The 455364-nt window shown below is 42.0% G+C and overlaps 7 protein-coding genes and 1 long non-coding RNA gene across 13 annotated transcripts; 4 read left to right on the top strand and 4 right to left on the bottom strand.

The window, feature by feature from the left end:
• Positions 1-16310: 16310 nt before the first annotated feature.
• Positions 16311-67590, top strand: CHM (CHM Rab escort protein). The gene is made up of 16 exons (XM_054289547.1): positions 16311-16381; positions 25831-25897; positions 32428-32500; positions 33662-33786; positions 37464-37609; positions 37775-38028; positions 39089-39205; positions 39907-40027; positions 42245-42470; positions 52060-52137; positions 56983-57087; positions 57659-57722; positions 59579-59675; positions 61891-61983; positions 64418-64584; positions 67372-67590. The coding sequence occupies exons 1-16, from the start codon at positions 16333-16335 to the stop codon at positions 67567-67569; spliced, it is 1980 nt and encodes a 659-aa protein (XP_054145522.1). The 5' UTR covers positions 16311-16332; the 3' UTR covers positions 67570-67590.
• A 38068-nt stretch (positions 67591-105658) lies between these two features.
• POF1B (POF1B actin binding protein) lies at positions 105659-122241 on the top strand. Its single transcript, XM_054289406.1, has 15 exons — positions 105659-105985; positions 110962-111000; positions 111385-111486; positions 113048-113212; positions 114158-114288; positions 115192-115219; positions 116020-116094; positions 118283-118375; positions 119043-119156; positions 119312-119464; positions 119579-119689; positions 120305-120433; positions 120711-120784; positions 120874-120988; positions 122025-122241. The coding sequence occupies exons 1-15, from the start codon at positions 105659-105661 to the stop codon at positions 122028-122030; spliced, it is 1662 nt and encodes a 553-aa protein (XP_054145381.1). The 3' UTR covers positions 122031-122241.
• Positions 122242-123505: 1264 nt separating this feature from the next.
• On the bottom strand, positions 123506-124531 carry LOC128945637 (uncharacterized). The gene is made up of 3 exons (XR_008483887.1): positions 124128-124531; positions 123670-123954; positions 123506-123580 (listed from the first exon to the last, which is right to left on the bottom strand). It is a non-coding gene; the product is annotated as an uncharacterized LOC128945637 (long non-coding RNA).
• Positions 124532-125752: 1221 nt separating this feature from the next.
• On the bottom strand, positions 125753-145879 carry ZNF711 (zinc finger protein 711). 3 transcript variants are annotated; one of them, XM_054289402.1, is made up of 9 exons: positions 145810-145879; positions 141482-141586; positions 140189-140719; positions 132553-132711; positions 131625-131771; positions 130916-131053; positions 129727-129774; positions 129073-129216; positions 125753-128609 (listed from the first exon to the last, which is right to left on the bottom strand). In XM_054289402.1, the coding sequence occupies exons 2-9, from the start codon at positions 141558-141560 to the stop codon at positions 127432-127434; spliced, it is 2424 nt and encodes an 807-aa protein (XP_054145377.1). In that variant the 5' UTR covers positions 141561-141586; positions 145810-145879; the 3' UTR covers positions 125753-127431. The 3 variants fall into 3 exon arrangements, with proteins under 3 accessions (XP_054145377.1, XP_054145379.1, XP_054145380.1); XM_054289404.1 differs by having other exon boundaries at positions 129181-129216; XM_054289405.1 differs by lacking the exons at positions 140189-140719; positions 141482-141586; positions 145810-145879 and adding an exon at positions 136265-136587.
• Positions 145880-157547: 11668 nt separating this feature from the next.
• Positions 157548-171439, bottom strand: APOOL (apolipoprotein O like). The gene is made up of 9 exons (XM_054289850.1): positions 171418-171439; positions 168170-168274; positions 166570-166689; positions 165498-165552; positions 165257-165355; positions 164838-164929; positions 164409-164495; positions 162719-162875; positions 157548-161052 (listed from the first exon to the last, which is right to left on the bottom strand). The coding sequence occupies exons 1-9, from the start codon at positions 171427-171429 to the stop codon at positions 160955-160957; spliced, it is 825 nt and encodes a 274-aa protein (XP_054145825.1). The 5' UTR covers positions 171430-171439; the 3' UTR covers positions 157548-160954.
• A 6610-nt stretch (positions 171440-178049) lies between these two features.
• LOC128945699 (connector enhancer of kinase suppressor of ras 2-like) lies at positions 178050-342851 on the bottom strand. Of its 2 annotated transcripts, XM_054289512.1 has the most exons (24): positions 342657-342723; positions 281421-281584; positions 260415-260617; positions 259055-259142; positions 252709-252750; positions 250199-250318; positions 241319-241378; positions 237013-237081; positions 228266-228412; positions 224257-224390; positions 223498-223703; positions 219734-219819; positions 217573-217827; positions 207774-207808; positions 204617-204665; positions 201415-201463; positions 200182-200357; positions 198739-198812; positions 193300-193371; positions 183404-183474; positions 182567-182670; positions 180747-181254; positions 180259-180458; positions 178050-179596 (listed from the first exon to the last, which is right to left on the bottom strand). In XM_054289512.1, exons 1-24 carry the CDS (start codon positions 342721-342723, stop codon positions 179381-179383), a joined length of 3195 nt encoding a protein of 1064 aa, XP_054145487.1. In that variant the 3' UTR covers positions 178050-179380. The 2 variants fall into 2 exon arrangements, with proteins under 2 accessions (XP_054145487.1, XP_054145488.1); XM_054289513.1 differs by lacking the exons at positions 204617-204665; positions 207774-207808 and adding an exon at position 218365 and having other exon boundaries at positions 182567-182667; positions 200182-200341; positions 201402-201463; ... (1 more) ...; positions 219729-219819; positions 342657-342851.
• Positions 342852-362374: 19523 nt separating this feature from the next.
• On the top strand, positions 362375-398140 carry HDX (highly divergent homeobox). 2 transcript variants are annotated; one of them, XM_054289584.1, is made up of 11 exons: positions 362375-362497; positions 366244-366394; positions 370442-370588; positions 372452-373573; positions 377306-377359; positions 384934-385080; positions 388512-388719; positions 391624-391703; positions 393348-393431; positions 395425-395547; positions 395800-398140. In XM_054289584.1, exons 3-11 carry the CDS (start codon positions 370442-370444, stop codon positions 395923-395925), a joined length of 2091 nt encoding a protein of 696 aa, XP_054145559.1. In that variant the 5' UTR covers positions 362375-362497; positions 366244-366394; the 3' UTR covers positions 395926-398140. The 2 variants fall into 2 exon arrangements, with proteins under 2 accessions (XP_054145559.1, XP_054145558.1); XM_054289583.1 differs by lacking the exon at positions 366244-366394.
• A 20838-nt stretch (positions 398141-418978) lies between these two features.
• RPS6KA6 (ribosomal protein S6 kinase A6) lies at positions 418979-454964 on the top strand. 2 transcript variants are annotated; one of them, XM_054289493.1, is made up of 22 exons: positions 418979-419068; positions 427478-427537; positions 431099-431215; positions 433829-433910; positions 434686-434766; positions 435645-435724; positions 438615-438721; positions 438983-439020; positions 440063-440205; positions 440955-441025; positions 442295-442383; positions 442803-442867; positions 443603-443705; positions 444750-444874; positions 445161-445283; positions 445724-445813; positions 446418-446576; positions 447591-447752; positions 448152-448228; positions 448946-449063; positions 450105-450245; positions 451111-454964. In XM_054289493.1, the coding sequence occupies exons 1-22, from the start codon at positions 418994-418996 to the stop codon at positions 451234-451236; spliced, it is 2232 nt and encodes a 743-aa protein (XP_054145468.1). In that variant the 5' UTR covers positions 418979-418993; the 3' UTR covers positions 451237-454964. The 2 variants fall into 2 exon arrangements, with proteins under 2 accessions (XP_054145468.1, XP_054145467.1); XM_054289492.1 differs by having other exon boundaries at positions 445158-445283.
• The last annotated feature ends 400 nt before the right edge of the window (positions 454965-455364 follow it).

Below are 455364 nucleotides of genomic sequence, written 5' to 3'. Positions count from 1 at the left end.
TTCAGCTATTTCCATGATTCCATTGCCTGTGTGGGCCATCTTCTCTTTCCTTTTGTTAGGCTTGCTTATTTAGGCACCTTCTCTGCAAAGTTTAATGTTTTTTGCATTATGAGTAATCCCATTTTAGATGAGAGAAGATGACTGTATGCTAACTAAATTGCTATATTTGTGAGCATAACTGATCTTAAATTACACTCTGGAGGAACCTCCCCTTCTCCCCATTGATTTCTAAGAAGCCTGGCCACTGGTTTCAGGTCTCTAACCTCACTGCCTGAAACCAAGGCAGAGTTTTTATACAATTTAGTTTAAATTAATACCTTTCAGTAAGAATTCTCATATTTTCTGAACTAGTTCATGCATCTTTTAAGGCTCAAACCTTAGACTGGAAGCTCTGTGGGACAGGGTCTACTTACTTGGGCAAAGTACAATCAAGCCCTGAACTCATCTGAGATATTTATATACTAGAAGTTATAGAAATACTAAATAACTGACTCCCGATAGAAACTTTTGGGTGTTAATTTTCTGAACATGACTGCCATTAAAATATTTGATAAATCAGATTCAAACACTGCCCTTTTAAAGACTTTTTTCCCCCTTTAAGATTAATGCGACAATCAAAATCCACCGTGAGAATTCTTTTTCCTTTTTGACTTTAATGCCTTCCATAAGCTAAACATATTTTTAAATAAGACTGAATCTTCACAAGGCCAGAGGAAGCCTTGCACATCAACACCCAGCGAGCTGGAGTGGCATGAAGCAATATAAAATCATAAAGGCTGTAGTAAAAGCAGTACCCTTGAGAGGTGACTGTCCATGGAGAGAAGAACTGCTCTGAAACTTCCAAAATGCTCAAGGTTTGAGAATTAATGCCAGGCAGCTGTCCAGTTCAACTAAGCATATACAAATCAACTACATCCATGAATATTATTATTTCTCTGTAATTTTGTTAAAGACAAGGCAAAGTTACTAAAGCCTAACAATCATCCAGTAATATCTTGTCAGTTATAAAGTATCCAGATGGTTTATTTGAATGGAGTCCAGCAGTACGTAATCTGAATGTGTACAAACTACTAAGCCTCCCTACAACTGAAATAAGTATTTCAGAATATTCACTTTAAAAGTAAAGTTTTGTTATTTTTCTTCCTTTTTGACTGGTGTGCAAACCACTCTGTTTTCTTACCCTGGCAGCCATAGAAATTCCGGTGTATTGTGTGTTAATCCTATACAAAAATTGGCTGTGTTTGTATGGCAAGATGTCAAGTAAAGGTTCCATTTGTTTGTTTTTGTTTTTGTCATCCTTGCATATGCCCCACTGGAGTGAAATGGGAAAGAGTCTTCCCTAACACAGGAGGAGAGAGGAAAGCCCCAGTCAAGAGCATTCTGGAAATCTCTTTTTGCCAGCTGGCAGGAACACAGCTCCTGCTCTCCATGGGGTCCAGGGAGAAAATGACGGGTGACACACCTGACAAGGGGGGACACTGAGGAAAACCAATGACAGCTATGTGAAGCAGTAGGGTACGAATTAAAAATAGTAATTCTGGTTAGAGAAGACTGGAAAGCTCAATAGTGCTATTTGTGCTTCATCTCAGTTTCCTGTAGCCAAACACGAGGGAGGACAATAAAAATAGGAATTCCATAGATATCACAATGTGATTTTTTTTTTAATATAAAATTTTTTTTCCATGGACTTCATAGAAGTATGTCCAATGTGAGTAGTAGGAAAAAAATGCTTTTTAGTAAAGAACTTGGATTGTCCTTAAAGTGGGAGGGAATAAATGTGATCATAGACTTACAAGGGTCAGAGGTAACTGCGGGTCCAAAATGAAAGATAAAAAATAACCAAAACTTGCATTTGCAATGCACCCTAATCATAACAAAATGAAACACCTCTTTTTCTGAATTCCAACCCAGCTGGAGTACAAGTGACAAAACCTTCTCCTCATCCTTAACAGTGAAATTTCTCAGGGCCCAGTGGAAAGCTGGTAACCTGCCCTAGTGAGCTCTGAGCTTATATCCTGAGCATGCAAAGCCCTGATGGTGCCACTTCTGAGTAACAGCTTGGAAAGGAAGAAAAAAACACTGTTAGCTTTCTGCTGGGTTAGTGTTTAATGCCTTGGATTCCTTGAGAAAGAGTACCCACAATTATATTAACAAATGTAGGCCACTGACGTGAGAGAAAGAAGAGACTGAAATTAGTGTGTCATTCTTTGTGCCCACATTTTTCTAGACTCGTACTTGACACTTGTATTCAATTTAGTTCTGACATTTCAGCTGAGGTTTTTTTGGAATTGTGGATTAAAACTTCCCACCTCAACACCAAGGGTTTTACATAAAACTGATGAATCTAAATGTCTAAGTATCAATAGAAAAATGATCCCTTCTCTTAGGTGATTAAATGTATTGTATTAATGTGTGCATAACGCAGAATCAATAAATAATGAATTACCACTGATTGTAATTGAATGTTTTCATAATTTTATTGTCAGCCATGATAAATAATCAGTACATTTATACTGCATTAAATTAATTAGTGTGTCATTTCTATTACATACATCAGCAGTGAAGTAATGCAGTGACATCTGTTTCTAATGTTTTAAAGATGTGGTATTCCTTATTAAGTAAAAGGAAGAGTTATTAGAGGTATTTCCTGTGATTGGCAGTTATACTGGTACAGTCAAAGGGATCAAATGAAGGAACTTGCACTTTTGGCAAATGCTGCATTTCAACCCTTAATGGCAGCAAGTAACAATGATTGGAGTGAATTTTGCTTCTTTAGGGTTTCACAAAATCCTGCCTGCCTTTCTAGAGAAAGTAAGAGCAGATCCTTTCTTTCTAATACAGCTGGGAAGATTCTAACATGCAAAACAATTAAAGCTCTACAGAAGATCCAGACATCCACATCCATTTCTGTATCCATTTTTCTGCCTCAGTCCTCCATACATACAAAGGAATTCCTGGCTAAGTGCTCATTAAAAAGTCTCAGATTAAGCCTTTTTTGGCTGTGATGTTCTTAAGTGGCAGTGTCTGGACTATTGGTCTGTAATCTTTCCTGGAAGTCACACTAATGTGACATATCTTAGCTTTGTGCTGCTGTTCATTCTGTTACCTGCAACAGAAATAGGAAATTGAGGAGATGTTGCAAACACAGGAATCAAAAAATGAAGGAGTAGAATAGGAGGAACAGAATAAATGGAATATACAGCAAATAAGCACAAAGTAAACTGTGCCAGAAGGAGGACTGGTTTCTAAATGACTCCAGTGTTACAAATGGGGCGACAACTTGGGTGACAGGAGTAAAACCCACTGAGCAACAACAGTTACAGATGACAAAAGAAGTCTGGCGTTCTTCATAAATGCTGTCTTTTCCTAGACATACACATCCTTAACTTTTCTGTACCTCACACCATTTTTAAAAAGTAAATTGGAAAACCTAACATTAGAGCCTACCTGACTAGAGTTCTTCATCTACAAAGCCGTTTCTAATTTTAATCTTGTAATTTTCATACTGACAATGGGCATAATGATATTTAAGCAAAATGAAAACAGTTCAGACTCATTTTATTCTTTCCCGTGCAAGTCTCACACATTGCTTCTGGCTGATCACTGACCACTTTGCACAGATTTGGGTGGGTGGTCTCTGGACCAAGTGTGTGCACCCAGCAGTTTGTCCCCATGGCTGGCCCAGGGAGCTCTGGCTGGTTGGGGAGAGCCCGTGTGGGCAGGACTGGTGGCTGCTCACTGCAGGGTCACACATTTCATACTCTGTGAGCCCCAGCCTCGCTCCAGCCCAGCTGAGACAGCACCTCAGGGCTCTCTCCATGCACTGAGCGTGACTTGGGGGCTCCTCTTGGGCCAGCCCTGCCAGACACAGCCCTTGAGAGATGTCCTGCAGTTCACAGAACCTGCCCTGAGCTCCAGCTCCATGTGAGGCATGAAGGATGTGACCATTCACTGCAGAGCCTGAGATAACTAAAGCACAAACACACTCTCCAACAAGGTCCCATCCACTTTTCCCATGCATCAAAGTGTCACTTGTGTTATCACAGGAGAGATGTGACCTGCCACGTTTGGCACTATCACTTTCTGTCCAACAGATGTGTAAATACCTTTTCTGAAAGCCAGCAGCACATTTGTCATACAAACATGTGAGTGGTACTTTTAAGCTTGTTCCAGTGAAATCCATGAATACAAGTTGCTAATGATCCCCCACATTAATTTGGATTTTGACTGGGGAGAGAGGACAGCAAAAGGACCAGGACCTCGGTGGAACAAGGCTGTTTTACATGAGATACCATCATCCTTAAGGTTCAATATTGTTTGCACCTTTTCTTCTGCGGGAAGAAAACTTAATACTATTAGATGTGCATTGAAGTTAAAAGTCACTTCATAGCAAAGCTCTGTGGGCACAACTCATGTACTTCAATACATTCAGCAAGTCATCAGACCCAGATGCTTGTTACTGTTCCCAGAGGAACAAGATTAACCTCATCTCTCCACATTTGCACGTCAGTTAAAAAAAGCAAAAGTTTTCCTGCTCAGACTGTCTGTCTGAGCATCTCAGCCCTAATCTGAAGGCACCACCATCTAGTGGGATAAGAAGGTATTTAATTTTCTTTACATTCTTTTGGTATTTTTAAACATGGACATTGTACTCTACTTCAAGTAGCAAAAAAAAAGTTTCTGGGATTTTTTTTTTATTTATACATATAAGGCTCATGTGGCCCTTCCATTAATTCTCATTTCTGTTTTAACAGCAAAGCATTTCCCAATAAAAACCTAAGGAGTCGTTTCCTTGAAAATAGGTTTTCATAAACAGAATTCTATCAATGAGAAAACAATTTATGGCTATCCAGACTGAGTGGAAGTGTAATTGATTTATTGACTAAATATTTCCAGTATTCTATTGAATCTACTTTGTGGAAATCCAATTGTCAGAATTATTAATATTGTGAAAGTAATCATCTTGAGCTCATCTTTAAAACCAATATGTATTTTAGGGAGTGGAGATCTGTCCTTGCAGTTTTCCACAGAGCCATTAGCTGTACAGCTTTTGGTTGTAAGCAGAGTCTGACCATTAAGTCCCATCTAAAATAAATCCCCAAGCTGAATGCAAAGCATTCCTTTTACCTCTAAGAGTGACCATTTATTGTACTCTGCCTGTGCTGACTGCTACCTGCTCTCATTTGGTTTTCCTTTCCTGCATTTACAGTTGGGCAGAGCAGTGGCAGGGATTTTCTGTGGGGAGGGAGAACCATCAGGGTGAGCAGGGTGAGTTCCTTTGCTTGGGTTTTGCCACACAATGTGTGCATCTGCAGCTGTTATCCTAAGATGCCTCCTTGTGTTCAGGTCTCATTGATCTTGTTACAGCATTTCACACACACAGGGATAATTGGTTTACATCATTCAGGAGTCCAGATCTTTTATAAGCATAAGAGTAAATATTAAGAAATGACCATATTTTAAAATTCTATCGATACTTTGAATTTTTTCTACTATCTAAACCAGTAATGAAATACTAAAGATTTAAATACTTCATTACACAGATAATATTTTAGTATTCATAATGTGGGCCTGCTTCAGTTTCCATGGAAGTGAGTGGTATTTTTACCTTGGGTACTACTAGACATTTCAGTGTCTTACTATCTTCAAATTATAGAAATCTTATTGAAACAAATGGGGATCAATGGGTATTTTGCATTGAACATCAATTTTATGATATTGTCTTTTCAAACACTACATTTCTTCTGAAATCCATAAAGTGATATCAATCTGTGCTGCCAGTTCCTCTTGAAATCAGTCTGGAGTTCTGAGTAAAATCAATGGAACTGGTCCAAACTGGTTGAGGTAGTAAATGCCATTTTGACCCTGTGATCCCTGAACCATGTGCCTGGGAAGGTTTGAATTTCACTTTAGAAAGCTGTAGAAAGCTGTATATTTCTACATAGGTAGATGTATAGGTAAATACTTTCATTTAGGAGGCTGCTTGCAGCTGATGAAGTTCAGGATGTTCTACCTCACACTCCCTTGGAGGAATAAAAATAAGAGGTCTGGGATGTACAGGGAATTAGGACAGTCTGGAGAGAACAGGAGATGGGTGTAGGGAACTTCAGGCCTGATCTATATAACCTCCTGAGTTCAAAAGCCTCTCCTTCAGAACTCTCATCTATTTTTCAACTCCCCAAGGAGTCAGCCTGGTCCTGAGGCCTTCCTGCCACTCTGCCAACTCTTGGGTCACCCTTTTCACAGCTCTGATGGAGGTTCAAAATATAATGAACCTAATTTTTTTTTTTTTTGCCAATAAAAGTATTTAATGAAATTAGCTCCAGGATAGTCCATAGTTCTTTATAGGAAGTGGAGGGAAAGGCCTCACTGGGGACTCACTCTGCTGTTTTAGCCTGTCACAAAGCCTGAGATGCAGAATCCACAGTAGAACTGAGTCTGTCTGAATCTCAGTCAAAGCAACTCAGAGTGAGATCAGAATTAAATATTTAAAAGCAGCTTTTTTTTTAACTTGACCAATGTCTGTGTCTCAGTATGTTCTCTGAGCTTTTGGATAAAGCCATGTTAAAGAAGTGTCTCTCTTCATCTTCAGGAGACATTATTGACTTTATCTTCCCTTTTTTCCTCTTTCTTTCACATCAAGGCTGATGTGACAAACATTGATAGCACAGAAAAAAAAATGTAATCTTACATAAACCTGGTTTTATATTCTGTAACTGCATTGACTTTCTGATGGAATTACCAGTGACTTGTGGAGGCATAAGGATGATCAGGCCATGAATTGAAAGTACAGGTTGGAACACCTGTGATCATAATTATTTAATGCACAACCATCCTGTAGTTTGAGTTTTTAAAAAATCTCCTAGCACATATTTATAATATTAAAACCTGTCAGCACCCTGGGAAACCATCACTGATATCTTTCATTAGTATTATGAATTTTAGAGTATTTTGCATTGAGGAACAATGTAAACTGAAAGTATTTCTTCAGAATTTTTTCTAAGGGGATGTCTTACAATTTGATTCCATTATTTTAAATATGACAAGATCTTCCCTATTTTTTCCCGCAAGATCTATGAATATAGAATCAAGCAAGGTTTAACAGATACTTTGCAATGTAAATATTTTTTTCCCTAAAATGTAAATGTACAATACAGTTTAAATTGATAAAACTGGACTGAGTGTTCTATTTTAATAGATACTTTGCAATGTAAATATTTTCCCCTAAAATGTAAATGTACAATATAGTTTAAACTTTTAAAATTGATCTATGTTCTATTTTAGATGGTGGTCTATTTTATATGATCAATAGAATCAAAGAAAACTGAACATTTTTTTTTTGCTTAGAGTGATAGGATTTCAGACACCAATTTTCTTTGCTATTTTAATAATGAATGTTGATTGAACACACTGTGGTCACTTCAGTGCATGAAATTAGCCAGGAATCCTGAGTTTGTTGATATTTTCCATTAATTGAAACTTACTTGAATCCAACATCTGTCAGTGCAATCCTTTTCCATACAAAATACACGTTAAAAATTCCAATTCCTGGACATAATGAGGAAACTTTAAGTTCTGTCTTTTGGCCAGAGGCTTTCCAGGCTGTGCTGTAGCTCACCCATTGTCAGGGTGAATTCTGACAATTCCTCTGCCTAAGAGCAGCCACTCAGGAGAATCCTCCCAACAGGCTCTCCTCAGTCCCCCTCTTGGGCAGAGCCAGCTCACCTGTGAGGTTTTACAGCTCCAGGTGTGATTTTAAGGTATCTTTCTGTGTAGTGGCATGAACGTGCTTCTGTTCATTCCAAGAAAATAGGAAAGACACCATAATTTAATGGAACAAAGGCTTCCCATAGAATCCATCCTCCCAATTCCTATTTAGGGAATTCTGGCCGTGCAGGAAGCCATCTGAAAAGAGGCTGTCAGGAAGCTGCCATCTGTGAGGCTGCAGGGAGCAATTGTTCCCGCAAGTCACAATAACCCTGGTCAGAAACAGGATTTTAGCACTTGGCTTGCTGGCCCTGATGGAAGAGCAAAGGAACAAAAGAAAATGAAGTAACATGAAAGGTTAAGTTCTGCAAGATCAAGCCCTGTTTTTCACAGATGCCAGGTATCAGGAATTGCAGCAATCACACCAGCTCTGATGATCCCTCTGTTGCAAAATGCTTTTCATAGTCATTTCAAAGTCATCAGGGAAATTGGAATTATGAAACTTTTATTTTGCTATGCACGGTATACAGCCTTTGTAGTCTTGATTGCTCATCTCTGGTTTGATGTGATATAAACTCAGGAAAAAGGAAACTGCTTTCACCAACAAATATTGTGGATCTGAACTGCTCATAACTGCCAATACTGATAAACCCACACAATATAGATTTACTAGTTGAATACACAGAGTTTGTGTAGCAACATTACCAGGGAACACAGAAATTAAATCCCAGCTGGATCAGTATCCATAGTGCTGAAATACAAACAATTATTAGGAACTTTGGAAATCTTTAGGAGCTCAGTGTCTACACACAGTCCCAGTTCATTAATGGACTTTTTGAATGATATCCTCACCTGGCTGCACTACCACTTCAGTTAGTTCACCTGCTAATTTGTGTGCAACTGTCCCTGTTTAACATCCCTTGTCTGGCTCTACAGGGCAGATTTAGGTAGCTCCTCACTATTTAAAGTCTCTTTCTTAGGAGCAGTTCAAAGTGCCATCCCACAGTATTTATGTACCTGTTTTTCTGTACAATTTGATTATCTTTTTTTATAAAAAGAAGGATGTATGTAGTACTTCTAGATCTGACTTCTTTTGAAACATTTTTCCACCTTTACAGAAAATTACAATAGCTTCCATGAAAAGTTCAGACTGAAAAAAAGCAAATGAAAAACCCCAAGCACTAAAGCACAAAACAGAAAAGAATTGCACTGACATGTGAAATGTGTTAAAAATTCTTCTTTGAATCAGTCATTTAGACATACAAAGATAATGATGATGATTATGATGACAATAATTATAATCAACTAAAATTTAAATTCATCCATTTTCTTCTATGCAAATACCAATTATATTTCTTTTCTTTAAAATGAATGTGACCATTTTAAGTAGTTATTCTTGCAAATCTCCCTAATAATCTGCCTCAACATTGACAACAGCACAGCATTCTTTTGAAGTGGGGGGGAAATTCTGTCTCTTCTGGCTTAATGGAAGGGCCAAAATGAGGGGCTTTATACAGAATTAATATTTCCAGCGTAGGAGCTACGGCCTGTTCTTTATTTACTCCATCAAACAGGGGAGGAAGTGCTGCTCCTTGGGTGCTAATGGGGTACAAAAAGGGGAGGGCAGTGGTGCTCCCAGCAGTTCTGCTCTCTGCAGTAAGGAGAACAGCCCAAAGTCTCCTTGCTCCCTCAGAGGTTCTGTGCTGCAGAGTGCCTGAGAGAGGTGCCTGGAGTTCCAGCAATAACTCTGTGCTCCTGGAGAAGTTACCTTATGGAAGAGCTGTCCTGGGAGTGCTGCAGGGATCTGGGATCTGCTGAGCCAGCATCTTACCCTGAAAATGATGATGCTGAGACTAAAACAAACAAACAACTTTCTAATGAGTACTGTGCATTATGATTTATTACATTCAAACCTAAAATTCTCATTCAGACCACAAGATTTGACCTTTATTATTTTATATATTATCAATCACACGGCCTGGAGAAAACCCTGTTATCAAGGCAATGGGGTTGAAATTCTGGTTGCAGATATTGCCCACTGAAAACAGATTAAAATGCAAATATCTTATAAACACATTAAATACTTCAATATAGCTGGCCCACATCTTGTTTACAGTAGGAGCATTCTTTTCCTAGACATATGGTTTAATTGAAGTTTAATAAGTGCAATGGGGATGTCTTCTTTTCTGCAGAAGAAGAGGCAGCATTTAAATGGAGTTGACTATGTTTGGATTAATGAAAAATGGATGTTAAATCCTGAGTGTCCATCCTGAATTCTCAAAAGCACCACACATACATAGAGTCTGGCACCAGTTCACAGCTTCTGAAAGAAAAACAAGAGCTTTTCTCATTTCTGTGAGCAAGCTGAGTAGAATCTCATTTCAAATGCCTTAAAGATTTCAGTGCACCACTACTGCTGCTCTCTGGCTTTAAAATCCTAAAGAGTGCTTTAAACACAAAACTTGCTTGAACTGTTATGTTGGGAAGGAAATGCTCAATAAGGAGGCCTTTGCTGTATATGAGTGTAGTAAATTCACTTATCAAAGAGGTGATTACACATACTCCTGGTTTATAAGCTGATAACTTTCTTTTTAGCCACAGCCCTTTCACAACTTCAATTTGTCCCCAAATCACCCTGCTGCAGCTGAGACAGTTTCACACATGCCCTTTCAGAGGAAACAGAGGAAGAGGGTCTGGCAGCCCCTCCCTGGCTGTGTGTACCCTCAGATAATGTTAAATTTCCACCACTGCAGCAGCAAAGCCCAAACTAAATCTCTGCTCTCACACAGAGCTGCAAGTGGAGCCCTGACAGACCCAGATTGGAACTGAGGCAAATCAGCCTCCAACTGAGACTTTATCAAAGCAGGAACAGTGTTTGCTTTATCATTTTTAGTCACCTGCTTCTGTAATTTCAAATGTAGTTGTTGCATTAATTTTTAGCAGTGTTATCACCAATAGCCTGATTTACCTGAAAGTCAGTCCCTGGCTGTTTCTCACTCCTCACTCCCAGCTGTCTCCTGGCTACAGTTTGGTGCTGCAGTCCTTGGTGACACGTGTGTCTTCACAAGAATCCCAGCTGGCAAGAATTCATTTCAGCCTAGGCCTTTATAATCTTTTGTTTATGGTTTCTCTGGTGAAGTCTGGGCAAAAATATTGCATATGAGACACATCAATTCCTTTACTTTATGGACTACTTTAAACCCTTTTAATTATATGATAATATTTATGGGGAGATTCCTAAGGGACCTTTATCAGTTTCAAAACTTAAAGTCTTGCTTTGTCCTCTCTTTTCATTTCACCCAGGTGCCAGTTATGATTTTCAGGACTGGAGAATGCTGCTGTTTAAAAATTATTCAATGATCTTGCACTTGTCATTATCCTCAAATAGGAAATGCAAAACTTCCAACCTGTGGCTGGCTGATGTTATTTCATTTTCTGTATCATGCATCTCCCAGACTAATTCCTGGGGGGTTTTTTTCAGTATTTGTATGGGCACATTTTTAAATACATATGTATCAATTAAGTGAAATAAAATAACTACTCCTATCTCCTGTTTAAGGCAATATACAGTTCACCTTCCGGGGTAATTATGGTTTGTTAATCAAACAGAAAGGACCAAGAGGGTGAGGCTGAGCTTTGCATGGTAAAACTCGTGCTGATTGTAATGAAGTAGGAATATGCACTAATGGCTGAAGGATCTGTATTCATCAAGTGGCAACAAGTCAAAAGAGATTAATAAAGAAATGCAATATATAAAAGAACGGGAATATTTCCAGAGAAAAGAGATTAATTTCTTACCTAAGTTACAGTCTCCAGATGTGCTGGAAAAGGTACAGTTTTCCTAAACTCAGAGAACACAAGTCTGAAAACCTCACTGTGCAATAAAACTACTTCAAGTAATATTGAAAATGAAGTAAGGCAGTAACTTAATGTCATTAGACACACTTGTCCATCTTTACTGAATCCTGCTTAAATTGTAATAAACCATAATCCTAAAGAATCTTCATTTACAACTATACAGCAGTCTTATATTTCAAATCTGTTTTATTTCCAATCTTTTTTCTGACTGACAGTTTCTGAAGTATCCTAATTGACCAAGACTTTTAGATGCTGGAATGGACAAATAGTGGAACTGCCAGGACAGAAAGAACTGAACTCTGTTTTGTGGCATCCTGGGCTTTGACCCAGCCTGAATCTTGGGGCTGCTGCAAAGACTTTGTCCTTCTTCCTGCATACCTGTAGTTTTGGGAAACCCATAAAACCTATAGGTAATCCTTAATGTAGCTGTAGTGGAACTTTCTTTCCATACTCTGCCAGTTACACTGGGAGAGCAGCATTATCAGAACTGTGATCCTGGGGTTTTTCTCCTTGGTGTTCATTTTGTACAAGATAATTTTGACTGCCATGACAGACCTACAGAATTTTTGCAGATTGTCATTAAGTAAGGATTGGAAAAGTAAACTCTTTGCCTTGCATGGTTACAGAAGTCAAGTGACATGCAATTCTCTTTCCAGTCTCTGTAAGCAATCCCATAATTTACACACATCTTAGTAATCAAAAGAGCAACTTCAAAATGAGTTTCAATGCTCCTTAGGTAGAGAATGTGGGTTTAATTATTCAGAGTTTTTAAAATATATTCAGGTCACTTATCTACCAAGGCCTGTATCACAAGAATATTCATACCATCCATGGGACCCGAGTGTCTGCATCCCAGTGAGGATTTGCAGCACAGGGTCTAATGGCACTACTGTCACACAACTTACATGGGCATTACTGAGGCTGCAAGCTGTGACAGGAAGAGAAACTCAGATGATGGCAAACAAGAGGAAGTTGGAATCAAGGCTGTCTGAGAGTTTGGAATAAATTTGGAAAGCAATAATTTTTTCCCAAACACGCCTGGCTGTGGCCAGGCTGTTCCTGTGGTTAATGAACAATCAGGGTGTGCACGCCTCAGTGGGTGCCAGTTGTGGAACTGCAAACTGCAGAGGAAAACCACACACAAGTGCAGCCCCAAGCACACCAACACTGCCCTGCTGCCTGAACTAACGAGCCATTTCCCTGGGATAAATCAGATTATTCACTGGATGGCTCAAGCAGCTGATGGGCCCGATCCTGCTGCTGATCCTCACTCAAACTGGTACTCAAGGAGAATTAAATTCTGTATCCTTTGAGGGAAAAATAGAATGAATAATGAGAATTCACACGTGAAATCACTGCAGGATAAGGAGACTACATAAATCAAGAAAATTAAAATTCATCATAGCATTTGCTATTTCTTTTTGGAGGAAGAAGCATTTGATCAAATGGTGGGAGACCAGATCTTGAGATAACTACAAACTCCAACATTCTAATGCTGATTCTTCCTAATTTTCTTTCAGACTTCAGTGTTCCTATCTGGGAAAACAAAAACACTTCCAGACCTTATGAGGTTTTGCTCAGATTACTGGACTTCTGAAAAGCATTTTGACAGAGTTAGGTATTAACTACTCAAACTTTAAAGTAACAAGGGTAGTTCTATGGACATGTGAAAATCCCAAATAAAAGTCAAAAAGTAAAACACCATGTTTTTATGAGAGATGTTTTGGTTGAGATCAAAGTTGGAAAAGTTGCTCACAGAAAAAGTATTTAGAACTGCTAAAAGTGGGATCTTAAAATTCTCTTTGTGCGCCTTTCTGAACTGCTATTGCTAAAAAATCTGTATAAATCCTCTGCAATATGTAGGACTACATATGTGGGAATTATTTCATAAAACATAGGGAAAAATGTATTTAATCCAAATGTTTTTAAAAATTGCATTCAGTTTTTCAGTATGCATTTTGGAATGCATTTTGGCAATCCTAATTGATGAGACCTAGTTTAACAAAATATAGGGAAATTCAGTAATCAGGGCACAGGATGTGCAGTTTAATTACGTTGGTGTGCATTTCTATTTGTTTCTAATGTAGAGGATCTATTGGTAAAATGAATGCCCATTTTGTGGTCTGTTATGCAGAAAATGTTTAATCCAGTGTTTGATTTACTCTGTTAAATCTTCTTTATTGAATGTGCTTATTCATCCATGCAGAATTGGGTATGCTGCTTTCTGTTAATATGACATTGCAATTAAATAGCTAAAGAGAAAAACATGGCAAGACATTTTCTCAAGGTCCATGAAATTCTCATAAAAATTATTCATACTTATATATTTCACTTCTACATTTGCTGATACTAAAACTGCAAACTACAGAGAAATATTTTGGTGTTGTGTGGGACTGACAAACCGTGCAGTTAAAGATCCTGAATAATCATTTTTGTCAAATAAAAAGTACTAAGGAGGATTTCTGGTCCAGTGGATAATGACTGTCATCACGAAATAGGATTGCACTGATTGCATCCTATGAATGAAGCTAACAGGAACTCACAGCACCAAACAACAGCATTCTGTGGTGGGATAAATACTGAAGCACTTGAGAAACAGTGAGACATTGACAGTGGAATAGCTCTGCTCCAGTGCAGTCCTAGAATTATATTGAGCAGCAACAAAAGGGTTTCGTGATGATGTTAGACCTTCCTGAGTGTGCCCTCCCTCAGTAGGAAAAGGGTGTGCAAGGGGAGTTTGTGTTATCTCATCTCACCAATATAGTGATGCTTTGTTCCTCAGCACAAGACATTTAGGTCAGGGATGATCCAGCACTGTGAGAACTCTGCAGCTTTATTTCTTTCACATGTTAAAAAGTAGAAATGACAGCTCTGTCCATGGAATTGCATGGGAGCTGGAAGTTTTAATCAAAATTGAACAATAAAACAATGGAAGTTTCAATCAAAATCTCTCTGGGACAGCTGGAAACATAAATATAAGGAACTTAAAACTTGATCATACTCCTTTTCTACCTGAACTCATAACTCCTCCTTTTCTCTGTCACATATTTATCAGTGCAGTGAGCCAGTGCTGCTGTTTAAATCTCTATTTTTTGTTCCTGCATGGCTGGAAGTTTCCTGTTGGACTGTTTTCTGTGCTGCACTCTGCTCCAGCACGTCTGGCAGTACCACAGGGGTAACGTGGCCTCTGGTTTCCATTAGTCACTTTTACTATTTTCACTATTCTTTTGCTATGTGAACAAGGAGCTTGTAATAAGGTGTTAACAGGCTGCTAGCTGGTTTATTGTTATTATTGATTTAAGGTGCTAAGACTCTAATATAATCATACACAATGAATAATATTAAGAGATTAGTTTAAAGCCATATGAGCCATTAAATGTGGCATAAAAAGAAAAAGTTTCCAGAAGTTTCCAGCATATTCTGGCACAGGTGTTCTGTGCTGGGTTATTTAGCCTACATTGCTGTATCTGGCTTTTTCCAATCTGTGGTTTTAGTCCTGCTGTTCTTACACTCAGAATGGTGTTATGGAAGGGGCAACTCTGAAGCAGGAGAATCTGGATTTTAACCCTGATTCTCCCTTTTTTTCCTTGTAAGGTGAAAGAAGAGACTGAGCAAGACTAAAGCATGGCTTTGGGCTCCAGAGGGAAAGAGTTAATGAATGAGCTGAGAAAAAAAGAAAAGGTTTTGCATGCAGAAAATGTAGTACAGACAAACATCTATCTGTTAATTAACAAGAAAGGACATGAAATTAATGACTGATAAAACTTTCTAGCTAACACTAATAACTTTCTTTTTAAATCTGTGTTTAACGCGTTGGCTAAAGGAAAAAAAAATGTGATTGGGGGTAAGGGAACTTTTTAAAAACAATGATGAAAATATTTTCTTGGATATATTAATAAGGAACAGTGAGCAACAAGATTGAAAAAAACAATATAATTTGTTTTGGAAACAGTGAATATGCAGAGGAAATAATAAAAGTGAGATTTGTTGTTTCTGAGGAAATGGTCATCCAAGAAACTTCAGTGGCGTTCATAAAATAGTTTGGGTTGGAGGGGACCTTAAAGCTCACCCAGTACCACCCCTGCCATGGCAGAGACACCTTGCACTGTCCCTGGGTGCTCCAAGCCCTGTCCAACCTTGGACATGTCGAGGGATCCAGGGGCAGCCACAGCTGCTCTGGGCACCTGTGCCAGGGCCTGCCCACCTTGCCAGGGAACAATTTATAATTTCTTCCTCAAATCGACCCGTAAGTCATACAAAAACACACGTGCTTGCAATGAAACGATTTGGCTCAGTAGGTGGAATGCCGCCATGTGACTGTAGTTAAGAAGCTTACTGATGGATGTAGGCACTCTGTGTATATGCATGTATATATATACACATAGATACATACATATAAATATAAATATAAATAAATAAATATATATAAAAATATAAATAAATAAATATATATATATATATATTCCCTACTACATCCCACAGCATTGCTGTATGGCAGGTCAGGGTTGGTTCAGTGGATGAGCAGGACAGCAGAGCGCTGAGGGATGGCGAAGCCGAAGGGCCGGCAGGTTATAAGGGGACGGACGCAGGACAACCCCTGGGCTTTCCCCGGAGCCGCCGCTCCCTCAGCCACAGCCGCTCTTCTCTCCGCGAGCGCTCCCTCAGGCGGGGCCGCCGCTCCGCTCCCTCCCTCCCGCCGCCGCCGGAACCCCCGCAGCCGCTCCCGCCCTTTCCGCCGGCGGCGCGCGCGTGACGGCGCCTCCCAAGATGGCGGACAACCTGCCCACAGAGTTCGATGTGGTGGTGGTGGGCACCGGTACGGGGCGGGACGGGCACGGGGGCAGCGCCGGCCCTGGCAGGGCCGAAGCTCCAAGGGGCGGCGGGGGGACGCGGATCCCCGGCTGAAGGGCGGCAGCGGCGTCTGGGGAGGGCGGGCAGGGTGTGCGAGTGGCTGCTGAGGTACCCGCGGGGACGCGTCCGTGACAGCGGCCTGGACGTTGTCCCCATGCCCCGGGCATGGCAGCCGGCTGCAGGGCTGCTGCTCACACTGCCATGGACAGGTTTGCTTAGAAATGGAGAAATGGAGGTGTCACGGAGGGCCGTGTGCGGCTGGCCCTGAGGAGGATTTGCTGGGACCCCCGGCCCTGTGACCGGGCACAAACCTCACAAACCACACCTGAGATCGGGGGCTCCTTTGGTGCCTCGGAAAGCTTTGTCTGACTGACTCTGCCTCCCCTGGCTGCCCTTATTCCCGAAATCCCATCCTGCCGCTCAGGTTTGCTTTTGTGCAAGGAAAACAGCTCTGAAGAGCTGAACTTCTGTCTCGTTGCAGTATATGTGCTATAGGCTGATAATCTGTTTTTTATAATATCCTGCAATACAAGTAGTTTTAAGTCTTCAAAGTAGTTTTTCTAATCTCTATGCCTGCTTTAAAAATAACAGAAAACTCTTTTAGTCTTTCTCATTAAAGCACATTTCTCTGTCTGTGAATGATTACACAGCCAGACACTTAATTCTCATCTTTCTGCACTTTCTGTATCCTGTACAACTTCATCCTGTTCATGTGAATAATGATGGACACCTGGAGTGTCTCAATGTAACTACAAGAGAAAATTTTAAATACTCCTTCAGAACTCAGATTCTTGGTGCTTGTGTAGCAAAATAATCTTGAATTATTGGAATAGATTTCTATTGGTAAAACCCAGTGAGAGTGACCTAGTTCAGATTGGTCTTGATAAGCCTTAAATTCAGCATGGAGTTCTAGTCTTAAAGTGCAACACTGTTTAGAGGTCCCAAATTTACAGTCAGATTTGTTTGCCTTTGTAAAGAGCTCAGGGTGTTGTTTGGAGCACAAATGGAAGGGAAATTCTAAATGTTACTGTTTTCCATGTGAAATTAGTAACTCTCGTTTTGGAGCTTGCGGATCTGTGAAATTATGTCCCTGGGAGTTACGATTCCTAGCACTTTGAAATTGAATGAGTGAGTTTCTTAAAGAAACTGCTGATTTCAGTGTTCAGCAGAAAAAAGCAATCCCCATACAATGTATGTACAATTGTTTAAAAGATTTCTGATTTATATCTGGAGTTTTTGAGTAATTATAAAACCATACTGCCCCCATTGTTTTCACCAAAACTGTGCTAAAAATGCAAAATTTAAGTTCTTGAGCAAATTAAGAGGTCCCTTCTGTGTGTTAACCCTGTTCTATGGAGTGGTTTGCAGTAATGAATCTGACATTTTTTATATGTGCTCAGATTTGAGAACATTTTGAGTGTGTGAGAAGGTTGGTTAATAATGAGAAGCTGGATAATCAAACTGTAAGGGTGAAATATTAAACATTGTATAACTCTGTGATTTTTGGGGATGATCCATTCTTTACTGCCATGAGGTAAATATGCCGAAGCTCAGAGGTTTATGGCCATGGTGTTAATGTTAAGCTATTTACCATTCCAGCCATGGAGGGAACAAGGACTGTCTGTGCCAGAGAGAGCAGGTCATGTGCAGCCAGCAAAGCCAATCTTCCTGCTTTGGAGTGAGGGGTGATGTTGGAGCTTTGGTGCTGCAGGAGGGAGGTTCTCAGCTGAATTCTCTGAAATATTGCTGTATTTGGGGGTGTTGATTTGAATTCCAGGATGCCTTTTTGCCCACCTGTAGAGAGTACTGCTCTAACTAATTCAAGGTTCTCAGAGTTCTGCACTTCAGGAGTTGTTTTGTCCTTGCATTCCTTTTTACCAAGAGCATACACAAGTGGTGATTAGCACTGGGGAGTGACTGAGGGTTTTTAATCTGTATTACATTTCTCAGTATGGAAGATTGTTCAGAGTAGAACTCTCATCTGTCTTCTCTTTGGGAAGTGGCTCCTGAGGGAATATTTTATCCCAGTCTTAACTCTTATTTCTATTGCTGTCACCAGTGCTGAGTGTACCTATGAATATGCAATTGTCATACCATGATAATTGCAATGTTTGTGTTTAATGGTATTTTTAATGCATAGTAATAATTGTATTAATTTCTGCATGTGTGGCCTTTTCCTGGTTTTATAACTTGTGCATCTATTAAATTTAGTAATTAGACTGAGTGGGAACATAAGATTTGAATTTGTTTTTATTTCAGGCTCATTTAACTGTTTCCCTGTAGTGAGCTTAGTGCAAATGGAGCCTCAACTAAATTTTAGCCATCAGTGCTTCAGTTAATATCTAGGTTCAATTAATTCATCAATATTGCTATGGGAAAAGGAAGTTTTCTTTAGAAGAAATTCTTTTTCCTTAACTCAGGTATTTTATTGCATGAGCAAGTTAAGAGCAAGGTGGATGTGGGTACAAAAATACTCCTGGTGGGTACAGCAGGTGAAGTTTTGCTAAATCATGGGATTTCTATCCATAGTTCTAAAGAAAACTGGATTGTCTCATGGCATGAAACTGAGGAGCATAGCTTGAGGTTTTTCATGGCCAGCACAGTACGAGAATTAAAGCTGTTATGATGTTTTGCTCTACTTTGTTTTCTGTTGCAGCCTCCAGGTCACTCTCCCCTCCCTCTCTGCCCCAGTCCCTCCTATCCTGTCCCTGCTGTTTGAGCCCAGTGCTGAGCTCTGGGTACCCACCAGCCAGGCTGGGTTTGTGGGATGGCTCCTGGCCAAAGCAGATATTTGTGGCTCCTGACAAAAGCAGATATTTGTGGCTCCTGGCCAAAGCAGACCTTCTCCAGGATCAGCAGTCCTCACAGCAGCTCTGCTCTTTGGGCACGTCTCTTCTCTCTGGTTTTCATTGGTCTAGAAGCAGAACTGGGGGTCAGTGGCAGACCTTTGTTTTGCCTGTGAATTTCCCTATTTGACATTCAGCAGTGCTGAGTTTAGGGCAGAAACCCCTGTGAGCGCCAAGATTTGCAACTTTGTGGCTGTGCGGAGTGGTGTGGATACAGGTGCAAGGTCATGTTTACCTTGGCATTTCCTCAGGGAATTGGATTGTGTTCAGTCTGGCCTTCTTGTCTCTGACACTCCCCCAGACCTGTGTTAACTGCTGGGAAAGTTGTAAAGGACATGGCTCTTTGAAAGGTGTTGTATTCACAAGTTTGTCTGCCAGTAATTCTAGGGTTTTTTTCTAAAAAAGAGTTATTCTTTATAAAAGCAGTCACAGTAAATATTCTAGTTCTATGCAATTTTCTTTCCATTCTGGTTTTCAGTGGTTATAAATAACACATGAAATGACTTTCAAGGTAGAAAGCAGGAATCCATTTTGAAATATTCTATAAAATAAGGAGTGATTTATGGTTTCATATGATTTTGGCTGAAAGCACTCGGGCTTTGCCAGGTCATCAAAGTCCTGTCAGGAGAATCTATTATTTATTGTTGGATGTGCTGGGAGTGGTGTAAGTACTTCATGTTTATCTTAGGTAAGTGTAGTGTGTTAGGGAAAATCACTTCCAGATACTAACACAATTTAAAAAATATACCTTACAACTAAACTAACCCAAATATTACAGATGAGAATTTTAGAGTAAACACTTAAGATTGCTATAAAAAAATAATAATTCCTAACAGTTTCATTGTTGCAGGATATTTTTAGAACGTGACAAAAATATTTTGTAATACATCATTTGGGCTGATATTTTGGTTGCATTATCTTATGTAACTGCACAGTCCTCAGTTTATATCAGCAGCTGTTGAGAGCTGATGAAAGCTCAATGGAAAACCAGCTGAAGATGGATATTTCTGACGTCAGTGGTCACTGTGGACTAACACAGGGGCACTGACTTTCATGTTGGTGTCTGGAAGGAGGAAATATAAATGATTTTATAATCATTTGTAGATAAGTCATTGCCTGTCCATTTAAATGTCAGACAAAATGAACACTGACTCACAGTCCTGTCCCATGTCCTCTCTGTGTGTGTCCCCCTTTCATTTTTCACTATTCTCCCCATGTAAATGTACTTTTTTCTTCTTTACTGATTTTTTTAACCTGACTGAAATGCAGGGTTGTGTTCTGGCCTGGCTCCCAGTGTGGATGTTGGGGTGTAGCAGAGGTGCTGCCTGCGAGGTTCAGGCTCCCTCTGGTACCTCAGGCAGGTTCTTTCCCAGGTGCTGTGCAGTGTCCCTGGCTGCTCCTGTGGGAGAACTCCTTGTTCTCTGATCCCTTTGTTGTCCTTCTCAGCCTGTGTTCTGCAGCTTTTCCAGATGATATTGCTGATCCTACAGAACCAGAGCCTGTAGGACTCTACTGAGAAAAATACAGAGGAGGTCATCTGCATATCAAGGTGAAAAACTCCTTTAGAAAAGGCTTAGTAAGGTACTTGGAAATTCCAGTGTGAATGAGGGGCAGTGGAAAGCCAGGTTTGTGCATCCCAGCAGGAAATGGGTTCTGCTGCCTGGGGAATGGGTCCAGTCCTGCTGCAGGAGCTGCTCTGAGGCTGGGCCTGAGCACCCAGGGAGGGAGGGACAGAGCCCCCGGTGCTCCCCAGGGAGGGAGGGACAGAGCCCCCGGTGCTCCCCAGGGAGGGAGGGACAGAGCCCCCGGTGCTCCCCTGGGAGGGACAGAGCCCCCGGTGCTCCCCAGGGAGGGAGGGACAGAGCCCCCGGTGCTCCCCAGGGAGGGACAGAGCCCCTGGTGCTCCCCAGGGAGCTGCTGCTGCAGGAGGAGGAAAACTTCCTCAGTATCTTTCATGAAATGCTTACAAATGTAAGGAGCAAGGAGAGCAAGCTCTTTGCCCGTGGGGAAGCAGAAAAGAAGTGAAAGCATTAGAAGACTGGAGTGAGAATAAAGCTCAGCATGTGTCTTGCTATACAGATCCTTTAATTCAAGTGCTTTGCTTTGTCTGCTGCTGTTGCTTTAAACCCAAGATTAGGCTCTGAGCTGTAGTTTGTGCTGGGGAGCATTGCTTGGTGTGAGTATAATTTTTAGTAAGAAGTTAAATTTTTATTTCAAGCCTAGGTGCTTGTATTCCTTTCCTAAATGTTCATTTACACCAGCTGTGAGATTGAATGGTTTTCATTGCCAAGCTCCTGTGGTGAGACACAGATAAGTGTGTGCAATTTCACTTTTTACTTGTGGCTTCTTTCTTGACCAGTAACATGTTATCTTAGTGGGTTGGCATTTCTGTGCCATACTCTGTAATGCAGAAATATTTTCTGATACTGCTCTGCAATATGGGCAAATATTAAAATTAATACATTTTAGTCATCTTTATCTTAAAATATTGCATACAAGAACTATTTTAATTTGCAGTTAATTATGACATTCTGCTAAAATTTCACATATACCAAAACCACACCATGAGTATTCTGTAGTGAGCTCCTCAAGAATCAGCTGCTCTTCTCTACTTAGAAGTTCAGATGCAAACAAAATGTATTGCAGCTGGTGAACTCTCTGACTCCAGAAGATTGTTTTGAAATTGTCTGTGTTCCAACATTTTTATATATTTCCCTTCAACGTTTTATATTATGAAAAAGCCACTTGTGATTTATTTAGTAGATGGAGTGAAGCAAATTAAACATTTAAGCCATTTCAAGATGGATCTTGTGTAATTCAGTAAAAACTTATCATCTGCATGACTGCAGAGCAGTTTGCAGCTCAGGACCAGGATGCTCCCAGAGATGTGGAGCTGTTGAGTTTGGAAATTGCTCAGGGCAGTGGCTGAGCCCTTTTCAGGGCACTGCAAGAGGCACTGCAGCACCAGAGCTGCAAGTACAGCTGCTAAGCAGGACACACAATGTGTAAGCCTAAAATTAATTTTTGGTCACACAGAGGTGAATTAAAAGTTTTCATTATTTTGTAAGACTTCAGAAATTAATTGGCTTTTAAAACGGAATTAAATTTTCCACCTTAGTGTTTATCTCAAACTTTAATTTTGTTGTACTGGAACTAAAAATAGAATTGGTTTTTGGATAACTAAATAATGTGTAGCTATTTCTTCTGTTTCTTTTTTACTTCTAAAACACTATTCTAGAAAATGAGAGTATGGCTGATTTTGTTTCATAGGGAATCTCCAAAAATTCATGTAATGGGGATTATCTTGGTCAGAGGTTACTGGAAACAAGCAGATGCAGACTTCAAGGTCAGCTTGCAGAGGCACCTCTGAGATTTATGGGGATGGATCTGCCTGTGGAGTGTCCAGGAGGGCTGGGATGGGGCAGTGGCACTGAGGGTGAGTGCTGGGAGGGGCCTGTGCAGAGAAACCTTTCAGCTCAGCACGGACTGTCCTGAGGCAGAGGCTGTGCCCAGAGCCCTCAGCTTGTGCTGCCTGCCGGGCTCCCTCCTCCTCCTCCTCCTCTTCCTCCTCCTGCCCCTCCTGGGCTCCCTCCTCCTGCCCGCAGCTGCTCCCAGGGCAGCCCTGCAGTCTCTCCCAGCACTTCCCAGGCGTTATACAGAAACATCGGTACAAACCTCAGTTTCCTCTGTGTACTGAAGTGGCCATGCTGCCATGTTTGTTAGTTTAATTAGAGCTAATTAATGTTACAATTCAGTCTGCTTGCCCCTTTGTTTCTTTCCAGTGGGAAGCCAAACGCAGGAGGATGAGTGTGCCTGGTAGTGAGGATCCAAGCACATTTCACAGCCTGAGTATAATCCATTTTAGGGCTTTTGAGCAATCAAAGTTCAGATCAGGAGGCTGTTTCCAAGTAAGAACAGTTTCTAAAACCACATTTCTCTGTTACTGGATTATCTGAAGGGAACCTATTTTGCACAACTCTCTGAGCATCCTGTCAGAGGCAGTTCAGCTTTCCATGCTGTGATTCCATAAATTGCCATTTATGAAATAAATCCATCCATGATTCCATAAATTGCCATTTCTCTAAGCAGGCTTTTCCAAGTTAGGTTTTTTCCTAGCTAGAAAAGGACAATGTATAATTGTATTGTAATTGTCCAGAACCCTCTTTCTTGGAAAAGACTTTTGTTCAGTAACCACCATGCAATACAGGTCACAGATAGAAGTAACTTGCATTTGACAAATCTGCCCTTTTTCCCTGTGCCTTTGTTTCTGTTGGAGAACAGCATTCAGAAACTGGTGCCATGTGACAGTCTTATTTATTTCTTGGATTTCCTGAGGTGTTGTCCCCCAGAGCAAAGGGTGTCCTGTTCCAGCAGGTTGTTGGGATCCTCTCCCAAAGCTGGGATGTGCCAGCCATGCTCCACTCTCACCACTGGCTATGTGGGGGGCCACAGTGTCTTAGATCACAGGCTTGGGTGAAGAAAATTGATGCCAGCTTTCAAGAGAGAGGAAGCTAATTCAGGGAACAATTTCATCCAAGGTTAATGGAAGAACAGACCTCCAGCATAGTATCAATTGGATCAAGCTTCCAGCAATCAGTTATGCCCTGGTAGCTATAACTCGGCCCCGGTCAGCCCGGCAGCACTGGTGATGTTTTACAACACTTTCTCAGTGGCTTTTATCAATAAGGAAGGAGAAACAAGTTTCTCAATTCCATTTCTAGAGTAATACTCTCTGTGCCCCAATGAGGGAAAGAAAAGCTTTTTTGGGAACTCCAAACACAGAGTAGTTGTAGATTCTATTCCAGATAGTTTATAGAGGGAGCAAAATGAACCATATATATAAACCTGGGGGCCAGCTGAGTGTGGAGCTCTCATGTAATGGCTGTGTGCAGCCAGGGTCTCATGGCAGTCCTGAAGTGTGTGCTGCACTTAGATATTTTCTCCTTGGTCACACTGGTCTGTGTTATGAGCTCTTGTTTCCAAAAATTCAACTCTGAAGACTTTTGGCCTTTCTAGGCTGTGAAACAAACATCCCAGGAACTGCTGCAACTGTTCATCCCTCCTGGCCCTGGAGGTTAATTCTGTGATAAACCTTCATTTTCTGTGAAAGGTCAGCAATACAAAACTATTTCCACTTTTTCTGCTTTATCAGTTCAAAACAGGATTTTTTTAAAAAATCCATTGAAAAAGTAATCATTAAGACCAGAAAATTTGCAGGGAAGTTGTAGCTAATTTCCTGGAAAATGTGTCATGCCTGTCTTACACTTCCTTCTTTGTATTGATACAAATATTTATGCTTTTGGACAACACCATGGAACTGCTCTCCAAAAACTGACCATTTACTTGATTTGGAAGGAGGTCAGGAGGGGCAGATGATGAGGGCAGAGGTTGCACCTCTTTATTTTGATGATTCTGTTGGCCTTTGCTGGTTTGAAGAGTTGGTGGAGCTGTGGCCTGTGTACCCAGCTCCCAGGGGATGTTTCCTAAACTGCAAGGTTTATTTGTTGGTGAAGGCACTGTTCTGTGTAAGGAGCAGACAGCACAGGCCTGGAATTCTGCTGGACATTGTTTGTCATGGAGTGAGCCTGAGTGGATTGGGCCCTTCCACAGCTGCTTCTTCCCCTTCCAGTTCTGTCTCTGCAGCTGCTTCTGGTGCTGCTGGAAATCAGATCAGCCAAAAGCTCCTTTCACTTCCTTTCATCTCATCCCTTAATTGAATACATGGCCTAAGTGTCTTTAATACCAGTCCCTGGGATTTTAATTGCTGATCCTGAATTACTTGCTTAAACAGCCAACAGATCATTGCAAAAGAGATTTGAGGGAGGTTAGTGCCACAGAGCTTAGCTGGGGAGCTGTCCTGCTTCTCTGAACCTGCTCCAGAATCCAAGGCATGGAACTGGGCATGTGAAACTGGTGAGTGGGAGCAGACAGTACAGAACAGCCCCATTTATTTGAGTTCCAGTGGGATCCTGTGCCATTCCAAGCATGTATTGCTGGCAGAGCTATCACAGCCTTTTGGTGTGTTTTTTTGCTGCATTTTTTTTCTAAATATAAGGAAAACATACTGATTTGGTAGAGTGTAATTGCCTAATGTGGGAGATTTTGATAGGGATACCACTCTTAAGGACAATCACAGTGCTTTTGTTCACTTTGAAGTGAACAGAAATGCCCTCAGGTAATACCTGTGAGCATTACCAAGGATGTGGGTACAGAGCACCCCACTGAGCTTTGGGTGTTATTGTGCTGGCAATTGCTCAATGTGGTTATGAGAGCAGGGTGTGGAGAGAAGATGCTGGTGCCAAGCTTTAACTTAGTAGTGTTTGCAAGTGGTATGCATGTTCCATACAGTTATTAAAAAAATAAAAATAAAGTTGCATTTAATTCAGAAAAATGTTAAAGAGCACAGAATAGTGTTCATTATTTTAGTAGCGTGAGACTTAAAAATTTCAGTGACTCACATTGTAAAATTTCTTTTGTTTGAGTTGCCTTCTGACCAAGTTGTACCATTATTGCAATTTCTAACACATCCCTGCATGGAGAGTTCTGAAAGCTGCCTGTGTCATTGCAGGTCTGCCTGAGTCCATTATTGCAGCAGCGTGTGCCAGGAGTGGCCAGAGAGTTCTGCACGTGGATTCGTAAGTTCCTCCTGTCACTTCCCTTTCTGGGCTGAACTGACTGCAGGGCTTTCTGTGGCTCTGGCAGTGTGGGCAGCGCTCCTGTCTCTTCCTCTGGCACAAGTAATGTTATGTTTCTGTCTCTGCCTTGTTTTGGGGGTGTTATTTCCATCAATAGAGCAGGCAGTTTTTGGAAGCTGGCTCAGGGATTTGGAGCATGAGTGCTGTGGTGGAGGATGCTGTGATGGCTCCTGCTTTGCTCCAGGCAGGAATGGCTGCAGGTTTAGTGCCTTGGTTCTCCTTCCTGACAGTAATTATCCCATTCTCTTGGTGAGAATGACTTGTGTTATTGCAGTTTTTTGTTTTCATTGGCTGTCAAAGTCTGTAATAGTATTGGCCACTGGAACTCTGATTTCTGTTATCCATGCCTGGTTTTAGCTATGATGAATATTACCTTTTAGCAAAGTAAATTGTTCCCTTCATTAATTACCAGAATTATTAATTAAATTTTTTCTCATAAAGAAATGAGATTTGGGGTTACTGAAATAGCTGTGTTAGATGTGCTACTCTGATTGATTAATCTTTGCAGGGAACAAAGGCCTGAGTAAGTCAGGCACCAGATATTGCTCACATATATGCATAAAGTCTTTGTTTATAGTTTACCTGCTCTCATTACCTTGTGTACCTTGTTTTATTACTTTTAATCTCCAGCCATGTTTGCATTTATCATAATATACTGCATAGGTGATTATGGGAGATAGTTCTGAAGTGGCCTATTATAAAATACTGACTTCTGAGTTTGATTTATAAACACTGTCCAAGCGTTGCCATCAGCAGTAGCTAATCTTATTCAAAATAGTCACTTCACTGCAGTGTTGCCATAAATTGCTGTAGACTGATTTTAAACTGAAGTTAGCTTCTGCCAACTAGTAATTGAAGGAGCTCTATTTCTCTGTGCCAGCTATCTGTCTCAATAAACATAAAATCTGTGCTTCTTCTCAGAGAGCTACATTTGCTGTAGATATTAATGAGCTGTTGACATGTGAAATTTCAAGGATATTTGTTAAATGATTTAGAAAAGTAATTTGCAATTTAAAATGTGGAGATTGGCACTTAGTTTAAATTTGAAGCTGCTGGAGAAAGGTAGATGAAGACTAAAAGTGGATTACTTGAAGTGAATATGCTTCCTGTACTAATTGTGCACATGCAGAAGATTTTCTCCTGACCACTTGCTCAAGTTTCTGCTTTTGATCATTTGTTTATTTGCCTCTTTTAATTCTGTATCTGTAGTTATGCCCCAGTTTGGTTACTGGGGATGGGGCAGTTAGGGGTGAGGCATGTTCAGATACATTTTATATTTGATATTCAGCATCTGGAATACAACATTTGTAGGCTGCAGTTTCCTCACTGGCTTATTTATCTTTCCACACAGAATTTAATTCAAAGGCAAAGGAGGGTCAAGATGCAGAATTTTATTTTCTGGGAGAAGTAGAGCAAACTGGGCATGTTTTGCTTCTTGACACCTGTTACCTTTCCTATTTTTTTGACTACTTAGCCTGTAGAGCGCTTGAGTGTTCCTTATGTCCAAAATTTTCTATTTGAGCATCCAAAACTGTGCTGGGCCTTACTCCTGTACCTCCCCAGTCCAAGATCCCTGTTTGTAGTTTGTTCCACATCCTGCTAGACAATTTATCTCACTTTTTTTTTCAGAACTTGCAAAATATATTCTGTAATAGACCCTGTGTGTTGATACAGCCCTCTTTTGGATCTTTAACTGCTGAGAGGTGAGGGAGCTGTGGGAGTACAGCAGCCAGAGAGCAAAACAGGTGCTGCTCTAAGCAAGTCAATTTCTTGCAAGAAAAACAAAGAAATTATTTAATTTCAATAAGGAAAACTAGGCAAAAATTTTGTTAATTCTGGTATCTTTTGAGCTTTTTTGAACAAGTCTTTTTTCTGTTTATTTTGGTTTAGGATGCAGTCTCACAGCAAAGGTGATAGAGAGTAAAACATGGTCTCAGCTGGGCCATGGTGGTTCCCTTTGGTCATGTCCATATCCCAGGATATAATGTGATGTGGCACAAGTGACTGCCACCATCGCCCACCCTTTTGCTGGGCTGAAGGATCTCAGGAGCTGTGTGGGTTAAACCCCTCTTGGAAGCCAGGCAGCTCCTAAACCCCATCACTGGCCAGCCTGGGGATCTCTAACACGTCTGCCTGAGCACCAATAGGTGGCACAGGAAACTTCATGGGTTTGAAACACAAATCATTTTGTGTTGAGATCCTTAAAATCGATGTGGCAGTAAGTTCCTGAGCAAAGGACAGCTGCTCTGATGGCTCAGGACTTCCTTCTGCAAGATCAGAGGCAGGACAGTCACATTGAGGCAGCTCTGGGGGAAATCCTGAGGCGTCAGCAGCTTCTGTGCAGCAGCAGCAGCTCTGGGTGTCACCCTGGGGGGCACTTCAGATATTTCCTTCATTCAGATTCAGATTGGTGATCAGTCAGAAACAGTTTGTGATTTCAGTGCTCCAGATTGGAATTTGCCAATTATTTCAGTCCTGGTAACTGAAGTAAAAAGTGAAAATGTAACATAGGAGAAGAGACAAGGTATTTGCAGAGGTAAAATTGTACTTTAGTTACATTTCCAAAAGTTTGCAAAACTTTTTCTGCTGTTAGCTCTGAACTGCAGATTAGAGATTTGAAAATTATTAAGGGAAAGGAGCAGTGTTGTAATTCAGGTGAAATCCAGGTAACATGGGAGGACCTGAGCAAATATAATTTAGGAACTAATGTATGGTAGGGAAGGAAAACATCTGTGCTCTAACTTGGTAGAAAAAGTATTTTCCACCTGTGCTGTTGCACCTTCAAAATGATTCCTGTCCTTAGTTAGGGAATAATTGAATTATAGCCCTAAAAAAGGGAGAGAATATCCATCTTTGTAGTGTGCTAATATAGCAAGAGAAGAGGGGAGCTTTGGCCTGGAGATTTTGGGACAATATTTTAGCATTAATTAGGCTTTGATCTTGACCATTACTTAAAGGAACTCCTCAGTTCATCTTCAGGGCAGTTCTAACAGAAATATTTGGTTACAAAGGAGTCCTAATTGTAAAACCATTAGTCAGCTCTTCTCAGAATTCCTCTTCAAGACTTGCTATAAACTTTGCTCATTATGTCAGTAATCATGTCTGCTCTGTCTTCCTTCTCTAGTGTTTTCAGATGAGAAAATTAAGCAATCCTGATTCATCATTTAGTGCAGGGAAACTAATTAAAATTCCAGGATAAAAAAAAATCTGGAAGTTGCTACTTGAGGAGATGAATATGTGAGGTGGCATTGCAGAGCTTGGGAAGGGTGCTCAGACACCAGGCAAGGAGGGGCAGCTCTGGTTCCTTTTCCTTTGGAGAGGATTGTGCCAGCTCCTCAGAATGGATGGAGCTCCACAGCAGGGTCGTGCAGTGCTTTGTTCAACACTTTAGGTTGACTCAACACTGGGTAAAACAAATAATTTCAAAGGAAATCCAAGCTGATAAAGAGGAATGTTCACATGAAAGATGTCTGACAGCTCACAAACAAACTTTTGTAACTTTCTGTGAAAATAATGTTAATTTCTCTTACTGACAGTTTGAACTTTAAATAGTCTAAATATGCATGACTTAATATAGGTGGAGAATCAAGAAACCCACTCCTAATTGTAGGCAGATTTTTTCTGGGATTTCTGTGATCATGGCCTTGCTTGCTCCAGCAGCTGTATATTGTACTCCATATTCAAGAACTTGCAACCAGAGCAGCACATTTCCTTAAAAATAAATCTTCATGGTTTTTGGAAATCCCTGAAATGATAGGTAATACATGGATATTGAATTTTTTATTCTGTAGAATCTGAAGAAACCTGAAAAAATTACCTTGCACCATTGACAGCTTAAACAAAGCTTGAAGTTACCATCACATGGAACTGTCAGTGTCTTTTACAGATTGAAATCTCACAGAATTGGGCATTTCATGGATTTAATCCCCATTGCTTTGGGGTCTGTGTGGTACATACAGGAATAGCTGTGGAACTCACCATGTTAGTCACAGAGTCAGGGTGAGCTCCTGTTGCAGAGGATTGGAGTTCCTGCTTGGGAGCATCTGCAGGAGGAGCTGTGCTGCTCTGGGCATGGATTGAATCCCCATTGCTGTGTTCTGGGTGTTACCCATCTGCAGGAGGAGCTGTACTGCACAGATTGAATCCCCATTGCTGTGTTCTGGATGTTACCCATCTGCAGGAGCAGCTGTGCTGCTCAGGGCATGGATTGAATCCCCATTGCTGTGTTCTGGGTGTTACCCATCTGCAGGAGGAGCTGTGCTGCTCAGGGCATGGATTGAATCCCCATTGCTGTGTTCTGTGTGTTACCCATCTGCAGGAGGAGCTGTGCTGCTCAGTGCACAGATTGAATCCCCATTGCTGTGTTCTGGGTGTTACCCATCTGCAGGAGGAGCTGTGCTGCTCAGGGCATGGATTGAATCCCCATTGCTGTGTTCTGGGTGTTACCCATCTGCAGGAGGAGCTGTGCTGCTCAGGGCATGGATTGAATCCCCATTGCTGTGTTCTGGGTGTTACCCATCTGCAGGAGCAGCTGTGCTGCCCAGTGCACAGATTGAATCCCCATTGCTGTGTTCTGGGTGTTACCCATCTGCAGGAGGAGCTGTGCTGCTCTGGGCATGGATTGAATCCCCATTGCTGTGTTCTGTGTGTTACCCATCTGCAGGAGGAGCTGTGCTGCCCAGTGCTCAGATTTAATCCCCATTGCTTTGAGTTCTGTGTGTTACCCATCTGCAGGAGGAGCTGTGCTGCTCAGGGCATGGATTTAATCCCCATTGCTTTGAGTTCTGTGTGATACCCATCTGCAGGAGGAGCTGTGCTGCTCAGTGCACAGATTGAATCCCCATTGCTGTGTTCTGGGTGTTACCCATCTGCAGGAAGAGCTGTGCTGCACAGATTGAATCCCCATTGCTGTGTTCTGGGTGTTACCCATCTGCAGGAGGAGCTGTGCTGCTCAGTGCACAGATTGAATCCCCATTGCTGTGTTCTGGGTGTTACCCATCTGCAGGAAGAGCTGTGCTGCACAGATTGAATCCCCATTGCTGTGTTCTGGGTGTTACCCATCTGCAGGAGCAGCTGTGCTGCTCAGGGCATGGATTGAATCCCCATTGCTGTGTTCTGGGTGTTACCCATCTGCAGGAGCAGCTGTGCTGCCCAGTGCTGCCCCCTCTGCAGGGCAGGACCTGCCACACCATCCCTTCTTGGAGCCACCTTTATTCATTCAGTGAATGCTGCATTCTGTTGTCTTTGCAGAAGATGTCCTATTTATGTTCTTCACTATTGCCTGGCAGGAGCTGAAAGGCTTTTTTAGGTCAGTTTGTAGTCAGGAGCAATTAGCAGTGCTCAGCAGACATCTGTCCTTCATATGCTAAGTAAGCAGCGAGGTCCGGAGCAGAGCCCTGGTGCTGAGCGGGGCTGACACTCCTGTGAAGGCTCTGTCAGTGCAGATCAGCCCTGTCAAAAGCAGCCCATTGTAAATCTAGGCAGGAGAATCTAACCTGAATTTAGCTTCTCACTGGTATCACACTGATCTCTACAATTTAAAAGTGGAGGAGGTTATGATAAGATTGATTTAACAGCCTTCACATTATTCTTTAAAATGCAAACCCTATCTTCCTCCCTATAGCTATCTGAGGGTATTTTTGGTATCTTTGAGGCTTCTGAAGTGCCACTACACATTGCCAGAAAACAGAGTTAAATCCTGAAATAACTTTAATTTTGCAAGAACTGGTGACTTTTTAAAATGTAATTACTCTTATTATTTTTCTTCTCAGAGTTGTTAAGTATTTAAGATGTGCAATGCCATCTGACAACAAAAGCCAACTAATCCAACAGATGTTTAGAGAAATATTGGTAAAGAAATTTTAAAAAGAGAGAGCAGAGACTTTCTTTGCTTAACAGCAGAACTACTAATTTTCTGTGATTTAAAAGCAGTAAATAATCTTTTTGCAAGCAAGAAGGTGGCAAGTAGAAACTGGGAAGTGCTCAGGGAGGGATGATCACTTGGTACAAATCAGTTCCTTTGGCTCCACCTGCAGTACATGCAGTTCAGTGAGTGTTTTGCCAGAGCAGCTTCACAGTCTGTAATAGGCAAAATCTGTGGTGTAAGCAGTAGATAAACAATAAACTGCACTGTCCTGTATTTGACATCTTGGATAAGAGAGCCAGTCTTGGCCAAAATGCAGTATTATCTCTATTTTCCTTTTCTTCACACTATCCCTTGTGTTGTTCTCAGCATTATCCATTTACCCTGCAAATAATTTGATTTTGGACTGTAGTGTGTTTGGTCACAGATGCATGCAAGGAGGAAAATAGAAAATTTGCAAAATACTAATTTTTATCTATTCTGCATCTGAGAAATCTTGCCATGTAAAATGTTTTGAATGTATCATACTTGGTTGGTTTTTTTTCTTTAAATCTGGGAAAGTTGTTTTACCTGTCCAACAGGTTTTCCTTTTGTTTTTTCTTTACAGGAGAAATTACTATGGTGGAAACTGGGCCAGCTTTAGTTTTTCAGGATTATTATCTTGGATTAAAGAAAATCAGGTAAAAATTTCCCAAATTGTTTCTTTTAGGCCTCCTTACCATTGAATCTCTGTTGTTTGCATGATTTATTTCAAGACAAATCACCTCCCTGCTTTTGCTCTTTGGTGATTTGACAGATCAAAGAGGTTTGTAGTTCCCAGCTTTGCTGCTTGAGCCTCACCCATCTGGCCTGGCAGTGTGGGGCTCTGCTGTGCTGCCTTGTCAGTCTGAATGAGGCCAGCCTGGTGCTCAGCCACACTTCTGCCTTCTTGAGCTTAAAGAGAAGCATCTACACCATTGTTTCAGTTCCTTTAGGATAATCTGGTTTCTCCATTCCCTCTTGGATTATTTTCCTCTCTCTGATGTTTCAGCCCTTCTGTTTGTCTCGTTTGTATTCAGCTGATTCTTCCCTAGAGGCAGAAAAGAGGGTGCTGGATCCTCCCATTGAAATGTCCTGTAACCAGGACCAAAAGATGAATGCTGATAGTGTATTTTCCAATGACCAAAGTTTATCTGATTCATGGCAGTCCCCTAGAAATCTTGCAGGGAGGAGATTTATTCAGGAGATGGAGGAGCAGGGCTGGATTAGCAGGGGCTGCTCTGTTATTTACAGAAATGCTCAGAGCCTGTGGGCTGTAGAAGGTGGAAGTTCCTCAGCTCAGTCTCACCCTGCTCTTTACACTGTGCTGCCTCCTGGCATCATCAGGGCACTTGCTCAGTGCCAGAGCTTCATATTCTGGGAGTTGTGTTGTATGATTTAGGGATTCCTACACAGATCAATACAATCCCCCAGATCACCAGGTTTTTCCATATGGTTTCCATTCAAAGAGTTTTGTCACAGAATCTGGACCTACCCTGGCTGTGACAAACCTGTCTTTTAGGAGATTGCATTCCAAGTTACATTCAGCTCTCTACTGAAGCCTTTATTTCATTTAACTCTGTGTTTCAGATTGAGCCAGTGCTGTAGTGCAAATGTTGGCATGGTGTGATAAAGTAACCAGCTCTAAGTGTTTTCACTCAAAAAACATAAATAGAAAAAAAAACCAAAAACATTAGGACAGTTATCAGGGTTTATTTTTCCCTTATATTATTAGATGGTACATATTATTTGTGTCTAGAGACATTTATAGTTCAAGAACAGCTTGCACAGTACAATATGTAATTTTATACTTGTTCTTTAAGCAAAAGGCAGATCTCAGTGATGAGTGTGAGGACTGGAGAAAACTGATCCTTGAGGAAGAAGAAGCAATTCCTCTCAGCAGCAAGGATAAAACTATTCAACATGTAGAAGATTTCTGTTTTGGAGAGTAAGTAGAAAAGTACAAATTCATGAGCAATTTTGCATGCCCAGAGTAAATGATCATATTGTGCTTTGGTTTGAAGGGTTTCACCATGCAGCCATATTACACATTGTCTCAAAATGCAGCCCTGGCCTCTGAAATGTTCTCATGTCCTTGTGCTTTGGTGAAATCAATTCACTGAAACAGCCTGATCCTAAATGGCCTCTCTGGGTGCCGTGTAATTTGTTGGCCAACTTTGTGAGTTTGTGATTTACTTCTGAGCACAAAACAGAAGTGCTGTGTTTAGGTATTGGTAGTAGTAGGCAGCTGTGCACTGCCATCAATTAAATTTTTCCATTCTTAATTTGCCTAAAAGCTGCTGTTCTCATAGTCAAAAATGAACCCCCCAAATCCATGTAAAATGAACCACATACAAAAGAACAACAACACAAATGGACAACAGTACTGTAACTGTGAAATACTTGTGGTGAAATGATAAAGTCATATTTCCCTTTGTCCTTTTTATGTGCAATGAATTTAACTTAGTGAAGTTAAATCCACTGAGTATAAATATAACTAACTGAACTGTGTATTTATTTATTATTTTTTCTCTTCTGGATTTTGTACTGAACTGAACATTCTCCAGAATTCCTCAAAGGAAATTCTTTGAGATAGTTCTGTAAACTTAACCTTGAATCCCTTAGAAAGTACCATAGGTATAGGTAGCTAAATGAAATGCTGCCACATACTCGTAAAGAAATACAGATGGTGTTTCTGCCTGTAAACACCATAAGTAGGGGAAAAAAGGTGTGAATTACATAAATACAATGTGAAGGTCACAGACTGAGACTCTTCCAAGGTTCAGTGCTGCACAGTAATGGTGCTTGACTGGATTGCAGATAAAATGCAATGCTTATTTTAAAGCAATAGCACTTGGATATTGTAATTGTCATCCTGTTGTCATAATAAATAATGTTCAGAAGCAGGATTAAATCAGATGGAAAGGTTTTGTAGTCTTTTAACTTTGTGTATAATTTCTGAGTGATAGCTGGCTCCCAAATGAATCCCCTGGCACTGAGATTTCACACTTAGAAGTGAGATTATACTTGGGTAAAATTGAGCTTTTAAGCATTCAACTTAGCTCAGTACAGTGCTGTCTGTCCTGGTCATCACCAAAAAAAACCCCATTTCTCCCAAGGAACAAGGATAAATTAATAAACCTGGCAAAGAAAAAGTTCTCCAAAAGAACTTGAAACTTTCTGAGAGTCAATTACTGTGTTTCTGACAATTTACATGTTCTGCCTAGATTCTGTAGTTTTTGCTTAACTTTTGTAACTCCTATGAAGTAACCATGAAACATTTATTTTGAAAGAATAAACAGCTGGGTAGCAGTATAATATACACAGTGCAAATCTGAAATGAATGGCCTTAGAACAAAGTGCATCCATCAAAGGGAAGGAATACTGTGTCTACAACAAGCTGGATTGAAAAAAGGCAAATGGCTGAAAAATAAATAGTGAACACCTGTGCTGAATAAATTAACCAGCTGGTTGGCAATTTTTCATTTGACCTATCTGAAGGGGTTGCTGTTACAAGGCATTAATAAGACACATTCATTTTAAGATATTCCTTTGTTAGTACCATTAATTGATGAATGGTGGAAGATAATATTCTAAATTTACACAACAATTTGTCTGCAGATGTATTATTTTTTTCTGAATTAGGAGAAGAATTGTCTGTACAGAAGTTCAATTTGAGTCATTTTTATAGACAGTTCTTACATTATTCAGGGATATTTGGTCCTATAGGAAGGGTGTCATGAATTTAGATTATATACAGTTTTTGGGCTCTCATTATAAAATCTGTGGAGCTGCAAATCATGGAGATTTACCTATTCTTTAATGGGAAGTGAATAGAGATTTAAAATATGTAAATATTTCTGTTACACTGCTTTTCAGAGTGATATAGAAAAATACAGTGTATGATGATATGAATCCAAGTTTATTTTGATTTTAAAAAGTAATAATCAAGTATGTTTAAAATAAGATTAACTGTTCATTGAGATTGGGAGAAGTTAGAAAGAAAACCTTATTCTGAAATTTTGTGTTACAAAGGTTTAGGATGAGTTAAATAAAAGCTTCATTTTAGTTACTGAATTTCTGGGAAGAGCTTTTGAAGTTTTCACAAACACTGTGTTCCAAAATCCTTAAAAAAAACCCAAAATCCAAATAGAACCCCAAAATTTAATTGACTTTCATTTTTATTTGTAGCAGTGATTGCTTTTTTGAACAACATTTGACAAAGTACTTATCTCTCTTTGATATTTTATAGTTACTTAATGCTGGCAATGTGAAGCAAAAAGACATAATTAATGTACAGAAACAGCCTTCTCTCATTAGTGCTTCCTTAGAGCAGTTCCTGCATTTCCCAGGGCAATATTTTACCCAGTCATGAGCTAAGTGCTTCCTGGTGACTGTGCCCAAGCTGGGGGATCACTTCTAAACTTTTCATGAGTCCATGTGAGCTCCATCAGTTCATAAATGAGGAGCAATTTTTAAAGGATCCCAGGGTTTTGTTTCTTTTTGGACAGAAATCCTGCTCCTGCTTCCATCTGCAGGTGTGTGAGGGAGCATTTTGGTGTTGGTGCTGAGTAATTCCTTGCTGTTCTGGGAATTTTTACCATCCTGTTAAGACTCTGTGTTTGCAGGTCACCTTTAAAATCATAGTTCATTAGTTTTCAGGCAAGATTAAATAGTTTATTCAGTGCATTAATGGCTTGTGGTAGAAAGATAAAAAGATGGTTTGGAATTATTGCTGAACTCCTTTCACTTGCAATGACACTGATTTGATTCATCTCAGTGGTAGTGTAAACTAAACCAAGTTCAAAAGTCCTGCTTTCTCAGGGAGGTGTCACTGAAGTTCAACATAAAACAAGAAGATGAGATTAAAAGTGGAGGGCTGCTTTATGAGGGGAATTTTAAAGAAATGTTGTGGACAGGAAATGAACTGTGCAGAATGAATGTTCTGTGGGAATGTCCCTCCTGTGACTGGCTGCCTTCATGCCCTGTGCATGGATTTGGAGCACTTGCAAAACAGCACTGCTGCTTGAACAGCTCATTAGAATGCAAGGGCAGAGTTAAAACAGGAATTTGAAAGTTTTGCTGAAGCTTTGGGTCCAAGTGGTCTGGTTCTCAATGGCCCTGCTGGGATCATGGCTGCTTGTTGTGTAAAGCTTGTCTGTTTCCTTCAGGACAGTATCTCAGCTTAATAACCTTCATGCATATTTGCTTTTCAATTTCATGGGTTTTAATCCATAAGGAACACCTGATCAAGTTACTGTTTTTATTGCAAAATAGTCCATTTCTGTTGTTTAAGTAACTGTATATTGTTTCACCATGAGGGCCTTGATTTTCTTTTTGAGACCCTTCTATTTTTTAAGTACATGTAAAGTAAAAACTCAAATTTTTGTTGCTGTTTTTACTCCTCAATAAACATAGTCTCTTGAATTATAGCTTTGCAGCCAAAGAACCAGAGTTTGTTAGTGGGTGGAATACCTGAATGGACCAGGATAAAGAAATTCTAATGCTTTTCCTCGAAATGCTTGAGGTTTTTGCTCTGGCACCGACTCAAAACTTCAAACAAGTTTTTAAGACTCTTCAAAAAAACTTTTCCCCCCTCCTTTTCCCCTCTGTGTTTTTAATCAGTCAGGATTCAGCTGAAGGTGTTGAAGAAGCTGGTGCTCTGCCAAAGCTGCGTGTGCTTGGAGCCCTTGCTGCCCAGGGCGAGTCCCCAGGGCCCGAGAAGGAGAGTCCTGCAGCAGAGATGGGGATTCCTCTGGGATCACAGGAGAGTCCTGCAGCAGAGATGGGGATTCCTCTGGGATCACAGGAGAGTCCTGCAGCAGAGATGGGGATTCCTCTGGGATCACAGGAGAGTCCTGCAGCAGAGATGGGGATTCCTCTGGGATCACAGGAGAGTCCTGCAGCGGAGGAGGTTTCCCCGGGGTCTGAGAAAGAGAATGCAGCAGTGGAGAGCCCTGGAGAGGAGCCCCAGAGCTGCTCTGAGGCAGCCAGGGCAGCTGCAGGGGACGGGGCAGGAGCAGCCCCTGGCCCTGGAGCTGCTCCCAGCACGGCCGACGGCGACTCCGCTCCACAACCGGCAAAGGCAGAAGCTGCACCCTCTGAAAATGCTGCCCAAGAACCAAAGAAAATCACCTATTCCCAAATCGTTAGAGAAGGCAGAAGGTTTAATATTGATTTAGTTTCTAAGGTAGGAACTGAATGACTTTATTTTGTGTAAGTACATTTGCTTTGCTTAAAATGCTGACATTTGTTTTAAAGCACCTTTGAGGGAAAATAGCCACTCTTGAGAAGTAAGAATTGTTAGCACTAAAACAAACATGAGTTATTTAATATGTGACCTTAAGTGTTTTATAACCAAAGAGATCCAAAAACACAGCTCAGAAATATTGCCTTGAAATAAATGTCATGAAATATAGCATTTGGGTAGTACCATTAAAATGTCTCATTTTAAATAGTGCCGTTAAAAACTTGTATTTTTAAACAAGAAACAAAATCTGCATTGCTCTATCTTTTTTAAAAGATAAAAAATGTTTTTTACAGCACAGGGAAATTTTTTCAAAGTTGAATGCTTCACTTTACATATTGTGCCTAAAAAGATTTTTCAAATCTTTGGAAACCAAAAAAGAAAGTCTCTTCACTAACTCATTTAACTCTTTGTGAAGACATTGTGAAATCATTATTGCAAATTTCATGTTCCAGATGTGAATCCCACTCCAGCCATCCTTACAATGACATCTTGAACACCAGTCAGTGGGTGGTAGTTAAGCAGATAATGCTGTTTTGTATCCTTTTTTACTCTGTTAAAGGGACATGGTGTTAACTGCAGCAAATCCCAGAAATTCAGCCACAAGAGTGGTCAGCAGGGCAAGGCCAGGAGTTTGTTCTGGGGTTTCCCTGGCAGGGGAACATCAGCTTCCCTGTAGTGTCCTGTTGGTGTCCCAGGAAACCTTTATCCAGAAAGTCTCTGTGTGGTCTTGCAAAGGCTGTTACTCAGGACCATGAGACTTTTCAATACAAACATTTTCAGTTCATAATTACATTTCTGGCCCTTTTGTATTTCATCATATTTGTAGTTTCTAGAAAGATGATTAAATTATATATGACTAAATTTTAGCTTGGGAATTGTGGAATTGACCTGTGGAAAAGGTGCCTCTTGGTTCAGGGGATTTGGGGAGCAGCTGGTGAGGATTTTGTTGGGTGCTTCACTGATCCTCTTCACCCAGTAGTTCCTTTCTGCTCCTGTGCAGTTGCTCTACTCCCGGGGCCTGTTAATTGACCTCCTCATTAAGTCCAACGTGAGCAGATACGCCGAGTTCAAAAACGCCTCGCGGGTTCTCGCCTTCCGCGAGGGGAAAGTGGAGCAGGTACCAGAAAATCATGGGCTGCATGTGTTTCATCTCAGCTCCTGAAAGTCAAGAAGCTTGCAATTGGTTTTTTTGAGTGTTTTTTCCTTAATTATGATTCTAATTTAATTTCTGGAAGAAAATATGTTTGTATGTGTTATCTAGAAATATGAAAATAAAATCAAACCAAACTAAAATAAGGTTGTGCAGTCCAGTGCATTGACATAAATCTTAACCTCAGGCTAAATGTTTAGGCCATGACTGAATGGCAGATAATTCTTGAAGATTCAAATATTTTAGGTTTTAAAGATTTTAAGATTCAAAGATTTAGGTTTTAGTCTGACATAGACTTGATTTGTCTTTGTTACATAGAAGAGAAGTCAGTGTGATAATGGCAACAGGAGATATTGGCACAGTGAATACAAACTCAAGTGATTATCTCTGCAGTTAGAGATGCAATTGAAATTGAAGGGAAATAAAAAAAGATTTTTAAAAATTCTTATTGTGGAAAATTGGTAACTTTATTGTAAGTTTAGAAAAAAATATTGTAACTTTAGTTACAATAGAAATTAGGGGAAATAAATATATAAGAAAATAGCTGTAATTGGAAACAATAATTTGAAATATTTGTTATTTAATCAAACTGTTGTTGCTTGATGCTTTTACATCCAGAGTGTGGAAAGTGTGGAAAGTATCTGAAATTATTAAAAAATACTTTGCAGGTGCCTTGTTCCAGAGCAGATGTCTTCAACAGCAGACAGCTGACCATGGTGGAGAAGAGAATGCTCATGAAATTTCTGACATTTTGTTTGGACTATGAACAGCACCCTGAGGAATACCAAGGTAGTGTCTCATTGAACAAGGCACACTCCCTTCTCAGGATTTCCTTCAGGGAGGACAGTTCTGAGAGCTCTCCTGTGTTTTCACGTGGTTTATTTTTACAGATTCATTTTTAAAGTATGCTTTGACCTTTTTGTGACCTTTTCACTTCAGTGTTAAATTCTTCTACTTAAGCACTTGCTCTTCTAGTTCCCACATCATTTATTATTTACATTTTTCTTTAACAGCAAAATTATATATTACAGCAAGGTTGCAAAATGCTTTTTGTCATTTTTAAGCGTTTTCCTCCCTTCCCCCAGGTATTTTTTAAAAGAACGTGATGTATCTGAATTTTCTGTCTGTTTGTTTGGATTACTAGGTAAACCTTCACAATGCTTTACATCAAATCAGAAATGGAGAAAATGGAATTTTTTAACTATGAAAGTAAATGTAATTTAATGCTCTTTAGTTGTAAAGGGCAAGTTCCAAGTGCTTTTATCAAGTGTTGGCTTATTTAGATGAGAGGAAATCAGAAGAGATTTGAGCTATAATGTGTGAAGAATAACGAGCCGCGGGTCAAAGAGGGAAATCAGCTCAACAGGAGGAAGGGGCTTTGGGTTTGTGCTCCTCAGGGTACAAAGAATGAAGTGGTGTCCTCAGTTCTTGCAGTCTAAAAGTAAATTAAGGCAAAGAGAAAAAAAATCTGTCAAAAAGAAATACCGAGGAAAGAGGAGTACAAACATCAGAGAAAATTATTGAACACATGCAAGAGAAGAACCGTCGGTATCAAGATCTGGTGAGATTAAGAAAAGGAGAGTTTGTAATGAACTCCAGAAAATCCTGAAGGGGAAAAACTCATTAGGCTGAAGTGGTTTATTGATTACAGGTGATCTCAGTTTGCTGCTGCTGGAAGAAATGGAGGTGCTCAGAGTGAGGAGATTGGTGGTATTTAGAAAATTTATTAAGTAAAAAAAAGGAGATGCCATATCAATTTTAAATGAATCCATTGATTCATGTACCTAAATAACATTAGATTTATTTTACTTACAGAGACAGTTAAACAGTTTTTGTTCCTACATTTTAAAATAGCCTGAGAAGTAATTGAGAATATTTTGAGTCAGATTAGGCTAATGTAAAAACTTAAGAAATTTAAAATTGCTCTTGATGAGATCATTGCATTCGTGGGAAGGCAGACTTTTAATAGGATGAGTTCATGAGCGTGAAGAATTTTTTAAAGCTTTTTTTTCTGTAAAATATGGAATTATATAAGAAGTTTGAAGTGAGGAAAACTTGAGAATTGTTTTAGAATGATAAAACAAAAAAAACCCTGTCATTTTATGACTTTGTGCATGGCTGTACAAAGAGCAGTAAGATACATTTGTAATAAAGCTGTGGTTGAATCTTGAACAGAATAGATAGCTTGATAATATTGGGCTCTGAGCTAGTTAGGAATTTATCCAGGACTGAAATAAGAGCAGATCTCTGAATGGTATGGAAGCCTGCTATTGCTTAAATACAATCTTTTCCTGGCAAAAAATCTTTCTGTTATGAAGATGGCTAAAAGTTTTTCAGAGATGTATCAATGCCAACACGCTTTAAACATCTCCCAGAAGACTTGTGTTTCTTTGAATTTCAAAATGTGCCAGCAATAATATTATTTTAAAGGGAAGATGGAGTCCTTGATCCCTTTCTGCTCTCTGTCTCATCCACATTTGTTTGTTGCCAGCAAGTGATCAAATTGAAATAAATACTGCACCTTCTCATCTCTGGATTGTGGCACTGTGTGAGGGGCCTCTCTGAGCACAAATCTCCAGTCTGGCACTGGCGGTGTGGGTGCAGCAGTCCTGTTCTGGAGTGGCTGTAACCTGGGGTGATATTTTGGGTAATTTACAGGAACAGCATCCCATGGCACTTCAGTGGATTTTAGTCCACAGTTTGTCACTTTTCTCTCAGGGCTGGGAAATGGAGTTAGATCAAGTCTAGCAATGAATAGGTGATGCCACTGGAGACCCATAAAGTGAGTTTGTGATATTTTGAAATATTTTAATGGAGTGCTGTTTGTTTTCTGAGAACTCACTTTCTGGGAGTATTTATCTAACTTTCATTGATTGTATGATCCATTTTCAGTAAGGATTTTGTTGAAAAACTCACTTGCTCTTGTTTGCTGAAATCCAAAGCACTTATTTGAGCTGAAGTGCAGATGTTGGAGTGTGCTCAGTGCCTCCTGTGCTTTTCCCTCAGAACACGAGTCCAGGACGTTTGCTGAGTTCCTGCAGACACGGAAGCTGACCCCCAGCCTGCAGCACTTCATCCTTCACTCCATTGCAATGGTGGCACAGACTGAGAGCAGCACCCTGGAAGGGCTTCAGGCCACAAAAAAATTCCTGCAGTGCCTTGGCCGCTACGGCAACACCCCGTTCCTGTTCCCTCTGTACGGGCAGGGAGAGATCCCACAGTGCTTCTGCAGGTGAGCCTCACTCACACAGACACATCCCAGAAAGGAAACCCTGGTCCTGTAAGAGGTGTCACTCACTAGGACACTGCTTTGCAACATTTTTCATTGTTTTACAAATGCAGCTTGTAGTAGCTGCTGGCTGTGGTGGCTGCTGTGAGTAAGTTAATAAGGGCTAGGAAAGGAGAAAGCCATAATTTAACCCATATGTAGCTGCCCCTTTTTGAATCTGACAGAGGAGACTCAGAGGTATCTGTCCAAAAGAGTGACTGTGCATTTGAGTAGGTTAAAAAATTTTGTGTGTGAGTCTACCCTAAAGCTGCAGGAAGATCCATGTTGTCAATTTGTGTTACTAATTAATGCTGAGAATTCATTTACAATTCACAGGTCTATATTTAGTAATGAACTGGATTGTTCTGAAAGAGAAGAATAGTGCCATGTATCCAGTTTACCATTACATTTAAAACAAACCTTTCTACATCACAGACTTTTATACAAGCAGGGCAATTGCTGTGAAATCATGACATTATTTTGTAGCTCTCTCTAGACTGAAGGTTCCAGCTCCTATGAACTGAACAGCAGAGGAGATCCCATGCAGTTCTGTTTCACTGAGCCACTGCTACATTCTGACATGCCAAACAGCAGCCATATGTTCTCCACTCCCTGAGCCTTGGAAAGCAAATAAAACAAAAAAGCCCAGGATTCCAGGATTCCCCAAGATCCCCTTGAGTGGCAGTGGCAGTGCAGTCCCTGCTCCTGAGGTGTCCCTGGCCCGTGGCTCTGGCACAGAGCTGGTTTTTGGGTGCTTTTGGGTGCAGAAGGTGGGTGGTTTTCATTTCAGTTGTTTCCAACAGTTCAACTGCCTTTTAAAAGGCTGAGGGGTTTTTTTCATCTTTGCTTTTGCTGGCAAGCAGCCTTTCCATCTGCTCAATGTGGGTTTAATGTGGTAACCTGGAGGTCTGAAGTAAACATTAGCTCTGTTTAAAAAAAGCAGCTTTGCCTGGTGAGGCCAGTTTGTCTGAGTGATATATTTGTACATCAGTCCCTTAAATAGCAGTGCAGGGTCTTACCTGCTTTGTTTGGTGCTGGACAAGTTCTGCTTTTTACATGTGTGCTACTATGAAATTGTGGTTTACTGCAGGTTGTTGGGTGTTCCTGTTTGTCTCTGTGATGGATTCCATTTCTCTTCTCCAGAACAGTCCCTAAATTACTGCCAGAGGAATGGCCTCAGCAGCTTGATCCTGCTGGGCTGTGTAAAGGATGGATGCAGTTATGTGTTGATAGAAACATTCTGGAATAATTGTGCTCCATTGAATAGAAATGTTACTTGCTGCCATCTTTTGTCAGTACCTTTCATCTGCTCCTTGAGCTGTATTTATATGGAGAGCTAAAGTGCAGACCTGTGTAATTAGGTGATTGGACAGATAATTTGTGAACAAGAATTGGGGTTAGGCAACTACTCTGCATACAGCCATGCAACAGAGCTTGTGTTTCTGGGTTTTATGGATGTCTTTGTGTCTTTATAGGACTTCATGTGAGGCCAGGTATCTGTATGTGACCAGAGATTAATAAATCACAATGTTATCAGAGCCATTGAAGTAGTACAATTTTGGCAGTTCAGCCTTCCTTGGCTTCAAATACCTGGGGGAAAAAAGTAAATTTAATCATTAAAATTAAAATTTGGCTTGCTTTTTTTCCTCTGTAGATTCTTATCCGTGTAATTTTTCTTGCATTCTCAAAATCCCTTTAGCTGAATTATTTTTTATTTAATAACCAGCACATGCAGTTTTCTCATCTGTAACAGCAGTATATTTCAAGTTAGCAGTAGAGGTGTCTAGAAGTATTATAAATATTCTTATCAGAAAATCATTCTGTGATGACAGGAGTTCTTCAGATGGCCTGAACTTTCTATTTCAGATCACTGGTTGCTGCATTTTAGGGTTTTTTTGCTAAAATGTATAACTTTTACAACAAAGAGGGTATTTTACTGGATGGAGCAAATTAATCTGTCAAGCCAAAAAGTAATTCCACTTCTAAAAGGTTTGTATTGCAAACATTCTAATACAAAACTTTTTTTAAATTATCTGTTCTTTTTAAGTGAACAATAGGAGGCAACCATAATATTTTTTGAGATTAATCACAATTTTTAAAGGTGTTCTGCCCTCAGGATTGTGTCTTGCTCAGAGTGAGCCGTATGTGAAGAATGCTGCTGGGGCTGTGGAGTAAAGAGGCAGCAGCAGAGCCTATAGATCACAGGCTGCAGCTTTTATCACCAGCTTATCAGGGGAAGGTGTCACCTGGCCTGTGATTTCTAACCACTGCTCTATATTCTGCTTTAATGTAAACCTCTTAAGCGTTTCTTGCAGCCAGTTACACTGTGTGTTCTCATCAAGGCTACTGTTATAAATGGCACACATGCATATTGATGGGAATGAGTCAAAGACATTTGGAAGTCAGTCCTTGCATCCCAAATGAGTCCTGCATAAACACCACAACCTTTTGGAGCTGCTGACGACACTCCAGCAGGCAGAAGCGCTCTTCCTTCTTTATTGGTTTAAGCAGGGATGGCTTAGGAGAGAAAATTAAACTTTTATATCACTGTAATGTACATCCCAATGTGGTGAGGTACAGATGGGAGGTTTGTCTCCATCAGTTGGAGTTGTGGAACAAGGAAGGTCATTGGGAGCCTCCTGCTCTCCTGAGCTGACAAAAACAAGCAAAACTTCTCAGGCCCTTAACAGCTTCCTTTGCTTCCTTCTTGGTACAAAACTGTCCTGACTCTCCTTTCTAATGATGTAGCAATAGTCTGGTGTTAAGTACAAGTGAATATAATAATATCTCATTCTTGAGGAAAACCCAAATAAGCTTTTACATCTGCTGCTGTTTGCTTTGTGAACACACTGAATTGGGGCAGAACAGGCAGAGTTTCCCTTCAGTTTGGTTTCAGATCCTTTCCTCTGGACTCATGCAAATATGGACATGCAAATGGAATTGACTTTCTGAGAAGCAGTAGTTTTTCCCCATGTGAACTTTCAGAGGGAATTGGTGACTGTCCCCTATGTCATGTCACAAAGGTCCTACAGGGACACAATGTGTCTCTTGTGTCTTTGTTATCCAAAGAATTACCCAAAAGCTGACAGGTGGCAGTAGGTGCTGGAATACCCTCAGCTGCTTGGCCAGAGGAGTTGGTGAGTCCCTGACTCTCATGGGAAGTTGGTTAATAATGTACATTTCCTATAAACAGACCTGCAGCTTTCCCATTGTGTATTTGCTGGGCAGTGTTACCCTTTGTAGGAGTTCCTGCAGATTCTGGCTGAAATTGTAATTTCTGTCTCCGTGACAGTGACAGCAGTAATTTAGTGATGGAGGAAAGATCTGATTAAGACAGTTCCATCTCTTTCAGTGCCCATATTTACAGGGAGATTAAGAGGCCAGGCTGAGATAAGATGGATAGTGTGATTGATTCTGAGGGTTCCTGTATATATTTAAAAATGAATAGTCAGTTTTACCTTTACATGTGCACTGTTACCTGCTAGAGATGTCAGAGCTTCTGGGGTAGTCTCAGGTCCTTTAAAATTCCCAATTATGTCCCTTCCCCAATCTAGGAAGGTTTTAGTGGTCTGAAATCAAGATTGGACTTCAGGAAACCTGACTGCAGTAATTTATTAAAAATTGGGCACACCATGTTTTTCAGCTGAATCTAAGCATGAGTATTATGTCTCTGCATTTTAGCAAGATGCAGAACTTTTCTGTGTGTAAATTGTATGATTTAGCATGTTAATGAGGAATTAATGAGAAATTCAATCAGTCTGAATTCCTGGTGGCAATCAGGTGTGACAGATTTGAGTGTCAGCACATGTGAAACAATCACAGGTGATTTAAAAATCATAGTGAGATATAAGTTCAGTCCTCCATTTCAAAATACCTAATTTTCATATTTATCTATCTCTTATCACTTTTAATTATTCCATTTCTTTGGACCAGAAAATGTAATTGGAATTACTGACAACTCATCACTATTCCTTGAGTTGTACTAAAATGCTGAATAGTACCAGTAGCTGCAGTGCTGCTTTCCTCTTAATTGTTTTCACTTGCATTTCAGGGAAATAATAAAACTTCAAATGTAGTTTGGCCTTTAAAGACAAACTTGATATATTTCTTCTCACTTTGTTGGCAGATGAATGCAAAATGGGCAAGCAGAGTTAGCAGGATTGTTTGTAGGAACAGTTGTTTGTTTTTCCCTCTAAGGAGAAACTCTGTCTTGGGATAAACATGAGGGAAGTGAGATAATCCATCATTCTGAGACCTGTTCACTAGTGATGGATGGATAGATTGGTAAAGTAACTCAATAATCTTCATTTTTTTCAGGTTATTCACAGATCAGTGAGCCTTGTCGTTAATACAGCTGTGGAATGCTTTTGTGTCCTTGCCCACAGTATTTCTCAGAATGACAGGAAAAGACTTTTAATTTGGAAATAACCTTTGTTGTAAAATGCATTAAGTGGATGAAACTAGAGAATACCTTCTCATTTTAGTTTTTATCTTCTGAGTATTTGTCAGTTCTTTGTTTAAAAAATTACTTGCAAACATGAGAGCTGTTCTGCTCCTTGTTCTTTCTGACTAGAAATTGTGTTCTGCAGGAGTTTATACCTGGTGAAGGCCTTCAACCATGAGAATCTATCACATGGGATGCTCTGAATCATGTGGATGCTGTCCCAGTGTATTGATTTCCCACCCCTAACTAGGCAGGGAAAAGTTTTCAGTCAAGAAATTGTATTGAGGGGTCAGACTTAGTGTCCTACTCTCATTCTTGATTGTCTTAGTTCATTTTAAAAATCATATTTGGAACCTAAAAGCACAAAATACAAATGCTGTTGTGAGATGACTTTTTCAGGGTTTAATAATTAGGGTAATGGTGATAATAGGAGGGAAATATATCTTGATATATTATTTGGTATTACCTCTTTCCAGCAAGGAGATTCCTCCCTGGTTGTGTGGGGATGTGCAGGTTGTGCCTTACAGGGTCTCCCTGAGAACTCTGACTCAGACATGTGAATGTTTGCAGCATTATCAGGAGAGCTGTGGAAGTGACAGGATTGTTTATTACTGGAGCAAATCTGAGATGAGGAGGCAAATTGCATTTAGCAGAGTCCTTTTTCATTAAACCAGAAGACAGAGAAAGGTACCTTCCTAATCATGACAGAATTAGTAAAATAGCCCTTGAATTTCATTGAGGGTTAAGAGAACTGGAATTTTTGTGTCTTTTCTGGAGGCAGAGAACACAAAACTGGGTTCTGTAGATGAGCTAATGTTCAGTGACTGCTCCCAGTGCTGGCTTTTGTGCCTTGCCCTGCGGTCCTGCTCTCCCCAGCCTCTCTGGGAGGGCAGAGCTGTTGTGTAACTGCAGCTGGGTGACCTTGGCTGAGGAGCAGCAGCTTCTCCTGGATGGTCCATGGGGTTTGGAGCCAGGTCCTTCCACCTCCCCAGAGAGGAGCCTTGGGAGTGCCTCTGCACCTCCCTGCCCTCACAGCAGCACAGAAACAACTCTTCTATTTCCTTTTTCATTTTTCCCCTTTCCAGCTCTGTGGCAATTTCTTACAGTTGCCACAGTGCTTTAACCATAATTTCTAGGTCACTTAAACACATTGCCTGATGGCTTCTCACCTAACCTTCATAGAAATCATCTGTTCCTTGAGTTTAGAATCCCAGAGAATGACTCTTAACCTTGATTCACTAAGAAGTCATGTTAATTGCAAGATCCTTGAAAAAATTAGGTTGATAATGTGGTTAATTTTAAATAAAAGCACTTTTATATTGTGCCAAGAGTCGTCAGTAACATGGCACTTCTATCAGCAATAAGCTGCCGGTACTGCAGTTGTTTAAATTACTAATTACTAGTTGATATGAAAAGACAGATTAAACATGGTCTTATTTTTGTCAACAGAATTTCCTCAGGTTTAGAAACACCCTAAGAAATCTACACTGGCACAAAGCGAGGCTGAAGTATAGGAACATAAAAATATATTATAAATTAAGATTTTTATTGCATTATCTTCTAACATTTGAGTTTGGGAAATGGAATTGGAATCTTGGGCCTGTAAAAGGCAGCAGTGACTTCCCCAACCCCAAAACTTGTACATCACATAATGGGAACTCAAATGCTAAAACTCCTGAAATAGTTGTACTTGAGTGCAAAGTGATCATTCAGAATCCCTGAACAATAAATATCAACCCTTGCCAGACTCTGATGAAATAGACTGAAATTACCCCAATTTTGTAATTATGGAGCGAGGTGCACAGAGGGTCTGTGTAGGGTCAGGGATAAGTAGCTGGAGCTTTGTGCTCTAACCCAAACCAAGCCCAGCAGGTTTTATCTTGTCTGTTTTACTGGCAGTGTTCACTGCTAGAATGTTTCCCAGGATGTGAATGGATATTTCTGTATATGCAGTCTAAATTCCACACAACCAAAAGGAGCAATTTCTTCGTTTTCAAGTTAAATTCGGTACCCCAGCTCTGCCATTCCAGCTCCTCTTGCTGCAGCATTCCCAGTCCCAGCCTGGTTTTCCAGAAGGAAGGGGAGATCTGGGGAAGGAAATCCTCTTACCTGGGGCTGCAGGCTCCAAGTGCTGTTTGTGAGTGAGCTGGGTGCTGCTGGGGAGCGCAGAACTTTGTGAGTGGTGTACAATTGTCATGTTGCTGATGGATTTAGAGCATAGGCTGCTTCTCTAATCCTACAGGACCTTTTTAAATTTCACAGGAATAATGAACACAGCCTGCAGGAAAAAGTCAAAATATTTGACTCTTCATCTGCTTCCCTAAGCATTTCTGTCACATATTTTCTTTTCCATAGCTCTCCAAATGCCAGGAGAGTTCAGGATGACACTGATTATTTTTTTAATTAGCTTTTTGGTGCTTTTTTGAGGGGGTGGATTTTTGGTGTTACCCAGGTGGATGCACACACCAAGTTTTCACTTTGGTATGGGAACCATGTGTTGGGAAGATAAACCATCATTTTTTGTAGCTGTAGCTATTTTATTTATTTGATTTGTGTTCACTCTACCTGTTAATGTTTTTGGAACATTGGAGGAAAGGCTGATGTTCTAGGGGCCTTTCAGGAAACAGACTTTAACATAAGAACCAGGTCACAGCTTGCTCTGTGTGTAAAAATAAACTGAAAGAGAACAATTCATTATCTCAGCACTTGCCATGTTTTTCTTTGATCTTTCTCCAAAGCTTGCAGTGCTGTGCATGGAGTATTCAGCTTTAAGGAGAGAAACAAGTAGTTCTTACAACAGAAAAAATGCACAGTTAAAAATTAGCCAATTTTTAAATTAATCACAACATGCATTGTAGAAAGCAGAGGACAAATTACATGCTAGAAATAAAAACTAGATTTTGGTGTAAAATTATTTGATACAGTTTTAAAATTCTTTCAGAGTGAACTAAGGCTAAGTCTGTAATGTGTTTTTGTGGTATCTCAGTGCTGGAAATCGAGATGTCAAATGGAGAGACATTCTATTTTTGTTCAATTAATATCACAGAGCATTACATCAAAGCAGTAAACTCCTCTTGTATCAACAGATGCAGCAACCCTGAAGCCTATTTTCTCTCTTGTTACATTAGTGTTTAATTAAAGAAAACAACTAGTTGGAGGCAGTTACTTTCTGTGAAATGTAATGAAGATTTATTTTGTAAGTGACCTTCACTGTATTAGCTGAATCAGTAATCAGTAAAATTAATAGAATAATCAAATTACATACAAACTCATAAATCACTGCGAATATGCTGTCAAAAATGCAGCTTTTAATATGTCCTATTGTTCCACAGCTGTATTAAAAATTGCAACTGCTGATTTCTGCCTTGATGGGGTCTGAAATGGCATTTAAAGGCTGTGTATGATGGAAGGCTACCAGGCCAAAAATTTTCACAACTGTTAATTTAGCTGTAATATGATTTGATGTCAGCAGGGCAGAGTTGAAGCTGAGTACAGTGTTGTTGCTATCTTTCAGCAAAACTTGAATTATTGGTGGAGGCAGTCGCCAGTTAATTAGAGTAATATCAGTTTAAATGTCTGTCATTGAGGGTTAATGCTATCAAAGAGTTGCTTGTACTTCAAGTGCAGTCAAATCATCCTGAATAGCCCATTGTATGAAAGTAATGCCAGCACAAAGATTTTACTTTGTCATAAATTATTGGGGTGCCATTTAGTTGAATATTTCAGTTTCTGTATTTAAATAATTTTGGCAAGTCCTTCCTAGCTGTGTCATTTTTCATGCTAGGCTGTTCTAAGAGGTGTTTGGGCTGTTTGTGACTGTTCAGCAACACAATCAAAATTCCTTTCCATTTTCATTTTAAAAGAGAACTTTTCTGCTGGCCTATGAAAACTGGTCATGCCCTCATCCCCTGGATAGCAGGCGACTCTTGGAAAGAAATAATTCACATTTTTGTGCAGCCAAGCAGCAAAGTTCTTTCAAAGCACGCTGGAAAAATAAAGTGCATATATCAAAACCCCCTGGCTGTGGTTGAAGGAAAACTCTAATTAATGTTTTTAACTAAGGAATCCAGTTGTAGTTAAGTTAATAGTGCTATTCTTAAATGCAAGATATGAAATCAACTCCTCTGACTTGGTTTGAAAGATGCTGATAGCTGCTGTCAGGCAGGAGGCTGTGGATTGCAGGATCAGAGATGATAAACCCATAGCTCTGGGTTCTCTGAGTTCTTCGTGTTTAACCTTTGTGGCATCTTCAACAACCTCCAAACAGCCAAGGCTGGGATTTTTGGGATGAATCTCTGGTTTTCCATGAGGAGCAGGGGTGTTTTTAGGGAGCTGGGTATTCCAGGTGTCCCATGGTTGTGCTGGCAGCTCCTTGGGCTGTCCCTGTCCTGCAGCTCAGAGGGGTTTTGGGACTGGCTGTCTTTGAACTGCTCATCTGGCATTAGAATGACAGAATAATGCCATTTTTGGAAGTCAGGTTTGCAAAGTGAAAGTTTTCAAGTTTGTCATCTGTGAAGATAAAACAAAATGCTTTCACTTCAAAATCACAGAATCAGAGACTGGTTTGGGTTGGAAGAGACCTTAAAGCTCATCCAGTGCCACCCCTGCCATAGGAGGAACATCTTCCACTGTCCCTGGGTGCTCCAAGCCCTGTCCAGCCTGGCCTTGGACACGTCCAGGGATCCAGGGGCAGCCACAGCTGCTCTGGGCACCTGTGCCAGGGCCTGGCCACCCTCACAGGGAGGGATGTTTTCCATATATCCAATCTAAACCTACCCTCCTTCAGTTTAAGGCTGTTCCCTCCCCTTGTCCTGTCCCTCCATCCCTTGTCCCCAGCCCCTCTCCAGCTCTCCTGGAGCCCCTTCAGGCCCTGCCAGGGGCTCTGAGCTCTGCCTGGAGCTTCTCCTCTCCAGGTGAGCACCCCCAGCTCTCCCAGCCTGGCTCCAGCCCTGTGACAGCTCCGTGCCCTCCTCTGCGCTCCAGCAGCTCCACGTCTTGCTTCTGTCAGTAAACCAGTGTTACCAACACCTCAGAGCCTTGCCTTGCTGACCACTCAGGCTGATTGCAATTAGCAGAGCTGCACTAATGACCTGTGTTTCCCTGTTGCAGGCTGTGTGCTGTGTTTGGGGGGATCTACTGCCTCCGTCACGCCGTGCGCTGCCTGGTGCTGGACAGAGCCTCGGGCCGGTAAGGGGCACCAGGAACTTGTGTTTATACACAAAACACAGGTGAAAAATGCCTCAAGTCAGTTGAAAAAAAAATGATTCTTCAGAGATCCTCCTTGGTATTAATAACACATCAACCTTGATTAAAAGTAATTTGTGTATAGGTCCTCCAGAACGAGGAAAGTGGGTCTGGAATATAGAAACTAAATTAATTTCCCTGTGATATTACTACAGCTCCTGATCACCCAAGCTTGGAAGACAAATCATTTCAGCTGCCGGGGGGTTGGTGATGAGTGATGTTAGTTTTCCTTGTGGCCTTACCTACTCTAATTGATTTTCATCAGATGACAACAAAGCCCTCTGTTATTGCATTTTTAAAAATGGAGCTCACCTAAAGACTCATCAGATTAATCTTTGCTGATAATGCATGTCACTCCAAGAGAAAAGACTTTAATGAGTTTTTAGGTAGATTGTTGTCATAAACTATGCTGCCCTCTTATTCCAGAATAAATTCTTTTACAACAATATCAGGCCTGTAGGCAGATTTAAAGTTGAGCTAAGAAAAATCAACTCAGAGTTTTTTCCATAGTGGCATTTTTCACACCTCTGTAAATTGTCATATTTCTGTTATACACATTTTATCAGATATTAGTCTAACTGCAGACTTTGGCTGTCTTAAAGACTCTGTTTGCAGGTTAGTGTTTATAATTGAAAAGTTCAAGATGTTTTGTAGAAAATTTAGAAAATTCATTTAGAAATGGTGTAGTACCAATGTATTAGGAGAATGAGTAGTTAAATGAGGGGGTGTGAGTTTATTTCCCAGCTCCTTTGCAATTCCTGGAGCACAGTCCTTGTAGCTGCATTTGCCATGACATGTTCAAGTAGTAGCTGTTCTCCCTGAAACTGGATAAACTCCAGATTTTACCTTTCTGCCAGTTCCTGAAGATTCTGGAGTTCACTGCACAGTTGTAGACTTTGAGATGTAAATGTGCTTCATCAGGTGTGTTCTTCCAAATGCACAATTCATATGCAAATTAAACTGTGCCCCTTTCAGGAACTGGCATTTATTTTAACACTGATATTTGAACTGTTGCTGTAGGAAGTTTTCTATTCCAATAATGTTTATATTCTTAAATTGCTCTTGCAGAGGGATAAAGCTTTTAGTTGGTAGCAACTTCCAAACCCCACTCTGTGCAGGTCTTAACTGGTCAGTGGCACTGCTTGCCCCAGTTTCCAGCTTCTGCACATCCTGGAGATCTTTGAAATCAATATTTTCTTTATAAGGTTATGTGTGTCCCACAAGAGCTGGAGTGCTGCTTTTCCATTAACCTGACTTTGTTTGGAATACAGTTTTAAAAAAAAGCAGCACAAATGTCTTTTTTTAGGCTGCTTTTGGGGTTCACTTGTGCCATTTTAGAATGATAGATTTTTGAGGAGCAGAATTATTGAAATACTTCTAAAGATTTTACCAGACTTTCTTTATTCCAAAAACACTGAGCTTTTAATAATGCCATTATCTGATAGTGAGTATGAAGGAGCACAACACATCCAAGATATCCATTTCCTTTATCTTCTGTTTTGTTCTTGCTGTTATCTCCTTCCTCACTGTGTATTCCCCCCCTGCACCAGCTTGTATTTCCTCTTGACTTTGGGCTTCAGTGTTTTGCCTAATAAAAATCAGCTATCAAGTTGTTAATGAGGCTATTTATGAGTTACTGAGCTTTTGAGTCAACAGACCATTAATAGTAATTGGTAAGAGGCAAATTCATATCTGGTTGTCAGTGCAGCTGGCTGTGTGCTGCAGAGGCAGCTTCCCCAGGTTACAGATGGCTCACTCAGCACTGCAGAAATGCCTTGTGCAGTGCTCATTACCACTTTATGGCTCCTTTCACAGCTCTCCAGGCTGCATCCATGCCTTAAGACAGGGAGTTTTTCTCTATTTTTAATATTCCTGGTTTAGTACACATAAGGAAAATACATACTTCTAGCTACAGCCTTGATTTTCTTCTAAATTTTTTTGTTAGAGTTTAATTAAAAGTTTCAGAATATCACCAGGCTTTAAAAGGAACTCTAGTTCCTTTTAAACTAGAGTTTAAAGTTTATTCCAGCATTTTTCTCAATGTGGCTAACATTGCTTTTTCACATTTTCCTACCCATGCCTGTATCTACAGAGAACAGTAGATTTCATACCCAGCTCTACAATTATTTTTAACCTTTTTCTGTAGGTCTTTTTATAATTTTTGAAAATAAGATTCAGGCAAGACAGGGTGAAAGAACAGAAATTTTAGACATCCCTATTTTAAGGTTTTAGTAATGCACTTGAAAATATCTAGTTTTTATGCATGGTACCAGATCTGCTGTTTTAATAAGTTTGTAGGACATCCTGAACTGTGATGCTCTGTTGGAAAATAAAAACCACATTGTATTTCTGAGGCTGTGGAACATTGTATTTCTGAGGCTAAGGAAAAAAAACCACATTTAATGTATGATAATGTTGTTTTTCTCTGTGTTTATTGTGTGTCACTTTTTTGGGTACATGTAAAATTTCATCGTAATGCTGGGCATTTTATATTGATCACACTTCACATATGTTTCCAATTGCATAATTCTGTCTCAAAATGGAAGAGATGTGATGAATGGCCATTTATACATCTGTGATAAGAAGACAGAGCAAACAGGCAGTAATTTCCATATCTGCTGAAATACTGCAGCCTGGCTTTGGCAGTGCTGCTGAGTCCATTTCAAGGATGTCGCCCTTAGTCCATTAGTTTGGATAATGAGCCCTATAAAGTACATTTATAACTCGTGGCACTGCAAGGAGATGGATTCTAATTTTCATCCTTTTATCCAGACACATTGAAAGAAGGTCAATGGAGGGTTGGCTGTGATTCATTGTCGCAACACAGATCAGATGACAGAGACCTGATAATGTCAGTGCAGGAGTGTTTGCTGCATGTGGAAGCACTACTTGAAAGAAATTTTCTCAGCATCACCCTTTGAAGTGAAGTGGGACTGAAATGAAAAGCTCTCTCTCTCTCTCTCAGTTTCAAATCTTATCACACATATGACCTGCTGCTATTCCTGAAAAAAGGAGAGGAAACAACACTTAGCAGCAAAATAAAATGTGTCGTTGCTTTTGCTGGCTTTGAGTGATGCAACATGACATTTAATCAACCTTTCCCCTTTCAGAATGGTTGGGGGGTGGTGGGGAAATTGTTTCATAAACAATAAGAAAGGTTATAATTAGAAATGAGCTGCAGCAGCTCGACTTCCTTGTTTATTTGCAGTATTCAAATGAGAGCTCCAGGATGAAATCACTGGGATTAACAGTTAGGAAAAACTTGTTAAAGTTGCAAGTGAAACACACATTGGAAAGGATTTGAAACTGAAGCATGTTGGATGTCAAACAGTGCTTGTACTGCTGTCAGGTGCCTGTTGAATTTAAAACAGGAATATATGTAGGGACCAGATGCCTGGGAGGTCAGCATTAGAAGTCAGTGTTACAAAAACATGTTTAATAGTCATAAACCTCTTACATTTACAGATGAGGACTGTGTGTCACCTTTTTTCAATTCTCATCTCAGGTTATATGAACAGCTGGTTTACCAGAGCTGGTGGAGCTGATTGCTGTTACTTATTTAGATTTGGCTTTGTAGATCATTATAATCACAGAAGCTGACAAATAGCTTGAAGTTACAGAAATGTTGTTCATTCCTAAGGCATAACTTGCAGATATTCCACAGATAAAGTTGCACTATGATAAAAGGGTAAATCTGCACATATCTCTGGCTCAGGCATTGTGTTCCTTTGGGTGTTTCCCTGTGCATGCACACTTGTGTAAGTGTGTGTGAGAAAATTCACTGCTTTAAGTGAATTCAATCACTGTGTGTTAAATTGTTGAAACACTGATAAAGTTATTCAGAAAGCTTAGTTTTAAAAAAGGTGATTTTCATGCCCCAAGAAAAAGTCCAGTAAAGCTAATTTGCTTTATTTATTTATGAACTAAATGTTCTGACAGTGTAGAAGAGAGCACAGATCATGGATATAGAATCAGCAGCAGAGGTGGCTTTACTGAGTATCTGTGTGCAGCCTCCTTTTTCTTTGTCTCATGTATATGATGCAGGTTTGTATGTCATACATAAGTGAAGTTTGTCCTTTCAGAGAGAATTTTCCCCCTTAGAATCTGAAATTTGTATTCTCATTTAAGTTCACTGAATGGGTTCATTTCTGTGGTTTGCATTTCTGTCCTATTTCTATTTCTGTCCTTGTTTTATGGAGAACATTTGTGTTGCTCTCACAGCACCAGGACTCAGTTAATCCCTTTGTGTGTCACTCAGAGATAAAGGGTGTATTTAGTCATAGACAGAGCAACTCACACTTGGAACACACTGATGCACTCATTTGTCAGGGAGCTTTCCCAAATCTCCTGAGTTAATTTGCTATTGAATTTGTCAAATATTATTGTCAAAACAAACTTGGTTTTGGTGAAGGTGTCTTTCTGAGAAAGAAATCCCACTCCAAAATAATTCACAGATTTATTTTTACATATTATGAGGTAAGAAATGTAGAGCTAAATGCCAGTGCTGTAAGCTTACATTTTCTGTAAAAAGTGATCAGTTTATTAAAGTTGGGATGTCATTATCTGTATTGGCACTGCATGTGTAAACTTCATATACACCAGCTAGAATGTGTCAGTCTAAGTTTTGGTGATCAGTTGAATTGGTTTAGGGGTTCACATGTTCAAGAAATACAATGAATTTAATGAAAGATACAAATATTGTGCTGTATAACTCAATTTTAACAACTTATGCATGCTTTTGTTACCTTTAATCAAAATTTCTTACTGTGGTTTGTTTTTTTTAAACAGGTGCAAAGCTATTGTGGATCAGTTTGGACAAAGAATAAGTGCCAACTATTTTATTGTGGAAGACAGTTACCTCTCAGAGAGCACATGCACCAATGTATGTTACAGGTATGTGGCAAAACAAAAAACACAATTTATTTAAATCATGGTGTGTAAAGTACCCTGCAAGTTAAATTGAGGAGCCATTTTTGCAGTTCAATATTGAGCAAAGTATTTCTCTGTTATCTGGAGGATATCCTGTGTGCTTTCTATAGTCAGGGTTTCTTCAGTTGTCATTGAAATCAGATTCCTCCTTTCCATATAACAAATCCAAGAGCTCTAAATGTGTTGGGAATTTCATATTTGCTAAAAAGTGTTTTGTAGATGGAGTTGCTGTCCCTGCTTTAAATTTGCTCAGCTTTAGACAAGTCCTAGAGTTCCTTGATTTCTGTGATTTGCTTGTTGCTGCAGAAGCCCTGGGCAGGTCCTGCCTGTGTCAGAGCAGGGCAGGGGAGGATCAGCAGATCCTCTGCTTCAGCAACAGGCAAAATATCACACTAAGAATCATAGTAATAAAGGTTAGATAGTGACATGGCCCTGGTATTACCAAAACTAAGATTCTAAATTGCCATTTTTACATCTTTGTTTTCATTTTGCAGAATTAAATTAATTATATCATCATTCCTTTATTGAATTGTAGGCAGATCTCCAGGGCAGTCCTCATTACAGATCAGTCTGTATTGAACACGGACTCAGAGCAGCAGGTACACACCAATTCTGTGTCACTTGTCTCATGTGTTAATGTTTAGTTGTTGGTAGGAATTAAGTCATTAATTCAGTTTTGTTTGTCCTTGAATCAAGATCTTTACTCAGCTTTCTGTACTGGTAATTGTTTAATTTGTTTTGTGTCTATGAAACTATTACAAATTTTAGTTCAGTTTACTTCAATGACTGGGATTTTTCCTGCTTGCTTCACACTATAATTAATAGAATTTCTAAGCTGCTATCCTTAATTTAATTTTGCTTGTTTTTTAATAAACTGTTACCCTTACTATTCTGTTAATTATTTATCTTATCTAAACTTTGTTCCAAGTTCCTTTGTTTTTCTTAAACATTTCTTTTTGCTGTTTGAAGTTCTCGTTGTTCACTTTAAAACGCATCTTTAGATCTGCTTTGTCAGTCTTTGCAGTCCTTCATTTTAGAGCATATTAATCAGAGTTGTGTTTGTTCTGTCTTAATAAACTAGAAACTGTGTAGTTCTTTTTGACCTGTAGTGAGGATGCTGCTGCTGTCACACCCCCAGGCCCTGTGCTGTCCCTCAGGCCCTGTTTCTGTCCCAGGTGTCCCTGTGCTGTCCCTCAGGCCCTGTTTCTGTCCCAGGTGTCCCTGTGCTGTCCCTCAGGCCCTGTTTCTGTCCCAGGTGTCCCCGTGCTGTCCCTCAGGCCCTGTTTCTGTCCCAGGTGTCCCCGTGCTGTCCCTCAGGCCCTGTTTCTGTCCCAGGTGTCCCCGTGCTGTCCCTCAGGCTCTGTTTCTGTCCCAGGTGTCCCCGTGCTATCCCTCAGGCCCTGTTTCTGTCCCAGGTGTCCCCGTGCTGTCCCTCAGGCCCTGTTTCTGTCCCAGGTGTCCCCGTGCTGTCCCTCAGGCCCTGTTTCTGTCCCAGGTGTCCCCGTGCTGTCCCTCAGGCCCTGTTTCTGTCCCAGGTGTCCCTGTGCTATCCCTCAGGCTCCTTTTATGTCCCAGGTGTCCCCGTGCTGTCCCTCAGGCCCTGTTTCTGTCCCAGGTGTCCCCGTGCTGTCCCTCAGGCTCTGTTTCTGTCCCAGGTGTCCCCGTGCTATCCCTCAGGCCCTGTTTCTGTCCCAGGTGTCCCCGTGCTGTCCCTCAGGCCCTGTTTCTGTCCCAGGTGTCCCCGTGCTGTCCCTCAGGCCCTGTTTCTGTCCCAGGTGTCCCTGTGCTATCCCTCAGGCTCCTTTTATGTCCCAGGTGTCCCCGTGCTGTCCCTCAGGCCCTGTTTCTGTCCCAGGTGTCCCCGTGCTGTCCCTCAGGCCCTGTTTCTGTCCCAGGTGTCCCTGTGCTATCCCTCAGGCTCCTTTTATGTCCCAGGTGTCCCCGTGCTGTCCCTCAGGCCCTGTTTCTGTCCCAGGTGTCCCCGTGCTGTCCCTCAGGCCCTGTTTCTGTCCCAGGTGTCCCCGTGCTGTCCCTCAGGCCCTGTTTCTGTCCCAGGTGTCCCCGTGCTGTCCCTCAGGCCCTGTTTCTGTCCCAGGTGTCCCCGTGCTGTCCCTCAGGCCCTGTTTCTGTCCCAGGTGTCCCCGTGCTGTCCCTCAGGCCCTGTTTCTGTCCCAGGTGTCCCCGTGCTGTCCCTCAGGCCCTGTTTCTGTCCCAGGTGTCCCCGTGCTGTCCCTCAGGCCCTGTTTCTGTCCCAGGTGTCCCCGTGCTGTCCCTCAGGCCCTGTTTCTGTCCCAGGTGTCCCTGTGCTGTCCCTCAGGCCCTGTTTCTGTCCCAGGTGTCCCCGTGCTGTCCCTCAGGCCCTGTTTCTGTCCCAGGTGTCCCTGTGCTGTCCCTCAGGCCCTGTTTCTGTCCCAGGTGTCCCCGTGCTGTCCCTCAGGCCCTGTTTCTGTCCCAGGTGTCCATCCTGACGGTGCCTCCCCTGGAGCCGGGCAGCGCGGCCGTTCGTGTCATTGAGCTCTGCTCCTCCACCATGACGTGCATGAAGGACACCTGTAAGTAAAGGAGATTTTCCCTCTGGCTCTGGCAGCTCTGGAGCACAACTCAAAACCTCTGGGTGTTCCTCCTCTGCTGCACAGAACACAGGGAGCCATGGCTGCCTGCTATCATGGGGCTTCATGGGCTCATTTTCACTTACACAGGAATAAATCCTCCTTCAGGAGATAAAAATAATAATCCAAAGCACACGGATCTTCCTGGTAATCTGTCATTTGTTTTTTTTGAAAATGGGCTCCCTTAGCTGAACTATTAAATGGAAATGCCTGAACTACAATATATTTGGGAGCCTTTTACCTTCTGAAAGGATTCTGTTGTTGGTGTTTTATGTGAATTTAAAATAATTGAGCAATAAAATGTTTGTTTGGTTTATTTATTAAAATAGTTAGAAGTTACCTTACCGAATTCTTTTTAACAAGAAAGAAGTAACTGTAATAATAACCAATTTATTTTGCTGTTAAGAGGGTTGAACTAAGTTCTTTGCATATGAAAGAAGAGTAAAGGCTTAAGTCATTCAAAGTTATATCTCCTACTAAATAATAGTAAAAAATATAGGCATGTAATTAATTAATACCTTAGTACTATAAAGCATATTGTTAATATTTATCATTTAAATAGCTGATTTCTTTTTATGAAGGGTTCTCAAGATATATACAGCAGGAAGTGAAACTAATGAAAGATTGATGTTCCATAGATCTAAAGTATTCGTTTCAGGAGGATTTTTATGGTGCTGAAATATTAAGGTTTCTGTTATTTACTTTTCTCCATCAATTCCTTTCATTTCAGAAGAGTAGGTACTGCCTTCCTTAATGAAATTTGTCTTCATATATTGAAATAATAAAGTTCTATATTAGGCATAGCTGAGTTCCAGTTATGGGACATATTTCATAATTTTTTAAAAAACTTTTACATCATTATCTGTAAATGGGTTTTAACCTGACTGATTTCTCCTTGGAACAATTATTTAAGATAAGTATACAAATACATCTACTCTTTGATCACAGTGCACAAATGACAGGCACATCATCTGTATTGCCACTTGAGTGGAACCAAACTCCTTCACTTGCCCTAAAAATGGAGACTGTAATGATGAAATCAGGAACTGAGCTCATCGTTCTTCCTGCTGGGAGAATTACTTGAAGACAAATGTTGGCAACCACTGTAACTAATGCAGTTATACCTGAGTAAATCAAATATAATCAAAATATATACTGATGACTGTGACTCATAACCATAACCCTACAGATAATAAAAAAGATTTTATAGAAAGTAAATGATGTGAACTTTAGTGATTTATAGCTGGGTTTTTTGAGGAAAGAATAGGTTTTATATTACAGTGTTTGGGATTGGAAGCATCTAGTTAAGGTTAGGGGGAGACTTTGATTATCACCACCCTTTTCCTTATTTTTCTATATATTCCTTCAGACAGAAGGTTTGGTCTGGGCTGAATAAAAAAATGAATATTAATGTTTGAATAGAATCTATATGTGTGCAGCCTGAAAACAGAGGAGCAGGAAGGGTTAAATCTCTGTTCCTGACAGAACCAGGGTCAAGATCTGAGTGATGTACTGGAAAATAATGACAACAAATACAGCCAGGCTTCAGGGAGAAGAGACAAAAATGTCATCTAGATTTAAAATAATACCAGAGCTGGATCAGAAATTAAATTAATTAAATGGATCAGAAATTTACAATACTGAAGAAAAATCAGTTTAAACTTTGTACAGTGTTAAATTCCTTCAGGATTCTTTGATGGAGACTTCTCTGGTGAAGTTTCCAGGAGCAAATGAGTCCAGCAAGGTGATTTCATGAAAAGCTTTAAGGTGAGGCTTTTAAATGAATGAATGGCTGGAAAATCAGGTGGGGTGAAGCAGCTGGTTCCGGATCTGAGCAGGGAAACAGAACAAATAAAGGAATAGTTCAGCAATAGTTCCTCCCATCTGAGAAGTGGATGAATAAATTGTTGTACAAAGGATTGCACAGTCATAGTGTGCATCATGGGAGTGACTTGGAGAATTCTCAGGTGTTCCCAGAGAACTCCTCTGTGTGCTTTATGTACCCTGTATATCCATGGTACAGCACTTCTCTGGCTTAAAGGAAGAGGTTTTATGAAGAATTATGATTTCCAAAAGCTGCTGTGCCTTTTAAAAGTTGTAAATGTTGTTTATCTCTGTGTGTTGGTGATTGGAATTAGTTTGTGTTCTCTTTTCCCAGATTTGGTCCATCTAACCTGTCCATCAACTAAAACTGCAAGGGAAGATTTAGAGCCTGTTGTACAGAAATTATTCAATCTAAATACAGAAAAAGGTAAAAATAAATAAATGAGGTATTATGATACAATCTTTCATAAATACAATTCACTGTAGTAGCTGTTACTGACTGCTTCAGCTGTGGTTTAACTTCAGTATCCAAGGACATGACCATAAGTGTTTTCACACTTTCTTTTTCACACTTTCTTTTCTCCATGAAACAAATTTGCTGTTCAGCACATCCTTGGAAGGTGCAGTAGTGAAATTTAATATTTTGAAATTGTGGAAGCTTCTTGAGTTGTTCTTGCCTCTTATTCTCAGGCTGTTACTCAGCCTCTTGTCTTCAAGTGTTTCCTTGTTTGCTGCTTGAATTGAAATTTTTCTGGATTCTGCTGTAAGCAGTGGAACCATAAAGTTGTTCTAGATTGTAATCACAAAGATAGATTTCCAATAATGAACTACTTGGCCCTAAATTCAAGGAAACCTTGGCTACTTTTTGAACTTTGGCCTTGAGATGAACAATTCTATATCTGAGAGGAGAGCAGCTGCTGCTGGAGCAGAAGGAAATTGTTCCTGAAATACCTGGGCTAATTCCACAAAAGTTTTTGACATTTAATCCTGAGATCTGACTGGAACCATATTTGTGGTAAATATTCACAGAGTAGGTGATGTGCATGTGGGAGCTGCTGCTGTGCTCTAACCCTGGCAAACACAGTTTAAATCCAGTGTGCCCCTGCTGCAAGGCAATAAATCACATTTCTGAGAGAAAACAGTGCTCAGCTCCCACTGACAGGGGTTTGTTGGTATAAATGCAGGTTACTGAGATGTGGGAGTACTTTATAATGCTCATAATTGGTTTGCTTGTAATATTAGGAAACAACTTAGATTTGTAAATAGAAATCTTTATTAGACTGGAGAGTTGCAAACATGTCTCATTCGTAGATGTGTTAACTTAGAGCCTTCTAATTTCCACCTTTTAATATTTCACTCCCCTCTTCAATTTTCAAGACAGTGCCATGTGTTTCAAAGACCCGGTGAAGAGAAGATCAGCTTAGTGTCTCTAATCATTTGGGGGGGGGGGGTAGCATTAATCTTCATGTTTGAAGTGATCCAGGTTGGAAATGATAGATTGTTTAGAGGCTGACTGAAATTCTTCTGTAGGAACTCTGTGATCATTGGGGTCCTCAGGTGCACTGAGGCACTGAGAAGCCACTTTTCCCTGACACATAGGCCTTTTTATCATCAGGATGAGGTAGTGGTCGTATTTTAATTAAAATGTCAGAACAAATACTGTTGGAGTTATTGAAAATGAATCACCAGATAAAGTGAGCACTGGGCCATGGCAGGTCAAAGAGGCAAAGTCACCTGGAGAAGAGGACTCCATTCATTTTCCTGCCTAAATGAGGAAGAAGTAACTTTTATGAGCAATGTGAACTTTTAAATATATTAAAGAGCATCTTGCCCTGTATTAAGGCTCAGACTTTCACAGGCTGATGAATTTAATTTATATTTCAAACTGTTCAGTATGGGTAGCACCTATTTTTTTTAACTATTTGACAGTTATAAAAAGATGCTGAAGGAATAGCATAGATTTATCTCTTTTTTTGTAATTCAGCTGCTTTAAAATACTGTTTTGAATGCCACAGTTATCAAGAAGTTTTTTCCTTGGAAAGAAGTAAATCTCACAAGGTCTTTTACAAGCTTTATTTACTTTAGAGGAGGTAAAATACAAGAAAGGGGGCAGCAAATATTCCAAACAGATAGTATCTATTAAGCCCAGATTCTATGTTGTGTGTTCCCCCATTGCACTGTGCACTGTTCAAAAGTGACCTTCATATTTCCAGAGGTTTTTCTGCCTCTCTGTGCAGAGGGATCACATCTGTGCAGTGGAAAGTACAGCAGGGAGGGACAGAGCATGAGCAAGGAAATGAGTTTGTGATCATTTTGTATTCTTGATGAGTATTGCAGCACAGCACCAGCCTCAGTAAGTGTAGATAAATACAAATTAGACATTTATTTTCATTCAGCAGCACTGCCACAATTACAGATTCTCTGCAGAAAGATAAAGTATGAACCCATCAGAATATCTGTGCACAGGGAGTGCAGTGCCTGTGAGCTGGCAGAGCCCAGGCAGGACTTGCTGTCTGGCAGTGCTCTGGCAGTCTGTCCCAGTGGAGGAGATCATGTGAGAGGTGTTAAAGTTAAACCAGGCTTAAATTTAAACCAGGTAGGGTGCTGGCAGTGCTAACTGCTGCTGGTGTGGTGGAGGGTGTGCAGAGAGAGTAGAGTCTGCATAGCTGTGCTTGGAAAGGAAAGGGGAAGAATGATGGAGAATCTCAGAAAGTTAAATAATTGGCATTTTGAAGAAAAAAACCTCAAACTTTTATTACAGTAATTCCATGATAAAAATTTGATTTTCGGTGTTCTAGATTACATATTTACCTTATCACAGAACAACACTGATTACTGCAAACACTCCTTTTTCCTTTCAGAGACTGAAAATGAAGAACTGGAGAAACCCAGAGTCCTCTGGGCAGTCTACTTCAACATGAGAGATTCCTCAGGAGTTGAGAGGAGTTCCTATGCTGGCTTACCCTCCAATGTTTATGTCTGCTCTGGGCCAGACTCTGCTTTGGGAAATGACTGTGCTGTCAATCAGGTTGGGCAGAGCAGATTTTGGTTGCAGAACTTTAATTCTAAAGAAATAAGTCCAGTACAGTCTTTTGTATTCTGCTATACAAAAATATACATGGTAACTCTGCCAAAATTATAAAACTAGGTAGATGGAGACATCAGTAAATAGTCACAGTCTTTTAACTGGAAGGTACAGGAGGAGGTACAGTACAAAGCAAAGCCAGAAAATCCTGTCTGCAGTTCTAGTGGGAAGGATCACCAAAGAGGTTCAATACTTGCAGGACACAATCCCAAACCAGAAACTTACTGGGGAAAAACCCAGCACAATTCCTAATGTGGTAGCTCCTGCCTCAGCTTTCCTTCTCTTTGCCTTGGTATCACTGCATTAAAGAATTTTCCTTTCAGAGACCCCCTGGCTAAGGAGGAACAAATTCCTGGGCAGATCTGCCCCAGCAGCCCCTGTGCTGTCAGGGCACTGCCAGACAGGAGAGCCCTTCACAGCTTTGGAGGATTAAGTGCCACCAGGCATTTTTAAAGCTGTGTTTTTAATAGCCATGTTCAGACAATGTGCATGCCATCTTCTAGCCAGTTGCAGGATTTTTTATGACTAAGTCATAAACCTCTTAAAAATAAGGTTTTGAAGTGGAAAGGCTGACATAGCCTGAACTGCAGGGTCAGAACAGTGTCATTAAGGGCTAATAGTATCCTTCATTTTGCTTTACAAGGCAATAATTTGCCTCTCAGAGGGATAAAGACTTGTAAAGACAAAAAATAATGCAAGACAATTATTATGGTAGCAGTTTTAAATTGAAATGAGTTCCTTTCTAAATTTAATTTTTTCAGACTGTTATTTAAAGCAGGGCTTTTTCTGATTTTAACATTTCTAACATTCAGGTTTGTCTTCCCTTAAGAAGCTTTCTTCTTACCAATGAACAATGATGGGATAGATCAGGCCCTGTTTAAGTGTTTTTGGTGCTGTAATTCAGCCTTTATGTTCAATCTGTTGGCCATCAGTGAGGGAGATGCTGAGCAGATCTCTGAGGAGGAACCATGAAGAGCCTAAATCACTTTTTAGCCAAACTAGGGAGAGGCTGCATTTCTTTGAACCTGACTTAAATTTTGTAACAAATGGTCACAAACCAAGTTAAAGTGGAAAATACTTCAGTGTAACCATGTTTATAATTGGAAGTGGTGTGTGAGAGCAAAGTGAAGAGGAGGCTGAAGATGAAGCAGGAGTCACACCATGCAGGACCTTGTAGACAAGTGGAGGAGGGAAGTAGCTCCAAGTGGGTGTGTCTTCCACTCCCAAATCACTCTCACCCTCCCAGGAATGGGATGGCAATCTCCAAACAGGAGATATTTGCAAACTCATGGATTAGAACAGCTTAAAAAACCCCAGTGTGTGTATTAGTCTTAAAGATAGCTTGGGAAATTATATCTGATTTCTCTAATCATTTTGGGATTAGTGTTTTAGTGATACTTGCTGTGATTTATTTTCTTCATTGCCATCAGTATTACTGATTTGTTTGTCATGCTGTGTGATTGCACTGCTGATCCATTGTTGGCAAGGCAGGACCACAGCTCTTACAGACAACTCTCCATCCACACCTCATTTCCAAATCACTGCCCTCTTGTTTTTTTGCAGTTCTGTGTTCAGTTCCTGGAGTGATACTGAATTAATGCTGATGCTTGCATTTACTTGCCCTGAGGACAGGCTAAATGAAATGAAGATGCCATTTATGATCTTTTCAAACTCCCTCTGTGTGGATCTAGTAAAGCATCTGGCTTCCAGTTTTCTGTTTTCACTGCTGCAACCTGACATGAATTATTAGGAGCTAGAGTAATATATTCCCTGACATATTTCAGACTTCTGAGGCATCTTCATGGTCAGGAGAGGATGTACTAAAACTGTCAGGCCAATATTTGTCCTTTAACCTGTTTATTTTCTATATCTGGAAGGATTTCTGAGTTAATCAGGTGTTGGTACTTTGGTCGTGGTCCCTGTAGAAGTTGCTGTGAAAGTCCCCACAGTTTATCCACAAGTTGGGATGCAGAAAAACAGGAACAGAATTGAGTTTTATTCAGCTCCAACTTACTGGAGTTGCTGTGCAAGGGCTTTACATGCCTGTCTTAATGGTGGGTTCAACTGGACACACATTTCTCAGTTGATACTACTAAATATTGAAGAAACTATTGTCTAATACCTTGGAATTATAAACAGGAGTTTTAAATGAACCACAGATGTATGGGGATGTATTTTCAGTGGTAATGTTTCATTGGATAAGAGTAGGTCTGAGCTGGGCAGTGTTTAAGCTGTTCAGAAAAGGGGAAATAGAAATTTTTTGCAGTTTTTTTAATTTAATAAGGAAACCCATCTAGCCATGATATGGATTGTTCATGTGTTCAATTCCTTGGGTTTCCTTTGAAATGGATCCCTCTCTCTGGAAAGAGCCAAGATCTTCCCCATGTTTTGCCTTGGACTGCAGCTAGGGATGGTTTTATAGTGCAAGAGATCAGTTTGCTTCCAGAAAAATCCTCTTTCTTGTTCTCAGTGCAGCACAGAATGACCAGCATTTTTTACAAAGCCCTATGCTGTGACTTCCTAGTAGAACAATGTAAAAAGATAAATTGCTTTTTCTCTTTGGAGGTCTGCAAGAAGGAATGGATTTCCCATGTGTTTACAATACTGTCAAAGCACTAAATCACTATTGATTTGAAAGAACGCAGGTTAATCTTAAATATCTGTAAAATATTGCCTCAGGCTGTAACATTTCAAGGTAAAGTTTATGTTATTCTTCTTTTTCCTGAACAGGCTGAGACTATTTTCCGAGAAATGTTTCCAGCAGAGGAGTTTTGCCCCCCACCACCAAATCCAGAAGATATTATTTATGATGAAGATGAGATTGAGCCAGAAGAGTCTGGATTGAATAATTCACCAGAGACAAAGCCTGAAACCTCAGCTGAGGAGAGCAGTAGTGAAGGTGGTGCTGCTGTTACAAAGGAAGAATGAATGAGTGAATGAATGAATGAATGAATGAATGAATGAATGAATGAATGAATGAAGAACAGTGTTCTCTTAGGAGAAGAGCAGGTAGACCCAAACTACGACATAAGGGAGGAAGGGTAAGAAAAAGAGGTTTAAAACCCCCAGAGATGTGTTATTTGCCATTGCCTTACTTTCCTTAGCTTGGATCATTTTTTAAAGTTGTTTCATTAGTAGCTGAGACATTTCTAAACAGTCACAGGTCCACCAGATCCAGTGGGGTTTGTAGCTAAACAAAAATACAGAATGAAGCATCTGAATTGAAAGTGCTAAAATAAGGATTCATGATTTATTGAGATAATTTGGTTTTGTTTTCCATCTTGGAAAGAATCCTCAGTCTTTTAAAGAGGAAGTCAAAACTAAGCAAAAAGAAAAAAGTGCAAGTTTGTTTGCCAGTTAGAAAGTGATTTCTACTAAAAATCCTTGGATCTCTGCTAATTAAACAGCTGAAGGTGAGGCTCACCATGTCCTTCACAGTGGCCTTATGAATGGAATTTAAAGGCAATAATATTGACAGTTCTGCAGTGGCTTTATTGTATGGTTTTGAAACTGATGCCATAATCAAATAGGAAATATAATCCAGAAGATGGATAGAACTATTTTACATTCAGATTTTTAAGTAAGACCTAACAGATGACACATTTTCTCTAGTGACTTCATTTACTGGAGTCAGGAAAATGGCAGAATTTAAACTTAATGCCAGATTTCCCAACAGAATTCAGTCATAAATGGAGCATTCCTGTTCTCAGTCTCCCTGGATTTGTTGCACAGTTTAGGCCTTTACTAAGCCAATAGTTACTTTTTGAAGTTTAGGATCTGAGAAGTTTAAATGATCATCAGTGAGGGGGTTTGTGGTGGAGAGAAGGTTCAACTGATAATTCCAAAGGTTTGTATTGATCCCAGTTAATAGATTAAAATTAGTGTGATAGCTGTAAACTATGCATTTTGTAATGATAAACCATGAAGCATTTATACAATAAAATTTATTCAACTATTTATAAACCTAGTTTGTGTGAAAAAAACTACAAAATGAGAAAGCTGCTGGAAATGACCATGTTTAACTTGCACTTCTTCTGAACCATGCTTGAAATCAGATCTGAAAAGTATTTCTCATGTACTTAATTATTTACTTTAAAATGCACACCCAGTAGATCAGTAGTATCTCTGAGTTGATGAGTCGGGGTTTAAACTTCTTCAGGAGGGTAGAGCCAGTTCCAGGAGTGCTTAAATACTTAAGTAAATCAAAAATGCCATTGAGTCCTGAACATTGAGCTCTGCCTGGCCATGCCACAGCCAGGCTTCTGTACAGCCCTGTGGTGCCTGTGCCTGCCCTGAGCCTGGCTCCAGGCCAGGAAGGGGAATTTATTTATTTTTTTACAGCATAACTGATACTGTTCTCTTTGTCCTGCATGGTGCCCACTGTCCAGTCTGCATTTCAGGGTTAGTGTTTGCTCCTGTGTTGGACAGGTACTGGTGTGTGTGTGTGTGTGTGCATAATCCAGAGTGCTCAGACAAACACGTGGCTGGAATGGTCCCAGTGTTCAGCAGCTGTAACCTCTGGATGCTTGTGATTGAGCAGTTATTTATATATATAAATATATATATATTAATAAGCAGGCTGCCTCTCCATTTAGCTGTAATTTTTCTGTGTATTGGGAAGCATGGGTGTATGATTTTATTTAACATCTGCAGATCTGTAAAAAGAGCTGACTGGAGGGACCTATCCCTGTCTCACAAAAACAGGGATCATAGTTGAATCTCTCATCTGTGTTTACAAGGAAATCTCTTGATGAAAATTAAAGGTTTGCTTGCAAGTTCGTGGTCCTGTGTTTTCTTTCAACTTTTTTTCAAAGCAAACCAGTTCACTTTTAGCTGGGGTTTCCTGAGGATTCTCTGGGCTGCTTCCAGCACAAGGACATGTAATTGCCAATATGGGTACCTGGTTTTCAGGTTCCTATCAATTCATGTCTGAGTGCTCTTGTCCATGTGAAGCCAGGTTTGGGAGTGGCTCAGGTTTGATCTGGGATCTGATGGAATGATGAACTCGTTGCAGATGTGACTTTCCACTACATTGATTGCTTAAAAACTGTTTTCATGTCTCTTTCATAGGGTGAATGGAAACATTAAATGTTTTTTCCTATGGTACTTGGGTACCCAATAGCTCACTTGCAGGAGCAGTAGATCAGACTGTTGATGCTGGTATTTTACAGAAATCATGCTCTGAACTGCATTTTGTTCTTTCTTTAAATGATGCAAAGTGAGGGTTAGCCTTATTTGAAGTCGTTTTTAAGGCTTGTCATACAGGATGTATTCAAAAGATAACATGACTTTTTAAAAACTGGCAATTTATCTGTAGGATTATTAATAAATCAAGTTAAAGAAAGATAAGGTTAATTGAATTTTTAAACAAGTAGCTGTATTATCCTTCAAGCACCTTGGAGCTCATACAATATTCACACCTTTTTTTTCCTAAGGAGTGCTTTGATATGTTTGAATTCCTTTTTTAATGAGTACTTTCTTTTAAGTTGCTTAATTGGATTAACCCTTCATGTTCAAAGAGTCCATTTGATGCCATTTTCCCTCCTGTGGCACTGCCTGGGCTGTGGGAGTGCAGGTGGTTACTGCTCCTTTGGAGGCATTTCCAGCCTGGAAGCTGCTTCGTCTGCTTTTTCTGCTGATGATGATGCTTAGGGCCATTTGACAGGTAATCATTAGAACTTGGATCCTTGCAGACTATGGGGTCTTTTCTCCCATCATTGCAGGGGGATTTATGTGGGCAACTCCTATTAATGTTAATGGGACTTGCATGTGTAAATCCTCCTTGCATCAATGGGAAAATTGACCCCTGAAACAAAATATCTGCCTGTTAGACTTGCTGATTCAGAAACATGCAGGCACTGCCTCTCCCCTGTGCAAGTGCTGGGCCATGTGCTGCTTCACTGGAATGCTCTGGGGGAGTTTTCAGCATTTTCTCTTTTACATTGTATTTTATGTTTTCCATGGACTGAATCTTGTCAGAGTTGCCCCAGTGATTCTCCTTGTGTAGCTGGGAAATGCAGTTTCCCTTTCCATCCTGAGCAGCTTGCACAGCTCCTTGGATTGGATCTCATTTTATTTCAGCCTCCTCTCTCTCCCCTCTAAATCTTTTTGCTTCAGCAGTGTGAGTTGCAACAGCTTAATTTCAAGAATAATTTGCTAGTGATGTATTGATTAATGACAAGTCAGAAGTATTAATGTACTGTTTTCACACAATAAGAGACTGGGTCACTTACAATCCATGATCTCTTCTGCAGAAAGGATAAAATTAATTTCCTCAACACTCATATATGTGCTTCAATAGCTAGGCAGCACAAATGAGAAAGTAGTTTATCTGTGGATAAGTTTATTCATTCTGTATTGTGTATGGTGTCGTTCACACAGTTATTTATATGGATATTTTATATAATCTCTGCAGTGCATTTTTGGGTTTTACTTATCTGGTGATTTTATATCAGTAGCAAGTCATCCCTGGGATGTAAAAAGTCTGGTGTGGAACTACAACTAAACTAAACTGCCCCTGAGATCTCTCCTGGCTTTTCTGCCTCAGTGAGTGCTCTCTTCAGCCTTTAATTATCAATGGGCTCTGCAGATTCTGGTGGGTTGTTTTCCTGTTCCTTTTGAATTTTTTCTGAGGATATTTTGCCTGCTATTAATGCAGTTGCTGATTTTCCAGCAAGGGCAGCAATTTGCTGAGATCACACCATGACACAGTTGATCTGTGTGTTCTACAATTCCTAACAATTGTTCTCCAATGGGTGTATGTATGAGTATTGTATGGCAAAGTTTATAAATTAATGAAAGTTTATCACTTCAACTTTTGCAGAAACCAACCACTACAGAACATCCAAAAGTTAGAAATGCCTGTGTGCCATAATTGTCAAAAATACGTGGGAGAGTTGTGGTGGCAGAGCAGTTGCCTGCATTCCCTGCGTAAGCAATAATGCCAAGTACTTGTGGTAAGGTGGAGAAGTGCTTGTGACACTGCAAGTTCCAGCCACTGATATAAAACATTCATTTATTGCAACCCAACTTAATAATAAGCTTGCTGCAATGATCAGATGGAAATTTAACTTAGGTGTGTGATTTCAAGAACTTTAATGGGATCAAAAGTTGCCATAGAAGGATTCTTTGAGCTGCAGAGGTGAGTGGTGGGAAATGGTCAGCCACGTGGAATTCATGTTGAAAACAGCTTGTGGTGGAAACAGAGCTTATTAGCAATTCCACCATTATGTTTATTTACAGGCTGCCAGCTCCTGTTTGTAAGAGTGAATGGTTCTTCAGAATCTGGCTGGGGAGCCCAGCAGGAATGCTGTAAATCTCACTGACATCTGAGATTTAGAAAGTTGACAGCCAAGTATCAGGAAGATGCAGTTGTTGACTGCATGGGAGTTCTGATCAGAGGGGACTTTAATAGAAAATACTCTTCCTGTCACAATTCCAACAGACAATTTATTTTACTCTACTTGCATACATTGACAAAAGAGATGGAAAGTATCAACCTGAGTGTATATCAGACCCAGATGGATTTGACTGAACAATTCAGGGAGTCTCAGAACACCCCCAATTTTAGATGGAGATTTTCAGGATCTCATGCTTCCTTCTGCAGTGCCACCCCATAATTCATTGTCTGTTTGGGGTCTGGAGAATGCCTTAGTGCTGTTCCTACATTCTGTAGGGTTCAGACTTCAGGAGGTGGGGCAGGCCAAGCCTGTGGACCCTCCTGAACCAGCACAGGCTCCTCTGCTGGTGTCAAACAAATGCTCCTCTGGCTTTGAGAGTGTGCTCTTGGGCTGCTCCAGCTTCAGGAAACCTCTCTTGAGCTCTCTCACTCTTTTGGGGTGAGCATGAAGCTGCCCTGGGAAATGCTCTGTGGGAGCAGTTGTTGGCTGGATCCTGGAGCTGAGGTCAGTGATGATAACATCTGGGTGATGCTGCTCCAGACTGCAGCTCACCAGCACCTCAAAACCAGGTCACAAACCACAAACCAGTGTGGGTAATTGTACCTGAGCTGGTCATTGTGCCTGAGCTGCATGTCCAGAGTGAGGAACAAGTGTTTAATCGCTGGAAATTTGAGTGTGAGAAAGGACACAAGAGTCTTCTCTGAAAAACCCTAATTTTTATAATCCCACATCCAAACCCTGCAGGGCTGTTCTAGACTCTGTGTGCACAAGAAGCTCAGTCACAGCTGATGTGGGATTCTGCATCTGTTCTGCCTCAAACCCAGCAGATTTTGGAGCTCACCCAAGGGAAAGCCATTGAATCATGAGGAGAGAGCAGCTGCCAGCCCAGTGCAGGCAAACAGCTCCTGCTCTGGGAACCTCTCCCTAGCATGAAAGTCACTGCAAGCCATGGTGGATTCCTTTGTTGTGAATAAATTACCCAGAGAATTCAGCCTTTTTTTCTTGTGCAAAAATCTGTGTAAGCCCCAGCTAAGTACCTTCAGTGAATCATTTTTAGACCATAGATTATCCAGGGAGAATCCACTATGGGATTCTTACAGCAATTTATTAGCTTAAGTCATGGAGTATTTCCCTGCTCTGTGTTTGGATGCTGAAATAATACATAATAATGAATACACCATTTTTAAAATCACATCAGACATTTTTAAGAAAGAAAAAATGGCTTTATGAAAAATATAAAAAAATAATTTTAAGGAAGCTGCTATAAGATTAAAAAAAAAAGCCACCCTCTTATTTTGGTGACGTTTGTATATGATGTATTTTCTTTCCATGGAAGTTTTAAGCCAGGAAACATTTGATTCCTTGCCAGACTCTCAGTCTGATTCCAGAGTGAAAACATGAGCATGGTAAAAGCCAGCACCCTCTCAGTGAGGATATTCCTGTCTGCTTGGGAGCACTTGGCATGCACAGGACTGGAAACAAGTGCACAAGTCATGAGGGGGACAGAGCAGGACTCACATGGGGAATAACACCACCAGTGGATTATGGATCCACCTGGGACTCTAAAAATAATAGATTTTTTTTTGGCTCTGGCACTGCTTTCCTCACTGAATGTGGTTGAGTCATTTCTCTTTAATGCTGTAGTAAAAAGGTGTGAAATAGTGACAGGTATTTCCTGAAGCCTTTTAGGAGGTCAGTGAAATAAAAACGTAAATATATTTGGGAAAGAAAATGAACCGTGGTGATGATAACTGTGGAAATGGATAGATTATTTGAATAGAGGGGCAAATGATCTGAGGAAAAAATCCACGTAACCCCTGTAAGGTGCCTGGGATAGCAGAGGGTTTGTTATTCAAGTCCCTCCTCCCAGCCCTGACATTTCCCATGTTTCTCAAGTGAGGTTTCACCAATCAGCACAAACTCTTTGTTTACTGCTTAATAAAAATAACCAAATTATCCTTATTTTATGAAATCTTTTTCTGATTATGCATATTTTGCTGGCAGATTGTAATGCATATTGCTTCATTGTTTAATTAGGACTTAATGCTAATGTCATTAACATTCTGCTCGATAATTCAGCAGGTTCCCTATTTATAGACATAATGAAAATCGTAGCTTTTTGTAGTGCAGTGCTTCTGACTGTGCTATTAAATTAAAAATAAACTTACTCTAACCTGGCAATAGCTTTCAGTTTCATTGTGCATGGTCCAGTGAGTCTGAAAAATGCTGCTGCATGCAGTAAACATGGGAGCTTTTAATTATTATATTTATTGTTGGTTGAGTCTAAGTCATCCTTTCCTTTGAGGAAAAAAAAAAAAAGAAATAGACTAAATTAAGCAAGAATCTCAGAAAACTGATCTGAAGTTTGAAATATTGTCCTTGAAGACAATTGGGATTTGGAACACTGAATTTAAGTAACTGAAATCTTGTCCAAATTTTATTCACTGCTTCTAAATCAAGTAATTGGACAGCACTTGACCTCTCAGTTTCTTACCACAAATATGGACGTGTGCTTTATTTGGGGTTATAAAGTGCACAATAACTGCTGGGTTTTGTACTCCACATAATCCCTTTAGCAGGGATAATGAATTCTATGCATTTCTTTCTTTATGGAATTTCCCTAAGCATTTGTAAAATATTATTTGCATAAATTATCTTTTCTAGGGAGATGCTCGAATAAAAGCAGTGGGTTGGATCCCTGTCACAAGATTCAGTAAGCACAGCCCTGTTTTGGATATTTCACTGTTGTCCTTAAGCACTTAACTTCTAAATGCATTTTATATTCAGTGACCAGACCATGCACATTCTTATTTTAATTCACCTTTTTACAGCTTGAATTCTGCATATTTGTAAGGCTCATTTTCTAAAATTTGTATCATGTCCCAGTTTAATTAAAAGAATCTTTTTATTGTGTGCTTTGCCCTCTTTAATCTTTGAGTCAAGGAGGTTTCATGGTGCCAGGCCACGAATAATACTGGAGTGACAAGTGGCAAGAAAAGAGAAAGCAAAGAGAAATGTAAGTCCTGCTGGTGCCCCCTCCTTTATGTGCACACAGGGAGTGCTTGGTGAGGGGGAGTCAAATTTGGGAGATGCTGAAACAATTCCTGAATTTGGGAGGTGCTGAAACAATTCCTGAATTTGGGAGATGCTGAAACAATTCCTGAATTTGGGAGGTGCTGAAACAATTCCTGAATTTGGGAGGTGCTGAAATAATTCGTGAATTTGGGAGGTGCTGAAACAATTCCTGCTGGCAGCTTTGCAGTTGTGATGCTTCTCTCTGGGCGCTGCTGGGAAGGGGCTGTTGGCACAGCCCAGCTCTGCCCAGCTCATCCCTCCCTGGGCCAGCTGGAGGCAGCTCTGGATGGATTCACAATTCTGGGCAGCTCAGAGGAACACCAGGTGAGTCTGGAGCTCCTCTGGGCACTCCTGTCCTCCCTTCCTTGGGCATTTTGCAGGGAAGAACAACACCAAAAGGGTGAGGAGGTTTCTGTCTGTCCTTGCTGCTGGGGGCTGTGCTGGCTTCACCCTGCACAGCTTCAACCTCTTCCTCCCGACACCAACACACACTGCACTTAAAAAGCCACTTGGAAAGGTTTTTAAAGGATTTTTGGAATTTTTGGATTACCACAGATGAATTCATTCTTTTTGACAGAATTGAATTACAGCATCTTATCTGTTGCTACTATTAATGAAATGTCTGAGGCCCACCTTAAAGCACAGCTCCTTTATGGAGAGACTAAGCAGGAAGGATTTTTCCAAGCTGCATGTTTTTCTGAGTAATGCTGCATACAGACTGGAGATTGCTTCTTCTATTGAATTGCATAATGAAAAATCAATCAGTTTAATGGTTGACAAACTTTGACATTCAAATAAAAATGTTGCTGGTATTTTCATAAAGACCTGTAGGCATGACTAGATTCAGCAACTTTAATTTATGCAATAGCGAGTGTCTGCCAAAACATTGTACAAATGACTGTATAATGAGGCAATAATAACCATGAGGAAAGGAAGGAAAGCAAGCAGAGGCCAAATCTCTCAGTTTTTACAGATTATATAATTTCACAAAGCCTTTCAATGTAAAATATGTTCCTATGGCTTCCTTTTCAACACCATGTTCTGTTGTGAAAGCAATTGCTCAAAATCATCAAAACAGATTTATCTGAGGCTGTTGTGTGACACCAGATGACAGAGTTTAGTGCAGTGCGGTGGTTCTGATTGCTCAGGGATTTTTATTCTCCTTGATTCAGAGGGGAGAGAAATCCCAGTAAGGGGAGAGAACACCTTCATTCCTCACTGAATTCTGCTGGTTGTGTTTGAGCACAGCACGGGGAGTGCTGAGCTGAGCTGCCTTTAGGCTCTGCCTGCCCTCAGCACCAGCCTGGCCTAAGAAATCCCAGCATCTTTGCCCAGGCCTTGTTTGGGCACAGATTCCCTGTGTCCCTCAGCCCAAGATGGATTTGCTTTCATTTTCTTTCATGGGAAAATCCATGAAAGAAAATGACAAAAATCCATCCATTCATTCTTCACCTGGTTCTTCCCTCGCCCTGTGCCTACATCCTCCTTGGAAACTTCCTCTCTTGTGTGAGGAGGTCTCAAATTGTGACATTCAGGAGAAATAAAAATTGAATTAAGAATTGGTGTCTTGGAGATGCAGCCATTGTCTGGAATTTAACACAACTGGAGCAGAATTCTGTTCACCAAAATTGATTCTTTTCCACCCACAGCCTTGGGTTCCCAAGCATGGCTGGAGAGGAGGGTGCTGAGGTTGGGCTGGATCAGCTTCTCAGGCTCTTTTGTTGTCTGTGTCTCTTTCTGTTTCAGTATTGTCCAATAAATATTATATTAAATAATGTGCCAGGACTTGCGCATTATCCCTCCTTAATCTTGCCTTTTCATGTCATGAGAGAATTCCCCTTTCTTTCCATGGGATTCATGATAATTTTGCTTCTTTGCCACCTTTAACACTCCTCTGATTTTGGCTTGATATGATGACTGATATTTCCTATCTCTGTTTTATAACTGGCAACAACAAATTGAAGAAGTTAATTGATTTCCTTATGGAATAAACAATGGAGTACAGATGAAAGCATTGTTCCCATTTTATCCTTCCAGCTCAAATTAGAGATAAGTTACTCTATACCTTTGATTTTTATAGTCATTTGTGTGGTGAACTGCCAGCATTTCTCTGTCAAGAAGTCTGCAGTATATTTTATTCAAGAACTTTCCATTCCCAGGGATGTGAATGCCTGGATGGAGTCTAGAATGGGAATTCCCAAGTGTAAAAAGGTTTGGATTGGTTTTTTGTTTTGTTTAAATATAACTGCCTGTATCTGTTTGTGGGGACAGGATTTCTTTCCTTGTTCAACATGTGAATGAACTCTTAAATTGTGATTTAGAGAAGAGCCCAGTGTCAAATTCCTGCTTCTGCCTTTGAAAATTACCCCTAAAACTGTTCTGTCAAATGAAGTGATAAACACCAGATAAATTCTGGCCTTTTTAGTGGACTCAGAGCTGCTCAGTTGCAGATGTTCTTCTGCAGAAAATTAGTGAGGAAAGTCTTTTATATCTCATGGTGGATCTCCTAAATGGTTTTTATATCTCATGGTGGTTCTCTTAGATGGTTTTTATACCTCATGGTGGATCTCCTAAACTCTCAGGGAACCAACAGCCACAGAATACAAAAATATCCATCAAAAGTGAATGTGGTGATTTGCATGGTCCTATAGTTTACATTAAATATCAAGCACTGTATAAGGAGCTGAGGTAACTCAGAAATAAGATTGATACTGCTGATCTACAAAATGAATCTGTTCTATGGATGTTTTGTAAAATAGGAGTGAACTGAGGCTGCTGCTGGCTTTAAATTTATAAAATACCCACTGCACCAACAAATCAGCAGTGGGTATTTCAGATATTTCAGATAATGGATGAGTTACTGGTTACTTCTCCTTAGTGCTGGAGTTGTAGGTGAACTCAGTAAGATTTCTGTAAAGTCAGACAGTGATTACTTATGTGAAAAATGAGTTCCAGTGGGTTTTTTGCATATCACCATCTTTTTTTGTTCATTGCTCAAATGTCAACTTAATTTTCATATAAAAAACACATCCTAATTGCATTTTCAGTCTAATGGGCTCCTAGGTGAAGCTTGCCTGTAAAGAATTGCTTGGATTTTACTCCCAAATTACTTTGGCTAAAATTAACATTTTATTTATTGAAAATTCAGAGACCTGTGGGGGAAGGACTCTAGCTTTAAAATTCTGCCAGAAAATATACAGAATTTTTATTTTTTTTCTAAACACAGCATCAATTTTGGCAAGCCAGCCTAGGCTGCCCTGGAGGTAACATTGAAGCTGGAGCTTCATAACTGAAGAACCAAGTAATTAAAAATGAAGCCACAAAACTTCCTCACTTCTCTACTCCCCAGCAGTAGAACTCAAACAGTTTGCTAACATCCAGCACTTGTGGCAGCAGCAAAATTGAAAGTATTTTTTGTCACCTGCACTGCTGTCAGCAGAAAGAAAAAAAAAAAAGAAAGTAGAGGAACATAATTTCAGCACTAACATAAGTATCAGAATGATTTACCTGTCTGTTCTGCTTCACTTTCATCTCAGCTTTCAGGGCTTCATTCATCAATCTTTTATTTACACACTCATATCTCATTTTTACACAATTCTCTCTCCCTGCCCAGATGGCTCTGGGTGCTCATCAAAGGCAGGCTCAGCACACACGGAGCCCTCGTGGCTGCAGGAGCACTGGGGGGCTCTGCTCTGCAATTCTGCAATATTCACATCATGGAAAAGAAAATCCCACGTTTCAGGAAAATACCACAAAATTCTCAGCCTTTAAAATGCATTGCTGACTTTTATCTAGCTGCAAATGTTCTCTGTCAGCCAAGGCAGAGGTTTGGTCCCTCACTCCCAGCCTTTCCAGGGGCAGGAACTTTGCAGGGCTAATATAAAACAGAAATGTGCTCAAAGAAGAAAAGTACATCTTAAATAAAATTAATTATTTTAATTTTTAAACATTTGTTAATATTAATTCAAATATTATAAACAAGTGCTGTAGTAATTCCATTTATAACTCACTTATAGTGCCCATTTTATCTCCATACAATTCTGGTTTTAGCACAAGCTCAGCTTTGTTTCCAATGAGCTTTCCTTGAAATGTGTGCAACTCTTTAGGAACAAGCTTGTTGTAGTCATAAAATGCTTTCAGATCTTCCTCTAACTTTTTACCAAATTCCTCTTGCTCAATTTCACACAGTCTGTCCTGGCTGCAGTATTTCTAACAATATTTATTGCATTCTTAGCTTCTTAAGTGCTATTGCCATAAAAGCTCAGCCTATGGAATTTAGCTTTAGTGGGATCCATTCAGTTTTGCAGCTTGTTCAAAATTTAATAGACACAGAGAAATACATATTAGGAACCATGTTGCCAATTTTTTACGAGCCTGATTGTTGTAAATTAGAATTAGGATTAGGATTTTCCAAGTGTGTGTTTGCTCTTTTTCTACCAGATTCAATTTCTAGTTTTGATTTGATAGTAAGGTTTGTGATAATTACTTGTAGGCTGATTAACTTCAGGAATCCCAAAGAATGGAAAAGGAAAGGTTTGTAGGGAATCCCAGTCCTTTTGCCAGCCAGCATTGTATTATGGATGACAGGGATCATTAGATGAATTTTATCTCATTCTTCAAAATTCATGTTCATTAAGCCATTTGCACAGATGTATATTCTAGGTGCACAACAAATGAGCAGAAGATTAGGAACCGAGTAAAATGTAAAATAAAATGGATCTGAGCCCTCCCACAGCAGCCAACAATGGGAAATACCCTTGGAAAAGCAGCTTTTCTGCCAGGGTGGAAAAGTCTAATGCCTTCAATATTCTTATCAATAATGTAACATAAATATTGCAATACCACTCTGAACATTTGCCAGTGACAAGATGATTATGGCTCAATCAGCATTGACAGGGCCAGGGCCATTATGCTCAGTAATGCAGCTGGAAATGGGAGCTGAGCCATCATAATGAGCTATGTGCTAATGCTGCTGCAGCCCAGGGAAGGAGCTCCCACCACTGCATGGACACTGTCCAGGCAGGGAGGGACCTGGAAAATCACTAAACGGCCCAACAGAACCTCCCAGCAAATGCTGTGCAATGTGGGATAAATTTAATAATAATAATATAAAGATTGGGGTGTGCCCTGCTGAGGCCAGGGAGGTTTAATTTCTGACTGCACAGTGTTTTCTCATTAATTCTGGTGTTCAAATTGTAAACAGTGCTGGAGAACTTAGAGGATGTAGGGAAGAGCTTCAAGTGTAAGTCAGGCTAATGAAACCCCTGTGCATCTAAAAAAGAACTTAATAGCATAAACTGTTTGCCCACAAATAACTTCATTTGCTAAAGCCCCTTTAATGCAAGCCCAGCAAGGAGCAGAACCTCCAGCAATGTCAGCATTGAAAACTGTGAAGAAAGCAACCAGGGAAAGTGATGGCTTTTCTTCCTCAAAAATCCTCAAAATTTGAATTTTGCCCTATAGTGAGTCCAGACAAGGCAGTAACTGCTGCAGTTAAACTGAAATCCTATGACTACAATATAGAATCAGAGTAGTTCATTTAAAGGGATATTTTGCTCTTAAATTTCAAAATGTGTGGTGATTTTTGGATATTAGTGCTGTGATTAGAGACCTGTTTTAATTGGTTAAATTACTACCAAGTAATGAAAGGAACAGAGCCCCCAGAGGGGTCCTGGGAGAAGCTGGAGGAGTGAAGGGAAAATGCCCAAACTGTTTGCTGAGGTGATTTAATCTCTTTCCCAACAACCTATAAACTGGTTTTACTTAGACTGGGAAGAGCTGATGGACATAAAAGAGGGCAAGAAACTGAGCAGCACGGAGAGAGATTTGATGTTAAATGAGAACCAGGAGCCACTGAAGTGAAGCTAAACTGAAACACAGCCCTGTCCTTCCCTGAGCCCACCAAAAAGAGCAAGCTCTGCTGGAACTGGAATGTAAGAGAAATATGCATTTAGATCATTGATTGGATTAAGAGTTTTAGCAGTTTTTTATCTACTGCTGACAATGACTTTTGGCTCTGAGGACTACTTTGTCATTTTATACTATTTAATTTGTGTTTCCAGAGGGAAAAAAATTCAAATGCTGAAATGTTGTCAGACCTGAAGTGGATACATAAAAACTTATGGCCCAAGGCTGAAACTTAGAGAGAAATACAAAGTTCTCTGAATATGAAACAATGGGGGAATAGAGGCTGCAATTGGCCAGTGTCGGGTATGCCAATTTCCTTTTCAAATTCTCTTGATCTTTTTGACAGACAAAATAATGCTGGAGCCACGGGTGCTTAGTTTGGCCTTTCTGAACAAGCCCTTTTAAAGTTCAAAACTGAAAAATCAAAACCAAAAACCACCAAAATCAATAACAACAAAAAAATACCAACTACTGCAGCTCTAGTTGTAGATAATCACAAATTCTGTGACATCTTCACTGCATCTATTTTTTTTGCATTCTTTCCATTGGAGGACTGTTTAAAAATTATTAAAACTAAGAAAAAAAAAAAACCCAAACAAAGCAAACAAAAAAACCCACAAGTTTTTTGTAACCTGTGTTGCAGAAGTTAATTTTTCTTTCCTGCTGCTGCCAGAAGTGGATAGTAGCTGTAATGCACAGGTTTTGGAGTAAAGCTATAAGAATTTGGAACACTTTAAAAGGCTTTTTCTCCCAGCAGAGATGTCAGAGCCCATTGCAGATTCCTCCTGCTCCCTGTCAGCAGGGAACACTGCCATCTGCAGAAAGAAGGGGAGCTGTGTTGCACCTGATGGCAGCGAGCTGCTGAAAATTCCAAATTCCCCAGGTGACAAGGGACACATTTCCCAGGGCCGGTGTAATAGGCTCGGGGACAGCAGGGCATCACTTACAGCAGCAGCAGAGCTGTGATTTCCTTGATGGAGTGGCCCCAGCAGGGCAGCTGGGGCCAGGGATGCTGCATGCTCACAATAACAATCTCTCTGAGGCTCTCAAGTGCCCTGGAAATGAACACGAGCCCTTGCAGCATAGAAATGAGGAACTTCAATTTCTGCTGAATCATTTTTCTATGTCCTGCAGGAGAACAGCTGTGACAGATGCGCTGCAGTGAAAGAGCAGGAGCTCCTGGAGTTCCATGCATATCAACAAGTTCCACAACTGCCAGCCCTCCATCTTTGTTATGATATAAAAGCCATCAACCCCCAAATCTCTCCTCTCCCACCTCCTTCCAGCATTTTGGGGTTTAATTCATGGCCTGGTCCTTGGTTTGATGGGATTTCTGTAATGCTGCTCTTGGCACAGCTGGTGCATCCTTGGAAACCTCACAAACAGGGCTGATGCCCCATTTTGGGGGCAAACAAAACTCCCCCAGGAGGCCCAAAATCCCAAATGAGATTTAGGAGTCTTCCTGGGGATCAGATTTATCACTGCACAGCCCATGGAATGAGGAGCTCTCAAGGCAAAAGCTGTTGGGGTAAAATGTCCCAACAGGACACGAAATGAGCGACACACACTGAAATGTCCAAGGTAAAAAGGGAGCAGTTTATTTCTGAACTCTAATATTTACAGACTTTTAAAAGTGACTATGGTTTGGTGGATGAAATTGCACCTCTCTAGCTACACTGGTCAAACTAATAGTCTATTAATTCTCTCTTTTTCCAGAAAGGAATGGAAAACAATCATTATTTACAGGAAAAGTTAATGAGAGATTCCATTACAAAAATGTAAACCTCAGAAGGCTTAGAAGAACAGGGTGACAGTAAAACTTTATGTGGGAGGGAGAACTGAGGGAATGTTCTGGAAGGTGGCTGCGCCTCAGGTCTGAGCATCGGGGCAGGGATTTCACCCTGCTCTGAAAGCAGAAATCTCCAGAAATATCATATCCAGGATGATATTTCTCTGGTAGGGGAAGACAAAAAGGATTTCAGCTGGAATCCCAAGCCCAGTCAGGGGTGCAAGGCTGCATCTCATTTCTGCAGGCAGTTGCCATGACTGTGGATGTGCATTGGATAATTGCAGCACCAATGGCTGCTGGCATTTGCACACACATTTATCCAATTAGGATGTGCAATCAAAGTAATTTCATGCACAAATTATCTGCACAATTGTGCATGCCTCCTGCACATGTAATTGTTATGCCTAATTGGTCTGAAAGTCTTGTTCACAATGTGCGTCTTGATTTTTATTGTAATATGACATTAAAAACATTTGTAGAAATTCAAATTTTGTATAATGTTAGAATTTAGAAATAACTTCCAGTTCTCTTTATAGATTTTAAAAACTAAACATTTCTCTGTCTCTTACCTGTAGGCAATGTGAGCTCACAAACCAGAAATTAATGACAGTTGAAAATTTAACTTTGTTTTTGGTTTTTGATAATTATAGCCTTAATAAGTCCTATAAATACTCTATCATTTGTGTAGAAATAGGGCCACAAAATTGCGCAGTTTTATTTCTTATCTGCTACAGATAAAGAAAAATAATACTATAGTAGGAATCCTTGCGTGGGCACATTGTTAAAATATTGCCATGGTTTTTTATATTAAAAGAAAATGTATTAAGCAATATATTTAGTTCATATAAACATGAAAACCCTATAGAAAAAAATGTGGAATCAGTGAAGGCATAATTTCATTTGGTGTAATGATCCAACATCTGGTGATGTGCTTGAACTCACTTTGTTAGGAGTTTATTTGGTTTATAACCACATTTACTGAAATCATGGGGTTTTATTCTTGTTTATAACAAGGAAACCAAAAGCTCGAGAAGTGAGCCCTCTTTATCTGCTTTCCCCTGATTTCTTCTGTTCTCCTTCCTCCAGAGGTGAGCTCTGACCAGACCTTTCCCTGTCCCTCCAGGCCCTGTCCAGCCTGGCCTGGTTCACTCCAGGGATGGGGAAATGCCAAACCCTCCTGCCCTGGCTCCTCATTGTGCTCTCTGCCCACAAATGAACCCCAAACCACTGGAAATTCCCATGTCAGGGTCCCTTTGCTTCCTTAAGGATGGTGAGCATCTCTCTGTTCCCTGCACTTAAAGCAAAGAACCAAAGCCTCAGGTGGGGTGGGATTGAGATTTTGGCTCCTCTGGGACCACAGCTAGATTTAAAATGTTCTCACTCTGCAAAGCATTCTTGCAGCACCCAGATAAAGTTTATGTGCTGACCATCTGTTATTCACTTTTTTAAAATGACACAGAGCAGGAACCCTCCCAGCCACCCAGAGGTGGAGTTTTGCTTATTTGGAGCCGAAAATCCCGACAGAGCCGCCTCCATCTCTGCTGGAGTTTCTCCAAATGAATCATCTCCCTCCCTGCAAGGTACAGAGCAAATCCCATTTCTTTTTGCTTCATTTTAAAGTTCTTTGGGGAGTGCCTACGCCAGGAAAACCCAGGCTGCTCACCCTGGTGCAGCTGAGAGCATTTAATTCCTGCATTTGGCCAAATTCTGGTTTTTTGCAGCCCCTGGGCATCAGCAGCGCTGGGGAACTGCGGCTGACCCAGGGGGCAGCTCGGAGCGGGGCTGCCCTGGCCTATCCCGGGTTTATTCCTGCTCCGGGAGGATTTTCCAGGCGAGCACCAGCAGAGAGAGCTCTTATCTCAGTTTCCACAGCGGCCATTCTGACATCCCCCCTGGAAATCGGGATTTGCTCGGGATTTGGTGAATTTCTGACTCCTGCAGAGCCCTGCACGTTTTGTGTCTGAAAACCAGAGCGCTGTAAATGTCCAGGACACTCAGCATTTGCTGCAGGACTCAATTTGAACGCGTCTGCTCAGACATTTGGAGGTTTTATATACATTCAAGGGCAGAAATTCTGCTTCTGTAAATTCAAATAATCCCACCAAGACTGAATTCAAGACATATATTTTAATGAAAGTAATTTTAGCATGTTTTATGGATTTTGCTTATCTTGAGAAATGTGATGCTTGTGATTATTTTAAAATTTACTTTGGAAGGTCAGGTTAACTTTTAAAACATAATTCCAAATTCTGACATCCTTGCAGCTTCTTGGGGCTGGTTTCTGTGTACTCCTACAAATCAGGATGTACTGAGCTGCAGTTTCTTATCCTCTTTATTACTCTCCTGTTCTGCTTCCTTTTTTATTTGCTGTCCCAGCAACCCAGCACATCCTTTCCCTCCACCTGCTCACACTCTCTTCTCTCCAGTCTCCCTGCATTTTTCTGCATGTGCTTTTCCCTTTTGGACCTTCCTTGTGTCAGGGCTCAGTCCCTGCCCTCTGTGCCACTTCCCACCCACCAGGACCCTTGATTTTACATCTTTTATATTTTATATTTTATATTTTATATTTTTTATTTTTATATTTTATATATTTTATGTTTTATATTTTATATTTTACATTTTATCTCCACACCCATACCCAGCTCCTGTTCCTCCCTGCCCTCCCCTGGCCACATTTCCATTCACTTCAGTAAAAATCCAGAGTCAGTCATGCCAAGAGTGGATGTTTACTGCTGTGGAATGAACATTGCACTATTTCATCTTAAATACCAGCAGAAAGCCACCCATGATGCTGGTTGCTGACAGGTGAACAAGAGATATGAAATAGCAGAAGTATATTTTCATGGAATTTTCATGTTCAGTTATTTAATTTAGGATTGTAGTTACTGTGTCTGTTTGTGTCAGGCCATGTAATTCCATTATACAGATCCACGTTCAGACACAATTTTATTTGCATCCAGAAAGAAAATGTCATTAGGGAAAATAATTTCAGATCACCTACTTCTGCATGTCTTGCTGGCACATAAGTGGCATTTGGCTGGTATGGAAAATCTGCTAATGAGCAGAGCAGCATCAAAGTTGGCATTAAAAATCCACCCCCTAGAAGGAGTAGCAAGGATGGAAATGATGGAAACTGAACTGCTGGGGGTTGTCTGGAGTGTAATCAGTGAATTTATTGTTCATTTCTCTGATAGTTCTATGGAATCTAAAAATTGGTTGGTTTCTTAGAGGAAAAGTTATCAAGAACTGAGATTTAACTGTGCCTTTCCCTAGTCCCTGATAAATGGGATTATGTGTGACTTTCAGAGCTCTTCATTTTAGATTTAGTGAGGACCGTGATGTGAAATCATGGAGGAGTGAGCTCATGAACAAATGCTCCCTGCCCAGGGGAGGCTTCTTGATCTCACTGCTTCTTAAGGAGAAAACCATCTGGAATTTGTGTGTAGCACCCTGGAGTGGTCCTGAAGGACACCAGAACCATAAAATCTGCATGAAATGAGCAGCTTGTGGCCAGCTGCTCCTTCTCCATTCCTGTGGCCTGTGCAGTGAATTGCTCCAGGTGGAATTATCCTCAAGTCCTCACTCCAAATTCACAACCTGACCAAGAGTGAGCACGGCACCAAAAAACCCTGCCCAGTTCAAAACAGCAAAGAAAAAAGTGATTACTAAAATCCCCAACATCAGCTGTGTGAGAGCTCTGGAAGGGCCTGGCACAGGTTTGTCCCCACGTCTGTCAGATCTCAGTGTGGCTTTATGATGTCAGCAGAACGTGTCATTGAAGTGTTGATTTTTAGGGAGTAAACATTAGAAACTGAACAGGCTTGCTACTTGCACAGTGTGCTTGAATGACAGCTGCTCTGTTTTCCTAAATTTCAGCAAGCAAAGTAGCTTGAAGTGTTCAGGAGCTAAATCTGTCAGATTTCTGATACAAAGGAAATTTTGTGGGGTCGGAGCACTGACAGAAGTGGGGGTGGAAGCACAGTGACAGAACAGAAATCAGAAATAAATACAGCTTTACTTTGCACTTTAATTTACATTCTTGCCATATTTTAGAGCCCGAAGCAGACACACTTTAGGCCACTGCTGGTGAAAACTGTTTCTGAAGGGCTGTGGGTGTTGGTAATCTCCCTTTCCTGGACATCCAGAGCCAGGGCAGGGCTGGGAACGTGAGCCTGAGCTCAGGGAGACCCAGCCAGACCCTCCCCTGCCCTTTCCATGGCTTTAATACACCTGGCAATAAATGAAAATAATGGCATAACCCCTCACCACTCAAACTCTCAGGATCTGGTGCATGGTTAGAAATTAACAATGCTTTGGGTCAGAAATTAATAATGCTTTGGGTATCGTGCCTTTGTTTCTGCAACTGCCGCTACTGGAAGCTCTCTGTGTGCAGATTTTATTCAAATTCTCCTTTTCTTTTGATGTCTCTGTCAGCATTTGAAGTTGACAGATATTTATCACAGTGCTCAGTGCCTGTCCTGCTTTCCCCAGTGCATACCCCATGGCCCTCTTGCTAAATGCTGAACTGGCAGAGATGCTGGCAAGCCTCAGACACAGAATAATGACTGGGCTGGCTGCTCAGCCTAAAGCTTGGGCCATTTTGGTTGAGGTATTTTTTTTGGTTCTTTGTTTTTTGTTTGGTGGTTGTGTTTTTTTGTTGTTTTTTTGGTTTTTTGGGGTTTTTTTCTTGTGTTTTTTTATTTGGGTTTGGGGTTTATTTGCTTTTTTGTTTTGTTTTTTTAATTTGTTTGTTTTGTTTTGTTTTGTTTTGTTGGTTTTTGGGGTTTTTTTCTGGATTTTTAAAAATTTTCTCTGCAAAAGGTAAGTGGGTGTTACCCCCAAAAAATCCTCTTAGTGTGGAAGCAGCTTCTGAGTTAGCAGAGCTGCGCTGGCAAACTGGGTTTGATGCTTGGTGAGCATTCAGTGATCCATCCTTGAGGCCTTGAGTGAGTCAAAGAAGAAGTTTAATTCATAGTTCTCAGTGTATTTCTCCTGCTGGTGGGTTACTCACTTGAAAAGTGGCCATATTTTACTGTCAGTGCCATTGGAAAAGAAATAGTGCTGGTTTCAGTAGAAATGAGAGAGAAGTGTTACCATAAGACAAATTTTTGACGAGTGTTCTTCTGTTGGTACAGATGGCATCTGTGTATTTTTATCACTATAAATCACTCACAGTTGGAGTCATGCTTAGTCCAATATCTTGCTTTATGTTTATTGACATAATCACAGTTTTAGAGATGATATTAATCACTCAGTTCTTTGGAAACATTTGGATTGGTAGATGAAAAAACATATTTATTTTGAGAAAGCAAATGGTACAATTAATTTTCGCATATTTGTACATTTGCAAATAACAAACAAACTGTATTGCAAAGCAGTGAATTAGTGCATTGAAACATTCATTTGTAAGCCTTGTTTTCCTCCTAAAACCCACTGCAGGTGTGTGATAAATCAGGAATTCTGCACTACCAGGGGATGCACTGGGGAGAGTTACCTACATTTAAATGCAAACTGGATTTTTGCAGTTTTCCCCAAAAGTCCCAGCATGCTGGTAAGATTCCTCAAGAAGCCTTGAATTTGTTTTTTATAATGCTATAATTTTTTTTATTCCTGCTGACCGCAGCAGCATGAGCTGGTAGAGGTGCTCCCAGCTGGAAGGGGAGGGTGGGAGGACACAGCATCAAACCAATATTTCCCTTCCCTTCTTTTGGGGTTTGTGCTGCCTTGTTTGGCTGGGAGCAGACCCAGAGCAGTTCCTGGCCACCCCTGGCAGGGTGGGAGCATCTCCAAAGGGGCACAGGGGGGAGAGCAGAGCCAAGGGCAGCAGGGATTGTGTGGATGGAGCCAGGACATCCCCATGGCAGGGCTGGAATCCCTGACTGGATTCTGGGATGCTGGAAATGTCCCAGCACAGCAGCAAGGATGTGATGGGACATCTCTGGGCTCTGTCCCCTGGCCCTGCAGGAGGATGAGGAGGGAGCAGCTTTAAAGCTCCCTCCAGGCTCTGCAAACAACAGCCTGAAGGAAAGCAAGAACAATGATTTGTTCATTTTCTCAATGAAAACCATTTCATTTGTGCCCTGCTTTGCAGGCTGTGGGAGGGGAGCTGGCCCCATGCTCAGCAGGTGTGGGGTGGTGCCAGCTGGTTGTACAACCCTGGAGCTGATCAAGATAGACAACTTCTCATTCACAGGTTTTTCACAATTAATGCAGCCTTCCTCTTCTGAACCTCAGCAATTACCCAGCTGAATTAACACTGGAAGAATGGTATTCAAACTATGAATTACTTAAATTCAGCTAAGATGTAGCCAGATAATTTTGCACCAGTAACGTTCATTGAAAACTGTAAGAAAATGTGTGTTTCTATAGGCAGACACACCCAACCCAACCAGTTTCAAATTTGTACACACTTGCATTAGCAAATTGAAGCTTGCTTTGCTCAACTGAAGCATGAGTCATAAAGATATCAAAGAAAATAGCATCCAAAATTCCACCTGAAGAGGAACGCATAATTAAAAAATTGGTTGACTCAAAGGAGCAGCCGTGTTCATAAGCAGAATTATCTTCAATGACCTTGTCTCTATCTAAATGTGCCTCCACACAAAGGGGCAGCACTCTGTGCCTGAGAGCCCTCCCAGCACAATTATTGCAAGGAGTCAGGACAGCTCTGGCACTGCTGAGCTGCTGGAATGTGGGAGGTGGGATTGGTCTTTGGTGGGATTTGTCTTTGGTGGGATTTGTCTTTGGTTCTGGTTTTTGTAGCATTTTATCAGCTCTGGTTTAGTGTTGATGACTCTGGGTGGAGCAGGAGGACACAGCATTTGTGATCCTGGTATAAAATCCAATCAGAAACTCTTCCCTGTCTTCACTGGATCTATGAAATTCAGTTGTCTCTGTAAAGGAGAAGGGAAAAATTCTTAATTTCTCTTTTTCTGAGGGGAGTAACTCCATTAATTCCAGGGCATTAACTCTGTATTTCCTGCCCTGTGTCTGAGACCACTCTGTGCTTCCCCAGTCTGGGAACTCTCAGAAAAAAGCTGTGAGAGGATCTTGCTCTGGAGGCTGTAAGGGGAGAAAGGAATATTGCAGAAAATGATTTGCCTAATCCACTCTATAAATCCATATTCACACATCCATACATTTATATTTAGGTATTTACACATCACAGCAAAAGGGACATCAAAAGTTCCCCAGCTGAAGCTGCTGGGATGAGCTGGAGCAGCTTTGCCTGGAGCCCCTGACGTGAGAAGGGATTGTTCTCTGCAAGGACCTGGAATTCTGCACCAGGGCAGGCAGGAGGTGGAGATGGTTCACCTTGGATAACCTAAAATTCACAACAGAAACAGGGAAAAAAAAGCCTGACCCCAAATAAACACATTTTCCTGTCAGCTGAGAATCTTCACATCATGGTTCTGGCAGACCCAGGTAGTGGGGTTTGGTGTAGGAATGTCTAATAATAATTAATATATTGAAATGTTAATAATGTTTAGGAGAAGCCCAGTATTAAAACCATTTTTGTAAACAGAAATTCCTGCCATAATTGGGTGTATTTGTAATTAAGTAACATTCTCTAGTGGAAATGACATGCATTATAGTTCCTACATTGATTTATATGTCATTAATATTATATAAAAGACAAACTTTCTTCCAAGAAACACCAGGCAGCTGCAGAAAACCTTAATTTTATAAAAAACAGTGAGGTCTGCAGTGGAGTTATCTTTCCTGACTAAAACATTGTGTAGCTTTGTGTACCTGCAGGGAGCTGGGGAGGAAGAGCTGGAGCTGTAAGAGCTCAGAACTCAGGTATTTAAGTGCAATTCTTTGGGAATTTCCCTGTGGGAGGTTAAATGTCAGACGTGTCTGTAATGCCCTGACAAACCCAGTGACCTCAGGAAGGTCTTCAGTTCTTTATTTATTTCCTCCTTCCTCTGTGTCAGAGGTACCAGCAGGTGATAAATTCTTATATAATCTTTAATAACATCATGGTGCAATAGAAAACACAAACACAGTGGGAACTCCAAATCAAAATACTGTGGAATTATTTCTTGCTCTTGATTATAAGTATAGAGCAACACTAAACCAACACAATAATATTTCATTCATATGTGAAAAACAACTGCTAGGGTTACAAATTGGGAATTGTCAGATATGAGAGAGCAGAAGTTGCTTCCCCACATGTGCAGGAATGCCCTTGGTGAGTTGATAAGGCAGATTGTGCAATTTTCCTATCAAATTTTGTAAGATTGTTGCTGCAAGATTTCTGCCATCTGCACCTCATTTCAGTGAGACCAGCTGTGCTGGGGATCCTTTGGCCACATCCATTTCATAACTGCAAAATTCATCTTTTAGCCTTGGATTTCACTCGAAATTTGTAAAGGTAGAAAAAAATATAAAATGGCAAAGAGCACCACAAGTCCCTGTCCCTGTGCACTTTGGATGCAATGGTTTCCATGTCATCTTCTCCCTCTGTTAATGGGAATGAAGATCCAAAAACACCAGCAGGACCCCTTCTGTCTGAGTTGTGGGGCTGGACAGAGAGCAACAGGTTAGACAATGGCATTAAGCTAAAGATTAGATAGCATTGAAGCCAGGTTTTATAGATCTGTCTCAGACATCACATATGAAAGAGGTATTTAGTAGATGGGATTAAAAGTATTTATAAGTATTAAGATTATTTAAAAATTCTTCCTGATAACTTGTTGCCTTGATGCAGAATGAATGAGCAGAAATTTACTGGCATGTATTTACAGTTTTTATTGAGAATATACTTGTTTAGATGCTTGGTGTCAGAAGAATGTAAAATATTGGGTATGAAAGGTACTAAGGTCTGTATGTGAAGTACATCAAAGTAATTAAAATAATTAAACCTTGCAGCTCCACTCTTCTGTTTAACTAAAATGTTATTTCTACAAAGATTTTTTTCCCCTTACAGGTACTAAGACTGTCCTAATTATTTATCCTGACACAGTATTTAGATCAAAACCTGTAACAATCTGTTGTTTGCTGGGATTATAAGCAGATTTTACAGTTTATATTTGTGTACACAGGCTCAGCTGCATGAAGCTCTGTTGGCAGCTGAGGACCATGATTGTTCCTACATCTTCTTTGTGGTTTTTGACAAGTATTTTCAAATGCAAATACTGACATGAACTAACCTTGGCCTAATCTGCAGCCTGGTGCCTTGACACCTCTTTTGCTCTGGGGAAAATTTGGTAGTTTTGAATGTCCTTTAACTGGCTTGGAATGTTCTATATTGAAATATTATATATTGGCCGTCTCAAAAATGCAGCCTGTGTTCTTTTAGCTTCCCTGGCATTAGCTGCTGAAGAAAGGGAGTTTATCAGATGGAATAGTTAATCCAGGGACTGGCTCATGTGTTTGATAATGCACTGGCTGTGGACAGGTTGCAGCTTGCCTGTAATTATAGATCATATAAACACATTACAGCAGGAGTTTCTATAGGCACAGTTCCAGGAACAATCTGGGCTTGTTCTAAATAACAAATATAGCACCAGTGCAAAGTGTGGGAATGGGCACGTAACATCCATAAGAATGCTCCTGCTGGTTGGACTCCCAGTTGGCTGCTATGAACATGAGAACACAAGAAAAAAATCAGTTAATTGGGGAGTGTTAGGAAGCAGCTGGATGTAATTGTTTTGCCAAATGAGTAGTCTTGATGGTATGACCAAGTTCACAAGAAAATTCCTTACTGTCACTGTTTGGCACAAATATGTGATATACAGGGAGGTTAATTGGCTGTTCTTTAAAATAATTGAAAAAAACATCTTTTTTTTGTGTGTGTGGAGGCACCTCCTTGCTCCCAGGCAGTGCTCCTGAGGGGACATGGGTGGAATGTTTGCAGAACATGCAGGAGCATTTTTGGGTGGCTCCATGGACCAAGTGGGAGATACCTGTGCTCCTCGTGACTGCATTCCTCCCTTTGTCCCAGAGGGAATTCTCTCCCTGCCAGGGAGGCTCAGGAATCCAGGCCCTGGCTGCCATTGTGTGCCTGCATTCAAAAGTGATGATTCCTCCCCATTCTCCTTCTCCACTCCTGTTTCCATCCTTCTGGAACACAACGGGCGCCGTCCTTTTCCAGGAGCTCAGCCCAGGAAGGTTTTCCCAACCAGCAACAAGAACCTCACCGGTGGCTTTGGTGCCTCTTGGAAGTGGCTCACTCAAAACCAAACAGGCAAAACCTCACAACAGAAGAAATTTGCTGCAAATAACCAACTGAAAGAATTGCCTAAGCTGTAAGAACTGGAATGCACAAGGAAAGGTACAAAACCTGTAGGAAGGGACTCAGGTCCATTGATTCATCCTTTATTTTTCACCCTAAATATTTCAAAATGTGCACTTTTTCTAATTTTTTGGGGTTTTTGGTGGGGTTTTTTTTGGTTGATATTTTTTTTTTTTGTGGGATTTTTGTTTTACATCTTTTGACATTTCTATCATATTTCATTTTTTCCACGTTTTCTCCCAAGGCCTGGGGGATAAAATAAATGGGTTTAAAACACCCATTTATTGAAGGACAGTTCATGTATTCCTGTGCTACAGAAGAAAGGAATGGATAGATCCAATCCAGTTCCATATGTGGGAAAGTGGTGTAAAAATCAGAGAATAAAAGTCAAGAATCTTATTTGGGGTCTGCAGCTGCAATATTATTCATGCCCTGTGATCAATCATTTGCCAACCCTCTACTTGGCCTGCCCCCTATAATATTGTGCAAAATGACAATTTTTCATTAATGTGCCCTGACTAAAAAGAAAATAAAATTATTTCACATCTTTATATGGATAAATAGGTCCAATACAATGGCAGAGGATAGCTGTTGTTTCATTTGGTGAGTAGGAACCGTGGGATTCCTTGCAAAAGTTCTCATTAAAGAATGAAATTTATCAGGATACATTCCAGGAAGGTATTTTGGACAGTACTGACACTCTGGAATGAATTGTCTGTCAGAACTTTTAGAGATACTGGGCATGGGATCTCAGCTTGTTCTCATAATAACTTTGGTGATGATGCTTATCATTCTTATAACTATTATTATTTTTATATAGCTGATTAAATGTCATAACACTTGGCAATAAATGTCCTATTTAATTACAATAGAGGGACAGCTGTGAGGTGTAGTGATGAGTGGCCTTTATTTCACCACCTTTGAAGTTTAACTCCACCCTACAAAGCACCTTATTCCTGAATTTTACCCATCATTCTCTCTCTAAATCCTTGCACAAGACTGAAGATTGTTGCCATCAACTCAAAACAACACGAAGGTAACAAACCCAAATTTTCTGGGTCTGAGCCACTGTGAAGTTGCCTTGTCACTTATCTTTCCCAATGCACTGGGCTCAGATGATTCTGAAATTCATCTCTGCGCTTGTCTAGAAAGAAAAGCTGCACAGCTTGCTCCATTCTGTTGTTCTAGTGTTACCAGACTATAAACATTTGAGTTATTAAGCAAAATTACATTCAAATATTTTATTAAAAGTAGCCATATCACTTATGAGAAATGTTATTTTATTTTGTAAATGTTCTATGCTTTCCCCTATAAATGCCTTTCTGGTAATTTCTGCCTGCTCACTCACTTTCCCTTTGTATTCTGTTCAGTCTTTGGCTCTATGAGGAATGACAAAGCTACTCCAAAGTCAAGATTTCTTTTCAAATGTTTGTTCATATTTTAAGAATCCCAGAACCAGGCAACTTCCAGCAATTATAACACAAAATCAATCTCAGGGGGCAAAGTAAGGTACAGGACATAAATTGTAATTAATTACTGGGAAAATTTAGGGGTAAAGTTGAAGATTCTCAACATTATATTTAAATGTTTGTCTACAAATACCACACAGAGTAAAATCTGCCATCATTGCAATGATGCTGTGGGTTTGAGTTACAATGCAGGATTATTACACACACAGATTTGAGGTAATCAACTCTGCGTCCTGCAAAAAAATCCTGAAATAATTATAAAAGTAATTATGGCAATTAATTTGCAGAGAAGCTGTGGCTGCCCCTGGATCCTGGAAGTGCCCAAGGCCAGGGACAGGGCTGGGAGCACACTGGGACAGTGGAATTGTCCCTGCCATGCAGGGGTGGCACTGGATGGGCTTCAGGGTCCCGGGACCATCCTGGGATTCTGTGAAGGTTTTGGATGCTCAGTCTGAACTGAAATGTCCTGCTCTTACCCATTTTCAGACTCAAGCTGGGTAATTCTCTGTTTTAATGTGCTGAGGCTCCTGCTGGTTCCTGGTTTGACATTCTCTGTGCTCCAGGAAGGGAAGATCCAGGGAACCAGATCACCCTGCCTGCAATCAGCTCCCAAACTCCCTGCCTGGCCTGAGGGCACCTTGTGACTCCTTGGCCAAACCCAAACACCTTCCAGGCTAAGTGAAGAGATTTGGGGATTCTTTGGAGCAGTTTTGCAACCCCTGAGTAATTCTAACTGTGTGTGTTTGGTTTGCCCAGAGAGGGAGAGCCTGCCAAGAGAGCAGATTTCTCCTTCTGTCAGGTATTTCCAGAGAGTCTCTTTTGCTTTGAGGTTTTTTCAGTGGAAATGTCTTTGAGATTATTAAATGTGATATCTTACAGTCTTTAGCCTGTGAAAGGAAATAGCATTTTCCCCTCTGCTCACCACAAGCAGCTCTAGAAATAATGGTCTTGAGAGGCAGCAAGGGAAATTTAAAGATAATCTCAAGGAAACTGATAACAGCAGTTAAGGCAGGGAGTGGATTGCCTACAGAGGTTCTGCTGTTGCCAGAAAGGGACTGACAAACTTGAGCATGCATTTAGGAGCAGCTGATCCCTCAAGATCTTTCCACCTTGCACTGTGAATTAATCAGGAACAGAAATGAAAAGTGCCTTGTTCCTTTTCAGCCTCAGAGGTTCCTTTCCTTGTCAAGGCAGGAGTTATGACCCTGACTTGCTTTTACTCTCTTGGTTTATTGGTTTATTACAGTTCAGTTTGTGTGGCTTGGAAAAGCAGATTTAGCAATTGTGCATGGCAGAGATTGTTGTGGTGTTTGTAGTTCTTTCTCTTTTGCTTTTTCCCAAGACTGACAAAGAATCTTTACAATAAAAATGAAATTATAACAGTCATTCTTACAGGCTTGAGCTGTCACATCCATAAAAATACACCAACAAATATAAGTCCACACAGAAATGTTAAAGGACAAAGAAGACATCAGGATGTTGGTAGAAAAAAAAAAACCCAAACTGTTGTCTCTAATACTGCATTTAAATAACTGTCATAGGCAAATTCAGAGTTTGTCATTTCAACTAAGAAATTCCAATTGGTGAAGCCAGGAGAGTTTTTCCAAGTGGAAAGGTGTTTAATTCCCTGGGATGGGGAATGATGGTTAAGCTCATTTGACAGAGAGCTCTCTCATGTTTCAATCTGAGAATGAAATTCTTCGCATGTGTTTGTGCATTGGGTGAAATCAGAGGTCTTTGTACTGTGTTTACTGAACAGCTTTTATGAGATATAAATACCAGCACATTCTGGTGGGTTTCTAACAAACAGAATGGTCTGCTCAGTCCCAATATGGTCCTGTGTTAGAGCAGATTGGATGGTACCCTTCGATGATGGGAAATGCATTTCAATTCCATCCAATGGCATGTATGGCTTATAAATTTAGAGAGGCTGTGGGTGTAGAGAAGCTGATTGTATAGCATTATTCATTACGAGCCTCAGATCAAGTTTTGGCTCCTATTCTGTTCAATGATTGCACATTAGCATTCTTCTTGATCTTTGGTGCGTGACGCTTCCTGCAGAACTGGTTTGAGCCTGTCCTCCTGCTTGAAGAATATTCTTTCTTCTGCTCCTGTCATTAGAAAAACTTATTATTGATAGTTGATGATTTTCCAGAACTCTTCCCAGTTCCTAAAGCTACAGGCTGGATACTCCCAGCCCAGCCATGTCTGTGGAGCAGCACTGATGGGTGCATGGATGAGGGGTGCTGGATCATTTAGGAAAAGCTCCTGGGGTCACCTTCGACTCTGGCCACAGGTAGAAGGTTCTCCTTTGTCTTTCTGACTGATCACTTGGGTTGGCAGCTGACTTGCAATTAAATTAATGAGGTAATTATTGAGTCCTGGGAGTGATAGTGTAAATTGCACTGACCACAGAATTAGCAGTTTGTGAATTAGTAGCTTGTGAGGAACACAGTTGTCTCTCTTCACTCTCACTGCCTGTAAAGCACAGGCCTCTTTCACACTGAGTTTATTTTAGCCCCATGCTCTGTGGTGTAAAATGCTTTGTGGATAATCTTCCTTAGAGACAGAGAAATTGGGCTGCAGGGAACAGAGGAGCGTCTTTTCTGACACAGTTATATGGTTGTTTATTATTATTATTATTATTATTATTATTATTATTATACTACAAGATTTTTACCAATAGTTTAAGAGCTGATAAGTGAACAAAGGCAGGTATGGCACAGACCATCCCCAAGGGCAGACACAGTGTCTGAAACATGCCACCTCGTATTTATCCTTCTTGTTTAACTTAGAAAAAGAGTTCCAATATTTGTATCTTAAAATAACACATCCTGTTTTTCAGATGGCCTGGAAGCATGGAAGAGCAGTGCCTGCCTTGCACAGGAAGCAAACACATCTCAAGTTGATTATCTACAGCCATGTCTCAAGTAAGGACCATTCTCACTTCCAGTTATTCCCAAATATCTCATGTTGCCTTTCAGATTTTATGCAAACAGGACAGTCCTAAAACAGCCTCCTTTAGCTGCAGGTTTTTAAGCCTTTCTTAATTTGTCTTAAAGCGTGAACCTGTTTATGGCTGAAGATCCTACTTGTTCCCTGGTCCAAGAGCAGCCCAGAGCAGGGAGATTGGTGCTGATGAATATTCTGAGGTGTTTCTGTGGTTTGTGAGGGTCAGGGACTGAAATTACTCCATTCTGGGGCAGACCTTGCTGCAAATTTCAGCTGCTTTCAGCCATGCACAGGCCTGGGGACACCTGCTCACCTTTTCAGCACTGCTCCAAACACCAGCATGGGGAGAACACAGGTCTGACATCTCATGAGAAGCAGCTTAACTCCTAGCTAATAACAAAATAATTTATCTCAAGATAAACTGAGATGGAAAATGTGAATTTCTGAACACCAAGGGTGCTTCAGGCAGAATGGAGCTGATGCTTCACAACAAACTCCAGAAGGTGCTGATGCCTGAGCAGTTTGGAGGAAGGGTTTTTGTTTTTCCATTGCTTCAGGACAAGAGAAACTGAGGGTTAAAACAGATTCTTTAGAACTGAACCAATGCAGCAATAGCACATCAGGCAGAGAGAGGATTCTTTAATGACTTCTGGTAGTGAGCTGCCTTTTTAGCCTGTGTGTACCTGACAAATTATGCAAGTGAAAGCTTTTCTTGATAAATATAATAACTTACAGATAAAATAGTAATAGAGTAGTAAATAGAGTAACAATAGTAAAAGAACAATTATGTGTGAACCAGACAGCAGAAAGCAGAGCAGGAAAGCTGAAGTATTACAGTGTGTGCATGAGGTAATATAGAAAACACAATCTGGTGGCATCTTAGTGAAATGGAAAAAAAGTGTAATAAAAAGCAAATAATGTGATACAAAGATAAAAGCACCAGCTAATGTGGATTGCAACAGCACGTGGAGTGTTGGGATTGTGCACATGTGGACTCACATAGCTGGGTAAATCATCAGCAGTCCCACAACTGGGATCCCCTTCCTAGTGCTGCAGCCAATGCCCAGGGATGACTGAAACCCTCATTTGCTCAGCTCTGTAAATGAGGAAACAGGAGGCAATTAGTGAAAGCCAAGACTCTTTAATCTCTCACTGCTCCCTGGACTTTGTTCTTGCTCTGGAGCTTTATACAGCCGGTGTGAGTGTAAAGACCTACCTGGGAGGAAGGTGCAAAGTATAAATAACCCTGTTCATTATAAACCAGTAACCCTCCATATGCATGGGGTGTTTTAAAACATCATTTACATCCCAACTGCATGTGGCTGTCTGATCCAGGAGAGAATTTACAGCGGCTGAGGAAAGAGTAATCTGATGGAGTGGTTAAAACTAGGAAGTGCTTTGAGACAGTGGCAATAATCTCCAAAATGCTGAGCTGTGTGTTACCCCCCTGTGCACCAAAATTCTTCCTGAGGTGTTAATCAGGGTGAGATACAGAAGGAAAAAAACTTGCTTCCTAAAACTTCTGTGCTTCCTAAAACTGGGTGCATTTTGCTGGCTCCAGGCAGTGACTGGTTTTGCCAGCAGCATTGTAGAGGGTTAGCTTCACTGGGGTACAATTAATTCTTTTATTCTAGTTTGGGGGAACAACAGTTGCTGTGCTGGCAGAGTAAAGCAAGTCAGAGACTAGACAGTGGAGCTGTCAAAATAAAAATTCCTTCCTCAAAAAATCCAGCAGTTGTGGGTTTAAACTGCAACTGTTCTAATTGTGAAATCAAAAACAAAATCAAAACACACATTTGACTGGAATGTTTGGAATTTGACTCTTTTCCAACTTGAAACACAAATAAAGAGGAGTTATAAAATTAAGTGCAACAGCACACGCTGTCCCTATCAGCACAAGGATCTCACTTTTGGAAGCATAAGTTAGAACTTGTCAGGTGGCTTGTGGGCTTGAAAAAAAAATCCAAACCACCAAAAATCATACAACACAATCAGGAAACCAGATATTCATCACTTTACATAAGGCTCCTATCTGAATTCTTTCTTGTGCTAAAAGGTTTTATAAGATAACGAGAACTTTTATGCTCAAATGGGTGATAAAAGCCATAAAGCCTCTCAGAAAATGGAAGTTGTCATAAGCAAAACACCAAGTCCCATTTACAGAACTGTTTCATGTTTACACTGCCAAGTTGCTGATGGTGCATAAAGTTGTTCTCTTAATAATGAGTTGGGTAGAGGAACGCCCAGCATCCCAAAATGTGTTACCTCCTCAGAGATCTGCATTTTAATCAGCTGATGAAACAGATGTGGGAGGATTGTCAGGAGCTCTGGTTCTGAAATCCCAGAAAAGCAGCTATAGATCTTATACATTTTTATAGGAAAACAAAAATCAAGTTAGTTTCTTGCTTTCTACCTGCCTGCTAATAGACAAGTCAGAAATGGAAGCTTTCTCAGAAGTGCGAAGGGGTCAAAATGAATAATTTTTTCAAAGATAAATTCTGCACAATGTTTTACCTCAGAAAAACCAAAAGTCTGCTAAATGCAACCATAACCTGGAAACTTTTCTGTGTTGCATTAAGACAAACAGCATAGACTCTGTGCTCACAGAAAATTGAAATTTTGGGTGTAAATTGCAGGAATTTATCAAAACTTAGGTCACACCAAGAGAGAGAAACTGTGGAAAAACCCCTAAATTTCATGACAGAAAGATATATACTATAACATATACTATATATAGCCAAATAATGTGATGTAGAAGAGAAGCTCTGTAGGTCCCAGCATGGCACAAGGCATTTCAGTCAGCCTCTGGCTGCCACAACAGCAGCAGTGATAATGTGTAAGTAAAATCTAGTTGTTACTAATGGTCTAGAAGTAGAAGCAGGTTAAAATATCCTATTCCAGTTTCTATGCCCAGATTCCTCAGATATTCAGATATTTTGTTCCTGTGATACTCATTGACCAAAGAACTGTTCAGTACAATTGTTATTTAAAATTCCCATCATCCTTCATCCTCAGCCATAGAAATTTCACAGCAGTTGAATAATGGAAATGATGATGCATCAGAAATTAAGTATATCTTAAGGCATTCTTTCATCTTGAGAGGCTTCTGGGTAGAAAAACAGTCTCTAAAATCTATAGCAGATTTTATTTATGGATGTTAAGAACTTCCTCCCTTTTTAATAGTTTTATATTCCAAACACTTTTCTCTCCTACTTGCTTAATGATTTCAGATTTTCTTTAAAGACAGACCAGCTGTTTCTAAAACACATTTTTAGTTATGTACAAGGAACAGCAAAGATAAACCCCCACATGTCTGCATTGTTCTCCCCAAAAACACAAGGTACCAACACTTATTTTAATGTGCCACAAGCACAGCTCCTTTATCTCCTGTAATAAGGAGCACTGCTCCTCAGGCAGTCTGTCCAGGAGAGGGAAATGCAAATTGTTGCTTTGGAATTGCACAGGTTTCCTGCTCTTTGGTCATAATGAATGTCATATCTTTCCTTGGCACGGAGCTGAGCAGTGTTTAACTCCCAGATCAGCTCTCCCTGTGTTCCACATGTCTGCAGGCCCTCTCCTTTATCAGTTCCCTTCCAGCACCCCTGAACTGGAAATTTCAGCTGGCAGCAAACACAGATACCACTGCTGGGGCTCACAGGACTTTTGCAGTGTCAGGATAAAGTTTAGCATCATGTTTTTATTTTCTACTAAGCCTTAAAGTGTTATGTTTATCATGCAATGTTATGTTCTGAAGGGGTTTTTTTGCAGTTGATATTTGGTAAATGATAACTGGCAGTGTTTCATTCAGCTGAGGCATTTACTCCTTAGCATGCTGGGAAAAGATCTCTAATGGGTAGCAGGAAAGGTGTTCAATGAGGGGTTTTTTTGCTTGATCACCAATCTCCTGCATAGCATTAATTATCTGAAACAAAGTAAAGTGACTGTTAAATATCCTCAACAATTCAAATAAATAGGAAAATGGGCACAACAAAGGAGTGACTTCTGCTTCAGGGTAAGTGCAGCACTGAATTGTTTCATTTCATACCATGAAATACAATCTTTTGAGTAGTTGAAAATACTGAGAGCCATCACAAACCCAGTGTTCTTATAAAACAAAGTCATTTATTCTGTTTTGGTACTTTATGTACTGCTGTTATACTCTAATACAAAGATGATTTTTCCTCTCTGGTGGCACAGCAAAATTAGAAGTGTATTTGCATGCTCCTTCACTATTTTAGATTATAAATCATCCTAGCTACTAATCAATAAATGCAATTTTAAAATCTTGATTTTTTTTTTTCATATTCCAAGGATTTCCATTTATTTTTGAAGTGTAAAACTACAATTGATATCATAATTTATTATAAGGAACATGCTAATGGGATAAGAGAGTTTTCCTTCACTCTTTATGGTCTGATCATGAGCTAGTGCCAGCAAGGTAAATGAGTCTTTAAACCATACCCTAAACTCTGTTTGACCCTTTCTGTTCACTGAATTTTCTTGCCACTGAATATAAAAGGAGAATTATAATTCCAAAATCACTCAAGAAGCATTTCAGATCCAACCCTGCTAGTCATGCACAGCAAGGCACCTTGTAAAAATGCATTTCTAAATGCAATATAAAATGATACAGCAGACAAAAAGTCATTGTGGGTGAGCACGCAGAAAAGTTGTAGGGCACAGTGGGAATGATGGGCTCTGAGCAGCCCCTGCAGCTCCACTGCGGGGCTGGAGTGCTGTCCTGAACAACTCAAGGAATTTCCCCTCGTGCGCTTTTTTGTTTTCTTCCTGTGGGAAGCAGAGCCTGTTGTCAGTGCAGACCAACGAACCACAAGGGCAGAGGGTCAGGCAGCCCCAAACCCCAGCTGCCCTCCTTGCTCTCAGCATTCTGTGCCCCAAAATTGCTGTGGGGAGGAGGCAGGTGGGGCTGCAGGAGCTGCAGAGCCAGCACTCCAGCACTCCTTAGGTGCCCCCCAGCCAGACCTTTGCTCAGTGCTCACCTGTTGTTTCCCATCCCCATTCAGCTCCTGCTGCTCCTCTACATCCCCTCAGCCCCAGCCTGGGCCCCAGAGAGCAGAACCTGCTGGTGCCAGGCATGGCCACAAAGCCTGGCCTGCATCAAGCGGGCTCTGACCATCCTGAGTCATTTTTGCTGTAAACACACCCAGAAATGAGCTCAGTTTGCCAGAGATGTACTTGTGATTTGAACAGCCAGTCCTAGACATCTGCTCTCTTCTCTGAAAATGCCTCATCTTCATGGCAATCCCTGGTGCTTTAGCTGCTCCAAAGCAGAGCCCTGCAGCCAGGCTGTGCCAGCCTTTGGAGTGAGGACAAGGATACCTTGCTTTGATTCCCTCTAGCAGATGCTGCCCCACCACCAGCGCAGCCTGAGCCTGAGGGTAACAGGAACAAAGTGGGGGCACGGGGCTGAATGGATTGGGTCATTTGGGATGGAGTGGGGGCACTGGGCTGTGTGGATCAGTCATTTGGGATGCAGTGGGGGCACTGGGCTGTGTGGATGGGGTCGTTTGGGATGGAGTGGGGCACTGGATTGCCTGGATTGGGTCATTTGGGATGGAGTGGGACACTAGGCTGTGGGGATCAGTCATTTGGGATGCAGTGGGGACACTGGACTGAATGGATGGGGTCATTTGGGATGGAGTGGGGCACTGGGCTCTCTGGATGGAGTGAGGGCACTGGGCTGAATGGATCAGTCATTTGGGATGGAGTGGGACACTGGTCTGTGTGGATCAGGTCATTCAGGATGGAGTGGGGGCACTGGGATGTCTGGATGGAGTGTGGGCACTGGGATGTCTGGATCAGGTCATTTGGGATGGAGTGGGGCACTGGGCTCTCTCTGCAGACTGGCATCTTCCACCAAACCTCAGGTGCAGGATGGCTCTGCCTTCAAAGGGAGGATCACACAAACAAAGCCTCTGCTCACCAGCTGGTTCTGACTTCACTTCCAGCTCTAAAGCCTTCCTCCAGCTGAAAGCAGATTTTTATCTGCCTCATCAAGCTGCTTATGGGGTGCTGCTGCCTGCCAGGCTTCGTAACCCTCTGTGCCTCAGTCCTTCAGAGAGCTTCCCAACCCCATAAATAATGTAAGTATAAATGTTGTAAACACTGTTCCTGATCGTGGTGTTCCCAAGGGAGTATTTTTCTATTTTATATCAAAGCAGTTCTGTTCCTTGTAGCCCCAGCTGCCACAGCCAGAATTCCACAGCAGGTAACACCCTGCACAGCACAGTGCAGCACCATCGCAGGGTTGGGATGCACATGGAATTTTGGTCACATTAAAATGCAGAAGCTTTGTTTGAGGCTCTTTTCATTACCTGGTACAGATCACCATGCATGCATTAGGCACTGTTGTTATTTATGACTCCAATAATCCTCACCACATCTGCAGAACCTTCCGGAAGCTGTTCCTATTTCCATTCCAGCAGGATGACTTGGGGCCAGCTTTCTGCTGACCCTGGTAGAAACTCCTTTATTAAGCAGGGCAACGTGCTGCGTGCAGGTAACACTCCTGAGCTGGCAAACCTGCACTGTTTCCACATTTTGTATTACAGCACCTTTTCCCCCAAGGAGTATTGCTGCAGTTTCTGTAGTTTCCGACTGAAGCACAAAAACTTTCTTATGGTCTGTGTAAAACAGAGGTAGTTGTAATCATATTTTACTGCTTTCTAAGAAATGCTCTTTTAAAAATTGTTTGTGAGAAGACACTAACAGCTCTTCCAAGCTCGTGAAGCAAGAATGAGGTTTTATGACAAGATTTTCTTTTCATTTAGTTCCTTTGTAACCTGTGGGATAGAATTTACCTGAAATGCTTTTTATAGACACTCCTATGTAAAACAGGGTGTCTGTTTGGGTTTAATGCCTGGAGGAAAAGAGAAATTTTTATATGTGATGAATGTCTCCAGATGTCACAGTGCCTTAAAATACCAGAGCGTTGTAGGCACTCACCCTAAAATCCTTACCTTTCCAAAAGCCTCTTGAGCAGATTTGGTGAATACTTTTTAATTTTAGAGACAGTTTTCAGTGAGTGGCCAGTGTAGAACAGTCCAGACGGAATTGCTCCATCCCCTCAGAGGTGTTTTGCCCTCACATGGCACTTTAGAAATTAGTTTTTAGTCTTTGTGACTGACTGTATTATATGGCCTTACAGCACAGTAGGCATGTAGGGGAAACGAGCTGACAAAATTAAGAATTTTTGGTTTATCATTAAGAAGAATATTCATTACACAAGATTCTACAATTATGTTATTGCTACATGACCTTGCAGAACAAAGTTATGTTCTCAGTTAGGGCTTGCCTGATGCTGCCAGAGGAATCCAACTCAGAATGTGTTGGATTGAGAAACCAAGTTCACATTCCTCTCTGCAGAGTGAGATTTGAATAAGTAACAAACTCCATCCTTTCTAGGTAAGAGCTGTGAGGTATTCCATACAAAATTATGAGCGCTGGGACAGGACAAGGGGGAATGGCATCCAACTGAGGGTGGGATTAGATGGGATACTGAGGAAAATTCCTCCCTTTGAGGCTGGTGAGGCCCTGGCACAGGTTGCTCAGAGCCACTATGGCTCTTACATCCCTGGAAGTGTCCAAGGCCAGGTTGGACAGGGCTTGGAGCATCCTGGGATAGCGGAAAGTGTCACAGGATGGAACGGGATGGGCCTTAAGGTCCCTTTGAACCCGGACCGCCCAGGGATGCTCAGATCAGCCGGTCACTGAGGCAGCCCCTGCTCTGCGGTGCAGGGATGCAGGCACAGAACCGCTCCTTCCCTGGCGGCTGCTGCTCCAGGCACAGCTCCTGCGAGCCCACCGCGGCTCCTGAAGGTGGGAACGGCTCTGTGCCAACTAAATAACCTCCCGTGAAAAGAATACTTAAGTTCATTTGCGCAGCAGGTAACTATGGCTTCACACTCCCTACACACGTTGCAAAGAGAACAACAGCAAAGAGCTTTAGTGAACAGCGCGGGGTTTGCTTTCCCCAGCGCCGGCTGCTGTTTCGCTGGGTGCCGTACGGGGAGCGGTGGGTGCGGAGCCGTTCCGGGCAGGGCCGGGGCCGATGCCGGGGCGGGGTCGGCCCGGGCTCCCCGCCCGCAGGTGCGGCCCGCCCAAGGCGCGGCCCGCGCAGGTAAAGCCGGAGCGGCCCCGCCGCCGCCGCCGCAGTCCCGCCGCGATGTTCGGGGCGCAGCAGCCGCTGCAGCCGCCCGCGCTGCCCCCGCACCTCCAGCAGCAGCACCAGCACCACTACTACCGGCGGCAGCAGCACTACAGCACCCTGCCCGCCCGCCGGCCCTGCCCCGAGCCGCCGCCCTGCCCCGAGCCCCCGCCGTGCCCGGAGCCGTCGCGGCCGCTGCCCTGCCTGGACCCCGCTCCGCACCCGCAGGACGTGGCCTACGACCGGGTGCGCACCTACGGGCCGGGCTGCCGCCGGCTCAGCACCTCCTGCTCCTCCCGGGCCGCCTCGCCGCTAGACTGCGGCCACGGCTGCGACCCGCCACAGGTACGCGGGCACGGCCCGGCCCGGCTCGGCCCCTCGGGGGCTGCTCCCGGCCCGGATCAGGGGCCGTCGAAGCCGGAGCCCGACCCTGGGAGCTCTGGCGGGGCGGAGGCTCTGAGGGTCGGGACGGGTCCAGCCCCGGCCCCTCCGCGCGTTTCCCCTTGTGGGAAAGCTGTGGGTGCTCCCCGCCGTCCCCAGGCTGTCCCCGGGCAGGGCTGCGGTCCTGGCACCGGCCCCAGGCTGGCCGGGCTGTCCCCGGGCAGGGATGCGGTCCCTGGCACCGGCCCCAGGCGGTGTCACCTTTTCGCACCCTTTAACGCGGCTCTGGCCGGTTGTGGCCCAGCCCAGCCCCGCAGGCGTTGCTCCCTTCCCACGCCGGGATGTCACTGCCTGTCTCTGCTGACTTGGGGCCGCTCATGTAAATAGAACCCGAAACCTGTGTTCTCTCTGAATCGATGGTGCTTAGTAAGGTCCGCCACTGAGGTGTTGGAGTCAGGCTTGGAAAGCCCTGGCAATGCAGTTTAGCAGGTTTGTTGTGTGTGTATCCAAGGCATGGCTTGAAAGTATCGGTGGAATTTAATGTCATTTTAACACGTGCAAAAGGTGTATTAAAACTAGAAACCAATAGCTTTAGAACAGATTTGACTGCAAAACCAGAAAAGAGATAAAAATTTATTCTCAGCCCATTTTTTCCTCATACAGCAGAATGTCATTAACATCTATGGGGTTGCTCTGCTCTACTCAAATAGCAATGTACATTTGTTTCAAGATGAACTCTTACTGAATTTTCTTTCCTGTGTTATATTTACCTGTCAGAAAGAGTCTGGATTAAGACCAATACAAGATCTGCATTCCTTTCAAAGCAGTATTTGCATAGTTTGAAGGCTGCCTTCCTCTCCAAGATGGTTTATGTAAATCTTGGGAAGTGAGCGAGCAGCTGTGATAATAGAAGGACAAGAGGAAACAGCCTCAAGTTGTGCTAGCAGAGGTTCAGGTTGGATATTAGGAAAAAATTCTTCATGGAATAAATGGTTAAGCATGGGAACACACTGCCCAGGGAATTGGTGGATTCACCATCCCTGGAAGTGTTCAAAAGTGTGTGTGGCACTTGAGGACATGGTCGAGTGGTGGCCTTGGCCGTGCTGGGGAATGGTTGGACTCCATGATCTTGGTGAGTTTTTCCTGAACAAATCTGTGATCTAAGGGCTTTGTAGGAGGTGGTAATGGCAGAGCCATTCCCTCTGTATCCAGTTTGTTAATCCTCTTTTGCAAGATGTGGGGCAGGAGTGTAAACACAGGTCTCTCACCTCCCAGATAAGTGATCTGCTCAGCTAGGCTGGATGATAGTCTGAATTGCAGTTAATTAATTAAATATTCATTGGCATAAACACTGCAGTCCCAAGCTTCCTCAGCCTGGATAAGTACGTGAACAAGGATTACAGACTCAAATGCTGTCGCTGCTCTGTGGAGGATGTTTAATTTCCAACATCTGTCGTAGTCACCGAATCCATTATGTCCTGCTGATGAAAACGAATTTCTTGCTGAAGTGTTTTGCTGGACGAGACTTTAAAGCCAAGAGGGTGTAGCTCAGTCAGGCTTTGTGTGGGTTGCAGTTTCAGTGGTGGAGAAGGAAGGCGCCTAATACAGATTATTAGGAAGTTATTAAGGCAGAAAACAGTAACAAACAGGGAAGTCAGCTGGGAGGAGGCAGAAGTGGCACACTTGGTGCTCAATGGGAGTTGCCCCAGAGAAGCCCTGGGAGGGGTGCACGACATTCCCCAGGAGTGGATCAGCTGCCCTTTGAGCCCATTGTGTGGGGTCTCATAAAGTGAATAATGGACTGATAGCAAGCTCCCATCGGTGTTTGGTGTACAGGAGGGTTTGGGGTTGGGGGCAGCCCAGAGCTGCAGTTTCAGCTCTGGGCTGCTGCTAAAGCAAAGGGCTGGCTTTGAGCAATATTTAATTTGCTTCTGCAGAGCTTGTGTGGATTAACAATAACAGACATGTACATCCCTGTTGACACAGTGCTAGTCTTCAGTGATGTGGCTGGGTGTGCTCTTGTGTTTATGTACACTTCTAGTAGGCTGGAGAGAGGGAGAATTTGAAATTGCTGTGGGCACAGAGCACATGTGCTGGTACTTTTTGTGGTTCAGGATTCAGGGGTTTTCTACTTTTGTGGTTTGTTTTATCCGTGGAGAAATTCACAGCAAATTTTGCTTTGCTTGATCTGAATGAGAATTGTTTGGAATAAATTGCCTTCCAGTGTGGCTTATGTGTATGAATCCCTTCTCCATGGTCATGAAAAGATAATTCATAAAGTGGCATGTATGAAATGTTTGTAGAGGGCAAAACCCTGGCAGGTTTTGTAGAGGTTCTCTGTCCATGTAAGATGTTTTGGGAGTCAGGTGTTTGTGTGGCTGGGCTCAGTTCTGTGACGTGCAAAGGGCTCCCATGAAAATGGTGTAATATTAACCAGCTTTAGGGCTGGTCTGTGGTGTAACAGCCTCAAACTCAGCCTGCCATTTCCCCATTTCACCTGCCAGCTGGAACTCATAAATCATGAGCAGATGACTGGATTGCTTGTCATTAGCAAGACAATGTGTTGTGGATAAAGGCCTTTGACATAGATTCAATTCTCACTTTCATCTCTGGGTTGGCTGAAGCCAAGGGTAACCTGTTGAAATTTAAAAAAAAAAGGGACATTTGATTGCTTCTACATAAAATTGGCACACTAAAGATAAATCTATCAAATGCTTATTCTAAAATTAAAAAAATCTTGTTTAGAAGTCTTAAAGACTATCAAAAATATTCATGCAAGTTTTAGTGTTACCTTTTAAAATTCTCCTTATAAGCCCCATGCAGGGGGCTGGAATGGGAAGAACTTTAAAGTCCCTTCCAACCCAAACCAATCTGTGATTCTGTAAAACAGACCCAGACTGACTGCTCAGGCTGTCATGAATTCCAAACCCACACCAGCACTGGGCTTTCCCTTTGGAATCCCACCTTCCCTTCCTTGTCCCAGACAGAAAATGCTGCATCTCCAGACACTGCATCTTCTGACTGCTTGGAGAGAATAACCTGAGCTGTGCCCCTTGGGAATGCTGGAAAACAGGAACAGCCCGAGATCCTTTCCACGTTCCCCCTGCTGGGGACAGCTCCCGAGGTGCTGGAGGTGGCAGCTGCTTGTGCAGAGCCCCGAGCTGTGTGTGGGCAATCCAGGCTGGCACAGACGCAGCGTTTCTGCCTCTTGGTCCCCTCCCAGCCTGTGCCAGTCCAGCCTGCTTGGCTGGAATGGGAGAAAGGGCAGGCAAATCCCTGTTTGTAAAGCAGTTCTTTGAAAATGAAAGAGTTTGGGTATCTCAAAAATAAGCATAATTTTATCCAGGCAAAACATTCTTAGGTTCTGTATAATATTGCATGTACGATGAGAATATTATAAAGGTCTGTTTCAACTTAAAATGCTCGAGACTCCTCTGCTGTGGGTTTATTTCTCTGAGACACCTTGGATGTGTTATCCTCTCTAGACTTTGAGTTAACCCTGGCACATTTGTCCAGCCTTTCAGCAGATTCCAGGGCTGTTGTTCAGTGTCACACAATGGCCATGTGCTGTCCCTGTGCTGTCCCAGTCCCTGCTGTCCCAGGGCTCTCTGGGGTCACAGCTCCGTGTGCTGCTCAGGGACACTGAGCTCAGGCTGTGCAGGCTCTGAGACCTGGCTGAAGAAGAGACCAGTGGCCATTCCTATGCTGAGTATTTCACATTTTGGTTCCAGTTGTGCAGTGCTGGTGGTGCAGGATTGGGCTGCATGTTCCACCTGTCTGTGCTGCGTCCCCAGATTCCTGCTGGCAGCAGCACTGAGCAGCTCCCCAACTTTCTGCAGCAGTTTTAATTTTGAAATTTCTGAATTACTCTCATTGCTGCAAAAACAGTTTCTTTTCTACTTTTGTTTCTCTTTCCTGGTGCTGTTATGATTCACTCTTGGGAGGTTTGGAAAACTGCTCCAGGCTTGCTAAACTTATGCAACAGTTGATAGGAGACCTGACCTACTTCAGAGCTGCCCTCACCTGCCTGAGAATGTGGCTGAGACTGAGCTACAGCAACATAAACTTCCCCCTGGCTTTGGGGAAGAAATGATTCATTATGAAAATTGGAGGTCTGTGCTGTGAGGGAGGATAAACAGCGTGCTGCAAACTGACAAATTGCCCAGTCCTTAGACTGGGTTCAGTGGGAACTCTGCTTGTTTGGGTAAAGACCTGGATGTGAAAGGTTGCAGCAATGTGTGATTTGTTAGAACTGGTGGAGGACTGTGCCTGCCATTGCTTCTAGACAGTGCTGGGGCAAAACCTGAAGAAATCTATTTGAAAACAAAGCTGTTGCCAGGGTCAGATTCTTGTAATTTAAAGAGGCACATCTCATTTTTCATTGCAGATGTGGGCACCATTCCCATAGGTGGCAGCTGTGGAGCTGTGTGCACTGGATGTTACCCAGGGGTTGTTGGGCAGCTCCTCTGCCTATTCATTTCTGAGTTTAAGCAGAATCCAAATTTTCATGCCTTGGTGAAACAAAAAGAGTATGATGCCTCTCCATCTACACCAGCTGAGTTTGATGTGTAACATGAAAAAAAAATAAAAGAGATGGACTGGAACAGGGACATGGGATCCAGGAAGGCTCATCCAGCTTTGATTTGTAGCCTGTTCTGCTGCACTTACAGAAAACATGGACTAATTCCCTCAGACCTGCAAAGAGAGACACCCTGCTCTTAAAATGCAGTGAAGGATTGCTCTATGTGCAGCAAGAGCTGTGCTGCAGATGGACCAGTTCCTTTGGGGTGGGAAGGCCCTGGGTTTAAAACATCTCCAGGTGGTTGTGGCCAGTGGATCCCAAAGTATTCACAGCCAGTGTCCATAATCTGATTCCCCTGGCAGAAGGGGTGTTGGAGGTTGAGCTGCAGTAATCCTGAAGGTTTTCTCCTCCCTTGCAGGGCACCATCCGCAGGATCATTATCGAGAACCCGGACCAGGTAGGGAAACTGGGCTGGGCTTCCCTCAGCTCCTCCACAGGGGATGGGAAACACTCTGAGAGCACACAGCTCACACCTCTGAGGGTGGGAGGTGGAATTGTGAGGGGTTGGAAACACTGCAGAATGGCCACTCAGGCTCCCACCTCTCAGCAGTTCAGTCTTTATTAATATTGATTAATTACTAATTGTTTCTACTGTATTTATTTCACACAGTCCCTATGCAAGCACAGCCACTTTGTTTCCCAGTGGACACACACTCACATGTTCACATCCTAAAGGACATCTCTCATATCTCTAAATTATCTATTTTTACTCAAAATTACACTAATCCTGAGTTTGCTGTTTGACAGGATTTATGGATATTTTTATTTTTGTGTTTTACAGGAGCCGTTATCCCCTTTTCTTAGAGGGGCCAGTTTCTCTCCTGGAAATAATGTCATCTATGAAAAAACAATAAGAAAATATGAGCTATTAAATCCCCTCCAAGTAAGTTGGCTGTTTATATTATCTATTGCAAGAATAAAATTGAGTTGGTAGCAGGAAATTGATGTTTCTGGGTTGGGTTGGTTCTGGGTTTTTTTCTGATTTTTGTTAGGAGTAGCTTGCAACCTGAGAACTGCCTTGTTGTGATCTAGGATACATTCTCAAAGTAAATGAAGCAATATTTAAGGAGAGCAGGAAGTGGAATATTTGCCATATTTTCCCCTAAGAATTTATTATTAATTAACACTAAAAACTGCTGTTGTATCTCTAATATTGTCAGTCTATATCTGAACAGTAGCTGTGAATTAGTTTCTCAGAATAGCTTTATAACAGAACAACCAAGATATTTAGAAAAAAAAATTAAAACCACAATTTTTTATTTTACTAACTCTTGAAAAAATATATGTGGCAAACCTGTCTGAAATTTCATCTCACAATTGGTGTTTTGTCAATTGCAAAAATATTGTTCCATTTTATTGCTCTGAAACATTCCCAACAGGAAAAAAATTTGAAATTTATCATATCTCAGAGTAATTTACCTGAGGTTTTTTTTTTAAATTTTGTTTTTTCCTGCCTCTCTGGATTTTAGACAGCTGAGTTCTGTGATATCCAGGCTCTGAGGTGGGAAAGATAAAAAACTGCAATTACAAATAACAGTTTCTTTCTTTCTGCAGATGATATGCAAAGAAAATAATAAAAAATTGTGGAGTTTAGCACTAGAAATCATAGTTTTATTTCTGGTTTTTGTTACCTGGGCTATGTTTGGATTTAGGTAAAATCAGGAGCATAGTTCTAAAGGAAATTTTCATGTGTAGTGGGACATCCACCTTGGGAAAAGTTTTTTGCCTGTGCTTCTCACTGGCAGCTACTGAAATTGGAAGGAAAATGGGTGAATTACAACCCTGTTAGGTATAAAAGCAATTTAGTTTGGATTATTAAAACATCCGAAGCCACCACCAGCACTGCCAGTCACAGGAACATTTCATTCACTGTTGAGGTTGATGTCCCACTCCATGCAGTGCCCAGCAGTGACAGCTCCTTTCTGCCCCAGCAGGGGCATTTCCATCCATGCAGGGTGCCCAGCATTAACCCTTTCTGCCCCAGCAGGGGCATTTCCATCCATGCAGTGCCCAGCAGTGACAGCTCCTTTCTGCCCCAGCAGGGGCATTTCCATCCATGCAGTGCCCAGCATTAACCCTTTCTGCCCCAACAGGGGCATTTCCATCCATGCAGGGTGCCCAGCATTAACCCTTTCTGCCCCAGCAGAGGCATTTCCCATCCATGCAGGGTGCCCAGCATTAACCCTTTCTGCCCCAGCAGAGGCATTTCCATCCATGCAGGGTGCCCAGCATTAACCCTTTCTGCCCCAGCAGGGGCATTTCCATCCATGCAGGGTGCCCAGCATTAACCCTTTCTGCCCCAGCAGGGGCATTTCCATCCATGCAGTGCCCAGCATTAACCCTTTCTGCCCCAGCAGAGGCATTTCCATCCATGCAGTGCCCAGCATTAACCCCTTCTCCCCCAGCAGAGGCCTTTCCCAGCACTGACAGGTCCTCTCGTGCAGGAGCGGCAGTTCCCGGTGTGCCCGCCGGAGCCGTGCCCGCCGCCCCCGGTGACACAGCAGTGCCAGCAGACACAGACGGACAGTCCCTGCGAGCTGTGCCCGGGCCCGGGCAGTGACGAGTGCCGGGGACACCCCGTGAGGAGGGGCACGGCCGCCCCAGAGCTGGTGAGGGCTCCTGGTTTGCTCTGTGCTCGGTTCGCTCTTAGGCAGGGACAGAAGCCCGGGAGTGAGCGGGTTTGTGGCTCTGCAGCCTCCAGAGCTTTGTGGGGGACTCTCAGCACCATGTCCCTGTCACTGAGCAGGGTCTGTGTGTCTGTCTGGGACCATCCAAGGCTTTCTCACCTGCTGTTGGGGGGAAGGGCTGTTTGAGAGGAGTATTTCTGGTTGTCACAGACCTGTGCTCAGGTGTGCACTGACTGAGGTGAGCCTGTGGTGTTTAGCTGGGCTCAGTCTCATGGGGATGTTTGGTTTTGCTTTTCTTTACCCATCAATTCAGTCAGGGTTCAGTCTGTACACAAAGACTGAGGGATGCACAGCCTCTGCTTTGGGAGGGAACACACATTGCTTTAGAACCTGGGCAAACATCAGCTCAGGGTTCCTTTCCTCCTATGCTGATCAGTCAGGGCTTCAAATGTATTTCAATTTGATGCAAAAGTTGTTGACACAAATTCAGTGGAATCACTGATGCTTCCTGGTGTACCTGCAGCCTGTTGGTGCAGCTGGGGAGGGAGTGCAGCAGGTCCCTCCTGTGCACCCAGTTGGGGTTTGGGTGACAAACACAAACACCCTGGGGACCTTGGTGTCAGACCTGTGCAGAACCTTCCAGAGCTGGACACTCCCATCAACCAGCTCAGGACACTCAGCTTGGGCTGAGGACACTGCTGTGGAAGCAGGACTTTGCTGGGTGTTGTTGTTCTAAAGGAAGTCATTCCTCTCTGTGCAGTTTACTGAAAACCAGCAGACATGGAAGACTCACTACCAAGAAAAGTGTAAATAAATTGAAAATTGCTAAGAGCAGCCAGACCCAAATCCTGCCTGTAGCATTTTCATGTTCAGCTTTATCCAAAGAAGGGATCCATCCTGTCCTGATGCCCTGCCTGTCTCTCCCAGGTGAGCTGCCCCCAGGACAGCCCCGAGCAGCTGGACTGTCGCTTCTTTGGGGAGCTGCTGGCCGAGCTGCACCGCAAGAGCAACGACCTGTACAGCTGCCTGCTGCAGCACGTGGAGAAGATTGGGACAAGGTATTGCCACTGTCATTCCTGTGTCCCAGACATCCAGTTGTTTGTGAATTGGTTGTGCTCTTTGTTTCTTCCTGACAGCTGGAATTGACCTGATGTTTTACACATTCATCTGATTTGCAAGTAACTGAGGGCATAGAAATGCTGTAAGCCAAGGAAATTTATTGAATGTGATGCTTAAGAATTGTGTCTCCCATACATGTTTGTACATTGAGCAAACAAGAACTTACAGCACACCCTGACATACATTTCATGACACAATTCTATTGCTGTGTCCTGAACAACCCAAATTCCCTCAGTCCTGTTGTGATGTTGTGTCATGGATCAAGGCCAGCCACCACCAGACACAAAGCTCAGTCTCTACATCCAAATGAATATAAAACACATTTTCTGCAGAGCCCTGCAGACCATCTGTGGCAAGAAATGAGAGTCACAGCAGGCAGTAGTGCCCTGCACAACCTTCCCCCCTTCCCTCCCCTCCCATCACCCTCATTCTTCCCCCTCACTCCCAATCTTATCTGGTGCCTTCCAAGGTCACTGAATAAGGAAAGTGGTCCTGTAGCAGGGCAAAAAGGGAATTTAACCATCACAGAAACCCTGAGTCAACACCTAGAGCAGGGCAGGGAATTGCAGCAGAGTTGTGGGCAAACCATTACCCAGGCAATTAAGTGAGTAATTGGCTTTACTGCCCATAATTGGGATAACTGCCCAAAGGAGTGGGGATAGTCAGCCTGTGTTTGCTGTGCTGCTGTAGGACTCCGGTCTCCCCAGGAATTCCTCTGCTGAAGGTAATGACTCTTCAGCTGAGAGAGACCCTTCCTTGCTCTGTATTGTTCAGATAATCTTTTAGTGGTGAATGTGGGCCTGAATCCTGGAAGTTCACAAGCAGCTTTTTGTGTTTTACAGGAACCACGACATCGAATTCACGTGCCAGGTAAGGCCCAGGCTGTCCCTGCCACCACTGGGGAGGGCTCAAGCAAACAAAGCCAAAGCAGCTGAAATGAAGGAGCCTGGTCTCTGTTAATGCTTCCTGCTTGGTAAAAACATTCAGAGCCTGAAAACCACTGCCAGGCAGGTATTTGCAAATGTGATAATACTGAAAGGAAATTTCAAGAATTTGCATTATTCCAGTATGAGAGTTAAAATTTGGAAGTCTCTCCTGCTGTTCCAATAATGCTTTCACTGGAAAATGACTTGCACAGGTACCTGCATTTTTACAATGTGTTTTTTGCAAAGGCTCTTTCACTCCCTGGCCAGTGAAGCTGCTGCTGAGCAGCAGGAGCTGCACCTTTGAAGGCATTCAGTGTGAATGGGGCAGAAATACCTGTCCAGGGTTCACTTCCAGTGAATCCAGGCAGCATCTCCTGGTGGTCAGCTGGCGTTTATTGGCAGCCCATTCAGAGGTTTTGGCCCACCATAAACTGCTGGGAGTTGTTGTAGAATCAGCTGTTAATTCCTGAGAGAGGATTGGTTTAAAAACTGCTTTTAAAGGTTGAATTTAAGCATTTGAATACATGCTTGATGTATCACTTTATCTCACTTTGTACATGCCCCACATATAAAAGACTTTGGAAGCTTTCTGGATAGACTTTGATCTATTTTTGTTCTTATTTGCCTTGTACTAAAGATGTTTTTCATAGCAGAGCTGTGTAATTAATGAAGAAACCACATTACTAATCTACCAGGCAAAATTCTTAATCAAGATGTCTCCCCTTTCCTCCCTTCTTTGCTTAGACTGAAGATATTGAAGAATTAATTCCCAAAGGACTGTCTGAGGCAACAAAGCAGCAGATTCGTTATCTCCTGCAGGTATGGCAGCTTGGCAGCCTGTAGGAGCTGGGACTAGGAGCTGGCTCACACTCTGGAGGGACTCTGTACATATCACCCTTCACTCTGCATTCCCTCATCCCATTGTTTCTGGAGTGAGGGGGTGGAATGGTGGCTTTAAAGGAAATGTCACATGGACCCACAGTTCACTTCTGTATTTTAAACTGAGCTCTGCTGGGGCTTTCCTGCAGTTTCACTGAAACTGTCTTGGCTTTTGACCACTGACAGGAGAACAGGGACCTTTCATCTTTGTGTGTTGTGTGTTAAGGCTTTAAAAGCCAAACACAAACAGGAGGTGCTAAAAGCCCAGCAGCAGAGCCTGAATCCCACCTGCTCCCAGCCCAACCCCCTGGCTGGGCACGGAGCAGGCAGGGAGCTGAAGAACCAGCCCAGGAGGACAAAACCCTTTACTCCTGAACCAGAGCAGGAATGGTTCTGTTTGCTGCTGGATGCCAAAAGCACACTCAGCACTCAGAGCTGCCTTTGCCAGGCAGGTGTGTCAGAGCAGGATCCAGGGCAGCCTCAGCAGGAGTGTCCTGATCTGGGCTCCCTCAGGTAGGGGAAGGGTGATCCTACCTGGGAGCTGCTCCTTGGAATCACTTCCTGGTAAAAAAAATCCATTGAAATGAGGTTGAGAAGGATCAGCCTGCTCTGAGTTCACAGCTGCCCTGCCCTGACCTCCCCATCCCTTCCAGCTGGAATTGTTCTGTGCTTCTCTTACAAGGAAGAGGGACATCAACCCCATGGACATCCCAGCCAGCATGAGGACATTCCATGGCCTCACAGGGGCACACTGTCCTGGGAGGCTGGTTCAGCGCCAGGTGAAAAGCTGGAACAGGCATTTCCTGTTGTCTTTATGTCCAGCTGGTTTTACATCCCCACAGCTGTGATTATAAAATGCAGCCAGAATGGCTTTTGGGGAACCAGGTGTTGTCAGGATCCATCCGGGGTGCTCTCAGACCCCTTGGCCACCAGGACAGAGCAGGGAGGAAGGGTTTGCACAGCCCAGGATCCCGAGCTGGGAATGCCCAGAGGCTCCTCTAAGGACACAGAGAACTCCACTGGAGAAGCACAAGGCACCTCTTGGATTTAGGAACTTCCAGCACTAAGCAATTGCTGAGTGGGGTTTTACTTATATTTTTTTAGTTTAAATTTCACCATTTGACTCAATTCCTTCTTTTAAACTTAATCTGTAGTATCTTACACAATAAAACCAACAGAACCATAAGGCAAAAGTGAAATTCCACTTTAATCACAAACAGAAAGGTGAGTTACACTAGGAATGAAGTCTCAGCACCAATGGGGATAAAAAACTGGGCAGGGGCCAATCCCCATATGGACAGAGAGCATGAGAGCTCCAAGTTAAGGGAACACACAGGAGGGTTTCACTTTTGTCTGGACAGGTAAAAACCACAGCTTTTGCACAGAATATTCAGCCCTTCCAGGAGCATTACAGCTTGAGGAGTTGTTTTGTGTGTCCTTTCAAAATCTATTTTTCTTCTTTTAAATAATATACATGTATCATGAAATGCAACAATTTATATTTTCACCTGAATCAATACACAGCTATTAAAGGCATTAAAATTAACATTCCAAAGGAGAAGCGTGTTGGGCTGTGGTCACTTATGGTTTTCTCTTTCATCCAGGTACTCCTTTCATCTTTGGGATCTTTTTCCTTTTAAAGGGAGGAGTTGGCTGTATGAGCTTTTTAATTTAAATTTTTAAAAATGTTAATTAAATTCCTTCATCCTTGAGCCCAAAGCTTTGCCAGATCTCAAATATGACTCATTCCTCTGTGCCTTTTCAGGCAGGGCAGTAATTTTTAAAAATCAGTGTGAGCACAAAGCTTTTAAAGTTCAAATAATAATTGTATAATATTAACACATTTATTTTTCCCTTTATTGGTGTACAAAGGCAGTTCCTTACCCTGTTCCTTCCATTTTAACAACGTTGTCCTGCATTACAAGGCAGAAATTGAACACTGGCATTTGCAGAACAAAGAGCAAGGAAAATGTTTCCTGTAGAAACTGTGGGCACTTCAAAGGATGTGCAATGGTTTCAGAAGCTACTGTCAGCTGTAAAGCAGTTTCTGTTCTACCTCTTGTCAGGCATATTGTAAACAAAGCTACCTAATTAATCTCAATTATCCTTTTCATTTCTCCCCTCCCAGATGAGAGCGACATCGGACAAATCCCTGAGACTTGTGCTTTCCACCTTCAAGAACCTGCGGGAGGAGCTCTGCCATCTGCAGGATGACCTGGGGGTGAGTCCTGCTCCTCATCCTCCTCATCCTCCTCATCCAGCTGGCAGCAGGAGCCCAGGGCTGGCACTGCAGGCTGTGCCTGTGCTGGGGGCAGTGGCTGCTCTGGCAGTGCCTCAGGGGGCTGGATGGACAGGGGTGGCTTTGGCAGCTGCACAGGTTCTCTGGGCTGGATGGACAGGGGTGGCTTTGGCAGCTGCACAGGTTCTCTGGCCTTCAGCCATCCCAGCCCTGTGGCTGTAGGCAGCAGCCAATTCCTGCTGGGGAAGCAGCAATGTTTCCCACACCAGCCCAAGTGCTCAGCACTGCTGGGAATGTCACAGCATTGTCCTGGAAAATGCAAAGTTGAGGGAGAAGAGTTTGAACTTGAACACAGAACAAGGAGTTGGTGCAGTGGGCTTAGTTTTGGGATGGTTTTTGTTTGTTTGGGGTTTTTTGTTTCTGAGGCAGACTGGAAGGGCAGTGTCCTGGATGCCAGTGCTCACCACCCAGCACAAAGCCACAGGCGCTACAGCGTGTGCTATGTACCTAAACCCCAAACTTTCAAGGAAGTTGAGCGTTCTCTCAGTTCTAAAACATCCCTTTGTTAACGACTGTGTTGCACTTTATGGGAAGACTTGACTGAAAAATTGCAGCTTTTGACTGTAAACTTTTGACTTTTGTCCTGCAGAAGCTGGAAACTGACAATATCTTGCTGAAGAAGGATTTGGCTTTTAAGGATTCCCAAGTGAAAGAATATGAAACAATGCTGGCTTCTCTGAGGGAGAACAACCGTCAGCAGCAGGTACATCAAGAAACATTTCCAGTGTCATTCCAGGCAGCCAAAACGGGGGCAATTTGCTGACTTCTGGTTACTCTGAGGAACTGCTGCCTGCTGTGTGTGTGATGCTGTTCCTCCCCTGAGGAATTCCAGGTGCTCATTCCCCCTGTGCTTTGCAGCAAGGGCTCAGGGACAGCACTGCCAAGTGCCGCTCGCTGGAGGAGCAGCTCCTGTCCCTGCGGCTCAGCGAGGGCGACAAGGACTGCCAGCTGAAGGAGCTGGAGTACAGCAAGAGGGCCCTGGAGCAGGAGATCCAGAGCCTCAAGCTGCAGGTGAGGGCTCACCTGGCTGGGTGCAGGAGCTGAGTGCCAGACTCAGAGGGATCAGTGTAGGGAAACTAACAATGAAAGCATTTTTTGTAAAATAAAATTGGGTTCTTTGTGCAGAGCTGCTCCAGCCCGACCCTGCAGACCACGACAGATGAGCTCTCCAGCCGCTACGTGGAGATGATCAACAACCTCAGGGAGGACAAGGACAGGGAGATCCGCAGCCTCAGGGTGAGGGGCTCTGCTGGTGTGTGCAGGGACAGCTGCTCCTGCACTTGGAGCAGCAGAGATCTTCCACAGGCACTTTTTGGGTGTCTTCTGGCTGTGCAGTTACTTTACTCACAGACACTGGTGATGGTTTAGCACCTTTATAGTAGAACATAAAACCGTGATTTCAAAAAAACCCAACTGTTCTTTACATGAAAAAATTACGGATCAACCTGGTTAGTGGGCTGTGCTAGAGAGATATTTTGTGTGTCCTGATAACATAAGAAATTAGTCAAAATATGCTTAATAGGAAACAAAAAATTAATCCCAGTCACTGCTGTATGTAGGAAATCTCTCTCATGGAAATCAATGGTAAAAATCTCCAGCTCTGAATGCCAATTCAACTGGTTCAGTGTTGGTTTAGCTTGAGAATTGTAAAATCATTAATTTAATACTGGGTAGAATTCAGTCCAGTTAGCACTTTCTGAATTTACTGTGTGGCTCAACTTCCTGACCTGAAAATCCCTGGGCCTCACTGTTGGTGGTGTTAATGAAATGCCACCCCCAGAGCCTTGGGTGGGTGCTGAGGGGCCCTGCCCAGAGCCCCCCACACCTGAGAGCTGCTGCCTTGTTCTGCAGTCCCAGCTGTGCCAGGTCCAGCAGGACATAACCAGGAGAGAGGGGAGCAACAGCGACTTGCAAATGAGGCTGCACGAACTGACATCGCTGCTGGAGGACAAAGAGGCTTTTATTAAACAACAGCAAGAGGTAAACTGATACAAGTTATTCCTCTGAGGGTTTTTGTGTTTAAGCCTCCATGTACTGTGTAGGTGGAACCTTACCAGGAAGTCCCTTGTCCTCTCCTGGCTCAGGAAAGGGGGTCAGGATTTGTTCTACCTGAATGCTGTTTTCTCTGCCAGCCTTCTGGAAGGGCAGATTTTCAGACTGTTGAGACAAATTTCTGCAAATATTTTGTTGTGGCTTTAGTGAACTGATACTTCAGAAAACATGACTTGACATCAGTGTTTGCTTTTGGTTTTGTCAGGAGCTCTTCAGACTGAAGCATGACAAGTTTTCGGGCAGTCAGTCCCCTGGGGTGACAGCCATCATCACCAAAAAGTAACGTGTTATTCACCTTTTTTAGAAACACATCCTTTGGGCTTTCCTTTGTTTAGACCCTCTTAAGCAACTTTTTCAACTCTCTGCAGGTACAGGAACCAGTATCCTATTCTGGGTCTCCTGTCTGATGACTACAAGGTCACATCACCTGTCAATAAATCACAAACGATTGTAATTGAGAGGACTGGAGAGATCTGGAAACATGTAAGTTACCTGGAGATGGACTGTTCCCTCTGCAATCCCTAAGTGTTCAATTTAACTTCAAAGCAAATATTCCCCAAACTGAGAGCTCAGCGATGCCCTCGTGGTAATTTAACTGCAAAAAGCAAAGTGACTGCAGCCAGGGAACTGTCCTGGCTCTTGGAGCAGGCAGTAATTGGTGGGTGTGGTACAAATAAAACCTTTTGTTGTTTTCTCTGGCACGTAATTACCGTGAACAAAAGCATCAGCGCTGCTCTAACAGCGGCCCCGGGGTGTTGCTGTACCGGGCAGGTAGGCAGGGGCTGTGTCCTGCTGTGCTCTCGGTGAGCAGGGATCTGGGAGGAATGTGCTCCTCTGCGTTAGGAACATTAATGACTCCAAGCCATTACTAAAACACACAAAGCACCCCATCCCTGAAACTCACCCTGAGCCAGGGCAGTGACAAACCCAGGAATGCAGAAGAGTGGTGACATTTTAAGGAGTGATTCAGAATAAAAATAGAAAACAGGGCTGCAGAAGCTATTTCTGTTCCAGGCAGGGCTCGTGGTGCCAAGTCTGGCTACAAGGTAAAGGCTGGAGAAATGGCAGGGTGGCCAAGCTGGGGTGGTGGTGGCTGCAGGCACAAGGTCACAGCAGCACCTGGACACAACCACGGGGGGGACACAGCCAGGGGACAGCTCTGGGACAGCCTGAGCAGATGCAGGTAACACACCTGGCCTGTCCCTCAAGGGGACCTTGCCTGCAGCAGGATTAAAAAAGCAAAAGGCTCAGGGCACTGGCAAAGAGCAGAGTTTTATTACTGATCCCTAAACCTCACCCAGGTGCATTGCAACCTAGTGAAATGTCAAGCAAGGAAACAGCAACAGAGAAATAAAAAAAGGAAGTGTTTGGTACAGAGGAAAGGCTCACAGGTCCCCTTGGACACTGTACAAGAGAAAACAAGTAGGTAATTAAATGAGATGCTTTATGGGAGATAGTTCTGTTTCATAACAGAAACAGGTTTGTGTATTTCTTCTAACAAGCTGCTTGTTTCTTTTAGGAATGAGAGAAACCTCTGAGCCCTCAGAGCTGCTCCAAGGAGTTCACAAACCACTAAAACTGCTTTACTTTCTGCTCTTCTGCATCCAAGAAAAGGTTCAGTCTGATAGTGAGGAAGGCTGGGAAAACATTAAGGACTCACTTTTTCCTCGGAGGAGTGGGATGCTTGGGATCCCTGTGTGGACTTCAGCTGTTCTTGACTAGCTCCTGTTCTTCAGGCAGCCCTCAGGCAACCTAGGAGACAAAAGGAAGACACCTGAAACCTTTTCCTCTTGGTCCTTGTAGCCATGTTCTGTCTCTTCATGCTGAGAGTGGGAATGACCCCGATGTCAGCCCCACCCCTCCCACAGCTGCTTTCAGTGCAGAGTCACAGGCTGCACGGGAACTTCACAAATACCTCACTGGGAACTGCTCCTCTCCCTACACCTGCCTCTGTCTGGGAAGCTCGGACACAAAGGACAAAACTTCATCAAACCCAGCTTCTGACCTGGCAAATGCCAGCAGGACCCAGTTCAGTGAAGGGCTGGGACAAGGTTTATTTTAGAGAATGCTTCTGCCCTCAGAGGTGATGTATTTTCAGCCCCAAACCAGCTGTATTTATTTGCTGTGCTTCAAATTTTCAAGAACTTGGTATATTTTTATATAGAAGAACTTTGTGTGAGAATAACTCATGGACTAAATTTCCTTATCAGACCAACCTGCCATTTACAATTTCCACTCCTTGAAGGACCACAGAAATTCTTTCATTCTGATTTGGTGTTCATGATTCAGTAGTTGTCTGAGCAACACAGCACAGAGAAAGTTTGCAATGCTGCAATCCAAAGGTGCTTTTTTATTGTGGGGTTCTTGCTTTGCTTTCCTGCTGCAGCCATGTATTTCTGTTCCCAGATACTATAGACCCTAGGCAATGTTTAATGGGGAAAGAATGCTGGAGGCTACCTGTAACCATGAAATAAACCCAAGTCTAACTCTCTGGATCATTGTCTGTCTGTCCTGGAAACATCTTGTGTACAGCTGGAGGGAGGGGGTGTAGGTGGTGTCTTGTTCCTCTCCATGAATCTTTACAAGTGAAGGATTGGGGCTCTCAGGTGCTGCTGGATGTCCAGCTGGCCTTGTGCTCTTTAGGATTGGGCAAAGAGTCACGAGTAAAACCTGTTCCTGCTGCTGCTCTTTGAGTGTGTGCAGGCTGAGATGGGCCTGCAGTTTCACCAGCCTGGCTTTAACTACTTAAATAACCTCATTTGAATGAGGAGTGCCTTGCCTTTGCATTCAGTAATTATTCTAAAAGAGATTCTAAAGCAACCCCCTTTTCTGCAGAGCAGTGAATAAAAGGCACATCTACACTCAGAGCTAACATGCTCCTGCCACGGGCCAGTGGCAGTGCAATAAATCATTTGAGTTACACTGTCACCTTTGGTGATCTGAAACACAAAAAGGACTAAAGCACCCTGTCTGTTCAATGGCTGTTCAATGGCATCAGTTACCTGTGCAGGGCTCTGGGTGCAGCTGCTCCTTGTGCTCCCACCAGGGCTGGGGGTTCTCACAGCTCAGGCCAAGCTACAAAGAGCAGAAATGGGAGTTATTGATGGTTCCTGATGGCTCATCCCAGCCATGGAGTTCCTGAGCAGCCCCTCAGTGACACCAACCTGTGTTTCCTCCATCCATGGCACAGCACAGGAACTCCTTAAGGAGGGACAGGGCTGAGAGCAGGAGCTGCTGGGTGTGGTGACAATTCCATGGCAAAGGCCACCATCAGGCAAATCTCTTTTTAAGTCCAGCTGATCCATCCCAGTGCAAACACCATCCTGGGGCAGCCAGGGAAGCTGCAGCCTGCATAGAAAAAGCCCAGGCTGCTGCTCAGGCCAGCCAGCTCTGTCCTGGGACAAGGACAGCTCCTCAAAGAACCTGAAGGTCACCAGACCCTGTAAATGCTACAGAGAAGAGACTGTAACTACACTTTGTACTCACAGAAAACACAAAGCAATTGTCAAAAAGCTGAATTACACTAGTAGATAAAGCATATGGCCATTTACTTATAGGCTGGTTTTGTTTTCAAACCATATGTATTTAAAAAGCAAATTTAGTATTTTTTACTATGAAGTACCTGTTACTGTGGGCTCAGCTGTCCCCTCTTGGCTGTGGAACTGGAACTGATTTACCTAATGTGGTTTCTGCTGAAGTTTACAGAAAAACATTTTCTTATTTACTCAGCTCTGTAAACCCTGGTTAGAAACATTTTACTTTAGCTCATTTTCCACCTCAATTTCAAGTAGCTTCACCAGGACTTCTACATTCATTTTTTCTAGGAACAAATTAGAAAGAAGTCAGACACTATTTACTTTATAAAATTACAACAATATGCACACTTCCCTGTCTTTATCTGTCAGAAGGCAGAGTCTTGTTTTGCACTGAAAAGGAGAAAACTGTCTTTGTTTTGCCTGACCTTTCTGCAGTATTGAAGTTGCTCTGCCTCAGCTGTAAAATAAAAGCCAGACAGCCCTGGCTGGGAAGTCCACACCCAGTACCTCACCTTTACCTGCAGAGTTTTGCTGCAGCTCTTCCTCATTTTCTCTCTGATTTATTGCCTTTAATTGTGGGCAGTTGAAACCTGAGGAAAGAAAAACATAGCTGATGATCAAGATGTGAATCACTTTTAACTGCATCTGTCAGCCCAATAAAAAGCTGCACCAAACAGATCTGACATTTCAGAGCAAGCCCTGCACACCTTTGGGAGGCTCTGTTTGCTCAAGCACCCCTGACCTGTCACAGCTCTCAAATATTTACTGGGACAGGGCACTGAGAAGGATTTGGGAACTGTCCCTCAAACTGCTGAGGACTCAGGTGCCATTTTATCCTTCCATTTCAGAAGCTTTAAAACACCACTTCCTAGTAAAATCTTATGTCAAGAACAGCAATCTACCTCCTGTTTTGATACAGAACAATTAATTACCTGATTATTTGGTCCGTCTGTAGGGTGGAAAAATGAGCCAGCACAGCCATGGGCAGTCAGGGATCATCTTCAGGTGAAGAAACTCCTTCAGTCCCTGTATTCAACATAACATTCAGGAACAAAGCACTGACATTGTCAGAAATCCACAGCCTTAAATCACTAAGATTTTGATTTTTTCCCTTCTGACTGCTGGGCATGCAAGGAAAAGCAGCAACAAAACCCAAATGAATTAATTCCTGTCTGCTTAATTTCTGCTCTTTGTGCAAAACCTACGAGTTCAGTGGCTCAAAGCCCATTGGAAATCCTCAGTGAAGGGTTCATTTAATAGCACATGTTCTTCTTCAGCTTTTTAATCTCTTACTGATGGTGCAATTCAAGTATTCTAAAAAGAGAGGGAATTTAGGATAGCAGAGTTTTTAGCATTTCATTCTGCAAGCTGTTATTACGTAATTAAAAAGACAAAAACCTACCTGGTTATTCCCAAAATATGTGAGAAGTTTTTTGTTCTCTTGAAGGAAAAAAATTCAAAGGAATGTCAGCATCAGATTTGATAATTATTTTAGAAATAAGCAAAACAAACACAAATACATTACCTGTGAAAGAGTTTAAAACCCAATGTTCTCTCCTTAACAGTCTGATAAATACACCTGCAGTAACCTGTTTACTTGAAATGTGATTACATGTTAATTAGTGAACAATGCAATTAAAAACATCAGGTGAATTTACAGAGAATGGGACTTTCCTAAACACCATAAATGAAAAGGAAACTCCAAAAAATCTGGAGTGCAAGAGATGCGTTTTATTGTATGCCCGTTACGATGAGTAACACATTTAGAAATAATAATCCCACAGAACAGTGACAATCTTATTTTACAGCGTGTACATCATTTTTTACAGCCACATAAAACACTTATTTGTCTAAGAGATTTCCCAAATTTTAACTTTCTGAAGTTTAGAAATATAAAAAAAATTTATTCTCAAGGAACTGATTCTCATCTGGTGCAAAAACAAAATATGAACATTATCTGGAACACAAAGCCACAATATAGCATGAAGTTACAATTTCTCATGTGAACAGCTGTGTGCAAACATGAAGCAACTAAAAAAAGTAAAAAATACACATTATATGCATAACATTTATGACCAGGTTTTTCATTAAATAGCCCTAGACCAGCTCGTTATATAAGCGCCATTGGATTTGCAGCATGCTAACACAAAGCATTTTTAAAGGGATGCATATTTTAAATGTATACACTGTAAACTCAAGATCCACCTCCAAACTCTAGTGGCAGCAGGTTTTTCTGGTTAAATACTGCATATATACTTTCTTACAGATTGAAAATGCATGTTTATAGCATGGTATAGATCTTTTTTTAAAAGAATCGATTAAAAGGTGCAATTTTATGTCTATATGGAAAATTTCATATTAGGAGGTAGGACAGTAACTGTCATACCTGTTAAGAACACTGCCCTAAAGAACCTCTAAGTACTTTGAATTTTTAATTAAAAAACCCCTACAGTTTTCAACTGTTTTTAATATTCTTTTTAGAGAAGACTTTAAAGTAGCAAGGAAAAAAATTAGTGTTGAGTCACAACACTATGAGCTGCATCCATTTTTATCCTTTAAAAAAAAAGTCAAATTCAAAGTTAATTTTGTTATATGTGCCATACTGAACAACATTCAACTGTAGTTTCAGATAAAAAAAGGGAAATTATATACATATACATCTTTAACCCTAGCACCAGAACACCACCTCTGAGACCATAACATAATGCTCTATTTTAAACATCATATCCTGCAATAAAATAGGTTAGCAGCTTTGAAAACCAGTAAAAAAATGCTTCTTGGACCTAAACTAATAAAGGAAACCAAAAAGTTTCCTTATGAAATGTTTAAAAACAAAAACCAAACCAAACCCAACAAGGGACACCCCCCCCCCAGATAATTTTGCCAGTTCTGGAATTCAATTTCTAGGCACAATTGAAAACGTTGTGATGAAGTGTCTGACTAAAACTCCCCGTTCCAAACTGCACAAGAAGTGAAGAGGGGGCTCCTCTGCAAACCCTCTGTAGCTCACCCCACCAGGGATCTGTTTCCATACTGGAGACACACGCTGGGACTGACAGAATGGGCCACACAATCAGCTCTGCCCTGTCCTCTAGACTCAGCAATGGCAAATACTGTTCACTTGGAGACATTCATCCATCTTTCTGCAAATTTAAGACATTCATCCATCCTCTGCATTCTCTAGTGCTCTTTATGTTCTGATCAGCAACAATCATAGGGCTATGAGTTCCCCTGCCAACCCTAATACTTTTTAAGACTTTTAATACAAAGAATGTAAAGTTATGGTTTAATATCAAGCTTTGAAACCAGGAGAAACAGTTCGTGAGATTTATTTTTTTCCCCAATTAGCACATGACAGTTCCTACACGGCTTCCTGCTGGAGCTCACCTATCACAGGATGGCCTCTTTGTGGTGCCTCATGATGTGCTGATTTTTCTCGGAGGGCCTGCGGAAGCCCTTTTTGCAGAACTCACACCTGTGGGGGTAGTCTTTGGTGTGGATGGAGATGACGTGGCGCTTAAAGCCCGACGCGTCCGTGGTGCTGTACTCACAGTACTGGCACTGGTACACCTTCCTGCCACTGTGGGTCTTCATGTGCTTCTTCAGTTCGTTCTGCTGCCTGAAGCCCCTTTTACACCGTTTGCATTTAAAAGGCAGGTCCTTGGTGTGCACGGAGAGGATGTGCCCACTGAGCACAAAGGGGTCGGAGGTTTTGAAGTCACAGTGCCTACACTGGTGGATCTTTTTCCCTTTATGGGTCTCGCTATGCTTTTTGAGCTCCGAGGGCCGGTGGAAGCCTTTCTCACACACCTCACACTTGTGGGGAAAATCCTTGGTGTGCACTGAAATGATGTGTCGCTTCAGGTCGCTGGAGTTGGTGCTCTTGTGGTCACAGTGGGGACACTGGTGAGTCTTATGGCCTTGGAAGAGCTCGGTGTGCTGCTGCAGCTCCTTCTCGTCGGCGAAGGCCTGGGGACAGTGCTCACATTTAAAGGGCAGGTCGGTGCCGTGTTTGGTTTTGATGTGAGTTTTCAGGTTGGACTGGTCAGCGCACCTGAACACGCAGTGCTGACACTGGTATGGCTTTTCCCCTGTGTGGGTCCTCATGTGCTTTTTCAGCTCCGAGGGGTGGCGGAAGCCCTTCCCGCACTCCACGCACACATGAGGGAAGTTCTTGCTATGGACTGCCAGCAGGTGCCTGTTGAGCAGCCCCTGCTCTGCAGTCTCATAGTCACAATATTTGCACTTGTGGAGCTTGGGCTCCTTGTCCCTCAGGATGAGTTTATTGGAACTCAACGGGCTCGCCTCTCTGTATCTTCTCGTGTACTCTGTAAACTCGTGCGTTTTATCAACTTTATTTATAAGTTTATGGCTTTCCAGATGATTGTGGAAACTTACTTTTTTGTTAGTTGTAAAGTCACAGTCTGTACACTGGTATTTCTTCTTGATCATATGATCGGGATGGTTCTTCATATGCCTTTTCAAGAATCCTCTGGATTTAAATTTTTTCCCACAAATATGACAAGGGTAAACTGTTAAGGGCTGTCCATCAGGACCTATTATAACAGCTGTTTTTGAACAAACAAAAACAAGTTATGAAGGAAACACATTTACTGATTAAGAAGTTTTAAATCAGCCAAGTGCTGTTCAGATTCATGCACTTACACTTGCAGCAGAGAGAGAGTGGCTCAGTAGTTTAAAAACAACCAATCCACAGCACCTATAGTTTATATAGTTCTGTTTTAGAAACTGCTCAAACAGATCAGGAATATCACATGTGCACTGAATATAGCCATGGGTACTTTTTAATAGCTTGCAACATTCCAATGAATTGCATCAGCCCTGGGTGTACTGACTCTGAATAGCAAAATATGACATTTTCTAGGCACAGAACTGGAGGGGGGAAGGACACAGGAAATACGCAAATCATCATTTATAGCTTTTAATTCTGCATCAGCTTAAAAAAGAGAAAAGGAATAGGACAGGAGTCAGTGGCACTCCGTGACAATACCGTAACCATCCAGTGTTTACCTGTTTGCCATTGCCTGGCCTCTCCTCTCCTCCTTTTCTTGGTTTTTTGTTTGAGCACTCTATTAGTGCTAATGCTATCACAAATCTGCAGGTACTGTGTTGCATTACCGTTTTTGTTTTCTAATCGTGTATCCAAGTTATTTCCTAGAAACAAAAATTAGACACCATAAAAAACCTTAAACAACTTGTTTCTTTGGGACTGATGACTGGAATTGCACAGCAGCATTATCTACTTAAAAACAAGCACTGCCCATTCCTCTACCACAAGATACATTAAAAAGAAGTGTGCTACTGGGAACCACTATCTATCTTTCCTGGCAAAAGTCAAGGGTATGATTGTTTAAACACTGATTCATTTCTAATTATATTCCCTGATTTTTATTTAACTTGTTTTCACTTCATACAACTGCATTATCTCTCTTCTGTCTGCAAAACTACGTTAAAAACTTGGCAGTGCCTCCCAACTTCCCCACCCCCTCCGAAGGCCTACAGACATCTAGAATTGTTTTCATTCAAAACAACAAAGAAAGACTGTGGAGTCCTTCAGTATCTAATTTATGGCTCATTCTTTGCATCTCTGATTAGGAGCACTGACACAGAAATATCTGTTTTCTCAAAGACAGTTTTAGTTTAAATGCTGTTAAAAGTTCTCACCTGCCGCTTGACCATCTTCGTATCTTCGGGGAAGCCTTCTTTCATCTCCTGCAGAAAATGGTATTTTAGTCATTATAAAATAATATTCTTTTATAGATGCTGCTTTTGAAAGCCTGATAATGAGAGAAAACTAACTTAGCTAATAAGTAACAGGTTAACCATCCAAGTGGGATGTGCAGCTCAATGTGTAATCATGAGCCTCAGGAACCAGAATCCCATCTCTGGGAGGAGTTAATATCCACCCCATCTGTGTGTGCATGCTTACCCTGCTGCCTCTCCTGCTTTCCATTATTAATATTGTTGTTTCTGCAAACTTTTAACCTCATCTATCCCCTCAGATAGCAATGCAGAGGTTATCTGAAATGCACACTTTGCTCCTGAGATGGAAGCACTTTATCTGCCTGGAGTAGGAGGCAGATAAGAGGACTTGGCCCTTATCAGCCTCTCAGCACAATGGAGTTTTGGAGATGCACAAGGGATACCTCAGGAGCACATTCCTCATTTTGCACTGAAGTATTTGCTGCTATGTGCCAAAGCTCTGTGTTTCTGAAGCACTTGAGCAGCCCAGCTGTTGGGTTCTCACCAAGGAATTTTCACCAAATTCCACACCAAGGAATTTTCACTAACTCGCTTAATTAATTGTAACAGAAACTACGGATAACTTGATACCCTCTTAACAAAATTTAACACACCAAAAATCCAAGGAAATTATACAAAACAATAGACAGAACTCACAATATACTAAGACACAGTATTTGAAAACAAATCAGTTTTTGGTTTCTCACCTGGAGGACTAACAGGCTTAAAACATGTCTATAAACTGAAATTATTAGGAACATATTTACATATTTATTCTTACTATTCCCTTTTTACAATCTTTCCCCCTTCCCCCTGCTAATCTAAAATACTTAAGGCTTTTCTTGTTTAAGATCTTCAACATTAAGATCTTCAATTAAGATCTTCACATGCTCTGTACATCTGAGCTGGGATCTGAAACAAAATCAAACTTCTCCTAATAAGCTTTCCTTTCTACTCCATGAAAGCCAACCCACAGCAATCCCTGGATAGCAGAGATCAGGAGCTGCTTCCAAACCCCAAGAACAAGGTGAGGCCATCCCAGAGATGCTGGCAGCTGCATGGGGGAGGAAATAATGGCAGGGATTTTCAGGAAAGAAGCACAGGCTCCTACCGTAAGCAGCAGCCCAAGCAACGGGGACAAACGTTTTATTCACGCCCGAGTCCTCAAGCTGGGTGTCTGGAAGGGATGTGGCTTCTTCTTCCCCTACAATAACTTCCATATAAACTTCATCTGCTATTTCAGCACAGCCTGGATGAAGGGAGGAGAATAAAGCTTTAATTTTATTCTGTCTTTACAAATTTTTCCTTCATTTAATTTGCTCTCGCTCTGATTGATACCCATTATAAATTAATTTTCTTCTGTTGGCATTTAGGGGATCGTTGCTTATTCAGATATTCCTTAAAGAGAGGAAACATTTATCAATAAATACTAATCCAAAACAAATGCCCACAAAATTTCCAATACACAAACTCATGAACTTGCAACTGATGACATTTGCCACTTTTTCAGAAAGCTGCTTAATTCACAGTAGAAAAATAGAAAAATAAGAAGTTTGACTAACCTCATTAACTTCATCCACAGACATGTGAAATTTAATATAAATAATTAAATTACTGCACACAGTATGTACAAAGTGCATTATCCACATCGCTTTAAAATAATTATAGCCTGCTTTTTATTTTTAGGGAAGATGAGCTTAGTTTTCTACTACTTCAGGCTGAAAAATCCTTCAGAAAATAATTTAAAATGTCCTTGAGAATGATGGTTATATGGGTGTACAAACAGTATGAGAAACACAAATATTTATTATTATGCTTACTAATATCTTCATCTTCCTGAGAAGAGTCCTTAACAGCCATGTAAACCATTTTTTCTCGCTGCATTCTCCCAACACCTCCTTGTTCAATGACTCCAGCCACAGAATGGCCATTGTGAAAGTCACTCTCAGTGACAATTTCTGTCCCACCTCAAACAAAAAGAAGTTAACACACATTAAGTCAATGTGAACAAAGCCACTGGTAAGATTAATGTCAGATCCAAGGATTTTGTTGACTGGCTGGGACCCCCTCCCTGAGAGCAGCTCAGAGAACAGCCCTGCTGGGAATTACTCCTCAGCCATCAGAGATTCTGCCTCTCCCTGCTGCTGCATGAGCAGTCTGTCCCTTCTGTCCCTCTGTCCCTGGAGACTGAGAGCCCATCCCCAGAGGAACAAAGTGTATTTGGGAAGGGACCCACACTGATCCAGAGGTTTCAGCTCCAAGAACAGCCAAGAGGGGAATTCTGTGAGTTTTGAGTTGTGCATCCCCTCAGAGCACAGGCATTGATGGTCTGTCCATGGGGAAAGGGAACTGCAGAGATTTCTGAGTCCCTTGGCTCACCTGCAGCCCCAGAATTCCTCCCCTCTCCCTGCAAAGGCCACCAAAGGCTCCCACCCACAAGAGGGATCCACTCCCGAGGCTCCGCTGTGCTGACACACTTGTGCCTTGCAAAGTCAGAGAAAAGCAGCAGCTGAAAAAACAGCTGCAGACACACAACCACTTCTGCATTTGGGCTTTGGCTGCCTGAACATAGCCCAGCTAATCAAAAAAGAACTCGAGCCTGATCCACACCCAGCATTTGTGCATCTGGGCAGCCTCCACAAATGTCATGTTCTACAGAACACTCCAGTCACTGGATTATGTGGAATGAAGAACAAAAACCCTGAAACACTTCACACTACTGAAAGAATAAACAGGATTTCAAGGTACCTATTTCAACATCATCTTCAGCTTCAGCTTTAAATATGTAGACTTTGATAACTTCTGAACCAAAGCCATCATCTTTAGCAACATCATCATTTGCCACCTCGGTACTGATCTTCAAGGGAGTGCTTCCTATATGGTCCAATTTCTCTCCAACATCATCCACTGCAAAGAAAAGAGAATAATAATGAGTTTCAAACACATTTTTAGAAGTCAAAGTAATCAGCAGCATGATTTTCTCCACTATTCTCCCCATGCACAGGAAAGGTCTGTATTCATAAGTGGCCTTTAAAAGCAGCTCATCTCAAGAAACTGAAGAGATTCCAGAAGTTCAGTATTTTATTGCAACTGAGGAAACACAGCAGGAGTTACAGAATAAAGGACACAAGAGGGAGCTTGTCATCAAAGGGAATGAGGTAACTGGTTATGGCTGAAACTATTACACTTAGAAAGCAAAAATTTATCAATAATTAAAATTAAAGATCTAAACAAAAGCATTAAAAATTAACCCAGAATTGCCTGTTAAAGTCTAAGAGTTTTCAGAAGTTTCACTCTGATGCATAGTGACTAAAATTTAGTGGCTCTTGAGGAGTGTGATGAGTGGAGTATATTCCCAGCTAAAGAAGTATACATCTGACTGTATCTTCTTCCTCAAAGAAATGATGATTTTATTCACTTTATCACATGAAAACATACACATTAATGAAGATTAATGCATGATATACAGCTGATTAAAAGATGCAGTGACAATAAATCCAAACACTACTATGAGAGATTGACTTCTCATTCTTTACTCAACTCACTTGCTGATTATTTGCTTTATACATTCAAAATGCTCATTTAATTTCTAAGGAAAAAAAATACATCCAAACTATTAAAAGCAGCCTATTTTGGTAAAAAAGGCATTCACAGAGATGACCACAGATACACCTCACATTGCCAGCCCTGAGGGTACCAAACTCAGCATCTCCCTGACACATGTACTGACACACTTCTCACTGAGGATAAATTTAGCTCCTGTGCAGATGGTCCACACAAACCTGTGCAGTGCTGAACACCCACTGAAGTCCTCTAAATAGAGGAGAATCCCACAAAGTGTAGACAAAATCTGAATGAAACACATTCCAGGGAAACAGCATCTTACTGCACACGTAACATTAAAGTATGAGTGCCCTAAGCAAAGAAAAACTCCTTAAAATGAACACTGAGGTGACAGCAGAGCTTCCTGACTCCATGGGATGCTGAGGCCCTGATCCCTGGGAAAAGCTGGCTTACCTGGGAGGGCTGCAGTGTCCCCAGGCCCCTCCCTGCTGGGGTTTCCTGCTCCCAAGAGCTGCTGTAACCCCTTGAGCACTGGGCTAAACTGGAATCCCAGTCACTGGAGTGGGAAGGAGAAGGTGCCTCTCCTGCAGCAGGGCAGGGGAATCCACCCCAGCACTCCCACACTGAGCTCTTCCCACAGACACCCACCCAGCTCACAGCACTGCAAACCTCATTCCTGCTCACACATCCTGGACTGCACCAGCTGAGTACAGAAGTTACTGAGGACAGAACTGGATAAAATACAGGGAAATACAAGTAAATATCTGGTTTTGGTTTAGAGCCTTTGTGAAGTCTGTACTTTGGTGAAAATTAATGTTCTGAGTTGGAGGGGACCCACAAGGATCATCAAGTCCAACTCTTAAGTGAATGATCCATATGGGGATTGATCCCACAACCTTGCCGTTATCAGCACCACGCTCTATAACCTGAAACATCTCAGGAAAACATTTTTAAAAAGCTGGTTTAGCTGTTTGGTGGGGCTTGGGTTTTGTTCTTTTTTTCAGCAATGGATTAATTCCATTGCTGAAAAGGTATCAAACATGGATCAGGAAAAAAAAAAATTCCTCTGGAAGACAGCTTTTGCTTTTTTAATTACAAAAACTATCTACTGAAATCAATGCCAGGAACATCAACACCTTAATGAGTGAGAGCCTGCCACGTGCTGCCTGATGTTTGTGTGACCTGGCAGGACACTGGGAACCCCCAGAGCACAAACACTGAGAGAGCCACAACAGAGAACCTGAATATTCCTCTGACACTCTACTTTCCCAGCACCAGGTCATTAAACCCTTCTATATCCCCTAGGGGAGTGTTACTGCACCTGCTAATTGAAATTTTTTAAGCTGCCAGAATGGGGTTGTCAGCAGACAGAAAAGTGGACATGCTGAAATTCCCTTATCTTGGAATAAATATTTCCATACATTTACTAAACATAAATTTATTAAAGACTTTTTTTCTGCAAGGCCTTTAAAGTTTATCCAAGTCTCTTATGCATGTTCTGGAAAATGATAAATATAAGTTTAATTAGATACAATGACCATTCCCACTGCATGTGAGTGTTGGAAGGACTGCAGGTAATCCCCAGTACAAAGAGGGATTATATACTCAGCTCTGTGACTGCCAAAAAGAGAATTTCAAAGCTCACAAACCCTGCCAATTTAGAGCCGGGAGGTGGTAATAAAGTTCTTTTCAAACCTGCAGCTCCAGCATCACCATTTTTTTTCTAAATTCATATATTTTATAAGCACAACACATTACCAGTGTAACAGAAATGAAGTTTCTCAACAGCAATTTCCTGCTGAACAGGGGAGTCACTACACATGTGACAGGAAGTTTTATTTATGGAAGAATTTCCAACTATTTAACTAATATTATGTGACAGTGACTGTGCACCACTATGGGGCTGGTGAAATTATTAAGTAATTAAATAAGAAAAAATCCCACAATTTTACATAGTTACCAGAACATCAACTGCAATGCAATAAACATTACATGAAGGAAAAAAATGAGGAATTTTTGAACTTTTGTAAGAATGTTTTCAGCAAAAGAAAACTCCAAAACCTCAATATAGCATGTACACTCACACACTGTGTTTTAATATTGCTTATAAAGCCCCCAAATCTTCAATATCCTTTGAAAATAGAGAGTCTTGTTTTAGAGGGGCAAACTTAGAACAGGATTTTTAACATCTGTGGTTACTTCTACACCATTAACCATCCTGTGTATTCGCCAAAAAATTCAGTCCTTACTTTAAGCTAAAGGAATGGAAATCTATCAGGAAGTTTGTGTATCCAGGGCCTCTGGGATCACTTTTCTAAAACAGCAAATGTGCAATATAGCAAAATTTGGAAAATATCATCTGGGCTGAGAAAATGACATCAATACAGACTGTTATTTGTAAGATGTTGCTTTTTGTTTCAAACACAACAAAACACACTGAGTTGGCAATTTCTTTTGCTTAAAGTCCTGTCTTATCTGAAGTAAATCTCGTGGCCCCCATCTACCTTTTAAACAGATTTAAATAAAACAACACACCAGGACAAGTAAACTTTGTCAGGTTCCAAAATGTTATTGTTTTTTAGAACAGCTCATGAAAATATTCTGTTGTTTAAGTAAGATGCCTTCCATCACTGCCAACCCATCAGTGCTAAATTCTGTGCTGCTTTCCCCAGGGATGGCTCAGGGGAACAGGGACTGCTTGATTCCTTTCTGTCAATGGAATATCAAAGTCTCTTCCAGCTCTGACTCACCCACCAGAAGCACTACATGTTATTATCTGGTCCCTTAAAATAAACTGAAAAAAACACAACAGAGAACCTCCATAAATAGATGCTGAATCCTCCTGAGTGAAAAAGCTTGAAAGGAAAACTCAGCACACTCCCAGTGTTAAACTTACCTGCTGGGCTGTTTTCAGGTGTGTGATGTCCAGATTCACCGTGGATTGCCAGCTCCCAATCCATGTGATGCCTCACATGCACTATGCTGGTGATGCCACAGCCACCAGAGCAGCAACACGAGGGCAAGGTAAGTCCCACAAGGCTTTGACAATCCTCCGGGTTTTTCTAATGCCTGATCTACTTAAGTCCCATAGGTTCAAATAGAGGAGTAGGAATCCTAAAATGTTTAGCAAACGAGGCAACAGCGTAAGACACTACAAAGGAGGTGTTGGTGGCACAGTACCTTAGCCCCGGGCCAGCTCCAGGGTGGGTCAGTGGTGGCTTTGAGGTCACCAGAATAGTGCATGGGGCCGGCACGCGGAGCGGGGGCTGGCAACCCGCTGTGGGTCTGAATATCGCAAACCTGAAAAACAAAAGAGGGGAGGCTTCAGCTGCACTGCCCACTGGCCCTGCAGCACAGCTTGTGCTGCTCACCAGCTCCATCTCACCCTCAGGGCTGGGGTCAGGGGCCCACCACAGCTTTGGGATTCAATTCCCCTGTACTGAGGTGTTCGGATGGCTTAAAGCAAAGAATCGTCAACACCCCGTGGTATTTGTGTTGCGAACGCAGCAAAAATGGATTTTTTAAGTCCTTTGCTTATAAAGCTGGTTTGGAAAAGCAGCACAACAGGCTGGGCCAGGGGAGGTGGAGATTGGATACTGGCACAGCTGCCAGGGCAGTGCTGGAGTCCCCATCCCTGGTGGGATTCAAAAGCCATGTGGATGTGGCCCTTGGGGACATGGGCAGTGGTGGCCCTGCAGTGCTGGGAGAATGATTAAACTCAGAGTAGAGATAATCTTCCAACGAAACTTTCCAACCACAAAATCATACACAGATAGCCACACAGCTATCAAGACAAACTTACTATTGTCCAAACAGTATTTACACAGAAAATGTAATTACCAGAAGTGTATAAAGTATCTACAGGGGAATGTCACCTTAAAAATGGTGAAAAATCACCTTTCAGTAAAGTCCCTTCCAACCCATCCCATTCTATGGTTCTGTCATTTAAGCTGTAATACCCAACAAGCATAAGGGAAATGAGAACTCCACAGTCAATTCCATACCCTAAAATGTCACATTTTGGTAGTTCCCACATGTTCAACAGAACAACTCGTGGTACTCCCTACGGGCATATCTGGCATTTTATGCAGTCTTTCCTTTTTTCGATACTAAATTTCATTAAAAGGCAACTGAGTATTTTGAAATTCTTTAGAAGTATCACTTAGGTGTGATTTATATTATAAAAGCAGTTCAACAGTCCTATATATACACCCCAAATGAAATATTATAAAGTTCGCTTTCTACAATATTGACAGCATTTGACAATTGAATACATATAAGTAAATAAAAAGTTTTGACCTGCTTGATAAATTGAGGCCTTCATCTATTCTCCACAACACATGATCTCCATAAACAAAACAAATTCAAGGGTAATATTTGAGCAATAAAAAAAATTAAAAGCTGTGTAAGAATGGTTCATCACTGCTGACAAAAACACAACAGCAGACACTTTGTGGGGTCAGGCTGGAATCCCCAGCACAGCACAGGCTCAAAACTTAGGAACACAACAGAGCTCAAAGAGCTTTATCAGTGATCCAGAGGAGGGCATCAGCTTTGCAGGTGCCACTGAGCTGGGAAGCAATGCAGGGAATCTGCACAGGCTGGATCCTGGGCTGACAACACTGGTGGGGGCTCACAGGTGTCAGGTCCTGCCCTGGGGTCACAAAAACCCCCTGGAAAGCTCCAGGCTGGGGCAGAGGGGCTGGGAAAGGCCCTGGTGCCAACAGCTGGACATGAGCCCAGGGTGCCCAGGTGGGCAGGAGGCCAGTGGCTCCTGGCTTGGGTCAGGAATGGTGTCCAGGGGATCAGGGCAGTGCTGTCCCCTGTGCTGGCACTGCTGGGGCACCTCCAGTGCTGGGGACAGCTCGGGGACCCTCATGAGCAGAGGGACACTGAGGGGCTGGAGAGAGTCCAGGGGAAGGAACGGAGCTGGGGAGGGAATGGAGCCCAGGAGGGGCTGAGGGAGCTGGGAAGGGGCTGAGCCTGGAGAAAAGGAGGCTCAGGGGGGCCCTTGTGGCTCTGCACAGCTCCTGACAGGAGGGCACAGCCAGGGGGATTGGGCTCTGCTCCCAGGGAATGGGAACAGCCTCAGGCTGGGCCAGGGGAGGTGGAGATTGGATACTGGCACAGCTGCCCAGGGCAGTGCTGGAGTCCCCATCCCTGGAAGGATTCAAAGGCCATGTGGATGTGGCCCTTGGGGACATGGGCAGTGGTGGCCCTGGCAGTGCTGGGAGAACAATTAAACTCAATAATCTTACAGCTCTTTCCCATCCTACACAATTCTATGACTGCCTTAATTTCCATAAATGATTACTTAAAACAAACTCCTAGATGAATAATGTAGCTTCCAACTGTGACTATTCAGGCACATCACGATTATACATATATAAAAATTTAATTTGCTGAAAACTAGGTCTCAAAATGGCTTTGGGACATTGTGAAAGCCAAGCTTGAGAACACCTGACAAAACCACGAATGTGTCAGAAACTCGTGGGGCCATCAGGTAACTGAAAGCTTCAGATGCTCTGGTCTAAGAGCAGGATCATCAGCATCCATCACACTCATCTCTCCCAGAAGGAGTCCCAAAGATGACTGTACTTACAATGACAAGGGAAATAGCCAGTTACAGAATAAACTCCTCCTAAGTACTCTGACAGAAAGGAGGAATTTGTTCAGTGAAACAACTGAGTGTAAAATGGTGCTTCTTTTGTTACAAAAACACACAGGGTTTTCTTTGTAGCAGGTCTAATTTGCTTTATAGACTCATTTTTGAAGTTCCTTTTTCAAAAACTCCTCTTTCTGACTTCTGTTAGCGACACAGTAATGATGGAAAGTTTTAAAAATCATTGCTGTTCATCCTGTACTGAACAAAAACAAATATATTCTGCATAAGGGACATAAATGCTGTAAGAGAGGGAAATCATTATAATCATGAATCAGTGATGTCCTCTGTCATGAGATTTTTAATAAATGCAGCTTGTTGTGAACAGACTGACACTTAGACACGCTTGGCATTGACTTTTTTTTAACATATTGCATCTGACTAAATAAAATCTGTTTTGACCTGCTCACATTTCAATAAGTGATTGAAGAATTAAAAAAATCAATTACTTGGAATATATTTTATCAAATTTGTGTAGCAGCAACACAACAACTGGTACCTTGGGTATAATGTAAGCATTGAAGAAACCCGAAGTACCCAAGGTTCTTTCAGTAGCCAACTTCAGCTACTGTCAATAGGATCATATGGAGCTGGATGCTGTGTGAGAACTGGAATGTGTTAATGAGCCAATCCATTAATGAATCTGACCCCTTATTTCCAAGTTCAGCCCAGAAGAGCACAACAGACAATGAAATATCTATTATAATTTTTAGTACACTAAATAAACCACATTTTGTGGACATATTGAGAAAACTTTGAGTTAGAGATCTTAAGAAACTATTTCTTAGTGGATTCTCCTGATTAAGACAAATATGTTATTTTTACATGAACGTGCATAGCATTGTAATACACCTGTGGTGTTTTTTTAGAAGAAGCTGTATATTCCAAATAAATGGAGTGTTTAACTTTCCAAGGTGTTTTTCTTAAATTTCCTGGAATATCTAGTTTCAGAAACACAAACATACACACCCACTCACTCAGCAGCATCAATGTCCTTCTCTCTCGTTGTATCAGTGATTTTGCACCAAAACCCCCAAATCCAGAGACCAGGAATTAAGTGGGCACCAGCCTATCCCCTGAGCGTTCCGAGAGTCCAGTTCCAGGAACTTCTCCCCACCAGGAGCTCCCTCCTGCTTCCATCTCCCTCTGCGCACTTACAAGAGATCATCAGGTAGTCTTCAGAAGTGCTCTTGCCGTCGTCGTCGTCCTCGGTTTTGATGGTGACAGCGGAGGCAGGGACGGTGCCAGCAGCCTGGATCACAGCCTCCGAGTCCGAGTTGGTCACCAGCACCTCCTCGGACACCATGGTGGGCGAGTCGGCGCCGGGCACGGCGTCCTGCACCACGTGCTCCAGGTGTCCCTCGGGGCCCGTGACGAGGTCTGCCACAAACACCTGGTCGGGAACGCGCACGGTCTCCGTGATCAGGTCCGAGGCCAGGACGTGGTCGCCGGTGTCCAGGGCCTCCTCGATGGCCACGTCGGCCTCCAGCACCGAGTCGGGGACGATGACGCCCTCGGTGACGACGTCCGTCTCCGTGATGATGTCGGGGCCCTGCACCACCTCGGCCGCCAGGCCGTGGTCAAGGGTGATCCCATCGTCCGTGACCACGTCAGAAACCAGGACGGCCTCGGGGACTGACACAACAATGTGGTCTCCATCGATGTGGGCAGTGCCAGCCATTCCAGCCACTAGGGAACAACCAGGAGAAAAATGTTACAATTATTGCACCAGCAATGGGTTTGTCTAAGGAATGGAGTTATCACACAGGCAAGATGGAAAAATCTGTGACTTCTCCACATTTCACCCAATAAACACTGTCCAAAGCAGCCTGTTCTGTACAAGCTAAGAAACAAAACACACCACTTCAAGACATCATGTGGAGTTTGTCCCAAACTTAAGGTCTGTTAAAAACTAAAGGCCAGTTTACCATTCCGTCTCTTTCTCTTTAATTCCCAGTTAGAAAACATCTCATTGCAGCAGCACTGTGAACCTTCACAGAATTCCTGTGTGACACTGAAGTGTGGTAACAAACCATTAACTGCTGTTACAATAAAGGGACTCATCCTTTGGACAGCAAGGGCCTTGTTAAAAATAAACACTCAGTTTTATGCAATATTTACAGCAACATTTCCAACAACTTGCCACATCACAAGGAGTGGCTGGAGGTAGAAATTTGGTTTTCATTACCAGACTAGACTGGCCAGTCGTATTTGCAGACCACTTTTCTAGACATAACACAAAATGCACAGTGAACTATTTTAACACAAAAACAGCAGTTTCAATCTTGAAAACACTCAATAAAATGGTTCTTATCAGAATTTAAAAAAATAATAAACATTATTCCGTGTTGTAATTCAAATGAAAATATCTTGGTATAGACATGGTCCTTCCCAATACCTGAGAAGATCTCCTGTATTTTACTCATTATTTTTAACAGTTAAAATGTTTACCAAAATCTTGCATGATCATAGTGTGAGGCATTTTGGATTCCTGTGTTTGCAATCCAAGACTTCCACCACCTGGATCCATATTCGGCCAAATTCATTCACAAACAACTGCAAAAAAACAAAAATGAGAATTTATGTTTAGCAGTGTTCTTGTGTTGATCAGCTTTACTGAATTGATGTGTTACACTGACAAACACAGAGAAGTATTTACCCAAAAATTCAAGAAAACCTTAAGCAACACTCCACACAATTCATTTTACTGCTTTTTATTTTTTTTACCTTAGCATAATAATAAATATTAGCAATTGTGCACAAAGCAGCCTCTGCTCTGCCTGTCTACAGACTCATTAACTAATTATCAAGGCTGGTGATTCTGCATGTGTGGAACTACAATGAAGAAAGTGGAGAATTGTATTGGGAGTATCAATTTTTCAAATTCTTTCAAATTTGGATATATGAGACACTTCAAAACCAATTTTAATGTGTGAGTTTAACTGGGGATGCTGGATCTCTGTGACAAGGTAGAGCTACACAAAGCCCCTCCCAGAGCAGGAGAAAGCATCTATCATTTGGCAGTGTTCCCATAAAACAGAGAGAGAAGGATAAAATCAGCATCCCAGCATCGCTACCAAACACTGAAGTCTGGGGGTTCTGAATTATTTTGCAATTTGCTGCAACTCCAAGGACTTTACACAAGTTCTCAGTGCAAAGTGACCCAACAGAATCACCCACGGGATCAGAAAGAGCTCAAGGCTTTCACAGGTGAAAAATCTCAAGCGTAAAAAAAAAATCTCTGTTGCACAAGACTAAAATCTGGTATTGTTCTGCCCTCTTGTATCCAAGAATCAGAAGTGACAGAATCCCAGAGCAAATAAGAAGTTTTAGGAGTTGTGGGAGATGAACACAGTCAGAGCTCAGGACTACATGACCTGAATGGGGCAGAGAGGAGGAGCAGGGAGTACAAATCTTTCCAGGTAAGTCTCCAAAGCTTTCCTCTTCTAGCACCAACTTTGAATTCAAGAATATGAAAAAGTCAAATATTATCCATGAGGAAAGTTGGCAAGGATTTTACTATTTCAATTCCATTCCAAAATCAATTTTTTTCAGCATTGTAAGGATCACAGAGCAGCTCCAGAGCCCAATGCAATGCTCCATCACTCCCAAATTACCACCACAGCCACCCAAAATTCTCCCTGTAGCTAATGAATCCTCACTAGTATAAAACAGAATGCAGCTCTAGGTCATAAATTACCCATTAAACTATTTCAGAATTAAGGCAATATCTAACATTTCCTGACCACAGCCTTTTCAGAGAATCCTTTTTTCAGAGTAAGTGGACATGAAAAATTATCTTAGTTTATATCAATCTGAGATTACAGGAAGAATAGGTTAGAATTTTTTCTTTCTAAATAAGCAACTTATTTTTTGATTAAATAACTAGATGCACAACTATATTATGTATTGTGGCACACAGAAAAATTTAATACAAAGTAGGACTATAATTTGAATTTAAATTTCTGCAGGGAAAGCAAATCATTATTATAAGAGTATTTTCCTGGTAGCTAACAGGACTAGAAAAAGAACCAAAGTTATGGGATGGCAGCAGCAATCCCTTAAACTTCCCCTGAAATCAGAGATGGAAGATGACACCCAGGCAACAACCCCATGAAGCTGTACCAACCCTACGAAGAATGTTCCTGTAAACCCTCAGTGCAGACAAAGGACGGACTTGAATCAACCACACAATCACAAATTTATTTTGGATATCAACTTTGGGATCTCAAAGGAATGCAGTGGGAGCAGGAAAAGCCCTTCCTGCTGCTGCTGAAGAATGAGCCCTGGGGAGCCCCAGCCCCGCTGGTTCTGCTCCCAGGCTGCAGCAGTGCAGAGGATGCAGCTCCACATGTCACACATGCAGGCAAATCTTGTTATTGGGAACAGCAAAAAAATGCAGTGCAGTGATTAACTGTGGCTCTCCACAGCTTCCTCCTGTAGTACACGGTGTAACACACCCACAGCACCACAGCCAGATCCAATCAGGGCTTTGGAAAGGCAGAAATCAGGCAGAAAGCCACAATTCCACACCCTGTCACAATCCCAAACTTAGCCCTTCCTCTAACTTGTAACATCTCAATTCTTCCTCTCAATTCCCTTTCTCCTCTGGGTATTTCAAGACAGTGAAAATGTTTTTAGCATCAGCCAATAAAATATTTACTTTACAATATCCCATTAATTTTTTCATTGATTTTTTTTGCTTGGCTTAGGAAAGAACATATTATCATCACATCCCAAAATGAAGTATTTCATGCAACCTACACTGAGACTCCCAGAGCAATGTCTCAAGGCTAAATTTTTAAAATATGTCTGTATTTGGAATGGTTTTGCTTTTCTGAAAAATAGCAGTTCTCTTTCTAATGAGCCTGAGGTTCATTTCAATCTATTTCAGCTCTTTATGCCAAAGCTCTTCCTTAGATGGGGCTCAGCTGAGACAAGCAATGAATGTTAGAGTAGAAGAGATATCTGACCTCTCTGACTACAGCTGTAAATTACCTCTGCACATGGCAACTCTAAAATCAAGGGTAATGGGTGGCAGTTTGGAATGACCTAAGGACAACTTACAGCAACATTCCACTGAAAATCTGGTGGAAGTTCCCAGGATACATTGATCTGTTCTTAGCTTGCCCTTCCTAAAGAAAGTATCACAAAATAGCCAGGGGTATTTTCATTTTAGAGAGAGCTTAAGAAAACACTCCAAATGCAAAGATATTCAGCAAAGCATTTTAAGGAGGAGGGATAACAACCAATGCTTCAGCACTTTTACCCTTCCCAGGAAAAACAGGGTGTCACTGGTGTTCCCAGGGGGACAGGGAAACTCCCAATCCCGGGGCTGGCTTCCAGGCATTGTTGCCATACTTCCAATGTGTATAACATAAACAACATTTCTATAGAACACCAACTGCAACATGCCAATTACAGCTCAAATACATGCTCTTTATTATGGAGCTTTAGGAATGCATTCTGTGGGGCCCTGCAAACCTTAAGCATCTCCCCAGTTTAAACACACCTCTATTCACAGTGGGTTCAGGTGGGGTATTTTCACATGAAGTCTAATTGCATGGTCAGCTCTCAATCTCTCCTTTAAAATAGTGGATTTCTTCTAACTAATTTACATCTTGTTTACATGCTCCAAAGGAAAACACAACATTATGTACTGCTGGTGTTTTGGTTATTCACAAGCTGCATAGGAGATTTGCATTAAACCAAAAGGACCAGGCTCAGACACAGAGCAATGGAACAATAAATAAACTTCTACACCGTTGAAAAATAGGAACCAGATGCTGTGTAACCATTTAATTTCTTAACATTCAAGCTGAAGAACAAATAATCATCCTCGCCTGATAACACGGTTTTCATTTTTTTCTGCCCCTAATTTTAATGCAGCAGCTGACAGAAACGCAATGAGAAACGTCCTGCTTGTGCAGAAATCTTAATTAGAAAACCCCAATTAATAAAATAACGTGCAGGTTAACGCAGACCCCTGGCAGAGAACAGACTGGGTATGAAAAACCAGCATATCCATTTTAAAGTCCTTTATTGCGTCCACCTAGAAAGCACAACGACCACTTACACTCTAAACCCATTTAAATGCCACAGACAAAACCAGCGAACGAGATTTTGTCTCGCTGCCTGAAACGCGCTAAAGCCAAAATAGCAAAAAATAAAATAGAAAAAATAGATTACATCTACGCGCTGCACCAATAAAAGTTCCCGTAGTAAAAACCAGGGGCACAGCGGGCCGGCGGTGCCCGGGGCCGGTGGAGCCCGGGGCTGGCCGTGCCCGCTGCCGCCGGCGGCTCCCGGCGCTTCCCGGCGGCTCCGGCGCTTCCCTCCCTCCCTCCGCGCGTGCCCGGCGCGGGCGCGCCCGCGGTGCCGCCGGGGCGGGGGGAGGCGGCCAAGGGAGCGCGGGGACAAAGGAGCGGCTGTCCCGCGGCGGTGCGGGCCGGCAGGCGCGGACAGCGCCGGGATAACGGCGGCCCGGCGGGAATAACCCGGTCCCGGCCGGGATAACGCCGTCCCGCGGCCCCGAGCCGCGGCCTCCCCGCCCCGCCGGCCCGGCCGACATCTTGTGTTCCGCCATTTTCTGCCCGCCCGCGCGGCCCCTCCACCGCCGGGCCCGCCCGCACCACCCGCCCGGCTCGGTACCGGCGGGCCCGGCCGGGGCTCCCCCGCCCGCCAGCCCAGGGACGGCCGCGGCCCGCAGCGACCGCGGCGGCGGTGCCGGAGCGCGGCCTGCGCGGCTCCACCGTGCCCGTGCCCGTGCCCCGGCTCACCTGTGCAGGCCCGGGGTGCGCCGGGCCCGCGGGACGCGCCGGGGCCGGGCCGGGCCTGGGCCCGCTCCGCCCGCAGCCTGGGCCGGGCGGCGGCCGCGAGCGCGCGCGGCCCCGCTCCGCTCCCCCCGCACGTCACGCGCGCCCCCGCGCGCCGAGCAGGCGCAGCCGCCGCCGCCCCCTCAGACCCCCCCGCGGTCCCCTGACGGTGCCGGGGGCGCGGGGGGACCCCGCTCCTGCCCGGGGCGCCATGAGGGGACCGCGGGGAGACCCCGCTCCTGCCCAGGGGACCGCGGGCGAACCCGGCTCCCGCCCCCGGGGCACCGTGAGGGGACCTCTGGTCCCGCCCGGGGCACCGTCGGGAGACCGTGGAGGCACCCCGCCCCGGCCCCGGGCACCGCGCAGGCAATCCGCTCCCGCCCGGGGCACTGTGAGGGGCAGTGAGGGGAGTTCCCCCACACACCCCGCCCCGTGAGGGCTGTGAATAAAACACTGCACATTTAAATAGCTCGGGCAACAGTTTCAGTTCTGTGGGTCTCTTACCAGCGTGAAAACCCGACTTACCTGATTAAACGTGACAAGTAAATACAGAGTTGAACCAGTTTTTTAATACATAAAACTAGTTATGATTCGGACACGAACCTTCTTATAAGAAGCATAGCAACGTGTCTTTGGAAACTTAGCTCTTTGTGACAAGATTGAGAGGCTGCCGTACAAATCTGAGCAAAGGAGGACGTGGGCAATGCTTGGTGCCTGTTCCATGTCTTCTATTCCTTAGAGGAATCCAGAGCCAGTGCTGTGTTTCCAAGTAAAGTGTAAAGGCAGAAGTGGGTGCCTGGGAAATGTGACCCAAAGCCCTGAGATGCTGAGGGGATTGCTCAGAGCTACCTGAGGAACTGCAGGGTTGCTTCTGTCTGGGTTTAGAGGGCACCTAAACCACCTGGCCTCTGGCAGTTTGGTGACCAAGGTGGGCATCCTGAGCTGGGGCAGCCCCAGGGGACCCTACAGACCACAGCTGGAGTGCTGTGTCCAGTTCTGGGCTCCTCAGGACAAGAGAGACATGGAGCTTCTATAATTCCCAGGAGATTCATCTTCCTTAGCAGAGAACATGGAGACTTACATTTGATCTTCCTCTCCCTTTTTTTTTTTGTTTTAAAAAGTAAAGCCACATAACACAGCACACACCAAAGTAAATTCAGTACAAAGAACATTTCGGTCACTTTGTCTAGCTCTAGCAAGAGACAGACATTCTTACAACAAAACAATTTCAAACTGCCCAATGCAATTAAGGAATGAAGGGGAAAATACCTGGAAAAGGTAATGACAAAACTGAACACTGGGGAAAATGGTGAGGGTGACTCAGTTTAGCCAGCTCTGCTCTTGCCAGCACCATGGATATTGACAGCACTGCCTTATCTGTTCCTCCTACTCCTTTTTGGAGCAGTGCTGGAGTATAAAATTGAACACTCACATTCTGTGGTCGCTCTGAGGTCGGTACAACAGAGCTGGATTGAGGTCAACAACCAGCACAGTTTGTCAGATTGTGGCACCACCGAGGCTGAGAAATGACAGAAAAAAGCAATTCACTGACACAATTCTCTGACACCTTTGGATCTGAATTTTGGAGGTCAGAATGGTTTGAACTGATAGCCTGGGCTCTAAACAGATGTGCCAACCCCATTTCTGTGTGTTTCTGATGATAAGAGAGGGAACCAGAGTCACTTCTTTTATTTCTGACAGAATTTGCAGCAGTCAAAGTAAATCCAGTGAAATTTGCCCACTTTGCATTTTTTTACATTGAGGGAATACCAAGATCAAGAAACCTTTTTAAAATCTTTAAGATTCTGGTTTTGTCATATAGTTTCACATATTACCTCATACTAAGGAAAATGATTTAACAGAAATGGCAATGTAACGTGTTTGACTTTTTGGAAAATGGGAAATAAATCCCAGTCTTCAGTCTCTTTTATTTGGTACTCAGTGGCAAGGTAGTCAATCTTCCGCAGCTTCATTTATTTTCCTCATTTACAAAAAAGTTACAAAGCAAACCAGGACAGTTTTAAAGGGAAACCATTCCAGCTGTTGGGATCAACACAGAAGGAAGACAAAGCACAAAAGACAAGGGACAAGGAAATGGTCTGTGGGTATTTGGCAAATCTTGGGACACAGAGAAGCCAAGTCCTTGGCTGTGTTTGTACCACAGTGCCAGGGCCAGAGCCTTGTGTGCTGCAGTATCAGGGATTCACCAGGTTTCCTTTCACAATTATCCCCCATGCTTTCTCTTTGCAATAACTTAGTGCTCTCTAATAAGGATGGCAATTCCCTGTGTGTCCCACCAGGGTCTCACTGCTCTCTCAGCACCTGTACTGTCCAGTGATCACACAGCATTCCAAGACATTTCTCATACAGGATGCACTTGTTCTTAGTATCTCTGTAAAGAAATTAGAATTAAATCAGTAGCATGATACACACTCCCCAGTATGCTTGCTATTAAAATAATCTGTATCTAATCAAACGACATTTTTATATATTTCTTTTCTTAGTATGTGCTGCTTCTGAGTGCTCACTCACCAAGAGCTTTGGAAGATGCATTTCATGCAAATAACTGAAAGCATTACCACTGTGTGCACACAAACTGAAACAGCTTTGGAAATATTTGAAAACATTTCAGCAGGGTCTGTAACATTCCTGAAGAAAACACCTGCACAGTGAAAGGTGGCTCTAGGCTTTCTGTTAGCTCACATCTTTACTTAGTGACAAACACTAGCAATTTAGTGATGATTTGTATTCAGTACCAGGATGGGTGATATAATTAATATGCAGAGTATGTAATTAATATGCAGAGTATGTAATTAATATGCAGAGGGATGTGAGGGATACATACCCGGTGCTGTCTGGCCTCTGGATAAACTGGATAAGGCAAATCCTTCCTGGGATAGTCAAACTCCTCCCGCTGGGCTCGGGACTGAGGGAAATAATCTGATGCTGGTTCTGCTGTCCTGAGAGGCTGATCATACATGGGACTGTGCAAAAGAGAAAAAGGTTATTAAACCTTATAATATACTGCAAATTGCACAAAGGGATAGTTTAAACTGAAAAATAATAATATACTGCATGCACAGCACTGAGGTAATAACATCTAAGAGGTCTTTTAAGTTCATTTTACTGTCAAACCCTCATCCTGCAAACAGAGAAGACTGAATTTATAGAAGCAGCTTTCTCTTTAAGCTTTTTTTTTTTTTTTTACAACAAACAATGCCGCAGTACCTAATTTTCTATAGTCCTATAATCATTTTCAAAGCATTTTAAATCCACCATAGCTATACCTTCAACATTTATATTGAAAAAAGCCAGCCCTCCTTGAGGGACTGAAACATCAGCCAGCTGCAGGCTGTCTGCTGCAGAGCCCTGCTGTGTGAGGAGACTGGTGTGCTCTCACTGAGCTGCACCCTGGCAGACAAGTTCTCTGCAGAAGTTGCAGTAAGAGCTGCAGCAGTTGGTGCTGAGGGGGATTCAAGTGAGGAAGCACAAGCAGAAAACTGTGATTCTAAACAGGAATGAAATCAATGCCTCTGGGATTAGAGGAAAACCAGAGAAGCCTCTGGATAAAGAAGTATTTTAGGATTTGTATGTGAATAATCCAGTCAAAAGCTTTGCCATTTAGTGGACCTTTGTTGCTTGCTGTGCTACTGGCAAAGCTGCAAAGTCATTGTGAGTCTCCAAAGCAGAGTATAAAGTGAGAATGAGCACAAAAGACAAAAAGTAACAGCATACCTGTAATCCTGCCTTTGATTTGGGATTGAGGCATCATTAAAATCTTCTCTTTTCAGTACAACTTTTGGAATTTGTCCAACCCAGGCATCCTATGTGTAGGGGATCAGGTGGTTACACAGAGAAAAATGAAAACAAATTAGAATAACCATCTCTCCAGGTACAGAATGTTAGAAGATATAAACCAGTTTTTCACTTACAAAATACAATGTCTAGGCTACAACTCACAGTCTGGGGTGTGAGAAAGCCCTAAGTTCTGCAGCTCTGACCCCAAAAGATTCCTTTTACAAAGGGTTTCCTTCCCTACCAAACTGCAGGATTGGGTCTGTTTCACACCTTGGGAGCAACAGCATCAGCAGGACTAAATGTGAATTAGTTAAAAATTGAACAGCACCATCTCCTGGTAAAGGCTCAGACCTGCTGCATTGCCAAGCTATTGATACTCTACAGATGGATTTAGCAGAAAATCATGTAGCAGACTAGATTATTTTCTCCCTTTTCTCAGACAGCCTGCAATGTCTCCTTCTCACACACTGTGTGTTCCTTAAAATGTAAAATAATCCCTTGAAGTATCAAATGAGGAAATGAACACACACACACAAATATTCCCTTTCAGTGATTCTTTGTATTTTATATTGAATTTTAATGGTATTTATCCATCTTTTCTCTTGACACCCACTAGTTCAAGCCATGATCTCTACTACATCTTGCCTAATGGAGAAAACTGGCACAGCAGAGCATGATCTCTTTTTAAAGCTGCTCTTCTAACTGGCCAAAAATGGCAATAGTTGTTTGAATATCCTGTAAAAATAATCCCTAGTTCTTTGTTTTCTCCTATGCAAATAAGTTTCACTTAATCCTTGATGAACAGTTTCACCTTCTCACATGCATTCAGCTGATCTTGGAAATCAGATGCTAGGAGACTTTAAACTCAAATTCCCTTTATTTATTTATTTTTTTTTTTTTGCTATTCCCATTGCATTGAGCTGAATCCCCAAGGGCTGGGGGCTGTGCTGTGCCCCCTGTGCCAGCACTTACCTCAGGTGGCTGATGGTGCCCATGGCCAGGGCTGGCAGCTGTGTCAGTGCTGAATGCAGGGTTCTGCTGCGCTCCACTGGATGGGGCCTTTGGCTGCTTCCTGGGGGAACAATGGCAATTCAGAGATTGGCAATGCTCAGGGTCCTGACAGATGTTTCTGTGCTGCAGATTGGTTCAACAGCCATGTCAGAGCTTTAGATGTCCTGTGGCAATGGCTGTACAAGAGCTGGGTATTATTACAGCTTTTCTATGTCAGAGCAAGTGCCAGTGACACACTTCTGGGGCTCAGTGACAGAACAAAAAACCCACATTGTCTGTGTACTTGGGAGAGGTGTCACTGGGAAAAAGTGATGAAAGCAAAAAGCAGCTCAAATTGCCAATATCTGAGACCCAAGAGTGGGAGGAATTGTATTTAAACACCAAGCCTCTTGTCAAGTTATCAGTCTTACTCCTTTTTTTTTTAAACTTGTGGAAAAAAATCCCTAAGAGCAAATAAATCAGAAACACACATTTGGTGGTGTTGAATTTAAGTAGTAAATGTACTTATCAATCTTTAAAGCTTGCCTGGTGAGCCCTAAAGAAAAGCAATGACTGAGAGTGAGGTGGGAAAATGCTGAGTAAGTGCTGAGTGCTCAGGTAAGATGCTTTGAGTTAGTTTTAAATTGTATAAACAGTATTTTGGCAGTATGGTAACCTTGTGCTTTTAAACATCCAGAGGTTAAAGATTAACCAGCATACCAGACTTCTTTTGCTGAACTTCCATTTTGAGTACAAAACTCCTTGTAAGTGCACCCAGAGTCACTTACCCATCTTTTTTTGTTTTCAAGCAGCAGACAGCAGAAAATATTACAACCACTATGATAACCAGTGCCACTCCAGGAAGAGTGGCCACTAAAATGAAATCCAGAGTGTTCCAAAGGTGGTTACATTTGGGGCCCATGTACCAGTACTCCATCCAGCCTGTTCTGTAGTAATTACATCTGCAAATAACAAATATTCACTTTTAGGAACAGCATTTTAAATCAAAAGTAAGCAATACCAAAAAAGTGCAATATTCTGCTATATAATTATTTATTATTCAACACTGCAGGGGCCAAGAGTTTCACTATTTTTCCTGTTTGTTTAAAGGTGTTTTTTAATCTTAGTTACACCCATCTGTTTCCAGATTTGATGCAAAAGTACTTTGCCAGGCTCTGAGAAACCAAGTCCAAGTTGGCATTTCAGGAGTCCAAGATAAGGAGCTGTGATGGGAACAGGGTGCAGCACCCAAGTCATGGCCTGGCTCAGGTCAAAGATCTCATGGCAGAGCTGCTGAGTGCAAGTGAAACCTCACATTTCTGGCTGTCATTATGATATAGATTTTTTTAAAGGGAAAAAATCCCGACTACATAATGGAGAATAGAACATTAAGATATCTAAAATTTTTTTTTAACTCAAAAGAAAATTTGATCGACCTGAGAAAAAAATGAACTTGCGATTACACAGCTAATTCAGTTCTAAAGTAAAATAGTTGAGAGAACAGTAAAAATTAAGGGCTGCAATGATTACCTACATTAGGAATGACATGGCCCACACATATATTTAAAAAGAAAACACTATGCCCAAATCCCAGATTTGATGCTTTGTACCAGAGCTATAAATTTATCCAGATTGTGAATGAAGATCAACATTTATTTTCATGGATCACTTTGGAGGATCTAAATTTATTTCATAATTTAGAATATGTTTGACATTTACATGGTGCATATTTAAACAAACAAACCAAGCCCACACACTACCTGCAAAAAGGTTCTTCATTTTTACACAGACAAGGAATATTTTCAGGACAGAATTCATCTGTATTACCCAGACAGGCCCCAAAGTCCACAACTCCACTGCAGCTGGCTGTGAATTAAAACAAAGCAAGTATTTAATGCAATTATACAGGAACATACTGTCAGTGGGCTGTGTTGCTAATTAAACCACAAATTTATGCTTCAGATGTACTCTGTAGATGACACTAAATCTTTCTTTCCTGTGACTTGTCCCTGGAAAATTTTGAAGCTATTTGAGAAATGAAAATTTACCAGCTTAAATTACTTTACCCTGAATGTGTACCCATCTTCCAGTTGGCCAGGAAATTGTATGGCTTGTGTTGTTATGGTTTTTATCTCATAATGATAAGTGTGGTTGTGTCTGAATTCCACTATATATCATGTCTGGCTTGTTGACAAGGACTAAAAGTCATGAGACTCATTAGAGAGAGACTCATTAGAGATTCCAACTTTCCATTATAATCCAAATTAGAAGCTTTTTGTGTGTTCTGCAATGGGATTATTCCTTGGCTTAGCCTACAAAAGGATCTGCTTTGCATTAATGTTGGTTCTCCTCTATCTCTTTTGCTGTGTAAACTCTGGGCTGTAAATGATGTTCCAGAATCTGAGTGTTTCCAGTAATTCACAGGTGTTTGGCTGGCTGAACAGAACTCCCTCAGCAGCCTGAACCATCACCAAACACCAGCACGTTTGGCACTCCCACCCCACACCCTCTGTTACCTGTTCTCTCCTGCTCAGCACTCAGACTCAACACCAGGCTCTGCCCTGAACACCCAGAAAAGTCCCCAAACTGCCACCAGAGCCAAATCCAATTGTGCACAACAGTCCCAGGGAGAGGAGCCACGTTTGGAATGAAGCCAGAGTCAGAACTGGCCCAGATCCCTGAGTGACCCCTCTGAGCCCAGCAGGGAACCCCTGGAGCAGCTGGAATGTCACTGTCACTGTCACATGGACTTCCCACCAGAACCAGCTCCTGACTGATGCATTATGAGCCACAGGAACTGTGCTGGCAGCAGCCTGCACTGAAAAGAGATGGAAACCTCCTTCCTTCCCACTGTCCAAGTCCCTCTAATCCAACCCTTGGTGCTTATCAGAGATAAATCTAACTGACTCCAGTGACCAAGGCTTGTCCCACTCCATTTACACACCCTGCATGCTCTCCTCTCAAGAGTCACCAGCACTGGAACATTTTCCAAGAAAACCTAACTACAGGTTGTGTGTTATGGCTGTAAACACAGGACAGTGAAAAATCCCAAGCAGCACTTGGCATGGTTCATCTGGGAGATAAGCAATGTTTTTAGCTACCCCTCTGATCAGTAACACAATTACAATTCTTTTAGCAATAATACAAAAACCACTAAGGCAGCAGAAAATCCCCAGTTGTGATTCTGCTGGGAGAGAGGGAGTGTGTGTCCTTTGCTATTAATGCTGAATATTCCATGTGATAAAGGAACTCACTGCTGAGCCCTTCCAAATTCTGGGGTCTACATAAATGCCAAGTTAGCCTTCAAGAGGTAACTTTCTTTGGCAAATGAAAGTTTAGAGTAGCATTAAAAAATTCCTCAGATCACAAACCAAAACTCTTATTAGAAAAATAATAACTGCAGCTGGTTCACATCACTCTGGGCTTAGAAATACCCAATTACAGGTAACTGGTAGCTACCAGATAAAGAACAGGGATGTTAAAATAAATACATTTATCAGTAAAATATGTGGGAAATCTTCTCATAAAATAATTGCAGGCCAATACTGGTCTAACAGAACCAGAAACAATTTCACTACTTCAGTTCTCACTTAAAATAACTTTTCTAACCAGTGCATTCTGGTTGTCATGCTCTTAATTATTGATGATTTTCTCCCTGTTAGTATCAAAAAAAGTCTAAGAACACTTGCTATTAAAAAGTGTATGACTTTTTTAACCCAGACACCAAGTGTTTTTTTCCCCACTGAAAAAGAACCAAACAATTTAACTCATTTAAAAATACCCTTCTGAAATTCAGAGACTGACTCAAAATGGTCCCAACCCACCAGGGTACTGAGTTGTAATTAATTCATATGGCTGTAACCTCTTCCCTGTGTCACCAAGCACAGGACAGAGCTGTCTCACCAAGGTTCTCACATCTGCACTTTTTTGCTGTTATCTGACATAAAGCCAGCCCAAAGCCTGAGGAGAATTCCAGGCAGCAATCCCCCCCAAGGGACTGCAATGCCCCAGCAGAGGACATGGCCCGTCCCTGCCCTGAGAAGCCACAAAGCAGAACTGCAGCAGCTCTTACGTTGTGGAGTTTCACCCAGCAAGGGGCTGGCCAGGAGCAGGACACACAGCAGCACCTTCACAAAGGACATCCTGGGCCTGTTCTTCCAGACTCTGCCAGCAGCAGAATGAACTTCCCTTGCTGCTGCTGTGGATTGTGGATTTTGAGCTTGTTTTACAGCATCCTTCTCTGTAAAGAATTACTAATTAACTTAAAACTGATACAACTTCCTGATAACTTACCCAGCATATTTTCCTTTATAAAACAAGGTAGTTCCATAAAAATATCTCATTAATCTTGCTGTTTCTGAATTTTTGTAATCAGATGTGAGGTATTCATTTAATGACATAAATTTCAACACACTAAGGTACCTGTCAGGAACCTCTCCTCCCTTTAGGCTGATGTTACCTGTACAGAAAACAAACTTGGACTATTTGCAGACAATTTCCTGGAACTGACACTGTTTTAAAAGACAAAGCCATGGTCCTGAAGCTATCAAAGATGGATGTGATAGGAAAGAGGGAATCCTGTAATTGGATGCATCTACCATTAAGTTTTGTCAATTCATTTTTCCTTTTTCTGAGAAAAGAAAATACCCACGTGGCAAAGATGAGTGATGACACCTTAGCACACCCTCTGTCATCTTTCTTCTTTATTATTTAAAGAGTCCTTAGAAATTCTCAACATTCACTGCACAGGAAGATCCTGACTGTGGTCACCCCAAACACTACCCAGGTTACACCCAAAGTTTGTGGAGTTTCACTGCACTGAAGCTGAAGTTAGAACCAGCCTTGCTCTTAGCACAGGGCTTTCAAAACTAATCCATAACTGATAAAATCCCAGCGTGGAGTTCCTAGTTTGACAGGAGCTGCCTGCTTATGTAAACATGCCAAGCACAGTTACATTAACAGCAAAAGGTAAACTTTAACCTTTGCTTCTCAAAGGATAAATAATGATCTCTAAAAATCAATGCCTAGCAAATTCTTGAAAGAAAACTGCTTTGGCTTAAGCCCAACAGCACTTTATTACAGCAGTAGATAAGAGATTCTCAGTCCTGCCAGAAGATTGCTTTACAACAGACCACAACAAAGAAATTAATATTTACCCCAGTGAAAGAAATTGCACGATCCTTCTTCAGAGGTAAGGCACAAGTGTGAAGAAGCAGCTCCTGCAGATGCTCATCCTCCTGCTGCCAGGGAATTCCCCTCTGGCTCCAGCTGCTCAGTGGAGCAGACACCTTGAACAGACACTGCTGAACAGACACCTTGACCTGGGCTCTCACGTTTGATTCAAGGATGCAGAAATGCAGGGGGCAGTTTTTCCTGGGGTGAGATGTTCTAATGAGGCAGGTTAAAAACCCCAAACTCTTGACTTGGCTACATCACTGGCTTTTATTGCATGCAGAGGTTTGGACCTGGCCTGAGGAAGGGCTGCAGAGGCTGAGGCAGTTTCTGTTTCCAGTGCCCACTTGGGTAACAGCAAATAAACCCAGAGCCAGCAGACCTGAGCAGCTGAGAGCTCTGTACTGCACAGCACACCCATTTCCTCCTCTTATTGTCTGAGTTTCTGGAACTCAGCACAATCAAGTGCCAAGTTATTCCTTCAGTAACAACATCCAGGCTCATTTAATTTCTTCAAAGAGAGGAATAGAAGTAAACCAAAGTTACTGACCAAAATTAATGGTGCAAGATGGAACTGCTCATGATCTTTAATCTTAATTCTGATTTGGTGCAATGTGGCTGCAGCATTGCAGGAGTTCTGAAGTGACACAAACTAGCACAAGCCATGGACTCCCCAAGCACTGGGGTCAGGACTGCTACAAATAGAGGCCAGAAAAGGTTACCAAGGCTTGAATCCATGACAGGCTCAGTTTACACATCTTCCCTGCTCACAGCAGTGGAATTTCCTTCAGCTGTTGCAGCAAAACCCATCTCCTGTGTCTGTAAACAAAAGGACAAAGGAGTAACTGCACCTTGAACGAGGGTGTTTGCCTCTGCCCAGGGTCTCACTGGGTTTGTTCTCTGCCTCTGCTCCACAACGAAGCACAGACAGACACACTGACTTTGGAATGGCTTCAACCACAGCCTTCCTTGGCTGCAGCTTGCCATCAGCACATAGCTGAGCTTGGCTTCTGGGAATCCTGCACTTTAAAATAAAAACCACACACTATCAATCCAATGCCTACTGATTGTCCTTTTAAAAAGCATTGGCTTTGTGGGACCCCACTTTCTTTTGGATTTAAAATGTTTTCAGCTTTTCACTAAAATTCACTACAAGATAACAACATTGCTGCATTCCAATTCCTTTCCAGTACCTCCCAAGCTGTTCAAGAACCACAGGGACAATGTGCCATTAAAACAGCCCCATTACTCACTCACACAGCTCTCCTGTTGAGTAATTCACTCTTTACCTTACACGTGGATTACATAATTTATGACCCTTGCTTGGCAAATTACTTAATCTGGAGGACTGGCACAGTCACACAGAGACAAACACATTTACCACCTGCTTCCTTCCTGAACACTGCCACTCCTCCAGCATGGATAAAACTTTGGTTTTTCCAAGTCCTGAACTACACCATTCTTTAAAAAAACTACCAAGAGAAGGAAATGGAAGCACTTCTCAACATTCAGGCCACTGAGCATTGATCTGTCCTGTTGCTTCAGAGACTTGTTCCAGGAGTGTTTCAATACTGCAGAGGCGAAGTTTTCCCCCCAACATTAATAAACCAAGTGTGACTTAGTCATTAGAAATGAACTCTTAAAAAGTACTTGAAAGGGAAGGAATTGACAATTTTCCTACAAATGAAAACAACAGACAAAAATTAAACTTAGTTTTTAAAAAGTATCTTATCACCCTTTATTGCCAGGTGCCTCACAGTGAAATGACAAAGTATCACAATCAGTTTTATGTAAATAAAAAATTAATATCAACAAGCTCCAAATCTCTCTATATTGAATACAATCAACCATAAATAAAACCCCCATGCATTAAAGCTATTTCTGTATTATAAAATACCATGTGACCCCATTCTTTAAGACATCGATTTTTTCACAAATATATAACTTATATAAAAATTACAATATACATTCTTACTTTTATGTGACTGTATTATTGCATTGTGAAATGAACTTAAGTGACTCTTAAGGATACATTTGAGAGGCATTTCAAAGTGTTTCAGTATAAATTAATAAAACCATGTCTCACAATAAAACTTTTCCCATGTTTTATATTAACTTTTCAGTGTAACAGATTTGTCTATTGGGTCTGAAATCTTCTAGAGCCCAAGTCAGGCACGTGGTTACCCAGGACTCACAAGAGTGGCATCACCCAGATCTGAGTTTGCTTTTTTAAAGCCATTGCATAGCACCTTTACTAGAAATTACTAATACAGATATGTGGCTGCAGCTCCTTGCAGTCAGGAGTAAAGTATTAAATAACCCTGGAGGTTCAGATGTCTGAGCTGAAAGCAGAGAACACACCCAGCCAGAATACAAAACTTTCCATCCTTTTCTCCCACTTTCTTTGGCTGCAGTTTGGGAAGGGTTGTCTTTAGCTGTCCCTGTTTCAAAACCAAAATCTTGTCATTTTAACCCCACTGTGTGGGGACAGTAAACAAATACTGGTGATACAAATGAAACAGACAGAAAATTACCCTGCCTTGAGGAGAAAGAGAAATCTCAGCTGATGAAAAAACTAAATTAGAAAGTGACAATAACATCAGCAGCATCACCACCGACCTTACAGCCCATTTTCTCCCACCCCTGCCCTAGGCAGGGACACCTTCCCTGTCCCAGGCTGCTCCAAGCCTGGCCCTGGGCACTCCCAGGGATGGGGCAGCCACCTGCAAACCTGAGCTGGAACAATCCTGTGCTGCTCCCTCCTCTCACCCATCAAACCATGGCACAGCCCAGGGACTCCATTCTGTGAGCCACAGAACTGCATCCCTGCTGTGCTGCCATCAGAGTGGGCAGAACACTCAGTTTAAGTTATGGTGTTTAACTCTGAGGTTTGGTTCCAGGCCAGTGCTGCCCTAAGGAGCCATCAGAGCCTGCACTGCAGCCCCAGCACAGCTGTGGGCAGCAGGGCCATGCCAGCATGAGCAGCACCAGGGCTGCCATGGAGCTCCTGCCCGCCCAGCCCAAGGGACACCAGAGCCCAGGCAGCCCCACCTGCACCTCAGACATTCCATGAGTGGAGATGCCCTCAGTACCTGGGCAGGGCAGGGCAGTTTCTGGCACCCAAGTTTCTTGGCTGTGTCCCAAGGCTGCTCTCCTGGAAGTGCTGGTTCACAACAGCAACCCTGCAGCTCCTCTCCCTGCTCCCACCAGACCAACCCCTGGGCAGTTTTTCATTATGGCCTGAAAAATCTCACCCCAGTAAACTCCTGCAACATCTGCATCATCTCACCTCTCCTGTTGACTTGCTGTGCTAGCACATCACTCAAAGTTAGAATTTAACAATTTAGGAGCAGAGCAGATGGCTTTTCCTTCATGTTTTTATCCAGAATGTTATCCAAGGGAAACAGATAATACAATTTCTGGCATTCAGTCATGCACTTGAAAATGATAATTTCTTCACAATTTTCACTTATGTCTTCATCTGTTTCCCTGGAAATGGTAGATGAAGCCCAGCCATCTAATTTTTTTACTCCTCTCTCTGTGATGAAACACTAAATGTGTCATGTCCAGGAGCTCTCTGAAGATTGATTTAATATCCTCTGATTGCTGCCTGAATTCTGACAGTTGCCTGGGCCTTTAAGAGATGATTAAAGAAACAAAAGACATTAAATCCTGTCAGCTGTCCCAGGCAATTTCCACTAACAGAATTCTTTTAAACTTCACGTTTTCTGACTTCACCTTGCACTGGACTCTGTGTAAAAAAGACCATCACTTCCTAAAATTTGGATTTTAAAATATCAATTTGTTTCTGACCCATCCTAAAAGCTTTTCTTCTTTTGCTCATTCATCATTTGTGCCTTCTGCACATTCCATCCTCACAACTTTGCTGATCCCACAGGGACACCAGGAATTCTGCCTGTATTTCACTGGTCATTTGATTTGGCATCAGCAGCCTTGGAGAAGGATTCAGGTTGTGAAATTTCTTCTGGAGAGCAGGAGCCAATATCCCATCACATCCCAGTGCTGAGAACAGCAGCACTTCAGGCTTTAGCCTTCCATCCACACTATCTGGTATCTCTTGCTTCCCCCTCAATTTTACAGCAAAGCCCATATTTTCCTTAATTAAAAAGCAACAGAATGGAGAAAAATGGAGGATAAACAGAAGTACAGGGATATGCACCATGATCAAAGCAGTGTTTGAAAGTTTCATCCTAGGAAACTTAATTTCTAATATCATTCATGGAAAAACACGGAATCTCACAGAAATCCTAAAAATCAATGAGATATTGCATACAAACTTGTGGATGAAAAAGTTGGCTGCCTACTATTTCTGCATTTTTACTGTCAGCAGTTTAAACCTTGAAACTACAGATCTCCAACTTCCTAAACACTTCTAATGGATTTTATATAAATTCAGTATCAGTTTCATGGATTAAGCAATTCAAACACAGCTCCTCCAAGGATCAGAAGGTGAAAGCTGATGCTTAGTTTAGAAAGGAAGTTTAGAGATCAGTTGTGTGGTTTTGCCCAACTTCAGAGACATCTGAACACAGCAGAGGTGTGCAGGACAAGGAGTTGTTTCCATTCACCTTTGTGAAAGAGGCAAACAGTACCAAATTATTTTGTGATGAAAAAAGTGACTCTTTTACACAAGCTTTAAAGCCAATGCTGTTCACATGACACAACCACAGAGATTTTAAGGACACTCAGAACAGCAGGAACTTGCACTTCATTCCAGAGCTGAAAGATAAAAGACAAAGAAGCCTCTGCAAACCCCATCCCTCACATTCTTCATTCAGATCAAGGAACATCTGAGCCAAAGCAGAGATACTTTTGCATTTTCAAATATCCTTTGTGAAGTGACATTTATTAGCAAGTTTGGCACAGAGAAGCCCCACTGGGAGAAGACACTGACAAATCTTGTTTTCTCAGTGTCTCACTAATGACACTGAGTGAATTCCCACTGCTTATATGGAGTCAGGAACAAAATAAGCACTAAACAGAATCATGTAAGTCAATAAAACAAATTGGAGATAAGAAAATATCTGATGAAATTATACCTCACAGAGTATGCATTGTAAAGATTATCCCTTCCCTTCTTCCCTCCCCCTTATCTGTAACATTTTGCATTTTGTAAAGCAGACTTGGCTTAGCTCCTGGTGCTGTACATGTCCACATCTTCTGGGCTGGACTGGCCATGGTCTGCAAGTTTTGGATCAGGCTTGAATTTTGATTTCTTCACTGTTCCTGTTAGAGATAGTGAAGAAATATGGTTAAAAAGTATGTTTATACTTGAGTTGTAAGGAAAAAGGCTTAGTGACACATGTTGAGAATTTCTGTACTACCAAACACTTGGAAAAGATCAAAATCTGTCTGCTCCAGTTCAAAGTGTGTTAAGGAGGATGAGGGCAGGTTGGAACACTGAGCACAGCAGGGGATGGAGAGCAGGACCTCTTCTAACTCTCCAACACCCCTTCCTTCCAGCAGAGTGAGAGCAGAAATTGTGATGCTTTGCCCAACACGTGGAAAGGAAGGGAAAGTTTGAGGCATGGAAAAAGCTCCCTGGTGTTTCTTCTTGCCCAGGAGCAGATGCCACAACCAACCCTGCCAGATCTCCCTGCAGCTGCTGCCAGAGGGCAAGAATTCCAAATGCAGACAGGCACTCTCACCTGGTTTCACTTCTGAGCTTCCAAACCCACAAAGTGAGCTCAGTGAACCCCTGCAGCCTCCCACTCACTGAAGGACAGAGCACAGCACATATTTAATGATGCTGCAATTGCAGAGCATCTGGGGGATATGAAGGCAGCTTTTCTGGGGCTGTGGCTCCTGCTCCTGATCTGCTGCTTTTCTAGCTGCATCACTTGATCCAACAAAGGGTGTTACATTCTCCTGAAAGCTTTGCCCCACTTGGACTGAGAAAACAAACATCTCTGGCAACACAGATTCATTTAGGGCAGGGATATTTTTGGCTGTATTAAGGACATGAACTAATTCCACCTATGAAAGCAACGACAGATCTATAAACACAAACCCAATAAAGAGAGTTTGGCCTGGAGCAAGTGTAAAAACAGATCAAAGCATTCCACAAACTAAATCAGAAAAAATTCAAGTGCAAAGCAAAGATGTGAATGCATACAACAGTGAAAATAAAGGAAAAAAAATACTGAAATCCTCATCCAAGTATGTTCTGCTTGCTTTCCAGAAAAAAAAATCTCTGATAACAATTCCTTCCTTCCAAGTGATTTCCTTGCAACAAATAACATTTAGAAATTGCCCTTACAAAATAACATTACTTTAAAACAAATTTAGTTCTCCTTTAATAGGTAATTCCACTGCTTTCTCTTAAAAATTGGACCACCAAATTTCTGTCTGTTGAACAGGCTGTTGGGTGATCCAGGTGATTATCTCAAGCACTTAAGGTGCACCAGGAACCACTGCAGAAAACCCAGCACAATGAATCCCAATGCTTCATTTCTCAACTACACACCCCTCTTTCATTCCACTATGGATCCTCTCTGCACTGGTAGCAGACGCTGAAAGTAATGAAATCCATTTGAGACTTCAATTTTATAATAATAATCCAAATTAAAACCTTTTTGTATGACTTGCATTTGGATTATTCCTTATTTTGGCCATTGAAAGAACCTGGTCTACATCAATATTGGTTCTCTGACATTATTGAGAGAGAACAGCAAATATATAATTCTATTATTATGACAAGGTCCACAGTGAGAAAATTATCACCTCCCTGAGGCTCTGAAATATGTATTAAATGACAGCATGTAAAATATGCTCTCAAGAATAATATGCACTGACAGCCTGCTCCAGTTTAGAGCAGGAGTAAGTGCAAAATTAAGTCAACTAATTGGATTTGCAGGTTGCCCTGAGATTACACTTGAAATGTTTAATTCACCTGATGAAGGCACTGGGTTTTCATTACTCCGACACTTTACTGCGGAAGATTCAGTTCTGTTAAATGATCCTGACTCAAGAGCAGACCCAGGTTTGGCACTAGAAATTCCCTTCTTTTTCTTATCTTCTTGCATAATTGGTTTTGACTCTTGCTGCAGCTGTGAACCAAACATTAATAAAAGAAAGCACATGGGTATATGCTTAATACATTATTGCAAAATAAAGCTTTCAAGTCTGGGAGCTTATCTTATGAAATTATTTTCAGATATGACATCATGCAATGATATTCAACTAGTCAGCTGCATACAAGGGGCACAGCTGGAAAAAATAAAATTCATGAAACCCCACAGATCAGATAGAATAAATTCATGGAGAAGGGAAATTGCCATGAGGACTGAAGCTGTGGTTTTACCTGAGACCCTCCAAGACCTTCACAAGTTCATTTCCAGGTGAGGAGCCTTTAGCCTTGCACAGGACTGAAACAGCCCTGAGTGTTTACAGAACACTTACTAGCCCTAGTTAGCAGGGGATGGAAAGATAAATCATGGGTAACCCTGGTAAAGAGAAATAGTGTCCTGGGCAGAGGCTTCACTCAGGGGAAAAAATGGAAAGTTAAGAGAAGTGTCTGTACCACATCAATTCTTGTTTAATGACAGTTATGTGAATCTCATTTTCAAAATTCAGGATTCCATTTGTGCTTCTCAGAAGAAATAAAGGGTGAGGAATGCATGCCTATGAGTACTGTAAATTTAAAGCAAAATATTCCTACATATAACTGAGAAACTGAAATTTTCTTTGAAAAGAGCAATGAAAAACTACTGGAGCAAAGCTGCAATTTTACTTGGGAAGTGCTATTTTGTCAAGGTTTTATAAATTTCCACTTGAGGAAAAAAAACCTTTTGGGTTGGATAAAACCCACATTTAATTCTGGGATTACCAACCCAAATTCCATATGTAATTTACAGAAGGTTCATATTGCCCTCTACTCTCTGCTGGCAAGGCTTCAGCTGTTTAGTATGTCCTATTTTGACTGCCTCACTTAAAAACCACACACAAAATCCCCTAAAACAGAGAAAGGAGAGAAACTAGAGGAAATTCTGAGGAGACGAAGAATTATGTCAGAGTTAGAAAGTCTGCTCTGTAAGAGAAGGTTATAGTGGGGAAGAGAATCAGGTGAAAACCTTGATAACTTTTCCATGTGTAGCAGGTCACTATAAAGAGGCTACTGACCATTTACTCACTGTGGCTGCCACGAGGACAGGGCAAGGAGAAGGAATAAATCAGCCATGGACAATTCACATCACAGGGTAAATAAAGCAGACTTCCTGCAAGGGCTGCAGAGCAGCAAGCCACTCACACCTACTGTAATCCTGAGTGTCTTTGGTCTAAATTCAGGGGCTGCTTAAGACCAAAGCTTGAATGAAAATGGATCCTTCATGCCAAGATAAAAAAGGAGCTCTAAAGAGAAACTCAACCTTCTCTTGTGCACCCTGCATGGGACTACTATTGAGAGGGGATCTCAATATCCACTGATGTGAAAACAATTAAACACTGAAGGGACAAAAAGATCAGACTGGGGTTTGTGCCTTGCTTAACACCATCAGTAAACCTTGAACAGCATCAGCAGAAGAGACCACAACTTTCTAAGCTCCCTCTCAAGGTGTGAGGTGTAATGATTTCCCAAGTCCTACCTTGGTGGCAGTTTCCTTGTCTGCCCACAGTGACCTCACAGCCTTGTAGGTCTGGTGACTTGCATAATGTAACTTTTTCCCTGTTACCTATTTTTTAGAAAAACATAATTAACAACAATTTTTATACAGACTATTCAAATGAAATTAATCCTGTTTGCATGAGAACATGCTCAACATCCTAAAGCATTGACTTTTCAAGATCTAGTACATATTTCCCTTACACCAAGCAAATTGTAAATAATGCTTAAATTGGTATTAGGAATGCACCGGGAACATTTCCATGCTAAACCCACTGACTCCAAATGAAATCAAACCCTGATCAGCAAACAGTGTGCTGGCAATGTTGGCACAATAGATGGAGCACCAGGTTAAAGGATCCAAACTTGTCCCACTGTGTTGGAAATGAGCCCAGATAAACCAGAACCTTACCTTGGCAATGACCACTGCCTGAGCTGGGTAACAAACAGCATATCCTACAGCAGTGAGTCCCAATGGATAAGCAATTTTCTTAAATCTAGAACCTGTACAAAGCCAAATATTTTGAATAATTAGACAAAAATGAAATGCAAACAAAGTAGTTGTAGCAATTAAATACAAAGACAAATAATCCCAAACTAGGTTTTCCAATATTATGAAGAATGAGAAGAAGAATTCTATCATTAGTCTGTCTAGTCCTGCTCTGTCAGCTCTCAGCCAGCTCCTAACAGCAATCAGTAATGTCCCTTCATTTACCAAGAATTTATTTTAGTCCCACAGGCTTTTGCCAATGTTTGAGAAGAGCATTCTGACCAGTGGAACTGTTCCAGGCCCCACACCCCCAGGGCAGTGATGGAACAAGGCAGCCCCACCTCTCCTTGCCAGCACTGCACCAGCCAGGCCTGACACCGTGATCACAGCAGCTTTGGGAAGGAACTCTGGGGGGGGGTTGTCCAGGTAAACATAAGCATCTAAAAATGGGAAAAAAAAGACAAAAAGAAGCATGGCAATTCAGTATCGGTCATTTTATTTTCCACTTAAGAAATAAAGGTGAAAATTTTGATTTTACTGAGAGTTTATAGATGAAATGAGACTCATATGTGACTTGCCTACCTTTTCCAAACTGAATTGAATCCATTATTCCATTTTTAATGAAGTTATAGACACTCTAAAAGGAAAGAAAAACAAAACCAGAAAGTAAAATCTCTGTAAAAGTAGCTGTTCACACATATCTCAGCACAATGAGACAAAGAAATACTGTGTAACTTTAAAAAACCCAAACGAGTGACCTTCTAGAAAAGCTGTGCAGAGATCTACCCTCTTTGTGACAAACACTTATATTTGTAAAACTTACACTTGCAACTAAAAAATTTTAAAACATCTCTCTAATGTAAGCCCCCTTTCAAAACTGAAACCTCATCAGCTCTAGAATAGGAAAACACCTGGATGCCAACTGCATAGGAAAACTCTATTATAAAATACAATCCTCACTTCCCTAGAGACTTTCCCAGGAAAACTGAAAGAACAACACCGAATTTGTACCACCAGAGGTCACTGCTATTCAGTGGCAGGAACTCACAATGATTAATGGCATTATAAAGTTTGGTACAGATTTATAACAAGAGTGCTTCAGTCATGCTGTCACTGACAACATTTTTACAGACCAATGGAATCACAATTTACAGAAAAAATGAAGATATTTTGAATTTTGTTTTCAACTGTTAGGGTCTACAATTTTTGCAAAAGGAAACCACAAAATTTTCTCTGGCCTGCAGCCAGGGTGAAGCTGCTGTTTCCCAGCAGGTACAAAAGCAGGGACAGGCACCAGTTCCCTCTCCAGATGGAACACGCAGTAACAGAGCTGGAGGAGTTTCTGATGGCTCCTGAGGAACAGCCTGCTGCAACAGACACATGGGATGCATTGTTTGTCTTTTATGTCAGGCACTGCCCTTTGGAAGCAGCTCCTTCTCCACAGACTGCACCTGGAATTCCAGACTCCAAAACACCCTCAAAGTTCTCCCAGCAAGAATTTACCGCTGCTGTTGAAGGAGGGCTCATTTTTCCATCCAAAATTACCTTATGCAACACAAAGACCTGCCAAAAAAACCCTCCAGGGGGAAGTAACCTTTTTTTTCAGTAGTTTAATGCTGAGAGAACTGCAGGAAAGGCTGGGTGCATCCCTTACCTGGCACCAGCCGAAGTAGCGGCCGGTCGTGCTCCGCAGAGCCGTGAGCTGCTGCTGCAGGGGCCCCGGCTGCTCCTCGATGTAGCGCGACGTCCGCGGGGGGGCGCTGTAAATGGGGAGCTGCAAACACAGAGAGCTGGGTAAAAGGGACACAGCCCTGTTCCTGTGAGTGCTGCAAACACAGAGAGCTGAGCTAAAGGGACACAGCTCTGCTCCTGTGAGTGCTGCTAACACAGAGAGCTGAGCTAAAGGGACACAGCCCTGCTGCCCTGAGTGCTGCACACACAGCTGGGCAAAAGGGACACAGCCCTGCTCCTGTGAGTGCTGCAAACACAGAGAGCTGGGTAAAAGGGACACAGCTCTGCTCCTGTGAGTGCTGCAAACACAGAGAGCTGGGTAAAAGGGACACAGCCCTGCTCCTGTGAGTGCTGCAAACACAGAGAGCTGAGCTAAAGGGACACAGCCCTGCTCCTGTGAGTGCTGCAAACACAGAGAGCTGAGCTAAAGGGACACAGCCCTGCTGCCCTGAGTGCTGCACACACAGCTGGGCAAAAGGGACACAGCCCTGGTCCTGTGAGTGCTGCACACACGGCTGAGCTAAAGGGACACAGCTCTGCTGCCCTGAGTGCTGCAAACACAGAGAGCTGAGCAAGAGGTACACAGCTCTGCTGCCCTGAGTGCTGCAAATACAGAGAGCTGGGTAAAAGGGACACAGCTCTGCTGTACCCCTGGACCTCATCGGCGGTGCACTGTAAATGGGGAGCTGCAAACACACACAGCTGAGCAGCAGGGACACAGCTCTGCTCCTGTGAGTGCTGCACACACAGCTGAGCAGCAGGGACACAGCCCTGCTCCTGTGAGTGCTGCACACACAGCTGAGCAGCAGGGACACAGCCCTGCTCCTGTGAGGGCTGCACACACAGAGAGCTGAGCAAGAGGGACACAGCTCTGCTCCTGTGAGTGCTGCACACACAGCTGAGCAGCAGGGACACAGCTCTGCTGCTGTGAGTGCTGCAAGCAAACACAGCTGAGCAAAAAGGACACAGCTCTGCTCCCTGAGTGCTGCAAACAGCTGGGAAGCAGGACACAGCTGTTGAGTGCTGCAGTTAAAGGGGGTTTTCCAAGCCTGCAAACTCTCAGTGTTCCCCTGCAGCACACAAAGCCCCTCTGTGGAATTATGAACTTTCAGAGTTCCAACTGACCCTACTCAAGTGGGACTTCACTCTTTGGAAGTGAGAACTGCAACAATGGTGTGGGTTCTTAGAAGCAGAATTATTCAGTATGAAGCAAAGGCATGTGTGTGTGGATGTGTGTACTACTACAAATTGCACATTAGAGAAGGACTCATCAGCCTCATCAGCCAGTATTCTATTTTCACCTTTTCTGACTTAATTTTTGAAATACCATAATAATGAAAATCAGATAAAACTTCACCAATTTAACATTATAACACTTTGTGGTTTATTTGAGCCACAGTGGTCAGTTATTTATCATCACATATTTGCTATCTATTTTAGTTACTGTAATTCAATGGACAAAGCTGCTCTTCTGCAGTTTTTTCTGTATTATTTTAAAGACCAAAAAAGAGGAAGATTCATACCTTGTCTGGCTTCACCAGCTGACTTTTTGATTCCTGTTCTGTTGCTGCATATACAGTAATACATATCAATGGCAGCCCAGAAGAAACAGCTGCCAGCTTTGCCACCTGGGACAGAGAGATGAAAACAGGGAGTCTTAATGCTGAAATTAAAATTTCCCTTTGGATTGATCCAATATGGGATTAAACAAGTCACTTTTAAAGCCTTTTTTAAGCATTATGCCTTTTAGAAATGTCTTCTGACTTAAACAAAGATTTTCTCAAATGATAATGGTAAAGAAAAAGTTGAAGAGCCCTGAACAGTTTTATGTCTAAAATACCAGGAAAAACCAGCAAAGCCACACTGATGCTTCCATCACCTGTTAGGGTAAATTCAGCTGTAATTTACTCAGGATGCAGGAACTCCATTTCTGAAGAATTATTAAAGAAAAACTATTTTAACCTATCATAATTCAGATTGCTTATTTCCATACAGCATGCTACCAGAACAAGACACTAATTTTCAGTAGACACTAGAAAGAAAACTGAATTTAAAAATGATAGAGCATGAGAAAGTTGCATTGTTCACTTAAAAAAAATAATGTATTTTTAAAAGTCCCAATGGATTCTGTTCTCAATGTAAAGGAGAAAGCTACACAGGGAATGATCAAAGTGGTCCAGCTCCTGACTGACAGTAATTGCTTTACTTTTGGGTGCCTGCAGACAAACACATAAATGTTTAAAGGTCCAAGGAAATAGCTGCACTGGCTAACATTTACACTGGCAGTTATCCCAAGAGGATTTCACTCTTTTCTACTGAAATCACAAAGAACCAGAGTGAAAGAAAAAGCAACATCACCTTGACTCCACTAAAGAGGCTTCACTGCACGGAGCTGTTCCTTATCTAATCACAAGGTGCACTAAAAGACCTCAGTTAGCTAAGTGGTTTTTAGTACTAATTTATTGAAATTATTTTATTAAAAGTTTCTTATGAGGCATTATGCATCAAGCAACAAAAATCAGACATTGTTTAGCTAAAGAAACCAGTAAGTATTTCACCTATGAAAACTTCCACAGAAATTACTGACAATTAAGAAATGGCAGGATCATATTTTTCTATCAAACACTAGGAAAGGAGCCCAGAGGAAAACCCCTGCAACAGGCTGGAGCTGTGGAACAGCCTGGGATTGCATGTTCAGCCACCAGAATGACTCCAGAACATCAGCTGATAACTGACTTACAAATAAATAAAAATCTTCTTTTTGAGGAACCCAGGAAATTGCTGCAGGTACAAAAGCCAGGTGACATTTCTGGAGATGAATTCTGCACACACACAGAGCTGAACACCTCCAGAAGGAAAGGTCAGTGGCCAGTAATAAAACATTTCCTGTAACACCACTGCCAAGGTCCTGACCTGCAGCACTGATAACCTGAAGGTTTTTCCCCAGAAATAAAAAACACACCTAAGACAAACAGACATGGCAATATTTTTGATGAGAAGCCTGAACAGCAATTATTTGCTGAAGAAATGCATGATATGCTCTCCAGCAGAAAATTGTTACAGCTACGCCTCTTCATAGCAGAACTGGAGTAAGACCAATCAAAATATAACAATAAAACTGTCAAATGTACCTGGGTAATTTGGCTTTAATTCTTTGCATTTCAAACAATCTGCTTCAAAGTGTTGGAATCTTATCAATGATCAAAAATACAGATTCTATTTAAAAAAAAAAAAAGTAAAAAAGCTACATCCCCTCAAAGAATTGACTATCTTCCACTCAAAAGATGCAGAATACAAACTAAACCATAATAAAACCACATAGTTAATTTATGCTAATCTCCAAGACATTGTTTCCCACTGAAACTGCAAATTCTGTGTGCTTGCTTCAAGAACTGGAAGAGGAAACTTGCCCTGAAGGCAGGAACTGCCTCAAAACAAAGGGAATCAAAGGGTGGAGTAAATGCAAAAATCTGATGCATGGATTTATATAAAAAAATACAACTTCTGTATCACAAAATGGGAATCTACCAGCCAGGGTAAAATAAGATTAAAATTTAGCAGCTACCTCGTATCATATTTTACATTAAAAATGTTAATTAAAAGTAAAGAGTCACAGGTTTATGACTTTCTCCTACCACTCAGATACCTTGAGATGGATCACAAAACTGTCTCACATCCTTTTGCTTTATTTTCCCCACAAGTTACACGAGACATGATTGTCAGAAGCTTGCAGGCCAAACCCAGTACCCTAATTCAGGCATATCTTTATAAATCTCTGGTGACAACCACCAAAAACTCCCCCACAAATGGAACACATCCTTCCACTTCACCTCAACTCCCTGACACTCCAGGGATTTGGGTTTAATCTTGGTAAGTGACCCACAGAGCGTGAAATCTTAAGAAGAATAAAAGTCTTATTAATAAATATTTCATAGTTAATAGTAAAGAACACAATTAAAATTATGTCACTTCACTAAAGGTACAGAATCATTCAGATTTGTGAACTAAGCCAACCAAATTACTTCAAGATCACCCAGGCGGACAGCAAAGCCAAAGACAGTTTCTTTTGCCTTAACAAACTAAAGCAAAATGGTTTATTTTAATTTCTGTCCTCATTGGTACCATCCTTTCCTTTCCAGACATATACACTTTTAAAATGCTTTAAAAAAGCATATATGAAGACTCATGTGATGAACTTATTCATCAATTTGATTGCCAACACTGGAAAACCTGTCTAAATATTTGTGAGAAAGCTTAGATCTTTACATGCATGTTGTTCTGTTTAAAGACACTGTATTATTCCTACAACTCGCGATATTTTAGATACTTCTAACCCTGTTAGCTCGTAACAGCATGATTTTAACAGCCTTGTTTTGGTGATGTACAGCACCACTAGCACTTTATAGTGTCACTACCAAACTATCATCTTGATATTCCTCGAGCTGAAGGTGTTTCGGGGGCTGCGAGTACACGGAGAAGCACCAGAAGAGAAACCCCGCTTTTATTCCCTGTTGCACAATTTACCCAGCTCTCGAATCAGCTCCTTCCCCGCCAAGTCCCACAGCACCAGAGACCTCTCCCTGCCCCACTCCGCCACCTGACCCCGGCTCCAGCGGCACCGGGGGACGCGCGGGCGGGCCGGGCGCTCCCGAGGGGCCGCACGGAGCCGCCCTGGCTGTCTCGAGGCGGCGGAGGAGCGGGAGCGGAGCCCGAGGGGCAGCGGAGCCGCGGGGCCCGGGCAGCGCCGGCCTGAGGGCGGGCGGACACTCACCTTGGCCGCCATGTTGGACAGCGCCGCGTACGGCGCGCGGGAAGGGCCGCGCCGGGCGGGGCCGAGGGGCCGGGGCGGGACCGCGCTCGGGCCGGGCGGGATCGCCCTCAGCCGGCATTGCCCGGAGGCGGGGAGGGATGGATTGCACTCAGCTGGCATCGCCCCAAAGCGGGCAGGGACGGATTCCCCTCAGCTGGCATCGCCCCAAAGAGGGCAGGGATGGATTTCCCTCAGCCGGCATGGCCACAAAGCGGGCAGGGATAGAATCTACTCAGCCGGCATAGCCCCAAAGCGGGCAGGCACGGATTCCCCTCAGCTGGCATCGCCCCAAAGAGGGCAGGGATGGATTCCACTCAGCCGGCATGGCCACAAAGCGGGCAGGGATAGAATCTCCTCAGCCGGGTCGGGCATCATCCCAAAGCGGGTAGGGATGGATTCCCCTCAGCCGGAGTGGGCATCGTGCCAAAGCGGGCAGGAATGGATTCCCCTCAGCCGGAGCGGGCATCGTGCCAAAGCGGGCAGGGATGATCCCGCTCAGCCGGAGCGGGCACCGCCCTCAGCCGGCATGGCCCCTAAGCAGGCAGGGATGATCCCCCTCAGCCGGCATGGCCCCAAAGCGGGCAGGAATCCCTCTTAACCGCGGCGGGCTCGCCCTAAATCGGGCAGAGATCAGTCTCAGCCGCCATCGCCCTAAGGTGGGCAGGGATCCCCCTCAGCCGGGATCGCGCCCCGATCGGGCGGCATCGCGCTCAGCCGGGATCCCCCTCAGAACACACAAAATCCCCCATAAAGCACAATCTAAGTGCAGATAATTCGTTTATTGAAGTCCAAATTTACAACGGAAGTTTACAACTTTTTTTTTCTTTCCCCAAAACAAAAGCTTTGTTTGAATTTAGGAAGAATAAATGTTTGTTTTTGTTTTTGTTTTTTTTTAATAATGTACAGACTATATCTCTTAAATAAGTTAATATCTTTGAAAAAAGAGCAATATGTTCCTTTTTTTAATGTTGCAGTGCAACTTACGACTTACACGTCTGTGCAATGTACCATGAGGTATATGCCCAGTGAGCAACACACAGTGAAGTTTTCCATTCATAAATTTTCATTGTAGACACACAAAAAGTTAACAAGTTATTAATCTGTGATAGAAAACACAGCCGGTTACAGTAATTCACACAGAACTCATCTGGAAAGAGGGAAAAAAGAAACCTAATGGTCATTGCCTATAGAAACTATTGGATTATCTCTCAACATAGACAAGTATAAAATTAAAAATACTGTTGTGAAACTGAAGAAATACTGTGTTATCCAGGGGTTGAAACCTCGTTTGACCTGTATTCATCTAGAACCATTGGTTTTCTCTCTGTAGCATCCACGAGCTGAGGGATTTACTGTGGTACTGATGGAGCATCTGCTTGTCAAAGCATTAAGCACGATGGGCACTATAGAAAAGTTGCAGAATGCTCAAAAACGTACAACTCCAGCATTTCCCTGGCATGGACAGGTGGTTTTCCATTGCCTCTCAGTTCATCTCCCAGCTGATTAGAAAAACAAGGCTGAAACATGGAAGATTACTCGTATTTGAAGCTTGACACTTCAAACTTCTCAGGATGGCTCTAAAATACTTATTTTTCTTAATGACAGAAAACATATATTTATTTAAGAAAGAATCATCCACAATATAACTTTGTGATAAATAACAGTTCTGCCTCTAATACATATATACATACTGCTTGTAAACAAAAATGCCCACAGGTCATGGAGTCTCCATGATTTTTTTTACAAGGCGCTATAGATTTTTATTTATTTTTTCTTTTTTTGTTATTGAAAACAGTCCTAGTGAAAGTTTGGTTTATAACCTCCTATTGCTACAGAAACAGTAAGAATGTTTATATTTACAAAGAAACAAAGACCATGGAGACCCCATAGCGTTATTTGCCAAAGATTTGAAGTCGGTGGGATTTGCAAAATACACGTTGTCAGCACGTTGGACAGGTTGAACACCAGCAGTACGATACTCCAGTGCTTTGGTATTTCAACCCCTGAATATACAAAGACATTACTACAGCCTACTTCACAGTTCAATGCAAGTAAAGTGCAAGCCATAGTACAAGGGTGTCATACATTTCCATACATGTAAGCGTTATCTAAAAAAGGCTCTGTACAAGGTTTATTAGCTATTAGTAACCTAGATGGAAGTCACCTATGGCCCAGCAATTAATGGTCTTACAAGGATATTGTCTTTGTAATACAGTATGTGTCAAATGTAAAACGTTTATTAATACTAGTGCATTTCTCTTACATCCTAACCTGTTTTCTCATCAGATTTTCAAGCTGAAATCCTTGTTTCTCAGTAAAACAGAAGTCTTAACTGGTTACAGGGTCTTACTGGTGTTTTGGCCAGCAAACACAGTTTGTTAAGACATATTTGTTTTGTGGTTGCTAGTGAAAAAATGCAATAGTTCATATGTATAATGTGACATCCTTAGTTAATCTGCAGCATTCGGACAGACACATTTACTGTTAGTAAAAAGATCTGTATTGATACCCTCACCAATGCCTGAGCATGAACAATATTCTAGAAATGTGAGGACAGAAGCTACAGGGCTTAGCTGGTCAAAAAGCAGGTTGTCGACATATTTGATCATTTTTACAACATTGCTTTCTTTCCAATACTGCTCACACAGGGCATTAATGCTTAAAGTCCCTAACTGTCACTTCTAACACATGTATGTTCTTGATAAAAATAAAGATATATCTGTCTGGCCTACATTAAGAGTGAATATGGTTCTTTTCCTGAAGGCAGTTTCTGTCTGAATTATTTAAATATTTTTATTAAGAGGAGGTCCCAGTAGTATATCACCTGTCTTCAAACCTGATAAAAATTTAAACAATATTATTTATAAACCTCCTCCTGGATGTGCAAGAGTGGTATAACCCGTAAAATATAGAAAATAAGCTTTAAAACATGTTTCTTTTTCTGTTAGTTATATCCAGAGTGAAGTGTTCCCTGCCCACATGTTAGAGAGTGGAACTGATCAGAAACATCACATTTCACTTGTGGGTAATGGGAGCAAAGAAAATAACTATAAACATCAAGTAAGAAAATACAACTTACTAGTTTTGGTTTAAATAGCCATGAAATTTCCATACAACAGCTGATAGGGCTCAGATGTGATTTTCAGAAGGGATTTTCAGATCTGTGCCCACTTAACATCCATCAAGAGCCTCAGCCTTGAGGCTCTGTGAATTCACATTACACAGTGTGAATTCATCTGATGGAGGACCCTTCCCCACAGCACCCTGCCTGGGAAACCTACCCTGAGCCTCAGCTTTGGTGAGGGAAACATTCTGGAACAAAAAGACCTTTTTAATGCTGAATAGAAATGAATAGCTAATATTGCTTCTCCAGTCTATCCTGGTATTACCCATTTTTGGTCCTAGTGGTAAATAAACATCATTTGGCAGCAGGGAAGGTGATGTGCTGTGGCCTAAGGCATGTGGTACATGGAAAAGCTACCATGGAAAACCTGTGCCCTCCTGGCTGCCCTACAGCACCATTCCCTACTGTGGAGAATGTTGCTTCTGAGGAGAGAATAAAAACTGAGGAGAGCATAAAATCCTTTAGGAGACCCAGCCAACTCTTATTTCTCTAACATTAAATGTGGGGAACCCAGGCATGCCCTGAATGAGGTTCAGGCTGGGGCCCAGCAATACAGACAGGCCTGTGCTCTCTTCCTTAAGGAATCTCCCTAGGACTGGCTCTGGAGACAGTCAGAACCTCTGCAGAGACACAAGACTTGCTTTACTGACAAATTGAGTGTTTAAAGTATAATTCAATTGTCTGTTGTCATTCTCTAGTTCAGGGGCAGCTGACAGGCATTGCAGAGGGGGCTGGGTTTGTTGTGCTGCATTGTGCCTTAGCCAAGGGTCCTTTTACACAAACCATCTTTGAAGGAAGGGTTTGTACAACTGTTGATGAATTATCACAAAATAGCTCTGCTGTCTCTCCTCAAGGATCAACAGGCCCCAGCTATATCACCTTGGTCATAAATACTGCTATTTTTGGCAGAAAGAATGCTTTTATCACTTTGGAAGACAGTAAGACCACATGAGGAAAGAATATGGCAAATAAGGTTTGTGATAATCTTGGCCTTTTGCATTTACATTACTGGAGACAAAGAAAAGAATGTTCTTTGTTCTCCTCAGATTTCTGTTGAGTTAAACAATTTTTACCAGATTCTTCATTTTTCTCCCAGAGGTCCTATTAACATTTCAAGTGAAATCTCCTAAAGGTCAGCAGCAGAACTGTACCATTTTCCAGGAGGCTGAGCCCTTCCCAGAGCCACTGTAAAGGGACTCCTTCAAAGGTACCTGTGCTGCCCTTCACAGGACCTTGGAGAAGGAGCTGTAACTGCTGAGAGGAGGGAGAGGAGGCTTAGCTGGCCATGCACAACTCTCTGCAGCACTCATTTCTTTTTCCTTGGAAAAAGCCAGTGGAGCACCACATTCCCAGCTCAAAAGGCAGCAGCCAGAGCTGAATGTCCTGATAACAACCCCCTCCTCCTCCTCCTCTGGTTTTTGTTCGTGTCAATTAGAGCAAGCTCAGGGTAGTTTTCACTTGAAGTAATGAAACCAACAGAAATGTCTTGGTTCTCTCAGGAAGTGATGCCGAGAGAGCTATTAAGACACTTTCAAAGATCTGACATGTCACTGAATACAGAACAGTATTAAAAAAGGAGGGGAATCAGTAGCTCGGGGGGAGCATTAAATCAGTTGTAATGAAAAATAGCCGGAACAAAAAGACTCAGCTTGTGGAGTGTCAGAGAAAGTGTATGGGCTGAGACATTTTACCTGAAGCAATTCTGAATGAAGACACTAACTTTAATAAGATCCAGTTAAATAAAGCACATCCAAACATTTCCATGTTGTTGTATATGCTAAAAACCAAGTTTTACCTGAGAATTCAGGCAGGAAAACTGGTAAATTAATAAATCTATTGTACAGGTGCTATTTATTTCCCTTGATGAACTCAGCAGCCAAGCCTTGTTCTTTTCCTATTTAAAAATATGGCATCAAAACGACCACAACAATTCCAGCTGCTTTGTACTGTGCGTTTGACTACCTGTTGGGCCAGGAGAATTGGATGTACTTTAATACATAAGCAGGACTTGGTGCATGAATTTTTAAATACATTATCTGTATTGCACTTTGCATTCCAGTGAGTTCAAAGGTGGTGAAAATCCAAATAATTGTGCTGTGGTGACTGTGCACATTCTCTCTGCAGTCCATTTAGATTGGAACCGACATCCAGAAGGAAGAAGCCATGGCTGAGAGGGAAGGGCTGCAGGGTGGGGTTCAGGAAATGTGCCAGGAGAATGAGAAGTTCTTGTGAAATGGCTTCCAAATGCCAGCTGACATTTGTGAAAGAATAGAGTCTTTGTATTGCTTAATTTAGCAATTAGATTTTGCTTGCTCTAAGGCACAAGCAATGCCAGACAAAGGGTTCAGACTTTTCTCCCAGTTAATCTTAAGCCCATTAGAGGGAATTTCTCCAGTGTATCTCATCTCATTTCATCTCATGAATCTCCTGGACAATTTATTTGGCCTATTCAGTGGAAATCACATTTGCTGAGAGCTGCTCTGCAAGAGCAGAATGCACACTCACAATTCCAAGAATTTCAGAAAAGATGACCTCATGACACTGAAAGATTTTTAAAGATAAGCTGAGCAAAAGTATGAACTATCTACTATTTATCTCATCTATTCATATTACAGAAATTGTATTTAAACTTAAAACAGAGATGATCTGTTTTCCCTACTATTTGTGTCATTTCTGAGAAATCTGTCTTCCCAATTATGTTTCTCATTTTCAGCTGTATCTCTAAGTAGTATTCTCTGCTTGCTTGTGACTTCACTGAATATGCTCAGTTATGTCTTGAGTGATGAAGCAGTGGCATTTGAAATCCTTTTGGAAAGCTATTTGGAAACAATATAGATATTTTCATTATGAAAGCACAAACCATCTTTTGAGTTTGAAACAACAGGCATATTTACATTTCTTTAGGAATTTAGACAGTTCAATCTATGTAACTATTTCTGTGACCATCCATCACTGCTTGCATGTATAATATGAATTAATTTCTAAATGGATTCTATAATTTATGCTGTTGCTCACTGGAAATGAAGGAATGAAATTAAGACTGGAAAGAAGGGAGGAGGCAAAGGAAAGGTGTTTTTAATTTTGTCTTTGTTTCTCACTATGCAATTGTATTTTAAATTGTTAATAAATGAATTTTCCCCAAGTCAGGTTTGTTTTGCCTACAATAACCACTAGCAGGTGATCTCCCTGTCTTTGTCTCAACCCAGGAGCTTTCCTGTGGCAATTTTCCCCTCCTGTCCAGCCAAGGTCAGCTCCCCTGAGCTGCTCTGTGGAGACAGAACTGAACACCCAGGACACCTTCACCTGGTCTGGCTTTGGAACAATGAAATCTCCTCCTGGATACTAGGACCTCACTGAGATGACATTTTTTCCTCTATTATACTGAACTGCATGAATTTTACAGTCCTTGATGGATGAGAGACAATTAGGTTTATCTTGTGAAAAAATGATCAGTGAACTTGTTTCAGTGAAATCTGTTTCAGTGAAATGACATCAGCTGTATTCACATCCCCTTCATTCTGCCTTTCAGAACTATTCTACAAGCAGAGTCAAAGCAAACTGTGAATGGCTTTGAAATCTATGTTCAGTAGCATTCAGAGCAATCTTTTTCCCCCCCAAGAATACAAGTATTTTCCCCAAAATCTGATTCTTCCAAACCATTCTCACCCAGGCAAGGAAGTGAAATCCACTGCGTGACTTGTGTGTCTTCCCAAACCAATCAATACCGATTGGTTTTTGAACGATGTTTTGAATAACTTCACCCACTTGCACATGTACTGCTAGCAGTTAAAAATTATTGCCAGACATTACATAATTTTGAATTATTAACTCAGCTATAGATGTCAGTGTACCACAGAATGTAATTGATTAGTTCAGGAGGTTTTTTTAGCTTCATTCTCATGCTTTTTTGAATTTTGTGACTCACAGTCATGTGTCACTTCAATTCACAGTGAAGAAACGATGAAAACCTGCAGTATGTACCTTACTCAGTGCAGATTTTTTTTTCTTTCACCATGAAATACTTCAAATCCTATTAAAACCTGTTTAAGTTGCAGCATTAGTGAACAACCAATATTGTTCTACTCGTATCTTACCTCTGTGCCAAACCTGCTTGCTCGTGTTCCTTCATTTAAAGGCAGGCACAGCACGTTACAAACACAGTATTTAAATGGCATGTACAGAGTGCCCATAGGGCCAGACTGGGATCTATTTCTTAGATGTACAGTGTACATTTTAAGGCACACTATAGGGATTGAGTTTACATTTTGATAACTCTGTCCTTTTATTTGCAAAGATGGTCACTACCTGGAAATGTTGCAAAAATAAATGTTCATCTCTAAGAGTGGCCAATGTATTCATGTCTTCATTTTTATATTTTTTCTCAAGAAAAAATGTGTGAAAATGTGAACTTTAGGGAATTTTAAAAGGAAATGTCAACTACCACGTTACATTTTATATACATAGATATGATTTTATATATATCTAAATATATAAAATGATTGCAGGAACTCATACTATAAGCTGAGTTTTAGTACAGTACTTTAAATATACTGGTATTTATTTTCAGTTACACTTCTGCACCGCTTCTTCCTAATGCAGAGCTCGATACGGACATTGGTTGATAACAGCAAACAAAAAAATTCATAAAGAATATTATTGTCTTATCATGCAATGTAGTAGGCATCCTGTGGCACTATTCTCTTACCCAAGTATTTACAGTACTGCTGAGTACCTTAAATTCACCAGGGTTTGTCTGCCTGCCTCTGTCAGGCACCCAGCAGTGGCCAGGCTGAGCTCCTGTCACACGTGAGTCTCGATGAAGGAGTGTGTGTGTGTCAGCATTGGGGCCGAGCTTGCCAGTTCAGAGGCTCCGTTTTGAGACTTCCCAGCAGCACTGTACTCACAAATGTCCAGGAAGAACTCATAGTTCTTTAATTTCCAATCTTTGAACTTCTTGGATGTTAAGTTGGGATCGTCCAGAAGGCTGTTGATAACGGTGAGGTCCCCTTCCTTTGCCTGGCAAATTCCAGAAAAACAGAGGACAGGTCAAAATGAAATTCTGTATTCCAGCACATTATTTCTTCTTTAATGCCAAGTGCCAGGAAAACTACTATGGAAGCTTTAATATTTACCTAAATTCAGGAACTATTACAGCATAAACTGTTTGGCAGCTCAGTCTGTGCCACATGCTACAATTTGCCCACACAGAGTGCCAAATAATCTCCTTTTTTTTTCCTTAAAATGGAACATACTTGCTTTGAAGGATTTTTAGTTTCTTTGAAACTTCATTTTAAAGCTACAAAAAAAGCATTAACAATAGAAACGTAAAGAGATTAAGGACAAGAGGGAACGGCTTCACACTGCCAGAAGGCAGGGTTAGCTGGGATATTGGGAAGAAATTCCTGGCTGTGAGGGTGGGGAGGCCCTGGCACAGGTGCCCAGAGAAGCTGTGGCTGCCCCTGGATCCCTGGATGTGTCCAAGGCCAGGCTGGACAGGGCTTGGAGCAACTTGAGATAGTGAAAGATGTCCCTGCCCATGGCAGGGGATGGAATTGGATGGGCTTTAAGTTCCCTTCAACCCATCAGCATACTCTGATGCACAATTAGACTTTTCCTAGTTTATATTCCTTGCACGCAAATCAGGGATAAAGCCACACAAAATCAGGATAAAGCCTTACTTTTAAAGTGCTCTTGAGGACTCGGATGTGGTGCAGCTTTTCGTTGATCACCGGGTCGTTGCATCGCTTCACGAAGGACTTGCGGAACTCCTGCTTGGTGGAGGGACGCTGCTCTCCGAAAGCTGACAGACTGGCTTCTTCCAGAGTTCTGTAGAGCTCTTGCAGACCATCTGTGATATCTTCAATTTCTTTCACGTTTTCTGAAAGGAAACAAAGAACCCTAACAACAAACCTGATCATTCAGATAAGCCTCTAAAATCAGCGACACTGCAACTTCAGTACTATCATAACCTCTTACTCAGTTCTGCAGTGTTAGTTTTGGTGAGACAAGAACATCATCCCAAAGCTCAGTTTTTAGCGCTACATCCTGGCATTTCAAACTCCTGTGTTTGCCAATATCCAGCAGTTCAACCACAAAATCCTTGCTGAGAACAGTGGCAATACTGCTCTGGATTTTGAAGCGGAGCAGAACATCTCCCAGAGCTTACCTTCTGCACAGAAACTATTGTGCCTTCTAAGAGGAACCTTCTCATCCAGGCTGTCGTCGGTGTCCTCAATGGATTTCACGCGTCCCTTCCCGCGCACGTCTCTGTTCCGGGGTAGGCTTTGGCTGCGCGGTTTCTGGGGCCGCCCGTGGGAGCTGTGTCCCCTGGGACACTCCACCAGAGGGAAAGGCCCATCCTGCTCAAAGTTGTGGCGCCTCTGCACGGGCAGCGTGGCTTGTCTCCGTCTGTCCGGGGACATTCCGGGCCGGCCGCTCGCGTACTCCGCCTCCGGAGGGACGGTCTGGAGGAAATGGAGCCCTGAGCTGGTGAGGGGGGTCTCGATCAGGTCCTGCCACGAGCGCCGTTCTCGGTAGGGAGGCCGGCACCCCGAGGAGTGCGTGCTGCCCGCCGCCTCCGGCCGCGACTCCTCGGCCGAGGAATGGGAGTACGTGGATTCGCTGGAAAAGTGTCGGCCTTGCTTGGCTTCGGGGAATGGGCTTGAGGAGTTCACCTGGAAAGACACAAAAACATCTGCCCATGAGACAGTGTTTTGAACAGAAATGACTGCAGTGTAAAACACTCTGTGATATCTAGTAATCACATGGACTCATGGGTTGGATTGGTCATAGCATGAACCACTGTAAACAGAAGAGAATTAGCAGTGACAACTTTTATACAAGTGCTCTTTGAACCACTCCCTATTCTTGTTTTGCACATTCTCTGCCCACAAGCAACTCCTGATGGAAAGGAAAGTGTAACACTGGAACAGGTTTCCTGAAGACCCATCCAGCTTACATTCAGTGCAGCTGAGGACAGTGGAAGTCTCCAAAAGAAACCATAATCGGATTTCCTTTCTTTTTTTTTTAGGGGCCAAACAGAAAAAAAAAAACCAAAAACCAAACCCAAACAACAAAAACTTCAGCACCCAGAAAGATTTTTGGCTGGGGCACTGTTGAACTTGTGAAACTATTTGAATGAATTCTCTGGGTCTGTGTATAAATTTAATTCAAAACAAAGAGAAAGGCAAAAATGTGGAAAAACAGAAAGGGAGGGGCTTAACCTGTATCCCAGTTGATAAAACAGCATCACATGGGTGAAAATCAGTCTGAGCTTCACCCATGTGATGCTGTTGTCTCAGTCACTCTTTCTTTGGTTCTGGCTGTGTGAGGATCATGTCATTCACGCTGAAGAAAAATCTGAAAGAAAAATAGAGAACAGTCCTATCTGTGCTTGGAATCATAGAATAATTATCATAATTGCCTGTGTTTTGTCTGATAGAAATGTTCTATTTGCAATACTGTCATCACCATGGCATTGTACACAATCTTGTAAAAAAAATCCCTGTCCTAGAAAGATTTGTTCTTCAAAAAAGAACTAAAACATGATTACTGGGTGAATGTGAGCTGATCTTAATCTCTAGCATCCAGTATCCAATATTCATAATTGAAAACCAGTCTCAGTTAATACAAACTATCCCATCCATCACATTCTTTTCACATTCTGCAGTGAAGGTAAAATTTGAATATTCTTTTCCTGTTATGATACGTAGTTTCACCAGTCTTACAAAAAAAGGTCATATTTCCAGTCTGGTGACAGATGTGTGTCAGGAAACATTTACCTCTCCTTCCTTCCTAACTAATTTGCTATGGGAAAAATCCAGGTCTTGGCTCACGAGGAGCAGCAGTAATTTAATTTTAACAACACATCCGGCTTTGTTCCGCCGCCTTTACGGTGTTTAAATATCCCAGGACAAGGGAAGAGCAAGCCAAGCCAAGCCAAGGGCTGTTTTTGGTGGCCCTGGCACATGCAGGGGTGTGACTCACTGAGGGGGTGCGGTGGTAGCTGTCACACAGCGTGGCGGAGCCTTCCTGCTTCAGCGTCAGCGAGCCCTCGACGTCGTCCTGGTCGCTCTCGCTCCAGTAATCTGCTGACAAAGCATTCCAGCTCTCACTCGGGTGCTTTTCCACCACAAAACAGATCCCACATTTCAGCAACATCTTTCCATGACAAGGTAAAATTCCCCAGTCACCTGCAGGGCTTGGTAGCCACTCAGGAAGGGGCTGGTGGGAAGGTCTGGCCCCTCAAACAGGGAAGCTCTGAATGCTTTAGGGAAGGGTTACAGAAGGCAGCTCGGGCACCTGACTCCCACTGCCCATAAAAACCAACTTCTGCTCCCAGACTTTCACACAGAAACCTCGTTCCAGATGCTGAAATAGAGCCAAGCCTCAGCACTGAATTTAATTGGGCATAACAGGTTCCACTGTGGGTAATGGGGAAAGGGCAAGGCTGGCACCTGAGCTCAGGAGGTGCAAACAAATATTGCTGAAGCACACATTGCCCCAAGTCTCTGCCATGTTTTATGGGGGTGAACATCGCTGAGGGCTGGGATTTGGGAGATCACACCTCACCCTGAACCCCACATTTTCTTTATCACTTATTTTAAATATTTCTTAAAATTACTGCTTGGGATTTGATTTTCTTTGGTGGTGGCACCAATAAATGTAGTTCAAGGAAACGTATTCTTATCAAAATTGATATTTAGAAAGATATGGCCATATGTTGCTAAAGAAGTCAGTTATGACCTCTCCAGCTTTAGTGAAATACTGAACAGATTTGTCCTGTCTGCTCTCTTCTCCTAATTATAACCACTGAAGCATTACCTTCATCTGGGTGAATATCCTTGTCATCAGGTGTGTAACCAATTGCTGCGAGACCCAAACGATTCATCCATCTAACAGAACAATAAAAATGAGGAAGAGAGGTGTTTAAAAGGAACTTCTCATGTAAATCTGAAGGCATCCACATCCTTAACATCCGGAAAAGTCAGACACGACACCTAAACAAAAAGGCTGTTAAACCCATGATTCAGATTTGCTGTGTGTTTGGTAAGTGGGAATAAAGGATTTTTCACATTTATTCTGATTGATATTTATTTCAAGAACTTGCTCGAATTGCCAAAATACTATAAAATAAAATAGACTTATGATAATTATTGTCTGGAAACCTGTGTTGGGAAATTAAAGTTGTATTAAACTTGTATCTTCAGAAAGCTAAAACAGCCTATGGCAGTTTGGTTATTTGCTAGTCTGGATTCACAATGCTGGTGATATAAACACTTGGTGTTGTTGAGCTGTGATATCAACATTGTTTTCCCTTACTTTGTTTAATACAGACTTTTGGTAAACTGCAAGTGCTTCAATATTTGCATTTCACATTGGATGTGTGAAATTGGTTTTTTTCTTTGTCCTCAAATTATTTAGTTTGATAGAAAAGAAGATTCTTTACTTCCTTAGGGAAATATTGTAGCTAATCTTGGGGAAAATACCTTTTGAGTTTTCTTTCTGTAAGATTACTGGATGTTTACACAATATATAATTAAAAAACTAGGGGGAAAAGGGAAATTAACACACAGAGGGAAAAGTCACTTCTTAATGTTCAGCAAATGGAAAATCAAGAATTATCTTATTTTCATCAACAAGAAGATATAACTGAAGAAAAAACCCTAATAGTGACATCTATAATGCCTGGAATGTTTTGAACCATTCCCTTCCTTGGTGACTAAATTCTTAATTATCTAATTAATTTCCCAGAAAATTGATGTGAGAGTTTATCTAGAAGCAGCTCTTTTTCCTTTTCGAACATTTGCAACATCAAATTTGTTAATAATTATCTTCTTGGTTAATGAATATTATAATGACAAAACCATCTTTCACAGGCCTCAAGTCGGACATTAGTGAACAGTACATGCAATATCAATATCAAAAGGACGAGTTGTTTTGCAGATCAAAACAAGAAAACTCTTCAGTGTCATTCTTTCCCACTTGTACTACAGGAGAAAAAAAAGCTTTTAAGGACGTGTGTGTGACTGTTATTGTCCAGGAGAGGGGTGTGTGGGAGATAGGAGGCACAGCAGGGAGGCAGAAAATGAAGGAAGAGTGAACTGTGCACTAAAAATAGCTCAGAGTTGGGCACGTATTGATCCCCTGCTCCCAGCAATGATCCTCATCTCTGATACTGGTACAGCCCCGGCTCACAGAGCCTGCCTGGATCTCATGGCTTTCCCAAGTAGCCAGAGGGGACCACAACGTTCACTTCTTACAGGGAATTCTGAGAGGGTTTAATTTACTTGCAAAACTATGAAAATAAAGAAATGTACAACCATATTGCTTTGCCTCTCAGTATTAAGGCAGAAGTCAGCAAATTGGAGATGAAAATGGAAATGATGATTTGTTTTCCCAAATACCAACTGCAGGCTTAGCACTGCTTACAGCCCTTGTTTGCATCAGCACATCAATAACTCATCTTTATCATGAGGGAAGTACATTTAAAATGGATTAACAGATTTGCAGAAGAGCTTTTGCACAGTGCTCTCCAGCATCATTTCCCTCAGCACACGGTGCCTGCATTGCCTGGGGTTTGCTTCCCTTGCAGGGCAGATCCTTCACTGCAGGACTGGCAGTGACATCACTCCTTTATCAGCATTTCTGTTCACCAGTTTTTCATCATTTGTTCCCCAATTTCTGAACTCATTAGCACTGGAGCAAAATAGTTTCAGTCATACTTTGCCATATGCCTTTGGCAATTAAGCAGGATGGCTCAGTGCCTTCAACTGAGGTTCTGCTTAAGCACCAATGATAAATTAGGACTAATTACCATTTTCCAAGTTAAAACAGACACAGCCATTTGTATGGTCAGTGCATGGACCAAATTTATATTGTCTTAAATTTCTTGCTGAATTTCTTTTGTTGCTCATCGTTAATTTGAGGGTGTCAGATGTTGGAAGCAAACACAGACACCAGCTGAAGTGTTAGGATTAACCTGCCAGAGCCAGGGATGCTCTGAGGATACCCAGAGTATCAGCTTTATGCACATGGCCTCAATGGCCAAATCTGGAATTAGCTGAAGTTAATCTTCCTTCTCTAAGGCTGCTCAGGCTTTTCTCTTCCAAAGGCCAAGATCATCCCCACCAGAGTTACAAGGACTTTCTTACCTCATTTACCACAATTCAGAGTCAGCTCCTGGCCAAGCCCACATAAAGGGTTATCTGATGACATTCAGTGGCTTATCGTGGTAAAATCTCTTCTGATAAAAGAACTAGAATTTCCATTTTAGGTTTTGTGTTTTTAAGAAAAGCATGAGTGAATGTTTTTGAGGTTAATCAGGAGATATACAAGTGGTGAGATTACAGCTCATTTTCTTACAGTTAATTTTTTTTCCCCAAGGAAATGCAAACTCAGTTCGAAAGGAACCCTGCATAAACTTGATGAATTTCCTTGATGAGCAAACCACTTTCATTTCTCAGAAAACCGCAGGTTTTTCAAGGTTATAAAAAGCTCTTTGTGGAGAGCCTGGAAAGGCAGGCAGTTGGTTCTGAGCTGTCCCAGGTGCCCTGTGGGCAGAGGTTGGGTTCCAGCTGGCCCTGGGAGCTCCCGGCAGAGCTGAGGGATGGAGGATGCACAGCCCGGGGAGGGGCTGGGTGCTGCAGCTGCCAGCACAGCCCCAGGGCTGCTGTTGGGGCTCTGGAGCTGTGCCCACCTGCTCTGGGACTCCCCTGTGGCCACAAGGAGGTCTGGGCTGCCCTGGGGGCACCTTTGGGATCTCAGGTGCACATCCCATACCTCACCCCCAGGCTGGGCTCCCTCCCCAAATCCTGCCTTTTTACCTGGATAACTGCAACAACTCTTTGCTGTTGATGATTAAACAACTTAACCAGCATGTTTCACTTCGTCTAGGCCACCGAACAGAGCACAGGGTTTGCATTCTGGATGGGAATTGTGATGACAGAACAGCACTGCATGTCCCAGGGATCCTCTGCCACAACATTTTACCTCCAGGATTGTACAAATCCCCATAAGACATAATCACTTACCAAGGCACATTGTAACAACCAAGAAATGGGTTGTTTTTTATTGCCTGTACTCCAGTGAACCAAGGGCAGGGAAAGATGAGCCTCCAGTAAAGTCATCAAAATGCACAAGTAAATTTTGTACTTTGTCTCAATTAAATTCTAACTAAATCAGGCTTGGTTGTAATTAATCCTGTTGGTTACAAACAGGCACTGCTGTCATTGCTTTGGGATAAAATAGAGCTGCCTGGTAGTATTTAAGTTAAATTTACTGAGATAATTCTGGTTATTACCCAGGGCCTCTTCTGAGAGTCTGATTCTGCCCCAGGCCTGGGCTGAGTGAAGGCACCAGGGCAGTGAGGAGCTGTCACAGCCTGAGACTGGAGTGAATCATCCCAAAAAACCCCAAATTGTCAGGAACCAGGAGCACATTCAGCCACTGACAGAAACACTGGGAAATGCTGAAGGGGACCAGGCAGCTGGAAACAATTGCACATTGCTTTGCTCCCCTAACACTGCACTGAAAACCAGAATATGCCACTCCTCAATGTACAAATTAATGAATTTCTGTTTCCTGGCTGCTGTAGTTTACTCTGCTGAGCCAGCCCTAGGTCAGTGGGAGGTTCTGGGAGTGAGGACAATTAAAGTTTCCAATTAAAGTACCACACTCACCCCCTTGCCTGCTCCTTTCTACAAGTCCAGAGTGAAAAAGCACAAATAAAAAAATATAACAGCTTGGACAATCTCAGTAGTCATAAATTGGAGAGAACTATTATTTTTTAGTGTAGGAGAATGAAAACCAAGGGAAGAGGATAACCTTTTTTCTCTTCATGTAAAAAAGGGGTGAAAAGATAGAAATTTTAGGTTATAGTTAGAACTGTTCCACAAACCCATGGAGAAGAGGGGAGAAAGAAGTGAGATTCTGTGGCTCTGAAAAGTTTGATTTGCTAACATCCCCACGTATTGCACATACCAGGTGGCTGGTTTTAGAAAAAGCTATTTAATTCAAATGAACATGTAAAAAATTGTAAGTCCTGAAAAAGTCCAACTACTTTTCCTATTTGTCTCTGAAAAACTTTCCTTTAAAAATGAAGTCTATAAAATCCTGACACATTAACAGAAAGAATAAATAAAATATACTTCCTATCTTCCTTGCATCTTTTCATTATTAATTCTTGCCCTTGTACACCACCTCAGCTTTGTGTCAGAAATGTTTCAGTGCAGAAATATTTTTTCATTTTTGAGATTGCATCTACATTTGAGATTATTTGGTTAAAAGGAAAAACTAGCACTAAGTGGAAGTTAAATTTCACTTAAATCAAGTTATCTTTAAATCTATTAGAGATTCCCTTGAACCATTTATTTCGTACATAGAATTTATTCAGTGCAGTTTACATTTAATTTCTGATCAAAAGCTTTGTATTATGTATTATGTGTTTTACATCACTGGGATAATCAGATTCCAGAATTCACAGTAAAATTCTTTGCAATTCACAATTAGATTTGAAAATTGATTTTGTACTTGTTATGTGGACTTCTCTGCCCAGTCTTTCTTACTGAACACCTGAAAAATCAATGCATTTCCCATTTGCCTTCCTAAGGTACATTATTTTCCCTATTTTCTATGGTTATGCAGGTAATGCATTGATTTAAGAGAATAAAGGCTGCTGTAACAGGGGTGGCTGAGATGATGCCTTGATTTTCCTCCACACAAAAGGAGCCCCAAAGCATCTCCTGGTGAAATGTGGCCCTGAGCAGCTCCTGCTCCGCGAGATCATCTCTGCTGTGCATCAGCCCCAGCAGCTCTGCCTCTGCTGCTGGATTTGTCACACTTGCTGGGATTTGTTAGGCAAAATCATTCATGGGATAAACTCTGAGTGCTCTCTGATTTGATAATTTGACATGACTGTTGATCTTGTTTCATGCATTGTCTTCTTAGATTTGTCAGGCTGGAAAAATAGGAAAAAAGCCTGAGACAGCTTAAGAATTGACAAATGAACCAATCTGTGCCCTCTTTGCATGTGCATCTGCTTCATGCACTTAATGGGATTTTTTTTTCTATTTTTAATTTTTTTAACTTGACTCTGTCAAACAAATGCACAATTATGTCTCTGTACTCAGAAGTCTGGTTTGGTGTGGGTGGTTTGTTTTTGTTTTTTTTGTTTTCCCCAGTGGGTAATAGACAAAAGAAATTCACTGCTTTGTAGCAAATAAATTACCTTTCTGGTACCAGCATTTACTGTACAAATACATTTGTGTTTCACAGAGAGTAAAAGCACACAATAACTGATAGGCTATTTGATCCAGAACCAATAATAAACCCTAAAGAAATCACCAAAACAGTCACAAAACCTCACTCAACTGGAACTTCTCTTTACTCATTCAAACTTTTGCCCCAGCTTTCACCAAATGATTGGCCCAAAGGAAAGCTCTCGAGAAAGAAAGCTTTGTTTACAAGCAAGAAAACTGAGCTTAGCATGACACAAACTATGGGTGGGGTTTTGGGGTTGAGAAGTAAATTTTTTAAAGAAATGGGATGATTTACTTGTGAAATTGTGTAGCTCTGCTTCTACATAGTTTTTAAAACCTCAGCTCAAATAGGCCAAATAACGCTGTTAAATGCATAATTCATTGTGGTGAAATTTCTTATTTCTGTGATTTATTTCAGATTTGGCAGAGTTAACTCTGTATATCCAGCATAAGGTCACAACAGGACTGTGACACCGCCTTCAGCTCAGAGGTGCAGGGATGGAATCACCAAATCTTCTCTATGAAATGCAGCTGAACTGCTTGGCTCCCATAAGAGCCCTATCAATTCCCACTGGCACTATTTGCAGCAGAATTTGATGAAGTTAATTTTGTAATTGAAGCTGGTGCAGAAAGCCAGGGCAGCCCCTGCCTCCTGCAGGAGGGATGAATCCCCCAGCCCAGATTTGGGAGTGCTGGAAAATCACAACTGGGCACTGCAAACGCCATCAGCCACTGGGGCTGGGGGCTGAGTGAGGGGGGAAATAGAACTTCACAAGTCTGGGGTAAATAGTTCATTAATTTTAAAAAGGAGGAGCCAGGTGACTCGCCCAGGAAAGGAGGTTTGGAATGTTCCAGTTGAGTGCTGAGAATTCCTGGTGCAGTATTTTGCCTAGGAAATGATATTTGGAATATTCCAGCTCAGTGCTAGGAATTCCTGGTGCAGTATTTTGCCCTGATAGGGAACAGCAGCTCCACTCTCACCCTGTGCTCTCCCATGAACATCATGGTTTCACCCAGTCCCCGGGGCCTGCAGCTAATTCTGATCAGAAAATTGTTTTACTTGTGCTGCACTTAGGAGCTCTTATGTGAGAACAATAAATTAGAGGGCTGGCGTGGCCTCGGGCACGGATTTGAAACAAGTTTATGGGAACATAAAAGGAAGAAAGGAAAAGCTGCTCTTTATGATTATTTACAGCACCATTGGGAAGCTCCATTCCAGGGATTTCTGTCTGAAAAGCACCTTTCATGTTCTGCAGAATTATCTCCTGGCTTCTCAGCAGGTGAGGAGCTGAGAGTAAGAGCTCTGTAACAAAACTTACTCAGCTCTATTTGATAAAGAGCTGGTGAATCAGGCCAGACAGATCTGACAAACTCCTGCTCACTTGTCCAGTTTAAGGGGGAAAGTGTCTAATAGCTGAAACTTTTAGCTGCCAAGAGCTTTACTTGGGTGCCAGTTTATATAAAGTGAAGACTAAGTGCATTGAAACTGGAAAAGATGTGTTAATGCTGGCTCACCACCTGATTTGGCCAAGATCTGTCAAAGAGACCAACATGCCTGAAATTTAAGGGAGAAAACTGAATTAACTTTAGTAATAAACAAGATGATTTAGGGAAAGTCTTGAGTAACTCACTTGGTTATACTCCATATGTAAAAGTAGATAGGAGTCACCATGAAATTAGCTTAATTCAGAATATTTCAATTCTCAAACAATTCTTTTTTAAGAGGAATATTGTGCTATAATCTTTCAGGTCTTGGAAAATATAGGAGTGATCCCTATAAAAATTAATCATTCTGTTTCAGTAGCAACTATTTATTATATTTCTTGAATGAACGCCAAAGATTTATGGGAGTTATCAAAATTGCAAAGTTAACCCAGTTATTCAAATCAAAAGTGATCAAATTATTCAACCTAAAATAGAAACTTTTAAAAATTTAATATTTGGAGTCCAGGATGAGATTGCAAATGCACTGCCCTGCATTTTAATGGCATGTAAGTTTTAAATAAAGTCGATATTGTAAAACAGCCCAATATTTAATTCAATGCTAATTAAAGCCATAAACAGGTTATGTGTGGTGTGGTAGGAGATGAAGCACTTCTGGGAAATAAGGCCTTTAACAAGCTTGGAGTAGCAAGCTAGAGATGAGCTCATCAAGTTCATTATTAATTCATTTCTGAGAACACGGCTCTGCCCGTGTAAGAGCTGACAAACAGCACGAGCGTGAATCCTGCAAACCTGAGTGACACAGCAGGCAAAACTCAGCCCCAGCTCAGTGCCTGGCTCTGCCACAGAATAATCCAGCCCCACCACGGGGGTCCAGCTCTTCCTTCAGCAGTGTGGGGTTAAAGGCACAGGAAAATATTCCAGAGTGGAAAAAAAATTAATAAATAGTGAATCGGGGGTGAGAAACTCTAAAAAGAGCTGTTAAAATAAAAGTGATTGAGGAAAGGATAAAATTCCCCTCATAGGGAATGAGGAATGTTCTTCTGCATGCCAGAGTCCTTCACTTTTCAGCATGAGGGATCTCCCCTTCCATCAGCAGGGAAAATCCAGTTAAATTCTGCGCTGCAAACAGGAGTGAGAGATACCATGTAAAATATTTGCTCTATTTCCTCACATTATGGGGCTAGCAATTGGCTGGGAAGAGAGAGATTTGTGGAATCAGTATTTTAAGCACATTTTTCATCTATGAATCATGTTCCTCATTTTAAATTTCACCCAGGATCTCTGGGAGAAGGAATTCCAGGAAAGCCTGTAAGAGCTGCAGGGGTGCCCAGGGATGTCACAGAGGTAGCAGAGATATCCATCATTGGGGTGGGGAGTGAATCCCAATTGCTGAAAGGAAAATACTGCACAAAACACTTCAAGTAGAAGCTCACCCTTTGCCTTCTTCCCAGAAAATCAGGGAAAATGTTCTTGTAAATTCCAAAGTCAATGATGTTTAGGATGGTGTGGTATGGAAGGACACGCTGGCACCTTCCCAGCTGCTCCTGTGCTCCAAGGCCTCCTTGCAGCTTCCTGGGCTCCCCATGGAAAAATCAATGGATGTTGTAAAAGCAGCTCATTGAATGTGTGTCAAGACTTCCTGGCTTTCCTTGAGAACATTTTATGTATAATTTATAGATATGATCAATGGCACTTCAACAAACGAGAGCTACCCCAGCAGCTGAAATCAAGAAAGACCAACCAGGCAGACCTAAACCAGCAAAACATCCTCACTTCAACAAACCTGAACCACCCCACAGAACTGAGCAATGGAACATTAACAACCTTGAAAAAATATTTTTCAACAAACTTATACCCTGAAAGTATCCCACAGCTGATAAGTGAGGCTCACCCCCCTCCTCAGAGCAGGATGAACAGTTCTCCACAGTTCCACCCCAGCCAGGCTCACAGCCCAACATACCTGAAGAGCCATGTAAGCCACAGAATATAAATGTTAATTCAACAATGGTTTTCAGGCCTTAAAATTCCAAAGGAAAAACCCCACCCAGATCTGTCTTCCCAAGCTGGCAAACATTAAGAACAACTGTAAGTGAGAACATCTCAAAGTTTCAGTTATCTGTGCCAGGAAAGATTTCAGACTTCCCAGGATGTGACCTTGTCCCAGGTGTCCTTGTGCTTTCCACCTCAGCTGGGAATAAACAAATTTCTGAGGTAACAGGAGGAGGGAGGACATCTGACCCTGCCTTTTGGGATCTAAGGCCCTGTCCCACCTTCACCCCTGAATCACAAAGGAGAAGCCCGGAGCAATTTGGGCTGGAAGAGCTCCCAGGAGGTGCCTGTTCCCACAGCCACCCCCAGCAGGGCCAGCTTTAGTGTTGGATCAGGCTGTCCAGAGCCTTGTCCAGTCAGAAGTTTGGAATGTCCCCCCACCACATCCAAGGACATCTAAAACTCACTGCAACACCAAAAATGGAATTTTGCTTGCCTCTGCTCTGTGTTGGGACAGTGATGTGGTGAATAAAATTAGTTAATGCTGATTTTCTGTGTTGTTGGGGTTTGTTCTTGGCATTACAAGGGGAATATACATATGTATATATACATATATATGTATACACACACACCCCACCACCTGGGTGTTCTCTGTACGAGCTTTGGTGTGGGTGCACTGTTTAATGAACCAGAAACACTGATCCCACTGAGACTTCCAGCCTTCACCCACAAAACTGCACAAGGGTGATGAACCTTAAGCCCATCAACAAAAGAAAATTTCTAATTAACATAGATGACACCATCACAAATAACTTTTCTCTGCAGAACTAAGACATGTCGTGGCAGGAAATGTCGGCAAAGTGAGGCACAGAATGCAATGTATGTACTGAAATTAATGGAAAACTAATCCTGAGAACACCATGAGCCAGCATCCCATCAGGCTCCAGGAAGATATTCCTGTGTCAGATGAAATATTGAAGCAGCAGGATAAAGAACATCCCACAACAAAGGGGACACACAACTCACCTGTTCATCTCTTCAAGGCAGTCGGTTGCGAAGTAGAAGCTCTTTATTTTGGGGTGACATGCTTTGAAGGCACTGTAAAAAAGAGCACAAAGAATAAAAACCACCTTTTCTTTCAAACATCTTGTCTACAAATACACCAGACTGTCCTGCTCTATGATTCTTCAGGTTTCATAGGCATTTGTCATCTTCAGTCTGAATTTTGCTGCCTAAATTTATCAATGGATTCCTCCCAATCTGATTTCATCTACATTTGTGAGCCTCATACTTTGCAAAAATTTCAAAAGCACTTGAATGACTTAAAAATATAAATCCTTTTGATAACCACTGATGTTCTATGTCTAAAATCTCCTTGGGTTAATTTGAAAGTCATATTGAGTATATTCAAGTACATCTTAGTTGTATTCCAAAGATCAACTATAGGAATAAATGTTTGATCCCCCCCACCTCTTCTCATGTATTTGATGACAGTTTTATGTTCTACAAAAAGAAATGCAGAGGGCTGCCAAATTGAGCTAGAAATCACTGGAATTATAGATAATAATCAGATGGCATAGGTGATTATAGTGCACAAAAATGCTTTTTATTAATGCTTTTATGTGGTCCAATCCCTGAGATCTCCCTCAGCTGAGCAGTTGAAAACTGCAAAGAACAACAATCACAGTTTTTATAATTTTTTGTGAGGGTATAATGAAAAGGAGTTTTGCTATCAAGGAAACCAGAAGGTCCCAGCATTAAAGACTATTAATTTGATTAGCTGGCAAATGCTAAAAAAATGCCACACTATCATTCATAACATTTATGTTAAAATACTGACATTTATATGGTAATTACCAGATGTAAGAATTAGATTAGGAATCATTACACGTGGAATTATGAAGAACCTGTGATGCAATGTTTCCACTATTAATAGCTGAAATGCAAATGAGTGTTTTATTAATTACTATGACTTATTGCAGTTTTCAAAGACAAGATGAAAGCTGAAGAAGCTTCACCTAGGCACAGTGATTTTTTAATATATATAATTAATACAAATGCATCCAGCAATAGCTTTCCTAACAAAAGCCCTTCAGCAGAATTCTGTATTTCTGTGCAGTTTCCTTTTTCATGAGATTAGGGATATCAGGGGTGAGGTTATCTTTGCACAGAGAGCTATCATTAAATATTAAATCCCACAAAAGGAGGCTGTGGAGGTATTTAAGTGTTGTTTTGGGATCTGGACAGTGATAATTTCCACTGCAGAGCCTCACTGCCCTGGCTGCTGGTGCTTTGTAAATAAAAGCAGTGAGTGGCTGAAATCCCACACAGCGATCCCTGGTGCCCACTAGATGGCACAGGCTTGTTAATTATCTCTCTTTTGATCATTACATAAATGCACTTTTAAGTATGCTCTGATCCAATTTATGCTTTCTTTTAACTGATTGGTACGATATGGTTTTAGTGTCAAGAATTCTTATCATTCTTAGTCTTCTTTTTAATCCCTCTATTTCAACTGAGTACCAGCAACTCCCACTGGTTCTCTGGAAACAGCTGTGGGTGACAAAGGTGGGACAGTTTTGTGTGTCTGAATTAGAGCAGTACATGGCACATCTTTAATTACACAGAGATGAGCAAATACTGTACTTCCAACAGAAATTCCTTACACTACTACATTTTTGATGCTGAAAATAGAAAATCATGACTGAACAAACACTCCTGCATTGTTCTGCTGTTGGTCTGAACTCTCTGCAGCATCTGCACCTTGTCCTGCTCCCCTTGCCCAACCATCTCCAGTGGGATTGGCTCAGATTGGAGAGGATTAGGTGCTGGATCTAAAGATCTTAATCCCTTTGGCTAATCCTGAGACAATATCACATGATGGAGTTTCTGCTTGTAAATAGGATTATTTTCCTAGACAGGAAATTTAAACACATACAGGCTTTTAAATGCCAGTATTGAGGTTTCAGTGTTAATGGGTGGAAGTTATAGTGTGATAAACAGAGTGTAATTTGGCTCCTCTGTGCTCCTGTAATGTGATGAAATCTATGATTAGTGGATCATTTTCGAGTGGAAGGTGTCCCTGCCCACGGTAGGGATGGAATGGGATGATCTTTAAGATCCCTTCCAACCCACACAAGGCTGTGATCCTGTGATTATTAGAATATTTTACATTCTCACAGGACCCTGCCTCAGTTAAGGCACAGAGAGGTGAAATCAGGAGTGTGCAACAGGTCAGGCACGGTCTGCAGGCTCCTACCTCAGCTGTTACAGAACTTGTGAAGGTGTCATAAAGAGCAGAAAGAGCAGGGATTTTGTCAGGGTAAATCAGGCAAATGCTGCAGGTCTGGCTGCTTTTGCAGAGTTCCCACATGCCAGGTCCCTGCAAACAGCTCCAATTGGTTACTGTGTGAATGTTCCTTGAGATCTTTCTGTCTGATATTGTGATCCTTTCCTGAGACAGTGAACATAAAAGCTGCAATTGTGCATTGCACTGTTGCACATCTGCAGGCTGCAGACAAGAGATCTTTATTGCTATGAAATGGAGATCCCAGCTCTGTGCAAACTTGTGATTTAAATGTGCTGCAGTTCTGTGTCAGGACTGCAAAACACAACAATAAATCCATCTTCATCTCCCAGCAGTGTCACTGAAATTATTATTAGGGAAGTGTTTAGATACATTTCTAGCTTTAGGAACTGCAGTCTCCAGGGGAACAATTTGAGATGTATAAATATGAATAATTTAGAGGAATTGTATCTATATATTTACATTTGGCTTGGTTTGGAGGGCCCAGACTGGCTGCAATAATCAAGATGTGGCACAGTGAGTGCCAGTTTAAAGAATAATCCCTCTCCATCCATTGGCTGCACTCCAGTTCACACAGCCCAGAAATTTCTTCCCACTGGTGGCTCAAGGGGGCTTTGCTGTCTGCAGACTGTCAGATTCTTTTCAGAAATAATAAAATTATGAAACTGCAGCAACATTTAAGCTGTACCTTCCTGTCTGCCTGTACTACAATGACAATTTTAAAGAGCTCTGACTGCACTCTTCCAATATGAAGTGCCAACACTGTGACATATCCTTGATAAATTTAAGACCCAAATTTGCATTAACTAGGCAATGAAAATTTTCACTAGGTGGAAATTTCTGAAGGTTCAGGCAAGGCACCAGTTGATAAGGATTAATTACACCTGTGGCTCAATTAATCTTTATACTTGGGGATCAGCATCATCATGGGGCATTATAATTATCAGTATCTGTGAAAATAACACGATATTCATGTCATACCACAGCACACAAACTCAAATAACTATAATTTCTCCTACTCTGTGATCACTTTTAATCAGGAGGATGCAGGTGTTGCCTGAAAGCAGTGGGAAGGTTTTCAGTGGCAGTGCAGAGAGGCTCCTTTCACAGGGACAAGGTCACTGCATGTCCAGCTATAGCCTGGAGAGCTGGAGCAGCCTGAGATAATGCCAGGGCTCCTGAAATAATCAGGGTACCTTCATTAAATGCATTACTGAGGCACATCATCAAGCCATACCAAATAATACACTCAATTATCTATATTCTTGTGAAAGCTTTCTTGAGGCTATTCCATCACTGTGGGCCGTGGACATCAGGAGCAGAGCTCCCCCTCCAACAGAACAGTGGGAAAGAGAAACCCATTAATTATCCCAGTGAGTCTTCACATCCTTTAGTTTCAAAAGGGTTTGAACATTTCACATCAATAGCTCTGAAAATAGCAGAGATCTGAGGGGAAATGCAAACTGAGGTCCAAAATGTTCTTAGTTCTGCACTGGGGAGAGCTGAAGGAAAACTGACACTGTGGTTTTGGCTTTTCTCTGGAATCAGACAATGGAATGATGCTCACTCCTGGCCTTGCAGGGCAACCCAGAACAGGACAGGTAAGTGTTCTCCAGGTGTGCTCACAGGGGCTGTGGGTTGGCCCCCACTCCCACATGCTGAATATTCTGAATTTCACTGCACTCACTTCCAGGTAAAACAGTGGCTAAGGCAAGGTGCAGTTCTTGTGATGGGGGAAATACATAAATGGTAGTCCATGAAGGAAGAAATCAAACAGAAATTAAGCTCAGGAAAAAAGGGAATATACTATGAACATCTTCATTATACTTTTACCCCTGGACCTGCCCCTTTTTGAGAGGATTCAAAGCCTGGAGGTTCTCAGCTTTCAGTTGTGTGCAAAGTTTCAGTTAATCGGACTTTTCCCTGTGCACACACCCTACAGAAATCCTTCCCTAAGCTGAGTTCTGAGGGATTGTGTTCTCATGCTTTGAGGAAAGCTCTGGAAGCTATTTCTAGCTGTGCACAATGACCTTCTGTTTGATCTTGGTTAATTCACTGAAATCTGTTAAGTGCTTTAGATTCTAACAAAAGGGTATTATTTTTCCTGTATTTTTGTTCAATATCATTATTAATATCTACTCGTGGCTCTGAGGTATTTATAGTGCTCAGCTCATGTTTAATTTCTACAGTGATACCCTCAGCTGAAAGGAGAAATAGAAGTGTAAATTGCACTGTCTTGTACTTCTCTGACACAGTAATAATATTCCCAGACAAGAACAGGCAACTGAAGAGGTTTGATTTTCTGATGAGCAGCCTCTATTGTAATTCATACCTTCAATATTTCTATTGTACTGTGCTCACAGTTGTAGGACTTGTTTCCTCAGACCAAAACTGCAATAAATCATTGGGAAAACAGAGGAAAAACCCAGGATGCTTAGTTAAAAGTAGGAAAGCATACAGAAGACAAATCCAAATAATTCAGGAGATACCAGCAAAATGCTGCTCTCAAAGCATTGGAATTGTTCTGCTAAACCTGTTGATTGCAATCCCAACATTGTTTGGAGCAGTTTCCAATGAGTGTCTCTTATTAAATATTCCTTAATTGTGCAAAGATTATAATGTCTTTTTAGTGGAGTGGAATGTAACAATAGCAATATGCACATAAGCAATAATGCAGAGTTCATTTTGCATATGGAACCTAAATATTTTAGCAGCTGAGAGCAACACAATATTGGGTATGAAAAGCTTCCCCCATAAAAGAGAAAATTAAGATTATATTCACCATTCCCTGCTATGATATTTGTTATGCTATTTCCTATGGGAAAACACTGCCTTACTGAACCTGAAAAAGTTTTATCTCTTTACTAAAGTATTCATTGCTTTTTGATTTACTTATTTAGCTGAAGCTGTAACTGGACTATCTGGCAAGCTGGCTAAAGAATTATTCAATTCATTTTAATCCAGTAAATGGAATTTACATTACATTGCATCTTTTATAATAAAGAGAAATACTAAAGCTTAAGCGGATCTATGATGTTATATTTACAGTTTTCAAGGGTTTTTTTTCTCTGTAACTTCTTTCTTTGGATTTTGCAAGTGTTCAGTATAGCAAACTTCCAAGAACAATCATTTGTGAATATAATTGACACATTACTTACTGTTTTCGTCTGCATTCAATTGCTCTGTCTATCCTGAATTCAGGTAAACTAATGAATCCTTCTGCTTTTTCATCCTATTGAATGAGGAAAAATAAAATGTTGACAATGAATATAGAATTAAAGAAAAGAGAAAAGAGCAGCTGCAGTTTGGGGTTTACACAAAGAATAACTACCCAGTCAAAGAAGTACTGAATGTATTTTGCACAAACTGTTTTTCCTATGGAATGGATTCAATCCATCACACAATGTAAATAACCTCTGTGAGGTAACTAAACTGGCAATTTCTCAGAGGAGGCACAGCCATCCCAAACCCCCTTTTGCTGAAGATCACAGAAAATCTTTCAGCCCCAAACACGGCCCCTAAGCAGAGGAGAGCTCTGATTCTTCCCCATAAATCAGATTTTACAGCTGTTTGGTGGCTGTCTCTCCTGAAAGTCACAGCTGTCACACCCCGGCCCCTGAGGAGCTTCCTTGGTGAGGTCACCTCTGATTAAATGGGGAGGAAATAACCAGGAAATGCATCCTGTCACTTTCTGCTTCTTTTGAAGCAATTCAGGAGGAAAAGCAGAGAGACATTAAATTAGCACCAGGCAGGTTTTGAAAGGTGTCAGCAAGGGCACAGTGAGTTATGGCTTGGTTTGAGGCACAGCCTGAGAGCCAGGGGGACACAGCCAGTGCCAACCCCACAAAACCCCTTCATCACCCACAGCCCGAACCCCTCTTGGGCTACAAAACCCACAAAAACTGAGGGCAATTTTGCTGCTGAACACCTCCTCTGGAAGGGGATGGGAGAGGGGGAGTGAAAGCTCAGTAACCAAAGCAGGCTGCAGAGTTCAGCCCAAGCACTGGGGCTGCTGCTCACAAAGGGAAGAGCATCATTGAACCATTTTGGGCTTCTCCCCTCTCTTATTTCCCTACATTTATGCAGATTGCACCAGCATAGGCCCATTGGTTTTCAGGAAAATTTCACCAAGAACAGCATTTTGCACATGAGAAACTGCAAACTCCAGACTAATTCAGCAAAAAGCAAGAGGAACATCGATATAAAAATAACTTCTAGATAAAGAGATTTACAAATTCAGATTTTCACATCTGCTTCACAGAATGCTTAATTAACACAAATGGTTGCACTTTACACATCCCCCCTCACAAGTGAAACTGGGGAGAGCTGAGTGTGAACACTGTGTTAGTCCAAATAAATCTGTGGAAAAGGATTAACTACAGATATACTTATTTCTTAAAGACTGCTATGAACATCTGCTATTTTATTAAGCTTGAACATGGACCTGGAGACTTTAATAAAGAATTTCAGTTGAAATATTTCCAGCCAGACCTGGCAATTAATGTGGCAGATCACCTGAGCACGCAGTGAAAGTAGACTTTAAAAGAATTATAAAACTTAAGGTTTCATTTTGACTTTGTCCAAGCATGGCCCGTACTTACATTCTGGTTTGTGTACCAGTACAAGGAGGAATCCTTCAGGATGAACCAGTACTTTTTCCATTTCTGGGTGAAATACCCCTTGGCGTCCTTTTTCTTCCAGAGCCAGCCCTCGCAGTCGCCGTGGCCCAGGTCCTTGCAGGAGATTCGCCTGCGGCTCACGCTGGACAGGGACCCCCCTGGGACAGACACAGGGAATGTTCCAGTTCCAATGGAATGAAAATGTTCATTCTTCAGTGAACATATGAGTTCAAACATTCCCCTCCCAGGCTCACAATGAACAATTTCCAAATTCAGCAGTGCCCTGAGATTTTGGTTTCCCCATGACCACAATGAAAACTGCCTGGTTTATGCAATTCTTTATTTAATCTCCAGAGGGTTAATTTCTCTAAGGGCTGCATTTTTTTCTGATTAAGATGGACAGCACCATTCCAGAGTAAAAATGAATTCATTTAGCCTCAGTCAGGAACTCAGAGTGTGACACAATCTGTACACAGATGCAAACATTGGTTTTTTTCCATCTATCTTCCCTTTAGCAGCATAAGCTTTGCCAAATTATGAGAAATTTTAAACCCAATTTTTATAAACAATAAAAAAGAAAGATTGTTCACTTCCATAATAATGCAAACGCTTACATGATTTTTATCCTGAAGTGAACAACAATATGTTAACTTTACAGCATCCTGTTAAAGGCACAGCACCAGGAACAGGGTTGATTTTCTTTTTCTTGGTGTTATTTCAATGAATCCTAATTGAAAGGCTGAGATTGCCTTGTAAATATTAATAAAATTATGTTTTTTAATAATTATGGTATAATTTATTTTCCTGAAAAAAACTCTGTGGGAAATTCCCTTAACATATCAGACTTTTTTTCTGTGAAAAATCAAGTTTATGATGCTACAAGAATTTGTCCTACAGCTGTGAAACAGGCTAGAAATTTAGAGAATATAAAACACCATCCTTTGCTCTGCAGTGTTCCACCGGCAAATTCTCATCAATTTGCTCATAGTTGCTCTTTGCCTTCTTCCTAAGGAAGAGGAAATTTTTCCACCCATCCAAGCTATATTATACCCATAAAACATTTCTTTTGGTTTTTAAATTTGGTATTTTCCTTTATTGCTTACTATCAAATTTAGAAATATTGAATCAAGTTGAACTTTTGTTACAGATCACTTTTTTATTCTCAGAGAAGGAGCCTCATTTTCTGGTTTCAGAATGTTAACTGAAAGAAGTTACCTTTTGACCATTTCCTGCTTTTTACCCTGAGGGAAGCGTAATGGAATGACTGTAAGGAAAAAAATAAATAAATTATGAAACACCAGTGCAAGTAACAGCAGTAACATGTAAGAGCTTTCATTCACTCCCCTCTCCAGGGTTATCACAGCATCAGTGATCACAGGATCTCCCTGCTGTCATTTTCCTCTTACAACTTTCCTCAACATCATGAAGAAAACAACACTCTGCTCAATCTGCATATTAAAACAGCTTTAAAAATATTAATTACAATTGCAATGAAAGCATCAAGGATTCTTTGCATGAAAGCTGTGCAGAGGTTTGAAAACTAAAGATATAAACTCCCACGAAGGAGCTGATGAACTGACTGGTATTTGAAGTTTGCTGCATCAAGGAAATAATTATAAAAATATGCATTCAAAAAGAAATATTCACCACAAACATTATATACAAAATCCTGTGCTTAATGACGTGTCTAAGTCACACTTCCCACCACAGAAAGAAGTTTTTTGGGTTGGTGGTTGACAGAATAAGTCCCAGGAGAAAAAAAATTAAACATTGCTTTAGTTTTGTGGCAATATTAGAAAATTGCTACAGATGCTGGGGGAAAAACCCCTAAAATCAGGTCTTTATTTAAGCCTAAACCCAGGGACAGTACTCAAAAACTGGTAAGGATTTGCCTCCAATTAACAAACACTTAAAACCCCTAGAAAATAATCCGGTGCAAACAAGACTGCAGCTGCAGAGGGACAAAGGTTTATTTTAAATGAAAGCAGCAGAGGGAGGAGTGGGTTTGGACATGCCCAGCCCTGTCTGTAACCCTGATTTAGCACTTCACAAGGGAAGGTTTTGTGGGGACTGCAGGGATCAGCAGCTCCCTGTGCTCCCCTGACCTCAGCCTGCTCTCCCAGCCAGCCCCAGGACAGGAATGTCCCAGAAAATGTGACAATTGTGCCAGGGATGCTCAGTGAGGGATGGGCAGCATCCCCTAACTCAGCACCAGGAATGTCCCAGAAAATGTGACAATTGCGCCAGGGATGCTCAGTGAGGGAGGGCAGCATCCCCTCACTCAGCACATCTCCCTCAATTCACTTCATCTCTGCAAACGTGTCCCTTCATTCCGAGAAGGCAAAGATGAATGCTCTGTGCTGGAGGAAATGTGGCAAAATCCAGAAAATGAAACCAAAATTCTCTGAGAGAAGGTATGAAATGTGCAGAGCAGCTCTGGGGGGTTTGGGGATGGGCTGCAAATCCCAGCAGCAATATTGATCTGCCCTGCTGGGTCAGCTGGAGTTCTGGGGCTGGAACAACCTGCTCAATGTTCCCCTGTACAGGGAAATGCATCGGGGCAAAGCAGTGTGTTCCTGAAAAAGACATCACCAAATTTCCCCCAAATTTAGACTAGAGAAATGTAGGGATGGAATAAAACCCTACAATGAAATGTGGGTGAATTTAAAGAACTGCAAGACAAATGAAATGTATGGAGGGGATACTCACCAGACACTGGTGTTCATCACTTAATATTAAACTTTTAAAAATAATGAAAGAAACAGCCCAACAAATCAAGGGAGAGCTGAAAATACCTTTCTGAAATAAAACATATCTTCCTTCTAAAACACTTAGCTAATTATTCTTCCTGGATGGACAACACCATTCCAAAGTAAAAATGAATTTATTTAACCTCAGTCAGAAACTCAGAGTGTGACACAATCTGTACACAGATGCAAACACTACTTTTTGCCATCTGTCTTCCCTTTAGCAGCAGAAACTCTGTCAAATTATGGGAAATTTTAAACCCAGTGTTTATAAACAATAGAAAAGAAAGATTGTTCACTTCCATAACAGTGCACATGCTTACAGGATGAAATGAAAGAAACAGCACAACAAATCAAGGGAGAGCTCAAAATATCTTTCTGAAATAAAAAATATCTTTCTTCTAAAATGCTCAGCTGATTACTTTTCCTGTTTTGTTTATGCACACATAGAATGTATTCAAACCAAGGAAACTAGAGAAAGTGAAATGTTTGCAATACCTTGGGAATCGGTAGTTAATTAGCACTGCTAAGGTAAAAATTCAAACTCCACACTCTGAGAGATAAAAGAACCACTGTAATATAATTAACTTGGTGGCAAACACGGTAAGGAAACAGAACTCACAACTCCAAATGACTCAGAGTTGCTATGGGAGACAGACAGAGGATGGAGGACTCACTGGGGCTGTCAGTGTTTCAATTCTTATCTCAAAACCACACCACGAGGCCACAGCCTGAGAGTGCCCACCCTGCCATCCAAAGCCAGCCCAGTGCAAAAATGAAATTTTAAAAAGTGCTAGGATTGAATGGATGCTCCTGAAGGTAAATTAAGGAGTTCCCAGTGTAATCAGGGGATAGGAGAAGTGCTGGCACCGAAACACTAAACAAAAAGCAAAACTGGCTGTGTGTAACTCCACTGGCTTCAACCTAAGGAGTTTTTAGGGGAAACTGTTTAGAACTGAGTCATCACAGCCACAGAAAGGTTTGGGAGGGACCTTTGAGCTCATCCCACCCCCTCTGCCATGGCAGGGACACCTTCCCCTGTCCCAGGGTGCTCCGAACTCTGTCCAACCCAATCAGTGTAAAAAGTGCCAAGTCAGAATGAAGAACTGACATTCTACAAATGAAGGTTCTGTTGTTTTTCCTTTCTATGAAATAATTACAAAAGCTAAATAATAAAAAAGGCTTTTTTTACAGCTATTTTCCATTGAAAATGGAGCACCTCAGAGTTGGTACCATAAAAAATACTTGAAAATCTTAATCCCCAATCTCCTTATCATAGTATTGGTACTATTTAAATATTCTAAGAGTTTTAAAAGTTTTCTTTATCTTCAGGGTAAGCCTCCCTCCAGAGGTGCCTTCCAGCCCAATGTGGTGTGCGATTCTCCTCCCCAAACCATCACATATTGGAACACACACCAAGGTTCCCAAACTTAACTGAATTCCTAAGTTCCTAACCTTAACTAAAAGCATTGCAAGCACACTGACCTGCTGTGGTTGCAGCAGCCAGTTTCCTCAACATGGAAATTATTCCTAGATTTTTGTTTTCAGCTCTTCCATTACATGGCAAATGTCAAGGTCTGGGATATCTAAGGTGTCTTTTAAAAATATGGCAATGAATCGAACAGTTGAGGAGTTTTTTGCTTGTTTCAAGCACATTTATAAATCCTCACCTTCCTCATGGATGTGTTTCCTGGATGGTCAATGGCAGAACTTGCATATCTAGGACAAACAGGAGAAAGATGTCAAATAACCACAGGGAAAAAAACCCAAACTGATTACATAGTGATTACAGACACTCTGTGAATCTCTAAATATAACCACAGCATCCTGCAGCACCAAGTTCTGTAAGACTTTGCTACAGGATGCCACAGATACCAAGAATTGACACTTTAAAATGCAATAGTACCATCTCTGATATATGTGATTTCTGTAAAGACTGGAGATAAGGCAGGGCACCAGCACCAGAGGCCTTTCCTTGTCCTGTGCAAACAGAATTGGCCACGATGGAAATAGGACACTGAATCAGGGTCAGATTTGTAATTTTTATCCATTTTCAGAACTTGGACTAATACACACATGCAGCATTTTGGATTTATCTGCCTGGTCACAGGAATGCATTTTTAACCACCTCATCTGGATCCATGATTTACATTTAGGTTACTAGAACTTCCATCTCTTATATAATATATTCCTGCTACAACAAGGAAATTCTCACTGCAGATTAATTATTGAGTATTTTGTAGTGAGGGTTGAAATCCCTGGCTCAGCTCTGTGCTCTGGGCTGTTGATGCTTCGAGCAACTCAGGTGCACCTGTAAATCTCTGCAGCACAGGTGCATCTGAACATGCAATACTGACAGCAAAATGTCAAGACTGAAAGTCATTTTTAAAATGTTTATCTCTTCTTATCTCTCCAGCATTAACCACAACTACAAAAAGTAATTTCCAAAGCACACTGCCATGACCGTGATGAAAATAATCTTTAAGGATTATTTACAAAGACAAAATGTGTTGTGAGAAAGAACTTGAGCAGTGTTTACACATAAAAAATAAAGAAAAATTCAGCAAAATGTTCATCCAAGCAGCAGCTGTGCCTTGTGTGGGTGATGCAGCTTTTCTGCCTCTCTCCCCTTGTGTGGTTCTGTTCACAGGGGAACCTCCCACTGTCCCAGGTTGCTCCCAGCCCTGTCCAGCCTGGCCTTGGGCACTGCCAGGGATCCAGGGGCAGCCACAGCTGCTGTGGGCACCCTGTGCCAGGGTCTACCCTCCATCAGAGGAAGAATTTCTGTATATCCAACCGAAATTTCCCCTCTTTCGCTCATGGAAGATAGTGATATTTCACCCAAATATGTCAATCTATCTACACAGTTTGTCTCCTGGTTGCCAAAGTTTAACTCTAGGGGATAAATATCTGAAAATTGGTTTTTATTTCATTTTAAGCTATTTAAATAACTTTTAAATAAGGTTATTAGGAAGGTGATATAATTCTGCCTCTTGAAATATTTTTCAACATATTGAAAAGACATAATACGGTCATGTTTTGGGCCTGAAATCTGAAATGTGTGGGAGAAGGATTCGTCAACAAAAGAATAGAAAAGCATGGCCTTTTGCTGTGAAAGTTTGCCAAAATTTCATCAAGTCATATGTCCCTGGAAAGTATTTCTTGGCAGGTGCCCTGTCCTGTCCACCAGGGATGTTCCATCTGGATTGAAATGTCCCTGCCAAGCTGGGCCTGTGCAACCTGCTGGGGAAAACCAGGAGCCCTTTGCTATGGGGAAAACAAAATTGCTCAGGAGAAAAACAAACTCCTCTGCACCAAAATGGGGTGTGGAGGAGGAAATGAAATGGTGAGTGAGACACGTGGCTGCTTTGGGGAGAGTGTGGGGTCTGTCTCTGATACACAAAGTCAGGCAGGAAGGAGCCCAGGGAGGGCACAGCCAGGCTGAAAATGAGAGAAACAGGTGGGAGAGAAGAACAGGACAGCAGAACCTTTAAAGAGGATGGGAGGCTAAATAAAAACAGTCAGATTTACAGAAAACAGCAGGTTTTGAACACTCAGGTGTAAGAGGTGAAGGCAAAGTGTGACATGAAGTTTTAATTCAAAAGAGAGCAAGAATAACTCACTCTCCCCCCAGGTAACCCTGCGCAGGAGGGAGGCTGTGAAGTGGAACAAAATATTAATATTAAAATATTAATATGTTTAATCTCCTATAAAGGCAAACCTCCACTCTTAGCTGAGGTGATGAAGTGCTGGCACTGGAGAGGCAGGACTGGCTGTTGTCAGACGAGGTGGAATTTCATCTGTATTTAACTTTAATCTCTGCTCATTGTGTTAATAATGCCATTTTAACCATGCACAGCACACCAGGGAAACAGCAGCCAATGGGCACCACCACAGCTGCCTTTCAACTACATTGTGATAATTAAAACACACATAAAGAGGTAAAAATGCTGTCTGCCCTGAAAATCAAGTGTGAGGTGGTCAGCAGCTGATAGTGTCACACCTCAGATTTTAGCTGTAATTCAGGGATGTTTATAGCACTGAAGGAATCATCAGCAGCTGTAAATCCTTTAGATTGGTCAAAGCACTCTAAATATAATTAATTATTCCGCTTCTTAAATGGGTTTAGGCCATATACAGGATGAAAAAACATAAAAAGAATAATTATCATAGATTACAACGAAACTTAATTAGAATATATGGTGATACAAAATAGCTGCTGCTTCAAACATTCCTTTAACTGTGACTTTTGCATGCAACATGAATATGAAAATACTTGATCAGATACACAGCAAAGAAATGAAAGAAAAAAATCACTGTTTTCTTCATTAGAATAAATTGATTCAAGTCAGACCTAAAGACCAAACTGAAGACCCTATTCTTAATATCTGTGTACCCCAAACCACAAATATAAACAGTGATTTTGTACAGGCTGAATTAGAGGTTGAAAGATGTTCATGGAAACATTCTGCCTGTTGGTTATGAAAATTGTGTTAGACACACATTACATTTTTCATCCTCAGAGTGAGTCTGAAATACTGAATTTCAAAAGTAAAAAAGTAGATTGGGCAACATAACGGTAGAATTTTTCCCCTCTACAAATATTTTATAAACTTTTATCTGAAGAATTTTTTAAACCTTTGTAATTTCTATTTACATTTGATGTTGGCAAATGAACATTTGCTAAATGATATCAGCACTGATATTTCTAAACCCTGAAAATCTATTCTTTAAATACTCCAACAAAGTCTCTAAAAGTAAAGAATGCAGTTTAATCCACAAATATAACTGTGGATTAAATAAATACAGAATAACAGAAGTAATTACCTTTCAGTATCTCCGCTGACTGTATCCCCTGCTCTCTGTAGAAGAAAAATAAAGAGCATTAAGCACAAGGACCAGACTTCCTTGGTGCTCTGAACGCAGTGAAAAAATGACAGAGGTAAACCACAGTCATTCTGCAACTCTAAAGCAAAGGAAATGGAACATTTATTTCAATTTCCAACTAAGAGTTATTTTAAAATGAAGATCATGCTTAAAACAACTTGCATTTGCACTCACAAATGAATTTCAGATGCTCTCTGAGTGTGACCAAAGCTCTTTAAAATAAGAGAGTTAAAATTTGTTTGAATGTTTGCAAAAGTGTTAATATTTGAAGGGGAGTTTGAATGCAAAGAGCAAATATTGCAATGTAAAATACAGAATTTCAGAAGGACAAACTTTCTTTGACATCACTCTTACATAGCTTTAAATAACTTGATTTACCACACTGGTTATTCCTATGAGGTTTGGAAATGAACCTGTCTTTGTGGAATATGCAGCAGCTGATTTGGGGTTAAAAATAAAATTTTCAAACAGTTCAAGTAACTTTAAAACAAGTTTTATGATGGAGGATTTTTGCCTCAGCTAAATATTGAAATTCACAAAAAATGAAATTCACAAAAAACAAAATTACAAAAAACCATCCCCCAGATAGGTTGCAAAATTCACATGTATTTGTTTATAAATACAGAAGTCTACCAAATCTTTGACTTTCTGGATAAGCAAATAGGAAAGTGATCATTTTAGCAAATGCAGAGTTTGTGGTTTGGTGCCACTGCTTGGTGCCTGCAGCAGATGTTTGCTCACAGATAATGCTGAGCCTCAGATGAGCTCAGAGCACAGGAAGTTTGCTGGGTGCATTTTTGCAGCGGGGTTTCTAAGGCAGCTTCAGAAAACACATTCACATTTTGCCACCTCCTCCTGCTCCAAGGAGCCCCCTTGGCCCTGGGAGCCCAGCACAGAACCAGTTATCAGCTTTTAGTGCTTCAGCTGGAATATTCCAGCAAATGGGAGCTGCAAAGATCATCCCACTCAAATAATGGGCCTTATCTGATGAAAAATAATGAAAAGTGCCCTTACACTAAAAGCAGGAGTTCTCTGACACTCCTTGTGGAAACCAGGGAAAGGCAGAGCTCCCCACTGAGTGACTGAGTACAAAAACCCAGCAGCCTTTCCTGAGAGGCAGAAATGCCTCAATTCTCCTCTGAGCACGCTGAAATGTAGCCTGGAGAACTTAAAGATATTGAAAATACCCTGTAGAAATACTCACATTTTCTCAAAGCAGACTGGAAGGATTAACAGCACACAGATAAAGCAAAATAGCTCTTTGAGAGATGTTGTTTTGGTGCTGAAAATGCTCTGCCAAACACAAATGAAGCAGTCTGAGCATCCCTGGAAATACTGGGGACAGCCCAGGAAAATATTGTGTGGCCAAGCGAGCAGAAGAACTTTGACAGCAGCACTCCCCGTGCTGCTGTTACAAAAATAGAATTTATTCCTACCAGAAGGCTCAAAGCTTTCCTCCTCTTATCCCTCTGACTTCCAGGGTTTCTAATTTTAGCAGCTAAAAATGGGACTACTAATTCAGTCAGTGCTTCCCATTCTATTCCTTAATTTCCTTTTTTGAAAATGCTCCCAAATTAAAAGCAAAGTGTTTCCAAACCAGGGTTTATTCCCTGCCCCAAATGGGTCCCATCCCACACTCTGTTCCCCGGCACAGCTGAAATAAGCCTCCCTCACCTGCTCTGGCTGCTCTTCCCATCCCCTGAATTACAACTTCTCACTGCTACAAGAACTCAGATTTTTATTTCCTCCCAAGAAAATGCACAAAATCCACTTCTGTCCCACGTGATCCCCTTGGATTGTGGCTCCAGATTCCGTCTGATCAGATGGATTTCATGAGTGGGATGTGAACTTGCATATATTGGGCTGAAAAAAGACTTACTAGGGAGAAATTTGCTTCTGATAATAAAACATATTTTTCTAGAGGTCAGTCTTTCAACAGCACAAATTTTTCTGCATTACCAAGCATTAATTTCCAAAGATATTGAATAATGTAATCTCATTAACTGAAGCATAGTCTGTAGCAGGGAAATTTAAAAAGACTCTATAACAGTGTGAAAAAGAAAAATATTATTTAACCATTGAACAACTCATAGATTGTAGTAACTGATTATTAGTTGCTGTAATTTAGAAAAGAGCAAAGAAGAATATCTATGTAAATACAAAGGGAGAGAAAATTGTTGATATTAGTACTTGAAACATATAAAACATAATTACACCTTTTAAAGTCTATCAATAATTAATTTATTAGAAGAAAATTCTAAGCTCCTGACCAACTCATCACTAACATAGAGATTATTACCAGTAATTAAGTGTGGACATTTGGGATTACTGAAGACCTTTGCCACATATTTATCATCTTTTATTGATTGATTTTCTCCCCAAAGAAGCTCTCTTGGGAGAACAATCCTGTTGGCAGCTTGAAATGCCAACCTTTATAAAGGATTTCTGGTACTATACATGGAAACACCCACACCCTGGCATTTCTATAAATGTCTACCTATAGCCAAAATTAATTTCCTTGTGTAATTGTAATTACGTGCAGATTCAATGCTGACAATGACAATGTGGAAGGCTCCTACCTGCATTTTCAGTAACCTTATATATAAATTTTTTTGAGTAGTTTCTTCTTACCACTTTGTGACATTTAAAAAAAAAATTGCTTTTTCCTAGTTCCCAAAGTAAAACTTTACTTCATCTTACTACAAGGCCACTTTCATGAGTAGCAGACATGTGGGAGGCTCAGGAGACACCAGTCCTGTCATGCTGTCAGAGACTATAAAGCACAAACTCTGTGAAATTCAGGTCACTGGCACCTATCTGCCTTCTTTAGTCAGCTCCACGTTCCTGGAGCTCCAGGGATCCCCAGGATCTGCTGCTGCCTTGCAGGAGTGCAGATGAAAGGACACCAAAGCCTCTGTGGGGCCACAGGCACATCTGAGGCTCCTCTCCCAGAGGAAATCCTGCAGAAAGTCCCATTTACCTGAAACTTCTATAAATAAATTATAAAAAAAAAATACAAAAATTTCATTTGAATCAGAATTTCTTCTCCTAAGTAAAGAGATCAGACAAACCACTGAGAACAGAACCCTGAGCTGCAGAGATGCTGTGAAAATATTCAATACCCATTATTTACCTGTTTCCTAAACAAGAGACAAGAATAGTTGGTAATGAGATAATGAGATTAGAATAGTTTCATGTGTGTTACTAATCTCAGTGGCCAAATTCAAGATATTTATTCCATCTACACATATCATTTATTCAGATGCAAAGATTCCAAGGCTTCTTTATTGTTCTGTTCTTCCACTCTGCTATACTCAGATACTTAATTATTATTAATAAAAGTAAAAAAAAGAAAAAATTATTTGTTCTTCTGCTTCTTTAACTCATATATTTATTATCCTGAAGATTTCTTTATATCATGTTTGCTCAAAAACAATCAAACTGTGGCCTTGTTACCAGGGGCTTTACTTATCTCTCTACCTGAGAGAGCTGATGCTTTCACCCACTGAATCTGCTTTCAAAATTATCATGCTGAGCTAAAAATAAAAATGGCCTTTGAGGTTTTCATTCCACTCCCCCTTGTTGAGGGGAGAGATAACAGAGACAGGAAATCACCCACTCTAATCTACATTCATGTACGGTTGGGGGTACTCGAAATTGTGAGGAGAAACAGGAGGGCAGCTGAGAAATGGGCTGGGGGCAGAGGGAAGGGATCCCCTGGAGTTTGTGATGAGGGGAGATGATCACACTGCCAGCACACAGGGGAGCAGGGCAGCTCAGGGAAAACAGGCAATTCCTCCTCCCTCCTCTTCCTCACCTGCCCCATTCCCTGCCCAGGGCTGACCTTTGTGCCATGAAATGCACCTGTTCTTCAAACCCAAATCCTGTCTTTCTGCCATGAAACGTTCCTGGTTCAAACCCAAAATCCTGCCTTTCTGCCATGAAATATTCCTGTCCTCCAAAGCCAAAATCCTTCCTTTGTGCCATGAAATGTTCCTGTCCTCCAAATCCTGTCTTTCTGCCATGAAATACTCTTGTCCTGCAAACCCAAATTCCTATCTGTGCCATGAAATATTCCTGTTCTCCAAACCCAAAATCCTGCCTTTCTGCTATGAAATATTCCTGTCCTCCAAACCCAAATCCTGCCTTTCTGCTCCTGTCCTCCAAAACCAAATCCTGGTTCTCCTGCTGGGGAAGGAAGAGGGAAAGGACAGGGAGCAAGGCTGAGCCACTGAGTAGAGAGAAAATTCAGAGGAGTCCCCAAAATGTTTCAACTGGATTTCTGCACATTGATCCTTTCAGCAGCAGGAGATGATATGTGTGATAAGGGAGAGATTTCTATTTGTTGCATCTTCTGCAGGATAAATATTGCAATTATGATAGCAATAATATCAGTTTCAACTAATATTTACTAACAAACAGCTGTTAAATTTGGCCTTAGAATACATATATACAGATTGATAGATCTAGTTAGTTAGACTATATCTAAACCAGGTTTTTTTTGGTAGCCTGGCAAAACAATAAAAATAAGGCATAAATTAATTTGCTAAAATAATACAATAATACAATGCAGTACAACTTAGTTGTGTTGTAGTTCTCTGGAGTCAGAGGACTCCAGAATGTTTTACAAATGGCAATTTACCCATGAAGTCACAGCAGGTTAATGAATGCTTCATTTGCTGACTTGCATTGGTGGTGGTTTGTTTGAAGATGCAGAATATCATCATTTAAATATGCTCTAATAGAGCAGAATTACTTCTGAAAACACTGCATATGTTTGGATAAAGGCAGCCTCGTATTTGCTTTGTGCAAAGTGTCCTGATATAACTGCAAATTAAGGAATTCCAGTCCAGCCAGGCAGCCTGAGCCTTTGGAAGCAGCAGGGATGAGCAGCCTGTCCTGGGGCTGAGTTTGCAGACACATCCATCCCAACCTGGCTGTTCCAAACAGCCCCAGCCCCTCTCCTGAGCTCTGCAAGGGGCTGAAATCAAGGACAGCCTGAGTTCTGGGTTAATACTGGTTTAGTCTTTTTTTTTTCCTCCTTAGATCCAAATCAGTTATTAAGTTCTTGATTACTGAATGTGGAAACCTAAAGACTGATGATATTAAAATATTACTGTTAAAAAGAACCTTTCTTAACATTTTATTTCCCATTATACTGTAAAACACCTTTTTAAAATGCCTTTTCCCCCTTTGAGTTGTTTACAGATTAATGAATAGTGTAGTTTAGAGAGTCAGGTCTGAACAGAACTCTAAATAAACACATTATTGGGCATTGCTACTCAAGGATACTCTTCAAGTATGAGGGAGACTTGTCAACTCAATCCTTCATGTGCACAGTCCCAATGAAAAATAATATTATTTTCCAATCAGTACAACTGGGCAGACTCATTTTGAAGCTACAGAACACAGAAACTACTTATACTGGCTTCTCTGAGCAGCCAGAACGCGCACAACCATCCTCAGAGTGATTTCCCAACATAACTGCAAGGTAGGAAAAGAAGGTTTTCCCATATTACAGATACTTAAATAAAAAGCAAAGATAGAATTTATTCAGCAATTCAGAAAGGAAATAAAGCTCTGAAGAAAGTAACGCTCAGTTTTGTTTCTTTCTGCAAGAGCAGGAAGGAATAAATAAAACATGAGCACATTTCCTGCAAAATTGGCAATAAAAGGCCCCTCCCTCAGTCACTGGAGCTGAATATGTGTGATTCTCCCAGACTACCTTAATTATTCCACTTATCAGAGCAGCACTCAGACTGCCTGTCAGCCCAAAAAAGCATCTGGAACATCTGGCACATCCCAGTGTGCACCCATTACACAACACCCAGCTCTACATTGCTTTTGCACAGGTTTTAATTCCCAGCATGTACCACTAAACTTTACATCGTTTGTCAAGCTGCCTCTGCAGCCCCAGGAACACTGAAAGAGCATTTCCATCACCCTGTGCCACAGGGATGAGTTACCAACGTCCTGGGATCAGCAAGAAGGGAATAAAAAGCAAGTTAAGCAAGTGCTGGGTGACAATGACCAACCCTAAAACACCATCATGCTTCAAATGATCTTTCAAATAAAAAGTGACTCCTGGTCTGGCACTCTCAGTGAATGCCATTATTTCTGTTTGACTGTGAAGGGAACATTGAAATGAAAGAATTGATCTTAAAACTCATTAAAAATTAAGTCTTTTCAACACACTGAATTCTAATTCACACAGACAAAAAAATTAGAAATTCCAATCTATTCTCCAGTTTTTTAATATATGATACTACAAAGGAAAATATCCAATTACTCTGTAGATAATAGGCCCAGAACATTTATCACCAAGTAAAACCAGATGAGAGATCATTATCCAATTGGAGAATTTAATGTGGTAACCAGCAAATTGAATTTCAGAGCTTCAGAAAGTTGTGCAATAAAACCACAGAGTTGAACACTGTGTGGATTTCCAGACTGGATCTGGAAGGAGAACTTCAATATTCTCCTTTTAGATGGAAGCTGGTTGCCACAGAGCAAAATGGAACTGGGCAGCAGGATAGGTACAGTTTTCTGTAACTTTTTGTAAAATCCTGAAGATTTTCCAAGATTTTTTTGTGGTTTGTTTTATGGTCAGAAATGCAAAATGAAAATTTCCCAGGTATATCTGGTCAACTGAGCGAGATTCCTGTGTGTTAAGTTAATTTTCTGCAGAATGAGCTCTGGTAATACAAAATAAAAGCATATTCAGGTTTGAACTCTATCCTTGTAAGCCCATATTTAGGTTCAACCTGGTAAATTATGTCACTTCAGAAGTGAAGCATTAGTAAACATAGAAAGTCATGTTCCAAGAGATACTCTATTAATTAATAATTATTTATAACAGCCTTGCTAATTGTAATTGACTCTTTCTTAGGTTCTGTGACATTGCATATCAATTAAATTAGAGATATAAATATATCCTGGAAGGGGGCAGTGTTTCTTGACAGGAATATTTTGCTGCAACATGGCTTCATGCATCATTTTATATCCTGGGCAAGCTGCCAATATTGCATTACCTAAATATCCATTTTATATAGGAACTCTGCATCCTCCCAGCAACTTATGAAATCAGGCTAATTGTTTAATTTTAGGTTCCAAATCAACATTCCTTCCAAAGCATTAATCTAGTGGTGAATCTCTGCAATTACCAATTCTGCAAAACTTCTTACGTCTGGTAATTTAAACTACTGTTAAGTAAGTGGCTTTTTGGGGTTTTTTGCTACATATTTATGTAACTGCTTAGAAAATTAAGCAATGGCTAAGTGATGCTCAATTCCTCCTTCCATCAAGCCATCTTTGTTTGATTACAAAACATTATCACCTTCCCTTCACTAAAGATGATGAAAATCCTATTAATCCTCTCATTTCCCAAAGCATTTATCTGGCCTGGAATTTTGATCTATATCCAGAAGTTGTACTGGGCATGTGTTAAGAGGAGAGGATTTCATGGAAATGGGATTCCACCAGTTCTGCACTTCTGCCTTCCATTGAAAAACACAGAGCAAAAGTAAGAAGAAAAGCTAAACCAGCTTTGTCAACTTTTTAAATAAAAATGTAGCAAAAGCTGTTTTAAGGTGGTTTGGTCTCATTATCCAGAAAAGTTTGTATATCAAAATGCTTATGGAAATCCTGGTAACACCTTTAGATATTAAGGAAATGAGCTGACCTACTTAAAACTTATAAATTTATATCTAAGAACACAACAACTCTGTTACTTTTCCTTTTTGCTATCAAGCTGCCATGGAATGTTCTTTGATATTTCACATTTTTGCTCTGGGTAGCTCTCTTTCAAGATAAATATGCCCAATTTTTTTTGCTTGGCTTTTCAGAATTCTTTCAGTATTCCAAGTGGAAAGACATTAATGTGAATGATTCTGTGCTGGCAAGAACCCACAAAATCTGTGTCAGCAGCTCTGTGTGTTTGTCGACTCAGTTCCTCTTGTATATTTATAAGGCAGTTGACAAAGTGCCTCAGATATTCTGATTCCTGTGATTATCTCCTGAAGGATGCAAAGGTCTCTTTTAATGCTGCTCCAGGAATTTATGGTGATAAAAGAATTAATCCTGCTCTGTCAGTCCATAAGAATCATTTTACCTGTGTCCTCCCCTGTAATCACTGCACATTTAACTGAGTTTGTGAACACACACTCATGTTGGCTCTTCCTGTTTTCCAGTTTCCTGCTTTTCCTTCAGACCCTTTAGAGTTGACATTTTATGTCATTCAGGTATTTTTCAATATTTACTTTATTATTATCCAATATCACACTGCTAATCTGTCACATCAATTAATTGCATTATGGTGTGGAAATCATGCAAGAAAATATAACTTCAGTCCTGAAATCAAGTGTGGAATTTGCATCTTACCACAAACAATCTATTTTCCCTCTCTTCAGAACTCAGGTGAGCCAACAGATCATCAACAGAATTATAAAAACTGACTGAAACCAGCTGATTCATCTACCAAGTTATGAAATATTGTTGGGGTTTGTTGTAGGGCTGTATAATAATTTTCTCATTCATCCTGATAAATTGCCTGCTGATTTTCTCTCCAGGTTTGAAATCCTTTGCTTTGACTTTATGATGCTGATAATCTCTGTCAGAGAGATTGAAATCCACAATTTAAGTAAATAAATTTAAATAAACAGTAACTCCATTAAACTCATCTGTTTTTACAAGACACAGTAATCAAAGTGAAAATACAAAAGCTTATAAATTAATGTATAATAAATCATTATCAGAGGCTGAGTGCAGGATCCTTATGAACCTTCAGAGATAATACAGTCTAATTAAACTAAACTCAGTGAGATGAGTAATTAAGAGCACGATTTTATTAAAGCATCTGACAGCAAATGATTCTTGCCTTGTGTTTTGCTGTTCTGTCCTGACTTTGATGAGAAAGCTGTCCTGATGCTGACATTGAAAAAGTGACTCTTAGGAGAAATTCATCACGACACCAACACTGAGCAGCCTTTCTCAGACTGTGAAATACAGCATGAAAACATGGAGAAGAGGACTGAGCCTTTATGCCTAGATCAGTCCTACAGGAGAACACCTGAATGTCCGGTTCTATCCTACAGGAGATCCTCTGAATTGCTGCATCCATCCTACAGGGGAACCTGTGAATTCCTGGATCAATTCCACAGGAGAACCCTTGAGTACCTGGATCAATCCTACAGGAGAATATTTGAGTGCCTGGTTCAATCCTAAGAGGACATCTGAGTGCCTGGATCAGTCCTACAAGGGAACACTTGAATGCCTGGTTCAATCCTACAGGAGAACACCTGAATTTCTGGATCCATCCCACAGGAGAACACCTGAATTTCTGGATCCATCCCACAGCAGAACACCTGAGTGCCTGCATTCATCTTAGAGGAGAACACCTGAATTCTGGATCCATCCTAGAGGAGAATGCCTGAATTTCTGGATCCATCCTAGAGGAGAACACCTGAATTTCTGGATCCATCCTACGGGAGAACCTCTGAATGTCTGGATCCATCCTAAAAGGAGAACACCTCAATGCCTGGCTCAATCCTACAGGAGAACATCAGAATGCCTGCATCCATCCCACAGCAGAACACCTGAATGCCTGCATCCATCCTACAGAAGAACACCTGGATTTCTGGACCCCTCCCACAGGAGAGCACCTGGATTTCTGGATCAGCCCCACAGCAGAACCCTTGCAGCTCTGCCCAGGCTCCTCAGGCTCAGCAGGCTGGGCACTCACGTGGTAGAGGGGCACGGTGTTGTTCTCTGCCAGCGAGAAGCCGAGCACGTCCTGCTGCCCCGGCTCCATCCTGATGCTCATGGTGGAGGCCAGCACCGAGGGGCTGATGGGGAAGCCGGGGGTCCCTGGCCCCTTGCCCTTCCTCCTGGACCTCCTGGCCGTGTCCCTCTTGCTGTCCTTCTGCGCCAGGGGCTCCTCCTGGATCACCAGGATCTTGTCATCGCTCAGGTAGCGCAGCAGCGAGTTCTCAGAGTCAGTGGTTGGAGGGGGAGGAAGGGAAAAACAAATATTAGGAAGAGGAAACAAGCAGAGAACCGTTGTAAATGCTGGGAATGCCCCAACAAAGGCAGGAGTGATGCCTTTGTTGACTCTATGTTCTCAGAAGGCTAAGTTATTATTTTATAATTATTATAATAAGAGAATAATATAATAATGTTCATATTAAATATTATATTAATTATAATATACAATAATATAATATATAATAATATATAATTATATCTAATAATTAATATAGTGTAATATGATACCATATAATATAATAGAATCCAATCCAATACAATTTAATATTAATATATTAACTATTTTATATAATAATATATTAATGTTAATAGTTTTATATCAATATTATTAATATTGATGGTATTAATATTATTATTGTTACTATAGTTTCATAATTATTATATAATTAATATTACTTACAATTATGACTTTATTATATTAAAGAATGCTGTACTAAAGAATACAGAAAAGATACTCAATGTTAAAAAGATAATAATGAAAACTCGTGACTCTTTCCAGAGTCCTGACACAGCTTGGCCCTGATTGGCCAAAGAGTGAAAACAACTCACAGCAGAATCCAATGGAACAATCACCTGCGGGTAAACCATCTCCAAACACATTCCACACAGGAGAAGCAAATGAGATGAGAATTGTTTTCCTTTTTTCTCTGAGGCCTCTCAGCTTCCCAGGAGAAAAATCCTGGGTGAAAGGATTTTTCCAGATAATGTGAATGCCACAGAGAATATTTTTGGCTGGGCAGAGACATCCCTGGGTTCTGTTAAACTGGGAAAATCCCGGGAGTGTCCAGGGAATTGTGAGGGCTCTCCCTGCACTCCATCTCACCTTTCACCATGGGTGGTGAAAGGGAGGAGACACAGAAAATATTACTGGCTTGTATCATGCAGGGAGCACCTCTGGGACCATTCCAGACTCCAGGATTGTAATTTCAAGGAATTTGACAAGCTGGAATAACAGTTTTAAGGAGATGTGCAGCAAACTTGGGCACAGTTTCAAAATGGGAGCTGGCCAGGCAACAAGTCTGTTGCTGTCTGCAGCAGTGAAATATGAGCTAAACACACATCAACAGATTTGGGATAAATCAGAAAAGGCTTGTGCCTTAAATGAAATTTATTTTCTCTTGGAATGGAAGCTTACTGAAAAAAAAGTAGTTTAAAATCCTGCATTGATCTTCAAGAATATCATTCATTTTTTGTCACATTTTTAGGAGTCAAGTTGAACTCCTCTCAGCTTCCAGACCATGTCTAAAAGATTCTAAAAAATAGTATTCAAGGATCTTCAAGAGTCAGTGTCACAATAAATATGGTTGTATATTTGAAGAATATTCTTTTGAATTATATGTTTTCTTTTTGCCAGAGGAAAAAAAGGAAAAAAGAAACTGTGCAATCGCTTTTCTTGCAAAGTTCATAATTCCCACTGGGATCAATGGAAGTTTTTGTGATAGAACTGCTGGTCTAAACACTGACAGTACAGTTGCTGATTCCTGTTCCAAATTTTAATTCACACTGATCAAAATGTTCTCAGAGGATGCTACTTTACATCTGCAACATCACTTACTGTTTTTCTAGAGCTGTGCAGATTTGGAACTGATTGCTTTTAACACATATCTGAGCCTTCAAAGTACTTTTCCTCTTGATGTTTATGTTTCTTTAGACTAGAATTAAATTCCTCCTACTAATACAAATTTTTATTTTTCAGAAATAGAAACAGAAAAGCACAGACACTAAACAGGCTGGTTTAGATCTTCTGTGACACTAAAAAAATTAAAAAAGAAAAGAAAAGATTTTTTTTTCCTGTGATGCTCCTTAAGCAACAAAGGAAAAACATCTTGGAGAAGAGGAGAGAAAAGAAAATACTCACCTCTGCTTCCCCTCTTGTACATGTTCTGTTCTTTGGGCTCCCCTATCCAGCTGTACTCAGTAGGCATCGAGACTGGCCTCAAATCTCCTGCAAACAAGGCAAGGAAAACCAATGGAATTTTGGAAGGTTAGGAATGGCAGGCTGTGGGGTCAGTAGTGTAAATTAAATAAATTCCAGGTGTGACACAACCCCTCAGAGCTGTGGCCTTCAGGATCAGTGGAACGTCCCAGAGCCTCCTCTTCATCACTCTGACCTCAAGGGAGGCACCACCAGCTCTGGTGAAATTCCTTGTAAATGTAAAGCAGATTAGAAATTTATTTGAAAACTCTGCTCTGTATGAACTTCCTCACTCATTAAACAGGTGTTGGGAATAAAGACAGAAAAAGTGAAAAATCTGTAGGAAAAGCAGAGAGAGAATTAATACAGATGCAATAACACAGATCTGTCAGGGAAACAGAAACCCCCCTGACCTGGGAAATCCCAGGGTGAGAAATGAGGGATCTCATTCCCAGGAACATTAATTTCCACTGGCTCAGGAGGAAAACCTGGGGCTCAGTTTGGGGACAGCAGCCAGCAAAGAAGATTCAGCCCTGGGGGTTTAATCCCTGGATCTCATGGGCTGGGGCAGTAAGACCCTGATGTGCCCAAAACATTCCCTACCCGAGCAGGGATGGGAGAGCACCAAACCAGGAGCACCCCCAGATATCCTGAAAATCAGAGGGGTGACATTTGGGATACTGAGATTTGCCCAGATTACATTTTTGTGCACACCATGAAATTTAGTGTATAAATAATCCCATGGAAAAATACATTTCATTGCCTGCCTCACACCTGAGACTACTTTCAACTACAAATATGGGATTCAACTCCTAATCCTTAGAAGAACAATATCAATTAAGGAAAAAAACCTCAATTTAAAAAAATCACTAATATAAAAAGATAGAGAAACAAGAGAAAAAACTTTATAAAAAGAAAACAGGCACAAAGCCAGTGAAGATCAACATAACCAAACTGAGCAGTTTTTCTGTAAAGAAAGGAAAGATCTGAAGCTCTGAAATGATTTATACACAAACACAGATACCACAGCACAACAGACATCAGAAATAGAAATTCAGGACAGGAATCACACAAGGCAAATGAACGAGTGATTTTGTAAACTGCTTATTTCACTTCCAACTCCTTTCCCAATGAAAAGTAACCTATAAATTGTTTTGACATTGCAGCTTGGATATTTTTCTGAGGAGCAAAAAATTGTTATGTACAAGGATACCAGAATAAAATGAAAGAAAAAAATATATTTATGATGTTTTTGCCTCTAACACATAAATGGAAGAGATTTGAAATGCATTGCCACAAGAGCTGTTTAGACCAGAGCATTTTAGAGTCAGGAAAATAACAGAGAATAATGTTAAGTAAAGCAAAAAATGCATTGCAACGTTGCTAAAAACAAGCTTAATTTTCATAAATACATTGGGAAAAATGGATTTATTATTTATCTTCTTGTATTTTGCATGTGCTATCAATACCCGTCACCTGGCTGAGTATCCATCCACCTGCACAGGAGACTGATTTCTAATAATGGCTGGAACCCTGCTAGGTCCAAGGCTGGAGTTTTGGAGCAGTAGTTTGTGTCAGCCCAAGCAATAATGAAAGTGGCTGCTTGGCCATGAAAGGCTTCAGAAGTTTTATTTTCATTTCTTTGCTCATGGTTCTGTGGTTCCAGCATCAGTTTGTTGGAGCTGCCATAAATCCTGTCTTTTTACTGAAAGACACATTGTCACTTCGGTGATGGATGTCGCCAGTGGCAGACAGTACAAAACCTTCCACTACAGTAGAACTTCATTTGCATGTCTGGTAATCAACAGATTAATTAAATCTGTAGTTAAAAAAAATCTGGTGCAGCAGTCATATTTGAGAGAAAGGCATATTTCAGAGACTTCAAAACCAAATTCCTTCCGGATTTCAATCAGAATTGTCCATCATAGACAAAAAAAAAATCTTGTGTACTCCTGGGATCAGGCAGGGAACCCAATATTTTAAGTCACCATGCAGGAAGAATTTATGAAAGCAAGGCAAATACACCCATCTGGCTCCAATTTTAATCACAGTTAAGATTTCTCTTTATCTTTCATTCTAATTCTGTTTTAAAATGATGTCACTTCCCAAGGAGATAAAGAGTGAACATTACTGGTCCCAAGATGGAATCCTGTTCCTCAGCATCACAGCTCTTCCAAGCATCAAGCAGATGACTGAAGCAGTTGCTAAAAATACCCTGCCTATAACAAAGATTTATTAAGATTTCCTCCCCTGAAAAGGTTCTGTGTGCATACACACACACACACCATCAAGTCCATTTTACTTGCCACTTTTACCAGAAATCCAGCTGCAATCAGCAAATTACAGCAGCAGGAGGGAAGTTCTGTGTAACTGATAAACACAAGATAAATACTGAGAGCAGGAGGCAGAGAAGCTGCATTTCAGAACATGCCTGGTAGCAAACCCCACACCAGACTCAGCAGCAGCAGAATCAGGGACTGCAGGGCTTTAGGAATTTTCTTTTTTTTCCCCACTGTGCTCCCTTCCAGCTGCTGTTGGATCTTCCACCAGAACCTCTCCTGGGATTCTCTCTCTCCCCTGAACTGCAGCAGGGTTTTAGTGCCTCTGTTCTTCACTGGCACATTTTCCTCCACTGCTCTGAGCTTCTCAGAGGTTTTCCCTTCCCTAAATTTCAAAGGCAAAAACTTAGGGAGTTGTTGGGGCTTTTTAACAAAATGAGAGAAAAAAAGAGATCGCAGAGTAGGGGAATAAAGGACTTATGGATGGCTTGCCAAATATAAATAAATATCCGTATAGATCTCAAAAGATAGCAGCTACCCACAGAGAACACCATGGTCTTTGCTTTCTCCGAGGTACAGAAATAATGCCATTTGCAAAATCAGACATAATTCCAGTTTTCAAAAGAAATCTCCTATCTGAAATTTGTAAGCTTTACAAAATTGTCCTACTGCCTTGAAAATAAAGCAACTGAAAATGCACAGCCCATACACTGCTGTATTTCAGCAGTATTTTCCTCAAATTCATTAAATACCAAGCAGTTCAGTTTAAACAGAGAAGCAAAAAAATGTATCAGTTAATTTTCAACAACACCTTTTATATAGATCCATAAATATAGATCCATACACTTGTACACAAGCACATGTGATTGTACACCTGTCCACTCAATAGGGGTTTGTGTACACACTGGATTTCTATGGAAAACCAGAGTTAATTATTGTTTATTAGCATTTTATATATTTAGGCATCCTCATCCTAAGATTTTGAAATACAGTTCTAGCTCTAATGAGTGCATTGTGGGCTACTCCTCATGCATTTAATGCAGTGCTGAATTTTGGAGGGCCTTCCATCTTACAGACACTTTCCCACCACAAGGCAGTTCCTTCACTGAAGTTTAACAGCCCAGAACATTGCAAGTGGAATAATCTACAGGAGTTTGGGAGGGGAAATTGAGTAAATAAAGATGCTGGCTATTCAAATAATATGGATTTAATTACCATTCAACGTTCGAGAATGAACTGCAAAATAACTGTATAAATAACTTCTGACCAGGAATGTTAGTGTGTGATTTTTCTAATTATCCCTTCATGTGAAATTCTGTTTATTGCTCAGAGCAGCAGGTCACAGTCTGACAAGAATGAGATTTTGGGGGTGTTTCAGAGCTCAGAGCAGAGTTTGTAAAGCAGGAGGAGGGTGACAGGTGCAGCCTACCATGGGTTGGGGTTTTCTCCCTTCTCCTCACGCCTGGGGCTCTGCTCCTCTCGTACTCGGAGCCCCCGGGGTGTCCTTCCCCCTCTATCAGAGTGTAGAATTTCCCACTCTCGTGCTCCAGGAAATAGTTTGGAGACTCTGAGCCCTTCATCCCAGGCTTTCCAAACTTGCTGATGTCGTCACAAGACATGATTCCAATTTCATCCCTAAAGAAAGAAGATGATGGAGAAATGAACAATTTAAGGGAAACTTCCAGCATGCAACTGCCTCTCCCAAATTCTACAAATAAAACAATCTTGCAACTGAAGTCTTCACTTTATAAGTGAGGCAATTCAACAAATGTAGATTAACAAAACCATCATTAGGTGCCACTTTAATTGTGAGATAAACATTCAGGAGTTTTCTGGGATCTGAAGGAGAACATAAGGAATTGTTTCAATATGAGCAGACAAGGGATTCCGTTGCAGAAATGCTCAGAATAAGATAGAAGTAGACACATAAAAGTAAATCAAACCAACTGTTTAAAGACTTCTTTAAATACCTTCTTGATTTAGGAACAAACCCACATTTTCTCAGCTAAGTGAAAATTAAGTTACTCAAAACAATGATATGGTGCTTAATGTATTTTTAGCTCTTAATTTTCTTAATTATTTACCTTGATGATGGGTCTGTTAGTTTTGGTTTTGTTTTATAAATCTAATGAAATCAAAGTGTAAAATTTTATTTTTCAAAACCTCAGATTCCTTAGGACACAAATACCTGGGGCCATAAAGTCCTGACATGGGGGAGAGAATGAAAACATCCTGGAGTGCAGAGTTGTCCATTTTTGAGGGCATGCCCATCGTGCTCGTTGGGGTTGTAGAGCTGCTCGTGGGGCTGGTTGGAATCACAGGCTGCAAAAATCAAAAAGGCACATGAAGAATAAATGAATGTTTTCTGTGCTACAAGAAACAACAAAATCACTGTGCATAATTTTAGGAGTTTTGACCTCTTTTCTTGGATTAGCCATTTTTTAAATTTCTGAGGTTTCTTCCAAAAAAGGTGTCCAGTGAAACTCTAGACTTCAAGAAAGTTATGAAAGAAACTGATAAACGACCATTAAATTAATTTAAAAGCCACCTCAAGGGAAAATCTGAGACTCAATCAAAATATGATCTTTAATCAATGCAGAAAATCAATTATCTGAGGAGAAAGGACACACTGTATTAAATGCCATTAATACAGAAGTTAATTACAGAGCTCTGGAATACTTGCACTGAATGAAATGATTGTGTTGGTTTCAGTGGAAGATTTATTGTTAGCAAGGACAGAACATCTTGATTTTTTAAGACAGCAGAATTCATTGTCCTTTGGCTTTATAGCCATGGTGATACAATACCATGGCTATAAAACTATGGTAAATAGCAAAGAAATAGAAATTAAAGGATATTTATTTATCGTTTAGGTTAAGATTTTTACTTCTTAAACTTTCACATGGCATTGAACACAATTGTTTGATTCAGATGTCACAGAGAAGCTCAAGCCAATGGTCTGCAAGGACTAGAAGGATGATAACCAAATGTGCTGGGCAGGACACCGAGATATAAGCAAAGAATATTTTTCAACCAAGGTTCAGTCTGTGTTGATACTCAAGAAATAGGAAATATTTTTATGTATAAAAGTTTGCTTAAATAGATACAACCAATTTTCTACAGGTGGAAGGAAAAGCCAGTGACTCAAAATTTGGATGAAAGTTATAAACACTAATCTTTTTCTAAATAAAATGTTTTCTATCCTCCAGAGGTAAACACTGAAATATTTTTTTATGTGATTCAAAAAGTAAAAGCAGTCCTAAATACCAAAAATGATGTTTTTATAAGAATGTTAGTCTGCAAAAGGATCTAAATTATATTAGTTCTCTATGCTTATTGTTAAACTAAATAATAAATTGTGTAATTGTTCTGGATCAGTTGTCACAGGAAGAATTATTCCAATTTGAAAAGTTCTCCAAATAAAAATAAAAAATAAAATATATATTATATTTTATTTGAGTGAAGTTGTAGGGTGCAGAGCCCTATTTGTCATTGCCAATTAAAAAAACAAAAGCAAAAACATTTTGTCCTGAGTGGAAAAATAATTAGGGAGTTTAAAATTCAAATAATCTTCCACTATCACATAATGTCAGCCAGAGACAAAAGGGGAAAAAAATGATGTCACAAATCTCACAGAAAGATAATAGAACACAGAACTGACAAATGAAAACTCTGCTGTTGTAATTCAGCATCAAGGAAAACCCTCTAAAGCAAAAGAAGACTACAACAAGGCCAAGTAATAAATTTTATAAGGCCTCAGAGATTCTGTATCATCAATAATTCATAAATTACCTATGTGGTATAATTTTAAACTTAATTATTGCAGAAAAAATATTAATAACCTCTTTAAGTGCCTTAAGCAACAATAGAGAACATGACAACTTTTATTTAAAACTTCCTGCTGTGCACCAACCTGAGGGAACAAATACGATTTCAACTTCTTAAACCCTATTTCCTTTTTGCCTTCCCTAAATAGGTACTGCTTTTGTTTTGGTTGTTTGGGGGTTTTTTAACAGCAGAAAATTGATTTCCAGAAAATGGAATGATTTCCATTCTATTTTAAATCAGAATGGAAAAATTGCTCCATGTGTGGACACAGGAATGGATCTATGGGGTGCACCATGAAAACAGCACGTGCAGAGAAACATGTATGGAACAGGAGCTGGAACATGCCATGAAATACAGCACACCCATGTGTGTTATCCCTCTTTGGTGACAGTCTGACTTTTGCTGAGCTGTTTCTCTCTCAATCGGTTTTCTCTGGGGTGTTTTCCTGCAGTTTGGGGCTGTTTGGCCGTTCCCTGCCCCGCTCTTCCCTCGCTGCGAACCCTCCTGCCTGAGCTGTGTTCTCTGCTATCCCACAGCCTGTTCTGCAGGATCCATTTAACCCATGAGCAGCAGAAACTCCAGAACAACAAACAAACAAACCCTGAGCATTCTCCTACAATTCCACAGCTCTAGAGTCTGAAAAATGCCAAAGTCACGGAAAGGTGAGGGCAGTGCAGCCAACAGGAGAGGGAAGTGAGCTCACTGCTTCCAGCAGCAACAAGCTGTTGTGTCAGCTGTCCAGGAAGCACAGGCTTCAGTGGCATCTTGAAATTTAATCAGGCTGCTTCCAAGTCATTACTGACAATAATAAATAACACCAGATCCAGGTGAGAGCTGCGGGAAGCAGGCAAACCCAAAACCTGCGCCCTGACGCGGATCCAGGTCCTCGCACTCGGGCTTGTCTCTGTGGCAGGAAGAATAAAAGATCTAAAACTGGTTTTCCATGCCTCATAACAGAATCTATTCTTAAGAAGTAACACTGGCAGGGCTGGTTTTGTTTTCCATAGAGGTTTATATTTTTATTTAAATACCTCACCCCACTATTCTCTGATATAGAAGGAATACACCCCAGGAAGGAGATGCTCCAAGCACCCTTTGCTCCTCAGGGGCTCATCAGGAGAGGAGACATCACAAAACCAGAACTGTTGATAATTCCACGAAAGCAGCTTGGTGCACTTTCAATTCTCTGGCTACCACAACAAAAGTTGCATTTTTGATGGCAAATCCATGCATGCAGTGTGTACAGCACACACTGCTCACTGTGCCACAGCCTCACATCCAGAGCTGCCCCTGAATTATGATTCTTTAATGCACAAATAGAAAGAGAGGATCTCTCTGGAAGCCCTGTGCAATTGAAATTTCCATTTTGCTGCCCCTGGAGGCTCCATCTGAAGTTCACAAGTAGATACATGAGCATCTTGCCAGAGCAAAGGATGTTATTCCTGCAGAGTTTTGACAGAAAAATCCCCTCTGGGGGTCCCAGGGCCCCGTTCCTCTCCCCCAGGGCAGGCACAGAGAAGGAAAGGTGGCCCTAAATCCCACTGCCAGCATTCCTGGGCTGCAAGGATTGCACAAACTCCTTGTTTGTGAAGCCACTGTGCAGGATTCAGGAACTCTGAGAAATGAAAGATTCAGAAAATGCCAGGCAGGGAGGAAATCTGCCTGGATAAGCTTGAAGGGGTTTTTTGTTTCATTAATTTAAAAATCATTCAGAAACACATTCATGTGTCCTATGAACCAAAAAAAAACAGCTCTGAGAAGCTTCCACATGATGGAAGGACATCAACTTCTTACAGGATGTTAAATGGCATTAAAGACAACCATCAATAGTTACTGACTTACTGGCAAGCCTTTCCTTTAAAAATGACATTTTGAGTTCAGATTTTCCTGCTGTAGGAAGAAGCAGCTGTGATGTTCACAACTGTCTTTTATTTTTTTGCATCTGCAGGTTTTCAAGGAGTGAGTACACAGAAAATAGCAGAGATCTTGTCATCCCTGCTGCCAAAAATTCCACCTGCACGAGAGGTGTGCAACAGGAGCAGGATTCTCCTGGAATTTAATGGATCTGACACACTTGATCACAAACAAGTAGGTGACAGACTGTGAAATAATGGAAACAGGAGGCACTGCCAGGCAGAGCAGCCACTGAACCTTGCTCTCCATAAAACTTTCTGTAAGTGTTCTTTCCTTTCTGAATTCCTGTGGCTCCCAGAGTCACCAAAACATGGAGAAAACAACCTGAGCATTGCCACATTTGTTTATCTGCTTCAGAGGAGTTTGGGATGGCTCCTGTTCCCTTCACTGGAAGGTAAAATTGCAGTGTTTCCTCTTGAATAAAGGATTTGCCATGACATTGCAGCACCACTTACCTGCAGGGCCAGAGGCTTCCACCTCACATTCTTCAGAAGGGCAGGAGCAGAAACCAGGGTATTCTGAGGACGTTTTTTCAAGGTTAAAATCACTCCATTTGGGTCTTCCCACAGTGCATTTACTAGGTTCTTTAACTGCCAGCCAACCTAAGGAAAAAGTCCATAATTGAATTTTGAAAGCTTTCCATTTAAGTTGAAATGTGACGGAAATGTTCCGTTAACCAGCAAGGTCTATTACAGCCTGCTCCTTGCAAACACAAGCAGTTTTTATAAACCCTGTTGCACTCAAATCATGCTGCTGCAGCTGGATTTTTATCTTTCTTTTCTTTAGCCATGTTCCTGAACAAAATAAGGCAGAAGTGAACACTGTCACCCTCTCGATAACTTGTGAGATCATGGAACATTTTAAATCAGAAGGTGAGGTCTAAAGTCATGAAATCATTTCAGTCTGAGCTCTGAGTTTTAACAGGGAGTGCTGAGGAGGGAGCCAGACTGTGCTGGAACAACAAATGCAGCATGTATGTGAGAGCTGCAAGCCCCTGCCTGGAGATAAATGATCATTTATTGGTTTATCTCTACAGCCCTGGGCACAGCTGAGCCTCCAAGTTACTGTAAATTGCAAACAGAGCCACAAAAAAGGAAATCACTGGTACTGTAAGGATGTGCCACTCAGAAAAAAAAAATACTTAGAGACATTTCTTAATCAATTTGATCATTTAAATAGGAATTTATGAATTATTATATTATTACAAATTATTTATACAAAAAGCCAGAAAATTTATTTTTAGGGCTTTTCTCTTTCCCCTGCCTTTTCTGTCCCACTCAGAGCAGATTTTTAGAGCAGTTCATGGCCATGCTAAAGACTTGCCGTAAATGCTGTGACTGCCACAAATCTGACAGAGCTGCACTGCAGGAATTGGGATGCTGTGTCTGCAATTCCCAGACACAACCCTCCCATGCAGCTGCACCAGCCCTGACATGAACCTGTGAGAATGAAAAGTTCAGTGAATCCCAGAACAGCACCAACACATGCAAGCAGTAAATATTTTTATACTGGCCATGTTTTACCTGTCAGGGTTCATAATAACATTTTAATCATAGTTTCTCTTCTGACCAAAGTGAATTCCCACTGCTATTAAAAAGCAGGACAATAAATTATTTAGGTGCTCAGGCACAGAACATCTGCATTCACCCCCTTGTTATATCAGGTGGAGTTTGTAATGACTTCCTCTTAGTGGGAGATAATATCTGATTACACAAAAAGGTGAAGGGAAAATAGAAAACAACCTCCAAGAGATTGGAACAAAAATGGTTTCTAAGGGCTGGAGAGAATTTGGGATATGACTGTCAGGTTCCAAGCTGCCTCCACAGAGGGCCAAAGCCAGGATCCCACTGTGAGCATCCACCTGGGACAGAACTGCAAGATGTGTTGGAATTCCAAAAGGGATTTTTAAAAGCTTTTAAAAGTTCTGTTCTATTTTTAATGCTGCTGTTCTATTGAAAACTTTCTAAAAATGCACTGGTCACAGGAAACCAGACAACAGCAGGAATTGTAAATAGGGCACATCCAGACAAATGCAAGGATGGCAGCTTGCATCCCAAAAAACTCCTCCAGTGTTTATAAAAGCACAGGGGCCATATTTCTTTTCCTCTTTTACTTAATTATAGAAATCAAGTGGAACTCTCTCTGATTTTTATCGATTGATGTAATTTTCAGATTGCCGAAATCCTTAGAGTTCCATGGGCTCCTTTTAGAAAAGAATTATAAATAATTAAGTGAAGGATAAATTATTCCAATGAGAACCTTAATGACAAAACCATTAAATACCAAGATCTATCAGAGCACCGTCTGCACTCATTACTACTGGGCAATGATAAAATGCTCTCAGGAATTTGGACAACTTATTATAAATTGTATTACTAAAAATAGCTTTGAAAAAAGAGAAGTCATTACAGTGGATTAAAAATCTTGGTTGATCACCAGTCCTTGAGTCAGATTTTGACATTTACTCCTAAAGAATCAGTCTTTAAAGCAATTACTGATTTCTAGCTCTGATAAGATGCATTCTCCACATAGGTGTTTTGCTCCTTTAAGATTTTTAGAACATACAGTCAAAATTGAATTCTACAAAATGGGTTGAGATATTTCAGCAAAGGTAAATGCACATTAGATCGATGAAGAAATAAAAGACCAATGTGATACTTTTCATTTTCCTCCATAAATGAAAATGGATGCTAATTTAGATGCTAAAGATGGCAGAAACACAGAAGAATGCAAAAGAATTAGCTCAAAATGGTCAGAGACAGATATTTGAAATTTTCATAGTTTACGATTAAGATTGCCACAATTATTAATTTTTGTTTTTACATCCTCAATGTTGAAAAACAAAATCAGACAAAAGAAACCTGTGGCCTCCTGTCTGTATTAAAGGATTTGTTAGTTTTATCATAGAAACTATATGGTGGAAAGTTAAGAATATAGCAACTTTTAAAAAATTAGTTCCAAAAATATTAATTGCTAAAGCAATAAATTCCTTTACCAGGAAATTCCACAATGCTGAGGTAATTTTGTAGACCCAAACCTGATAATTTTGTAGCTGGGACTCCTTAACTAATATGTTGAGAAAAACATGAAAGGCATAACCCATTTTCATTAACAGCAAAGCAGTGATTTTTAGTTCTCCAATAACTCCTTTAGACTCTCCTCATAATGACTTTGCTCCTTCTCATTCAGAAGATCTGGATTTGCATGAATGGGATTTGGAAAGCATCCTCCCAGCAGCAGGGATTTCAGCATTGTTGTAAATCCCAGCTCTGCTCATGCTTTTCTAAGAAAGCCTACCTGCCTGGGGATGACTCACTGCAGATCTGTAGGAAAAATTTATTCAAAAACTTCCTAATGCTACAGATGGACACAAAAAATATAAAAAAATCAGTGCATTTTTGGGTGTCTGCAGAGGCATGAAGTGCATGATATATTTGTCTATGAAAGGGAATTGAGAAAACAGCTCAACTGTGGAACAGGGTGGTGTTTATCAGAGGATTCCAGAGGTCTGAGCCCCCAGAGCAGTTATTCACCTCCCTGCCAATTGCTTCCAAACACATTATTATAGTAGGAATTCAAAAATAAAAATTAGCTCAGATGGTGGAGCTGGGCGTGCACAGGGGACAGAGGGATCTGCTCCTTTCCCTGCTTTCCCTGAAACTTCTGGGGACAAGGCAGGAATGGGCTCCTCAGTTCCTTCACTGCCTTACCAAACCCTGTCAGGACTCTGAAAAATGGAAAAGTTTTAATACAGAATAATAAAAGTTTAAATACAGAAATACTGAGTGTCCCTCACAGCAGGCAGGGAGGTTACACCTGAATTTGCCTGGGGGATTTGTGCCTGCTCTGCTCACTGCGTCACCTGGGGTGGGGAGACACAGAGCAATAACTAACAAGAGTTTAAAACTCCCTTTTCAGGCATTTGGTCTGGAAATCAATTGTGCCAAATATTTTCTAAATATTTATATCCTACTATATTGCACAGCACCTGAAAACAAGTAATTCTGCTCTGACTGCACTAACCCCTCACAGGAACCAGGACAGATGTTTCCCCTCATGACTCTTCAAATACATGAGCAAAGCCATCTGGATATTTACTTGAACCCGCAAAGTTTGACCTCTCTTCATATTTGCATTAAAAAAAAACCCCAGCTGGTGTAAACCCAACTTTTTTTAAGGAAGCAGACTACCATCTTTTCATATTTTAAGTAATTCAGTTTGCCTCATTAGGGAATTAATCAAGAGAGCTGGTTTGATTAAGATGGAAATCAGAAATTATTATTAGACAAAAATGTGCTGGAAGATCATAAGACTTTTCTGTCACTGAAGGGGAAGCTCGTCATTAACACCTGTAGCTGATTCACTCTCATTAATATTCGAGCTGCTCCTAACAAGAATTGATGATTTAAAACCAAATGTTCTCCCATTATCTTACAGAGTTATTTTCATTAACCAACGGAGAAACACAGCAAGAATCCAAGAAGGAGCAAGATCTACTGCTGGAAGAGAGGCTTTGCTGAGCCCTTCTGAAAGGCTGGGTCTGGAGAATAAGTGACATGTGGCACTTTGTTTGGAAACAGAAGGACATCTTTTGGGGAAAGAAGTTCAAATTCTCATGACAGCTTTTGTCCTTTTTTTTTTCCCCCCCTGCTCGCATTTCCCAACACAGAGTGTGCTGAAACACAGATGGTGTGACCTGGCTCTGCATTTACAGAATTGCCTCCACCTAAAATGAGCTCTCATTAGGACTCATATTTACAATTCAGCAAACAGACACCGAGGGTATTAATTCAATGACTGTCTTCACACAAATAAATTAGTGCTGAAATGATTTCATTGTGCCAGGCTCTTGACACACTTAATTTCAAGCATGTAATTTGACAGTGAAGAGTATGAAAGGGCATTAGGCTGCTGAGCATGTACTTGGAATCAAAGTATATTTGGGGTTTGAAGGGACATTTTAAGGTCATTTAAAATGAGCCAGGAGCAGGGACATTCTCAAGTGGGTTGCTCAGAGCCCTGTCCAAGCTGGCCTTGGACATTTCCAGGGATGGGGCAGCCACACCTTGTCTGGGCACCCTGTGCCTGTGTTTCACTGCAAAAAAATCCTTCTTTATATCCAAATCTCCCCCTTTCAGTATAAAGTCATTGCCCCTCTACAACAGACCCTACTAAAAATCTGTCCCCATCCTTCTTCTATGCCCTTGAAATCACAGGGTCCATAATTCCAAAGAACAACCTCGAGTGTGAAAATGCAGCTCCTTCAGTTAAAACCTGCAGCTGCTTCAAGAGAATATAAGAAACAAGTAGGACAACAGATTTATTACAGATATTTCTGTGGCCTCTTGCTCTGGCACAGCAGTGTTTTATGCCTTGAGGATTTGTTTCTCTTTCTGGTCTTTATTGCCTCTGTCTGTGGAGAAAGAGGAATTCTGTCTCAGCCCCAGTTGGCTGAGTTAACCAAACTGAAATCCTTAAATAATTCCTCTTCCTGTGAGACAGATGACACGTTTTCCTTTTTACCCATTACATTTTTTTAATGCTCCTATCTAAGTGAACACCTCTGATAGCTGTAAACGACCTGGAGATCACACACTATTTCAGACAAGATCTTACTAATGTCAAGACAATGGTATCCAAACTCAGTTTCTCCTGAAAACCTGTTCCTGATTAATTCCAAGTTCATCTTTGCCATTTTCAGTCACATCAGCTCCATGGTGCTCAGTTGGTTTGGGATTAATTACAACATTCTGACTCCTGGAGCTTTGCCAGGTGCTCCTGAATAACATCAAGCTTTCAACAGGAATTACTAAAAGCCTTCTTATTGCTCTCTGTCCTGTGAAATAACCTTCAAATCCTAACCCTCACCAAAAAATATAAAAATACAAAGAACAGAAGACAGAGAAATTCAGTTTTCCCTTGTTTACAAATCACTTCTCTATCCAGAAAGAGACAAAATATTTTACAGGTGGTCAGGTAAAAGAATCAATATTTATTTGAACTTCAATTTTTTTCATTTGTCTGAAAAACTATCTAAAAAGGAAAATTAACACAATTTAATTTTCATAAGTTTATGCTGAAAAATGATTACAATATAAAATCTACTATTACAACTAAGCAGCAAAAATCTCATAAAAAGTAATTGTTAATTTTGCAAACAAAGAAGTGCTACAGTGGCATCTTTGGTACTTCTGTAGAATTTTATAGGAAAGGAAGTAAAAATCTACAAGGCATTGGCAGAATTGGTGCCTGTTGTTGGATTTTAGCGAAAAATAGAGTTAGGGTGGCAGAAATTTAGAATATATAACTTATTCTTAAAGTTTCTTACACTGTTTTATTAAAAATCTTATAAGCAAGAAAAAGCAGAAAAGCAAATAAGGAAATTGGATGATGATTAAATGATCTTAACAGCCAGTGGTGAATTGCCTCCTTTAATTAATTTCTTGCTTAAAGTACTATTATTTTTTCTTTGATCTTTGTAATTGTATTACAGAGTGTTCCTTGGTTAGACCAGATTCCACGTGGAAAAGCTTTTATTTCTCCCCTTTTCAGTTGTTGAATTACATAATTTGGAAGCAGCTCCCCTTTAATACCTCCTGAACACCCTTTTAACTCTCAACTCCATAGAAAAGCTTTTGGAAAAATGAAGTAAAACTGTGAAAAGTTGTGTCCATTCCCTGGGGAGTCTGTTCAGTGCCCAACCACCCTCTGCAGGGAGAGCAATTCCTGAAATCCACCCTGACCCTGCCCTGGAGCAGCTCCAGGCTCTGCAATCTCATTTTTACTCTTTCAGTTCTGCCCTGCCCACGAGTGAAGCCTTGCCCTGGACAGCTCCATAACTCCTGTGAGAAATGCAGAGTGCTGCAGCTGGAATTCAAACAGGATGCTGAGGAGGGTCATGCGTTAGGATGACAAACTGGAAGTGCTCAAATTATCCACCTTACTAAAAAAAAAAAAGAGTGATGAGCTAATTTGATTGCATCCTGAAAATACCTAAAAGAGAAACCTGCTCTCCAATTTAAGAGATAAAAATACATCAAGATCAAAGGACTGGAAGCTTGTGCCAGACAAATATAGACTACAAATAAAATGACTTTTTTCCCCCCAGCAATGAGAATAATTAACTACCGGAGTAATTTATTACAGGTTGTGGGAACATCAATGAAAGTTTTAAAACTCAGATGATCACATTAAATGAATATGAATTTATCCAGAAAATACACTGGCCTAGTTCAGTCAAAATCAGATTTAATAGTGCTGGTAGCCAGCTATGGGATTGGAATTTGCTAAAGGAGATCCATACTTTCTCTGCCCAGGGAAGTGTTTCCAGCACTTTAAATGACATGACAAATGATAAAATGACATTTTATCATCATCTTCAGGACAGTTTCCTCCAAACACATTGTGTTGAAGGATTTATATTTGATAAATTATAAAATATTGGTACCAAAATGCTACAGAAACATCAACCTTAAACAAATGTCTTGGTTAGGATAACCAAAATAAAATCTTCTCTGGAAAACCTGTAGGAACACCAGAGATCTGCAAGTTCCCTGACCCCCCTCAGCCATTATTTTCAAATGGGTTACACCCCTTTTTATGAGCTGGTCGTGCTAATATTAGAATTTTGATTATGTGGAAATTTAATGAGCTGCTGCCTTTGAATAATTCCAGTCCACTAATGGAAATAATGCTAATTATAAGCAAAATATGGATCATGATAACGTGGTAAGTGGGGGGAAGAAGGAGCACAGCTGAGAGTGGTTTGCAGCAATGAATGCCAGAAGTGACTTAAAGAACACACTTGAAGATCTAAGGGATATTTAAAATATTAAAACTCCTAATCCATGAGGGGTGAGAGTTGGACACACCTCTGAACCATGCAAACACTCACTATTGCTGCCTGATTTTCCAAACTGGACACATAATGAGACTTTCCAAGCCATCTTTAAAGCAAGAATAAGTTTCTAGTGCCCTTTATCTATTTCCTTGGCTTGTTAGACACTTCAGAATGAATAATTAATTTATTATGGGGGGGATTTTTTTAGAAAAAAAAAGTCTTTTGTGGCTCTTGACTCAGCTGTTGGTCCTGTGCCCTCAGGTGGAAAGGGATTACAAGTTTCAACCACCTTGAGCCTACTGTAATAACAGACATGGAAAGAGTTGCTAAAAAAGCCAATTCTTGAGAAGCTGAATGGGGGATTTCACCTATGGGAGTAAAGATTAAATCAGATCTGTCACTTGAAGAGTGTGTTTGATGGAGAAAGCCAGCCTAATGCATATTTCAGCCTGTAACTATGACAACTCTCTAATACAGATAAGAGCTGTGTGTTGCATTAACATTTAAAGTGTAAATGAATAAGTTATACTTCTTTTCAAGAGAAAATATTTGCTCTCTAATCATAAGATTTTAATAGCCAGACTTTCATATTTCCACTTCACACAAGTGACAGACAGAAAGAGATTTCTTAATTTTACATTTGCTGTGTCTGGAGATGGGGTTCACCAGGACAAAGTGAAATAGCTAAATTAGGAGTTCCTTAGGACCATTGTCCATTGTCCTTATCACTAGTTATCCCTAAGAAATAATAAATACCAGTGTTCCTTCCTCCAGCAACACTGGAGCTATTTAAATTATATTTAAATTACATTCTTCAATACTGAGGTTCAGCATCCACCTGCTTATGGTTGTCTTAAAAATAAATCTCCATCCAAGAATGCCCAAACCCCAACCCTGGCAGATTTCTATCAACACTTTCATCATTTTTATATCTTCCCCCCAACAGATTCAGCATACATGGCTGTTACAACACTTCTGCATTATTAATCTGGATCCTGCATTAAACAGAATGCAAAATTCTGTTCAAGAGGAGAAGTTAAACCAGCTGGCAAGTGCATAATGAGAAGTCTAAGAACTTCAAGGAAATATTCTTGGATCTCCTTATATAAGAAGAGTATGATGTTGAAGAGCAGCTGTGCAAAATGTAAATTTGGCCTAATCCTTCTGGGCTGGTTATGGACTCATTTTGGGCCTTTTCTTATTAAGAATAAGCAGTGACTATGATGTTTAAAAAGACATAAATAATAATAATATAGTTGAGCAGAGAAGAATTAGTACTTTTTACCAGCTTTTTTACTTTTCATCAGCTTTTTTACTTTTCTGTGTTGCAAAGCCTGAGCACAGAATTTCCAGAATACTTACCACAGTTTGGTGGTTGACCTGGATCACCTCATCACCAGCATGGATTTTCTTACACTGGTCAGCAGGAGACTGAGGACAAAAGAGAAAAATTCACTTTACAGGGACGATGTGGAGGTGGAAGGAAAGAGCAGGAATTAAAACAATGAATGCTGAAAGAGGCAAGAAAGCTGTACCTAAAGAAGTCTTATTGCTGTCCAATAATGGTAACTGGTCATATTCATAGGGAAAAATATTTTTTCTGGTAACATTTGCTGGAGTAATCAAGAATTCCACCTGCCATTCCAACCTAGAATTCCAGCTGCCCTGTGTGGCCAGTTGAGCTATTCCATTGTGTTTAGCTGAACAGCCACGACCTTGTTGGGAATCCCCTGGGTGAATTCACATCCCATGGGGTTAAATCTGTTACAACATACCCAGGACCAGCCAGGTGTGGGGCAGAAGTCAGGGCTCAGTCCTCTCCAGAGCAGAGTCACTGCTGAGGGGAGCTGAAGATGCTCTGCACACTCAGGTATTTATACCTTCAAATCCAGCTCCAGCACTTCCAAGACAGGGCTAAATGAACCATGTGAACACAGAATGTGGTAATTTATAAATGGGTGCAAGGGACTTGCTCTTCAGGAGATTTTATGTACACACACTATTCACATAATTTCGCAATCCTGGACCTGGAAAACTCCCTTATCCTAAATATAGCTTGCTCTGAGCAGATGAAAATGGATTAAAACCCATTGAGGAACCACTCAAACATGGGCAACTACTATTGTACAAATAATTTTTAGAAGCTTTGGTGAAATCTTAAATCTGTGAGAGAAATCAGGGGCATTCAGGAGATGAGCAGTTCTCAGAGAGCTGAGAACTCAAGCAAATTGTTTGCCCTGTGCCCTGGCTTACAAGAGTGTTCTACTGACACAGACCACACCAGTCTGGCACTCAGGAGGAAAAAACCACAAAGAATTCAAGAGCTGAGACATCACCTTGGAAAATAAACCCAGTGGAAGTTGGCTGGCTGTTCAGTCCGGAGATTTGGACAAGGGGGGAAATTTACTCCTGAGATGCAGGGTCAGAGAGAGGAGAGGAATGAGTGCCCCTTGTCAAACAGTGCTGAAACTTTTAAAGCAAAATAATCTTCCATAAACAGTTCAAGCTCCCTGCCAAGCAAGCAGGCTCCTAAGAAAGGCAGAAAAGGAGCCACTTGCAGCTGGAGGGAGCGGCCTGGCTCTAATCCTGCTGAAGAGCTGCACAGAGAAAAAGCTGTTACCAAAATGTAGCTGAGCTCCTGGGTAGCTCCTGCAGCCAGCCTAAAACATAAATTGTTAAACACAATAAAGGAGGCACGTGTCAAATACAAAGCAAGAAAGGATTTATCTGAACTGAAAGTGATGTTCGTGGAGAAGTTCATGGTCATGACCTCACTGCAGGCAAGAACTCCTCAGCTGCACTGTCCTCAACCCAAAATCTCCCTCATTCCTCTTGTGAATGGAGATTAAAAACATAAAACATAAACAAATAAAAGGAGCAAAGAGAAGAGGAGGCAATACAAGAAAAACCCAAATTGCCACTGACAGGGAAATGACTGCAATTATTTCTGAATCAAATGCCAGAGAGCCAGAGAGACTCATCCCCCCCAGGGGCCAGCCTGTGCTGCCAGAGCCAGGCAGGGCTCTGGGGGCAGGAGATTACCCAATTATTGATTACCCAACAATCAGCCAACAGGGCAATCAGCCAGCCCTGGACAGGGTGATTCCCAGCCTGACTGGGCTGCTCCAAGCACAGCTTTTACCTCCTGCCCACTGCTGGTTCTTCATTCCCAGCCTTTCCCTGATTCTTCATTCCCAGCCTTTCTCTCTCTCTGGTTCTTCATTCCCAGCCTTTCTCTCTCTCTGGCTTTCCACTCCCAGCCTTTTCTCTGGTTCTCCATTCCCAGCCTTTTCTCTCTAGTTCTTCATTCCCAATTTCTCTCTGGTTCTCCATTCCCAGCCTTTTCTCTGGTTCTCCATTCCCATTCTTTTCTCTGGTTTTCCATTCCCATTCTTTTCTCTGGTTCTCCATTCCCATTCTTTTCTCTGGTTTCCCATTCCCAGCCTTTTCTCTGGTTCTCCATTCCCATTCTTTTCTCTGGTTTTCCAATCCCATTCTTTTCTCTGGTTCTCCATTCCCATTCTTTTCTCTGGTTCTCCATTCCCAGCCCCTCACCTGCCTGAGCTCTCAGAGGGTTTTGGTCCCTCTTGGCTCCAGTTCTGAGCTGAGCCCTGGGCAGATCAGACCCCACCTCAGCCCCTGAGCCCTCCTGCCCTACAACAAACAGGATTTTACCCCACACTCAGATGGGGATGTGAAAACCCACCTGACTCCAGAACCATTTTCTCCTTTTCTTGGAAACTTGTGGAATTTTGGCAGACCAGGAGCAAACATGAAACAGAAATATCCCTGGAATTCAAAGTGACTTTAACAAACTCTTTGGCTTTAAGTGGGGCATGGAGGAGAGCAGGAAGCTGCAGGAAACACCTCCATCCATAATGGTTAACTTCAGCTGATCAGCAAAGGCCTGGCTCTTTCTCTTTTTAGCTGCTTTCCTGACTTGGATGAGGCTGAGCTAATTAAACATTGGCTCTGAGGTCAATTATCCCTTCAAAAGGAATGAAAAATCAATTTGCTGAAACACCAGAAGTTAAAGGTCTTTGAAGCTGGTTTATCTGCACATGTGATTACACTTCCAGCAAAACCAAAAAAAGCAATTTCTTCTGGTGGTGTCGTAGCAAAAAGTTTTGACAATCCAAATTAAAAGAACTTATTTCTAGTGGCTGGCAATTTAGTAACTCTTCCTGTGAATTTCAATTGTAAATATATCAATATTTCCCCTACAAACTGCATTATATTTCTGAAATGAATTAGAATTACAGTAAAAAAATGGATTAATTATAGCATGAGTAATTCAATCTATGAACATAATCTCTCCAACATAATCAAGATGGATCAAATCATAATTTTGAGCACCCAAGATACACATGTAGTTATTTTTAGACTTCTAAATGCTGCCAATGGTGACAATATAAACAAACAAATTTCAAGTTTAATTTGCATTAGAATTGTCTTCCCAAATTGTGACATACAAATCATCTGGCTTTCCATGGGTTTGCACTGACAAAGCCCATATAAATACCACTAAATGTATATAAATCAATTAAAATATCCCACATGGAGCTCACCCATATGGGCCAGCAGAGCAGTGGCACTTGCCAGGCAGGATTTACATCTCACAGAGCTCGTGTGATGCTCCTTGGGCATCAGCAATCCATAACTCCAATATCAGCTCGATAAAACCTAAAGCTGTCACTTGCCCAGCTCTGAGCTCTGGACACACCCGAGCCTGAGTGGGAGCAGTGACTGGAAGATGAGAACCAGAAGGGTTTTGTTATAAAGTCTGCCACAGTAATTAGATGGCAGCAGTTGAAGGCAATTTAATTATTCAAATTTATAATTATGAACTGCATGTTAAGGAACGAGGAGGATGTTTAGAGGCTGAGCTGTTGTTCCTGTCACACTCTTTAGTGCTCCCTCAAACCTCACACAGATCTTTGAGCTGCAAAACTCTCTGTGATTTTAGTTCAGGTTTTTCAAATGCCTCTGGGGTTACAATAAAAATTATAATTGATCTCGTCTGTGTATTTACTACAAATGATAGAAAATATAAAATATAATGTACTTAATATAAGTATATATTGTGTATATATGTATTGTATTGTATGTACTGTATATATATTGTACATATATATATTAATATATATGTATATATATGTACTTAATATATATATACAGGTACATATATATATTAAGTACATGATATATATACATGTACGTGTGTGTGTATATATATAAAGTACATTATATATATATATATATAGTACATTATATATATATATATATACACACATATATACACACATATATATATATATATATATAATGTACTTAATATAAGTACAAGGGAACCACTTTTGCCAGAGAGAAAGTGAGTGAATGTTGTTAGAAAGAAATATTTGAGTAATCACTAAGGGCAGAAGTTTGAGAATTTCCTTTATTATAGCATTAATTATTAATAATTTCAACACAGTGGCTTTTCTATGTCTGTGTTCAAGGGCACTAAGTCTTTAAAAAGGTAATATGATACATATATATAAAAAAAGAAAAAATATATTAATAAAAAGTGGCTTGGTTTAAAGCAAGCTTACATATTACAAAGTGCACTGCAGATACAGAGAAAATAATTGTAAGCATGATGAAAGTATTTTAAAATAAAGGATCTTACATTTTCTGTTGTTCCTGTGATTACATGTAGTCCATCATATGTTGATTTGATATACATTCCCTGCAAAATAAAGAGCAAAAAGGGTAATTAATATTTGTAGGAAACATTTGCATGATAATTAAAATAATAGATTTGCTCTAAGGACCATAACATTTGAACAGACTGGAAGGAGCTGTGGTCAATTAACATTTGCAAATCCAAGTTTAACAAATCTATATCAAGACCACTATAAATAGCAGACTTTTCTCACTTAATGCTTTTTTTTTAATTCTAAAGTTTGTGAGCAGAGTTCAGCACAGAGCATCAGCATAAAAACTTGTGCCTGTTCAGTATTTGAAATATTTAACAGGATTTCTTTTTATGAGAAGTGACATAAAAGAAGTATTGAAACTGAAAGCATGAGCAGTAGTAGGTTTTAAACTTAAATGCCCCATTTTCAAAGAGTTCCTGATTCAGTAAAAGTGAAGCCAGAGCCAAACTCAGAAAAGACAGGAGCCAGTGCTCATACTGCTAATTTATGGGGGAAATGAGCTTAGTGAAGTAACAGGAGCTTTGTAATTAGTCCATCAAGAATTCTGCTTCAAGGAGAGGACTGACAAGATGGAAAGGGACGAGCAGAGCAGGGATCTGTGGAGCTGAGCACACTCAGAGCCCAACGTCAGGGATGCTCAGTGGCTCCTGTGCCTCCCTTCAGGAGCCAGGCCAGAGCTTCCCCTCTCTTCCCACAGCACCCTTATCCATCACTTTGGAAATCTAATTAATCTAATTGGTGCATTGTGCTGCTGATTTATTGTTCTTTCAATAGCTCTGCATCACCTTGTGCTGTCACAGCCCCAAAGTTTAGAGTCCCCAGCAGTAACCAAGAGCATTTTGTTCAGAGAAAGCAATTTCCAGATTCCTGAATGGTAGTGGAGATCTTCAGGGTGGGCACACAAACACCACCTCCCAACCCCTCAAGAAACCCCCAAAGCTTGAAAATCCTACAAAGTTTAGGTGATAGTGCTCTCCACAAGCACCTAAACTGGAAGATGGCATGGAGCCAAACTCTTCCTCACAGTGGGAGCATGAAAAGCAAGAGACAAGTTGAAACTTGGGTAAGGAATTTTTTTTCCAGTTTTACCATCAGGAAAATAAAAGCCTGGAACAGGCTGGCAAAGCTGTGGAATCTCTGATTTGGAGATGATCAAATTGTGACTGGATGAGGCCCTGAGCAACCTCCTCTAGCTGGGTGTGACTGGATTTTTCATGGGAAAATGAAACTTCTGCCATAATGTAAACTAATTCCATTTCAGCAAGTTTTTTTAAATGTATTGAAATCTTAAAAATAAAGATTGTCCAAACCTGATTGCTGGCAGGTTGCAATGCTGGGTAGAAAAATCCGCTTTAGATTGCGTTTCCCCATCTCAGTTCTCTTAAATTAGTCTGCTTTACAAACTACTTCATTTATAAAAACCAAAGATCCAAATTAAACCTTGCCAGTCTTGAAATCAGCTTCACAAACTGGGATTAGTTGGAAGAAAGAAGCTGCTGGTGAACATTTCAGAATTTCCTTTTTAGAGCTGTTTAATTTATCAGTGTTTGCTGTTCTGCTGTCTCTGTTGTCCCTCCAGCAGCTAAGGAGAAAGTTCCCTTTGCCAACTCAAGGACACAAAGAGGATCTTGGAAAGCTGAAGGTTCCCATGGACAAGGGGATGGGGAATCTCCATTAAAACCCAATTTTATTTTAGTTTTTTATTTAATTGAGCAGAAGTTTGCCCATCTAGTGAGAGTTATGCTGAATTTCCACAGTGAACTTTTCACAAGAATATTACACAACATTCCTGCTCTTTTAGCACTTGCTCAACCTGAGGAACACATTTCCAGCCACACTTTTATATCAAATTTAATATCCCAGTCCTAAAATCCCACTTGCTTTGACAAGATTCATTCCCGGCTCAAAAAACCCAACAGATTAAAATCTTTAAGGCCACAAGAGGACAGAGTGCTAAACTTTGCACTAAAATTTACCACTTGTTTCTTCCTAGAGTTCTTAGACTCTTGTTAATCTCTGTGTATTTTTGGAAAAATTCAAATTATAATTTTATCTCTTAACAGATGCCATTGGAGAGTCGCAAAACCTGACTAATCACACAGAATTACCCTACATTTTGTTATCTGCTCTTTCATCCTAGTTATTAAAATTTAAGAATATATTTAAAAATAAACAATTTTAGTGAATGACTCATAGCCTTCAAATTACCCTACACAGAGCTTTCATCCTTGTTTTCCCAAAAGAAAAATAATGAGCTTGTTCCTTGTTGACCATTCCAGGAGCAGAGCGTCCCCTTGACATATATTTACCTGGAAAGCTGGAAAGATTATTCTATGTAAAAAAATATGAAATTTTTAATATAAATTTTTTACTTCATGTGGTTCAGCTCAGGCAATGATATCCAGAGAATTGTTGGGTCACCTTGAGTGACCATGGCCAAACCATGCATAGGTTTGGCCAATGTGGGAGACCCTTCTGGAGTGGCACCTACACCTGGCACAGAGGCTTCTCCTGCCTCTTTCCCTCCAGTTTCCACTGCTGCCCTCTGCACCCAGCTCTGTTTGCCTCCCTCCTGCTCTGCAAACTCAGAAATGTCCATTCCCATCCCACCAGGCTTGTCCCACCCTGCCCTTTCCTGTCACAACCTGCCCTGTCCATCCCAGTGACTCAGCTCCCAACTTTCTTTCTGTTCCCTTACCGATCTGTTTTCTGCCCTTAGAAGCAAAATATCACAGAATATATTAATTCTTTTTCAAAATGATTAATCTCTCTTTATTTTTTTTTTCTTTTTTTTCCCCCAAGAATGGGGTTTCAGTCTCTCTGGTTTATTATTGAATGCCAACAATGATCTCAGAGAAAAGAACAACAAGCTGTACCCCTTATCTCGAGATAAGGCAGGAGTCAAGGATTCTCCTCTGTGAAGATGGCTCAGACTGGTGAACATTTAGAAATAAATAGTTGCTCTTTATGCCTGACACCTCAGTTATTAAACTCTGCAGAATGGCACTGACCTATGTTAGAGAACAGGGAAATGTTTCTCAGCCATCAAATCAAGAATCCTGGCTGTTTCTGAGCAACTCTGCCACTGTCCCCTAGTGACAAAGTGAATTAAAGGTTTTTAATTAAAATCTGACCTTTGAAAACATATGGGAAGGCATCAACCATTTAAAACCCCATTTTGAAGAGACTTTTCCCCAGAAAACAGCATATCCAGTTGTCAGGGGAATTCCCTTGAAAATTTTCGTGCACAATCATCTGGCTAATTAAGCAGGATATAATGACAGCAGTGTGTTTTTAAGTGTCAACAATTATTCCTGCACAGGGAAGCAGTGACAGCAAAGATGCAGGTTTGTAATGCCACAGACAACCAGGGAACTCTTACACCCCTTGATCTTTTGCCCCATAAAAAGTGGTTCTTTAATCTTATTTCAACTATCAAAGTTACACAAATGCATTTAAATGAATGCCATGATAGTGCTTTGAGAAGGTGATGGAGCTTTTTGTTTAAATTTTATACCATTAAAAAGTCCCCCTCAATTTTTTTTTCTGCCTTATATGTTGTAGCCCTCTACCCAAATTTAAACACCTCTACTTTCCTTCCTGCAAGACAACTTCCATCTCTCAAAATACTTAAGATAATAACTTCTTTTATTCTTCTGTCTGAGAAAATTTGGCTTTGTTTGGGCTTTTAGGCTATGAGAACCTTTATATGTCAAGCATGATGGAAATTTGTCAAGTTTCTGTAAGCCTTTAAAAATAATTCAAAATAATTAGATGAACACCCTGACAGTTTCAGGCCAGGCATATTCCCATTAAAAATCTGCCTTCATATTCTACTTTTTCTTCCTGCTTACCTTGCACTTCCTTTCTTGTGAAAATGGGAAAGATTGGCTTCCATCACCTTAAATTACAAATGCCACAGAAAGAGAAGCACTATTTGAAAGGGTAACTGGACATTGGATAGATGAATAATATATTTGTGCATATGACAGCTTGGCTGTTTGTTCAGCTTCTTTTGTTTTCCAACATTACAGCTGCTTTCATAAAAAATTTAATTTTATAAATAAAAATCTTTGCTTTTCTTAAATTCTTAAAACAAAACAGGAAAAGTTCCCTCTGCAGAAAAATTAAGAAGGCTCTGGATATTAGCAGCATACATCTTAATTAAAGTGTGTCTGATTACACTGATTCTATCAGCAGGGGGAAGCTCAGACAACAGAGAAAAAAAAGAATAAAAAAATGAAAGGAAGGGGGATAAAAGTCCTCCTTTATTCCAGAAGAAAAGAAGAAAAACATTTCACAGACATCAGAAGATACAAATCCAAACAACAAAACCCCAACTGCCTCCCTGTTCAGAATCTCCTGCTTAAGAGGAATCATTAATCTCATCAAATAAGATTAAAGCTGCATCTTACACAGAAGTATCTCTGGGTACATGAGCTGGACATCAAGTTCAGAAGATTAAAAAAATAAGTTTCATCTGAAATAATACTGGCTGTAATAATCTCTCACTATGGACAATCCCCAATCATCCAAGAGCAGGAGGGGGGGAGAAAAAGCCTCAAACTTCAAAAACCATTCTATGATCCCATTCTGTATCTCTATAAAATCTCCAGTAAAATGCTGCCTGTTTATGTGACAGCAAAACTGCTCCAGAGCTGGCTCTGGGCACAGGAGGAGGTAAATCATGGCAAGGTTCTCCAGCCTTTCATCAACCTCCATCCCCAAGGATTTAGCAGCAAGCTGAGGTGCTGCCAACAGCAACCCAAACTCCTGGCTCGAGGGCTTATTGTGGATCCATCAAGCCAAAAAATTTAAAGTGGGAAGGCAATTTTCTTAAATCACAAAGTTATTTTATTCTATTCGATTTCTTAAAAATTTATGTCTGCATGTTCTGCCAGAGCTAACGGTGATTCTCACAATTTAATACTTTCTTAGTGCAGGAATTTGTTTGAAGTTTGTCAAATTGATTGTTTGAAACAAAGCTTTGCCTTCCAGACATCTTGTTCATGCTGATTATGCTGTGCACTTCAGATATTAATGGTATTACCATACCCAGTACTACAATTCAGGAGAAAAAGTGCTTTACAATCCTTAAAGTTACTTCAAAATGATATAGAAAATACATGGAAAGCATTTCAGTATTCTCCACTGAAAAATCAGTGGTAAATAGGGAAAAGGAGGAACCAATTTGACTGGTGAAGCAGGGGAAGGAATGGAAAAAGCAAGGAAAAAATCCCAATATATTTCTGGAGGCCAACAAATGCCTGAAGAGATCAGGATGCAAACAGAGTCCCCAGGAGCTGGAACAAACCCCAAGTGTTCCCAATGCAAATTCCTTTGTCCAGCAAACTGCCGGGAAAGCACAGCACACAGAGTGCCCTGGGAAGGCTGCAGATAAGGCCAGGCTTTAATAAAGCTGAATGCAAAGAAGGGATTTTAGAGAGGAAAAAACAGAAAAGGGCGACATAAAGCTCATAAAAGCACAGACGGAAAGTTCAAAATGCTACAACTGAAGATGCACATTCCAAAGACTCAGAGTCCCTTTGTGAAAATGCTTTATGGTCCAGAATTTATTTACACAATTAAACACACAGACAGTGCCCTGCAGGAGCTCTGACTCCGTGCAGACTGCGTGGACCTGGACCTGGAAATTAATTCCATTTATGTGGGAGCTTCTGCAGTGTCAATAGGATTCCTGGCTCATAGGGGGAGAAATTAGAAGGCATGTAATAAAAATTTTGCAAAAGGAGTTCTGAAAACTTGGGAAGACTAATAATTCAGTCAGCTGAATATCATTCCAGATAACTGAATTCTTTGGTAAATCTGAGTGATTTACAATACACTCCAATAGCAAATAATTGTGTTTGTTTTCCAGGTGCCAACCCTGGATGAACCCTGTTCTCAGTAGCTCTGAAAATTAGAGCTACATTTAAACCCAAGAGAGCCTGGATTTTAAATTTATGCTATAAAGGTAAAAAATGTCCTGAAATATTGTACATTAAGCTGCTCTTGAAAAACACATTTTTGGTAATTTTGACACCAACTGCTGTGCATTAGCTTCCTACCTCTAAAACTAAAATTACAATATCCTTTTCACAAGTGTGTTGTGAGGATGAATTAATTAGTGTCTGTGAAGCACTCAGGAAGGCCATATAAAAAATAAATAAAACAACTCACGATTAAATTAGTAACTCCAGGGACTGCAGAGCTTAGTTGGAGTGTGGTAAATCAGGCCTCAACCCCTACACTGAATGATAAGGATAAAAATGGAACTCTGAATACTTTCCATTCACTGAATAGTGCTCATTTCTCTCTTGAATGGAGCAGATATCCTGTGGAAAAAAATCCTCTATACAATCATGAGAAAGCCATTTGTAATTCATTACTCTGTTCTATATTTGATTCTGATTAATGTTTTCTTTTCGTTTTCACATGATTTTTCTTTTATTCCCATTTATAGTCCTTTTTTCATATTTTCTTCTAAACAGAACACAGTGTCAGCAAAATTGATTACAAGGAACTTTCCAACCTAACACGTTACAGTGCCTTCACAATTAGGCACAGAAAACTCATTCATTCACTGTGATTTCACTTCATCTAAGGGAAAAAGGGGGAAAAAAGAGGAGAAATTGCCAGGCAGTTTTGATTGCAGTATTTGTCTCATGTCCCCTGTCAGCAGTGCCCACTCCCTGCTCCTTTGTTGGCTCTTAACTCATGGGCACGTTGTGGATGGAGAACCACACAGGGGTTCTTCTGCCCATCCAGGCAGGGCCATTCCAGCACAGATCCTCAAGTTCTAGCAGGGAAAAAGGGAATGTGAACCACAGGAAAGGGCCCCAACATCTCAGGCAACAACTCTCACTTTGGTCACTCCACAGCTTAAATAACATTCCAACACTTTATGGCACTTTATGGTTCCTTCCAAGAGCTCCTGTCAGACACCTGCCTCAGCCTGCACACCAGGAAATCTCAGTTCCCCCCAGGAAATGCTGTTTTTGGGGTAGATTCCACTCCTGTCCTGCTCCAGCCTGATGCAGAGCCATCACTGCATGGGAAGCATCAGCAGCACCAAGCCCTGCTTATGGTGCTCCATCATCTCTGAGGGAAATGCACCTCTGTGTTCACCTCCTCTGCAGCACTGACAATGAACTTTCCCCTAATTAGACCAGCAGAAATCCATCCCATTTCTGCACAGAAGGGAAAGGCGTGCAGAGTGCTGGCCTGCAAGGTGTAGGAATCCTAATGCAAGTCAAAAGCCCTGGGACATTCACAGTGCATCCCCTGCAAATGTACTGACCTGTATTTCCTGGGCACCCTGCACTAACCCAGAAACCAGAGCTAGAGGGGAAACTGGGCCATAAAGGGAACGAGTTTGGCCATAAGGATGCAGCAGCACAGGGAGGGAATTGTAGCTGTGCTCAGGATTACACACTGGGCTGAGCATCTGCGATGCCACGGAATGAAAATTGAATGTGCTTTATGCTGTGGTAATGTTCTTTGTTGACTAAATCAGCCTAAGAATAAAGTAAACTTGTGCAGTCACACAACACCCCCTCATGTTATTAAAATATGTCATTCTCAGATTAATATGCATACCTCAGAGTAATTATGCCCTTGTAACTCTGGCAGGATTTGCATATGACGTTTGTCGCTATTCAATGTCAGAACAAAGAGGAAGATGTTGAAATAATACAAAGTGTCTCAACGAACAGAAATTGAAAATCTGTAAATCACGCTGAATTACAAACAGGAAACGTGTCACAAGGTGTAGAGTGGCACTCAAGTGGGTTTTGATTTGCCAGTTTGGGGTTTTTCTGTGGAGAAGCCTCATAGCTGTCAATTTCACTCCCCACTTCCCCCTCATTTTCCTCCTACGACTGCTCCCTTTAACCCAGAAGCAACATTCCTGAATTACTCTTCTTGTAGGGAGAAAATAAAAATAAAAGGAATTCTGAGAAGGCAGCTGGAGGCAGTTTAGGAGATTGTGCTGGGAAAGGCAGCCTGGCTCTTGAGGAGAGAGTGAGAACAGCCCAGTGCCTGCAGTGCCACCTCCCACTCCAGCTTTTATTGGGGTCTTGGGCTCCCAAGCACAATCCTTCTGTTCCTGCAGCCCACCAATAGCAAATGGCTGCAAAGTAAGGGACTGCAGAGGGGAGGCAGAAATCTTTACCCACCAACCACTAAAATGTCACAAAAATCCATTGTCCCAAAAAACGTATCAGTACATCAATATTTGAGAACTGGAGCCAAATAATTCTGAAACTGTTCCTGCAGAACATTTCACTGCTGTGACCCACCACCAAGGCAGAGCAGCTGGAATGTCCAGAGCCATCCAACTAGGCTGCTCAGTGAGCAACAATTGACAAATAAAAGAAATTTATTTGGTTCCTGGGAGGATACTTCTGAAAGTTATTTGAACTGATCATTAGGGAGTCATGTAACTCCATTTATGCAAGTCCAAGGCACAGACTTGCCACTGATCATTTTGAAAGGACATGAATGACATTAGTTAATTTTATTTGTGTGTGTTTGAATTTGGGGATTATTTCAGTACATTCCAAAAACTGCAATCTGGCAAAGGATCATAGATTTAACATACATACAGTTACATATGAAGCCTGAGGTAAAACAGGTCTTAATTTGAATAGACCCCAAACAATCCCTTTGTTTAGATAAATGCCAACTAAACCACCTTCAGAAATCTGATTCAGCTTACAAAAAAATTAGGACATTGCATGAAAATACATTTTGATTTCTTGATAAATTCCAGAACCAAATCATCCTGAAGAACTGAGGCTTGTGCTGGGCATACTAAGAGTTAAACTTGAAGCTGCTCTGGTACTTACCAGCCCCTCACTGGGCATGATGCTGGTGAGATGAACGACCTCGAGATGAGCAGACTGGGACACCAGAGAGTCAGAGGAGAGGGAAATGATGTGGTCACAGATCCCAGACAGGGTTTTACACTGCAAAGGAAAACAAGTCAATAGAATCCCTCCAATCCAACTGGAACTACAAGGGAAGTTCTTTTTCTAAGAACTCACCAAGAATAAACAGATAATTTTAATTCTTAGTGCTGTAAAAATTAAAGGTGTATCAAAGTCAAGTGGTTAAAGGAACAGAAAATATCCATAAATGTCAAGGAAGTGTACATGTATTTACAGTTCTGCTGGAGAAGAATATCTGTACCTCTAAACTATCTTCTCCACTCCAGCCATATGCACTTTAAAAGTAAAAGAACAAATCCAATGGACTTTATCCTTATGATTATAAATTCAATGGGAGTTGAGTGAAATGTGTCAAAAGAAATGTCTTATGCAACTGAATAACCTATTTTGGCTACCAAATGATGACATCATCCCTACCAACTGTGATAATTAGGTGAATTGTGCTCTTCAACTTGGAAAATTTCCTTTGTTAAAAATTACCCTGGCAGAGAAGTGCCTTGGTTAACCCATTTCCTGCAGTAAAATTCTTATGCATCTTTGAGCACATCCTCTAACTGATATTCTACATCACCACAACTATGCAATGACTTTGTTATCCTGCCTTCCAGCTAAAGATCTCAAAATCTTAATGCAAATCCACAGAAACACCTTCAGAGCAGGAGCTCCATTGCATGGGCAGCAGATTGAACCCATCTGTCAGAGCAAAGTTTGTAGGTCAGAGAGGAGCTGAGCTGGACTCTCAGACAACATTCATTTGGAAAGATTTATTCCCAAATTTCTGTGTGTTGCTTAAAGCACACTCCTTCAAGAAGTCTGTGCCTGAAAGAATTCATTTAACAGAATTTCAGGATGGGATTCTGGTCAAGGCTGTGCTGTGTGCATCTCTTTTGCTTTGGGGACTGTACTCTCATTTTTCCTAATTATAGCAAATTCCAGTGAAATCCCTTCAGGGAAGTTTTGTTTCAGGCATTTGCAAAACCATGAGGCTTTCTAATATCTCATTTGACACTATCCACAGAAGTTAAACAAATAAAGTTGTCACAATGAATAAGTTAACTGCCTGAATGTGTAGGTTGGATTTCCATTCACTGTGCAGTTACTCATCTGGAAATCCAAGGACAGCTCTGGAGCCTGGGCAGTGGCATCTGGGTTTTGTATCAGCTGCAAGATGCAAAGCATCCCACTGAGGTGGCTGCAGCTAAAGGTCACCATTTCCACAAATATTTCAAACAGTTTCAGCTCGGGGCCAGAGCCCCTGAGCAGAGTTTGGGTCTCATCTTCTCCCAGCAGGGATGGAGAAACTCAAAAATCTCAAAAATCTCCAGTGTAGGAATATTCTTATTCTCATTCTTATTCCATAAATTCCAACTGAAAACCCCTCTGTGCCTCAACACTGGAGAGCATTTGCCCAGATTAGATGCAGACTAAACCCCAGGGAGAACAACACTTTCTACTTTCTGCTGTAATGCTTTAACCTTAGAGTTGCCTCATGGAAATACTTTTTTTTATTAAAATAAAGAACAAAGATGTTTTCAATTAAATCAACCTGGTCTGTGGAAGGTGTCCCTGCCACAGTCAGAATTATGGGCTAAAATGTGCAAATATATAAATATAAATATATATATATGTGTTTGTGTGTACACCCCCGAAATCCCAGAAGGTATCAGGTGATTTTAAAAGTTCTATTCATAACCAGCTTTGCTATAGTAAGCTTTTTTTTTCCCCCTCTAAAAGTCACTGCACACTTGCTAAATTTAACAGCACATCAATGTTTTATGACAGATTTTAATCCCTGCTGGAAGCAGAGTATGTGCAAAAGGCTTTAAAAAATAGAAGAAGAAAAAGAGTCAGGCACTTGGGCAGAGCTTGTCAAAAGCTTATCTGAACTTGTAAATCCTATGAGAGTTCCCTCTCACCACAGGCTTTATCTCAGTGTCAGTACAGGTTTCTGTGCTGTTACCAGGAAAATATAAAGTATTTGAGCTTAAAGGCCAATATCTAATCAATAATCTTGAATAAGATTCTTCCACTCCCTTTGTCATCAGAATTTTTTTTGAGTTCTGAAGGCACAAACTGCTCAGTGTGACAATCAGTGATGCAGCGGGTCCATGGATCTGACCAGCCTTTCTGGTAGGAATATTCACTATACAGAAGATTCAATATACAGAATATTGTGCAGCTTCTAAACCTAAACCCATAATTCTGTATTTGTAATTAACTGTAGCTATAACACAGAGCATTACTGCAGGCAACTTTAATTTTTAGCAACTGATATAATTCATCAGAAATTATGCCAAAGAGTAAGGAACTCTTAAGAGTAAGGATTTTCCAATAGCAGCCTTATTTTTGGAAAAAATCATTTCCATGTGTGGGGTGAAAATAGAGAATACCAAAGCAGAATTACTTACCACATGAAGAATTTTATTTTCTGTTTCATACACCGTACAATCCTGTGGTAAAACAGAACAAAACCAATTAAATGAATGTCACATTAAATTTCCTATTAAGAAATGAAAGGAAGTTTTATGCTGTTAATAATCTCTTACAAATTCCTGATGAACCTTAAGACTTGTTACTTTTGGAGTAGTCACTTTTCTATTTGAGCTGCCATTTTAAGAATAATCAATCTTACACTCCATAATTCCAGTGTCACCCTTACCTTGCTTTTTGCTTTAGTGCTATTACAGGGGTTAAAAATATTGTTTTTGTTTCATGAAACAAACCACAGAAATTGCTGAACGGCCTCTATGACTTATTTAATGTTTGAAATTTCCCTCAGTGTGACCCTCTGGAAATTGGGGCAGCCATGGCAAAGGGGTTTGACCCATCCCCTGCAGCTCTGCTCCACTCCAAATCTCGGGTTATAGTCTGCTAAAATAGAAAATAAAAAGGAAAATACAGGAAAATATCTCCTCACAGCAGAGTGAGATTAGAACAGGCTCTCCCCGAGGACAGCCCTGGCCAGGCTCCCTCTCCCCTTCTCTTGTTGGGAAATTGTTAAATCCTTCTCCAAGTGCTCTTCCATGTTGGAAAAGGCTTTCTACACAGCAAGATATGGGATAATTTTAAAAACCTGTCTTCTTTGTTTAGTTTTTTTCCTTAAATAAACTTCCAAGTAAAATTTAAATTACTGATAACGTCTGAAAGGTCCTTTCAAGGAATTTAAGATTTCCTCAGTTGGTCAGAGCTTGGTGATGGCAACACCAAGGCTGAGGGTTTTATCTTAAGAGCTGGACTCGATATGTGGGTCCCTTCCAGCTCAGAATATTCTGTTATATCCCTTCAAACAGCTTGCGATTCCCTGTAGCTCTCAAGGTTTTCTCTTTTTACTGCATCTTAATACATTAGCAATGAGTTAATTGCTCTGGATCTCACACAGAACAATTCCAACCCCTCATTCCCTGTTCCCTGATCACTCATTTGGGCTGGGACATGCCTGGAGGTCTCTGCCCCCCTTTTCCAGCAGCGCAAGCCCTTGGCTGCTCCCATCCAGCTCCCAGACCTTGTTCCTGGGTGTCCCTTTGAGGATTTTTCACTGAGCCCATCTGAGGCAGCTGCTCCAAACCCTCAGCCCAAGGAGCTGCCCCTCCCTCGGCTCTCAAGGTCAATATTTATTTTGGAGGATTGCTGCTCCTGTAGAGAAATTAATTTCTAAGTGGCTACAGTTTATAGAATGTTGCTACAGAACAAGAAAGTCAAAATCAGAAGATTGGGAGTGCCAAGCAACACAGAAGAATTTATATTAGCATTTCATGGTCAAGTATCCCTTTGATGTTTCCTCTGTATTCATACTGTTATTTTCTAGAGCACAAAAAAAAAAATTCAATTAGTCAGTTTGGCTGGCAATGCCCAAGGCAGTTTTCCCTCCAAGTTTTGCACACTTCAAACAGCTCATCCACCATCTCCTTTTAACCCTGCACGTACCAAGAGAACAAAATGATCACAGCAGGACTTCCAGCTTGGCTCCAGAGCTAATGCTCCTGTCTAAATGATTCCTTTAATTTCTGTGCTAGAAATACAATATGAACCTCCCTCGGAACAAACTTAATTACTTCAGGTCAAAGAATAGAAGACTTATGTATAGTAAAACTGAAATTTTACTGTTTTGTAGAGCAGAATTAATGTTAGCTGTACTTATGTTGCACATTCAAGATTACATTAGCATGAAAAATGTTAATGGCTTTGGGATTCCTTCCAAAATAGATGCATATTGACTTCTTTTTAAAATGCATCAGACTAGTTTAACTGAGAGGTTAAAAGCACTTGCAGTGTTACACTGAAATATTAAGATATGTAGGTCACAAAACCTTCTGATTTATTTTTCTCTGATACATAGTAATGCACTAGGGATCTCATTAAAAAAATAATCTTCCAGGACTACCATTTTTAGGATGTTGATGTATTTTTCTTAGAAAATAAATAATAGTTATAGTCACATTCCTTCTATGCTCTACAGTAGAAAGATGACATGATAAAAATATTTGTTCTTGAAGTTTAAAATAACCTTTAAATTAGTAGCTGTGTTCTATTTCCCCTCTGTAAGAGGATAAACCCCAGGAATTACAAAACCAGTCACAGGAGCAGTGTTGCAAGCCAGGGAAGGACTGCACTGTCCTGAATATCCAAAATTGAATATCCAAAGTTGACAAAGCCCACCTTTGTCCCTGACAAAGTGAAACTGCTCCTCTGCATATTCATAAAGAGGAAAGGTCAGTGGGACTTGTGCTCACCCACACTCTACTCAAAATTTCAATTTCTAATTCTGAAAGAAGGAAAAAGTGCAAGTACCACAACATTTTGCAGATACCATAAAGAGTGTTTTATGGCAAGTTCTTGAGGACAGTTAACCAAAACATTAAAAAAAGTGAAATATTGAGTTTATTAACTTTGTTCTATAAAACAGCATGGGTTAAGTCAACTACTGAAAAGAAACAAAAATCCTGTAAAGGAGCATTTCCCACCACAACACCAGAGGGAAGTTCTACAGCAGCCTTTGAGCGGTGGAATGACAAAGAGATATTTCAAAATACATTGCTGGCATGCATAAAATTAAATACTTCTGAAATTCAGACATTCTAAAGAAAGAGATCACTCTGGAATTAGGTAAATATACAATGGCAAGTGCACAGAACTGACTCATTTTCCTTGGTTCAAAGGTAGAGACTTGATCAGAGTGTATTTTTAGAAAAGAGTGAACAGATGTTTGATGAAAGGTTCTTTAGCAAATGCAAGCAAAATAAGATGGAGGGGCTGAAAGCTGAAGTCTGCAAAGTTCAAACTGAAAATAACACCCAGGTTTTGCATGGCAGCTGCTGAATCACAGGATAATTCAGGTGGAGGGGCCTCTGGAGGTTATCTGGTCCAACCACCTTCTCAGGGGAGGCTGATTTAAAATTTACACCAAATACAGAAGTTACTAAGGAACAACAATTCCTTTCAGTTGCAGTGCCAACTAGGTGGCTTTTAAACACCAGAAGAGCCATGCTTCATCCTAAATACAGGATTTGGCTAAAAATAGAGCAAAATCCATTATAAGGTAATTTCAAAAAATCCATTATAAAAAAATAATCCATTATAAGATAAAGCCATCTGAATTTATCTCAGTGAGGCTAATTAGACAGTAATGAAGGGAAGAACAAGCAGAATTTTGTGCTTGGTTTGGTTTTTATTGGAAAAAGGTTGAGTTGTGCTGACATTCTTTGGTAAGACAAAGATTCTTTTTGTTCAAAGTTTGTTCTTCAGCTGTATCAAAAGCATCTACCTCAGATTTAAACATCTTCGACATAATGAGGGAAAATTAGAATCCCAGCTGCCTCTGGGACTGGGGAACTCTTCCTACTCCATGAAAAATTAACCAGTGCCTGCATTTTATGAACAAAAATCCAAATCTATTCTTCCCCAGCTCCTCTGCCTTTCCCTCAGGGCAGCCTTGGTGCTGAACCCCAAATTTGGTTCAGTGATTCTGGTGGATCCCATTTGGAGCAGTGAGTGCACCTTGGAACTGAGATAGAGCTCATGGTGAAGGCAGCAGAGAGCTCAAACATCTCAATATCCTGTTTAGTGTGCTCTTTTGTATATTATTATAAGCACATTTTCATGGGACATTGCACCTCAAAATCAGGATGTCTCTGCAGCTCTGTGCATGACATAATTCTTTTACTGTAGCTTGATCAAAAGGGTCCAGAAAACTGAGCAGAATAAAGCACATTTCCCAACAGAAATGGACAGCTGCAAATCTCCTCTAAAATTAGAGAATGAGCTTTTCTTCTAACCAGCATGAGCAGATGCTGTTTAAAGTTAAATAAGTGGCTATTCATCATAGCATTTGCATGGTATGTAAATAGTAATAATACATTAAAATAAATTTGATCTAAGGCTATGTCACCCAGAGCACACAGGACATTTGAGCATGAGGATTCATAAGCACTTTCTGTATTAAACTAAGGTTACAGGGTAATGTCCCCTGTTAGAAAATTCACCTGGAGTGGCAGCTGCAAGTCGTGCACACAAACTATGTTCAATTTGCACAAAATGTCAAAGACATTTCCCACTTAATGTGCCAGATCTGTACCCTTGACTGCTACTTTCACTCTGGCTGAAGGAGGTATTTAAAATGTATATAATTCATAAAACAAGGAGCATCTGAAAGGATCCGAGACCCACGTTTCTATTAGTTATGCCTTTCAATTCATATTCCAGCCCACAGCTGAGCCTGCAGTTCTGGTCTAGGTGAGACATTTCTGCTTTCACACATTAAGGTCAATTTTTCTCAGATTTAGTGACAGCAAAGTTGTCTCTCTATGACTGATTTGGTTTTATCTGCTCTTTCTGGTGCTAACTTTAATATAACATAAAAAGAACTTAATAGGCAACCATCAAACAAGCCAGATCTGACAATAAGATAAAGAAAAGACAAAACTTGATTTGTAACCTGAAGCATTTTTAAAGCATAACCCGTGCACTAACCAGGCATTTTTCATCTTGGAATGACTTGGAGTTTATGCTAAAAGATTGTTTTTAAGTTGTCAAAAGGAGGACAGCTGTGGGACTGGAGCTGAAGGACTGGAAAAAATAAAGAATCAAACTATTGCTGGCAGAATTTCAGAGAGGAGAACAGAATCTCATCTGCCAAAAGCTGGGACATGAACAACAGAAGTGGAGGCAGCAATTCAAAATTACTCCATTTTCACCTGGACCACAGGGAAAAATCAAACTCACACAAACAAAGTGCAATATCAGCTGAAGGACAGGATCAGAACCTGGACTTTTTATGCTGTAGAGAATTTCATTTTGCTTAGTCTGTAAATCAAAAATAGCCTGGTGCTATAAGCACCTTGTAAGAGAAAGCTTAATAAAGATACATAAATAATTAAATGCCGACACAGGAATTTCTAAACTAAGAAAAGAGAAAAAGGATCTTTGTTTTCTGCTGCAAAAATGCATAAAGGACAGGATTTCCAGGAGGAATAAAGCTGACTTGTATAAATTAAGGATAATAGTGTAAAATACAATGACACATTTGTCAGCCTTAGTTCTTTAGCTCCAAGAACTGAAATAAAATTGAAGTGGAGGAGAAAAAAAAAAGTTTTCAGAACTACTACTCCATCACTGCTCCAGAAAGCATTTGAAATTGAGTTCTGTGGTTGATCTGTTGGGAATCTGTGGCAGCAGAGAACAGAGGCAGGCAGGGAGACAGGCCCAGCCTAGAGCCCCTATAACTGCAGCTTAAGCTAAGCTTTCCTCTTGCTTGCCCTCCTTCAACCCTCTCATCTTTTTCCTTTTCTTCATTCCAAGACAGCCCTGCCTGTTCTCTGACCTCTCCACATATTGCAGTGACACTCTTTTGTCTCATCAATATTTTATCTGCTCACAAGGGGAGCAGCTTATTGTAAATATTTGTAAAATTAATTTGCCCTCGGTCTTTCAGTACCTGTGTGTCACCTCTTGCCTCACTTCAGGGGCAGACATTGCTAGAGACTGTTATTATAATATTCTATTCTATTCTATTTTTATAGGGGTCACAGCTCCAAGCCTGATTCAAGCAGTGTTTGGACAATGCCCTCACACACAGGGTGGGATTTTTGGGGTGCCTGAACTTGCTGATTCTGATGGGTCCCTTCCAACCCAGGATATTCTACAATTCTATATTTTATATAGAACTAAAGACCACATAAATTACTTTTATGTACTTGTGGACTTGTATATTACAATTAACTAATGACTGTCAGTGATGATAACACTGCTGCCATTATCTGTTCTGTAGTTAATTGGTTTAATGTTATGAATATTTTGTGCTCATTCCTAAAAACTTCCATGCTGCTGGCTCTCCTTTCAGTGAAGAAGCCAGTGCAGGTTCTGGATATATTTGCATGCATTTTAAGAACTTGTCCCCAAAACATTTTGGATCACACACATTTTAATCTGGAATAACCTGCTAGCAGTATTTAAGCTGTTTCCCACTGTGGTTTTATTCTTCTAACCCTTGCATGGTGGCAAATCACCTGACATGAAGTTGTCCACTCAAGAGCAAAGTGGATTATTTTTAACTTCACACCATCCTTCAATCAATCCAGGAGGATCCCCAAAGTCCAGAAATCTTCCTGTCCCTCCCCAAAAAAATGAAAGTAGTAAAGAACAGGGAGGTAATGCTGTAAGAACTTTTCTGTTGTTAGAGCTGTATTGTTAGAGTTATTTTTACTATTGCAGTATTTAAGCAGTGATGTGAAAGGCCTCAGAGCAGAGAGCCACTCCTACCTGTTGCACAATGGTTGTTAGTTCCAGGCACAGTTGAACAATGTTGTTTTTCAGCAGTGAATATTCTGTCACGCTGACAAACGGAGACCTGGGGCAGGGCAAGGACAGGTTTGTGCAGAATTAGGGACCACAACTTACACTACAGGCAGATATATCTAATACAGGGGTGAGTCCTACAGCACAGAAATGCCAAATCATCATTCTCATCTCCAGCAGCAAGTTGCACAACTTTTGTAATATACACCTTTGAAACAAAAATAATGCAGGCAGGATGCAAACTGGATTTTGGCCAGAGCACCAGAAGTTCTCACTCTTATGGAGATTAGAAATAGGAGCTTTCAAATAACCATAATCAGCCCAGATTTTCTTTGTAGTGCTTATTAAAAGATGGCATTTCTGGTATGACATCACTCCTCAGCAGCAATCAGCACCTTAATTCAGAGAGCCCAGTGATGCTCACTTACTCACAGCTTCCTGCACACTCAGATTCTCTTCAGGCTTTGCAAATTCTGGCTGAATCTGACCCTGTTTGAAGCTATAAGAGCTGACAAGGTCATAGCCTGAGAGAATATGACTGCTGGCATTAGGTTAGGAAGATGTCACCAGGATTATACGAATCCTGTAAAGGAGGGTGATTCACTCTCACTGTGATTTCTAAGGTGCCATTTAAATGTTCCAGAGCATTCCCGTTCCAAATAAAGCCATTCACTGCTAGAACCACAAAGAAAAACAAGCCAATGTTTGTTTTTTCCAAACAAGAAAAATTCTGGTTTGTGTCTTGGTTTCTGTCTTGCCACAGTCACAGAGATACTTTTAATGAAATTCTCAGTTGATAAATGTAAAACACCAATGCTGGTTGTTGAGCATTAACCATCACATCTTCACCTAACATATTCAGTCTACTCCTGATAAATAAGAGCATTTAATTTTCAGACTAAGCAAGTACTGTAATTTATTTTGAACATTCTTAATTGATTTGCTCAACTCCAGATTTTCTGTGTCATTTTGATGGCTGACAGACAGCTCAAACTCCACAAGCTTTCCTTACTTGCCCTTCATTCTAAAATTTCTGATATTACCAGTTGTAGCAGTGAGAATAGCACAGAAATATTCAATTCACACAAAAATCCAAATGAAAGAATCTCAAAAGGTATCTAGAGCAAATTTTAACACTCTCCTGACAGAGAAAGCTACTAAATTTTGATTCCAATATTTCACAAAATTCTAAAAATTTAGAGCTAGAATTCCAGACCTGCCATTTTAATTTTATAATAAGAGTCTAAGAGGCAGAGAAAGAACAAACACAAAACTCCCCAAAGAATTATTCTCATGCACAAGGGACTGAGGAACAGTTAATTACCTGTCCAGCCAGGCGAGTAAGTTCTTGGCAGCACCAATCAGGTCAACTACAGAGGTAAGGAAATCATTTGGCAGCCGTCTGGAGGCCCTGCCATCGTAGTGGCCGCTCCTCCTCCTACCCGTGATGAAGTTCTGGAGGTTTTTGGCTGAGGCATTCAGCTTGTGAGACAGAGTCCTCAGGTTTTCAGTCTCCAAACCGTAATTCTCGGGGAAAGAAGAAGATGGATAGAGTGCGAGGTCAGATGCATGAACCAAACTGTGAGGAGAAACATCCTGGAGGGAGGATGTTTCTCCCCAACATCCTCCTTGGCTGGGAGGGTGGCTGTGGGTACCTGGGTTGAAATTAAACAGGAATATTTGGGCTGGAACACATTTGGGCTGGGACACACAGATCTCCAAAACCAATCTTTACAACACTAACACCACCCAGTCTGGGTGTGCGGTCAGCGGCATGAACCAAACTGTGAGGAGAAACATGTCTTGGCTGAGAGGATGGCTGTGGGTGCCTGGGTTAAGATTAAGCAGGAATGTTTGGGTTGGGACACACAGATCTCCAAAAAGCAATGATATTAAATCTTTTATATGTTTAATCTAACCATCTTTACAACACTAACAACATCCAGCCAGGACACAGCCTCTGCTGCCAGCAGCACTCATGGTCCAACACAACTGGGTCAGCCATGTCTGTGAGATATCCAGATAACAAGCACAAAGTAGTTCAAATCCATTAAGTAATTCAAATTCACACAGAAAGTCTCAAACACGCTGAATTGAACCCAGATTTTTTTGCAGCCCCCACAGGATGTAGAACATGAAAGAATTTAATGAACATTTAAACAAAATCAACTCTCAGAGCCTGTGATTGCCCACTGTTAATTTATGCTTATATTAGAGGATGATCATGAATATCACACATTAATATTTTTGCCTAAACTTCTTCCTCAAAGCAGAGGATAAAGAATTGAAAAGAATACCCTTCTTGACATATGCCAACATGGGTATTTGTACTAGAAACAATAATTTTCAACTGCAGAAAAGGGAAATAGGCTGACCAATAAGAAGATTATAAACTGGGGTTGTATGGAAAGCAAACAAAGCACAAACAAGCACTTGGTGAAGTGTTTGGACCTCTGACAGCTGGCACTGGGGACAGTGCCTTCCCTGCCAGCCATTCTCCCTGTCTAAGTTCACTCTGAGAAATGATTCAAGGCTTTGCCTCCAGCTTGGAGGGAAATCCAGGAGAAATGAAACACTTTGCTACCTTAGCTGACTGCAGAGAATTAGATTGAAATACCAGGGAGAGAACTAATTTCATTGTTAGGCTGTATCACAGCTAAAACTCCGTGGTAAGGGCCAGATCGTCCAGTTCAAGACGAAATTGCTCCAGATGAGAAAAAAACTCCCAACTTTTTTTTTTTTTTTTTCCCCAAGAGCAAACAGTGTAACCAAAGAAAATAATTCTCCTTTGGAAAAGTTTAAAGAGCAAGCTGTATGTGACAGTAGTGTGTCATCTGTTTAATATCACATCTCATTGCAGCACTGAAGGAATTCCCTCCCCTGCTCTATTTTCCTCTTGACTTGCACTCATGCCAGGCTGATGACTAAGTGGATGCGCTGGGATGCCTTTTCCAGCTCCCAACCAGCTGGGCAGGGCCTGGCTTCCCCCAGAACAGGTTTCATTCTGCACACTCAGCAGCACACTGCAAGGATGATGAACTGGATCCTCCTGGTTGATTATTCCTGTGGAAACAAGCAGGAAAAAAACCTCTCCCAATAATTTGTTATTGCATAAAAGCTCTGGAAACCTGTCACTTTGCTTTTAAGGGGAGTTAAGCAGCAAAGGACACAGTTTGGTCACTGTATCTATAAATACCAGAGGGTATTTTAGATCCCAGCAAGTGTAATCAGCCAGAGAGATCTTCTGCAAAACAGAGGAGGACTGAGCAGGAAATGTGTGTGAGAAATCCACCTCACAAAGAATAAGTGCTTTGCTTTATCTTGGAGTTTATTGCTTACATGCCAATGACAACTTCAATTAGTGTCAATATAAAATTTAAAATACAGCACAACACAGAAAAATGTATCCATAAAGGCAATCAGAAGATGAAAGGAAATTTTTCAGCACAGCAGAAGTGCTGATGCAAGTCAGTGGTTACCTGAGACTGAGTGGGGCACAATAAAGGGGAAAAGATAAAATTATTATGAAAATGACAGTAAATCAATGCTTTTGTAGAAGACAGAGACATTGGGTTGTTCTAGATTTAGGCATGTCTAAATCCAAAATTTTAAATTTTAAATCAAACAACTCTAATCAACCACCAAATGGGAAAATGTGCTTGCAAATAAACCCTGAAAGTTATTAAAGTTATCCCCACATCCTGATGCTGTGCTGCCACCAAACCCCACTGTGGCAAGGGAGAGGACTGAAGGAAGCTGTGGCTTCTTTTGGGCTTCCAGAGTCAGCAGCCAAAGGGATGGGGAAGGGAGGAGATTGCTCCAGAGGGGAAAAGAGCCAGCATATGGGTATCCCCCAAATTTAAACTGCACCAATTCTAATTCAGTGGCCATGTTTGAAAACAAAGAATTACAGTTTGTGGGAATCAACCAGAAAAATTTAATCTGCAACCTGAAAAGAAACTTAGATTAATGTAAAAATACAATACACAGATATTAAACAAATCATAAGCTTATATTTCTATAGTTATAGAAAAGAATATACCTTAAGTGAAAAATTATACCAATGAGATAAAGAGTTTATAATGTAAGAGTGTAGTTGTATAGAATAAACTAAAAGTTTTAAAGTTATAAGAGAAACAAGTATATATGTAAAACAAAAGCCTGTTAGACAAAGGTATCCATAATACAACAAAAATAAGTAAAAGCAATAAGTTTAAAAAAACAAAATAAACCCTTATAACAACTATATATTAAGTTAAATAATTATATATTATGTTATTTAAAATAAAACTTGTAAGTACTCTTAAACGATAACCAACTACTTACTCCTCCAAAACCTCACAACCTCTAGAACTAATTTATCTGAACAATAAATCATTCTTAACTCAACACTAGTCCCATCCCTTCATTTTTTCACAACCATAGTGGTTTATGGCAATGATGAAGCAGGTGAGGAGCCTCGTGGATGGCACTGCCAAAATCCAGATCTCTCTAATTCCTGCAGGCTCCTCATCTCCGTGGAGTCACTGAGAGAGCCCCAGAGCTGCCAGACTGAATCATGATCACAGCTGCCAGGCCAGACCTCAGCTCTCCCAGCCACACACTCTGCTCCTCCTGAGTTAAATATCTGCTGCTCCTGTGAGCCACACCATGGAAATGATGCTCCTGGGCCTGGAAAATTCTGTCTCCTGGCAGGAGATTCAGGTGGTTCCTTTCTGGCATTGTAAATCCCAGATGTAATTTCTGGTTTAAAAAGTAAAACAGAAAAATAAAAGAGAAAACCTCTAAAGGGGGCAAGAGGGTGCCATTAGCATAGGCAGGATTATTTTTCATCCCAAATGCAGGGGAAAATAAACAAGAAAGGGCTGCCCCATTCCCTGTTTTTGTTTCATGATGTTTCAGGTTGTTCCATCATCAATGAGTCAATCAATGGAAATGGATATATGAGTTTAGGGAATGAATCCTGACTGCCAAAACGACCCCAGATGTTGCCTGTCTAGAACCACACAGCCACACAATTTGTCAAATTATCCTGAAATCTGGATCAGGAAACTGCTTAATGAGAAGAGAAAGCTCCCTGAAGTCACTAATGCTCCATTTCAGAAAAAGGGGACCTGGACAGGAACACTGCACAAAGTGCCAAAGTAACAGCACACCCTGAACACAGAAAGAGATGGCTGGAAAATCTGTTAAATATTTAAGTTATTTAATAGAAAAGCACAGCTCAAGCAGTAAGAACTTCTGTATCTGCACTGACAGCATCATTACCTGCACACATTCAAAAGAGCTGCACAGATTATCTGATTTGTTCAGAGACTGATCCCCTGTCCCAGGCTGGAGCTCAGCAGCTCCTGGTGCCCCGTTCCATGACAGGAGCTGCAGAGGAGGATTGCAGGAGGCACAAACGAACCACGAGGCTGAGATGGGGGCCGGACAAGCTCATTAGGGAGGAACATCAGCAGCACAACTCCAGGCTGGAGCTGTGCTTGCAGTGCCACTCCCCAGTGAGGTGTGCAGCTGCTTGGGAGAGGATAACTCTGCTGGCAGCCTGCAGAGCACAGCTCTGAAATTCAGCTGTTTCCCCTGGAATTCTCCATTTCCAGCCTCTCTGTCCTCATTCCCCTCTGCTGCTGTGCTGAGCTGCTGGGCTGGTGGCTGGGGTTATTGCAGGTGCTGAGGGAGCAGATCCCCACAGGGCTTTCACACCTGGTGGGGTTTTCTGAAGAGCAGAAAACAGGTGGCTGTTGTCAGAAACTGTACAACTCAGGTGACAGGAGAAAATGCCAGTTTTTTTCTGAGCAACCTGAAGCAGACTCTTTTTTTTTCTAGCACAAAGAGACAATGTAAGAGAGAAGTTGTTGAATGTTCCCTACAGTCAAAATTGGAATTTTGAAAACTGAAATCTGCCTCCAAAAAGATAACCGTAAAAAAAGAGTCTTACAACTGAAATCTGCCTCCTCCTGTTTTTAATGTCATAAACCCAAAATGCAGAAATAGCCAAACACACATTCACCAAAGAACCTTCCTGCCCTGTGCCACAATTCCAGCTAAAAGCTCTGCCTGTTTTGTACAGTCTGGTTTGAAGTTCCATTTTTAAATAATTGAGCAAATTCTGTATCCATTTGACAATATAAGATCTGAGCTTTTTACATATCCAAAGAATTGGAATGAAAAAAATCTTCAGCTGTGGCTTCAGGTGTTCTCATACCTTACTGCAGGTAAGCAATAACATAAAAAGGATGATTTTATGCTAATACAGCAATCTGGGAGAATTTTAGCTACTAAGATAAAATAGATTAAATTATTGTAGCCAATATCAATATAAAAAATAATGAATATAACAGGGAAAAAAATACCCAAGTGCTAATCAGTTTTTATAAACACCAGCATCCAAAGATCAAAAGTCAAGCACAAAACAACTACAGCATATGAAGAGTTTATTTCTTCTGTAGAAACCCTCCTCCAGCATTTTTTCTTACAGGTAGAGCTATAATGAAATTGTTTTGCTGTAATGTGACATACAGAGATAGAAATAATGTATGCACATTGAAATTTAATAGGCACAGGATGTAATTTTAGCTAAACAGTTTATATTGCATAAGTAATGACTTTAACTTACCTTAAAAACAGATTTCTTTCTAATTATAGTAATTTTTCTTCATGTTGTCATTCGTGTGAGTAGTCAGTGTAATATATATAAATATATATATGTGTATAAATATACAAACACATGGGTGCACGCACAGCTTTTTCTGTAGGTGATACTTTGAGACTGTTACAATTTTCACTGAATATAAAAGAGAAATAAAAGGGCAGAACAAGAGATCTGACTGAGGAGGTGAAAGGAAGCAGCACTGACTGAAATTCAAGCACCTTACGTGGAATTTGCCACATTCAAGGCATTTAAAACGCCACAGCCTAAACATTGAGCTACAGTCCCATTTCTACATTTCATGCAAAAGCTTTAAGGATGCTCTAAATTATTGGGAATTGAAAAGCTCCATCTCCAGGGACTTCCCCAATCCAGCCATTCTCAGATCAGGCATAAATTGATTTATTGTGGGTGTGCAGGAGCTCTGTGGGGATGCTCTGCTCCCTCCCTGGTCCCCAGGGCCTGGAGCCACTCCTGTCCCACCTGGGCTCAGTCACAGCTCTGAGAGCACTGGGAAATTCCCCAGAGGAGCTCTGGGCTCTGGGATTGTCCCCTGGGAACTCAGGGAGTGCCAGGTGGGATCTGCAGCTCCTGCTGCATCAGGGCTCTGGCTGCTGCTCCATGAGAATCAGAATTTTGGGGATAGCATGGAGCCAGTCAGATCTTAACAAACCAGGCAAACACAGCCTGCTTGATTGTAAAAGCAAAAGTCACAGTTAATCATACATTCTGATTTCAGCACAAATACTTCTGGCACATACATAGAATGAAAACTGTCGAAACACATTTTTTTCTTTTAAATTTCCTTTCTGGAGGGATGTTTGTAAAGGTTAAGAGGCTTTGAAACAGTGGAAACCTGATTCTGAAAAAAACTTGTCTCTGTAAGCACTTCTTTGATTTCAGTAAAGTTTTGTGGTGATGTTTTTATGAGACAACTTCACACTGAAGATATTGAAATAGCATAAAGTCCAAGTGTATTTCCACCAGGTGTGCCTGGTTTTCCTCTTAAAGAATTTACAGGCTGCTCATCCTTTGTCTGAATAGCAATTTGAAAAAGGCCAAATAAATTTTAAATTAGGGATCCTATGAACCAGTGCACCACTTCAGGTCAAGAGACTGGAACCTAAAACTTAAAATTTCCTGAATGGTAAAATAGGGATAATTATTATAATCTGATGCAAGTCATGACACCACTTGAAAAAAGTTAAAATAAATCAAAGAAAGTAAAAGTTTTGTTAAGGAGAATGTGTTAGATGTAGTTCATTCAGTTTATAGATACACTGATATATTCAATAATTTATGTATTTTATATGTATATATAAAATCCTAGTGCTGTTGTTTTGAAAACTATAAATGTATTAAGAAAATAATTTCCATTCATGGCTGGGGAATGCAGCTCCAGTAAAATATGGCCCAAATTTGGTTCAGCTTTTTCTTTAAAAGCTTTTCTCCTTCTAAATCAGTAAATTAGCATAATAACATACCATAAATATATAATAAACCCCATCCTTCTGCCTCTCTTTAACAACATTTGCCCATCATTCCAGTTAACTGCAGTATCATAGCAGAGTTTATGTGCACAGAACGTGACATTTCATCAAAATAAAAGTATGGAGTTCATTAATAACTATGCTAATACTATGCAAATATGCAACATCATAATACAAATTAGAGTCTATTATTTGAAACACCTCGATGCTTTTTTATGTGCAGCTTTCCTCCCCCTTGTTCTCCCTTCCATTATAATTATCCCACCTTGCTGGAGCAAATTGTGTCACAATTCTTTGTCTCCTGAGTCTGTAATTTGGAACGTGTCACGGAGCTCCTCAGCACTCCACACACCTTCCTATTATCTTGTAAATAGACACATTAAGCAGATCTAGAAAGAAGATTAAATATTTTAACCTATTTTAAAAATCAAGATCTGCATTATATTTTTTTTTGTCTACAGAAGAAGGTTTAGCATTTACACTGAAATTGAGATATTGAGATAGCTAGGTATACAGATATCTAGATATAGATATGTCATCAAGCATAATTAAGGTGTCCTGGATTTTTTTTTTTTTATTTTTAACAAACATGATTTTTATTTCAGGTAAGAATTAGAACTTTAAAGTCTTTCCTTAAAAATCAGACTCAAAAAGATTGTAAAGCCAGCCATTGAAACAGGTATTTTTTCAGAATAAGGTTTTAAACATAAAGTTAACAATTTATTTCAAGATTTCAGATGTTTATGTTTAAGACTTATGTTTAAACTTTAAGAATCAGGTGATTTGGCTCCTGGTGAGAGCAAGGCAGCAGATGGGGTCAGAGATGGAGATGCAGATTTATTGTTCAAGGATCTCAGGTTATGTAAGGCTCACCCCACTCTAGGCCAGCCTAAAGCTGCACAATGCACCAGTTCCTGCCCTGGACTGATTAAGATGAGCAGGAATTAACAGGATCCCTGATCTCCTGCCTCAACATTTCATAAGGAGCTTTTACCTGGCAGCTCTTCCACAGATCTCTGAGCAAACTGCACAAAGCCTCCTTGCTCTGCTTAATCCTAATGAAGCACCGTGATTTCAGTGGTGGAATAAACAAATACTCCCCTAATTGGGTGAGCTTGAATAAACTGGAACATCTCCCTGGTTTGGGTGTGGAGGGCTGCACAGGGATCTATGGGGAGAGAGAGGAGCCAAGTGCCTAAACCACAAAAAAACTGTGAGGAAAGCAAACTCATTACACACAGAATAGATTTCAAAAATGTCCCACAGAATTAAACCAATCTGATCCACTGAGCAGCCTGACAGAGATCTGTGGGCATATTCTGAAAATGCATTTTGCAGTTCTCTCTCTCTGTCCCACATGAGATCCAGCACATTGTGACACATCACCAATGTCATTTTTGGATAAGGTCTGTAAAAATATGAGATCTACTCTTCAGTTATGCAGACTCCTGACTGCCATAATGGTATGAAGTATAAAAAAGTGCATTTATTTTTAAAGATCCTGCCACTCTTGAGTCTGCTGACCATGCTCAAGGAATGCCTTAATTACAATTTTCCCATGCATATTTTGGCTGTTTTCCTTTTTTCCCCTCCTCCTTGAAGAAATTTTATTTAACATCTGAAACCTCCTTATATTTTTCATAGTTTTAGATTACTCATTCAGAAAGTCCCTCAATTTTAATTTCATTTGGTTTGTAAGTAATCAAAACACCTAAACATCAACCCAGCTATTTGGCTATTTAATGCCCATTCTCACCAAAGCTTTAAGAGGGGAAAACTTTAAGAGAGGAGAGCTCATATCTCATTTCAGTTGTAAAGTATAATAAATTATTATTTACATATCTGAACCACCAATTTGTTATTTCTGCAGAGGTGATGAACCATCAGATTCAGAAACAGGAGAATTGATCCAAACCTGTGATTTAATTTCTCTAGGAGAAGGCTTTTCCTGTACACCTCAACAGCATCCCTTGGAGCTGCTCTCCCACTCTGATTCTAATTCACATTTTCTGCTCAGCTCTGACTTCACCAGGAGTTCAGATCTAAAATCCCTGGAAGCAAACCTGCATTTTTTAAAAATTTCTTTGTTTCTAAATGCATTAAATGCTTTCTCATACTTTTCTTTGAGCAAAACCTTAATATCCCAGCAGCATGAAATAACAAAACATTCTCATGACCAGAACAACCTTATGATGACCACAACAACCTCCTCATGACCACAACAACCTTCTCATGACCCTGCTGACAAAGTGGTGGGTGCATTGCAGCATCCACTCAGCCTTTGGCAGTGCCAAGCTGACATCTGGACATGTTGAACATCTCCAATGTCAACTCCCAGGAAAACACCAGTGGGGAAATAAAGCTGTGGCAGCATTTCCTTTCTGGTGGGCACAAAAGTGAGTCCCAGGAGGATGGTGGGGGTTTGGGTGTTTTGTGGCATTTTCCACATCCCCAGGATTATTGATGCCAATGTTTTATTTCAGTGTTAAGGATGGGCTGATCTGCACATGGCTTCCATTAAAAAAGACATGCAAGCCAGACAGCCAGGGGGGCTTGACCTCTTCCATATGTGTAGGAAAACAAGCTCTGAGCAATCTGCTGACTGGGGATGCTGTGAGAAACAACAGCAAAGGATGGCAGGAGATATTTCCTCCAAAATCATACTGGATCATCTGCTAACTTCTAAAGATGATTGGCAATTCCTGCCTGCATGAGTCATTAGCAGCCTGCTGCTGTTCCCTCGTGTGCACTGGGCTGCTGTGGATATTTTCTGTCTCAGAAATACCTAAATCACACCAAATTCCTCTTTGCATTCCCAGTTACCAATCCAGGGAACTCCAGTGGCAAGAATAAAGCATCTCAAGCATTTGCTGCACAGTTCAGTGCTCTTTTTTCACCTTTCTTTGCAATATCTAAGGGAGCTGTACATGTATAATGCACTGTTTAATAACCACAAACCTTCATTATTCATTACTAAAACCTTGTGATCAATTAACCTTTGCTATTTATTTCCTAACAGCTTTGTGTAAGAACCAACCATCCTACCCTAGAAAGCCTCATTTCCTCATTTTTTTAAAGTATCTCTTAAAATTAATTTTAAGGCAGAAATGTAAGATTACAGAGAAAAAGAGATTCAGTACATAGCACAAAATTAGAATTTGAATCAATGGTGAATTATTCAAAGTTCAGGGGATAAATTATAAGCTGGTTTTGGAAATCTTACATCAACACTGACCATTTCACTTGGGTCAGACATTTAACTTAGGTCCCTGCAGAAGTGGTAGATCCACATAAAAACCACACCAAATCTGGAGAAACGTTCCATATGTTCATAACAATTCAGAGCAGCATATAGAAATTAAATTAGTAACAAGATTCGTTTGAATGGGCATTAATGAGAGTATGAAAAAAGTTCATTTATCTATTTGGATTGTGAATTTGCTGAAGGCTGCTCAAGCAACTCAGTCAACAACAGTGACATGAATATGCATGTGCATGCTCAGATATTTGCATGCAGATGAATTTATCCCTGACAATAACTGATCACAGATAATTACTCAGGAATTCAGGCAGCTCATAGACACTGATAATGTAACACAGTGGCATGAAAAATATCTTACCAGGAATTTATGAAAGAAAACGCTTCTTACAAATTAGAAAAGCAATTATTTGGTAGAGAAAAATGACCTTTTTTTGAACTTTCACTGAGCTACTCCCTCTATTTCCTTGGCACAGAGATGCTACAGGGTATAGTGCTTGCTGCCATGCATTGCAGGGGACAGATTTCCAATCAGATTGATTTGAAAGGGGAAAAAGGGAACTGGTAATTTCTGCAAGGGAAAGTTTTTGCAAATGAAACACACAATGAATAAAGGCAATATAGTCCTTTCCAGTGGAAAGAAAGAGAAAGTCTTAGAAAAAAATATTAAAAGCTAATTTCAAATGTTCATAATATTGTTTGTACCTAAATATCTGAAATACCATTTAAGAAACTGTGCAATTATTTTTCATTAAAAGACTAAGAATTACCAGAGTATTTCATGTGGATTGTTAGAAAGAACAATTTCTTTGATGGTTAAGACTTTCAGCACCTGAATAAACCAAGGAAATATCTGTATGTCACTGAGTTCTCGGGTTATCTAAAAGAAATTTAAATTTTGTTAGTGTAAAAACACTTTTTCCATTTAAAGGGGAGAAGCTTATCTCTTCCTGCACTAGTGTGTACTATTCTTCCTTTTTGTCCTAAAAATAGACTCCTCTATCCTCTATAATCTAATATTCCCCTCCTATTTAACATAATTACCTAGGACTGAATCAATATTCCATTAGCTGGATGCAGTCAATGGGCTGTCCCTCAGTGCCTGCAGCACTCCAAGGGTTCAGGCACAGATCTTCATCCACGCTGCTTTAGGATCCTCTGAAGGACTAAAAAACATTCTGAGGAGCAGTGGTGATGCCTCAGGCTTTGGCTTTATATTTCTCAGATTCTGTGCTGCTTTGGTGTGTGGGTCTGAGCTTCACATCAGGGGATGCTGAGCTCTGTGCACAGAGCAGGGAGACAAAACAATTCCTGCTCCAGCTGGGCACCAAGGACAAATGACCCAAATCTCAGCCCAGGAGCACAAACACCGTGGGCTGGAGAGAGAAAAACAAGCAGGGTGGGACTGCAGGGGCTAAAGCTGGAATGGGACAATGAACTGCAAGATGCAAATGGAGCAGAACTTTTAAAAGTGCCAGACCTCATGATAGGTTGTGCATTTTGGGGCCGTTTTGGTTCACCTTGGGTGCAGCCCTGGCTGGGCTCTTGTGCTGCCCAAGGTGCATCCATTGAGACCTCCTAATAATCCCTATTGTATTCTTTAACTCCATCCAGCCTCTGTTCTAGGTCAGCCCTCACAAGGCAGCAGTTCCACTGAAAAGGATTCATTTCCATGGTCTGCATCCTCTTCCTTCCCACATCTTTCTCCACGTGGCTCCCAGGACACCTGCACAGCCCTCTGAGTGTTCGTGCCCCAGGGCTGGTTCCTCTCCCCAGGGATGAGGAGAATTTTCTCCCAGAATGTCACTCTGGGACCTCGTCAGCACTGGCAGGAATCCTCGTGGACTCAGTTCCATTGAGTTGGGCTGGGATTAAACAAAACTCCCAAAACTGAGAGGTGCTGTGGGGATGGACTGGGCAGCACAGCCTCAGGAAACCTCACCTGCCTTGAGAAGGCCTCCCATGGGGATGGTTCTCCCACCCAAATAAATAAATTCACACAGCTTTGGTAAAGACCTTTCATAAAACTGCCAAGCCAAGATTATCAACCTCAGCTGGCTAATGGATTTAAATTATGTATTTAAATGTTTCATACAGGAGTGTACAATTAAGTGTTGCTACGATGCAATAGACCCAAACCCTCTCCTGGTTTCTGACAGAGCACAAAGCCCTCGGTGCTTCAAGCCACGATTTTAGAAAACCAATATTTTCCTTTCATATGCCCCACTTGAACTCTTATTCCTGTGTTTGCAATAAAAGATCTGAGTGAAAGACTTACCACCCCAGAATTTAGAATTTAAAATTACTCAGCTCAATTTCTCCACGAAATATTGGTGTTTTAGAGGCATTTCTGTGAAACCAAAGCAAACTTTGCAACATCTGGATTTTAATGCTTTACTCAGAAAATTTTTTGTAAGATTTGCATGTATTTGTTTAAAAGAAATGTAGAAATCCAGCAACACATTTTATCACAACTAAGAGATGACACAGGATGAAAATATTACAAACATCCTTCTTTCTAATTCCTTCAGTGTGGAAAGAAAATGATGGAAAAGAAAATGTGAATGGTCTGCTGCACAATTTGTTCATGTGTCACTGCAAGGCTGTTCCATACACTTCACATTGAGATTCTAGAAGAGCAATAATTCATATTAATTAATTAGATATGTCAATTCTAATTGTTTCACAAAGGCTGGTGGGCATCCTTAGGAGACCACAAGGGATCTCCATGTTGCTGCAGAAAAATCAAGTACCCAAATCTTGGCTATTCTGAGGCTGGGGACTCAGGAGAGCTTACACAGAGCAATTTAGGTTAGAATTAAGGTTAAAACATTAAAGTTGGCATTCCTGCTTTCTGCTCTCCACAGGTATTGGCAGAGTGGATTATTGTGCAGGAAAGGATGCCTGTGAAACCCTGAGAAATCAAAGCACAAAAGCAATAGACAGTCCCTTAACAGTGCACCATGCCATGCTGGGGCAGCTGGTGTCAACAGAAACACCATGAACTGGAACAGGGTGTTGCTATAAAGGTTTTTCTTTTATCCCTGTGCAGAGAAAATGTCCATTTCTTTATCCCCAGCAGCGCCTGGGATCAATCAGCCTTGGAGAAACCAGACACCCAGAAGGGCTGAAATCACAAAACAATCCCTGACTTCCAGCTCCAAACCTCAAGAGAAATCAAAATTATGTCAGAAATGAGAGTTCCATTAATATCTCCTAAACCAGGGATAGAAGAACATATGGAAATTATAATATAATGCTATTATATTATCCCAACACCAGCTGAAGTGAATTTTAGCCCTAATGCCTGACCCTTCAGAGTTGCACACACGTGGTTTTTAAGCCCAAATCATTACCTACCTATTCATTTGCATGAATTTCTGCTCCTGCATTGGCCTAATAAGTAGCAACACAATTTAATTGCAATTATTTTGGGGGGCTGCTCTCTGCCAGTGAGTGACAGGAACTCACAGCATGAAAAGGAATGAAAGGTTCAGGATCAGAATACCACAGAGCTTACCCAGACACAGAACCAACATGAAATACAGTAATGGATTATTATAAATGGATTCTTTTATAAATTTCTAAATGGAAATGAGTACATTTCTTTCTCATAAGCATTCACCAGCCAAGCCTGCCATGGATTGGGATCCTCATTCTCACTGCTACTTAAACAGATGCATTTTCAGAGGAAAATAACAAGCTTTGGAACAGGTTTAACACTTGGAATGGAACATGTTTCTCGCTATTTTGTGAAAAAGAATTATTGTGTGACAAGAGGAAACCTCTCAACTATGTCAAAAGACAGGAAAAACAGAAGTTTCTTTCCTCTCATTTGCCTGCTAACACTGTCTTGCTCCAGAGGCAAATGACACGCATAAATTCAAGGAATTAGCAGCAATCAATACAGCACATTTGTATTTTTCCTGGTTTTTAACCTAAACAAAACCATAAGTAGGAAGAATACAGAAGTAGCCTGAAGTAATTTATCAGAAGCTTGATAACCCTTTATCATTGTTTGTGGGCAGGAATTAGATGTGGTCTCCTGGATTTCAGCTACCCTACATTCCCCTTTGGACTGTGTGCAGGAGCTGAAATTTGAATAAAATGCAGCCAGCTTCCTTTCTCCTATTTCCACTTTATGCACCTCATATTATGGCAAGGGATGAAATTCTCCCTGGAACACCTGAACAGGACCATTTTCAGTTTGTCCACAGGATAAACACACATCCCATAACCAGAGGGATCTGGCCCTTCAGCAGGGGTTATGTGGCCATGGCTGCTCTGCAGGAGTGATAAATTCAGAGAGGATAAAACTCTCTAGAGAGTCCAAGACTAAATTTCTAATGTATTTAACACAAAAACACAAATCCAAAAGTCAATTTTGTCCTAAATTCCTTTTGTAACAACCCTGTGATTGGATACCTCTGAAAACTCTGCTTTCTGCACTTTTATACCAGCACTGCTGGGGCTGCTGCAGTACCCAAAATATTGCTGCTGTGTGTTACTGTGGGACAGCTGGGGTGGAATCAGTGGTTCTTGAAGAAAACTCTGAGAAGACATCAAGAAAAATTCTCCTTTACCTTGTTCTTTGCTTAGATCAGCTCCCAGATCTGCCTTTAGCCTGGTGATTTTAGGAAGGATTTCATTTTGGTGGTTACTTGACACAAATAATTTGTAATTACATCCAGACTTCTTCAGCACACCTTAGCAAAACCATGAAATTTTTAAGTAGGACAGAAGAGTCAAGCACACACCTGTAAAATCCCAGGACTTTAGGCTACTCTGAATTATTTGTACAAACTTAATTATCCTCCTTCAATGCCCTCATCCTGAGAGAAACCTGAAAATGCCAAAATTGTCAACAGACTTTTAAAAGGAAAAAAAAACCACCAAAAAACAAACCCATACCCAATCCTTAAAATCAGTTATTTTTCCAAGTTCCATGATTTGAAAGGCTAAGAAAGACTGAAGCTGCTAATTAGACTAATCAAAAGATGATACACATGTTCTAATATGTGCAATAATTAACCCACTCAATTCAACAGTATTAATTCAATGTTTTGGCACAGCACAATAAATAGCACTGGACTGCCAAAAGCTGAACTTCTTTTCCAGTTGAAATTAATAAAACTCTCTGGATGCATACATGTTTGTGGAGACAAAAATAATGTGTGTGCCAGGTTCCTCATTCCACTGAGGAGATGGAATCTCTTCATCTCTCACCAAGAGGGATGGCATTCCACTCCAAAAAAATGAGATTTATTTCCACCTACTCAAGCATCAATATATATATAAAATGAAGATTTTAGTCTAGAATAATTACCTTTGAATAACCCCTGAAATATGAGTGGAAAAGAAGTATTTGATGCATAGAATGACTTGCTAAAAGTGAAACTTGTTCACAAATCAGGTGAAGTAAGAAAAAATACTTCCTAATATACTTGCAAAATTGACAAATAAAGTCAAGTATTAGCAGAATGAAAAATTAACAGGACCTCAAGAGAGATCATTGTAGGTGTGGCCATTAAAATGGTATTAATTTAGGAAAAACTTGAATAATTTTAATTCAGAAGAACAACATTATCAATAGATATAGAGGCAGCCATGAAAGACTTCACCTTCACCATGAGTGCTTCAAAATAAATCACTGCAAAAAATTCCTATTGCTGTTGTAATTTTCCTAGGGAGATGCTTAATAAAGAAATATGTTAGAAAAATTATAGGGGGGGAAAATTTTTTTGGTAGCTGTGTCCCATATACTATTTTTAAAAACCCCAATAAAATATAAAAATAATTTGAATTCCTGCAGTTGTTGTAAACATGTTGACCATGGTGACTTTATTGTGCCTTCTGGTGGAAACCCCACCCTGCCTGGATTGTGGCCTTGCAGAAACTGCAGACCAAGTTTCTAATCTTTATTTCTCCTTGAAATTTCTCCCCTGCACAAGGCCTTATTTCACAAGTTGAATGCCTGTGAATTAACAGTACTTTTAATTACTTGAGATACAATCTCTATTGGAGCATTCTTTTCATTTCCCATTCATTTTTCATCCTTTCATTATCTGTCTTTCTTCCCTGTTTATATTTTAATTCGTTCTGGCTTTAACAATATACTGACTCCAATACTGTCCTAATTAAATTTATTTTCAGATTTGAACAGCAAGCCATGTTGACCTCAAAAATTATTCCTTTTTCTTCCTTCCAGTATACTTTACTCTCTGTCAAAAAGTTCTTTTCCCCAGACCCTGCTACTTCTGCAGATTCAGCCTCTCTGCAACAAAACCTCCAATAGATATCCCAATTAATATTTCAACTTCAACAAAGTTACAGTCCAAATCCAAGTGGCCCACAATTTTTTGTCCCTAAATGTTATTTAGGTCACTTCAAATAAATAATTGCAGAGCAGTTTCTGACCACCCTAGCAAGAAAGGACTTTGATGTTCCAGATTGGACTTTTTCCCCACAGCCATCATTCCCAATTTTCTTCATAATTAAAGCACAACTCAGAAATGTCTTTCCAGAATGGTCAAAGAACTGAAGCTGAAAGTAAAGCTCACCTGTGACTTTGCATTTCATAGCACATGAATTCACCCCTCAGCAAGCCCCAGACAGTGCCTGGACTTTCTTTCCTACAGAGAAAGTTCCTCTCACCTTTTGCACTCTGATCTTACCCTTTCATAAAGGAGATTACTTTAACATTTGAAATTATTTAACTTTCAGGTAAAATACATACACTTCTATATCACCATATTGCATGGGAGTACTGAATACTCTTATTATTCCCTTTTCACATTTCTTGCATTTTTTTTCTTTCCCACTGCAAGTCATGTTTCAGTGTGGAATCTTTTCCAGCCAGGATTCTCATATAAATTTCCTATCTGAACTCAGCTTGCTTTCAAAAGAAAAGTGGATGTAAAAATCATGTCAAGGGCTGATGCACAACATAACAAACCTTCCCTGCCTTTAGTAATTTGCATTTGGAATCTGGCTAATAGGTAGTTTGGGAAAAATAAAAAACAGGAGTTTACTCCTTTAGTTTTAGTTTCTTCCTGAATTAGAACTTTCTTTACAGGTCAGCATTTGGTTCTGGGGGGGTTCTGCAGTGCTTGCATCCCTGGAACTGCAGGTGAGGCACCATTCTTGGTGTAACCCCACCAAAACCTCACCAAATCCCCAGAGCCACAAAAGCCGTGGCCTTGGACCCTCAGGAAAAGCACATTTCAGTGTGCCCCAAGAGCTGGAGCTCCCTCAGTCCCATTTCCCAGGGTTTCCTGGAGCAGCAGAGCTGCTCTGCAGTAACCCTTGCCCAGAGTTAATTCCTGACCACCCTGAGCTTTCCTGGGGGGTGATTTCTCCTGTTCCCACAGCCCACCCTGCAGGGATGGACTGCAGATCCTGCTGAGGCTGCCTGGGAGAAATGGGTCATGAACTTGGGCACTGCCCACTGCCAACCAGAAATCAATCCAGAAATCCATGCAGGGAAAAAAAAATCAATTTTCATTGACACAGCCCAGGCAGGGATGGGGCAGAGACAGGAGCTGAGACCCAGATCCACTGGGAGCACACCAGGATGGACAGAGGGAGGGACAGAGGGACAGAGCAAAGTGCTGATGGTGCCTCCCCTCCACAGTTAGGATTTTAAGACCAGATTGTTGGAATTGGTGCTTCCCTGCTCTTTTTGCCATAAAAAATGTTGGAAATAAAATTCAAGTATTTATATTTATGCATGTACAAACAGAGCTTGTGCTCTGCACCCTGTCCACATTTCCAGCACACATTAATGAGGGCATTCAAGTACTGATTCCTGACTGCCTGGGGCTCTGTTTTACCTGCCTATAAACTGTATAAAATTTGAAATGCAATTCAGTGAATTAGGGGTAAAATTGTGTTCCATAAGACATTCTGATTTCAATAATTTCCTATATGTTAACTCCTGTTTGGTGGCATAAACAAAACAGAGATACTCTTTAGCCCCTTTAAAAATTACATTTCAAATAAGATATTTCCTCAGGTTTTTGGACTAGCTGTTCTAAAAATCCATATCAGTGAGCAATTCTGAGTCACAATTTTTTCTGGTTGCTTGGCCAGCAGTCAGATATTAGTGCAACAATCTATTAATTTTTCAAGAGTTAGCACAGAACAAGAAAACAATAGTGATATTTTAGAAATGTATTTCAGCTCATAAAGGCAGCATCAGCTCTTCTCTCATTCAATTATTGCCATTATTTAAAATAATTAAAATGAGATTCTTAATAATGCTTTTTGATTACATGGATCCAAATCCTAATAAATGAGTACAGATTTAAAATAGATTTTCTACTGAGTCTGGTAAAACTTTTCTGTGATCCTGCAAGAATTGAAGGAGATGATGTGCAGAGAGCCAAGGAGAAATGTCAGAGGCAGGAGAACACCCCCAGGAGCAGAGCTGCAGGCAGCAGAAAAGCACATGGAACAGGCAGGGAGAGAAACATTTAGAAGCAGGGAAAAAAAAAGAAAAAGGCATTTTAGAGCCAGAGTGAGAAAGGAAGAGAAAGGGCAGAAAGGCAGGAGGCAAAATAAATGATACCAGGAGCTGGAAAATCCCCATCCTGCCTCAAAAGGAAAAGTAAGGTCATGAGGCAGCACAGCGAGAGCTGCACCATTGACCAGCAGCAAGAGGAACATTTTCTGTGCTCAAAAAAGGAAAAAATTCACAATAAAAGAGTCAGCAGGGCCCTCCTCGGGGACACACTGGGCTGAAGGGAGAGGTTTTCCCAGAGGGGGCTGCTGTGTCAGGGCACAGAGGGCTCTGCTGGGGTGACACAGAGTGACACAGGGGCTGTGCTGGCTCCTGGCTGTGGGACACCTTGTCCAGGGAAAAGCTCCCCAGGTTTGGGGTCAGGGGTTTCCCAAAAGGCCCTGGCTGCTGGGGTCTGCAGCACACACCTGCCCCTAAAGCATCTCCCTGCCCCTGCAGCACACACCTGCCCCTGCAGCACACACCTGCCCCTACAGCATCTCCCTGCCCCTGCAGCACACACCTGCCCCTAAAGCATCTCCCGGCCCCTGCAGCACACACCTGCCCCTAAAGCATCTCCCTGCCCCTAAAGCACACACCTGCCCCTACAGCATCTCCCTGCCCCTAAAGCACACACCTGCCCCTAAAGCATCTCCCTGCCCCTGCAGCACACACCTGCCCCTAAAGCATCTCCCGGCCCCTGCAGCACACACCTGCCCCTAAAGCATCTCCCTAGTCCTGCAGCACACACCTGCCCCTAAAGCATCTCCCTACTCCTGCAGCACACACCTGCCCCTACAGCATCTCCCGGCCCCTGCAGCACACACCTGCCCCTAAAGCATCTCCCTGCCCCTAAAGCATCTCCCTACTCCTGCAGCACACACCTGCCCCTAAAGCATCTCCCTGCCCCTAAAGCATCTCCCTACTCCTGCAGCACACACCTGCCCCTAAAGCATCTCCCTGCCCCTAAAGCACACACCTGCCCCTACAGCATCTCCCTGCCCCTACAGCACACACCTGCCCCTGCAGCACACACCTGCCCCTACAGCACACACCTGCCCCTACAGCACACACCTGCCCCTGCAGCATCTCCCTGCCCCTAAAGCACACACCTGCCCCTACAGCATCTCCCTGCCCCTGCAGCACACACCTGCCCCTACAGCACACACCTGCCCCTAAAGCACACACCTGCCCCTGCAGCACACACCTGCCCCTACAGCACACACCTGCCCCTAAAGCATCTCCCTGCCCATAAAGCACACACCTGCCCCTAAAGCACACACCTGCCCCTAAAGCATCTCCATGCCCATAAAGCATTTCTCTGCTCCTGCAGCACACACCTGCCCCTAAAGCCTTCCCCTGCTCTGACAAAGCTGTTTCATTTGGAGGGGCAGAACTCAAGGCATACCAAGGGTATTTTGTCATTCAAGGTACAGGAAAGAAGATGAATTAAAGGTACTTAAATATTTTTTTTCCCCCGATCAAGTGCATTTTACCTCACATTTTTTCTATCTTACTTCTAAGTGCCAGTTTCCCTCTTGGAAACAATTTCTCTTTATCAAATTCCCACAGGATAACCCAATTATTCAAAAGCAGAACTGCTGATAAAGAAGTACAATACTATGATTTTCACGTGCCTATATAGTTGTATTGTTTTATGTTTTAATATTTTCAATATTCTTTCATCTGTCCACCTACATGAACAGAAGTTATTTTTTCTTTAGAAGTAAGTTAATACATCACATTTTATTAGCTGGTAGGAATAAAATAGCAGAGGACAAAACAACTTTTTGATATCAAATACTTTGCTAAAAGGTTAACTGAATTAGTAACCTAGTAATTATTAATATGAACAAATAATTTCCTTCCAAGAGCTTACAGGTTGCTGAAAAAACCCAAACCCAACTTTTAGTCAACACACGTGTCTGTAGTTTAGATAAAGTCAATTTTACCACTCCAGTCTCATCTTAAAGCTCATTTTAAAGAATCTTCCAGTCTAATTAGCATTCCCTTCTGGCTGTGTGGTACCATCCCTCTGAACGCTGGCATGGTTAAACCACTCAGGTCTACTTGGTTCAGTGCAGTGTGGCAAATGTCAGTGAAATACGAGGGCATATGGCACATAATTACAGAACCATATGGATGCCAGGAGTGATAGTCAGCAGCATTTGAATGCAGGACCAAGAAAGTCAGAGGAAAAGCAATCAAAGACCATCAGACATAATCATTAAATGGATAAATGTAGTTTCTGTGCAGCTGAGAGAAACCAGGACATGTCTGTCCTTTACTGAAGCAAAGGCTGTTTGAGCGTGTGGCTGTAGAGCAATCTCTACATTATTTTTAGTTTGGTTTGGTTTAGTTTTTCAGTTTTTGGTTTGTAAATTTATAAGCACAGCTGATCAAGGTGAGCAATGCAAGAAGTCTCTTACCAATGCACAGAGCAGATCCACAGCTTCCAGGATCAGCTCCTGGTGGCCAATGCGAGTCACCCCCAGCTCCTCCAGCTCCTGGTGAGTGATGTGCAGCAGCTGCTCCCCGTTGATCTTCTCTCTCTCAAAGTTTTTGATGTATTGTTGGAGGCAATCATCGAGGCCTGGTTAGAAAAGCCAACAGCACAGATTCAGAGAGAGGAGAAAAACCCAATGAAACAGTTCTGAAGCTCAGAAACACAGAAATTTCTTAGGAGTGCAAACATGATTCCTTGTTTGGGGCTGTTATGGAGAGCATGCAATGAAAATTAAAATTTAACTTACATAACTCAGCACATGCTGCTAAAGAGAGAAATTTGTATCACTGATATTATTTTCAACATTTTTGAACATTTTAATAGTAATTCAAAACCTTCATGGAGAAAGGGAAGGACAAAGCAGCACAGAGAGTGACATTATAAAAAACCTTTTTCTCGTGATGTCACAAAGACCTAAATATAAGTTTATCTTATGATTAGGAACAAATTCTTCCTGTAACTCTTCCAGGACTCTTCAAGGTCACAGAGTCTGGCTGTCCCTGACCAGGAAGAGTTTTTCAGGCTCAGTACCCACCCACACTGACTCTGCTACCCCCATTACCAGTTCTCACCCCACATTATCCAGATTTCTGAATCCAAAGAACACACGAATGGTTTTGTTACAATGCCTCCAAGTAAGAATACAATTTACCCATGCACAAGGAATCGTTCCATTTCACCCTGAAACTTGATAGGGAGAGAATAATATTATTTTGTTTCTCAGACTGGAGAAGAAACTGATTAACAACGCCGAAAGATTTTTCTTCTTCCAAATCTGTTTCTGAACCACACAAAGCCTTGAATTTCCAGCCAGAACAATGAGTTGAACACAGGGATCTGCTGCAGAAAGCTACATGAGGTCCCTCAAGGACTGTCAGATTCAACAGAAATCTGATGTGCACATGATTTTCTAGAGACCTGCAAAATGCACCGTCAATAACTCCATCTACCAAGGAAAGTAAAACGCTCATTCTCAGTTATTTGCCCTGAAGTGATGCAGGTAAATCCAAAATCCATAAAATTACAGAGATCCAGAAAGCACAGAAATAACCTACCTGGGCATTTATGACAGAGCTTTGAAATGGAATTTCTGCACACAGCCATCATCAAATAGATTTTGAGTTTGCAGAGCAACTGAGAAAAAGAGTTCTGCCACCTTGAATGGGTGTGCTGGGTGTCCCCAATAAACACAGCTCAGCTGGGACAAAAGGAGTGTGGTGAGAATGGAACAAACCAAAATGTTTGTCCTCACTCAGTAAATACAAGGGGATACATGCAGTTCCATTTAATTAACTCTTCTTTCAACATGATCCAATTATGTGCTCTGCAAACTGATAGTCCTGAGTTATGTTATAGATAAAGCTCATTTACCAAGCCAAGTGCACAGCTTTGTATTCACTTACACCTATGTCCCATACAAAGCTGGTTCAGTGATAAAAATGTCATATTTTATGGTGTAATTCAAAAGCATGAAGCAGTTTGGGAGATTTTTAAAGCTCAAATCAGCAGTCTGTAACTAATACCTAAACCTTTTCTCTATTCTAGAATGGTCTGCAAATAGGAAACAACTTCTTTGCATCCGTTCATTATTTTTAATGATCTCATGAATGATTTTACATAAGTATAGTTCAGTTCAATTGGCTGAGTCACTGCAAATTCTGTTTATTATTTAACACTTTAAACGCCAAGCTGTTGCACATTTCTGTTCCCTCTTGCTCAAGAACAATTCTTAAAATCATTTTAGAGCAAAAACTCCAAACCCCACACCTCCCAGATTTGCTTTTAGTGGATTTTGCCCCCAAACTCAGAAAAAAAGTCACAAAAGTGCTACTAGATATTAAATTATTTTCAACAAAAGCAAATTAATTAAAACATTTAGGTTCAGCTGCCCCAACGAGCATTTGTAGCATTAAGAGAGATTTAGGAAAACCCAAGTGAATGTGCCACGCTGTGAGAAGTGTGCAGTCAGATGTATTAAACCCGCCTTTGTGCCAGGGAGAATGTATGACAGCAGAGCAAAATATCAAATCTGTATTATTTGTGCTGCTCTGTAATAGCTCCCCAGGGCACCTTTACAAGGCATTTACTTACTGGTGCAAACAGTGTGGCAGTTGACAAGAGAATATAGAAATATATCATTAAAGGGCCAGGCTGTCTCACAGAATGACAGCACTTAATAAATACACCAAAAAAGAGAGATTTGCCCATTGCTCTCTGCTTTTCTGTCTCTCTGTGAGCCAAGCACTGAAATGTGAAACATTCCAAAGCAGGAATTCAGCATCGGGAAAATCTTCTTTATTTTCAGGGCTCCAATTGTTTTTACATGAAAATATCCAAGATGAAATTAGAAAGGGTACAGAACGAGCTCATGTTGACTCACCCAAACCAAATGAAATATTTATTTCCTCAAGCCTCTCAGGTCTCATTAGCGCTCTTTATGCATTTTCCTTCAACATCATTTCTGTTTACAGATAACTATTAAGGCAGTTCAGATTCATAACTGAAGAAAGAAATGGTTTTAGCTCTGCTTAGATGTAGGTAAATAAAATTAACCCACTGGCCCCAAGATACACAACATCAGTGCCAGGCAAGAAACACAGAAATTTGCAGCTCTCTTGCTGCACATTCTTATTTTATTTGTGTGCATTTTGTAACTAACCAACACCTCTTTCAGAGTACAATAAAGTGATTGAAGAAAAATTGTTTAAACATGGTTGTTTTACTTTAAATCCCATGATGAGAAAATTACAGCTGGGGGTTGGAAAATTTTTATTTCTCCAACCCAGATGGGCTCAAGGAGTTAATTCACTTTAACAGAAAATCAATGAAGGTTGAAGACATTTACTAATCTCTCAGTGTTATTTGAGAGGACAAGAAAAAAGGAGTTATCCATCAGCCCAAGTGCTGACTGAGTCAGCTCTGGCTGAACATTGCATTAAAAGCTGTATAAACCCTTGTGCTCAGAAAATGAGGGAAATCAGGGAAAGCACCCCATAAACCACATCCACCTGAAAACTCTGACATTTTCCTGCTGTATGGTTGGATGCCATGATCTCAAAGGTCTTTTCCATAGTCTCTCTTTCCATTTTTAAGTTTAAAAAAATCATATTGAATCCACATGGCCTAGGAAAACTTTATCTCCATATTCAAAGAGCAGAGAAAAGGAAGCAATTCTGATATGTTGACTGCAAACTTATTTTGCAAATAGAGCATCTAAAGTCAAACTCAAGGAAACGTGAAGAAAAAGGAGTTAGAAAATTTTAGGGAGAAAGAGCAGGAAAAGAAGAACCAGTCAGCTTGAAAATGTTTATTTTTAGAAATGCATAATTAGGAAAAAAGGAATAATTGAAACAGAAAACAAAGCAAAGCCTTAAAAATATCTCTAAATCTGATTTAGATAGTAACTCAGAGCAAACATTACAGAAGAGATGTCGCATATTGTGGGCAATAAGGTTCACTGAAATTAAAATGAATCTTTCCATCCGTGTCAACAAATGGCAGGTTTGGTTTCCATTAAAAGCACAAACATTGCTGCCATGTTATGTAAACATCTGTCCCTTCCCCTCCACTGTTGGACAGAGATACTGAAAATATTACCATTATTTATAAAAATATTTGTTCCTTCCCCTCTGCACTGGACAAAAACAGTGAAAATATTATCATTATTGAAAAAATGACTATAGAATGAATGAAGGGAAAGCCCAAGGGGTTGCCTTTAGTGCAGGAATGGTGGAGCCAGGACAACTCTCACAGGAGAACTGCAGGAGCAATAACTCTGTCGGGTGTGATCCATCCCAGAAGGAATTCCTAAGTTTAAAATCTGTAATTTCCAATTTTTCATAGCTCTCTCTACCACTTACACTCATTTATTCTCTTCTCCTTTTTTCTCTATTTTAACAGATTTTTGCAACTTACTGGAAACTACTCTGCCTTTTTAATGTCTCCTGAAGAATCCCTGCCCAAAGGATGAGCTTGTTGCTGCTCCATGAGAATTCCCAGGGGAAAATGCAGCAGCTGGCTGGAGCAGCAAAGCCTGGCTGTGAAAGGGGGGTCAGGGCAGGGCAGGGCAGGTGCTGCCAGCTCTGCCTGGCACAGACACAGCAGCTCCCACTGGGGCACTCCCTGGCACAGGAGGGGATGCAAAACAGCCCTTCTAGTAGGAAAGTGCACTGTTGGTTTTGGGTTTTTGGGTGAAAAAGGAGGAAATCAGTTGGTGGGAATGCAATGATCACTCCTGGCTTCAGCACTGCTGCAAGAGGGGTGAGATCCTCTCTCTCTCACTGACAAAGTATTCAATGGTTTTCCTGATCAAAAGCATATCTAGAAATTAAAAGTACACAGCAGCACACTAAACTCCCATTTGCACAAAGGCCTATAAATAAATATAATATAGAATCTGAATATAATATAGAAAAAATATAATAAATAATCTGAGAAGTGTCTGTGAGACCTGGATCCAAAAGACAAAAGCTGAAAGTTGATGAGATGATCTGTTTGCTCAGAAGAATTACACTTTGGCCTGCCAAGACAAATTAATAACCTATTAATGTTCCTCATTTGATTATTAAAAGCTGAAATACAACACTATCTTTACTCTTGCAGAATGGTGACTTGAGAACAATTAGCAGATCAAAGAGAAACAGGGACAAATATCAATTTTCTAATGTTGTTGTGCTGTTGTTTCTGGACTTGCAAGTCTAGAAAATCAGCTCTTCCCTCATAGGAAATATAAAATCTCTCATTACTGTGCTGGAAATTCTCTGATTAATTGGGGAAGGCAGCATGAACTTCTGCTCGTGTCACAATCTTCAGTTTATATATGCAGATCTGTTTAAATACATCCAGCATTTAACAGCATCCAAAGGCTCAGTCCAAGTGTAATTTTTACAGAAAGCAAAAAAAAAGTTGGGTTTGGCGGTTTTTTTTAAAGAACAAGGGATATATTCCATGTAAAGCAATATTCAGCAGCTAGCTCGAAAGATCTGGAAGGAATTGACTGGCTGGCTGAGAGACTGGAGAGAATTCATGCCTTTTCCTAAATGCAATTTTATTGAATACACACATCAATGCAGCCGTGTTCTTGATCAAAACCCCTTTGATTTATTACTCTGGGCTCAGGCACAGTGGAGCCGTTCCAATTCTTACATAACTCGTAACAAGGAAAATCATCAGGTGGGTATTTTTGCCAGTGACGTTCGAAAGCTTTTTAAGAATTATTCATTCCAAATAAAGAAAAGGCATAATCCTCAGGGCCATGTTCACACTAAGCTGACTCTCAAATACCAGATATTTGTTCTTAAGCTCTTCAGGAGGAAAAATCAAAACTATTTAGAGCGTCAAGAGAAAAGTATCTTCATACTACCACAATTCAGAAAGAGACAGATGGGAACATGTTAAAACACTGGAAAACACCAAGCTTGAAATATTTCAGGCCTCAACTCTCCTAAACTTCAGAGTATATTTGAAATCTAAGGATTGCAGTATTTTGCATCTTTAAGCCTACATGTCACAAACCTGATCTAGAGAAATATAGTAGCTAGATGAGAATATTTCACCAAAAAAGTATATTTAAAGTAACAAGATAGCCATTTTAAATGTAGAAGAAATTCACAGCAGAAATTCACCAACCCAGAAAAGGAAAAAAAAATTTCCAATTGTTCTGAAAAGAAGAACGCCTCAATTTCTGGCTTTATGTGACCTTTGAATGCTTGACTGTGCACGTAGAATGTGTTTAAACATTGCTTCCCGGCTGAGTTTCCTCTGCGTCACCGCGATATTCACAGGGATACAGATGGATGTTTTAGATGCAAATACAGGCAGACTTGTGCTGCTTGAATTTACAGATCCTCATCTGCATGAACAGGAACTGGGGCGGGATGAGCACCCTGAATTGATGCTTCCCAGGCACCAACTGACACCAAAAATGTTGGCTGCCATTCCAGGCTGCAGCGTGGGTGGAACTGCACTGGGCATAAACTCCTCCACTGGTGTCAGGCCACTGCTCCAGGCTGGGCAGTCCATGAGGTGCTGCCCTTGCTCCATTCTCTCTCCTGAGAGTGTCAGATCCACAGCAGCACCAGGATCTGCCCTGTCCAAGCCTCCTGCAGACACTCTCAGCTCCAGGATCCAGCTGGGCTCTCGACAGCTGGAGCACTTCTGCATTTCTGGCCCTTCCATTCCTGCTCCTCATCCTCCCCATCCTCATCCTGCAGCTGTTCCTGGCTCAACTGTGCCAGCCACAAGAACCCTCTCCCCTTCTTAGCACAACATTCTGGGGATTCTTCCCCTAAAAAACCCTGTATATCTTCAACTCCCTTCATTCACTGCTATCTCCCATTTCCCCATATCTCAATTGTTCTCCTTCCACACTGCCACTCTCCTTTTATTTTCCACGTGTCAAAACAAGAGCTTGTCAGCTCTGCCTCCTCTGTAGCCAGCAGGGAAGCAGATTTGGGAGAGCACGAGCTGGAAACTTCCAACCTTGCTCCTCTTCTCTCCCCAGACCAGGTCAGGGCTTCACTCACAGATCCCACTCATAAAGGGACAAACTCCTCAGGGAGCAGCAAAACCCACAGCAAGTTCCTGAGTGCCCTTGTCATTCCCCTCCAAAGTTCCTCCTCCAAATCAGGGCAAACATCACTGTCCCCTCACCACAGTGCATGTCTGAAACACAGACCAGCCTCCCAAATTCTACCCCATAAGCAAAACCACTTCACCCCTGTAACTTCATTATTTTATTTTCAGTATGGCTAAAGCAAGAGGTTTTCCCACAACCTCAGTGCCTGTAAGTCCAAGATCTTTCCAGCAGCAATTTTCCAAGATCACTTTCCAAGATAATTTTCCAAGTGTTATCAAGACAAAAGCTGGGCTCGAATGATCAATATTTTAAGAGTTCACAGCAGCTGAGAAGGTTCTGTAAGGGGATGTGTCAAGCAATATTAATAGCAAACGAACAAACTGCTGAACTAATAAAATTTGATTTAATGCTATGCCATCACCCTTAAATTGACATTCATATATATGAAGTAAATGACTTTATATAGCTCTGCCTTCATTACCTATGAATGAATAATAGGAAGTGAAGCCATTCTAACTTTGCCCTCAACACTTGACAGGTGCCATGGAGCTGTGGGATTACCATGGAAGTAATAAACAGCATTTTCAGGAAGCTTGCTTGAACCAGACCTGACCACAAAGAGGTTTCTGGAAGAGAAGTGTCACGCACAGAGAATGGATCACATTTTCAGGCCCAAGTGTGTGCTCCTTGCTGTCACATTTCCCAACAATTTAACCTCGAGATATGTCACTGATGCTGTTACTGAGGAACTTCCCATAAAAGTGACAAAACCCAGAAGCATCTTAATTAGCTCTGTGTGCTAATGAAAATCTACATCTTTCCTTAGCTTCATTAATTTTCTCCTTGATGAAGATATAACCACAGCCCCCAGTCATTCCTGAAGCAGCATGGCTGAGGGATGACCTGGAAGTGCTCAGGAGCCTCCAAAGCCTCCAGGTTCAGATGTCCTGTGTAATTAATGAAATTATTCCACATTTCAGAGTGTCTGAGCTGAGGACATGGGACCCTGAATTTGTTACATTTATTTTAAAAGATAAATGTTTTGGCCCAGTGTAAGGTAAGTGCCTTTATTTGCTGCACTGGACTATGCAAACACAGCTTTATTTTTTTGAGTCAGTGTTTGATGGGAGCCTGACCTGACAGAAGTGCTGGCTCCAGCACAGACATCCTGGAATACACGTCCAAATTTAACAAAACTTTTAGAACCAACTAAAAAGACAATACAGCATATTTTGGATTTGTGAATCTATCTAGAAGAATCTTCATGATTTATTCTCAAACTAATTACCAACTCAGAACCAATGTGCAGAATTAGCACAATTACATTCCTAAACTCTTATCACCTGAATTATTCTGACACAGAGATCTTTTGTGACTCTGCAGTCACAAAAGATCTCTGTGTCAGAATAATTCAGGTGATAACAAACATCTCTGATCTCTGGGATCAGTAAGAACATTGAGGAGAGAGAACATCCACTCTTTAAACACGAGGGATTGCACTGCCTACAAGTGGAGAATTGATGTGCTCAGGGCTCACATTGCTCCTTGTTGCAGCAAGTGCCAAAGGTTGTGTTCTCCTCTGCCTGGGTTGGAGGGCAGGGACAGGGGAGACTTTTCCAGCTCTCTGCTCCCCAGAGTGTTTTTGCAGTAACCATTAACTTGCTGCCAAAGATGGCAGAGGGGAAAAACCTCTCACTGTAACAAAACCAAACAAAAACCCCAAAACCACCAGGAAAAAGGAACAATTCTTAGGCAGAGAGTAAAACAGGGAATCAGTATTTCCTTCACTAGAGCCTGAGCACATTGAGGTGAGTTTATTTCAGACAGTTTCCACTTTAGAAAGGTTAACAAGTCTAATAAGGAAGGAGCAGCATTAACCATGTCTCATCTACAAGCACTGATCTTAAAAGCAAAAGTACAAGAACAAATAAATATAACTGAAAGCTCCTTCCTCCATGCTTCTGAGGATTTATTCACCTTGTACTGTGCACAGGAAAGTCTTAATCACAGATTGACCTTCAAAAAGTGACTTTGGTATCACAGAAAATCAAACAAAACCCTCACGCCAAGGAAGTTCTTGTACAAGTACTACAGGGATATGCCCCATTTGTCCCTGTCTTAAATGTGAAGAAAAAAATTACTGAAGAGTGAGATAACGAGCCTGTCTGAGCTAATCAATAGAGAGGAGGTAACCTGTCAGACAAAATTCATGTAATAGCAAGACAGACATTTAAAGTTCTGTGAAATGAGTCCTTCCCTAAAAGTATCTCTGATCACTTTGCAACAGAGCTGCACATTAAATTCAGTTCATCATCATATCAAACCGCATCCAGGCACAGGGTCACAGATGCCTCAGAACAGACTTCCCAGCCAGAATATGTCTAAAAAACTGAAATTTTCCGAGTCACATCTACAGGTGTTCTACAGAATGTTCTCAATCAATCAAACTCGTGTGGGACGGGCAGAAACCCTGGGTCACATCCTCCCCCCACAAGTGCAAAGGCTTGCAGAGCTGAGGGGGATAAGGAGCTGACAGAGGAGAATCAAACAAAAAGTGCTACAGATGTTTCAGTGCCAAAATACATTAATTCTTGTTTTGACTTCACTGACATATTTTACTAAGAATCCCAGATATCAAAAGAACAGCCAAATCCAGCGTGGGTGTTTGGAGTGAAAAGCCCAAACAAATCAGATTTCTGCTCAACCCAATTTCTTCAGCAGCCACGAGTCCATGACCTAATTCATGAGTCAGAGTTTAGACACCTGCAAGATGCAAATTCCCAAAGTAGAAGGTGGCCTTGGCAACTCACACAGTTCTTTACAGACAAGCCAAAAATCAGATTGCAGCAAGAAGCAAAGGAAAGGGGGAGCATTTGATCTTTTCTCAGGGATATTCAGAAGCTTTGGTGATGGCTTCTGTTGGCACCTACTCAGCAAAGGCTGTGGATCAGTTGATCTGAGGTTTCACCCACATCTCTCCTGCTCCTTTTTCTCCAAGGATGCCACACAAGCACTGCAGCCCTTGTTTATGTCATCCTGTTGACTCTATAAATCTGAATGATCTTAAACGAGGCTCTTTCCTTCAGCAGTTTGCAGGAATTAGCTCTAGCACTCAGTGGGGAGCTCAGTTAAAAGTCAGGTCGTTGGCAGGAATTGTCAATTAAGGCAATTCCCAAACTAGGAATCCATATTTTTATCAATAGGAAATGTACAAAACTAACAAAAGCAGGCAAATGGGAAGAAATCACAGAAGAACTCATCAGCCTGTAAATCCTCCTGAAGAAGCTTTTCCCTTTTCTTACATTTCCCCATTTTTATTCCATGTTTCTGTTCCATGTCTATACCAGACAGATTTATTATGGTTGTTATTGAACAAAATGAGAGCTAGAAATTTTTATTCACTACCACTTTGCATGCAGTGCCAGATTAAGATAGATTAAGTCTCTGGCTTCAACTACATGATGAAAGATATTACTACATCTTAAATCACTATTATTTTGTGGTTTAATTCTGATTTCTAAATGTTTTGCTATTTGATCTGGACATAGTTTATCCAAGATTAAATAGTTCTGTGAGGTAACATGAAACAAGCAAGAATCTTATCATACCTAAAGAACTGTATAGCCTAAAGTCCATGAATAAAATATGATTACAACTCAACATATAAGAAAAATCCATCCAGCAAAGCAATAATTCAGTACAAAAAAAAAAGTAAAAACCAAGTTATAAAACATTTCAAAGCCATAGATTGTCACTCACTCATATGTTTGATATAAGACTTTTTAAAATACTTAAAGATGATTAAATCTTTGACATGGCAGCATGCAAAAAAGGGACATAGGGCAGACCTAGTGCTTGAATTCCAATCTCTCTGACAAAGAAGCACCAGGCTGAAAGAACTGCAGTGTTCCCAACTACCATTCCTGGTTATTTTTATGCTCTGCACAGATAAATAGTTAAAGATTTCTTTCAAGTCATCAGACAAGGAGTAAGAGATACCCAATAGTAACACATCAGTGTGTGTGCTGTCCATAAACCTTCTAAATAGAGCTGCTGGTGAAAAGGTAAATGCAATAACTGTAAAAATACTCTATTGAGCAGGATAAATCAATTCTGTGTCAGCAAAAGCAGCACAATATGAAATAATGTTTCTGGGGACATTCCCCATGGCTTCTTTTGCACTTCCCTCACAGCCATGCCCAGCAAAGCCTCAAAAAAGGAAATTCTCCTCTGGTTTATTTTTCATATGAGCCAGAGAACAGAACATGAAGGACAGGAGAGGTGAGCTGGCTCCTTAAGCTCACTGAGCAAGTGGTTTGCTCTAATAGGATCAAGCAAACTGTAACACACAAACAATGATTTACTGAGAAAGGTGAGTGTACAAACTACAGGTTCCTGTATAAAAGAGCTGTGATGAGAAAAAAGCAGGAAAACCAAGACTGAGATATTCCAGAAAGGTCAGAAGCATGACTTTCATATTTATGAAACATTTTTTCTTGAAATTGTTGCGTGATTAGCTTTTTCTAAGTTGCCATTTTCCTGAACTTTTAGAAATATCACACGAAACAAAGACAACCTCAACCTAAGAAATCAAGATATTATTAATTTCTCCATTAAAATGCATTGTGCCACCTATTGCTGCAATTTCTTCTTCCTGGAACACTACTTGGTAAATTAAAATGTAAATCTGGCCGCTTCAATCACTCTCAGAACATATGGAAACACTTAGTGCATCCAGGATCCATGAGGTTTTCCATCCAACATTTAAATATTAGGAAAAGCAAAAATAAAATTGATTAAAAAACCTTGAAAAGTTCTTCTGTGAGGATTATAATGGCTATCATTTATAAAGGAAGTGTTGCCAATTACAACCAAGGGTTCCATCCCATAGAGTCCTCCCAGGGGCTCTCTGCACTGCCCAGGGCTGGATCCCACCCAAAGAGCAGCAAAGAGCAGATGGAGCTGGGGACTGATCCCACAGACACAGCACAATTCTGGTCCCTCTTGATGCCTTGAGATTTTAGTTTTTACATTTTTCATGTATTTGTAATCCTGCAGTTCTTTAATGAATAACTCTAAACTCCATGTACAGTGTTAGCGACTGTCTCCCCATTTTGGGCAGACACAACAATTCCTCTCCAGGCCTAGGAATCAAGGACACCTCACTGCCTCAGGCCCTGAGAGATGGAAACCAAAGGGAGTTGAGGGGAGCAAACTTGGGGTCAATGACTTCATTACCTGAGGCTGTAATCGGAAGATTAACCCCCAATGTGCAAAGGGCCCAAACTTATAAAAGTGCGCAAACTCGTGACCCATCGTCCATTTTTGGGGGTAGCCCGTGGGGCACTTCATCTGCCCCAAATGTCCCTGAAGGCCCTTCAATAAATACCACTGCTTTTTTTCCCTTAATTTTGCCTGCCCTGTGTTTTTAGGTAGCCCCAAACGGATCCCCAGAGCATTGAGAGGATTTTGGGAGCACCAAGCCATGGCTGGCACTCTGGCCTGGCCAGGGACACCAGGGCTGAGGGGGGGCAGTAGGGCCAGAGGGAACACTGGGACTGAGGAGTGGGACACACTGGGGCTGAGGGGGGATGACAGAGTTGGGGAGACATCAGTGCTGAGGAGGGACACACACTGGGTGGACGACAGACACCGGGCAGACATGAGGCCTGGAGGAGAACAGACACCGGGGCTGACGGGTGGGACAGACACGGGGGCTGAGGGGGGACAGGGCAGGGGGATGTGGCACCTCCAGCCTGGCTCCAGCCCCAGGCAGGGATGGCTTCACAACATAAGAGGATTTCACTCCCAGCTCCCGTTTCTGCTGGAATTGTGTCATTCCCACTGTGGCTCTGGGTGGATCTGAGATCCAAACGCCCCACCCCACAAACGACCCCAAACCCAACCCCAATTCCAGCTCCAGGCATTCCCAGCCTCAGCCCAAAATGCAAAAGCAGCACAGGGAAAGAATTATGGAAATGGATTCACTGCCGTGAAATCATTTCAGGTGGTATTAATCACATTGCACAGTCTTAATTGGTCTCTTTTAAAAATTAAAGGTTAAGTGCATTATTTCCCTGAAGTGAGCACAAGCTATTGATTACCTTCAATCTGAAAATTAATTTATTTCATATATTTTACATATATTAAGATTCCCCCTTTTAAAAGCTTTGAAGAGATCTACTTTAGATAAGACATGTCTGCCACGTATCCCTCCCTAGTTCATGGCCTCTTCAATTAAGAATTTAAAGGACTTCAGAAACAAAAAGTTGTAAATTTTATCTTAAATACAGCAACTGTTTAAGACTGAATTTGGACTTTTCCTTTGCTATCCTTTTATTAACAAGTTACATTCTCCAATGTAGTTTAAGTAACTCGATAATGTAGACAAATTGACAATACTATTCAGTGTTTCTTTTCCCTAAAAATATATCAATGGACCAGAAAAATTCAAATTATGACCTTTAACACACATCTAACCATGTTGTTTGCTCCCTGTGAGCATTTTGCAGATTCCAACTTAAAAGAAAAAAAAATAGGTGCCTGCAAAACTGCTAAAAGTCATTTCCAAAACCTGAATGTCCTTGACTTACTTTAGTCATTTTCACGGACAGAATGAAAAATTAGTATTTCCTCTAGAGGGCTTCAGGATCTGTATTATTTCCCAAGTCAGAGTTAGATTGCACTGAGTGGCTGCACTGGTGAGGGTCACAGAGGCTCCTTGCTGCTCTCATTCCTCCTGCTTTGGGCAAAAATCCTCACAATTAGTGGAGAGCAGAGGTCAGGCCCTGATGGTCCTGCCATGATTTGTGTTCTCACTTCCCAGTGCTGCTGTGAGAATCCAGAACTGATGGTTATGTGGTTATTGTTACCAGAAATGCTGAAGTTAATAAATTTTAACTTTGTTTTCCTGCAATTTTGCTCCTTATGAGAACCAGTACTTTCTTTAAACTTTATCTTAGTGCCATACTAATATGAATTCAAAATTTAACCGGTCTAAAGCAGTGCACATATGAAAACTCATACATCAAATAAATGTTGTTGATGATGATTATATTATTATTATTATTATTAATTTTTCTCTAAGACAGTATTGCGATAATCATGCTAACCAAGTTTCTGATACAGAATTGATATACTAAAATAAAATTTAATTGAAATTCAGGACTTCAGACCTAATCACTTTACTGTCTCCACATTTGCCTTTACTATCTCCATGTCTGCCACCAGAAATCCAAGGCTTGATCAGCCAAGATATTCTTCTCTACATTCTGCCATTTTCCCCTGTTTTCGTGCAAAACTTTGTACTTTCTATGTCTACCTTACTCCTGAGCCACTGTTATTCAGCAGTGCCTAATTTTCAGGTTAAATCCTTGACAGTTACAGGAAATCTTTTTGAAATCCACCTCAAGAAGGGCTTGGACAACACTCTCAGGCACAGGGTGGGATTTTTGGGGATGGTCCTGTGCAGGGCCAGGAGCTGATCCTGGTGGGTCCCTCCCAACTTGACATATTCTGTGATTGTTTAATTTCATAACTGAAACAGCTGCCAGCCTGTACAAGTCTCCCCACAAAGCACATTTTCTTTTAAAATAGAAGTTTAATTAGATTTATCTCCCGTTTGATGTTTGTCAGATAATTGGAATCTGTGGAAGCCATAACTGGAACTAAAATTCCCACCCAAAGATCTCCCCTTCCATGGAAAATAGTACTGGACACAAAGATACCTGAAAAATATTTTCTGTTATGAATTCTGGTTTGACTGTGGAGGCTCCTCTCCATGGTACCAGCCATTATTTAATACAGGAAGCACTGCAGTGATGATTTGTGAGAGCGTGGCCTTGATTCAACCAAGAACTTAAGTGCCTGCCTGACTTCTCTGTAAAATGCTAATCCTGCAATTGATTTCATGGGAATATTCACGATTCAAATCAAACTGAAGTGCTCTGCTGGAGCGTGGCCAGAGCACGCAGAGCAGTGCAGGGCTGAGCCCAGGCTGCCCAAAGCTTTGGAGATGGTCCCATCCAATTTCACAGATCAAAATTCCTGTCTCTGGAAGGACATCCCACAGAAAATTTATACCTCACTTAGAGCCTCCTCCATTTTGAAAAATCCCCTACAGGAATTAATGTCTCCCCTGATACTTCCTGCTATACATGAGTGCCAATTTCCTCAGGAAAAATTATTTTTGGTAATGTATTTACATCTTCCAGAACTGATCAGTGTACCCCTCTCAATGTTTTTCCACTCTAGGAACTTGATGTGCTGTGACTTAACATCTGCTTGTAAAGAAACTACATTCCATGCACTTCTAGTAACATGCTGATTGAAGAAAGATATAAACACTAAAGAAAATTGCATATTATATCTCATAATCTATTAATTGTCTTCCTCTATAATAACCTTTAGAAGTACTTTAAGCAATTTGTTACAAAAGCCTTTAAAATTGTCCATAAATATTAGTTTGCTCAGAAAAATACTGCATAACCTTTTAGGGACTCACAGCTTTTCAGTGGACTGAGAGGAGAAAAAAAAATCACCAGGGGATAAAAATATGAGAACAGTGGTCACATTTCAAAGTGAAGTTACTGACCACAAAGAGATGTTGAGAAAAAAATTGCAGACCATGATTGATGTTTGGGTCAGCTCTGGAGACCTGGAGCCAGTGAGGAGCCAAGAGAGGTGCAGGTGTCCTGCTGGGCACTTTTCAGCCCAGGGACAGCAATGTGAGACAGAGACATGAAAGAAATTCCTATTTCCATTTTTCCTGGACAAGTCTGTCTCAGCAAGGTCAGGTTGGTAAATACACCGAGTCTGAACTGAAATCAAAGAGATTTGGCTCTACATATGGAAAGACAAAAGGTCAAAACAAGTTCCTTCTCCCAGGATTGAAGGAAAAATCCTTGGAGACTTGACTGATAACAGATGGTTCTCAATGGATGTTTTTTTCATCAGTTTTATGATTAAACACCTTCAAAAGGTGCTCAGCTGCCTCCACCTCCCATTTCAGAGTCAGGAGGAGACAATTCTATCAGTTCCACTGGCTCCAAAATGAAGTGATATTTGAACAAGCAACCCAGTGGTAGAGCTCATGAGAGGACAAGTTAAGGCAGCTATAAACGCCCAATCAAACTCCAAATTTAATTTAAATGGTGTTGTAAGGATTCTCTTCATGCAACTCCAGTTCCATTACAAAAATATCTTTTAAAAGAGTGCTAAATAAGCTGAAAACAACCTGTAATGAGTTTATTTTGCATGTTGGGAAAATGTCACGTTTCTTTGTCAAACAGGTTGTTACATCTTGCTACTACAAAGTTGGCAATTGTGCCATATTTTGGATATACTGTGAACACATTTTGATTGGGTTCTGGCAGGCTCCCAGTTAAGCTGAATTACAATGAATGCCAAGAACACATTACAATTTCTCTCAGTAAACACGAGGCACAGTTCTCAGGCAAGCAGCCATATGCCATGTTCTCACACACTACTTTCTCAACCCAAAGAGCTGAATTTAGCTGTTGCTTACGAAAGAAAAAGGGAAAAGACAGTCAAAGGATCTCCTCTTAGAAGTAAAAAAAGCTGAATTTGTCTCAGTGTTCAAATTCACTGACAGAGAATCAGAGGAGATTCTGATCTGTATGGAATGGCTCCTGGAGAAAGGGAATTCCATTTCATGGGGCTGGGGACAGGGGACAGCAGGGATGTGGTGTCCCTGTGCTGGCTGGAGCAGGGGTTTGGCTTCCATGGCCACACAAATATTCCAAAGCTGCTGCAAACATCACCAAATCCTGCTGGAGACACCAGGTCTGCCAGTCTGAGGAGGGGCATCAGATGAAAGCAAAGCTCCTTTGAGAATACAGATATCTATTTTAGAGAGAATTTCAGAATTTTAGTTAAAAATGCGCAAAGAAGAACCAGGCTGGGAAGAGGCAGAGTCAGAATCCAGAGTTCAGCCCTGGGTAAGGATCTCATTTCTCACAATTGAATATGGATGTTGTTAATCTTTCTAAACCTCACTGAAATGACACCTCTCTTCTTTGAAGCCTGTCCAACTGAGAAAGCACAATGGGAGAGACAAAATTCACCTAAAAACAATTAAATAAATAAAGAGGAAATATTTTGGAGACCAGAGTTCCTTCCACAGCTGCAATCACCCTCCTGCTGGAAAGGGTGGTGCTGCTGCTCTCCAGCTCTTGCCTGCACGTTCTGAGGCACTTTCCTTGTTAGCAAAGCTCAGATCTCATTAAAATTCCCTATTTCACAGGTAGGAAAACTGAACCAAAGAGATGTAAAGCAATTTTCATCAAATCACACCAAAGAGCAGCAGGAGAACTAGAAATGGGCCCGGTGTCTGTTCACAGCTTTCATGTATGGGTTTAATTAACTGGGAAAAATTAGAAACTTCTCTAAGCAGAAGTGAAAGGGAGCTCACACACTACCTGATCCTCCACCAAAATATTAATGAGCTCTGAGAGAATAAAGGGAAATTTATGACATGCACTTCACCCTCTGTTTTTGGAAAAGAATCTTTCAATATTTGCAATAAGCACTGTTCAAGTCACATTTTCCTCTAATGCATTTTAGTTTGCAAGTGCTCATAATCAAAATAAATTCCAAGTACCGCAAATGAGACATGGAAAATTACATCCACTTGGTCTACCACATCTTTATCACATTCTTCATGCCAAAAAATTCAAATTACACTGTATTATGTATTCACACATTCTGTCGCTTGCTCTTTAACTCCTCTTGTTTTCCCACACATCTCTTGTTCATTTTGCAAATGTTATCTTGTCTTTTTCAGTTTAATCCTCTGTACTCCCATTTCTTTATCTCAGTACCTCAGTTTGGAGAGAGACCCTTCTGTTTCTGCCATTTGCATCCTGCAACCTCAGCTCCATTCCTCCTTCCTAACCTGCAATTTGTGGTGCCATTTCCACAGAGGCTCAGCTGAGAGGCTGCTGAGAGCCCAGTAATGATGCAGGCATGCTACAATTTGCAGTCCATCCCTCTGTGCAATCCACTCCATCCCCTTCCAAACAATTTTAATTCCACTCCAAGTATGCGCCATTGCCATTTTTCTCTCCTCCCAAACAGCATCAAAATTCATCCCCTCCACAGGCTTTATTGCCAAGTTGATAAACCAAAAATACATTTTACTACATATTTCTCCAAAATTTAGATGTGCACTAGAATAGGATTTTTCCCAGCCCTTGTTTTTCAATAACTTCAGCCCAAAGGGTTCTCGGAACTCTCCCACAAAAGGTAGGACAGGTTCTCAGAACCTTTTCTCAGGTTCCCCAGGGCTCTGTGTCTCCACAGCCTCCAGCTCTGATGGGCCCATGGAAGACTCAATTTCCAACCGCAGTAAGAAACAAATCTGAAACACTTCAGGAAGATGCACAACTACAATATCTCATCAATACATGAAGCATCTCAACGTTGTTTCCATAACTGAAAGCCATTCTAGACTGCACCATGAGGAATTCCAATTTCTGTCTCATTCCACAGGCAAGGTGGGGATGAGGTGCTCCTGCAACTGCAGCAGCTCTGAATCATCCCCCTGGATGGAAAACAGCTCAGATTTTCAGCCCCAGCTCCAGTGCAAACCCTGCCTTTCCAGAAGCACAGACAAGGTGATGTGAAACCCCACTCTGCTGGGTTTTAGAGCTTCGCACCTCAGCTGTGGAGTCCTCATTGCAGGGGCATCCTCCAGAAAACTCCTGTGATTTTACCCTCAACACCAACTGCTAAGGATGTGAGCAAGGCCTGCCTGGAACTTGAAATTGTTTTCTTTGTCTGCTGCTGGATTTGCTGCTATACTTAATCTGATGAAAATTGTCCTCAAATTTAGACTTGTCTCCCAGTTCCATTTTGTGAAGCCTCACACACACACAAATTGCTTTCCTCTTACAGTCTCACTCTCCTTGTCCTTTAATTACTCAGTCCTTTCTCATCTTAAGCAGCCTTTGCTTCCCTCTCTCTTGAAAAACATCAAGTCTCTCTGGGAATCCACCTCCAAACCCTTTATAGCTCCTCCACCACTTCACCTTCCAAGTCTCATGACGTTATTTTCCCTTTCCCCTGCCTTTTAAAAATTGGCTTCTTTCACATTCCACCCAAACTGCTCCCTTTCATTTCCATAGCCATGGCAGGCAGGGTGTGCTCATGAAACACATTAACAAGAAACTTAAAAGGCTGCATCAATAAAAAGGCTGAAATATTGTCTGAGGAGATCTGTGTGACTGAGAACTAGACCAGTAGGAAATGAATGAAATACAGAAATACAACAGGCTGTGCCATCTGGGGACTATTAACAGATTACTGCTACTGTGAGGAGAGTCATCAGTTCAGGGAAAAAAGATAAAGCAAAAAAAGAGGAGTGGGAAAGGGAAGAACCTGAGTACTCCAAGAGGACTCCTGACAGTGCTAAGAGGAGCCGGGAGGAAGGGAAATACAAAGCTCAAGTGAATAGGGAGATAAATTTTTCATATTTTAATTTACTCATACTAAAATTAATTAAAAATCTGTGGTGATTTCCTCCTTTTCTATTATAAATCTGTCAAAGTTTCCTTAATAATCAGTTTTATTGCTGCTAAGCAAAACCATTCTGCTCAGTTTTTGTCATGTATAAATTACTTGAGGCACATCCTACAAGCTGATTGTATTAATTATTTTATATTTTAAAAGTTTGGAATGCCATACTGGATTGTCTTGTAACCCAGACCTACAAGTCCACATGTTTTATCCCTATTCCAGCTCCTCCTCCCCTAAAAACCACTACACCTAAAGTGGCCAAAACAGAGGGAGAGATTCATCTTCCTCTCCCACCCACTGACACAAGAATTAGCTGCAGACTCATCTTGCTTAATTAATTTTTGTAAAAGCATGCAAAATTTCAAATAAGATCTTAAAGGTCACAATCAAATCAGCAGAGCAGCCTTCTCCCAACACCACTCAGAAAAATTAGTTCCCACTTCCAGGTGTTTTATGCAAGGCATCCTGCTCCATCAGCATTTTTCAGCCCCTCATTTCCCAGAAAAAAAAAAATGTAAATCACAAGATTTAGATGATCATATTGAGGGTGCTCTGATTTTCTGCTCAGCTCGCTGCAATTCTGATTTCAAGATTTATCACAAACCAGTTGTTTTACATCAAGGAAACTTCCATGGAAAAAAAGCAAGGAGGAGGAGGAAAAGCAGCAGGGATGGCAGAACCTCGAGTGTGACTGATCAACAGATCTTTCTTTATGACAGACCTATACACAAGGAAAATAATAAAGTGGAATTGTATGGAACAAGTGAGGGATCCCATAGGGACAGTTCTCTTTCCCTGCTACATCTGCTCCTACAAGCTTTCAGAAGAATTATCCTCTGCCTTGTCAGGTTTCGAGTGCCTTAGGAGATATTTAATTCACTGCTACCGAATTTAGCAGATCTGCAGCTATCAGTGTAAGTTGCCAGCATAATTTCTGGGTTAACCAGGCACTTTTTCACATCACATTATATTAATACAGTGTAAAATTGGGTATTGTCACGTTTATCAATTTATCAGATTACCAAAGTTATCACATTTTCCTAGCACGCTTGCAGGGCTTGTTATATAACACAGAATGATTTGCTATTACCTCACACTTTATTCAACTTCTACATAAGTTTTTTCAGGCCTGTGAAACTTTATTCACAACTAGTAAGGCTATAAATACCTCAAATGCACTAACAAAGGTAGAGCTGAAGGAAAAAATTATTTGCACAAATGTGCAGTTTTGGAAGGATAGACACAGCAAGGTCTCTGAGTGTAAAGACCTGGAGTAAGCAATAATTAGAAGGGTTGTGCAAAAAAAGCTTGGAACTATGTAAAAGTTGTTTCAAAATTTGGTGGTTTTTTTTTCCAAAAAATGTATTGATCCTCAGGTCTTACACTCTAGAAAATAAGCAGACCCATGAGGTTGCACATTAAAATTCCAAACACAAAAATACTTCAAGGAGTAAAAGTTGAACATAAATTTTAGTGTAAAACTCTTAGAACTCCTTCAGCTGGAAACAGTAAAAGATGGGAAATACAAAATTAAAATTTCAGATTTCATTTTCAAGGGAAAGGAATTTGCTGTTCAAATGAATGAGGCAGGGGAAAAATAAGCTCCTATTTAGTGAATTCTAACAGCACTCAGATGCAACTAAACTTGCTGTATAAAAATTAAGGGAATCTTACTGAGCTAAGGCAAGAATTGCCTATTACATCATACTGAGGTGTGAAACACCATCAGCTGATCAAGGACTCACAACTCCCACAAAAAACTCTGAATTCGAAGGCAATGAGCCCATTTCTAAAAGCCTTATTGATTCTTCCCAACATATCATATTTTTTCATGTAAATCCTAATTCTTAACAGCAGTTCCTTCCAAACTTGCCCAGCAGGGAAATCAGATTTACTTTTCCACTATACCTTGGTCAGGTGATAATCCCTTCTAAAGATTTCTGTCCCTCTGGTTTTGGGACTGACTTGAACAAACCATGACACGTCTGTTAGCTCACATTTGAGGCTTTGCTGCATATTGTTTGGTTTAGTATTAGAACTTCCAAAATTACTTCAGTACAAAAGCTTGTGCCAAACTCTTATTGTCCCCCAATTTATTACATCAGCTGGCTGCTGCCACTTCCATTGGAGACAGTGATCCAGACATTTCCTGTAAAAGCATCCTCCTGATCTCCTTCTGCAAGGACTTATTTGTTTTACATTATATTTTCAACTCAGCAGACAAGAGACAAATGGTGTTGCGTGCAATATGGTTTAACAAAAGAACACATAATGCTCAAATTAGGCAGTTACTGTAATAAGTTCTGATGAAAATTGTGCTTAAACTCCATCAGGTTCTTTTCCCAATATTTTTCCTCTACTGTGTACAGGCCTCAGCTCCCTAATTGATGCAGATATCCAAGTATAGAAATGAATCATTAGCAGACAAATTAAACTTCTTATCAAAATGGAACTCTATTGTTAACAGATGAAAAATGAGTGGATAAATGGCTGCACAAAGAAAATCCAATAAGGGCTCATCTGCACCCCATCAGCTCCTGCCACAGCACATAATTCACAGTAACTCACTCTCACCAATTATTTCATACCTGCATGGATTTTCCTCCCTCTAAAGTAATTCCAGGGTTCAGCTATGCAACTTAATTTCCAAATTAGTGGTTTCTAAGGATTGTGTCAGCAGAGGAACAGGCTGAGGAAAATGAAGGCAGGGGGAAAGGGAAGCTGGGAACCTTCATGGAAAACAGTAAGAAAAATACTTGGAAAACAGAAAGAACGTGAAGTGATAGGGAAAAAAGAGTCTAAAATGCAGATAGAGTGTTCACACCTGGATGCTGAAGCTGTTCTGTGTTTGCTCCAATGACAGAGGGAACGCACGAGGTCTCCATGTGACCAATCTCAGCTGTTGAAATGTTCCTAAGTTTGCTTTAAATACAAGAGACCTGTGCAGGTCACAGCAATCCCTGGGAGGGGGCAAGTCAATCTGCAGGGAACACAGACAGTAATGACTCTGCTAACAGGGTCCTGCTCTCCAACAGCCTCTTGAAATTTGAGTTTTCCAACAAGCAAGGAGGGAATCCTGCATTTAAGCAGAAATTTTGCCAACCAGAGCGTTGAGCTTTTCTGCCCTCAGAGGTTTTATAGGAAAATGTTTGTAACGTGGAATGTAACAGGACTTGGAAGCTGCAAGGTGAAGGGTGAAGGTGGGACACAACCACTGCAAAGAGGCTTCAGGGCTTTGGGGAGTGAGCCCAGCTAACCTCAGAGAAGGGAAGGTCTGGGAAAAGCCCCAAAACCCTGCAGCTGTGGGAAGCTGCCCTCACTACAGGATTACATCCATTAAACCTCTGTAGAGCTTGTATTTTATTTGTGTGCTCAGCTTTCCTGAGCCAGCTCTGGCAGAGGTTGGATGCTGCCAGCCCAGCTCCAGGTCACAGCGTGGCACAACTGCAGCAGGCGCTCAGCAAGGAGGTAAAACAAATCCTGCTGCCCCAAAACGAGATCCTTTCTTCCTAAAAGTAAACAGGGAGGTGAAACAGTGCAGGAGGCACCACAACAAAGGGGAACTTCTGAGGGAACAGGCTGCTGCTGCTGTGAACCTGGGATAAGCCTTAAAATGTTGGTTTAAAAAGGAAATGCTTTTCTAAAAGGGAGAAAGTACCTCTCACTTCTTGACTGCTGCTGAAATGAATCACAGCACTCTGAAGAAAACACGGATTTGTCGGTTGTAGTCATCACTTCCCTGCTACGTTGTGATGGCTCTAAATGGCTCATCTGGAATATCAGTCATTCTGTAATTCCCAGCCTTGCAACTGGAGCTGCAGGAATGCTACAGCTCCACAGCTTCTTCCTGACTCAGACCTGAACTTCAGTGGAACCCTTCCTTTTCCTGGCAAAACCAAATTAGGAAAGCACCAACCCACGCACAATCCATCCATGTTGCCATAATTTCCTTATTTGAAAATAAATATATATATACAAAAAGAATTTATGATAATTTACTAATAAACATCACTTTGTTGAGCCACAGCTGATCTATAAAAGGAATTAACTGAAAAAATTGAAAGCTAATCACCACACAGTGGAAAATAAAATATACAGGCACCAGTGGGATAATATATCCTCTGATGGCATCTGGGAGAGCCCTATAGCCATCATACCATTATTCAAAGTATTATTAATGTGAGTGAAGTCTTCATAGGAAGATTATCCTTATCTGCCTGTAAAATCCATGGCATTCTGTGAGAAAATCCTCACCAGAGTCTCCCATGCTCAGCTTCTCATCACAATCTCCTATTGAGAACTGCTGCAAGAGAACTCAGCCATCCAGGAGACTGAAAAGGCTTTTGCTTGGGCTCTCTCAGATGGAAAGGAAGGGAATAGCAAAAAAGAAAAAAAAAAAAAGAAGAAAAAAAATCTGTTTCTTCATGCCTGGTTCACTTCAAGCCTGAATTTGCTCATTTTCATGAAAGGCAAAATACATGAGTCAAAAGGCAATGCTTGGCTAGTAGGTGAGGGAATGAACACCCTCATGGTCAGATCTTTAAAAGGCATGTCCTTCACTTTTACAAATATTTCAAACCAATTTCTGCCATCTCCAATATTATAAAGGATTTACAGCTCCACATTTTCACTTCAGTGAATTTATTTCCATATTTTCCCAAAAAGTCTCTCCCAAATCCAGGTCCTGGAGTCACTGTCTCCAAAAACTCTGCTCAGCTGAAAACATGGCAGAGTGTGAAGGCCACCACTTCTTTGTGTATATTATTTTCATAATGTTATTTTAAGCAAAGTATTTCTTAAAATTACATTTCACAGCTTAAAAATTTACCAGCCAGTAATTGCTTTTAGCAGCAGACAGAGAAGCCATTAGGATGATTTCAGTGCTGTAATCAACATACACTCTCAGCCACACAATTCTGTCTGACTCATTCCCTGCACAGACTCTAATTAACTTCCAAAGGAAAGCCAGGGGATTCCTGGTGGAGTAATAATGCTGTGGAGGCATTATGCAAAACTTCACCTCTAGGAAACGATCTGGCCTGGCCATGATTGCATCCCCAAAACCTCCCAGAAAGCTCTGATTGCATCCCTTCCCCACTCAATGCATTTATTAACCAGAGTGAGGGGGGAATTTGTGAGGTTTTTTCTCTTAGATTGAAAGCATGTCTGAAAAAAAAATCACTATTAAGGAAAAAATACAGATAAAGCTGGATCCTAAAGGTTTGGAATCATAAAATATTTTATATGAGGTTCAGTTGTCAAATTTGAGCTCAGTGATTTCACCCTCTGAGGTTCTGAGACTCAGCACTGCCAGCAGATCCTCCATGGGCAGAGGGGAGAGAGCCAGGAAATCCCACATAACTCACACCACAGCCTGGCTGAAAAACACAGCTGGAAAATCCCCCAGCTTCCAGCCCTGGAGAAGTTTGGGGGTTTTCTCAGTGTATTTTAAATTTGTAAAGAAAACTATACCGACTGGACACTGAAAGTGATCTTTAAAAGAGAGAAGCAGCCAAATAGGGCCTAATTTCAGTTATTTGTTCTGGTTTTTTTCTCTCTTAACCACATAAGAGACCTTGTAGTCTCTTCTCCTTTTCCTGTTGGAACTGGGTAGGAAATTTACAGTATTTACACCTTGTCTTCTTCTGCAACTGAGTAAAAATCCTCATTTTCACCTTGCAAGCATCTTTGACCCCATTCAATTATTTTCATGCATTTTCAGTCTTACTAATCTTATTTTTTCCATTGCTTCCCTTCAACCAAGTTTTTCTGTGTTTTCATTATTCCCATCCCTTGGCAGGTGATTCATTTTTTGACATGCAATTACCACAATTTCTTTCTGCCCCTCATTAAAAGTTTCTGCTGGTATTAAACATCAGGCCACTGCAAATAAAATGGACAGATTCCAGCAAGAAATAAGAAAATGAAAATGTAAATAATGAGGGTGCTAGGGGAATTATACCGCACAATCTGGATTATTTGGTGGGTTTGAACTTCTCAAGGAAGTTGATTTTTAAGTGGCCAAACCCATTTTGCACATTCAGGACTGAGGACTGTTGGGCACACTTGGAGAATGGGAAAATCAAATACTCTGGGAAAGACTTTGATGGTCCAGTAAGTTAATCTGAGCCTCAGGATAAAATGCCATGGAGAAAAACTCAACTTGAGCTTGGATAAATATGTAAAACTGCACTGACTGAAACAGGGGAGGGATTTTACCTCTGGATGCACCATGGGTGAAGTTGTGTTTAAATACTGCACCCAGTCTGGGCTCCTGTAGTTTTAGGATGGTAAAATAACAAATCAGAAAAAAATGAATAAAAGTGGTACAGGATTTAGAGGAACATGATAGGTTCATCTCTTCCCTTCATTCAGCTTAAAAAATAAGACTTGAGTGATCCAACTCCAATTTATTTGTACCTGTTCAAAGGAAGAAAATACCAGGAACTGAAGCACTTTCATTTCAGCAGTGAAGGACTGGCTGAAGATTAAAGCCAGACAAAAAGATGGAAATGAGCTGCTTCAGAAAACAAACAAACAGCAGAACACTGCAAACCAGTCAGCAAATGCTCCTAAAGAAGTGGCACCTCAGAGAAGGGATGGAAATTCTGGTACTTAATATTTTCAAATATGAAGGAAAACTCTGCTTCAGTGGAAGAGTTTTTAGGCCCAATGCTTTGTAAATGGTGCCAGAAAAACCTGATCCTCTGAGAATATCCTCACTGGAGTTGTGGTGCCATCAGCTCCACAGTTCATCATGTATTGATCACATCATTTATTACCAATATATAGAAATAAATATTTAAATACTCTGTGTAGTTGCCAGTTTTAGTTCTTGTCACTGCAGACCTGCAAGAAGATCAAGTCAACTCTGCAAGCCTTAGAAAAAACTTCAGAAAACCAGAAGTGGGAAAAACTAAAGAAATATGGAGAATATATCAGACATATAAGAAAAGAGCCAAACAACTGCTGTGCTCCCACCAGTGCTCTGCAGGTTCTGATTTTATTTTTATCAACATCACCCTGCTCTATCAATAATCCTTTTTTTCTTCCCTGCCTGAGATTACTTTTGGTTGATCCTAACCTGCACTTCCAGAAATGCTGCTCCATGTAAATAAAATCTTGCCTTGGGCTGCAAAGCTCTGAACTGTGCAGAACACAGATCTGAGGCATTGGGGTGGACCCTGCAGGACGTGAACATGTGAAAAAGCAGATTTCTGGCCAGGAAAGGGGAACATTAGAGGGGCTGTGTTAGGGAATTATTAATCATTATCTATTCAGACAATTTCCAAACACCAGAATAAGGATCTGGGCTCTCAGCAATATTTCCATACAGGATTTTGGTGTCCATGTGCTCCCTTTTAGCCTCTTTTATAATTACATGGATAAAGAAGCTGAGCAATCTGGCTGCTCTTCAATATCTCTGCGACTTATTTTTGACTAAATGAATGGAGGAGGAGGGGAATGAAAATATAATAAGAGTTGAGACATGATCATAGTGCTGAAGGGTGTGTGTGTGGAGTTCAGATTCTCTCAGAATTACAACAATAATGCTCTCTGCATTGCTTTCCAATATAGTCTGGATTTATTCTAAGACTAGAACATTTTTCTTCTCCTACTTTTAAACAAGAGTAAAATGATGAACAACAGTTTCAGGAATCCAGAACAGTGAAACAGAGATTTTTGGGGTGAAGGAGTTGGCTCTGGGGTTTGTTTACTTTTTTGTTTCTGGGGGTTTATTTGTTGGGGTTTTTTTTTTGTTTTTTTTTTTTTTGTTTTTTTTTTTTGAATGGAGATCACAATAAATCCAATATTTGCTTAGGCTGATGCAGTTTTAGGGCCCTTTTGCTATCACATTAAGGCTGGAGCCTGATTTTTAAAGACAGACTGTGACTTGAATTTTCATTTGCTGACACAGCAGAAAATCTTACAGAATTCAGAGCTCTGAAGAGCATCTTGGCTCTGCTGTAATTAGGGCTGCAGGAGTCCTGCAGAAATCAGGCTGACAAGCAGAACCAGGCAAGGCAAGTCACATCTCTGGCAAAAGAGATTCTGTGCAACTTTTCCCCCTTCGTCAGCAAAACCACTCCAAGAGGTCTCTGCCCTCCTTGCAGGATTCCTGACCCACGTGAGCACGCCTGGATCCCTGCTACAAACAGGATTAATGCCATGATCCTGCTAACAATTGACCCTGCAGGAAGGAGAGCAGGGGACAGAGGCATTTTCAGCAGGGATGTTTTCACAGCCAACCCTGCATATGGCTGTTGCCACCACAGTCAGGGAGATGGGGACCTATTGAATTGGATTAAGCTGAATTTAATTAATCTCACTTCAGTTAGATTTATCTAAGTGTATATTAGGCTGTGTGAGTTCGTCTAATGGGAAAATTATAATCTTTGCTCTTCAGCAGAGATTTTCATGTGTATGCTGAAAATCTGTGTATTACAGTAAGCACTAAATATGACAAAAATGGAATATTGCTGCACTCTGGTCCAACAGCTAAACTTTGAGTTTGAATTATGGAACTAATTATTCAATTGAATTAAATAATACCTATTAAGTTTACTACCATGTGAAAGCAACTAACTCTTTGTAAGTGAGAAAGCCATTTACTACCCAAGCTCCTTAATTAAAGCATCAATAACCATAATCTCCACCTGAAATCTCCTCATCTGTAGAATCACCCCCCTGCCATAACCAAAATGAAGAAAAGTATATAAAAACAAACAATGCTGGCTTTATTCAGGCTATAATAAAATGAAAACCAACCAAACCTAAACTTCATAGGCAGAGATTACTCACAATAAATCAATATTGACTAAAAATGATAAAAAGCTGGAGAGAGTGCTCATTTATTACCTTTTAATGAATACTTAGACCACTCCCAGTTATAATTTCCATCTCAAAGTCTCACTGCTGCAGCTTCTTTGTACTCTAATTTCAAACGCATGGACCTGGTGCTAAAGGCACCAATTTTTCACATTTGCCAGCAAGATAAAAATGCAACAATGAATAGGAAACCCCCAAAACCCCACAGCACACATCTGCAGGCAGTTTTGTTTGGGATTGAATACAGGGTCTGACATCTCTATTTGCTGTGTTTGGCCCCACTGAGTACAGAGGGTAAATTTCCCAACTAAAACAAGCTCAGAAGTAGGTGAGACTGGAGAGTTTTCTCAGGATAACCACACGTAAAGACATAGGTTTGATGAATTAAGAGCAGAGCCAGTGAGCCCAGCTGCAGTCAGATGCCTCAAGACTCAGGAAAAAGTAATTTTGGCCAAAGACATCCAGCACAGGCTGTGGAGGTGCTGGCATTGGGATCCAGACATTCCAAAGGGGTTTTCCCAAATAATGGGTGAGGAAGGAGCTGTGGGGTCCCAGAGAGGCCCCAGCCCAGCCAGGAGGGTGCAGAGGATGATGGAGATGTTCACAGTGACCTTCCAAGAGCCTCATGGAGCTCAGCAATAAATCAGAGCTTTAATCTCCTTCCCTCCTTGCACACAAACCTCAGGATTAATCCAAAATATTACAGCAAAGTTTTACAATAAAAATTCAGTCACAGAAGGTAAAATAACAGTGGCAAATACCTGAAAGGGGTAGTAGCCAAGTATTTCACATATCAACCAAAATTTACCAAGCACTTTCTCACTATTGACTCTGATATGAACCAAAATCTTCCCCAGTGAGTGCCTTAAAGGAAAATAAAACCCAACCCAAACACAGCCCCAACACAAAAGTGGGAGGTGAAAGGGTGTGGTGAAATGAAATCCCTATTTCTCATTAAGGCAACAGTCAGTCTGCTTGGAAACCTGGCATTTTCAAGAAAACTTACATTTCTAGAGTTGTTTTTTAAAATATCTTCTCTGAAACCACCGGGTTTCAGTAGCATCAGAGTTGTCATGGATGATCAAAAGAAGGTAGCTCGCAGCTCCACGCTCAGCAGTGATGAGGGACAGCTCATTAATTAATGTCACACTGGCACTGAAGCACAAACAGCACAGAACTTTCTTTGGACAGAGGACAAAGTTCAGGAGATTTTAGGACTTCAATACTGAATTATTTTCTGTATTGGTAAGGCTTTTTTCTTTCTTGACAATAACACATACACAATTAAAAAACAGCTGCCTAAACCACAGTGACCAGGAGCCTTTACCCATTTCACACCTCAGAAATTATGGCTCAGACTCTTCTGCAGTGGCTTATGCTATGGCAGAAATATGTAAAATAACAGACATTGAAAGGAGTACAAAATAATTGTAAAGAAGAATAAATTATGTGTTGTTTATATGCGTTAAAATGACTCCTCTCCATCCAGACCTTAAAGAGAAACACATCTCGGATGCTCTAGCCAAAACTAATCTGACATTTTCATAGTTTATCCAAAATATTCCTCAGTTACTTTGCCCTACACTTGCTTTGATAGCTGGGAGTATCAAACATAGCTGAAAGCAAATGAAATAGAAAAATCCAGTGAATATTGCATGCAGCACTTGACATAACATACCTGAGAACCAAACTCCTGTTTGGTTTGGAGCCAAGCATCCACAGAAAACAAAATGCATTCCCCAGTGGTCCCAAACTCACTGACACAGTTTTTATGATCATGCACATGCTGTGCTCTACAGGAATGAAACAGGGCTGTTTAAAAAGTATTACTTAAAAAAAAAATATTCTGGAACTGCTTTACAAATATCCTCATCAGCACCAGAAGTAGCTTTGCGCTTAAAAACTAAAATTTCTATAAGTGTTTAGGAGATGGTACTCCAAGCTCATAAAAATTGTGGAGGGGGTGAGCAGCTCCAGCAACAACCAAAAGAAAACCACATTTCACACCTCCCTAACAAGGGGCTGCCTGTATTTATCCTCTCATACAAAGGATATGAGGTAGAGCCACATGACAGAGACAAAAGTCTGCACCTGAGAAAGGCCAAGCCTTCATGTCCCTGCCAGCTGAGGCTCCTCCTGCTGATTTCATCATTAGCACATCATCTCCCATAATTAAATTCAGAAATTATCACCAAACTTTGGGTAGCAGTGGGTTCATCACCCTGAGAATCATTTTCCTGTTCTGGCATTGCCAATCTCATTATTGGCACCTCCTGAATGCATTTCCCTCTTACAGGGACCTAAAACTGCCATCAGCTGAAATCCTTGTAGCCACATCCCTGAAGCTGACCTCAAACCAGGTGTTAAAACACACACAAACCCCCCTGAAAGCCCCCAAATAAATCAATACCAAGCAGGAAAAGGGGAGAATTTCCTGTATTAAAACCCATCCAGGCTCAGCTCCATGGCTGTGCAAGCACAGAAAAGAGCAATAAAACATCTAATGAGGCACTTGCTGAATTACACATCCTGCTCCTTATTTTGGAGGCAAACGTGGCGTAAACATAAACATGGAATTCTCCAAAGTATCATTTCTTTACAGCTTGTGCATTAAAAATAACGTGCAGCAGAATTCTCCAGATCTGGAAGCAATGCCAGCGGGATTTGCCAGCATTGCCTGCAGATGTCTGCTGGCCAGGCACCCCAAAATGCTGAAAATCCTTTCCACAGGAGCCCTCTGCTCTCTGGCTTTGAGGAGATGCCAGAGATCCCTGCACTGCTGCTATTTTCACCCCCAAATCCCTGTTGGCTTTGTAAAAAGCTGTTTCTTCTTCAATATTTTTCATTACATCTGATTCCAGTTCCCCATGTCTGCCTTCATCTGTGTGGATCCCCCAAAAGCTCTGAAATAATCAGAATCTTCTGGTTTTTGCATTCTAACAAATTGTCCATCAATTTAAATATTGACATAAATAAAATAAATATTATATAAAGAAATAAATAAAATATTGACATAATTTAAATATTGACAACAGGATTTTCTCCCTTTCAAAAGGAGAACCTGGAGTCAACCTCAGGATCTTCCTATCCACAAACCCCTTCCAAAGGGGCCCAATAAATTGTCAAATATTCTATCAGTGACTACAAGATGCTGCATTGATGTAGAATTAAATATAAATGCTTCCATCATCTTAGGAATAATATTTTTTTAAAGTGTTCCCCTTTGCAGTTCTTGTGCTTTGGCTGAAACCAAAGGAATGTATGGACTGTGAATGCCCTGCACTGCTCTCTATTAATTCATAATTTAAAAATTGAATTATAATAAATAATTGTGTGAAAACATAGCATTGTATCACTTACACACTCCCAAAAGATGAAAGAAATTTTCCTTAAATTAATCCATTTTCACAAGCATTTTATTCTTCTTGTAGGTCAAAGCAAGTCACACAAAAAATGTAAATATTTGATGTTTCTATTTTCACAGGGTACTCAATAATTTCCATTAACGTGGCCAATCATAAAAATGTGCATAGATAAACTTTACATCCTATAATTTTTATTCTAAAATGAAGAGGTATAGTAGAAAAATATACATGTACCTCAAAAAATGTTATTTCTACAGACTGAGAAGGTTTCTATCCCAACTTATATAAAACTTGCAATGGCTGATAGGTTTCTTTTCCTTTATTCTGATTCCAGATACTAATCAAGAACTCAGATAATAATGAAAATATATGAATCTCTCTTAACTAATAAAATAAGAAAATCTTACTCAGCCAGCAATATTTTCAGCAAGACTGATTTCTGAATTTTAACACTATAAAAACTGCTTATAAACATTATTAATTGCTGTTTGTTTTTCCTTCAACAACTGGCCATGTAATTTGCTTTCCTTAATAAAACAGCAGCGTTCCACAGCTTTGCCAAAAATCGCTGGAATTAAAAAAATATGGAGGAATGGAAATATTCTGTTTGATATTCTGCACATCTTAGCAAAATTTTTAATTCATATTTTATGTTCTGGATAAATCTGCCCTCAGAAAATGCATTGAAATGAGCAAATATCTGCTCATTCCCCTTTGTAGCCTTTCAGGTTGGAGCCAATCTGCAATCATTGGAAATGTGCTTTAAAATTTGCATTTTTTGGTTTGGTTTCAAGCTACTCTAAAGGTAAACTGAAAATTTAGTCAAATAAGCAGCTGAAAGTAGAAAAGATAATAGGGAAAAGTTCTGTTTGTTCTGTTTCATTTAGAATTTCTCTGTAATTATGTCAACAAAAATAGCAACAGGAACAATTGCATAACTCCTCCAAACTCTACCCTTTCCCTTGTTAGTTTAATATATTTAGGGGAGAAAACACCAAAATCCATGAAAATAAAAGTGAAATTTTGAGTTCACTCTGATTATAGCTGTTAAAAAATGAAAAAAAATATATTTACAATGTGTATTTATTCCTGTTTGAGGTCTTGTGACAGAGCTCTGCTCCAAACCCACCTCCATTTGCAGCAGTTTTGTTGTTCCAAACCCCCTTCAGAGAATACTTGTGCTGGCATCAACACAGAGGGAAAAACTGGAGCATGAATAACTCCTGGAATCACAAAGCCATTAAGGCATCACCACCATCTCCTAACTGGGAGCAAGTTTTAGAGATCTTTCAGGAATATATAGGTCAGCATCTGTCACTCACAGCCCCCTTGACAAAGCTCAGTTTGATGGGTTTAATTCCTGCCCTCCTGTGATGCTCCTTATTCACCAGGAGGGAATAAATTGGATGTAAATGTTTATGGTATAAAACTGGAAATTTATAAGTTATAAGGGCTAAACACTGAGTGCCAATCTCTGGGTGAATTAGGTTCTTAATAGTAAGAAAATAAACAAAAGAAAAGTAGGTTTCCAAATCTAGATTTGATTGATTTGCTCAGGATTCACCTAACTTCTTGAGTAATTAAAATACTTTTTGATTGTTAGATATGACTGCAAAAACATAAGAGTCTAAGCAAATAAAGAGAAACTTATTACAATGGTGCTGTCCAAATTAATTTTTCACTCCTCATGAGATACCAAACACCTTCTTTATTCACACCAGCAAGACCTGGAACAACATTGCTGCCAGGCCTCTGATCTGGAAATCAGAAAATCATCCTTTAGGGCTGAGGCAAAAGTTCCCAGTGAGGAGCACAGTGACTTTCTGGTTAAAAAAAAAAGTGGAATTACTCCCCAGAAATCAATCCATAGGAAAGAAGTAAAATTGGTTATGGACAACTGTAAGCTAACTAAAATTCCTCTACCACAGGTGTAGAGAATTTCATTAATAAAGCAATGAAGGGTGAATTTTTAATTTCCCACATCTGTATGTTCATAAAAGGTGTATTTCTGGAAGTGGTTGCTCTGGTGTCTGCAATGGAGCCTTGAAATGAAAGCAAATGGCTGAGCTTAAAACCTGTCTAGAACAAGAGAACCAATCTTCTTATCATGGGTTGATTTACTTTTCCTGCTGTGGATTTATCTGAAAATATTTTGGATTTCAGCGCCCTATTCTGCAGTTTTAGTACAGACACCTCCTTTATTTACATTCAACTGAATCCTTCCTTAATGCTAAAACCAACCCCAGACCACTTTAAAAACAACTTTAAAAATGACAAAAGCAATCCTTAATGCCAAGAGAGGTCTTGGAAAAACAAGATGTCCATGGTCAGAAGTAGATACGGTCAACCACTCTCTAAGTGTTGATTTGGATGTTAGCACTGCAGTTTGTGCAGCATTTCAGTTCATTTGGAGCAGTTATTTCCCTGAGCAGCACAGGCAGAGGTTGAGCTCTGCCCCAGGTTGCAGCTGGAAGATTTTCTGCACAGCAAAACCTGGGGATATTTTTGGAGCAATGTTTAAATCCTGCATGACCCTCACTCAGCCCCATCAGCAGGGAGTGTTTGCAGGCCAGAGCTGACCAGTTTTTTGTTATATACACTTCCTCCCATCACAAATATCCCTCTATAAAATCCTGCCAGGAATTTATAAATTCCTGCTCCCACACAGGAACAGCTTCTCCTACTGGATCCATCTCAGCCCTGAGCATTAATTTACAATTCTGCTGCTCTGAACTCCTGAGCAGGTTCTTTTCTTGTAAGAGTGCTCACACTTCAGTTCCATTTCCCTTTTTCTATAGCAGAATAGCAAAAAAAATTGCATCCAGATAATGTTTCCCCTATAAAAAGGAGTAACTTGTAGCTCTGACCAGGATGTAAACTGGGCAATGTGATGGCTTCCTTTGGCATCCCAAGGCACACAGTGAAATAGCCCTTTTTTTCCCACATGAAAATAACAGCTCACCTCTCAGGTCTCCACCCTGCACATTTGGACCATTACTTGTTTGTTTAGAAGTATAATCTTTTCACTTTCACCAAAAAAATGGGTATAAAATGAATATTTCAAAACTGCTCGAAATGCCCCGGAAGCTCCTATTTAAACACTATATAATCAGGCTCCTGTTTGATCTCATTTCCCTTTTTTTTTCCTTCATCCCAAGACTCCTTTCAAGTGTTAGACAAATCTCCTCCAGCCTAACATCAAAACACACTGACAGGAATAAGACTGCGAGGCTGCTGGCTCCTCTCAAGCAATGCCACCCATTGATCCATGAATAAATGTTCCAGCTTCAAGGCACATCTCTGCTGCAGAGTTATTCTCTTTGGAGATTCAAAGAAGAGCTCCTTGTCTGGTGCCCCAAGATCTGAAAACCTGCTGGAGTAACTGGGGGATTGAGGAGCTTGACATTGTGGTTTGCAGCGTTTGGCAGGATTTACCAGCTGGCTCTCGCAGGAAATAGCAGCAGAATTTCAGAGGAATGCCATACAAGATTTAAACACTCTTTTTTCACATGTATTTGCAGCATTCTGCTGCCAGTTTAATGATTGGTTAAAATAAAACCGAGCTTTTTTCGATCACTATATTTTTATATTAAATGATAAATTATGATAATTAACCTAAGTTAAAAATATCTTTCTTTCCATTTGTTAACAAATATTTTTAGTGACATTGTACCAATATTTTACGAAAAAAAATTCCTTGACCACCATATTGCCTACAAAATATTGGGAGTATTGAAGACGCAACTGAAGCCTTACAGAAATTATGCATTTAGAAAATCTTTGAGAAATTCAAGAAATATTTTCAGGGATGTGGCTTTGGTTTTGCTGCCACGTAATGCACAGAACTGAAAATGTGCAGCTTCAGTCATTTTACCCCAAAAACCTCTGTGCAGCCTGGTGTTTTTAGACCTTGATTTAAACCCCACTCCAGGATTAGCTCCTGGAAACCAAGTCCTTCTAAGAACAGCAATTCAGATAGTTCTGAATCATCTTCTGGCCTTTAAATACAAACTTGTTTTCAATGTCTGTGGCATTCACAGCTTGAAACACTCACTGCCACAGAAATACAATCTGGAGAAAGCTAAACCATGGGCACTTCAAGTGGAGAGATATAGATTATATAGGTAGATAGATATATAGATATAGATTAGATAGATATAGATTAGATAGATATAGATATAGATATAGATATAGATATAAAGATATAGAGATATAGAGATATAGAGATATAGACATAACAAAACATTTGCCTGAAATTTTGTGCCACTATTTTATTTTGGGTCAAGTGCTCCAGTTTGTAAACAAAGCTGAATGGTCTGAAAAAAGATGGGGGGGAAAAGAAAATATCAAATGTAAGTGGACTCCTGACTGAGCCTTATCTGAAGACCTGTGATGAATGCTGGTATAATATATCAAATGCCAGTTAACAATAGTCTGCTGAAAAAGAGCTGGCTTTGGGAGATATTTACTCACGTCATTCTTGGCAAGAACTCAAAGCATGACTCACTCCTGGAACGTTTATACTACTGGTTACAGATAAAAAGACATCCAGGTCTCTCTATTAATACCCAACTCACTTTTTAAAATTGTGTTTTTCTACATGACCCTCTCTTAAATTGGGATGTTTCAAGTATATTTAATTTCTTTTTAAGGAAAAAAAATTACTGTTTTGGAAGCAAGAACCTGTTGGTAAAGCAAAAATGGCATGGAATGCACCTGACTGAAATTTATCTGAGCTAAACACTGGGATTGAAATATTGGTTGAAACTAAGCTGCCAACCTGCAGATGGAATCAAAGGAAATGAGAAGCTTTTACTTTCTGCAGAGCTATTTATCACCAAAGCCTGACTGCAGTGCATATGGATTGTAAAGGACTAGGAGAGAAGTGGAAAATAATGGACTAGTGCTTCCCTCAACAGCTTGAAAGTAATATGGCTTAAACCTGAATATACCTCATCATATTTTAGAAAATTACACATAAAAAAATTGACAACAAGTGAAGAATTCAAAATGTGGTTTGGCATTTTATTCCATCACATTCTCTTAGGACAGTACATAATTACAGTTATTTGTATGTGATATATGAATAAACAGACAAGCATCAAACATCCTGGGGCTGAATATAGGTATATTTTAGCTAATAATACCCAAGGGAGGAATTGCAAGCCCTCCAGTGAGCTGTTCCTTTTGGCAGAAGGCACATAAAACTGTTGGGAAGCACATTAGAGTAGGAAATCAAGGTGTGGATGAGGTCAGAAGTGAGTGTGGGGTTTGTTTTTTGCTTAACAGCCAGTTCTTACTCAATCTGTGCTCAATTTTAGAAACTAAACAGGCGAAGGAGGTGAGTGACAACTCTGCTTTTAGCAGCTCCTTGTCAATATTTGGAAAACAGTAGCAGCAGCATCTCCCTCACAGGTCTGTGCACAAATCTGTTTTTGCATCTGACCTGAGGCCGTGGAGAAGGCTTCCAAAAATGAATGATGGAACTGAGCTTGTGGGTGTGGAGTTTGATTAGAAGTGTGTAGTATCAGGTGGTGGAAAATCTAGAGTTTGAGGTTTTAGAATATAGTAATATATATGTGAAGCAAGATGGAGGTTTTAGAATGGAGGCTAGTTCTTCTTCTTCTTCACCTTTCTCTTCTTGGGTTTGGATGGTGTTTGGTAATTAGACAGAAAAGTCCACATTGTGGGGCACAAGTGATTAGTTATGGGTTAAAAGTAAAAATAATTTAGGTGTCATTTCTTAATTGAATAATTTTTCTGTAAAAGACCTTACAAAGATAGATACAGGGCCATTTTGTAGCTTGTTAGTAAAATGCTGGCCTTGTGAAACTGTAATATTGATAGGAAATAATAAACATCTGAGTCTAAACACAAAATATCATCTTGAGCGCTTTCAGTCCTGACCACAACAGAACAAAGAAGCCAAGAACCAGCACGCACCCACACCTGGGAACATCCCTGGGATGATGGTCCTGAACCGGCTCTGGCAGCTGGAGATGGCCAGCCAGCACCCAGACAGATGGACATGGACACAGACATGGACATGGACATGAACATGGACAGAGATATGGATACAGACATGGACATGGATATGGACATGGATATGGATATGGATACAGACATGGATATGGACATGAACATGGACATGAACATGGACAGAGATATGGATACAGATATGGACATGGATATGGATATGGACATGGATATGGATATGGATACAGACATGGATATGGACATGGACACGGGCATGGACATGGGCAGGGACATGGACAGGGACATGGACACGGATATGGACATCGACATGGACCAAAACATGGACATGAACATGGCATAGACATGGATATGAACATGGAAATGGCATGGACACAGACATGGACATGGATATGGACAAGGACACAAACATGGACATGGACACGAACATGGATATGGACATGGGCATGGGCATGGAACCACCACAGCACAGCCCTGCAAAGGCTCTTGCATTTCCATGGCAGGGTGTGCTCATGGCTCACAGCAGCCGTGCCTCATCCCAGCTCCAGGCTCATATCCCAGCCCCTCCATGCAGCCATGCATGGCTCAGCTCTTCCCACCCATTTTGGGCACAGTTTGGGCCCTCACACTTGGCTGGCATTCCTTCTGCTGAGGTACCAATGTCTACATGGATATATGGATGTGTGTATAACAGCATCCATGTATACCCAGACCTGAATTGCCTGACATTTCCGGCCTTGGCCCTGCACCAAGGATGCTTTGGGGTAGAAGGGACCTTGGAGATCATCTCATCCCACCCCTGCCACGGCAGGGACACCTTCCACTATCCCAGGCTGCTCCAAACCCTGTCCAGCCTTGGGCACTTCCAGGGATCCAGGGGCAGCCACAGCTCCTTTGGGCATCTGTGCCAGGGCCTGCCCACCCTCACAGGGAAGGATTTCTCCCTGATACTTAATCTAAACAGGAACATGAAATTTAGAAGGCAGGAATTGCCTCTGGAGGGATCAGTTTCCAAACAGCATTATGTGTTGGAAGTGTACTTGTATTTTCCATATCCCGCACAGAATGTTTTAGCACAGCAAAATGCACGGAGCTTGTTCACATGATTAGGTTGTTTAGGAATGGAGATCTTGAGGAGAAGCATGCTGAGGCTGTGACAATTCAGATTTATATATTTAAAGCATCTCTACATCATCTTAGTGTTTAAGGAAAATTACGTTTTTAATCCACACAAGCCCACTATCATATACCTCACAGCCATGTAAAAATCAGCAGCAAGTTTTGTTCAAGTGATTTTGTTTATCTTGGAGACCCAGGCAATTAACTAAATGACCAAGTGTGTTATTTAATCAGTGACAAGTGCTGCAGCTCTTGCTAAAAGAGCTGGAGGTGGTAATGAAAAGCCAGAGTTTTTCAGAACCGTTCCCTCACACCTTTCTCTGCGTATTGGAGATCAAAGAGCCTCCAGAGCCTTTTTCCAAGCAGCTTTCTGGAGGCTGCAGGGAGAAATGGATCATAATCTTCAGGCTCTTTTCTGCCCTGAACTGTTTCTGTGTGCTCAGGATATTGGATGTTTAAAGCCTGAATACCTGAGCACATTGATTGTATTTTCTGAGAGCAGCTCAATGTTAGGCTGGGACCCATCATGCAACAAAATCATTAAAATATGGATTATTGGAGCCAAGCAATTTTGGTAGTATATTTAAAATAGTGCTATTTGCACAGGGACATTTCCTTTCTAAAATCTGGGAGAATCAAAAGAAAACTATGTATGAGAAGAAAGCAAATACCAAATAAACAAACGAGCAAAAAATGTGTATAAATTATCCACATATGCATGTGAATTTGCATTTCATAGCACCCACATTATTCTCTTCATCCATTGCCTTAAAAACCAAGAGAAACATGCTTGAAGCCAACAAGGTATGAAAGGAAATAACTGACCCATTTATTTCCAGTGAAGTTAATTGTAAAAAGTCAATTTAAACAACCCGATTGTTGGGTAAATCATGAAGGTCTGGTGGTGTAAATTCATAATAATGGCAGCAGAGCCTGTGGGACACTTTGCAGGGACACAGCCCTGACCAAGGCACTGCTGGGGTGCCACTACCCCACTGTGAGTGGCTGCAGAGCCACTGGAATGTGACAGGGCTGCTGGAAGCAATTTTCCTGTGTAACCCTTGGAGTGGACTGGAATGAGCTGTGAAAGCCACCCAAACATGCACTTTATCTGTCAGCCCCAAGGATCCAGATGGAGCTTGGTAGGTGTGTTGTCACAGATATCTTTTGTGAAAAATCCTTTCTTTAGGATTTTTCCCTCTTCTGGGAAGCTGAGGCCCCAGAAGAAGAATGTAAGCAATGGTTATCTGGTGCTGTGAAACGCAACAGGTGCACCTGTGATTGGCCCATGTTCCATGTGTACCATTAAGGGTCAATCAAAGACAAGCTCTCTCTGGGACAGAATTGGAGAGATCTCCGTTGTTGATTCATTCCTTTTTCTATTCTTAGCTTAGCAGCTTCTGAACTTCTCTCTCTATTCCTATTAGTATAGTCTTAATGTATTATATATCATATATTAATAAATCCAGCCTTCTGATCATGGAGTCAAGATTCTCGTCTCTCTCTTTACCCTTGAGGAACCCTTGCAAGCCCTGCAATAGTGTGTGCTCACAGCATTCCTGCAGAGCTCTCCCATGGAAAAGCCTTGCAGGTCTCATTCTCAGGAGAAGGCAGCACAAGGAGCCCTTGCTCTGCTGAGCTGGACACTGCTCAGAATTCCCTCACTGACTTTTCCTGGGAAGACTTTACAAGGAACATCAGCACAGACCCCTCAGCTCCACCTCCTCCCTTCCTCCTGCTGTGGGTTTCCACTCTTCCCATGGATATTTTATGTGAATATTCCAGCTCTCACTTTGTGCCAGCGTTTCCAGTCATCCCCTGTCCCAGAGGAATGCACCAAAAGCCATTTTATGTCCTGGGGACCATCCTTGTCAGGCCTGAAGCTCCCACCAGCAGCATTGGGTACTCCCAGTGTTAGATGGACGCTGCAAAGCTTGTGAAGAGCTCTCAAGCCTGAAGGTTCAAAGAAGAACAAAACAAATTCTAAGATCATCTAAATGCGTTAGGATCTGAGTTCAGAGCTGGATGTGGAATTCAGGGGGTTTCAGTGGCACATTAAGGGGCACCAACAGGGGGATTGATCATGTTTCCATCAAGTCTCTTTATCCTCTTTCCAAGGTTATTCATCCTTTCTCCACCACATTCTAGGTGGTGGCTGTTCCTTAACTAGACTGTCAAAAACTCCAGGTTAAACCCCTACTATGGCTTTAACCATGAGTTAAACCCATTTAGAGTGACTAAAGTGATCCAGAGAATTTTCAGAATTGACTTTCCACAGGAGCAGATCCTGAAGATATGCAGCTGCCTGTCAAAACTGCAGTCACAGAATCATCGAGGTTGGAAAATGCCTCAGAACCACTGAGTGCTCCTCAGCTGCTGAAAACCGGCGGGATTTACATGGAATGTGGATCCCTGGGACAATAATGTGCTTTTTAACACTCTGCTCCCCATTTGACAGGTTTCATGTCAATCATTGTGCCTGCTGCAAATAGAATATATCCAGATCAGTTTTCCTTGGCGAGTCAGCTTTAGTTCTGTGGTTCATTCCTGAGAGTGGGTTGGGAAAGCTTCACCTGTGAAGCAGTGGACTGAAAGGCTGGAAAGTTGTTTCAGTAAATTCTGTCCTGGTGGAAGTTACCAAAGATGAAGGCAGATATTGGCAGCTCTGTTCTGGTTTTATTAAACACAGTTGTCTCTGACTGCCCTCAGTATCAGGTAAATCATTCTTTCCCCAGTTCAAGGCTGAGCATTTAATGCAGCAGAATAAATTTAGGCTTTCACTGCGCAACCTTCTGTCGGTTCTTTTCCAGTTGCAAACATGATCCTGTGAGAATCCCCCAGGTGCACAGCCAAGATCTCACCCCCATGACCTAATCTTGCTTTTTCTGCACTTCTCGTTCAGTATTTTATTGATTACTGTGTCAATGAGATTCCAACCTTTCACAGTCATTCATTATGCATCTGCTTCTCTTTAATTATCCTAAATAATTATTTAATATTCTCCTTTTTCTGGACAGATGTTTCTGGCTTTGCTACTTTCATTTTTCTGGAAAAATGCCAGATACCTCTCTCCTCTGTAGTGTCTTTTTTTGCCCTGAAAACACAGGGGCTGGATGGTTTGCTTTCTGCAGTGATCTTGATGTGAACTGATTGTCCTTCATTAAGTGCCCTGACTTTTGCTTCCAGCTCCACAGTGGAAGGTGCTCACTTTGTGAGGGGTTCAGGCCAGGGGAACCTGTGCTGAAACTCACATTTGCTGTGTGAGCAAGACCCTGAACCCCACCAAGTTTCAGGGGACTTGTGCATCTAAAAACCATTTACATCTTTTCCTATCTACAGATGGAAGCACCTGTCTGGGTTCTAGGAGTAGAAGTTTTAAGGAAAACTGTTGGAAGGGCTGTGAGATAAACCCTTTTTTGTCCTATAATTCCAATTTGTGCTGTAGCCTGACAGTCCTTCCCACTGTCACTGCCACTCACGTGCAAACCCACGAGCTCCTTCTGTGCAGACACTGAATTCTTTGAATTTTGGTACAATAGCAACCCCTTGGCAGCTGTAGACGCCTGTTATTAGGAGAGATGATTCTCTGAATATTCCTCTATAGAGGGAGAGGCTTTTGAGAGGCTGTGATTTGCATGGCATGTGCTGATGTGCAGTTTGCTGTCCCAGGGAACGGAGCTCCTTTGTGTGTGGGAGAACACAGCTGACAGCAACAGCAAAGCCTGAATGGCTCCCACAGCCATGGCAGGAAAAATCCCCTGCCATTTGGAATGGCTGCTTGGTTTGGTAATCAATTTATGGATTAATCAATTTATGGATGCATTTTCACAAAGCTCCTGCATGTCCCAGGCTGCTCTAGTCACCCATTTTCTGTCAGATGGAAAAATCCCCTGCCATTTGGAATGGCTGGTTGGTTTGGTTTGGGAATCAATTTATGGATTAATCAATTTATGGATGCATTTTCACAAAGCTCCTGCATGCCCCAGTCTGTTCTAGTCACCCATTTTCTGTCACAAGCTCCTCGAGGTGTCTGAGCTCAGGAAACTCCACTCATTATTTGCTTTCATTTTACAAACAGCTGTGACATTAAAAGACATTCCCTTCATGCAGCTCGTTTTCAAAGATTTTCCGTGCCCTCAGAGCTTGGTTTGGGATTCAATATATTTTTAGAGAGCAATACTCTCTAATACTTCGTGCCCACACAAAATGAACCATTGCTTCATGTGCTTCCCGATTTGCTTCCTCTAGAGTAATTTGATGTCCTCCAATGATGGAATATCATCATTTGAGCCAAACTGAGCCTCCTCCCACACACAGACATTCCATAACCATAATGGAAATATTTCTATGAAAAAAATTGAGATTGGTTATTTACTAAAGGAAGAAATATTCCTTCTTTACGGGTGCAATCAGAAGTTTCCAACATTTGATACTCTCAGTGGTCATTTTGCCCATCAGAGGATCTTTCAGGCAAGACTTTAAGGAAATACAGGCATTTTATTTATTCCATTTTACATTTTATTTAATCCAATTCTCATAATTCTTATGATTTCAAAGTTACTCACAGAAACATGGAAATCAAAGGCAACTGGATGAGACAAATGCACTTTATTCTTCTACAGAACACGGCACCTATGGGGATAAACTAAATGTGACCCTGAGAGCTGTCAGGACAAATTAACTGGTCAAAACCCATTTGAACAAATTCAAATTTAAACTGTGTCAAACTAAAAAGAGAGGTCTCTCCACTGTCATACTTAACATTTAGACCTACAATGTTTAAGGAGCCACATGCACCTTTAATTTTTTTTTTCCTAAAGGACAAACTTATTTTAAAAATAAACATTAATATCTGAAGCATTACTGAATTCTTGCCAGCAGCCAGAAAGAGCTTAAAAAGTCAGGGGAAAAAGGACTTCTTTTGAGATGGAAATTAACTCAGTAAAAATGATCAGATCTGCCAAACTGGTAACGTGATGGCTGGGAATTTCAATGGTGAGCAAAACCAGTGTTCATTTTTCAGGCAGATGACCCAAATGTCAAAGGATTGCATGGAATCACAGGTACTCCTTTGGAGTGAAGTCACCCAAATGTCAAAGGATTGCATGAAATCAGAGGTGCTCCTTTGGAGTGAAGTCCTGCTGGTGAGAGAGGCAACTCCTCATGCAAAAAGGCCCAGCCTGTATTCTGAAAATTGGCCAAGTCATCCTTGTGAAGCTCAGTGTGAATTGTGGATGTTCCTAACTGAGCCAAATTAATTCAAGAATTAACACCCCAGTGAAGATGTTGTAGACACTCAGTGGGAGCCCCTGACCACAGCAGTGCACCAGATGTATCTGAGGTAAACAACACACAAAAGCAAACAACTGGATTTTAATTCTGCTGAAGGTTACTTTTAAATCTGGAGTTTTTCCTTCTGGAATTAAAAAAATATGTGGGAGCCTTTGCTATTTAGGAAAAGACATACCTTGAAAACCCATGGACAGAAGCCCATTCTGTCATTTGTGTTTCTGAACTGACCTTCCCTGGACTTGTCATCTGCCAAAAGGGACACCCAAAAGTGTCTGAGGAACCACCTGAGAACCATCCAGAAGCTGCCCTGCTCCTGAGGATTGTTCTGAGGGATTTGAAATCCACTTTTCCAGCACAGAGAATTGTTTTGTGCAGGAGTTGCTCACCTGTGCCTCCCCTCGTGCTCCCCTCGTGCTCCTTTGTGCAGCCTCACCCCTCAGAGCCCCTTTGCTGCTGGCATTGATTTGCGCCTCTCCCCAGGGCTCTGTGCTCCCACTCAGCCCCTCTGCAAAGTGCAGGGACATTTATAATTCATGTTTTGCCTCCCAGAGCAGCCACAGGCTTTTCTGAGGTCCTGTTCTCACTGCAGCTCCGTGCCTTGGTCATGGGAAATCCACTTTGCCTGGCTTTGGGGCGTTGCTGAAGGGTGAACTGGTGATGGCAAAGTTGGTTCAGCTTCAGCTGAACTCTGGATTCAGCTTTAGCTGAACTCAGGATGAGCAAGATGAGCAAGATCAGGCATTTCAGGAAGAGAACATGCCCATCAGCCTGCATTTAGGGAGTATTCTGAGATGCTGCTTCCTGTGTTTGAAGCACTCCCTCTTCTGAGACAAAATGTACTGAGGAACGAGCCCTTGAAACTCTGTGTAAAATAAACAAATATTCTTCTAGAATCAAATTAGTTACCATTTTATTCCTTTTTTTTTTTTTCTTCCCTCTTAATTGCTTACTTCCATTTTCTCCTGATGGAGCACTTAAAATGGAGCTGTTGGTTAGAAATTCAAAAAACTGAAGTGAAAATTGTGTAACTCAGGCTGTGTTTAGTGCTCCACATTCTCACTGTGCCTTTTAATTTTGTAACAACTATTAGTGGAAGGGCTGACAAATGGGAAAAAAGGCTGAAACCTGGGAAAAAAAAGTGTCAGAATAATTCCTTGCTCTTCTCTTTCCTTTCCTCTACAAATGAAGACTGAGATTACATCAGTGGGAAAAAATAGAATCAAGAGGGAGAGATGTGATGGAAATTCCTATAAAATCCATTCTGTGATTAGAGGTATCATGAAGTGAATGAAGAAACACAGGGGATTGCCTGGAGTTTTCTTTGAACTCAGAGGCATCAACGCATGGCAGTGCAGACAGCTGCACTCTCTGTGAAGTGGCAATCTTTCCTGATATATTTATTACAGAAAAAGCAAAAAAATATTTTATGCACTTCTTGAAGTGAAGAAGAGACAGGCTGGGTAGTGTGTTTTGAAGCAAGACACAAAACCAGTGTGTTCTCTAGATTAATGAGCTAATAAAAATCTATAATGCAGGGAGTACCAAGAGAGAAACCAGCAAATTTTACATATTCTGTTAATGTCTATCACTGAGTGGGATTTTGTGTCTCAGAGATCTGTGCAGCGCAGGACTGAAAAGAAACTGAGCATAGCATTTTCACTCTGTTAAATTGCAAAACGAAATATTTCTGTGTCTAGGGCTGGTTATGAAGGGATAATTCTCCCACCCATGGGAAACAGGAGGATGGGACAATTGGTGAAGTTCTTTGCAATATGAAGAAACAGCCCCTGAAATCATTTTGGTTTTGGACATCACCTATGGCTTTAATTAGGGGAGTTCCACAGCTGGAATTAATGCACAAAGAGACCATTATTTGCGTGTCTCAGCGGTGATCAAACGTGTTGTTCGCTGGAAACAGGAAAATCACCTCTCCTGGCCCTGAGAGTGAGGTCTCCTGCTCTGTGTCACCTCCTGCGTCCCTTCCAAAGGGCACAGAGCTCTCCCACTCCCAAATTCTTGTGGCCCAGGAGCTCCAGATGATCTCCAGGTGATACCCAAGCAAGGAGTATCAGAGTTCATCATTAATCACCTGTGCAGGTTTCAGAATTCCTGCTTGGCATTTGTCACAGTGTCAGATTCTCAATGCAGGAAGAGGAGTTTGACTGAGGAGATGCACTGCTCTCCTAGAATAATTTTCTGCCTAAAATTCATTCTTTCCTTCCAAAAAAGCCCATCAAAAAGGAACACTAAAGAGTTTTGACAAAGCAGATGACAGCCAGAACTTTTCCAGGGAGTTTTGTATCAGAAAATTCTTCATTTTGCTGCAATTTCCCTTACATTTATTGGCTCAGCAAGCTCACAAACCTGGCTTTAACTCTTGTTCAAAAAGATCAAAAAGTGCCTTTGCCATTGGGCTCTTCAGTTCCACCAATCATTGCTGATTTGTGGAGTTTGTTTGGTCATGGACACAAAAACACCATGGAATAATTCCATGTTCTGGGAGGGGTCCCAGGATCTGAGTGCCCCATTCAGTGCAGGGGATGCTGATGTCACCCATGGGGGGACAAAGTGATTTGAATTATCCAATAATAAAAATAAATGTGGGTTTTTCTTGACATTTTATGAGACATTTGTTTCTGAATCAGTTTGGTTTTATAAGCAGTTTTTGGGATCACATCCCTGCCCATCATTTTTCCTAAATAAATCCAGAATCCCAGAATGTTTTGGATTGGAAGGGGCCTTAAAGCCCCCCCAGTTCCACCTTTCACTGTCCCAGGTCGCTCCAAACCCCATCCAACCTGGCCTTGGACTTCTAGGGATGGAACATCCCAACAAAAATTCCATTGTAACACTTGGAAAGGAAAATTTTCCAACTTGTTGCATCCCTCAAAATAAAGGAAATGTCAAAGCTGAGCATGAAATGCTGGAAAAAGCAGTCTGAGTAGTAAAATGTTTCATTCTGTTAAACCTTGTTTTGGTACCACATGATACAGGAAATTCATGTTTTTGTTGCATTTATTGAGTTTTTAATCTAGCAGTGTTTCTTCAACATAAGTAAATACACTGAAGTATTTAAATGCTTTTGAATTCCAAGGGATTTGACACTCCCAAGTGTAATTTCAGCCTTTTAAAATTTATAAATATTTTATAAAAATACAGAATATATCACGGTTTAATTACTTAGGATGACTTATCCACTCTCTGAGAAGTTTTCTATAATTATTATTCACTTTTACCACAGAAAAATGTTGTTATATCAAGGAAAATTATCTCTACCTCCACACATTTTATTTTATTTTATTTTATTTTATTTTATTTTATTTGCATCTTCTTGCTTTCCTCACCATCCTTCTCAGCCTCACCCTAATGCAAATCAAGGACCTTATTCGTATGCAATACTTTAATTTCAAGCCCTGTAAGATGACATTGTTAAATATTTGCACTGTGTATTTTTACCAGCACATTCTTCATCAGCCACAGATTTCTGCAGCAGCGAATTTCTGCTGAAGTCAAGGGGCACAGGTTCCTACCTGCCACATAGAATTTCAGTTTTCTTCCTGAATGACCTGCTTAGAATAATTAGCTTTTTTCCTTATGCTGAGCTGACAGCTACCTGGCAAACAGCAGGTGCTCTCAATGTTAATAATGCTGTGCAGCCCAAGGCCCTTTTCCTTAAATTCCTAGCATAAAGAAGATTGCAGCAAAGTCATATTTGTTGAATAAATTGTGAAGATGTTTCAGCTTAACAGAATCAGAGAGGAAATCAAAATACACAAAGCAAGGAAAAGAGAATTAATATTGTATTTTCCCAGGGGCTTTGGTTCACCAAGTGCCTGGTTTGTGGTGCTGAGATCTGTAAATGATTCCTGGTTAATGCTGGGCTGTGAATTAGTGATGGCCCAGCAGAGGCTTGGCTGTGGACAGGAATGTTCTCCATGGCCTGGGGACAGCTCAGCACAGTCTTGGGATGGAGAATCCTCAGGAGATTTCTGTTATGGAGATTTTTGGAAGGAATTTTGGATGAGTTAGACACGGGACCTCTGAATTGTTTTCGATTATGTGATTTATTTCTTTATCTTCTATATGTGCAGGAAGGGTGAGTTCTGCTCACATTGTTACACCATGGCTCAGAAGGTCACAAGCCCTCTAGTTACAAGAACTTTTAAGGATTTATTGACCAATAAAACAGTGCCAGCAAGGATATTTATGCTTTTGACCCACTCCTTAAATATTTTGTCTTATGGACTCATGCTACAGTGTGAGCTTTCTTAGCTAATTGTGTTATGACACACAAATCCTGCATGTATTGACATACAGCACCTAATTCTAAACTCTTTGTTTACCTTTGTAACTATTTTCAGTTTTTCTATACTCTAAACTCTGAAACTCCAAACTTTCTTCCACTTTTGGAGAGCTGTGGGGTGTAACAGGGACAGGAAGGTTCCATTCCAGAGGGAAGCACATGGAGCACTCCTGAAGGCCTGGATTCTGTCATTAAAAAGACTTTTCCTTGTATTTTTGTAACAATCATCTAATGATTTCCAACCCATATGCCTGTACCAGATGTCTGAACCTTCACAGGCCAGATCATATTTATTCCTTCAGACAAACCACTTCATATTACTTAGCAATAATCCTCAGGATCATTATTATCATTCTCATCACTTCAAACCCAAACACAGCAAATATGATGAATAACACACTTCAATTTCCCCCCTTGATTAATGGGCTCTGTGTGTGCACAAAAACTCTTCAGTCTGCAAGATGTGATTTCCCTGGTGAAGCCATTGCTGGCCAGATCTTTCCTGCACTGTGGAACGATTGGAATTCTGAAATGCAAGCACCCAAAATGAAACTTTCCTGTGCTGCAGATGCTAAAGGTATTAATTGCCATTTCTCTGCATTTTCCTGTGCTGTCCTGTCATTATTAATAATTGTTACTCTTAAAATATTTGTGAAATACCTGCAAAAGACTTGTGAAATACCTGCAAAGCTCAGAACCTTTATTTGCATCACTGGTTTGCACTTCAGCCCCTCAGAACTCTCTCTGCCCCTTTAGCAATCCCAAACCAATGAAACCCTGGAGTTTTGCTATATTCCAGGGCCAAAAGAGAGTTAACAGTGCACGGTGCAGATAAGGTTGTCATTACCCTTTGACAGTAAATACTGCTTTGTGCCAGGCTGGCTGATCTGATAAGGAGCAGAACCTCCCAGCAGCAGGATGCTGATGATGATCCCAGCAGCTCTGAGCTCCTGCACACAGGCAGTGCCATCCCCTCCTGAAATGCAGCACGGACACAACGTGGCTGTCCATTAAAGCTGAGTTTTGTGCCCTGCTCGATGGATGATGCAGTGCCACCCTCCCCCGGGGGCTGCAGGAGGGAACCAGGACACAGCTTTTAGCTTTGTTTTTCAGAGCATTCCGACTGCTTCCCGACACCCCAGCCTGCTGGAATCTGTTTGGATCACACTTTGATCAGGGAAAAAGTGGAAACGCCACCATGATGGCTTGGTTTAATAGAGATTTAGAAAAATGATCAGTTTCTGAGCTGTAAATCCCATATTTACCTTTACATCAGCGTGTCCATCTCCGATTGGATGTTCTGCAAACCAGAGTCAGTGCACCTGTACACAAACAGTGCTTTTCACTTCATAGAATCACAGGATCCCAGAATTATTTGGGTTGGAAGGGACCTTAAAGCTCATCCCTTTCACCCCTGTCCTGCAGGGACACCTTCCCCTATCCCAGGTTGCTCCAAGCCCCATCCAACCTGCCCTTGGGCATGTCCAGGGGCAGCCACAGCTGCTCTGGGTACCCTTGCTGGGCTCTGCCCACCCTCACAGCCAGGAATTCCTGCCCAATATCCCATTTAAATCTCCCTTGCTTCAGCTTAAAGCCATTCCCCCTGGCCTGGCACTGAATGTTCTTATTTAATTAAAAATTTCAGTTGCATATTTGCCTCTGTGTCCTTTATCAGAAGTCATTGCAGCATTTGTCCATAGCAGTCCCAGACTGCCATGTCTTTTTTTCCATTCCTAGGATTTCTAGAGAGGTTTTGTTTCAAGTCCTGTTGGTATCCTGCTCATCTATAAGCATTTATTGATTTTTAGAGCCAAACCAACAAGTAAAAATACAGGAGTGAGAAACAGGAATTGCAAAGAGCAAAATGGAAGATGGAGGTTGGAAATGAGGCTGGCTTTAGCAAACCCTGTTTTACTAAGCTCTGCTTTAACAAACCCTGCTTTACAAAACCCTGCTTAACAAACCCTGCTTTACTTAACCCTGCTTTAACAAACCCTGTTTTACTAAACTCTGGTTTAACAAACTGCTGTAACAAACTCTGCTTCCTTGCTTGTTAAAACTGGTTCTATCAAGACAACCCTTGGCAGATCACTATGATTTTTAAAATTAAAAAAAAGAGATTGCACCAGTGCATGACTGCACTGTGATCCAAAGTGTCCCTCAAGAATATTTCCTAATTAAACTGCTTGATCAGTTTTATTACCTTAATCAGTGCAGCCAGCCTGCAGGAGGGACTGACACTTCCATAGCCAGGATCCTGCACTGCAAGAGTGGATTTATTTTCAGAGCTGTCTCTCTCTCACCAGCCTGATTTTTAGGCCAAGTTCACTAAAATAAGCTTAACTTCAGCCAGGTTTAGGAGACATATTGCAGGAAATTTAAAACCAAAAAATGCTTTTCTTGTTGTGTTTTATGGTACAAGGGGTGTTGACAGTCACTGGGATTGAACACAACACAGATCAGAGCAGCCCAACTGTAAATACTATGGAATTCCTGATTCTTCAGGAAAAATCTCAGTTAGTCCCCCATTCCTAAGATTATTACAGGAGATTAAGGAAAACATAAATTGTTTTCAAACACATAATTTCCAGTACTTTTGAGGCATCTTATGAATGTATCTCAGAGCATAACTGATCATCTAGATATGCAAATCAAGATTATTTGCCAAAAACCCTTGACTACAGGAAGTGGTAAAATGTCCTTCAGACCCAAATAATATGAAATAATCTTACCTGCAAACTCCTCTGTTCTTCTTGATATTTTTTGGAAACCTTGATTGTTTTTAACTCTCCAAAGAGTCACAGTTCCTGTTTCAAACTGTATTTTGCCAATATTTTAACATATCCACTACATGGTGCTTTTTTTTTTTTTCTGATAAATTTGTAGGTTTTCTCTGCACCAAATCTTAATTTTGCAAATTCTGTTATCATTTTGGGAATGCTTAGTCATGGAGCTTCATTGCCATGTTTTTGGGGGTGGTAACTGTGGGGCAGAGAAAGACAGTAGCTCCAGAAGAATTAGTGATGGTCTGACAGGCAAATATAAATTATTCTGGGATATTCTGAACTGCTCCAAATGGAAAATAATTGTGTTATCAGGCATGGATGCCTACTAGGGTTAACCATAGGTGCAATTGATATTTTTCTGCTCTTCCACCACTGTTGGTTATTTACTGATGAGGACAAACAGAGACTGTTCCAGGCTTTAGCATTGAGCTACAAGGGTTCATTTTGTCCTTTTATGTGACAGCCTGCCAGTTTGCAGACAAAAACAAAAAAAAAAATTGAAATATTGTCTATCATTTTCCCCTGGAAAGATGGGACATTAATGAGATTTGAAAGGATAATTTGATGAGAATTTCAGCAATTCAAATCAAGTATGACATTGGAGGGTGAAAGGAAAGCAAAGAGCACTGGGGTGAGTCCTGGCAGAGCACAGAACTGGAGAGCTTTGGTTCTCCTGGAATTCCTGCCTGCATGTCCTGACAGGGAACCTGGAGAACTTTCAAACCCATAATGGGATATTCAAACCCCTTTGACAAAATGGCAAAGGTTATGTGGAATTAACTCATTCCAAAAGCCAGGATTCCTCATCTACCTTTTATTCCTAAAGTTGATCATAAAAGAAAATGAAAATATAGAAAATATTTTAAGAAGAAACTCTGCTGGTTTGATACCAGAGGAGACCTTCTTAATGAAGAAACTGCAGATCTACCTTCAGATAAATAAAATGTGGCAAGGGGGGACACACAAAGAGCCATCCACAGAAAATGGGGAATAGAAAACTCCTTTCCACGTGCTGAGTGATATTGATGGCTCTTGGAATGATTCACAGATTGAATTAAAACACTTCCATGGCAGGATCTTTTGAGCAATTTGGTTTCTAGTTAAAGTATTGCCTCGTTGCTGATATGCAGATAATGATTGCTGCTGCTGCCACAAAAGACATTGATAATTTTGTCTGAGAACTTTCAGATAAACAAGAAATCGTTAATAAGATGTCCCAATGTATATTTGTCAGCAGGTGATGGCTTCCTTAGCACATTTCCCAATATTTTTAAGTCCACTTATGAAAGATTTGAGAAGGATCTTCCTCCATTTTTCCAGTACTTTTTTTTAGCTTATACTTTAAGTTTACCTTTCTTTTTCTATCCTAAGTGGAAATTTCCTGGCTATTATTCTAATTTATCTTTTTTGTTACTCAGACAATTATTTGTTACATTATTGATGGATTATTCACTAGCTCTTTTCCTTCTCCAGGGTTTATTTCTGCAAGAACAGCATTGCTGAGCTGCTGCCCTTAGCGGATCCATTTCTTTCGATGTGACATTCAAGTAATGAATATTCTAAACTCTGTTGGTTCTGAACTTCTCTTACATTACTCTACCTGTTCCCTCCAACCACATGATACAAATGCAAATTTTGAAGGTTTTGTCTTTGCTTTCAGTGCCTTTTTCCTCTGTAAACTACAAAGTTGGGGTTTTTAATAACAAAGGGAATTTCTCAGCGTGGCTTGGCAATGAACAATGGAAATCTCTTGACAATGGGCAATTAAAGTCTCTCTCAGTGTTCAGGAATTGAGGGCATTTTCATGATGGTGCTGAGTGATCAGTGACAGATAGAGGCCTCTCCTGGATTTGGGAATGTGCAGCACATTCCAGTGTGGTGTAAACCTATGGAATCCCGGACTGGTTTGGGTGGGAAGGGACCTTAAAGCCCATCCAGAGCCACCCCTACCATGGCAGGGACACCTTTCCTGTCACAAATTGCTCCCAGCCCTGTCCAGCCTGGCCTGGGACATTCCAGGGATGCTTCACCCAAAACTTCTCTGGGCAGACTGTGCAGGATTTCATTATTGGATACCACTGGGCAGGATTTCATTATTGGATACCACTCCCTCACATCTCCCAGAGAACCAGCATTTCATGGTGTGAGAGAGCCCTGCGCAGCATCCAGGCTATTCACAGGAGATTTTAATGAAGAATCAGTGAAACAGCAACATTTGCCTCCTTCCAGCTGCCCCACAGAGCTCCCAGGAGCTGGGCTTGGCTTCTTGAGCCTGGTGGTTTTCACCTCCCCTGGGATTTTGGATGCACTTCACTTCCAGATCACTGCAGTCCTCAAAGCTTAAAAACTTTGATGTTAAATGAAAAAATTCCTTCACAATCTAATGCTTCTTGTCCATGTCATTATGAACAAGGCAAGAAAAATGGAGAGAAATGTGAATCAACAGGAGAGAGGCCAAAAGGGAATGGGGGAAGCTGGTGGGGAGAGAGAGAAGTAAAAATGCTTTAATTCAGGTGCTCATTGGCATGTCTGAGCTGGCACCCCTGTCTGCCTGCTCTCAGAGGGTTTTCCATGTAAAAGAAGCAGATGTGCCAAATGAATCTTTTCTGGAGCTGTAGCAGTTTCAGCACACTTATAAAAACCACAATTTCTGACTTAGGAACTCCTGGAATCCCCACACTTTTTCTAGGCTCTGTTTGGTGCTTAGAATGAAAAAGATGGACATATTTGTAGGGAATAAAGCTGAATGTATTTTGTAAAATTACTGCCTGCTACGTTTTTATTTCAAACATGCCACCTACGTTGGAACTAAAAATGCTCCACAGTCTTTTTATAATTCATCTTTGCTGGAAAGCAGTTGGTGGAGAATTTGAGTAGGAAAACCCAAACATTGCCTTGGCCTTGAATCCTCCTGAGCTCTTCTTTGCAGAGGGTCAGTGAGGATATGTTTTAGGAGCTGTTTGAGTGTTAGTTAATCAGAAATAATTTCATTTTGATTCATCACTAGAGCCCTTCACTAATTCAACCCCATAATTTTTACCTCTCTCTGAATCCTCTGAGAGTAATCCTGAACCTTCCCCTTCCAGCTCCTGCCCTCACTGCAATGGCCTCAGGGAAGAGAAAGTCATATTTACTAAAAAAACCAAAACTGCAAAAGCAGCAACTGAAATTAGTAATGCAAAGCAGCATTTAGAAAATATCTACAAAATCACTCTGGGTGGAGAGGATGAATGCAGATTATTGCTCAGCAATATTTGATACTACTGTGGTTAATTCAGTCAAATGGCTCATTTAATATCAAGAGAGTCACTAATTTCAACAGCAGAGCCACAACCTCCATTTGTGTCAGCATGGCTGATAAACTCTGCCTTTTTTAGCTTTGAAATCTTTGTAGGTGCTAAAACAATTTTGCAAAAGGAAAAATCTCAGTTTACTTTTTGCTTTCCTTTTTTTTCCCCCTCATTGCAAAGAGAAGCACAAGGCATTGAACCCCTCAGAATGAGCCCCAAGGAGATTCCTCAGGCAGGAATATTCCTTTAGCCAAGCACAGGGAGCATTTGGAAGCATTCCTGGAGGACAGGCCCAGGGAACAAGGAGCTGCCTTCCATGGGGTCTGAGACAGGATGGAAGCAGAGATTTGCTCCCCCATCCAGGCAGGGTTTGCCATGCACTGAAATTATATTCATAATGTATTTTTCTGCACAATTCAATGTTTCTCAAACTGCTTTCCAATCCATACAGCCAGGAATTCTGTAGCACTGAGATGTTCTGCTATTTTTCTAGGAAATTCACATTTTACAAGCTGGTGGCAGTGTCACACACAGAGTTCTCAGTGTTATGGCACATGGGCTGATGCCAACCCTGCCAAAGGAAGGAAAAATTTAGAAATTGGAAAGAGTGGGGCAAGAAAGTCTGGGAAGAAACCATGAAAGCATCTCATTGCTGAGCAGGATCCAGTGTCTTTGCAGCTCCCTCACATACAGCACCTCATTTAATGTGGTCTGAAAGTGTCATCCACAGCAGCCAATTTATCCTGAATTTTGCTTCAATAAGGTGAAGCACTGTGAGGTGATGGAGAGCTGGAGAAGGCTGAGCTCTCCTGAACTTGCATTTCCACTCTGCCTTCCCTGGGATGGCCAGGACTGGGAGGGAGTTTGGATTTTGCATAATTTTAACACATGGTAAAGGTTACAGGGCCCAGCAAGGCGTGACACGTTGTCTGACTGCTGGTATTAAGCTGCAAGACAATAAACTAAATTTCTTTACATAATGACCTGAAAGATTAGTTACGCTTGATAAATGTGACTTGAGAGACTTTTCTGGAGCTCAGACTTTGCTCTGGGAGCAGAATTACATTTCTTAAAAAGGTCTGAACTTATCTGCTTCATCGACAGGGAAATTTCAGAATACAGTCCTAAATAACCTGATCATAAATACAGACCATTAAATTGCTAAATGCTGTTGAAATCTTTTATGGAGATAATGTTAATCCAGTTGGTTCTTGGAAGATATATAGACCAGTTTCTAATTGGTCCTCAAAGTGGAGTTAGTGAAAATGAGGTAACAGTGATAGGGATGCAGGAATACATCAGCCAACACAATTTCCATAGAGAATTAGAGATAGACCTGATTCAGGAAGGTCTTTGTACAACATTTAGCTGTGGCCAGCTGGCAATGACCCCAAGCATGGCTGCAGTCACCGGCAGGACACAAACTGGAGCCATGGGCTCAGCCATGGTTTTGTTGTCCCTCCAAGCTGCCAGGGGTGCACAAACTGAATTAAACAAACTGAATTAAAGCTGTAAAAGTCAAAGCCTTGAGGGCACTGGCTCTGGGTAATCCTGCTCTGTTTCATCCCTTAACCCCTGGGGCAGGGAGGAATGGGAATTTTGGGAATGTTGGTGGAAGTGGAGCAGGTCTGGGTTCGCTTCTGGGGCTGCAGCTCTGTCTGATGATCACCAGCTCTGCTGCTCTCCTCGTGGAACACAGCAGGAAAACTTCTGAGCTTTGGGCATCATCCCCCGTGGTTATTCTGGGAAATGCAAACTGTGAAATATCCAGGAGGAAGCCAGGGCTACAATCTCTTGGGGACTTTTCACATTTCAAAGATGAGAGTGATGATTCCCATGCAAGAACCATCCCAAGGTCTTGTCTGAGCTGGTGGAAGCCTTGAGAAGACATTAGGTCACTCTGCTGGGGACAGACTGGGCACAGGAACACTTCCAGAGGGACACTGGAGCTCTTCTCAGTTGTATTCCAAACCTACAAGGGTAATGGCCCAACCTGCCTGGAGAGCTCATTCCAACACTTAACTGTGCTGAATATTGGGAATTTGTGCCTTGGAATCCGACCTTTAGCACTCACACTGCAAAGCTGTCAGCTCTGAGGTGAGCTCTGCTGACCCTTTAAAAGCAAACAGTTTACAGCACTCAGGGGTTGTTCACAAAATTCATTACTGAGAAGCATTAAAGTCCCAAACTTGTGAGAGAAACCGGGGAGGGATTGCAGCCAATTGTGATTCAGTGACTCAGAGACAACTGGAAATGTGGTGCCAGTGGAACACAGGAATCCAAGGGGGAGCCACAAGAGCAAATTGTTTGTTTCAGTTGGACAAGTGGTGAGAGCAGAGGAAAACAGTGAAACCTTTACTTTAGAACAGCTTGGAAATTGAACTCTAATTCTGCATTTGTGGCTCAGGTCTCTCCCAAACCTATTTGTCTTCGGAAAGAGCTGAGAAGATGCTATAAAACCTACATTTTTCTAAATAAGGGATGACCTGGGTTATCTGCTCCAGCTCCAAATTGCCCCTGGTGGAATTGTGCCCCTGCATTATGAGATGCTGAGGCAGGAGGGGGATCAGGGATGCTCAGCATCCCCAGCTCAGCACCCACAGGGTGAGACAGGACCACAGTGGATCCCAACGTGCCCAATGCTATAAAACCCACATTTTTCTAAATAAGGGATGACCTGGGTTATCTGCTCCAGCTCCAAATTGCCCCTGGTGGAATTGTGCCCCTGCATTATGGGGTGCTGAGGGCAGGAGGGGGACCAGGGATGCCAAGCATCTCACCACAGGGTGAGACAGGACCACAGTGGATCCCGATGTGCTTCCAGCACCTTCTGAGATGTGATAAAATATGCTGTCCTGCACAGAGAGGAGGCTCCCTGGCTGCTCCAGCCCAGGTACGGATCCAATGGGCAGCAAAGGAAAGGGAGAGGGGTTTGCCGAGCCCGGAATGTGCCGGGAATGTTAACGAGTCCTCTCACGTCACCATCCTCCCCTCCCTCCCTCCCTGCCTTCCCTTTCATGAGCCAGCCTGAAATCAGGGAATTACATGCTAAGGAAAACCCTTCAGCTAAACATATAATTATTCTGCACAGGATCAGTGCAGCATAGTTAATCAGTTTACCAACTGAATTAATTTTTTTTTTTTTTTTTTTTTTTTATGTCTGCATCTCCTGTTGAGGGTGCAGAAATTCTGGATTTAAAGGGGAAAAAATGGCTCGCAGTTGTGAAATGAGTATCTACAGCAGACCATTTATTAGGAGACAAACCTCCACTGCAGGCTGTCTTGGCAGACAAACCTGTCAGCCCCCAGGACTTTGAATCACAGCCTCTGTGTGGAGTTATTACAGGTACTTAAGGAATAGCTGGTTTCCCATTTTAATTTTCAGCTGTTCAATAACACTGCATTTTCTGAAAGTTACAGCAGTATTTCATTGCATTGTGTTTAATTTCATTTCCTCGGACTGCTCTGAAAAGTGAGTATTTATTTGGACAGAGGTGTCACTTCCCTGTAAATGAGTTCACATTTTAAATGACCTACTTGTAAACTGCTCCCCTCAGGAAGTACAACATCTCCAATGCTCTGGCTTGTAAAAGTACAGAGAATTCCCCTCAGATTTTGCCTCCAATGGAAACACAAACTCTCATTCTTTTATTAATTCAGTAAGACATCCTAGCTCCCCTCTGCACCCCAAACCCCCAGACTCTGTACAGGACTCTCAGTGCAGGTTAAAATGGATGGGTTTGGGTTTGGAGTGTTCATTGATGACCTGCAAAGTGTTCCTGAATTTCACAGGGAGCTCCTGCACCAAAAAGCAACAAAAATCCCCAGGTAAAGCATTCCAGATGCACATCTTGGAGGGCAGCTTGCCATTTACTCCCATTTAATATGTTAAACCTGATCCAGGGAAAAGGGGCCAGTTAGAAACACTCTGAGCCTGAAGGCACTGGGGAGCTTTATGGGCAATGTCTGTTTTCCAATGGGGAAACCTGAGCAAGGCAAAGGTTTTTCCTAAAAAACCCCTTTCTTTTGGGTCCATAGAAAACATCTCCAGGAAAACAGGTAAGTTATGTAAGAAATGGCTGTAACCAGGGAAAACACCTGAAAACCATTTGGAGATGTTTAAAATGTTGGAAAATCTGGGGAGGGAAAATGAATACTGACTAAAAACTGTTGCTAAAAACACCTCCCCAATTAATGTTGTCAGCTCCTTTGAAACCTTCCCGTTTAACCACGGTGCTGCATCTGCTAAACTTAACAAAATATGTTTGTATAGAGACAAAAGTACGCAGAGTTTTAACTTCTAGAATCCCCTGAGAGCCTCAGGAATGAATTTCCCCAGACTTGCATGGCCTTTTCAGGTTGTCCACACCATCAGATGCAGCTCCCTAATTGAATTCCAGTTGAGTGCGCTCCCGAGAAAGGAGCTGGGGATAAATACAAGATGCCAACTTGTCATTACAATGTTCCTTAAAGCCTACCCATTTTTACTTTTTTGGCAAGTAACATTTCCTAAAGGAAAAGAACAGAAGGGTGTCTCCTCTTGGGGGGGCTCAGGCTGCAGCTGCTGCTCTCATGGGATGCTGTAACCAGGACACGTTCTGGGACCTGGGTCTCAAACCATTAACATCATTTTCGTGGCTTCCTTCCATCTTCTCTACAGTTATTTGATGCTTCTGGTACTCACTGCTAGTTAGTTTCAAAGCATGGGCTTTGCTAGCAGATTTTAGGGATAAGTTCTAATGGCTTCAAGGGATATGATAAATGCAAGTTTTAAAAGCACATTGCTATCATTTCCCTGTGAAATGTCATTTACAATCTCCACAAATAAAACTAATTGTCTACATATTTTTAAGCCCCCCAAAGGTATATTACAGAGGCAATATTTGTTCCATTGTTTATTAACATGTTGCTCTCTACAGTCAAGATAATACTCATTCCTAAAGTGGTAATTTTTTGAAAGTGTCTTTAATTTATCTCTTGATGCTGTGAAAGAAGTGACCTTTCAGAATAGAAGAGCTACATAAAATCTACCTTATCACTGGCAATCACTGCCTGTGCAGACCTTCAGCCTCCCTGCACATGGATTCAGCACAGTGACTGTAACAAACAGAGCTGAGCTGCACAACACATGGAAATTACAGGCACACAGTGGCCACAGTTGGGCAATTTTTGCAAAGTAAGGTAGTTACAAGTAGTTTTAAACTGACTCTGCTCTGCCATTTGTGTGGGTTAGGTCTTTCCTTTGGCTGCAGCTGAACAATGCATCTACAAAGGGACAAAAAGGAGGCTTGTAATATTAACATGGGGGAAATGGACAAATGAGCAACTTCCCTGTTTGTGGACGTGCAGCTCATGCCACCAAGGAAAATACCAACGTTGTGAATACTTTAATGTTCACTGCATTGTATTTACTGATGCCTGAACACAGAGCACTGACAGTGCTGCCTACTCCAGATATCCCTGTGGATGGTGCACTGTGCAGGCTGGTATGGAAATCCAGCTGTCAGGCAACTCCAGGCTTGTAAAAACCTGCTGCTGGTGTGACCTTCCTCCACTGCACACCATGGATTACTGCTCCCCAATATGTCATTGTTGGGCATCAGGAAGGATAAAAAAGTAGCAGGAAGTAATTTTAAATTTAGCAACAAGTATTCTACATGCTTTGACACTTAATTTACATTATAATTCAAGTAAGGAGTTAATTAGCAGAGTGATCTGTCCACTTTTTAACTCTTTTATGTACTGGGAATGAAGGTGTGGGTCAGCAAACTCCTCTGCAAATACATTACGATTTGCTATCACCTAATGACATTGGAGCTGGCGAATCAATTCTATATCTAAAGGTTCAGGATCCATCCCAATGACCTGCTTAAACCCTCTCAATTACCCCGAGTTCCTAAACACCTGGGAAACAAAGTACATCCATTCCCCCAGACACCGTTTGCTTCACAAGACTCTGTGCTTGTAGAGGAATAATTAGCTGATAATGGCAACGTGTCTGATGAGCACCAAAACAGCCCAATTTCAGTGAAGTGTGGAAGTGCAGCTCAGCAAAATGAGATCAGACCCATTCCCCTATTAATGAGAATACTTTGAAAGCTTTGAGGGCATTCGAGTGGGCATCCAATTCAACCCTCCCATAGAGTTCGGTCATCACATTACAGGAATCATTTCCACGGGTAACCTACACCCCAAATTTGCACCTCTTCTCCTTATATAACAGAGATCCCCCGTGGCAGGAATTATTTGTCTCAAAGACAGGCGGCTCATCAGAATCACTGTACAACAACACTAATGCATCCCACTGTGGGAATACAGCGGGGGGAAATTCTCCGCAGAAATTTAAACCACTTATCATCAGAACGATCCCTCGCCCTCCCATCCATCCCGCTCTGTTTGCAGCACAGCCGAGCATTGTCAGGCAAAACATGTCACGGCTGACGGCTGTGTTGTGAAGCTGCGAATGAGCAGGGAAATCATCATTCCTGTCAAGTTATCCCGGCGAGTTTCCCCGCTCAGCCCTGCGCCTTCCCTGCCGCGGGCGCGGAGCCTCGCACACCGGCTGGGCAGCCTGCACAGGGCAGGACACGTCCCCGAAGGAGCCTGCACAGGGCAGGACACGTCCCTGCAGGAGCAGGATGCCTCAGTCCAGCCCCCGGCTCCTGGTGCTCCTTGTGGTACCCAAAACTACAGAGCAGCGCTGCACAGCCACTGCATCACATCACCTGATGTGAGCAAACCAGAGCTAAGCAGGGCAAATTTAAAGCAGCCAAACATGCCGGCGTTACCCTGTGCGAGGCATAATGGAGCCGTGAGACACAAACACTTCGTGTCTGCATTGTCCAGCAAATGCAGCTGATCCCTGCTCCGCTGCCGGCAGCAATTCCCAGAGCGCGGCGCAGCTCCAGCAGCCTCTCCTCAGCCCTGTCTCCAACAACTACTGGGCAAAAGCAGCGCAGGGATGCTCGGAACTGAATAAACTCTTCCCAAAACAAAGAATGCGAGAGCACGGATGCAAATTGCCAGGAACCCAAGTACGGACAATACACGGCAATAAACGATCCTACCTTTCATCCAATCCACTACTTGCTTGGGCGTCCACTTGCTAATAGGTTCCATAACGAGAGCCATCATCAGATCACTTTATCATTCACACCAAAATCGGGGGAAAAAGGAGAGAAAAATCGTATCAGAGCATGGCTGGGCTACGAGAGCGGTCGGGTTTTACAGTGCAGTTCAAAGAGAAGATGATGCTTTGTCCCTCCAGGTTCCTCCTGCACTGATTCAGTAATGTATAAAATTACACTGCTTGATCAGCTCTGGCACCTCCCCCACTGCACACAGCCTGCAACACCCGGAGCACCGAGCCAGGAAATGGTGCAGTACAGACTTACTTACCACAGCCCGAGCCCGCCGAGCCCGGCACGGATCAGGCACGGATCGCGCTCGGAGCCAGCGATGCTCGCCCCGCTCCGCTCCAGCCGGCCCCGGGATCCTCATCGGGGAAAATGGCACTGCTGGAACTTGATGGCAGATTGTCTCGGCTTCGTTGTGAATATGCTGACTGTCACCGGGCTTAAAGTGAGGAGAGAAACGTCAGGATATCGCCTGGCATCTGGCAAAATGCTGAGCAGCTCCATCTTTACAATGCGAAATGTTGCTGGAGTCTTGTACTGTGTAATCATGTAATTCAGAATGTCAAACACAGTATGAAAAGTCTTACCCAAGGAAAAAACTGCTGGGAGAAAACTCTTTTTTTTTTTTTTTTTTTTTTTTCTGGCCACATTCAGAGCCAGGATATTTCCTCCTATGAGCTGCTCATTTTGTAGGGGAAGACAGCATTGAGGGGGCAATTTGTACTACTACAGCACTTTAGGATAGACAAGTACAGCAAGTATTTTGACTCCCAGTACTGGGATCATTAGTCAACGTCTCCCTTTTGTTATGAAGGAAAAAAAATGTTTTAATTATTCCTAATCCCGAAGTTTACTACCCTTCTGACAGATGAAGGTGAAACATTTCAATGAGACGTGCCAAACAGCACTTTTTGGACCCATTTGTGACTCTCTGCACCTCATGCAGCACAAATTCTGCAGCCTGTGGCTGAGAAGGTGCTGCAGGCTCCAACCTTTTGCCTGGGATCTGCAGCTCCACTATTTTATATTAAGGGGAGAAACTCAAAGACCAGAAAAAAAGCAGAACAACACAGTCCCACCTTTCCCTTCAGTGATCTTTCCTCTGTGCCTTTTCCTCCTGCACTGTTCCAAGCTTTCCAGCACATCAGGGCAAGAGGATGGTGATATTCTGCTCCCCTGGGGCTGGGCTGAAGTCCCCAGGCTGAGATCTGTCCTCTCTCTCTCTCTCATATAGAGGAATACAAAATATCAATGGAATCTTTATCACAGAGCCTCAGGGTGGTTTGGGTTGAAAGGGACCTTAAAGCCCACCCCATTTCAGCCCCTGCCATGGCCAGGGACACTTTCCACTTGCTCCAAGCCCCGTCCAGCCTGGCCTTGGGCACTTCCAGGGATCCAGGGGCAGCCACAGCTTCTCTGGGCACCCTCAGAGCCTCCCCACCCTCACAGGGAGGAATGCCTCCCTAAAATCCAATATTAACCTACTCCCTGGCAGTTTATTCTACACCCTTTCAAGGCTCTTTTTGATATAGTTAAGGATGCAGACAGGCATCCTTCCCCCCACTAAAGCGTCTCCAAAGAGATGTGCCATTCTCAGCTCAGTGATGCACTCCATCCTTTTTTATTTTTCTTTAGCTTTGGGAAATAGTGTGATTAGTATTCTATGATGTATTTGGAGTGCTCAGAGCACAGATCTTCTTTACAAAAGGATTCACATCAATTCTCCTTCAAGAAGGCTGAACAGCATGTCAGCTCCCTCTCTGAGTTTTGGGAGACCACTTTCAGTAGCTTCAGTTCTGTCTAAATAGCTGTTTACAATGGACATCATAATGACAAAGCTCTCAAAGGCACAATACTTCTCTTTTTAGGCAATAGTGGGCTAGAATTGAGAATAAATATTTCTATTAGCTATTGGAAACTGTGCAAGTGGTTTGGAGGCTATTATTTCTTCAAATTCTTAATTTTTTAAAGTTCAGTACCAGCATGGAAGAATTCGAGATAAGCTATGTTGTGTACAAACTTGATATTTTGACATTTTTGATATTTGAACAACAACAAAAATCTTCATTCATGATTGTTTGGACTATTTCCCTAATTCCTGTCATTTGACAGACATTCTGTCAATGCCCCTTTGTCTCACATTTCCTACCCAGGCTTGACTGGGCACTTTTTTTAATATATTTGGACATATTTTTGAAAGAGGATGAAGCCTGAATTCAAAGCTCATCAATGTCAATGGGAATAATTCCACTCATTTAAATTGTCCTTGGACGACAAAGGAGGCCTCCAACTATTATTTTGGAATCAGGACCTCCATTTCCACAATGAGAACCTTCTAAATCCTTCATGTCCTGTTACTGAGGCTCCTCCCCCCAAAGAAGGTTTGCATTTTCATTTATTCCCAGGGTTATTCATGGTGCTGGCTCAGGCAGGAGCTATAATTTGGCTGGAAGACCCTGCCTGTTAGATTAAATTTCTGTGATTTTCCTCATCATCACCAGTCACAGTTTGCCTGTATTCTGGGATTTTACAACCTTCAGGACAACCATCTACTTTTTTGTTCTACTTCTTGGAATGAAATATTCAAAGCTGTTAAAAAAGCTCAGTTTCTCTCTTTCCTGATGATTTATTCAGGTTCATTCTCTGTTGCAAAGATCAGTGCACATGGCCCTGGTTTGTCACGCATCATTCCAACCCCAGGGAATTGCTCCTTCCACTGCTCCCAGGGGTGTGTTCAGTGTGATGGTTCTACCTGGGGATTTCCTCTGCTTCTTCTTTTGTTGCTTCCAGAAAGATTTATTCCTCACACCCACGGGAATGTCACAGGAACACGGCAAGATCAGGAGAGGAGCCTGTGGCAGGCCAAGGGACTCAGTGATGGATCCAGCTGAGCACCAGAAAGGCCAAATGGATTTCTGGAGCCACGGTTCAAGTCAGCTCAGAGCACTTTTTGACACAGGTTGTCACTCTGCCTGCTGAGGTAATGACTCTGGAACAGGAAATCATGGAATTCACCCCTGCACTGAGCGATCACCTCACCCTGACAGGCTCCATCACCATTCCTGTCATCCATGGGTCACTGCAGTGGGATCAAGTGGGTAAAGTCACTAAACAAGGAAATTTTTTAAAAAATAGGCAAAACTGTGCAATCCATAAAGCTGTGCCATGTGTTTTTCTGCCTGTTTATTGCAGGGCTTCTGCCTAGATCTATCCCCCACCCTACCTAGCACTGCTTGCTAATGCCAACATAAAAGCAACAATGCATTCCCATGACTGTGTTTTTCTTCCAGGCTGAATGTAGCAAATCAAGAGAAAAAAGATCAAGGAACATCTTTCTCACTATTATTCTATCTAGGTCATGTAAATGAGAAATACTTTCTGACTGAAGTCTGCATAAGCATTGGAGCAAAGGGAGGCATTTGAAAGGGAGAAAGGAAGCAGAGCTTTCACTATGAGGCAGCGTTGTTGTCAAAGGCCTATATAAAATAATCTGGTAATTCCAGCCCATAATCATCGCTGCTGCCTTTGACAGCAAGGGCCTAAGGCTGAACAGGCTGGTGGAAAGGCTTGGAGTCCCTCCTCCTTGCCTGCAATAATGCTGAGAGTGCTGTAGCTTTTCAGCACTGCCTGGTATCTCTGGGATTGCTAATTAAACCATCAGTCTCTGTATTTTCATGGTCACTGTGGGAGGCAGTTAAATGTTCTTGTGTATTTCATGGCCAGTGATAACTTTCCAATTAAGGATTATGTTCAAATCTGGTACCACAGCCACTCCAACACTTAGAACAATCATGTATTTCTCGCAGTTTTCATTTGGTAACAATTATTCTCATCTTCTTTGATGAAGAAATAACTTGCATGTTGTGAAATAAGTCCTTTAGGAGAGGGTTAGTTTAATAAAGCCTTGACATGGCATTTGATGTCCATTATGGAAAAACAAGAACATGCAGTTCCAGATTAAATAAGTCATGAATGCCTTGGAAAAGTGGTATGTAATGTTATAACTTAGGACATCTATAATTTATATTATTAATGGAAAAGTAAGCAAAATCTCCAAGGAAATGACTGTTGAACTCTGTTATCACTAAAGCTTTTTATCATGTAACCTTCACATATTATACAGCTGCTTTTTGTGGAAAAGAACATATTCTTAAAAACCAGAATGGAGCTAAACTGTTTGTTTTGGTCAGTTCTGTGCCAGGCCAGGTTCTGCCTGATGTTGCCTCCAACCCTTGAGACACTTGTTGAGAGATGGCAAAGAAAGTGCCTCTGGTGAAGTTGCAAGAGAGCAATAAATGTGCTGGGAGGAACAAAACCCAGCTTAGGTTTGGGATAGGGATTGACAGATTCTCCTATTTAGGGCTAAACCTCGGCCTTACTTAACCCTGGCTTAACAAACTGAGGAGCTGGGCTCTGTTCTCACAGGACAGCCCAGCTCAGCAGAACTGGGGGAGGCTCCTGTGCTCTGGGAATAATTCCACTCATTTAAATTGTTCTTGGATGACAGAAGAGGCCTCCAACTATTATTTTGGAATCAGGACTTCCATTTTCACAATGAGAACCTTCTCACTAGGGGTGGAGGCTGTGAGGAAAGGGTTTGGATCATTCCCAGCTCCCAGAGAGGGTCAGTGGGGAGGTTCCACATGATCCATCAGTGTTTATTTCAGATCACAGGACATCCTGGGCTGGAAGGGACAAGGATCAAGCCCAACCCTTCAGCGAACATCCAGGGATGGAATCACACCCGTGGTGCTCTCAGCACCACGCTCCAACCAGCAGAGCCAATCTCTTGGGTGGGTTTTGGGTGCATTGCTGTGCCCAGAGCAGCTGTGGCTGCCCCCGGATCCCTGGCCAGGCTGGACAGGGCTTGGAGCCCCTGGGACAGTGGGAGGTGTCCCTGCCATGGCAGGGGTGGCTCTGGATGGGCTCTAAGCTCCCTTCCCACCCAAACCACGCCAGGACCCCGTGATTCCCCAGCACCCCCCGCAGCCGAGGCTCCTTTGCCGAGGCTCCCTGTGCCAGGGAGGCACCAGCCTGGCCTGGGGGGGATTCTGGCGGCTGCGGTCCCTGCTGCCCGTGCCCGAGCCCCGGCATGGGCAGGATGCTGTTCCACATTCTGGAGTGCCATCTGCTGGCTCCGCACCCGCCGGCAGCTCCCTTCTAATAAACCCCACTTAATTAATTAATTAATTGCATTTCATTTTCACTGATGTTTTATCAACATAAAGGTTTTTTCTACTTCTACAGGAACTCACTGTAGTCTCTGCTTTTCCATCACAGGTATTAATATCCCAGTTTTTACATGGAGTCTCATTAGAAATTTATATATTTTCACGCTCCATTAGATGATAAAACTGCTTTATTAATGTGTGTTAGTCATAATTTATGATACTTTACTCATTAACTGAGTATTAAAACACCCTTAAAAATTGTCTGGAAATTAGGGCTAACATTACAAAAATGTAAAAAATACTCGGTTTCTCAGGAATGTAGAGAAATAATTTCATTATCACTTGCTAAAAAATGTGATTTGACATGGCTGAGATGGTTTTGTGCACTGCTTTTTTCTCGGTGTATTTTAGTGTTCACAAAAGCTCCTCCTCTGACCTCTCTTGGGACTGAAATCCTCTATTTAGCCACAGAACATGAACATCATGAGCAGAGGCACTGCAAACTTCCTCCTGTCTTGCATCACTTTCATCATAACATCACCTTTTTTTTTTCAGGAGCTGCCCTTTAGCTGTTGCTTCACTTCCTTGCCATCAAGAGTAGCTTTTTTTATAAAACAGGTTCTCTAGATTACACATCTTGTGGAAAAATGATCAATTTTGCAGCCTTATCCAGAGTTTTAAATGCAACTGAAGTGTATTAATGCCAAAGATATAATGTAGAAAAAATTAACCAAAAAAATAATTCTTCTCCAAGAGAAATCCTCTGATTTCAGTGAAGACATTATGAAGTCACAATATGGGTCATTTTTTCTCATAGGAGATGAACTTTGTGTTCTTTGACTCAGACTACAAATGAGCAGAGAACACTGAAATATTTTCATATTGAGGGAAACAGGATCCTCTGTTTTCAGCCTGTTTGTTGATACACCAACATGTTTAGTCTCCCAAAGAGCCCCAAATAAGAAGGAATGTTCCCATCTAGGAATACCCATGACAACCTTCACAGCAGAGATACAAGTGATGCCTTGTGAATGCTGCCCTAGAACAGAGCCTGGACAGAGTTAGAGAATAAAGCAGGGATTTATTCAAAGGATCTCCTCCATGGATGCACCTTGGGCAGCACAAGAGCCCAGCCAGGGCTGCACCCAAGATGAACCTAAATGTCCCCAAAATGCACAAGTGGGCACGGGGTCTGTCACTGGGATCAGTTCTGCTCCATTTGCACCTTGCAGTTCATTGTCCCATTCCAGCTTTAGCCCATCCAGTCCCACCCTGCTTGTTTTTCTCTCTCCAGCCCACGGTGTTTGTGCTCCTGGGCTGAGATTTGGATCATTTGTCCTTGGTGCCCAGCTGGAGCAGGAATTGTTTTGTCTCCCTGCTCTGTGCAGAGCTCACCATCCCCTGATATGAAGCCCAGATCCACACACTAAAGCAGCACAGAATGTGAAAAATATAAAATCTAAAACCTGGGGCATCACAAGAAGAAAGTGCCTTGAAGCAGTGCCAGGGGAACAGGCTTCCACCTTGCCAAGGAAGTCTCCATTTGGGGACTTGTGCCACCACCACGAGTCACAGCTTCCTCCCCACATAAACTTCATGAGGACACAGATATTTGGGTAATGTTAACTTTGAGCTGCTGGGAAACACAGGGCACAGGGGCCTCATCTGCTTCACTGATCTCCTCACTTTGCCATCACCAGTTTGGCAAGCAGGGGAAAACTGCAGACAGATCCTTTGTTATCATTTTCCTGCACAGAACTCCTCCAGGAACAGCTAAAAAGCTCTGCTCAGTTCAGAACTGACTACAGGAACTAAATTAAGGAGAAACAGGGAAATATCTCACAGCAAGTCTCTTTGAGCCTCTCATGCAGCTTCAGAGGGATCCTGTAGCACTGTGCAGGCAATTCCATGCTCAGAATGGATTCACTCTCTTAATTCAGTTTTCCACGACATGGAGCTTACAGCACTGACAGTCACAGGGTCAGCATGAGAATTTCTGAGGGCAAAACTGGGCAATCTCTCCCAAAATAAGTTCCAGCTCAACAGAAATCATCTATGTGATGGCAAATTTATTACACGTGGATCAATGGTCTTTATTTTGTAGATATTGTGGAGATCAGACTAAATATTCAGACCTCTCCTTTTTGACCCTCAAATCATAGGCATTTTAAAATTTGAGTGCTGCTAACTCCAGCCTCTTTTCATTGAGGAAAATAAAATGTCAGAATATTTATTACTACAATATGTTTAATTTCCTGTCAATACATCCATATTCATTTATACACAAATGATTGGTATTTGCCTTTCCCCTTCCTTTAGTAAATAAATGGAAAACATTTATTTGATAAAAATGGAATAAATGCTCAATGTACTTCCTCTGCAAGAATCACATAACAACTTTTAAGCAATAAACCATCTGCTTCTCACTACATTAGGTAAACAATATTACTTTGGGAAAAAAAAGCAGTAATAATGGAAAACTTGACAACAGTAATAAAACTTCCAAACTATTGGTACCAGATTCCCTTGCAATTCATTATCTGCTGGCTGGAAAGTTGGCTTTGAAGCACAAGTGCCTGTTGATTTTCCTAAAGCATTCAAGGAAGCAACTCAGAATATTCAGTGATTCTGTGAAACTTGGGCTGTATATTCTGTGTGACATTTATGGTGCGAAGGAAATACGCAGAAATGTTGGAAATGGATTTGTTTTGCCATTGAGGGACCCTCAGTGTGGGGGGAGAGGAGGGACAAGCTCAGGCTCAAGTGTCCAGGAGAGCCTGGGTGCACTCTGGGCCATTCCACTGAGAAAAAACCATTTTATTATTTTGTGTTCCATCATTATCTCCTTCTCCGCCATCCCACAGCAAAATGTGCCTCACAGAAATGTCTGAGCATGAACTTCAATATTCAAAGAGTCATTTTGCCTTGCAGAGATATCTGATGGGGTGACCCAGGATGTGCTGGCACGGGGACTGTCAGATTCATAAAATTGTGACAATTATTATCATCCCATCTTCATTTTCCCCTGTGATTTTCGGTCCAAGCTTGTCTTTCATGTTGCCAAGTGACTGGTGACAGCAAAAGCTTTTCTTCAAGGCATTCTCAAGATGGCTTTTTCTTTTATCTTTCCATCTCTGCAAAGCCCTGCTATTATTAGGTCTTCCTAATGCCTTGGTTAAAACCTCAGAGATTATGCTCCTGCTGTATACTCCAGTAGCCTCTTCATTCTCCATGTTTAGTTAGACTCAATATTTGCTTGGAGGACTGGCTGTGACTACAGAGATATTCCCAGTGTGTGACTGGAGTCAGGTTTTGCGTTACCTTAATATTGTGAGTAGAAATAGAGATACAAGAATCTGAAAGGTAGAAAAACAAAATTCTTCTGAGCCAGGAATACCTGCCAGACTAACCTGACATGAAAACATCTGCTGCAGCCTTCACCAGGGGCACTTCAGAGAATTTAGTACGTGAAGCTTCCTATCCTGCCTTGATACATCTGTGAACGAGGAAACCTCAGCTCTAAGTGCAGAGCTGGAGATTCTTCATCCTTTCTGCAGCCACAGAGTTAAACACTGATCCGAAAGAAGGATGCAGAATAAAAAGGTCTCTTCCCTTCAGCCTGTCTCTCCAAATTAACTTGATTTGCTGTTTAGAGACTGAGGAGATGATGGTGATGTGTCCTGTCGTGTTTTCCTCTGCATCCCAGCAGCATGCCCTTTGCTCTTAACCAGGAGCTTTGCATCAGCAACCAGCTTTCCTCCTGTAATTAATTTCTCAGGGCTCTTCCCCTGCTCTTTCCATTCCAAACAGCTCTGCTCTCTCTTACATGCAACAGTAGTTTTATTTTGAAAGGGCCTGGCAAGCAAACAACATGATGTTTTCCCTTTGGACAACCTGAAGCCATGTTAGATGGTGACAAGACGTGCTCTGATCAAGCCAAGGAAGGCACAAACTAATTGCCAAGAGCTGGGGAGCTCCGTAGCTGTGCTTCAGAGCCAGCTTTCATTTCTCTCTCACTTTCTTGCTGTCACAAATTGCACCAGCTCAGCTCCAAAATAAAGGCCTGCCATCCAGAAACCTTGTTTATAGGAAGGGCTGTCAGAGCCATCTGCAGCTCCTGCTCCTTCCTTCCTTCCACACCCCGGCAGCTCTCGGTCCTCCTGTCCCCTGGGAGGCAAGGACAGCATGTTCTGCAGCCACCAAACACCAACCACAGCCCTGCCACAAAAATCCAGGGATGGATCCCTTGGTTTAGGGGTTTTCAACAGTTACTGCAACAGCAGTTCTGTAAATATTCTGATTTCTGATATATCCCGATCCACTGTGCATTTGCTCAGGATCTGTGTCCTTCAAGTCCTTCAGGTCTCCATGAGGAGTCTGTCTTCTCTTTTTCAGCCTCTTCACAGTGAGAAAAACCTGCATTTTTATCTCTTCCCTTAGTTGGGCTTGTTTTGCCTGTGAGTATGATTAGAAATGCACATATCAAAACCTCTCACCCTAAACCAAGGAGCCAAGGCTTTTAACGTAGACATAACCATGACCAAGCCTTGCCCTTGGAGCCTCCTGCACATCCACCAGCAATTCCCCAGGCCACTGAGTTTCACCAGCTTTGTTCCTCAAGCTCCTGTTCTTTCCCCAGCTGAATCCAGTCCACAGCTCCAGGAATCAGCTTTTCAAACCTCTCCTGCACTTTGAGCTGCTGTGGGTTTATTTTTCTGTTCAGTGCAATAGCAGCAGCAGCAATTTTGGGCTACACAGCCTCTCTGCAGGTGTTACTGCTGTGAGCCAGGGCTGGGAAAAGGTGAGACAGGTGAGAAACCTGTTAAGGACTTGCCCCTTATTTCCTGGCCCCTGCAGACAAGGCCCTGTGTTCTCTGCCTGGAAGAGCTCAAGGATTTTAGCGACTATTTCAAATTATAATGTTTAAGTAAAAATCAAAGTCATATATTCCAATATTATCTCCCTCTTCCCCATAATTCCTCCAAGGCTCATCTCAGGATAATAACTTTCCATCATGTGAGCTACCCATTTAACATTTTCTTAACTCTTTGGGGAAGGGGTGTAATTGTGCAGCCGTCTTAAATTAATTTGAAAGAGTTAGGGAAAAAATTGGTTCCATTAATCTGTCTAAAACTATCCATATTATCTCCATCTATTATTTATAAATTCATTTTGCATTCTAAACTAAACCCCACACCATCACTTATGTTTAATAATGCTGCCTGCCCATTTTCCTGATGAAGTGCCACATTTGCTGCATTTCTGCATCACATCTTTTTAACAAATGTCTAATTTCTGCAATCATGTATCTTGCTAAGAAAGTTCTTACTCCTTTTGTATAGCTCACCAGTTTTGCTGTATTGCTGCTCTCTCCCAGTACATCATCGTGGAACTTAGCAGGACATTTCTCATGTTAATTGAATGTTCTGCCCATATATACAGATATTTATAATCTCCTGGGGGAAAAACTGTTTTAGTGGCTTTTCACAGCACAATTCATTTTCTTACTTCTACTTATTCACAGAAAATGTTAGGATTAAAAATAACTTAGGCTGAAAATTTTGTTGAAAGCTTTCTCCCCTAAAATTATAAGTGACATGTTTTCACACTTAAACAAAAATACGTATCATTAGCTGTGAAAAAAGTAACATTAAAAGAGATTAATTTTAAAATATATTAATTTATTGTAAAAAACTTTGTACAATGTTTTTTAATAAATCTCTGATTAACTCTTCTGGTAGAACATCACCTTGGTTGGAATTCCAATATTCAGACTAGAATACAAAGGTTAATTATTTTGCTGTTAAATTGCCACCAGAATCAAAATTTTTCAGGAATTATGACTCACATTTTCCTCTCTTTCCAGCTTTGGGTTGCTGCTTGCAGACTGTGACCCTGTAGATGGAAAGAGCATTTTCAAATTCTACTATTTATCACAAATGTATGTCTTGGACACTAAAATCTCCCCCAGGCAAATAAATTTTTTATGCTGAAGATAAGCATTCCCCTTTGTACAATTTTAGCTGTACCAAGTTAATAGCTCTAAAATATGACTTGATTTGAATCTCAATTTCCAAACACTGCTTTGCCAGTGCAGCAGCTAGAAAGTGATACAAAATCAAGGTGAGCTTTCACAGGGATGTGACAAGGAGAGGACTGACATTAGAAAGGAATACAGAATCAAATTCCCATTCCTGGAACTCAGTTCATCACCCTTTGTGGCCCTGTTGGGTCACTCTTGTGATTAAAAGTCAATCATGATTATTTGAATATTCCTTTCCAGTCAGTTGTGTCCCTTCTGTGTCCCAGAAATTTCAGCTGGATCACATTTCTTAGTTGGCTCAGGAAAACAATATCATTCTGTATTAAAAATGATCATAGCAAAGTTACATTTATGCCCATGAAGAAGTGACATTTATGTCCATTTGTTGGCTGGAATAAGAAATCCTTTGGACTCAGAACTTTCCCTTCTCCTACAAACACAAACTGGGGCTGTGGCAATCAGAAAGAATTCATGTATTAAACCACTTAAGCACAGCATAAGGGCCTGCTCTGACTTGGAAAGTGGTTATGTTAATTAGCTTAAATTTGCAAGAATTTGACTAAATAGGAACAACTTGACATTTAGTTTGAAAGGTCTAAATGTTTCTGTAGAGTTCAGACACCACTGCTGCAGGTAAGGTACTCCTTTATTTTTATCCCTTCCCAAATGAAGCCAGGAATACAAAAAGTTCATTTGCAAATGTTTACCTAACATAAAGGACTTACAGGGGGCCTATCAAGGAGGCTGACACAGATCCTGATTAAGTCGAATCCCCGGCAATAGACTCTGCCATGAAGTTGGGCTATTTGCTTTTCTTCAATCCTCCCTGGCTTTAGATGCTCTCAAATCTTCCCTAATCCCCGCTGAAGGGCGCAGCTAATTAACCTGGGAAGGGGCTGCTCTGCCTTTGCAGCCTCCCTGGCACACCTGCACAACATCCAGGTGCCTGCAGATGCTCCAGCAGCAGGGACACATCCAGGGTTGGGGATGGCACAGGGGCACCTTTCTCACCCCTGTCTGAAGCCCTACAAAGGACAGAGATCCTTTTCTGCTGCTTGCTGGGCTGCAGCTCCCATATCCCATTGAGAATGATATATTTATTTCTTCCTTCCCATGTTTCACACTTCCAAAGCACATCCTGGGTGTTCATTGCCCTGTTCCACTGCCCTCTGTTCCCTCAGCAAACCCAGGGATATCTGGCATCTTCTTTGTCCCCAGTTTTCCTGCTGCTGTTGAAATGCTGCTTTGAACCCCGCTCCTCTGAAACTGCGCAAGTGACCACAGCTTCCCCCCCTGTTTTTTTAATTCCCAGAGTCAGAAATTGATTAGTTAATGGAGCTTAAGCTCCGTGGCTTGCAGCACCCTGCACCCTTTCATTAGCTGGGAATCCGAGATAAACACAGTGATTTAGGGCTGCTGAGCAAATCCATCAGCTCCATGGCATGACAGCTCACTGCTGCTTTTGCTCTGGGAGCTTTACTCAAATACACTGCTAACAGCTGGGTTTTTTCCACATATTATATCACAAAGCTTTTTTTTTTATAGGATGTGTTAAGGCACAGGGGAAGCAGCAGCTTCCAGGGAGCCAGGAGTGGGTGCTCCCACAGAGCAGGGTCACAGCCAGGACTGAGGTGGCCCAAGGGGGCTGCAAGGGGGTCCTGGAAGAGACTGTGGGGTTGGGAGAAGAAAGACCCCAGCAGGACAGTCTGGGGGCAAAATGAAACAAAATGTCCATGTGAATGTAAAATATATTATTTTATAATGAAATGTATGAAATACATATTTTTCAAGATCAAAGTCAGTTATTGTTACTGATGAATGCTGAGGAGTAATGTTAATTATGGTTTCATAACTGGAAATTCCCTGGTCAGCAACACTTTGATACTGTCTGGAGACTCAAATCCCACAGCCTGTCCTTGGTGCACTAAAACATGATAAATGCAGCATTTCTATCATCTCAAACACTGCCTGCTGGAATTCCAGCTGTGGAGGTCACTCTGTGTGGGAGTTACTCCTGTGCTCTAACACAAGACACCCACCAAACAGTCAGCCAGGACTAAAAAGGCTTTTGACATGATCCAAGAGATTTGTCCTGAGTTCCTGTGCTCTTACCTTGCATTTAAAAGGAGACAACTCCATTTGTGCCCCAAATGCTGCCCAAAGTGCCTCCCCAGAGCTCTGCCTAGTGGGGACAGCTGGGTGACACCTGCACCTGCACCAGGCTGGGCATTGTGTCCCACCTCAAAGGAGATTAAAGGCATTTCCTGATGGCTGTTCCCAAAGAAGCATCCATCAGGAGCCCCAAAGTACAAACTGCATCACCAGGGATTGGGAAATAACCTTCCCCTCTTCTTACAAAAGCTTCCCTTTAATGTCACACCATTCCATTTTATCTGGGCTGAGATTAAAGAAGATTAAATGGAGAGGAAGTAAAACAGGTTGGAAACAATAATGTAGTGCTACCACAAGTCCCACTAATTTCCTTCATTTAAGGAAATTACTTAAACAAATAGTCATTCATACAAAAGCTGTCTTCTTTCATGAAAGAAATAATTTGCATTTAAACAAATTCCTCTGTAGATAAAAGAAAACAAGGTTACAATAAAGGGAAAAATATTTGGCATCAAACCATCAATACTTCAACTTTATTGTTATCTCAAAGACAAAGATGGAAGATTACTTTGTAAATATATTTAACAGGATAACTCCGTAAGGAATGATAGCAGTTGGTGATAAGACTTAAACTTACAAAGTCTTGTTGTAAAACAAAAGTGGTGCTGTGGGACTGAACAAATATTTGGAAATTTTATCTACAAAAGAGAGTGGTTCCTTCCTGAGGAGGACATCTGACCAGAAGGAATCCTCTGACCAGGATTCTCCTGTGACTTTGCCTTCTCTTGAAACCCCACCTGAAAACTGATGGAGGGATCAGCCAAGCAGGGATGGGAGTTGTCTCATGGGAATTGTCTCAGGGATTTCCCTCCTTGCTGAAATCTGGCACTGCCAAAACTGACATTTTAAGCTGATTTTTAGCTGATCTTGTACTTTTGGCAGGTCCTGTGAGGAACATGTTTTCAGCAGGGCACCCAAGGGTTCCCAGTGGGGTCAATATTGTTTAGTAGTTCTGTGCTTTCCTTTCAGAAGGTGCTTGTGGTTCACCACTGATGAAAGGATTTCCCTGGAATCATTCAGATTCTCACTTTTCCTCTTCAACAGAAATGTGGAGCTGTTGAGGACCATCAGATGCTTTGTACTTCTATTTTATTTGTAAAATTGATTCCAAAGTTTTTGTCTTCATCACTGCTTTTATGGCACTATTTCCTTTAGAACTAAACCTACATTTTATTTTATTTCATAATTTCTTTCCCTTACTTTGGCTTGCTGTGAGTGAGGAGAAAAATGAGTTTGACTAAATCAAGCAAGGATTGAAGCAAGGAGAAACACCTGAAGGAACTGCTGGGTGATGGTTATTTTTATTCCAAAGAATTAGGGACAACCACTACATTAAAGGGGAAAAAAACCCCACTTTTCAGGATCTTTCAGCCCAGTCAGGAGCACAAGAGAAAAAATAAGGACTGGACTTTATTCCATTTCTTTGGTGGAGATGGAATAAAATGTGGACTCACAGGTAGAAGAGAAGGAACAGAGGAATGTTTGATGTTGGGAGACCTGAGCACATGGAAAAACCATCTTAACCTCTGGAGAAATACCAGTCAAAGAAAAGCAAAGTGCTGCCTAAACTAATAAATGCTTTGAAGATTCCAACTCAAAGTTTTCTTGGCTGCTTTTCTAAAAAAATCATGGGAAATAAGAATTGCTTGGGCATCACCTTTAGGTGAATCATCTCACTAATTGAATTGGGCTTGTAGGAGGAAGATAAATGGCAAAAGAAGGGGCTACATAGAATTTTTTTTAATGATGGTTCTATCCCTGGTTCTTTGCTTCCTCATGCCTGGTTTTGTTTGCATTTTTATTTAAAAAATATTTTAACTTTTTCTTTGTACTATAAAATTTTCTATGCTTGGAATACTAATGGGTGAAAAATAAATATACAGAAATTATGTCCCTCTTTGTAAAAATTTTTGGTGTATTGCATTTTAGATGTTCCTCGAGTTCATAATTTCCCCTGCTCAGTGTGTGAAAAATTATCAAAGGCAATAAAAATGCAAGGAAACAGCATCCCTGATTTTCTTAAAAATATCCCAATAAGATAAAAAGTGGAACAAATCCTTAAAATATCTACCCAGCCAGGCTCTTTTCCATTTTTTCCCCATAAGCACCAGCTGTTTTTTCCATACCAGCACAAAGGGCATATTTACAGATTCAGTTTATGGGAGCTTTGTTTATGCACTGGGTGAGGATTAACAAGTAATTTTAATTAATATGGCAAAACCAAGTTCAAAGAAGACAGAAAATTTGTAAATCTTGTAAGACCACTAATTCTGGCTGGGTTTTTAGATGCAAAAAAATGTGCTACATGGAATTTTCCATATTAACATTTTTCCTAAGGTTTACACACTGTAATCCTTTCTCCATCACCATTTCACACAGAACCTCCTGGTTTAGTAGATTTTTCACTACACCCTTGTACTCCTCATATTTAGTGTGTCTTTATAGTATTTCTGTAAAATGAGCATTGCTGTTGTCATTTTGGGTGTTCATTGAGCAGAAAAACTGGGAAAGAGCAGGAACTTAAACCAAGAACTTGATTTTCAGAGCAACTTCTTCCCCTGGAAATTGAATAGCAGCAATAGGAAAAGAAGGACATACATATGTTGGTGAAAAAAAAATTGGATTTTAAAGAATAAATCACTTCAAACTTTCCTTTGTGGCAGAATAAGGAGCCTTGTAGAGACATGAAGCAGTAAATATTACATATCTTGGCTTTAGCAGGGTTTTTGGAATGCTCAGACACATTTTTGGAGGGGACAAAGCCTCAGAACTGCCTGAGGAGCTCCTCAGGGAACTGCTGATACACTTTTCCAACAAAATGAAGCGACCAGTGGGGTTTTCCTGTGGCCACTCTTGAACCTGAAGTTTAATAAATCTCTTACAAGGGTTGAACTTATCGAAGATTCAGGATGAATGATAGCAAGAAGTTCCCAAAAGGAGCTTGGTCAAGCACCAGATCAGCTCCAGGCTTTTCCACACTGGATTCTCCACACATTTTCCCAAGCACAAGTTGGACCCTTTGGGCACAAGGGGACAGATTCAATCCAGGTCCCTTTTTGGCTGATGCAATGCAGCCCCATGATTTCATGCCTTGGAGCAGCACCAGAGCCAATTTACTCAGTGGGATGGAGAATTGCAAATACAAAAATTCCAGGTGAAAATGGGATCTTTTCCACCCTGTTTTCACTCCTTTTTGAAAAGTCTCTGACTTTATAGGTGAGCCCAAGGTCTGGCTTAGAGCTACATCCTTCAAAACATCACCTCAATAATGGCATAATAAGTCTGCATCCCTTAAAACATCCCCTAAATAATGGCACAATAAGTGAGTAAAGCTGTCCTGGGGCAGGGTTCTGTGGAGTGGGGTGGGTTTGCCCTTGTGGCTGCCTCAGTGTTTTCCAGGCTCCATAAAAAAGGCAGAGAAATGGAAATAGCAGCCATTGCTCTAAACTGTGTGACCAAAGCTGTCACACAGCAGCTCCCAAGTCCTTGTCCAGGAATTCTGAGCCATCCCCACAGACTCCTCTCACCTGCCAAAGGTCTGAGAACCCACGAGCTGCTGGAAAAGGGAAAGCTCTGGAACACTGGTGTGATCCTGCAGCTGGGTTCCTGAGGGTGGAATCCAATCCCTGGTGTTGCAGGGAGCCATGCAGATGTTCCCAGCTGTGGCAGGAAATGCCCACACCCAGCCCTGGCCCCAGGGCAGAGCCACACGGGGTCACTAATGGTGAGCTGGGCTCATCAGTTTAATGAGCTCCTGCACAGGAGCAGCAGCACGGTCTCACTTTGATGCTGACTCCCTCATGGAAGGGCTCCTTTCATGTTCCAGGCTGCTGTGTAAACCACCAGACCGATCTGGCAGCCCCTGTTAATTTAAATCTGTCATTAATGAAGGAGGAAACACTTAGATCTGGTAGCAGGAGAGGAATATTTGGTTTATTTCATCCTGAAATAGTTTTTTCCTCAAGGTTTGGCTCCTTAAGAGGCATTACCAGGGAAGGAAATAAATAACATGAGACTCTTTGTGGAGCTTGTCACTCCTGAGTTGCAAACAGCAGCAGCTTTGTTAACCTGTACGTTCAGCCTCCTATATTGTAAAGAACATTACTGGGATCAATAAATCTTTTGGGGCTGCTAGTCTGCAAACTGGTTTCTTTGACAACTTAAATACACATCTCATGTCTCCTTCAGGAACGATTCTATGAGTTTTTTGATGAAAACTATAGAAAAAGCACCTGTAAGCCCATTGTTAGTCAAATTAGAGCCCTTGAAATATTACTTTCTATTATTCACCATTTTAAAGGAGTTTAATAGGCTGCATTTTATCAATCACCACTGTATTTTTCAAGGGATATCAGAGAGACTGTCTCACCATTTTTGTTTCCCAAGCTGCAGATATTATGAGAACAAAACATACCAAGTTTCTCAGGAATAGTTCCATAGCTAATTCCAAACCAATTATTTGCTATAAAAGCAGTGGTGTAGAAGTTTTGTGGTTGCTGTATTTGATTTTTACAGGGCAAGTGTTGATGGCACACAGAGGAAGGGAACATATCCAGGAAACCAAGCAGCACAACAGAAGATTTAAGGTTTAAATGTATGGGCTCTCCCTAAAATCCTGTTATTAAATTCAGGATGTTTACTACACCATAGAATTATAGAATGGTTTCAGATGGAAAGACCTTAAAGATCATCTGTTCTCAAGTCCCCAAGGGGACGCCACCACTAGTTCAGATTCCGTGTTAAAATTTTTAAACAATGTAAACAGCTTCTTGCAATTTTAAAATAAACATAAACACTGTCTGCTTTTCTCCTCCCTGCCTACAGAGAACCAGCAGCAATTCTTTCATTTCAGTCCTGCAGAAATATTTACTGGTACTTCTGATTAAAACATCCTACAAAATTAATTGCCTGTTTAATATTTTAACATCGTGACTTTCAGAGGAAACTATTTGGAGTAGGGATGTGGCCTGTCTGGAGACTTTGGAATCAACACAGGTCTCAAGTCTGCTTCTGACTTCTCAGTGCTCCTACAGCTGAGCCAATAACCAGTGGTTTCACGTGATTTCTACCACAGAATCCATCAGAATGGGCCAGCAGGGTGCTTCCTGCTCCTTTGTTCAGGAGATTTCCATTTGGAAGGGAAATGGAGCCCAAAGGAGGGCTGGCACTGATGCACCTGGCAGTACCTGGACCCTGTAAGGACACAGGAGTGAGGGTGTGAGGTTTGTGCTGTCACCAACTCTGGCCATGGCCCTGAGGAGGTGTCTGGCCCCACCTGCCCTGCACTGCCCACTGGACACACTGGCATTTCCTCCCTTCCCAGACCAAATGTATCCATCCTGGGAAATAAAAGGTTTATTTCTTAAGTGCCATAATATTGATGTAAATCAAGTCCTGGTCGGTCATGGAACTTTTTGGGTTTCACTGGGGAGTCTCCTCATGACTTGCCCTTTGCCATGGGGTCACAGGGATCTCCACCCACAGCATCACTGAATGGATGGGGTGACAGGGATGGGCACCCACAGAATCACTGGATGGATGGGGTCACAGGGATGGGCACCCACAGAATCACTGGATGGAACAGGGTCACAGGGATGGGCACCCACAGAATCACTGGATGGATGGGGTCACAGGGATGGGCACCCACAGAATCACTGGATGGAACAGGGTCACAGGGATGGGCACCCACAGAATCACTGGATGGATGGGGTCACAGGGATGGGCACCCACAAAATCACTGGGTGGATGGGGCTGGAAGGATCTGGAGATCACCCAGTGCAAGGTGGGGTCACCTGGAGCACGTGGCACAAGAAGGTGTCCGGGTGGGTTTGGGATGTCTCCAGAGACTCCACACCCTCCCAGGGCTCTGCCACCCTCATGGAAGGAAGTTTTTCCTGGTGTTGAGGTGGAACTTCTCGCGTTGTAGTTTATGGGCACTGCCCCTTGTGCCGTCGCTGGGCAGAGCCGGCACCACCCTCTGGGGACATGTACACGGATCGCGGGCTCCTTCCCCGTCTCTGCCCCCAGCTCTCAGGGATGGCTGTACAGGAGCACTCGCAGGGTGCTGCGGGCCGGGCCCGCGGCGCGGGGGCGGTGCGGGGTCCGGGGGCGGTGCGGGGCTCCGGGGCCGCAGCGGGGCCGGCCCTGCGGCCGCCCCGTCCCCTCACGGTGCCGGCGCTCCCGTGCGCGCCCCCCCGGCGGGCGGCGGGGGCGGGCGCCGTCCGGGCCGCGCTGATCGCAGCGCGCCATTGGCCGCTGTCTGCGCGCACGTCACGATCATGATGAGAATTAATGATCGGGGCCGCTGATTTCATTGTGTGACGCCGGGACCGACCCAGCCGAGCCCGGCCGAGCCCGGAGCCCCCGCGCCGGCCCCGCGCTACACGGTAAGCGCGGGGGAGCCCTCCCGGGGGGGGAGAGCGCGGCGGGGCCCCGAGCGGAGGGGCGCGGCGGGAGGGGAGGAGGAGGAGGAAGATGATGATGGTGATGATGATGATGGTGATGATGATGCCGGCGATGCCCCCCCCTTCTCCGGGCCCGGCGGTGGGGGTGGGGGGAGGCCCGCGCGGGCTCGCGCGCGCGGACCCGCCCGGCGCGCGCAGGCGCTGCTGCGCCTCCCGCCCCCCCCGGCGCGGCCCCGAGCGGGGGGGGCAGCGCCGGGCACGCGCCGGGAGCCGCCGGAGGAACTGCGCGTGCGCGCGCAGCCGCTCCGCGCGCGCCAGGGGAGCACCCGTGCGCCTGCGCCGGCCGGAGCCGCTCTGCGCATGCGCGCCGGGCCCGGCAGCGGCCCCTCAGCCGCGGGTGCCTCAGGCACAGAAACACCGCGGGCACAGAAACGTGCCAGTGATAGAAACACCGCGGGCACAGGGACACGGCAGGGATAGAAACCCCGCGGGTACAGGGACACGGCAGGGACAGAAACACCGCGGGCACACAGCCTGGGAAACACCCCGGCATCCCCAGCACAGCTTGGCACCGATCACCGCCCCGGGCGCTGAAGCACGGCACTCAGTGCTTTGTTTAAGGCAAGTCCAGCCTTGCCTTAAACACTGCAGGAACGGGGACTCTGCCACCTGCCTGGGCAGACCCTTCCAATGTCCCTGACCATTCTTTGTGTGGAGGAATTGTTCATAATGTTGATCCTAAACCTCCCCTGGCACAACTCCTGCCATTGCTAATTTCCTCATTCCCTGGTGGAATCACAGAATCCCAGAATCACTGAGGTTGGGAAAGAGCTCTGAGATCACCGAGTCCAACCTGTGCCCGATGCCCACCTTGTCACTGAGTGCCACCTCTGTCCTTCCTTGGACACCAGGGACAGGGACTGCAAACCTCCCCGGGCAGCCCCTGCCAATGTCTTCCTGCCTGTTCCATGAAGAATTTCTTCCTAATGTCCAACCTAAACATACCTTGCCAAAACTTAAGACTATGTTCTCTTGTGTCATGGGTGCCTCAGTCCTTAGTGCCCCCTGTCCCCAGTGGCTCAGTGTGCCTATGTTGGCAGGGCTGTGGAAGAAGATGAACTTTAAGGTCCCTTCCAACCCAAACCCTTCTGTGATTCCATGGTGTCAGCCTGCTGTGGTGCCAGGCACAGCCAGTGGTGGTTGGACAGGGAGCCTTGAGCTGCCACACTTTGAGCCCTCAGGTGTTTGAGGATGAGGAAGAGGAGGATGTGTCCTTGGCTGTGCTGTTCTGGAGGTGTCACCCCTGGAAGTGTTTATGTGACATTCACCTGCCTGAGCAGTCCCAGCCCTGTCCCCTGCCCTCTTATCCTGGGAATAACATCACACATGGTGATTCTATGGATAACATCACACATAACTCACCTAAAGTTGTGCTGTGTCCTGCCAACTGCAGTCCTGAAGCAGCTCACATGTTCAGAGTAACACTGCATTGTAATGCTTCTTCTCTTTTTTCTGACATAGGTCTTACAAAACACATACACACTTTATTTAAAACATGTGGCTAATCCAGCTGCAGTCAGGAGTCTCATTTGCATCAATACAGCAGGATGGGATGCATAAACCTGCAGTGTTGTGGTCATGGGTTATTATGTTATTAAGTTACTGAGGGCTGTCTAATTTGTCCCTAATAAAGGGCTGCATTTTATAGGTAGGGCTGTAATACAATCCTGCAAACGCTGTACTTAGAGGAGAGGGAAGCAATTATGCTGCGAGTCACGGATATTTAAAGGCAGTTTTACAAGCTGGTGTGTACATTACACTCACCCAAGCATCAGCCTCATCCCCTGCCCTCAGAGTGAGTGCTTGTAACTGGTTTGGCCTGTGTAGGAAAGAGGCACCAACCTACAAATTCACATTATTAAAGGTTGCTCCTTGATGTGTGTCCAGTATCTCCACATAGTGTGTAAGTTGGGGGGTTGGTTGGTTGATTGTTTTCTTTCCATTTGGGATGTGCAAAAAATGGTGAGTTTTTGGCAAAGGTGGAAAGTGGATGAGATGGTTTCAGTTCAAGTTTTAAAGCTGGAGGAATAGTGTCACTACTGCAGTCTTGTTTTATTTATGTCTATAGTAGTTTTCTTACCATAGTTCCAGTTTTGTCTCACATTTATATTGGCACTAAGACTTGTTATTTTTTGCCACTGGAGATCTGTGGAGGGAACAAAAAAACCCCATAAATTTGGAGTGTGCCAATTTTCTTGTACCTCTTACAGATGGAGGGACTAAAACAGAAATAGTCTTTGTAAGGTGACTTTTTTCGTAGGAAAATGCATTTTTGGAGCTGAAGTTAAAAAAGAAAACTCTCAGAAACTGATTGTTCCCTTTTATCATTCTGTGTTAATCCCTGACAGTTTTAGAATGTGTTATACCATACATATTTTTATACTTAGTTACTTCCTGGTGGCTTGTACTCCTGAGTTAATTGATTTATTTATTATTTATTTGACACCCAAGACTAGTTTCTATTGCTGTTTGAAGTAAGTATAATTATGTGTTTGTTTCCTATTTTTCAAATAATTAGTATTAGCATAAAGACTTACCTTGTAAATGTTTATTTGATTCAGGAATCCAAACATTTAAGGACTTTTGGAGACTAAGACCATACTGCTGTACATTGTAGGCAGAAATTATTTTTCCTTCTTATGCTGGTCCTTTATTTTTTCTTTTTTTCCCCCCAAGATCTCTCAAGTAATTCCAGAACAGCTCAGTAACTCCTGAATTACTTGATCACATTGTTTTTCTCCATTTCCTTATAGTTGTTCTTTCTTTTGTGGCACTCCTTGACATCGAGTTGTTTCCATTAGTTGCTAAAAAGGAATGACCTGCCTTCACCAGGTCTCCCTGGAGAGATTGCTGATTTTGCAATGTTGGATGCAGTAAATGGGTTGGAAGGGCTGGATTGTGCACTGAGTCCCTGTTCCATGAGGCAAAGCACGGCTTCAGGACCAGCTCTGCTGGAGCTCTGTGTGCTCTCTCCTCTCCACTCATTCCCAGAGAAGGGAGGGAAGGGAAATTCTGGGGAGAAGTTTCTCAAGCCACTAAAGAAGCCTGAAAAAGTTCAGCTGTAAGAACAACCCCAATGCCATCTGCTGGGGAGCTGGTGACAGTCACAGGGTGTCCATGGGATTGTCCTTGGGACACACTGAAGGCCATGGAGTTCCCTCTGTGTCCTTTCCAGTCACAGCCTGGCATCTCCCAGTGTCCCCAGTGCCTGACAGCTCCTGGACTCCATTCACACCTCCCAAAGCACGACACAGCAGAGGGATCTTACAATGAGCAGATTTTTAAATTAGCATTCAGTTCAGAAAGGCAGTGAGAAAACATCTTTATATTGTTGAGTTCACAGCAGGCTGAGGGGTGAGCCCATGGGAGTGCAGAGTTACCAGTGATGCTTGGCCTGGGACAGGCATCAGGGCAAGGGGAACTTTGGAAACCCTGCTTGTCCAGCTGTCCTGGGTTCTTCTCTGCACTGCCAGAGACGCCAGCACACTTGGCCAAGGCTGCTTTATTTTATTAGAACAGGCAGATGTTGAATCCTTAAATACAGCTTTGCCACCTCTTTTATTAAAGTGAAAATTCAACTTACACTCATGGAACTTGTTTGCATAATGCTTTACCTGATTTTTATTAAATTTCACAGAGTTCTTTTCGGTAACAAACTCTCTTTTCAGTGCCAATGTGTTGCCAACCAGCTGGACACCTGGCTTCCCAAAAGCTCACAAGCTTAGCTTGTTTGCTGAGCTTGGCAAGTCAAGATCAAAATGAAATTATGATAAAAATCCATGTGGATTTCTAATTTGGAGTCTGAGGTTCAAGACAAAGGTGAGAAATGCTGAAGAGAGTGGAGTGCTCTGTAGGTGCACAGATTGGGAAAAGGAGTTTATTCCCTTGGACTGAGGTTATTTTGGATAATAGTCTGTGATGGAGGTGAATGACCTGCTCATTCCTTTCATTCTAATGCCTCAATGCTCAGTTAATTTAGCACTTTGCAAGTTACTTCCTGTGTTAAAGAAAATGTAAGAGCTCATTTCTTGTTCTAATTATGAAAACTGATGCTGAACATGTAATACTTCCCCAAAAAATAATCAGTGTAATCCTTTGATGAACATATCCTGCATTAATTTGTCTCAGAGACAGTAACATTCTGTTCTCACAGCTGTGTGAATATACTCAGTGTAGGTGAATTCCCAGGTGGCACAGGCACAGGCAGTGAGCAGAACTTGTTGCCTGTGCAGGTGGGATGTGCAGAGACAATCCAGCTCTTCCTGGATTAATGGCATGGCTCTGGACTCTGTGGTTTTCCAGGGGAGCTCCCAAACACCTATCCATTGGTTTATTCAACACAGGGTGCTGCTTTAGATATTCAGAATCAGCACTTAGGAACTGCTGATAGCAAACTGATTTCCATCTGCATTTACAGGTGACATAATATCAGAGAGCTTTGAACCTGCCAGGGACAGAATATTGCCAGAATCTGCCAGGGACAGAATATTGCCAGGTGTCCTTCACACTGGTGTGAAATTGGTGGAAGATGGTACAGAGCTGTCTCTTGACTGAGGGTTTGATATATCCATGACACAAAAGCTTTAATAAATCTCACCTGCTTGTTTGAAGGTTTAGATGTTGTAATGTAAACTGCAGTTATGACTCAGTTCATAAATCTGTGGTTGGAGAATCCTGTAATCTGTTTATTTAAATCAGTTTCTAATGGTCTCTGCAGGAAACCTTTGAGTTCTGCTTTACTGGATTCAAGGCAGAGGCTACCAAGGAACGTTACCAGGACTTTGGTTGGCAGGTGTAGTTCATGAATGATTAAAATGCACTGTAAAAATGAGTTATTAAAGCAGAGCATGACCTCTCCTGCGCTTAGCTGGGCCAAGCCTGTCATGCAATGCTCAAGGGTTTATCTGAAGTTCAAGTGATTTAATCAAAATGCTCCACCCTGTCTTTATCTAAATTACAGATGTCAAAAATAACAATGAAAGCATTTTAACACAGAAGTGACCTTGGATACAGAAATCCACATAATTAAAAAACATGTCAAGGACCTGACAGGGGTCTTCCCTCAGAGGTCATCAGGTCTGGCTTTAAAAATTCATCTTGCCATTGGAGGAGTCTCCAGTGCAGCTGGTGAATTGTTTGGAGAGCATGGTGTGGTGGGCCTGGGTATGGAAATGCTGGAGCTTGGGGGTGACTTCAGCAGGATCTGGACAGATGAAGTTTCAGAACTGTTTCTGATGAGATCATTTGTGGGAACTGAGCTCCACTAAATAAAACAGGAGCGCTGAAACAGGAGTAGACAGGAGTGGAAGCTGGGAGCTGCCAATTGTGCAGGAGGAAAAAGAATCACAAAATTAACTCTTCTGTGTTCTTTCAGAGTGATGTAAATCATTCAGTGGCCTTGTCATTGTGTATCCACATGGGAGATCTGAAGGCAGCTCTCAACATGAGAAAGTAGATTATGATGAATTTTATTGATTTGTTAATGGACTAATAATTGTCTCCTCTGTTGCTTGCTATAAATTTCTTTAAGGAGTAGATTATTCAAGAGTCTCCTTTGGCCAGCTCTGGCTGTGACTGAATAAATGTTGGGGGGAGGCAGAACTTGGGCAAACCTGACTTGTAATGCAGCTGGTGCTGTGTTTAATAATGCACTGGATTGAGAGGGGGAATAAGAGTTGAGAATTGAGGTAAAAAATGTAATTGAAAAATCATCTTCTATTTTATCTGTTATTTCAAAGAAACAGTAATTTTTACAAAATGGTAATTACTGATTTTTCTATTGCCTGTTGACATAGAGAGGAAAGTAAACTCTGAAGTCAAAGCTCTGGCCTAGAAGCATTTTACTCCAAATTCTAGATATCAATCTCTTTCTTTATACAGGCCTGTTGAACTCTTAACATCCATTACCATTACATAGTATAATCATCTTGGAGAATAAAGTGAAAGCAGTTGGATGTCTGCTTATGCTTTTGAGCCCCTAATAATTTTATTTGCTTTATAATAGAAGCAGCTCTTGTGCAAAGATTCAGTAGATCATCCCTCTCCTTTCCATTCAGAATTTTCAAAACTCCTTGGCTACAAAGGGTTCCCTCATCCCCTTTATTTTCCTACTGGATGTTGGCAGGTTTCTTCTCCTTTGGTTCATTCTGTATTCTTGTGATTTATGCACTGCATTAAAATAACTTGGGGCTGGTGACGTTTTTGCTTCCCAAGGCACCATGGTGGATTCAGGCTGTTCCTGGCACTTGCATTGTCTCAGCTGCTGGCCTCCTGTCTGGGACAAAAAAAGGCCCTGCCTTGGAAATCTGTGATGATGAGGCTCTTCTTGTCTGATATCTACCCAGAGGATTGCACTCTTTGCCTGTGTAGATTGTGTAACAAGAGCACCAAGCTCCAGTTTGCTGTCAGAACTCTCTTGTGCCCCTGGTAATATTGATAATATTGCCTTTCCCAAGCCAGGGCATGAATTTTCACACATAACAAAGCAATGTCTGCTTTAATGTGTTCAGCAAAGTGCTGCCCTGTCCAGGCCAGCTCCTGTGTCCTCACAGTGAAGCTCAGGGGGACCCAGTGCTGGGAACTGACCTGAGGAGTTGCTGCTGGCCCGGGAGGAACCCAGGCCTCTTGTCCTGGTTGACTTCTGAGCACTGTTGTGTAGAGGTAAAACCTTATAAAAGAAAGGCCTTGTAAAATCAGCCCTTGCTATTTCAGCTGAATTAACAGCTACCCTGTTAGGTTCCCATGAGAAAGAATCATAAGAATGGGAATCAGTTTGCATAACAGTCTATTCTTGCAAGAAGGCATCTATGAAAAATAAGAAGTCTATCCCATGAGAATGCACAAAGAAAAGATGTAAACACCTGTGTAAAGAGAGAGCCTTAGCTTGTGCACACACAAGCACCAATGAATTGAGTGGCAAGAAAGTTCCCAACCAATTAGAACGTTCCTAACCAATTAGAATTAAACACGATAAATTGGAAAACAGGATAAAAATAGGCGGTAACATTAAAGTGGGGTTTTTGCTGCTGGAACTTTGAATACCCATCGTTATGCACCTCTGCTGTTACAGAACACCACTTTGGACAGAGCCAAGGAGCAGGAACACATCCCAAGGTCCTGAAGCCAGCGTTGGTTATATCCCAGGAAAACAACCCTTACATGTTCTTAAAAATCCAGATTTCCAGCCTTCATGGGGTGTCACAGCAGAGAGCCTTTCTCAGCCAGGGACATGGGTGTCCCTCCTCTGTTAAACTGGGGTGTTTGTTAAACTGGGTGGGCAGCACCAGGGCTGCCCAAAGCCCTTCCTTGGGGTCTTTCCCCCAAATTGGTCTTTGGTCCTTGATCCTTGTGACTTTGCAGCTGGAGGTGCCAGTACTGACACAGCAGGAGGATGGCTCTTGTGGAGTGCAGGAATTGCTGAAGTTGGAGACAGTGGAAACTTTACTCGTGTCCGTCACCTTCATTTTATACCAGATTGTATCTGGTTTTTGTTGTTAGGGGTGGGAAACAGACCTGCCAATATTGGAGCTGCTGATGTTTCTCTGTTTTGCCTAATGCCTTTATTTCATTTACATTTTTAAGGGTGAAACTTTCTCTTTCAAACTAGAGCCTCATGGGCTTAGCAATACCATGTAATATTTATTTATTTGTGCAAAGCAGTCTCTGTTGTTCCAAACATGCAGTTCACTGTTCAGCTTGACACAACTCTGATTGCAAGAGGCTTTCTTGGAAAGTCGGGAAGTGTTGGTAAAAGGTTCTGTAGAGAAAACGTGTCAGTCCTGAGTGTTATCACAGGCACAGATGAGAGCTGTGCCTCCTGCTCAGCTCAGTTCCCACCCAGCTTTCAGTGTCTCCTTTTCCTTTCAGATGAATCTGCGCTCTGTGTTTACTGTAGAACAACAAAGGATATTGCAGCGTTACTATGAAAATGGAATGACAAATCAAAGTAAAAATTGCTTTCAGCTCATATTGCAGTGTGCGCAAGAAACTAAACTGGATTTCAGCGTGGTCAGGGTAAGTACTGAGGCCTTCCAGATTTGTTAAGCATACACATTTATTGCTTTACATAAAATATAGGGAGGTCTGGAGTCTCTAACTTTATCCTTGTCGTAGATCAGACTTCGGTGTGTGTGTGTGACATTTATTTATACCCAGAGAGCCTATTTAGAGTTTGTTTTCACTGAAATATCTTCACGTGACTGTTGAATTTAGCAGGGGCCTGGATTGCACAAGGAGTGATTTTTGTTGGCTTTTTTGAGTTATTATTTTTTAAGTTATTATTTATTATATTATAGGGTGGCTTGCCCTATAGAAACTTTGTATGATGTATTATATCAGAGCAAGGTCATGTTATTAAGAAACTATTTTTTAGCTAAATAAGTTTCCATAAATTAATATATTTGGGGGAAACAATTGTGAAACTATTTCTTTTGATGCACTCTGTCACACTTGTATTCCACATCACAATCATAAATATTGTGATCCTTTGTGGTTATTCACAGTGGGGACATTCTTTTCCTATAAAACAAGAATGTCCCAGTGCTAACAGGAGCTCTTCCAGAGTCTATGAATTCCACAGAAAGGGAAATAATAATCCCTTTGTGAAACACTAGACAACAAAATGGCTGTTGTCCGAGAGGGAGCAGAAATAGAAATCCTGAGGCATTGGATGGAAAAATAACAAAGGGCAGTGGAGCTCCCAGGAGCTGCTGTGACACTGAGGAGGAGCAAGTGGGGCCAGTCTAGGTTGGTTTTTAGTTGGTTTAACAGTGGCACATTGACAATAACAACCCTGCTCCTAAATCCTTACCTGGATTCCCCTCTCTCAGAACTCTGCAAACATTAAAAGTTGCTTTCTCAGCTGGAGGTGGTAGAAGCTGTGAAAGTCAGGCAGGGGTTCAGGCTCCTGGGGCGGGCAGGCAGTTGTAACAGGAATCTGGATGCTGATGGTGCAGCCAGGGCTGCTTTGCTATTTTTGTGCTGATTGAATGTCCTAGAGGAGGCAGCCCAGCTCCCCTCTCCTTGCAGTTCTCTCCATCTTCATGTTTCCCTTCCCTCTCCATTTCCCTTCCTGCAATCAAGGATCATTCCTTGTTTTCTTCCTGAGCCCTGATTTGCAGCATTTCAACTTTTTCTTACTTCAGAATGGAAACAGATCCAGTGTCTGTCCTGCATTTGTCACATTTTAGCATGATCTTACCTTTCTCTTCTTTACACCCATCATTTCTGCTTCTCCTAAATGCCCCCTTTTTCCCTTTTTTTCTTTTTATCCTATAAAACTCTTGGTCAGTGATTAGTTCTTTGCAAAATGATACTTGAGTTGCAGCTGGCACTTGCAGATAGGATTATAATAGGCACCTGAATTCCCTAAGTACAATTGGTCAGGAGAATGGGACTGCAAAGCTGACCAGTAACTGACATTTTACTGCATGTTACAAATTGTGCCTCAAATCAGACATTTTGTAAATTTTACAAAAAATTAGTAGAGTAGAATAGTGTAAGGCAGGGATGTTTTTTTTTTCCTGTATGAAGTTAGTCAGGTGGTGTCAGTTAAATAAATCTTGACACTTCAAGACAGGAGGCATCAGGATTTTTGAAAAGCTGAGGTTTTGGAATTGAGGCTGGGCTTGTCCTGTGTATGAGTTGTGGATCCCAGAGAGGAGAGGCCTGGATCTCTACCCTGTATTGTTCAGGCCGGTGTTTCCACCCTGTCATGTTCACTGCATAATCAGTACATGATTTACATATTTGTAAACTTACATCTCAACTCGAACACTTAACATGTCATCAGACCTGCTTAAAAATGGAATTGCTAATTTCTTTCTGCCTCTTTGACACCCCGTTTTGTGTTTGTTGGCGTTGCTGTCTCGTTTGCAGACGTGGGTTGGCAACAAGCGGCGGAAGATGAGCAGCAAGATCGCCGTGGAATCTGGGGGCACCCCCCCGAGCACTGCCCCCGCCACTCCCTCCGTGCCTCCGGAGGCAGCCGTGAGAAACGTGGTGAATATTGCTCGATCCCAAAGCCAGCAATCCTCTTGGACCTCTTCTAACAATGATGTGATCGTGACCGGGATCTACAGCCCCGCCGGCTCCTCGGGCCGCCCGGGAGCCGCCAAGCACACGAACGCCGCCGTGGCGGAGCTGCACAAAACCTCCATCCCACGGCTCCCGGGCAAGAGCGACGCGGACTTCCAGCAGCAGCACATCCCTCTGGGACGGCAGGTGCCCCACTGTAAAAACGCGTCCCTCTTGGTGGGGGAAAAGACCATTATTCTATCCAGGCAAACGAGCGTGCTCAATTCTGCGAACTCCATCTACAGTCACACGAAGAAAAGCTACGGCAGCTCCTCGGTGCAGACGGCGGAGCTGGTGTTACCTCAGAAACCCATGATCTGCCACCGGCCCTGCAGGGCCGAGCCCTTGGCGTGCCAGCGCTTGCACAAGGCCGAGCCCGCGGCCCTGGCGCCGCACGTTCCCCCGGGGCCCAGGGCTCACCCCCGGGAGCCGGGCTGCGGCACCCAGAACCTGGAGATCCGCGAGGTGTTCTCGCTGGCCGTCACGGACCAGCCGCAGCGCCTGGTGCCGGGCAGCGCCGCGCAGAAAGCGCCCTCGCTGGAGGGCAGCTGCCTGTCCATCGCCATGGAGACCGGCGACGTGGAGGACGAGTACGCCCGCGAGGAGGAGCTGGCCTCCATGGGGGCGCAGATCCAGAGCTACTCCCGCTACTGTGAGGGCAGCGGCTCCGGCCGCAGCGGGGACAACCAAAGCGCGGCCGGGCCGGGCCGCAGCGGGGGCTGCGGGGCACAGCTGGGCCCTGCCCGCGACGGGCCCGACAATCTCCTGTACCACAGCCGAGAGTTCCACCTGCCCGCACGGACCTCATTGCACACCGCGTCCAGCACGATTTATAACCCTGCCAACGCAGCCAGAAGTACCTTTTCTCCTCATTTTACATCTTCAAGTCAACTGAGGCTGTCACAAAACCAAAATAATTACCAGGTAATCCATCAGTTTATCTCTGTCTTCAAACCTCAAAGCTGAGGTTGTAGATAAATGCTGTTTCAGAGTTGGTGGCACCTTTCTGCAGGCTGTGCTCCTGTTATGCCTTCCAGTGGAGATAATTCCTCCTCAAACCCAGTGCAGGCAGCACTGCAGTGTGCTAGCACTTCTGCCTGTCGAAATGAACCCCTGGTAGCCATATGGTGAAGATCAGTGAGGATTGCTTGGATTCCAGGCTAAATTTTGGCTGCAGGAGGGTCATACCCATGAGCTGCTGGTTGTGCTGCCCTGGCTTTCCAGCACGTGCCTTGGCCATTCCCTGGGTGTTGTCCTGCGGCACACATCACACGTGGCACAAGAACACATCACACGTGGCACAGGACGTGGTTTCATGCTGACATTTGTGCCTTTGCTCACCCCATTGATGTCAGCCTGGAATCCTGTACCCCCTGTGCAGGTGGCAGTCTCTCTGTTCTGTCAGGCATTAGGATCCCCTGTGATGGAGTTAACTCAGCTTCCTTTTCCACAGCATCTAATTCAAATAATCAGTTTTACATTCAATCCCTTTATTCCTTTTCCTGTACTAAAATCCCTTTAGTGATACTGAGGGGAAATTAAATGCAGATCATTGAAGAACTAAAGGATGTTTAGGAGAAACTGCAGCACTTGACACATTTTTTTTAGTTTTTGGTATTACAAGGGGAGAGATACTTGTGCAGGAAACATCCAAACTGGTATTTTTCATGGATTTTTACACCATCTGGCATGACATAGCCTGGAGACACTGAGGCAAAAGTCTTTTAAGGCTGACAGAATGTGATTCTGTGTGTGTCACCTGCATGCACTTGCCTGTTATTGCCTTTTTATTTTCTCCTGAAAATAAACCATGTCGACAGCATATCAGCTTTCCCTGTGCTTTGCTCACCAGGGTAGAGAGCAAGACTTTGTGAATCATGTTTTTTTTTAGGGTTTTTTAGTTTTTCTTTTCCTTTTTTCCTGACTTGTTTCTATCTCATGTGACATTTGAAGGAAAACTTTTGAGTCCAAGTCAGTGCCAGTTTTCACCTGAATTATTACTGCTCTGGGTAAAGCAGAGGTTTGATGGACAGAGGGTAAATTCTGGGAAGTAGATTCACATCAAATGTGCCTTTCTCTCCTTTACTCTCACTCAGTCTCTCAGTGTTTGCTGTTACTTTTCTTACTTGGTTATAGAATTCCTGAAATGCTGCTTACTTTTACCATCCCAGTTTCACAGGAGAAGAAAAGCTGTAAATGTGCAGATCAGTCCAGTAAAGGGTTGGTGAAAGTGCTTACAATTGAGTTAAAGGCATTTTATAAAGTTTCAGGAAGGGAAATCCATTACTGATGCCTCCATCAGCTGTGTGCTCATGGTGCTTTATTTCACTCTTGAAAAAGCATCAGAGAGATTGATTTCTTCTATTTTAATTTTTTAATGAAATTAAGAATAACTTTGTTTTGGGGGTTTTATAGGGTAGGAACTGAGTCTTTTTGAAGAGCTGGAACAGTTCATGGTAGGTGATATTTTACCTGCTTGTGTGGTGTTTTATGGATCAGAATAAGATCTCTGGAATTTTGTTTTGGGGTATTTTTTACTTCCCCCTGTTGTAACAACACACCTGGTTTTCTGGTAAGTGAGGAATTCATGTGTACCCCAGCTGACCTCCATGCCTGTCTGACACCCTGCTCTTTGGATTTGGAGCTTCTGTTTCCTGTCATATCCCTTGTCACTCCAGAGTTTAAAACCTTGGGAAAGCTGAGCAGGAAGCTGTTAATTCCCTTATTGCTGTGAGCTCACACCCTGTGAGCCCCTGAGGTGACATTTCTGGGTATTAGAGACTTCCTAAGGTGCTTGAATCCTTTTAGGCTTGTACAGGATGACATTTCATTTTTTGTAGCCAGTTTATGTTAATTTATTGCCCATGTTTAGCTAATTTATCCATCAGCACAAGGATGAAAATCCTTAAACTTGGGGAAATCTTCTTGAGTTTAAAAATAGATGAAACCTGAGCTAAATGATTATTGGAGTAGTTGAACATCCAAGTAGATGCTTCTTCAAAGTCAGGACTGTGTGATTCATGTTTTGATGAAGCAATTACTGTCATATATTGGTGGGGTATCTAATTAGCAATTAGTTATAGCTTCCTTACTGGTTCAATTAATCAAATTCATGTTAGTGTAACTTAAGACTAAATTTAATTAAGTGATCAATTTTAATGCCTGAGCAGTTTCAGTAAACAAATTCTTCAGCCTACTTGCTTGTCTTAGTTTGCCTTTGGGTGTGTTGGAGTGCAGAGGTTCCTGTGCTGTCCTCCAGGCTGAGCTGGGATTTAGTCTTGGTTTCTTCCCCCCACCCTAAGGGACAGGAACACTGTTGAGAATCTGTATTTTGATTTACTCTGTTCCCAAGCCCAGCCCTTGACAAGGGCAGCTCAGAGCAGTGCTGTGCATGTTGTACTCCAGGGAGTTCTCTTGAGATGAACTTGGCTGGTTTTGGCCTCATCCCTGTCAGAACTGAGTGCATTTGTCTTCCCAGCAACCCTTAATGCTCTGCCAGGTAGATGTTGCTTTATTTCCATAGAAAATTACTTTTTTTTTGTAGCCCCCTTTAAATGAGTGAAAAGGAGCTACCTGGGTGATTCCTCAGGGTGCCTTTGCAGTGGATTCTGTGGTGTGAAGCTGTTGTGTGGGATACAGGGGTTACAATAGACAAAGTGTGTGCAGTGCAGAAATTCATATTTTAGGCTCAAACCCTAATGGTCCTTGAGAAGGGAGGGTGCTCCTTTCATCCCCCTCAACCCTCCTTGTGCTGTCATGAGAAAGTGTCTGACTTTGGGTGACCTCCAAGTGCTTCCAGCTAAAAGCTTGAAGAATAAAAGTGTTTTATGTGTTTGTACAGCAGCCACCTGTAGCAGGGCTGCGGTGCTTGTTGTGCTCATGCTGCAGGAGCCTTCAGTGAGGAACTCTGCAAACACAGAAACTCTCAGAGCACTTTGGGTCAGTCAGGAGTGCACAGGTTTTTTCCTCACAGGTGATTGATCTCTCCAGAGCTGTGTTTAGTCTCTCAAGCATTGCTTGTCTGCAGCAGAAGATGAACATGGAATCTTTAATAAGCCTGAAATATTCCAGGCTATGACACCCCTCAATGGTCAGGGAAAACACTCTGAGATTTATTTAATGAAGTCTGACCTCTGGGAATGATGGAGAAGCAGTAGGAATGGAAGCGGCTCTCCTGTGCCTTCACACCCCTTCTCCTTCCTTCTCCATCCTGAGATCCCTGTAATTTCTGCTGGTACTCAGATCTTTAACATGAGACATTGAACAACTCAGTGACAAACACGAGAGCATTTTTTCTGGAAGTTGAAGTGAAGCAACTGAAAAAGATGTGAGGGCAGCTCAGTCCTCAGCCCTTGTCTGACTCCAGTCTGCTCATCCTGCCAGATGGAAAGGGAAGCTGCTGTTGTGAAATCCAAGTTTTGGGGTACCAAAAGTACAGGAACACCCCAGTTGTCACTGTGCTATCTTGCCCTCACCCAAAGAAACAATGTTTTATTCTTGGCAGTAAAGGTGAGTGGGACTTTGGTTTTCAGTCTTAACCTGTTTACAGACGTTGGTGTCAGAATTGAATGCACAGTGCTGAAGGCTCAGTATTGGCTCTCACATCAACCTAAGCTGCTCTTGTTTTCTGTTCTGTTTCCTCCTTCCCCTCTGCAGATTTCAGGAAACCTTACTGTGCCTTGGATTACAGGTTGTTCCAGAAAAAGAGCAGTAAGTACATTTCCATTTAAGTATCTAATGCATCAAGTGAAGCAATGAAAAGTTGATAAAAATGCATTGTGGAAAATGTCAGTTCTATTTACCTTGGGTGGGTTTTTTCCCTTTTTCCTTTGATACAAACATTATCTGCAGGTGCAGTGTTTCAGTTGAGGTGAAGTTGATGTCTAACTTAGAAGCAGGTCAAGGTTGTAATGCAGTGTGAGGTGATGCCCAGGTAGGAATCATGCTCTTAGCTCAAACACAACATCTGAATTGATCAGAACTGAGAGGTTGGAGCTCAGATATGTTTTTTATATTGAAGGTGAAGTGTTTGTTAATTGAAGTAACTGAATGCTTAGGAGAGTAACTCCCTCTGCAGCTTCTCTGCACATGCACAGAATTAGTCAGTGCTGGCTGAAGGAACTTGATCAAGTCTAATTTTATCCACATAAATGTCATTTCACAGTAGCAGAATCAGCCAGTTTGGTGTCCTCAATTCACAGACAACTCCAAACCATAACACAAGGTATGAAACAGCTTTTGTCAGGGAAAAAAACCCAAAACCCTGCCCAACTCTTTAGTTAGTCTTCAGCATTTGCAACTTGTCTTTGAATAGGTGTCAGTTCTACCTCCTCACCAGCAAACCCAGCCTCAGGTGGGATGGTACAGCCAGGGGCTGCTCTGTCACCCCAGCCCTGTCAGAAGCAGCAACTGGGGAAGAGTCTGCCATGGAAACCAAACTCCCCAGTCTGTGGAGCTGGCAGTGCCCTGGCAGTGCCCTGGCAATGTCCTGGCAGTGCCCTGGCAGTGTCCTGGCAGTGCCCTGGCAGTGCCCTGGCAGTGTCCTGGCAGTGTCCTGGCAATGTCCTGGCAGTGCCCTGGCAGTGCCCTGGCAGTGCCCTGGCAATGTCCTGGCAGTGTCCTGGCAATGTCCTGGCAGTGCCCTGGCAGTGCCCTGGCAGTGTCCTGGCAGTGCCCTGGCAGTGCCGTGGCAGTGTCCTGGCAATGCCCTGGCACTGCCCTGGCAATGCCCTGGCAGTGTCCTGGCAATGCCCTGGCAGTGCCCTGGCAGTGCCCTGGCAATGCCCTGGCAATGCCCTGGCAATGTCCTGGCAGTGCCCTGGCAGTGCCCTGGCAGTGCCCTGGCAATGCCCTGGCAATGTCCTGGCAGTGCCCTGGCAGTGCCCTGGCAGTGTCCTGACAGTGTCCTGGCAATGTCCTGGCAGTGTCCTGGCAGTGTCCTGACAGTGCCCTGGCAGTGTCCTGGCAATGTCCTGGCATTGCCCTGGCAGTGTCCTGGCAATGTCCTGGCAGTGCCCTGGCAGTGCCTGCTCTGTTGGACGTGAGATCCAGGCAATGGAAGAGCCTTTCCTTGCTTTCTCCTGCTGTATCAGAACTTTTTCCTTTATTATTTTCAGTTCTTTAGTCTTCCAAAAGTGTGAGTGTGGCAGTGTTTCCTGTAGAAGTAGGAATCTGAGGACCATCAGTTAATGGTGTTTTCTCTCAGACTTTTTCTAGGTCTCAGCTGAAGAACTTCCCATTTCTGCAAGGTTTGGTACAATGACTTCTTTTTGTACAGAGAGCACTTTATAAGAGCATCTCCCAGAGGAACTGGTACTTTGGTACAAATCCTGTTGTGCTCAATCCATCTTCTTTCTTTCCTAAGTGCTAATTCTCTTGAGGAGGCTTTTTAAAATGCAGCTCTTTTGTGGAAGGCTCATTCCCTCTATCACTTAATGACCTTTCAGAGCATCTCACCAAGGAGCTGGGGAGTGTCCTGGGTAGAGTTTCACAGCTAAATGGGGAGGTTTTAGCCAAGACCCAATTGTAAGGTAATCCAGGTGGGGTGTGTGACCTGGCAGGTACAAATTCTGCTGCTGAGGTTATTTTTAGAGTTCAGTGCTGTTCTGGGGTCAGGTGTGTGCCAGAGCCAGCTCAGATTTGGCAGTGGGAGCTCAGGGCTGGGACTGGGGTGATTTTGGTCCCTGCCTGCAGCACTGGGGGGTTGTTGGGCATTGTGGTCATGCTGGATACCTGACCCCAGCAGTAGAAGGCATTTCTGGAGTAAATTTAAACATTCAAGGATGTGGAGGTGCCTGTTCATTAATCATAGAGTCCCTGAGGTTTGAAAATACCTTTAAGATCATTCAGTCAGCCCAACATCACTAAACTGTGTCCCTAAAGGCCACATCCACAGGTTTTATGAATGCTTCCAGGGATGGTGATTCCACTCCTGCCCTGGGCAACCTGTTCCAATGCTTTACAACCTTGTCAGTGATAAAATATTTCCTGATATCCTGGTTTCCAATATTTCCTGATTTCCTGACTCTCCCCTGGCCCAGCCTGAGGCCGTTCCCTCTCCTGTCCCTGTTCCCTGAGCAGAGCCTCCCCTGGCTGTCCCCTCCTGTCAGGAGCTGTGCAGAGCCACAAGGGCCCCCCTGAGCCTCCTTTGCTCCAGGCTCAGCCCCTTCCCAGCCCCCTCAGCCCCTCCTGGGCTCCAGACCCTGCCCAAGCTCCATTCCCTTCCCTGTCTCCAGCCTCTCAATGTCTTCCCTGCAGTGAGAGACCATTAAGGATTGTAATTAGAGAATTTTTTCCTTAGACCTTTACTCATTTGTCTTTTTAATCAATAAAGTGCATAAAACCCTTTGGTCAATCCAATCTGTTTGACAACATCTGTGTCCAGATTTGTGGCTGCACTTTCCCAGCCTGAGTGCAGATTCAGCCTCTTCAGGGGGCAAGTGGAGGACTTGGCACTCTGAAACTGCTGTGTACACACAGGGGTGAGACAAGCAAAGGAGAAAAAGCTCCTACTTCCTAGAAACTTTGATTTCAACTGTGAAATTCTTCTGAATAAAGAGTGTGAGGGAACAGAAATAGAATGGATGGAGTTGTAGAAGTGCCATTATGGCAATTACTGCCATTCAAACAGGAAAAAGGCTAATCTGTATTTTGGTTAAAATGGAGAAGATTGTCTTTTAGATGCTCTGAATTTTTAATCTTCTGCCGTGATGTTTTGTTTCCCTTGCCCTGTCCTTCAACTGTATCAGGAGAGAAATAAAAGCTGTGCAGATCTGCAGAAACTCTTTCTTGTGTGCTCAGCTCTGCTGTAGGATGATGTAATCCTGATTGTTAATGAATATTAGTCTAGAAATATCACCCTGTCAGTAACTCACGAGAGTGTCTCTGGATGCCAGAGTTCTGTGTCCTGGTGCATGTGCAGTGGCCTTTATGAATGCATTGATTTTTGGTTTTTCACAGGGTGGTGGAAGGATAACAAGGATTCAAAAATAGCAGTGAAGGTACCAGTTAAGGAGAATTAAAAGGGAGAAAATATCTTCACTTCTGTTCTTAGGTCTTGAGTGTACTGACTGTGCTTCAGTTCTGTGTCAGCTGAGGTCTGAGCAGGATGGGCTGTGGTTGGGGTAGCTTTAAAGGAGAACATTTGTCACACAGGTGCTGGTTCTGGGTAAGCTGGGCTTTAGTGGTGAAGTTCCATTTTGGGGGACAAAGGGGGAGCTTGCCTGCCCTGAACTTCACTTTGGGGTGTCTGGGCTCAGGCTGTTGTATCTGGGGACAGGAAAATACTGAAATGGGTGGAGAGTGCTAGATTTGGATTTTTGTGTCATTGTTTGCACATTGGCTGTTTGAATAAAACTGTCACAGGAGTGCAGGCACACTTTGGGCAGGTGGAGGGGCTGAGGTGTGACAGCTGCCCCAGCTGTTCTGGGCATGGGAGCACAGCTGCATTTTGTAGGGGGGACACATCTGAACAACCCTAAAGAAAGCTCCTCCTTGGCCTGGGGTGTGCAAGGCTCAGGAGAACCAATGTGAGCTGTGAGCAAACACCTCAGAGCAGCTTCAGAGAGCCCTGGCAGGGATTCATTACAGCTCCTGCAGTCAGGGCACCTCAGGGTGATTTGTGGCACTGTGCTGGGAGCCTGCAGGCAAGGAATGCATCCTGAACTGCAGAACTGTCTGGTCCAGTGTGAGGAATACATTGATAGATAGGGCTCAGAGTGTCATTTCTTTGCTAGACTGTTCTTTGCATTGATATCTCTTTTTGGTTTTTTTTTTAATCTTTTTAGTTGAGTTTGATTTAGAAACAGATATTAACAGAATATCTGTAATTTTGGCTGCATGCTGAAGCAGTTACAGCTTTTCTCACAATGGGGTGCTATGAAATATTTATCACCTCTGCTTCCATCAGAGCAAACTTCATGCTTACCCAGCCAGTGGGGAGAGATGCAGAAAGTCTCTGCTGCAGGAACCTGGCAGTGTGAGAGCAGGAGGAGTGGAAGGGTGTGAGCAGGAGTGGAAGGCTGCCCTCAGACACCTCTGTGCCTGGGTTTGTGCAGCTGTGTGTGAGCAGCAGTGTCCAGCCTGAGCTCAGCATGGCTGTCACTGACAGGGGGCAGCTTTGTGGCACTGGTGAAACCTGAAGCTGAAACCTCAGGATGAAGGAATGTGTAATCTGGAACAGCTTTAATGAGGTTAAATATCTTGGTGTGTTAAGGGAAAATGCAGGCCTTCAGAATTTGTATGTGGGAAATCAAGAAATGATAAACTGAAAAGTAAGAATGATATTAAATGGCGCAGATAGGAAAGGAGAAATGTAGTGGAATGATTCAGAAAACACTGTTAATACATACAAATAAGATCTTGAGGTGGGAATTGATAATCTCTGAAGAAAATGGATATTAATTAGTGTCAGGGTTCAGAGAGCTCCATGCTGGTGTCACTGGGAAAGGTGAATAAGGCAAAATGAGACTGTGCTTGTATAGAAGAATCTGGGATTTGTTCATACCTTGAATACTTTGAGTGCTTCTGATCTTCCCATTCCTCCCAAAATATAAGAGAAGCAGTGACAGGGATCAAAGGCATGGCAAATTTGTTTGTGAGAGGTTTGTTTGCTAAAAATAACCATTACCTCAGCCCAATTCATCAGCAAGTATCAGAACTGAATGTTGATTTAATATGATTTCACTGCAATTGAAATGAACAGCACACACAGTGCTCAGCTGCAGCATAAATGCAAGTTATGTATAAAACCTCAAGTTCTTCCATTTTTTAGCATGTCTTTGATTAATAATCTGAAATTTGTGGGTAGCTTTGTGCACGTGGCCTGAAACATTTTCAAGGGCTGTGTGAGAGCCGCTGTGGAAGCGCAGGCTCTGAGCAGAGGCAGGATGAGGACACTCCACTCTGTGCAATTATTCACCCCAATTACAGACACCGGATTTGCACCACAGAAATTGCTGCTCTGTGGGGGATGAGGGGCTGGCAAGGGGCCAGGAATGTCTCTGATAAACTGGGTCATCTCCTCCAAGGATGGTGTTGTTCCACTTGGGAGGTCGGGGATAAGCCGGGTTTAACCCTGCGCGGCACAGCTGCTGATTCAATTTGCTTTTCCTTGGGAATGCATAGGCTGGGTCCTGCTGGACAAAGCCTCTGCTGCTTCCTAAACTGGCCAACAGAAGTGGGAAATGTGAAGGATTCAGCCAACAGCCAGCACTGTCAAAGCCAAGCCCTGAATTAGCAAGCTGGCTATCTGAAGAGAGGAAATGAGAATTGTATTCAGAGCTTAATGACGTAAAAAACAAGAACTGAATCACTGGCTTGCCTTCACCTATAAGTATTGTCATAAATATGAAGCTTTCCAACATTATCTTCTGATATTTTCTCCTATAATGATGAATATTATGATATTTGTAGGGCTCTGAGGTTTTGCTCTTGGTCCCTCATTTCCCCTGATGATATTAAGCATGGGAAGGTTATTAACTAAATTGATGGAAGCTTAGTTACATGTACAATGTAGAAATTCTATCCTTTATTTTCTGACAAAAGTCATTATGTAATTTTTAAGCAGTTTATAATGCAGGAGTCAAACTTGGGTATGATCCATGTCAAGGGGATGATCCTGTAATTGAAGGTAGTTTGTGATTTCCCTAAGGAAGTGCTGATAAGGCCCATGGCACAGCGTGTTACAGAAGGCAGCTAATCTGGAGCTGAGATTTGGCCATGCTCAAGTGTCATTTACATCTGCTGAGCTTAAGGAGTGACACTGATCCCATGATGCTGGTGCAGCTATTGAGAGCAGGCTGTGTAAATGATGATCCTTCAGCATCTCTGAGATCCCACAGAGCTGCTGCTCACTTGGCAGAGCACTGGGGCTCCTCAGTGCTGGCCTTGGGAGAACAAAATGGCTAAAATGAGACAGAGACTCCAAAGCAGAAAATATAAATTACATTAACATCATTATACAGCAATTATGAGGTGAAAACCATTGAATAGTGATGAGATGGTGGAACTACAGCCAGGAAAAGCTCTGAGTGCCTGGTGGGCACTCCATTAATTCGGGATTCATCAAAGTTGGAAAGGCCTCCAAGGTCAGCAAGTGCAACCAAACCGCATTTGAATTTATCTGGTACATCTCTTTACTGGGATTAGTTTAGGAAGACAAAAGTTTGATGCCTCTATTTTGGGTTCATACATTGAGGAGACTCAAGTGCTTCTAACACTTTGAGAAATAGTAATTTTTTAGAGAGGAAAATTGCAAAAATTACAATATTCTGAAGATTAACAAAGGCTAGAACTGGGAACCGTACAAGATTGTCAAACGATCCCAGTTCTGTAAAATTACTTTTTATTCCACTTAAAATTATTTCTTTCTAACTTTTAACAGTTTTTAAATGAGCAAACACAGAATTCAGCTATTGAAATCATGAACACAATTCAGCTACTGAAATAATGACACGTGTGGCACATGGGCTCAAGTTACCAGTGCAGACTTTGTGGTTGATTTTCTGTCCTCTGAATAGCAGGAAAAGTGAACAACATGGGTTGGTGTAATGAAACTGTAGATTTTAGATAAATTTCTGCATGAAAAGCCTTTGTTAAAGCTTGGAAGCTCTACCAGAGAAATACTTTCTGTGCTCACACCAGTTCAAATAGTGGTAAGATGTTTAGGAATTCTTTTTCAGTGTTACTCCTTTTATCACTGATCCACTATCACATGTTTTGGTAAACGCAGACAAAGAGTTTGGGAAGTCGAAGATAAACAGTGGAACCAATTTAAACTCAAGCTCACCACATAAACATTAAAGTATTCCCTTTAGGAAGTCAGAATCCTTTGAATTATGCATGTGTTGTAGTTTGCAGTAAGATAAAAGAACTTTTAGGGGGGAGGGTGAGAAACTTGAAAAGCCTTTAAGGAGTAATTTGCATAAATTGGGTGGAGAGAGTAAACAGCACAAGGGGGAAAAAAAGTTATTTTCAGTAAGGCCTTATAGAATGAGATAAAACAAATTACCAAAGAAATCAGGTGGAGTTGAAACAAAGCTGAAGTGCCTTAAACTTTGTGTTAATGCTGCCACTGCCTTTACAGCAAATCCCGGGGAACTCTGAAGTGCCCTGGATAAAAAAAAGAAATCAAAAAAACCCCAAATTCTTAAGGGAGACTTAAAAGAGAAGAAGAGCCATGGAGACAGTGGAACGTGTGTGTTGCTGTGTGGGAGACCTGTGGACATGAGTGCTCAGATAAGCAGATTTCTTTTCAATCTAACAGTAATTTTTTTATCTTGCAGTTACAGGACCGCACACAATTTAGTGACCGAGACTTAGCTACCCTAAAGAAATACTGGGACAATGGCATGACCAGCCTGGGCTCAGTCTGCAGAGAGAAAATTGAAGCTGTGGCTGCAGAATTAAATGTTGACTGTGAAATAGTTCGGGTAAGAAATCCAGAGTCTTCCCTTATCTTGTCGCAGGAGCAAAAATAGGACAGATGAAAGGCTTTAAAAATTTCATGGGGAAGCTTGAAATAGATTTCACGTATTACATAATGAATGACCATGTTGGGAAGTTCTCTCCTGCTCTTTCTGCAGTCTATGTTTAGTAAAAGCCCTCAGGTCAGGGTCTTATTGATCAGCAGCAGAAGCAGCACTAGGAGCTGTTTGACATTCTCTTGAGGAAGATTTTAAGTAGAAGTGTTACATTTTTGAGGGAGATCCTAGAAGACTGAAAGGTACTATTTACATTGCTAATAAGATACCAAAAAAGGGCTTTTCTAAAGATACAGGGAAAATACTTCTCATTCATGCTTATAGGGAAAAATGTATGAAAGAAAATGCTCCAAAATAGAAAAAAAAATATGTTACAAGACTGTCTTGAGGGCAGGTTGAGGTGTGATGGAGGAATTCTGGGTCAGCTCAGTTTGATGGCTGCTGTGGGTGGCTGAGGGAGGCAGAGCTGTGCTGGAGATGACCTGGCTCCCAGAACCTGCACATCATCTCCTCCAGAGGCTGGGGTGTGGTGTCACTGTGTCCTGGATGAGCACACACCCAGCAGCACCTCTGGGGTCTCTGCCCATCCCAGCCTCAGGAAATGGCCCCAGTGTTTGCAGTCAGACAAGGACAGGAGCCTTCCTTTCCCTTGTGACAGGTGTGACAATTGGGATTATTCCTTCCAGGCTTCATCCTCTTTTTGCAGCTGTTTCCTGAATCCCTGGCAGTGCTGCAGAAGCAGGGCTGAGCCTGAGACCTCTGCCTTGGTGCATCCACATGGTCCCAAAGCTGCTTTCAGGGCTGAACACCAATCTGGGTATTTCTTTTTGTGGGCACAGGAATTCTAAAAATCCCAATTGTACTTTTGGTAGCTGCAGAGAATCATTATTTTCTCTGCAGAGAACAAAGCTGCTCCTTGTTTTCCAAGGACTTCCCTTTGCTCTCTGAAGGTGAAGCTGTTCCCCCTGGCAGCGCCTCCTGCAGAGCACAGTGACACCCTTGGTGTGTTCCCTTGGGTACATCCCCACTGGCACACAGGGTGTCACTGTGGGGTTCTGTGCAGACCTTTCCTCCTGCTGGAATGTTTCTGTCCCCGGGGCAGGGACCAGGACACCCCAGAAGGCTCAGCCTCGCCTGTACCAGAACAGACCACAAATGATGCCATCCACTCACTGACCTTGCTGGAAGGGTTTAAGGATGTATTTTAGATAAAGGATAAGAATATATTTTAAGGATAGAACTCTCAAGCTGATTTCCCACATGGCAATCCCAGTCTGCTCTTGCCCTCACTGTTTTGCTGTTCCAGAACGTTCTCTGTTCAGCACAGCACACAGGATGTGGAACCTTCTCTTCCCCATTTAATTTGAGACACTATCAAAACATGTTCGTCTTCTCTGACATTCTCAGTATGTTGAATGAAAGATTTTCTGCTTTGAAAAGCCTGTGAAAAGATCTGCCTTTCCCAAGTGCCTTCTTTACTAAAAAAGAGATAGATTGAATTTTAAATTTTGTTAGCACTGTTTGGTAAAATCACAAGATGATTTAAAGAATGGCAATACACTGCTTGGAAAAAAGAGACCCAGATCTCAAAGGGCTACTTGTGTGGGGGGCTTTCTTTAATTTTTTTTCCCCAAACTGTAGGTAATAGAAAAAAATGATCTAGGTAGTTCTCTGCATACCTGTTGTGCATTCTTCAGAGAGGAAAATCAGCAAGCTGGGAAAGCAAATATCAGCCAACAAAAAAGATTTGCTAAAAATAGTGTTCAGCATGTTATCTTTCAGCTTGTTAGAGATGCAGCTTTAAAAGGCTTGTTTTTTTTTTCCAAGGCTGGCACAGCATGAAACTGTGTTTAGTACTTGGGACTGCTGTTAATATTCCTTTACTTTTTCTCTTTGGTAATCAAGGTATTATAAGCAAAAAGTTTTTTATTCAACTTTCTCAGAACCCTAGGAAGAGGAACAGGGCAGGTGTTTCTGAAATAAGGCCAGAGTGATGCTTAGTGTGCCTTTAAAGAAAATCCTGAAATATTTTAATGTCTTGGGTTACTCATTTGGAACAGAGGCCTCATGGAAAGGATGTAAGGATGTTCATTTTGCCATGGCCTGGTCATGTTTCCAAACCCAGGAGCTGCTGCTGTTTCTGGGGCTGTAGGTGGTGGGAAGGGGATGAGAGCCAGCCCAGGAGAGTGGGAGGAACAGTTGGTGAAGAAGTGAATTCCTGGCTCTGGGAAGGATTTTTGGTTACCAGTGGAGGCTGATTTGATGGAATGGAGGGTCTGGGGTACAGGGGCTGTTGAGCAGAGTTGAGATGAGATGAGAAGTTGAAAGCCTGGGTGACACAAGGGACAGGAGAGCCTCAGGAGATGAAGAGTTGCAGACAATTCTTGTTACATCGAGTTAAACTCTGAATCTTTAATAATTTTTTATGTAAATGTTTCTTCATCAGAAAGGGCAAATTAATGACCAGGTGTACAGATCCACTTGGAGAATTTAGAATGTGGGTCTTTTCTTCTTTTTATTTTCTCCTTTGAAATTCAATTTTATTGATGTGAGATGAACTTAAAGCATCCATCTCCATCCACCATGGGAGGGTTTCCAGGTTCCCTGGGCTGCTTTCATCTCCCAGACTGTTCCCAGTGTGCTCCTCTGCACTCACTGCAAACAGCTTTTCCTGAAGCTCTGTTGTACAGCCAAAGGGGATGAAGGATGAGCTGCTCTGAGCTTTGTCCTTCCAGGTTCCTTTCTATCCTCCAAGGGGAGTGCTGTGGATCTGTCACCTTGGCCAGCTCCCTCTGTGCTGTAGGAAATCCTAGAACAGGGGAGGTGTCTGGGTCATCGGATGCTTCAGTCCCCTTGTGGAAGTTGCAGAGTAGGAGAACCTGGACCAGAGATCTTATGTTAAATTTGTTGAATAATTTAGGGAGGCAGAGACCTTACAAAGTCACTTAGTCCTGCTCTTTGTCTGGAGCAGGATTTACTTTGGAATCAAGTCAGGTTTCTCAGGATGTTGTCCATTGAAACGTTGAGTACCTCCAAGGCTGGAGTACCAAGGCTTCTATGGACAAACTGTCCCTCTGAATCACTGTAAAACATTATTTTTTCTTTTATATTCTCAACTCCAGTCAGAACTTCCCTTGCTGCCATTTGTGCCTATTGCTTCTTTTCCTTTGCTGTGCACCTTCCTGATTCCCTTGGAAAGCTGAACCTGGCCCAGGGTTTGGGGAGCAGCCTCAGGAGGGTGAAACACTGGGGAATACTGAGCTCCCTGGGCTGCTGGCTGCACCTGGCTCCTGTAGGCCAGATGTCTGATGTCACTTGGTTGGGGGCCTGTTGCTCTTGTCATAGTTTCTGATATCATTCATGTTTATTTCTCTTACAAGACTTGGATTGGGAATCGAAGACGGAAATATCGTTTAATGGGGATTGAGGTCCCACCCCCTAGAGGAGGTCCTGCTGATTTCTCTGATCAATCTGAATTTGTTTCTAAATCAGCACTTAATCCAGGAGAGGAAACTGCTACTGAAGTGGGGGATGATAATGATAGGAATGATGAAGTGTCAATCTGCTTATCTGAAGGAAGCTCACAAGGTATTTGGAATGCAGTTACTACTGTGCCTATATTTTCAATTTTGTGCAGTGTGCATGCTTTGGATTCTGTTGTACACATTCAAAAACGTCTGACAGAGTCACAAGTGCTCCACCCTGCCTGGGCTGAAGGTACTGTTTGGTCTCTTTCTTCTGCCTCTGTGTCTCTGAGTTTTGTTGGGTTTGTTGTACAAAGATTGGAGAAACCTTTGATCATAAGAGCCCCATTTCTGCCAGATTCACCTGAAACAAAGTCAAGAGTTCACGTTCTGCTGGTGCAAGTGAGAGCCACATTTAGAAAATGCTCTCTGCCAACTGCTCAGTTCTCCCCAGCCAGCTGGAATGGCCATTCCATTTGACACCCATCCCTGGAGGTGCCCAAGGCCAGGTTGGACAGGGCTTGGAGCACCCTGGGACAGTGAAGGTGTCCCTGCCATGGCAGGGGTGGCACTGGACGAGCTTTAAGGTCCCTCCCATCCCAACCCATGATTCCACAGTTCATCCCTGTGATCCTGAGCCACCCCAGGCACTGGTGGGGCTGGAGCTGCTGCTGGGTCTGAGCATTCCCATTTCTGCTGGCAGGGAACCCCTTAGCTCAGCTGGAACACAGAGCTGCCCTGGCCTCCTGCTGCTCTGTGTGACAGGCAAACACAACCAGCAGATCAAAGCAGGAGCAGGGCACAGCCCAGGAGCCCTGGAGCTGCACACACAGGGGGTGTCCTCTGTAAACTGCAGGGTCTGGAGTGGGAAATGCCTCCAGCTGAATTCCCTTTCCCCCCAGGAGCCCATGGGATCGATGTCCCCCTGTCCCTCCTGTCCCTGAGCCCAGCACATCCCCACTCACTGATTGCTGCCAGTGCTTGTGCTTAGAGATCAATGGAGCCTTTGCTCTGCGAGCTGAGAGTCTGACCTTGGGCTGCTGCTGTGCTCTCAGTGTGCCAGGCTGGTCCTGTCATTCCTCAGAACATGAAGGGAAGAGCCAGGGGAACAGGGGCAGCTGGGAATGAGTTTGGGAGCTTTGTCACACTCGAGCGTGGAGGGAATAAGGTGGCAGAGAAATGGGTCAAGTGATTGAAAGCCAAGTGAGATGAGGAATCTCAGTCTTTGATTTGCCTGAGGTGGGGAAGGAGCTGATTTAAGTCAGATCTGCTTGAGAGGAAATGGTGACAGGGAAGAGTCTGAAGTGTCTGCAGATCAAGTGAGGAGTAACTCTGTGTTGGTTGAGCCAGGCTTTCACAGGCAAGGTGAGGCTGAACATTTGGGAGCATTATTGGTGCCAAAGCCTGAGGAAGTGCAAGGAAACAACAGGATTTCCACAGCATCCAGGAATCCCACCTTCATTCCTTTATTCTCCCACTACAATTATTTCTATTCATTTCTCCAGTTCAAAGGAGGAGGTTCCACTGCTGCAGCTCAGCTGGGTTTGAACTTCCTGGGAAAATTTCCCCCAATAGCCATGGGTTATGTTCAGTCCCAGATAGGGAATTGCTCCAATGTTTGAGAACTGTAACTTTTGGTCCTAATTTATTAAAAAAACGAAACCACAACAGCAGAAAACCACTCTGAAAGACAGACAAAAGCGATTTTTGGTCACCTAATTAGAGTGATTAAAGTTGATGGCTTCTGCTTTTAAAATGTAGTGCATAAATATAAAAAAATAAGCTCTGCTCTGATGCAAAATGGATCATTAAAGCTCTCATATTGCCTCACCTTTTTTAATTGTGTGTTAATTGAATCCACAGTGTGTAGGTGGAGGCCATTAGGGCTGTGCTGGTTCTGTGAGCTCAGGATGAATATTCAAGGGGTTGGGAATGCTGTAGGGAGCTGCTTCCTTTGGCTGTGGAATCCAAGGGGTGACTGGCAGGGTCACAGAGTTCCTGTGCCCTGGAATGTCCCTGAGCTGTGTCCTCACCCTGTCACCTCCTCCCTTCCTTGCTCCCTCTGATCCCTGTGCTCCTGGCACAGTCTGTCCTATGGAGCTGGGACTGGTGGCACACTGAGCTCATTTGAAACAATTCCCAAGCAAATTTGCTCAGTGCAGAGATTTTTAACTTCAAAGTTGTTTAAAACCATGAACTGGCTCTCTATGGTCTGGCCTAAACATTTCCCTGGTTTTGATAGTCCCAGGGAAATTCTGTTATCCCAGTGTTTGTGTGGAGGTGACAGACCCTGGAGTCTCCTGAACCTTGCTGCCCCTTCCCTTTTTTCCTCTTGATATTTAATATATATCATAGATTTATGTTTTAATATGCAGAAGTCAAGTAAATATGAGAAACAAACTTCAATTTTCGGTGCAAATAGAACTTAACTTTCTTTGGGGTTTGTGTTCTCCTTGGCCTTTAAGGTCAGTGGAATCATCTCTTGCTTTGTGGTTGAAACACCAGGGTAAAATCTGCTCTGTTTTCAAGTGTTTATACATAAAAAAGCCCTTAGGTTTACTGGGGGTAAGCATTTGCCATAAGCTGATCTGGTTTTGGTTCAAAACCCATCAGTGTCTGCAAGGGGGAAGTGGGATTTAGATATGTACCCCAGAATTTCAGAGAATGCAGGGTTTTTCATGTAGGAATTCATTTTCATTTAAACAAACCCAACTTCTGCACATCTCTGATGTGAAACTCTGCATCACCTTTGAATATTCCAACCTGAACCTAAAAATGGGAAGGTTTTGGTGCAGAGAATAACTGAGAGTTTTGTTGTTGTTTCAGGGGGGAGGTGGTTTGATGTTGGCCTGAAATGCTTGTGACAAGATGTCTTTTTAATAAGGCAGATATTCTGTTTATGATTAGACATTGATACCATGACTTTGCTGTTGGATTTAGCAGCTGTGACATTTGGTGGTAAACACCATTAATGGTCCTTCAGCATAAAATAGGACTGAAACCTGACAAAACAAATTTATTTCTGCAGAAGAGACAAATGAAGCTCTTCAAAATGAAGAAATTTGCCACAAAGATGATGACCAGAATCCAGTTTCCACTGATAATGTGGTATGTGTACCTTTCCTTTTCCACAAATTAATAACTCCTTAATTAACGTTGAGGTTGTTGTCCAGCATTTGTGCTTTTCACTAGGTGACAGCTTCAGTTGTATGTGTTAAAAGTCCTTCCTATTTGAGCTTTAAAGATGTACTAAAAATTCTAAAACACAGCAGGAAAAAACCCTGAAACCTTCAGAGTAGAAGATGGTTTGTAGAGATGTAGAAATGGTTTGGAGAGATGGTGCCCAAGAGACTCAGCTCCCCAACCTGCCTGAATTTTGTCATTTGATACAACAACGGAACAAAACCAAGGAAGAATTTCTGCATACTTTGTTCTGAAACACTGTAACAAAACTTTTTAAAAATGCACTTAAAATTGGACTAAAATGCATTGTATTTGCATAAGAGGTTTTCCTATTTGAAATTCTAATCTGTTCCTTCCCCTCCTATTTTAAAAAGTGTGTCTAAGAAGGGGAATGTGAATGTTTAGCAGTTATTTAGGGACTCTTTTCCTCAAGTTGAGTCTGAAACCAAAAATATTTGAGTCCCAGTGTTCCTGAGGGTCTGAGGGAACAGCAGAACTCGGGGACATCAAAGCTCTGGGCTGGTGTCACTTCAGCTGGGCTGGCAGACACTGAGCACACAGAATGTGCTTTATCCTCCCTGCCCTCAGCACAGGCTTGGGAGCTGGGTGGGTCCTGCCAGGGAGAGCTGGGAATGCCCCTGGAAGGATTTCAGGGATTTCTCCTCAGTGATTTCAGGGAGATTCCTGGTGTGCAGGCAGGAGGGGCCACATGCTGCAGGAAAAACCTGAATTAACACCTCAGGAATGACCCATGCACATGGATTGGGTCTGTGGGGGCCCTTCCATCCTAAAAAACAGGAAAATTGCTGTAACTTATTATGGACAGGTTCATAAATGTTCACAACTGTCAAAACAATTAAAAACAGTAAAAAAACTTGGGATGTATTTCTGAGTCTTAGTGTTAAGCTTGGCCTTAACACTGCGCTTTAGATATCTTTAGAAACCCAGTATAAAAAGCTCTCCAAATTTTTGTGAATTAGGTAAAAATGTCCATATTTATGCATTTGGAAGTGCCCTTTGGATCAGCATCCCTACAGCTGAGGGGATGTGGCCAGGCAGGGTCAGATCAGAACTCCTTGATTTCTTTAGGCAGGAGTAGCTCAGGACTTGCTGGTTTATCCAAAGGTTTATTTCCAAACCCTCCTTTGCAGCAGCAGAGCAGAGCAGGGCTGTGAGGGGATAAATGTGCAACTCAAAGTCAGAAAGCTGGGCCAGGGAGCTCCTCCTCTGTAAACAGCCTGAGTCTCCATGGCAGCAGCTTCCACTGGATTCCTGCTGGCTCTCCTGGCTGAGGTGCATGATTGCCATCTAATGGGGCTGCAAGGCTCAGAACAGCTCAGGAGCCAGCACTGAGCTCTCCTTGCTTCCTCCTTCATCATTTATCCTTCATCCTTCCTCCTTCATCATTTATCCTTCATCCTTCCTCCTTCATCCTTCCTCCATCATTTATCCTTCATCCTTCCTCCTTCATTTATCCTTCATCCTTTCTCCCTCCTGCCCTTTTGGATGTGGGTCCCCATTTTTTTGTCTCCTCTGTGTGTTGGAATGAACTGTTTGTTTCTGTTTCAGAAAATAGAAATTTTAGATGATGAGGAGAGTGATCTGATCAGCAATTCTGAAGTGGATCAGATGAGTTCTCTTCTGGATTACAAGGTGAGTGATTGGGCCATGTCAGGGACAGTGGGATAATCCCCTGGGAGTTCAGGGGGTGGAGCTGTCAGGAATTCAGCAAAAGTCTCTGGGATCCTGAGCTCCTCTGCTGTTTTCCCAGTGTGCACAGCATGCCCTCATCCCACCTCCAGCCACTTTATCCATGTTTCAACCAATGGAGGCAGGAAAACCCCATTTCTACAGAGCTGCAGCTCCCTCCCTGTGTCCCAGCAAAGGCATTTATGGAGCCACCCCATTGGAATTGTTCTTGAAATTCTGCCACACTTTCCCTGCAGTGTGGTGCTGCCAGCTTGGAGCTGGAAGGAATCCTGTGCTGGATTGGGGGATTCTGAGGAGGAGGATTCCTCAGGACATGCTGGAAGTGGTGCCTGTGGGAGGGAGGAGAAGCAGCTGGACCCTGCCAGCTCCAGCCCAAGGCTGAGGTTGTGTCTGTGCTGTTCTCCCAGGAGTCACCACAATTCCACCTGTCCTTGAGCTTTTACCTCCAGTGCTGATTTTTTACCCATGAGAAACCAGATCTGTTCTCCTGATAAAAATCAATTACCAAAATAATGAACAGATCATCTCTTCAGAACAGAAATTCCTCCTTCCAGCAGTGTTTTCCTGGGAAGGGCAGTGCAGAATGAATCAGGAGAGGGAATGACCTTTTCTTAATGTCACCTGTCAGCACAGTGAGAGCCTTGTTGTGACAGTGCCCTGCAGAGCCAGGCTTTGTTTGACAGCACTGATTGCTCCCTGAGTTTTTTGCCTAAATCTGAATTCTTCCTGGGCTGGGCAAAATCCAGAGCTAAATAGGCAACTGCTGAGTATCCATAGGGAGGAACTCAGATGATTTTTTATGGAAACTTCATCTCTCATTCCCAGAGCTGTTATCACCTGGAACAGTGTGGTGAACGGTGCTTTCACTGAAAAAATGAGAATTTTCTGGGAAAAAAACCAACAAAAATACAACCATTTTTAAAGGTTTGTTGCAAACCTTTAGAGCATCATGTAGTCACAGCTTTTCATGTCAACTAAAGCTGAGTTCCAGCCAGTGTGAGAATGAATACCATATTTTTTTCAATATTCTCTCATGAGTTGGTGCTGTTAAGCAGAGCCCTTCTGCAAAAATGAGCAATGCCTTTGATCTTGTAACCTAAATAAACAGTTTGATTTTCATGATCTTGGCAAAAGTGAATAACCAGAGAAAATGAATTTTACCTCTGTAGTAATCAACAGGTTTAGCATTTTGATCCAATAGTTTGAAAGAGAGGAGATACTTAGAATAAATTGAAATAATTAGCAAGTCTGAATTTTTAATTAAGAGATTTGCAAGTATAGATTGGGAAAATGCCTTTTTAACCAAAGCACAAAACTTATTGATATTTCCTCATTTTGTAATATATTACATCCAGTTCCAGCCACATAAACAACTCTGGAGGTTGGAACTGAATGATCTGTAAGGTCCCTTCCAAACTGTTCTGTCACTCTGAGATATTCCTGTTTATTCTGTAACCCGAGGGATGCTGAGGAGCTTGGTGAGCTGACACTTGATCCACATCAAACCCAGCTGCTGGAGGATGTTATCTTTTAATTTGTGGTAGCTTTGAGGAATTTTCAAGTCATTTTCCCTGATTTTTGTGTCAAGCCTTCTGCTGTAATAATTGAATTTATTTGCTGTCTCTCCTCACAGCCCCCTGATCACTTCTAGGAAGAGAATTGGGGTTTGGTTGTCATTGTCACTAAAAATAGTTGAGTTTTAACCCAGGGCTGTGCAGGTGTGGTTATTCCAGTGCTTTGTCCTGTCCCCATCCCTGGAGGGATTTAACAGAGATGAGGATGCGGCACTTGGGGACAAAGCATTGTCCCCAGGTAAGGGGACAGTGGTGGCCTTGGCAGTGCTGGGGGGTGGTGGGGCTCAGCCTTAGGGGGCTTTTCCAGCCCAAAGGATTCCTTGGTTCTGAGATCATCCCCAGACTCTCTGGTTTCCCCACAGAATGAAGAAGTCAGGTTCATCGAGAGTCAGCTGGAGAGCCACAAACAGAAATACTTTGAGCTGCAGACGTTCACCCGCAGTTTGATACTTGCAATTAAAGCAGATGATAAGGAACAGCAGCAGGTAAATCCTGGAGCAGGTTTAATATCTGTCTTTGATATGAGAAGATGTTTGTCCTTTTGTGTTGTGTCCCTCCCTTGGGTTTATTCCAGAGGCTCAAATTATGATCGAAAAACTCAAATAATTTTCTCACAGGCTCAGATTATGATTGAAAAACTCAAACAATTTTCTCACACTTTGTTTAAATCACCGCTAACACAAAACCCACACCTGATAGTGTCTATAGCAGATATTAGAAATGTTTTTCCCTTGTAGGCTCTGCTTTCAGACTTACCTCCTGAGCTGGAAGAGATGGATTTCAACCACACCTCGCCGGAGCCCGACGATACCTCATTCAGCCTCTCGTCGCTGTCGGAGAAGAACGCCTCAGACAGTTTGTGATGCTCTGTCCTGGAGACCAGCACAAACCCCAGGGAGGTGCAGAGCAGAGACAGAGACACAGAGAGGCTTTGCTCTGCAGTGTTCTCAGCCTGGCTCCTCACAGCCTTGCAGTGCCCAGGAGTTGGCAGTGCTGGCTTTGGGAAATGGAAGAGGTGAGGGAAGGGTGCACTGCGAGCAGCTCGGCCTCGGGTAGGATTAACTTTGATCTCCAGAACAGCTCTGGCTCTGTAGCAAAGTCTTTTTTGAGCAGGGATGCAAGAGTGGGAAACACACCCAGTGAATTCTCCAGCTCCACGTGCTCCCTAGGCCTGTTTATTATATTTTTCCCCATTTTTACTCAGGTAGGTGGACTAAAAATTGGGGATCCAAATAGAATAACAGGCTTTCTCTGAGTTGTGCTTGAAAACCTGAAATTAAACTGAAGTGGTTTTTGTTTTCTGATTTGAGATTGTTAAATCTTCCATTTTTCTGACCAAAATAGCTGAAAAAAACCTTGAAAGGCTAACTGAAAAAATTGAATTATCATGAATAAATTATTAATGCAAAGAAGCAGTGATAAGTGTTGGAAGAAATGAGGTGGAAATGGGAACCCTGATAGCTGCAGGATACAACCTCCTAATACAGTAGCAATGGGATTGGATGTTTACACTCTGTAGAGTTTAATGATTGTAGTCACAGTTTTTATTTGTCAAAGCCTGAATGCTAAAGTACTGCTTATTATTTTAATTCTTGGGTATATATTTCTCCACAAACTTTGCTCCAGTTTACCAAGCCAGTCAGAATTCCCCAGCTGTCACTGCACCCTGCAAGGTTTCCCAGTGTTGGAAGTGAGCTCTGCCCATCTGCTTTGAAGCCCTGCCTGGTGCATTTTTTGGCCAATGCCATTTCTAAACTGTGATCTGGATTGCAGGCAGGGGCTGAAGTGAATTTTCTTCTTTCCCAGAGCTGTTGGCACTGAATCCCCTCAGTGCTGTGGTGGGATGGCTGTGCAGGGGTGTCCAGGTGGATTCAGGGGGTGTGCTGGGGTCCAGGGAATGCCTGGCCAAGGCAGGGGTGCTGTGCTTGAGCTGACAGGGTGGGGACCAGTCCAGGCAGGTCAGTCCTGGAGCTCTTCTCCTCCAGGGTGGGTCTGTGGGATGCTGCGGGTGCCTGCCCATGGCATTGGTGCTCCAATTCCAGCCTGGATATCCCTCAGCAAGCATTTTTACACAAATGCTTCAGTCTGGTAAAAAACCTGATCTTCCCATTTTATGCCAAATAATAATTGACTCTGGGGAATCCTTGTTCATGCAGTGAGTAACTCCCTTAATTGCAGTGGGAGGTCCAAGGTGTAGCTCAGAAAATCCAGAGTGTTGGGGAAATAACATCTTTTTTCCTTTAATACTGGGATTAGACTCAGGTTTTAGGGTTTTCTCAGCCTGATCAGTTCCTCCCTAATCACTTGTACAGCTCTTTCTGTTTGTTACCAGTAGTGAGCTCTGTTCTTTCAGGTTTTCAGTCTCTCCTCTCCTTGGGCACGGGGAGCTTTTAGCAATACTGTTAAACACCAGCTGCAGAAAGGGTAGGAATGCTTTTAAAAGGTGTTCTGAGAAACCAAACTCTCACAGTTCTGCCCCCTGTACAGTTCTGTAAGTTCCCAGCAGAGCCACCCTTCCACAGGGAAATCCAGAGTTCCAGGCCCGTGTGTGAGCTGGGGCATTTAAAACTCAGAGTGGGAATGAGTTTGTGAGCAGAGCTCACAGTGCTGTCCTGCACAGATGGGACAGGGCTGAGCTGGAATTCTCTGCAAAACTCATTTATAAAGGGTTTTCTATGCCAGGCTGACAATGGTTTCTATTGCTGTTCTCTTTGGACAGGAAATCTGTGCCACTGACAATGAAACCTCTTGTTTTCTGTAAAATTAACATAAAATAGTGCTGGGAGCTGCCACTGTTTGGACCCTGTTTTTCTGCTTCTTCCACTTGAATTCCCATGACAGAGATCAGGATACTCTTTAACAGGAGTTCTCAATTTCATGGTCAATTAAATCATCTGCCTTCCTGCAGGAAAAACTTCCATTGATGATTCCTACTTTGCTGTCTTGCTGCTGTTTCATACCCAAACAAAGGGAAGGGATGGATTTTGAATGAACTGTTTGCTAGACACAAGCAATGATGTCAGTCCCTGTTCTCCAGGGAGCTGGGATACCCTTGGATTGCAGCTGAGGTGAGCTGCACTCAGGGCCCACCCCATCCCTGGGAGACAAAACACAGCCTGGCACACTTGACAACACCACAGGATAGCCAGGAAAAAAAAAAAAGTATAAATTCTATCCCTGAATAACAGAATTTGGGGAGGAAGAGGCTCCACAGCTCCTTGGCTGGGTTTTTTTCAGTAGCAGTGGGTATTTGGGTATTTCCAGTAGAGATTGAGTAACTGTGGCCATTATTGGTGGTTAAATGTTGGTGCAGAGCATGGGGGTGGCCCTGGGGTGGGTCTGGGTTCAGGGTGTTTCCCTGACTGTGGGATGGTAACAAACACCTGCAGTAAGTGCAGTTCAGCATTCCAGAACCTTCCACAGGAGATGGAGCTCATCCTGTGCTTTTCAGGGTGCCAGAAATCGGCCCCCTGTCTGTCCCAGTGAGTGACTGTAATGTGAATTAGCACTGCAGCAGAAGGGCCTTGTGTGGGTGGTGTTATCACCTTTCTGTGGCCAGGTATCAATGTTTGACCTTCCTGCAGAGTCTCTTTGACCATGAACAGTGACTTCCCTGGCATTCTTCATTGCTAAAGCACCCATGGGAGCATCAGTGATGTCTTTCTGAAGGTGGGAAGGCAGCCCAGACACTTCACCAGAGGCAGCACAGGCTCTCCCTGGGGTTTGGATGCTGGAAGGTTTGCTCATGGTTAAATTCCCATTTCCTGGAGCTCTGCCTGCTTCCCTCTCCCTGCTGCTGATGCCTCAGTCACATCCACAGGTCTGACAGGAGTAACAGTGGCAGGAAATACTCCAGTAAAACAATAAATACTCCAGCAGGTGAATTTGGGGCAGGTTTAAAGGCACCTGAGCAGATGAACTCAAATTTGTACAAAGTTTCTGGAGTGCGCAGCCCTGGAGGCAGCTCTGCACTTTAATCTCTCCAAGTATTTCTTTTCACTAAGGCAATAAAAAGTGTGAAATGAGGAGTTTGGGGCTTTGCAGCCCTGTGAGTGAGGAGAAGAATGTCCTGGTTCTGTCCTCACCTGAGCTGGGCAGCAGCTTTAGAGAGCCTGTTCCCCAGGGGGAGAGGCTGGGGGTGCTGCAGGCTCAGGTGAGTCCTGAACAGACCAGCAGCACCCTGGGCACCCTGCTTGGGATGGGAATTGGCAGTGGGAATTGGCAGTGGGAATTGTGCTGCAGATGGATCTGCCCTGTCCCTGTGTGTCCCTGCACTGAGCACAGAGTCCTGCTCTCACTGACCCCCCGGTGGCCCCAGCCTGTGAGGGGGGACAGGAGTGTGTCCCAAGGGAACAGCACAGGATTCCTGGCACAATTCACACCCAAAGCTTGATGTCCAAGCTCCAGCCCTGCCCAGCTACCCCAGAGCAGGGGCTGCAGGGCTGGAGCCTGGCCAGGTTCTGCCTTTTCTGCCCCAAATCCTCCAGCTTGGCTGGGGTGGTCAGTGAGCAAATCCCACCTGGCTGCAGAGAGCACGGCTGGATTGTGGTGGTTGGTCCCTTTAATCAAGAATGTTTTCACAATGACCAAATGTGAAATCTGTAAAGTTTGGGGGGAAAAAATAGTCAAAGCAGCACTATAAAATGTGTGTTTTCCATGGAAGAACAGGAGTTTAGAGTGTGAGTGTTTATTGCTCTGAGAAACAGCAGCTGCTTTGGTCAGAAGGCAACAGAAACGGGGCAGAGCCTTGGGCTTGTGGGCTCTGTTCCCACAAAGGAGCAAATCCTCCTGGCTGAAGGAGCTGTGCAAGGATGTTCTGGAAGGAAAACAGTTCAGGTCAGTGCTTTGGCTCTGGGACAGTTCCCCATGTCACTGAACTAAGTCATGAACTCTTTTCCAGCTCTGTTTTACATTTTACACAATGCTACCTCTGAAACGTGACACCCCTTAAACCTACACAGAAAATGTGAACTTAGGAAATTTTTTTTAACCTTTTATAGGCAATAAATTATTCCCAACATGCATCCTTCAGTTTGTGTTTGGTTTTTGCTGAGTGTGAGCCATTACTTTGCTTTTATTTTAATGCTATTTTTCTGTATTTGTGCTCATCACAATCTGTGAAGAAGGAAATAATGGAATATTAGGGAGAAAAGCTTAGCATGTGTTAATGGGAGAAAATATTTCTGTTACAGCTGAAGGATGGGGTGGCTATGCTGGTTTTGGTGCAGTTCCTGTGAGAAATGGGTGAAATCCTTAATTCTGGTATTAATGATGGTTGGAACATTGCTCAGTGCATCAGATGAGTTAATCTGAGAGAGCAGTCAGTGATCTCAGCACTGTAAGAAAAAGGTTTTACACTTTCTGAGACACCACAGTTCATGAAAACCTCCACAGATTTTTGTTTCACTTGTTTCCCTTTTTTGCCATAACTTTATAGAGACCTTGTAGAAAGAATTTTGAAGTGTTAAATGAAAATGGGTCAGTAACAAACTGAGGTCAAAAGTAGATTTAGACCATGTTTGTATTCAAGTTTCATCTGAAAAGAGTTCCTTGAATTTCCCCCATCACATTTCTCTCCCTGGAGCTCAGGGAAGGGTGGAGGATGCACGAGGGGGATGGAGGGAATGAGGCACAAGGAGGCAGAAATGAAGGTTCTGGGTTTTAGGAAAATTTCAATGAACTAAAAGGTTTCTGTGCTGTGGAAAACAAAAACTTCTGCTTTATCTGCAGATTTTGTGAAATACAGGTCAAAAAGTCATTGGCAAATCCACTGAGCTGTGCTGGGGGAAAATTGTGTTCTCCAGTAGGAATTTTAATCATTTCTGGGGTTATTTCTGGATTTACTGAGTGTGTGTGAACACACAGATGCAGATTTACAATGTGCACAGATACACTGATCACAGTAGCTCTACAAAGGTATTTTAACTTGAAATGTTAATGGAATTCTTCTCAAATATATTTCATTTGCTCTTATTTTTGTGTCTTGCTGCATATCAATTGCATAGTTCTGAAAATTAGTCAAATACACCCATACAAATATGGTTTATTGGTTATGTCCTTGCAACTGGTAACTTTTAGGCTTGAAATTTATGAAAATGCCCATAATAATGATATTTTTAAGTTATCTTGGCAAATAAACCAACTGCTGTATTTATGAAGAGATAATGATAATTTCTGCTTTATTTTCACTGTAGGAATCCGTTTCATTTAAAAAAAATATTCTGAAAATTTAAATATTATTGTATAACTTGGATGCTTTCCTTTGCCTGCAAAACAGGATAATTTTAAATCTTTTATCATTTCCTTTTGGGGCAATTCCTTAAGCTTTGTAACCTGAGCATATTCCTAAGTTTCTGTGTGAAAATCACTATTTATATTTCATTTTTCTGATTTGTATCAGAACGTGTAGCAAAGAAACTACTACAAACCTTCAACGGAGATACCTCCACTATGGTCCAGGGCTCCTGATCTGGGCATTGCCAGTGCCAGGTGCCCAGAGAAACGGTCCAGATGTTTGTATTGAGTTGCTTTTCTGTGTATATAAAGGGTATTTATAATCTTGTATTAACAGAGTCATCATTGGAAATGCTGATTTCCTGCTTTAGAAGCCTGCTCAGCTATTTTTATATAAAACGTTGGTCTTCGCCTTAATTTTTTTTTTTTTTTGGTGAAAAGTTGTGCCATAGATATTTTAACTTATCCACAGATCCTTTACAGAGTTTGCTTTGACTTCTCTTAACTAATAATTAATTTTTTTTCCTGAAATTGTCCTGATTTGTTTTCTCCTCCAAATGCATCTCAAGGTTGGTTTGCTTTCTTAATTTTTTTTTTTTTTTAATTTTTGGAAGATCCCTTCATCTGCATGCTTTGGTAGCTCAAGTTTTTCCTCTGTAGTTTATTGTTTATAGTTTAGAAGAACCTTTTATTGAAACCCCCTGAAGTAATGCTTGTACAAATGTATTTAGGGTGGCCCAGATGGTCAGAGAAAAGGGCTATTTAGCATTGGTAAATTTGTCTACTGACTCAAGGATATTTTTCTACGTCTGTCAAGTTTGGGACTATGGAGAAATGAAATAAAGGTGAACTAACTCCTTTTCCTATATGAACTTCTCTGTTTCTGTCTTTATTAATGGCTTTATAAGTGCTCAGTTCTGTTCAGAGCAACAAGAAGTAAATCCACATCTGGGCTCAGCCCTAATTCTTCTATTCTCACTATATAAATTATTATTTATGGAGTGGCTTTTTAGGATTGGAATTTTCTAGAGACCACTGGAATTTTATAGAGCTCTTGGGGCCCTCTGTCCCAGGAGCAGTGAATGTCCCTTCCCAAAATGGGATTTGGTCCTGATGGAGGCGCTGCACGCCCAGCGCTGACCCCGCTCAGCTCACCCGAGGGGTTTTTTAAAGCTGTTTTAAAGCTCAACCCGAGCTCTTGGTGCTCTGTTCATCCCATCCCTTGGCATTCCCTAAATTAATAATCTCCAGAGTGAAATCCGTGACCTCTGGCCCGCGCCCAATCCGCGTGGATGGGGCTGGGGAGAGTCCCCGGAGCGATTGCGGGGCTGGGGGAGCAGCGCGGCTGGGCCGGGGACGGGACCGGAGCAATTCCAGCCGGGAGCGCTGGGAAAGAGCCGGAGGGACCGCACGGGAAGGGCTCGGTGCGGGCGGGGATGGGAGCGAGGTGCAGCCGGATCCTGCAGCCCCCGGATCCCGCAATTCCGGATCCCACAGCTCCCGCATCCCGCAATTCTCGGGTCCTGCAATTCCTGGATCCCGCAATTCCCTAATCCCGCAGTCCCGGGTCTCGCAATTCCCGCATCCCGCAGCTCCCATATCCCCCAACTCCCGGATCCCTCAATTGCCTGATCCCACAACTCCCACATCCCGCAGCTCCCACATCCCGCCATCTCCGCATCCCGCAATTCCAGATCCCCCACCTCCCGGGTCCCGCAATTCCAGATCCCCCACCTCCCGCAATTCCCTGATCCCGCAATTCCCTGATCCCGCAATTCCCGCATCCCGCGATTCCCAGATCCCGCAATTCCCAGATCCCGCAATTCCAGATCCCGCAATTCCCGGGTCCCGCAATTCCAGATCCCGCAATTCCCGGGTCCCGCAATTCCCGGGTCCCGCAGCTCCCGGCCGCCCTTGGTGGCAGCCGCTCCCCTGGCTCCTCTCCTCCGCTGCCGATTTCCACAATCCCGATTAATTCATTAAACTCTGAACGCTCCAAAGTCACCCAAACTCCGAGCTCAGCCCACCCAGCTTTGGAATTCCGGCTGCAGAGAGAGGATCAAACCAGAGAGGACATGGATGGAGAGGAGTTAAATCTGTCTGACCCTAAAGATTTATTAACAAACGTTCCTGGGACCCTGAATTCGGGTGTTTTGGGAAAAAACCAAGTCGGGTTTTTGGGAAAAAAGCGAGCCGGGTGATGCTGCAGCTCCATTGCCACCTGGTGGCAAAAACCCCAGGAACTGGAGAGAAATGCATTGAACTGTCCCCATACTTCATATTTCAGAATGAACAACTATTTTTGTCTCAATGGAGAATCAAATATTAAAATAAATCTGGCATTTAGGAAAGAGGAGACTGAGATCAGACTGAAGGTGCAGCCACAAACCAGGAGCATATTCCAGTTTAATTTCCACACGTGGATTTAAGTTTGGGAGCACCAAAGCTGCATGGGATGTGATGTGTGAGCAGCAGGGACAGCTGGGGTGGCCACTCCAGCTCCACGTTCCTGCTGCAAGGATTAAGGGAAAGAGCCATGAGAGGAGAAAGAAACTGAGGAAAAAAGGTGTTTTCTGCTTATTTACTTGCAGTTTTTATTTTAGCGGGGAAGGAAGGGGGAGGAAAGGGCAAGAAATGTGAAAATTTTCACATTTTACCTACTATTTGATCTTGCTTTTTGGTTATTTCTTCCTGGAAATCTGGAATAATCTTGGACTGTGTAGAATTTTTTTCACCAGACAAAGCTCATTTGGCTTTTTTTGAAGGAAAAATTCTGCCCAGCCTCAATCTTCCCTGGCAGTCTCATCTTTTCTGTTAAATGTCAAATTTTCAATTAAAAGCCTTTTATCCCCTCTTTCTTCTTGAGGTTTTGGGCTCAATCAGAGTTCAGGGGAATTTGAAGTGAATTTGAAGGAGTCACCCAGCAGGTCCCAGCCTTTAAGGATGGACAGAGCAAGGGGAGCAGCAACCACACCTTTCCAAAATGCCACAGCCATTTTGGGAAGGCCAAATCCTTGGAGTGGCACCTGGGCACAGACACCCCATCAGGTCAAGGACCATGGTTTAATTAACCTGAATTTAATGTTCTGTTAATCATTTCACAGTTACAAACCCATTCCCACCAACCCCCCCAGGCTTCATTCCCATAATAGCAATAAATGGCTCACTGTGATCTGAACTATAAACAGATTTCGTGAATTCTGCCAGAAATTGAATATTGAATTATTTCTCTATGCCCACATGTCTTTCCTGGTTTGCTTAATTCTGCCAAATATTTAGCTCAGCCTTCTCTTCTCTCAGCAACCCACACTCTCCCAGCTACATCTTCCCGTTTTTGGACCATTATTTAAAATTTCAGGCTTTTTACAGAGCCTGGCCAAGGAACCAAAGCTGATCAGGGAGGAATGGAGCAGCTGCAGGAGTTCAGCTCCTGGGGGGGGATCTGGCTGTGGCTCCTCATGAGACACCTGCAGGGTTTGCCCCAGCCCAGGCTCCCTGGTTTGGCCCTTGTGGGGAAAAATCCCACTGGAATGGGATTTTGCCTCATCTGGGCCGTGGGAACAGGATGGACACATTTTTGCATGTTCTACAACCACACTTCAGAAATATGTGATTTTCCATTCTTTAAAATATTAATTAATCTATTTTTTTTCATACAAAAAAAGTGTGTGTGGCTGAAAATGCCACTTCTTGCTGCCATGGGAGGCTGTGAGCTGGCTCAGGGCTCTCTGATCTGTGTCCTCAGAAAGAAGCAGGACTGGCAATTTTCAGAGTAAGTGCTGCTCATGGCCTGGAGACAGGGGGAAAATACTGACAAAACAACACCAGCAGTTAGCAGTAAACTCCCTTAATTTGTGCAAACACTCCCAAATAAATGGGAATGTTCCCAAATAAATTCCCAATTTGTGCAAACATTCCCAAATTAAGACTCCTATCTGTGGTGGTGTTCACAGGGGTCCCAGGACGAGGGAAGAGATGAGAATTTTGACTCCATGTTTCAGAAGGCTGATTTATTATTTTATTATATATATTATATTAAAAGAAAATGCTATACTAAAACTATACTAAAAGAATAGAAGAAAGGATTTCATCAGAAGGAAGGGAAGGGGAAGGAAAGGAAAGGAAAGGAAAGGAAAGGAAAGGAAAGGAAAGGAAAGGAAAGGAAAGGAAAAAGAGAATTAAATCTTGTGACTGCTCGCAGCCTTGACACAGCTGCCTGTATTGGCCATTAATTAAAAACAATTCACATGCTGTATAAACAATCCTCAAAATCACATTGTGGAGAAGCTGAAGCTTCCAAGCTTCTCAGGGGGAAAGATCCTGGCCAAAGGGATTTTTCATAAAATGTGTCAGTGACACCTGTCACCTCTGCAGATTATTTTCAATGGGTTTTCCCCTCTTTAGTTTAGCAGCTGAGCTGATATGAACCCACAGAGTGCCCTCCCTGCTCCTGCCCTGATGTGCCCTGTCCTGGGCAGCAGGAGCAGCTGGGGCTGCTCCCCAGGGCCACTCCCTGCTGGGGACAGGCTGGGGACAGGGACAGGATGGGGACAGGGACAGGGACAGGTGGGGACAGGGACAGGGACAGGCTGGGGGAAGGGATGGGGACAGGGACAGGAATGGGGACAGGGCTGGGGACAGGGACAGGGACAGGGATGGGCTGGGGATGGGTTCAGGGCTGAGGACACAGATGTGGAGAGGGCTGGGGACAGGCTGGGGACAGGCTGGGGACAAGGACGGGCTGGGCACAGGGATGAGGACAGGGCTGGGGACAGAGATGAGGACAGGGACGGGCTGGGGACAGGGCTGGGAACAGGAACATGGATGTGAGGACAGGGCTGGGGACAGGCTGGGGACAGGGCTGGGGACAGGGACATGGATGAGGACAGGGACAGGGACATGGATGTGAGGACAGGGCAGGGGACAGGGACAGGACTGGGGACAGGGACAGGATGGGGACATTGATGTGAGGACAGGCTGGTGACAGGGCTGGGGGCAGGGACAGGCTGGGGACAGGGACAGGGACACGGATGTGAGGACAGGGACAGGGAGGGGTGGCAGCAGCAGCTGCTCGCTGCTCCCACGCCGCAGCCATGTGTTGATTCACTGTGAAATTGATTTGGGCAGCTCGAGGCAATCGGTTTCCAAGATACCACATCCCTCAGATATTTCCAAGCCCTCTCTCTCCCTGGCAGGGTATTATATTTAAATTTAAATGTCGATGGATGAGCCGGGTGTGTATTTATAGCCAGCTCAGATGGGCTCTGGAAGGGCTGCCCAGGGATGGGTGTGTGTGTGGCTGGAATTCTGAGGGGGAATTCTGGCAGTGGGGCCCCTCTGAGTCACCAAAAAAGTGGAAATATTGGTGAAATTGGTTGAGCATTATGAGACCTGGAGCTGCACACTCATCTTGTGAGCTCGGGGTTTCAATGCCTGGAAAGAAAAGTTGTGTATGTGCAAGAAGGGACGGCTCTGAGCAGGCAGGAGGGGCAGAGGTGCCCTGGGAGGAGGCTGGGACAGGGACAGGGACAGGGACACACAGCTCACCCCATCCTGGGGTGGCTCTGAGCAGCAATGGCTGGAAGTGTCTGGAGAGTTCCCAAATTCCTGCTCAGGGCTCCTCCAGTAAGAGGAACACTCACCCAAATCCTGAGGCCTGGCATGAGCCCAGCTTGGGCAATGCAGAGCTTTCCTTGTTTTAGCTCAAAACGAGCTGTGAAATACACCAAGAATGGAGATAAAACAAAGGCTTTGCCACCATCATGGTTTGCACTTAGAAAGGGGATCCAGGACCCAGGATCAGCCCAAGGCTGGACTCAATGACTCAGAGCTCTTTTCCAGCCGAGAGGATTCTGTGAAATCTCCCTCTCATCCATCCCTTGGGTGTGTGCAGCCTCAGGAGCCAACAGCAGGAAGGAAACAGGACCAACCCAGCTGGGAACTGCAGGTAACCAAGGTTAAAATGAAACAGAAAGGGCACCGTGGAGAAAGGGGAACTGGAGAACAAGGAGGAGAGCTGGGAACGCTCGGAGTGCCCACCATGGACACCTAGAGACTGATGGCACATTTCCCCTCACAAGTGATTCCAGATTTCCCACCCAGGGGCTGTGACTGGTCCAGCCAGGTGAGGGACATTTTGTCATTTTGTTTGCTGTCCCTGTCCTTCCTCTGGGGGAGAGAGAGGAGCAGCAGGAATGGGAATGGGAGCAGAGCCCAGCAAGGCTGGGGTGGCCCTGGCTGACCCTTCAGAGGGCTCGGAGCTGTCACCTGGAGTGTCAGCCAGTGTCACCTGCAGTGTCCCTTGTTGTCACATGAAGTGTCACTCAGTGTCACCTGGAGTGCCCCTTGGTGTCACCTGGAGTGTCACAGACATCTTTTATGAAAAATCCTTTCTTAGGATTTTTTCTTCCTGAGAAGCTGAGAGGTCTCAGGAACAAAATGTAAACATTGATTATCTGCTGCTGTGGAATGCAACAGGTGCATCTGTGATTGGTCTCATGTGGATGTTTGGATTTAGTGATCAGTCATGGCAGAGCTGGCTCTCGCTCTCTGTCCGAGCCAGCTGCCTTTGTTATCATTCTTTTCCTTTCTATTCTATTCTTAGTTAGCCTGCTCTGATGAACCTTTTCCTTCTATTCTTTTAGTATAGTTATAATGTAATATATATCATAAAATAATAAATCAGACCTTCTGAAATATGGAGTCAGATCTACATCTCTTCCCTCATCCTGAAAACCCCTGTGAACACTGTCACACTGAAGTGTCCCTGGTTGTCACCTGGAGTGTCACCCAGTGTCACCTGGGGCATCCCTCGGTGTCCCTCGGTGTCCCTTGGTGTCACCCTGGGGATGTGTGACGCTGCCGGCGCTGCCGTGGGAGGAGCTGTGGGCTGCCATCACGGGTGGTTTTTAGCTCAACCAGGAAAAAAATAAACCCAACCTGGCTTTTTTTTTTTTTTTGTTTTCTTCAAGCCTCACTATGAGCTGCATATTGTGGAGTTTTCACTGGGATGTTTTAGGAGCGGAATGCACACGAGGAATGGAAGATCTGTGCACAAAATAATGATTTGTATTAAAAGCAGTGTAGTAATAAGCAAAAATTAAAATGCAATCCATTAGAAAATCTCCTGCTTAAGAGGTTTTAAAAGCTGTTTTTACCTTTATCTACTAATAATGTTGAGTTACTTTTTTTTTTTTATATCCTAAAGGTTTTACAATGATGAGTATTTTTGCTGGAAAATGTATGAGAGCTTGAACAGATCCCACTCATGCTCTGGATAAACTGAGTCATTCCAGCTTTCTCATGCCAAGCTCTGACCTTTGATAACTTCAATTCATGCTTTTGGGGTGACTCCTTGAACTGCTTCAAGGTGTGTTGTCATTTACAATATAACCAGTGAGGATTATAAATGTGTTTAGGGCTGATCAGCCTGCTGGGCAGTGAGGGGTTAAGGACACTGTAAAAGTTCAGACCACAATTTCCAGCTCAAAAACATCTTGAGGGAGGAGGGAATCGGATCCTTGGGAGGTGTCTATAGGACCGGTTGGGGTCTATAGGAATAGGTTGGAGTGGAGGGACCTTAAAGCCCATCCATGCCATGGGCAGGGAAACCTTTTGCTGTCCCAGGGTGCTCCAAGCCCTGTCCAGCCTGGCCTTGGACATTTCCAGAGATGGAGCAGCCACAGCTTCTCTGGGCACCCTGTGCTACGGCATCACCCCCATCAGAGGGAAGAATTTTTGGCTAATATCCCAGCTAATATCCCAGCTTTTGCTGCTATCCCAGCTAACCCTGCTCTCTGGCAGTCTGAAGCCTTTCATTCCATTCATTCCCCCTGTCCTGGCACTCCAGGCCCATCCAGTCCCTCTCCATCTTCCCTGGGCGCTCTGGAATGCCACAATGAGATTTCTCCTCCAGCCTGCACAGCCCCAGCTCTCCCAACCTTTCCTTCAGCAGAGCTGCTCCATCCCTCTGACCATGCTGGGATATTCCAGGGCTGTTGAGCTGCAGTTGTTCTGGCAGGAGCTTTTCCCACAGAGCTTTCCCCAGCCTGTGTGAGCTCCTCACCAGGAACGGGAGCAGCAGCCCAGCTGTTTTCCAGCTGTAAGGAGCAGAGTGGAGCAGAGGTGTCACTGTGAGGAGCCAGCAGCTCTGAGAAAGCTCCCCCAGAGTCTCCAAGCGAATTTGGAGGAAGCCAGAACGGCGGGGTTGGAGTGAAACACAGGCAGACAAACAGGGAGTGACAATTTTGGGCTCCCCTGAGCTTTGCACAGCTCTCAGCAGATCCATCAGAGTGACACGAGGGGAGTCACAGGGAAATGCTGAGCAGTCAGTGTGGCATTTCATGGAGGAAAAATCCTTTGTGGAGAAAATATTTATGGCAAAATGTTCTGTACAGAAACTTGATACCATGTGTTTATCCCATTAAAATCTTATCTAAGGAGTCTGGGGGTCTCCTGCTGGTTCTGTGCTCAGGTAATCATCTCCCTCACTCAAAAAATGTCATTAACTGAGCCCACTGGGTGCAAAAAGTACCATTAATTGAGTCCATTGGGTCAACTGAGTCCAAAAACCTGCCATTAATTGATATTAAATGGGTTCATAGTTTTATTTGTAGCATTATTACAGATGGAATCATCTCTGAGTGAAAACATCTTCCACCTAGAGTGCTAAAGAACCAATATTAATAGCTAGGTGCAACATAAAACACTTTATAATTGTCTTATTAAAATGCATTAAGCAATGAGGACTTTGTCATAACGGAAGAAATACATTACTTCTGTTGCTGCCAGCTGAATGATTGTGCTTAATCACCCATTGTTTGGTGATTGAAAATTTGGAAAGGTGTTTTAATTTAAGTTTTGAGGCATTCTCAGAGTTCATGTGCTGCTGAAAGGCATTGTTGGAAGGCAGTTGGGGCACTCACAAAGGCTCAGTCTCACAGTAAATCCAAGTTGCTGCTTCCCCCAGCCCTGGCTGCTGAGCTCAGGGACAATTTTAGATATCATTATTTAACAAGGCTGACTTCTTTCTCTGAGTTAATTTGATCTTCAGCCCTTGATCATCTGCCTCTGTTTATGTGCAGTTATCCATCCTTGAAAATTTCCTAAGTAATATTTCGCTGTGAATATTGGAAGTATTTTAATTCTGACTATCTCTTTCAATGGCTCCTGTAATTACAAGGCACGTCATTCATTTGAGATTTAAATCTGCTTCCTTCCCACACAAACCCAGCATTATTTCTTTTTTCCTCGAGATTACTGTTAGCAGATTTTAAAAGTGAGGTTTATTAATTTTTTGTGTTAAAAAAGCAGATCCTCCTCTTTGGAAGAGTCCTGTCCTGGTGCTTTTTGCTGGCCTGCCAGGGGAGGTACCACACTGTGCTTGTTGCAGGAAGAAAAATCAAAGATTGTTCCTCCTCCTTTTACAAGGTAAATATTGATGCTCAGAATTAAATTATTTGAACTTGCTTCAAAACACCCAAAACTGGTGAAATGTAATTAGGCTGGAGCTGGGGTTTTGTAGCTTCATTAGGGAGGCTGAGGTGCCTCACTGGAATTATCCTTGCTGCTTACAGGTGATTTCTGCTCATGCTGCTGGGCTGGGCTGTGGCTGAGCCATTCTTTGCAAGTCTGACCTCATCCTGTGAGATGTTTCCTCCACTGAGTGCTCTGCTTCTCACTGAAGCCAACTCACAACATCTACTGAAAACCATCCCATTAAGGGCAGTGAGATCTGCCTCTCACAAGGCATGGATTGGATTTTTTTCCTGATCACTGAAAGTCTGCTTGTCTCCCAATTTTTTACCCCTTTCAGCTGTTCTGTCACAGCTCCACCTATGCCTGGGACAGCTCCTCAGTGGCAGGAGAAGCAACTCTTCCAGTGTCCAAGTCAACCTGTAGAAGACTCTTAATAATTGCTCATCCCTGTAGGTTTTCAGCAGAGGAAGAAATATGAGAAAGAAGTGGCAGTGGTGGAGAGCCCTGTCCCTCCTTGCTCAGCACTCCCCCGTGGCTGCTGCTGGTTATTGAGAACAAGGCAATGACCCACAAAGTGTTTTGTGGCATTTCCCTGTAGCAAAGACACTGATCAAAGATCCATTGCCTGGAAATTGCTGCCTCAGATTTGTCCTGGACCTGGCTGGGACAGCGTTGACTTTGCTGTGCTGTTGGATGGTGTTGGAGGATGGGGAGTGAGCTCCTGCAGGGCAGCACAGGATCCCAAAATCCCTGGGGCTGGGAAGGACCTCTGGGATCATGGAATCCAGCCTGGGACCGATCCAGGGCACTGAGTGCCACTTCCAGGCATTGCTTGGACACCTCCAGGGATGGGGACTCCAAACCTCCCTGGGCAGTTCCAAGGCCTGAGTGCCCTTTCCATGGAGAAATTCCTAATGCTGTCCAACCTGAGCCCACCCTGGCCCAGCCTGAGGCCGTTCCCTCTCCTCCTGTCCCTGTTCCCTGAGCAGAGCCTCCTCTGGCTGTCCCCTCCTGTCAGGAGCTGTGCAGAGCCACAAGGGCCCCCCTGAGCCTCCTTTTCTCCTTCCCAGCTCCCTCAGCCTCTCCTGCTGCTCCAGCCCCTTCCCCAGCTCCATTCCCTTCCCTGGACATGCTCCAGCCCCTCAGTGTCTTTCTGGCAGTGAAATCAGGAGCAGGCTGGGGTTCTGGCACGTTGACATTCTGTATTTAATACACCTGGCAAGCCCAGCTAAAGGGAAACACAACTTGCATCCTTCCTTAGTCTTCCCAACAGCCCCATTGTGGCTTGAGAGGCTTCTCAGCCTAGTAAAGAGTTTCAAGTTAGTTCTAGTCACTTACCTGCTCATCTGCATATAATACTGTTATTTGTCTAATTGTTTCTATTCTTGTGTGTTTGCTATGTGAAAATGCAGCAAAGCCATTATGCAGGAAAAGAAAAGTGGTTGAGATGATTATTCTGTTATCAGTCATGACTAAGATGAAGAGAGATATACTAGCAAGACATTGTTCCTAAAATAGATATCTTGCAAACAAGAAATGTCAGTCAAATGGGGTTTAAATTAAATTCCTGATAGCAATTACTTACAGAATTATCATGCTCCCATTGAAGTTATTATGAATATTGTCACCAGAGTTAATGGGAAAAGAAGTTGGGGCTTAAGAGACTGATTCTGAAACATTCCAGAATGTGCTCAGCTTGTGTCCTGCTGAGCCCAAAGTCACAGGGCCACAAAGAGCATCCCTGGCTGAAGAGTGGCTCCAGCCTCAGGGCAGTGGGAAAGGGTGAAACTGAGAGCTGGAAGTATTGAATGGCCACAAACGAGTGACCTCACAGGGAGCAGAACTGATGAAGTGCAGAAATGTGATGTGTGTTCCAAATAAAGAACTGATGAGTCAAGTTGTGCCCCAACTGGAGCAGGAGCAAAGTCAAGGCGGCTCCAAAATAACCTTGATTGTGGTGGAGAAGAGAGAGCAGAGGAGCTGTGGTGACCCCCAGGAGCCCCAGAGCAGCAGGGCTGGCAAGTGAGGGCTTGGATTTCATGTCACTGTGGATCTCTGCCCCTCCAGCATGGGGACCCTCTCAGCACTCCCTGCTGCTGCAGCAATTACCTGAAGAGCCCAACTGATATCCCTCAAGTGGCATTCAGGGCCTCCTCCCTGCTCCAGCAGTGCAGCTATTACTCATCCAGTCAAGTCCTTTTGTTACACAATAAGGAGAAAACAACTTCTAAATATATAATTTTAAATTGGTATCTTTATACTGCAAGACACAAACAGCTACTGCTGAATTATTTCTGACAGATACTAAGTTCCTATTTAATCTTTCAGGTTGAGGCATTTTTCTAAGCATGGCTCAGTAGGAAGTTAATTATAATCTTCCAAAACGGGAAGAATTTTCACCTGGGATGATTAGGATACTGGTTTGAGGCATGGTATGTGGGCTCCTAGCTAAAGTTAGGCACTGGCAACATCTTTGGCTCTCTCTCACTGCAGAAGTAACACCTTCTGCTGTGACAAGAACTACCCTGAAGATGGAGATCACGATGATTTTGGATGCAATCAATCCCTTAAGTATTCATCATTGTTGATACATTTGCATATTGGAACACCATGGTGGTTTATTCTGCGCTCTGAGGTGAAATTCGCTCTGAATTACAGTTGGATTTTTCAGGGTTGGTTTCAGCTTCAAGGATAAATCAGGTTTGGAGAACCATAACGAAGCAAGTTCTGGAAAAAGACAAAAGTATGTGAGATTCAGTTTTTTTAAAAAAGGATCAATTGCTTGTGGTAGATTTGCCATCTGTTGGTGTGTGCACACTGCTGCAGTGACTTATTTCAGTATTCAATGATGTTTTCTGACTGCACTTGGCTCAGCTAACCTTGGGAGTTCCTATCAGAAATACACTTGGTCATGTTTTCGTCAGTGGCTTTTGGGAAGAGATGAATTACCAAAGAAATTCTTGTTATGAGTCCTTAGGAGGAGCTTGGACAAAGCTGGGCCTTGGGGTTTCACTGAGTCATAGTGGAGGATTCCTGTGGTGTCTGCTGGGCTTTCCTCTGCTCAGACTCCAGAAGTGCCCACAAAGCTGAGTGTCCATCCCTGCAGTGTGAGTCATGGGTGTAAAACCAGCCCCATAATGGGTGCAAAACCAGCCTCCTCATGGGTGTAAAACCAGCCTCATAATGGGTGTAAAACCAGCCCTCTCATGGGGTAAAACCAGCCCTATAATGGGTGTAAAATCAGCCCCCTTATGGGTGTAAAACCAACCCCATAATGGGTGTAAAACCAGCCCCCTCACGGGGTAAAACCAGCCCTCATGGGTGTAAAACCAGCCCCATAATGGGTGTAAAACCAGCCCCCTCATGGGTGTAAAACCAGCCCCATAATGGGTGTAAAACCAGCCCCATAATGGGTGTGAAATCAGCCCCCTTATGGGTGTAAAACCAGCCCTATAATGGGTGTAAAATCAGCCCTCTCATGGGTGTGAAACCAGCCCCACAATGGGTGTAAAACTGGCCCCCTCATGGGGTAAAACCAGCCAGTGTGGAGACAGGATACTGCATCTTTAATTTATATTTTTCTTTGGGGAATAGAGAAGAACTGAGATGTGTCAGTTGGCTGATTTGTAGCATTAACTCAGTTTTTTGGGGAAAATATAAACTGTAGGACATTTTATTTCAAAATGTATTTCAAAATTAAGGAAAGCTAAAAGGTTTTAAGTGAAAAAAAGTATATACAAGCATAAATAATGTCTAGTAAAATCTTCATTCACTGTGCCTATGTGCAGTTTCCATCTCCTACTGTCAAAGCACTGTGATCAGCAGAGATAAATTCATTGTATTTTCCATATGGCTGAGACATTTCTTGAGCTCATTTTGGACAAATGTGGCAAAATTTGCTGCTAAGTCTGTCCTGTGGTTCCAAAATATCCCCCAAAATACGTTTGTTTTGACGGTGAGAATGGAATAGTAGATCTTTCTTAAGGTGTTGATCTGGGAGCATCATCTCCAAACTGGTTTCCTTTTTTTATCCCTGAGTGAGCTTTTAAAGCCTTGCTACAGCAGCACAAGGATGAGATGGGGAGATGTAATGAAGCTGAGGCAGGGACTCACCAAGGGCCTCTTCCCTCACACTTTGTACTCTGACATAACCACAACAGAGAAGTTCTGGCTGCTCCTCTTGCCTTCACACTGGGGCAAAGCACACAACAAATGTTTAACAAGTTCACATGTTTGTATTTGATACCACATCCCTGTGCATGCACATACCTGAGCTTGGCTTAGGTGCATATTTTAAATATCAGAATATACAAGATGGGATATGGACTCTCACATTTCTGTCTCATATTCACACTAACGTAGCACTGACTGAAGATTTTGTCATGATGCTGTTCCATGACTGGATCTGTATACAGATGTTTGGTATTGGGATATCAGTGTCTAAAATGGTGAAAATGTTGCTGTATTTTTGGAAATTGCTCCTTAGGACCCGAGTGGAGAGGATTTGCACATTTTAGAGCCCACATGAGATCTCCCCAGGCTCTGTGTGGAGCAGTCCCTCCTCTGGAGCTGTCCTGGCAGGGACCCAGGGATACAAGGACACATTTTTATTGCATCAGGACAGTTGTTTTTCCTCCTAGGAGAGTGAGTAGCATGAACAGGACGTGCTTTGTACCCACGAGCATTCATCCCCACACAGAGAAGGGCTGTGCTGCTCTGGCTCTGAAAACGTGCTGAACTGTGTTGTACAACAGATCAAAGGTGAAATGATGATGAACTGGAACAAACTCACCCTGAGGAATTAACTGTATCCCCCAAACCAGCTCCACAATCAATCCTAGAGCTCAGCTTGCCCTGAATGCCCAAAGCCAGATTTGTACCTGTTCCCTTCCAGGGTGTTACCAGAGCTGGAAAAGCAGAATGGAACAAGCAAGGGCAGCATCCTCAAACTTTGATTTTTGCAGTTTCCTTCCTGAGCTCTTCCAGGGGAAAGCTCCGCTGTCCTTGCCGTGGTTTGGGCTCAGGGTCACTAAGCTGGGGAAGGAGGGCAACAAAAGACACTGGCCTGATGATAATATTTTTATTTTCCCTTTCCTGGAAAAGTTGCTGGATGAATGAACACAAAATTTACAGGATTCTTCTGAAATAATCTTGTTTAGGGTAGCTACAGATTACCAGAAAACTGGAGAGGGAACGCCAGTCTGTAATTGGCCTTTCTTAAGAGTGTCATGCTGAGAATGACATGCAGGAAATGTGCAGGAATTTTTAAAATTCATAAATAAGCTGTTGTTCATATGTTCAAGCATGTAATTGATGATTTCAGGGAAATTGAATAAGTCAAGTAAGTATGGATGCTGTCAGGTGGCTGCAGGTGCATAAAAGGGACAACTGAGTGCTTGGATTTCATGTTACTGATACTGAACAAACTGAATTTTGGCTGCAGATCCCATTAATTACTATATTATTACTTTTATTTTTATTTTTATTCCTTTTTCTATTAGGCTCAGTAAAATACTACTCTCAGCAACTTTACCATGCCATAGAATGAATTTTGAGGTGAATCTATATTATGAAACTAATTATTTTGAACCCTTCATCTAATCAAAGTCCCTCAGAGGTTCTCATGCTGCTCCTGCAAGGACTTGCTGAGGGGTGGAATGGGCAGAACCCGCTGAACACGTGAAGGTGCTGAAGTGTCAGAAATATTCAGCTGCAAATTGCTCAGCAGGGATGTGATACCCCCAGCTGAAACCTGGGCACCAAATGAGATCTGATACCCCTACAGGCAGATTAGATGCTCTAGAAATAGGGGCATATAATATCCAGGTATATAATATTGAAATATTCATTTGAAACCCAAGACACGGGGCCCTGCTCCTCCTAAAACAGTGATTTGCTAATGTATTTTTGATGGTTTATTTCTCTATAAAAGACCATTTGAGGGGGATCTTGCTGATTTTTACATTTCAGTGACATACTGTTGCCTTTTTTATTGAATGCCTGTTGCTTGTTTGGTTGTGAGACCTAGAGTAACAGAAATTCTGAATTTCCTTTTTCTGATATCTACATACATAATAATTTCCCTTTTCCAGCCTTTGACACAAATAACAATCCTAACTCCTTTAATTATTGCTTTCCTCTGAACTTCGCAAATCCCTGGAGATGCAGAACACTTGTTTGCAGCCTGTTATTATTTGGAGCAATGGGAGAAGTCAGATGCAGGAAAATAGCATCTGCCACAGGAGTTTCAGACACAAGTTCTTGTTGAGCACTCCAAGAACTTTCAAAACTCACTTCTCACTTGATTTCCTTTGTATTTAAATAAAATGATGGCACTGATGAAGTATGGACAGATCTAATCTCACAGAAGATTTGGCCACACCAGTGTCACCAGTGCAGGCACTGGGATATGGCTGTGTGCACCCAGAGCCTGCAAATTGTTCCGACCACAACAAAAATAGAGTGACTCAGCCTGAACAATTCTATCTTTAAAGCATAAATTCTCCGTCGACATCAACTCCTGTGACTTTGCTCCTCCATTTTCTCACGTGATTTTTATTTTCTGAAGGACAAGCATTTCTGGTACACACCCCAAAACATTTGTCTTCCATGGTTGAGTTCCAGACCCTTAAAAACAGGCTTGCAGTGGAAATGCTGAGGTGCCAGCTGGCTGCAGTGGCACATTCACAATGCAATACTCACTCTTCAATCACCTTTGGGAATGGGCACCTCTGGGGGACTGGGAATGGGATCTAATCAAGGACTGGAGCAGCACGGCATCCTACACTTGTCTGTGCACTGCTTGACTTCTGAGCCAAAAAAATCAGCATGGAAAGTGTTTGAGCTGTGGGGTGCACCAGCTTGTTCCCTTGTTTGTGCTCATTTCATAGAAATTATTTGGCAATTAAGAACGGTTTGAGTCTTCCTTTGCTTTATCTAGAGGGCAGGGCTTATTGATAAGTCATGCAGCATGTTCAAATACAAACTGTCATCGAGGCAGCTTTCTAGCCTTTAAAACCACACTTTTGACAGCATCATCTAGTGTATTCCAGCTCCTAAAATCAAACGGTGAAGTGGGAATATTATTTTTTCACGCACGCTCCTTCTCCTGCCCCCGTCGGGCAGTGCTGCCGTGTTTCTCTACCAACATACGCCGGCAAACAAAGGCGGCGGGGCCGGTTTGTTGTGAGCCCGGTGAAGCGGCTCGGGGGTCGGTTTACTCCGAGCCCGGTGAGGCGGCTCCAGGGCCGGTTTGTTGCGAGCACGGCTCCGCGGCCGGTTTGCTCTGAGCCCGATGAGGCGGCTCCGCAGCCGCCCCAGCCGCTTCCCGCTGCCCACGGCCCCGCGGGGAGCGGGCTGTGCCTCCCCGCCGCCCGCGCTTCCTGTCCCCACGCCTCGCACATTCGAAAAAAACAAAACCGAACGAAACTTTTGGGGGTTTTTTTGGTTGGTTTTTTTTCCCCCTCTTCTCTGTCAGCTCCGTGGGAGGAACAGCCTCGCTGTTCGGGGCGCGCAGCCAGTGCCCCTCAGCGCCGATCCCTGACATCCGCGTCCCCTCATCTATCCCTGTCCCTCATCTCCAAACCATTTATCACCAATGCTTTGACCCCCGTCCCCTCAGCCGTGAGCCCCCTCAGACTGTGCCCGCAGTTTCGTCTCAACTCCAATCCCCTCACTCCCGTCTCTCATCCCCAATCCCTCTCATCCTGCGTCCCTCATCCTCAATCCAGCCACCCCACTCCCCCTCAGACCTGTCCTTCACCCCCAACGCCTCAATTCCCAATCCCCTCATCCCCAACCCCTCTATCCCCAACCCCTCCATTCCCAATCCCTCCATTCCCAATCCCCTCATCTCCAACCCTTCCATTCCTAATCCCCTCATCCCCAACCCCTCCATCCCCAACCCCTCCATTCCCAATCCCCCTCAACGCGGCGGCGCCGCCGCCTGCCCGCAGCCCCGGTGACGTCACCACGCGTCATTCCCCCCCTCCCCATGCAGGGGATTCTCCGTCCCGCCCTGACGTCACCGCGGTGCGGCGCAGGCCCCGCCCCCGCGGGCCGCCATGTTGGGGGCGTGCGCGGGGCAGCGCAGCGCGGCGCCGCCCCCGCCGGCCGGCAGCGCCCGCACCCCGCGCTCCGCTCCGCGCCCCGCGCCCGGCCCCGCGCCGCCCCGCACGGCCCCCGGCAGCGGCCGAGCCGCCGCGGCCCCACAGCCGGGACATGGTGCCGTGCGCGCCGCTGGACGACGAGCCGCAGCCCTGCCACAAAATGGAGCTGTACGTGAGCGGCGCCGAGGTCAGTGCGGGGCGGAAGGGGGGGAACGGGCCGGGCCGGCTCCGCGCCCCGCCGGCACCTGCGCCCGGCCCGGCCTCCCGCGGCCCCTCCGCGCCGGGCTGCGCCGGCCTCGCCCCGCTGCCCCCTCAGCCCGCCCGTCGCGCCCCCGCCTCCCCGGTTCCCCGGCCCCCCGGCCTGCGCACGGCCGCGACCCGCACCCGCCCTGCCCTGCCCTACCCGGCCCGGCCCCGCCGCCCGGCCTCGCTCCCGGCCCGCAGCCCGCGGCCCCCGCCCGCCCCCGCCGTCCCGCGGGCCCGGCCGCCACCGCCGCGCAGCCCCGCGGCCGCCCCGGGCCCGGCCGTGCCCCCGGGCGCGGGCCGTGACACGTGTGGAGGTAGCGGCACCGGGGAGGCAGGGGCTTTGTGTCGCCTCCCGGCCGCTTCGTGTCACAGGTGTCCCTCCCCACGCATCATCCGAGGGGTTGGGAACTCACTTTTATGGCCGTAGCTGCTGTGAAAAGTTACTTTAAGTTCTGCGGGAAATTTGCTCGCGCTAATGTGGCTGCGCATCCAGGTAGGTTGTCACTACGGAGGTGCCTTTGCCTTCTCCTGGAATAACTATACATTAATTACCGTACACGCAGCGAGCAGAGAGAACCAGGAGTGCCTGGCTGAGATTTAGATGCTTAAACGTTGAATAACTTAACTCTGCATTGGTTATCATAAATACAACGAGCAGAGAGAACCAGGACTGCCTGGCTGAGGTTTGGATGCTTAAACGTTGAATAACTAACTGAGTGTTGGTTATCATAAACACAACGAGCAGAGAGAACCAGGACTGCCTGGTTGAGGTTTGGATGCTTAAATGCGTTAAAGGACGAGGAACGACTTCGAGGTATTGCTTAGTGCTCGAGGTGCTTCATCAGCAAGGAGCAAATGCAATTTAAAAGAAAATAAAAGATAAAACTGGTTCTGTTGCAATGTTTCCTGTGCCTCAGCAGAACGTGGTGCTCGAGTGTTAAAACTCTGGCACTTTGAAATCAGCAGTGAAGGGTTGTGTATCAGGTATCGTCAGCTATGACAAATAAAAGATTACACCTAGGTCTGTTAGACACACAAAAGATGTTATCTAAACAAAGTTGCTTAAAACTGGTCAGACTTGCTTTCTGTGCACCAGACTCTTCTTATTGCAAGTGAAAAGGGTCTGTAGCAAAACCATCTCAAAGTACAAAATGTGCAAGAGTGAAAGGATGTCCCTTAAAGGGTGTTGTGAAATTTATTTTCCCTGATAAAAATTCAAAGGGGAAAAACAAATCCCAAATTTCTTTGTGCTTTTTAATATTTGGGGATTTTAGTACCATTGCCAAGTACTATAATTACTGGATATGCATCAGATATCAGAAAGTCAGCTGAAATATTAAGGTTTATTTGCTCATATTGTTTTAAAATCAGTTTGTTGTAAGTGAGGTATGAAACTTAGCAGAGGTCTGAGAACTTTCTTGGTCTTGTTGATCAGTTCTTGAAGAAATATTAGGAGATTATGGTGTATCAGTGGTAGAATAATGAGGAGCAGAGTGTTGCAGCTGAAGTGGGCTGTGCATCCCTGGGTGTTTTGTGGCTGGATGAGCCCCCCCCAGCAAGGGGAGCCAGCAGAGCTCAGGGCAGGGGTGTCCAGCTGAAAGGGCTCTGTGTGTGTGACATCTGAGGGCAGCTGTTTGCAGCAGTCACTCTTGAAATTGTATTTCACAAGGTCTGTGTGAAGCCCCTCCAGCTGGGCTCAGATTAAAAGGAGATTTAAAGGTGTTGTTCGGGTTGGCCAGCAGCACTTAGAGCCCATTTGTGCCAAACCAGTTTCTTCAAGTTGAGTGTGAAGTTCCCAAGTGACAGAACAAACACTTGTGTTGTCATAACCCTTTCCATTACTGATCTCAGGGGTGTGCTGCACTTCTCACTTGTTGGATTTCTACATCCCCGTGGCTGGGGGATTCAACAAAGGTGCATTTTATGTCAAAATGAATTTTGGTGTGGCCTTTCTCTTAAATTTTACAGAATTAAGTGTAGCTTGTAGTATTCATTACAGCCTTGTATTGGCAGTCTGAGAGATCTCTGACCTTGGCCTTGCTGGAGCTGCAGTCAACGGAGCTACTGTGAAATAGGTTTTTATTTTGAAGATTAACTTGTGCCTTCTGGTGCTCTTGTCCATCAGCTGTGGCACAGGAGGAGAAATCCGAGGAATGGTTTTCTCTGAGACTCCGCATGTTGACTAAATTTAGGATTATGTTATTAGCACTAAGTGCATTTCCAGTAGCACTTGTGTTGACTTGGAGTAAAAACACCTGGCAAGGAAAGGAGGTGAGCTTGAAAGTAGGAAACAAATTTTCATGCTTCGAGTGACAAGAGCAGCATGAACTTTTGGAAGAAATTACTGAAGGTCAGGATTGAATTATTTTGCCCTTTTTGGGGGGGTCTTTGAAGTGCTGCGGATTTGGGGCTGTGCTGTTCATGTGTTTATATTCCTGTGACAGTGTCACTTGTGAAGCTGTTTTGTGGCTCTGGGAATTCCTTAAGCCTAGGTAGGAAGGATCAATGTTGTGCTGTTAAAGCTTCAAATATTCAGTGAATTTCTTTTTGCCTGGATATTGGATTAATAAGTATTTCCATGGTAATAAAAATAGGCATGAGGGTGTTGATCGTAATCAACTGTTGTAGATTATGAAAATGTAATTACAGTCTACAAAGAAACAGGAAAGTGAACATTAACAATTTACTGACCAAGCTGAATGAAATACAGAAATAGTTGGGTTTGGGCAGAATACAGGAATTTGGGCACTTTCTGCCCCTTGAACTGGGAGGATTGCACTTACCACGAGCTCTGTAATTGCTGTAAGCACATGGCTGTTTGCAAGACATGAATATTGTGAATTGCATAAATGCAACCTCCTTCTCAAATACTTACTTTTGCAATAAATGCTTCAAGAACCAGTTGCTTAATTGCCTGATTATGACAAGCAAGACAAGGCTGAAACAAAAAAGTGACTGCAAACTAAAGAAATCTGCTGGAAAATGGCGTGCATTGAAAGTTGCTGCCCTCCAAAAGGATTTTTCATGAGCTGAGCTCTGCTGCTGTTGTGCATGAGCTGCTCCCTTTGCCAGTTGAGATAAATACATCTTTGATTTTGGCCAGTGTTTTCAGTCCCATCTCTGGAGCACGATCTGAGCCCGGTCTGTCAAAGGCCACTGAATTTTGTCAGTGTTAGGAGTTGCATAACTCCTTTGTGAGTAATTACTGGCAGTGACGTGGATGACTCAGCTCTACCTAGTTCAGTGCATCTCAGAATCTCCACAATCTCCTGGTGTTCTGTCAGGAGAGAAAGTAAAACATTGCCCCTCGTTTGAGTGCCTCAAACATTGCAACAATGCACCGATTTTGTAAAGGTCTTGGAGAACAAGTTGCCTTTTAAAAAAAAGTGTGCACGGTAATGCTCTTAAAGAGAAAACAATGAGTGTCTTTATGCCCTGAGAAGTGCTGCAATACAGTAATAACGATGGTGGGTTTGTGTACCACCTCTGAAATTGGTTTTGGAAATCTGCTGTAGTATTCTGAGTCTCTGACCAGGTCCAGGAGTGTGTTGCAAGTAGCTCACCTTGCTTCCTGCAGGATAACTTTGGAAACACTTCACAATAACCCTTAATCCAAAGAATGATGTGATTTGTTTACTCATCACAGTTAGAATTCTGCTATTTATGTAGTACTTCACTACATTAAGAATAAAATGTGAGATAATTGCTTTCCTCAAGTATAAATCTCATCCTTTTCCAGAATTACCTGCCATTAAATATAATTTGGAGACTGGCTGCTTTGTGCCCTTTGATTTAAGGTTGTGTACACAGGCAGGAATGAAAAGATCTCAAGTCCTGTGCTAATTCAGTGATCCCTGTGCTTGGGGTCAGCTTTGTGTCTTGTCAGAGCTGGGACTTGTTGGAGGCGCACGTAATTTTCCCTTGATCTGATAATGGAAAGGATCAAAATGTTCTTTTAAAATCACTAATTATATGTTGCTGAAGGTTTGGTGTCCTTTCTGAATGTATGATTTATTTGCCACAGGAAAAGAACTTTGTAGCTCTCCCTAGTAACTGATTATGGGTTTCAGGTGTTTTAGATTGCTTTATCTCCTTTTTCACTTGGTGTGTTCAAGAGTGTGAGGGAGTTTAGAGGCCTCTTCCCTTTGTGGGGGGAATTGAGGGAGTGGGGCTGGCCCAGAGTTTGTGTAGGTGGGGAGGGAATGTGCCCAGAACCCTCAAACTGCTCAGACCTATCTCAGGAAATCCTCAGTAGGCCAGTGTGTTGCTAATTAAATTAATGGTGCAAACTCTCTATAGATGTAATTAAGAATAAAGGAGGAACAAATGTGGTCGTCCTGTCAGGATTTTTTTTTTCCAAGTCTTTTTGACATAATTGGGATTTCTGATGTAAGCTTCCACTCAAATATTTTGAAATAACTACTTGAAGGGTTCCTTCTGTTTGTGGGGAAGGAAACTGCTTATTCCTGTGTTCATGTGGGAGAGCTGGGGTGCAGCTCTGGGAACACCCCATGACTCCCCAAAGGAGCCCAGGGAAGGAGGAGCTGTGGAGGAGACAGGAGCTCTTGGTGACCCTTGGGTAGAATTTTACCTCTTTGAAGCCAGACAAGATTTTAGGTGAGTGCTGCTGAATATTGCTTTTTACTTCTAATTATAATATGATGATAAAATTCCCAGTTCTGCTTTTTCTAGAATTTTTAAAATTCTGTTTGAATCCCTCAGCAAAGACATTTAAAACCAGGGCAGGATGCACCTGCTTTACATCTTCCACTGCTTTTCCTGGGATGAGGCATTTTTGCTGACCTTTTGCCTGGCTTCTTTCAACCAAAACCTGTAGACCCACCAAGTCCTAAGGAATTTACCATGTAAACACTGAAAACATCCTTAATATGGGAGAGGGGAGGATGATTCCAATCTGGTAATACTGGGAATACTCTGTTCTGCTGTTCTAATCAGAGGAAGAACATGTGCAGTTGTCATTAAGCCTCTTCCCAGCCCTTTGGATATTCTCCAAGGGAGCAGGGATGGTCCCAGCCTTGGGATGTGTTTAATCCAGGGGCACATTGCTGCCAAGGGAGGAGAAATGATCCCAGCCTTGGGATCCATCTATTCCAGAGGCACACTGCTTTTAGGATAACAGGGATGGTCCCAGCCATGGGATCCATCTAATCCAGAGGCACATTGCTGCCAAGGGAGAAGGAATGATCCCAGCCATGGGATTATTTAATCCAGAGGCACATTGCTCCCAAGGTAACAGGAATGATCCCAGCCATGGGATGTCTTTAATCCAGAGGCACACTGCTCCCAAAGGAGAAGGAATGATCCCAGCCATGAGATCCATCTAATCCAGAGGCACACTGCTTTTAGGATAACAGGGATGGTCCCAGCTATGGAATGTATTTAATCCAGAGGCACATTGCTCCCCGGATGACAGGGATGGTCCCAGCTATGGAATGTATTTAATCCAGAGGCACACTGCTCCCTGCTCCCTCATCCTGCACCTCTGCAGAAGTATCTGACCTGCCAGGTGCTCTGACCTAAACTTTGAGCTCATCTGTTTACATAGTTCCTTTTGTTATTTTTTACTAATCAACAACTCGGGGTACTTTGTGTCATTTCCACATTGTGTGCTTGGAAAGTGTCGTCAGTGTTTGCCTAAAAGTCTGAGTTCAGTTTGTGTTTTCATGGGAGTTAATATTTAAAATGCTCACTTGTAGGACTTGAGCAGCACTGAACAGCAGAATGATTGCAAGATGAAGGAATCTCCTTCACCATCCTAGTATTGGCTTCTTTCACCTGTTCTTTTTATAGAGAGCTGTGCTTTTTAATTCTCAATAATAAATCAAATTTGTGCATTCATAGCTATTTAGTTAGTAACGACTTCAAGGTTAAAATCGTTCTGTTCTATATGTTTGTGCATAAATATTCATGAATAAATCTCTGAAAGGAGCCTCACTTGGCTGTGGGAGCTGCATTTTGTATCTGGTTTCCACAGAGGTGGGAAATAAGTATTAACTGTCACTTTTCTTTTTTGCCAGCTTCTGGTTATTGAAACTCAGCCAATTAAGTGACTGTACAAGACAGTAATGATTTGATTTTTGTCATTGACTTTTTTTAGCTGAATTACTTAACAAGCCACCAGACTTTGGGTTCTATTCCAACAAGTTTGCAGATTTTTGTTCCTTGCCTTTCTTTAATGGACAGTGACCAGGATTCACAAACAAATATGGCAAAAGTGTAGTTGTGTGTACCAAGCAATAAAAGCAGATTCATGTCCTTGAACAGCACAGAAATTGGCAGGTGTCCCAGTCTGTATCAGTACAGAGAGACTGGACAGGAAAAAACAAACACAAACCAAGGAGCAACAGTGAAGGGGAAAAGTGTATGATAGGAAATTGTTAATTAAGATGATTACCTGCCATAAAAATCCAATAGCTTTAGTGTACTTGATTTGCCAGCAAGTTGAAAGTACATTAAATGGTGTTCTCAGGAACAACCTAGATGAAATAATACACTGATTTTGGGTTCAAAACCCTGTTCCAGCCCCATTTTTTGTATCTGTATTGTTTTCAGTGTATCTGTAGTTCTTCTGATTGGTGGTGTTGGTTCCTGAGCTTAAATTTAAGTAACAAAACTTGGGAAATGTTGTCCATCTTCATAGAAAGAAAAGGTGAAATGCACAATAAAATAATTGAGGTCTATGAAGGAAAAACGTTATTACATTTCTGAGAATCAGGAGTAGAAACCCAGTTTATTTCTAGTTCCAAAAAAGCTTTTTGGATAATTTTGGTGGGCATCACATTGTTTCACACTTGAATGTAATTTATGGTGTTGTGAAAAGAAATTGCATAGAATTGAGGATGGAGGTCAGAGCTGGGCTGAACTTTGGTGTTGCTGCTGGATTTATTCAGTTAATTTGTACAATAACAACCATAGTGAGTGTCTTGTCCCTCCCACTGTCTAATCTGTGAAAAAAAATGCAAAAAAATAAACAAGTTACGTAGCAAATGAGTAGCTTTGGTTTCTGGATTCATGATAATGCAGGGATGATTTTTGGCTGTTGGGGTGGCAACACATGAGAGATGAATGATGGACTTGGGTTGGAGGTACATTGGTTAAACTGGGTGATGGTAAATAGAAACTTGTGGAGTGAAAATAAATGAAGCTTTGTGCTATTTCCTTGATCTCTTTTTCTGTTTTGTCTTTTTTTTTTTTTTTTCCCAGTGAGGATATAGTCCAAAAATAAGTGCCAGTATCTTGCTACAAAAACTGGAGATTTAATTTTATCAAAAGCATTAATTTGTGAATTAACTCTTGACAGCTCTACTCCAGACTGGAGTCTGTGGCAGCAGTGGAAGTGGTTGAGGGTTTGTCTGGGTGACAGAGATGAGGTACAAACCTGTCCCTGCAGCCCCACCTGTCCCTCCAGACTCTGCCTGTGGTTCTGAGCACAGGAATCTGGGGGGATTTCTCTGCAGCCCTGTGTTTTACCAACTCCCATGCTGACAGCAACACCATATTCCAAAAAAAGTCATTTCCCAGCCTAAGAGTTTAATTGGTTCAACTTGTTATTCAGAAAAAAAAGTTGGAGTTTTCTTATGTCATTTCTAGTTACTATTAATGTGAGACCTGTGCCATATAAAGGTAGAGATGCTGAACAATTAATGTATAAATAAACTAGCAATTATTATGAGCAAAATCCACAATGGCATTCACCCATTTTTGTCAAGTATTTCCAGTTTTTAATGGCTGCTTTGCATGTCTGAACAGAACATGTCCTTCATATTTCTGGGTTTTGGTTGGTTTTTTATTTTCAGTTTCAGCACTGAATTATTTGTGACTTAGAGAGAGCTTAAACTGAGTTTAATTTTTTTTTTCTCTGCAGCTGTGGGCTTGGTATTTTCAAAAAGGCTTGGAATCACTTTTGCATCTTTTCCCTTTAAACTGCAAATTAATTTTCCTTAGAAAACTCTAGGTTTCTGAAAAGCATCTGCAGCATAAGTTACATGCATAACTGAAAAATTCTGCATTAGTGTCATCTTGTAGGAGTGGTATCTAGCTTTTAAAGGAGTTTTAAATTAATCCCAATTAAATAACACTGGCATAATAATAATAATGATGGCATTTACAAAGGGAGATGCTAAATGATACATAAGGGAGATGCTAAATATAACTACTGAGTAGTAGTGTTTGTTTGAAACTACAGCTTTAAATTAGAGCAACCCCAGCACCAGCTCTCACTTGTGTGCTCTGAAATGTAAATTGGTCAAATTTTGAACTCTTATTAATTTGAAATTGCTGTGTCTTAATGATGTTTTTCTTTTTATTTTTTGGGGTTTTTTCCCTGCAGTTAAATGGCCTTAAAATGGCAGATGAGCCTATGGAAGAAGGTGAACCATATTCCTACCATGTAAGTGTTTGATTCCTGCTCTCTTCAGCCACTCATTAGCATGACCTCTTCTTGCAGCAGAATTGCTGCATTCCCTGCTCTTTAATAACCTCTGAACCCATTATTTCATTTGAACAATATCTGAGGAGACTCTGAGTCTCAAGGATGGCTTTGGGTAGGAACTGTGGTAAATGCCTTGTTTGGGAACTCTGCTGCAGGAGGCAGAGCTTCATGGAAAGGTTCCCTGTGCTGGAGGGACATTTGTGGATCCCTCACCCTCAGAAATGCCCAGGCCAGCCTGGGACCTTTCACACAGAGTGCTGAATGCTGCTCATGCTGCAATCACTTGTTCTGCCTTGGTAGTTTTTGGTTTAGCTGCTGTACCTTCAGCTCAAAGGGATTTATTTCTGCTTTTTTAGAGCGGAATTAATGTGTACACCAGTGTGTTAATTGTGCTTTATGGAGAAATATCCCAGGTAAGCCCCTCTTGGGGTGGATTTTGCCCAGTGCCTGTTCAGGAGATGCTGAAGTTGAGTGTTCTGTGTGCTGCTAAACCTTGCACTGAACTTGAGGCTCACCTGTGTGTGGTGGAATGCCTGAGTGCCCATGGAAACATTGGCCAGCATTTCTCAGCACCCTCGTCCTTGTGTTTAGGGGCACAAAGGTTTCTGTTCTCAGAGAGTCCCTGGCAGTGCCCAGGGCCAGATTGGACAGGGCTTGGAGCAGCCTGGGACAGTGGAAGGTGTCCCTGCCATGGCAGGGTGGCACTGGATGGGCTTTAAGGACCCAAACCAGCCTGGGATTGTGGCATAAATCAATTTTATCACCAGCTGTAACCACTGCATTGTGCTACAATAACAACATTTATAAGGAAGGGATTTGGAAATGAAGTCTTGGCACAGACCCACGTGCTGCCTGCACATTTCCTGGTGTGGAGTGGGTAAATCAAGTGTCAGAGTGGTCTCACATGTAGCAAGGAAAGGAGCAGAGGTTTGTCTGTTTTCTACTGCTCTAGAACAGGATGAGGAGGTTGCTGAGCTCTGGAGCCACATTCCAGGGAGCTGTGACAAAGCCAGCACTGATCCCAGTGTTCCTTTGGCTCCCTGGCTCCTGGAGAACCTGCTGGGAGCAGGGAAGAGTTGAGTTCCCTCTTGTGCAAGGCCACTGGGTGGGAGCTGGTGCCTCAGCTTGGAAAGAAATTTGCTGCTCAAGCAGCAGAACACAAAATGAGATATCAAATTTGTAGTTCGGGGAGGCCAAAGTAGAAATGAAAATGAAAGTGGCTTGGAGCTGCTCAGCTCTGTGTGCTCACTCCTTGGTGGTGGTGGTGATGAAAAGGTCTCTTACCTCAGTCAAGCCAATTTTTAGTACCTTAATGGTAGTTAAGTAAGTGAAATTATATAGGCATCTTTTGTGAAGATAAAACACTTTATATAAAAAAAAACCACCTCATTTCATCCATCTCAAGTTAGTCTTTATTTGCATGGAAAACATTTCTCTCCTGAGTTCACATTTAGAAATCCTCTCAGTCTCCTCAGCAACCACGTGTGATGTCACAGGCTAATGGCTCGAGGTGGGTGATAAACACAGGAGAGGCTGAACTCTTAAAGAGCTTTTCTCATGCAAAGTTTCACGGTGTTAGGGAATACAAATTAGGATGGTGAAGAAAAAAGGCTTCTAAATAGAATATTTACATATTTCATAGCAAGAAGCAGCCATTAAGTCTGTTGTACAACTTGGTGTGTAATTAGACAACTTGCTGCTTTCATCTGTCATCAGATGGCTTCAAAATGCTGCTGTTCTTACTGCCTTAAATTAGGCATGTGTTTAAAAAGTGAAGGAAAATGAAAAGATAGGTGTGTCTGTGCTCTGAGAGCATAAATGACAGTCACCCAGGGGGATGGATGAGGGGAAGTTGGGATTTTACAGTGTGTCATCAGGGTTTGTGACCAAAGAGGGAAATCAGGTGGCTTGGTGGTGAATTACAGAATTCACTTTGTTTTCCAGCAGTGCCTGGTGTTCATACCCACCTTGTGTGGGAAGCAGGCAGGACCAACAGGCCTTTCCCAGAAGGAGGATGGAATAAGAGAGGGGAGGGGAAGGGACTGGTGTGCAGCAGCAGCTGGACTGCAGTTTGGGAATATACCAAGATGTTTGTTTGGACTCTCTTTCCCCCTCTGGACAAGCAAAGCAATTAAGGCAGAAGCAATTAATGTGGTGTGATGATTGCTTCTTTTTTTTCTTTAATTACTGCAGCATGTACAAATTCATATGAGCAGATTTCTACTCTGAATTTCTGTGTAAAACCAGAATTTCACCCAGGTCCTTCTGGATGAACTGTGCTAAAGCTGACTGGAAGTTTTAATGCTCAGTTCTGGGCATAAGTTCACCTGACTACAGAATGATGTTTCCAAAACTGTTTCATCAGTGCCCAGGTCCTTCCCTGGTGCTGTTTGCACTTCTCATCAGGGGCTGTAACTCACAGGAGGTTGGTGGGGAGGTTTTCTGGTCTCTGCTAAGAGAAGCTTTCAAAATGAGGCTTGAAGAGAGGGCAGGAGGCAGCTGATCATCATTTGATGCCCCAAAAGTGAAGTCATGCAAATCAGATGGGATTTTCACTTGTGATTTTGGTGTGTACAAGAACTTTACTGATTTTCTTGCTGGGGCTGAGGGCATTGCTCCTTTTCCACCTGCAAGCTGATGTTGCTGTTGTGGGCCTCAGGTTTTAATTCCAAGGGGGCTTATTTTGACACCTTGCTTGTTCTGGCTCTCAGAATCTTCTCTTACACCACAAAAGCTGCAATCCATCATGGGATTTGTGTCATCAGGAACGTTTGTCTTTTCACAACTGGGGCTGCTGGCCCTGCTTTGCTGAAGGTGAGAGGCACATGAGGCAGTCAGGAGAACATTAAATCACTCACCTAGCTCAGAATTACCCTCAGCTGTCTGAAGGAGGTCCCCACACCGGATAATATTCCCAGGAGCTCTGCACCCCAGAGCTGTTTCTTCTCTTGGATGCAAGAATTCTCAGAGTCCTTAAGATGATTCATCTCTTATTTATGGTCTTCAAATGCTGCCTGTTCCTCCAGCTACAAATGGATGACCAGAGTTATTATTTGCTGCTGTGAAAAGCAATAATTACCCCAAATGATGAAATTCAATTTGGCTTTCATTAAGACTTATTTCAGGAAGGAGGAAAGATGAGAAGAGTAATCACTGGGAAAACTAAAGCTGCTAAGCAGAGGTGAAGCTCAGAAGTCCTGGTTTAAAAATCTGGGCATTTATTCCTTTCATGTAAAATAATCCAGCTTTTCTGTAGTTGAAATATTTATGGCAAAAGGAAATGAGCATTCTTTGAGAATCTTTCTTCAGTTTAGAAATTTTAGATGCATCTGTTTAAGAAAAGATAGATGGGAAAATTCTTCATTTGAACAGTTTGTCTTTAAACCTTATTAGAATTTCAGATATTTTACCAAAATAAAACTAAACAAAGAAAAATCCAGGTATTTACGTGCACTTTTAACAAGACTTAGTTACTGCAGGCCTGCTCACTGTTGTGTTTTGTTTGCTTTGAAATCACAGGATGAAGGAAGTGTGAAAGAAATTCCTATTACACATCATGTGAAAGAAGGATGTGAGAAAGCAGACCCAGCACAGTTTGAACTCCTGAAGGTTCTTGGACAGGGATCATTTGGAAAGGTAAGATGATAAACTTGTTCCATAGACCTGTCCAGGCATTCCAGGGAAATAATGGCCAGCAGAGCTGCTGGGAATGTTTGAAAATGTGTTGAGTAATGGAATCCTTTCCCAGCCCTGCTCCAGAGCCATGGGCAGAACCTTGTGAAGGAAATGCTGGTTTGTCTTTGGTGATGGGACTTGACGTGCTGGGAATGTTTGGCTTTTTTCAAGACACAAAATCTGTATTTATGTAGCTACAGAAGAGTTGATTGTGGCAGTTGGGAACTTAACCTGAAATAAATTTCCCAGCTTACTTACTTTTTTTAGTTTGCTGTATTTATCAAGTGATCTCCACCTAAAAGACACTAATTATTCAAATGGCACAGAGAAGAAATATGGCAGAGTTTTTGTTACAATATTTTCCTTTTGTAATGTGCCACTGGGTGTCACTTTGCAGAAATGAAGTTGAAAATCTGATCTCTGTCACTGTGTTGAAACACAGTAGCTGAAATATTAATCCTAGTGTATAGGAAGGTAATTAATTTTTTAAAACCAGTCTCAAACTACATCTTTTGCAACATCTAAAGTAGTCAATCAGCTTTACATTTGTTCCCCTTTTCCTGTTCTTCTGCTGATTCTGTGTGTGTCTCTAGGCAGGAACAAACCTCTGCATAAAATACAGTGAGAGAGGAAGAAGTTGACATTAGGGAGGCATTCTGTGCACAAGTGATGATGTAGAGAACAGACTTGAAATATTTCTCAGTATTTTGAGGTTGCAGAAACATTTCTTTACCTGATAATGTTCATTGCCAATTCCCTCACACAGGTCTCACTGTAGGAGCCTGAAAAGGCTCCATATATTTATTACTCCTGATTTGAGATGCCTGGAGCCACCTGAGGGCTCAGCACAGCCAGCCCTGCCTCAGATTTGGCTTCCAGAGCTCAGGGTTCTGCCAGCCTCAGGAGGGCTCCTGTTTGCAACCCCAACAGCTGGGCCAGATGTGCTCTGAGGCTTTGGAATGCTGGCAGTGCCTCTCCAGGTGCTGCACACCTGAGCTCAGAGCTCTGAGCTCTGTTCTTTCCTGTGACAAGAGAAAACAACCAGGAGGGTCGGTGCCTGTTGCCCTCATGGTGTTTTCTCTTCCCAGTTTCTACTCCCAGGCTCCTTCCTTTGGATTTGCAAACACCAGGAGGGGTTTCCTTGTGCCTGGTTTTAACATCAGTGCAGGATTTAATAATCCCACAGAAATAAAGAGTTAAACCTGGAGCCTGCTTTTGACATTAGTGCAGGATTTAATAATCCCACAGAAATAAAGGGTTAAACCTCCTGAATTACTGAATTCTCTCTTCATTCTCTCAGGAATGATGTGCCCTTGGAGTTCTGGAGGATTTGTCTGCAAATTAAATAAATAGGTGGTGCTTCAGTAGTTTGCACTATTTTTATACTAGCTAAAATTTGTAACTTGCACATGAATTCCTTATGTTCTCACAAATTATTGGTTGTTAAGACTAAAATATTACTATGTACTTATTATTAATATTTTATAATTGTGATTGTATTAATCTCCAGCTGTTTTCTTAGTTGCTGGTGTTTAAATTCTCCCTATTTTCTATCAGCTTGGCCTATAGTAGAGCACTGTTGTGGGTCAGTTATTGTGCAAAACTTATTAAAACAAAAAGCCAGACAACCTCGAAACATGATATTTTTCTTCTAACCAGAGCTTAAAATAAAAACAACCCCTCTCCCAACCTTGTACAACTTAGTCATAACAGTGCTTGAATTTCTGATTCTAGACTGGAAAATTTGACAAGATCTTTGAAAAAATATATATAATTTCTAGATATAAATAAATTAATTGTAAATGAAAGTCTGGGTAAGGTGAGATCAGAGAGGTAATTGTAGGGAGCTCTTGGCTTTCTCTTGTGACTTGTATGCTGTGTTTTTTTGTTTTTGTAAGCATAACATTAATTAATAACTAAAAATTGCTATTCCAAGAGCAGCAATTTAGAAGTAGGAGCACATATCAAACCATTTTGTAAATTGGAAGATCTGGTGGTTAAAAATTAGTGTAGCTCCATGTCTGTGTAGTGCAGTGTTTTATCTAATATGCTTTTCTCGGTGTCGAGTTGTAGCCCATCTATCTTTAAAACTCTTCTGGAGAGAAAAAGTAGAAAAACCTGTTGGAGTTGCTATTCCAGAGGGAAAGGGTGCTTTGATCTTAAATGGTGAGGTTTCCTTGCTTTCATCTCACCACTTGTACAGAATTCATTAATAAAAATGAATGTTTGATATTTGAGACTTGGGTCTTAAGCCTCAAAAACCTCTTGGGAGGTGCAGACCAGGCAGAATTGTCATTCTCCAGGAAAGTGATAGAAGGAAACATCTTTCTGTCAGAACTTCTTTGATAAATCAGGAGAGAATCCAGAGTTTCTGGGCAGTGTCATGCTTCAGAGAGCTTGGTGCTTTACAGCTCTGATCTGATCAAGGAATTGTGCTCTTCCTTTAAAGGTGTGTGCTTGGTGCAGAGCCCTGGAAGCTGCCTGACATTAATGGGAGCTTTGCAAATGCTTTGTGAGAGTTTGGGTTTGATTACCAAGCTTGCAGTGATTTAAAAATGGGCTTTGTATTGCCAGGTCTTCCTCGTGAGGAAGATAATTGGGCCTGATGCTGGGCAGCTTTATGCAATGAAAGTGTTGAAAAAAGCTTCTTTAAAAGGTAGGTTTGTCTTTCAGCTGAGACTTTGGACAATGGGGTTTAGTGCACCTGTATTTAAAAGCTTTTTTTTAATCCTAAATATTTGTCAGTGAGTTCATAACTCTTCTCTGACAGGAGGTTTTTTTTAGAGTAACTTGTAAGTTCATGTTTAAGTACTATTTTAAATCTGGCCAGGTAGCTTTAATTATGTGGTCAGAAATGTTCTTTCAAAGTTTAAAATTGGATTATTTAATTCTGTTTAGACTTTTCATTATATGAAAACAAGTTAATTTCATAAACAGTTTTCCTTTTGTCTTTCGTTAAGTCAGAACTCTGCTGTGGTTAAAATTAAGTCATTCCTTTGTTCCAGGAGCCAGAACAATTTAATTCAGTGTTTTGGCTTTCAGGAGACACTCGAATGGGTGTGAATCCACTGTGTGTAAATAGAGCTTTACTGTTAAAGGGGAAAAAGAAATCTAAAAAATATTTTATATTCAGGACAGAGAGTTAATTCAAAAATTGTAGTTGGGAATGTAGATAAGAGCTTTTTTCTTGAAAGCAATATGGATTATCACAAAATATGGGGATGTGCTGGAAATGCAATGAGGCAAAGAAGAAAGCTGGGGCAGGCAGGAAACAAACCAGAATCCTGCTGTCTGAAAGGAGGGGTTTTGTGGGAGGCTTTAACATCAAAAAACAAATCAGGGGATGAGGGCAGAGATTCCTTTAGCCAGCAAACCTTTCTGTGTGCTGCTAAATGCATTTGTGTCCCACTGTTGTTGTTTCTCTCCCTCAGTTCGGGACAGGGTCCGCACCAAGATGGAGCGCGACATCCTGGTGGAGGTGAACCACCCGTTCATCGTCAAACTGCACTATGGTGGGTCCTGTGCTCTGCCCCTTCCTCCCTGCCTCAGGCCACAGCTGCTCCTGCTCTCCCTCACCTTTGGAGGGCCCACATTAGCTTCTAGCACTTGGGAAAATAAAAAAGGAGTGTAAATATTTAGCTATAGAGAAGTTTTGTAGTGGATATTTTCACCCCCGATGTCCGGGAGGAATGATGAGGAGGACTCCATCTTATCAGAAGGCTAATTAATTGCTTTATTATCCTATATTATTCTATACTGTATTGCATTACATCTAAACTGAATCTGCCAAGCCTCCAACTGCACAGAACTCGTGACTGTCACCCAACAGTCCCCACACACACACCTGGCCCTGACAGGCCAAGGAAACAAAACGTCATCACTTTGGGTAAACAGTCTCCATATTGCAGTCTACTATTGCACAAACACAGGCACAGCAAATAAGGATTGTTTTTCCTTTCTCTGAGGTTCAGAGAATGTGAATCCCAGGAATATTATTGGGAAGTTGTGCCTTGCTTTTCTCTGTGAAGAGAAATGTGGCTACATGCTCTCTTGTAAGAACTTTCTGAATCTTTATGTTCAAGTTCTGCAGAGGTTTTGTACTTTGCATTGATTCAAACCAAACCACAGTAATTGATGTCCTTGCTGCTTCCCTCTTTGACAAAGGAGAAATAAAAGAACATTATTTTAATCATCTCTCATGACTAAGATTTTCTTCTGTGAAGAAGCAAGGAATCATTCAATAAATTACCTCATGTGCTGAATTATTTCACTTCCACAAACCAAAGGACTGCCTGTGATTGAAATTTCCTAGTTGTAAAAGCATTCAGATTTGTTTTGTAGCTTTGTCATACAACTATTGATTTTTATTTACTTTTTTAAATTTTTTAAGCCTTTCAGACTGAAGGGAAGCTCTATTTAATATTGGATTTTCTCAGGGGAGGAGATGTATTCACACGATTATCCAAAGAGGTAAGTACCTAAAATTTTATCTCCACTCACTCTTAGACAGGGGTTGGGTTTTGTTGGTACAGGGTTGGCTTCTAAACCTGTTTTCCCTCATTTTTTTGTCATAGTGAAGTTTTTAATAACTTTTGGGCTTTCCTTACATATCCTAGATTCTCTTCTATCCTTAAGAAACCCGAGTGTTTAGTGATGAGTAGCCCAAGTTTTAATTTGGCATCTGCAAAGTACAGTTCTTTTGTCTAAAAATGTTTTGTTGCTTGGAAACACAACTGAAGTAAATGAATATTTAGCACTGAGGGAAGGGGATGTGTAGTTCTCATGCTCTTAGTCAGCTTAGGTGCTCCTGGAATGCTGCAGCCCTGAGAGCTTTCTGCTGCACTGTAAAATTGCCTGGTGCTGCAATGCCAATGCTCATCCTGAGTCCCACAGAATGGGAACACAAAGTGCTTCTGAGCCCACTCCCCTCCATCCAGCCCTGCCACACAACTGGACCTTGAATTTTTCATTTCTGTTTTTGTTTCCTGGAGGGAGAGCTCCAGAGGAGGGGATGGGATACAGATACAGGCTGTTGTTGTTTTTTAAAAACATTTGCCATCAAATATTTATTACATGTTACCTTAAGTGTTATGAACACGTTTAGGAGACTTTTATTTTCTTATGGCAAGCCTTTTATAAAGATCTAAATTTTTAATGGCACTTTCTCAACAGCTTCACAGCAAGTGAGGTTTTCAGTGTTTTCACCACTGTAAATCCATTTATATTGCCAAAGCACAGGGAAAGCCACTTTCTTAAATGAGAAAACTGTGTTATCTGATTTTTTTCATGGCATGGAGGAGGTTGTTTATTCCCAGTATGTGAGGCCAGGAGAGTTTTTTCCCCTTATACTTCTCATAAAAATAAGAATTTTCCTTTAGGAACAGGCAAAAGGGAAAGAATTTAAAGGCATTTTTGTTAAAAGCTGAGATTGGTAACACAGTGATTATATGTAAGAATTGAGCTCAGAATTAATTAATCTGGAAGCTAAAATGGCTGTTAAAAATTTCAAGTGACCAGCTTGTCCTGGGTTATTGGAGCAGGAGGTAGGAAAGAGGTCAGGCTTTGATATGGAATGTCCAGTTCCAGAGGGGATTCTGGAATAGCAGGAGGAGCTGTTCGCTGGCACTGACCCAGCTGGGATTATCCCCCATGGAATATCTCAAATAAAGGATGCCAGGCTGTCCATGAGGACTCTTGCTGGGGCTTGAAAGAGGGATGTGTTCCCTGTGGGAATCAAGAAGTTGTAATTCTCAAGTTTTCCAAGTGCTAAGACCCCCTGTTTTTTGGAACACTTAAGTTACCTTTTATACTGGCTTTTATGTATATGGATATGAAAAAATCAGGTTTTTATTTTCTGGTGGGAATGTGAGGTAGTTTCAAAAGTCCATGGTAAAACAGCCTATGGACAATGCACATGAGGATAAATTCCCTGTGGCATTCTATACTTTGCACACAAGGATTATTTTAAATTCATTTGGTTTAGTATGAAGTTATTAAAGTTATTGAAGTTATTTTGTTGATCTTTAAATTCTAATGTGGGCATGAGAGTTTCAGCTGTGGCAGTGAGACGAGTGTGTAATGAAGTTCTGATTGGTAATATTTAATGGAGCTGACTTGCATCATGTTTGACTTGACCCAGAGAACAGCTTTGCATGTCATTATGGGGAGATGGCAGATTGGCATTTAGCATCATTATATTCTGAGATTTGCATTTTGGCTGCTCCAAGGAGTAATAATGAAATCCAAGGAGTAATAATGAAATCCAAGGAGTAATAATGAAATCCAAGGTTTCCCTTTGCTCTTTTGCAAGAGGTGAAACCCAGCATGAGCACTGATCTTTAGAGGTGTGAAGGTGACACTGTGTGGAGTGTCACAGCTTCATTGTTCACCCGAGGTCAGCCCCTGTCATTATGGAAATCAGGAATATTCTGAGCCTGAGATCAGATCACACCTGAGCCATGCAGAGCTCAGGAACCAGGGAGCCCACGAGTGACTGAGTGGCTGCACTGCACTTCTGTCCTGAGCACTCCACAGGTTGCTTTAATTTAGTATAAAAACTGTGCCTGCTTTGGCTCTTGTCATGTTTTAGAAATTACTGAAAGAGCTTGGAATCCTGCTGGATTCAGCAAATAAGGGAATAGTTCCCTTAAAGCCCAAATTCAGTCCTTTAAAGATTCCAAGCTCCTCCAGAAATCTGTAGAACAGGACAAGAGCCAAAGCAGGCAGAGTTTTGTACATTAAATTAAAGCAACCTGTGGAGTGCTCAGGACAGAAGTGCATCTCTGCTCTAGAAGTAACATCAGTATTTCAGTGTCTCACCAGGGTTCTGTAATAGTTTTTTTCCCCAAGAACAGAGCTGGTTCTTCAACTCCCAGGCTGTCACTGTTACTGTCACCAGTGATTTATTCTCCATGTTTTTTTCCTAAATTATTTTTGCTTTTTTTTTTCTAAATCTTGTTGATGTGAGTTCACACTCACCCAATACAGCAGCCATATATTAAATTTTATGATGCAGTGGAAAACTGTCTGGGTTTGTGGCAGGAGGAGTGCTGGGTGTCAGTTACACCAAATATAACAATTAATTTATTATCTAAAAGTTAATTAATGCTCTGCAGTAAGGCTGGTGATTTTATTTAAGTATTGCAGGTAGTTCTTTTTATACTTTATAATTAACTTTATACTTTATAATTAACAGATATTAGTAAATCATTTCTCTTGGCTGAACTCATGAATTATGAGTTCACAAGGGACTTTGAAAGCTAAGTTTGAAATCTAGGCAGACAGGAGTATATATTTTTTAGATTGCAGTTTTAAAAACTGAAGACAAGATCAGAAGGTAAATCTATACAGTTCTTATTAGGTTATGTTTACAGAGGAAGATGTGAAATTCTACCTCGCAGAACTGGCCCTTGCTTTGGATCACCTTCACAGCTTGGGAATTGTGTACAGGGACCTGAAGCCAGAAAAGTAAAGTAAAATGTATTTTACCACTATTACGTGTATTTTGTTGTTGCTTTGCATTTTCCACTGTAAAAAATTACAGCTATTTTTGTTAAGACTTTGTAAACAAATACAAAATGTAAAACACATCTGTGTTTTAAATGAAATAATAGTAGCTTGTTAAAAAAAGAATAGAATTTCATGTCGTAATTTTTAACTTATATTTTAAATGTTTTATGTAAGCATTGATCTTTATGTGTTTTGGTGAATGTGAATTTTAATTTTCAGCATTTTGCTTGATGAAGCAGGACATATCAAGTTAACAGGTAGGCACCACTCATTATTACATGTCTTTGTAAATGAGTTTTTTTGAGTTTCTGTATTATCAATTTTAAATGCATGTAAAATTTCAGAAAATGGTTCTGTAAGGAACAATACAAATACATATATTCTAGAAATGATGTATATAAAAGACAGTTTAGAAAACAAGTTACTGTAAATTTCTGGAAGCTTTAAATTACATTGACTGTGATAATTTTGTACTAGAGATTTCATCATATAGTTTAATCTAAGATATTGCTCTTAGATTCCAAGAGAAAATGTTTTTTAAAGCCTAAAAGACTTGATAGAATAATGGTGATGGAGATCAGGTTTATGAAATGCATACCTTTTAAAATTCTTCTATATTTAAACACAATTCAATCCTAAATTTGTCACTTCCTTCTGAAAGTGGAAACAATGGATGGGAGCATTGATTAGCAATGATTTTCTCCTGTGAAAAAAGGAATGTTTGAGAGCTGAGCCAGTGTCAGGGACTTGTGTATCCACAACAAGGAAAATGTTCTGGGAATGAAATATTCTGGGAATGCAGGGCTGTTCTGTACTGAACTTGAGGCCGGTTACAGAACCATGTTGCCTTATGTAACACCAATATTTTTAGTGTGATTTTATTTATTTATCATTCAGTAAGACCAGACCATGCAGGCTGCATTCCCTTTGAAACTGATTTTTACTTTTATCCAATTTTTTGTGTGAATAAAGCAGGCAGTAAACAGAGAAAATGAGAACTTCTGAGTGTTTTAGAGCTCTAAAGGTGTAGAATTTCAAATGCCACGTTAATTCAGTAATAACTTTGATGGCTAATCCTGAATTTAATGACTTTTAGAATGGTTTGGAGGTGTGTAGTAGATGAAATGTGCTCTCTCCAGATACCTGCAGTCTCTTGTTTCATGGAGAGCTGTGCTAATCACATTTCTGAAAATAACCGACCCAAACCTCTCAACGCTTACATTTTGAATTACCATCTATTGATTTATTTCTGTTCCCCTGCCATTCTTTACTGGCTGTGTTCTTGTGGTGCTGTTGTAGACTTTGGACTCAGCAAGGAATCAGTAGACCAAGAGAAGAAGGCCTATTCTTTCTGTGGTACTGTAGAGTACATGGCTCCTGAAGTGGTAAACAGGCGAGGGCACAACCAGAGTGCTGACTGGTGGTCCTTTGGTGTCCTCATGGTACTGTATTTGCCTCTTGCTTCCCTTGCTAAGCTCACACAAATGCACTTAGAATAAGCTTGTCCAGTTCTGCTTAGGGATGCTTGGGTAAAGGGGACACTGAATTGCTACTGGGTGGAATAAAATTGATTTTTCGCCTCTAAGAATGTTTATCAGGCACCTGAAAAATCCTGGGTTGTTGTTTTAGTAGTTAAAACCAGTTGTAGTCAGAGTGAGACTTCACTTTGTATTTTTACTTTGCATGTTACTTGATAGTTAAACTTAAAAACAGGCTTGAAGGCTTGGTTTGAAGGAATATTAAATGGCATTTCTGTGAGAGTGAGCCTGTGGAAGGAATGCTGGAGTGGGGAAGTGAGATAAGTCAGTAACTGCTGCCACTTCTGGGGTGTGTTAGAGCATCAGCCTGACACAGAGGTGGACTTGAAAAGTAAACCACTGTTCTAGAATTTACCATTCTTGCAGTTTTTGGGAAATGGCAACATCTAAAACTGGTTTTGGAGGAGATTTTATTACTTTCTGGTATCTTCTTGATGTATAATATTCCTCCATCATCATCATGCTACACATGCCACTGTTCTCATCATGTAAACTGCATGTGAGAGCAGAATTTTAGATTTGTGAACACTTCCATAATCTTTTCAAAGTTCAACCAGTGTGGTGTAGAGGTAGGAAAGAGTGCAGTGTTTAACACTTTGTTTCAGCAGCTGGGGGAAGAAGTGTTGATTTAGATTAACATTTGTTCTTTCCAGTTTGAAATGCTCACTGGTACCCTGCCATTCCAAGGTAAAGATCGAAATGAGACTATGAATATGATACTGAAGTAAGTACATCTCCTTCCTTTTTCAGAACTCCAAAAATGTTATTTTAAACATGTTTTAGTAGCTTGTTGTAACTCCTTGTGCAGCCTGGTCTTGGGGAAGGTGTCCCCGTGGCAGGGGATGGAACAAGATGAGCTTTAAGGTCCCTTCCAGCTCAAACCATTTTATGATTGTGAGAGCACTGAGCTACAACAGGAGCAAACAGCAAAGCCCCTTGATAAGCTTTAGATGCCAGGCTGTGAAGTACCATTAAGTATCCCCAGCAATTAAAATCTCAGGGATGAATTTGTACTTTGATTATAGGCGTATAATGAAGATAAGAACAGTGCAGTGACTGAGAGCAGCTTGATTTGCACTCTGTTGTCGTTACACTCCCTTGCTACTGTTACAGCACACCTTGTTTTGTAAGCAGCAGCTGATCAGGTGTTGCTTTGTGTACAGATGTGTGGAGAGCCCTTACGTGCTCAAATTCTCATTTCAATTGCCCCAGTTACAGCAGAAGCTGCTGGACTGGACAGACTGGGTGAGCTGGTGCTCACTGAGCGGGGCTGTTGGGCAAATATGTTCTCATCTGTCTGTGCTCAGCTAGCAGAGTTTCCTCCTGGCACAGGCAGAGCCTGGGGCCCTCTGAGGGGTGATGGGGAAGGGGAGGAGGGAGGAACTCAGTTCTTGCCAGTTCAGGGCATTGGAGCTTGCCCTGAGTGGGAGTTCCTGGTGCTGCTGCCTGTGAAAGGATGGCTCAGACCTTGAGCTGCTCCCTGCAGCTCCCAGTGATGCTGCAGTTCTGCACAGGCATTTCCTGCTTGGCTTTAGAGTTTTCATTAAATACAATAAATGCTGAAGTCAGTGAGCTTTTATATGGTGGCTCAATGAGCCCTGGAGGGGTAGTAGCAATCACTCCAAGGGCAGGTAACTGGGGATTTGGTGAGTCTTTTCTGGTGCTGATATTATTTTGGTAAAAACCTCCTGGTGACATAAAGATACCTTTGAAAATACTTACATATTCCTAAGATAACTATTTTACTCTGTTTCAGCAGAAAGCTTGCTTGGGTGGGGTTTGGTGGTTTTGGTGTGATGTGTTTGTTCTCTGCTGGGTTTTATTTTAAACCACTCCTATAACAGGAAACTTAAAAAGTTGATGAGTTAAGTGTGTGCTCTCTACAAGGCTTTGGAATAGATCCTTGATACATCAAACTGTGCAGTGAAATCTATGTAAACAGTTTTTACTAAGATAAGTTTCTTCCTCTGACTTGTTCTCTGTTTTCTTTTAGAGCAAAGCTGGGAATGCCTCAGTTCCTCAGCCCTGAAGCACAAAGTCTCCTGAGGATGTTGTTTAAAAGGAACCCATCAAATAGATTAGGTTGGTTCATTTCTTTGGATCTTAAAATAATCAACTCAGCCTAACATTTTATTTCAAAGAAAAGCAACTGCTAGAGACTCTCAAGGTGATCAGTAGCATTTGGGTACCATTTCCTGTTAGTTTGGGTCATGGCTTCCAGGGTTTGGCCAAGGAATGGTCAAAATGTGAGATCAGTGACTTAGGAGTGAGCCAAAGCTCTGACAGTGTCCCAGCAAAGAATATTGACACCGTATTTATTTATGGGCTTTTTCTCCTCTCTTTGCCTCCCTGGGTATTTTACATCCATGGAATATTTCAGTATTCACAGTTCCCTCAAATAATCACCTCTGTGCAAACTTTTTGGAAATGAACTAATTTTTAGTGCAATCTTCAAAGTCTTTACCCACAAGTGTGTTAAATGCAGTCTTTCTTTTGTTCAGGAGCTGGTTCTGATGGAGTTGAAGAAATCAAGAGACATCCTTTTTTTTCTACTGTTGACTGGAATGTGAGTACAAAAGGATCTGAATGATAAAGCTGTTGCTGATTTTTCTGTGTGTTGTAGCATTTGTAGCAGTATTTACATCTGAATAGGGCACAGCAAACATTGCATTACTGCTGCCTGGCACATCCTGCCTTCTCCTCCAATTCCTTGGCATCTGGAGCTGCAGTATTGACTGCAGATAGAGAGCATTAATTACAAATTGTGCATTTACTTTTTAAATAATTAAGAGTTGCAGCATTCTCAAGCTGAAATCATTGGAGCGTTTCTAGTTGGGAGAGGCTGCTGGTGTTCCCAGGAATCCTGCAGGAAGGGTCTGTCCCTTTCCCTGATTTTGATTGGTTAGTTGATTTGTATTTTTAAACTAAAATGTACTGTATGCTTTTGTGCAGGAAGGTTAAATTAAAAAAAACCTGCAAAAGCTAGATCTGAAAGGAGGAGAGAAATAGCAAGGAAATGCTTTTAGAACTTCCTCAATTTTGCATAGGGATTCCACATCTTTTGACATGAGGTTTTCTGTTCCTTAGCTGTAAATGGGATTTATTGCAGATTTGAGATACTTCCCTGATTTATTTGGGTGGATTTGGAAACACCTGGAATAGAGCTCTGAGAATGGGCAGTTCCTTGCCAAGAGGGATGTGCCTAACATGGGTTGAGGTGTTTGTCCTTTACCCTTTATCTTGGCAAAATAACAGCACCCATGGAAGCTTTGGTGACCCTTAAATCTTTCTCCTCTTTCAGAAACTGTTCAGAAGAGAAATTCAGCCTCCATTCAAACCTGCCTCTGGAAAGCCAGAAGATACTTTCTGTTTTGATCCAGAATTCACAGCAAAAACACCAAAAGGTAACTCTGCATGGCTATAAATTGGTGAAGTTTGTGGGACAGGAGGGTCAAATTAATGCTAAAACAACAAGCAGGAAAGCCAGGGACAAAGTTAAAAGCAAAGGATGCACCAGGGTTCCAGTGCTCTGAAGGAGGATGTTCCCCTCAGCAGGTTTCTGTTCTTTGAATATTTTGCTAATCTTTGACTCAGGAAGAAAAAAATAAATGGAGTATTAAAAGCTGGACTATGGTTTCTAGTTATGATTCAAGCCAGGCATGCAGTGTTTGAGGGGAAATATTCAATATTAAAATAAACTCAGTTTGATTGCAGCAGTGATTCTTTCTAGGCTCAGTTTTGCATTGAGAATGCCTTGCTTTAAGAAGCATTAACTGTTATCATTATTATTTCTTGGTCTGCCTCAAGTTTCACTTCAGGTTTTCTTTTGTGATTTTTTTTCCTTCCTGCTGCATCCAGCTTTTAAACCCTCTTCTCATGATTGTTGGGAGAAGGTTTGTGCTCTTAATAGGCCACACAAAGTTATTGAGCTGTGCTCACTGTGAGATTTCAGACAGTGAATTCAGAGGTGCACAGAATATAACCTGAGAAAAACTTAATTCTAATAATTGAAGGTTATCTTTTCAGTGAAGATTTACTAATTGGATATTGTTGTTGCCTCACTTGTGCCTTGCCAGCAGCTCATTCACCAGTGAAGCAGCACATTCTGTTGTTGCTCTTCTGTGTTACAAAGCTGTTGAACACAAGATAATGATCTTTATTTCTTTTCCACAAGTAGTTCTGTTTCAATAAACTTATTCCTTAAAACATGTGTTCACACATAAATTCCTGCAGTGCTTTGCAGTTTTAGATAAAATTCTGGAATATTTGTTTGTGTTGCTGAGGTAAGAGAGCACAGATAACAGAAGTTTTATTTATGTTTTAACATTGGTGTTCCTTTTGCTTGCTTCCCTCATCTCAAGATGATTTTTGTAACATCCCTCTCCTGAATGCTCTGAAATGGCCTTGCTGGCTGTACCACACTAACCCTGTGTGCCTGTGTGCCCCAGATTCTCCAGGGGTCCCACCCAGTGCAAATGCCCACCAGCTCTTCAAAGGATTCAGTTTTGTTGCAACTACTACTGTAGAAGACCATAAAATATCACCCCTCACCAACATCCTGCCCATAGTCCAGGTAATGTTTTGCTTTTTGGGAAACCTCCTTGGCATGCCAAAGACTGACCAATGCTCAGTATTTACAGTTCTTCTTGCTTTGTTGGGGAGACTGTTATAAAATGTGTCTCATTAAATACTTCCATAGGGTATTTTTAATTTTAAAAAGTGAGTTGCTGTTTTTCTGAAGGCAGAATTTCAAAGAAAAATCATGAGCAAGCAGGAGAAATTTCTGCTCTTGGTACCAGTGTAATGGCAAAGAGAATCCTGTTGCTTTAGATAACACTTGCCTGTTTTTTTTAAAGCAGCTTCATGGAAACAGTGCACAGTTCACTGATGTCTATGAACTGAAGGAAGATATTGGTGTGGGCTCCTACTCTGTTTGCAAGAGATGTATCCACATAGCTACAAACATGGAGTTTGCTGTGAAGGTACTGGCATCAATTCCACTCTGAAAATATTGGCTAGTAGGTTTGAAAACTTAAATTTGTGAGTTTTCCAGTTGCTGTGTTTGTATGTGGTTATAAATTACAGTCTTGGAAGCTGAAAATACTGTACAGGAATACCTGAAATAAAGTGAGATTCACAAGGGTGGAACTGGGCTGCAGGGAATTAGTGATGCTTCAGCCCAGTGCATTTCCTTGTTCAGTGGAGCAGGACAGGCTGCATTAATGATGGAATTTTAACAAGGCTAGAGCAAGAAATGAATAAATGGGATGAGAAGCTGGAGGATAAATTACTCATGATTAGAAAGAAGTAATGAACTCTAGAATTTTAGTATTCTGTTGTTGAAATGAGAATATAAATACAAAAAATGTCTGTGTTTAATAGACTTGTTTATGCAAGTTGTTTTTCCTGTTATTTTTTGCAGATAATTGATAAAAGCAAAAGGGATCCCTCAGAAGAAATCGAGATTCTCATGCGTTATGGGCAACATCCAAACATTATTACTTTAAAGGATGTATGTACCTCCTTTTCTGCTGCCTCTTATTAGACAGGGCTGAAAAAACTAAATGCAGATGTAGGCAGTTTATTGGGATTTATTAAATTTCTTTACCTAGAAAAATCTACTGGGAGAGCACTATGTAACATTAGAGGGAGTGTCTCAAAACACAGCATTGTCCTGATATTAATTTTTCTAAAGGCTGTTTAAGCAGCTTGAAGTGAGGAATGATGTAAAGGTTAGAAATGCCAGATTTCTTCTTGTTTCAAAGGAGCAGCCAGTGTGTTGGTAACGTGAGACAGCAGTGGCCTGCAATGGAAGGGAAGAGCAGTCAGGAGTGTGGGGCTGCTCTCCTCTTCCAACAGCAGCTCTTTACACTAAAAAATCACTAAATAACTCAGAGTGATGAATTAACAGCTTGAATGGAGAGTGATGAATTAACAGCTTGAGTCATGAGCTCCCAGGGTGACACAGGAGCCGCCTTGCCCTCCCTGCTCTGGCAGCCCCTGCTGTTTGTGCTGCCCCTGCTGTGGGAGGAGGGGATTTGTGGGCACGTGGAACTGCAGATGTTGCCTCTGTGAGAATGCTCTGAGTGTGAGTGCCCTGTTAAACCTCTCCCCAGGTGTATGATGATGGCAGATTCATCTACCTGGTGACAGAGCTGATGAAGGGGGGGGAGCTGCTGGACCGGATCCTGCGGCAGAAATTCTTCTCGGAGCGGGAGGCGAGCGCGGTGCTCTTCACCATCGCCAAGACCGTGGACTACCTGCACTGCCAGGGGGTGAGTGAGGGAGGGAGAGTGAGTGAGGGACTGCCTGCACTGCCAGGGGGTGAGTGAGGGAGTGAGGGACTGCCTGCACTGCCAGGGGGTGAGTGAGGGAGTGAGAGTGAGTGAGGGACTGCCTGCACTGCCAGGGGGTGAGTGAGGGAGGGAGGGACTGCCTGCACTGCCAGGGGGTGAGTGAGGGAGGGAGAGTGAGTGAGGGACTGCCTGCACTGCCAGGGGGTGAGTGAGGGAGGGAGAGTGAGTGAGGGACTGCCTGCACTGCCAGGGGGTGAGTGAGGGAGGGAGGGACTGCCTGCACTGCCAGGGGGTGAGTGAGGGACTGAGAGTGAGTGAGGGACTGCCTGCACTGCCAGGGGGTGAGTGAGGGAGGGAGAGTGAGTGAGGGACTGCCTGCACTGCCAGGGGGTGAGTGAGGGACTGAGAGTGAGTGAGGGACTGCCTGCACTGCCAGGGGGTGAGTGAGGGAGGGAGAGTGAGTGAGGGACTGCCTGCACTGCCAGGGGGTGAGTGAGGGAGGGAGAGTGAGTGAGGGACTGCCTGCACTGCCAGGGGGTGAGTGAGTGAGCCTTGCCAGCCACAGCCCTGGCACAGCTTGCAATCACTACTCCCCTGCCCTCTGTGCTTTGCTTGGCTTGTTTTCCTGCTAAGAGGTTTTGTATTTTATCACAAAGGTGAGTAATAAAAACAGCTTGTGCTGTTATGCTGGCGAAGCCTTTGGACTCTGCATTTTATGAAACTGCAGATTTTTGTCCTGTTCTTGTTGCCAAATGGTGATGTTGGTTCCAGTTGCATTATGAGCCAGCAGGTTTTATTACATTACTTGAACTCGAATTTTTGGGTACTTTAAGGTTATATAATTGTTTAATTTTTGTGTACTTTAAAGTTATATAATTATTTAAAATTCTCATAAGTATATTAATCTACAGAACAGCTTTTGTAAATTGTAAATTAGAAACAAATGTACCTGCTCCTCCTAAATGATGGCTTTTCAAATGTCTTTGCTTGAAGGTGGTGCACCGAGACCTTAAACCCAGTAATATTTTGTACACTGATGATTCAAACAATGCTGATTCTATCAGGATTTGTGATTTTGGATTTGCAAAACAACTTCGAGGAGAGAATGGACTGCTTCTAACTCCCTGCTACACTGCAAACTTCGTGGCACCAGAGGTATTTCAAGCTGCTCTGTTTTCTTCGTGCTGTTTTTGGTGTGTCAGATGCTAAAACTTTTCAGCAATGCTTGGAAAAAAACCTCAACAATTCTGCTACTTTTCTTTAAATATAATCACACATGCTTTTTAAACATGAGTACATGTGTTTATAATAAACCTGCTTTAAAAACAGCAGAGTCCACCCTCAAAAATAAGATGTGAGCCTGTTGAAAATCTGAAGAGATGATCTGGGAACAAGAAATGTTGGTGGTGTTTACTGCAACTTGTATATTAGAAAGTCAACATTCAAATCTCTCACATGATCCAGGGATGATCTTACCCTTCCCTAGGCTGTGGTGTTGTTTTGGGGTGGTTTTTTTTAATAAATGACAAGAATTTAACACTCTTTGTTTCATAGGTTCTCATGAGACAGGGATATGATGCTGCTTGTGACATATGGAGCTTGGGAGTTCTCCTTTACACAATGTTGGCAGGGTGAGAATGTTTCTGAGCTGTTTTGTTTACCTTAAATCGCAGAATGTTGCCTGAATCCTTGCTTCCATAGAAATGGTGAGGCATTGGCTGATGGAATGACACAGACACAGGTGGGACAGGCAGCTCTGAGTCAAAGCCAAACAATCCACGTTTAGCTCAGAGTAGGATCAAGGTTTCTCTTCCCAGAGCAGGACTTGGAGGTGCCAAAGACTTCCCCCACTTTTCAGGAGGGAATGGAGTCTGTGAAAATGAGTGGTGGGTTTGTTTTTACCCTCCAGCCTTTTGTCTTCCCACCCCATCCCCTTAACTCACTTTGTGTCCCTGCCCCTGCTGCATTCCTGTGTGGAACACTCTGGGTTGGGATCTCTGGAGTTTCCTCAGCACCCAAACCTGAGGAAGCTCTAGGAAGCATCTAGTGGCCAAATGAGAGATGTTTGCTGAATTCTTCTCTAGCACAAAAAGAGCAGATTTTTAGTCCTATGACTAAATCCTGTCTATGGGAAATTATTCTCTTGATAAATCTGTACTTCCCATTAGATATGAGAAATATTACTATTTAATAGCATGTGTATCTATTCTGTATTCTATGTATATATTTATATATGTAGATATATATTTCTGTTGGCATTGGGATATTGACTGATTATTGAGATTTTACCAATTTCTTGCAGTTTTTATCTGTAACAAGGTGTTTTTGTTGTTTTTTTCTCTCCCCAGCTATACTCCATTTGCCAATGGTCCCAATGATACTCCTGAGGAGATCCTAGTACGGATAGGCAGTGGAAAATTCTCTCTAAGTGGAGGCAACTGGGATACCGTTTCAGATGCAGCAAAGGTGTAAATGTGTTATGGTTTTATATTTTTGTAGAATTCCAATGAAATCAACTGAGCTTTATCAGCTAGACTGCTCTGTAAGTGGAGTTTGTGTTTATAATCTGCAGACTTCATTGCAGGGAAGGATATCTGCTCCAACATTTTATTTAGAGACTCCATCTGTAATGAATATAGATTCCCTGGGATGGTGTTGACCCACTCTGTGGGTATCATAATCACCAGTGTTACCTTTTAAAAAGATCAGCCTTAATATTAAATATTAATGTTTAAATATTTTTTCCCAGTCCTCTGGAACTGCACTATTGTTCATTTCAGTAGGAGTGATTCAGAATGCTTGTTGGCTCTTGCTGTCTTAGCATGGGAAATTCACTTCTGTGTATTTAAGAATGCTTCACATTTTGTACCTAAAACAAAGGGAACATTCTGTCAGCTTGCTCATATTTTGGTTTTATTTCAAGCTGTTGCTGTCTGTGTTCTGTGCCCTTCCCACCCACCTCTCCTTTGGACCAACGTTGTAATTAATCAGTAGCTTGTTGCTAATGCTTCTAACAGGCAAAAACAAGTGTCCATTGCTGTTGGCTTTATGCTTTATGTGGTTTCTTGCAGGAAAAATTCCTTGCTGGTGTCTCACTGCCCCTGAATTCATTTGTAGTAAGGAGGCAGCAGAGCCCAAAGCGCAGAATGAAAAAGGAGAGAGAGATTTACAAATAATAGCATTCCTCCATAAAATCTGCCTGCTCCATTTGAATAGGATTTCTAGTCTTTTAAAGATTATATTCATAACAAACATGAAAGGCACAACAGTGAGTTGCTTTGCAATCAAGGCTGGCTCTGTTGAGCTGCCCCAATAGTGCCACACATTGTTCTGAGCTTCTGCAGTGTCAGGGCACAGAATGATCCCGTTTGTGTGCTGCTCTCTGTGTGCTGGCATTGTGTAAACCCCTCCACACAGGGTGCTTCTCTCACTGCTGCCATCCCTGCTGCTTCCAAGGCCACCTGAGATGCCTTGCACTGAGCAGTGTTTGTGTTCCCTGCCCTGCAGGATTTGCTGTCACACATGCTGCACGTGGATCCCCACCAGCGCTACACGGCCGAGCAGGTGCTGAAGCACTCCTGGATTGCCTGCAGGGACCAGCTGCCTCATTACCAGCTCAACAGGCAAGATGCCCCACATCTAGTAAAGGTAAAGGCACCTGGGCTGCTGCTTCAGCTGGGGGCTGTGCAAGGAGTTAGCTGGTTTAGAGCTACAGACAGAAGTCTTGTTTTTTCTATTTTTCTTTTAAGTTACGTAGTGAGACAAATTCATGGAATGGTGGAATGGTTTGGGTTGGGAGGGACCTAAAGCTGAGCCATCCACCCCCTGCCATGGCAGGGACACCTCCCACTGTCCCAGGCTGCTCCAAGCCCTGTCCAGCCTGGCCTTGGGCACTGCCAGGGATCCAGGGGCAGCCACAGCTGCTCTGGGCACCCTGTGCCAGGGCTTCCCCCCCTCACAGGGCAGAATTCCTCCCCAGTATCCCCCTAACCCTGCCCTCTGGCAGTGGGAAACCATTCCCCTTGTCCTGGCCCTACATACCCTTGTATAAAGTCCCTCCACAAATTAAATTAGTAAATAATTATTTTTAATAATTATTTCTCCTCAGTGCAGGGGAAGAGATTTTTGTGTGTGGTGTCTGTAAGGTAGTTCTTGAGCTGTGTCTGAAGTCAGGACCTCAGTGGGCACTGAAGTGGCTGTGTTGGAGAAATTGGTGCTAATCTGGCTTGAAAGATACAAACTCTGACCTGCATTAACAGGTGACTCCTGCATCTGAGGGATACAAAGGAAATACAAAAGAAAAAGAAGTGTCAGACACCCATGCTTAGACATTGGAAGGGTTCAACAACAGATTTTTTTTTTCCCCCCCCCTAACAAACTTCAGAGAATTCACATGACCTGGCACACAAGTCTGGTTTTAATGGAGTTAGTTGAATATTTAATGTTTAATTGTTTTATTGTCTGATGAAAACTTCTACATACATGAATTATGACATATTTCCTTTTTCCCTAGGGAGCCATGGCTGCTACATATTCTGCACTCAACCACAAGACATTTCAGCCAGTGCTGGAGCCTGTGGCAGCCTCCAGTTTAGCTCAGCGACGGAGCATGAAAAAGCTCACATCCACAGACTTATAGATCCACTGGGACACCTGAGCAGACACAAGCAAGGGGGAAATCCCACAAGTGGCTCTGTTTTGCCTGACCTGTGATCAAAAGGCATCTATGGTTTCCTGCTACACTACTTGAATTCTGTAAAAGTCCTTTTTTTAAAAAGAAAAAAAAAATCCACAGGTTCATACTGTGTTTGTTTTACAGGCCGTATCTGTTAAGTTAATTTAAACATCAGGTACACCATAATGAATTTCTCTACACTGTCCTTTGAGATCTGTTGCAAATATTCTTTCACATTCTGTATAGTTTTGCTGGGTTCAGTTAAAAAAAATATGGTTTAGGGGACCGTTGCCAATGACCAAGTTGTACATAAAGTGTCAGTGTGAGTTTTCTTGCTTCATACCCTCAGACCCTGCTGTGAAGGGCAAATTCTTCATTTTGTAATTGGGCACTTCATTGATTCAACTCAATTCCTTTCCCTTGTCCATGACTCTTATGCAGAGTTGAGCAATGTGATGTGCCAGAGTTAATTCATCCCTGTTGATTTGGTAGGTCTGTGTTTGCATGGTGCCAGGAACTGAGGAGAACCAAAGGGATGTGCAAGCTCCTGCACTTAAATCTGATCTCTTGTGACCCAAAAGAAATGCTGGTTATGGCCTCTGACAGGAAAGCAAACATTTCTGGTTGTTATCACAAATTGTGTCCTGCACTGAGCTGGAGGAAGTCAATATGTGCATAAACTGTAAAATTCAGGCTCTCAGAAACATTGGTGCCACTTCAAAACAAATCATGCAGCTCAATCCTTTGTTATTTATATTTCCCATCCATTAATACAACTACTGTGTAATTTTCCTCAGCAGTCTTTCCACTAAATACACCCAGTATTAGGTCTGTTTGGTATATGAGACAAACTGACACTTTATTATAACCAACTTGGCACTTGGGGTTTATTTTTTATTTATTTGGTTTTTTTAATAGAAGGTTGCTTCTCTCTGACTCTCTTGCCGCATGTACAAATATTACAGAACAGAAATGCAAAATTCTCTTTGCCTAACTGTAGGGGTAGCTTGGGAAAATAAATAAGCCTTGCTGTGTGCCCAGATAAGGGAATTCTGACCAAGAAATTTCACAGTTATGGACAAATTCCTTTCAGCATCCTGTGGCCAGCACTCACTCACCCTCTCTGTCTGGTGTTTGGACTGCAGCTGTTCCCAAATGCTGGGATGGAGAGGAAATTCATTTCAGGGCCAGAATTACCTTGGGGTTTCCTGACTCCAAACCAATGCTAACTGGTGGTAGTTCATTCAGAGATACACTTAGAAGTGTTTTCAAAAGATGTAGACACTGAGCAGTTGTAGTGACATAGCAGGATGATTCTAAATATTAAATATGTTAGTGACATTAGGCTGTGAAGTGACCAAAACTCAAACATAGTTCAGATTCATTTGTCATCATTGAATTTTCAAATGCAAGACCCCAGGGCTGGCAGAAATCAGTGTTTTGAGACAGCAAAAAAAACTTCCAGGAGAATTCTGGCCCAAGCACCAGGAGTGGTGGTGATAACTCACATCTCACAAGAGGTGTTGGCTGGTCTTTGCTTGTACCTGTGAAGGACTTGGTGGTGTTGGAAATACTTTTAGATAAGCTGCTTTCTTCTGTTGTGGTGGGGGAAGATGGACATTATCTGGCCAAATAGTTAGGTATGAATATTTGTAGATTTGAAACTTAATGATATAGCAAACATAGGTGTGCTCTTTGTATCACGCAGAACATCCCCCAGATGGAATTTCTTGAGTGGTTGATAGATGTTGGAAGCTTTAGGGGCCATCTGTGCCTAGTTTTGAGGTGCCTGTTTGAAATGCTTGAAAACTTATCAAAGAACACAACTGCTTCCTGGAAAGCTCTTTGTTTAATACAAAATCTGCCCCTTTTGCAGCTGCTTCATCCTCCTTTTCCTTAATGAAGACTTTTTCCAGCAAGAATGCCTGGAAACCTCTTGTCTAACACTCTGTCGGGGTCATTTGAATATAAATTTAAAGATGACTGCCAGAAGAATTTGAATTCACTCAAAAAAAAAAAAGGAAAAAGTGATGGAAGTTAAACCCCCTGAGCCCAGGTCAGGGTGTAATGTGGGTTGAAATGCAATCCTAAAAGCTGTGTTGGGGAGAAGAGGTAATGCAAGGCCTGGAATACAATGGAAATGTCAAACCTGAATCGTCTTCAGCTTTCCTGTAAGGCAGCAGCTGGTCTTTAATGGCTTTACCATGAATCATTTAACAGTGTTTCTGTTGGTATTTTCTTTTAGCTTGCTTAGAAGCACCACAGAATAAGCACCTTAAAAGCATTTTGCACAAGAGCAGTTGGAAGCAGCTGAAGGGACTCAAGTTGTTCTTGATGTGCAGCACAAAGGTGGTGAGAGGAGAAGAACACAAACAAGATGGATGTTCTGATTCATTGCTGAGTATTTAAAACATTTCCTGGAAAGTTACCCCTGTTTTATATCACTGCTGGCCTTTAGTGCAAGTGGTACTTCAGGGGTAAAATAACATTACAAAGTTGTCTTATTGTGGGGAAAACATGGATGTGTTATATCTGACAGGCCAGTGTACCCTGGTGTGCCACTTTGAATCCTTATTTAGGGGGAAGATTCCCTTGCTCTATTTCAGCATATCAGTCCTGGAAATATTTGGGATATGCAGGAACACAGAGTTCACTTGCAGTTTACTTTTACTGTATTTAAGGATCATCTTTGTGAGGCTCCTTTGGGAATTCCTTGCCTGTTTCTCATCCCTTTCTTTTCCAGCTTAGGTTTTGATATCTAAAAGTAGCATGGTCTGCTCATGAGCTGTCAGGCAAAGGTTTGAGATGGAAGAGCAGGTACTGGGAAAGTGCCCTGGCTGCAGTGAAAGGTTGGTGGAAATTATTTCTGTCATCTGGGCACAGTTCAAGTTTACAAACTGGTGATGTTCTTACTGCCTTACTGAGTTAGAGAAAAATGTTAAATTTTCACAAAGGTTCATAATTACAAAAGTAAGCATTCAGACTAAAGGAATTTCCACAGAACTAAATCTTGAATTATAGAAGATTTTGGCCATGGCTTCCTGCCAGAAAAGCTCCTGCTCTGGTGTTTGGTGATGATCATTATCAGTTCCAGCTCTGGTGCACACAGACAGCAGATTCCCCCTGGAGCTGGAGTGGGCTCAGGACTCTTTTGCTGTTCTTTCACCCCAGGATATCTCAGTTTGTACCCTCAGTTATCCCTTGGACATAAAGGGAGGAGCTCTGTTGTATTCCTGTTCCGCATCCAGAAGCTGCAGAGGCACCACAGTGAGCCCATGGTGGGGTCACAGGGCCCTTCCTTGGAGCTTTCCTGGTTGGGTCCAGTCCAGCCCTGATCTGTGGCTTGTGTGCTTTTCCTTCTTTTTCCCATTTTGCTCAAAATCAGTGAATTCCCTTTGCCCATGGCAGGAGGTGCAGGGGCTGAGCCTGCTCTTCCTTTGGGGTCTCTGTTGTTGGAATGTTCTTGCAGCCAGAGAAGGCATCCAAAACCTCACCCAAGTCACTCATGTTGAGCTTGAATTCTGTCTTCCATGTTTTAATTCCTTTTCCAAAGCTGATCTTCAGCTGTCCAATAGTTAAAATAACCTCTGGCAAACTTCAGCAGGTGGGAGTTCTTGCAGTGTACTTAGAGACTGGTCTGTAGAGATGTGTTAAGTTAATTACACAGGGTTATAATAATTATCCTGGTTTGTATCAGTAAAACATCAATGCAAACAGGGTTTTATGTATTTCTGTAGCACTTAAGCTTTTAATTCCTAACCAGAACTAAAAGTTAGCAAATATTTGTGGGAGGGGAGGGAGGAGCAGTTTTTTCTTTCTCAAAGTTTCCAGAAAGCTTCAGAAGCTGTGATCATAATAGAGATCTGTGTAATCCTATTGTAGGGTTGTAGGGTTAAAAGCATAAAATTCTCCTTAAAAGTTTGTTCCAAAGCTCCTTGAGGTGTGCACTGATAGCTGTTGGTAACACCCCTGCACTTCATTCACACCACACCAGCCTTCTGCATCAACATCTGTCCCTGCTCCAGGTATTTTTAAATATTTGCTCCTCCAAATTCTACTGTTCCTTGGGAATAGAAGAATGGATGCAAATTT

The sequence above is a fragment of the Melozone crissalis genome, unplaced genomic scaffold, assembly GCF_028551555.1.
Source record: "Melozone crissalis strain CALT ecotype California unplaced genomic scaffold, PUWL_Pcris_2 ptg000068l_1, whole genome shotgun sequence".
Taxonomy (NCBI): domain Eukaryota; kingdom Metazoa; phylum Chordata; class Aves; order Passeriformes; family Passerellidae; genus Melozone; species Melozone crissalis.
The sequence above is the reverse complement of the archived record's forward strand: the minus strand, read 5'-3'. Positions and strand labels throughout refer to the sequence as shown.

Excerpts from the sequence above, each read along its gene's own strand:
- LOC128945699 (XM_054289512.1), bottom strand. The coding sequence starts at position 342,723 with ATGATGGCTCTCGTTATGGAACCTATTAGCAAGTGGACGCCCAAGCAA. Across the intron at positions 181,255-182,566 it reads GCTACCACCGCACCCCCTCA|GTGAACTCCTCAAGCCCATT; the intron begins GTGAGTCACACC and ends GTGTCTTTCCAG. Across the intron at positions 180,459-180,746 it reads CAATAGTTTCTGTGCAGAAG|AAAACGTGAAAGAAATTGAA; the intron begins GTAAGCTCTGGG and ends GTTTCCTTTCAG.
- CHM (XM_054289547.1), top strand. The coding sequence starts at position 16,333 with ATGGCGGACAACCTGCCCACAGAGTTCGATGTGGTGGTGGTGGGCACC. Across the intron at positions 25,898-32,427 it reads AGAGTTCTGCACGTGGATTC|GAGAAATTACTATGGTGGAA; the intron begins GTAAGTTCCTCC and ends TTTTCTTTACAG. Across the intron at positions 37,610-37,774 it reads TCCTCTGGGATCACAGGAGA|AGAATGCAGCAGTGGAGAGC; the intron begins GTCCTGCAGCAG and ends GGTCTGAGAAAG.
- RPS6KA6 (XM_054289492.1), top strand. The coding sequence starts at position 418,994 with ATGGTGCCGTGCGCGCCGCTGGACGACGAGCCGCAGCCCTGCCACAAA. Across the intron at positions 434,767-435,644 it reads CATCGTCAAACTGCACTATG|CCTTTCAGACTGAAGGGAAG; the intron begins GTGGGTCCTGTG and ends AAATTTTTTAAG. Across the intron at positions 447,753-448,151 it reads CAAACTTCGTGGCACCAGAG|GTTCTCATGAGACAGGGATA; the intron begins GTATTTCAAGCT and ends TTTGTTTCATAG.
- HDX (XM_054289583.1), top strand. The coding sequence starts at position 370,442 with ATGAATCTGCGCTCTGTGTTTACTGTAGAACAACAAAGGATATTGCAG. Across the intron at positions 391,704-393,347 it reads CAGTTTCCACTGATAATGTG|AAAATAGAAATTTTAGATGA; the intron begins GTATGTGTACCT and ends TTTCTGTTTCAG. Across the intron at positions 395,548-395,799 it reads ATGATAAGGAACAGCAGCAG|GCTCTGCTTTCAGACTTACC; the intron begins GTAAATCCTGGA and ends TTTCCCTTGTAG.
- APOOL (XM_054289850.1), bottom strand. Across the intron at positions 165,356-165,497 it reads TTCAATTCAGTTTGGAAAAG|ATGCTTATGTTTACCTGGAC; the intron begins GTAGGCAAGTCA and ends TCCCATTTTTAG. Across the intron at positions 164,496-164,837 it reads AGGCAGTGGTCATTGCCAAG|GTAACAGGGAAAAAGTTACA; the intron begins GTAAGGTTCTGG and ends TCTAAAAAATAG.
- POF1B (XM_054289406.1), top strand. The coding sequence starts at position 105,659 with ATGTTCGGGGCGCAGCAGCCGCTGCAGCCGCCCGCGCTGCCCCCGCAC. Across the intron at positions 111,001-111,384 it reads TTATCGAGAACCCGGACCAG|GAGCCGTTATCCCCTTTTCT; the intron begins GTAGGGAAACTG and ends TGTGTTTTACAG. Across the intron at positions 115,220-116,019 it reads ACATCGAATTCACGTGCCAG|ACTGAAGATATTGAAGAATT; the intron begins GTAAGGCCCAGG and ends TTCTTTGCTTAG.
- ZNF711 (XM_054289402.1), bottom strand. The coding sequence starts at position 141,560 with ATGGATCCAGGTGGTGGAAGTCTTGGATTGCAAACACAGGAATCCAAA. Across the intron at positions 129,775-130,915 it reads TGCTTGGGCTGCTGCTTACG|GAGATGAAAGAAGGCTTCCC; the intron begins GTAGGAGCCTGT and ends CATTTTCTGCAG. Across the intron at positions 129,217-129,726 it reads CGAAGATGGTCAAGCGGCAG|GAAATAACTTGGATACACGA; the intron begins GTGAGAACTTTT and ends TTTTGTTTCTAG.